We start from the raw sequence: 431971 nt of genomic DNA on the forward strand, positions 1-431971 counted from the left end.
AAACAAATATTCTCTCTCAATGAGCTGTCGTAAGATAAATGAAAAGTAACACATTTGTTATTTATTTCTGCTTCTTGTGACTGACACAGAAGCACACTGGCTTTATGATCAATACCTGTTACAGATCTTTATAACACTTTTCTAGTCCTTCAAACTTTACATTTTTTGTGCAATATTCTTTCACTCTCCATATTCTTTAGCCACAGCTGCCCAGAGGTAGACTAACACATTTGCCCCTCTCTAACTGTCATCTGACAATATCAACTTGGCCCATTTCCTAGATTTATTTCCTAAGAACAGATCTATACTGGGAACAAAATGCTGCTTAATGTTTGCTGCTTTGACAAAGTGAATAAATCATTTGTAACAAGAAAGATTTTCTGTCTGTGGTGAAATGTGTCGGATGTCATATTTGCTATACATTTTTATTTACTTCCATTGGCAGTGAAGGTCACAAGAGGGCATTGTAGTGCTGGACCAGAGGAAGCAAGGACATCTGCAGTGGGCCAATGGGTGGCATTAGATGGCGCTAGCCAGAGTCATCCCTGGACAAACAAGTGAATCTTTGTAGGCCTTGGCGTCTGAATGCAGGATGTGGGTCTGATAGAGCCAGAGAAATACATCAGGTCAGCATTCACTTTCAAACGAGATCTTGTTCCAAAACTCTCCATCATTATAGAGACATTTATTCACCTTATTCTGGAAGTTGCCATGGGCACCGCTGCTGTCATTCGAGTATTATTTTGCATGGGGCAGCCAGTCTTGACAGCAAGTAAGTTTTATATGGAATACGGAGCCATTATAAAGCCTCCAGAGAATCGGTGCAGTGTTGAGTTTTTGGTCGCATGATCATAGAATGTTTTACACAAATCAACCTACTTTATATCAGATTTTAGCAGTAAAACTTTTTCTCAAATCCTCCATTGAAATGAATGGGATTCCCTCTTAATCAGAAGTGCCACCACAAAGAAAGTGCAGTTTAGCAGCATTTAGAGGCAAATGTTGGTGGAATATGGTCAATTTGAGTTATCAAAACAGGAGTGTCTTTTTTTTTTTTCCAAATTACTGGTAAAAGGCACTATTCAGAGCTCTGGATAAAGTAAAACGAAATAAAAAGCAGTGAATTAACAGGCAGAAAGGGGACATATCAGAACATATTTAGCATATTCTATGAAGACTGTTGGACATGAGACATAAGAGGGAGGAGTAATGAGAACTGTGTGAGTTTGTTGGACAGTCAAAAACAGATGATAACATGATGCAAAATAAATGGTTGTTGTTGTAACTTTATAAGGCAAGGCAAGTTTATTTGTGTAGCACAATTCATACACAAGGTAATTCAAAGAGCTTTATAAAAGACAAAGACAATAAAAAATACATTAAAATCACAATACATCAAATCAAAGCAAAAATAATAACAAATAATCATCATAAAAACACATTTACACTTACACACAGAAGTTTAAGTCTACAGAAAGTAAATAACACATTAGCAGCAACAGTAGGAGATCTAAATTATATAGTAGTTCCATTTAAAATTGGAAAAATGTATTTAATTATTTCTTGAACTTCTTTTGATGATGAATTCCAATACTTACAAAGTTTCAAAGGTCTTACTTTTGTATCTGAATGTAATGTAATGTAGTCACTGTGTGGATTTTCTTTTCTGTTCTAATGCTCGTACACATTACTCAGTATTTCTTTCATATTCTATTGAGTTACAAATTGTGTATAGAGGAATCATTTATCTTTGATGAGAGAAAGCTTCAGCGTGTGCACAGATATGTTCATCTTCCTTTATTTTTCATGTCATTTGCTTTCATATCTTAAGCATTGAAAGGGAAAGAAATGACATTCCGAGCTACACTACTGTATTCACCAATATAACTGTATTTATTTATTTTTATTTAAATTACTTTTAAAGAGGAACATTGATTATGACAACTTGAAAAAATGCTGTTTTTGTAGTGCTGGACAATACATCAATCCTTCAGCGTATTGTGTAAAGAAGTGTAGTATGGCAGTGTGACGTCACCCATAGTGTTCGGTGCAGCAAAAATAAGTCAAATAAAAATACCAGGATCATGTACAGCGGGTCAATACGAACATTTTAAGACTAAAATGATGATCCTGACAGCAGCGGTTATGGAGAGAGAGGGGTGATAGTTTTCTAATGTAAAGTAAATTGGAGCCGATGGAGCCAGATGCCCATGAGCTCTTCCTACTTGGAACGCAGCAGCTAGAAAGTTAGCTATGTCCATCTATATATACAATCCAAGGTCACAGCACTACAAATAATTACGTGATTTGGTCAGTGCTTGTTTAGAAGCTTGTCCTGACCCTCCATCAGAAAAGTTCCATAGTGCACCTTTAAATAATGCAGTAATGTTAGGTAAAGTTTGAACATGCAAACTCTGACCTTTACTGACACAGTCAACAGAGACATAAATCAAACATGTGCAGGTAAAAATAACCACAGTGCTGGACCAGAGAGGTTCAATTATTGTTGTTATCTGTCATTATTGTTCCATGGATTACATCTTTAAACACAACTGCGATTTGATTTCAAGTGTAGACCAAGAACCACGTGTGAAGTCCTCCTGCTCTTCTCCCTCTGATTGCACACACTCCAGCTTCACTGGAAAACAGGGTCAATACATTGACCATAAGTACATACACAGCGCTCTTAGTGGACATGCAATCCGCTCACAGTGTCCTGGGTTACTGTTACAGAAAGTGCTGTACACCACATTAATGCACTTGGTCAGCAATTGCCTGCTGAATTATTCAACAGACAAGAATGACAAGGAATAAGGCACAAGTGAAAAATGGCCAACGTTGTTCTGTTTACCATAAGCTGTCAGTAGTCATGTCAGTAGTGTGTATAATCAAAGAATGAGAATACAAAGTCTTGGTTTTGGTTTCTATTATTGTGCCACAACATTATTTTCAAAGTAGTGTACTTTCCGGACTATACGTTGCTCCGGAGCATAAGTCGCACCAGCAAAAAATGCATAATAATGAAGAAAAAAACATATAAGTCGCACTGGAATATAAGTTACACTTTTGGGAAAATTTATTTTACATATCCGAGACCAAGAACAGACATTTTATCTTTAAATGCAGTTATAATAATAAGAATAAAACAGAGAACAAAAGGCTGAATAGCAGTACAGCACGCTAACACAGCACATAGACAACAAACTGAATACGTGTCTGGTATGTTTACATAAGATATTAACAGTTAATCAGAGAACTAAAGCATAAAAAACAAGCTAACAAGTTTACACTCGATCTCCCTCCAAATCACTAAATCCACTGAATTCTTCATCCTTGGTGTCGGTTCTGAACAACTTTGCCTGCTCTGGAAATAGATGAAACGTTGCTTCCCTGTGGCCTTGTACAGTTGTCAGTGTGACAATAAGATGTGAAATTATATACTTAATAATAATAAGTCGCATCCCCGGCCAAACTGAAAAAAGTGCAACTTATAGTCCAGAAAATACGGTAAATGGCCTTTGCTATCATTTTAAACAGTGAAGTAAAGAATTTGTTTGGGTGATACCAAATAACACGATCTTGGTTTTGGAATACCTGAGCTCAGTGTTACTTAAGTGCTGCAAAGATTATATATATTTATGGTAAAATATTGATTCACTATGACTATTTTATAAACACAACAAAAGGCAAGAGGCGGAGTTGGTGGTGCAATAACCGCTGGTGCTGAGGTCACCTTGTGAAGTGATGAATGGGGATGATTTGGATTAGCACAGGAGAAAAAATATGTGTTCATTTTGGGTATCAAGAGAGATTTCAGATCATGTACAAATGATTTAACAAATTAGATGAGTTTGTACTAATCAATGTAAGGAATGAGGTACAGGAGAAAGGACAGATAAGTCAATACACATTAAAAAGGCATACAACCTCCTGACATGACCATCAGAGTCACTGCCAACAGCCCTTTAGCTTCACAGTAATTGCAACAATACCCAGTTTCTCTGTTCAACAAAAAATAATCATGTCCTGTCTTTATCTTCTATGTGTTTGTTTATGCTAACACAATCACATAGCCATATTTGCATTCGTATAACTTACACAACCACGTATTTGTAAACATTAAGGACTTTGCAACACTCATAAAGCAATACTCTAATGCATCTTAGTTTGGTTCTGGGAAGCATGACCCGGGGAGGTTCAGAATGTAATCTATTCAGGATTTGAATTTGATTTTTCTATTAGTCATCCTCTGACTGAAGCAAGACATCTGCTTTGAATCGGACCTAATACAATAGAGTTATCTGGGAGTCTGGGCAGCCCATATCTTCCCTCTTCAATCTCCTACCAATACAGGCTTGTGCTGTCTGTGGGCTTATCCAGAAATAATAGTATAGTCAATACACAAATCTACAATAAATGGGATAAGTGACTGTAAATAAAAAGATTTGATGCAATTCTAAAATAATAAGGGTTTTACCTTTCCACAATTGAATGCAAAAAGGCATGCTGTATAGGCTTGTCCAGACTTTGTGGCTTAGTCCTGTTTTGTCCAAATGTGGTCATGTTCTATATCCTTTCAGTGAACCATGTAACCAGAGGCTCAATCTTTACAGTGTGCACTGCTGTAGATGGAAGGTGTGTGTCCTGGTGAGGACCTGTGTCCTGTAACATGATGACAAGCCTGTCCCTCCTTTAGCATCTTTTGAACATAGGGCAGAATCTGCACTGCTCATGGGCATAGTGATGGTCTGACCACAGCATCGCACTCCCTTGCACACAGCTTTGAAGTGTATAAAGAGGCGGTGCCCTGCGAGGCTTCTGCATACCACTAAGTCTGTCTGAGAGAACAATCACTCACTTTTAAAATGGCTTTCTGAGTGATCTGAAATGTTGTAAGCAAGTCTATGTTCTCAGTCGTATGGATTGAGTGGAAAGTGTTAAAAGCTGAAGAACATTTGTATGAAACATTGGATCAAAGTTTAACTGACCCTATACAGTAAGAATACCAGCCTGCACATTTTAAATGTCATTAGAAATGCAAACCACTCTGAACATCCCTTCCTTTAAGAGAGTGTCTCCTAATCAGCCCTGCTTGTGGTGCTTGTTGAATCATAAACATGCACAAGCTTCTCTGTCAGGTACAGATACACTCTACACATCAACACAGTGTCACACTATGACATTTCATTTAGGATGTTGGTAACACAGCAGTATTACCCATGATTCAGTAAGAATATTACCAAAATAATTACTCCTACATTCAAGCAATAGCCCCACAATAATTATGATTGTTTTATGGGTCTACTGCTGGCAAACATTCACACATTCATACATATTTCATCCTTTACTTATTTTCAAAACTTCAATGCTAACTACTTCCTTACTAATTTTGGCTAATGGCTGAATGTGGCTAATTGTGACTAAATATGGTTGAACTGAATATATATGAATGATTGAAGTTCACTGTAGCACTGTATGTATTTGATGCTATTTATACAGTGAGTTACCAATTACAGCAGCACTCAGACACGTTCAGTATCTTAGTTCATTATCTCTACACTGATCCATATTGCATGCTCTTAAATAAAGTACCAACCTGTCCATGACTAGATCTACTCTATGTACCTCCTGCTGAGACTCTGTGTAATTCCATTATAAATACATAGACAGTAGCATTATCTAATATAAAATGATTTCCTCAGAGACAGTCTGTATGGGATAATTAACTTAGCAAATACTTCAAGAAAGACACAACTATAGTTAGTAAGGATGGGATTATATTAAAATTTAGACTCACAATTATTTTGACCAAAATATTTGTGATTAACAATATTAACACGATAATTATTAAACCAAGGTTTACAGTTTTTTAAAAAGTCACTAAAACATCAGTTACCAATACAATTTGCAGGTGTCTGAATGATCACCTTTGTTTTTTAGCTGCAAGTGAAATTAACAGTGAATGAATAATAAATGTGTGAAAGAGAAAGCCCCCAGAAAAAGGATATGATAAAGGATATGCAGCCATCAGCTGTGCAAAATGCTATTTAGCTAGCGCTAACCTAACAATAGCAAAAATGACACAAATTTGTACCATTACTCACACAAATCCAAACTAACATTAGCTACATTTAATAGTTTATTTCACATGGTATGTTACTTACGATGGATATTTTCGACTCAAGTTTGTCAAACACTGCAGGATGGTTGTCTCGCAAATGTGCATGTAAGTTGCCTGTGTTTGCCCTCGGAGCCGCAACTTTTTTTCAGCAGGATCTGCTGATTGGTGGCTCATCACCTTGTTGGTCTTGTGTTTCATAGCCATAATAATTCCACACATCAGACTTCAACTTCTTGAATGGAGGGTATAAATGTGTGGTGTCATCAGGATGCAGGTCCATTGCCTGCCCACTAGCCATGACTTTGACTGAGGTGAAGAAACATCCCCAATTCAGAATAGGTACAGAAGCAAACAAGTTTCATTGCTATGATAGAGGGCCCCTTAGGGACAAACACCAGATCTAACATCTAAACATTGTACTGAAACGGGAAACATGAGTCAGTATAATCGTGTGCAATGATCACGATTATTAAAAAATGCCACAAATGATTAATTGCGGACCTTTTTGATTGCGATTAGTGATGTTATTGTATATTGTCCCATTCCTAATAGTTGCGATTAGCGATATTATCGTATATTGTCCCATCCGAAATAGTTAGTGGTACAAAGGCATGAACACATGAATGTAACGAAACAGAGACAGGAGTTTCAGAATGTTTACATTGACCTTGAGCTTGTGATCATCACAGTGTACACTGGTTTCTAACTTTATGTGACCGAAGTTCCATCTTTATCACTACATTACATGCACGGGCAAAAGCATGTCTCTATTAACATTTGCTATTGGGCTTAAACATCAAAGTGTGCCCCTGCATTACTCTGGAGACTTATTAGACTTCATCTGAAACCACTGCGATCTCATCCATTCACCTTTCAAAATCTGACATTGTGTGAAAATGTTTCAAATGAACATAAACAGGATTTCAAGAAATTAAGTCTTTTGAGAGTTCTAACAATCAAAGCTCCCATGAATAATTAGAATCTGTAATTCTTTGCTTTTCTTGTTAGAGTTTGTGTCTAATTTCAAATAAAAGTTTCATGCAAAACCCTGATATATTGACAGCTGTCTCTCACATATTCTTTACAAAGGAAATAAATACTGACCACCAACTCTTTTTTGTTCACAACACCAGATTGAAATGATATGCCTACTGCACCTTCACTTTAAGATCTGATGTACTCTCACCAAGAACCTTTGAATTTGCAAGAATTATAGAACAAGTTTTTTGTTTTAGTTTTAGCAGCAGCAGAGGATGTAATAAACAGGAGTAACACATTTTGTTCTTTATAATAGCAGCAATTCTTATTAAAAATATAAACAAACCTTCCTTCAGTGCAGCATATTTAAAACAATTTGTTAAAATTTGTTGAACAACTATATATATGTGTTACGTTGTATCCAATCTGATATCCAAGAATGTAAAATAATGCAATGAGCCTTGAGCAAGAGGCTAAGCATTCCATGTGAAATCTAACATAGAAGCAACACACTTCAGCCTTAGCCATTTGAAGAATTGATCAATAACACTGAGAAACCTGGCACTACATTAATATCATCTAGTGTCACTGATCTTTTTACTGGCAAAATTCCAGTTTGTTCCTTTAGTACATATACTCAGAAACTGTTTATTAAGGCAAGGCAAGTTTATTTGTATAGCACAATTCGTACACAAGGTAATTCAAAGTGCTTTACAGAATAAGGATATTAAAATCACACAAATCAAAACATAAATAATCATAAATAATCATCCTAAAATTTACACTAAAACAGAAGAGTGCAGAATAAAAACCTTTCAGTCATATGCACATTAAAATACCCAGCAAAATCTAGACTTAAGCAAAAACAAATCTGTCTCTAAGCATTCAGATTATTGCTTTTTAAGTTAACCACTACTTTTAATTATATTTATACACAAACTGAGAAATCACAACACTTGTGAGAACATGTAGTTTTCTGTGAAATTCTCATTATCTGAGTATAATTATGAAGACTTATGTTCATATCATCAAACATTTATTATCCATGATGCCATTGTTTATATAAACACATATCTATATCTGTATATACTTTCTGTCACTATGGAAACTATAAAGTCTTTGAGACAAGCAGAGCCCTTGGACACATTTTCCACAGACCAGAGCATCCCCAAAAGAAATAACTTGAAAACATGTTCCTTATCATCTTCAACGTTGCTTTAGAGTCTGGAATATCCAAATTATTATACCCTATTTAGAAGCCCTTTTCTTGTGCTATATTAACCGTGGCATTCTATGCTGTGGACTGGGTGCAACGACTCCACCTATTGGTGCACAGGAGTGGAAGCTGGTCAGCTGCATATGTGGATGTGAACACTAAAAAACAAGTGGGCAAAACTGACAAACGTTAACAGCTCAGTTTAGCACAAAAAACTTAAATTGGCCCAGTGTAATCTACAGAGGAACTTCAGTAGACCTATGGTTTACTATCTTTTTTACCACAAAAACCTAGCGCCATGGGTCTGTTAGTGGTAGAGACAAATGCTTTTGGTCCTGAAGCTCATTTTATATTAAATGCCAGAGCTGTCCCTTTGTCTATGTATAAAATCAATCAATGAAGATAAAGGAAAGTGTCTGCTTCTCATGTCCACAGTTTGCTTATAAAAAACATGATAGAAAAATGAATGAAGAAGAGTCTGTTGTGATTTTTTGGTGCCATATGAATACATTATCCTTCATTATCCTGAATAATCCTATGTGTGGTAATTCACCTTTCATGGTCTACGTTTCAACAGTTAGTACATATGTTTATGTGTGTATTTATTTATTGCAAATTAACAATGATCATTTGTAATTATGGTGACTGGGTTATGTTTTCACTTACATTGACATTGACTGTCTGGGTTGTATTAAAGGCAGCAAAAACCTGAATAAAACTTGAAGCTCAGCGTCTGTGCTCTACCCTGTCTTGCAAAGGTGCAGAAGGAGACAGCACATCAGAAATGTTACACAACCAAGAAGTATAAGGCCAACCAGTGACAATGGAAATGGCACAGCAAGGTAACAATAGATCGCTGCCACATTACGACTAATTAATGTCTGTACCTGGGGTCGACTTGGCATTCAGGTTTGTGTGCACCCGAACACACACGCCTGTAATTACATTTTTTAATGGCAGCACCCTAGGGAGACAGACACCCTACTGAGAGAGACAGGACTGGGTGGGGTGGAGTGAACCGGGGCAGATGGGGGCACTGAAGGTCAAAAACCGACTGAGAGACAACCTAATGCACAAATCAGAAGCAATGAGTCTATGTTTAAGACAAAATACAAATGGTTAATCTCTGCAATAACAGAATTGAAAAACAAATACAAGCAAATTCATGTCAACCATAACCACTCACTACATAGTAGTAAGTAATGCAACATACTGATTATTAAAGTATAGGTAAACAAACAAAAAAAGGAAACATTGGGAAAATTTACCTTAAAAATTATACTAGTGCATGCTTTAAGATCACGGTGGAAAGATAAAAAAAATGGCAATGGTAGAAAATAAAATTGGTGACTTAGTGGAAAGAAAGAAAAGAAATTAAGAAAAAAAGGGGGTGGCGGTAGCAGTACACTGGCCATACTGTACTACTACTACTTTTTTGCTGTCTTTTTTATGCTATGTTTAGGTTTTTTGTGTTTGGGGAAACGAGGTGGGCTGAGGGTTGTGATCTTTGTTGCTTTAGCTTTTAGGCATTTGTGTCTTTTTTTTTAATTGCTTATAATTATTGTGCTGTTTGATGCTTCACTTTATTGCATAGGCATAGGTAAACAATGGATAATCAATGAACCAATGAGCAAAATAGAAATACAAACAATATTGTATTTATATTTCCTCTTTCCTCTTTTGCATGATGCATCTGTCCATCCACATGTCAGCAGACCCGTCCTGCCCTGCGATCATAACCTCGTAATCTGCCAACGCACTGACTGGCAGCAAAGGTCACCTGCATTACTCACATTGCCATCAACGCAACCAGGCTGGCATTGATATCACTGATAAACAGACCACCCCAGAAGCATGTTTTCAAATGACTAACCAAGGCTGTATTTGAGTGTGAGAAGACAATCGTATAGGCTATATACTTAATATACTTTGCTCACAGATAGAGCTATGGGCTGTCAGTCTTCATGCATGACTGAGCTGTATAGATATTTTATAGCTCTCCTCCACAAACAGTGATCAATCTTTTATCAGGTTACATGCATGCTCCTGACAAGTACAACTGCCTCCTCTGTAAACAATGAAAGTATTTACATAACGCTTCATTTGTTCTGTCATTTTGTATACACTACTAACAGGCTCGGTACCCTACTTCTTTTGTGTTGTGGTACACTGCCACCTATTGGACACAGGCCCCTACGACATTCAAAAAAAGAGGCCCTATATTATTAGAGTAGCATGTAAGTAATACATGCAATGAATATCTTACCTAAGAACCCATCTAAAAGGCCCAATGTGCCATTACTCAATTTCTGCCTATATTGAAGTAAAATAAACAAAAGGCAACTAAAATCTTTGCTCCTGCAGCAAAGGTTCAAGGCTTTAAAGTATTACAATATTACTCATTGTCTAATTTCTTTTTCCAAATACATATGGTGTGTAGCATAAGTCCCAGATGGGTTCTTTCATCTATCAGGCTATGATATGACTTCACAGAGAAGCAGATGGAGATAAAGTTCAAACCAGCAGCAGCTGACCAGCACCTGTGCTCCATTTAATCACAACTGTTGAATAGAAATCAGTAGAGTTTTATATAGGATATTCTAAAATAGCCTAAACAGATGAGGGCTGCATATGTTGCTAAAATAACTAAAATTCAGCCAGCTAAAATTGTACTATAGTATTTTCACAGCTACACACAAACCAATAAACACAAATAGTATTTCAAATGGCATATTAAAAGGTTTTTTAAAAGGCAATATTGAGGGACAATGAACATGTTCTTAACATAATCTCTACTTAGTGAGATGAATGGGAGAGAGCAAACATATGGTTTGCCTCTTTTGGGCTATTATCAACGTCTGTCTCTGCTTCCTCTTTTGGTTTGTTCTCTCATAGCTTGCATTCTCAAAATCAGTGCTGAGCTGGAAATAGAGGGGTTCAAGGGGGGAAATGTGGAAAGCTTCACAGTGGTGACAGAGTCTGAGGCTTTTGTGGATTGAACACGCAGATAGTTGAGTTACAAAACTGAGCAGAACTGAATATTTTCAGAAAAACTCAAATTTTATAGGTCCTACAAAGTAGTATCAGTATCAGCAGTATCAGAGCGATACAAAGTGTCACAACATTGCAAATTATTATGCAACAGACACTATTTCAAAATACATTATATTTGTATTCTCTAATTTATATCTAATATTTTTTTTAAAAGATCAGATTTTTCTGGTGGAGGGTCCGCCACCCGCCTGTCTCCATGACAATGATATCACCTGGAAGGTTTCACAGTATGGCATTAAACTTATATGCCTTTCATCAATTAAATTACAGGTGTTTGTACTGCACAAAAACGAGTGGGTCACCTCTCCACAGTATATAGATAAGTTTAATGCTATATTGTGGAATGTTCCAGCCAAAGCAATAACATCTCAAAGGAGACAAGCATGGAACAGACACTCCACCATAAAAGTTACATGGTTCACCTTTCACTATCGGTGACCTTTTGGTTTGAATTTAAACACTAAATTGGCAAGTGTTAGATGTTTGTTTTTTTTGTTTTTTTTCAATCTTTTCAGAGTTTGTAGGCATTGTTGACACTAGAAAACTTAAAAGTCACAAGGCAGGGACATAGAAATGATGAGACATCTGAGTCAAAGCCAGATGCTGACATGTCCACTCAGTCTGGGTGGAGGGATATAAAAATACAACTTCTCGGGGGACTGTAGGAATCTGTAACAGGAATTTGACTTATCAATGATCTTCTAATCGCTCAAATATTTCCACAAAAAATATATATATATAAATAAAATTTAAAAAAAAATCATCAAACACAGTAAACTATCCTTCTTACTTACTTTTTTCTCTCACACACTGTCAAGGAACCAGATCCAGAATATGGAGTAAGGGAGGAAGGGTGGGAGTAAAAGAAAATAGGAAAAACACAGATTTTCAGAGATGGTGGGTGGGACTAAGGGTGAGGTCCTGGATAAAAACTCACTGTAGCAACAGATCGGCCCGACCGAGAAGACACAACAGAGCTGCAGTGCTCTAAGAAGCACTAAAGTTATAACAAGGACCCACTATTGCCTCGTAATATGCTTTTTACTAAGATGGCGGACAGAGGGGTTCTTCTTCTAGCTGTACACCTGTACGTGGCTGTGGTCTCAGTTCAAAGCCAGGGATCTCAACAGGACAACTTCATTATACAGTATCTGGAGCGTAGGCTGGCACAGATAGAGGTAAGTATTTATATTTCCACTTATTGTAATATTGGGGAAACGTATGGAAGAAAAACATTGCTGATATTTTATAGTATGGTGTATTGTGTTAGAAACTATAATGCTGTCTTAGTTTTGATTTCTTGCTAAATTATTGGCATAAAATAGCACATGTGTAAAGGCATACAGTATGTCAGCAGAATAATATTACTTCACTTCTTAACAGTATTTGACTAGCTCAAATGTGGCTTTTATATGGGAATACTAGTCTTTAGTTTTAGGTTTCAATAGAGCTCCAGTAAACTAAACAACACTGAAAGCAAAAACAAAGAGGTTTGTGTGTTCATAACATCTGGAGACAATATATCTCGATCCCATAGTCTTTCTATCAGGATATGTGCTGCGAAATACCTTCCCAGTTATAACATGTCCCTACAATTTCACTAGATAAAGCAGGATATGGTTCTTCTCATACAATATGAAATTAAAGCAGTGTCAAGTATCTGTGTGGTTTATTATTACGATGCATAATGTCACTTCAAAGCAGCACAGTGTTGGCAAGTAGCGATTACTTCAAAATGAATCTACTTCACAGATCTTCAGTAGCAATTGTCTGCATTCTGGTGTTTGAAAGCATTTTTAGCATACGAAGGCTAGCAGCAATATGCTGGGATGCATCAGTTGGTACCATTATGATCTTAACCACAACATACACTGATAAATACTTGATACCTCTTCATAAATCTTTCTTCCTCACTGGTTGCTGTGCCTGTTTTCTAATTGCAGGAGCGTCTGAGCCAATGTGAGCAACAGAGTATAAGTGCCACACAGAAAATCTATGAGCTCTCCTCAGAGGTTAGAGGTCACATGTCCACTCTCAATGTTTTTCGGTAATCAAAAATCATTTAAAGTGCTCATTAAATGATGTTACACAAATAACTGAGAACTTGTCCATAGATCTGAGGTGAAGGCTCAGGTGGAAAGTGTTTCCACTCGGGTGGTACGGATGGAGAGAGAGATGGAGTACCTGGAGAACAAAATCCCCACACAGTCGGACATCGAGATGGAGGAGGCCCTTTTGGAGCAGCAGATCAAGGACATCGAGCAGGAGCTGAAGCAGAAGGCCAAGATCAAAGTAGAGAATGGTAAAACCTTACACAGATGTGTTTCTTTTACAAATATCTCAATAAGCAAAGGGAATAGGATGGCAGTAGTAGAGCACATGTAGAATTGTATTGTAATTATCACAATTGAATATGTCCTTTATACAGGTCGGGATTGTGACCTTTTGATGTTGTGAATTATTTTTATGTTACAGCCTATTTAGTATTTTACTCAAACAACTGAACTACACTGAAATGTCATTGATATCAATGTAGGCTAGTATATGGTACTTTTTTTCTTTGTGTATTAAGATTGTAATACAGCACTAAGCCAAATTAAGTCTCTGAAGATTGTAAAGAAAGTCGGAGATACTTCTGGATCCTGGTTTAAAGACCCTTCAGAGGGGTCAAATAAGGTCAGCTCTAACTTGGAAAAGTTTGAGTTTTTTATTTCATTGGGTACAAGGAGCCAAGTGTGTGGTATTTGATGGGTTGCAGGTGTACCTGATGAGTGGAATCCGTAACAATACTCTTCTGGAGTATGTTTCTCTGAAGAGATTCACAGAGAAGGCGGTCACTCCAGCTCCCAAAGAACTGCAGCTTCCCTTCTACTGGCAGGGGACAGGGCAGGTTGTCTATAATGGGTTCCTCTACGTCCACAAAGCAGACACACCAAATCAGATACTCAAAGTAACAACAAACTTTATATATATATATATATATATATATATATATATATATATATGTGAATGATTGCATGGTTTCTAAATTTTGAGAATCTATTATCTACTTACATAGGTTGATTTGCTGAATGGTACAGTGGTGGACAGCACACTACTTCCTGGGGCAGGTCATATACCAGTCTACAGTCTGAATCCAAACACATATATGGATTTTGCTGTTGATGAGCTCGGGCTATGGGTCATCCACGCTGACTCAGAATACGAAGGAAACCTTGTCATTACTAAACTGGATAAAGGTACATTTTTGCCATTTATTTAGATATATTGTTTAGGTTTACGTAACAGTTGAGATTGTAGTGGAGATAACATTTCATTTTTGAATTTGACATTGCTTTTCAGCCAGTCTGGCAGTAGACTATACCTGGGATACTCAGTGTAAAAGTCGTGATGCTGAAGGAGCCTTCATCATTTGTGGGACTCTGTATGTGGTCTATAACACACGCTATGGAGGACGCTCCACTGTGCAATGTCTCTTTGACATCCATGACACTATCCACAGGTCAGTTCAGTGCAGATTGAAGTGGTTTGAAAGACACAAATTGTTAATGGAGCATTTACCTTTTTTTTTTTTTTTTTTTTGCAGTAATGAGAGCCCTGTGTTGTTCTTCCCAAAGAGGTATACAAGCCACAGCAGCATCCACTACAACCCTAAAGACCAACAGCTGTATGCCTGGGATGATGGATACCAGACTATTTACAAAGTGGAGATAGAGAGAAATGTCACTGCTTAGTGATCATTTTCTTCAATATGGATATTACGATTCCACATAGGCCAACCCACCCATGGTCTACGGTTATTCTGGGGATTTTATTATTTTTTTTAGAGTGTTATTGTGACATTTTATTATTTCAATTGTCAACACAATAAATTATATCGGACTGCACTATGTATTTATGTACTTACTTATTTATTTATATAAACGTGTTTCTATCATTAGATCCTGAGTTTTTTAGAAGAGAAATTCACTAGTTGGCGTCAACCACAACCTATGAAGATAATTTTATTCTTTGTAGACTCAGCCTCCTTGTGCATTACATAATTCTATGATAGATGTATATAATTTAGATCTATATTTACCAACATTCTTACCTCTCGACCCTGCCCTGCGTTGAATTCTAAGTTACATAGAAAATGCTGGACTCTCCTTTGTTTGCCCACGTGTTTGCCCCTGACCTCATCCCGTTTCCGCCCATTTTCGGTTGACCATGACGTCAGCGGGGGCGGGGCTAAAGGGACGGCCTTTCACAGCTGATTTGACAGCCGCTTGTTTCAAACAAGGACATTCATTCACGCCAGCTTTGAGTCATACCGAGTCATACGAACAAAACAAAACTAAAGAGTGCGGTTAAAGGGCATCCATGAACTATGAGGAGAAGAAGTAGCAGCAATGGCAGCAGGAGAAGAAGCTCGATCATCCGCAGGCGCAGTGAGAATGTGCGGTTTGATGAGTTCGGTTTTGCGATCACTAAAAAGAAGGAGCAAAAACTTCAGCACAGATCTCACGAGTACAGGTGCGACACACAAAGGATAACTAACTCATTAAGGGTAACTTTAATGTAGTGTGTTAATTAGCGTACATTTCGTCCGATTGAAAAGTTACTTTATTAACGTTATAATAAAGTAAGTCGTTTTCCACCAGTGTTTATGTTGTAGCAACAACACAAACTGCTAACTAGCTACAGCGTAATGTGGGTGATATACAGTCAGAATAAGGACGATGAATATCAGACTGGAAGTGAAATGAATGACTCTGTGTGTGTTTTAAGCTTCTATATTTTATTCTGCTTTTTATTCTGTTTTTTGTCTTTTGGTATTAGAATTGCGTGGAATAACTAATTCAAGCACTACAATAATTATTGACACATTTATTTTTATTCAACCTTGATATGAAAGAAAATCCTTTTCAGATGTGCACCAGCCACACTGTTGATTTTTAACGTTAGTTATTCTTTGGATATCTGGGACAATAACAATGCCAATGTCATCCACATTCTCCATGTATTGTGTCTTTTTGTTAGTTACCCCCAGCTGAGTACAGTGAGGGTCAAAGAGCTGTGTGAATTGCTCAGCTACTGGAATGGAGCCAGCTTCCTCTGCAAGAACCAGGTAATGTCATAATTTTTAAAATGATAATTTTAGAATAAAATGAAATATATCGACCGAGATGGACAGACCAAAATACTATACCAGACTGATATTTGAATAAATACATATAAAAAGGATCCCAATATTGAGTCTCTAATATTTACACTTTTTTAAATAAACTCCATCACAGGACTATTATTTGCGTTGCACTAAATCTGGCTACATTCTAAACTTATGATTGTTTGGTTTTTTTTTTGGTTTTTTTTTAAGATTGAGAGATTCATCAGGATGGGTATCCCTTCAAGTTTGCGAGGCCAAGTGTGGAAGTGCCTTCTCTGCATTGAAAACAGGAGGCAAAAAAGCCATTTTAACTATGAGGTGCTTTATTAACTAGAATATACTATTGCAATAAAAAAATAAAGAGTTTAATTCATAACTGTTTTTCAAACAGATGTACCTGGCAGAAGTGCGAGGACCTCTTGTGGACCTGGGGGTCAGTGAGTATGGCATTTTGTCAGCCATCGCCACATTAAGTGAGACACAGAATGATTTGGGCACCAACCAGCAGCAGTTGACCAGCTCAGAGATGCGCTACTCTGTGGATGACATCACACTCTTCAGACAGATAGCACTGGACTTGCGTACGCTCATCTCTTTTAAACATATAAGCTTAAATGTACATTGGATAGCAAGAGGGTGTAGTTGATGTGGAGTATATTCTTGTTGCAGAACGCTCATTCCCCACACACCGCTCTCTGATGGGGGATAGTCCAGAAGCCATAGAGGGCCAGGCCAAACTTTTCCGGGTCCTCGTTGCATATGCAAGATACAATCCTCAGGTTGGATACAGCCAAGGTAAGAATTCTGCTAAGAGTGGTCCTCCCACTGATTTTGAGAGATTGATGCAATTCTTATTATGGCCACAAGATGGTGATATAGGACAGATTATACAAATAGTATGTAATTCTAATTTCTTGGTGTCATGTAAGAAATCACAAAGCCTATTTCCTTAATCAAATGACATGATGTGTAAATAAAGTGCTGTTTATTTTGGTTTATTGCAATTCCCTTTGTCATATATATCCAATACGACTTTGATTTACAGGGATGTCCTACATAGCAGCAGTGTTGCTAATGCAGCTGGCAGAGGAGGAGGCGTTTTGGGCTCTTACAGCACTGTTGGATCAACCTCAATATGTAGCTGAATTATTTGACCTTAGCCTTTCAAAGTAAGAATTTACACCGTACCATCACAATATGTTGAAATCTGTGTTGTTTGAATGAATCAGTCTGTGGGCTTTCTTATCCCAGTACAATCGTTTTATGTGTCTTGACAGAATCCAACATCAGGTGAAGGTGTTTGAACAGCTTCTGAAACACAGAAAACCTAAACTCTCTCAGCATCTGGTATGTATACTTGCAAAAAGTAATAGTCAATATATGTGTAAGTTATTCACGTTTACTACAATATATTAGTTCATGATATATTTTTTTTCTTTTTTTAAACTCATATTTAACTTGCTGAAAAGTCAATGGAGTTCCCCTGGGTTTTCCAGAATCCAATGAGTCACAGAAAACTCCAGTCCTGACCCTCATACACCTGCAGTTCAAAAACATGCTTTGGTCAGCTATATTGAATATTATAACAGCGATGAAGGGATTCGTTGAATGCCCTTCTTATACTATTTCAACTCAACATTTGTTAATGTTTATTTGTAGATGGATGTATTTAGCCATAGATAATAGTTGTACATAACCTACATGTAGTTTCTGCCTTCTCTTAAGGAGTCTGTGGGACTTTCGTCAGTCCATTTTGTGATGCCCTGGTTTCTCACCCTCTTCACTTCACTGCCCTGCTGGGACTCTGTGCTGGCTGTCTGGGATCTCACCATATTGCATGGTTTGTATGCGTACACACACGTACACAAACGTACACACACATACACACACTTGGCTCTTTAATGTTCTTGACTTGTTAGTCGTTTGATTTGTGGGCGCCCTGCTTGTATTGACCTAGGGTTGTCAGCTGTTTTCCGGACAGCGCTGACCATCATTGAGCTGCTGGAGCCTCGGCTGATGGGGCTAAATGATGAAGGGGCCATGTTACCACTGCTGCTCCGAGTCCCAGTGGATGTGTGAGTACAGACTGGCTTGCAATATAAAGTAATGCTATAGTCTACAATTAGGAAAAAATACTATAATGTATTTTTTGTGCAGATTTCTGTCCAACAGTGTCCAAATATAATCAAAGATATTAAAAAGTAGCCAAACTAAAAATGTGAGCAAACAAACTTATTTATGCTCAGAAGTTTTTTTTCTCTGCCAACCCAGATTTCAACAGGTTTTCCTGGAATAATATCTTGTTTTTTCTGGGTACTGATTAAATAGCAGGCAGCTCATGAATATGAATCAGTCCATCAGAACTGGGCATGTTTTGACATTTCTAAAAGTAAAGTGTCATTGTTGCTTCACTTGTTTTGGTGCGTGTTTGAATTGAACGCCCGTTATGCAAATAAGCTCCTTCAATGGCTGTCTTTCAGTCTGGTCGAACTACATAAGTAGTATAATTGTTACATGTTTAGTTGACTTTGGGTAGTTGTTATGGCAACTCAGTGGGTTACTGGGTTTATGTACACTGCCAATATATGTGGTCAGTCAGTGTTTTTATTTGTTTTAATTGATAACCTTTTTAGTTTCATATCTCTTTGACTTTCACTCTGAGTTTGATTTACTTTCACGAGTTAAACATTATCGCTTTTTCTGTAAGACTGTACCTGCTTTACCCTCACTGATGAGGAAACACATGTCTTAATATACTAATACACTACCCTAAATACATTTACCTAGATGTATCTGCATTCATCTGCAGTTAAATCCTAGCTTTTAAGGGTCAAACATACTTGCAATACTCCAGTTGGTATGGCGGTAAACCATTTCTCTGGTGTTTTGGTATGCCATCTATTGGCCCACTTTTTCTTTTTCCTGTGTTCATTTGACTAGTCACATGATCTCATGTATGTATGTAGGGACACCTGTGTGCCCCGTTTTATTCTCATGCACTGACGAAGACCATCCAGCTGGTCAAAATGCTTCAGCCTCCCTCCTCATGTAATAAAGGTCTTTTAATGTACCAGTAATAGTTTTACGTTATTTAGTAAGGGCCACATTTTGCTGAAATTTGAACTCAACCCTCAAGGAGCACCGGTACTGCAATTTTAAATATTTTTTTTTTATGATCCAGTGAAGCGCTCTAGCCCTTCTTTTAATCTGATACTTGCAGTACTGTTTAATAATGTGAACTACTGTAAAGTTAAATTCATGGCTGCGGCTATGTAAATATATTAAATGGGAGGCTAAAGAAAACACAAGGATAGCACTGCTGTTGCTCTGGTGTCCAGTGGGCAGCCCGCCATAGTGTCACATTTAGAGGCCTTGTTTCTTACTTGGTTGGAAGTCAGCTCTAAGTGATTTGGTTGTCTCCTGTGGCAGGATCTTCTTACTCTGGGAAGTTTTAAAGAACGAGAGCTACAAGACAGAATGACAGATGAACAAAAGGGACAGAACAGCTCACAAAATACACTATGCTACTGATCCAAATAGAGACAAAAACAATGAACAAATATTGCGTATATATGTTTATAGGAAAGTATTGTAACTAGAGTGTACCAGACATAGGTTGTCATGACAACACTTGGTGATTTTAACTTTACTTGGTTGACATTGAAGATTTTTTACCTCACATTTTAAAGTGATATATATCAAACCTATGTACATTTTGTAGTATACAAAAATAAAATACATTTCAGCCTAAAACATAAATTTAAGATATGTTTTCCTGAACTGCTCCAGTGCTCTTTTTCCTAAACCCCATCCCACGCACTACTACCACTTGGGTCTTTGGACGTCATTCTCTTTTGTTCACCTCTCTTTCAACATCCTCTGTTCCCATAAATCTCCCCAGGCCGTCCATCCTCCCCCTGCTCTCTCTCTCTCTCTCTCCTCTGCACCCCCTCTTTCATTCATTCTTCTTCATTGACACATTGACACTCGTTCACTTGAAGGGGTTGCCACATTATTTGTTCACTTCACACAGACTATTTTGGCTTCAGCAAAGTCTAGCATTTATCCATTTAGACCACCAACCAGCGACCCTTTCTTGTCAAGTCAGATTTCTGGAAATTTGTTGTAAACATGCTCAGTGCCCAGAAAATGAGAAAAGTTGCAGTATGAGATTTCTTAATTCCCATATGCAGGTCAGATTTTGGTCATTTTCTCCAAATGATCTTCTTTGAACTAAAGTGTTAAAATAAAGCTTTGTGCATATAATCTTTATGTATTACAGAGGTAAATGGTTGGACGAAAAAAAAAAATGCCTTAAATCTTCTGTGCTGGAGATTTAAGGCTGATGGCCGATACGCAAAAAAATCCAAACATCAGCGTGGTACTCTGCTTTAATGATAGTGATACACAGTAAAATCATGTGACAAAACAATTGTTACTCTGTCGCCATAAAGTGATATCATATTATTATCTCATCCCTGATTCCCAGCTCCTTCTTATAATATTTTTTGGTTAGATTAAATTCACTAAAATGTAAGTAACAGTGATTTATTCAGTCTTATTGCTTGAAGTAGTTATTGCAACGGTAACTGATTGTGTGTGGTTTAACTTTCCTGTTTTCAGAGCCCAGTACTGTGTACTGATCCCCGCGCTGTGGAACACTGAAGTGCAGGACTGGGAGCTCAAATGTATGAACAGCCTTGTCCTGGACGAGACCAACAGTGGACCCATAGCTGGTAAACAACACACAATCTCGCACGCTGATAAACAACACACACAAATGCTCACAGTGATGTCCTACAAAGGGGCGGTTGATCCAGAATTCTATGGGGAGCACTCAGGACTCAGGTTCTGCTCCACTTAACCTTTTACAATGCACATTTAACCTGTTCTCATCTCGCACTGCCTTTTGTTGATAGGTTGTTTTTTCTATATTATCAACTTGCAGCTGGGAGACAGGGAGGGCAACTGTGTAAAAAGACTATTGTTTACATACCTGTATCTTCTTTTACTGCGTATATGCTTGATTGTGTGGGTGAATTGGAAAAACGATAGCTGACTTGATGTCGCGGTGGACATAATTATAATGTGTTATTTGAGTATCCTGATAACAAAATTCAGACGACATCTCTGAGGTTTAAGTATCAGTCAAATATGAAAGGACAGTAATTACCCATACAACTGTGGGGATATCACAAAATAGCTTTATATTGAAGTTTACAGCAAGTTTTTTTTCCACTAATTTTTATTTTTATTATAAGGGATACATTCAGATTTTCTGCCCACCTCTAACTAAATGGGTTTTGATCTACATTTTTTTTTTTGTTTTTTTTTTTCGTTTTAATTAATGGTGCACCGCAATAACATGCTGTCAGTTTTGCAACATAATTCAACACAAAAATCTTGAAGCATAAATTCTACAACTGTCACCTTAAACTTTTAACAATCTTAAGGTTTTGGAATTTGCGGTTTGTATTTCAAGTATCTCTTTTCTTGTTTGTCAAAAATGTCCTCTTGTCCTGTGATGAGGAGAGTTCTGTTTCTACGTGTGCGTGTGTGAGAGAGAGGGGGACCACTACAGCTCCATAGATCAAAGAACCTGTAATCTTTCTGCAGGCTGTTCAAATATCTCTCCACTGAGATCTGTAATGCCACTACTGCAGTTTCAACTTCACAAAATCAGACAGGTTGGAATGTTGCCTCCGTGTGCCTCTATGTAACTGTGTCCCGGGCTGGCAGACTCGAGTGGGATTTGCTTTGTATATGAGTCACATGCTGGTTTGCTGCAAGGGAAAGGGAAAAGGGAAGTGAGGGGAAAGAGAGAGCGTATGTGTGATCTGTAAAATACGTTTTGGAGACACTATAAAAAGAGCACATCAATCGTAGACAACAGTGAGTTTGCTTTTGGGTCACTTGGAAGCTACAAAGCATATTTTGGGACAGCGCTCATCCATCAGTCTTGTTGTGTGTGTCCCCCACCTGTGCGTGTGTCCCACTTGTGTGTGTGTGTGTGACTCACTGTGAGTCATTTGAAGTCAGTCCAGCCTCGGGCACCAAGAGGAGCGCTCTGATTCAGTCACTGCTGCTACTACACCAAACATTTGCTTTTACTTGTTACTATTGTCACTCTCCAAAATGAAGTCTACATGTTAAACTTTCATTAGCTGATGTAAAATAAGAGAGGAGGTGGAAAGGAACTTTACCCAAAACATTCACGAGGGACACTATGTCAATAGCACCCTGATCTAGACTTTGCAGACCTTCATTTCACTCAGTATGTCTTGTGGAATACTCCTAACCAAAACACTCCATATTTCCATAATCATTTGTAAATGAAATGAATGGTTGGTGTATTCATATCATTCAACTTCTTGTAGTAAATTGTGATACTTTATTTATCCCTCAAACACACACATAATAAACAACAGTCTAGAGTACCTTTTAGAGAAGGACAAATGCCAACATAAAGTGCCATATAGTATATTCTGTGCATGTACACCTCACCAGGCAGGTCACCTTTGACCTGCCTGTCATGTTTTATAATGCTCTATAGTGAGAACATGTGAAGGATATTGATGAGATGTGTGACTCTTTGGGTCTGCCCAGCATCGGGCTGACTCATGAGGAAAAGGACAGAGTAGGTTACTTATGTTTTGCTGACTCAGACTTTTTTATGTTTTTGCATTTACCTACATTTTCCACCACTTTTTGTAACCGTTACAGCCCCACTGCCTCTCCAGTCTGTTATTTATACTGCGTATTGTTTCCCTTCTGCGATACTATATTTTTATTGACTAATGCCAACGATTTCCATGTGCAAGTTGCAGTTATTATTATCTACAAGCATTGTCAATATAAGTTGTTTGTCAACACTGCCGTATCAACACATTCTACCACCTTCAAAACATCTTTAGTTAATTAGGTGGTGCCTAATACTAATTAAATGAATGTGAGTCAGTGTCTGATATGTTTGCAACTATGTTATTTAATGTTGTGAAAATCACAGGGCTCAGCATATATTATTACGCTAATAACCTCCTTCTAGTGCACACAAGCTGCTCTCCTCTCCTCTGTCCTTTAGGCATCACTAGATCGAGCTCTCGCTGCGGTCCTGCACCAGTATTTCCCTGCTCTAATTCCCTCTCTGCTTGTTATGTTCCCAGTGCTGAAGTCGCAGATGCTAGAGCCCTGTTTTCAGCAGACTCCCTTAGTACAACACTCTTTTTTTTCCTGTTCGCCTTGTGTCCATGATAAGAGCAGTGACTCAGCGTTTGCATTGCATTTTTGTCCTCTAAGAACCACCTCCGGCCAGAGCTGCAGATTCACTTTTAAGGCAGAAGCTTTCATATTAGGCCTTTAAAGATATATGTTGAGTGGATACGTTGATGTGAGAATGGGTTCAAAACAGCTCAATACTATAGGAAATGGTCATTTCCTCTTTTATCTTTGCTTCTGTTGATCTATCATATATCTGATCTATTTGTCCAATTTATCTTTTAGACTGCCATGTGGTTTTAGTACGTCCCAAGAATGGATTTGAAGAAGTCCAAAGAAAAGCAAGGTCAGAGTTAAACGTGGGGTCAAAATAAATTGGCTTGGCTTGGGGCAGCGGAGCCAGACACAAACATTAAAGTCAGGAGTGATAAGCGCGGTTGTAAGGGTCTCAGTGGAGATGACCTTCAGAAGTGTTCTCCCTGCCTCTAATGTATCAGAACACTGTTGTAGCCTGATGTAGAAGTGGGCCATATACATACACTGCCTGGCCAAAAAAAAAAAGTCTCCACCCAAAAAAAAAAAAAAAAAGGTCACACACTCTAATATTTTGTTTAAACCGCCTTTAGCTTTGATTACGTCATATGTTCGCTGTGGCATTGTTTTGATAAGTCACAAGATTTATTTCCATCTAGTGTTGTATTAAGTTTTAACCAAGATCTTGCATTGATGATGGTAGAGTCTGACCTCTGCACAAAGCCTTCTCCAGCACATCCCAGAGATTCTCAATGGGGTTAAGGTCTGGACTCTGTGGTGGCCAATCCATGTGTGAAAATGATGTCTCATGCTCCCTGAACCACTCTTTCACAATTTGAGCCCAATGAATCCTGGCATTGTCATCTTGGAATATGCCCGTGCCATCAGGGAAGAAAAAAATCCATTGATGGAATAACCTGGTCATTCACTATATTCAGGTAGTCAGCTGACCTCATTCTTTGAGCACAGACTGTTGCTGAACCTAGACCTGACCATCTGCAGGAGGCTCGGACCTATTTGCTTAGTTAAATCCAGGTAGCGACTTTTTTTTTTGGCCTGGCAGTGTACAAGCCTTATTAGTGTGTCATAATGAAAACACTATATACTTGTAGATGTCAAGCTCTACTCTAGTCTTTAGATGCCCTCTCTTATTTGCCCAAACACAACAGAAAGACTTCAGTTAAAAGGTGTCTTAAAAGTGACAGATACAGCAGTCAAAGATTTATATAGTGAGTGAAAGATGTTGCTGTAATCTTTGGAGTTGGATGTTTGCTGATTTAATGTTCTAATATTTTGTATCATATAAAATGATAATATAAACCACTGAAGGATCTGAAGCTATTTCAGAATTATAAGTTTGGGGGGGGGGGGGGGATGTTCTGTCTCTAACCTGGTTAAGATGTCTTAGCCAAGGGCTCTTGGCCCACCAGTGACCCTAGTTGTCCTTTTTGATGAGCCTTGCTCTTTGTAGAACTTTGTTCTAATCCCATTCACTGTGTATTTGTTTGTGCTTGAAGTGGGATGCCACTGGTCTAATCAGCCCTAGGCCGACCTTCATTAAGCGTTACCTATGCTGCCTAATGTTTGTGTTCAAAGGTCCACTACACTTGTCCCTGAGGAGCTTCAGTCCACAATATGGACCACTTAATAACACCTTGTCATTAGATAATTTATTAGATAATGAAGTGTCCAAAACACCCGGTTCAGGCTGTTTAGTCACACAGCACCGAGCAGTGTTTCTAAACTGTACTGGAAGCCAGGCACATTTTAGTGAGTTTTTGTCACCCCCTCTCTCCCAGCACTCTGCATGCTCACCTGTATCTTACGAAGGCAGAAGTACTGTATATAGCATGCACACTATATTCATGCTGTAAAAGTGTCACATAAAATAGTCTTCTGAATTGTGTGTTGTTAAAACTGTAGAAATTTAAAACTGGTTTGGCAAACTTACTGAAGCAGCACATGGAACTCATTAGTTTCAAAACCATGAATATGTAATTTATTACAAGTTACTTTTAGCAGTTTGTCCTAAAGCACAAAGTGAAAGCAAAGGTTGACATCCCTAAGTGCCCTCATTAAGCCAGAACTAGCCATATGGTGTGGGAGTGTGCACATTTTGCTTAATTATGAGTCAACTCATTTCTGAGATAGTGTGTTGGTTATGTTATAAGCCATGGTTCCGAGAGAGGTGTAATTAAAACAAAACATTAAAATAAACAATGCTAGTTGGCCTGCAGCTAATACCACGAGGGAGACCTTCGGCTGTCAGCTGTTCTGATTTTTGTGCACCTCCAAAATGTTCATATGTATCTGGTGTAAAGAGTGTGTGTCCTGGCTTTGGGCTCATGCATGTGTAAAAAGCCTTTGTTTTTGAAAGGAAAGCAGAGGAGTGGTTATTTGAATAATTAATAAGTCTTTGTAATTATGTTTACTTCCTCTAAAATCTAGGGCATGCTTTTCATTATATAGAGTGCATTGATTTTAGAAATTGATGTTATTTGATGTAGTGCAAGATTCATCCTCATGGAAAATACTTTTTTTTAGCGTTGACATCAACCCTTTGACCCTAGTTTTGGACATTTCAATCACAGCCATTTTATTTATCTAATATAATGAAACTCTTTTGAAGCGTAAAATAAGCAAAAAGTTAAAATCTTTGGAAGTTATTTTTTTGTCTCCCCTGTCTGTTTTGCAGTGGATTTTTCTTTTTCTGTCACTTTTGTATATACTTTTGTATATTGTAATTTGCATACTATTGTTTTTTTAAGTAAGTAATGATCTTATTACTAGAGAATTGCTCCATTGTTCTGTAAGATTTGGACTAGACTTATCAAATATTAAGTGACTGCAGTGTAAATTACAGGCTGGAGTTTGAATGGCCCATCACTCTAGTTCTGGCAGCTCTAATTACAGTTTGAAAACACTGGGCTGTCTCCCCATGCTTTTCTATGGCTCTCCTCTTTTCCTTTGGCTGGTAAATGATTAATATGTCTGTACCGCCGTTGTGTTGGGGATGGTTGGTCAGTGCCTGTGCTTCAGAGGTACCCCAGCTTTTAGGAGACCCCTGGCCTCTAGGACTGACCTTTGACCCTGTGGTAAGCCTTAAGGTGCTTCAGGGGCAGCCTGTGAATGACAGGGTCCAAAAGGGGTCATGGGGGGGCTCTGATGCAAGCTCTGGGAAGTCTAAAGTCATTGAAGTCAAATAAACTAAATAGTATTGTTCTTTGAAACATGTCAGTTTCTGTTTGACATGTTTATTCATGTTTCTTCTCATATCATCTCACTCCAGTGGCCTCTGGTCAGTTGCACGGCAGACACTGAAAGGATTTAATATTGGCATCATTACTTGTCAACAGTTAAGTGTGAGTTGTTTTGTTTGTTTTTTGTTTTTCTTCTTTTGCTTTTTGTTTGTTTTATGTAGTCTACTGTCTGCTCTGTTGTTGTTGTCTTTCATTTTGATTCCATGATTATACACTAAATAAATACTTAAGAAGATATTAAGGATAATTTTTAAAATGAGTGTGTGCCACAATCGACCCTCCTCGGACCATTCTCTTGTTTTGTCCCGGCCATGGTCTCTCTTTCTGTGGCGCGAAATCCCACGCTGTCGGAGTTTGCAAATAATATTAAATAAACGTGTTTGTAAATATTTAATTTGATTGACATATGATTACGTTTACTTTTGAATTCAATGAGGGTGTGCAGTGTGCGTGTTCGTTTAGTCGTTAGTCTGTTTTTCTATATTGGCCAATTAAACTGAGCACCATGTTTTCTTAGTTAATTCTTTATCTGTTCATCTCACACGCACATGCAGACAGACACACTGCTAACAAGAAAACTTTGAAGCTCCCTATTAGTAGCACTTACAGTCAATGGATCAAGCATAATCCCTGGCTTCTTTACTATATTAGAACAAATGACTGTCTGCAGACTGAGATGTTGGGAGGAGTTTTCAGTATCGCTACAAAGGAGAGTGTGACGATTGAGCTGCTTTGTGTTGTGACGGTTGAGTGCAAATTATTCTTGAAAGGGAATTATGAGATTAGTTATAAATCCCAATCCTTATATGTAAAAACAACATTCCTTTTCAGATTTGAGCACTCATAGCAAAGTCAATAGTGATTTTTACCAGTAATCAATGCAAATATCTGATGGTTTAAATTTTTCTATATCTTTCATGGTATTTTCCTTTTGCTTTAATCTAGATATCAGTATTGAAGTAGAAAATTCTTTACGGTGCTGCACAGCCGAGGTTGCGTTTCAGCCCCTCTCAGTCATATTATTTGATATGTTTTATGATCATGAAAAACTACTGCCAAAATCCCCCCTTCACTTCAGTCTGATCTAAGTAAATTAGTCATTTTACGCAAAGTTTCAAAACTGTCTTCAGACGTATCGCCAAGTGCTCTTTTTCATTTATTTATTTTGCAAAATCTCTTTGCCTGTGTTTGTTGTAAGGAGGTGAACCAGTGTCTGACTTTACTTGAGTAAGAGGAAGGAAACATTAACAAAAACAGCTGTGACTTTAAAAAAAAAATACAGCTACACTTTGATGTTACTGTCTGACATCATTCTATCATAGATTACCTGTCTCAAACTCTGCCAACAATTAGTTAACTTCTGTAAGTCATGTATAAATTACAATTCTAAACTACACTACGCAATGGTTGCTTTTTTATTATTGTATTCGTGCAAAGTGTGACTACATAACCTTTAGGAGTGAATCACCTGACTCCTATGAAGTAACTGTCTCACCTTGGCTCCCACAGAATGACATACAGCTCCGGTTTTGCCTTAGGCCTAACCTTTACTGCCGTGTCATAATGTGCATTGGCTAAACTAGAAAGACCTGAGCAGTGTGCACTAAGAGAATCAGGTGCTTACTGAGCAGGCATTGGTAAGTGAACTAATGACCCACCCTTGACTAGCTTATAATGAGAGCAAGTAGTGTAGTTTTGTGATGCCAGTTTGATTAGTTTTATTTAGAATTTAATTGGGATATGGGGCTGGCAAACAGCTGTTGCAAAATTTAGTATATGTTCAGCAGCACAGTAGCACACTTTCAATCCATCCTTCAGTGTTTTTGCCACACACAGACTGTAAAGATTGGCAGCCCTATTGAGCTGTGTCATGTGAGCTTTCTGCTGCATTAGCTGAGCCCTCCCCAGTCAGCCCCCAGAGGACACGCACCAGAACAGCACCTTCAAAAGCCTGGGTGTCATCAGCATCCATTCCCCTGCAGTGAGGAATCAGCAGAGCGCTCTGTCATCTGAGAAAGTACCGGACAGTAAATGCACTGTCACACCAGCCCTATCATTACAGCCCTGCACAGTCAGAGGGAGACCTGTCCTTTTACTATGTGCATCAACTCAAAGGGATTTAGTTGTTTTCCATGTTTTTTCATGAGATGAACTCGACAATTGCGTAAAGAGTGTGACTTATTTGTTTTGAAGAATTTTTGTTTTAGGCTATGGAACTTGATTAGATTAATTCAGAACACAGTACAGCAGGTTCTTAGCAGTGGTTGAAGAGGAAAGTAGTTACCCTCTCCGGGCGACTCTAACCCACTGCCTGTTGTTATTTTGGCAGCAGGGGAAATCAGACATGAAGGAGAATATGCATGTTCCACACAGAAGGACCCTGGCTATATGAGTTTCAGTCACAAATCATTCTTTGGTACCCGCGCCATTTTGAGGACTTTTTAATTTTAGTTAGTTATCCTCTTGTATACCCAGGATTGTCCAACTGATATCTTTTTTTGACAACAGCACTTTGACATTTCCAGACCTATTAAAAGTATGTTTGTGGGGTATAACGCTCCTATAAATCCTACATACATGAGACCGTCCATTACTGCTCTGAGTCATACAGAAACTGTGGCACTGAGCTCACATCTCTTTTTAAAGCCAATGTTTGTTTCATCTTTCTATTGCTTTGTATTGGCACCTACTATAACACCAATTCTCAATTTGCTCATTTGGAAAAGTTGTAATCTCATTGTGTCAAGCATGATTTAAAACAAGGATGACCTAATGCTTCTTGTCGGACATGTTAGGACTGGTCACTGTTTAAAGCTAACACCAAAGAGGCTCACCGTGGGCTCACCCGTATGACAGTGATTGAGATGGATCGGAAAGAACTGAAAAGATGCGGGGCTGGACTGCCATGGCCTACAGCAGAGCAGAGGGTGTGGTTTGGGAATGGACTTGTATGAACATCAAAGATCACTCCAGTGAGGTCCTCTCTCAGACCTCACATTAGAGGCTCCGCTTTATCGTCTGCTCTTCCTGTTTGGCACAGCACTGTCATTTGAAGATGGTGCTGAAGAGATGATGGATAAATTAAACATGTACTGAACCGCACATACCAGATGGTTAGCAGTTCAGTACCTACTCTCTCTCATTCATACTGTAGTTTTGTTTTGGTTAAAGAAATGTTGGCATTGTTTAATCATGTATTAATAAGTATTCTTGTTGTAAGGCCTGTCACGATAACAAAATTTGAAGTTCAATATATTGCTGATGTAAATATAGATGCTAAACGATAATATCAAAACAAATTTATGGCGATGACACAATAGCCCAACAGTAGATTTAAACCACAAAAACTATATTCTAAATCTACAATATCGTTAAAAAGTCAAGACCTAATACATTTATTTTTCAGGTCAAGGTGAAAAACATACCACCTCAACTCAAAATGATGATCCGCTTCAAAGCTTAAGTGACAGGACCACTGAAAGGGGTGAGTCTTTCTCCTCTGTGTAAATATCACTTTTTATGGTTTAAATATATGAGCTGTTATTTCATCTGTTTTTCATTTGACACAATACTTTTAGTTGTAGTTGAATTTAGATGATTTTCCCCCTCCGTCTGGTTCCATGCCCTTCTGTGCAGGTCTAGACTCCTCTCTTGCATACATCTTGATGCTGTCGGATGAATGGTGGTTGTTGATACAGGAGAATAGGATGTCAGTGCCACTAAATCAATTTAGCAGGTTCAACAGGGGGGCGAGCCCGGAACAAAGCACAGACGTGAGCGAGCCTGCCTAATACGCTCATTAAATCATATTTGGGATTTAATGGGCCAACAACCTGTGGCCATATTTAAAGATGACTGCTGAAGGGAGTAAGTGATACAAGAGACCAGGACCATGTAGTAAATCATGACAAAACCTGTACATGTGTATACACCAGCTGACTCTAGTGCAGCCATTTCAAAGTGAGGTCTGGACTTGGCGAGGTAAAGCATGTAAATAGAAACTGCTTTACATTAACTAGTTTAGTTTATTATTAGTTTATTTATCAAGGACAATGCACATAAAACATTGATTTAACCAGACAAAAGAGATAATATGTTGCCAGGTTTATTGCAACACTAAATTTCACCTGCAGTTCCTAGACAGGTAGATATGAATATTGGCATGCCTGCTTATTCAAAATATACATCTTTAAACTGTGATGTACTATGATGTATCTATTTATTACATTGCAACTATTGGTAGTATTTGTACCTTTTTCCATGCCTAATTAAATGAAGTGTCAGGAAGTGCATCTAAAATTATTGCTGGGACTGAACCATAGACTGTATAAAGAAGCCGGAAAGAGCCGGAAGCGCGCCCATGCTCACTTCCTATTTGGAACGAGGCGGCTAGCAGGTTAGCTATGTCCATTTACATATACAGGCAGAGAGAATATTGGTTTTTCTACTGTATTCAATTATGAGTCAGTTGATTATGTTATTGGGTTGTTTTAATACCCAGATGAGTTGTAGTGGGTAAAAGTGATGCCTGCTTCTTTTTTGTCAGCACATGTGTATGCCCGAGTGTGCTCCCACTGTCCTCTGTATGAAAAGGGGCTTTGTATTCACAGCCTGCCACAGTAAGCATACTCGGGCCCTGAGTAAATATGGTGAGCCTCTGATAACATTCATCAGTGTACAGCATGGTCACACACCTCTCTGGATGTATGCTGCTGGAGCCAGACGATAGCACAATAACACTGTATCATCATCACAAGGTTATTCACAGGCCTGTCCTCTATCTGACTCACGACCATAATGGAAAATTTTCTTTTTAACGACTTTATTAAATTAGGTTGAGCATGGGTTTTTCAGTGATGTCTATGTCAGGAGTTATTAGCTAAGGTAACACCAGCAGTGTACAAGGCTGGAGCTTGTTATTAAAAGTTAAGTACCGTCAAGTTGTGAATAGCTAGTGACGTAACTTCTCTTTTGGTCTGATGTGAACTCTAGATTCGGTAGGCAAAGGTGTCCTAAGCCGGGTTCTTCATCTGGCCCAGCGCTTCCTTCTGGAGCCCATCGGTCGGCAAAGAGAGGACAAGAAGACCAGGACACAGAGTGGGAGCCAGCCGCAGAGTCCTTCGTCTGGGCAGGGCATCAGGGGCAAAACTTCAGCATCATTAACACAAGCTCAGGTTAGCCACATAGACACTTTTTCTTTAGTGTTTATAATAATTACTGGATTGTGGTGTATTTCCTCTGTCTTTAAAATATTATCTATAGAATCAAATTAAGCAAGTGTTTTAGTAGCGAAATCCTCAGTCAGATTGCTGCTGTTATTCTTGATGTCAAAATGAAACTGAAAATACTACAAATTTGTTTATGATGTGTATATTAAAACAATTCTATCAAATTTGTCCAATTACATGTAGGTATAAATGAAATGCATTGGTCAAAAACATCATTTTAACCAGGTAAGTGGACAAAAGCCTCGTAGATAGTCAATAATTCTAGAATAAAAGTTATTGTCAACCAGTTTCTCATTAACCCAGTTCATTCTTACATTTTCTTACTATTGCCAGCCTCATCCAAGAACTTTGTCTGTGCTTTTGCATTCTGCATTTCCAGGTGTTCTATTCAAATTCCCTTCTTTATTGTAAGTATCATTATTCATTCGTGGGTTTCTATTTCAGATCAGGGCGAGGAGGCGGAGTCAGCATCGAGGGGGAACTTTGCAACCTGTAACTGAGAGAAATGGCACTGATGTTACACCGTCCAGTACTGCTGATGCCAAAAAAAGTTTCAGGTATAGTGAATTTATAGAAAATGTCACCAAAAATCTGATATATTGACAGTAGGACAAAGCCTATAATGTCAGATAATTCATGGTAGTGCATCTTTGCTGAATGATAGTTAAAAGCCCTATATTACACTGTTTTCCAGTCTATCTTATAATATTGTTTCCTCATCTCAAACATACCTGGAGTTGTGTTTTGTTTCATTTACACATGTTTAATACACAAATACTGCATATTTAAACACTCCAATGTATCTGTATGGAGATTACAAGCAGAAACATATGTGAACAATGTTGCACATGTTTTAGTTGCAATAACAGCACCTGGCCTCCTCAGAATGTCTCAATGGAGCTCTAATCCTGTCATTGTGCTGTTGTTTTTTCTTGTGTGAGACTCTGCTCCGAGCTGGAGGCTGGCACTCTTGTGTTGGATTGTGTGCATATGACCAGCTCCATGAGAATGAATGGATGCACGTGTGCTCAAGCATGTTTGGAGCATACTTGTCATTCCTCACAGCTTTAGACTCTTTGGGAAGTGGTTTAGGTCTCTGAGGTCTCCAGGGGTCACTGCAGGGATTATTGTAATTGACTAGCAAATGAGTGCTAAGAAAGGACCTGGACAGTGGTCGTTGCCAGGCGTTGAGCACAAACGTCAAAGTCAACGCGTAGTGACAACTGACAACATTATTACCCAGCAGGACTCAAGAAAACTAAAGCAGTTACAAATCATGTTTTGTGCAAAACCTTGTAGGAAAATTGCCCAATTTGTGGCAAAGTGTTTTCATTCCTCTTTAGAATTACAAATATATGTAGCCCTTTTATAATAACTGTGCCTTATTAGTCTTAATAAAGCATGAACAGAAATTTAATTCATAAAATAGTTTCAATGATTCAGGTAGTTTAGTCACTATTTCATTAAAGAGTTAGGAGTTAGAGTATGAATTAAGTAGTACTAGAGTAGTCTGTGTGTTTTGGTTTTTTTCGTGTTTTTTTTTTTTATTTTCCAACTTTGGGTTGAGTTTGTTAGGTGGTTGTTGTTGTTGTTGTTGTTGTTGTTGTTGTTGTTGTTGTTGTTGTTGGTTAGCCCAGACAGAGGCTAAGGGACTATAACTAAGAACAAGAAAATATTAACTTCTGTTTTCTTTTTTAAATTCAGAATTTCTATTTATTCCCTTCTTCTTTTCGCTTCTCAAATATTGCCTCAAGTGTGAAACAAGCGCGTTTCAGTCATGGCATCACCCTGACAGATAACAGAGTTAACATGTCTCCACAAAATATTTTAATTGTGCAGATTGAGTTTCATAATCATTCCAGCAGTGAAACAGGAGCATAGGCAGTTATCCAACTAGAATCCAATGCTCAGCTCCTGTTTAAAGGGGTCAAAGTTCACAGCATGGTGCCCTCATGCGGACCTAAGGGTCACACTTTTTGAATATCACAGGCTCCTGGCACTATCCCATCGGCCTGTGGCATGTCTCCTGTACTGTATTGTCTGCTCCTTTGTCTGACTCACTTCTCTGTCTCCAAGGAGCTCACCCCAAATGTTTGTCAGACGTGGTGGATTGGAAAGAACCCTAACTGGTAGACACAACACAACCTTAGCAACGGCATGAGTCCTCTGATCATAGTGTGAGATATCTGAGACATCATTGAAAGATAATTGGACCTCATTTGTGCCATATTTCTTCCCTGCATGCACAGGATTTATGATGACAATGCTGTTGTCAGCTCATGTCTTTCCATGTCAGTGTGATAAATTTCTTCATTATCATATTGAAATTGATCCTTTAGCCACAGCCTTTAGAGAGCATGCACATGCCACAAGAACCTACACAATATGCATGTAAAATACAAATACTTTTTTTTTTTTTTTTTTTTGGTCATTTGGACTCCATTTAGTCAAATCATTTTTTTTTTAGTTTTAGTGTAGTTTTTGTACTGTAGTTGACAAAAGTTATGCTAATTTAGTCATAGTTATGATCATTATAATTACTTATTAGCAGAGGTCAGAGTATTCGATTGCGGCTCAGCCCAAGGTCTGTTGTAAGGTTCTTAGGTAAGACGCTTCACCCACCTTTCCTAGTATGAAAATAGCATGTGTGTGAGTGTTAGTGGTGGTCGGAGTGTCCTTAGACAAGACATTATTATTAAGAATCTGTCATTGACTAAACGAAGTTTGTCTAAATTTGTAAATGGTCTCCTAGTGAACAAGAAAGTCATACTTGACTGAAAATTTAAGCCAAGTGTTTTTTTTACATTTTCTAAAATTTGATTTTAGTGTCACTGAAACTATTGTTTAGCCTGTGACTTTTTAATCAATTTTTGTTTTTTTTTATTCAGATCAAACGATAACTTCAAGCGCACCGGTACTGGATCTAGTGGAAAAGGGAGCCGTCGCCGCAGCAACCACAGCCTGATTCACCCTCTCAGGGTCAGATCTCTGCGTCTGTTAAAAAGCAACCCTCTGAAGCAAAACTCCCCAACCTCCCCAGTTCTCCCCCCAACACTCCAGTCATTCACTCTCTCTCCAGCATCCACCCCTCCAGCATCCACCCCTTCAGCATCCACCCATCCTGCATCTACCCCCTCCCAGGGACAGGAGCAGGCAAGGCTGGTTAACTCCACGAAAGCATTTCTCAAGTAAGACTCTCTTATTAAAGTAATGGCAGGACAGGAGTCAGGAGATAGTTTGTTCTAGGGTAGGTTGTCTGACCTAAAGATATTTGATTTTACTATGGGGAATTAAGATTTTCTCTCATTGCCCAAAGGTGTAGGTTCAGCATTATGGTAACTACAGTAACAAACGTTCTGACTACTTACTGCATACCACAGAACTTACTATGTTTGTCAGTTTCTTATGTGGATTGAAATATATCGTGTTTATACTTTTTTTTTTTTTTAAATAACTTGATAATAACTTTTTCAGCTTTTTCAATGAACTGTGAAGCTGAATCCTTCAACCTATGTCATTGTCATACAGATTTACCTGTTTCCTTTTACCTTACAATGACTGGGCAATATCACAAAAAACACTCTTTTTCCTTATATTGAAGAAAAAGGAATTTTCTTATTTGGGCTTTAAAATAGCTTTCAAAATTAATTTTCTCCACAGAAAAATGAACTTTAATAACTGCCATTTAAACCACATGTTTTTACTGACAGGATCTGCTGCGGAGCTTTTGACTGAAAAGACTTGAGCAAATCCTTAGTGATTAGAAATGACTCTTGATTAAATTTCGATTTAGTGTTATAATAGCCATATTAGTTTGGGACCTAGCCCGTTGTCACTCACTAATCTGTTTATGGCCCTCCTAATGGCTTTATGGGATCAGGACAGTGTAGTCGTAAGTAAATGAGAAATAGAGAGGAAGTCCTGCAGTGTTTTCATTATGTTTTATGAGTGGGTGAAGTGGGACGTCCCAGAACTAAAATAACCTGCTGCTTCCTGTTTGGGTGACGCATCTTCGGAATAAAGGTCCCTCCCTGGAATCTCATGGGAGGAAATTACACCTGAGGCGTCACTACCACTGCTACTATTGACATCATGAAGACAGATGACTGTATACAGTAACTATCGACATTTTGAATGGAATATATGGTAAAACAACATTTACAGAACCCATTTGAGTATTGTTGTGATAAGAAGACAAGAAGGTGGAACCATTATATCATGTTATTAAATGCAAATTACTCATATATAGTATAAAACCCTGTTAATACAGAATTAATACAGTGAGCTTAATACAGAAAAGTTGTTAAGAAATCATATTTTGGTTGAGATCCAAATTTCTGGGTTTTTTTGTAAGTGGGAAAACATAAGCTTGGCATCAGGTAATTGTATTGTTTCTGCAAAGTTGAAAAAACAAGTTGATCCAGTTGTGTGGACTTGTGTCAAGCACACATTGATTCATGGATATTGATTTATTTATATGACATAGAATTTAAAAGACATGTCAGGCTGAGTGAACAGACCTGTCCATCAAACACTGCGCCTCAGGATCTGAACCAAAACTAATAATGCTTTGGAAAGATGACGCTAGAACATTAAAGGATCAGTTGTAGTTATATATATATGGACAGTATTACAGGGGAGACACATGCATGGAGAGCTTTTTGAAGATTACATTTACATACATTCCCTAGGGATGGGACGAGATCTCGTGCCAAGAGACTGTGTGCACACGGGAAAAATGAACGAATGAAGATTTTATCCTCCGCCTTTTACATCTGGCATGGGCATGAAACGGTTAAGCCAGTTCGAGAAAGTTGTGTATCTTTGAGCAGATGTAGATGGAGATAGAGGAGTCTTTTTGGCTACAAGTCGCAATGTGGAAAACTTTAAAGCCCCTATTTTTCTTCTGTAGTGATTGGACAAATACTGAAGCAAATAAACAGTGCTAAAATGGAGAGAGGGGGCAGAGCTGGCGCAACGGACAGAAGAAGAGAGGAGCAGATCCAGTTTCAGTCTAATCACTGATATAATAAAAATAGACATATTGGATATTGAGTATGTTGTAATAATACAGAATTTGTGTTTAAAGCATGAAGATTGTTTTATTGCATTAGTCCATAAAAAGCATATTATGAAAATTACTTCATTTGGGCATTTCATAACTCATAAAACTCATTCACAACACAATAAATGAAAAATTAAACTAATTCAAAATCATGTGACCAAAATTGTGAATAGATCCAATTATTGTAAATTATCACTAAACCCTAAACCCCCACTTTCACCAGAGACTGAAGCCCTGAACCTTATTTTTAGCTTTTTTCTAATCCTAATTTATTGCTATTATATAACTGAGTTCTTAATGCAAACCTACATTATTGGGAAATGTAGGTAAGAGAAAATTTTCAGTCTCACAAACGGGTTTCAGTATCTGATGTCGTTACATTTTTTTGTATTATTTAGTCTCAAACATTTTAACAGCCTTTTGCATTGCATGATAACATTCTAATGCCCTGCAGTAAAGGTGGAGCGTAACTCTGTTGTATAGTTAATAAAGGATGGTTGGTACAACAAGAGTAACAACTAAATGTCCCTGCGCTATTCACTACATTGAAAAAAATACTGCATTAAATGGCGTGAGGCATTTTGTTCACATCAAGACTCATCAAGTTCATAATTCATTGCTCCTTTGTATTAGCTGTTGTTGGTTTCGGTACTGGGGGCGGGGCTTAGCGTTCTATCTTTTGACATTTTTTGAGCAAATGTTTATTTTTAACCCATATATTATTTCACTATTGGGTTGGGTTTTGATTAAGGTTAGGTATAGGCACATGGTAGTCCCACCATGAAACGAAATGCTGAACATTTAGAGTCCCGTAATCACTACTTTCTAATACAGCAAGTCATTCTCTCAGATACCGCTGTACTTCTTACTGTGTTGAAAAATATCAAGTCAACTACCAGGGCCTAGCATCCTATCCTGACATCATGCATACCCATACACTGGACTAAGGAGTAAGCTAATCTGCCCGTTAGCAGAGCCATTTTCAGGTCAGTGAGGGAGGGAGTCCAGGCCACACCCCTCCTTTGTGCCGTGCAGGTGCTGGGTGTTATGTAACAGGAATGAAGATACAGGATGGATGAATGATCAAACAGGCACTAGACCTGTCTCCTATTTAAAGACACAAAGCAGCTCACAGTGGGACCGCTGTGTACAGAGCAGTGACGCCCTCATCCCCCTGACGACCACAAACAAACCCAACCTTTGGCCCTGGCACACACCCACTGTTCTAGAGCACGTTTTTAAAAGGAAACGCAAACTCAAATATGGTTAATTATGTGATCAATAAAGTGTAGTTTAATAGGTGGAAGTGAGCAGATTCGATAAGCTGTTCGAAATTTAGATGTGAACATTCATTTTAGTCAAGTCCTTGTTTGACCAGAAAATGTTGGTATATTAGAAATTACATATTTAAAAATGGGAATTAATTTTGATACAATACATTACAATACATGCATTTCAGTTTTTGAAGGGAACTTTTTTATAATGGTCTAATATATGTAGGAGTAGGTGTACCATAATGGTGCTTTATAATGGCGGACTGTGATTGTAACTGTGTAGGTCTTGCCCTCTCAGCTTCATCTTTTTTTGTTGTTTTGTTAAACCTGACATTGGAAAATTTCAACAGTGATCCAGTTCCTGGTCCAGAGTACAATGTGATGTGAAGCTGCATACGAACTCATACTCAAATATTATAGTAAAACACATACATTCATCTTTCTGATTGCTCACGTTCTGGTGTTGACTTGTAAAAGGATTTTGTATTTGTGGCAGTGAATTATTGATGCCTAATCTGATTAGACAGACAGAGGAAAAACGGCATGGGACCTGCACATTACACCTGCCATTTGAATCATTTATGACATGGCTGGACATTTCCCAGCGAAGCTCAGCTGTTGTCCCTGGTGGTTTTAAGAAATTGCTGTAAACTGTTCCCGTGTGAATGCTAACAGTTCAGGGGTCGCACACAAGTGAAAAGGCCAAGTTGCAGTGGACTTGAGGATTTACAGTATTACCTTTAAATCCTCAGGTGTGTAACGGATCCATTTTAAGTGTTGCCAGATAAAAAGCATGATGTGTCTTCTTTAACAATATATCTGCATTTTTAAACTATAACATAAGTAGATGTAAACCACAATATGAGTATAAAACTGATTCATGATGGAAACAAGTCCTTTGCCGCTTCATAGTGGAATTTCACCATAACGGCTGATTTTCATTCACTTATTTTATTGTTAGAATTGACTATAACATTTTTAGATTCCATGTATGACCTACACTCAAATTATTTTATTTTATTTATTTTTTTGTATTTGAAACTACAGAGCAGGGGGTGGAGAAAGGGGGTAGGTGAAAACAGACATTTTCTGAGCACTCAAGCCTGAAATGCAGGACAATACAGGATTACTCAAACATGTCTGAATCAATAAAAGCAGCTCTTTGTAACATGTTTAAAATCTCATAAAAGTTGATTTTAGATAATAAGCCCCCTTTAAATGTTGCTTAGACAGTAATAGCACAGTAGAGCTGTTAGACTAAACACATCCTGTAATACGTAGTTTGACTTAATAATACTGTTTGTTATGGTTAAGTCTCGGACCCTTAATTGTAGTTTTCCTTCAGTGCATACTTTCATCACATAATTATAGTAGGACATTACACATGTAAACAGCACCCATGGATGGGGGGTGGGTTTGGCCTTGAGGCAGCAAAACACAACGACTTGAATGACACTGGAGCCTACGCCTCAGTGTTTATCTACAGAGCAAACAAAAGCTACCAGGTATAAATGTGAAGGTGAATGGGCCACACCTCACTGCTCCTCTGACAGCTCAATGCGAGGGGACAGTGAAATAAATTGCCCCGTGAGGTTATTTCTCCCTGCGGAACAAAAGAGCTGCCGTCACTTTTCAGAAATGTGGAAGTGTTTTGATTTGTTAGAAATGTTGCAAGTCTCTGTTCTGTAGTGCGCGGGAGTGAAGGGAACTCTCTTAACAAGCGGGGTCAATGATCACACAGATAACAGCTACAAGATGACAACAGAAATTGCTTGTAGTGAACAGGGGAGTTTGAGTGTATTCATAGTACTTTATCAATAAAACAAAGTATTAATTGAGAATTATAATGAACTAATTTGGTATTTATTTTAATGCCATTTCGAGGCTTCTTCTTCAAAGTTCTATTGATGATTTGCCCATGAACTAGGAGACAACTTACTCAAGGGGTTAGGAGTTAAGATATGAAGTAGTTATTAAGCCTGTAACTGTTTATTGGAAATATGTATTTATTCATGTTTCATTAAGTGCAATTATTATAAAATGTTACCCTGTTTTGCACTTCAGTTATCAATGTCTATGCAAGCTTTTTGGCTAATGGCTATTTGGAATGTTTGGTCCGAAAAACTTTTTTTTTTCCCCAACACAAAAAAAACCCCAAACCCTGCTACACAATGGGTTATATTCATCCCTTATCTTGTAAATCCTGTGTGTATTATCAGATAAGTGTCTTTTTGTCTGTTTTGCATGCCTAGACGTCAATAAGTGGTGAGTCCTGATGAATGTTGTATAAACTACCAGCAGTTTATTAGAGAGCAGTGGAGTATGTGAGATTCCTAAGGCAGTCTTATGTTCAGGTTGACTTCTTTAGTGAGTTCCTGGCACTTCCTTTGGCCCGTATCTGATTGTATGCGATAGGAGTCTCAGAGCACACACCTGTGAAGGGCAGGATGGGGGTGTTACTGTAGATGTAGTCCATTGTCTCTGTAGTCTCTCACTGCTATGTCGAGGTAATTCAGCTTCAATGAGCGAAGAATGCCTACAGTAAATTTCCTCAAAAGGACTGAGTGGATGGAAGTGCATGTCTGTTTCTTTGATGTTTTGTTTGGTTGAGACAGCATTCACTGCTGAATCTAGAGTGAACAGAAAAAAATCTTCAATTTAGATATATATGTTTGAAAATGTTGCTTACCTAAATGTGAAAGGGCCAATACAATGCACATTTTAGGATATAAGAAAAATCAATTGAGGGAGTTTAGGTCCCCGTCTGGGTGCTGGGCATTAACACAACTTTGTTCATTCACTGAAACACTGAAAAATGTGTGCAATATTTTTCACTTTTGAGTCGTCTAAAGCAGGTACAGTTAGTATGTATGAAGTGTGGTCTGGTGTCATTTTTGCTGTAGAAACAGAACCTGCTTGGAGCAAGTCTCTAAAAGACATTTGTAAGTGGTGTATCTCTGTAGTTTCCTCACAGTGTAATTGAATTTCAGTAATGCATGCCACTGTCTGGTGGAGCTCATAGACAGTTTTTAGTCCATAAACATTTTTGCTCTAAACAAATGCATCTGTCGTGCATCTTAAATTGATTAAATGTGTTTTGTTTTAGATATTGTCTTTTTCTCTGGCAAATGTAACCCTACCTTTGTCCGGTTTCTAGGAGTTATTGGGTTGCTGTCTGCTCACCTGACTAAGGTTACTCAGCAATCTTACTCTAAATACCTCCAACCACAACCATATAAGCTCCAGACCAACATGACACCACCTCTTTATGTTTCAGCTGGTTACTAGAGCTTTGACAACTGTGTGAAAGAAAAGACCCTTTATTATTGACCTGTTGCTTTGTGCCTGTTTCTAATTGTTGTCTCAGTTTGAAATAGGGCTGTGCAATATGGTTATTGTTTCAGTTCAAAAATGAATCACTTAAATACACCCAGGCTCCTTTTGAAGTACCTTTAAGTGAAATGAATGAGTTTTCTATTTGAGAGTTGGCACAGTTGTGTTGTAGAAACTGGACAATGATTGTTTAAAAACTTTATGATGGATTGGAGTTTCAGGTCTGCCATGTCAACTCAGATTTCACCTGCTTCAGTTTGGGCCATGTTTGAGTACGCCAAGAGGCACAGTAGACATTTCTGATTATCTCAAGCTTTAAAATACTCAAAATATTCTTGTCAATATTTATTTAAAAGTAGTTTGGTGTGACATTTTATTGGTTAGATGTTTGTATTTTTTAAAATCTCAATGCTCTTTCTGATACAACTTGCCTCCAGTAACTGTCTTGCATCTGAGGTTGACCTTTGTCCTTTGCCATGACAACAGCAGGTGCAGAACTGTCCAGCTGCTCCTCTTTATCTTAATCTTTTTATACGTTTAGTGCATTTCTCCCTCTGTGACTGTACATGTCCAATTGAAGTCTGAATGTTGAATAGTACTAGGACCACCTCACAGGCTCCTGCAGCTTAGTGACACAACTGGTAAATAGTCAGATGAGTGACTTGCATTTGCAGTAAATGAAAGCTCCCCTTAAAGGCCAGACAGAGAGCACTGGGCAGAGAATAGATGTTTACCAGCAGTTTGAGTCTGTCTCCTGCCACATGCAGCTAAAGCCACCGTGGCTAACCTGCTCAGGCTAATCACTACACACACAAGTATTGACACTGAGCCTGCCACTACTGAAATCTTCACTGAATCACACAATTCTCCACATATGGTCCCTCTTGGACTAAAGAGGTACAGATGCAGATAAAGGCTGGTGCTGGTAACCTATAACAACCTGCAAGTGAAGCAATTGAAACCAAACGGCAAATGTTTCCAGTTGACACATTACATAATTACATTTTAAAGCGCTGCAAAATTTTAACAGTAAAAGCAGCTTCCATCAGTGTTATTCCAAGTTAGCTATTGTGTTATTTCTCCATTATTCACGCTTCATTTTCACACTTCATCTTGCTTTGATATTCCACATAGGCGCAGCATCAGTGTAACAGCTCCCTCTCTGCTTCTTTACAGTGAGCTGTCCTCCAGACATCAGACCAGTGCCCCCTTCAACAATGTCAGAGAATCCGCACTCATCTGATGAAGAAGACTGAAGTGCTACATGTTTCTCAGCACTGAACCACATGTGTCTGTACAATTTAACTTTGCACTGCATAATTTATTTTTTTTAATACTTTACTGGTATTATGTACAGATTTGAAACGATACCACTAATAAACTTTTTTTTTTTTACACACATTTCTGTTTGTTCAGAAAGGCCTTTTTGTTTTGAGATCATGTACAGTATCGCATCCCTAGAAGTTCCCACTGAAAGAGCAACAAAATACGTTTGCCACCGATCATACAAACATGAAAGCTTTAATAATGATAATAATAATAATAATAATAATGTATGTGGCCCATATATAAATGATAGCAATTACAACATTAATATAATTATAAGACCCTCCCTTATCCATTGTTCGCCATTGTATCTGTTTCTGACATGTGCACTAGATTTATTGCTCTAATAACCTGTCACTGAAAAGCCAGTCTTCTGAAAACTGTTGGCAAAGAGCTGGATTCAGGTGAGTGTTGGGTGGAACAGGCCGGCACTGATTCTTGGCAGGATCTGAGAGACTGTATAACTGTAGCTTATGGGATCCAAAGTTGTAAAACTGCCATAAATTATCCTTATTTTTCCCTTTTCAGTATTGGCTAAGGTAGTTGCTTTCCTCTTTTGATCTTCGAATAGTTAGATGTGAGTGTGAGAGGCAAGCCAGAGTAGTGACCTATTAAAACAGAGGAATGTACAGAATGGATGCACCCTTTGACCTGTGATGTTTGGAGCTGGGGTTGAGGCATGGTCTGATTGGCTCAGGTGGGTAGGGGTCACATATCTGTGCTCAATTGTCCAGAGAGTGGTGCGAAAGCGTCATCATAGTGCAGTGAAAAGAACAGGAAACAGTTGTATTTTGAAAAGAAAGCAAAACAAAACGGTCAGATATTGACACAGGGGAGATTCCGCAGCTTACACCATTTCCAGTAAAATTCATTATGCATTAAGAAGGATGTATTAAAATAAGCCCACGGAATAATAACATACCTGAGAGATATGTGTGGTCTTGTTGTGTAGCAATTTGTTATGCCAGTTTCTGATGAAAAAGCTCAAATGAAAAGTGATTGTGACCTAAAGGTAAAATTACAGTTTTTGGGGTTTTTTTTAGAAATTTTAAATAATTTATTAAGGATGCTAAATCTAGATTTGTCACCATCATATAAATAGCACCCTCCCAGACTTTGGGTGGGTGCACACACATGTACTCCTGAACTAACAGCCTTGTTTCAATATGGAATTACAGATTCTCTATACCTAGAATCAGTCTTTTGAAAATAAAACGTTATCTTGAACTTGATTCGACTTCAACCATGAGAATGAGGCAGAGGTTATTATAAAACCCTCACGTTTATAACAGAGGAGGACGTTTTCAGAGTGATAGATTCTAGCGTGGGAGCTGGATGAGAAGCAGAGGTTAATGATTGCCTGCTGTTTCCGAGCGACCGCAGCTAATCTACAATCACATTCTTTCTGTGCAAGGAAAGTGGAGGAGAAGCTTGGCACCTGATAGCTGTGCACTTGTATCGTGTGGTAACCCAGACCATCTCCAGTTCAGTCCTGGCAAGAGCTGCCCCATTCAGAGCCACTGATACCTGCCAACTGTGCGGCATTAAAGTTCTGGCAACGCAACAGAAGAAGGCATCAAGTGTAAAGTGCTGGGCTAGGTCTAATAGTGTTTTGACATAAAAGAAAGTTGGGACTGACTCATTTAGCTGCAGTGGATCACAGCGCAGTGAGAGTAAAAGAGGGTTTATTATGAAGCTATTAAAACACATGGAAAAGAGGGACAGGAAGTGGCCATCAGGACGTAGCAATGATAGAAACAGGCTGCATCTGTTTCCACCTATTCATGTGTTCATCCTGCTCAGACAGAGCTTATCTCACCAGCCGCACTTTATCAAAGTGAGCTGTTCTGTCCAGGATTTGGTTTTATCTTTTAACAATGATGTTTTAATGAGGAGCAATCTGAGTGCTGGCACCTACATTGGCATTACAGTAGAATAACTTTGAAATACTAGTATAAACCTTTTTTATTTTTTTTTTTATCTCAATCAGATTATGTGTTCTTTGTGCCATACTTGAGCCAATCTTAACATGACTTTCTAAAATGCTGTCTTAATGTATGGTTTATTAGGGGCCATATTTATATATTTTGATTATGCCTCTAAAATGGCACATTTGATTATAAATTGCAAGTACAAAATATGAGAAATAATGACCAGGAGATTATTCTGCCTTTTAAGCCTTTTCTTGAGAGAGTGCTTATCTCTATGGAAATATTAATCTTCTGAACATCGTGACGATGAGATTACTTTTATGTAAAGCATTTTCAATAACATTCTGAAGCAAATAATTTTAGCTGGATGGGGTATTTCTTGCTTTTTGTGTATGTGACTCTTTTTGAGCAATATTCTTCATAGGCTGCAGTAACATGCACATCAAAACTGGATTATCTGATTTCTGGACCTTTAAAATGATTTGAATGATACGCATACCACAAAAACTGATGTGAGTAATCATAGGGACCATAATGAGAAATAAATCAGATGATTTGCTGATTTTACATATAATTTTAATAATCTTGTAAGTCTAAAGATCTGATCATAATCTGATTTTGAGTGTGCTTGTAACCACTGTCAGTGTCTACTCGGGACTCTCTAAGAATTATTCCTTGACAGTTTATTGAGAAGATTATTGACAGCAGTTACTGTAGGAAGTGTTCTATCCCTGCACCTCTTATCAGGGTGTTTGTGGTGGGGAGTGGTCTGGGGAGGGGGGCTTTGTCTGCCTCCTGTCAGCTCTGCTCTGTCTCAGCTCAAGTGTGTTTAAGGAACCTTGACATGAGTTTGTGTACGACAGCACAGAGGAACGTGAGGTCAAGGCCCAGCTCCTGGTTGATGGTTAATCTGAAGTCGGCATTACTGGGAATGAGAGGCCTCTCCAGTCACATAACAACACAGTGAAGGCCAGGTCCACCACTGCGGATACAATGGCATCTGGATAAGCTGCTGGTAGTAATTGGAATTGAAATGGTCCCACGCCCTGATAAATGTTAAGGGAAAGAAGATCGTGGGGGAAATATCAGTTTTCAAGCTACTTCCTCCCTCAACTGTTTAATTAGAGAATTAAACTGTTGAGAAAAATGTATGTAAAAAGTTAGAGGCAGGAGTGCTACTTGGATGTGTAGAGATTGTGGAAAATTGTCCTTTTGGTGCCCTTCAGTGCAGGGACCAGTCTCAAGTACAAAGTTGAAAAAAACTGAGGCACTCAAAAAGTACAAAATAATTAAAAGCCTTCATTACCACATGGCAGTTAAAGTTAAAATCACGCCAACACATTTCAACCCTGATGACGGCTGGAGGACTGAAATGTACTGGTGTGATTTTAACTTTATCTGTCACGTGTTAGGGGCTTTTAATAATTTTGTAGTTTTTTCAACTTTTTGAGAAAAATATATACTTTAAGTGACCAAAAATACACAAAAAATTCCAGAGTGTTTATAGCCATCATCTTAATAATAATAGTATGTGTATGTGAGATAATTATTTTTAATCCCTTAAGTATGATGTACAATACAACTATAATCAGCTTGTCATTTGCACTATGAACATTAAAGAATTCCTTTCACTAATCAACTGTAGTAGTTCCTTCTGCACACGCCTAATTCTTCGATTGACTGGCTGTTACTTGGGCTCATATGTGTTCGATCTTGCTCAGTGATATCACTCTTCTCTGTATCTTATAAAAGTCTCTATAAAAGTGTGGCCCCTCCCTGTAACCCCTGAGTCTGGGGGAGGATGCACTGTCTGAACGCTGTGTGTCAACAACCAAAGAGCCACTGAACAGAACCGGCTCATCTGGTTCGTAAACATCACCAACGCCCCCCTCCTCCTCCTCCCACTTCTATAAATCTCAGACTCTCATTACTGTTGTTTATCGCAAGTATCTCACAGTTCATGTTCAACTCTATTCCAACACTGGTAAAAATGGAATTGGCAGAACTGGAAAACCGCTGAATGTATGAATGGCATAGCGATATGGTGAACTAAACTCAACAGTTAAAGGTCCTATATTACGCAAAACTGTCTCTCGTGATCTTTAAGCCGTGTTATAATGCTGTTACGTTATCAAAAACATACCTGGAGTTGCGTTTCCTTGTCTAAGTAATTCTTTATTATTGGTCTGCCTACATCTCCAAAGCTTAAAATGCTACGTTCCACCTTGTGATGTCACGAAGCAATAGATTTCATTTAAAGCATCCATACAACGTCACACAGTAGATAACCATTATGCTTTCCATGTTCCCTGTGTTCTTGCCTGTCACAGTTCATTGTCATTGTCATTTTCAACACCTGATCTGTTCTCTGGTATCTCAGGTGCCGTCGTCGCGTTGCCTCCTAACAGACACTTACATTGTTGTGACTGGAAAAGCTTGTTCTGTTATCGCACGCCACGCTGCTCTTATAGTTGCTGACTCTGCTCACTCCCAAAGTTTATCAGGAGAGCTGCTGGCAGTCATTGTCCCCAGGCCCTTAAGCTGGCTTCATGACAAAATCAGCAGGTTTGCACTTGTAGATATCACTACATTAAACAGGTGACACATCTCTCTCAAGTTTGGGGCGATCTCGTGGACCTGAGTAACTTCTGGTGTCACACGTGTATGCTTTTTTAAAATATTTTCTCAAGGTGGCCTGCCTTTTAGAATTCATGTGTCAATTACCGTAGCTGTTTTTGGCTTGAACTGTGAGAAAGTCATGCACGATTAGTCATGTGCAAAATACCCCACAGCGTTTTCAACGTGTTTGTGATTTGTAGTGAGATGTAAGTGAAAAGTTTAAATGAGCTATTCCAAGAGATTTTGTAGTATTGGTGGCAGCTGTTTGCTTAATAAACTGAATTTTCCCAAAGTGCAAATGCGCCTCTAGACAGTTTTTTTTTTTTTTTAATTGAAAAGTAATTCTCAATACAAACCAATTTATTATTTGACTAATTATTGCCATGGAAAAGAGGTGTTGTATTACAGTGACAATGAGGCACAGCAATTATATTTGTATAGCACAATTAGTACACAAATTAGTTCAAAGTGCTTGAGAGAAAAAAAGACATTAAAATCAAAATACAACAAATCAAAACATAAATAAGGGCAGAATAAAAACCTTTCAGTCAATGAGATATGTTAAGAGGTAAAGTATGACACAAAAGCCTAACTAAACAATGAAATCTCTCATCTTTTCCAGTTTTATGTGTATTTTATGTTTGGACTTTTGACTTTAATGATCAAGCAGAATATGTCTCTTCTCATCACATTTGGCTCCAGTCACATGTTGGTAGTTTCCTGCTTGAAGCTTGTGTGTTTGACTTTTTATCTATGCTAATTCCCAAAAGCCTTGAGCTCTTTAAAAGTACCATAAAAGTGTTTTTTGTAAAAAGATTAAAAACTTGCCTCTAAACATTTTGGAACCACTCCTCAAGACGATAGTTGTTTATGAGACATTGACATCAAATGCATATTCGCAAATAGTACTGTTTTTGCCATTATAGGATCGCGGTTTTACCCCCAGCTGCGACCTTAAGGGGCCCCTCCTAATGCTGCTTGACACGGCAGAACAGTTGCTCGGCCGACAAGCTGTTTCTGCTCCATTATTTATGTGAGAGTGGAGAGTATTAGATATGTGATTCGGGATGTGGCCTGAGACGTAGGGTTCCTCTGGGCTAAAACCCGTTTAAATAAGTAGCATGTCTGACAAGCATTATAAGTCATGCTAAGTGACTCGGCTCTCGGGGTCAGTGCGGGGGTTTTTGGGGAGGAAGGTTTGATATTGTGGCAATGTGAAGTGTTCAGTTGCTTTAGGGTAACTTTATTTGTCTTGTGTGGGCTAACAAAGTATCCACTTGTCTTTTTTATTTCACTACTTTGTCTCCATGAAGATGTTACTACTTTGCCTGGAATTTTCCACAGTCTGGTATTACCTCTACCTATCTCAATATAAACAGGCCAAGTGGCAGGTCAGATCTGTACTGAGGCGACCCACAAACTCAAAGAATGTATGTTTTTAAGGTATTTTTGAGCAGTAAAAACACCTGTAATGAAAAAAATATAACAATTATATCACGATAATTATTGAAGTCGCAGAAAGTTTAGAAATGTTCTGGATATGAATAATTGCAATTTAATATTATGAATAATTTCCATATTTAAACAACGATGAAAGTGAAAACAACAATGAACTAGAAGAGATCATCATGGAGAAGTTCCTTTTTTCTGCACATTCTGATGTAAAGGCAATTATCTTTGTTGGCGATTATCACGGATATTTAAGATGTCCCATAAACCTACCTATCCCTACCATTTTTATCACGATAAATAATATTATTGTTTATTGTCCCATCCCTGCCCCATAGAAGCAAGGCAGTGGACCTCCCCATACAAAAGTAGAAATTGAAAACTTGTCTAGCCCACCATAAAAGACCTGTCAGCTGTCGGTAGAAGCTTTTCCTTTGTAGATTACACATTTCATTGCTTTCAGTTCTTATCTTATGTATTTGTATGTTATGTATTTGAAGACATAAGCCTGATACTTCCTACAGCAATGAGTAGTGCCACCTTGGACAAACACAGGCCATGTCTTTGATTGAATGCTTGCATTATGATGTATTTAATCCTGGATTTCTACAGATTAAATGTTTGAAAGCGAGGGGCGGCTGAGGACAGAAATCTGAGGGTGACTCAAGGGTGACCTGTGGCTCTTATAACACAATCTTCAAATAAGACTGTGATTTTGTCATGTTTCTTTCAAGATTCTAGAAATGGAGCTATAGTGTTAAGATGTAGATATCAGATCTGATCAATTCATCCGGTCTAACTTCTCTAGTCACAGTGTGATAATCTTGTTTACTTTTTTTTTTTTTTTTTTCAATATAACTACATACAATTACTGCTGTGTAAAAATCCAGGTCACCTACAACTCAGAGGCTCAGGAGGGAGAGTACCCAACCTTGCATTGTCACAACTGGGTCATGGTAGTATGTATGTTTGGAATATAGAAAATGGAACTTGCAGAATAAGCTTTATCTTCTTGTGTAGATATTGGATTTTCTGGTTCATCCTCCTGCTGTCTACAGACATGCATTTAATTATTAATGTAAAACTGAGTGGTTGGAATGTCCAGAAGTCATTTTCGGACCCAAAAGAGTAAAGTAAGTTTTGGAGTTACCCACCTATCCTTGGTCCAACTGACTGCCTAGACTGTATTTATATGTCTACAGTGTGAGAATCAGGCCACACACAGACCCAGATGGGACACTTTATTAGATCACAGTGAGCTCACATCAGGGATTAGACTGTACATGTACAAATACACACACACACACACACACACACACACACACACACAGGGCGTAGAGCTGTGTGGGGGGCCGGCATGACGGCTTCATGATTTAACATTGTTAGATATCAGATGTATTACAGCTGTGATTATTAAGGATTTATCAACCTTTCTAAACCCATATGCAGTATGTTTAAATCCTTTAGTCTGGTGTAAATGTATTTGTGTGGCATGGGTAAGAACACATGACAGTCATTGGGTCAGCAGTTGTGTTTAAATGAGTCTCTTATTGTGTTTGTGTGTAAGAGTTTGTAGTTTGGGGTAAGTTGGTTGCTCTCTGAGTGAACTGTTTATGACTTGTTTATTATTAACAACAACACAAAGCCATTCAAGAATCAGGAAAAAAATCAATACAGAGATACATTGCATTTTTTGTAGTATGACATAATGGTATATTTTTCTGATTATTGTTTTTTTTTTTTTTTTTTTTTTTATCAAAATCTTTATTGCTTTATATAATATAGCATGCTTCAAGATAGTACTCGCCTGTGTGCAGATTATAGCAAGTTCAGGTCCTCAGACCACTGTAACAGGAACCAAAGTTTCAACGATACACCAAATCATTTTTTGAATTAAAATGTGCTTTTTTGTTACAATTTTTTGTTATAATTTTATGAAAAAATGTTTGCTTAGATATTAGACACCTATTGGAAGTGTATAACCCTTTGTGAACAAGGCAATTGTAATTTATCATTTGACTGTGTTGGCCACTACAAATGTAATCTGCTGCACATCAGCCGTCACAGCATATGTTTCTCTTCTATTCTTTTCTTCTAGATATATCATTTTAACAAGCCTCTAACTCATGCTTGGTTAAACACGGTTAGTTGCATAACCCACCTACATCTTTTCACCTAGCCTCTTAATTAATCAGTCTCTAGATCCACAAACTCATACCTGCCCTGGAGATTCAGGCTTCGTTATGTAAACTTTAGTATCCTTCTCACTACACCACATGGAGCTAATGAATATAGATATAATGCAGCAGACTCCTGTGGTCATCCTCTTTGATTTATGATGCCAGACAGTGCGGCTGAAGTTGTGCCAAAGTCATTTTTATTACAGAATGTGTGTCCTGCTGCAGTTTAGTACAGGTTTATGTAAATGGTGTGCATTGTTCTCCTTAAAGGTATGCTATGTAACTTTTCTGCAGGAAGTTGTCTCCACAGAGATGTTATTGCTTTGTCTGGAATATTCCATAGTATGGCATTAAACTTGTCCATTTTGTATCAATTCAATTACAGATGTCTTTTTGTTATCTGACCAGTAATACGACCTGGTAGCATCATCTCAAGTAAATTTAATGCCATGTTATGGAACATTTCAGGTGAAGCAATAACATGGGCATGGAGACAGCGAGTAGCTGACTCTCATAAGCGTAGTCTTTCCCTGGGCTGAATCTCTTCCCTCTTGATCATGAACAATGTTGACCTTACCACCTTCAGCTCTACTACATGCACTCATCTTTTCTCTCTACAAATAGTACACAGTTGAGTTGTGCACTTGCTAAACACAGTATACTTTGTGCACTGTATTAAAGGAGGAGCAGGCAAGTGAAAGTGGCCAGTGATCTGAAACTGAGATCAGTGAAACAGGAGGCCGGACAAAGTGACTGCCGCAAGCACTCAGCCACTGCCACATTTAATGTGTCTGAAATATCAGGTAGAACAGCTTATTTGGAAATATTTCTCAAGAATTATGTAGGTATATGTTATTTCTACTATGAATAATTTAATGCTACTACTTTATTATCAATTTTGGCACAATGTCCCTCAAATATTTCCTAATGACAAGTATCATTTAAACATTCTGATACTTGTGCTTTATTGAAATACTGTGCCAAATACTCTTCACAGTGTATAATTTAATCTAGATTATCAAGGCTCATAGAGTGAGAGTTACATTTGATGATTGTGGTTTAGAATGGTGAGGAGTGGCTGCTCATCAACGTGCAGTCGAACTGGGATGACAGGCAATAAAACAGAAGTGTCTGAGCATAAAAATATGAGTGGAATTCACGTTGTGCTATACAGTAACACATAGATTGTACTTGAGCAGTTCACATTAGGGCTTTGTGGGGCAATTAAAGCACTAGTCTCATTTTGTCAATTTATTTATTCTATGTCATAAAATGGAACATTTAAAGGTACTCTATGTAACTTTTCTGATGGATGATGCACCACCTGCTCATTTCCAGGGCAAGTTATAGATCAGATCTGCTGAGAGGTGCCTGCTCAGAGAAGTAATGCATGTTTTTCAAGGTCTTTTTGAGCAATAGAAACACCCTATTATTGCATACTGCTGTTGAAATTACAGGCAAAACAACATCTCCATGAAGACAAGCAGATGGCACAGAGAAGTTAACACACTGCAACTTTTAAATGGAATGTTACGTCACTCAAACCTGTCTTTCCTAATGCCACATGTTATTTGAACATGTTGTCCCACAGAACTTGAGGATAACTTTTACAACAATTCTCAATCAATAAAAAGCAGATTTTAGTAGTGATATTTTTATTGAACACTAGCTCATAAAGTACTATCTGAGGTGAGTTTGGTCCAGAGCTACAAGTCTGCGATACCGATATATTATTGTGACAGGACTCAAAAGCATCAGACATATAGGTACATACACACATACAATAACTCAAGCCATTTTCTCTAGACGTCTGATACAGTGATTCTCACACTGGACATCACATGAGCTCAGGGTAGTTGTACTCAGTACTGAAAAAGGGAAACCATCAAATACTGTACAGCTCAGTTTGGTCTTTAGAGCTAAAACTAAATGTTTTTTAGTGGTCTGCACAATAGTCTTTGCCTGACCATGAGGGGGGTTATGTTGTTTAGTGGCTTTCAAAGAAATCACATCACAATTAGTTTGTCATGGTATTAAAGTTGAAGTTTTGAATACCAGTTATAAACCATTTTTGTTGTTGAGAATAATCTGAATCAATCATATTGTATCCACAATGGCTGAACTCGTCAATATCACAACAATCTTACTACATACATAAAAGTGTATAGCCATACAGTGCCCTGCAATTACTCAAGTCTACAGGGGTCAGCAACTTCATGGTCATTTGTGAAAACAGATTTCAGTTCAGATTTCAGTATATATATATATATATAGTTTTGTTTTGTTTTGTTTTGTTATGAATAATCAGAATGTATCTAATCAAATCAGATGAAAGGATCCGTGCCCTAATATATCAACTTCATGTTGTCTTTATCAATATTCATAACATCTTTGGTCTTCCTTGAGGCCTCTAGTCCACATTGGTAACCATCCCTCTTATGTACTTACCCAAGCCCTCTCAGTATCTAGTCTCTCAAACATCAAATATCATCGACAGATGCATTTGTTCATAATCCAGATTAACAACATCTACCACAGTGTCACCAGTACCAACCCACACAACATACCCAATCTCTCCATTGTCTGAAAGTTGCATATCATGGTAAATAAGAAGGAGTAATGTTTCTTTTGTGAACATAATAGGTAATTTTAAAAGCAAGCCAAGAAAGGTGGTACAAAATTATCTCAAAGTTGCTGACCCCTGGCAAGTGTGTGAGTGTAAATCTGGTAAAAGAAACACTTAATACTGCTGTGCACCAACTACTGTCCAGGAAGTGAGTCCCAGCTAAAAATAGTGCTCCTGATGTCACACTTTTGGAGATTCACGGATTATGCTCCAGCTGCACTTCTTAAGACACAGCCCATGAAGTACATTGGTCCTGTGTTAACACAAAATGCTGCATTATGACTTCACTATAATGTAAAGTTACTATTGGTGCTTAAATGAAATTATGTTTGAACTTTTTAGTTGTTAGTTTACATTATTGGAGTCTAATGTATTTCGGTTACTAATTACATTTCACTTGAACAAGTCTAACACAAATAGGTTCTACTGATGCATTTGCACAATATTAGATTTTGCATTTTGCATACAGATGGAAGACTTAGTGTAATAAACCTTCAGAGACTAAACTTGGACCATGTCTGACCCAATCCAGCTGGGAGATAGGCCTAGATTCTTTGGGCTGGACTACACTTATTGCTCTAAGGAGGTGCATGTGGGAAGGGTTTATTGCCAATACTGATCTAAGTGGTGAGTCTAGACCAGGGACTCACAGACTGGAGTGTGGTCTGAGTCCTGGCTGTGCATAGAGCTGAGGCCAGTGTCTGAGTCCTCATCATTAGTGCAGGACTTGGACAGACCGCGGGCCTGTTCAACCCAGGTCCCATTGTGGTCCAGCTCTGCTCCAGACCCCACTGTCCCCTCAGTCCCTCCAGTCCCATCAGTCCCCAGTCCCATGTCTCGAGGCTTCTCCCCTGAGTCCTCCCGGGCCAGGAGGTCCAGCAGCTCCAACAGGTCTTGCTCACGGTGTTGCCACTGCACTAGACTGGAGTCCAGTTGAGCCCGGGTGGAATCCAGGTCAGTCTTGAGTCTGAGTCCAATGTAAAGGCTGGTGTCCAACTCAGTTCGGATCCTCTCCTGTTCTAGAGCCAGCTCATTCTCAGAGACACCATCCGCGTGCACGTACGGCTCTGTCACATCACATGCACGAGCCCCCTCTATCATTTGTTCTCCAGAAACATCCCCCGGTACCACCTCGTCACGCCTGCGCTCCATCCAACGGTGGTTGAGTTCTTCCTGGATCTCAGCAGTGATGTGGTCTACGAGCTCCTCGCGCTCAGTCAGCTCATCCTGCACACGCACAAGCTCCTCACAGCACAGAGCATACTCCTCAAACTGCGCTAGCACTTCCTGCATGCTGCGCCGCTCTTCTGCTGTTCCAATCTCTGCCGCATCTTGGAGGTAGGTGTCCTGGACGTAGTTGAGGCCGTGACGCTGCACGCGCTCCAGGTGCACCTTAGCCTCATATCGCTCAATATCCCGGTCCAACTCACGCATGCGCTGAAGCTGCTGTCGGATGGTGTGGTCCTGGGAGACCACCAGATGGACCAAGGTCTCCATCCGTTCCACTGATGCCTGATCCTTGTTTGCCACCTGTTCCTTTTTCCGGTTCATTTTGTCCAGCTTCCGGAAAGCTTTGCGCACCACGCGCCGTTGTTTTTCCTGTGACACCGTGGTCCAGCCATGTCCCCGGGGTCCTGCCGGGCTATCTTTGCTCGGGACCACCTTGGCCTCGGCGCTGCGCGGCCCGCTTGGCAAAGAAGCGTCATTACGCACAAGTACAAAACGTACATTCTCCTGCTCGTCGCCCCAAGCAGCCCACAGACGCATCAGGCGCGTTTTGTTGGGCAAAATGCGCTCAAAACCGCGCCATTTCTCCACTATACAGTAGGACTGCTGTGCGCCCAACAGCCGGGCACCCTGCTCCTCCAGAAGTACACGTACCACATCAGCGCAGGTCGTGCGGCGCGTGAGCCCTGACACCAGCTTCTCCTCTCGGCACACCCACACCGAGATCTTGCTCTCTTCTTCCATCAGGACCAGATTCTGGTCAGTGCTCAGCCAGGTTTTTTTCTGAGTCCACAGCTCATGCCCGTCCGCAGCTCATGCGCTCCATCACGCACATGTCCTTGCGCGCGCGAGATGTCCAAGTTTGAAAACAAATAATAAAGTTACTGCGGGTGGGTCTATTCAGTGTCAGTACCGGACCGCATACCCCGTGTCCATGTGTCCTCTATGTGTCTCCTGACCCGTTCCTTTGACCGGCTTTTTGATGCCAGTGAAAAGAGAGGAGCAGGGTGCGTCTAAGCAGCGGGACAGTCTGAGTGAGAGTGAGGCACTGAACAGAAACAGAGGCTGTTCTGGGGCTGCTGGGACACGCCCCCACACTTCTCTCTTTCACACGCACGGTCGAAGCTCAGGTGAAAACGTCAGACTGAACTTTCAAAGGGACGTACGTATCATTTTGAAATGTGCGCACGCCATGTTAAATAGGTCTGCAGCCTTGAAAAAATGGATAGATGTGAGAAAATCAACAAAATCTATGAAAGGAACAATCTATGAAAACAAACCATATATGAAACAAAAGCGAGATAAATCCAGATCAAACAGATAATCTTGGTGCGTCTGTAAACGTCCATATTTGTCTGTGCTTTGCAGGAGACCGGCCCTGACTGAAATCCATAGTCACATAATACATAACAGAGAGGGCATAATCAGCTTTATGCTCTGGAATATGTGTAGTGTAACTTTAGAGATTGGTGCATTAGTCTCGTGGCTGAGCTATAGTGTTGACCCCTGACCTCCGTAGACTCCATTAGACGTCTCGTGACAAGCTCAGATGTGTGTACGTTGGCCCAATAAGTGCTTAGAGTGGCCACTGTAAAGACGATTGCAGTAGGCTTTCAAAGCAAGCACTCACAACGACATTAAGGATTTAACGACACTACTTAAAGGTCCTATGTAACACAAAATATTTTTGTGAGCTTTAAGTCATATTATATTGTTGTTGCCTCATCAAAAACATACCTGGAGTCGTTTTTTGCTTCATTCACACATTACTGAGTAAACCTTTTTTTTTAATTAGTCTGTCTACATCTCCTCAAAGCTCAAAATACTCTGTTCCACGTTGTGATGTCATGTAGTGGTAGTTTTCAAGTTAACAAGTACCTTTTACTTTTTATTCAGTAGATCAGAAATTCCAAGGCTGAAATCATACAGATCATTTTAGTGAAGGTGTATGGAGTTTAAAAACATATTTGAGCACTTCCTGTATTACCACATGACATCACAAGGTGGAACAGAGTGTTTTCCTTTTGAGAGAAGAACTCCAAATATTCAGAGTTTGTATGTTAAACGTGTGTGTGTAACCAAAACAAAACTCCCGGTATGTTTTTGATGAGAAAACATGATAACATGGATCAGAAATAGTGTATTATGGGCTCCTTGGTGACACACTCATGTTACTGTACCATTAGCTTATTATTGTTTGACGCCAAATATGTTTTAAATTCAAGGATCGCGTCATAAGTCTATTTGTCTGGTAACATGAAACACCAGAGCACTTTATTCTTTGACACAGTCTCCCTCTGGTGGTCGTAAATAATAATGACAGTTCTACCATGTTAGGAGTCATATTATAAAGTTTTAATGTACTTTTGTACAAAGCAAAATGTTGCATCTAGTCATCAGTCTATATATGCTATGTATTTATGTATTTATAGGTTCTATGCACAAATATCTTTCCATCCAATATTAGTGAATGTGCTCTTGGGCTGTGTAGGCTATATGTGACATTACATGAAACAGACAGAACAAAGTAGCACAGTTTTGAACTGACCATTTATTTCAAGTGAATAGCATATGGGTACAAAGTTTCTACAAAGCTAGAAAATATCTACCATACTTGTAGCCATGAGGGAGGGGTTACAAAGCGAAGATCAGACCCTGTGCAGTACCAACACACACCACTAGGCGGGGATTCTTCTAAAGATACTCTCACAAAATTGGATAAACATTAGTATATCAAATATACACAACATCTGTAATAAAGGTTATTGTCACTTTTATACAAAGCACCATAGAAACCCTCTAGTGCACACACAGGCTGCACTGGGTCCGAATATTCAAGGCCATTTTGGATTTGTGATTACAGACAGGACTTGAGTGCCACATGTAGGATTTCAGAAAAGCAGATAAATATGCAGCTGGCACAGACAAGACAACAGTAACAATACAACGAGGAAATCTTGACAACTTCAAAAACAGCTTCACTTTTAAACAAAAATTATAACATTTAAAAAAGATGTAACCGTCAGTGGCTGTCTACGTGCTGAATGAGATCTGTATGTTTTAAGACCATTACTATTAAGGAGTCATTTTATATTCAGTGCGTACTTTGATTATCTTCAAACAAACAAATCATTGCAAGTTCATAGTGCCTTTTTTCCTTTGTTGCTAAAACAATACATTTCTTTGTATTTTATAGTGCTTTCAAATGCACAAAACTCATTGAATTCATTCTATCAATAATCTAACCTTATTAGCATGAATAACTTGATTTTTACCCAATCTTTAATGTGTCAATATGTTACTGCAAAACTGTACAATGCCAACAAAATTGCATTCTTCAGAATTCCACAAAATTGCCATCAACACTGATTAATTAGGATCCTATTCATTACCTACATGGCTACTTAACACAGTACACAAATCTGATAATATTTTCAAGTTTAAAAAAATAAAAAATTGACACCTTGATCGTTCAATTGTGTCAGGGTAAATGACCCCTTAATAGTTGTAAGTAGTTGTGCCAGTACTCCATTGCCCTGGTAGTGTTTGTAGTGATATAATAATGGGTGTCTTTGGTCAGGCAGGTGAAGATAGAGTCCAGACTGTCAGCTCAATCCACTATGAGTCCCAGCTCTGTGTTAGCTGACACCATCATGTGACCTCAACAAAAACTCCTGCTGCTGCATGGACCTTTCCAAGAACAACCAAAGCTGGGATTTAGCAGAAAGTTCCTCCAAACCACAAGCAAATCCGAGAGGAAATACACGGCTTCGGGTTAGACTGCACTTGTCACCAGAGGGCCTCAAAGAGCACTTGTAATTTAAAATAAAGACAGCCTATAATAATGACCATTGTGCTTAACATCAAATCTAGTCAGGCTTATGTTTTTCACACACAGAACGAATAAGGCTGGCCCCAAAACAAACCAATTAGCATGACGTTTGTAAAAATTATCCTAGCACTTAAAACATGTGCATTTGTCGAATAATATTTTTTCATCCCAAATGACTGCTCCCATTCAAAGGCACTTCATGCAGCTGAAGCATGTCTGCTTTTTTGGTTTTTGATAAAAGAAATGTTTATTTCTATTGTTTATTTTATATAATAATCTATCAATGCAAAATTTTTACTCTTTTTAATTTGTTTTTACAGAGAGATGGATAGATTCTGTTTTGGGCCATTTGAAAATGGTTAGTGATCTATATATACAGTATGTTAAAGCTTTACTTCTGTCCGGCATATAAACATGATTAATTTGATACATTATGACTTGTATTGGCATCAGAGTGCTTCAAAATGGGCATTTGACTTTTTTGACATTTATTCCCCCATCTAAAACCCATTTAAATGATACCTGAATTGTTTTAAATCTCTTAATTACATTATTTTAGATATCTTGAATTAAAATATAGTCTATACGTAACTATTGATAATCGTGTTTAGATGCTTCAGTCATTTCAACATACAAGAGGTGGGTAAAATGTGATTCATCTCTTTGGGACAGACCTTTTTGTGTTAGAAGACACACATTTAGTTTTCTGTACAAAATCACTGCAGATAGTAGTGTTATTATTTCTTCTGAATATTGGTGAAACACAGGGTCTGAACTTCGGTTTCCATTGACAGGTTTTACGCACACACACACATACATATATTAGGCCAGTCATGTTTTTCCAATCACCTGAGAGGAATTTCCCAAATAGGACCAAGCCCCAATTCACCACCATTGAAAGCAAAAATACAAAATGGTTGTTGATTCTTGGGGTGGTGATGTTTTGGTCGTGTTTTTGTTGCGAATCCTCTTGGTCAATTGATATAGTCTTGCCATCCTGCCATGTCCACCTCTCAAACAGGACTATGGGGCAGCGTTAAACAAGGCAGCTGGTTCCTTCACTAAAGTATTTGGCTGAAAGACTCTTCAGAAGGCCATCGTTGTAGCATGGGACGGGGTAAGTTTGTGTTATTCCTTGACCAAGCGGTAAATGTGGTGTTGTGCCCCATGTTCATTGTTGGACACTTCAAACACACACGCCATGCACAGCAGTGTCTCCTGGGTCTCTCTGTTGCTCACCACCTGAGATAAGGAATTAAATTGTGTTAATAATCTGGATATTAGGGCTGTAGTCGTTTATATGATTACTGTTGGCAGTTGACCAAAATTGCATTTATCAAATTATTCTGTTATTGGCATTTTAAAAGGTTTGAGTTTACAGTAGAAGAGTGAGTCAGCTGGAGAGTTTGGAGTGAACCTTGAGTTCAGTCTTCCTTTTTACAAATGAAGGCAGTACTTCCCATTACGCATAGTTATTATTATATTATTATTGTCAGATACAGGGTTAGATTATGGAGATAGAAGATTGCATGCACCACACTTCCTTTAGTTGAATGTATGCACAGGGCATATTTTTAGTCAACCAAGAAATTCTTAAGTTGAAATCAACCTGACTGAATATCCAATTACTATATAAGTCTTAGTAATTATTCCTATAAATAAATATCTGAACACATCTTCATTTGTTATATACAATATACATTATATTACTATATGCACTTTATTGTGTATAAAGAGCTGTCATGATAAACTTGTTATTCCACTTCTATAGTTAATTCTGTAGCATTGACAGCATTTATAAACATTTCTTTTACGTTACATTTCATCTGTTTCACACAGTACAGAGGTGTAGACATGGTATGGCATAGATATGCTCCTCAGGTTTGTATTGTGCCTGATGAAAGCAAGTATCTGTTTGGTGATGTAAAATATAGAACGGAAAAGGGATTTTCACATATTTAATCCACACATATGGGCCATGGATGAATACTGATAATCTCCTTTTTTCATATGAATGTGGCATTGTATTGTATTGTGTAGCTTTTTAGAGAAAAGCAGTGACTTCTTATTTTGTAATTGATAAATAGAATGAATAGACTGGTCTAAGATGTATTTTATACCTTTTTTATACCTCTTAAGTACCACTAAAGAAATTATTTAGCTTTCCAGAACTAAAACAGGACAAATCCAGGTCTGGTGTCTACCCATGACTACAGAAGTGAGGACTAACACAAAAGAGAACAAAAATATATAAATATATTTGTCTATGCTAATTATTCAAGAACTGCAAAAGACACAAAGTTCCACTAAAGGCAGAGTTTGAAACAAAAGTGAAACCAAAGTTTGAGACACACTAGCTTAGAATATACTAACAAATCAAAAACTACTTATTGTAAATTGCGTCCTTACCAGCAGAATAGTGAAATTCTCGAGCACACTGTTCATCATGTACTTCTCAGGCAGGTGCTTGAGTTTGTGGATGAAGTTGATCATGTATTCGCACATTGGGGAACGGCTGATTCTGTAGACGAAGCGACCATTTTCAAAGCGGGCGTACTCCGTCTAAAACAAAACAACTTAGTATCTGCGGACCCTTGCGGTACCAGGGCAATGTACTTTAAAGGTGGAGAGACCTTACCTCCACTTTTTCCACCACCTGTTTGCCAAAGGAGCAGACCTTGGTGGAGCAGGTGATGGTCATGTTTTCAGAGCTCTCGTACTGACTGGTGACGCCATAGAAGGCAGCTGGGTCATCTTGTACATTATAGTTCAGGTCCGCCTAGAAACAATAAAGCACAAGAATTATTAGCTACACTTGTTCCTGGCTTTTGATCAGGGCATTCACAGCAAACCATGGCATTTTTTTAAAACAGATTCCTATTTTGTTAATGGAGACTGGAGAGTAATATAATTGTTGTTTTTGTCAAATAGATTATTAAAATTGATAATTTGCAGTGTAATCTTTCGAACAAGGAAATAATGTGATAATTCTGCACTTGTATGTAGGCCTGTCATGATAACACATTCTGAAGCATGATTTTTAAATAGATAGGGTCATTAAAAGACCTGAGCTGCAACAAATACATAGCAGAATGAACCTATAATTAGCCATTCAACCCTGTATAGCTCAAATCTTCTCGTATTATAACAAAAATAACAAAAATCTCCCCATTTTTGCAAAGACATTGGTTACACAATAAAAATATATTGTTTCAGATTTCATATATTGAACGATAAGTCGATTGTTGCTGCAGGCCTACTTGTGCGGTAAATGTTACAGTCCATTCACTTTTTATGCAATACTTGTTGGCCTGTCACAATAACACACTTTGAAGAGCAATATATTGCAGACAAACGATAATGCCATTAACACAATAACCCTAAACCAGGATTATCTTCCCCAAAAAACTAGTATATACACATAATTAATAGTTAATTTGTATGTATTCAGTCATGGAAGTTATTCATTAACGTTATTTATTATGTTTCCAACAGTCTATTATTGAGAGATACGTCACCTACTTTAATTTAATCTGTTTGTTCTGTTCATTTTAAGTCTGCAGATTCCCTACCATTTCTCTATGTAAATAATCATTTGAATAGTCATTTAATTTCAATTATGATTTATACAAATGCAACTATCATGTTCCATAATCAAGCAGCTGCTACTCATTTATTATGACATCTCTTGTACATTGCAGGTAACTTGCTCCCACTGTTCCATGTTTATCCGGGGAGTATTGATGTTTGTGTCTGAGTGCTGTATTCGTGTGATCAGAGGCGCTCTATTGCAGAGGAGGGTGTTGTGAGGTGTGAAGAAAGAGCAGCGAGGTGCGACATACAGGTGAGGCCCATGACTCAGGGGCCGAGCAGGTGTTCAAACAAAGCAGAGCACGCAGACACCAACACCTCCACTTCTCAGGTGATGCACGCACACAACTACACACACACACACACACACACACAAAAACACTATGCACGCAACAATACAAAGAAGCAGACTGGTGAGGAAGAATGAACGGAAAGAAGGGATTGAAAAGAGGAAAGGCCTTTGGTCACAAAGTTCCCAGGATGAAAATGTTTTGACCTGGCATCTGGGAAAATGACTTCTGCCAGAAAGAAGTGAGTCAAACTCATGCTTGACAACAATGAATGCCACTGAAGTCCCATTTTTAGGAGTTTTTATCACAAATCATTCAAAGTAACAAGGAATTTTTCTTATAAAATATTTTGAATTTCAACTCAATTTTCAACAGCAACTAGAGATGGGCATACATTGCATATCACATTGCATACATACAGTGGTCCCTCCTTTATCGTTATGTTCTAAAACTAACCCGCAATAGGCGAAATCCATGTAGTCAGCTTTATTTTTTACAATTATTATATATGTAAGGCTGTAAACCCCTCACTACACACTTTATACACTTTTCTCAGACAGGCATTAACATTTTCTCACATTTCTCTCTTGTTTAAACACTCTCAAAGTTCAGTGCAGAATGTTTCATCAACATTGTAGGTTTTGTTGGGGGGAAAAAAACCTGCAAACATACAGCACTTCAGAGTCACACTGATAGTGATATATGTGATATAGTGAGGGACAACTGTACACAATAACAGCAACATGTTTGTTCTGAGAGTATGCAACATTAAAATATTACCAACATTATAAAAATAAAAAAGCAATGGTTGAGATGATATTCCTATACTCGTGTGTTCAGTTTTACAGTCTGTTAAGATTTTGTGCAATACTCCAACTAAAAATCTATACAAGCATGTTTGAGCGTGTTTCTAATAAAAATGTGTATGAAATGTGTCAATACGGCCCACCCCTACAGCAGACCTTATGCTGATTGTCAGATAGGTAGTCCAGTATACTTTTTCAACTCCGGTCAGGTAAACACACAGGCGTTCGTTCTAATGCCAGTTGTGTGGAACTCAAAATAATCAATGTTGTCCTCATGTTATTTTGAGCAAGTATATTTTTTTTACATGGAGCCTTCAAAATTATACTTCCTATTCGCTAGATAGGAACCAAACAAAGCTTTTCATAAACGTCCTACCTATATCTTTCTGTCTGCTTGATGATATGACAGTAACACAATAGAATGAATGAAAGAAAACATCTGTATGTGTCTGTATTTGTGCATTTCTCACCCAGAACTTAATCAGGTAGAATGCATTTTGTGGGCCTTTGCTGAATAGCTCCTTCAGACCTCCTTTCTTCTCAGGGAACTTGTCGTAGATTTGTCTGATGTCCACACACTCCAGGAGGGGGTCGCTGTAGCTCGGGCTCGACTGGCTGATATGCACAAACAGGTGCTTGTTGTACTGAGGAGGAAGATAGTGAACAGTGAGGCACAATGGGAAATATCTTAAAGGGCCCATATTACACTTTTTTTTTTTTATTTATGTCATAATGTTTTTTCCTCATCAAAAAAGTTGTGTTTTGTTTCATTCACATGTTTAACAAACAAATCCTGCATATTTAGGCTGATTTCACACTGTAATCCACCTTGTGATGTCATGTGGTAATACAGGAAGTGCTCCGCTGTGTTTTTAAATTCCATACAACTGCACTTGAATGATCTGGATCATTTCAGCCCTGGAATTCCCAATCTCTACTGAACTAAAGGTAAAAGGCAGCTGTTAACTTCATGACATCAGCATTTTCAGCTTTGGAGATGTAGACAGACTAATAAACTAGGACTGCTCAAACATGTGTGACTCCAGGTATGTTTTGGATGAGGTAACAGCATTATAGCATGGCTTAAAGATCACAAAAATCGATGTTGTGTAATATGGGAGCTTTAATGTTTTATTTATTTATTTTTTATTTGTGTGTGAAATAAAGTTTTGATTGAATATAGCTGTACCTATATATCTGCCTCAATATACAGAAGCAAATAAGCAATTAATGGGTGTTGTTTCAAATGGTGTGGCAGGAACGTAAAATAAACAAGAGCGCTTTGCAACTGGAACAAACGATATGGATGAAATTTATTCAAGCAGTTCGAAAAAGGAAATTATTCAAGACTCAAACTTATAAAAATCTATATACATTGATAGTAAACACTCTCGTAGCTTGTTTACATTTACAATCAAGGTGCGCTGCGCTGCTGTAAAAGTGTATAGGAGGCTTCACTGTCCACACAAAGAGCAACAAGATGAATGGCAGCTGTCGGTGAGTGAGGCTGAGCGATGACACTGAGCCGGGCACTGGCGGGATGACTGATAGACTGGGCCCAGCCGAGATAGAGCTTTACAAAGGTTATCCACACTCAGGGCTGCTCCGCTCCACAATCCTATCTGTCATCTGTGTTTACACCATAAACCAGTGTCCATTGTGTCCACGCTCTGTGTGTGTGTGTCTGTGTGCTGGTACTTACTGCCTCCTGCTCCCTCTGACTCTCCAGGAACGAGGAGAACTCCACCAGTCGGAGTTTGTTGGTCCCGATGGAGCGGCCCTGCCATGCTGGCTCTCTGTGCGTCTGGGCGGCAGCGGGCGGTTCGTAGCCTGCACCATATTCAACAAATTAGCATTCACTGAATTTTTCATTGCTGTCATCTATTTCATACCTGTCATTACTGCATTAACATATGAATGAAAATTTATTTAGCAAGGTTTACAATATTCAAAATCAAAGTAAGCTGCAAGTAAATGGTATTTGTATAGCACTTTTCACAGATAAAGATAACAAAGCAGCAACATAGAGCACTCAGTATGAAATGTATAATGAAGGCGTTTCATGTGTAAAAAGCAGCAGCAACATTTAAGGAGCCATTAAACAACTCCCTCTACTGGTAAAAGTGAGAACAGACACTTCCCACACAGATACCTTTCTCATACTGAAATAATCACAATATCATTATCGGATTCTGCTGCACTAAAAATGTCCCCAGTGCATCAGATTTATCAAAAAGGCTGAAAGGGCAAGGGACAATTGTAAGTTTTTTATCATCACTGTCTAAAATCTATGTATTTTTTGCTATGTAATATCCCCCAAAATATACAACTGGTATCTTTTAGCATGATGTCTCCCATTCTTCGATATTGTAACTAATATAATTTACCACAAACTAAAATGAAATCCAGTTGCTTGCACCCTAAAGCTACAACTCACAAATAATGACATCACCTTATTCTTCTGTCTATATTCACTACCACAGACCAGGATCCTGCTGCTCACACAATACCCTCCCCATAGACGACCTGTCGCCCTAATGGCTGCCCACAGTACTGCGTGTTCGCTCCACAGAAAGGAGATAATGATGATCCAGTGGTCCTGCTCACCTGGGATGGTGGTGGTCCCTGCTGTCTGAACGGGGTAGGCTTGCTGCGAGAAGGGCTTGATGCTGTGAGAGGACCAGGCAGACACGGGCGTTACAAAGAAAGAAGTGGTGACATTATGCTCTACAGTCTTTTAAAGTCAGATGGGGACAGTGGCGGCGGCGCAGGGGTCAAGAGACAGTGAATTGAGTAAAGCAGACCTGCTCTATTTCCTACCATTATCATTTTCACCATCAGCTCACCGCAGCTCATCTCCACCATTGAGCTGGAGTGTATAAGAGAGATACAGAACAATGCAGCAACACTGAACCGTCTCTGGCTATTGACTTCTCATAGAGTTAGAGTAGCAGGGTAGTAGCTTTAAAAGGACAAAATTACTTCATTTTACAGAAATCATGTGGTATCTGCGAAAAAGAAATAATGCCTTATGACAAAGCCTTACCATAGCCTCATGTTTTTAGTTATTTAGTTATTTTGGCAGCTTGTTTGTTAATTCACCTGTTTGAACTGTGTTCCAAGAAACTGTAATGCAACAAAGCAAGCTGAGGAGAAATGATTTATTGTTTTTATGTAGATTTGTAAGATAATAATGAACGAGGAAGTGATTTATTTCCGCACCATTGTGAGATACTGCTGAATTCAAACACCAGCCACAAGGAGTCAGTAAAAGGAAAAAAGAAGTTTAGGTTTACAATAATGTAGTCTTCATCATTGTTAGATATTAAAATTTTGGATATTGAGCTAGATGCCAAGATACCATTATCATTGCAAGACACGGCCCATGTCATAAGATTCTGTGATGTCAGTGCTTCTAATAATTTGTATTTTTACTATTGTTATTTTTTTATTTCTTTGTGTATAATTTGAATGAAGCATATTGAGTCGTACAAAAGGGAAAAAAATACCACACACTATTTATCTACGCTCCTCCTCTATCTGTGTAAGTAAAAGGTCAATGTGACTCACTCTTCTGCGGTAGAGCTGGACTGTCCTCCGGGGATCATGCCCTGCCACAGCTGTAATTGAATACACACATACATTAGCTTAGCGACACGTGGCTAGGACATAACAACTGTGTATCTGGAGGTGCTGCTACCTGTGTGTTGCCAGGGAAGCTGGCTCGGACAATCCCAGGCAGCAGCTTACTGTGGATGGCTGTGGCTGAGACTATCTGGGCGGACGACATGGATGAGATGCTCTGCAGGGCTTTCTCCTTTGCATTCTGGTCCTGTGGTCAAAACAATCATCTATCAATCATTATTAGCAACTAAAATTTAGCTTGATACTGCATACATGTACACATCATTCTGTATTACAATACGGGGAACAAAAGTGTAATGTAATTAATTACAAATGGGAATGTCCTTTTTAGTGATAATCGTAAGCTGGATTTAATAAAGCTGATACCAGATACAAACATACATACTACAGGAGAGATAAAGACACAATGGAAATTAAGGAAAATTTGTGAATAAAAGTAGTTGTTTTTGTTTCTTCTCACATTAATATTGATATTGTGACATTACTGAGTAGAAATCTCTTTGAAAGCGGTCAATAAAAACAGCGTAGGTAAAAATATGTTTCCTGTTGTGGCAGATGCCAGAATAATCATTTGACACAGTGACAGGTGTCCAGACAGAGCCTGCCCTGACAGCAGCCCAGCCCCTGCCAATGAGACACACTGACACATACCAGTCAGACATGGGAAAATATACACTAATGTATTTGTTTTTTTAGGACCATGTGAGATGCAAATATGCAACTAAAAGTACAACAGCAGAAGCTCAGTTGAGCTGAGCACTGTCTGCAGAAGCCAAAGAAACACTAATTGGCAGTTTCACTCAGTTTAATTGGCACAGAGTAATACCTCCTCCAGGGAGAGATAATAACATTATACAAGGGCTGACATGAATGGGGTTTTATTACAAATGGTATTATAATGTGCTGGGTTTTAACCAATAACTTATCACTCTTTGGCATTTCATTTAAGGACATGCCACTTTAAATATTATCATTTAAGCTGAGAAAAGATCTATGTAAACATAGTTTTTTCTCCATAACTCTAAATATTATATGTAAATATTTTGTGTCAATTGTTTATTTTATGTATTTATTTATTTATTTATTTGAATTTACATGTTTAATTTATATATGTACATATTATTGTATGATCAGTATTATGATATAAGATGTGGCATTTTTGATATCTGAGTGATAATTTGCATCAAATTAAAATGTTAGATCGTGGAACACCATTGTAAAAATAAAAATAATACATAAAAATTGGCTGCCTACTCACCCTTATCTAAGGCCTCTCGGTATCAATTTACAGACCCAGCCAACAGACTACAGGCTGCCTAGACCTGTTGCCCAGCTCCCATTCCCCTTGATAATTATGTGTCCTTGGACAATAGGGCTATATAGAGCATTTCATAGCAATCAAATGCTTAACTGCACTGCGTTATGTAATCCTCTATTAGCCATAGAGATACTGTTTCAAAGAAGCCGTCTTGAAGAACCATCTGTCATTTGTTTTATGACGACAAACATCACCGCAGTCCGGCTCTGTGTTCCCATTCAGCTTTCCGAGCACTCTTCCCGGAAAACAAGCGCTCCTTTGTTGCTTTACACGAAGTTAATTACAACCAACAGAGAGGAGAGAGAGAGGGAGCGAGGGAGGAGGAGAGAGAGATTAATAGACTAGGAACAAATGAATGGGATGTATGGACATAAGAGGATGACAGGAAGACGGGGAGGGGCCCACAGGAGGTGGAGCACTGTCTAAAAACCTTAACAGAGCTAATTAGACACCTAGGATACAGGGACTGCTGTGACAGGCATCCATCCAAGCCAGGAGTTAACAAGCAAGCAGTGGGTTCAGACTGCTCTTGAGCCAGTACCACATTCACTCATTAAGTTTCCATGTGGTATTAAAGCAGGCCACACACTGAACAGTAACCAGGCTTTTGCCCTAATTCCTGCCTTGCTGACAATCCATGAACAGCGGTAATTATTGTAAGGGTTGTGCAGATTATCTACAAACATGCTGTTGTGGGCTGAGTCACTAATAGAGAAAGCTACTTGTGCGAATAAGGAATCGGTAGTTGGTGCTGGCTGAAACAGTGGTGTATTTGCTTTATTATGGAGAATGCATGGCCTCAAAACTTGCAATCTTATTATAAACCTATTAGGAAAATTATTACTGATTATATAACTGTTGTTTTTTTGACTGGCTGACATCATTATTATATTGAATTACATCTTCTAAACCTGTAACTATCAAAAATAGCAATACTTTATATCAAAAAAGTTATTGCAAAATACAATAAAATAAAATAAACTATTAATAAAGCACATTTTTACCATTTATCAACGGAGCAACATGTCCCTTTTAGAGTGTTTAACTGAGTTGCAAAGATGTTGATGGTTAATTTTTTTTTTTTTTTCATTTCAATCATGTTGATTTGGTGTAGCTGGCACTTTTTACGGTATGTTTATCTACAGCTGCCATTAGCCAACTTCCACTAATCAGCTGCAATGTCATGTAAACACTCAAATAAGGTCATTCAAATCAGCTAATGTGACATACAATGAATGATTTGTTTACATGATACAGCCATAGACTGATATATACAACTATACCATTAAAATATTAATTTGCAATAAACTTTTGGCAACATACCACCACCAAATTCAGATTGATTTGGTGTAGTTGGCACTCAAACTATCTGTTTACCCACAGTTGCCATTAGCCAAACTCCACTAATCAACTGCAAATGCACCAACATGACTTCCTGTTCATGGAAATGGGAGTAAACACTTTAAATGCCCTAGGCTCTCTTCACAGTTCCTTACCTTTAGTTTGGACTGAAATTCCCGGGATTTTCTTCTGGCTAAGACCTGGATGTGACTGGATACCTGGAAGAAAGCAGTAGCGAGGGAGAGAGGAGAAAGAGGAGGGGAGAGGAGACAGGACCAAACAGTGAGTTGCCATGGTTATGAAAGGCAGCTGCCACACAAGGAGGGCACACACACACACACACTCGTCCTGACAACAACACAGAGACAATATATGACATCTTCAGAGCAACAATGACAAACAGTTGGAGACACGAGGCAACTACTCCCCCCACGTTACATGGTCAGGTGAGGCCACATTATGTCATTTGATATAGCAACTTCTTTAGAATGCTCTTGTACCATGATAAATTGTAGATGTGAAAATACAGCATCACAGTGCAATGACAGTTCTTGCACTTGTTTTTTAAAATATTTTTTTATATCGTAAAAGTCTTATCGTCAAACTTTTTATTTAGTTTAAAATATAGTAAATGTTTTATTTTGTTTGAAATTTAGTACATGTATTTGCCATCACGATTAACAGTTAATCATTTGTAGAAAAATGCAAAGTAGGAATAGGCATACAACTCTTGTTTGCTCATTGTTGTTACAAATGTGATTTACTTTAATGAAAAATTAATAATGAACAAAGTTGGATTAAAAATATCCGTAGTAGTCAAGTTACTCATCTTATTGTAAAGTCCATAAGGGCAAGAGTGCAGCAGACTCACCACAGCTACATTATATCAGTATGACATTTGATGGCTGGAGCAGACAGACAGAGTGTGATTGGATGTCACTGTCCTCCATAGTTACCTGTTTCCTCGTCCGCGTCTTGCCCGTTCGCAGCTTGATGTATCTGGCTATCAGCTCATTCCGACCTGGGGGAGACAGAGAGAAGAAGAGAATTGAACATTAATAATGTTGCTCTCAAACCGTCCAATAAAAAGCAGTGATTTCAAGCAGACAATCACAGCACAAATCATATGACCTAGCAAACAACTTAGCGCCTGATTTAGCGCTGTTGACCCCGTGACCCTGTGACGTGCCGTTTCACAGAGCCGCGCTGTAATCACCACTGCCCCTGTAGAGCCCCCCCATACACACACACAAGCCTGAATACACATAGAGCAACAATACCGGCATTCACGCAGACTGACCGTCCCCTGATTAGAGGACCCAGCAGGCCAGCTGTACCCATGCTTATGAGAGCGCACAGGGACGAGCGCGCACCCACACACACACTTCCACTGCTGAATAATTCAAGCCATTCAATAGGGAGCAGAGCAGACTCAGCATGACCTGGCGAGTATAGATTAGTGAGCTGCAGAGAGACAGGAGAGAGACGAGTAAAAGAGCCAGGCCACAAAACCTGACGCTAGCACAAAGCATGAGTGTCCATATGTAGCACTGGTTAGCAGGACAAATCTGCACCTTAGTAGTGTTGTATATGTTGCAATGGATCAAGAACTGTACAAAAAGAAGTTAGCAATAACTTCTGATAGGGGCTACTTTGAGAGAACCACCTATATTGCTAAAAAAAAGACTCCTTTTTATGCCAGTCCAAAGCCTGGATAAATGTATAAAATTGCATACGCAAAAGGTAAAAAAATTTTTAAAAAAAATCATGCACCAAATTAATACAAAACGCTAAAAACACAAATATAATCAAATATAAATATCACAAACATTTACACACATTTAACCTAAAAATCATTCATACATCAACAAAGCAAAGTCTAAATATCATAAATGCAGTGCATTTACAAGCTTAGAGTCCTTCAGTATCTGTCAGTAGCATGATGTTACAGGACCATGACTATGATGATGCCATTGTTTTCACAAGATTGAATGTACAGCACGGCAGGTGTCAGGATGCATTTAAACCCAGGGGCATTTTAAAGCGACATGTTTTCAGCTGTTTATGGACGTGTTGCCGTTGTGCTTTTTTCATCCCAGCAAACACATTACATCAAACAAAAGATAAAAAGTAATTGTCTACTATTTGGATTCATTCATTGTATTCCTCTGGGAAAACCCTCTGCTGATGAGCACATGCAGAGCACTAAAAAAACTGCAACATAAGTTATTTGTGTACATTCACAGTTCACATGTGTTTAGTAACTGTTTATTTTCTGAATACTGCTGATTAGCATGTTGTTGCTCTCATGCTACATTTACTTAGGTTTGGTTTGTGCTTTCGATGCTTTCTGTTCCGACTGAGTGAAAAACCAAAGTCAGGCCAGCTGGCCAACTGATGGTCAAGATCAGCACAATGCCAAAACCTCTACTCCACTCTCGCCCCTGCACCCCGTCGTCCCCCTCTCCCTCCCCAAACAACTCAGAACAATGGCCCTGACTAACAGCAGATGGTCAGTGTGTCCCACTCTCGCTCAGATAGGGGGCTTACACTGATAACATCTCCAGCTTCCGTGCAGGTGTTTTCCTCCTAGCAGTCTGACGCTGCCACTGTCAGCGCACACATTTTGTACACGCTCGTATGCCACGTGCACGCCCGCACTTGTCTGTATGTGCATTAGTGCCAGCACACATTGGGCCCTGGCTGCTGAGGCTGACATCTGACTCCAGAGGGGCCAGCTGGTCTTTCTAGGAGGCTTAACGGTGAATTATCATCCTTCACTAACCCCGCAGCACACAACCCTCCCTCACTCTTTCCAAAACTGTGCTACACACACACATGCACAGGCTCCCGCTCTCTGTCCATGCTCTGGTCTGCTTGTTCTGTTCTGGCTCTTCCCTCTCTGTCCCTCTCTGCGAAAGCCCCCCTCCTCTGGGCTCAGTCAAAGACTTCAAGGCCAAAGTCAGATGGTCATTAAGCGTGACACCCCCGCCCCCGCACAGCCATGCACATGGACAGGGCTTGTTTTGGATAAAGATACTTGCTGTTGGACACATTTCTTTTAGGCAGAAGTACCCGGCTGTGGTTGGATTCTACAGACACCTGCCTCACAAGGCAGCAGAGCGAGAGGACAGTCACTCCAGCTCTGGACTGAATTAAAACATCCAAGCAATTTCCATATTATATGAGACGACACACAATGATGTATATTGAAATACACCTTTGTGATTTATCAATATTGCAGCAAACTGCTGTGATATGAGACTCTTGAATTGACTATTTATAAACCGTAAAGTATTTTCGGGGGAGTGTGGATGATGTGAGGGGTGAAATGTAAGCGCTGCTCTGGCTAGGTGCTATATAAGGACATCACTTGTTTTGTATCTTTTCATATTGCAAATGAGCTAATTGTAATGAAAAATAAGTCACAGACTTCAACATATAAGGCCAAATATATTGCATGTCCTATGTATCAATGGCACTGACACAAGGTGAGTGGTAGATTCATAATACTGTGTTTAGATTTGCAATTTAACCAGGGACGTTAACAGAAAAAGCTGAATAATTAAATCAGTGCCTTTCAGACTACGTAGTCTAGTTAGCAAGTTTGCTACAGAATAAAACTCCATGGAGACAGAATATTTTGTAACTTGCAGTGGGCAGGGGAGGCTCTTTCTTAGTCTGCCTGTCTGTCTTATATGAATATTGTTAAGCTTAAATGACATCCTGGTGCAGATTAGTCGGTAGCCGGTTGTATACATTTTAATAATGGAATGGAACAAGGTAATCTCAAAGCAGCTGTGGATCCTAAATGCATGTTCCATTCTCCATGTTTTTCATTACATTTCTTTAAAGCATGTTTTAATTACAGAGTAATCTTCTGCATAGATCATGCCAGTCTTTAATTTATTGAGCAGATGCCTGTTTACAAATGGTGCATTAAAAATGAATGTGTAATTAGTCCATTATCTTTAGACGTGGGCTTTCACAACTAAACATGGTTTTAATAAGCCTTATCTGGAAAGCAGGCTTCAGGGGGCCATGGGAATGTGTGCCTGATGCTTTCAGCCTTTTCTCAAACACAGAGTGGCATCAGGTTAGATTCAACAAAAGGATGTTTTGCATTAGCATGCAGTGAATAGCAATACATTTAATACATTTTATCAAACTGATAAGAGTGTATACAACTTAAGAGCTGTGTGGGCAGGCTGATCTGACATTATGGTACTATATTGCATTTTTACTATACCATAATAATTATCTTATAGGCTCTTTTAGGCTCCCATTTCTCTCCTTTCGCTACCTGTTAGAAGAGAACAACACTGTATAAAATGTATTTTTAAGGGATTACTTGAAAGACAAGATCTCATGATTGTAGTTTAAAAACTGGACGCATCACAACTGAAATGGGACGAACAGCTTTAGCTTTGCTTCCCAAAGATGGAATATATTTCAAGGACATGCAAAACTGGATACTTTAGTGCCATAAACTTTAGTGCCCATAAGTGCCCATGAAAATAGAGTCTGAGCTCTCCCTGTATGAATAAAGATAAATAATAAATAAAAGGTAGGTATTAATGGCAGTAAGATTCAGGGATAAGATGTGAAATATTTGCTGTAGGAAAAGACCACATTTCTATCATCCTACTTTCTAGAGTTTTAACACGTGCAATAGAGCAAATCTAAATTTATATATTTGTCATTGCAATAAGCCTCAAGATGCAGCCATTGTAATCTTTTGTATCCCATGTTAAGCCTTCACACAATATTAATGCATCGTGTATTCTGACTGTGTTAGATCATAGCTGGCTCGATACCAATTAAGTGACTTTCCTATGCTTCCAGAAAATCTATATGCAGTTTGTGTGTGTGTGGGACCAAGACACCAGTTCTTTATACCTCTACCTTTGCCTGGGATAATAGCACTATTTTTCATCTTTTCATCCCCTCTCCTTTTATACACGTCCATTTGAGATTTTCACCTGCAAGTATACACTCCGGCATTTTCCTTCTTTTTCTATTTGTAGTCAATTTTCCCGCCGTATTTTTAGACAAATACACATCCTCTATAGATGTGTACCTCTGTATCAGACGACTCACCTGTCAGTCATTTTTGTTTCAGTGTAAGTCAGGAATGGCACCATTAAAGACACCAGGCTTAGTTTTAATAGCAGAGTATCAGGGTAGCTTTTAAGTAATCCCGCCACGTGCCCCTTTCTGAGCAGTAATGAATAGGTTTTCTCCAAAGTCAATGGAAACAGCAGGCGAGAGTAAAGTCTTCCCTGCTTTGGTAAGTCTGAATGAAAGTTATTCAACTATTACAGAATAGTTGTAATAACTGAATTGTACAGATGTTACTGAAGTTAAACCTGGTGTTAAACAACGTTGGGGGTCTGGGAAGGATATTGCGGACAGGGCTGATAAACTGCATTGACAAAAGTAAAAAAAAAAACACTGGGATGGATTGGTGTAGGTATATAGAAAAAGAGAGGATAGATGCCATGAAACACTTGGCTTAAATGTGTCCAACAGTACTTAGAACTGATAGGATTGTGTCAGAATATGCAGATGTATATATAGGTTGATATATTATTTGATAAATCCATTACAATCTAAATTGTTGTAATGGTTTGAATCGCAAGGATTTTTTGCTCTAAAATTAATCAAGCTTTTCCATCAATGGCTAAATGAGTGATGGCATACAAATATATAATATACACTAAATATTAGAAAACACTCTCTCTCTCTCTTTGCACTTGCAGGTACGCTAAAACCAATGTGAATTCCTTCTATTTGAAAAAAATCACAATTTCTACATTTTTATAAAATTTGCATCCTAAAACTCCTGAGGGGTCTGTAGGAAATGGCTCGAGACTGGCAGAGCATTGAGTAGAGTGCATGTAAAGTGTGAAAACAAAAAAAAGAGTTGAAAAAAGGCAGAGTGAGGAGTGAAAGAAGATGAGGGAGGGCGGCGCAGCTGGTGGCAGCCAGAGCACCATCTGTTCAACACTCTATTAGTTCACACACAAATACAACACACTCAGACATACAGCTCTCATTCCACAGCTTCTGATGGTCCTTCTGTATTGTCTCTGTAACAACACGGTGTCACTCTGATATTAGGGATTTCAAAATAAATAAGTAAATTGATAATCAGGATAATTCAGTTAGCTTATGAAGTCTTCCACAAACTTTCTATGCTGATGTTTGAACCATGTAAACTCATATGGAGAGAAATCTGGGCAATTACATATACTATTTTCAAGGCTAAGGATGAATACCAAACATTACCATAGTAGTGGCCATGTAATGAGGCTCTCAGACTATATATAATATTGAACACTGCCATATTATACCATTTCAAATGCATTTAAAACAACTTTGCAATCCTAAAATGAACAATGCATTTAAAAAACCACATTAAATCCCACACTAACTCACTGTGAGCCTATACAAACCCATATAGTGGACTGTGTCACTTTAACACACACTAAGTCCCCTTTGAAATAACTTTCAACGGTCATATATGTCCAATACAATACAGTGGAAATGATTAATGATGAATACATTATCATTATTAGGGGCCCTGTACTTCAAAGGCACCAAGCGAGGGCCTTCTGTGTGGCAGACCAGGAAGTAGGAAGAAAAATGGGATGACTGACTAACGACAGCCTTGTATAACAAATTATTAAAAGCTACTGAACAAAAGGGAAACAAGTATTTTGTAATAATTTAAATCAAGACATTTCCTGTAACTAACTGGACAACTATATATTGTTTATTACCCTACTCATAGTTTTCAGATTGGTGGACTGTTGTCACTGCAATTAACACAATATTCTACCTTTTGAGTGTTCAAAAGTCTTCAAAATGGCATCTGTAATTACTGAAAAAGTAATTACTGAATGTAGAGTAGGAAAATGCTTGACGCGTGATACTGATTTCAATACCACAATAAGAACAACTGTCTTTTTTGGACCACAGATGGTCATTTTCAACACAATATAAAAGTAATTTCTTCAATATTACTATGTCTTACTGGTTATGACATAGGAAAAGATAATTCTATTACACTACAAAACTAAAGGCAGGTTAAATGTTGTCCTGTTTGTCATTGCGATCTGGGTATCGATACTTTTGACAACCCCTAAAGACATGAACAGGCAAAGAAAAAATTATGAAAATATAGGACGTTGCTCTAATATTGATTGCTAATGTTAAAATATAAATCAAATTGAGACTCCATGATTGTGAATGTCACTCACCATACATCTTGCCCTCATCTGACAGTATGATCTTCCTTCGTCCACAGGGGGGATAGATGGCCAGCGCCTCCTGAAAGCTCTGCTCGATATCGGGGCTCCACACTCCCTCCGGATCCCCGTCCATGGTCTTGTCCCCTCCAGAGTCACTCAGTCTATCCATGTCCTCACCTGGACTCTCACTGCCACTCCAGCTGCTGCGCTCCATGCTGGCTGCTAACAGGTGCTAACAATAAGCTCGTACGTGTTTATCTCAGATCCAAAGGGAAACGCACGGGGACATTCAGAAAGATGGCTGAACAGTTGAAGGCGGTGGTGGGCTTGTCCAGGAGACGTGGTGGGAAGGACACTTTCCAAATGGCTGAAAATCTGAAAGCAAACAGAATACAGAATAAGCATTGTGATTTAGCCTTTTTGGTGTCTCAATTGAAAAGTAAGACATCTCACAAGAGGCATTTTAATTTTTTTTTCTTTCATTGCCCATCTGTAGCTTGAGATTGTGCCTTTGGACCTATCACGCAATGTTAAAGCGTCTTGTTTTAAAATTGTATCCATGCGATGTTAATTTTTCTCTTTGCCCATTACTGAGAAGTGAAATAACATACTAATATCAGCTTTATACTCTTTATACAAATTTACCATACAGTTTACAGTTGTTGTTATTGTCGCCAGCCAAAGTGAAGCCTCATTTCAGGTATTGTTTTGTGTATTTCCCCTTGCAGATCTTTAACTTAGCATCAATTATGTTTGGTTACCAGCAGCCACATGAAAATCTTTGCTTCTTTTCATGCAGAAAATTGCCTGTTTTTTAAAGCCATGTGATAGTAGTGCTACATCCCATCCACATAAGAGCAGCCATGGAGCACTACTACACGTGTGTACAGGCGGACAGAAAATGGAAAAGGCTGAAGGGTTTGCCAGCTGCTGACAATTCTTGTAAAATCCCCCACGGTAAACAGCAGGGCCGGAGTGGCACAAACACACGGCATTACTGTGCCAGCTCCTTGGGCGAACACATGTCATTTTGTCTGCTCGTCTACAGTTCACACTTCCCGTGGCCAGTCCGCCAAGCCCCTGCTCTCACTGTGGAGATGTAAGCCTCATTTTTACACTCTTGCACCACAACCCAGGCATGTAAATTAGCAGGCAGATTTTTGGACACATTTAAACCTTGTTCCAGTAGCACAGCAAATAGTGAGTGAGCCAATGACTCACAATCGCATGGATCTGTTGCTTGGACCGAGGCTTGCCCTGTGCTTGTTCTATTCCTTTTCCGTTTCCTCTGCTGGCAGCTTTTTCCTTTCAAGCAGAGAGTCATTTGCCCAACACAGAGAACCACCTTCAAGACTGGGTTTTTCCTGCTCCACAAAGACATTCACGAGTAGTCAAGTAGTAAAGATGTAAAGAGTGATTTCTACATTTTTATGGTAAACACACTAAGCGTACATCTTAACCTAAGACAAATATTTATATTCAAATGCAACTTGCCATTACACAATATTTTACTGTTTTTTGGAATCATTCTTGTTTCTGAAGGTTTTTCACACATTGTTTCTGATATTTTTATTTATTACAGTGATTCATTGTACATTCTTTTACCCTGAACTTGTGTTTCTTGGTAATGCTCAATTCTCCCGTTGAACACAGACGGATGAACTGCTTCCAAAGTCTCAAAGACGTCTCTCAGAGCGAATGTTGACAGACCAACCATAAAAGTCATAATCAAGGCAAAATGTTTTTCACATTTAACAAAGAACGTAAGATGACTATTGGTAAGATGTTAACATTTAAATAAAATACCCAATTATTATCTAATAAAACATTTTAAACACAAATTGTCAAGGACTAGGTACCTTTGTATAGAATAGCAAATAAATTAAAAACAGAACTTATGTTGCTGTATGTATTACTGTATTGTTGATATCAAATATTAGATGCAGTATACAGAATAGGTATGTATAGATGTGTTATTAAATGGAAATTCTTTAATGTATTTGTTTACCTCCCAATGTTAGACCCTGGGCAGAAGTCTGTTACTGACCTCCCATGTACAAAATCTGAATTTCTGCAGTCTCTGTTTTGCAGAGCTCGACAGCACCATTTATTAATCAAGGTGAAATATCTTTCATGCACTAAACTTTGCCAGCGATGGCTATTATACTGAAGCGCTCTGCATGGGCCTGCAGTAAAATGTTGAATAGTGTAGGGCTACACAATGGCATTCATAAAAGACCATAAACTTGAACTTTAAATATCACAGCGGTATTAAATTGAATGGCCATAAGCAAACAGAGGCTAACCTTCGCGCTGATATGATTTTATAAGATTGTAGATGGCACAACGCATGTACAAGAGATAAATAATGTGTTCCTATGTCTGACAGGGTCTCAGTGGATATACAGGAGATCTAAATATAATGAGACCTAACTCACTGTTCAAATTGTAAAATAATGGGGAGATGATAATAACTTTTTATATAATACATTTTATAATAATTTATAAATAATTACTTTTTAATTTGTGACAATTTTCCAATTGATGGTAAGGGCTATGCTATAATTTAGTGTAGCAAATTACACAAGACGGTAACTGACTTCAAATGACTGGAAAAAACCTGTTCATCATGCAATCTTATATGACAAATATGAAGTCATCAGTGCAAAGGGAATTAAGAAACAATTACACCTACAGTCTCAGCAAACTCTGCTCCTGTGCTGAGTTGTTTTCATCTCTCACAGAGCCACAGCAGATGGACGCTGGAGACGCATTAGTCACACGGGCATCAGCTCTGTGGACTGCTGGGGTGGGCTACAGCCGTGCCCCTGTTGCCTCTCTCCACCCCTCCCCAAGCCCCCACCTCCCATTTCTCTCTGTGAGGCCCGGGACTCTCCAGCCAGGACAGCAGGCCCAGCGGCGTCGGTGCCAGCCCCAAGAGAGGCCACTCAGGGCAGGTCGCCACAGTCAGGCAGCTGCCCTGGACTCCACTGCTCTGTGTATGAGGTGCTTTTCTTCATGTGCCACTGCGCTCTCGCATGCCCTTCACTCATGCCAGCTACATACACATACATTACTATTACAGACTGATTCGCACATACAGGTTCACTCCCCTTAGCCAAAGTCAAAATTCAACCTGAAGATTGTTTTGCATCATGTGGCGGTCTAAATCATCTCTTAAACAAGCCCAAGGTAACTTTTCCGATGTGTGGTCCCCATGGAGATGTCATTGTTTTGCTTGGAATGTTAGACAGTATACCATTTCACTTTTCTATCTTGTGTTTTTATTGCTAAAATACCTTGAAAAACTATCATTCTTACTACCGTTCTCCACAGATCTGGATGTGTAACTTGACTTAACTTAACTTTCTAACTGGAGATAGAGACATTAAATGCTATACTGTGGAATATCCTAGGTAAAGTAATCTCCATGGAGACAAGCAGGTGCTGGAGTCTCCACCAGAAAAGTTACATAGAGCAAATTTAACTGCGCCTCACTCATTTGTAGTGGCAGCACATATCTATCTTACATTTTGGCATTATACTCCTTGTTTAGACTCAACAGCCTTACAGATATGTGTGTGAACCCGCGGGGGCTGTGCTTAACAAGTTGAGTGTGTTATCATGGCTGAGGCAGTACTTTCACTCCTTCCCTGTTGGACCACTCCACGGCATCTGTTTCAACTGCTTCCAACATGAGCGCCTCACACATGGGTTTTATACAAGAGGATTTTCTTATAATCCTCAAAGCAAACATTGTTCCACTTGACAATGTTCTGCCATGTTCTAATGGTACCTCCAGGCACATCAGGATTTATGCTGCATTTGAGGTAATAGTAACTCCTGTTTTCTGCTTACGTGCAATGATCAAGTACTTTGAGTTGCAGTAATGTGATGTATTGTTTAAGTGGTAAATATGTAAAACTTGAGATGTCGCGGACACATCCCAGACAAGGTAAAATCTCTCATGTTATTCAAAATCTCCAAATGTATTCAGCAGTATATGATTGTGTGTGCAAAAATGCTTGCCCCTTCACCAACTTGGTCACTATGGGAACAATCTGCCAGTGCCAAGTGCACGCAAAGCTGCTTTAAATTTCCCATATTACACAAAATTGATTCTTGCGCACTTTAAGCCACGTTATAATGTTGTTACCTCCTCAAAAACGTACTTGGAGTTGTGTTTTGTTTCATTCACACATGTTTGAGTAATCTTGGTTTATTAGTCTATCTACATATCCAACGGTGAAACTGCTCTGTTCCACCTTGTGATGTCAAGAAGTGGGACTTTTAAGCAACCCTTTACTTTTTGTTCAGTAGACTTCGGCAATTCCAGGGCTGAAATCATCCAAAAAATTTGAGTGAAAGTGTAACATTTAAAAACACAGTGGTGCACTTCCTGTATTACCACATGACATCACAAGGTGGAACAGAGTGTTTTCTGTTTGAGAGATTAACTCCTTGTGAATGAAACAAAAAACAATTCCAGATGTGTTTGTGATGAGGAAACAACATTATAACATAAATCAGAAAATAAGAGTAATATGGGCCCTTAAAACTATTATGGATTTTACTGAAAAAATGCAGACCAAAAAGTTTAAGATTTATCCTTAGCTTGGTCCTAAAACTCTTCTTTTTTGTTGTGTTGACAAGTGACTACTGAATACTGCCTGCTTTCAGTGGTTAGCCCTTCACACTTGCACAGAAGAGCTGAGGTTTGAGAGCTCACTCCAGTCACTGCGGCCATATTGTGGTCCCAGATCACGGCAGCAGAGGTCAGGTCAGGGCACAAGTTTCTAACCGCAACTCAAACATGCAAAGTATGCTCCGTCCATGCATTAACTCCTCCTCACACCTCCATGTACTGGAGCCTTGCACAGATCCAAATACACTGCTTCAGGGCTGGGAGTGCCATGGCAGTTGCACTCTGGACAAACATGGGCCATACTATACTGGCCTAGTCCACAACTTTGAAATGAAAACCACGGAGATCAAATATAATGTCAGGACTATTGTGAATTCACTTTTTATTTTCACTTTTATGAATGCTGTCAAAATATTACTATAAGTATCTCACATCAAACTTTGTAATTAAGATAAATAAATGGTGGTCTTTGAAGTGCTTTTAAACATCCGCATTTCCTACTAACAATCTTTTTAATAACCTATTGCCACATCTGCGGTCTCCAACTGAAAACCTTGCTTGCTTACCAATTTCACATAATACCTGTACACAGATTAACTAATGTCCATTTTGTCCATTTTTGTGAATCCATTACAAATGTCTTCCTTGTGGACAGAAAAAGTGCACTTTTGTAAACGTTCTGTCCTGATTTTTGAAGCTGGTTGTCAAACAAAGAGTTATTCATGAAAATCAGTGAAAGGCATCAGTGGTTGAAAAGAAACCAGATTCTGCCATTCTTCCTGCTCACACACAACACACAGTAGCACACACTTGGTGAGGACTGAGCAGTGAAGAGGCTATAATTCACAACATGCTCTGCTCATTATTTGCCCATCTCTCCTTCAGAAGCATTACCATTTATGCACACACTTCGTAATTGGTCAGAGATTGCAGTGATACAGTGAAGTGCTTATTTCCTCCTACAAATGTGATGGTAAAAGGTTTGGCAAGCAGCTTAATAGTTCCTACCTTCTTCTTACTGTTCTTTTTACTCTTGTAGTGAGGCATTGTATGGCGCAGGATGGTCTACAGCCCTGACACTGTCTAACACACTAAGGATATGAGCTCTGATACAAACAGGCTTACAGAGGTTACAGTGGTACCAACACCAGTTAATAGGTGTAAAGTCAGGAGCAGTGCAAGCGCCAGCCTCACGTGGATTTGCCTCTTATCTGACTCACAGGGACAATTTAAAGGTGAGGAGTCTTTTTTATGCTGATTAAATGTGATTTGTAGGAATTAAGAAATGTAGGGTCTTAGAATGTGATAGCAGATATAAAGGAGACCCCATAATACCATCTCCAGGCCTGATACAGAATACAGAGGGTATTTGGATTATAAACCAAATGTGCAACTCACTGCCCATAGAGAGGATTTCATGTTTTGTAAGCCTGGGGTCAAATTAATTAATAACCCAGTTTTTCACAAATCACAGTTTATTCATTGCAATATTGAATGTGCGTGTGATTAGAATTGTGGTAGTTTCACCCTGGCTGGCAACCACAATCACCAAACATCACTAAAACATCCTGCCAGTTAAATTAGAAATTAAGCTAGCTCGTTAACCAAACTCTCTATTCAGTCTGTACAAATGATATTTGTATGGAGGTGGGCCACACGGTTTTCTGTATGTGTGCATTTTCTTATGAATTGACTGGGCGGGGGAGTTGTAATGTTCCTCCATGGGAACATTATTTTGTTTTGGACGTCCTCACATAAATACAAAACTATCCTGTGCAACAGTTGATATGGGACATAGCACGGCGCCTTGATAACACAAAGAGTACGCTGAACTCTGAGTGTCCATCCCCCGCAACAATTACAGTCCATTTCCACTGGCAGAGCCCTATGCACACGCTCATATCAAATGAATTAGCCCCAGAGCCCAGTTTCTATCTGGGCTCCATTAAAACTTGGGCCTTGCTTTAGTTAGACTGATGCAGGTGAAAGGGGGCAGCGTGCAAATCCAAAAATATGTCCTTGTGAAGCAAAATATTTTTAAGTACCATTATGTTGTATACTTGAATCTTAGGTCATTGTTGATTAAATAGAATCAAGTGTGGATTTGTATGAAGACTGGAGATTTTTTAAAAGTCTGTCAGTGAATAGACATGTTTACAAAAGTCAAAGTGCCTCTGAATATTTTATGATTAAAATGAAATCAATCCATAAGAAACCCAATGTCAGTGTTGGGCTACTCTTTGTGTTCGTTGGTGCACGCACACACACAAAAACACACACAACAGAAGAATGAAGAAAGGTCACTCCAGAGCATAGTTTGCCAATAATGCTACAGTGAATATTAGGCTAATGATAATACTGATAATGATAATTAATGAATTCCCACTGACACAAGACTCACCTAAATTTGAAGTTGAAAGTGCATATAAAGGTAGGAAACATCATTATATTCAAGATTTTGCTAAATGCTTTGCCAAATTTTCCACAGTTTGATCATTTTGGTGACATTTATAATTTGATTTGCAGCAGATATGACATAGGTAGAGGCAAGCACATCTAATTTATACAAATTATGTTCTTTTTGTTCTTTTTTAACTGATTCTTTATGTATTGATGACATAGACAGAGGGATTCCTCCAACAGTCAGGAAAAAAAAAAAGATCTGGTTTTGTGTGTACTAAGAAAGGAAGGTGAAACACAGTATTTAGAGAGTAAAACATTTGTCTTTTGTCGAAGCCTGAACAAAGACTACAGTAGTAATCACTGGAAGGCTTATTTGGGACAGGATTGGGGCGGGGGCTCCAAGGGGCCCTCTACTGCCCTGTGTTTATCATGTCAACTCCCCAGCTCGGGAAAGTAAGCAAGAAGTAGTTTGAAACCAGACTTCCTGCTGTGGCCAGGAAACATAGGCTTTACTCACAGGCTTCCCAGGGAGCATTAGTCACAACGCTTTATCCAATTATGTCACGCTTTTTGTTGGCTGGCTCTTATCATTCCAGATAGGTGCACACTGTGTCGAGATATCTTTAACTATCCCCAGCAACATTTCATAGTAATTTAGCAGACTTTGATTTGATCTGTTCTATACTTGAGCAGCGATTGAAAGTTGAAAGTGTGGTGGTAGTTGTTGAAATGCCAGCTTGTTTGGTGCAAGGTGTGTTTTGAGCGGAGACAAACTGAGTACAGCACTTCTTTCAAATAGCATCTGAACTTGAAGAGAGAAGCCGAAATAGATTGTTTGTTGAAAGTAAAATGCGGGAAACTGGGACTATACTGTGAAATAAATAATGAACTACTTAATAAGGGCTGAATGTAATGTAATTAATAAAATGTGTTAGACCTGCAAAAGGAGCAAGACCACACCAGGAAATAACACAGGTGTAGTGATGTTAGCATGCTAGTTGTTATTAGCAGTGGTGTGATGTGCAAAAACATCTCTCTGGCCTTTGGAAGTTGTGACACATGCTTATAAACTTGGTGAATAACTAGGATGCTATGACTGTGTTAGGAAAGTGAGTAATAAGTTTGGACTAATGAAAACTACTTAAAATGAACTAGTTCAGTAGAAATCGGGCGTCGCAGCTTTAAATATTAACCCCATACTCTTATGACTATGGTTTGAATAACTATTCGATTACACTAACAAAGTATCTTGACATGTTATGAAATCATATCTGAATACTAAGCCACTACGTCACCATTTACCAGCTAAATGTCTAGACATGGATATTCACTTGCTGTGGCTATACAAGTAAGCCATTTGCGATCAAATTTCTTTTATTGGTATAATTACAACCTCTCATTGCAATCTGACACTGACTAATGCTTTGTATTGTCAGAACAATTGCTGTCATAATTGTTAGCGACATGTGCCAAAGTACCATTCTTACCACCTGCTGACATAAATACTCCTAATTCAACTGGTTATTTTGAAGTTTTAGATACTTTTTACTATAACAAAATCAAAGTGAACAAATGTGTCTTGAGTTTCCATGACAGTTAAAGTCCCTCACAGAGCTGGCAGAGTAGACCCAGACTGGGCCAGGACCGTCGAGTCCCCTACAGCCGGGGACCCCCTGCACACCGCCCCACCCGTCAGGACGTCTATTGTTCCCCCTGAACCAAAAACAAAGCAAGAGATCTGCCCCCCCCCACCACCCCAACGCACCCCGCAGCAGCCTGCCCCACACCCCGAAACTCTACCACCCCCACTGTCCCCTCCCCCGCACACAGCCACATTTCATTACACACAGGCTGGGGTCCCTAAACTTCAACAGCTGAGGAGCAATGGGTGGTTACTGGGAGTAATCTGATTATGTTTTCTGTTACTGCAGTAGAGTCATAAAAGTGAAGCTGCAATGATTTGGAATAACCTTAAGGCACATTCGGGTTTCACACTGATTCTATATCTGGCATAAAGTTCTGGGGCATTATCTTGAATACATAATATCTTAACTAGTAGCTGCAAAACTTAAAACCTAAGTGACATAGTTGGAATAGTCTGTATTTTCTTTTTCAGCTGCTAAAGAGTGGACCAAAATTATGTTGTCATCTAAGTCTATTAAAAATCACAAGATTTTCCTGAACAGAAATATCAGCTAATAGAGTTATAAAAAATCCAAACTTGATTTCAATACTAGGGAATTGCAAGTTCTGATATAGGCCAAGACCTTATAAAGATTACATTTTGTTATATTTATGTCCCTGTATTGATACTGGTTCAAATGTCGGTAGCTTTATACCTGTATTGATAACTGGTTAGGGTTGTCATAATAATTGCTACATTGTTCAATAGACGATAGAACTATATTTTTTGTGGGTCAATATTTATCGTGGGCACTTTTTCTTTGTACCAATGAGGAACTTTTTCTTATTTTTCTTACTTCAATAACATTTGGAGTGTTAAAAAATAACCTGACATAAAGAAGTAATAAACTAAGGGGCTTATTCTGCTATTTACCATATTTATTGCATGTTTTTAAGGATATTTCAAGTAAGATAATTATTGCCACCTTCAGTGTTATAAATTAGTTTCAATATTATCGTGTATCATCTACATTTCCTTCAGCAATATATCGCAAAATTTGGTATCGTGACAGGCATATAACTGGGTATGTTTGTATGACCTTTTTAAAAACACTCTACCTATATAAAGGCACAGAATCTCATTGTATCCACTGTGAGTATCACCTGTTGCTTCATCCAAACAACCCATTGGCGCAAGCACCAAATTCAAACAAAACACTATAAATTGTAAAACCTCGTCCTAGACTGTGCAAGAGAAAATTACCACTCGCATTTGTTTGTCCTAATCCCCCTTTCGATACAATCTGTGCAGGACTGAGTGCTCTCGTCCAAAAACAGGCCGACAGCAGATGAAAGCGCGGGCAGAAAAAAGCATATTGTAACAGGCTGTCCATGGCCCGGGACTAAAGCACACACGAGCCATATGGTGGTCCTCAGCGGTGACGCCTGTTGCTGCTGCTGCCACAATGGCCCTGCACTCACAAACACAGCAAATGGTCGTTAGTCCGTCACACGGCTACACCGCTACACCCGGAACAAACGGCTGGGATTTGCATTCTCCTCGCACACGCACACACACATATACACGCGTTGGTGACTGGCTGGGTCCTACAGGTGCAGCAGTACTCCAAACAGATGTCAACGGACTGAGGGAGAGAGGGAGGGGGCGAGAGGAGGGTGTTTGTCCAAAGCTTTGTGCACTAGGGCTAGACTGAGCTTGACACACTTCATGTCTTTAGGATGTGGTTGAACTAAATGTGAAGGTATAGAATTGCTTTTAGTACAGCATTACAAAGAACTAGGTGCATTTACGTGTTTGTACCATAAACACTGCTATATAATCATTCAAATTAAGAAAAAGAAAATAGGTAAAATAATTGAATTTGCAAAATATAAATAGTGTTTTTATCTCAAATAATGTTGCAGCACAACTTTTTCATTAGTAATAGACAATAAATTAATCATACATTTTAAAACAAAAGACCAGTATTCAAAACATTCTTAAGAAAACCAATCATTAAAAAGATTCTTTTTCTGTAGTACTGAGCATCTTATTTGGAACGGAACACGCACGTTACAATGACAACACCATAAAAAAATGCCTAACCCTTCCCAAACAATTCAGGAAAACATGAAATGCACAAAATACAATATTATTTGATTATTTAAGCATAAGTCTCCAGAACGTAACCATAATCTGACAGCTTTAAACACTTCTTGTCAACATAAAGTCAAATTGATTACTTCATTTGACATCAGTGACCCCACAAACCGTGACCCGTCGCACTTATCTAACACTATTGGCTCACCAAACCATACTGTATTGTTATCTAAAGTAAACATAAATAATCCAGTGGAGAGAATTTAATTAAAGTGTGTCCAGAAGTGTCTATAGCACAGAGCGTCTTTCATCTGACATCTGGATAACTGTCCGCGTTAACAGTTCAAGCATCACCCTGTCATTTCTTTAACACTGGAGTTGGCCGCAGATGCCTCTTTATGTGCAATAACCCTTTCATTAATATTTAAAAGAAGCATACGTAGTTATAGAGGCCACATTACTCTAGGAGCGATAAAGACACTGGGAAACCAAAATAGAAGTTATTGTGACAAGAAAAAATAAACCCAGTACAAAAGGCTATAAATAAATTATTTTGTTTATTTCACATGTAACCTAGAGCCTAACAATATTATAGAACAATTATAATTATTACATATTAGTGTGTGAGATACCATGCATAGTGTACAACCTTTAATATCAAATCTGTATGTTTCCTTATGAAATACTGAAATAAGTTTTAGTTTTTGTTCATTTTTGAGACAGATAATTCTAGATCCCATTTTAGAAACTACATAAACTACATTTTAGCCTTCCACTGGACTTGTAAACTTCATATTCAACTGACGCACAGACGTCTATAGAGGGCAGGGTATCTAATCCAACATCATAAAAGTAGACTTTGCAACGATGGTGCTAAACGCAATAAAGGGGCCAATCTAAAGCTGAGTTGGGGGGACTGGAGCGCGGTGGACCCTGGGTAAACCACACGCAGTGAGCCTCTGGCCTGGTCCTCCCGCTGGGGCCTGCCTGTGTGTAGGAGAGAGGGAGAAATGCAACAAGTCCCATTCACTCCCAGCTTTGTTTGGAGCGGCTTCCCGGCGCCGTCCTCTCCGCTTCCCGCTTCGCTTTTGTCGGTAGGAGACCACAAAACTGCCCCGGAGAAATATTTCAGAAAACAAGGAGGGCTGAAATAAGCGACAGAAAGTAGTGTTGCGACTAGAAGCGGGTTTGTTGTCGGGGAAAAGGGGGGATGAAGTGAAGCGATAGACTCGATGTTCCGGAGCGCGTAGAAAATAACACTAATAAGCTTGTATTGGAGTAGTTGTGCGTCCATGTGCGCTTCCTGAGTGGGATTTCTGCGTGAATACGACTCACGAGCGCGCAATTACACTTCAAAACAAGCGAAATAAGAGAGGAAAGCTACAGGCTGAAGTAGGGGGCTCCTCCTTTGGGAACTTACCTCGATTCAAAGCACCTCTTCTCGGATGAATCCTCGCACTTTTTTCCAAAGCGGAGGTAACGCCGGGTCAAACTCCGGTAAAGATGCCCTCGCTTGCCTCGGTTCGGCTCCGGTGAAGGGCTGGAGGGGGGTCGCGGAGTACGTAGAATGCGCAGCCGTCTGTCCAAGGATGAGAAATATGCGCGGAATGGGAGCAGGAATGAAATGAACGCAGAGCGGCAGAGTGTAGTTGAAAGCGGGGCGGGGTGAGATTGCGAGAGGCACTGGCGTCACCCTGGATGGAGGAGGCAGCGCAGGGAGGGGCTGGGGGGAGATGGGAGGATGGGTTGTGGTGGAAAAAAAAAAAAAAGGAGAGAAGAGGGGGGAAGGGGCGGACTGTACTCACTGCGTTTTGATAACAAAAGAAAGGAGCACAGCCTAAACTCCGCTGAGAGCAACAGGAGACGAGCAGCTGGTCCTATCCAACAAGTTGTTCACAAGCCCAAGCGCGCACGCACACACATATGCAGCCAGGAAGAGTGCGCAACTTTTACAATGGGAACAGAGCACACAGGGGTTAAAAGTAGACAGGCTTTTTTTTTTTAAAGGGACAGTCCGTAAATTTATTTATTTTTATTTTTTGGTTGTTTGTTTTTCTAAGTGGTAAAAACTACAGTTCAGAAAAGGGACAACTATACTGCAATTGCTTTTATAATTTAGGTTATGTCTACAAGCTACTATTGCATTGTTGGACCTCTTATTCATTATGGTGCATTTTGTATGAATGGATAGTCACATAATGGAAAATGGAGAGAGGCATATCATTGTCATATACAAAAGTTGATTCCTGTGGTCTAATCTCTGCACGTGCAAAATAAATGGAGCCAAAATTGCATGTCCACTCAAATTCCAGTAAACCCATTAACATTTTAGGCTTTTAAAGGTTTTGTTTTATTCATTGTCTTGAAAGTGTCTGTGTAGGTCTATAGGCTAGTATCATGTGTCAAGTAAGATCATGTTTTTCTGCCTTTATGGTGAATGAATAGAAAAATGATATGGAAATGGCCAGTCAGCATTAACAGAGTCATTGGCAGAGGGACAGATTATGTTTTGTGGGTGATATACAGGGAGACTGGAGAAGCCCGACTCTCCTCATGATGAATAGGACAGGAAGGAAGGAAAAACAGCTTGCACGCCCACATCTGGTTTCACTTTTTCTGCCTCTATCTACCCTGCTCTCCACTGTGATCCTGACTGATCGGGACATTTGTTGAGGAGAAGCTTGAAAGGGCTTTAGAAGAGTTATCAGTATATGGTAGAGGAGTTAACACTTCATAATGACAGGACTGTGAGCCAGGGTTCTTTTCTGGAAGATGTAAAACCAAGTTGAATTGACTAAAGCAAACATAGAGAAATAAGTGGCCTAAACTAACACACTTTATGTTAATAAAGGCCTGATTATTGTTTCAAGTTTATGTATTTTTATATACATTTAATTATGTGAATTATTATTGATAGGGCTAAATATATCTGTACTGGTGCTGAATTATAAAATGTTTTCATGGATGCAAGAAAAAATCTATCTACCTATCCAGGGCAGCCCTGTCGCAGGGGCAGCTGTCTATGCAGGGACTCCCAGACTTCCTCCAGTTCCTCCAGGGGACCTCAAGACTTTTCCAGGAGCCACCTCAAGTGGCTCCTGGACCTGTAGAAGTGGGTCTACGCCAAGTTCCTCCTGTGTAACTGAGCTCCTCCTCACCTTATCTCTAAGGGAGCACCAAGCCATCCTGCAGAGGACACTCATTTTGACCACTTGTATCTGATCTGGGAGAATTTCTCCTGGAGGTGTAAGTTGAAGGTCTCCCTGACAGAGGGCTCCGCCCTTTTCCCAACAGATCCTCATGATAGGCTTGGGTCTGACAGATCTTTCCAACTTCCTCCTCCATCAGCGGACCTAACTCACCACCAGGTGGTGATTGGTTGACAGCTGACTCTCTCCCCGCGGGAAACATCAGAGAAATGGAGAGTCCAACCCCTCTCAAGAAGTTGGGTTCCAGAGCTCAAACTGTGTGTGGAGGTGAGGCCGACTATATCTAGTTGGTAATGCTCAACCTGCCGCACAAGCTCAGGATCTTTCCCCCCAGCAAGTGGACATTCCATGTCTTCAGAGCCAGTTTCTGTGTCCAGAGATCCAGATGAAGAGGCCCCCACTTTCAACTGTCACTCAGATCTCTCACCGTGGACCACCTACCCCAGGCCTGGCTCAAGAGTGGAGCCTTGATGTAAAACTCATCATAAAGCTCTTATGAAAAAAAAATCTACAAAATTAAAATTGATTAGTTTATTGAACTAACAACAGCAAATTAGACTACAAGGCCATTTTCAGATTTGTTTTTTTCTGTAAACAAACAGCACCAACAAAACATCTTTAATTTTCAAAGAAATGTTAATGTGTAAACAGTGTTAAAATTAAGACCATTGGCTTAATCTTTAACAGTGATTTCATGTGTGTATCCAACATGAATAATTTAAAAGCCTGTGCCAGTAAACAGATGTTCTGTTATTTCTTACAACTATCTCTTATCTCACTTTTCAAGATCTAGAAAGCTGTAAGAACTTTCTCTTATTATATATTATAAATCAAATTGTAAACAATGGATTCACTTCAATCAGTGTCTTTTCTGTCACTAGGCCTAAATTGCATAGACCCATATGAACCTAATCAGATTCTTTGGCTTCTGTTGAGAGCACACTGCTAAGTGGGAGGGTGGAGAGATGAAACCACAGACCTGATAATCATTTAACAAATTCAAATTAACCTGGAGGGAAAATTTGCTTTCCAGGACAACCCTGAACCCCCCAGGGCCACCCTGCCGGGCCAGCCGGGACCCTCTGTTTCACCAGGCACTGCCCAAACCTGTAAATCTTTGTGCCTCTTTTTCAGATGTGAGCCCCATAAAGGAGGGCTTGTTTACTCGCAGCCGTGCCTATCTCAGGTTTCACCCCTCAGGCACTGCTGCATGGCCTTGTCCTCGGAGGGAGGGGCTGTGACATAAAACAAACACACATATGGGGGGTTCAGTGCTCGGGACACCTTCTGTAACCTGACACCAACAGGCTGGACTCTAAATGCATTCCACAGAAACAGCAATGAATGTCTGTGCGTGTGTGTGTGCATGTGTGTGCGTGTGTGTGTACGTGTGTGTGTGCCCAGTGCAGGCATGACTGAGTAAACAGGCCCAGGTCAACAGTCTGACCCCCAGTCTGACCTCACCTGCTTTACTCATGCTTTATTAACACTGTCTTGGCTGCAGTGGTAAATCTCCTGTAGCAACACACTCCAACAACTGAAATGACAACTATTATTGTAGGTTCCGCTCATCTGTATATAATTCATTGAGGAAACTATATAATAATGTCTTGTTATGACACAGTATGTTTGCTTTTTTAAATTAAAATGAGTAAACTGTTGAAGTATGAATTTGAAAGAACAGGAATGTATGCTGAGCTGTGAGCGAAAATACCATCCACTGATGGGCCAACATTCATCTGATTCTGTATGGATATATAAAGGCCATTCAGGTAATAGTGTATTGGGTTTAAAAATTTTAAATATTTTCAAAAACAGCACAATAAAAAAAAAAAAAAATGAATGTAAATTTTGACAGGCCAATAAAAGATGGATGGTGTTCCCTCCGCAAAGTCATTACCCTGCAGAAGAAGGCTCATCTGAAAGTTTAAGGATTGTGAAATTTGTTCAAAAATATTCCAGAATTTCATGTTAGAAATAAAGTTTTATACATTCTTGTCTAGTTATCAAAAGGCATCTGTAATGGTCAAAGTGGAACTAGTAGCATAGTAAAATCTACTGGTAAAATATGTTATTTCTCACATTTTCTAACACTGTGAAGTTAAAATCTATATTCACTTTAAATCAGTTTGAGTTTGGTGCTGACATGAGCAGACGTCTGTGTAATGAATTATAATCTCGACTCTGAATCTCAAATCTTTAATCTTGGTACAAATATGGATGAACTTTTCAACATCAATAACATGAAGCATGTGAGCGTGTGGGTTTGGGGTGTGGCCATATGAGTTTGGTCTATGGTGACATGTGTTTTCTGTCAAATCTGGTATGAAGCTGAAACAGTGACATTGATGTACAGTCTTTTCTCACCAGAGCAGACACTGACAGTCTAAAAACATGAAATATACAAAACATAAGGCTGTGTTTTTGTTGCATAAATCTGCTTCTAATATTGTGCATTTTTCTCAGAGAATTCAAAGAATTTCCCACTGCAAGATTTCAACTCAAGTCAATGTGATTCAGTTTAAAGTCATATCACACTTGGATTCAAAATGTTTGTATTTATGGTTTTAATGAGGCTGATAGCTGCTGTTATGTTTCAAAAGTAATTATGAATACATAAACACATGAAACTACACACATTTTTAACTTTGTTCTTAAATAGTAATGCAAGGATTCACAAAGTTGACAGTCTAAAACCTCTTCTGTCTGTCTAACCATTAGGGGAGGGCAATGTGACAAAAACTCATATCACAATCTACAGAGCCAGATCACAGTATTTTCATATTGTGATCATATAATTCAATTTGATCAGGAATCAGGAATCATACATTGCCTTGAAAAGGTCATCAGCTTCCCCTGTAAGTTTACACTTCATTGTGATTGGTTAAATCCACCTGTCACTCACTCAGAGCCTACAAAATTGACCAATAGGAGGACCAAAGTCTCTGTATTGGAGTTGAATTTTAGAGAAACAGATCACTGAATCAAAATATAACAATTCCTCCAAAAAAGCATATTGTCACAGGGATGAGATTTGACTTTTTAATGCCATTTTTATCCTCCAATCAATCACCTGCTTGATTCGGTCCAAATAGAAATACCATATTAAAACCATATTTCGTAATATTGTCCATGGAGACAGATTTGTATGCCATACTATGGAAGAATATGGCCAAAGAAAACAAGAAGGAGGAGGACCTCCTTCAGGCCAAATATGACCCAGGTTTGTGGAGGTGCAAGCCCACTCAGAGTAAGGACACATGTTTTCACTAAAATGAACATACATGCTTTTTTCTAGGGTAAAAAGGTACACACTGTGGCTTTAAATTTGTTAAAAATTTGGCTATTACAGTGTTATACTTGTATTAAATCAGTCAGAGATTTTTTTGAAAAGTAAAATAACTTGGTGGATAAACATTTTGGAGTGAAGTGTTTCCTTATGTGAAAGAAACCAGACGAGTCAAATGAAAAGAAGCTGTTCTGACCTTGCTGCTTTCATTAGTCTCTAACGAAGTGCACTGAATAAGTATTTATGTGAGAGTAATTAACAAAATACTTCACTAAATACATTAATTAAACTTTGATCAGAGCATTCATCAGTGCAGTACTTGAGTGGAGCCTTGAGTTTTATGGCTGTCACTGTCATAACCTCCATGTATTGAAAACATATTGAACTTGCTGGAGGAGGTTATGGCCTAACCTCCAGTGGAGAGTGTGCATATGGCTGTTTACAGACTGGGATTGTTATAAGGCTTGCAAATGAAATAGAAATCCGCTGTGCCAACTTCATTCACTGATATTTGGGAAAATGAAATGAGTGCCAAGTTAGATTAAACATATATTTGCATCCATAGCCAATAAAGACTGATCGAAATCTGCCATGGAACTGGATATTCACCAAACACACAGGGCTGACCACAAATTCTGATTCAGCGATAACAACTTGTAGCAGATACCAAATAATTTCACTCAAACTGAAGCCAAAAATCCCACTGGAGCAAAAAATTCTGAAAGTTCTTATAGAAGTATTTGTCCAGTTCCTTAAAACAAACAAAAACAAAATCCAAGTCAAATCTTTAAATTCTATGGGACAAGTTGACTCTAGGAAAGGATCTTGGTCAGTTGCAAGTCAATGGAAGCCACTGTCAGAACATCCTATTCCGATGGATAAAACATGAACATCCAAATACAAACAGAACAAACCTGGGACCTTCTTGCTGTGAGATGAGAACTTTGAATATACTTACATTTGTTAAAAAGCTAGTATAAGCCTATTTCATCACAGAAGAGGAGCTGTTATGATTCTGGCTGCATTCATACTTATATGCACACACAACACCAAAATTAGGACTAAACCTAGACTCGAACAGGACCAAACAAAAGTCTACAAAAGTCAGGACTTAACTTTAGTCAAACCAGTACCAAATATGTGCAAATGTGAGCGTCAGAGTGCACCCAGCAATGATTTAAATAAGCTTACCATCTGATTATACATTACTAAAAGCCTGTAATAATTAGAAAAATACCTGTATTAATCTCCATTTATCTGGACTGGTTTATTATACTAAAATTTTTGTTCATCGTATTGTCCTTGAGCAGTCTGACTACAGGGACAGCAATCCATATGTGAAAAGCATTTGTAGAACTATTTCCTGTTGTGTCCTGGGTCCCCCTTTTCTGAGAACCATGAACATTATGGATGCGTCCTCATGTAAGAGCCCTGTCTTAGTTTGTCTTCCTGTTCTGTTTCTATCATAACTATGGTCATGTGATCAGGTATTGACAGATCCATATGTTTTGCGTTGGCCAGGTCGACAGAGATGAGCTTTGAGTACACTGAAGACTGATGATGCCATTCCTCTGGTGCACTGCATGTAACACAAGATCTGTGCAGCAACAAAATATTCATCTCAGCAAATGTAACGTAATAACGGGAGTCTTATTGATGTTTACTTGTCTCATCGTATAACTGGCTATTTACTGTCAGAGGCTGAATCACTATATTATGCTACAGTAAGACATAAATGCAAAGGAAATTATTGATTTAAATTATTAAGGTATTTTTCTTTGAGTCACGGCACACTCTAGATAATGGTCAAACAAGCTTACTTGTAACTTTGCTGTTGGTGATTATGTCATGCTTTGTTTCCAAGAAGAATTTATTGCTTTACCTGGAATGTTCCACAGTATAGCATTACACATCCGGCAAGCATTTTATTGCATAGGTATTTTGTATGCTCAAAAATTACATTGAAAAATCATACATTCCAGGATCTCCATGGACATGCTTTGCCTGGACTGTTCCACAACTCAGTGCGGCATTAAACGTGTCTATCTCCATGGAGACAAGCAGGTGACAATATTAGGCCAAGTTTCCAGTCAGATCTGTGGAGAGGCAACTCCGCCAACAGTAAGAATGCATGTTTTTCAAGGTATTTTTTGCAATAAAACAAAATTACTATAGATTGTTCTCAAATGTATCAAAGATTACACTTGATCATATACGTAAACAATACATACATCTCTGCAGTATTGAGGTGTAATACTACACATAAGCATGTTGGGGCAGTTCCTCCATTACTGCAGTGCCTTCAATCAAAGGAATGCAGCCCTGTGCCCTCACGTGACCCCCGTCCGTCCCGAGCGACAATGCACCAGTAATGTAATAAGTGTGATGTAACAAGGTAATATGGAGTACACTGGATTGTTCCCTGGTGAAGGGGAGCAGAGGAAATGGTGATGAGATTGTAGCCTATCCCTGAGGATGTGTTGAGAGCATCGCAGAGGCTAGTCGTGGATCTGGTTACAGATGTTGTACAGGCCATTCACCAAACACACAGAGCTGACCACAAACTCCAGTCATACCAGTAATAATACAATTGTATCAGATATCATATTTTATTTGAGTAATGGAAGGACTTTGATAAAGACAAATAACCTTACTCAAACTAGCCAGACCTTCTACTGAATAAAGAAAAATTCTAAAATATTTTTTGTTTGCTACTAATAAAATTCAGTATATGTGCAGTACACCTTTTAAAAGCTGACAAACCTTGAAATACACATGGCCTCAAAAGCGTAATTTAAGTTTATACAGTTTGCTAGCATCGTAAACACAATATACAGCTACTAACTAAATGAATCAAAAAACTCTGAAAAGATTTTCTTTTACAATGTGCGTCTGTATTAACAAAGAGTAGCAATACCACAGTTTAATTACACGCGGCTCTGTGGAATGTGAAAAGATGTCTGCAGTCACTGTGGGGTCAGAACAATTCAGAAAGCCTTCACAGCACTTTTCTAATCATCGCTCAGAGTTTATTAAAAAGTAAACGCTCGTCTTGTCTTCTTGTCATGGATGAATTGGAACCAATCTGAACCCTATTTGAGTTTTGTTTGAAAAAATATATTTTTAAAGGTAAAAATAACAATGGTCCAAGATGAGAGAATAATAGATTTATTGAAAGCGCTACATTAAAACAAACTGATGTAAAAGAATAAGAGGGAATGTGCTGGCAGTTGATGGCTGAGTGTATTTGTGACTTTTACGTTTCAGATGAAAAACAGCCAATATTTTAGGTCAGAAGAATTGCTGACGAGATGGATCTTGTGGAATGTGATACGTGATGATGTGGCACACCAATCAACATTCTGTCCACCTGAACAGTCCTGCAGTTGTTAAACAAACATAATCGGAATGCTTAAACACCATTAATTAATACTTCCCCCTATAGTGGCTTGTGTTGTTGAGTCAGACACATGGATAATTTTCAGTACTCATAAACATCATGGGTTCTCTCTCTCCCTTCAATCTGTCTAGCATTTTTCAGCCCACCCAAAACACTTAAACTGAATTTAGATACAATGTGTTATTTCAACTGTCAATGGTAATAATGTCTGATTATCAGTCTCAGGGAGACGTGTTTGCCTTTTGGAGTTTTACTGAAAGTTGGAATATGATACATAGACACAGACAATTTGGTCAAATTTTGAATGTTCAAGGAAGACAAAGTAAAGTGTAGTGCATGAATTTTGATCAACAATGAAGAGCAATATAGCATAAATGTACAATAAATACAAATAGTGTGTCCTCTTTTGGTTAAAAAAAGTGTTGTAGTTATATAAAAAAAATCCCCTTTATAACTCTGAACGGAGGTAAGACATCTCATATTTATATAAAATAACATCCAGAAGCACTGGCTTAAATGTTAAAGGGATCTCGACACTTCCAAAGCCACATAACTAAGCTGTGGCACAAGCAAAAGTCCTTAAAGGAAACTGAATAAGATGACAAACAGAGACAAACATGAAAATGGCATTTTCAGCTGTATGCATTCCCTCTGGTGTCCACTGCTCAGTCCACATTTCTGTAGCGGGTGAACAGGTTGTAGAGGACACGCAGCGTGGACTTAAGATCACAGTTCACAATGTCTGTAAATAACAGGATAATGAGAGAATTATATTATATATCTTCATAGGCTATGCACTGAACAACTGAAAAAGCTTAATGGAATCAATTAGAACTGTAAAACTGTTTCTACAAATTGTGCAAATGTTCAAGAAAACTTTATTGAACTGAGTGAACTTTATGTAAGATTTGAATCTGGTTCTAGTCTCAGTATTTACAATGATGCAAATGGTCAACTACAATTAAGAAAATATTTCACTATATACTTGGTGGTGGTAAGCTACTACTGTAGCCACAGCTGCCCTGGGGCAGACTGATGGAAGCAAGGCTGCCAATCTGCACAGTTAACCCCTCCACCCACCACCATCAGTCTCACACACACACACACACCCACACACACCACATTTTATACAATTTACTCCGAATACACATCTATATGAAATTTTGTGAATGAAATAATTTTTTTGTGTATGGTAAGATTTTTTCACACATTTTGAGTGAAATTAAACTTCCTGCAACAAGATTTTATGTTACGTTCCATTGACAATTGCTTCTATACTCAAAATGTACTTGAATCAAGATGAAATTTTAACAAAGATCATTCATGATTTTGGTGATTTTTAATTTGCCAATATCACACTGTGCACAGATTAAAATTGTAATAACTAACCCTGCACCTGTATTTTAATGTGCTGGTGTAAAGTGAGCGAGCACTCCCTGTTGACCCTGTGTGTGTCTTACCCTCCGGCCGTGGCTTGGGCCTCTCCAGTCCCCCGTCCTGCATCAGCTCAAAGGAGAAGGACACATTGTGGACCTGCAGACAGAGCAGAGGATGTCAGCTGCTCCCTGTGTACTCACTCAATACAGGTCTATACAACACACACCCTGTTTATGAGATAAGTGATAAGAGCACGCGGAAACCAAAGCCCAAATGCACTCAGGTGGATTTGCTGCAGTGACAGTAAATACAGACTCCAGCCTTTAGCAGCTGTTCAAATATCTGTGTGTCCATTTATCATGAGACAGACTCACATTGTCACCAACCAAAAAGAAACTAAAAGGAGATCAAATGTGTTCCGTTACTATGGCTAATGTAGTACAATGTTCTGTCACACTCTTTACCACTGTTTCCATATTTGTTTTGCATTACAGACACACAGACCACATGTAGGGACTACATGTAGAGTGGGACAATATAGAGCAAAATGTTGACAAGCATAGCAACATGTTCACACTGTTGGAAAACGTAATAATCTTGACAAAATGGATTAGAATAATAGGTAAGAATCATATGGCAAAAAATAATATATAATGTTTTTTTTATATTGATCAATCACAATTTTCAATTCTATTTTATTCTTTATCATTAAAAACAAATAAAAAGGCCTTTCATTATAAACTAAAAAATGTATATTGAAAGACCTGAGCATTAACAATGTATGAATTATTAATGCTCAGCTTTTATTAATAAGCTAAGTACTAATCATTTGAAATGATTGGATACCAATTTTTTCTTAAAATGTATTTAAACATAAGTCAATATGTCAAAGTAACAATCATTTTGTCCAGGTCATGTTTGTAAATGAGAGTTACTTCTCAAATTAGATTAGTTCCTTTACCTGGTTAAATAAAGGTTTAAAAAAAATAAATAAATAAAAATAAATATTCACTGCTACTTTACTACTATAACATAAACATATCAAATAACCCAATCATGAAATCACGAAACAAACTCAGTGAAGGTGTAAAAGCAACAACAATATATTTCAAAACATATTAAACAACTATTTTATCAACAGTTCAAACACTTCGGATCAAACTTCAATAGATATATTTTTATATCACAACATGGAACAATAAGAATGTGATATTATTGTCTAGAATAGTGCTTCCACAGAGCTTAATCTTTCTACAGACGACAGCTCTTCCACGGAAACTGTACTTGAATGAAACGCGAGACCAGTGTTTATTGAAAACAGAGCAGCGGCAAAACCCTTTCAGACAATCACTTAAAGGTAGAATTATATAGATATTGCACTAAAATAGGAGAACTCCTGATGTGTGTAACCACTCTGATTGGAAGTGATAAAAGTAGAGAGAGCAAAATAAAACATTTTGAAAGATGTTTTGTACCATGTAGGGTCTCAGTGCATGTCCCTGCTGAGAAGAACTTAGAGTTACCTCATATAGGGCCGTATTGTGACAAGTATGACCTTACAGACTGCATATACAGCACAAAAAGGAAAAGGGGCAATCTGTCTCTTTCAACAAATACAACCTTGCTTTGTTCAGTGCCATGAAACATCAGGCACCTAGGCCACTACCATTGTGTAAGGAGTAAATTAATCCACTATTAAAGTCAATGGTAGCATGATACATTGCTTAGTAAATTATCTATTGCTTTGCTAAAGTAACAATCATTTTAGATTTCACAAAAGCGGAAAAGTCAGTAAACAAGCCATTGTGAATCACGAGGAGTGCTGTCTCACACAATGCAGTGTCACAGATAAAGATAATATCAGACTTTATAATCTCATTAATTTATCACTTCTTATATCCTACAAGCCTATAACGCCCTTTTTCTGGTATTTTGTGTAAAAATAATTTAACATTTTGCTCGTAAGCCACAAGATTTATCTAAACCAAACAGATTATACAGAATAAAACTGCAGAACTGATTCTCTGCTGGTTTCACTCTTCCTAGTGGTATTCCACTTTAGCAAGCAGCAGATTTTCATTTAGAGTTTTTTTTGTTTGTTTGTGGTTTGAAAAATGTAAATGAAACATTTTGGAAACATTTGTATAAACCCCTGTGTCTGAACAGTTTGTAGACTTATGAAGAAATGGTTAAAATCTCATTATTGCCCATTTAGCAGAACATGTCTGCAAAAAGTTTAGGTCCAGCTGTGTGTTGTAATTAAGCTTAAACCTGGCTACCCTTACCACAATAATGTAATGCCATGGGGACCTGACAGCATAGATTTCATATGAGATCCTTTCACTCCTATAGTAACCAGTAAAGCCCAGCAAGGAAACTACTAATGGGAAAACTACTAATGCTTTTACTTTAGCTGAGATGTGACCAGAGTGTCATATGTGGACCTCTCACATGCTGTAATGGAGTGCAGCCCTGAGCCTCTTTAGAGAGTTGTGTGCACAGATTACAGATGCCCAGGGGCTGCCTCTGCTCCTCAGGGCAACAGCGGGGACACTGTGGCCACACTGTCCATTCTGTTTAGCAGATTGGCAAAAGAAGAGTGGCCAAGACCCAAACAAAAGGTTACTGTGGTGTCTGAGTTTAGTGCCTGTTCAGAATGATATAGAGCAACAGGACTCAATAAGGTCTGGAATAGAGAAGATAGATGCTCAGAAGTAAGGATGTCAAAATTATTCAAGATTATTATCATGACAATATTACAAGCCAAAAGTAAGCTATGTCAATTCAATACATGCATCAAAATAGTAGATCTAAATATAAACAGCTTTTTATATTTATTTTGTTCATGTCACATTAACTTTACTTTAACTTAACTTTATTCAGAAAGTTTGATGCATAAAGCTGATCACATGCTTATAAAATCAAAAGTAATTATGTGCACTATACTGCTTTTGGTTATATTTTTAACTTTAAGTGATCTTTAAAACATTGCTACATTTTACCTTTTGGTCAAAATTCTCAGGTGTCAGAAAGAAGTTGTATAGCGGCACAAAGTATCCCTCCAGCAGTCCCATCAAGAGTACCAGGTAAACACCATCTGCAAACTACAAAAACAACAATTATCTCTGGAAATATACATTACATTCAAAAGTTTGTAATTAATAAAATATTTTTGATTAGATCTTTCAAGTGTATTTTTTGTGTAGTTGACAATGGTACCTGTGTATCCAACTCCGACACCTCGAGGTTGAGCTTGTTCAGATGTTTGTTGACAAATGTGATTAGCGTCTAAAACAATATAAAAGAGGTTCTCATCAGTATAATCACATTTATTCATTTATTTTTGTAGGAATAAATTTGAATTATGTTCTAACACAATAACTGAATTAGAAGAATCTGTCGTTGTCAAATCCTTGTCATGTTTGTGCTGCTTTTAGGATGTTTACCTTTAAGTTCCCTTTTAAATGTGCATGTTGGAAAACTCTATAAATTTCCAACCTTTACAAGAGTCAAGTTCAGTAGGTGATGTTGTGAGTGACCGTTTTTGTACCTTTTTGACAACGTTGAGCTTGTCGGGCGCATGGTCAAAAAGAGTGTCAAAGGCATCACGCTCTGTGGAGAAATGTATTGCATGTCCATTATTCACACAAAAAAAACTTCACAAAACAACAAAGCAACTCATGGTGAAAGCACTTACCGTGCCTGCCAGAGAAAGCCCTGCAAAAGAGGGAAAAAAGACCAAATATTATACTTAACTGTTGAAAATTTTGCAGCTAAATTTAACACAACAATCAAAATGTAAGTACAATCCAATCGTGCGCAAATCTCATAAAATGTTAGTTTTGTTAGGTTAGAAAGAACTGCAATATTTTGCTAATAGCTTGTTCAGTTTAATGGCCTTTCATGACATGTTGTGTCTCAAAAGCAAAAAGTGCCAGCATAATTTTATCTCCACCAGCCAACATATTGTGATTTTATAAAATTGACTACATATGGTTTCATTTTACACAACATTCCGAATGACCCTTTCATGGATTAAAACCACAATCAATCACAAAGGAATGTATCAGGATTATGCTGCATGTTCATTCACAATAGTCATCGAGAGGATGTCATAATTTGATTAACAATAAAAGGCACATGGGAAAGGTGTGGAAACGACATTCTCAAAAACACTGCTGGGGACTGACACAATGAGGCCGTTTCAATGGTGCTGTTCTGCTATTCTATGGAAAGGGTCTATTATTATTACATGACAATGTTCACACTCTGGACAGCAGTGCTTCTTGGAAAGACTCAGGTGCTGGTGGAGGGGTAGAGGAGGCCTCCCCTGAGGAGCAGATATCGCAGCGGGCCGGGTGGCGACAAATGGCAGGGGGACAGGCTCTGCCCCTCACTAACATGAACAGTAACATGCACACTAACACGCGGTCATGGTGTAATCTGGGATGGCAAATGCAGGCAGGTCTGGGCAGTGGTCCTAGTGCTCTGGTAATAACCGGATTTCCACTGTGACTGAAGCGCGCGTGTGTGTCAACAGTGTATCCATGGTAAAAGATGTGTGTGCTGTTGGCCTCTGGTTATCTCTCACTGCTGCTGCCTCTCAGGATGTGTGTGTATGTGTGCCATCACATGATTCAATACAATGGTTGTCTATTCATAAATTGCATAAATTACTGGTTTTGACAATAGATAAAGCAAAATTATATCCTGAATTTAAATGGAATAATTGTGTTTAGGTCATTGCATTATCAAGTAGTTCTAAACAATTTAAACAAAATTCATACTTGAATATTTTAATGCAGAACTAATCAAATTATTAAACCCAATCCTACCTCTAATAATAATTTTGGACCCACCTTTTGTTTTTTTCTAAACCATTTCACTTATAGCATTAGTATACATTTTTATTTAAAATGATTTTTCAGTGTTTATAGTTGAATCCAAACATAATTGTAATCATCAAGAACACTGAACATTAGGCCTTCCTCTAAGGTCACTGGTCTGATTAGTCAAATTGACTGCTCTGTTGTGATTGGGTTGCCTTGGCAAAGCATGTGCTCTAGACCTAATTTTCTAATTATTAGTTACAATTTAGTCAGTATTAAAAAAGCTTCACTAAATAAAATCTCCATATAGGGTGAAAAGGGGGTACAATGAAAACCCTAAATGTAAAATGAAAATGCTTTATGTTGAATAGGTTTTATTGTAATAATTTGTAAAGTATTTTTATTTTTTTTCTAAACAGACCATCACTGCAGTTTTTGTATTGGTGAATCTAGTCAATTTGCTGGTCACCACAGTGAAACATCTTAATTTATATTTGCATTGGAATGTGATTCCACGCATCACTGCATATTTAATATCCTTTATGTTGTTATATCCACTTATAGAACAACTACAGAACAACATGAAAATAATTTTCTTTTTTTCCTCAATGTATCAATAAAAGACTTAACTAATGCAATGACATTAATATTTAATCCAAAACTAACTCAAATGAAAAATAGCTAATTAAATTTCCCTTGCTCCACTCATGATTCTCAGCACTATAGACTCAGTAAGAGCATTTTTGTGTGCTAATAGTCCAGTTCCATGCTGAAGGCTGTTTCTATACCCAAGGCCCTGCACTGAATGCCACCCGGGCAACATCAACTCTTTTACAGCACTTTCCTTGAGTTTCCCAGTAAAAAGCAGACTATGTGAATAATATGAATAGTTTTCTCTATTACCCAAGCAATAAGTGCAGTGTGATAAATATTAAAGGCATCATCGGGTCACGTATTCAGTCATCAAAGCCCAGAGCTGCCTTTGTTTCGCATGGTCCACTTCTCGGCAAACTTGAGTGGAGCTCTTTTATCCGCTTGTCTCCAATGGACGACACCGGACAATACATTCTTGAATACACTTGATTATAATTTAAATATTTTACTGCAGCACAGATACTGCATCTTCAGTAGCCCTGGTGATCTGTGCTATTTGTATGAAATATCAAAAGAAACATCTCTAAAGCTTCAATTTGGTCAGACTCAAAGAAAAATCTAGCCAATTAGTCCATGTCTGAATATGGGTGACTCGTGTCCAAGGATAGGTATTCAAAGGGCTTGTGAAGACAACCTTATGAGAGATGTTTATCACATGATGCCGGATTAAGCAACAGAAATAGGTAGTGACATGATTTCTACTGCTTTCGAGTGGGGCTCAGGTGAGACTGGTTTAGGGGCAAGACCTCTGGTGTATTCCCAAACCGATACAAAGTGATGGGATGCCTATAATTGATACGAGTGTTTTGGGTCAGGCATTCCAAATCAAGGCTAGATGTTATGTCATTATTAGTGTGGCAAGTAATTCTGTCCATTTTCCCAGTTTTTTGCAACAGACAAACACCTTTCCAATCTCCAGACTTGGGCCCGGCATTTATAGATTAATTTACTGAAGACAACAGTGTCAGTTTCCTTGATCAAACTTGTGTAAGGGTGGACAATACTGATGAAACATAATATCTACATTTTTTTGTATTATGATATTTAAACAATACTTCTTGCAATCCATCAGAAAAGTGCTAAAAATTGCCTGTTAATGCTGTGGTTATTTATCTAAACTTTAAAATGTAAGTAACTTACTCTGTGTTCCCAGTGATCTCCTCCTGGATCTGTCTAGACTGAAGCATGCCCTCTCGTTTCTGAAACAAACACAACATTTATATCCAGGTTTAATGCACAAATGAGCTACGTGTCACCTGCAGAGTATCTCACCTGTACGACCACCACTTGAATAGACACATGGTCGGGTAATCTGATGGGCGCTCGGAAGTGTTGGGACAGCGCCACCAGCAGGTGCAAAATGGCCACAATGCTTTTCGCATGGACCGCTACCAAAAGTCAAGAAAGACAAAGACATTTCAATTCAAAAAGTGAAACTGATTCAATGATATACACTTTATGTATTTTAATTAGGGCCGGGCAATTAATACAATTTTAAATCGAGATCAAGATTGAGTAATTTCCAAGCGTCAAAGATATGCTTGGGTCATTTTAATCAACAGGTTTAAAGCCAGTCCACTTCCAGGAAAAACATGTGGTTAAGGGGCAGAGTTCAGAATTAGAGATATTTTAGAATTTTGCGCTACATGGCAATGACATTTGTCATTTTTATTTGTTTTTAAAAAGACAAAAGAAAAAATGAATCAAAAATTGTGATTCATCAGTTTGGATGTTGTTTTTTTGTTTTTGTTTTTTTTGTTATGTTTGTTAATTTTAATTGTGATGACTTTTCTGATTAACAGTTTTTTTTTACAAAAGAAACAATCAAAATAGAGTATTCCTTTGATTTTCTACAATGTGACCACCCCTCCTCCTCTACAATGCTGTTTACGCCTGAGATCTTAAGAACATTATTGCAGTGTGACATTTAAGAGTGTTAGGAAATGTAAAAATGGCTCAGAGCGAGTCTTCACTCATCTGAACCACGCAAGCGAACAGATAGGATTTACCTTTGGATAAACAATACAATCAGGATCAATTAAGTGTCTACAGCGGGCCTTTGATTGTCTCCCGTGGCAATGGCGAATCACCAAGAGCTAGCTAAAAGCCTTCATAAAACCTATTAGCTCCTCACCGCATAAGAGGATCCAAATAAGTTACATCAGGACAAGTGTTTTTCTGAGGCCCGTTGAATGGGGGGATGAAAGCGAAGCGAGACAAAGGAGAATTGATTAAAAGCAAACTCTTCAAATAAAAAGCAAAGCAAAAAAATCAATTACATTCGATGTTATTCACAACGCTCTTTAGCATTTCTGAAGACAAGCCCCGAGAAAAGAGAGCTCTCAAGGCGAACATATACCAAAGATGCATTATAGAATTCATATCATTATCATCCAAGTGTGACAACATTTGATATGGCACCAGACAAGTATTTGCACATATATGTTAGCCCAGTAACATGCGTTGAAGCTTGGTAGAAATTAGGATTGCATCATCAAAGCGAGAGAGATGGAGATGTGTATTGACACGCGGCACAGCTACATTACCCCTTGCCTGTTGACAATCTGAAAGCTCACAGCTCAATAAGAATCATGGCCATCTATTGCAAGACAAAAGTACGATCAAGCAGAAATCCGTTAAGTGGACATCTGAAAAAGCACTGGCACATGCCGAGCAGCGGGAGAGGTGAAAGTCACAGTAAAGAGCCTCAAGCAAGTATAAACCTTTTACCAGTCTCCACTGAAAAGTAGGTTTAGCATAATTATTATATCATTATTACAACCACTTCAAAGCTATTTGCAACATCATCTTGTCAATGATGAACCAGAAGGTGCTGCTTTAAATAAACAAATCTATAAAACAACTTCAGCTGACCAAAATGCTTTACATAAAAGTCAACAAAAACAAATATACAGATAACGTGACAGATAAGAAAAGAATAATAAAACACAAAGATATTCAGACTAGCTAGTATTAAAGGCCAGGGAGAAAAAGTGGGTTTTCAGTCTAGTCTTAAACTGCCTTAAAGACTGAGAGCATCTGACAGGCAGAGGGAGGCTGTGCCATAGTGTGGGTGCTGCCACAGAAAAGGCTCTGCCACCGTGATGTGTTTTCAGGTAGTTTTTGTCAGCAGATGAGCTGAATCTATACATCTATAAGTGCAACTTGAGCAGTAATGGAACTCAACGCCTCTGTCCTTTGGCCTAAAGAAGAGGCTCTACCACTTTTCAGGCCAAGTACCACCTAATAAAATGTTTTTTCAAGTAAGTAAAAGTTATTTCATACTTTGGAGTGTGATCAAAGAAGGACTAAAGTAGGTTTAAAATAGCACTATACATTGCCAAAGTAGTTCTAACCAAGAATCCAAAGGAGGATGAAAATGTGGATTAAACACTCTAAATGAAGACAACACTTGAAATGCAGAGGACCTTGCACATTATGAGAAGGAGTCTACATACCACAGTTTGAGATGATAATTTTGCTGTTTAATTGTTTATATATCACTAACCATTAAACACTCTAATAATTTTAATTTTCAACCCTAGGCAACACATCACATGTTGCATTTCTACTTTCTACAGCAGTTATTCTTCTGTGTAAGTCAAATAAATACTTGGAAATGGTTCTCACAGTCGACATTCCAGCGGATGCTTCTTGTGGACAGTTTGAGGGAGTCGTTGATTCGTTCCAACACAGTCTGCAGCTTTTGCTTCTGTGCGATCTCTGACTGCGTCACCTCTGCCACGTTCAGCTTTTCACCCTCCAGTTTTTCTATCAAAGACATATAGTATATCGTAAGATAAATCACCACAAGTAAACCAGTCCAAATGGAGTCCAAATGGTATTAACTGCTAATTGTCAATTTCTCACCAAAAAGCTTCTGCAGCACCTGTCCATCATAAAGATCTTCAGCCAGGTCTTTCACAATGATCCTCTCTCCAACTAGAACGTCATTGATCCAATCAATCAGCACCTGGATGGGAAGGATTGGGACAAAAAGTGTTTTGGTACAAAGGCATATTTGTCAGTTGTTTGTTCTTGATGTTGTATTCACTTGCCTTCATGAGCTCTTGCAGTTTGCGATCATTCTTAGAATTGGGGTCTACCATAGTCCGTACCTCATTCTCCTCTGAACACGAGTACATATGGAGTATATAATACGGGTAAATTAAAAAAAACAAACAAACAAAAAAAACCAACACTGAAATATTTCTAAGCTAATAACAGTTTACTCCACTACTTTTAAATATATACATTTTTATAGAATATTAATAAATTATTGAAAAAAACACACACTTAAAAATTAATGTGAGTGCATAATGTGAGCCAATCGTAATCACAATAATATTCCATGAAGCAGCCAGCTGTTAATTTAGTGACCTATTGCAAACACATTTATTTCAAACATATGCATTTCTCCAAATATCCAAACTGACAGTGCTACATGAAGTGAGCCTATAATGCTTGAACAGTGTATCTGCATGGTGGCACACGGATCACAGGCAGGAAAAGCCTATGAGCTCTCCACAAAAGGATTTGGCAGCTCAAGCAGCAATGTTGACTTTGGGCTAAAATGTACTTGTCTGATAATAAAGCCAGCTCATGTACCATCACTGCAAACGCCAGGCAGCCAAAGTGCCATTTCTGCCCATAACTGGAGGACACTGTACTAAAGCACTAAATTACTTTGTTCCTTTGCATCATTTTCATACGCAATTATCCTCAAAAGCTGCACTCAAATTATGCTTTTGTGAGACTAACACAATATATAGTAATCAAACTATATTTATGATGAATGAGCGACTAACTGGCTCTTCAAGTAAATAAAAACTATAATAGGGACAAAAAAATAAATAAAAGTGGAAACATTATTTAACTTGCAAGCCCTGATTGAGATAATTTCATAAACATTTTCACTTTCACAAACATTTAAATTTCCAATATGTATTTTCAGAGCATTGAGAATAACAGGCATTTGTCAGAGTGTTTACCAAGCATAGTATCCTCAGGGTCCAGCTCGTAGTGGGAGGGGCTTAGAGGAAGGTTGATGGCATTTATCCCTTCCTCCTGGAGATCTGAAACTGTAAAACACAACCATACACAAAAGACATTATTGAACAGTACAAATGTTCTCCTTTTTGAGTGATGATGCTAAAGAAGAGGCTTACCACACATAAAAATTACAGCTGACAAAAAAATATTTTGGTAGGATTGATATTAAGAGAAATGTTAATTTGTGACTTAACTACAACCCTACTTCAATTTGTGAGCCTTATGATGGCTTTCAGAAATACTAATATTAGAAAATATCGGTCATTGGCCACAATAGAAATTATAAGACATTGATATTATCTTAAAGCAATATGCAGTTTCTTATTGCTCATTAGTTCTGGTACACTGTTTACACATTTAGGTAATTACATCTTTTAATAATTTTTTGAGAAACTGAGTGACACACAGATTAACTTTGAAAAGCTGGTCTCACTTGAGAGGAGAATAGAATAGTTTTTCCATAATAAATTTTGATTAATTTTCACAACAAATTGGTCACTGTCAAAACTTTATTTATTTAAAGCTGCAAAAACCTGTGTGGCAATGCAAATGAGATAATGAACTTGGATCAACAAGTCAACACCAGATCTGCATGTGTCGGGGCACTTCAGGAGCTCACAACACAATTAAAAGTTGACAAACAAAGTTATTTACCGCAGGTAGCACAGTGCGGCTCATATTTTAATTGGTTAAAAGGTGCACACGGGGCAGGGGGTGCAGACACAGACAACACCTCAGTGAAGACCTCCAGCGTGGCTTGGATGCCTCCTTAAATGTCCCCTTGATTCCACAAACAACCATTAGCAGCATCACTGTGGAGCACCACTTGACGTCAGACACAAACAGTGTGCTGCTGTTTCCTGCCTCACAGCGGGCTTTACAGACTCCCAGCATGCCGTTCTGCGCAGTATGTCAGATTAGATACCTCCGAAGGCTTGATCTAAGCATGAGTGTGTATGTGTGTGTCTTAAGAGCAGAGACTGAACATCCTGTGCATGTCTCTGTTTGCACCAGAACAACATCCTCCTAATCAACCCTTACATGATCGGCTGCCTTTGTGCCCCCCATTCCTCAAGAAGCTGAAGAGTACAGCCTCATATCTATGTGGGCATTATTATTAAGGCTGGACAGTTAATCTTGCTTTCAGAATCGAGAGCAAGATCCAGTCATGTCTAAACGTCAAAGATATGCATAGGTCTTTTAAACTGAGAGGTGTGTTTACAGTAAAGTTTGGACTTTGGAGAAATATACTGGGCTAATTTTGCGGCACTTTATTTTGTTTTTGAAAAGAAAAAATAAAATCGTATTGAGATTGATAAATATAAGAGAAAAAAATGTGATTCATTTTTTGTTATATCACCCAGCCCTATTTATTAGCATGTATCTGAACTCGGTTATATTGCTGTTTTTGTTGTATTGGACTGTTAATAGTGAAAATGCATAAAATACTAATAATAGCACTGAGACTGATGACATACTGAGTACATGTACAGCCATATTGAAAACCCTTGCCTTTCATAAAAAGGCCAGTTTCATCTTTGGTCCAACCATTAGTACAGGTCTTTATGTCCTGTAAGTAGTGAGCCAAGCTGAATTCCAGGGGACGGACAGTTGGATAAGAGCACAGATGTGGAAGCCTATAATAGCTACTGTCAGTGGTTAGCAATTTACAGATTGGTGAAGGGTTATAGCAGCTATACATTAACACCAGCCCAATTAGCACAGGCTTTAACTCTAAGCATCACTTGAGCTATTTAAAGATGACAAAGACTGTGCATCCAGGAAGAGGGGGGTAAGCTGCAATGTTGTATTTATAACAAAGGAGTGAATAACGCAAGAAATGACCAAAGTATATGGTTCAACAGACTACCACACTAAGACTAAAGCATTTTGAATCATATTCTATGTACACTCACATTCACCTCAATGGACACTGAATGTGATTGGCGTGTGCATATTTCTCCTCCCCCTTCTGCCTCATAGACACACTCAAATGGATCTGCTTGTTTAAATAAAGCCAACAATAAAACAGTCAGTCACATAGCAGGACATTGACAAGACAGCATCCTACCTAGAGGACAGAAAGCTCCACATCCCATGTTTAGTCGCCTCCGCTGCCCAGTCTTAGGCATTGTCTCCTGGCTAACACCGCTGCAGCTTGTAGCTCATTTTCCAAGGACCAGGCTAGTGTCTATCCTAGCCAGCAACAGTGTCGTTTCTTGGGACAATTTCCAAATGCAATACCGAAAGTAAACTTATCTGTGACCTTCTTTGGTAGTCCTTCTTTTACCAATTCGCTTTCTTGTGTCTTAAGTCATGAGTCTAGCGGCAGAGTGCAGTGCCATAAATATCGCAGACTTTAATTTAATCAATGCTCGCACAAGAGTGGGACCAGCCCACCCTTTTCCATCAAATCATAAAGCTGCATATGTGTGTGTGTGTCAGGCCCGTAGTGAACACGAGCCAGTGTAGGAGTGAGGGACAAAAGCAGACTCAAATGGGGCTCAGCTGGTCAACAACATCCTGAATGACACCAAGTAATCATCCAATTGAACAAGACCTTTCCCATCTCATCATAAAACCTGGCCTTTAACCGAGAATGTCAGGCCCACTGAAGCCCACAATGAGGCCATGGGCAGCTATAAACCCACCTCCACAAAGGAACAGGTGCTGGTGAGTCCTCCATTTACAGGGTATTTTAATATCTTAGGTAGCTGATATCCACTATGGAAAAATGCACTGAAAAGCTGCTGACTATAAACACATGTTAACAAGCATTACATTACAGCATCCTAATTGAGCAAATGTGGGCTGTAGGTGCGGTAGAGTCTGGTAGAATTGATTATTTTCACAGTATTGGCACAAAACACTAAAGCTGCACGATATATGTGCAATTATCAAATCTCAAAGTCTGCAATTGTACAGGTTGACAGAATGCTCACTATAAGCAACAACATATCACTTTATTGACAAAATAGCTAACCCTTCAGTTTCTGGACCTCTACAAATATGTTATGAAATGCATAGGGTTCTTGTATTAGTTCGCCCAAGTGAAATTAAAGGTAGGGAGGGTTTTCCTGTCTATTGCTGTTAAGAGCATAACATTTTGTGGACTTTTGAATGTTCAAAGCAATGCAATGAACAATTCAAAATGAAATAATCTATGGCAACAGTGCTATTTCGCTCTAAAACCCAAAGCAGCAATGTTTTTTCACATCAAACTCAAAATGTATTCAATTATAAAATTTGTAGTCAATGTACCTTTGGTGACAGAGGTACACTGCAGAGGAGTTTAACACTTTAGTTCAAGTCTGCTGAAGGCCATAGTATTAGATATATTTTATGAACATTACATTGAATGAAGCATTGAGCACTGAGCAGACCAGATGGGGTCAGTGTCCTCTACAGGCACATTAGTTCATTCATGACTATTGTCAAGTCTTTTATAAACGTCCATGAGCAAGATAATGCAGTATTATAAATCGGATGACCTTTGACCTTTTTATATAGGTAGAAATTCTCTTATTATAAGCACTGGTTACAGCCTGTGTCAGTGCAAGTCTATGGAGAGCCCTCATTCTCCATGCGTAAAAAAGGATTCATTACCATACATGGAGAAGACGCAGCCTGGGGATACGCATTTCATAAATACACCAGTCTGTGAAGTTTAACTAATCAACTCGTAACATAATAAACTATTTACGACATCTTGATTAACAGATGTTTTTTACAATCATAAAATCATAAGTGAAGTTTAAAAAAAGTTTTAGCTTGGTACGAGATGGATGGACAGCTCTTTACAGGGTTTGACAACAGTGTCTCCTCTCTCCCTAAACGAAACTATACAGATGCAGTTATACGAGTTTTAAGTTGATTTAGTTAGCCATTTACCTTCTTTAGCTTTTTTCCTCCTGGCTAAAGTTCCACCGAGTTTCCCCAGAAAAGAGTCATCTTTCTTTCGGGAGGACGGAGACTTTGGCGTCGGGGACTTTGGAGAGGACGGGGACTTCTGAGGCGAAGAGGCCATAGTCGTAAAATGATATGAATCCAAGATGCTTCACTTTGAGCAGATGTGCAGAGAAAAGTTAGCCTAGAGTTACTAAAAACAGAAAAATCAGCGTCCACTCCCTAAAGCGGAAACGGAATTCCAAGCATTTTCTCCTGAAGTTGGCCGAGTGTTAGGCCCCTCCTCCTGAGAGCTGTCCCACTGCGGGAGGAGGGAGTCCCACTGCGGGAGGAGGGAGTCCCACTGCGGGAGGAGGGAGTCCGGGCTGTGGATGGAGCGCTCAACACGGGCAGCTGCTGTCAAACTCATCTCATTCACTGTGTGTGTAAGCAAGCACGTACAAAAAAGACACAACACCTGATATTTGTATTGCATTTGTGGATGTTGGGACTTGCAAACAAAGTTTGAACCACCAACGGTCTGTGATTTAAAGATGTACTATGTAACTCTTGAGGTTAAGGGTCTGCCAGAAACGTATGTCTGTGAAGAGGCTATTGCTTCGCAGGCCTTTTTGTTGCCTAAAAATGCCTTAATACATTCTTACTGTGAGTGGGGGCACCCCTCTACAGCAGGGGTGTCCAAACTGTGGCCCAGGAGCCAAATGTGGCCCTCAGACAAATTTTATTGGCCCTCAGGCCTAAATAATATCACATTGCATTATCATACAGACCTAATATTAATAGTTCAAGCCTTATTTAAAGTATGTGAAATGCACCCATCTGAATCATCCACTGTATCACTGGTCTGTGGCCCTCCGGGTCAAATATTTTTCAAGATATGGTTCTTGGCAAAAAGAGTTTGGGCACCCCTGCTCTACAGGTTTGACACACAACTTGGCCTGGGAGTGCCACCTGCTCGTCTCCATGGAGACAATTTATACAATACAGTGTAATATTCCAGGCAAAGCAAAAACATCTCCATGGAGACAAGGAGGTGGTGGACTCTCGAGCAAAAGTTGCATAAGGCACTTTTAATAGAAAGATACATTGATTTCCAACATGAAATACTTTGGTGGATGACAACACAGTAGGAAGAAATAGGATAAAAGAAATGGTAAACATTTTACGTGCAAGTCTAAGCCTTACTTTAGGCTCCTTCTTGAATATAAAATGCCTGTTTGTTCATAACAAATATCCAAGTAAAAGACCCACACAAAGACAATGGATTCTGACTTTATAATTTAATAATTATGCCAAATTATAATTAGAAATATTTAGCATTCATTATCTTTATTAAACATAGTTAATAATTAATTAATAATTAATTAAATACATTGAAATAATAACATGCACACAGTGGGAAAACATGATGCGTCACAGTTCAATCATAACATGCAAAAGCCCTGCACTGCATGCACAGGACCTCAGCATGATTCACAGCCTCATAGTGAGGATTCCAATGTTGCTTTTTATAGATAAATATTTGTGAGACAAAGTGGAAATAATGTGCAATTAAACTGACAGTCTTTACTGATTCAACTGTGACAATACATTTAAATATCAATCCAAAACAAAAACTGTAAAATAAACTCACTTTATGCAATGCCTACAAAAACAAACATTATGGTCTGAATAGTTTTCGGCTCATTTGCTGCATAACCCAGCTGTGCAAAGTACAAAGTAGACAGTAGGTAATTACAGTAGTGTTGGTGAACCAGTGTAGTAATCACATCCCTCAGTTTCTGTGCAAAGCCAATGTAGAACCTGAGCTAGCACAGCATAGTGCAGTTCCTATGCCAACAACAACCCTCATCTTCTTTTCAAACCAGTGTTGTGCCAAGCGTTGCCACGGGACACCCCCCTTCACGCATTAGGCACTCCCCCCCTTGGTCCAGCTCCTCGCCGTCATCCAGGTGGGCCCAGTGGAACTCGTATCCGCGAGACAACAGTAGACTCTCAAGGTCCCGGTCCTCCGCACGCTCTCTCAGCCTCTGCTCCTCCAGTGCACACACAAGCTCGTCCCGTCTTTCCACTGTCCTCATGATCTCTGCTAGCATCTCCTGCTCCTGCTGCAGCTCAGAAGCACTTTTCTTGGTATCTGCACACAGGAGATTAAAAATGTATTTATGTTATAAAGTTATGTTGTGTTGTGAGTATGTCAACCAAAACATGAACGCCCTTCGAGACAACTGTTGTTGTGATTTTGGGCGTTACAAAAATAAAAATGAATTGAAAATTGAATTTTTCAATGTGGTTTTATACTGTAAATAGATATTATTTTATTATATTTTAAAAGACATGAAAATATAGTTTTAGTATTCTCACATAAAAAGTGACTAAACAGGTCAGCAAATCTCATGCTACCATGTTACCATAGTTTGATAAAAGTACCATTCAATTATGAATAAATAGAAAGTAAAGGGTCTCTAGAGGTGAGTGTAATAAACCTGATGTGGATATGCTTCATTACTTGAAATGACACCAAACATGGCATACTAGGTCAGAAGTCAACTAAAGAAATTCATGGTCAACTAATGAAGACATGTATCAATTAATCAACTAAAACAGGGCACAGCATGGTGCTGGCAAAAACTCTCAAAATGATTAGGATCTCATACAAAAAATATTATTACTATACTATACTAGATTAAACAACTAAAGGATTACAGCCCTATACTAATCCAGAGGCTACATGGGACTAAACTCACTAAAAACATGATTTTGATTGACAGGTCTCAAAAGAAAAGTATTAAAAAACTAATGTTTTTTTTAATTACTGAACACAAGCAAATACATGTGACTTGTTGATCTATTTAAAAAACAAACTACCAAAAACAAACATTTTTTTTATTTACAAGGAGTCCTTACCCTCTACTGCCATTCGTTTCCTTAGTTCTTGCTGCAGTCTGCTCTGTGTATCTTCCAGTTCAAGTTCTTGAGCACTAATGGAAAAATAGGATTGTAAGTAACATATAGTTACATTTATATTATTCTAAACTCAAATTTTCTACATACAAGATCATTAGCTCGGACTCATAACGAGCCAGTCTATTTTTCTCCAAAACTAGTTTGAACCAGGTCTGATACAGCTGGGCTTCATCTCTGTCATCTGAATGGGACTTTTCTGTCAAAAGGAAAAAGAAGAGTTATTATGAAGTGAAATAAAATGAATGAAGAGGAAACATCTCAGCACAGAGGCAGCACCAAAGACTTTTTAAACCAATTATATACAGCTGATAGAAAAGGCAGCTATGCACTCAGATCAAATCTCAATGGCAAAAGTACACCCGAAGGACATCTGCTTTGCTTCAACCTGACAAGACCACACTACGCACTATACAAGACCAAACAAAGGCTGGCACTGTAAAAAGATGTAGCAACAATGAGGAGTCACTGTTCTTTGTGAGCACCACCATTAGCTGTATTCTTTTAACCACACCAGTGTTACTAAATGGGCCGAGAAGTCCACGGAGGAAGAATGTGGCTTTTACAGAAAAATTCAATGGAAGCTACACTGTATTAGTCCAAAGTGTTGATGATGGCCATGTGACAAAGTGGTAATTATGAGGCATGCTGCTGATTGAGGATTTGAAGTACCGATGCATTGATCATTGCCTGTGATGCTAAGTACCTGTTTCTCCTCTTATGAGCTTCTCTATAGCAACACCTCGCTCTTCCAGGTCCCTCTGTTTCTCGCCGACCTCCTCCAGTTGTCTCTGAATTGTCTGAGAAATGGAGATTATATACTCTAAGCAAGTGACAGTATTTCGATTTGTATGGGTATGATAGGATGGAACCCCCAAGCTTCTGGCTAGAGGGCAAATAGCAACTGGCTGCTTACTGCTCCTTTTTAGACTTGTATAAAAAGGTTTCATTAAAACAATGTGTAATTGTGTTTAAAAGGCTACCAACTTACATATTTGGACGAGGATTGTATTGGGGTTATAATAGAAACTCCAATAATGGCTATGTTAACCCTGAGCTAATAATGAAACATATACATTTTAAGGCTTAAGAGAGTTTTTAAAAGTACACTGAACCTATCCTTTAAGACCACCTGACTGCTGAGTTAAATGCTCTGCAGTTAAAATAAAATAGTTAAAAACTGTATTTAAAAAAAATATATACAATCCTTCTGAACATTAATGTTTAAAAATGTATGTAAACTTCTATTACATTAAATTCCAAATACATACATGTTATATGTTGTACCTGAGCTCTGTGCAGCCTCTTGAGCTGGTCCCTTTTGGCCTGCTGAGCCTGAGTCTTTTCCTGGTTCTTCCTCTGGCGGTCTGGGTGCCACTGGAAACACACAAAAGTTTTAAAACCACTTTAGAAAAACATTTAAGTAAAAACAATTGGTACTAACCTTATTTGTGAACACTGAATTATCATTTTCATCTTCACTGGAGAGTTCATGCAGGCTTTGCTGACTAGAGGCTAAAAACAAAGATTTTCTTTTGTTTAAGAGAGATTTTTTTAATGATATGTGGCCTGTGGCATTTGATTAAGTCTTATAAACTCTAAAGACCTTTGTTTCTGAGGTTGGTGAGAATGGTCCTGATCTCCTCATTTTCTGAGCCCTGTCTCTTTCTAAGGCGCAGGGAGGAGAACAGATCCACCCTGCGTCGGGGCACAGGCAACTCAGACACCCTCCTGCTCTTTAGTGACACCTGCTGGAGCAAAGAGGGCAGGTCCCGACCAGCACCCCACGGGTCAGAGCTCACACTGGGCACTTCACTACTGGCTTTGTTCTTGTCTGAGCCCCACTCTGCTGCGCTGAACAGGGAGCTGAAGTTAAAAGCACCTTCAGACATTGGCCTCTGTCTGCGAGATCCATCCCGCTTTTGCCTCCTAAAAATGTCAATACATTTTAAATCTTAGCTAGAAGGTCACAACATAAATAAAACAAGAAAAACTAATAATGAAATTGCTTGTGCAAGAATTTAATACTTTTATACATTACTAATTGATATATTTCATTATATATTTTTTTCATAATTGATTGTCCAATCCAAAGCCCTAAGCAACAACATAGAAACGTACAATGACAATTACTGCATGTATCAGTCTACAGTACACTACAGGCAACACTGATAGGAAGTAACTAAATACATGTACTGAAAACACATATTCACTAACTTTGAGTATCTGTCTGTATTCCAGTACAGTTACTCTTTCAGTTGATAGTATTCAGAATACTGTTACTATCCTAAAATACAAGGAATACACTTATATTTATTGATGCAATTTAAGCTTCCAGGTTGCATGGTATTAGTGACAAAAACAGATAAACCTACACTACATTTTACTGCAAGTATTCAATATTCTGTAACTAAATACATTTTCAAAGTATTCTTCCCATTACTGCATGCTAACTATCAATGGGTTATTTTCATATAAAAATTGTTTGTGTTATGAGATGCGTTTAAAAATTGACACTATACTAGCCAGTGATATAAACCCTAAACATGAAGACAGGTTTAACACAGGGTTGTACACAAAAGGTGTTGTGGTACATACATAGTGACAGTTGTGTTTGGGCTGCTGGGACGGTTCTTCCTGAAGGCACTGGCGATGAGCTGGAAGACTGAGGACGAAGAGTTCTGGCTCTGGGCGGGATCCTGGACTGGGTCTATCTGGGCTTTATCTCCCACTGCGTGTGTTTGCACCTGATAAGACATCAGAGCAGGGGAAAAACACTCACAATGGCGAAATAATTCCCCTTATCTCATACACATCATTATCTGTGGACTATTTTTATAGCCAATTCAGAAATTCTGAAACAGATCCAAGTACCCAAACTAGGCCAGAGTGAACTAAAGTATCAAAATGAATTGGTATAGTTTTGGTAGTATATTATTTTATTTTTACTCTAAAACATTTTTAAAGTGTATTTATAGTTTATAGATAGTGTCAAATATGTTTTATGTCATGATGTAAATTAAACTCTTTAGATAATCTACCTGTTCATCCTGTTCTTCTGTTTTGGGTTCACTCCTGTTCATTTGTCTTGATGCTTCTTCAGTAGTGACCACCTCCCAGTCCAGCAGCTTCTCTTTCTCACACACAGGGATGGTGAGGCGCTTCTTTGGGGCAGGTGCACAGTCCCCTGCCTTTGTTTTTGCAAAGTACTTTTCCCTCTCCTCTTTCCCATCTGAAGGGCATTGAGTATCTGTCTTCAAACATTCAGGCAAAACCTTGAATTAAACAATACAGATGCAGATTTAAATTGGAAACGTGTAAAATTAGTTACACAGATTTACCACCCGAATATGACTGGTCTTTAAAAATAAATATCAATAATTTGCGCTACAGCTGTAGATATTAAAAATCCTTGTGCTTGCCTGTTCCTCCTCCTGTTTCTAAAACATCAATTTGATCAGTTTCTTTTTATAATAAATAGGTAGTGGTATACATTACAAAGTGTAAACATACATCATGGCTGTCTATTGGTGTGATGTCCTCAAAGTGGGACTCTGCCTCAGGGACAGTTTCAGGGCCTGGTTTGTCTCCAGACCAGCTCCTTTGGAAATGTTTGACAAAGATCAAAGGGAAGGCTGCAACACAACACACAAAATATTACATTAACACCCACATGATTATCCAACGTGATCCTATTATTGAAGTTATATTGGTTACATCAATGTCCTTCTGGGCTATGTCTCTCTTGAACACAATATTAAAGCTCAAGATAGACCATCCAAAAATATGCAAGACCAAACCTGAGAAAATACTATATACACAAAAGATACACCTCCAGGCCAACCCAATTTAAAATGAAATGTCTGACGAGGCAAAACTGTATACTCTGACTATGCTCATTTCAAACGAAAAAGTGGTGCTAGTTGGCAAAAATTGTTGTTGTTTTGAAAATTATTCATGATAATTCATTTCATTTAATTGATTTAGAAAATGAATAAATACATTTATTTATTGTCTCCATTCATAACTAATCTGTTCGCAAGACAAAGATTAAAACAACAATAAGAAACTTGATGCAAAACAGCTAAGGCTGCCCTCTAGTGGAGCACATGTTGCATTGCAGCAATTAGCATTTTAATACTTCACATTTCAGATTGTGTTAAAGTCATTGTGTCCTCGGCAAGACATCTCACAGACTTGTCTGTACTTAATATTTTGCGTAATTGAGAGATTAATGGTGGACAGAGAGACGCACATGATGTCAATGCTTCCTAGCAGCTGTGACTACACTATCATGTGGTGAAATGTATGAACTGTGGCCTGTTGTGCTTTTTGAAGCTTTTCCAAAATCATATAATCGTCATACATAAAGTTGGTGATACTCACTGGCTTGGATTTTCCTTTTCCACCGATGGGTCTGTTTGGCATTTGACTGATCTGTCGACGATAATCAAGAAAAAGATACTTCAAACCTATATTGTTTAAGGCAATGTGAAGAAATAAGTCACTACCTTCTGCTGCATATGTTTATAAATAAATATTAATGGTACAGGCACACATACAGTAGGCAGTGCCAGGGCAGTATCTCAGCAGTGATCTGAGATGGACTGTTCAGTCAGGAAATTACAGTCCAGAAAAAACAAACATGAGGCTGTATGAGAAGCCACAGTGAAAGAACCGCACCCTGGTGTTGCAGACTTAACCCATCAGGCTCACTCCCAAAACAAATATCACATATTCATGAAGCAGAGTTACTTAGAGTTCAGTCAGTTTAAGATGCTCCCTCAGGGAATATCAACTATTCATTTCAAGTATTGCATAACAGAGCAAAAACACAACACTGCTGATTTCTATTAGCCATGTTATGTTTGCAGAGAACTGGTGTAGAAGCAACAGTATCAAAATTAGATGATTTTCATTTTGATTCCAAAAGGCAAATTTAGTGATTCTATGTGATATAGCATATACATATAATTATTACAGCAATGCAAACAGACAATGTGCAGGATGTGTTTAGGGCGTGGCCAGGGGTGCACAGGCTAATCTGAGTGGTTCTAACTCATTCCAACTGGGGCAGAGGTAGTAGTTAATTTCGATTGAATATCAAATTGTTGCAGGGAATTAAAATTTGGCTTAAAGTCTTAAAAGGTTTAGTTGACTCTGGGATGACCCCAGTGAAAAAGTCTGGACACACTCCTGACAATGTGGACAATGTGTACCTTATGGCTCTACAGAGCAAAGACAGAAAATATTGAAATGACTGGAGAGGAGGATATGATTTCCAAGACTCAACTAAAAAAGTAAAACAATAATTATAGTAAATATACACATATAAACCTTTGAGACCACCTTGGCTTGTGGCCTTGGCTTCAGTCAGTTCATTTGAGGTAGTGACCAGACAGGATGCTTCCAGAGCTTCCACTGCCATCTCTGCATCAGTCTCAGTGACCACAGTCTGAGCCTCAGGCTCCCCACCTACAAATGAAAACACAAATGAGCTTCTCAAACACATATTAAGGTAGGAAATACATTCCATGTATTGGTATCTACTTGTACATAACATATCCCACTGTTTTTATTTTAGCACAGAACAGTTAACATGATGGAACAAAGAATACAAAAGCAAGGTAAGTACTCACAGAGGAAAGAGATGATTCCACTTGGTTACAGCAAAGAAAGGACATTTGACATTTGTTGCAATGTTTCACTTAATGCTCCAAACATATTAATATTTTAGTGATCAATTTGAGGATATGTAGAGAAAGGAAAGAACAGACCCACAAGCCCACCAGAAGACCATGTCATTCACTTCAGTTCTGTTCACGTCAATGAGACATTTGGTTGACTATGCAAATGTGTGATTCTCAGTCTGCAAACAATCAATGTTACATGTTGTGTCTTTATTCAGAAAGATGGGATTGTGAAGTTAATTTGTGTGATGTTAGATAGACAAGTATTTGCCTCATACTAGCTGTCAGCTTTCAGCTACTGGGCCAATCTGACGGAAGCCAAATACAAACTAAAACAGAGGAACACACAGGGACGCAAATAAATTAAGCAATATTTTTATTTTAAATTCTATTCACAGCATATTTACAACTTAACTTTACTGGACAATATTTTATATTTACTGTAAAACAGTAAATACAGTTACAGTACAGCCAGCAAATTGGCAAGGTGCAAAAAGTAGATGGTAGAAGAATACTGAACAAATCTTCAGTGTTACTTATAAATAAAGCTACAACACAATCGGGAGGCACTAAGCCCACCCATTATCAATAATGTCTGCATAAAGCAGAGTTTCTGGGCTGTTTTACTTAGGAGAGACATGAGAGTGACCGGGACAGGGGCTCTGAGGGGGCAGGGCCTTCGCCTGAAAGAAAGGGAACCACAGACACCAGACAGACAGATGGACGAGGTTACTCTAAATGGGCCAGACAATGAGGCAGCACAAACTGACTCTTGTTAGGGATGTTAGAAGAAAACACATCACAAGATGAGTGTTAGTTTTTATAAGTTATATATAAGCTCAGAGTCTGAATGAGCATATCAAACATTAAAATAGCAGTGATCATCATATTGAACTTGTCTCCAATTACAGTCTAGTAGTGATTTATAAGGCAGGTGTGCAAAGAATGGTGAGCTAATACACAAGAGGAATTGACTGAATATGGCACTTTTGATGAATTATGAAAGTTACATACATGCTACCTCCACTAAATATGTCATGCAGCATTCATGCACTATGATGCTTAGCTGTTCAAATGTGTAGCTCAGCCAATGCAAATGTTATACTAAATCACATCGCCATCACCTTTCACATTGGAGGAAATCAGCCAATCAGAGGATGCAGCATTGGAAACTTAAAACAGACTGAGCAAAATGAAGTGAATGAGAAACAGAACAAAGAATTTGGAAAAATAGATGAGGGAAAAATGAAATTGGAATGGGGAAGAGAAAAACAAGTTAAACATAAATTACAGAAAGAACTTACTGTTCGAGTAAAACATTTATAAAATGTTTACCCTAGAACCCCCTCAGACAATGCTCCTGTTTTTCTACTACTGAAATTCTTTTATTCAGTAGAAAAGCAGCTTTGGCAATTCAGAAATGTGACTTTTGGTTTCTTTGGTTTTAGTCCTAATGAATGAATGAAGTGCTCTGGAAAAAATAAATACAATTCTAAGAAAATATAAAACAATATGGTAGATAAAAGTGACAGTTAATCAAATGAATAATATTAGTTAATAACAATAATGGTTAGATATGGGTTTATACTGTACTGTAAGTTTGCTTGGACTTTTCATTGCACATCACTGAGTGCAGTGTTAAAATGCAACAGACCAAATGCAGTCAGTATAAAACATGAACACTCATTAAGGCAGGCACATTCCAGGCTGCTCTGCAACGCACTGCATCTTGGACCAACAAATAAAAGTTGTAGTTAACTAAAAATAACAAACTGGCTTTACACTGTTGTTAACCTTGAAAATAAGTATTTGGTCTTTCTTAATCTGTCCATCTGTGCAGGGTTTCTGCAGGTCACATCTTGGAATAAGCCTTGGTCAAGACAGCATAGCCAGTGAGTATCAAAGCCCTGATGTAAAATACAGGGATTTATGTATATAAAATAAATAGAAAACAAAAAATACACAAAAAAGGACACTTTTTTGAATTGTAAGATGTTCCAGCATTTACTATACTGATTGAGGCTATGGTGACTAACCCATGTCTATGTGAGCTGGTTGAACAGTTCCTGGTACATCTGACTGGACATCTCATGCATCATGTACAGCAGAGGGACAGACACAGTCAGCAGCTCATAGAGATACTCATAGTCATGTGAGTGGCTCCTCAAGTGGGACCCTACAGCTGCCACACACCCACACACATTTCCCAGCAGCCTTTCAGGCAACACACAAGCAGCACGGCTTGAACGCCTTGGCCAGTAGAGGCCTTGCCTAAGCAATGAAACCATGGTACCTGCCACTGCATCACTGCTGGCTGCTGTGCAGGCCTGAGATTTGTCCTGGCTTTGGTCATCCTGCACAAATACAGAGGCACAAGTCAAAAACAAGTCAGATCCATATACATCTGATTAAGAAAACGGTTTTGTTTCATGTAACCAAGTGTATTGCTCACTGTTCTTCTCCCGAACTTCCCAAAAATACTGCTTGTTAGATGTTGGGCATAATGTACTTTGCAGTAGAACTTTCCTGTTATTCAAAAACACAAACCGGTGAACATGTAGTCAGCAGCAACAACTTCAGAGAAGACATTTCTAAAGCTGTAACCTGCTGCATAAACTCTAATAAAAGTTCTACACTCAAATGAGGAGTATTGAGTACCTTCTCGTGAGTCATATGTGTGCGTCCCCAGCCGGAGCACACAATTACAGACGTCACAGCGGAAACAGTCGCGGTGGAAAAAGTGTCCATCTGCGCTGAGCCTCTCCATCACATAAACACGCTTGGAGCAGAAGTGGCAGGTATCACTGCCGCCAAGGGAAGGAGCAAAGCCCCTGCGACTAACACACTGTGAGATAGAGAGAAACCACAGGATCAGGATTCTGCTTTAAATGATGATGCAAAAATGCTCAGCATCTCACACCAGCAGGCACTGTAAGGTCAAGCAGTGGATGCAACAGTTAGGAGAAATGATCACTCCAGCCTCATGTTAATACTTTTCAGCACATGTAAAATGCATGACCGGCCTCAATTCGGGGTCGTGGTTAGACATGCTTTGAACATCCATTTCTATCTTACCGGCGCAGCATTTGGTCTGTGATCGGTCTCATACATAATGGCCAACTTTTGGGCTTTAGCATCTATGGCTGAGGACACCTTTCCAATAGTACGCTAATGTCACGCATACCGCACAAAACAGAAAGTCATACAACATGAAGGGAAAAAAAGAGGCTGAGTTACAGAGAGAAAGAAGCAAGGAAACATAATAATAAAGGATGAACAGGACAGAACTGTTTATGATACCTCTTTTAGATAACTAGGGGCAGTTGCCGGACAGCTCTCAGAGCGAACAAAAGACTGCTGAATAGGCCTTTTGGAGCTCACATGACACTAATATCAAAAGAACAAAAGCAGCATAATTAATTTTATTAACCTTTATTTTCCCAGGAAGTCCCTTAAGGTAAAATATATATTTTTAAGGGAGACCTGGCAAGAGGCACCTTATTGTTTAATATGGTGGATTAACCAACAAACTAAAACTGTACTTTTACATTACAATACATTTATGTAATTTTGCACAAATGTATACACATTTAATTTACAAAATTTACAGTAAAATGTACAAGAGTCTACTATTCATGCAAACACATACTGTTGCAAATGCCATTTGGAGGAAAAAATAGTGTAACTGCAAAATCAAATCTGAATTTCAAATGTGTCAACTCTAAAGATTAAAAGATGACATAAAAACAAGAAAAAATGTTATTGCCATGGATAATTTCAGTAAACTATTTTCATATAATGAATTAGATGTTTGGCATTTTACTATATCAAAGGACACCCATATTTCAAATACTCTGAAGGATTACCTTTGTGGAATCATTTCCACCTAAAAGGTCCTCAGTTCCAGGGTTTTGATTGTGTTCAATTGGAGAACTTGGCAGACAGAGGGTGCTGTCGTGTCCATTTTCACAGTTCAAGTTGGGTAGAGGAGTTGACGTGAACTGTCTGTTTGGGCATTTTTCTTTGGATATAGTAGCAGCACTATGTGCAGCTTGTACAGGTGCATAAGATTGATGAGAAGAAGATTTCTTCAGAGCCATGTTTTCAAATGTAGCAGCAGTGGTGGAAGGAGCAGAGGAAAAACCAGCCTGGGCTGTAGGATCTGGGACTGGGTGGACTGTGGGGTACTTTAGTTTAGGGACAGAAGGTGGAGCAGGAGATGAGAATGAAGAAGCAGAAATCCTATCCTACAAAAGGAGAAGGGAAAGAGAAAATTGACAAAGAAATACTGGGCACTAATGGACACTGAGATTTAGTTCAAATGTATATGTGTGAAGTAACTTTTTAGCTAATATCAAACCTAACCTTGTTCTCTGATACAGAAGTTGTTGGAGGTTTGCTGGAACCAGAAAACAAAGAGGAGAGGTGGACTGCTCTCTCCTGTATACTCCTTTTGGTAAATTCTTGAGTGGACAATGTTGGGCCTTTGCTCTGTAAATGGCGAGCAATGGTCAATGAAGAAGAAATGTTGTCTGTACCAATTTTTTTTTTTTTATCTCTGCTGATGTAACCCTAAAATAAAATCACCTGCTGTTCTGACTCATCAGACCCCACGTGTGAAAGTCCCACAGTGCACCAGTGGTTTGGGGCCAGAGGAGAGCCTGGGCACTCTGACAGTTCATTGAGAGGAGAGGTGGGGGAACAGGACAGGGCCACAGGGCTTCTACACCGAGGAGGTGAAGGAGAGCGGCTGGGACAGACAGATGCATTGGGATTCTCCAGTAAGCGGAGGTAGATGGATGGCTTTAACAAGAAGTACAGCAAGAGAAACACAACAAAAAGATCACATTATTTCAGGAGGAAAAATTAACAACTAAAACTAAGGTGCTCAGGAATCCTGAGTATTATACACTATGCTGGACCAGCAGTGTAAAGTTGGTATACCTGCCACTTTGGGCGACTGGGAGGAGGTGGGGCAGGCTTAGGTTTAGCAAAGCGAGGATTATCTATATCCTGCTCTTCCTCCTCTTCTCCATCCTCAGAGGAGAGAGGAAGAGGAGAGGACACAGGAGAGGGAGAGCCAGGTAGATGTGAAAGATCCTCGTCAGACTAAACAAGACAGAAAGAGGAGGGAATAAAAGAAGAAAAGAAGAGAATAGAAACAAAGGAAGGGATTGAATGACTTCAAGTCACTTGGTGATGTCTTAAAAATGTCTCACCTTTGTACGTATTTTTCCTGTTGTGCTGTTCTCCTCAAACTTGGCCAGGAGCAGAGTTGCCATAGATCGGACCTTGTTCTCTCGCAGCTCTTCATTTTCACCAGGAGGGGGAGCACTATGGCAGGACAACTATTCCCAGATAAAGACAACTTTAAAATAGGTAACCATGGCAATGTGTGTGGAATGGTAATGAAGAAAGGTTATATTCACTAACCTCTGATAGATAATGGTCCCCTTTCCTCCTCCTTTTGTTAACAGAGTCATCTTCAGGTTTCTTATCTTCCTGTTTGACATACAATATTTGGAATTTTAATTGGCACATTTTACTTTTTTGTCAAAAAAGTTATGAAAACTACAGTTTTGTAAATAAATAATAATGCAACATAGAAAATTATTTACCCTGGGTATCCTCTTTCTTGGCTGATTGTTGTTGGTTGCATAGTCTTTAGTATTCTCATCCAACTCTCTTGAACCTGACATCACATCAACACTTTTTATTGACAACCATAAACACAATGTCTTGCCTGGAGTGTATACAACTTTGCAACTTCTTTCTAAAATACTCATCATCAACAACAAACACTGTATACATATACAATAAATTAGAGGTGAAGCTTTTGTTTTATGGGATTTTTTAAAAAGGTTAAAAAAGCAAAAGGAAATGTGCACCTAACATTCAAAAGAAAGAATTATCCATTGCATAATGCTTTTGGAAACAAAGAGGGTAAATTATTTTCCCAGACTTTCAGAGGAGTGGATTAGTCTAGAGTGACAGCAGTGCAGGTGACAGAGTTTAGCAACTTCTAACATGAAAGAAGTGCAAATCAAATGGGTCTAGTGCTCAGTCACGCCGTGACTGGACTCTAGTACTTTCAAGGCTCCAACCAAGCGCCTGGATGTGGCTTCCCAAGACATACACACATACCAGACGTGTATCTGGCAGGAACTAACCTAACCACAGAGCATGTTGTGTAACTGAAGCTCTGTGCAGAGGATAAAATGGTCCCTGAGTCCAAGTGGTTTCTATCAACAGTTCGTCTTCGACAGGTTCAAGTATGTTCAATGTCAAACACAGTACGCAGACAGTGGCTGGATTATTTGACTAAAATGTTGCATACCAAAAACAAGTGTATTGTTTGCACAGCTTAGTTTGCTTTTGTATAACGTTCCACATATTCTGCATGGAATGGGTGAAACATTTTATTCAACAGAGTGAACACTTTCTATTGAGCATTTCACTTCAAGCTAATTTACTTAGGGTCTAGTGGAAGGCCACTGAAGTTGACATGGTTAAACAACCTAACCTTTGCTGTTTAGTGGCGAGCTCCTAAAGGCTTCATAGAACTTAGAGAGGTAGAGGACCATGAGCAGCTTGTCTGGTTCGCCCTCTGCGGCCATCTCCTTCCCTGTGGTGACTGGCTGAATCTTGAACTCTCTCTCTGCTACATCAAAGGCCAGCTGGTTGTTTTCCGCAACATCCTCTTCATTTAAACAATCAAAGTCACTAAGACAAAACATCAAAATCATTAAGTTATTAATTAAAATGTTAAACTATCAATATATATTGTGATACTAAGTTTGGTGATATAGTATCGCTATCATGGCCAGAAATGCTGTCGACAAAATGTATTTGGTTCTTAAAAAATCAATTCTGAAAAATGAAATATAAAAATCTTGCAGAATATCATGTGCAATATATTGAATATTGCACATATCTCCATATTGTGATTCCCAGCGTTATTCAATAATGAGAAACTGTTTGTAGTCTCTTTTTGTTATAAAAGGTCAGGCTTGACAGGAGACTTTCAGCAGGAAACTAGTGACGTCTGAACTCACATGATATCGGGCTTCTGGCGGTGGATGAGAGCACACAAGGCTAGTCCACTCTTCCAGGATGAGGTCAGGTTAGTGACCTCTACCCCTCTGTAGCCCTGGGTCTGCTTCTGACACCAGGTCAGCAGTCTGCTGGGTCGCACGTCTGACTCTGGTGGAGAAAGACAGTCCAGTTAGACTCATAATAAACTTTAGTGTGCTGCTGTGAGATAATGCATATCTTTGTAGATTTATTTTCTTCTATAAAAATGAAAATAACATTGTCATTGTGTCAGATTCCAATTTATAAACAAAATTATAGCGTGATAGTGATAGTTTTGAAATTATATTTCAAACTTTTACCTATCACTTCTCTTAAGACTAGAGTCTTAAGAGAAGTGATGTAAACTGCTGCTTGCAACAGGATGGCACGTCAGCACATGTCTGTCTGACCCCGATGTGGTGTAACGCAATCCCTGGTATTGTCTGTGACGAGGCGTGTCAGCCTGTGGCAACGCTAAAGCTACTGTTACTGCTTAGAGAGGAGCTACTGAAGCATTTTTTATGATGTCATACTTAAGAGGAGGTTTGTGTGAGGTAGTGTGTGTACGAGACCCTTTCAAGTCATTATTGTTTTAGTTAGTTATACAATCACTTTGTTAAATAAAGAAAACAATAATGATTGCCTTGAGTTTATAGGGTAGAAGATGTGTCTGATCTCAGTAGTGGATGGTCTCATTACATGAATAGCATGACCATGGGCTTTAAACAAGAATAAGGTCCCATGGTGGATATAATCCTGGTTGTCAATTCTTTGTGTAAATACACATAATGCATCTTTAATCTGTCTCTCAGAGCAGTCCCTTGAACTCCTGTTGTATTGCAGGCAGAAGGTCACTGAAACTTTAGGTCAAAATCATCAGCCACTGTCTCACCTCGTCTTGAAAGATTAACTGATTGTCGAATGGGGCCTCTCTCCTGGAGCCCAGAACCCTGTTTGCCATCAAAAAATAAATGTCGCACCTAAAGGAAAACATGGTTGATTTTGAATTAAACATTTTCAAAAATCATCTATAAAATAAGTAAAATAAAATCCTTATTATGTCATTATTAACATTATTGATAAAAAGTTGGACTGACCTGATGAGGCCGGACACAGGTAGAGTTGAGGTTGGGGTACCGTGTTGAAGGGTCTATTGTGTACTGATCAAAATTCTTACTGAGGTTTTCTGGTGTAGTTTGAGGCAGCAGTCTGTAGATGCTCTCCCTGATAAAAGACAACACAAATAGCATCTACAGAACAACCGTGACAGGACCAAACATTGTATTTAATGTACTTCTCATAGGAAAACAGTCATGAAAAGCAACTTAACTTTATCTTTGCCAAAACTAAAAAAAAATGTTACTTGAACACTGACCTTTCTGCCAGAACCTCCAGGGGGTTTCTGCCCTGTGCCCAGCCCTTCACCATCCAAGCAGCATCAAAGGCGGCCAGGAACCCCCGAGCGCAGCCTGTACCCATGGGCCAAAAGGGCTAAAACACAAGCATTATCAGGATCATGACACTTAAGATCTTGGTTGACAGTTATATTAAATACTTTATATTTTGCATACCTCTAACAAACTGTCACCAACTAATGCAACCATCAGCTGATGGCCGTGTTTCTCCCGGATGAGAGCCGCATTCTCTGAGGCATACATGGAGGTAAAGTCAAACATGGCGACATCGGGCTGCCCATAGTGGTTAATGGCGTAGTCCAGAGAAGGCAGTTGATAGTTGGTCCCAAAGTCTGCAGCCTCACGAGCATAAGACCGCAAAGCTTCCTGATCAACATTATCAGGGCTCAGTAGACGCTCTGTTTCAAGGTAGTCCTGGTGAAAGAAAGGGGGCAGGTTTAGGATAAGGCTCCTATGTTATTGTATTGCTTGGTCTCAGATTACATCACAGCATTCTATAGGTTAAAAATATTTACATATATCACATTTGAGAATCTGAAATGAATGAATGAAACATGGCACACAACCATGAAAAACACATTACCCTCATTTACTGAAACTACTAAGTGAGTATGAGTAGTCATCTTTCTCTAGTGAAGGCCCCATGTGAGCCCACACAGCTGACAGTGAGGCATCACTCTGCACTGGAAGCCAATGTAAGCTGAGACTGTGCCCGGTGAGGGTATGGATCGAGATGGCTTCAGTAGTGGTGTGTCATATGGGGTCCAAATAATAGAATATCTTCCACTGCATGTTATTTTTGCCCCAGTTTTGGAAATATGAAAATATAAGGCTAAAAAAACATGAGATAACACAGTCATATTTCTAAAGAGGATGTCAAGGCCTAAACTTGACATCATCATCATCATGTTTTATTGGTTTATATATGTTAGGGACAAGCAATCATCATCATATATAAATTTCAGTTATTAAATTATTCAACAAAATTGCTGCCCCTCAATTACACTAAAATAACATAAATTAAGGCTATACTTTCACTACAAGTACACTTTGCGAGTATAAGTAATTGTTTGTATAAATTAAATCATTACCCAAAAACACGATCATGCTTTTTGCTATAATCAAGCAGTATTTAGCATTTCACGTGCTGCTGAAACACATTGATAAAATTTGTGCAATCTCAGTGAATGTAGAAATTTGTCAACTTACATTCAAAATGACCCCTTTGTCCAGTAGACTTTGTTTCTTGGCTGTCATCACAAAATAGTGGGTGTTGTCTCTGTAGTACACAATGTTCTCCAAGTCGATGCCTGAAAACACAAGCAGTTTCCTTAAAGCAAACAGTTCTAGTGCAGTTCAAAACCATAATGACAGTGGTTGGACCAATGGCATGAACACAGTCAAAGCACTAACCTGTGTCCTCTTTTAGCTCCAGGAAGAACTTCTGGTTAAAGATAAAGGCCACACCACTGATCTCCTCCACTTTAGCCTCAGCTGTGGTGTTCCTGTTCACAAAGTTAGCAGTGATGGCAATGGCCAACTTTCCCCGAAATTCTTTACGACTAAAGCCTGTAAAATGGGAAATATAAGAGATAAAATATACTAATGTTTATGATAATATGTACTTATCATAAAATTCAATGGTAAATTTCAAAATACATGTCTTCTAACCAGGGCTTGATTTTTTAAAACTGTGGCCTCACCATCTAATGTGTTCCTACGCCCGTCGGCTCCAATGACTACATCAAAGTCAAACTCAGAAACTGGATGAGTGGCAGGTCGCACCTCTGCTCGCCATCCTGGACCTGAAAACAGTAGTTGTTCCAAAAGGTTTGGATTTTCATATAATTAGCTTTGCCATAGTTAGTAAAACAAAACAAAAAACTACAAAAAAAACCCAAAAACAAACAAAAAACAAAAAAACAAAACAAAACAAAAAAAGCTAAAAGTTGCTCTGATCATTTTTACAAATATAATGTCCAGAGGGGGCTAAATATAGCTGAAAAATGCTTTGAGAGTCCCTGTGTGCCAATACCATTTGTGACACTCCAAGCTGAGATAAGACTTACTGTCATCAGTCTGCTCCTCTGGAGGCTCCAGCAGTTTGACAAACTCCACATTGATGTGAACCTCTATTCCCAGAATGAGAGACACCTTGAGAAGCATGAGCTGTAGCTGACGAATACCTACAACACAGCAACAAACTCAAACTACTATACAGCAAAAAGAAGTATAATCGAAATATGACAGTAAATACTGTTTTGTTACACCGCTGTGGTGTATGTATGTAAACCTTGAATGAGCCAACAGAACTTACAAGGCAGAATTGTATGTACTATGTACTATGTAGTTATTTTCAGCTCATTTGACCCCAGACACTCACTGATGTGGTCGATGGAGCCGGCACAGAACTTGCCATAGAATTTCTTGGCCCCAAGGCCCCTGAGGTCATGGATGGTGTAGGGCCACAGGTGCAGGACATTGTTCCTGGAAAAGGTGTCCCTCTTCTCGATCACCACCACCTTACACCCCAGCAGAGCCAACTCAATGGCAGTCCTCAGACCACACGGCCCTCCACCAATTATGAGACACTGGGGGAGGAAAGGGAACACTAATGAGAAGAAGGAATATGTTCTAATATAATGTAGCAACCAAAAAAAATATTACCCAAAAATAAACAAAAGGAATGTAAGCCAAACAGACTGTGTGTGTCCTACTTTTAAATTCAATGACATGCCCACCCTATAACTGCCATTCTGCAAATAGCACTTTCCTCCAGAAAAATGTGTGGGATAGTTGTTATGTGGTTATTTCTGGCTAGAGCCTTTGCCTGCACAGATTATCTCCTTGTGCTTTCCCTGGACTCCTTCCCCTTAGGGCAACTTATCTGTTGCTCAGATATGAAGCAATTTTAGCTCACTATATATGAGCTAATATATAATAAAGATCATGTGATCTTATGTTGGTGCTACGTTTGAACAGCAAATCCCAATTTAAACACAATAGATTTGGTTATTGAGCTCTAATTCCTCTCACCTTCTTAGGATTTAATTACATATGATATAACTGTAGCAGTGCAGATTAAAATCACATCTAAAATCTAAAGATTTTAGGCCATTACAAAAATGAATAATCACTCCCTAATCACTCCCTAATAGTTATTTGTTGTAATCAATCTTTGGACTTTTGTAATGTTAGGTACAATTTACTACTATGCCTCCTGTGGTGTGTCACACTGTGAAGACAATTGTGGCCTTGAGTCTATTGTTCACAGTGTTTTAGGGCCAAATCCTGAGCTAAATACTGCACACATGGCACTTGTAGGCACTCTGACCAAATACTAAGTGAACCAATTGTCATGGAGCTGAAGTTTCTACATTTTGGGGATAAGAGAGCATTAGAGCTAAAGGTGCAACAGGCAAAGTACTGTATTATACGATTGTGAGATAGGGCTAATGCCTTGGTGGAGGTTGGCCCAAGGCAAGTTATTATAATTACAAATTACGGCCAACTGCATACAGTGGGGCAAAAAAGTATTTAATCAGCCACCAATTGTGCAAGTTCTCCCACTGAAAAGGATGAGAGAGGCCTGTAATTTTCATCATGGGTACACTTCAACTATGAGGGACAAAATGAGAAAAAAAAATCCAGAAAATCACACCGTCTGATTTTTGAAGAATTTATTTGCAAATTATGGTGGAAAATAAGTATTTGGTCAGTAACAAAAGTTCATCTCAATACTTTGTTATACACCCTTTGTTGGCAATGACAGAGGTCAAATGTTTTCTGTATGTCTCCACAAGGTTTTCACACACTGTTGCTGGTAGTTTGGCCCATTCCTCCATACAGATCTCCTCTAGAGCAGTGATGTTTTGGGGCTGTCACTGGGCAACACGGACTTTCAACTCCCTTCAAAGATTTTCTATGGGGTTGAGATCTGGGGTTGAAATGCTTCTTACAAAGTCACTCCTTTGTTGCCCGGGTGGTGTGCTTGGGATCATTGTCATGCTGAAAGACCCAGCCACGTTTTATCTTCAATTCCCTTGCAGATGGAAGGAGGTTTTCTCTCAAAATCTCACGATACATGGCCCCATTCATTCTTTCCTTTACATGAATCAGTTGTCCTGGTCCCTTTGCAGAAAAACAATCCCAAAGCATGGTGTTTCCACCCCCATGCTTCACAGTAGGTATGGTGTGTTGAGTTTTTACTAAAAAGTTCTATTTTGGTTTCATCTGACCATATGACATTCTCCAAATCCTCTTCTGGATGATCCAAATGCTCTCTAGCAAACTTCAGATGGGCCTGGACATGTACTGGCTTAAGCAGGGGAACACATCTGGCACTGCGGGATTTGAGTCCCTGGCGGTGTAGCGTGTTACTGATGGTATTCTTTGTTACTTTGGTCCTAGCTCTCTGCAGGTCATTCACTAGGTCCCACCATGTGGCTCTGGGATTTTTGCTTACCGTTCTTGTGATCATTTTGACACCACGGGGTGAGATCTTGTATGACTTCCATTTTCTAATAATTGCTCCTACAGTTGATTTCTTGACACCAAGCTGCTTACCTATTCCAGATTCAGTCTTCCCAGCCTGGTGCAGGTCTACAATTTTGATTCTGGAGTCCTTTCACAGCTCTTTGGTCTTGGCCATAGTGGAGTTTGGAGTCTGACTGTTTGAGGTTGTGGACAGGTGTCTTTTATACTGATAACGAGTTCAAACAGGTGTCATTAACACAGGTAACGAGTGGAGCTTCTTAAAGAAGTTACAGGTCTGTGAGAGCCAGAAATCTTGCTTGTTTGTAGGTGATCAAATACTTATTTTACAGAGGAATTTACCAATTAATTCATTAGAAATCCTACAGTGTGATTTCCTGGATTCTTCCCCCCCCCCATTCTGTCTCTCATAATTGAAGGGAACCTATGATCAAAATTACAGGCCTCTCTCATCTTTTTAAGTGGGAGAACTTGCACAATTGGAGGCTGACTAAATACTTTTTTTCCCCACTGTAGTTATTCAGGGCATTCAAGATATGGCAACGGCCCTTTGTCGCCATAGAAATTCACATAAAAATTGTATTTGTGTTGAATGGGGAAAGGTCCCCAGAAACAAATTATCTGAATAACAAGATTTGATTAGTCAGTTTTAACTTCACAATCAAACTGGAAATTGATGAGTCAGGAACAGAACAATGCTGCATGTAAAATGTCTCTCTTTTTAGATTTTCAATGGCAATGGAATAAAAAAAAAAACTTGATCAATGGCTTTACCCTGGTGCCCTGGCAGGCGGTGTTCTGCTCGTATGCTTTGTGCTGAGCTCTTTTGTCCAGTTTTGTCCACAGAGCCTTGACCTTCCATGAGGTGACCGCAGCCTTCAGACAGTGGTAGAAGTGGCCGTGGTCCAGAGGGTCGAGCTCCAGCTGGCGGCACAGGATACTGAAGGCCTGGAGCGTGCCTTTGCAGGTGGAGGCCTGCACAAAGGTCTCAAAGAGCTGACTGGCCCGAGCCGTATGCTCATCCTCAGTCTCCCCCATCAGCTCTGAATGACTTCACGGGCACATACTCAGGAGAACCTAGGAGAATTAGACAGACCAGTAAAACTACAGCTGTCTGTTGCAATTTTAATGGCCACGATTCCAAACAACAAAATATTATTATTATTATATATAGTCTGTCTCTCAAGCCTGCAGTTTAGCCATTTACAAACATTTACAAACATGTAACTGTTGTGAGTGTGACTGCATTAGATTAGTTAATTTTTTTGTAATCTCTGTAATACTTCTGTACCTTTTTACTGATGTAAACTGTGGATTGAGTCTTGCTTTAAAAAACATAAATCCCAACTCTAATGACAGTATCCAATGGAATTAATCCAATAAAAACACTGAAATAAGATGACTGAAAATGTGAGGTACATTTTCCTAGAGCAGAGGTCACATTGCAGCCAAGTATCTCCTTAAAATAACATGCAGAGATGGCTGTGTGGCTCAGTGTGGCGTAGGAGCCCAGGGAGCAGAGCTTTACACAGGACCTGAGACCCACACTTCAAACAGTCATATAGACTTCTCACAACGAGGTTTTTGCTGCTTGCGCTCCCTTGAACACCTGATAGGATTATAGCAGTCTGTGCTCTGAGGGCTTCAGCTGAGCAGTCATGAGGAGCAGAGTGTAAGAAAACTACACACATGATGCAGAGCAGCCTGAGGTGTGGTAACATATGTAACATATATAATGTACATTGAATGTACATGTACATTAGGTTCTAGTGTGGTTCTAGGACTATGACATAAACCTCAAAAATCTGACAATGAAGCAATCAGGACAACTGATTGCCCAACCCCAAAAATGGAGAAACAGAAAAGTTTGTCAATTTACAGAATTTTAGTTTTAAAAAATATTACATAAGATTCTATTATCAATACAATTCATATTAAATATTCTTACTTCCAATAAACCACTTTCTGGAGATGTCCTCATGTTTGAACCCAAACATGGTAAACTAGCACAATTCCAATCCTCTCTTCATGTCACAGTTTCCATGATTCCCTTGTGCCGAATCAACCTGGTGCTTTCATACTAACCACAGAAGTTTGCAGGATAAACCCTCCCGATGTTCATAGGCCATGACTGGCAAGTGGGAACTCTGAAAATCATTTTGAGACTTAAGACTGTACAGAGCACCACACTCACCTTAGAATCCACTTTGAGTCAGGACGAGTTTCTCACTCTATGATAAGGACTCAAAAGGTGTGCGTCCCCACAGCAAAGTGCAGCTAGGGACATTTTACATAGAACTTCAGATCAGTCACGACTCTGCCATCCCCAAATCCAGAGCTGCTGCAGCAGACACACTCCCTCTCAGCAGAGTGGCCCAGGGGAGGGCTCCAGTCTCTGCAGGTTGGCATCAGACACTGTGTCTCCATTACCACAAACACACTCTACAAACGGTATGTCAATATGGCTTAGAGGCTCAACTGATACTGTTGGGAAAGCTTCACAGAGGTACTTTAAGTCACCATTAATCTTCTATTACTTTTTAATGGCTTTTCAAAGGCTTTTCCCATTGATGTTTAATTAAATTGCCTTTACAAATAGCATAAGTTTATAAGTTATAGATTATATACAGTAATAACACATTCATCACAACTAATTATAGCACACAAAATAATATATATTATATATAAACACTGAATGAATAATTGACATTTTCATTCAAATCTACCGGTAATCAAGTGTCTTTTTTTTCTTGTACCAGTTTAGTTGTGTACGTGGATCTTTGACCATGTAACAAATATGACCTGGATCTGCACAGACTGAAACCCTCAATGCTTCACTGCACAACAGTTTATCTCTCCTTTTGGATCACCTGTGTGTTTTTGAAGCAGCTAAAGTCAAAGACATTCTAAAACCTCCTGATATGATCCCTAAATCATCCCAGTGCGATGCCCTACTTATAACAGCTCTGATAACTGTGCTGATAAGGCTCACTCCCACACTTGAATAACGAATACAATAATAGGAAGTGCAGTCCAATGCAGGGCTTAAGGCTGTGGGAAAGATCGTGTTTGGAGCCAGTGGTGTATATCAACACATCTGGAATGGAGGATTCTGAGTTGGAAACAGGAAGTCAAAGAAGTCCTATATTGACCTACATTCTAAATTATTTATTACAATATAATATGCCCTATATTTGAAAATTGCATGCTCTCCAGAGGTTACTTTAGACAAGTCATGAACAAACATGATAAACAGCACAGAACAGTGTATCCTCTTCTCAGGCTAATACATTCAGAGCAATAGCTTCTCTGAGTAATCCCATAAACTCAGACATTCATAAAGGTCTATGATTCATGAACACAGCTTTAAAGTACTCTGCCAGGTGAGACATGACGCATGCAATAGGACACATGGGTAAATAGCATAACTGGATATAAACAGTTGTGATGTTAAGATATATTTACTTGCAGGTAGTTTTCTAGGCAAATTAAATTTGGTTCCTCTTAAGTCACACATGCATAGTTTTAAGATTGATCACCATTCCACTACTAAACCGATGTGTCACATTCAGTAACTGGAACATTGCACAACAAAGGCAGGAGTGTTATGAACAATTAACAAAAGGCACTGCAAGTTAATTATCATCTATGAAAACAGAGGTGCTTTTGTAATGCAATAGTGTGTGAATGCGTGTGTGGACATGAGAGAGTAAGGTTGCCAAATCAGAGATTTTAAAAAAAAGTTAAAGACACTAATAGGTATAATTCTATAAAAAAAATATAAGTTTTTCATGAAACTCAAAAGATTACACAGTTCCTTAAGTGGATTCACTAAAGTTGCAGACAGGAAATGTCTTAAATGTGTTTGTGAGATATCTATAAGATCCATCTGACTGGACACACCCATTCACTCTGATAAGAAGTCACTAGACCCATTCTCCACTCATCAGGCCAATTTAGCAACTTGCTGAAAACACATTTTAAAATGTTTTCTTAAAAAACTTTTTTGCAGCAGTACAACTCTACTTACAACTATAGAGGAGCAACAGCAAGTCACATATTATAAAATTATACTACTCCAACCAGGCAAAAACACAAATATTTATTTCGTATCAGTGTTCAAAAGTAATGTAGCCTACTGCACAACTAACTTCGAAACTGACTGTCCAAATGTAAAAAGAAACCCTTATTCAGTCAGTGATATCACACTTTTGTATTTGATGACATAAAATGAGTTTCAACCAGACAGACAGACAAGCTTGTCCATAAAGAAAGCTGTATATGAACAGCTGAGTTTTATGACAAGAAGAGCCTGGGTCAAAGTACAGTCATGTCCTATTTGTAGTTTCACACAAGTCTCCTTTAGCAGCGAGCATTAGAAAGACCGTCACACTTCTGTGCTCATGTTATGAAACACTGATGTACAACACTGACTTACAGAGAACATGTGTCATATACAGGGCCATCTCAAAGAGATTTACTATGAGTCGTGATCTGAAAATACAGGATACATGTTTCAGATAGGGACGCAACAAAAGAACAATACGACTCTCACAATACACGTGGTTGAATACACTCATAATACTACTCCAGTGCCATTTGGCACAGCAAGAAAAGGGTTACACGTGCCATTCTTTGGCAGATACAGGAAGAAAACAGCAACATAAAGGCCCAACTCTTCCATATCCAAAGAGAGAAGACATTTGTTTTAGTTATTTCTGAACTCAAAAAACATATTGATATTGTGACCCATGTACTGAGATAACTATTGAATCTATATAGTTGCTTATTTGGTTTCAGGTGTGACAAAAAAATGCATGGTCACTGTAAAACTGTCTGCAAAAAGTTGTACCGCAAAATTAAAAAGCAATCACAAATAAAGATTTACAACACATTTCATAAAGACTATCATGCAGTTATTTAGAGGGAGAAAAATCAAGGTTTGGCATGGCAACCGTCTTCAAGTAAAGTTTATACAGGGTTCGGTCATACAGTCTACCAACGTACCTCAAGGTGAACGTCTCCAACTGTCTACGTTTTGATCCTCTATCTAAATTCAAACTCATCTATACTCATATATGCTCATATGTACAGACTACGTCAAGCACAGGTTCAGGTTGAACTTCCATTTAAGGACTTGATCAATCAGAGTCACCAAAGATATTCTTTTACTTATAAGGGCAAAGATAGCCCTGTGCTTTGGTACAAAGGTTAGACCAAGACTTTAGGGAGTGTCCTCATCAAACATTTGGTCAAAAACAATAACAAGTGTTAAGCTGTAAAAGTCTGTGTTTGGTCATTCAGGAGGTATACCAAATTTATGACTTCAAGGCAAGTTAACATAAATCTATAATGGATTGATAATTCAAGCTAAGATAACTCTAATATTGTTCTGGGATCACTTATGACCCAAAAAGCAATGTTTTCATAGCAGCAACTCGGTCATTTCTTCATCAAATGGGGTGAAAGTTAGAACAGTTGTTGATTTTTATGACTTCGACCCATAATGACAAAAAAATGATTATATAATAAGATTTATATGAAAAAAGGTACATTGAAGATCCGCTGGGGTCAATTTGACCTCAATTTGTTTTTTCAATTCTTATGACTCAGCCATAAAATGACATAAGATAAAAACTATACAAACACTACTTGGCCAATTACCAAGTGTGATTTGTCAAAATGTAGTAAACTAAGACTCAGACTAATGCAGTCATACCAAATTGACCTTACATTTATACATTTACTGCCTATAGGCCTTGATTATGTGAAAAACGTTTACTTTTGGCAAGGCCCTATAATAGTGAAATTACATGATTCCAGTGAAAAAATAATATTTGGTGAATTAGAAGGTGGGAGAGGTCTAAATGTAGTGTTTTTGAAAAATTATGTTTTTCTGATGAAAGTCTGTTCAGACATTATTCTGAGCAGAGGTTTGGATCAGAATTTATGATCGGGGGTGAAATGATTGAATGTTTAGAGCCAGTTGACTCTGCAGGTAGACAGCTTGTGTTCAGTGACACTTGGAGTTTCTTCTGTCCATGGGTTTGAATGGTGTGTTTTTAGTTGTTCTAAAGCTCCAGTCACATATTTAAAGCGATATTTGATCCCTATGTTAGTCCTGATCCTGTATTAGACAAAGCCTAGTTCCACTGTCCATAGACTTACATGGCCCCTTTTTCCAAAAAATAAATGTAGATTTGTGAGGAAAAAACATAATTTGGCTATAGGAACACAAGGAACTTCAATGCCATTTTTTGCCCTCATTCAAAAATCTCACATTTCCCCAAAACAGTATGAACAGTACATTTAGACCCCTACCACCTTCTAATTCATCAAATATCTTTTTTTAAAATATATTATTTCATTTCAGTCATGCAATTTCACTGTTATAGAGCCTCATAATGTCAAAAAATGCACCTTTTTCACATAATCAAGGCCTACTGGCACTAAATATATACATGTAAGGTAAAATGGTATCAGTGTATTAGTCTCAAGTCAGACTAAACATAGAATTAAAAATTATAAGAAAATGTTATTGTTATGGCTGAGTTATAAGAGAAAATACATTTGGGTCAAATTGGGGGCATGTTAGGCAGGAAATCAAAGTCATAATCCTCAGAGAATTAACACCACACGCTGAGGAGGATGTGGACTTGGATTAGGCCTAACTTGTGAACAGTTGTGAAGCAGCAGGTGCACATTACATCACAATAATCAAATGGTTTATCATTACAGTACTGTACATAATAATAATATAAAATCTTGATGTTTTTATTTACTATGACAGCTGTTGCGTTTTATAAATACTGTGACTATACCATTGTGTGCCCTCAGTTCTGACATGGGCCTGCGGGGTAGGGCTGAATGATCTGGGAAAAAATAACTAACTGTTTTGGGTTTTTTTTTATTTATTTATTTATTTATTGACAAGCATGGTGATTTCCGATTACTTTGCAATTTACCTTTTAATAACAGGACTAAGTTCACATTTTAAACAGAACTCCGGAACTGGGTCAAAATAATACAAGAATTAGGGTTAGTTAGGGTTATTCATTAGAATTTATAATACAATCATTATTTCGTTGTTCATGATATTGATAAATATTGAGAATGATCCAGGAATAGAAAGTTCAAGTTCAGATGCCACAACAGGGATAAGATATCCAACACTACACTGATGTCTGGCAGCTTTCCAGGAGCTCAGGAATTAACTTAAGACTCTGCCCATATGTTAGTGGAGTATAGGATTTCCATGGTTTATGAGCATTATGGAGAGACTACAGCAGGCAGGTAAGCATTTCAATGCTCACCTGGTTTAATATCAATTAATCACAATTTAAGCACAAGACTTTAAACAATAAATGATGATACTGGATCAAGGAGAAATGACTGAGCCAGGAATGTTGGATTTCTAAACAGAAGATAGATAGTGATCAGAGATAAAGCTGTGACACACAAAAATGCAACTAGGGAGGCCACTGGAAAATGTAAACACAACAAGAAATCTTCATACATACAATGTTCATATTTTTCTGAACTCCTGTAAAGTAGTGATCAACTGATATGTTTTTTTCATGGCTCATGCCAATTGTTTAGAATTCAGATAAACTGATGGCCAATAAGCACTGTCACTGCCAATCTAGATTATTTCTCCAAATTCTGTAATTTAAATTTACTACAAACTCTTATTTCCCACACCCTACAAGAGACCTGTGTCACATTTCATACAGTATTTTTTTTTTTTTGCACTAAAGTGTTAAAATCAAGCTTTATGCTTAGACTTTTGACAGCAGGTCAGCCAAAATAAAGTATCACCCTGTGCTGGAGATTTAAAGCAGATAGCTGTTACACTAAAAAGTGTGAAAATCGCCCCATATATCAGCCAACCAATATATAGGTATATCTCTACTGTAAAGTGAGCCTGTTCTGCCTTTTCCCTCCTGACAGCCGTACATCTGGGCTAGTGACAGTGACACCCTGCTCCCTGGAGTATTTTTGTCCTGTCCGGCTCCCCTCGCACCCACCCCCATCTTCAGACTCTGTGCAGTCATGACACCCCTTATAAGTGCACACATTCCTGGAGTCAATGCTCACAACATGTTTGGGACCGTAGGCATCATGAGACTACTTCAGACAACAAGGAAGTGCAAACATAATCTCATAATGCACAGAGACATAACACATGGCTTATCTTTTTGGCCCATGCCTTCTACATCTGAGAAGTTATAACCATGTCCAGTAACAAGTCACGCTTAAATATGACAAAAAAACAAACAAACAAACAAGAAACTCTCCATTAAAGCACACAAATATTAGATTCAAATGTACCTCTGCTAAATTAGTTTTTAATCAAATATTTTAGATTAGGTTTTCCAGTATTTGGTCTGTTACGTCCTTGTCTTCATAGAGATGTTTTGCATGGTGTAAAAAGTTCCACGCACAGTACAGAATCTAACTCCATTTCCATGGAGAGAAGCTGACGACGCAATCAGTCCAAGTTGCAGTTAAGATCTGTGTGGAGAGACAACCCTGCTCACAGTGAGAATACATGTTTTTCGAGGGATTTTTTGAGCAATAAAACATTGGTAATTGAAGAAATCCAAGACTGATTTAAAGCCATATTGTGGAGAATTACAGTCAGACAAAACAATATCTCCATCCAGACAGCAGTAGTTAAGTTGCATAGTGCCCCTATAAGATATAAGAAAGACTTTTTGTCCTAAATGGCAGTCATGGTCTTGAAATTTACATTTTCTTTATAGTTTTAATAACAAAATAAATACTGTTATTCAAAAATTGGGATCCATCAATATGAAGGAATTGTTTTGCTATATTCCTCAGCCCTATACTTCAGATGTTTCAGTGCAGTATTACTGTGGCAACATAACTGCCAATTCTGAGCAAAGGTGAGAGGAGTTCTCGTGTATCGTGCTGTTACTTAAACAAGATGTGAGATTAAGTCAATGAAGTAACTGAATTAAAGTAATAAACAAAAATGTTAATTAGTACTTAATTAGTACTGCAAGAAAAAAATATTTACTAAAAATACTATTATGTAACATCTTTTTGTAACTGCCAGATTGTCACTCCATACAATTTCTTAAACACGCACATTTGATCCTTTTCTAACCCCACACACATATGCCAGCTGACAGAAAAGTGATTCAATGAGGCACACAATTTTCACTATGGTTAATTTGAAAAGTTCTTTGTGTAACTGAAACATTATGCCACAACAACTGGAGCTCCAAGATACGTAACTTTCTGCCTGACTGGATTTCAACTCCAAGAAGAAAAGAAGACACCTGCTACACAGCCATATGGACCACGACAATGTGCATCTATGTTATTTTATCAGGCTGAAATTAATTAGCTCACCTCCTTGGGATATAAATGTAGTGTTGCTAGGCTTCATTCTAAGATCTGCTGTGCACCTTGCCAGACTAAAGCTATAAATATCAAAGTACTTAGAACAACTCAAATATTTTCCATTATAATTGGATATGATGGGATATTCTCTTGAAATGGAATTGAAGAACCTGAAAATCCATGATGACACTATGCCAAAGAAGCACTCTGAGTATTCAACACAATATAAAAAAAATATTCATTAGCCTAAGTGCACCAGAAAATACAGCACAGAGGCCACGTGTCCACAATTACTTCAACTTTTTAAGCAACTATTCAAAATCAAATGTATTTATTTGCCAGATCAACCAGTTACCACATAAGATTTGGATTTGCTACATGTTATAGGTGACACTTTGAGGACTTTCACAATTCAAAAGATATACCTATTATTTTGTTTTAGATTATCAGCAAGGGTTCTGATGTTTTATCATTCTGAAACCCATGGATAATTAAATCAGAACTGACCCACACTCATCTTACTTACACTTGACATCAGCATAAGATTCTACTGTATTTGTAATTGCAGCCAGCTGTTATCACCAATGTCCACCTGTTGCACTAGAAACAAACTACAGGTCTATTGCAAATATAGAAAGTCAATCAAACCTTTACATTCTAATAAAAACATCTGAGAAATTATTATCATATTGTTCACAAGTTCAGAGTTTGCAGTGGAATCCCCCGACTGCCACAAATAAAGTTGCCCGATCAGCAGCGCTCAGTCTCTCGCTCCGTGCCACTTACCTCCCTGCCGTGAAGTCCGGGAAGAAAATAACATAAGCCGTGAAATGACAGCGATCAACGGCAATAGAAAGAGTTTAGTCCCGATGTTTTGTCCACAGTGTGTTTAGAGTTTCTGTCAAAGCAAAAAAAAGAGCGCTTCTCCTCAGCTCCTCAGGATAAACGCGGCGTGTCCCAGGGCAGAGCGCCGCCGCTACTCTTCACAAATACCACTTCCGCTTTGTAGTCCTGTCAAATTAAAACACTTAAATATTAAATAATCTTACGAATTTTAACAGGTTGTCTGAAAATGTCTAAATGAGAGTTAAAAATTCAAAAACTGAACACATAAATAAAGTGCAGTTGTATGTAAATAACTAATAACCATTAATATTGTAAATATAATAGAGGATGGTTTCATTATGAAAGAAACAGGCGCAGTCTTTGGCTCTCTTTGCTGAGAATCTGTATTGATGAATAATTGACTGGTATCATATCAGAATTGATAATAATGTATGTTGAATGTATATACATAGACCTTTACATTCAATTAAGCTATTATTTCAGAACACATTTGCTCTGTAGGCCGGCATATTTACCACTAAGTTGGAGGCAATAGCTGTCCTAAACTTAATAGGCCCCTTTAAAAACAAAATAGATCATATCTATGTAGACATATTCCCAATTCGAAACTTTGAACATCGCTCCTGCTCTCTTGGCTTTAGGAGCCGTTTTGACTCTTGTCCCACACTGCCCTCGTGTGGAAAAGAGCCTCCACTTTTGACTGCAGGGCTAAGGTGTTTAGATTTTAGGCCTATGTGCAAATGTTGTTTCTCAAGAAAATGGGAAATGCAGGTGGGTTATTATATTGCTAAAACATTGTTTTAATGTATTAACAAAAAACAGTTGTAATGGCAGTAGATATGGAAAATTTGAAACAAATGCTGCAAAAAGGAATATGGGCAAATTACTGTGTATGACTGTGTATCCATCGTATGACATTTAGATACAGGCTATGCTGTTTGAAGCTTGCCACGCCATTAATGCTGATTGGCTGCAGTTATTTTCCCCACAGCGGTACTTGTCAGACTTTCCAAATAAAAGTGGTCCAGCTGTGCGCGCCTGGCTGTGTCATTCCTCCTCAGTGGCTGCTCCGGTCTGTAGACACACCATAGAGAGGAGAGATGTCCGGTATCACGCTGCTGTCCCTGTCCGCTGCTTTAATGGCACTGAATGGAGCGATGGTCCTCCCGGAAGAACCGGACGAGCCCGCGCTGAGCCTCAGCGACATGTTCCGAGAGGTGGAGGAGCTAATGGAGGACACGCAGCACATCCTGGAGGAGGCCGTGGATCAGGTTTGACTCTTCCATTACGCACGCACGACATCACCGACCAAACAGTAAGACAGGGTCTAAATCAGGACAGTTGTGCCTGCTGAACTACGGAGCATATAGTTCTGCCTTTGGTTAGACCAAGATGATGGAGTGAATGTAGATTTTGTCACTTAAGAAGTTGACCTCAGCTGTTGACACATGGCATCACACAATTTTCCACATTTTGGGACTTGATGAGAGATTAATTTTAATTTTATATGCTCTTGGTTGGTTATTTCTTTCCAGACTTTAATGTAGGCTTAGTGTACACCTAAATCTACTCAAAGTTTTTATTTCAGTTGATCCATGCGTGTTTGAATAATCCTGTATTATCCATTTGAGTTTTGAATGCTCAGAAAATTTTGTTTTTATCTATTACCAGTTTCTGCCTACTGCTCTGTACTTGTGATTATTAAAAAAAACACTCAGGTTGAATACATGAAGAGTTCAAAGAATGATACACATTTATTCATTTTTCAATAATAAAGACACATAAATGAATGATTGCTGTTTGCTTCCAATATCTCAGTTTTTAACAGAAAGTTAATAGACCCATTCAATATTGCGGTTTAAAAAAAAATAAATGTAAAATAATTATCTGCATAATATGCTGTGGTTAAATGCTGTGTTTGAATTTATTAATTCTTGTACTTTTTAATGCAATAGATAAATACTGAAAGTGCTAAGTCCAAATCTTTGGAGCTCCGTTTCGGTCATCATAATGGCATCACTAGTGACACATCTGTGTTGGACAAAACCATTAAGGTAACCAAATCAAGTTTATTACAATTATAGCATATTAAGATATCTTCTCTGCCAGAGAGTGTAATACTTTGATTTTTGATCACCATCAAGAATGAGCCTGTTTGTTATTGTTTTCATATTCGTTGTACTACTCTTTTATAGAAAACCAATAACCAGACTGGAGAGACTCACCTCTCACACATTCACATGGAGGTCACAGGCCCGTGGAACAGCATTGACCACGTGAGTCTGATAAAATTATAAAACATTCTTCCCAAATGTTTATGTCTAAATTATGTGGATCTGACTGCATTGCTTAACATGAGACATTTACTCTAATGGCATTCAAACAGTATTCAGAATCAACATCAAAGCAGGATTTAGTTTTAAACCCAACTCAAACAATAAATTATTGTTTTCTACTCCAGTGCTATTTAACACAACATTCTTTTTTATGCCTCCAAAGTTCCCACCAGAACACATGCTTTATCTGCCTCTGGAAAACTTGTTGATCAAACACATCCAATCTGATCATTGTGATCTTCATATTGTCTGATCAATTAAAATGTGACCAATTTCTCAGCCTAATTTAAAGCCTTGAAAAGAAGCCTTTATTCTAATGTGAATAATGAATGATCTCATCTGATAGCAGTTACCTCACTCTTTTCTGCCTTAGCTAAAGTTGATGTCCAAAGCAGATTTAGGTCATTATTGCTGTGGCATAACAGTGGGTTTGATCTTTCCTGGCAGCTTCACAGAAGTGGTTACATTAATAGAGTGGGCTGCTGGAAGAAAAGCCACGGAAACTTGTCTCTTACAGGCCAGATGGGACTCTGAAATAAGATATTTTCCTTACAGAGGCCAATAGCAATTCAGACGTCTAAATTACAGTGAATGGACAATGGTTTCACTTTTGGAACATTTAGCGTACTGAAAGAATATGGCTATATGAGAATTTCAGTATTCATAAACAACAGTTCTGTAAAATAGATTTTTTTTTTTTTCAAGCTGACCAATACAGTGAGTTCTGTGTATATTTAATGCTCTATATAGCCTTTTTTCTTGTCCAATGTAAGTTTGCCACTGTACACATGGAAACCAGCCAAGGACCATCAGTGAGCAATGGGATCCAAAATGTTCTTTATGCAAGTGCATGCTTAGGCTTTTTAGAAATATGTAGCTTAATAGTACATGAATTATGATGGTGCCTTGTGATGAACATTCACACATACATTTCATGATTTCTTTCTCATGTTCCCATGTTACTGTCTGTGTTTTCCTTACAATATGATCAGTTTCAATAAACACAAAGCTTTGTTATACAGTCTTACTCTATTTTGCTGTCTTGACAGCTAAAGAGATGATATACTGTTACAACAGCCGTCTGCTGGTTTCAGATGGCACTGTGATGTCCATCTGACAGTTACCAAAATGGCACAAACCAAATCCTCATGAATTAAGATGTTCATTGCAATGTAGATTTTATTTGAGTAGTAATATTAAAGCAAGAGAGATTTTAGGATGCTAAATACTTCACTTAGCGTTCTTTCCAACACTATCCATGGGTTTCAGCTTCTTGTTTAGGTGCCATTTTGAGTGTATTTCACAATTTAAAACATATTTTGTTTTGAATTCTTTGTTGCTATGATAATGTTGCTATTTTTTCTTCACACTGAAACCTCTGGATAGTGTACTAAATCAATTTATCAGTAATGACCCATCAGCTTGTGGAGTTATTCTACAGCACTTTGGTTAACGTTTCTGTGTTTGTATTTGTTTGACTAATGCGCCTGTATGGACATGAGTAAATATGACAGATTTAGCCAATAGCGTTTGTTTTTTGAAGTTTGATCCTGGGCCTATTGTCCTTTCTGGAAACTTGACTATCCATTCACTGCTTGGTTGTATATTTACTGTTTTCATTTGTGTGTGTGCCCCTCAGGAATGCATGGTGGATGAGGACTGTGGAGAGCTGAAATACTGTCTGTATGAGATAGAAAACTCCAAATGCCTCCCCTGCATACCAACAGATATGGTTAGCTCCACTGCACCAAAGCTCTCTTTAATGACAGTTAATCTTTCATATACTATCTTTCAGTTCCTTGCTTGGCTTTATTGACTTTAGATTTAATGTCTAAATGAGAGTTAAGTACTTCCATGTTGTTTATTTTCCCCAGCAGGCCACATCCTGCCTCATGTCTGCTCTATACAAATAACCACAGAGATTTATTAGAGAATGAACCCTGATTTTAGTCTAAGGGGCGCTATATTTTAACATTGTGGTAATTAATGCATATATATGTCTGTAGCCCTGCACTAAAGATGAGGAGTGCTGCTTTGATCAGATGTGTGTATGGGGCCAGTGCACTGTGAATGCTACAAGAGGAGAGGAGGGGACCATCTGCCAGGACCAAAGAGACTGCAAACCAGATCTGTGCTGTGCCTTCCAGAGAGGTCAGACTTCATGTAACCTTTATTGTAGCTACAGTATGGAACATATGTGGAGAGAGTGCCATTTGTTCAAACCAAAGACAGTAATGAAATCTTCTTATATAAAACACAATATACAATATGAATTATAACAAAACTGTAATCTCTGGTATACTTAGTTGATTCTGTAGATTCCACAGAACATGCAGGATGATAAGTCTGTCATGATGAATGATAATGCTGAAAGAAATATAGACGGTACGTGATGATATTGAAACTACTGTATGCCCCCAAAAATATTTAAAATGTACAATACTGTTAAAACTAGCAGAATTAACCACTTTAGTAGTTACTTTGTATCTGCAAAGAAGTTATGTGTTCAACCGTCTACACATAAAAAATAAATAAATACTAAATTTTCCTCAAGCAGCGACGATAAATATCGACCCCCCAAAAAATTCTTCAGTTTATTATTTATTGATCGATAAGTCATAATTATCAGCACAGGCAGTAAAGATAATCATACTCTTACATACATTCAAAACCAGACACTATATAAAAAGACACATATGCTTTTTTTCTCACTGTCTCACATGAGATCAGACTAAACTTTTCCTGTTTTAGGTTAATTAGGACTACCAAAATAATTTGCTGAATGCCTGAATAATGAGAAAAGGATTTTTTTGGACAGTTTTTCATTACTTTCTTCAAAGTCAGAAGTTTGCATACATTTCTTTTAGTATTTGGTACCAGTGCCTTTAAACTCTGTGACCTGGGTCAAACATTTTGGATATCCTTCCACAAACTTCTCACAATAGTTGGTAGGAATTTTGGCCCATTCCTCCTGACAGAACTGGCGTAACTGAGCCAAGTTTGTAGGCCGCCTTGCTCACAGATGCCTTTTCAGGTCTGCCCATACATTTTTAATAGGATTGAGATCAAGGCTTTGTGATGGCCACCCCAAAACACTGACTTTGCTATCTTTAAGCCACATTGTAACCAATTTGACAGTATGCTTTGGGTTATTGTCCATTTGGAAGACCAACCTTTAACTTCTTGGCTGATGTCTTGAGATGATGTTTCAGTATGTCCACATAATGTTCTTTCTTCATGATGTCATCTATTTTGTGAAGTGCACCAGTCCCTCCTGCAGCAAAACAACACCACAACTTGATGCTCCCACCCCCATATTTCATATTTGGGATGATGTTCTCAGGCTTGCAAGCTTCCCCCTTTTTCCTCCAAATGTAAGGATGCTCATTATGGCCAAACAGTTACATTTTTGTTTCATCAGACCACAGGACATGTCTACAAAAATGAAATTGTTTGTCCCTGTGCATTTGCAAACTGTAATCTGGATTTTTTACGGGGGTTTTTTTTGGAGTAATGGCTTTTTTCTGGCAGAGTGACCTTTCAGCCCATGTCAGTACAGTACTCGTGTCACTGTGGATAATGACACACCAGCTTCAGCAGATTTCGGACCAAAGCATGTTCATTGGACATAGCCAGACAGAATCCGTCTCCTTTCTGGGCAGTGTGATAGCTGGACATTCCCATGTTGTTTATACTTGTGTATAATTGTTTGAACAGATGAATGTGTCACCTTAGGCATCTGGAAGTTAGACCCAAGGATGAACCAGACTTGTGCAAGTCCACAATTCTCTTCTCGATATCTTGGCTGATTTCTTTTGACTTTCCCATGATGTTACACAAAGAAGCAGTGTGTTTCAGGTGTGCCTTCAAATACATCCACAGGTCTGTCTCTAATTAACTCAAATGTTGTCAATAAACTTCAGAGCTTCCAAAAGACATGACATCATCATCTGAGTTTTTCCAAATTGTTAACAATACTCTCACTGTATGTAAACTTCTGACTTTTTAGGAAAGTAATGAAAATTTATGTAAATAAATCCTGCTCTCATTATTCTGGTATTTAGCAAATAAAAATCATGTTGGTAATCCTAATGGAACTAAACAGGAAAAGTTTAATATAATTTCATGTCAGACAGTTAAGGGGAAAAAAAGCATATTTGTCTTTTCATATAGTGCATGTAAACTTTTGGTTTCAACTGTATATATAACAGATATATGAGTTTATTATGTGTATTTTGCGATATGTCTTTGCTGTCTTTCAGAGTTGCTGTTCCCGGTGTGTAACCCCAGACCAGAGAGGGGAGAGTCCTGTGTGAACCAACCCAACCTCCTCATGGATATGCTGGCCTGGGACAAGGAGGGGCTCCGGGATCACTGCCCCTGTGCCCACAACCTGCAGTGCCAGCCTCAAGGGTAAGAGACACTGTGCTCTGTGTTTCAGATGATATGCACATTTATTTATTAATGTAATTATTCTTACAGGCGTGGTGCTGTTTGTGGAGACTGAGACCCAGGATGAAGTCATCACCCATGTAGTGACTTTAGACAAATTGTGGGGCTCCATCATCTTAAGTACTGATGCTACACTTGCACTATATTATTTATGCCTTACAATGTGTATTAAATCGGTAATAAAGTTTGTGTTTTTGTTAATAATCACGCAAGTCCACTGTGTTTGCATTCACGAGTGGTGCTTTCTAGGAATAAACACAAGGGGGCGTACTTTTTCCTCTTTTCCTGTGTGGTTATGGGAGAAAGTTTGCAACAATAGTGTCTCAGCATCACTGTTAAAAAGACTTAATCTCTTATTATAATGCCCTTGGATAAATGTATAGATGAAAGAGATGAAGTATAAAAAGTGAAGAAGTCCAACCAAGACTCAAAATGCATTAAAGTGTGTCTGACACCCAGTGACTGTACAGTCTTGTTGGTTTGTTTTATTATGGTAGGCCTGAAATGCTGTAGTTTATGATGTGAAATGTCTAGAAGTTTGAGTTGTGATGCCAGTAGGTGTGGTAAAGCCCCCTCCAGACGTGTGTCGTGTCCTATCAGCGCACCAGAGTGTGTGACGTCAGGCGGCTCATTTCCCCGCTTCTCCCCGCTCTCGGGCTGCTCTCTGTGGGCTTCCTGCTGCTGTTGCTCTCCGTCTCCACTACCGCAGGGTCCACGCCACACCTCACTCCGAGTTCTATAGCCGGAGAAGCGACCGCATTTTCGGGTACGTACACAATTCCCAATATGTACTGTCTGAATATAGTGTTTTATTCAGTGGATGATGAAAAGCGTGAGCATTTAGGGGCGCGAGCCGGCGGCGGCGTGACAGCGTGAAATGCGTAAAAGAGGAAGGAAGCCTTGTGGACGGACGTGTCCAGAAAAAATGTTGAAAACTCCAAATACAAAGCAACTCGAGTCGATCGTGATTTCCAGTACCTGTATTTTTGATCCCCTCCACAGTGGCACAGGGAGGCCCATGTGCAAACTTCTGACTGACCAGCACAGCATCCAGTTTTATCTCCAACCCATTTCTTGCGAAAATTATATTTTAAAAAAATGTTAAATTAATTAGATATATTGTTATTTACAGGCCTATGTGAGGTCATTTTTGTTTTATGTGGAAGTTTTTTAAGTGGTTTAAGGCTTCTTTGTGTTAGAATCATTCATTTAAATGAGATTTTTTTTAATTTATTATTTTTCCCAAGTTGTTTCATGAGAAGTTGTCATTTTTCCATTTTGAATAAAAGAGCAAGCTTATATTTTATCTTGGACATGGGCCAAGTAAAATTCTTATTCTACTTAACATTTTTACTTGGCTTAATACATTTTCCCTTTAAACATGAGTTAGTTGGTGTCTCTACAGGTTGATCATGCATGAGTTTGTATATATCTGCTGAACCAACATGAGCAGAGGTGAGAAAGCACCATTTAAAATTGCCTCCATTTTTAATTGATTTTTGAGCCATTGCTGTAATCACATTAAAGGCTGTCAAGTCAATAATTGTGGTTTGAATTGTATCCCGCTGTGCAAATGGCTGCCAACTACTGGCTGTGCTAATGATAGGAGACAGCTGCGTGTAATGACAAGCACAAGATCTGTTGCCTTTGCTTTGCCTGTTCTACTCTAGTTTCAGTGCGTAGTCTCCAGTAACAGTGCAGTTTGTGTGTAGCCATTTCTACAAATGTACCGATACAAGGGGAGAGTGATAAAAGTAGCCTATGAATTGATGACTTGATGGACTGATGGATTTACAAGTTGGTAAAATAGCTGTGAATTGTGTTCAATCCACACGTGACACTGGATTTGCTGGTGCAGAGTCTAAAGTGGTGTTGTTTGGAGTGATACAGCACAGGGCCTCATGACATTCCTCATGCCTGGTGAAATGTCCCAGTATGCAGGCCAGTACATGCCATTCACACTGTCACTTTATGTGCCAATGGCTTTGTGTTTGGAATGAACTTTTTTTTTGTTTTTTTTGTTTTTTTTTTTTACTTCGATATTAAAAGTATGGATTGGCAATATTTACAATAAAAGAATATATCTATTTTTTGTTAATATTAAGTATCCTGATGATCATGTAATGTCTTTAAATGTATTATTTGAGGTTTATGTATTAGATGAATGTACAATGATTGTAAAATTTCCAACAGAATACAAAAATATCAGTTTATACTTATTCGGAAGTTTACAGAAATGTATAGATTTTTTCAGTTTTAATTGGCTCAATTCATTATAAATAACAACAAATATTCAAAACTTTCAATATATTATCAATACTTTAATAACCTGCCAACCACCCAGTTCAGCACTGCATTTGGTCTGTCCCAATGGATAAATGTTTTACTAGAAATTCCATTTAGTATTTTGCAATGCACTGCTCAGCTTGCAAAAGGGAAAAGGTGAAAGAAAAGAATCAGTGTGTAGAGTTTGGCCTGATAATACCAATTTATCTTTTGAATATTTTTATGAAATTGCGCTATAATGAATAAGGAGATCTGTGAATATGGCATCATCAGTCTAAAAAGCTTGGAACCAGCAATAGAGTAATTAATCTAAACGTTTATGGCCTAGTATTTTACAATCTGAGTAACAAGCAATTAACATGTCATGACCAATTGTAGATTCACGTCTGTCTGATTAATAGGCTTCTATGACAGTCTTGAGACTTGCTCTGGATGTTGCATTGATTTGATCCATTTTAGCCTGAGACACAGGGGCCTTTTTAAGAATTATTGAGTGTGCATTAAATAATTCAATATAGATGGAGCAGATCAACTTGCTTGTCTGTCTGTACACTGGTGCTCTCACAGATGCTTGAGCTGAGGCCAAAGAGTGGCTCTTTTGGGTATTCTGTACACCACCAATGCCATTTTATTTTTTTCAAAATGAGTACGAGTAGGCTAGGACACAATAGAAATCTCTATGTTGACTTTAAAATAATAATGATAACTTGGCTATAGAAGCTTGGACTTAAAAAAAAAAAAAAGTTTCATAAAGATCCCATCATAACAGATTTTCAGAAGACACTGCATTTTTTTTTCCTCAGTACATAACCCCAAAACTATGTTTAACTCTATTATGCAAATTGAGGATATCACAGCTTACAGTTTTAATTACATTTGTAACTTCAGTTTTATTGGTTCTTTTCATCCATAGCTGTGATATTTCTTTCCATGAAATCTTCAAAGCCTGTCACTTGGGAATGTCATTACATTTTGGCTGATTACTCATTAAATTCTTTGTTCTGTCCATGTCTCTTATAATATGATTCTTTGTATTTTGCGCTTTATATGCAGGTATACTTCCAAGCACAAAATACAGAAGGGCAGTTGTCATAGTAGGTGATAACACTTGTTGCTAATGCCTTTTCTGTGGGTTCACTTCTAAGAATCATGGCTTGACACAGTACATTTTGATTACTGTGACAATACAACTTTTTGCCAAAATGAGTACAAGCGGGACACAATACAAAATCTTTATGTTGAACTAAACTTAATAGTGATAACTTCACTATAGAATCTTCAACTTAAAAATAAAGTTGCATAAAGATCCCACCTTAACAGATTTTAAGAAGACACTAGATTTTGTTTTCATTTTCTTCTCAGTACTTAACCCCAAAACTATGTATAGCTTTATCATTCAAATTCAGGTTATTTATGCAGGAATATATATTTTTGTTATTTATTATTATAGAGGAAGTCTTCTAAATACACACTGATGTAAAAAGTGACAGTCCTGGCAAAATAACAAGTAAAATCATAGCATAATGCAGTCATATTTACTACTGCATATTTTGCCCCACTCAAAGGTCTATTAAACTACATTGCAGTTCATTGGCAAGCCTTTATTTTGTTTTCCCATTGTGGAAACACTCGATCTTGATAGGAGTTAGCTGGAGGATATCTGAGCCTACTATTGTCTGCCAACCATCCAGGGGCAGTGAAAGCAGACTACCTCACTGCTGGCAGCACAGAGGCAGGGCTTCCACTGGAAACTACTGCCTCACCCCTCATTCACACACTGACTAAATTTAGGAATTTGGAGTGTGGATGTAACATTTAATATGGTTGATGCTAAATGATATGGATGGGTATAAAATGTGCCACAAAATCTTTTTTTCCATCTGTCCATATTTTGCTTGGGCAAAAAGCAGTGCTACAGTGAAGCAAAATTATAAAAGAAGAATTAAAACATTTGCAAAGCCAAAATTGTGAACTGAACTGCGACAATTATTTTAAATTATGTCCTAGTCTTGTCTCATTCTCTTGAGCCCAGTCTTGTCTTACCTTGTCCCATCCCTACCAGATGGAGGGACATCTGCTGTGATTAATCATTTTAGAAATGAGAGATGATTAAGGTAGGGGTTATTGTTACAAAAATGGTTAGTTAGGTTGAGTTTAATAACGGAGCCAACCATATCATCATATTCCTAATTTAACTTTGGTTCTATGAATCCCTCCAGATTTAGTGCTCATCTGGGATTCATAGAACTATAGTTGGGGCCCAAGTGCGAGAGCACTAAAATCTCAAAAGCTCACTGGAGGAAAAAGGTTGAAGAACCCTGTCCTAGTACCTTAATGATGTCCTAGGGTTTTTTTATCCAATGGGCTCCAAACAGGCAGCATCGTCAAGACTCAAGACATATCTGCGATCAAAAGTTGTTAAAAGAATTTACGAATCTCTCAGGGTGTGGTCATAACAAACTCTTAATGAAGTGAATCCTTGTAACTTTAAAAAAAGATGTTGTATCTGTAGTGTTTGTGCATTCTGATGTCCTGGGCACAATGGGATATCTTAAATGTCTCTCCAGTGCCCTCTGCAAAGTGTATTTTCAGTGTAACAGTGGCAATTCTGAATCAAATGTCAAGCCAAGTTTGACACAGCCCTGTCACTGAGGCATGCCCTTTCGTAGTTGCATTGCTTGCGAGGGCCCTCTATCACTATTACATTTGTAACTTCAATTTTATTAGTCCTATTGATCCAGCCAGGGCTGTGATATACACTGCCTGGCAAAAAAAGACACTCTAATATTTCATTGGTCATTGGCTTTAGCTTTGATTATGGCACATATTCGCTGTGACATTGTTTCGATAAGCATCTGCAATGTCTCAAGATTTATTTCCATCCAGTGTTGCATTCATTTTTCACCAAGATCTTGCATTGATGATGGTGGAGTCTGACCACTGAGCAAAGCCTTCTCCAGCACATCCCAAAGATTCTCAATGGGGTTAAGGTCTGGAATCCATGTGTGAAAATGATGTCTCATGCTCCTTGAACCACTCTTTCACCATTTGAGCCCGATGAATCCTGGCATTGTCATTTTGGAATATGCCGATGCCATCAGGGAAGAAAAAATCCATTGATGGAATAACCTGGTCATTCAGGATTTTCAGGTAGTCAACTGACCTCATTCCTTGAGCACAGACTTGCTGCACCTAGACCTGACCAACTGCAGCAACTCGTACCTATTTGCCTATTTGCTTTATTTCCATGAAATTCTCAAAGCCTGTCATTTGGAATGTTATGGATGTCATAACAGTTTGGCTGATTACTCATTCTTTGTATTGTGTGCTTGGAAGTGTGCCTGCATAAAAAGCACAAAATACAAAGAATAATATAACACATAAAGACAACAATACAGAGGGCCAGTTGTTAAAGTAGCTCATAACACTTGTTGCTAATGCCCTTTCTGTTCCCACTGGGTTAACTTCTAAGAATGACACAATACATTTAGATTAGTGACAATTAGGGATGCATCAATACCACTTTTTCCAAAACAAGTGTGAGTAGGCTACAAGTACTTCGTTTTGAGTACTTCGTTTTGAGTACTTCGTTTTGAGTACTTCGTTTTGAGTACTTCGTTTTGAGCACTTACCATGTACCGATGGCGAACGTTTTTGTTTTTTGTTTTTTACAGGGTTCTATTACAGTGGTAAATCTAATTCATCATTTCCATTATTAAGGTTGGTGTATAGTCAGGCTCCGCTCAGCTGAGAGCTGACATCCTGATGTAGACCTGAAGCATAGGAGCTTCTACAGAGCTAATCAGGGTCAAGGTGCATTGTGGGAATCCAGATTCATTTAATTTGCATTCATTATTTGCTCTGACAATAAAAAAGTCACATTAGGCTCATATTTGGCCCAGAATTGGACCCTCTACCTATTTGTATTACAAGGGAGCCATGTGAGGCTTATTGCCCCAGGTCTCCAAATTTCAGTTGACGGCCCTGCTCATCCATAATATTCTCTGTTCACATTATAATTATTCATATCCATAACAACTTTAATCATTATAGTGTTATAATTGTTAATCGAAATTATTTTGGCCATGATAATCATCACACAATTTTAATATTGTCCCAAGTCTAGTTGACACTGCACCATTAACAAGACTTTATAGCCTGCTGGTATTGGCTCTTGGTATTGGCAACACATTGAGGAGTGCGAGTACTGGCACCCGCTATCGACCGAATACCTGATACTGATATCTGTGCATCCCTAGAATGGACATTAGGTTCAGTAACTTTAACTCAAAAGCCGCTCACAAGCCAGAACCCTGTCTGTAGAATTAATGACTTCAAATTCAGTATCTCTTGAGTACAAAACCAGACATTCCTGCACATGTAAACTGGAAAAACTGGTTCCACTAATGATGCAAAAAGCCAAGAGTGATTTTAAGAACTAAAAATTCTAGTTACTGTTCAAACATTGTCTAAGATAAAAATCTGCCATCTTGTAACCACATTAAACAAAAACTGCTGAATCACTACCAGTAAATACAATAATCACTCTGTGGTGTCAGAATATGTTTGAATGAATGCTACTTTTTGTATTTAGCATATTAAAATCTCCATTGGTTTAACATTAGGCTAAAATTCTGAGATTGTGATGACACAATCCTATCTATATGGGAACTGGTTGCAAGGTTGATAAAATGTAAATTTAGCAGTCTTTGCTCTTGTGAAAAATGTGGTGATAAAAGTGATTGTTGAAGAAATGCTGACAGCCTGTGAGACTTTAAAGTAATCGCCTATGTGTGCACTAAGACAAATGTTTTTTTTATTTTTTATTTGAGGTTGTTTCTGAAAACCATTTGGACTAAAGCACAAAAACAACTTTATTTTGTTTAGTTTTTTACTAGACAATTACTGCATGTTGTGGACCATGTATCATAACAGTTCATTTTTAAAATCTCATTTCATTTGAGCCACTGTAAAGGTGAAAAGTCATCTTTAAATGGCACCTTTTTATAATCTGTTATGTCATATGATACAAAAGACCTTTTGTGATTTGGACTGCTTCTTGGGAAAAATATTAAATATTGGTAAATTTGAAACCACCTTATCTTCAAGTCTTTAATTTCTATTCATAGTGTTTCTATATTTTATAATTCAAATTCAGGGATGCTACTGCTATTTCATTGATATGATTTGTCTAAAACCACATGTATCCCATAATTTCTTACATGTAAGACAGGATGGCCTGTCTGTTTGGGTTTTTCAAGTTAATGTTTTATAAAATTAAATGGCCTTGTTATCTGTCTAGTGTCAGATCTGATTCAATGCTGCAGCGCACAGTTGCCCATAAAACGCATCATGTGTTTTTTGTATCGCCTTTTTTGCCTCTGTGAATCATGTGCCTTGAGGGTTTAAATTTAAAAGCACCTCTTATAATTTGGTATTTTGTGTTTTAGGTAGGTGTGGTGTAGAGGAATCCAGGAAGGACGCACCATGGTGACCATCCCAGAATATTATGCAGGAAAAAATGTGCTCATCACTGGCGCCACTGGATTCATGGGGAAGGTAAAAGCCAACCAACCACTGTAATACAAAGAAGACAAAATAGTAATTCTAGTAATTCAGAGAGCCCACCTGTCACTCCATCTATTTCAAACTTTTGTGATGTAAATTTTCCTGTTAAATTGACTTCTAATACATGTTAGTGCTACAGTATCGAGGAATGTTTGTCTTGTAATGCATACATTTTGTTACTAACTGGCTACATATTTGCTCTTTATGTTCGATTCCAAATACTCTTTTCCTGCCTCTTTTCCCAGGTGCTTCTGGAGAAGCTATTGCGCTCGTGTCCGGATGTCCGATCTGCTTATGTGATGGTCCGGACAAAGGCAGGCCAGTCTCCTCAGGCCCGTATTTTGGACATGGTCAGCTGCAAGGTATCTCAACGTAAAATAACACAAATTATATATCCCCAAGTCTTCTGCAAATAAGCAGCATTTAGCATAAAATATATCCTGTGTGCAGTTGTTTGAGAAACTGCAGGATGAGCAGCCTGACTTTGCTCAGAAGATTGTCCCTGTGAACAGTGACCTGACACAGCCTGAGATGGGTCTGAGTCAGGAGGACCAGAGCACACTGGCTGAAACTATTCACATCATCTTTCACTGTGCAGCCACCATCCGCTTCAATGAGCCGCTCAAGTGAGTTAACAGTCAGTCTTCTACATTTAGCTCATGTGCTGCCAAAAGAAACCAATCACACCTTACTTTGTGACTGAGCTGTGTGTGTACTATTTACTAGTCAAATAAGTCAGTGTTGTAGTAGGTACTGACAGTTGGTGGGAGTTAAGAAAATAATGTACTGTACTATGTATAATTGTCTTTATTTAACACTATTGAAGTATTAAAAAGGCTGCAAAACAAACTGATCAAAAGTTAAAATCAAATTGAATGTAGAGGGGATAAAGTGTTAATTCTGCACTTCTGTGGTTAATTTTATAGCCCACCCAAGTGACCCCACCCAAGTGATATTTCACTTGCAACTTTCTACCTAGGACAAGTGTAATATATTATCCAATGCTTTTTTCTTTTTTTTTTTTAACTGAAATTCAAAACTCTTCACTCAATAAATGTTCACCGACTATTATTGCATGTAAATAGTTCTGAAAAGTGGTGCCCTGTCTCTCTTCTCTCTTCATTCTTACCATAGAGATGCTATGCAGCTGAATGTGCTGGCCACTCAGAAAATGCTGGCACTGGCTCGCAAAATGAAGCAGCTGGAGATCTTCATTCATGTGTCCACTGCCTACGCCAACTGTGACCGCGAGCTCATAGAAGAAGTCATCTACCCTCCCCCTGTGGACTACCGCAAGCTCATCGACACGCTGGAGTGAGTGCCGAGTCATTTTTAGGATTAAACCTTACTAAAAGCACCCAAGGAAGAGATTAAGAACAGATGTCATTTCCGCATCTCTCTAAAATGTCCTTCTGAAGCACAGTGCAGCCAGTTTTAGCAGATTAGTAACGCATTAGAAAGTATAGATTACACAGAAGGATTTAGTCTAACCAGAGACTGAGAAGTTGATTGTCATTTGCATAATAGTAGGCTGTCAAAGAAGTGTGCATTTAGGCATACCGCCTTTAAGTGAAATAAATAGCAGAACTAATGCCTACCTGACCTTTAGCACAGTAATTCTGTAGTTCACAATGGCTGATTTCATATTTAGCCTCTATCAAAAATAAACAAACAGCTTAATTCTGTATCAAAAGCTTTTGTATTTAATGACTCTCTGAAGTTCTGCCTCCTAGCAAAAGAACACAAATGTTAAGTAGGAAATGAATGATGACCGTCGGTTGAATAAATGAGATCTAGCCTTGGTATAGAAGTTTGTTTCACTTGTGCTTTCTTGCAAATCCTAGCTATTAATTTTCTTTGATCATTGAACTTTCAACCATCAAGTTCTCATTGTAACAATTCTACTGTAGCTTTATTCATGCATGTCTGAACTATTTCATGTCAGGTGGATGGATGATGATCTGGTAGCAGTCATGACCCCAAAGCTGATCAGGGAGCGGCCTAACACCTACACCTTCACCAAAGCCCTGGCAGAGTACTTAGTTCAGCAAGAGGCAGGAGATGTCAACGTTGCAATTGTTAGGCCCTCTATTGTTGGAGCCAGCTGGAAAGAGCCCTTCCCTGTGAGTGAAACAACATATACTTGTAACAAAACACAAAGACAATAATACGGTTGCTAACAAATTGTACGTCTATTACTTGCACTACAAGTGAGTCTGGCTGCTTCCGCAACCCAAAAGTTCCTTGGGCTTTAAACTGGTATGACGGTACATACAACTTTAGTGACTGTATAGGACTTTTTAAGAACTTATTTTATATTTGGAAAGATGTAATGCCATGTTTCTGACACTTGTTGAGAAATTGCTGGGATGTGTTTTAAATGTGCTATATAAAGAAAATTGAAATTTCAACTTAAGTTGCCCAAAGTGCTTCACATAAACAATCACAAACAAAAACAGATATACATAAAATACGACACATAGGCAAATAACAATAAAACAATAAAACTTCAAGATATCCTACCTAGCTACAACCAAATGCCAGGGAGAAGAGGTGAGTTTTTAGTCTGCTCTTAAACTGGGCTACAGAAAGGATCTGGCTGGCAGAGGGAGGCTGTTGCCACAAAAAAGCCTCTGTCTTCTCTGGTTTTTAGCCTGGCCCTGGGCACAGCCAGCAGGAGCTGGTCAGCTGACCTCACTGGATGGACTATAGGTCTCCAGTAGCTCCCTCAAATAAAGAGCACCCATAGACTGCAGACATTTAAACACAATGGGTAACATTTAGAATTTCACCTGATATGAAATGGGGGGGCAGTGAAGGTTGCATGATGTGCTCTCGTCTTAGTTTTTATGAGCAGATGAGCTTCATTGTTCTGGACATTTTGCAAGTGCTGCAGGGAGCCCTGCTCCAGCCACACATACAAACTATTACATTTCTTGCATTCCCAACATTTGTAAGACATGTTAAGAATGTAAGCAGAAAAAACAGTTATAAAAACATACAATACTGCAATTTACTCTGAATTTGTTGACAAAGAATTTTGTATCTTTAGGGTTGGATTGATAATTTCAATGGACCCAGTGGAATATTTATAGCGGTAAGTTTCTTTTTGGTGCATTGCATAACACATCCATAATACCTGCTGTACCCTAAGCATTGTGGTGTCTAATCATAGTCAAAAGCAAAATGTATAAAATGGTGGGGTTTTTTTAATTTTTATTCTTTTTGTCTGTTGAGGCCGGGAAGGGTATCTTGCGGACAATGAGGGCCTCAAATGACGCAGTGGCCGACTTGGTGCCCGTGGATGTGGTCATCAACACTACTTTGTCTGCAGCCTGGTTCTCTGGGTCACAGAGGCATCACAGGTCAGCGGGAAGCTTTTTTTTCTCTCTGCTCTATGCTTTTTGGCATGAAATAATATATGAAAATTGTATATATGATATGATTTCATCAAAAATTAAAATCAACTTTTTTTTTTCCAGACCTAAAAACATTCCAGTGTATAACTGCACAACTGGTGGCATCAACCCATTCCACTGGGGAGAAGTTGGTATGTGATACTTATCCCATCATGGTGCAATTGATAGTTATGTGCTCAGTGTAGTCAGTAACACATATTTACTCTACATTGGCTGGTGAAAGCTGCCCATTTTGTCTGAAGCCATTTCTGTAGGGTGAAAATATACGGGCAGATAGTTGTCATTTCAAACACATTCTGTAAAAATGTTATGGAATATTTATAATTTCTTCATGTAAAAATATACATGGTAAGCACATATTTTACTGCCTATTTGGTAAGACTATAGAGTCTAAAATGCTTACTTGTGTGACAACCTTGTGTCTCTCAGAGTACCATGTTATATCCACATTCAAGAGGAACCCCCTTGAGCAGGCTTTTCGCCGGCCCAATGTTAATCTCACGTCCTATCACCTGATCAATCAGTACTGGATCGCTGTGAGCCACAAGGCCCCAGCATTCATGTATGATCTGTACTTGAGGATGATTGGTCGAGAGCCCAGGTAATGCGTGACCAGGATGTCCTGCCTCTCCGCCTTTTACGCCAACACTTCTGTCTCTCACCTCTCAGCTGCTTTTTTATTTGCAGTTTTTGACTGTAGACGCTTCGTAAATGCAGTACTAATATGTTATATTTTCTAGGTTTGTATGTCCTTTTTTGTAGTTGTAGTCTCTGAACCACTCAGTTTTCCCCTGTTCAGGTTCGGGATTACAAATGCTTTACCTCAGCTGCCTGCAGTCAGTACCTGGGCCTGCATTTGTAAAATGTCAGCACAAAATTTCTCATAGTTCAGCTCATATAAAAGTCGAGTAGTGATGCAGGGGAAAGTGAGCGGTAACGAGGTAGGACAGTTGTAATGGTCCTCAGTTTAGGTCTAGCCCTGAAAAGTTCTCCTAGTCTTACTCCTGTTCTTGACCCGCTGCCATATGTATCTCTCCCTACAGAGTATTGTATAAACATGACATTCAAGATGAACCCGTTAGAGCAGGCCTTCAGAAGGCCCAATGTTAACCTGCGCTCCAATCCTTTTACTAATCAGTACTGGACCGCGGTCAGCCACACGCTGCCGGCCCTGCTATATGACGGCTACATGAAGCTAACGGGTCAAAAGCCCCGGTAAGGCCACAATAGTCTTGCCTGTCTCCCCAACCCTCTCCAGTATGTCCTCCTACAGCTCTTTGTTCTGGGTCAGGAGTCTGATCTGTACTGGGCTTTCCAAGTAACATAGCTGCTATCAGTTTTGGCATCAAAGACTATTCATTCTACTGTTTTATAGATCATAAAGTTAAATTCACAATCTTCTGATTATAGCTGTAATGTATGGCATTTATTTATAACTTAAAGTTATTTCCACTGAATTAACTGTATTACTCTACCTAGTTGTATTTTTATTACAACTGTTACAACTATCTTTGTCTACCGCTGACAATGTAACGAGTTCTATTTTTGCTGTATTGTATAGATTTTATATTTGAAACGATTATACACCTCTTCAAGTCAACTTTGGTTGTCACAGTAACCATCTTGGTTTGCACAATAGTCTTACCTGATGCATGAACTGAAAAACCAGCTTGTCAGTACAGAATTCTGCAGATGACAGGCTCAGAACAAAACATTTGAGGTGTACTTTCTGTGTTATGCCGTCCCTGTCACATGTCGTCAGCATTGCCGTGTGTGGGAATGCTGTGTGAACATGGCATTCTGTCATTCTCCAATCACTGGAAAAGACTCATACATTATAGCACTGCGGGCTAATCATTAGGTGACTAGTATAATGATGGTTGTGCATGGGCCAGCTATAAATCCCTCACTAAGTTGAAATCAGGGCAGAAGTAACTCAACATTCAACTTTTGGTGATGTGTTCAGATCTTCATTTGAAGAATCATTTAGCTGTGCTTTCTGTATTGATTAAGACTGATTTTCAACACTTTTCTTCTACAGACGTATTCTGAGCCTGTTGGTAAATGCATGATGCAGATTTGTAAAATTCTCTACAACATTCCATTTTGTCAAAAATTTAAATTACTTTTTTGCTTGAGGGCTCAGAAAACGTCCATCTCTCTGCCTCACACACACCTGTTTTTCATCTTAAACCACTTACTAATTTTGTACAGATCTTTATTCCAAATATTTCTCAGCATTGTGTACTTTTGTGTTTTGTGTGTATTTGCAAAAATGAACTGTGATTCTCCTCCTTTTGACTAATGGTTGAGATTAGTAGTGAGACAAAATTTGCTCATCCATTCATTTTTGTTAATCCATTCTTTACATGTGATTTCTCTAAATGTCTTCATCTGAAAAAACATGTTCCCGAGAATCTTGGAAATGGAATTGGATTGGAGTTTATTCAATTGATGTCTAATTTTACATCTCATTTTACATTTATATTAGAGATCGACTGATATGTTTTTTTTTTTTCATGGCCGATACAATTGTTTAGAATCCAGAGACACCGATGGACTCAAAAATATTGGCAGAGACTCTTTATGGACGATTGTTTATTTTCCTCAAATTACATAATTTCAATTGACTACAAGAGGGAAGTGTCCTCTGAACGTTAAATTGTTCAAATAAAGCTTTAGGCAGCTGGAGAGTTGGAGATTTAAGGCCGATAACTGATGTGCTAAAAAGTGCAAATATCACCTAGCCGATTTATCGGTCTATCTCTATTTCATATAAAGGCCTTTTACTCACCACAATGTTGGTGTATAACTAATTTGTTTTAAATTTTAAAGAAATCCATTTCCAGAGAACAGTGGGGTCCCTCTGTTAGCATTACTGTGCTGATCCCTTAACATGTTTTTCTAACCTGTTTGTGTTCTCCTGGCTGCTGTATAATGTCAGGATGATGAAGACCATCAGTCGGCTGCACAAAGCCATGATGGTCCTGGAGTACTTCACCAGTCACTCATGGGTGTGGCACACTGACAACGTGGCCATGCTCATGACCCACATGAGCCCAGAGGATAAGAAGGTAACTTTATATCTGTGTAGATATTAAATTTTACCTTCTATCTAGCAGAACCTACAGAACAAATTCTTTCTTATAATAATGACCTCGCTATCCAGGTAGGAAATTAAGAACAAGTGGAGTGTCTTTCAGTAAATGCAAGATGTGGAATTTGCATGTGCATACTTAAGCAATACCTTTTTAGCTGAAAATGGCTTGTCAAACTTCCTTAAATGAGAACTTTATTAAGAATTTCCATCTGTATAACTCATTGGGGTGAATTGAGTATTCATCTTATTGAGTTGCTAAATTAAATGATCAATCACATATTTTGATTCCTCCAGGTGTTCAACTTTGACGTACGGCAGCTCCACTGGGCAGAGTACATGGAAAGTTACTGCATGGGCACCAAGAAGTATGTTCTGAATGAGGAGCTGTCAGGGCTGCCCGCTGCACGCAAACACCTCAACAAGTAAGAGCCTGTGTACTACCATCTGCCACTGCATTACTCCTGCAACATTAGACTGCACTGCATACATTATCTAATACTGTGCATTACAGTTCTCTGCCAGGCTTCATCCTAGCATTAGCCTCTTGACTACTTTAAATGGGGCATCTGCCGTGGGGAATAATCCTAGCTATTAACAAATGCTATGTAAATTCAGTCTATTGTAATGACATTCGACGTAAACCATATTTGAGTTTGCACACAATATTATAAGCTGTGTACACTGAACTTCCATTTTCAAACTGTTTCCTTTATGATGCTACTGAATTGTGCAAATCATATTTCATTAGGAGAGGTGATGGTTATAAAGAGCGCTATTTTGTATATTGGTTGATTTGAAAATCATATTGTCCATTTACTACATTTGTTACCTGCACCTACATATTCAAGGAGTGCTTCCCTTGACAAATGATTAAAACAATCATATCTTCATTTAATGTCTGAGGTACACTTCTGACATCATCTTTCCTTGTTTTTTAGACTGAGAAATATCCGCTACACCTTCAACACAGTCTTGGTAGTGCTAATCTGGCGCATTTTCATTGCTCGTTCACAAATGGCCCGAAACATTTGGTACTTTGTGGTTAGCATGTGCTTCAAATTCCTGTCCTACTTCAGAGCTTCCTCTACCATGAGATAATGAGCACAGGACCATCGCTGGACTGAACTGCATGCAGCTGTCTGTTTTAAAAGCTGCTTAAACATAACCCACAAAGTCACAGCAAGAAGGAACAAAGTTGCAGAGAACGCCATTACGTGGAGAGGCTGTGACTGGCCTTAGGCATCCGAGAGAACATGAATCAACGCTCAGAGGACGAAGCAGCCCCCTTCACTCAAAACACCCTCATACAGAGCACTGCTGATCTGCTCTGTCTCACCTGGCTGCAGTACATGAAGCTATGCATGGAAATAAGTTTGAGTTCTGAACCCCCTAAAAAAATGACAGGTATCTAGACGGCACCAAATGCTTTAGCTTTTGCCACTTATTCAGTTCACTGAGTAGTAAATACATCTCGAAAATGGAAGGAATTCTTGATTACTGCAAACAAAGCAATGCATTAAAAATCAGTTTGCGTGTACACATCTGCAAAATGTTATGATATTATGCCTAAAAGAGTTTTGTTTGCGTGTATTTGGAAATTGGATGGCTTGATTGATCAATAATCAAACATAAAATACTTAATGTGAACACTTCAGTAAGGAACAGCCTGAATGGCAGCAATGGCATTAAAAACTTTTTGGTCAGGATAATGGTTATTTTCTAGACTTGATCATTTTTGCTCTCTTATTCACGCTCACAAATGTCAATTATGGTTTTCAAAGCTGCTTGTCATTCAGTGCCTACAGTAACCTTTGACATCTTGGTTCGCTGACTCATAGCTCACTGGAGGACGAGAGGGTTGAAGTTAAGTGAATTAAGGCTGATTTTGGTTGAACACCATGGCCTCTCTAGCAGTTGTTCACTTTTAATTCTCTAATCTATTGATTTTTATACTTATGTACATTCTTGCCATTCCATCTGATTTAGTTCAATAAATCTTAGTTCCTTATTCATTTCATAAATCTATTGTTTAAAATATAATAAATCCAGGTATGCATGCTTTCATGTTAAACCAGATATTTTACTTTACTTTGAATCTTCCAAGTTCCAACCCTTCACACATTATCCAGTTCACACGGGGGCCAGCGTGTTGGAAAAACCCACCTCTTGTGAAACTATGGTGCAAGAATCGTGTCTGAGCATTGGTCTGTGGTCTCGATGTGGAACAGGAATCAGATGTATGTTTTGTACTGAGTGTGTGTAAAGCTATATTTACGTAGACAAAAATGTGTATTTTTATGCTATTATCATGGTTGTCTCTTACTCAAGGGGCTACGAGTGAACTGATTCTTGCCCTGTGTTTTTGTATGCTATGAATGTAATGTGTAACAGCCTGGATATTTTTGATTGGAGGTTAAGAAATATTCTATGCTGTAAATTTTTCTATGGTTGAAATTGCCTGATGCTGATGGTGAATGATGCTCTTTGACCTCTGCTGTGTCTTATTCAGGGTTTTTAACTGTTTGAGAAGTGAGAAATGACCAGTTCTTGAGGTTTCTTACTCTTGATAATGTGACAAATTTGCCCTTCTAAGAAGGACATGGCACAAGCAGCAAGTTTATTTTGAGTTTCATGTCAAATGCTCATCCATATATGTGATTGTGTGGGATTGAACTATGTGATAAGTGTCCTCTATGGGTCTATTGGATGGTTGTAAACAGAGGTGCAGTGGCATTCAGCTGTACAAAATCAGTGCATATTGTTACTTCCAACTGGAGACCAGCTACAATTACTGTAATGACCATAGATTTTCTGTTTCTTTTCTTACTCTTTATCTTTATGCTCTCTAGTCATTCATAGCTACATCCCAACTTTTTCATGTTTCTTCTGATCTAAAATTCTCCTATGCCTTTTTTTTTGCATTGTAAACATCAGTACGTCTGTTGCAACCAATGTGACTGTCTGTTCCTATGGGCTCTGTCTGTTCTGTTTGTGCAAATGTTCCCTGTTCTTGCTGTAATATCAAATGTTCAACAATAATTCAATGGGTGCCTTTTAGTTTGTATACCCAAATGAAATAAACCATTAAAATCCTCTCACTGTATGTGTTACTTTTCCAGATGCTGTTACATGGATACACACCAATATAATGGCGCCATTAGTAGCATTGTGCCCATGTGACCTGCTTCCTGATGCAGAACAGATCACCTCACACACTGCATGGATATTGAATGAGTCCATTAAGATTTAATAGTGCCATTCAGGATTAACACTTTGAATGGGAGTGTGGGCTGGTTTTACAGGAATGGCCTAGAAACAATATGCCTCTGGGAACAACTGCAATGTATTTAATAATCTCACTTTGGTGTCAATAGAGGGACCAAACCTGGTACTATTTTTTGCATGACATAATGGCTTAAGGGGTAGTTTGGTCATAGCTGATGTTGTAGAAAAGGTAGAAGTAGCAGTAGTACTATAGGCGTAGAACAAAATGCCTATTCTGATTCTTTGAGCTACTGATTTTGGTGGAATCTTTTTGGCCCATATGTACATAATCAATTAGCATTTATGCACTGCTAATAAATGCTCTGGTGTCTTGGCATGTAAAAGGCAACATTTTTCTTGGATGAATTCCATTTAGACATTTATTTTTATTATAAATGAACAAAAACATTAGTAACAGCAAATGAAGTAGAGGAATAACAAGATGCTGCCAAAATGGATACAGTAAAGTTGGCCTCGATGATAGGTTTAGGCTGTTACAAATGTACTATAATTCCCAGACCATCATGCTACACATGGTAACAGCCTCCAGGTTACCGGTACCCAGCAGCCTTTGGTCCCAAGTGTCTTATGGATCCTGTGGGACTGTTACTGTTCTGAATCAAGACAAACCAGTGGCTTTCAGGGATTAACTTAGAGGCCCAAAACACACACACACCCAACATGCACCCAGTACTCAGCATGGAGCGGTTAGATCCCAGATAACACCTGTCTGTCTGATAAATATAGCAAACCACATAGTGTTTCTCAACCTGCTAAATCAGCTGATGTATCTTAGTCAATATAACAGGTTAAAAAAAATAATTAAAAATGTATTACTCTGCAATACCACGTGTTACAGTGGCCATGTTTTCATGTACACCAATAATCTAATCACCTGATTACCCTCTAGAGTTATGAGAGTTTTTAAAATGGCATATAAAGATCTGATGTGAGTGATCACAGCATCAGTTTAAGGACAGAACCTTAATTGTAGCCTATACTGTATTGTGAAAATCTTTTTCAGAGTTTAGATTTCTGGCTAGGACAAATTCAAATACACTGGCTGCAAGATAGAATTATCGGTAATGTATCTAAATTAAAATGTCAAGTAATGTAATGTCTTGTAGAGTCATTTACTGGTAACATACTTGTCCACTTCCAGCACAATCGTGTTGCTACAGTGAAACGGACACATAGTAGCAGACTTCCTGTCCCACATAAAGATGATACAGAAAGTACTACTGGGCTCATGTGCTGCTTTTGTGACTTGTCCTAACCACATCGAGCTATGCCGTTTGTCGGGTGAGTGCCTATAACTTTTCACTTATTTAGCTGATATGAAAAACAGTATGAAATAAAATGACAAATTTAAGCCTTTTAACCTTTATGCATTTGTGTCAAAGCTAACATCATTGTATCTGCAGTAGACTGGGTTTCCAGCTCTGTAAAGACTGAGGTAAAGGTCATCCTCAACAACAAACACTGACTGTGATTGTCCGACTCTGTGACTTGTCTATGTGGTATTAACACGCTTTTTGTGTCTTTTCCACATCTTTCTCTAAAAACATCACCTCTTTTCAGACATTTAAGAAAAAACTTTCTTTAGTTTTTCTTAGTGGCGTTTTAGTTTGATATATATACGGAATAGTAATTGCAGGAGATGTAATTATAGTAATTTATATCTGAATTATATAATAATGAAGTTAGGCATATTCTACAGGCTACAAAATACATAGAACATACATACACCAACATACAGCATTTCATCAGTAAGTTTGAATCCATTAAGGAGCATGACATCAAAATCACCTTTTATTTATGGCCATGTTAAAAATCTTTTTAATTACCAGAAGAAGAAATGAGCTGCCATTACAAAATAATTTAAAACTATAACAAACTATGATGAAGCTCAATATGAATATTACTATTATTATCAACTCTCTAGGGAAAATAAAAATTCTATAGTCTCCAACTCTAAGGTTTTGTGTGCATTTTACTGCACTTATCACCGCCCACTCTCCCAGGCAACGGCTGACCTTGTCAGCACAGACCTTTTGACTGTGTTCTTGTAACTTTTGAAGCTCAGACCCCCCTTAGACCTCTGTAAAGCCTCCCTGTATAACTGCTGCTGCTCCTCTCTAGATCTGTGTGTTTTCATCATGAAGAGGACAGCTACTACTCTGATGTTTCTGTGTCTTTGGACAAATACTGGCACCTACACTGCTCCACCAGGTAAGGTTGCTTCATGCACACATTTTAGTAATCCTGCATTATTATTCTGTCTACATCTCCAAATCTCAATATGTTGTAATTTCATGTCAAATGTAGTAATGTAAAGACGTAATACTTATAACTATAAATAGATCAGCAAATAGTGCAATATGGGCCCTTTGATTACTAAATCTTTGGCAGTTAAGTGTGCACTATGTAATTTTTTCTGGTAGAGTCCACTACTTGTTTCTCTGTTGACATGTTCTTGTTTTGTCTGGAATGTTCAATGGTATGCTTATATTATTTCACTCTATGTGTATTCAATTACAGATGTTTTTATTGCTACAAAATATTCTGGCAAAACATAAGTACTTACTCTCCACAGATCTGGTGTGTAATTTGAACTGGTGGCATCAGCTGCTTGTCCCTATGGAGATGTATCAATTTAATGCTAAGTGGAGCATTAAAGACAAAGCAAACTCTATGTAGTCAAGCAAGTGTCACAACCTTCACCAGAAAAGTTACATAATATATACCTTCAACACTTCTTGCAGATTTTCAGTGCACTATTCAATATGTGACTGTGACAGTATGATTGTTGGTCTAACATATATAGCCGTAGGTTCAAAGTGTGGTGTTCCTGAGGTGTGGAGTCCTCTGTTGCATGCTCTGAGAGTGGTTGGAGGAGCTGAGGCCACACAAGGATCGCACCCATGGCTGGTCAGTGATGTTGTCAGACAATGTCTTCACACTTCCTCCTTCCTTCCTTCCTTTTTTAATATATACAGTTGAAACCAGAAGTTTACATACACTATATAAAAAGACACATACACTTTTTTCTCACTGTTTGACATGAAAACAGACTAAACTTCATCTATTTCCTAAATGCCAGAATAATATTTTTTATTTCTTTCTCAAAGTCAGACATTTACATACATTTCATTTGTATTTGGTACCATTGTCTTTAAACTGTGTGATTTGGGTCAAACATTTTGAATATTCTTTCACAAGTTTCTCACAATCATTGGCAAGAATTTTGACCCATTCCTCTTGACAGAACTGGAGTAAATGAGCCAAGTTTGTAGGCCACCTTGCTCCCACATGCTTTTTGAAGTCTGGCTATAAATTTTCAATAGGATTGAGATGGAAAGGGCTTTGTGATGGCCACTGCAAAACATTGACTTTGTTATCCTTAAGCCACTTTGTAACCAGTTTGGCAAAGTACTTTAGGTCATTATACATTTGGAAGACCTATTTGCCCCCAAGTTGTATTTTCCTGGCTGATGTCTTAAGATGCTGCTTCTGTAAGTCCACATAATATTCTTTCTTCATGATGTCATCTATTTTGTGAAGTGCACCAGTCCCTCCTGCAGCAAAACAACCCCACAACATGATGCTGCCACCCCCATATTTCACAGTTGGGGTGGTGTTCTCAGGCTTGCGATCTTCAGTCTTTTTCCTCCAAACATAATGATACTCATTATGGCCAAACAGTTGCATTTTAGTTTTGTCAGACCACAGGACATGTCTCCAAATGTTAAGGTCTTTGGCCCTGTGTGAATTTGCAAACTGTAATCTGGCTTTTTTACATTTCCTTTGAAGTAATGGCTTCTTTCTGGCAGAGTGGCCTTTCAGCCCATGTTGATAAAGTACTCATTTCACTGTGTATAATGACAAACTCTTACTGGCTTCTGCAGCATCTTAACATGGTCTTTTGCTTTTGTTCTTTGGTTGATATGCACATTTCGGACCAAAGCACGTTAATTTCTCAGATACAGAACCGGTCTCCCTACTGAGCGGGATGATGACTGGACATTTGCATCATGTTTATACTTGCATATAATTGTTTGAACAGATGACAAAGAAGCAGTGTGTTTCATGTGTGCCTTCAAATACATCTGCATCCGTGTCTCTAATTAAAATAAGTAAAATAGTGAAATAATAATTAATAATAATATAATAATTAAATTCACTGCCTTTTTGTTTGAGTCCAAATTCTTATCATATATAGCAAAAATTATATGTTCAAAGTTTAAAGCACTTCTTCCTTCCTCTTCTGTGTCCTCATCTGTGACACAAACTGACACTTGCATCATCACAGGGTTTGCTGTGTCTTGCTGTCTGACGACCTACATTAAAGACTAGAAGAACCACAGCTGTTAGACTGCGGCTGTAAACATATACTGTCTGTATCATTGCAAAAGTGATCTTTTTTAAGTGTCTAGTTTGGCATTTAGTCACATTTTGCCTAATCTCATATCTTTGCAATGAGATTATTTGTATTTTCTAGGAATATATGATAATGTTTTAACAAAGTTTACACTACACCAATCTGGTAAATGCACCTTTTTTAGCATGACACAAAGCCTCAGACATTTTCATGACCCTTAAAGCATACTATAAACAGATTTCTTTGTCTTTACTAAAACTCAGTTCCTCTGTAATGTGGTCTATATGCGTTTTACATTTAGGTGTCTCTGAGGAAAAAAAGCTATCATTTCTGTGGTGGAGCCATCTTGAGCGCCCGCTGGATAATGACTGCGGCACACTGCTTTTCATCAACATCAAGGTAAAATACAAGCAACGCAATAACTTAAACTCAACTCAATACTTAAATCTAATATTACTGCATGTTGTCATTCTTTTGTCTTTCTAGGGAGTCCCTCAGAGGTGTGCGGGTGGTGATTGGGAATTTTGACCAACGTCTAACTGATGAAGAGGAGCAAATTTTTATCATCAAGAATATTTCAATTCATGAGAAGTACCATACTACTCTACCTATGAACTATGACATTGCTCTGCTGGAACTATATCAACCCATTCATTTAGGTATGGTCTTGTCCTCTGCCATTACGTCTGCTTTGGTTACACTATATCCTGATTCATGGTTTTACAGGTAAACGGGTTCAGCCAGTATGCCTCCCTCTTCCTGATGTTCACACGCAGCCTGACACTAACTGCATTGTGGCTGGATGGGGAAGGACCAAAGAAAGTAAGTGGACTGAGTTATGATATTTAGATAAGGAAGAGAATCTAACCACCACAAGTCTTTGTACTAAATCCCACATATCACAAAATCTAATGAAGTAATAATTTAAAATCTTAGGTAAATCACCTCTTTTCAGTGTAAGTAATCATCTCTGGCATTTTATGAAGGTCTGGATAAACAGAAAGAGTTGTATTATGAGAGAGCATCAAACAACCCATACTAAGCCCATGTCACTTACTCCACACTTTGAGGCTGCTGGGGCAAACCAAAACAGAAGAACAAGTACAAGTTATACAAGTGCAAGCAGTCAAATTGAGGCTACTTAAAGTGAATTGCATTGTGTATCTCTTTCAGGGGGACATCTTTCCAGTACTCTTCGTGAAGTCCAGTTAAACTTAGTGGACCCGGCTAAGTGTAAATATGTTCTCCAGACTGTGAAAAATGCCATATTGTCCCCACAAAGGTTAAACAGACTTCCACCAGCTCTGACTGTGTTATGTGCTGGTCCAGAGACAGGGGGTAGAGACGCCTGTCAGGTAAAACACTATTACATTAGACTGAATCCATTCTCATAACCCCATGGACATGTTTCTGTAAATAGTATCCCTCTCCTCAGGGGGACTCTGGTGGACCTCTGGTATGTCCGGTGGGCTCAGCCGGCGGTCACTGGGTGGCTCTGGGTGTAACTTCCTGGGGCAAAGGGTGTGGGCGGAGCTGGGAAATGAACTCTAGTCGCCCCCCGTCGCAAAGAGGTTCTCCTGGGGTTTTCACTGATGTTAAACTGATGCTGCCCTGGATAAAGCTAACACTAAGACAGGGTAAAGCGTATAATCATAATCAGTTCAAATCTATTGTTCTACTACAACAGCAACAGTAGCGAGGGTTTTCAAGCACCATTTCACTCTGAAGTCCTTAAATAAGCCTATCTGTCTTTTTGAATGCAAGTTCTTGTAACTACTTCCGCTATGGTTAAGGCTACAATTTGCTGTGTATCCATGGGTTTAAGAGTAATGGAAGATAGAACTGTTGCCATAGCAGTTCATAATTTAAACAAAATATTATATCTTTTGAATGGTGAAAGTTTTTGTGATGGAAATTTTCAAAATGGAAATTAACCATTGCCTGTAATCTGGTGTGTTTACATTAATGTTGAATCATGTCTGTTCATTAAAATGCACTGCCTCAATCAAACAAATACAAAAATAAAATAAAAAATAAAAAAAATAATGAAATTAAATTAAATGTAATTAAATTAAATAAATGCCACGTATAACAGCAAGCTGAATGAATAGCACTAACTTGTTTTAGTGCCTTAGCATCTTAGCAAATCAACTTAAAAAACAAAAAACTTGTTGCTTTTAAACCTGGGACAAAATAGTGTATTTGGTGATGTAGTTTCATCATTTTGTTCAATAATAAATTATATTGTGTGTCTTTTCCCCACAGCTGAGTCAAAGCAGTTGGAGAGACCTTTATCCAGTGAGGTGTTTTTCTTCTCATTACAGTTTTTCATCTATATTTCATGCATGCCTGTTTGATGTGAGCAGTCTTCTGTGTGTGCCAGGACTGTGCACTGTGCAGGATGGCTCTGTGATTGACACTGAGGGGGTCATCAGAAACCCTGCCTCCCAACACCGTTACTATAACAACAATGAGTGAGTGACAGAGAATTGATTCATTATGGACTTTGAGGTGAAAAGTGACTGTGTCTTAAGTACCTATTTTTGAGGAAAGAAATATTAGATACACACAGTAATTCTAGTAGTGGTCGGCGAGGAGCAAGAAGTAAAATGTACACTTTTAATCAGCTAATACATTTGTGTGTTTTATAGACTGTGTGTATGGAGCATCAGTGCCCCTCGTGGGTCTAGCATTTTACTACAGATTGAACATTTGGATTTGGAGAATGATCCGTACTGTCTCTATGATCGACTTACTCTGTCTATAGGACCTCAAAAACCTGTTGGTGAGTTCTATACTTTTTCAGATATGAAGTAAATGTATATTATTCATTATATTAAAGTACAGGTGGACATTAATAACCGTTTTGAAAATGTAGTTCTCTATCAAGGGGAATTGGTCTGTAATAACTAGGTGTATTAGTCACAATTTTTTTCTTTTACAGGTGTATTTTGTGGAAGTGTTCATCCTAGACAATTGTACCTCATTAATTCCCATCATGCAACTGTGCTCTTCTCCTCTGATGTTAGCATAGTGGGGAGTGGATTTGTCATGAAGTACCATACCGTTCAGAGACTCACAGATCCTGGTAGGAAAAAGCATACTCAACTGTAAACACACTTTTCTTCAAGTGCCACATTCTTTTGTAGTGTTTTCATTTAATTTCACTTTGTACTCGTGTATTTTTTCTTTGAGAGTTAACAAAATACATTCAAACAGTTGCTTTAAATTAGCTTGAAGAAAACTGCACGTGCTATCGTATCCATATAATTTGTGCAAACAGAAAGACATTGCCAGTCTGACTGACTCTTGGGATGGGGGCAGGTGGTTGTCCCATGACGGACATAATGAGCTGCGCAAGATACACAGCAGGCCTCTGTTGCCATAGTGCTTGTGGGTATGAAGAATAGGGAATTACAGATAAAGGGCTTTGAGTCGGATAGATTGTACATGCAGTGAGATCATGTACAATACCACTTAACTACTTTACTACCTGAGGTTTACCAGGTTTTTAGATACTTTACACAACGGCACTTAAAGGATGGTTTCTTGTGTGCTTTTAATCATGTTAAAATGTTGTGACCTCTTCAAAAACATACCTGGAGTTGTGTTTTGTTTCATTCACACATGTTTTTAGTAACTCTGTTCTACCTTGTGATGTCATGAAGTTACAGTTTTCAAGTTAGCTGCTACCTTTTACCTTTAGTTCAGAAGACATTGGCAATTCCAGGGTTAAAAGCATCCAAATGGTTCTCGTGAAGGTGTATTGAGTTTAAAACATAGTGGAGCACTTCCTGTACCACATGACATCACAAGGTGGAATAGAGTGTTTTCAGTTTGAGAGAAGAACTCAAGTGTGAATGAAACAAAACACAGCTCAATGTTTTTGATGAGGAAACAACATTAGAACAGAGATCATAAAACAGCATGACAAACCTTTACAAACCTTTTACAACATTTGTAGTAGTTGCCAATACATAATCTAATCATAATCATAAAGCTAAAATATTTCAGTGGGCTATATCCATTGGCTTTTGTTTAGGGTGTGGCACAGTTGTTCTGGTGCAGAATGAGACCAGCATCCACAGCCCTGGCTACCCACAACACTACATTAACAACTGTATGTTCAGATGGGTGATCTATGCATCCCAGGGACACATCATCAAGGTAAAACAGAGTACAGACATGTAATGAATTCCTAAACTAATGGCAATAACAATTGTTTCTGCCCACAGCTCAGATTAACAGATTTTGAGTTGGAGGAGTCCAGCAGATGCCTTTATGATTCCCTGGTGGTCAATGGCGACGTGATGGGAGCAGATGAGATAGGTACATACAACAAAATGCTAAAACATGAAACAAAGTGACTATTACAATGCATTTTGCTGGTGTTTACAGCGGTGCTTTGTGGCAGCGGTCTTCCTCCTCCTGTCATCTCCTACCACAGTGTTATGGTCCTTCAGTTCATGTCGGACAGCAGTGTGACTCACAGAGGCTTCAGTGCCAATATTGAGTTCATCCACCAATCAGGTTTGTTTATAATTAGATTTGTGTTTGTCTCATAGTACACATACAGGCACGTATTACCAAAATTATTCATCCAAATTCGACTTAATGAGTTAATATGAGAATGACTATATCTGTGTATCAGTGTCTCAGCAAAGAAACTCTGAGACTCCTACTCCTACTCACTGAATAGCCCTGACAATAATACATAGAGAATAATCAATTAATACTTATAACACAGTTGCTTGACATTGTTTTGTAAAGGCTAATTGTGTGTACAAGTACAGTATTGCACTGTAATGATAAAAAGGTCAACAAATATCATGATTTTTCATTCATCATTTGTTTTGCAGATTTGAATCAGGAGAGTGAGCCATGTGGGAAAAGGTACAGCAAGGATCAGATCACATCTCATGGTTAGTATTGTACTAAGCCTATTTACTACTTCAATATACAATTTAATTAATGCACATTTCGTCCCATAAATAACTCTTAAAGCTACCATTTGTAGTTAGTTGGCTGATCTGGCCCTGTTGTAGATCTAGACCACTAGATCTGTACATTACTGGTGTCTGGCAGTGTGACAAAAGAAGAACAGAGAGGACAGGTCTGAACAAAGGTCAGGTGAGGGAGGAACAGGTTTCACACCTGTCATTTACTGGTTAAAAAAAAAAAAAAAAAAAACTGGTAAAAACCTCAAGTAAACATACAGCTTTAATGTAGTATGTATGTAATCTCACAAGTAAGTAATGAAACATTACACTTAGTAGTTGCAGTGTGCTGATCTGAAACTACTGTCAGACTTATCAGAATTCTTTCATCATTGTTTGTCAGTACACAGGGCTGTGCAGTTAGTCTCTGTGTAATGTTGTGACCTAAACAATGCGTTAGTGTCAGTGACATTTAGTGAGGCACTGGGGCATTTCACACAGGTTGCACCCAACCAGTTACTCTGGTTAACAAGCTAAAAAGTTCAAATGGGACGTGTTAGACTCAAAGTTTGGGTTTTTAAAGGTGAAATTATTCAATCTATTTAACTGTAATCATAACATTTGATTTATGCACATATTCCAGTAAATTAAATGTGTACTGTTATGTTGGATGGTGCATGGTTTCTAAGTTCTAGGATTTTTTCTTTTTTTTTTTCTTTCCTTTTTGTTATCACATCTTTGTTTTTTTAGAAAACACCTCCCACTACCCAAATATACACTGCAAGCTGTTCACACATGGTACTTGGTTTAGTAGGTTTAATAGTTGCGCAGCTATTTTGAAGGACTACTACTACATTACATAGGCCTAATGGTTAAAAAGAGTGGAAGAGTAGTCCTACAAATGATCATGTGCTTTATTAGACAATGGCAGTAGAAACAACTTAGCACAACCCCTCTCTGCTCTAAAACAAAAATAGGAAAAGGTATTAGGGCCTATGCAGTACCCTAATATGGTCTACAAGTGTGCTATGTGCAAAATGTGCAAAAGTGCTAATATTTTAAAAGTTGTACAAGTGTAGTCGCTGTTATTTGATGTTTGTTCTTCCCTGGTGTTGCTGCTGATACCTGTTCCTCTCACCACACCCCACAGCTCCTCTGGGACAGCACTAAGCTTCCACATATTTCCAGGCTCTTTACAATAAACAGTGACTCTGCCCACGCATTTCTATCAACTGTTTATACAAAGCTTAAATGTGAACTTTTGTCAAGATATTATCAATAGGCTACCATATTAATACAGTTTAGTGCTATATTCTGCTGTTTATAAAGGCCTATCTTTAACTTGACTCCATGTTAGTCTAAATAACACGATCAAAAATAGTTATGTAATGATGTCACAGTTAACTACCTTTACAGTTCAGGATATTTAGTGTTATTTATCCTGCTGGTATCCAGGCGATAGTAATCACACAAATAGCACTTTGGCTCCATCCTGTGGTTAGAACGTGTATTTGAAAATGAAAGTTGAAAATTACTTCTTGAAAGATAATTATTAAAGATTAGATGGGAAAAGTACTGTATTGTGTACTGTGTTTCTCTCTGTGTATTCACAGAGTCTCCGACTGGTCAGAGAAAAGTGGACCATGAATCAGAGGATCTAACACAGAGCACAGAGCCCTCTGTGCAAATGAGGCTGGGATCAGACAATCTGGACTTTACATATGAATCCTCTGAGACTGAGTAGCAGACAATACTTTTAAATGGAAAGTAAATGTGCTAATGTGTCCCCTGATGCACTGAGGTTTGAATTTATGGTGTGTGTTGTATGACATCTGCAAACTGAACTGCTCTTTGGGTTTGGGAAAAAAGTTGTTGACTGATTGACTGAGTGAATACATGCATTTCAAATATTTCTCATAAATAAGTAATTAAATTATGAGCATCCATAACAGAATGAAGTTTGCTGGCTCAATAATTTGAGGATGTAAGGTAAAAATGTGTTTTTGGCTTATTTGAAATGTTCAGAGTTTCTGTCCTGAAATAGTGTGTTGTTCTGGGTAGAACAGTTACTAGATAAAGGCAAGTGCCCTCTGAGTGCTGGTTGAGTCATTATTGTTCATCTAACTGAACTCTTTTATTGTTCACTACTTACAGGCTATCTACACTTAATGACAACATTGTCCTCAGATGACAGTAATCTTGTTTACCTTGTTACAAGGCCCACATTTAGGTGGGTGTTATGTACTGAAGCATTTGATTACTTAAATATTACACAAGCAAATAAAGAATACAACTTGAAAATGTACTATTGAATTCTGGCTAAAGTAATCTAAGTTTCACTGAAAATCCCCAAAAGCTCTGCACAGTTTTGACATACAGAAATGAACTGTGTTGGTCTGCAGCCCTGTAGAGCCCCCTGCCCTCTCCCCTCCCTCAAATGGGGTGACATCAGGATCTGCAGCTCTCTGACAGTGCACCACTTCTGGCCTGTGCAGAGTGGGTGGGACTCTAGCCTCCTATTGGTTTAAAGCCAAGTGTGTCACCTTTCACTCATGGGGAGGCCACACCCCCTTTTACTTTTCTGTCACTATGAACTCTACCCAAATGTGGACTTTGAGAGTGTAGTGGTTTCAGGAAACACTGCCAAAGCTAACCCAGCCAAAATTATGGACCCAACATTGGTAAGAGCAACTTTATACTTATTCTTTTGATATGCATATTTTTATTAAGCAATTTTCCATTTCCTCTGGCAGGTTGTGGTGGCAGTGTGTGTTCTTGTAGCCACAGTGCTGTTTTTCATTCTCCAAGCTTCTGGTGGTGAACAGAAGAAAAAGCTGCCAGTCACTCTCCAGGATCCTGCAGTGAAATATCCACTCCGCCTCATTGACAAACAGGTGCAGTAATACTATTTATGTTCTTTGCATTATTTCCACCCACAGTCAAAGAACATGCATGCTTATACAACAGTAGGAATGAATGGGCTAACTCCACTATATACTCTATACACTCTATACTCTACTTCAAGCCAATCAGTTTCCAAAATGTCAAACATGCATAATCAGTGTTATTCAAGCAATCATTTAGTAGGCCTATTTTGATTTAGTAATATTATTCATTTATGTTTTTGTATTAATATTGCCTGCAATTTTACTTAGAAAATGTACCAAAATAAAATTAGTGCAAATTGTAGTCCACAGATCCATATATTTACTTGGCAGCTTGTTTTTTAAAGAATGTTTTAGCACTCCTGATTTTAATTTTCTTCCTATTTGGTCCTTGAACAGGAAATCAGCCACGACACAAAGAAGTTTCGCTTTGGCCTTCCCTCTGAGTCCCACATCCTTGGGCTGCCAGTTGGTTCTGTATCAAATCTCTCCAACATACAAATATCTGTGTAATTCTAATGAACATGCTATAAGATTGTTTCTTGGCAAATGTATTGACGCGATGTTGATTTATCTTCCAGGTCAGCATGTGTATCTGTCAGCAAAAGTCAATGGCGCTCTTGTGGTTCGAGCTTACACCCCAGTGTCCTGTGATGAAGACCAGGGATATGTGGACCTGGTTGTGAAGGTATTGACCACAAAGCAAAAAAGTATTTTCAACTAGTTTTATTTACTGTAAAATCTATAAACTACGGTGGTTATAACATTTAGACTTTTCATCTTGCAGGTGTATTACAAGAATGTGCACCCATCATATCCAGAAGGAGGAAAGATGTCTCAGTATTTGGACAGCATGGCCATTGGAGACAGCATTGATTTCAGAGGTCCCAGTGGACTTTTGATCTACAAAGGCAATGGTAAGCTTTGTTGTACATGGTCAACTTAATCTGGTTCTTAATCTGAATACATCTAATGACATTTCTACAGCCAATGTGCAAATAATTTTGTGTTATTGTGCAAGGCTGGTTAACAACTGAACTGAAGTACTTTCTCCAGAAGATGGCACTATAATGCAGCCCAAACTTCTCTAATACTTGTTGTAATGTCTTAGGAAAGTTTTCCATCAGACCAGACAAGAAGGCAGAGCCAAAAATAAAGAAGTTCAAGCATGTGGCTATGATCGCTGGAGGAACCGGTACACAATGTTTTCTTTTCTGTCACTGAATGAAAATGATTTATTACTTAAGGCTATGTGTGCAAATATAATAGGAGGCTTAACATTTTTGATCTCTTTTTGATTCTGTGCCATAATTGGATACATACTTCATCTAAACCTTTTATATAGGCCTAGCTGAGTGGTGTATAAATGGCTTTAAAAACATGGTTTCTATAGTAACACAAATCTCTTGAATCATGTCAGGGATCACTCCAATGCTGCAGTTGGTTCGCAGGATCACAGCAGACCTCTCTGACAATACCAAATGCTCACTTGTATTTGCCAACCAGGTCAGTCATTTTTCAAGACTTAAAATGTATTCACACAAGAATACAAAAAAGAGAGCTGACCATTGTGGTTCTTTTCAGACAGAGAAGGATATTTTACTGAGAGAAGAGCTGGAAGAGGTAAAGAAAAACCACCCTGACCAGTTCAGCCTGTGGTACACACTGGACAAACCTCCACAGGGTAAACTGCTCCATATCCTATGCACTTAATACCACCTTTATCTAGAAAAAGTATGTTATAATTCTTCACTTTGTGCATGCCATTGTCACACAACTGGTAATTGTACTTTAATAGCGCATTCCCAGACTGTCTAAGGACTTTGTGAACTTTACAGTGCAGTTTGGTCTGTAGAGCCACTGTAAAAGCCAAAACATCCCCAAATAGCATTCAAATATCTAGTGTGAAACATGTGTGCTTAGAAACACACAATATTTCAGAATAATTTAGTTTTATATAATGTTTATATGAGTATTTAAACAATTCAAAATCCTCTCTATAACTAACTAACTAACTAACTAACTCAAACTTGGACTCATATCTCGGTCCTCTTTATTGGTTAGTTGTAACTATAGGCAGACCAATTAGAATCCAGTCATTTAAAACTGTAACTTCCGCAAGTAACTTTATGTACGTCTTGGTAAAGTTATGCTTCCGTTTGGCAAATACATATGTTGTATATCAAGACTAAAATTATATTTCTACTGACACATGCCTATTTAACATGTAGCTTATGGATAAAAATGCAAACAGAGTGAACAATTAGAGTTTCCTGTTTGAATTGTTTATTTCTCTTTATTGATACAGGGAGAGCACAACTAGAATACTCAAACTCTTTTCCATGAGCGCCCTGTTAAAACACAACACAAAAAATAAACAAAATAAAACATTTAACACAGGAGCAGCTATGATTATAAATTTGTATCACCAGATTATTAAAGTGCATTTGTGGCACTACAGTATCCAGTTTTGCATATCTTGAAATGTATTCCATTATCAGGAAGCAAAATAACCAAAGGCTTTTTTTTTTTTTCATTCCAGTTCTAGTGCAGCCAGTTTTTAGACAAAGACAATCATGTGATAAAAGTTTTCAGATCAAAGTTCAACAAGCAAGTGAGATATTTAGGCAGTCTATAAAAGTGTACAGTAGGCTTTAAATTCATCACCTGTTATGAAAGAAAGGGCTGAGTGACAAAGTGTTTTAAAGATTTCAAAATAGAGGCTATCTCCATAAGTAATACAGAAAGAAAGGTTGCTTGAACAGTTTTTTGTTTTTTTTTCCTGTAATGGGATACAAGATATGTTTCTATAATAAAATGATAATATAACATAATGATAAATTCCATTCGTTAAGCCAAAACCCAAAACCCATGCACTGATTGACTCTTTCAATCAATGCACCATTTAGTGTGTAAAGATTTGTAGTTTGCACATGATTTTAATGTGATATACTTTGTTTTATTTGCATTCGATAATAATTTAAGATTTTTGAGGGAATTTTAGATTTAATTAAAGTCTTGCTGCAGTTTTAAAATAATCTGATCAGCAGGGGGAGCACTTGCATACAACACAGCATCATCTGTATATAAATGTATGAGGCTTTCTCTTAAATTACAAACAATTTAATTAATAAATATAGTAAAAAGTAGCCAAAATTGAGCCTTGGGGCATTTATCTGCTTAAAGTTAAAACATCCATCCATCCATCCATCCATTTTCTTCCGCTTATCCGGGGCTGGGTCGCGGGGGCAGCAGTCTAAGCAGGGACTCCCAGACTTCCCTCACCCCGGACACGTCCTCCAGCTCCTCCGGTGGGACCCCAAGGCGTTCCCAGGCCAGCCGAGAGACATAGTCCCTCCAGCGTGTCCTGGGTCTTCCCCGGGGCCTCCTCCCGGTGGGACATGCCCAGAACACCTCCCTAGGGAGGCGTCCAGGAGGCATCCTGAGCAGATGCCCGAGCCACCTCAGCTGGTTCCTCTCAACGTGTAGGAGCAGCGGCTCTACTCCGAGCTCCTCCCGTGTGACCGAGCTCCTCACCCTATCCCTAAGGGTGCGCCCGGCCACTCTGCGGAGGAAGCCCATTTCAGCCGCTTGTATCCGCGATCTTGTCCTTTCGGTCATTACCCAAAGCTCATGACCATAGGTGAGGGTAGGAACGTAGATTGACCGGTAAATCGAGAGCGTCGCCTTCCGGCTCAGCTCCTTCTTTACCACAACGGACCGATACAGCGACCGCATCACTGCAGACGCTGCACCGATCCGCCTGTCAATCTCACGCTCCATCCTTCCCTCACTCGTGAACAAGACCCCGAGATACTTGAACTCCTCCACTTGGGGCAGAGACTCACCACCCACCCGGAGAGAGCAAACCACCTTTTTCCGGTCGAGAACCATGGCCTCGGATTTGGAGGAGCTGATTCTCATCCCAGCTGCTTCACACTCGGCTGCAAACCGCCCCAGTGCCTGCTGCAGGTCCTGGCTCGAAGAAGCCATCAGGACAACATCATCCGCAAACAGCAGAGATGAAATCCTGTGGTTCCCAAACCAGGCCCCCTCCGGCCCCTGACTGCGCCTAGAAATTCTGTCCATAAATATAATGAACAGAACCGGTGACAAAGGGCAGCCCTGGCGGAGTCCAACATGCACTGGGAACAGGTCTGACTTACTGCCGGCAATGCGAACACAGCTCCTGCTCCGGTCATACAGGGACCGGACAGCCCTTAGCAAAGAGCCCCGGACCCCATACTCCCAGATCACCCCCCAAAGGACACCACGAGGGACACGGTCGAATGCCTTCTCCAGATCCACAAAACACATGTGGACTGGTTGGGCATACTCCCATGAGCCCTCGAGGACCCGATGGAGAGTATAGAGCTGGTCCAGTGTTCCACGACCAGGACGAAAACCACACTGCTCTTCCTGAATCCGAGGTTCGACTATCGGTCGGATTCTCCTCTCCAGCACCCTGGAATAGACCTTACCGGGAAGGCTGAGGAGTGTGATTCCCCTGTAATTGGAACACACCCTCCGGTCCCCCTTTTTATACAGAGGGACCACCACCCCGGTCTGCCATTCCACAGGTACTGTCCCCGACCGCCACGCGATGTTGCAGAGACGTGTCAGCCAAGACAGTCCCACAACATCCAGAGACCTGAGGTACTCAGGACGGATCTCATCCACCCCCGGAGCCTTGCCACCGAGGAGCTTGCCAACCACCTCAGTGACTTCAGCCAGGGTGATGGACGAGTCCGCCTCCGTTAGATTTATAAAACTCTTCTGCTACTACTGCCTGGGTTCAGTTTGAAGATAATTTTGGACCCAATTACATGTTGCATTGTCAAATTCAATATGCTTCAGGTGCTTCAAGGGGATTTTTGTGATCTACTGAATCAAACGCTTAAGTTAAATCAATAAACAGTGCTACACAATCTTGTCTGGCTGTGAAGGGTTGTGAAAAAGTCATTTAAAACGTTTGTGGTTTCAGTGATAGCACTATGACCTTTTCTGAAACCAGATTGATAAGACTTCGAAATGGAGCCTTTATTAATGTATTAATACCTTAGGAATGGAGAAAGAGTACGGTAGAAGGTATTGATGTTTGTTTGACTTTGCAAGCACTCTAGGAAAATCCACAAGGCTGTCATGATACTTGCATCTTCCCACAAGGTGTTACTGAAGCTTAGCCCTGCACCCATGTCTTAGTTCACATAATCCTTCAAAAACTCGTACTAATCAAGTGTGACTGAGTTACATAAGCTGTGACATTGGCATCCAGTAATACCACCCAGAAAATGCCCTTGATCCTTTCTCAGTTTTTGCTCTTGTGTTGTGTATTAATTAGTTGGCTTGCAGGGACAGATGATATCATTGTCAGTTTGCGGCTTCTCATAGACCACCAGCTCAACTCTTAATATTTCCCCTAAGACTCAAAATTGAGTTCCATTTTTGGTGGTGTGAATCTGTCTTTGAATGTCACTTCTGTTATCTCCTCTTGGTTTTACTCAAACTTCCACACTAATCTCCTTCCGATCTGCCGAAGAGCAATAGACAAAACCACGCCAGCCTGTTTTAAAGTAATTGGTGTAAGTAATAGCTATTGTGCAGAAAATGTCCATTGCTTAGGCGGGTTTATAAGCAAGCAGCACCACAAGGATTATTTTGGCATGCTATAGAATTTTAGCTGTAATGTTAAACCTATTTTTAATAACTCAGAGCTGAATCAAAAGACAAAACACTATTCCAGTTCCTGTTTGTTAGAAAAATCTGACAGAGGCTCTATATAGATGACATTTGCTTTATTTTGCATACTACTGTTGACTATTATTTCCTTGCATGTTCCCCTCAGACTGGAGCTACAGTTCAGGGTTTGTGACAGCAGACATGATCCGGGACCACCTGCCTGCTCCCTCCAGTGATGTCCTGGTTGTCTTGTGTGGTCCCCCACCTATGATACAGTATGCGTGTTTGCCAAACTTGGACAAGCTGGGCCACAAAGCTGATAATATATTTACATACTGATTTGGCTAATTTGAATGTCTGTTTATTATTTTATACTTGACATTTATAACTATGTGAAATAAAGCATAATTTACCACACTGACTTATCATTTATGTGGAATGAACAATATATTTTTATTATGAAGTTTTTGGTGATGCATTTAAAGGTGTGCCACAAAGTTGATCATGTAACGCACACCTTCTCATTTGGCTAACAAAAAAGCAGCCTACTTTGAATGTCTTTCTTTTTTTTTCTTTTCTTTTTTTTCTTGATATCCATGTCGACCATAAGATTATAGAACGATTTATACTTGCTGTATTTTTAAAGAACAAATATTATTTCAATTTACTGTTTTTGTGACTTTTTCGGTGCATATAAAGTTAGTGTTTACATATCCTACGCACTTGAACGCATCCTCGGGAAATGGGCGTGTCCGTCTTCACTCCAACATGTCGGCTTGGTGGTGAAACTTTATGCTAAATTATTAACAGTTTCACGGTTTTACCTAGTTTGTAAGGAATATGTTCTGCGAGTACACACTAGACCTATCCAGCACTTTTCCTAAAGACGTATATCGTTGGTCTGTAGTTTTATTTGCGTGGGTTTTCGCTGCAGTCTTACCGGTGTATGGGACTTCAGCAGCAATCAGCCCAGAGAAATGTCTTATTTGGGGCTCAGGGCTGCAAGTAGACGCCGTTTTACCAGTCCGCTACTTCTATATCCAGGCAGTAGATTCAGATGGACACAACCTCACTGCATCTCCTGGTAATGTAAACAGTAATAACTAAAAAGATATTTCTCTTTTTTTAATCTGTATCATTTCTGTGATGCTTGCTAGACAATCATGACAAAATAATCATAGCAAAATCTTTTATTGTTCACTTACAGCTGACAATCAGATGTATGTTTGTTTTGGGTGTTTTTAAAAGTCTAGACAAAGTTTACCAATCCAAAAGACAAAAAAGGCTACTTAAACAAGGGGAATTACTTTTTAATGAATTGTAATCTAAAGGTATAGGCCATATTTTCTTATTCTTTCAGGTAAAGATGCTTTCAAGGTGAAAATAAGTTCCCTTGATCAAAAGGAGTACATTCGGATCCATGTTGCTCAACCCCTGGACAGAGGAGATGGATCGTTCCTGGTCAGATACAGGCTGTATGGGACAGCTTCTAAGGGCCTGAGGTGGAAATCTTTCACAGAGATGCTTCTGTTGCCAAGTCTCCATACACTATGCAAGGTTTGTCTTTTCTAAAGGAGACATATTATGTTGACTTGACTTTTAACTGTGTTGTAATGGTGCTTCCTCATCACTGGCTTACTCAAATTTATACTTTCTGTTTTCACAAACCCCTCATTTCTGCTCGCTCTGTTCTTACTTCCAAGTAATCATAAAATTCAGATCATTCAGGTGGTCTGCGTAATCCTTCAGTCATCCAGGTTTGATTCGTAGCAAAAGACGAAGTTTAAATCTGTCAACTGGACAAATTGCTGTAGGATTGATTATGTTTCGCTGCTCATCCAAGGCGCTCATTCAGGTCATTGGATTACAGCTAATAAAACTATAAAAATTAAACAATGAAAACACACATGTGAAAATTTGTTGCTTACTATGATGACATTTCACAATGAAGAGGCACAGGAAGTCATAATATTAAACCATTTTAAATCACAATCATAGTTTAATAGCATATGTCTTCTTTTTAAGTAACTTAAAAACTGTAAAAAAAATAAAAAATAAAAAATCCTACTCCAGCATGACCCTGGACAACCTCCAAAAAACATAAAGGATATCCATATTGACACTATAATAACACAGAACATGGATCTTGAAATATAAAATCAGTATAGATCTATGGAGACTAGTTTTGCATTGGAGAGCTGACTAAACTCGAGAGCTAGACTGAGCTTAAGATAGAGCTCATTATTACAACAGATACTTCTGCTTCCAGGTCCAGTTTACCATGAGTACTGTGACTGCCCAGAGCCTAATGGTTCAGCCTGGCTGAAGGAGCTGCAATGTCCTGAAAAGGAGTCTCAGATTCTGGCAGACTTCAAATCATTCCCCACCGTAGACCTCCAGCGTCTCAGACAGGAAGTGCCCAAAAGATTTTCTAACAGAGGTGGTCTCATTCATTACGCCATTATTAACAACCAGATTTTACCGACGCACCCAAGGAAAATACTACCGACTTCAAGATGTTTTCAGATGAAATACTCTTGTCTTTAACTAGGAAGGTAGGTTTTATGACAATCTCTGTGAAGTGTATAAACTAAATGGATCTTAAATGTTCTGCCTTAGCTTCAGTGCTGTTTAGCATTTATTGAAAAGGATCATTTAAAGGTACACTATGTAACTTTCGTGGAGGGGGTTCTGACACCCCCTTGTTTCTATGGAGATTATATTTATTTGCCTGGAATGTTCCACAGTACTGCATTAAACTTATCTATACTGAATTATAATTAATTACAGTTCTAGTCTTACTGTGAGTGTGTTGCCTCTGATCTGTCCTGTACTTGCCCCCACGGATGTAGATAAGTTGAATTTCATACTGTGGAAGGAACATTCTAGGCAAAGAAATTCCATGGAGAAAAACAGGTGGCAGAAAACTTACGTAGTGCACCTTTAGGTATACAGGAAGAAAATTATAATAATGCTTTGGATTTATGTAGCACCTTTCAAGACATCCAACGCGCTCTAGGTTGCATTATTCATTCTGTCCACACTCTGTGGTTTAAAGTTGATTTCATTTTTCCAGGTCAAAGTACCTGATGTGGAATTTTACATAAATGTTGGGGACTGGCCTTTAGAGACAAAGAGTGCAGATGCGAGCCCTGGCCCTCTCCCCATCTTCTCCTGGTGTGGATCTACTGACACCAGAGATATCGTCCTGCCCACCTATGAGGTCACACACTCCACTCTGGAGACCATGAGAGGAGTCACCAATGACCTGCTGTCTGTCCAGGGACATACTGTACCGTTGCACACCCACTGTTACATATAAAGCAGAATGCACGTTCAAAATTATCCTGTGTACAAGATTCTATGTTCCAAAAAATAAAAATGCATTCTGTTCTCAGGGCCTCCCTGGACCCAACAAAACGTCTAGAGCATTTTTCCGTGGCCGGGACAGTCGAGAGGAGCGCCTGCAGTTGGTCACTTTGTCTAAGAAACACCCTGAGCTGCTGGACGGTGGCATCACCGGATGGTTCTTCTTTAGAGACCGAGAGAAAAAAGTGGGCAAAGCTCCACTAGTGGGATTCTTTGACTTTTTCAAGGTAAATCTGGAATATGGGCATCTGGAATAAGCCTAAACATTCACACCAAATTAAAGTAGACATTATGCTGGTACTTGCCTACATAGATAATTATTTGACATTTTGTTATTGTAAATTGTGATATTGATATAAATGGCTTAGTAATAGAAAAAGGTTAATTGACTTCGAAACTGCAGAACTGCAATGCATACTGCATGCCAAGTCCATACAGAGTACATATTTATTCATGATTCCTTTTTTTCAGTACAAGTACCAAGTAAACATAGATGGAACAGTGGCAGCATATCGTTTTCCATACCTGATGCTGGGAACAGTCTGTTCTGAAGCAGGATTCACATTACTACGAGCACTTTCTACATCCACCTTAAACCTGGGACTCACTACATCCCGGTGAAGAGGGACCTGTCTGACCTTCTGGAACAAAATCCAGTGGGCCAAGGAGAATGATGCAGAGGCACAGAAGGTGGCCAGGACGGGGACAGGAAGCGGCCAGAGAACTTCTTAAACCTAGCCGACTCTACTGTTACTACTATAACGCACTGCTTATTGTACTCACAAAGGCAGACTGGTCAACCACAACGCCACAAAGATATGGAGCATGTGCCTCAGCTTCGATGACCACACTGCCATTTGTAAATGCAATAGACCAATGCACGAGGAAAAACACAAACTGAATGATGAACTGTGAACTACAAAAACATCACCTGCATTTTCTGCTAGAGTTTACATTCCTGACATTGAATTGTCAGTTGTTTAACAGGATATCACAGGGTTTCTACTGTAACAATCATGTATATGTACGTTTTACATATTATGTTTGGCTAATACTGTGCCTGGGTTCTTTTCAAAGATTGGCTAACAAATTATGTGTGATGTAACTGTTATAGAAATATTTTAATACCATTTATGAATTATCTTTTTTTTTTTTTTTAATATAAATAAATAAATACAAAAAAATGAATACATTGTTTACAAAAATATTAAATTGTAATAATGTAAATTGTATATTTTTATTGAAATTTTATTTTACCATTTTAAAATTGTATGTAGCTAAGAACAGACAAAAGCATTAGTAAAACATTAGTGCAGGATAAGATGCCTTAAAATGTACATCATGGCATAATAGACTAACTAATCTATACCTAATCCTAGGCAAAATACTTCAAAACCATGTTCTAGCCTATTAGTGACGTTTATCTTATGTCATTAGTGTTTAGTATGAGCAGAATCAGTGCAGTGCTACATCAAGATAGAGTAAAGGAGTTGCTTAAGCCACAATAAGAAATGACTGTCTTTTTAGTGTTCTGACAATTTAAGCAATAAGATGCAATACAAAAAAGCTGTACTTGTTGCTATATTGTCAGACCCAACAGCAGTTTGAAACCTGGCTAGTGGACAGAGCTAATCTAAATCATGTATTATGTCTTGTTGGTTAGTATAAATTTTAATCATGAGTGTAAGTGGATCATTATTTCTCTTTGTGACAATAGCCTGCATCATCCCTGTTGGCGTATGGAGGTACCTGGACCCTTTAAAGAAATTTTCAATGAGACTCCTATCTATCTTGACACACTTTCCTATTGCTGCTTGAAAATTATTACTGAGGACACCGTAGATATTATCTTTATCCTCCTTCTGGCCCATGAAGAGGAACAGGGCGTAGCAGTCTTTTCCAATAGAGGCGCAGAAGTCCACCATTTTCTCACACATGTTCTTGTCGCTAGCTGCCATCTGTGCCACCTCCATGGATTCATCAGATGTCTTCTCTGCTTTACTGTGAAAGTGGGTCCCCTCGAGCTCGGGCAGGTGTAGGGACTTGGACTGCGATTTGGATGTTGGGTTCTTGGTGGGCTTGTCCAGGACCGCCCAGACCCAGTCGGCCCCCAGCAGGACCTTCTGCCCTGGAGTCATCACTGTGCAGTTAAACGTGTCCGTCAGACTCAGCATGACTGTCTCTGAGATGTAGGTCATTAGGAAGATCTGTGAGCGGAAAGCGCAGTTATACGGTTAAAGGAACAGCCTGCACAATTACTAGTACTACAATCTCAGCTGTACTTGGGTTGTGTATAACAGAGACATAGAAGTTTTTCTCATTCTCAGTAAATGGACAGGGGATAGTGAGGATTCAGATCAGAGAGTGTCCTTTTAGGTTTAAAGTCGTGTGTGTCAGTGATTGGTGATGGTGATTATTATTATTATTAATAATAATAATAATAAACCAGCTGGATTTCAGCATTGAAATAGGTAACCTAAATGGGCGGCTCATTCTACTTACTGTTTGGATATCTTGAGAACTAAAAAAAACAATTATCACATTAACAACTTGGCCATCTAATGTAAAAAATCAGTAAAAGCAATATTTGATTTTAACATCCTCCACATACGTTCCGATATTTCCTTTTACATAGACCCATACCTCAGTGAGTGTCTCCGGACTTGGTGAGAACTTGTTTTCTGGGTCCTTGAATGTGAGGTACATCTGAGTGCGGGCTGCAGCCACAGAGATACATTCATTGAACAGAGGGATGAAGTCACTGGGTTTGGCGGTGGGGGACCTTCGCAGGGTGGCAAAGATGCTCTTCTGGGAGTGAGTGCTCTTGTCACAGGATGGGGTCCTAGAAGGTACAACTTTGAAAGAGGAGAGCAGCTGGTCTTGTTTACTGCCTAATGTTCCCATCACGTATGGTGGACAGGGACCACAGGTCACAGGCTTGTTTCTCTGATGTACTGCAAAAACATACAGACATGTAACATTTGACACCGAGTTGTATTTGTCAGATGGTAGTCTATGCCCACCTGGAATTAATATGGGAATACACTGAGTTTTGTTTTTGTGGATGCAGCAAAACCTGACCTCAAAATTCTAATTGATTGTCTCCTTTCATAATGTTTCCTTATAACCCATATGACCTAAACCCTTCTTATTGACTTAGGCCCCAGTTTAAGTCTGTAAAGGAGGATAAAGTTTGTAACACATTGTAATATTTCTATGGACTGAATGATTAAAACTCATATTTTTTAAGTTCAGTTAAGGGTTCATGGGAGTTTGCCCAATCAGTCCACATGTGCTTTGTGGATCTGGAGAAGGCCATGTCCCTCGTGGTGTCCTTTGAGGGGTGCTCCGTGAGTATGAAGTCCAGGGCCCTTTGTTAAGGGCTGTCCGGTCCCTGTATGACCGGAGCAGGAGCTGTTTTCGCATTGCTGGCAATAAGTCAGACCTGTTCCCAGTGCATGTTGAACTCCGCCAGGGCTGCTCTTTGTCACCAGTTCTGTTCATTGTTTGTATGGACAGAATTTTTAGGTAGAGCCAGGGGCCGGAGGGGCTCCGGTTCGTGGAGCACAGGTTCGTGGAGCACTGGTTTGCCCTCTCCGGCTGGATGGAGTTCAAGTATCTCGGGGTCTCGTTCACGAGTGAGAAGGATGGAGCCTGAGATTGACAGACAAATCGGTGCAGCATCCACAGCGATGCGGTCGCTGTATCAGATTGCTGTGATTAAAGAAGGAGCTGAGTCGAAAGGTGAAGCTTTACCGGTCAATCTACATTGCTACTCTCACTTATGGTCATGAGCTTTGAGTAATGACCAAAAGATAAGAGAGAACAAGATCGCGGATACAAGTGGCTGAAATGAGTTTCCACCGCAGGGTGGATGGGCGCTCCCTTAGAAATAGGGCGAGGAGCATGGTCATACAGGAGGAGCTCAGAGTATAGCCGCTGCTCCTCCACATCGAGAGGAGCCAGTTGAGGTGGCTCAGGCATGTGTTGTGGATGCCTCCTGGACGCCTCCCTAGGGAGGTGTTCCGGGCATGTCCCACAAGGAGGAGGCTCCGGGGAAGACCCAGGACACGCTGGAGGGACTATGTCTTGACTGCCCTCTGAACAACTTGCGGTCCCACCGGAGGACTTGGAGGATGTGTCTGGGGTGAGGGAAGTCTGGGAGTCACTGCTTAGACCTGTCTCCGGATGGATGGATGAATTTTTTGTTACTGTTTTGTGTTATTATTGGTATAGATAGTTCTGCACATCTCGTCACAGAAATGAATGAGTCTGTGTAAAAGTACTCACCAGGATGAGTGATGGAAAGCCCCCTGTTGGAGGTCTGGCCCTGGTCTCTGGCCCCGGACCCTGCTGAAATATACAGTGTTTTCTGCTGGACTGTATGGGTCCAATTGTTTGTTTTTGCTATTCCCAACATCCAGAAGAAGCTTAGCCTCACAATGTAAGCATGGGTGTGGTGCTTGAAACTTAAAATACTGGAGTTAAACTACAAATTCAACAGAAGAGTCAGCTTACCTGTTAGGCCTACCTGCGGGTGCTTGAGGGCTTTGAAGGGCAAACAATAAAGACCTTTCACATCCACAACATATAATTTGTGAATAATTTACTTTTAGCATTAATATTTAAAATGGCAAACTAACAGTTGGGTGTGGGCTCACCAGTCTTTGTATTTACAGCTAGCACACAATGCCAACTTAATGATACAAACTAGTCATTTGTATCATTAACATTAATCAAACTAGATTGGACCACTGAGATTTTTCAGTTGCTCTGTCTTAAAAATGGTTAGAAACCCTCTTGTATTTCAGGAGTGTCCAAATACATTCAGCATATACAGAATGTCATTGTGGAAACAGACAGCACACAGACACAGAAAGTGCACTAATTTATATAGGATTGATTGCATATGGCACACTTTGTATCACCAACACAAATAATTAAATACATTTATGTATTTCTGGGATAGTTGAGATAGCAGAATTTATGGTTGGGGTATGGTCTTGTTGTTACAGCATTTAGTTTTGGGCAAATTACACAGTAAAGAATAGTCTGGCCTAATGTCAGCATTTGCATTAGTCGCTTTTGTTAGCAAGAAGCTTGCTTGATTTTAGACAAGATTGTGACATGAATCTAACAAAAAACATGACTTCAGACTATATCTGAATAATGATCAAATAAACACTCTTAGGAGCTTAATAATATGTCAGTATTTCACTATATTAAGTGGTGAGGTGCAGTGTGTGTATGCTGGATTCAATTTCAAAACATCAGTTTATACTGTCTTTAAACAAGTATGGGCACAGCTATAACATATATAGATCATGTGATAAAAATATAATGATTTGAACATTTTCAAAAACAAAAAAAATGGTCAGGACAAAAAGGTTTTTTTTCTACCATGCCATCTTGTCTTCAAAATAATATGCTGCATAAGACTATAACTGCTGTGAGCATTTTAAAACCCGTTTATGTGCAAAGAGAAACTGTTTCAGTCCATTTGATATGTTTCATTCATCTTCACTGGATTTCTTTGGATTTCTGAGGGTCCTCAGGTACAGCTCAGGTGAGCGGTAGACTGACTGTTTACACCTGTGCCATTTGAGGGCGGCGGAACTCCCTCAGCGAGAACTGCAGGCAAAGCATGTTGGGAAAGCCAGGGTTAGAAAGCTGATCAGCTGCTGTGAATCATAAAACTGCATTTCTTATGTGTGGCCTTTGTCTTCAAACATTACATTTGTTATTTTTGCTAAATCCTAATATCTCCCACAGCGTGATCAAAGTGAATATAAAACAGTTTTGGCAAGGTGCTTGATAATAGTGATAGTTGTGTATAATATATTGTATAATAATCTTATGAATGCAGAGAGCTATAGAATCCCTTTTGTAAACAGCCTTTCGCTCTATGACAAATGACTTTGTCACTTGCACATATGTGTTTGGTGTTAAAGCCAGTGCTCTTCAGATAGTCCTGTCTTGTGTTAGTGCAGTGAGCAGAGTACTGGTATAGAGGCTCATTAGGCAGCAGTGGGCTGTGAGACACTCACTGTGAGGCTGCCGATGTTCTCAGATGAAGTCCCTATCTCTAACATGGTTTCCTCAGAAGGCGCCATCTGCAGCACACACAAACTGATTATACCATGACACTGACACGCACATGCAAATAGTCCATTTGACATTAAAAGTTTTGCTTTAGCAATAACACAGTTTCAGCAATGTTAGCACTATGGGTCAAGCCATTTATCTGAACAGGAAGGAAGCCATTCTGTTTGCCATGCAGTGGGAATAAAGACAGGTAAATGTTAGTTGAGGACGCAAGATGCACAACATGTGAAAATTAGTTTTAACATGATATCTTTGTCTTTGACTTTCATTACATTAGAGGTCATCCAGCAATGTAATCGTGTTCTTATAGTGTCTATTGATGACTAATATTTTACACTTTTCTGTAGAAGAAAGCTTTGCATAAAAGAAGGATGGTACAAAATGTAATAGCTTTTTCTGTAGACATCACTCTGAAACATGATATGCTAACAGCTGGGATGAAGTACTTTGTAGTTTAAACATTTTTTAATTAAAAGAAAATCTGGCATTTACACTTTTTATTGGAAGAGAATTTTCATCACTATAAAAATACTATTCCAGTCAAATATGAAAAATAATCATACAAAATATCACAAGTTAGTAATCAACAAGCATGCTCAGTTTACTCAGTCATTATAATACTATGATATAAATATCTTGCTATTATAAATAAATCCCCCCGTTTTATGCAAATATTGCACAGATTCATCTCAAACAAAACTCCATGTTTATATGGTGCTATTTCACAAACTCCACTGAGAATAAATTGCTATTTACATTTTACACAAAAAAAAATCTGTTAAGGATATGCCTGTTGGTTTATATAATAGTAAAATTCGCTAACAAGCTGTTCATTACTGTATAAAACTAGTTTTCACAATATATCCTAACTACATGAGGTTAAGGAAGCCATGACAGTCCTGTTGGCACCTTCTGTGTTCATTTAGTTCTCTGGATACCTTTTTTTATCTGCTTTATTATCATAATTTAGCAGTGAAATTAAAGTTATGTTATATTCTTTGTATTTTTACAAACACTGGTTTATTGTTGTCAATACATGTCCCTCAGGTTTACTCCTCTTCACTGTGACAAAATCTTAAGAAATAATCCTGAGATCAGCTCATGGCACCGCAGGGGGGCATAGCTGGGTTAGTCTGCTGTGGGCTGCTGATAAAAAGGCGTCTTCCTCTGGACAGGATCAGCACAAGGCACAGTACAACGTTGGAAGGGAGGAGTTAAAGGAAAGGGGGGATGGAACAAAGCAGGGCAGCTGTTGATGGTCCATGATGTGGGCTGTTGTCATGGCGATGAATCAGCTGTCCTGTCGTCCAGTCCCACCTGGTCTCTGGGGTGATCATCGTGGTCCAGGATGGGGCTGAGGCCTCTGAAGCCAGTGTATGGCCGTACCTGGGTCCCATTAGACAAAGACTGAGCAGAGGACGAATCCACGGGACAAACGTAATCTGTGGCCTCCTCCTGGCGCCGCCTCCTCAGGTGAGCCAAGTTTGAGAAGCCCAACTTTTTTGGCTAAAAACAAACAGAAATATGTATTTTTATACAAGGCAAAGCAAGTTTATTTGTAAAGCACAATTTGTACAAGTAATTCAAAGTGCTTTACAGAATAAGAAGGACATTAAAATCACACAAATCAAAACAAAAATAATCACAGCCACTTAATCTACTCAAGCTAATTTGTATAATTAAAAAGATATTTTTTATAAGCAAAAATGCACATTTTGCGCTTGATATTGACTTATTAATTAATATTAGAGCATAACAACACTCTGTCTCATAATGTAATATGAATGGATGACAATATTAATTTTTAACCATATAACAAAATATTATTATTATTATTATTATTTTTAAATACTGTAAAAGTTATGAAGCATCTTGAAAATTGTTTCCAATTCTCCTCCAGCTTAAATAGTTGGGTGTGAGTTGTGATATTTGTGCTCAAATTGACTTAGCTGAGGTTGCGCCTCAGGGATTATATGGCTCAGGCTTATACTGCATTGACACTGCATTTATGGATTTAGGTGTTTTCTGTGCACACAAGGCTGTCCTGTGTTCTCGTGATGCTGTTTTTGTACCTTGACTTTAGCCGTGATGCTGAGTGGGGTGTAGCCGGGCGCCTCTGTGTACTCCCTCTTCTCCTGCTGAGCCTGTGGACCCACCAGGCTGTTGAAGTTAGTGTTGAGATGGCGTCTCAGCAGGGTTTTCTGTGGGGGGATGTTCAGCAGCATGGCCAGTGTGTCTGAGCTAAAACGGGGCTCCAGCATCTGTGCCAATACAGGGTTTTGTTAATCAGGATTATCAAGAGTAAATCACTCAAATTCAAGCTGTCAACATGACTTCTTACATGTGTGTCTTAAAATGTGTTTTAAAGTAACGTTGAAGCTGTTCTTTACATAATCCAATGGATTTGTCATATAGGCTTAGAATGATAGTATAGTCCAAATATGTACTTTTATACATATTTTAAACTATATATATTTTTAATATTTACTCACAATGAGGCCTCCATGTACCCCACTGCCCCTCAGGTTTGGTGCATACTCTGCTAAATCCACTGACCGGAGCCACTCCATGACCCTGTGATTGGACCATTGCACCACCTCACTGGGTGTGAATTGGCTCTGAAACAAAGTAGTATACAGAAGACATGTATGCTGGCCTTGATGTACTTTTTATTGCATGTAATGATTGTAAGCACATAATGTGTATCCTGCACATGATTGGATACCTCATTGCTGGGCCTGCGCTTGAGGCAGTTTGGGTTAAACTTGTTGACGTGCAGAACATGAATGGCACATTTGATGCTGGAGGTGGTGAAAGCTGACTGGTCACTTTCAGGAATAAAAGGTCATTCTAGGTAAAAAAAAAAAAAAAAGTAGGCAAAATGCATTACAACCCTAAGCAGTATTAAATTAAAAAGAGTAAAAAAAAGAGGATTTACCACTGTGAGGTACTGCAGCATGTGCCCATCTACTCTAGCTTCATTGAACTGATCTTTGTACTGAGGAAGACCAATATCATCGAGCCAACCTTTGAAGAAATATTCCAAAGATTTTAAATGGATGAAGTATGTGTATTTTTAAAACGTGAATGGTGTGTGCTTACGTGTGACCCAGATGTAATCCAGATCTGAAGACTTTTCCTGCCTTTTGCCACTGTATGACCTGATGGCTAACTGCAGTTTCTTTCTGTGAAGATGATTCTTTATGCCAAGTTCCTGAAAATAAATGCACAGTATTTCATCAACAGATTAAGTTTTACAGGGAACATACTCACACGCACACACACTGGGGTACAATGAAAGAGAAATCTGGTTCCTAGCTCTCACAAACCCTTTGGCACATAGCTAGTATTCACGTACACGGATTTTTCTTAAGTTAGAAAAGTTTCAGAAGAAGAATGCAGGGTGGACCTCCAGAAGACAGTCACTTAAGTTTATGATCTCTAAAATGGCCTAATAATTATAATCAGTCTAATCAGGCTCATAATTTTAAATCATACAATGTCTTTTTTAATGAAATAGTGTTGGCTACATACCTTTTCAACTTCCTGTGAACTGGCTGACAACAGAGTCTGCCCACTGGAGCCCCAGTGTCGAGCCGAGCTACTGTACTGACCCAGTCCGATGTCCTCCAGCCAATCACAGACCTGCTCCACTGTCCACTTGGAGAACGGCCCCCTCAATTCTCTTATGTATTACAACACAATCACAATATTAACTTCTGGCTTAAACAACATGATTGAAGATTGAATATGTGGGATTTGTACCGTGCGTTACTGGAGCGTGCTAAGCGTGGTCCTGCTGTGGCCCTAAAGCCGCCTCTCTTAAAATCGCCCATGTCTGAGTCGTGAACAGGGACTGGGCTGCCTGATTGACTGCGTCGGATCCTGCAGACAGACAGACGGAGGAGATGGTTTAGACATGCGTTTTGACATGGTTCAATACTTCATGGGTAGATTTAATGGCTCTGCTCACACCTGAGATCACACGTCACATCACATTTGCTAAGAGAACTACATGCATTTGGCTAGACTAACACAAAAGCCTTTTTCAAACCTTTTTCTCACGGTTTTCTTCATTCCTTCCGACTGTGAAATAAGGGTCCTGTGTTTCCTAGACCCAGACATCATTGAGGATATTTCTGACTTACCATTATAAAGTGCATATGACAGGTCAATCAATTTCCATAAAACTGATAAATATGTGTTTTCTGTTCCTTCATTTTGATGGCATGTGAATTGAAATTATAATTTATTTTAATTTTGTGATTTATTTGGGAATAATGACGTACACTGCCTGGCCAAAAAAAAAGTCACCACCAAAAAAAAGGTCACACTCTCTAATATTTTGCTGGAACGCCTTTAGCTTTGATTACGGTATGCATTCTCTGTGGCATTGTTTCGATAAGCTTTTGCAATGTCACAGGATTTATTTCCATCCAGTGTTGCATTAATCTTTCACCAAGATCTTGCATTTATGATGGTAGAGTCTGACTGCTGCGCAAAAAACATCTCCAGCACATCCCAAGATTCTCAATGGGGTTAAGGTCTGGACTCTGTGGTGGCCAATACATGTGTGAAAATGAATGTCTCATGCTCCCTGAACCACTCTTTCACAATTTGAGCCCGATGAATCCTGGCATTGTCATCTTGGAATATGCCTGTGCCATCCGGGAGAAAAAATCCATTGATGGAATAACCTGGTCATTCAGTATATTCAGCTGACCTCATTCTTTGAGCACATACTGTTGTTGAACTTCAGTAATTATCCAATAGGAGGCTCGTACCTATTTGCTTAGTTAAATCCAGGTGGTGACTTTTTTTGGCCAGGCAGTGTAGATAAAGAGATTCAATTTTAGAACACAGGGCTACTTTCTGTGTTTTTAAACTTTTTAAAAAGGGTTTCTTCCCAACTGCCACTTCACCGATGTAAAGTGTGATAAATAATTACTACAGGTTCTATGGCATGACATAAAGTGATAATTCGAAAAACATGAAAACCAGTCAAATGCAATTCAAGTCTTAGTGACTAAGGTATAACATTTTGCCCTGTCCTGATGTCAGCTTATGGGATAATGGTGTAGAAGTTGTAAAAATTACATTTTAAACTGCAAAGACCACAAGAGAGTCCAAAGATGCCTGCATGTTGGATGCATGTGTTTCTACTATTCCCAGTGTATGCAATATGTGGCAGAGTCATAAGTATAACAATAGTTACACAAAAAATCAATTGGGATTTGCAGTAAGGCATAAACTCAGTTATGTCTCCAGTACTTACTTCCCCCACAATTTCCTGATGCCCCGATGGGTCTTCCTGTTTTCTGGGGACACTGGAGACTGCTGTCCTGAGTCCACTCCCGAGGACAGAGGGGACTGGTCTGACAGCAAACACTCATCCAACTTATCTGAGTGTCCTGGCAAAGGAAATCAACAAAAGGCACTCTCACATACTATTCAAAAAGTTTATTTATGTTGCCTCGAGATAAGTTACTAAACACTGAAGCTAAAGAAATGAACTTATCTTAATGCCACTGAGCACTGCACAATATTTACACGAAGTTCAATATACCCACCAACATCATAAAGGTCGTGTTTTCCGGGGGATCCTGAGTTAGTGAAGTGAGGAAGAGAGCAGAAGCGAGCATTAGTCACGCATTATTATCCCAGAGAAGAGCCAGAGAACATGGTAATGTGTGTTCAGTGACAGCAAAAACATGCAAGAGAGACACGAGCTAAAGGCAATGTGAGATGGGGACGTAGCTTGCGCAAGATTAGTCACATATTAAAGTGGTGTTTGAGTACTATTGATTCTGAGGCTATAGTTCGAAATGCCATATGTATGCATTATGTAAGACAATGCTATTTTTAGCTTTAGCTCACATGCTGGAGCAAATTGATGGCTTATGTTGATGAAATTAACTCAAAAATGCATTGTTTAATATTTATGCTACCACACAATAATGCCTGTTTGTGATTTTTTTTCAACATCATGAGTGAGAGTGGATATAGCCGGTCACACTACATTTTGTTATAGTTTATTTACTATTCACATGAACACTAATTCAAGCTGGTCCCTTTTTCTGATTAGCATCTGTTTTAAGCTCTGGCTAAATGCAAGCAGTGTGCACATCTTTATCAGCTTATACATTTTTACTACATAAATAAACATTAAAAATCCCACTTCTAGAAAGATCAGTCAACTCATCTAACTAGCGAGTTGCAACTAACCAAGGTAAAAATACAGCAAGGTACAACTTTAGGATAAGCACATTTATAGTCCAAGGTGAACCACCACAAGACATAGCTCTAATGTGAATATACAGTACCTAACACTGGAGCACTCGCACTCCTGCAGCGGACTGAGGCCAGAGGGACAGACAGAAGAGAGGCAGTATGTGAAGCATTGTTAAAGTCAATGACCAAAGCAAGCCCCAGAAACTGTTAGTCATATTAGGCATGATTTCAATTCTTAGAGGTAAACTCACTGGGAGTGTAGCTCTGATTGTGGTTGTGGACAGGAGATAGTTGGACAGGAGACAAGTACTCCCCATCGTCCTCTGTGGTCCTGTGTTGCTCTTTCTTTTTGCTCAGTTTTCCTGGTAACGTCTGGTACTTGTTTAGCTCCATGTGGGTGTTCTGCACAACAAAAACATAAGAGAATATTCAAATACACATCATAATAAGTCATTCACATGCAGTATGGTGCAACAATATGCACCTCAGGCTTTGTGACCACATGCCACTACCGCTGAATGTAATATGAGTATGGTAATTTTGCTAGCCATATTTAGTGGAGTTATCATTTGTGAGAAGCAGATGGATGGAATCTATGAGGTATTGATGAAGTATGTTTTGGTCAATAGAAGACACACACACAATGTTTACACACTGGTGAGTGTGCATTTGTGCAGGAAGTTCAACTTTACTTTCACCGCTTGTTTAGAAATAGATACATTCAGCCACTGTGCACCTATTTCTGTTTAGTACTCAGTAATTATAAACACTTCAAACATGTCCTCAACGCCTCATGTTATCACAAAAAGTTTCTTGCTGACACCAGATAATATTGTTCATTACTCCTACAAAGACTATATAATGCAAAGCTGCCCTGTTAAGTTCTTCTATGTAAAAGTATGAGTCCCTGGTGTGGCCTGGTCGTTTGCTCTGTTACATAAGAGATCTCCTTGAGTGCGGTGTGCAGAGGGTAGACACACAGAAAGGTCTAGGACACAGTGGAGGCGGAGTAGCAGTGACAGCCTCCTCAGGTTGGCCCTCTCCCTGCCACTTCAGTGAATGTGAACACAGCAAGACTAATGTGTGGACAACCTGGATGTGCGTTTGAAATAATGCACTTTAGGTGACACAGGGAGCCATGGGAAACAAGGCTGCTGCTTCACTGCTTCCAACATCAATACAGTTGGCTTGTGTGTATGTTCAAATTAAAATAAGTATGAATGCATGCAACACAACACAAGCAAAAACAACACGCATTCATAGACATATTAAAGATGAGGCATGGGCAGCAGTGATGGCGATGCAGTCAGCAGCACTCCAGTACCTCAGTAACTACTTCAGTTTCAGTCTCAACAGGCTGGAACTCTATGGCCTAGTGAGAAAGTAAAAGACGTCCAGAGACACACAGACCAGAGTTAGGTAAGGTTAGACGCACACACTTTGTTAGACCATATAAAAAGATTGTTATGGTGTTATAGGTAGTATCACATATCAGAAATGCTACTACAGATAGTAACCTTCTTAAAGGATCCACTTTGCAATTCTTCTAAGCTGGTGGACAAGAGGCGACGCTGAGGCCTAGGCAAAGGAGACACTTCAGGACAAGACCATACGAGGACAATGAACATATGAAATTAATATAAAACTCTACCATGACCCATTGAATAAGCTCGCGTCTCCTGCTGACATTAGAGACACCTCCATAGAGTTCTGAAAGCTGCAGAATAACACAAACAGGGCAGTGTAAGTCCCAGTAGTTTTGTCTATTAGGACAAAAAGAGGTCTGACTGATCTTACCTATTTTCCAGGTCTCTCTGGTAGGGGGATGATGAAAGCATAAGGGGTGAAGATCCTCTAGAGGACATCTGAGCCGCAGAGACAAAAAGTGTGCATATGTTATTGGCTAAATCTGCCAACTTTGTTGAAAGCAAGTGACTTCATCTTATCTTATCTAGTATGACAATCCCAGTCTCTTTTTCAGTATTTTAAATGTAATAATAGGACCTTTACTGCTGAAAACTTACCTCTGACCTGATGATATCTGAGTGTGCTTTATGTGTGATGGCTCTGAGTTTAGGACTGCAGCTGAGCTCCTCCTCACTGCTGCCTGGACATTACACAGCACATGCACAGTTTAAATTCAAAATATGAATTCAAAATATAGTATTTTTATTTACTTACCTAATGTTAGCCCATAATTTCTCTCATCTTTCTATACTGGGGCGAGCAGTAGTGTGAGTTCTTCTATTCGGCGATCCTGAACATATGCACAGTATATTACATGTTAACATTTTTCATTAGAGAAAAACTAAATAATGGAGAACTCAAATACCTTTTCATCATTGGATGCTAAAGCGTCTCCATGCCAACCTTGAGTCTCTGGTATTCATGATCTAAAACATAATAGTAATTGTTTTTCATTGCTTGCTTCAGTGTGTCAAGAGCAATTAACAGGTGACAGGAATGTGATTGAAAACTAGTGACAGACAGGACAGGCCTGCTAACAGGGCAGTTCTCCTAACATGAATAAACAGGCACAACAAAGACCAACGAACAAGCATGCAACACCTGGAAAAAACTGAGTAATGCATAATAAAATGGTCTAAGGTCTTAGTCACACTGTGACTAGTTAGGTTGACCTAAAAGAGCATTCGCTCCGAGTGCGATGAGCTTGAACTGGTATGAACTCAATAGCCGTATTCTGACTCACATTAAATGGCCACCTGAAACAGGTGGTCTCGGAGTGACCACTCACACTCTGGAGAGTGTGGTGTGAATGCAGCTGAAAATAGTTAATTATAGCTATATGAGAAAAAAAGTTGTGAAGGCAAGTTAAAATGCCCTCAATCAATTTGGATTAATTAATCATAACTTGAACATATTACAGGACACATAAATGTAATTAAATGCTTCAGTATATGACATTGTGTGACATTTCTCCAAAGTTCTGCAATGCCTTACATTTGTTAATGAGCTGCTTGATATACACCTCCTCTACATCAGAGGGCAGCAGAGAAACACAGAATTACAGAAAATAAACAGGTGTATTAGTTGTTACAATAGGTGCCTCATATTTCCTATATTATTCTTCTGAACACATACCTCTGTCGGCGCTGTCATTGGCTGATCCGCCTCTAGTCAACAGCTGGGTCTGTAAGCACTCGATCTCTGCGTCTTTGGAGGCTACGAGCTGTTGCAGGTCTGAGATCTCAGCTGTGGAACAATAAATAAAATGATTCAAGACCAGGAAAGAAGTACAATAAAGGAATATGGAGTGGACACAGGGACAAAATCTGACACAGAAACAGAATGAATTTGAAACACTATAGACCACACTATATTCTAGCCACCAGTTCCAACTTAATAAAAACCTGTACAAATATTTACTTACTTCCACTTTCTTTTTTTATTTTATTTGTCCTGGCTTTATTTGAGAGGACAGCCAAAGCGTGAAATGGGGAGAGAGAGGGTAGAGACATTCTGTAAAAGGTCGAGGCAGGAAAGTGAACCCACAATGCTGGGATGGCAACAATCACATAAACCACTACACCACTAGTGATTACTTTTTTACACTTCTATCTATACTACAAAATCCGAACAAAACATCTTTATTTAGCATTTCTACTAACAAAATATTGGTTTGTGTAAACAAATCCAAACGCCTGATCCTTATTCTGTAATAAAGCACTCAGTAAACACCCAATTTACAGACTGCTGGAAAAATTCAAACTGCCATGAAATTATCCCTCCTATTGAAAAGTCTTGTGCTGTTTGCAGATGGAAAGGTTTTACAACTGTAACGTGTTACAGTGAATGCAGTATACACTATTGCACTACATCAGAGCTCAGGAATGACCCATTTGAGCCCAGCCCAGTCTTCTGAGGACGTTTATGAACAGAATAAAGGGATTTTCCAAAGCAAGTCAAGAGCTTTCTTCAACAACCAGAGCTAAATACCTTCAGCTTTCCTATTAAACAGTCATTAAGGGCTTCCATGTGAGTTGAAAATTAAACTGCTTCAAGGGAACAACCTCTAAGCCTGTTCTCTTTCATTTACTTTATTTTATTGCATTTTCTAGGCTTTTTTTTTGTTCAAGTGAACCCAGATATCTTGTCACGTGTAAGCCAGATCCCTTTGTATTTGTTTGTGCCAATATAAGTGTTAGTGGTTAATGGTCTTTTTCGTTTTTTGAAATTTGAATTACCAATATATTTGACTTAGTGGTTCTTTTGTCATTTTAACAGTATTTAGTAGTAATTGCAGTAGTAGTTTGCAGTCTTATTTAACAGGATTCAATGTAATGGAGCCAGTTGGAGTTAATGTCTCAATCCCGTTCACTTTGTCTTCAGTTGTTCTAATAGTGTGGGCAGATAAAACGACCTACATGGAAACAGCTGCAGGAGATAAAGTTGCAGCAACCAAGTGCCTATAAGGATCAACAAAGAATTTACTTTTGAAATGTATGCCCTACAAATCCTTCACCTGCTCAGCATAAGAAAATCCAACAAGGCAGTAAAAAGGAACACTTTGGGCTTTAAATAAGTGCTCATAAAACGACCAAGAACTAGTGACTACCAAACACATTGTGTGAAATAAATGTCTATAAAAAATATAAAGAAAGAATACAGAGGTAAAAACAGTTATCTCCCTTTTGAAAATTGCCAATTTTTTTTCCTTTTGTTTCCACCTTCTGGAAATCCACTATACATGCACTATACATCAATGACAATAATGTATAGTGGATTTTATCAATAATATTTTGACAACAGTAAAATACATTTGGCTTTTGGAAATATTACTATACTAAGAATAAACTACAAGCCTATCTCTCATGACCTTTTCAAATGGTACTTATCTGTTTTTGCAAATTAACTTTTCATGTACTTAATCAAGACACAACCACAATGTATTAAAGGTATGAAAAATGCTATGTACAACAGCATGGCCACGAGCTTGATGGACAAAAATGGAGTGGGTTTGAGGACATTAAGGGGCACCTGAGCACTCTTCCAGCGCTCCTCCCAGTGCTGCCTCTCCAGCTGAGTGTGCTCCACAGTGAGCTTTAGGCCCGACAGCTGGCTCATGAGAGACTGGTAACACACATGCAGAGAGGACGAGATGGACAGCTACATATACACAGGAAGTGCCCGAAACAAGTGGTTAGAGAGTGAGAGGGAGAGAGAGGGGAGAAGCATTAAGGTAACCAAAGAGGAAGTCAAAATAAAGTAGAGCATCAGTAAAAAGTGTTAGCATGTATACACAGAGAAAGGTTAGCACCACTGGAAGTAAAATTATAGATAAAGGTTAGAAAATACAATTGGTGAGGTCAATGCACTACTGCAAATCGAATATGGTTAAAATTATATCGTCACCATAGATAAAAAACTATTTTGATTTTGATTATTTTCCCCAAATTATGTAATTTAAATCTGCTACTAACTCACCCATAGCCCCTTTTAGTCACATTTTCTCCAGTTATTGCCTTGAACTGAAGTACTCAAATAAAACTTTATGTGTATTCTTTAGTCAGCAGGTCGGCCAAAAAAAATATCAGCCTGAGTTGGAGATTTAAGGCCAACAGCTGATATGCTAAAAAGTGCAAATATTGGCCAGAGAGCTTTTATTTAGGGCATGGTCAATATATTGGTGCTAATGTGAAATCTGTGATACAAGAGTTTTCCCCAGATATTGGTATTGGTCTAAATTTAGCTGATATTTTACTCCAGTGTTTTTTACTAGTTTGTTCTCAGTGCAATGAATGTGCCTTTTTAAGCAGAATAATGAGTTACAATGTAAATAGAAGACATATTCATACATATTAGTACTTTTTGTTATTATCTTTCAATAAACAGTGAGTTGGTTGACTTTACCTTGGTGACCCGGAGTTTCCTCTCATATTGACTCTTCTCTGCCTCCAGCTCGTCCACTCTGCTCTTAAGCTTTTTAACCTCCTGAAGCAAATCCTGCATCAATACATAAAAAAACACAGAAAAGACTATAATTATGTTCAAAATTGTGTGAGCAGAGCATTAAACATGCATGCTGCTCTTGACACAGGGTGAGTAAAATCAGAAACTGATTTGGATTCGGTTGTAAATCAGCAGGAATCCAAAATCATGCCGATGCAGAGAGGGGAGGGGCCTCAACACCACAGCGTGCAGTTATCAACAACCTGGATACAACATCTGCAAGCCATCCACCAACACCTCCACTCCCATTGGGTTATTGTTACACACTTTGGTTCAATAGTACAGTCCTTCCATCCACCTGAGTATAGAAACAATGTTAGTACAGGGAAGACCCACAGACATGCAACTTCAAATCAACAACCATTTAAAAGAATTGACCAGGGTTGGACAGGTTTTCCAAATACTTCACAACAAAAAGTGCTGACTGCTTAAGCATACTATTGAAAGCTGTGTCAAGAGCATTGTTAAGTTGAAACAGATGGTCAGTCAATTATTTCTGCTGCATATGTGTCCCTGGATAAGATAGTGTGTTACAATGTAGATCATGACATTAACGGGTATTATTGTGAATATAGAATTTACTATTATAAAGCCAACTGGTTTACTTGTAAATGACCTGGTTTCAAAACTGACTTGCAGGCCTTTTTCTGAAATATTTATCATTTTTTGTATTTGATTGCCTGTTTCTTTTGGTATACAAGCACACATCTAGTTTTTCAAGACACATACATAGTTTTCAAAATCATAATACTGTATTTCTGACTAATATCATGTTCAAGTTTATTTGGAAAACCCATTCAAACAAATAGCGCTTGAAGAGGGTCCGTCAGCTGCCCCCACCCTGCACAGAGACAGACTTTAGATGAGTACAGACAGTGGTTAGTGTGATTGGTGGTGGTCCGGTACCGGCTGGAGTGGACTGTTAGAGAAAGGGAGGTGGGGGAGAGGGGGGAGGAGATCCGTGGAGTCTCCCTACGTGAACGCCGTGTGCTCCGCTGTGCTGCTGGGATGTCCGGGGCTCGGAGAAGGACAGGCTGTGTCCCCTGTGAGGAGGGCACTGTCCGGCCTCTTGCTCCTCTAGGGCGCGCCTCTCCTGGATCCTACAGCTGATCTCCTCCTGAAACCTGCACATCTGCTCCTGCAGCTCACTGATCAGGTTCACCACACACTGCACGGGACGGGACCAGGGAACAGCAATAGGGGTATGATAGAGAGGGTCAATATGGCAAAGTGATCGTTCAAGGATTTTATAATACACTTTTGACAAATGTTGACCTGCAGAAAGGTATAGCTCTTTACAACACACAAACTAATAATAAATAAACAGACTCAGATTGGCAGGATACTATAACTGTTCCATGTACCATAGTCACTGTTTCTTTCTTTACATTATATTGTCACTATTGACAACGTCTCATAAAATACTGAAATATTGTTTGAGTAAAGGTTAACTTAAACTTAAATATCACAAATAAATGAATGAAGGTCTGAATTGACAGATTCGCAAGTCTTCACTTCACATTTCTCACTGAAATAGGTATAATGTCGAATAAGACTGGAATTGTCTGGTAACTTCTTAAAGTCTATCAGGAAATATTATTTACAAAGCTAAATAACAACAAAGAGAAAGGCTAAAGTATTGGTAAAGAAAACATTGGTCAGAGCCTGGATCCCTGATATAGTCCATCTGTCAGCACATGCAGCCCTCTGGCACAGCTGGCATGTTCTGGCCCCGCCCTCAAGACCATGGTTATTATAACACACTTGTATTACAGCCAAAAATGGCAGTGAGACCCTGAAACGAGCCCCAGACGGAAGTGGAGGAATGAAGGACTGATGCAAGACACTTAGCTCTGGGTGTATTTTATGTACTTGTTCCATAGAACTCTGACCGAATGCTGCAGGAGTGGTTGAGTTCACATGGCGTGACTTGGGTTGTTTTTGTATTATAAGAGGTATGAAGGGTCATCACCTCTCAGCTGGATTGCTATGAAAAGATGAGCTGCAACAACATGCAATCTGCTGAATGTCTGCAGAAAATAAAGATTTGGACAAGCTAAAAACATAAATAGTGCTCGTTTAGTGCAATTCATACCTTTACTTTCATATTTTATTACATTTTTTATGTGACCAAAATATAACCAAACCATGTATAACCATATGTGCACCGATTGCCATATATGATACCTTTATATGTCCCATATAAAGGTATCATCTTAAAGATACCGTAAACAGTTGTCCTTGCAGTTGTTCAAATCAATGAGTCAGTTGTCTGTATATCAAATGAAAAATTCAACTTTGTCAACTGGACAAAAAGGTTTTTTTTGAGTGAAGACATTTCACAGCTCATCCAATCCGCTTATTCAGTTCACAAAAACGTTTTTATGTCTAATTGACAGAATTTAATTCTTCGTTTGCCATGGATCACAATAGACAATTGTCTATATAATAAAAAAAACAACAACACTCAAATAGCTATGCAAAAAAGCTGCAGGAAAATCTGAAAAAAAGAAAGTTATGGTCTAATCTGTCAGACTATGTGTGATATTTCTGCATGTTTGTGGTTCATTTAACAATCCATTCACTTAACTACTGTGCTATACTGAACCTCAACCCAGACATTTCTAGGGACACATATAGACCTACACATTTTTGATCTGATTAACATTATTGCTACACTGTAAAAAAAATATGTTGAGACCACTGAGAACAAGTTAAAACGTTATGATACTTCCATGTTGTAAATAAAGAGAGCAAAGCTGTCCATTAGGGTGGGACAGTTCCTAAAAAGCAGACAGTGACAGAAGCTTGAGTGAGGGGCATGTCTTCAGGAGGTGAAAGTGGCTGCTACAGAGGAATGCTCGGAGTGGATTTTTGTCATTCCTGCCTCCAGCTCACCGGAGCCGAGCAGCTGTTCCCCACTAAGAAGAGACCACTGTCACTATACAATGCACTACACACATGTCAGGCCAGGGCTGGTTTATGGCTGATGTATTAACCAGGAGGGTCAAACCTGACAGTAGTGGGTTATCCTGCAAACGTTCTAGCCTTTGTAGCAGCTTTGTTTGGGTAAAAGACTACTGGCATGTGCTTGTACTTGTTCTTCGAAAATTGACTGATGGACCAAAATATGTTATGTTTGTTTTGTTTTTTTGTACTTCTCAATACCAATGATCCGAATTTTTATTCCATCAGTAATGTACTAAATGTAAATGTGTATTATATATGTATGTGTACCAACTGCCAAATCAACTCATCATTCTTCACAATAAATCCCACTCTCACACAACAGTGCATTTAAACAGCCAATTTCATAAACTATTAGCACTAAATACCACAGAATACCTCCCGTTGCATTCTCTTTGTCATTAACAAACTTGTTCCTGGACACAAAGCCACTTTTCACACCCCAGTTCCAGTCATTTGTGACTGTTATCAGCCTGTCATTGTGCCTCATCTTGTCCACCTCCATCTTCTCTGTCTTGCTCCTGTCTGCTCCTGCCTGCTCCTCGGATCCTTATCTCCTCTTTCATATGCATCCTCACATCCTAATCTCACTGAGTCCAACACTTTTATCATTGTTTTGTATCAGGACGATCCGGGTGAAAGAGGCCCAGGACCAGCCCACATCCACAACAACAGCTCTGTGATGGTGGCAGCTGAATGCTATTAAGAACACTGTCTCCAGATTAGAAGAGACCAGGTCTGCTCAACTGAAAATATGTTATAGACTATATATATATTACCATACTAAAATGAATTACAAAGGAATAATGTAATCATTTCAAATACAAGCTTTAAACAGATGGGCCATCATTTTGTTTACATTATACTGGTGTTGTCACAGTGCAGAAATGTTGACACTATAGACATATACTATAGTCATTTTCAATCTTACCATGTGGTCTTAAACTAGTTCTGATATTGATCAAGATCATTCTATCTATAAAGCAACAGTCCATCTATGTCCTGTTTATGTTATTTCTTCAGTATCAGCACTTGTTTAAATGAGTATCTAAATTTAATATAACTTTTATAATTAATTAGCAGCCTGTGTAGGTATCAAGACTTCTGACCATACATCATATAGCATTTGGATTATATAGAGCTGTTTTTTTGTGAATTCCTCATATAATTAAGCTATGGAGATTTTAAGATACTAATTGAGTTAGTCCTCTTAAAGCTATTCTGACTCTATAGTGTCACATTTATAATATACCGGTTGTGACTCCATTAAAGCCATTAAAGGACTTGTTCTTTTATTTACTGTATAGTTTTATTGACAATGACATTAGATTTTTGATGTATGACCCAATATCTCTAAATACTGCAAACTGTATCGATATAGAGGGAGCATCCAGCAGCTGACAATGAGCAGTTGAGGTGTCTAGAGGTACAAGAGGCCCCCTTCACACCCTTTCACACACATTCCTCCGATCCCATTCTCCAGGTAATCAAGAAATTTCATTACATGCCTCATACATTTATATACAACCCATCTGTAAAAATAATCAGTGAGGTTTCTAGTAAAAACAGACGTCATTGTTAAAGAAAACTCGAGATAAGACTCGAAATGGATCAGATGCGCAGTTAATCCAGCAAAGTCCACAGTGCTAGGGGTCTCAGGATTTGCCCAGAATTTGGTCCTATTCCCAGGGTCTTAGCAAGTCTGGGATATGTCTATTTTGGTTTGGGCTCTGGAGTAGTAGAATAATGTGCTGACGCGAGCCAGTGAAAATACTTCACAAAAAACTCCAAAAACTTACCTCTGTACCCAGTGCCTTGGCCAGCTTTAGTTTATTTACTGTCAATAGACACCAATAAGGCAATATTGGCATTAAATATTATGTCAGCCTATGGCAATGTTTTTGTAATGAATTAGGATCTACAAGTATATTGGTATTGCTCTGTATGAATGGTAAGTTGTAGTATGTGTAATGCTGTAAACCTGGTTGAAAGATTTTCCATTATATCAAATATCTGTAAACAAACTAATAAACTAATCACATTGTAAGATTTGATATCTGCTTGTAGACAGTGGAACTTGCATCAATGTTACTGCAACATTAGCTACTTCATCAGTATTCATTACCTTCAATTATCAATGAAAAAAGATCCAAGACAGTACTAAAATAGGTTTTAACTATTAATATACCATGCACGTCAATTTTTTTTCTCATCCATCCAGGTATAACAATACTTAAAACAATATTAATAGGCCAACTGGATTTAGCTTAGAACCAAAACGTTTTACAAAAAATTTAAATAACTCAAACCAGTTGGATGGTAATATTGTTTTGAGTGTTAACTATTCAAGTATTGTAGTGAGTCTTTTTAAAACCAAGCTCTCATACCTCAGCCTTATTGTTCTTGGCGTTCCCGGTCTCCTGTGTTGGTGATGTAGTCCCATTGACAGTGGTCTCGTCCATACTGACCAGCTTCAGTTTGAGGTACGACACTTCATCCATCAGGTCCAACTTCTGAGTCTCCAGTGAGGTCCTGCTCATGAGCTCCTAGTAACCCACATACACACAGCACAGTTAGGCCATGGCCTGCTCTGTCCTCTGCCTCCGAAACACAGAGCAGAGTGCGCGTTCAGCATTCAACTTCTCTCGGGACAGTCCCACACAAACAGGGGCCGAGCAGGGGCCAGGGCTCCAAGCTAAATATACACATTCACACACACTGCACTGGACACTATTAATACATCAGTGGGCTTCTTTGGTATGGGACACAACAAGAATAAAGAGAGGCTAAACTTGTTTATTAAGAGCATGTCCAGGACACGACTGCTCTGTTTCAGTTCCTTATGCAGACAGACTGGAGTGGCTCATCTTCCTCCTAACTTTAAACTTATTTTTGTCTATACACACTTTTTACTAGCATGTACTAATCATTAATATTACAGGACTTTCTGAACAATAAGAGGTACTGCTGACCCATAGTTTTAAGCCAAATGTAGCTTTCAATACCAAGTGTTGTTAAAAAGACAAAAACGTTTGATTTAATAAGTATATAACAATAAGAAACACCCTTTAAAGACTAGGCCTGTCACGACAAAGATTATATCATTTTATTGTTCAATATATGTTTTTAGGGGTCAGTATTTTCTTTGCACTACTGGGAGATTGAGCTGTAAAAGGCTGAATTAATAATTTCTCATTACAAATACAAACTAAGTACAAAAGTGTTTCATTCTGCATTTTTTTTTATTGCAGCTCATGTTAAAAAAAAAAAAAAAATATATATATATATATATATATATATATATATATATATATATAGATAGATATATATAAATCTACTATATATACTATATCTATATATAGTAGATTTATATATAAATCTACTATATATACTATACATATATATATATATATATATATATATATATATATATATATATATATATATATATATATATATATATATATATATATATATATATATATATAGTAGATTTTGAATAGATTTTGTGGTTTAAATCTGCTCTTGGGTTATTGTGTCAGTGGTATAAATTAGTTTCAATATTTTTGTTTATCATCATCAGAGGCATCAGATGGGGGAACCTCAGTGAATTAGCAAAGTGGAAGTAAGATTTAATTTAGGCAGTGAAATAATCTCACGAAAAAAGGAAACATATTTAATCAGGTTATACAGTAATAATTCAATGATGTATTTTGTTTGAACATTTCTACAGTTAAATTGTGGTTTCAAAAAAGCATCAGCCTCAACTGACGCATTGTAACAAAAAGCGGCAACTTCATGTTTTTATCTTAAACCCTCTTTACACCTGTTCACATTCATAGCTCCTGGATTTAAGACCCTCCCTCCAGAGAGCAGAGACTGTGGTCCTCAAATGGACACATTACATGGTAAACAAACTGTTTCAGTGCTCAGACACAGACAGTTGAGTCATCTATGGAGCTGCCTCTCTCTGTAAACCTGCTCAGTTCTGTGTCTCTCTTTCTCTGTAAAACTATTCAGTTCTGTCTCTCTTTCTCTGTATAAACCTGTTAAGTTCTTTTCTTCTTTTTCTCTGTAGATGTGTTCAGTTCTGTGTCTCTCTTTCTCTGTATAAACCTGTTAAGTTCTTTTCTCCTTTTTCTCTGTAGACGTGTTCAGTTCTGTGTCTCTCTTTCTGTGTAGGTCTGTTCAGTTCTATGCTTCTTTCCCTCTGTAAATGTGCTCAGTTCTAAGTCTCTCTTTCTCTCTGTAAACCTGTTCAGTGTTGTCTCTCTTTCTCTCTGTAAACCTGTTCACTTTTTCTCTCTTTCTCTTTGTAAACCTGTTCAGTTTTGTCTCTCCTTCTCATTGTAAACCTGTTCAGTATTGTCTCTCTTTCTCTCTGTAAACCTGTTCAGTTTTATCTCTCTTTCTCTCTGTAAACGTGCTTAGTTTTGTCTCTCCTTCTCGCTATAAACCTGTTCAGTTTTGACAGCTCAGAGCGGCTCCAGTGACACATCTCTCTGGGCCATTTATCAGTAGTGCAGCCTGGCCTCTGAGCCTCAGCTGCCAATGGAACGTCCCAAAGGAGGGACATCAAGGCAAAAACCCTGACCACTGCTTTACACCTATGCAGCACAGATGATCAAGGAGATTCTGTACTATAAACATGTCTCTGCTTTGTGGTCTCAGTGGGTTGTACTAGTTGGGCTGGCATTTAAAAAAAAAAATAAATAAATAAATAAAATAAAAAAAAATATATAATATATAATATATATATATATATATATATATATATATATATATATATATATATATATATATATATATGAGAATTTTCCATTATTATTACTTAAACCTGACATACACATTACGCTCTCCCATTTTGTATTGGATATTGTATTATCAGCTTCCAGTAGCTACTACCCCAAAACTGCACGCATGTTAAATTATTCAATCGAATAACTCAGCCTTTTACTTTCAGTTAAGCAGTTTAAGAAGGAGCATGCCACATGTTCCTACTGTTCTTCACTTCACTTGTTCTGATGTATTTAGGTCAGTCAAGAGTCAAGAGGTGGTTGGACAAACCATCATCCTAACACTGGGACAGAACAAAGGCTCATGTTATCATTGTGCGCACAGTCCTTCATCTGTTTACAGTTAAACAGCCTAATCACAACATTGTTTAACCACCACTACTGAAGGTCTGAGCTCAGCCTCGTTTCAACATTTAGTTTAGTGGAATACGCTAAATCTTAGTTTAGTTTAAAATGTAGAGAAGGCTGAAATGGTGGTCATCTGGACACTGTTTTTGCAATCAGGACATTTTGGCTCCCATCGAGAAGCCATTTTCAATTTCAAAATAATGTATAAAGAAAGGAATAAAAAGGAAACTACATATGTTTTTTTTTGTAAAAGTAGTCACCACTTACAATAAGCGTGAATAAGCTTGTAACAACTTTAATACATAGATAGATAACAAATTATTCAATATTGTGGATTCTGACATGTCTTTGAAGCTGAGTCACAGTAGCTGTTTTATTTTGATAAATCTTTCTTTTATCCCAGTGCTGACAGGAGCAGGACAATGGGACTGTTGAACTGTCCCAACAGAGGGCTGATTCTAAGCCTGAGTTTAGTGGTCCCAAACGGGACTGCCTCAGAACTGACGTCAACAACAACTGGAGACATCAGAACACACTCACTCTGTTCTCTGTAGTTTTGAGGCTCTTTACAGCTGCACAGGGTCTAAACCTGATTTTACTACTATTGTTTCAGTAACAACTACAGCAGGAGGTGCATGTATTATAAGACACGTGCTATAATCTGTGTCTTGTGCATCCAAATTTATAGTCTGGACAGTTTAAATATAATGTTAATATTAAAATAATAGTTTGTAGATATTTAAAGTACTTTTGTTTAACTTACATAACAATGTTTAGAGGGTACAGAGCAATGAAGATTTAATGTTTTTATGATGGCTTCAAAATGCCTTACCACATGTTAGTTCAGTTTTGTAAAATTTTTGAATTTTTAAAAATTCAATTCAATGTAATAAAAGTATTTTGCTGTATGACCAGTCCATGACATCCTAAGACACTCACATACCACACAACAGGAAATTTGTTGAACTGAATTAATGTGAATAAAATCTTGCTATAAACTAGGAGATTCTTTGCCATATTCTGGGAATTAGAATTGCATATGTGCTCTGGATAAATGGTTAGCAAAACAAAAATGTCAAAAACTAACCATGGTAGTCTTCATACACTCTGCAGTACATAGAACAATACAAATGAATAGTAATTTTGAGGCTCTGCAAGTTTAATCTATGCTTTTGTATTACATCTGAATGGATTTTCAAATTAAACACAAAGAGACATGGAATTTATGTGTTGGAAGTGATAATAAAAATAAGTTTGATTGAGTGAGCTTTGTAATGCATAGATTTGTTCTCTTGTTGCTCAAATGTATCTGCTACCACTGAAATTGTATTAGCATTAAACATCTGTGCTGTGAACTGTGACAGAGTGTGAATCTGTTAAGTGTTTTTGTTACCTGTTGCAGCATCTCTTCAGTGGATGTCAGCTTCTGTCTGTGCACCTTCAGAGAACTCTCCAAATCCCGGATCTTGTCGCCCTGAGCCTCCACCTGGTCTGTCAGCACACTCACCTGGAAAGAAACACATTTATCCTCTATGAATATGCACAGATGCGATCAGTATGGTTTAAGTACAACATGACGGATTAATGACTTGAAATGCTGTATAGTTTATGAATTTTATGAGTGAGTGATAGAATACAACAAAGACTATATAACTTTTCTGGGAAGACCTGATTGTCTCTATGGAGATGTTTGTCAGGATTATGGCATTAAGCTTATCTATCTCAGAGCTAGATGTATTGTTGTTGCTAATAAAATACCTTCAAAAACATGCATACAAACTGAGCAGCTTTGCCTCTTCACAGATTCGATAAATTGATCTGACGGCATCATCTGCTTGTCTCCATGAAGATAGATCAATTCAATGCCATACTATGGAAAACGGAGGCAAACATGTGACGGACCCCCACCAAAAAGTCGTGTAGTGCGCCTTTACCTGCTCACTTTGTAGATGAGATAAGTAGGCTGTTGTAATACGTATATCAATGGGTAATTTAGTATATTGCAATTGGTGGTTGGTAATCTTCACATCACACTGATAAGAGAAGTGGTTGTGGTTTAGCTCAGACTACACAGAACCACAGAGTGTCAGTCAGGAATGTGCAGACAGTGACAATACCACACCTCCACACCCACAGGGCTCCCAGACACAGCTGACTGCTCACTTCAGCATCATTAGAGCAGACTACACTCAGCACCTACAGTAATGGGTCTATACCACAGCCAATGAATATGTAAAAATAATATTGTAGCATTCTGGTGTAAGGAAACGTGCCTAATTTCTTCTGGTTGTTTATTTACTGAGCACAAAGGCTACTTTAGACCCTAACCCATGTCAAAACAAGAGCAAAACAGCAGCAAATTCAACTCACCAGACCCATTCTCCAAAACTGACTAATAACTGACGAATAGGACCTCTCATTCACTTGTCATCATAGCAACCAAGTCTCACATACAAAAACAGTCACATGCACAATAACACTTAAATAGTTATAAGAGTAACAAAAGGTGTCAACTCTGAGCTAACCACAAAATATCTGGTCATTACAATACATACAAGTAAATTACCAAATACCAGAGAAATTTAAAATAAAGCAAATAAAATGTCAGGTAGATCCAATTATAAGCTAAAGTTTAAAGAACAACACCCTCATATGTTCATAAATGACAATAAAAACAATAAAATGTGACCTAATATACTATACCATAATCTTACACTAACTATCTGCATTTACATTCATTTAGAGCAAAAGCACAGTATTGTCATTTTTAAATATTATATACACTAAGTTAGTCATACAATAAAAATATAATACAATATAAAAACAAGATGTCCTTTGTCTTACCTGCACAGAATTAAACACATGTTATGAAAATAGAAAAAGAGATTGACGTCCACATGGTCTATACACGCATTTTTAACGGAAGGAAAGTGAAGGGAAAGCACAAACACTCAAAGGGGAACCTGCAGAGAACCAATCAGATTACGAGTCTAAAAAAATAAGCCCCGGTCACTTTAGGTAAGAGCCAATCAGAAAACCAGAGAGATGGAATGTGGAACAAGTACAGTGATTAAGACTTAAGAGATATACAGGTATGTGGCATGTTTCAAAGTGGTGATAAAAATGATTTATCACATTTGAGAACAGTAAAATATACTGCCTTTGTTTTAATACTCTTGAAAAAGTAACTGAATGCAACCTACACATTAGAAGAATTTAGTTTTTTTTTTAATTGTATATATATTTTATATTTATGAATCTCAGTTCAAGGGAAAATGCTTTATTTGCTGAGCAACATAATTAAGTGCAACTCTTTGGCAAGATAAAACATTTGGCTTAATCTTAAAATTCGGAAAAAAATAGTCTTACTACAGTAATAGGAAAACACACATATTTTCTTCTTCCTGTTTGTAGGTACTATTTTGAGCATCATTTGTAAGATATGTTTGTTCTAAATGTAAAATTGCTATGGATATGGTATTTTTCTTAACTCTAAAATGGACAAATTAAATCTGTTATTAAGTAGTTACTAGATATTCACTCAGTATCTCAATAATTACCAAGTAGCCAACAGCCACTTTCTCTGCGTCGTCTATGTTACAAGTATAAGTACTGTGTTCCACTATATATTTTCTGAAGTTACACAAATAAATGTTAATTAAAAGCAAAGGTACAATTTGTAGGAATCCAGACAGATTGATGTCTTGAGTCTTATGAAATGTGTCATCTGCGGCTTCAGCAGCAGCAGCACATGGTTGTTACTGTAAACACCTGCTCAGACAGTCTTTATGTGCCCCAACATGTTTGTTATGGATCAACTCAAAATACAGAAGCCGCGATTAAAGATGTTTTCCTATCACTCCAGACAAATCCTGGCTCATTAACCACATAGTTAAATGTGTTGAATTAAATCCCCCCTTGAGGGTATGATTCTTTGATCCTGTTTAATTCATGTTCAAAGAAAGAATGTAAAGTAGAAAACACTTTGAAAAGGATGCAGCCCAATTATAAAAAAGTAAAAAAGTGTGAAACGGAACATTGGGACAAGATGATAGTGAGATCCTGTTAAATGTAAAGCACTGTATATTTATATAATAGTGTTGTCTTATTTATTACATTTTCTGAGACGTTTACGGATATGGGTATCATAACTTGTGTAGCAAACATATTAGGAATGCACCGATCCAGCCTTTTCAGTTCCAGTACCGATGCCGATACTTTGGCTTACTCTGCCGATACCCGATATCAACCGATACCAGTGGAGGGACTAAAACTAAAAGACTTTATTTTCTTAATAACTAAAAATATTGTATGGCAAAATGTGTTACTAACTGGAGTACTTACGTACTAAGGTAAGTACAGAACAACTTTGAATTCAGAGCTCAAACATTATGAGAGTTTCTGGACCAACTACAAACAGTAAAAGGCCTTATTACATAAATGCATAGGCCCAACCAGGATATTGGCAGAACTGATATTTTTGAGGCGAGACCCGATCCAGCAAATTTTTATGGATATTCGGTACCAGTGATAATTAACCCGCTGTCTTTGATCCAATATGTTAATTCCACATTGGGATCTAATGGTATAGTTGCTGCTCACTATAAAAATGAAAAGTTATTCAACTCAACCTTTCTGTAATGGCACTTATATGAACAGGTCTCACCTGTAGCACCAGGGACTCCTTGTCTCCCTCTAGGCGCAGCAGTCGGTCCTGATAAGTTTCATTGTTGGATGGAGAGCAGAGGTTCACCTGGACACAAAGGTAAGATGTTAACAGGGTGTTTATTATTTACATTATGGTAGCAGTACATGGTAACGGCACATTGTTAAGAGAATATATCTTATATCTAGGCTAAAACACAGTTTAAAGAGAACTTGTTTACCATATATTATTGAGTTTACAAAAATATCTGTAAGGACTTTTGACAATTGCTGAAAGTAATTGGTCAGACTGTGCCAATCTGACTCTTTCACAGTGAAAAAATAAACAATATTGAGATAGAGACCACATTCATCAGCCTCTTTGTCTAAAAATTTAGTTATTTGGAAAAATACATCTTAGTGGGCCTTTCTTGGTTAAATAAAGAATAAATTAAAAAAACACTTCCTCTGTGTATGTTGAGACTGGCAACAAGGTTCTTCTGGTTAAAACAATTGATACAGGTAAATTACCTTGTGACAACATATGAAATAGCCTTTTGTACAACACACAGAAAAATACATAAAGTAGCCTACAAGATAAGACTTCCTCTGAACTGTCTGTCTCTGGGAGGAAATCACATTTGAGGAACTCTGGGAGAGATCTGACCACGGATGAATCACAGAGTTAAATTAAATGAGTTCAAACTATAAATGCAGTGGAAGATTGTGCTGCACAGACCCACTGCTGTTCAAATGTGCATTCTTCACTGAACACATGATGAGAAGGAAATCATCTGACTCTGCTGTCTGCTCACGCGCATCTCTGCAAGGCACAATCTCCTCCAAACCACATCCCAATATAACATCTGCTTTGTATAAGCCATTTTGGGTGCAAATCATTAATATATCTATTTATGTTGAATGATACATGGACCACTTCCAGTGATTTGTAGAGGACGCCTTGCAAGTTCCCAATTCTCTACACTTACGATCACTGATCACTAAAAAATATTAAGGCCATGATTGTCCAGTGTGGTTGTAATGGCTTCCTTCCTACTATCATGATGTTTACTTTTAAGGAGAAACAGGGGAGTGAAAAGCAAATGTATACAGATTGTGCTGCATGTTTCAATATGTATGTATATTTCTTTTGAAAGCTGGTGGTAGTAGTCAAGCTGGGCAACTAATCACATCGAGATACAAATACTGTGCTTGGTGCTTTTTAATCCTATCCTGGATGGCACTGATTAAGTCTTCACAAAGTCAATATGCCATGTGTTTTTTTCAGAAATATAAACTGACTCTCAAATAATGATTGATCAATATGAGGGAAGTCTTGTGATCCAGCCCATGGTAGTTACATTCAAGTTACCATTATAAATAATCATATGCAGTGATTGTTTGACTTGAATTCTTCCAGTACAGAATAATGGCCCTATGAAGAATAGTTTGATCAAGGTGGTTATCGCATGCTTCTGCATGTGTCAGGCTCCTGTATCAGTCCTATGATATGAATATGATCTATACAATGTGCTGACACGCAATTGGACAGAAAAGTGTTCATAAGGCAAGAACAAGTGATGTGTGAAACCTGCAGCACCATTGAGTTTGTCCACATAAAGTACTCATTACGTTGTACACCTGAGCTAGGCACTTGGCAACTGAACAACTGAACAAATAGATCCAGTAGTAAGTAATAGAATATTCAATTCTATTACTTACTACAACTTCACATAACAACAAACACGGATGCCCTTAACTACTTGAAAATACCTGAAGTGTAAAAGTAGACACTCACAATTGACCCTTGTACTGAACATGGCTGATTAAATCCTCCTGTATCACGCTGCATTGTCAGACTCCATCATATGATCTCCTAATGTGATACTAACAACATTTGCCAGCACACTCTCCATGTCCTCACTACAACAACAACAACACGCACAAATATGGACGCTTCAAGCACTTATTCTGAAGAGGGAAATTACATAAGGAAACTCTCTATGGCAGGAAATAAGATCCAGAGAACAGATATAACAGATATAACAAAGAGAAAAGGGTCTTCAAAACAAAGTCATTGGTCAAACTCAACTTTCAACACTTCTACAGTAAATTTGGCACAAATGTGTACAAGAAAAAAAAAATTATATATATATATATATATATATATATATATATATATATATATATATATATATATATATATATATATATATATATATATATATATATATATATATATATATATATATATATATATATATATATAAAAGCTGAATCACAGTGGCCATTTTGTTGAAAATAATTTGTATATACAGGAATGAGATTTGAGAGAGTTTGGTGGTTTATAAGATATACACCATTATGGTCTAATTCTGATCCCAAATATTTTCAGCACTTTCAGCACTTTTACACCTAAGCACTCAAAGCGCTTTACATCAAGGAACCACTCACCCATTCACACACACATTCATACATCAGTGTACTCAGACACTGGGGTGGGCTGAATGTCTTGCCCAAAAACACAACAACAGTACTCATTTATAGGAGCTGGAATTGCACCGCCAACTTGTGGATCAGTGGATCTGACTGCTCAACCAACCCCTTTCATGCAAAAAAAAAGTCCCAAATAATTGTGTGGCTTTGTCAGAAATGTCCCTATTCACTATTACAGTAAAAGTTGGTAATAATAGTAAAATGACTTATGCATCCCATTTAAATAAGCTTTAAATAGCATCTTGCAGAGACTTATAAAAAAATAGTCACAATAAAAACTCAGACAAGCTAATTTGCTTCAGTTGATCTTCGGGTTTATTACTTAACATTTGCAGGACAATGAAATCTCATAGCAATGCCCAAACTTGACTAACTTGTTCCACATCCTGGCATTCCAAGAACTTGTCATTCATTTTTCTGACGTTCCTGTGACTGTTTAACAACATTCCAATATCTCTCTCATTTCCGCACTTCAAACACAGTCAAACTTGCACAAAAATTTCACACTTTCAGTTAATTCAGTTATAATTCTGACCTTTTTCAGCCAAGAGAAGTGCCTGTAGATGTCAATGGGAGTGTCCATGCTCCCTGCAGCCCATCGCGGCCCAGACCACCAGTGTTCAGCTGTCACCAAAGATGTGCGATGGTCATAGTTTGGAGGAGGGCTTAACAACCTCTCACCTCCCTCCTCTCCCTCTCCTTCTTTCTGTGTTTCCTCTTTGTGATCTTTACTAGCACATTCCTATTCAGTCCATGCGTGTTGCCTCAGAGTTGCCGCTGGTGTCGCTGATTGTATATTCTTGTGTCTTGAGTTTTTCCTTCACTTTTTTCCCTCTTTGGTCACTCCTCCTCTGTTCTGGTACTGACGGACAAATGGGATGGTCCCAAAGTGAACGGGGCGGGTGGGGAGGGTCTGTCAAATGTTTGTGGCTCCCTCTGTCTCTCACAACACTCATGAAAAGCTGTATTGTTCTGTTTTTTGGTAATGACATCTTAATAGCCATAGTACAACATGGTACACCACACTGCCTCTCACTGCGGTTTAGACACAAGAGAGAAGGAAAGTGTATACAAAAACTGCAGCATAAAAGCTTTACGTTAGAATACAGTCTATTTTCAGTGATAAAATATGTTCAAAAGTTACATTTGAAAGTCATGACTAGTTAGCAAAATTGTGTCTATAGAACTTGTCAAATGTTAGGACTATAGCTAGACAATATCTAACACAGAGCTGTGATAGAAATAATTTGCTCTATAAAACTGTGTGTATGTGTTGTCTGTTTTGCCACAAAATATGATCATAATTCTGGTCTCTTAACACTGTTTAACCAGTCAGGAATGAGCACTCAGCTAAATGGATGACTAGACTTAAACAGGTCTGGTTAATAATGCATCAGTTATTCATAAGAAAACTAACAACTACTAACAATAAAGTAAACAATTAACTGTTTGTATTTAAAGTATATTTTCAGATCCTCAGATATGGAGTTCAGTAAGAAAGACAGTGAGTTGTTTGTGGGTCAGTGTAATGAACGGCATCCTGGGACATGACTACTTCCTGTCTATAATGCCCTCATGCTTCCTGTGTTTATATGGTCCTATCTGCTCCTAAGACAGAAGCCCACAGGGGGCAGGGTAATTGTAGAGTAGAGGTATCTTTGATCCTGTAGCTGGGTCAGGTGATGAACATGAGCAAAGGAAAGAAACTTTTATAAATCAAACACTCTATTTTAGTAAACAGACAGAAAAGTCACAAAAAATGTTTGAGGAAGTTGATCACAGCTTCTAAGGTTAGACTAATGTAACAAGAACACCCAATACTTCCTCTGGTTCAAACTGATCTTGGGTTTTTTGCAACCTAATCAAGTTTTGGAACATTATAGGTGATGTAATATGTTTCACTCCTAGTCCAGTCTGATCTGGCTGTGTTCATGCTGAAGATTTCTACTCCAAATAGTCAGTGTAAGGTCTAATGATCAAGGTCTCCTCCATGTTGAAACCACGGAGCTAAACAACAGTGGCAAGACTTAGCCTGACTAACCAATTGTTCTCACATGCTTGACTGGGTTAATGAGTACACTTTCTACACCACACTGCCATCTGGTGTTCTTAGCTACAAAGTCAACATATCAAATACAAAATCACATTAGTGTAGAACCACAAACAACACACACAGCAACAGTCAAGTCAGTTAGTTCCATCTCCATACCTCTTCTTGTTCTTTTATATTTTAAATAATAAAAATAATAAGTTCATTAAGGTTTTTTGTGTTTGTTTTTGTTTTTTTTAAGAAGTAAATGCATCCAAATTGTCCCAAAGTGTTGACTCTCACAAATCAACCAAACAGACTTACACCCAACACACATAATTAGAACAGCTTGAGGCCAATGGGCTATAAAACAAGAGCTCAAAAGAAAAAGGAGGGAAAAGAGAAGTGGATCTAATAAATAAAAGCAGGCACAAAAAGTCTGTGCAACATGTGAGACATCTGCTACTGAAACAACCAGTGCCCACAGCTGTTCAACTGGATCACTGACTCTCACTTTTAAACTTTTCAAACCACGAACAATAAAAAAAAGACTAATGCATGCCCTAAAAGTAGTGCATCTTACCTAAAGTCCAGAGTCTCTATGTCCACTGCCAAGCTGACCACACACTACACAGAACTGCTCATTTACAAACAAACTGACAAAATGGGGAAGGAGGAAAACCTGGATTTGGGTCCAAAAGGGGTGTGGAATGGATAGAGTGACGAAAACAAGTGAGGGGTGGGTAGATAAAATAAAGCCAGCAAACCAACAGACAGATAAGAGGAACACACAAGGAGAGTGTATATAGCTGCACATCCGTTATTTAAAACAATACACTGTCTTTTCTATTTACTACATCAATGCAAATAAAAGAGATGGATACTTAAATATTTAGGCTGCAAAAATATATGTACACAGAATTTCCCCCCTAAACATGCACAGTAGGCTAATTGTGGCTGACTCAACAGGGTCATGGCTTTCTATTTCTATGACGATAAAATAGTTTCAGAGTATAAATACTAAGCTCACGTACATAGAAAACCTTTGATGTGTGGAATGGTTTGCTGAGCTAAAAACTGTTGCAGAAATATTAATAAGAAGTGTCAGGAGGCTCTCCATGAACAAGCAACACATTGTGGTAGTATTATCTGTTCAAGTCTGCCAATGCTTCCATTGTAGGAAGTATTATAAAATTTGATGACCAGATAACCAGACCACATAGGACTGAGGTGGAGGTGTCCTTTGTACAGTCTTGTAATTTCCTTGATATAAATTGGGTTTAAGGTCTCCCCCTAGAACAGGAGAAAACCTTTAAGAAATACAGTGTTAGGATGCATATGTTCTGTGCATTATGATGCATATAGACTCAAGAGCACAGTCAGCACTGTTAACTACACGGTTATCAAAACACATTACCAGTTCCACTTCAGACATGCGAGCTTAAAGAGCCTCTGTGTACTAATATGTGCCTCAGAATCTGAGGTGTAAAAACATGGTGGTGCTGAAAGGGGCCTTTTAGCTCCACAGCTGGACCCTTCTCTTCATGTTGTGAGTCCAACTTCATTTTACACAAGATGTCCGCTTTGATAAATGCAATTATGTAACTCCAGCAAGCAATCTTCATGCCCTGAGCTACACGGCGGTATTTCAGAGCCGAAGCAGTAACATCAGGAGACAGCCGGTCAATTTTACAGTTGTCAAGGGTGCGCTCAACCACTACAGCTACAGAAATAAACAGAGAACTCATGATTTTTTAAATGTTTGTTATTTAAGAAGTGCTGAAAATTAATTATTATGCAACAAGTGATGATTATGGCACACCCCAGGGTAAGATATTTTATACTCTCTTGCAGCTTCAATGGCTGGTCAGTGGGCAAAATACCATGTGCCATTATTATTCCTCTTTCAGTAACACAATATTTATAGACGATACAAACACTAAGCAAAATGTATTTACTGGTAACTAGTTGTGTCAAATTTTATTATGCAAAGTACATGACAAAATCATTAAATCCCATACCTAACATAAACACCTGCAACACAACAGAGGGAAAGGTTAGTGTTCTTGTCTCCAATTGCCCCCATGAACCTAAAATATCGAAACCAGGCTAATTCTCTACCCAAAATACGCCTGACTCAGCATATACGACCATTACAATTATTACATCTCTGGATTGCAGTAGGTTTCCCAATTAATTATTGGGATAGAAGGCTTAGTAGTAGTACTCACATCTCCATTAGTCAGCCAGTGAAGCAGGGTGTTTGCGGTGTGTGTGGGCAGCTGTTCTCTCAGACCCTCCTTCTCCTCTTGACTAGACTGGAGTTCCAAGGCTTCTTTCAGGTCCTCAGCCAGTCTCAGCACCCGCAGTGGACCAATGTCGCCCGGGGAGGTCAACTCAAAAATACTGCCTGAAGACGCCACTGTTACCGACTTTGAACCTGCAAGAGAAAACATGGTCCAGTTATTTCAGTCAGTAATGATAGCTGATATTTGAACACAGCACTTTAAGCAAGACAGAAGACTTCTTTCTTGGTGAGGATGTCAGCTGGAGTTCTTCCAACACATCTGCATGCACTCATGATGGCAGCTCATGCACACAGCTGTATCCTTAATGCTGAGGCCAATGTCAGATTTAGCTCTATTATGCTGATTACTAATCAAAGTACAAAAAATGCTTCAAACTTGGGGTGGGTAATATATAGGTTTCAATACCAGTAATGATGATATAGGGACATTTTTCCAAGATAACAGTATCTGTCTGATATCATGAATTTAGGTAGTATATGGCACCCTCATCCAAGTAGTTTGTCAGTTTTGATATGCTTCTGGTAAATGTGTGACCATTTGTTACTCCCAGTTTGTCAGTGCATCAAAATGATCTTTCTGAACATCAGAATTGCCCTTTTGAACAGACTAATAATGACAAATTAAATAAGGGAGCTATTAAGCAAAAAATTATGACCATATCTTTACACAGTCATGCAACCATAGACTGTATATATAAATGGACGTAGCTAACGCACTAGCCGCCACATTCCAAATAGGAAGTACTCATGGGCACGTTTCCTGCTCCAAGTCACCTTTTATCACCCCTCCCTCTGTAACTACTGCAGTGAGCCTCATTATTGTGGTCTTAAAATGTTCATATTTACCCACTCTACATGACTCTGGTGTTTTGTGTCTGTAAATCATGATATGAACATTAATAACAGACAAAACAGACGACTTCTTTCCCCGAGGTCACTCCTGCTAACATTAGCAACAGGCTTGATTGACAGCGCTGCTAAGTGCACGCTCCCTGCTAAGCTTTGCTCCAGATTGGCTCTTTGGTTGCAATGATACTCGCGGTCAGAGTTTCAAATATGTAAGTCGACTATGGACAATGAATATGGATTCTTCCCATTAACTGCTTGCCTCAATGGGCTTCATTTGACTGGAGCTGAACACTATGGGTGACATCCCACTCACTAAGTTCACTTCTTTATACAGTCTATACATGTATTTATTTCAGATAAATACATGTTATTATTTTTACAAAAGGAAAGTTAAGCTGTGAACTATATTATAAAGAGCCTTGATACTGGACAATTCCTCGAGCTTTCTGACTTCGACCATAGCTACTTAAACTACTCCTGCCACACAGACACAGATATGACAGTAACTGGCCTAAGTGCTCTCGTTTATCCCTTGCAGATGTTTGGATAACAAATTGTACACTCCAAATAATATGATATGAGAGCAGCCCCAATTTCCTCATCACTGATTGGTTGATGCTATCACAAATAGGATGTTAATGTCTTTCTATTTGTGGCCACTAAGAACTGCTCAGTGTGGCAGCAGTAGCAGAAAAAAAATGTAACCATGTGTCTATTTTCATGTGTGATAGTTACAATGACCACATCAACTTTTTCTATGTTTTGGGATATATTGGTGTTAATATCAATATCAGTGAAGGTTTCATATCAGTATTACAAACATTTCCTGACATATTGGGTTCTGCAGATTTTTTTCTACTACTAATGTAAATAGAAGAGAGCGATGAGGCTAAAGAGGTGGCTGTTTGCTTACACAATCATCATACAATTCATTCAAGTTCATATTACATTATATCATAGAAAATACATTTGCTCATCTTTGCAAAGGTGAAAACCTATTTTGTGAACTTAACTACAACTTCACCATAACTTCTGGGCCTTTCCATTGATTTTAAAATATTGACATTGATATTTACAAACAGTGGTTACAAGTACAGGCCTGTCCAAGGTTTTATCAGACAGTGAAAATGTGTCAAAGAAAGGACCAGCATTTATGATATTGCATGAAATGTTGGTTCACATTTACAGTTGTTTTTTTATTTTTATTTTTTTACTGACCTGCGATGATGTCATCCATTTGCTCCAGAGCAGCCTCCAACATGTGACTGGCATCCATCTCCATGGCAACAGAGGGCAGCATCAGATCTGTTTACATGAGTCAAAAGAAAGTGTAAAAATGTATCAATTAATCAAATACAAAAAAATAAAATATTAATAAATAAATAATAATAATAATACTTCTACAACATGCCCTGTTCCTATAATGGATCTGTGTAAATCTGGAAAGTTTCTCATGGTATTGCTGCCCACCCATCCCCATTGGCACCCTTGGCCCAGCTCTTGTCTCTATCACCCGCCCTCTGTGGACCTGTCACAGCCACTTAGAGATGAGTGGACTTCAACATGAGCGCATCAGAAAGAAGGACAGTCATGTTTTCAAGCCATGTCTCTCCCTCCAACACCATGAGCTACACTCACATGCACTGATGATGCCAGCCGCTGGGACCATCATGTGCTTATTATACACAATGCAGTCACATGTTTTTATATTTACATTTGAAAACTACAGCTGAAAAAGGACCATCAGTCTTTTGCAGTTACTGTTATATCATTCACACAGAAAATTACTTCTTTTAGTACTAACAACAAAGTTTTACAAATGTTAACTTACTTTAAAAGTACAACTAACTTGAAATAGTACTTTCAATTATATAAAAACAAAAGTAATTTTTTTTTGCTTTTGGTTTAAATTAACAGTAGCACGGAGTAACATGGAGCCCAAATGAAATGAAGTAAAGATGCTCTGTTAATAATTATATGAGCCAGAGGTGACGTGACGCTCTCTGGGACAAGCACAGCTTTGTGTGTGAGTGAAGGACATCAGGGATTTAAAGGCCTTTCAGCGCCTATTGTTTGGGGACATGTATGAAGGTGATTGGTCAAACAGAGCGTGTCTTTAGACATTTAGCTAATGTTGGCACGAAAGTCTGCAACTGTGTCAAACCAGATGAGCTGCTGTCATGCTTATTTTTCAATGGTACAACTAGATTTGAACAGTATACTTTTGGAACTTTAAAGCAGTGTCTTACATGTAACATGTGCAGCAACATTTGGCATGTGCTAAATAGCACCGCCTAGTGTTCAAATCTGTAATTTCCTTTTTGGTTTGGCTAAATACTATATTTTTCTGGTTTTATGAAGAAACTTTCCTAATACCCATTCAGCAAAAGAATATACTGCAATACACTGTATGTTACATTACATGTTAGCTGTTGTTCATTTACATGAACAATAAACAGTAAGAATGGAGCCAACGGAGCCTATGGAGCCAGACGGATGACATAGCACAGTCCTGCCAGCACTCAAACACTCTCACTATAGAGGACAAACCAGTTTTTCCTTTCGCTTAAAGGAGTGTCTTATCCTATATTAACCAAGTCTTCAAGGAGACACTAAAATTAGCCACACAACAGGCAAAGAATGAACAAAATATAATGAATAGTGTAGGTATACTGGCCCTTTTACAGCACATTAGTGTTAAGTATTTAAATACAAAATCTAAAATGCAAGAAACAACATTTATGGAAACATATTGTTAACAACAAAATTTCAGTATAGTAAATGAAGTTAAACAGGCCATTGACCTCCCGCTGAGTGGGATAAGCTGCAATGTAAAAATACATTCTTTAAGCCCAGAGAAGTGAACCATGCAATACAAAGATAGTCCTTATCTGCAATGGGATTTAGGCTATAAAGTTGTTGTTTTTTTTCTCCGTTCTTTGTCAAAGAACGGTTAGATGCTGGTCAGCACCTTAGCATTTGTTTGTGCATGGTCAGAGGAGGACGAAGGAGATCAGAAGGTAAAAAAGTACATAAAATAAAATCAATCATTCATCAATCAATTCATTACTGAAACAATGTCAGTAATGTGGTATTGCAAATAATAAAGTGACAAAAATAACATTTTCTCTGGACTGTTCATTCTTGTAACTATTTATAACTCTCTGCATTCACTCACACTGAGATGGAGATAAATTGAGTACCCTAAAAACTGAAGAGTTGCTAAGGTCCACAGAGCGAGAAATGCCCCAAACATCTTTTCTTTTATTAGAGCGACTCCACACTTCGCTCTGCTTAGTCAGGCCGCCTCAGTGAATCCTGCTTTCTCTGCACTGGGATTATTTCTCCACAGGCTTAAACCACTGCAGCACAGGCAGCACCAGTCTATTCTCACAACACTGTGAGAGTGGATTTCCTCTTGTGCTAAAAAAGCTCATTTAGGCTCAGTGTTGGATACATATTAAGCTTTCTTCACATAAACGGCATTTATCTTTGTACACTTTTACCGCCAGAAAAGCAGGTTTGAAAATATGACAGGGCTGCACGTAGCCAAATGTTTATGTAACTTTTAGATACTTCCCTAATAATATCACAAAAAGTCTGGGCAGCATATATTGGAATTGCCTTCCAGTCGAAAAAGCTCTAAAAGATTCCAGTATCATCTGGCTGTTTGGCAAGGTTTGATTTTTGGGCCGCACGAGGGCCCTTTCTGTGTGGAGTGTATTCTCCCTGTGCCTCTAGTTTCCCTTGAGAGCTCTGTATCCCTCTACCACTGAAACATGTTCAGGTTCCCCCTAAGAGTTCCCTGTAAGAGATTCTAAATATTAGTTTGACTTCTCTACTTAAATAAATGTTAAGTAAATGAAAAAATGACATATAATTCTGCAAACAAAGAAGACTACACTATCAGTGATCAACGATTGGTGAGTCTTGTGCGGCCCTGACTACTGCTCATTTCAGGAGTACTGTACAGGACTTTGTCTCATCTGCTCCACATGTTATGGGCCTGTTATTGTTGCTAGACTGGACACACTTTCACTCAGTATGACCTGCTCACATCTGAACAGGCTTGATCCAGTCACATTTCAGCTTTTCACTTGTATCTAGTTCATCCAGAGTCAGCTTAATGAAGCATAGAAACACAACGCATGACTTCAATTCCCACAGGGAGAACAATGTCAATGTCATTCAGATATCACAGGCAACTGTATAAAATAAACAACAGCCATAAGGCTGTGTCAAATCACAAGACAAGTGCTGGGAGAAGAGGTTTTACAGTTATTTGTTTTTTATGAAATACCTATTTTGTTCATCAAGCAACATCACCCATTGTTATCTGGGTAGAACTGGATAAAAATATTATATGTACAGTCCTTTGGAGATCTAATGACAATTAGAGAGTAAGTAGTCTTGAAAGGCATTAGCTACATAAGAAAAACACATATTGTGAAGGGAGAAGGTCTTGTATTTGAATAGTGATAAATGCAACAGTTGTTTAGCCTGCAGGAACAGAAGCTAACAGGAAGCTGGCACTGATCCAGTACTACCACATTCCCATCAGCCATTGTAGTTCTGCTAACATTACAGCTGCACAATGGAGGTGAATGCACTGGTGACTTCTGGATGATACAGCCTTTGACACATGAACTCATCTGCAGCTTGTTATACAGCCTGAATAAATGACGATAGGCATATGGATAGGCGTTCAGCACTACAACTGTTAAGGAAAGGTCAATTGGTAAGAAAACTTAACATAAGGCCTTAACAAGTATTTTGTCCTGGACAAACACCATACGCATGAATGAGAATAAACAGAACTCTTAACTGTTTATACAGCAACTTATCACATAAGCAAGGTCAGACCAGTGGAAATGTGAATGACTCCAGTCCTTAATTCATAAGACATTAGTTCATTCCAGTTCCTGACTTTGGTGCAGTAATAGTACCTTCAGTGTAATTCAGTTGAATCCTGACAACCAGTTTGGTCTCAGTCAGGACAACTGTTGCAAACTGCTACAAGTTACAATGAATAATTGTACATATAATATTGTGCAATGATTCCTCATTATACATGTCATTGTAACATTGAGTAATAGGGTTACTGCTATCATTGATACCTCCATAAAAGGCAGATGACATTTTCCCCAGTTTAATTGAGAATAAAAGACTCCTACCTGAATGGCATAAAGAGCAGTGTGTGTCGTGAACAGATAGCTGTCTTTGTCTGCATAGGTTGACTTTGTGTGGATTAACCATTAACACAGGGAGAGTTTGTGTCACCCTCAGACCCCCCTCTGTCCCAGCCTGAGCTGTCACACCAGGTGAACGCACCCAGAGGAGCCCAGCCAACAAGAAACACCACATTCTCCACCAATTTACATCAATGCCACACTAGAGCAGCAGAGGAGCAGTGGCATTTGGGAAGCTCTGCCCTTTAGCTCAGCCTCAGAAAACCATTCAAAGTGAGAGGAACCATGGCAAAGGATGCACTTGACTGGGAGATATTGAATGGTGGGTTGAAAGGAGTTCAGTGAAAAGCATTTATCAATAAAGCAGCCGAGTGGAATTAACTACAAGCAGTTACTTTTAATCAGCTGCAGTCCTCACTAAGACATTATTAGATTGGTAGATCTTCATACCTCTAAAGCTTAATTAAAAGCATTAGTACTTGCATAAACTGTGATAAAAAAAAATTTAAAAAAATTATATATATATATATATATATATATATATATATATATATATATATATATATATATATATATATATATATATATATATATATTCTTTAATTGTTTTTCATGAAGGACATTTGAATTAACATTCCTTGCCATATGAGTCAAATCGACACCCACGTCCATTAGGTTTTTCTTTGGAAGCTTTTAGACCACGGAAGCTACTATCTGCTAATGGCTAATGATTCTGGAAAATGACCGCAAGTAAGTTAGATTTGCTTTTTTGTTGTTCACTGAAAATGTGTTTATCAAAAGTTAATACAAGCTTGCGCCACTCAAGATTATAGTTGGCAGTATATAGCCTAACAATTTCACAAGCTTTCCCATATGTTAGTAATTAGTGCAAACCAATGAAATGTGCTCAAACAGGAGCTCAGTAGAATAATGACCTCAAACCATAACATTCAAAACAACAAAACATGGAACTGTGCAATACAAGCAGTCGTAAAACAGCACTTTCTGCTTCCTGCTTCAAAATAATGGATCATTGATAAATTATTGAAGAATATATAGTCAAATTGCAAAATTGGGCTTCCATATGCACTGATCTCATGTGGTAAATTACCACCAAGTTTTGAAAGACAGATAGATATGAACAATGAGAAAAGTGCAAGTCTTGACCCTATTTGTAATATAGATATTATGAGAAAGGTAAGCAAGTTACCATATTTTCCAGACTATAAGTCACACTTTTTTTTTAGTTTGTCTCAAAATACTTATATGTGGAATTATTCCAGTATGGAATTTTACATCTTCGTTACTGTCACACTGACAACTGCGCGAGGGGATTCTAGGCTTGTGTACCAATATGGCAGCCATGCGGAGTGCGATCGAGAGTAAGCTTGTTAGCTTCTTTTTTATGCTTTAGTTATCTTATTAACTGTTAATACCTTACATTAACATACCAGACACTTATTCAGTTCATTGTCTATGCTTCATGTACATGTTTACATATGTGTTATGTAACGGTTGATTATACATGTTACAGTTCACTTATGTGACCAATAGATGGTGCTGGTGTGTTTGTAATACCTGTAAGAAAATTTACTTGACTTTTATACATTTCATATTTAATGTCCCCTTATTTATTTCAACCATAATGTGATAGTGATAATTTTTCATTTGGAACAATATTGTAAATGTTTAGTTTAATAGTTTAGTTTTAGTTTAGTCTAATTTAAGGTTGCGAAAACTAGTTCCTGTTTTCCGAGTTTCACGCTAATGCGAAGTCGATAGAGCACTATTTAAAAAACAATTGAGAAGTAAAATATAAAGTTGTCGGTTGACCGGTTTGTTTACTAGCAGGCCAAAGTTGTACGTATATTTTCCATGCGTTCATATGCAATTTTGTGTGTATATGTAATATCAGCCAGAGCTTATGTTATATTTTATGTGTTTGCTAGTTCTATAAACTGTATGAAGGAGTGATGAAGGAGTAAGACCACAGTAAACATCAGTGAGAAGAACTCTCATGTCTCTCATGTTTGTGGACAAGCCAGCATATGTTACGTTAGCGTAGCATATCTGATTAACCGTTAATATGTTATGTAAACATACCAGACACGTATTCACTTCGTTGTCTATGCTTAATGTAATTTAATAAATATAAATGTATTAAGTTAGCGTGCTGTACTGCTATTCAGCCTGTTGTTCTCTATTTTATTGTTATTATTATAATTAATAGATATGTAAAATAAATTTCCCCCAAAAATGCGACTTATAGGCCAGTTGACTTACATATGTTTTTTTTCTTCATTATTACGCATATTTTTGCTGGTGTGACTTATACTCCAGAGCGACATATAGTCCAGAAAAAAACAATAATTTGTGTTATTGACAACATATAGGTCGATTTAGAAGGTGGCAATATATGGAAAAATTTAAAAAAGAAAGAAAATTTGAATATCAACAATAAAATAAACTTTCTTATGGGGTATGTTGTTATAATCCTGAGTGACATTTAGAGGCACATTTTGAACTAGACTTTTTTCTTAATGTTCTCAGATGATTACATCACCCCTGTTTGTGGAAGTCACTGCGGATCTGTCTGGTTGGTACCTAAAGCCCTGACACAGCCTTGGGCTCAGAGACCAGTGTCAGCAGCAAAAACAACATGTCAACACCACTTAATACTCTCACATTAAACAAATCATCAAGTCATGTGACAACAGCAATTCACCAATCAGCATCAAAAGCCGGAACAAGATAGTGAGGGCCACTACAGGCAGACATACAGTCATTATGTAGGGGACAAGGGGAAAGTATTATGGGAATTAAAGATAGCATTGTACAGTGTAATGATCACACTGGGTAAAACAGTGGTCAACGAGTTGTGATGTGTTCAAGTGAGCACAAATCCCCAAACCAACTGTCCCACCAAACTCCAATGACTTACCCAACACTGCAATGCTGGCAGGGTCTGGCAAATGAGTAAATAGTATCCATCGATGCATTTGAATATTTTGATTAAGATATGAATATATGAATGAAATCTTTCAAACAGGGATACAGATACCATTTGTCAATAGCATCACATGGTTTTCTCCATGTAGATATATATGTATAATGCCATATTAAGGAACATTTGAGGGACAACAGTAGTATCTCCATGGAGACAAGCAGGAGGCAGCCTCTCCACCAGAAAAGTTGCATAGTGCTTATTTCAGTTACCAAATTAATGTTGCTCACGGATTGTTTTGCATGTACTCAGGTGAAGCGGCTAACATAACAGCTTTTCACCTGTTGCTTGGGCCCAAAAACAGACACTTTCCTCCTGAATGGCAGTGAGTTCGCAGTGACCTGTTCCCTCTCCGTATCCATGTTCATTCATAAGTTTTAAGAGGCTGACACATGCTCTGAAACAGGCTGATCATGACTTGACTTGTAGATGAGCTGGAACCACTGCCAACCACGAAGCGGACAAAAGTCTAGTCCTGCACTTCACAGGACACAATGGACTAGTGTTACCGAGAGCCCCAGTCACAACCAGCTAATGAACTGTGAGGAGAAGAGCTGGCATATCAGTTTACAGTGTTCTGTTACTGCAGTGTGTGGACAGAATAAGTCACTTTTTAAACTGTCATGTAAATAGTACACACACAACACATATGCAGCATCTAATAAAACTCTGAGCACGTTTTCAAAGCATGCAACTTTAAAGGATCTCAGTTCTTACTATAAACAGTATAAAGTGTATCTAAGTGAGTTTGACGTCACCTATCTCGTTCGGCTCCAGTCAAATGAATCTCATCGACGCTAGTAGTTGTAGCGTCGAATTTGGAGCCAAATTCCATATTTGGAATTCTGACTACGAGTATCATAGCAACCAAAGAGCCAATCCAGAGCGAGGCTGATGAATCCCCTTCCTGCCGGCACTTCTGGTTTAGCACGGAGCAGGAGCTTAACAATGCGGTCAATCAAACCTGTTGCTAATGCTAGCAAGAGCAACCTCCGAGAAAGATGGCACCTGATTCATCTGATAATGATGTTCATATCTTGATTTACGGACACAATAGCAAAATAAAAACAGGATCATGTAGAGCATGTTAATATGAACATTTTAAGACCAAAATGACTGCAGCAGTTACAGAGAGAGGGGTGAGGGGTGAATTGGAGCCAGAGTCAATGGAGCAAGCATGAACACGGAGGCTAGCAGTTAGCTATATCCATTTATATATACAGGCTATGTTTCTTACTGACGATTCCAAGGGTTTCAGAATTATGAGACACTAGGTCTGTTGCTGTAGCAATTATCAATTTAAAGCCAAATATTATAGCTTGTGAATATAATGTTGCATTAAACAGGAAGCTAAAACCCATGAATAGAAGTTTAAGTTTACATTTTAGAAGGCAATTAATGCCAAAGTTAGATTACTGATAGATGAGTTCCATGCAACTGGATTTATGTTTTGTTAAGGACGAGGGCAAACATAAAACACTGAAATAGGATTTATATATTGACATAAGCCATGAGACTTAGAAGAACTTCCTAAAAGACCACAGTAGGTATTACATTCTTGCAAGGAGTATTAGGTTTCAGAAAACCCATCATACTCCTCTGTAACTGTAAATCAAAAACAATACCACTGTTTAAATGTGTGATGTCTTGTGGATTAAAATGGCCTGTAGTCATCAATGCCTGCGCATGGACCAGTCCTGTAATCAGGACTAGTCTGTCTGATTAATTATCACAGATTAATATTATACTGATAAGACAAACCTCAAACTAAGAAAGAAACTATTCTTTACTTTTACTCTGAAAAGAGATGGACTCGTAAATTTAAGGGCTATACTCTGATATGTGGCCTCTTTTCTCAAGGCTAGAGCTGGAAGTAAATCTAATAAAAACAGCTATTATCTGACGCTTGTTTGAACACAGCAGGGAAAACTCTAAACTATGTACCAAAGCTGAAAGTCTGGTATTTTTACAGCAAACTCTTCACTTCTGGGAGTTAATTCAGATAAATTATATTTACTTAAGTGACAGAACAGGGATTAAAAAGTTTAGTGACCTAAAAAGAAATTGTTTATAAATAACCTAACTGAAAATATAGTCAGAAATATAACAGGATCTCAGATCAACTGATTAGCAATGACTCCTCTCCTACTCCTGATTCCTGGCTGCGTTCTTAATCTGCCCTCTATCTCTGCTGTTATTCCTCACAGCTCACACTGGAGGCAGCGTGGATTAGGTCCAGTCGACTAGAGGAAGATGACAGGCCAATATGAGGCTGCTCGGGCTGCAGAGGAAATCACATGTATTATGAGCAGCACTTTGATCAGCGGATCAGTGCCATCCTCTGCCACCGCTGCATGTGTGTGTTTGTGCTCACTAACAGACTGCATTAACCAGATTCTTCAATAGGGCTGGGACAAAGTGTTAATACTACACACATTAAGAGGTGTATTTTCACTATTTGCATAATAAACATGGTGCACAAAGCAACAGTTCGTATTTGTTCAGGGCTCTGATTCAAATTCTATCCAAAATAACCTTACATTAGAAGACAAAGTACCATAGTGTATCTCACACACAAACCATATCCAATAATAATAATAAGTTATTATTTTGTAGAAACAATTTAACACTTAAATGTTGTATATCAAAAAGAGGGCAAAAGGGTTGAATTAAATTTAAATACACTCGTGATGTAATCTTTTTTTATCAATGTCACCAATGCCTATTTAAATTATAGGATGGTTAAGTATGTTTTGCAGAGGCCAGCAGCTCAAACTGGCATCACATCTATCACCTCTGATGTACCTGTTGCTGATGCCAACCCAGAGCCCACCAAAGCTCCCATAATCAATTCACTGCCTTAATGGCCACTGTGCCTTTCAACCCAGTCTTTTATATGGATATTTGCGAGAGAAAAGAGGCACTGGCTCCTCAGCATTGTGAGCACCATAAGGCTGTAATGAAAATTCACCCTTGGTTTCGATGCAGTCAAATGTTTTCATTAGCGAGGTCACACTATTGGGTCATGGCAAATATTAAGGATAGATAGACAGTCAAAACTATTATTTCCTTGAAAATGCAGTGCATAGGGAATAGGGCACAATCACATTCTAGAAATTGATGATGGAGGGTAGGGGCCTATATAACTCTATGGGAGTTATACTGTTATTATTATTATTATCCATGATACACAAAAGTTGAATTATTTGACCAGTTCCACAAACATGCAACATTAAACTTATGGCTGAATATTCTCTCAGCTGACAACAATTGATAATAATGCAAAGTTTAACTTTTGTTTATTTATACAAATGTTGGGTAAGTTGTTGTTTCATAGGTCAGTAATTAAATATTACAGGTCAATAAATCTGCACTCTGACAGTTAAACAGTAAAATCCATCAGGGAATTATGACCTGTCCTTTTAAAGTATAGGCAATCATGTTGTGATGTCACATGAATGCCACCTATTCTTTTTTTACGAGTGTAAAAATAAATCTCTTCCAAACTGTAATTTCCTCTGCAACAGCTGTAAAATACCACTGGATCACAGAGTTGAGAGCGCGTGTTATAAATGGCTGATCATTCTTTTTTTTTTTTACTAAAGTTGTAAAACTGCAGCACACCTGTTAAATAACGGCCTCTGCTGCGACTTGTGGCACTGTCCTGTTATAGAGCCCTAGCGTATTTTTACACTTATGAACAAATACAATTGGATTCCTCTTTTGGCCACAAATAAAATACTTGATATCTTCTACTCTCTTCAGATTTATGAGAAACAGAACATGGAATTGGACTTATTAAAAAATAATAACACTCAACAACACATCTTAAATATCCTTAATGAAGCATTAACAAGCATTAACAATACCAAAATTTCAAACTTGATTTCGATACTAAGGAATAGACTCAATACTCAATACTGATTCTGATACCATGATGAAAACAAAAACATTCTTTCTTTACAGCTCAAGGTCATTGTAAAAGTATTCAGGAAAGGTTAATTTCTCTCTTGTGAATGTGGCTTTTTTAGTATTGATATCTGCTCAAATGAGTATCTAGTTTCAGTATCGAATAGTATACTATTAATAGTAAGTGTATTTTCTATACATTTGACATGAACAAAGACTTAATTTGTAATGAACAAAGAGTTAATTACGATATTTCAGGCTTAGTAACTCTTTAACTAAACCCTAACTCCCTAAAACCCTAAGTAATTAATCTAATCTCTTAATGAAATAGTTAATAAATGTTAGTAACTACTTAACTTTCTACTCTGTTTGATGTTTTATTAAGGAAAATTAAGATGTAGTTATTATAAAGTGGTACCAAAATAATTCACAATGGAAAATTTGTAGAATAATTTAAATATATAAGAATGTTAATAATTAAGTAGAGTAAAATTAATGGTAAACATTAATAATAGGCTAAATAAATCACCGATCCAACTACAAGCAGTTCAGTTTGAGTTGTGCACAGTGACAGAATCATCAGATAATGCAGTCAGTTGTATACTGTATATCTGAGTGGGCGTATTCTTACAGTGAATGAGCAGCTGCTGGAGCCAAGGGGGGCCACACATCAGTCCTGATTCTCCCCATTACCACGCGCTCCCTTCCACTTCCCCCTCTCTTACTCATGCTGTCACAAAATCTAGATCTGCAATTACACAGCATGTGTCATTGCAACTCAACATCATTTCATAGCTGCAGGGTGAAGGTATGGCACTGAGCAGGCAGCGAGCCACCAGTTCACAACACAACTGCCCAGTTTGAACCCTGCAGCTTTCTGGGTCTCCTCCACCAACATACAAATGTTCAGTCTATGCAAAAACAATCAGGCTGTATCAGTAAAAGGAAGAACAGAGTGCAGAGTACGAAAATCAATGCAAGTCACAGCAAAAAAGAAGTGATGATGAAACATTTATGCATGTGTTAAATTTAGTGAAGGGTGGAGAGAGTTGCAACATTAAGGATTGGGACATAAAGATAAGGCTGCGTTCTTAAACAGTACTTGAGCAACATACTGAATATTTAGTCAACTTTTTCAAAATGATATATTTAGTAGAAATGAGAAGATTGCACATATGGTTTATATGGCAATCAAAGTAGGCCTAGATTAATGACTATCAATGTTGCATCTTACAGTAGGCTAATAACTTCATGATGTGTCATTATTCTTTGGAAATAAATCATGTTCACGCGCATGTTATTACAATTTAATAAAATACCATGTTTTGCAGTATTTTCTTCTCAGAAAGACAACTGGGTACAATCAATTTATATAATTTAATTTGTAAATGTGATTTTGGGTTAAAATTTATATAGTACGCTTATGGTTAAATTTAATAAAATACGCTTAGTTTAGTTTGTTAGCATGGTAAATAAGCGCGAGAAAGATTTTGATCATGTAATCTACTTACAGTATGACTTCTCCGTAGCTTCCCTGTGATAATTCCGTCACAGAAGAATCCTACAAATAGTTACATGAGTTTTTCATTCACGCATTTACACTGACATCCACATAGTCACTCACATGGTGCTCCGCACGCACAGTCCCCGCGGAGAGGAGTCGTCCGTGTGCGCTGCGCTCGACACTCACCTGCCATGTGATAGTCAAGCTGCGTTTGAGGCAGTCTCGGAAATATGAAGTTCACACATCTACTGTAACGACTTGCAAGTCCTACGTGTTTTTAAAGCATAAAACGTGTTACGTGTTGATCTCAGATTTAATAACTGTCTGGTTTGCTATTTGATAAAAAAATGTATCTGTCGATTTCTTTGTTGAAACCTTTCGCTTATCAAACATGTCACATGATTTCATATTATTACAAGATTTCGTGAATGCCGCACAACAGCCATTTAGACATTGGGTAGTTTGGAAATTAATTAATTAGACATTGGGTAGTTTGGAATAAACAAAGCTCAAAATAATAAAGTTTATAGTTAGACAGGTGAATGCTGATTTTTACACATGATGAACTTTTTAAGTACGTGAAAAACATGAAAGGTGAATTATTTCATGTATGTCACGGCGTCAGACGCCAGAGTTGAAATGTCTGCGAAATGCCCCCCGCGTCTATGAGTTTCACGCGTCTAACCTCAAATGCAAAGACGTTCAACTAAAGGCGTTTGGCGCGATTCTGACTCCGCGATCTGAACCATAGACTGTATAAAATATAAAATGATCTCAGCATTATACGTAACCGAACGCCGCCATCTAGTGGTAAAACGAAATATTACAAAACATTAAACCTATTATAGATTTCAACCTCAATGTAGTCTATGGTATAATATAAGTACCATTCTCAGTCGTTGTGTCCACTCATGAGAGAGCGCTCACGACTTAAAAAAGGGGGAATTATAAAAATGTCAAAGATCAACTTTGTTGGCAATTATATGTTTACTGTTTATTTATATACATATGTTTTACATTTTATACACCCCAGAGCAAACAGGGAGTTTGTTTGAACGACCACATGATTTTAAACCAAAGGGCAGTGTACTGCACACTCAATTTGCCGTGAATATCACGTCAGCTCACATTCTCAAACGCTACCTGATCAGCCTGTTCCTCTATATGATAGTGATGTATTTTGAGTGAACAATGGTTGCTTATCATAGCGAGAGTAATGGAAGATAACCTTGTTACTTTAAAGTAGCCTGCTATTTATTTATTTATTTATTTATTTATTTATTTATTTATTTATTTATTTATTTATTTATTTATTTATTTATTTATTTATTTATTTATTTATTTAACTCCACTAGATTTGTACATTTGCTTTTACTGTAATTTTCAGAAATGTGCATAAGTCTATTTTTGATAAGTCATACAGGCATATAATTTTCGGGGAGAAGGGGTGGGGGACACAAGCGTACGCTTGGTATGATTCAGCGTCTCTTGGTAGCTTAGACAAAAGGTAGTAAATACATTCATCCATCCACATCCATCCACTATATCCTGCCCAAATGAACTGCAAACATTCGTTATGCATCCTCACGGGCGCGTATAAGGATGGATATGGTAAGGACACGCTTGTCACATTGAATGAAAGAACTCTTACATAAGAAACACGTAATACCCGATGTTTTGGCTCCATTGCTGATATTTAAGAATAGCAAAAGTAATATCAGACGTAGGTATCAAAATAGCCTACACGGTCTGGCTGTGTAGAGCATAATCAGGAGAGGAGCCAAAGCCACTGGACGTCTCGTAATGCAGTGTTCTCCACACGCTCATAAGAGGCTCCTACATTCCGCTCTGCCCCCTGCGCCATTGGTCCGTGCGCACGTCCGTCATATTTCCCCGCGGTGAACCTGCCTCTCATTGGATACCAGGGCGTTCACGGCGGTATCACGGATGCCATTGGTGGAAAAACTAGGTTAGTGGTCCGACAGGCATGACGGTGAAGAGAAACTGGGTCACCGACAGAAAATCGTTTATGTCACAGTTCTATGGGCTGCTATTACACGTTATCCATTGACTTTAAATGGATCCTGACTTCTACTGGATGTACTGTAAGTATGACAGGATAATGAGGCTTGTATGTGTCGGTACCATGTATTATAGAGTTTGCAAGGCTTCAATCCGCGTCTCGTATCGTCGATGTTTTCCCATCGCTGTGGTCATGTCAGTGTGGTTTTCTGGAGCAGGAGGAGGGACGCTAGCTGCTGGCCAAGTCCTCACAGTTAGCTAAGCTATTAGCTCTATGCTACTATTTGGTGTCGAGGTTAAGATGGTTAAAATGCAACGCAGTGCCTTTTATTTACGTACCATTCTCTGTCGGAATAAATGTATCAATCCATAAACCCCGAACTAGGAAGCTAAATCTTTGGTAAGTACCAGGGGGTTTGCTTACTAGCGTGACCCCAGTAGTGCGAACCATGCTAAAAGGCTAAGCTAAAGCTATGTAAACAGGCCTCGGTGGGCTTCTCCCCCAGACCCAATCTGTTGTCAGAAGTGGACATCGGTAGGTCCATCGTAATGTATCTGAATCACATTTCTCTCGCACGGTGATCGTAGCACATACCGAGCTATTAGCAGGACCCCAGTGTTAAGCCAGTGAGTGCTTAGAACATGTATCGTGACACTGTGTTGGCATAAGCTGTGGAAATGTGTGTGACTGCTGCTTCTGCAGTCCTCTGCGGCGTGTGCCATTGAGGACTTCAGTGGACAACTTCATTATTATAATGCAACGTATATGCTTTACTTCTTTCGGGTTTATCACTAATACTTTGAATTATTGAACTATTTTCACAATCTCGCACGAGTGTCCTATCACACATACACTGTAATGTTGAATCTGGATTTATTATAATGTAATAGTTGTCTTACGTATTCTTGAAACTGATGACACATTTTTATCGCGATTTGTGCAGTTAACGTTATTTTCTTTTTATGCAATTTAGGGGTAACTCAAGCCATCTGCTGCTTTTTGTTCACGTTTCACAGTAATTGGTCACATCCACCTGTAAGTCACTCATCAGAGGATAGCCGGTTGGAGTGAGTTGTTAAAAGACTTCAGTTCAGAACTACATTAAACTGAGAAGCACTGAATCACTCACCAAAAGAACAGTGTCCCACTGTCAGATCCTGATTTGTGAGATCCTGTGACCTATGGCCATACAGTTAACTGTGGTAAAAGTTATGAGCAGCATATTCACAGGTTTCAGAGTGAAAATCTTTCCATAAGCAATTAACCATTTAAAAACTAAGTATTATATCTTTTTGAATGGGCAAAATTCCTCAAAGCTGAAACACATTAATTGAGATCATCTGCCCCCTAAGCTGTGGAGGTGCTTAAATTAACAGATGTCAGTGTTTACCCCTAGGTTTACTGATTTGGCAGGGGATATGTTTGGCTGTGTACATGCACTATCACGTACAACTACTCGTGCATGTGGGGGGAGAAAAATATAGACCTCTTATTAAATGGATTTAAAATCAATTGTCAGCTATCTTACTGTTATGTTTTAAATTCAATTTATGTAACATTGTTTAAAACAATTAAATGGCTGTAAAACACCTCAAACATATTCATAAAGCTGTTTTCATTAAATTATCTTATAGTTTAATGTTGTTTAATTGTCATTGTTTTATTTCATATTAAGGCCTTAATCATTTGCAGAAATTAATTCTGAAGTTATGATCTCATGCAGTTATTTGTGGTGTGTTTCTGAATAAAAGCAGTAGTAGACAAAATCAGCAGTCACAGGAGCAAATCTCACTTTTGATTTTTTTACTGCTTTATAACCCAGGCACAGTGACAGTACACAATGTATCTGTCAAACAAATGATGCCAATAGACTTATTTAAATTATTAGATTTGGCTTGCATTTTGTGCCACTAAGCATTAATATATATTTTATTATCATCTACAAACTCCAGCATAAGTTTCTCCTGGGGCTGTTTGAGCATTTGCCTCTGTCGAGTTTAAAGTGCAGAAGCAGCGAGCACCGCTGTGACCGGACCCCACTACGGTATAGTGCAAAACCGGACCGGATCACTTTGTAGAACGGATTGGATTACACAGGCAAAGTATGAGGGAAAATACGGACAGGATTTCTATTAATACAATAGCTTCTTATAGAGCAGCTGAACAGATTTGATAAAGACGCTCCTTTTTAACATCATGTGATTAGCGCCACATAATTTGTGATGTATTGCTGAAGAAAATATACAAGATAAAGAAAAAAAAAAAACCAAAAAAAACAAATGGGTTATTCCCCAAAAATGATTCTAAATGTACAATATCATTAAAAGCATGATCTGCAATGCATAAATAGGAGAATAACATGCTTAAATACACTACATCTTTCTAGTTTTGCATTCATAATGAGTCAGATGTTTATTCTACCCTCTACAGCTCAAATCTAATTGTAATTGTTTTTGATGAACATTGATAACATGAATATTATTGAAAATCAGACCATAAAGCAGAATTATCCCCCAAAAGCAATTCTAAATGTACAATATTGTAACATAATCGTCTGGAATAAATAATTAAACAAATGACTCAAGTGTTGCATTCTGTTGAGTCATAGAAGTTTATAACTCAACATTCTGCAGCCCAAGTCTTATCATAGTGCAGAAACAGTACCCAATGTAAATATTGACCCCCAAAAATAATCTATCATGTATTAATGAAAAGTCAGTATAGTAGTTACAGTGACAGGCCTTATTATACCTGTCTGTAATAGTGCAGACGTTTTGTTATTTTTCAGAGAAAAAGTAAAGTAGTTGTGGACATCGCAGTACCAAGTGATGGGAACATCAGGAAAAAGGAACATGAGAAACTAGAGAAATACCAGGGGCTCAAAGAAGAGCTGTAGAAGACCTTGAAGGTGAAGGCATCATTGGTGCCCGTGGTTATTGGAGCACTTGGGGCAGTGACCCCAAACTGGAGGAGTGGCTACAGCAGATCCCAGGAAAAACATCAGACATCTCAGTCCAGAAAAGTGCAGTACTAGGAACAGCAAAGATACTGCACAGAACCCTCAAGCTCCCAGGCCTCTGGTAGAGGTCCCGAGTGTGGAAAAAGAGGGGACGAGACCACCTGCGGAGGGTGAGGAGGAGATTTTACCCTCTGACTAAATGCAAATAAACTGTAGACATAAATGTGAGTGTGTGTTAGCCACACGCCATAATCAGACTCTTGTCACATAAATTATCCAGACTTCAAAATGGTCAGTATTTCAGGCTTATTTAAGCCTTATAGACAATTATGAACTTTGAACTTATGAACTTTTATACAACTTTGTATAAAATTTCAAATTGGAGAAGAATTTGAAATTATGCGATTTTAGTTTTTTCAGGATTGTAAAAATATTAAACTTAATCTTTAGGACCTGATCTCCAACAAAACCATGGCTTGTTTTTGTTTGGAGCCAATGTTGATAATTCTGCGCGTTAGAGGGAGATGTTGGACATTTTGTATTGGCTGTTATTAGATGTCTTTTATCCACAGTGGGTGTAAATCATTTTGAAAGGACTGCGGTCAGTGTAATGGGGTAGTGCTTTAGGGCTAGTACACACAATGTAGTGAGCAGGTCACTAGTGTCATTCTCCTTTTTTGTCTGATCATTGAAAATAGTCGGGAGACTTGAGATGCAGATTTATATTTAGACTTTATTTATTTAGTGTCGCGTGTGGTGTTGCGGTTATACAGTGGCTAAAAGCCAGATTTCCTGACTCACCTGTGTGAGTGCTCAGAGCCAACACTTACATGAATGATTCACTGGTTTATGGCTGCTTTGCTGTCTTTCATAGAGAGATAGCAAAGCTCCAGACATAATATGGGAGAGTATGTTTATAAATAAGCCCTGTGGATTTGGTGGAGGCTGCCAATTAGACTGACTTTGTATTGAACCTAATCATTTGTGTCTTCTGTGGTGTCAGCTCCACCAAACTAATATCCACGACGCATATGAGCAATTTTGGCTTTGGTGAGTTTGCGTGCTCCATAGATGGTTTAGTGGGAGTTGTACAATATGTTGCACTATTGTTAATGTTGTTTTGAAGATAAACAAAATTTGAACATTGAGTGTATCGTTTATAATGGAATTGCAGCACTTTTTTGGGTAGTTTTACGGCCATTTCACATAGCAAAAGGAAATTAATTTCTGTAAACTGGACAAAAGTTTTTTAACCGGACCAGACCTGTGGAAGCCTTCACTCTAAAACTTTGACAGAACAGAATTTTCTTTTGCTTTGGATCCTGAGGGATTACATAGACGTGATGATCCAGACATCATTTAAATTTTTTAAGACATATTTTAACATTTTTGTTGGATGTGTTATGTATTGTTTTTGGGTGTCAATATTTACTGTGGGTACTTTGTACTAGTGAGGAACTTCTACGTTTTTTTTTTTAAGTTACCAAAGTTCAGCAGTTGTTATTGCGACAGGGCTAGATTTAAATATTAATCAAATTTAGCTGTGGCTGCTAGTCTAACTGGTGATGCTCATATACATTACATAATTACATACTTTTTTTTTACAGGGACCTAAAATTGCACATAAATGTCCCCTATTCTTAGAGAACTGGGTAAAAAATTGATACCCACATTTTAGATGACAACAGCGAGAATTGTGAATCATGACACATGTGTAAAGGTTGCGTTAATGCCTAGATTATTATTTGTCATTCCCAACTTTATTAACCTCCTAAGACCTGAGCATGGCATACTTTATTAACTTCTCTGTTATTTGGGCTGATTGGGACCTGATGAGTGTAAAAATACATTATGAGAAAAAAGATATCCACATATGAGGACATTTGTTCTTCTTTTTTAATGATTTTGATAGAACAAAATAAAATCACATTTGAATAATGATTTGGAAAAATTATTTAAGGGCCTGAACAGAGCAACATTTTTCCTGAGTGTAAAAACAAAATTAGAAACAACAATTGTGTCTCTTGAAACAATGTGGCTCATTTGAAGTGCAGGTGCAGGAAGACATATGCCTTTAACAAAAATCCATCTTGAATCTTAACTATAATGTGTTATACTCTTCTATCAGCACTAAGCGACAGTTTAATGACCTCGTATGTGGACACCAGGACCTTGTTTTTATATTTCTTCAGCAGTAGATGGCAGATGTGAAACCTGTTCCATGCTCCCCTCCCCACACCTGGCCTTTGTTCAGGCTCACCTATGTCTGCTTCTGTCAGGCCAAAGCTGACACACTGTCAGACAGCAACTAATGTAGATAGCATCTAGTGGTGACACGTGAGAATACAACATGACATCTAAAATGACAGCTTCAGCCTCTCTTTCATCTATATTTTTGCTTAGTGTGTATGCACTATCCATGCATATTTGTCATTGTCCAGAGATCTCTTCAGCTCAGGCTTTTCACCTATTCTAAACTCACAGTGGTCTATACCACTTCAAACCTGTTTTCTGAAATGGGAAATTCTCAATTGGTCTTGTTTGAGTAGCTATTTCTAGGTAAATTCAAGAATTCAACTCTGGCTCCATTTCATATAGCAGGTTGAACTAACCCAAAGTGCCATATTCATTTTGCTATGAGCACAAAAGCACTTCATCAAATGTATTTGTAATGTCCAGTTCCCAAGTGGAAAGGGTAATCTACTCCCTAGAAACATGAAGGCAGCATTACTAGTGTCCTTTTTGTGGAGGAGAGGCTCTGGAGCAGTACGTCAGTTTGAGTACAGAAGTCTGCTGCTAATTCACTGAGGCAGAGGAGGAGGAAAAGGTGGCGGGTGGACCATAGAGACCCGCTGACCCAGTTTTCAGTCCAGCTGCAGCTCACCCAGTGTCTCTGTGACACTGTGGTTTTCCTCTTCAGCTTCTCCAGTGTCTCTGTGACACTGTGGTTTTCCTCTTCAGCTTCTCCAGTGTCTCTGTGACACTGTGGTTTTCCTCTTCAGCTTCTCCAGTGTCTCTGTGACACTGTGGTTTTCCTCTTCAGCTTCGCCAGTGTCTCTGTGACACTGGTTTTCCTCTTCAGCTTCTCCAGTGTCTCTGTGACACTGTGGTTTTCCCATTAGCTCCTCCAGTGTCTCTGACACTTTTCCCTTTAAGCACAGGCCTTTGTCTTAGGCCTTTGTCCCAGTGAAGAAGCTCACCATGTCTGTCCTGACCTAGCCTGTGCCCACACCTCACTGCACCCTCAGCCTGTTCTCACTATACTCTATTCACTTTTCACTTTAGACCTGCTCAGAGTTACAGTTTTGTCCTCAAAGCTGCATTAGCTTGGTTCATGCTGGATATGGACATGATGGGTGCACATACAGCAGTCACTGTGAAGACATAGTGGCTCAATGGAATGTCCTAGGGCTGAATGATTCTAGAAAACATTTCTATTGTGATTTTTTACAACTTCAAATTGCTAACAGGTTTTATAATAATGCCGTGGGATTTGGCTAGAGAGGCAATAAAAATCTAATCCTGTTTTTGCTCAACACAGACACGGTTCCCTTGCACTTCTCATATTTGTCAACTCTCAGAAGCAGCAAATGGCTTTAGTTACCCTTTTAATGAAGGATGAAAAGATACACACTGTCTGAATGGTGATGAATTTAAACTTGTGATCTCAGCTCTAAAAACTGCGATATTTTTTCTTTTTAATTATTATATTGCCCCCCGCCCCCTTCCCACATTTGTAATGGCTCTGAATGTTAGTGATACAAGTTGAATGAGTATGAGTACTGTGGCTGCACATTTTGGATATAAAGCATTCCCCTCTGCACATTACTAATGACTCTTCAATATTTGTCTCTCTCCAGAGTTGAACCAGTTGTGCCTATAGCTCAAACATCAAATCATATTGAGAAGGACTAAACCCCACCAAACCGAATGAAACTAGGTCAGTCTGAATCCCACCAGACCCAGACCAGTTCAACACGGAGCAGACCAGACTGATCCACCCAAATTTGGGGCCGTCCAGGAGCACTGTTCCAGTCTCCAGTCCAGGTAATGGCTGCTGTCTCCTCTCCAGCTTTCTATAGGGGCTTTAACTGGATTACTATTGGTTATGCCAATAAAAAGGAAGAATCTATTTAGCTAAAGGCTAAACTGTGAGAGCAATGATGGGTCAAAGCCTTACCTATATTTCCAGTCAGTGTCTCTCAAAACACTTACTAGTGAACTGGTGTCAGCCTGTCATGTAGTCTAATCCAGCAGATGAACCCCCATGGTTTGAATTGGTGAAATTGATGTCAGACTACAGTGCATTGTAATGCTATGTTTATTATGTAAACCCAATCATATTGTTATACACAAGCATAATTGTTATGACTCTGTGTGCATGCCTTTTTGGACAGTTTGATCTTAAATTATATTTGTGGCATCCTAATAGTGTTTCAGAAAGCAAACGATTCAGAAAAGTGTTCAATATAACTAAACATGTGATTTCTCAAAAATATAATAGTTATGGACCAGGTACTTACAGTATTAAACAAGATGGTCAACTGCACACATTTCTTGCATTCATCAATTTGTAATTTTGTCACAGATGCTATATGCCTGAATCATTATTTTCGACAATATTTTGTCACTGGGGAAAGCCTGCTTTTACTCCACTCCAGGCCAAGTAACATTATGAACTAAAATCTGATGTTCTAAAGATGTTGTTTTGTAGGTACATTAAAGCTATTTAACTTCCCCAAATTGTACATATCTGGACAAAATGTTAATTCATGTAGTGTCACATATTAACATGATGTGTTTCTGAGGGAGATGTTACTCAATGTTTGTCAGTTCTACAACTTTGCCATGACCTGGTTCAGGCTCCACATAATGCAGTAAATACTATGCATCCAGATATAAGGACAATGGCAGCTTCCTGTTCATGTAGCTGACCCAGATATAAGTTCTTTTTCTGAGCTACCACTTTACTCGCAGTATACATTGTTAAAGGGTACATCTTCTCTGTTCATAGTTGAGGGCTCCAGAGTGGATGGAAGGAGATGATTTTAACACAGAAGCTGTGATGAATATCTGTGGTGAGTATTCAAAAAAGTGTATGTGTAAGCTTCTGGTTTCTACTGTAGTTATAATTTACGACACCCATGGATTATTATGTTATAATTTACACATTATAAATTGCAATATTGTTTGGACATATGCTGTTGGTGGTGAAAACGGGGGTTGAACGGCAATATGGTGTCTTGGAAAATAAGCGATTTAAAGATTGCTTACTTAAATTAGAAGGGGGAATGGCTATGACATTGTTAATTACAATTGTATGACAATTTTGCATAATAGGTCTGCTTTAAGAAGTCCCTTGTTTTCATTATAAAATATGCCACTCTACTGTGTAATGTCATATCATGATGTTTTTGGTCTTTAACACACCACATTGGTTTCACTAGAGAAGAGTCCTAAAAGTCTGTCATTATGTGTGCACATGTGCGAAAAGGGATTTGTTTGCGGTTTTTGAATTGCAAAAAAACACTGATCTAATTCGTTCACATTCATACACCAGCATACACATACAGGAAGTAAAATGAGTGAAGATATGGCCTACATTTCGTTGTGTCATACATTGTTTTAAGTTAAAGTTATAGTTTCTGCTTCCACTCCTCACATCCTTTCAGTGTCTCTGTTGATGTTTTTAGCATCTGGAAAGCCTCTGCAGTCAGTTTACAAGCTACTCTGAGCATTAGCTGTAGCAATTATCTCCATTATCTTTCTACCTCCACTTGCAACTGAGGGGAAATCGGCTGCAGTGCATGTGCTTATATATTGGAATATTCTTTATTTAATATTGCTTCCAAACCAAATAATGATATATCATTATGATATAATATAGCCCAGCCATAATTCCCAGCACTCTCCCATGCAAGTACTAACCAGGCTAATACCAGCCTGGTATTAGTACAGTCTGGTCTGATGAGTATGAGAAGGCAACGGTCAAACAAAGCCATTTAAACTTTTACTGTTTGTGTTGATGTTCTATGTAAAATTATAGATGACTGCTTGATTTTCAAGCAGTAGTAAGTAAGCCTATTATGTACAAAAAGTGCTGGCTCAGTGAATCAGATTCATTAGGACTGCCAATGTATTACCCCTCTCCTTGCCAATAAAAATACATTTTTATTTAATAGTATTAAGAGATGGTGTTCACAGTAATCACAGTGTGTTCATTTGTACAGATGACCTGATGGCAGATCAAAGGATGGACATCTCGTCTACCATGTCAGACTTCATGTCCCCGGGCTCCACTGATCTCATCTCCAGCTCCATCAGCACGCCCGGCATGGACTACACCCGGAAGAGGAAGGGCAGTACCACGGACTACCAGTGAGTACTGACCACTACTCACACATGCTCCCATCGATATGATCAAATCAAAAAGACATGAATTGGAATGTAAAGTGATTAAGTTAATTGCACATTTTGCACATTCTTAAGAACATATTTGAACATTTTGATTGGAAAACCAATAAATGCATAATTGGTAACATAATTACCTGTAATTCAATGTTGTAATGTAACAAACAGAAAAACTGATGATATAAATTTGTGCTTCTTTTCAGAATTGATGGCTTCTCATTTGAGTAAGTTCAAACGTGACATAAAAATGTAATCTTGTGTTTTTCCTGTAATGATTTGTGCTTAAAGTCTGAGCCCTTGTCTTCCTCTGAACTCTGTGTGATTGTTCTGTGTCCTTTGACTCCAACTCATGCATGCTTTCTTTCATTAGTGACATGGACCCAGACAAGGATAAACTGGGGAGGTAAGATCATGGAAATCTGCTCTAAAAAGCACATATGACCTCTTGCTTTGGATGTACCTGTTCAACAGTATCAAATTCACTTCATCTTTATAGTACATTGAATAAAAATGGTAGTTTCAAAATGTTTCCCAGCAAAATTTATAGCTAACCACATATGAGTCATTTGTGTTTGGATAAAGATATGCATATATAAGAGAACTGGACAGTGTTGGAGGATGTAATATAATGTTCAGGTTGTGGGGTACTTTTCCTGATTCTTAAATTTTACATAACTGTGAAACCTAAGTCATACAGTATTTGTAATGAATCAGCTGTCTGGCTGTACTGTGCTATGTAACCCTAGCAGGTTGCATAAGCTTTGATGCTGATGATCTTAACTGAGGTTACAAAATGAGGCCGGCACACCTCTCTTGCTCTGTTTAATTTCTACTTAAAATATCTTTAAATTAATGGTTGAAAATTCCAAACTAATATATATTTTTATATCTCCCATTCTAGTGACCAACAGGGACGGATAAAAAATGCCAGGTAAAATGACCCTCTCTTTCCTTCTGATTCTGTACAGAGAGGGCTGTGTCAATTAGTCTGGCCCAGTCCCCTACTTTCTGTTTTGCACTGCAAAGAATTTTTCTGACAAATGATTTGCGAGTCCAAATACAGTGGACATTTGCTCTTAAATATACACTCCAATAGCCCTCTATCATTCAGCATAAAATCTATAACTTACCTCAATTTACCATTTAGTGCTTTGCCTTGATTTGGCAGCTGGTCATGCTGATTCTCAGTCCTCTGTGTAATTTATATATATATATATATATATATATATATATATATATATATATATATATATATATATATATATATATATATATATATATATATATATATATATATATATATATATATTTTTTTTTTTTTTTTTAACAAGTAAGCTCTGTAAAAGAAAAAAACATAATAAACCTCACGTTTGTTTTGACACAAATATACCATGCGCCCCTGATTGGTTTATTCACCTGTCAATCACACCCATCTGAATTTTGGGAGACAGTACCTGGTCCCAGTCTACAGCATATGTCTAATAGCACATTTTCTAGTGTGAGGTATTTGAGTTGTTAACACTCAAAAACTGACTGAAAGTGTGGGTCTATTGTTAAATGTTTATTGTTTGCCCTCAGGGAAGCTCACAGTCAGATCGAGAAGAGGCGTCGGGATAAAATGAACAGCTTCATCGATGAGCTGGCTTCACTGGTGCCCACCTGCAACGCTATGTCCCGCAAACTGGACAAGCTCACAGTGCTGCGCATGGCCGTCCAGCACATGAAGACACTTAGAGGTCAGCTAACTGACATGACCTTCAATGATTCAATGATTTTTAATTTTGTATCAAACGTACTAACTACACAAAACATTTTGTTCCATTGGGTCTTTTTTTCCTGAAATTTAAGTTGACATGAAACTTCTAAACTTCTAAAAATATTCCCATGTGACAAAGGTGTTTTTTTTTGCTATGCAGGTGCTGCAAACCCATACACAGAAGCTAACTACAAACCTTCTTTTCTGTCAGACGATGAGCTCAAGCACTTAATATTACGAGTAAGTACTTGGGGTTAGCCAATTTAGCCTGAGTAAAACACATTTTTGTGCAGTATTTATAATAGAACTGCATGGCAAGTTCATGTAACAAATTATTGTTATATGGGCAGCTTGTACAGTTGGCACCATTTAATTATTCATGTTCTTTTCATTTCTGCAGGCGGCTGACGGGTTCCTCTTTGTTGTTGGATGTGATCGTGGCAAAATACTCTTTGTTTCTGAATCTGTTTATAAGATTTTAAACTACAGTCAGGTATATAAAATAAAATATACTTTTCTTCAAAACCATGTTAAGTTACTGTATTAAATTTTTAAACTAAAAATAACATTTTCTGTTGATTTAAGCTTAAATCACTTCAGTTTTAAAATGCAAAACATGAATTATTTATACAACCCTCTTAATGCTCTGGATTAAATTAAAAAGTCTGTTGTCTATGCACTTGTCTGTGAAGTCTTGTTTTTTTTATGTTTAACTTTATTTCTTGTGTCCAGAATGACTTGATTGGGCAGAGTCTATTTGACTATCTTCACCCCAAGGACATTGCAAAGGTCAAAGAACAGCTGTCGTCCTCTGATACAGCTCCACGAGAAAGGCTCATCGACGCTAAGAGTGAGTCTGCACTAAGAGCTGCACCATTTTGGAAAAAGCAATTTGACAAGTATTGCGATTGCGATTAGATGTGCAACACATATATGTAGTAGGATTCTGTTCAGAGTGCACACTGTAAACAACTTCAGGAGCATCAACATTTAAGAAAAGATTAAAATATGAACTGATAAATTACTACAAGAATCACATGTATTTCATTTTGTAGAGTGTTTTTATTTTCTTAACTACAGGTACAACAAGATTTTTCATGACGTCTAAATAGGTGCACCCTGTACAATTAGTAATAGAGTAATGCAATTATCAAATGAGTCCAGCACTGTGTATTAAATAATGGACAGAAGTGCATATAATTAAAATTCTTCATGCTTCAATTCATGTCCTTGGCACAAAGTTTAGTTGGTAATAGCTCTTATGTGACACAACAACTATTTGTACTTTCAGTCTGTGCCATATTACAATACTGAAGGCCTGATATCCTTTTGAGAAACCTAAGATTGAATTGAAGAAAGCAAATGTATTTTCAAAAGAGAAAATGTTTTGCAACTGTGCCTTTATCAGGCCCTAGATAACAGACAGAGCCATGTGAAGGCCTGTTCTATGACATCAGTTCTTATTGTGAAGTGAACACATGCTCTTGTGTACTGTGTGTTGGCAGCTGGTCTTCCTGTTAAGACAGATATTACCCCCGGTCCCTCTCGACTGTGCTCGGGGGCGAGGCGGTCATTTTTCTGCAGAATGAAGTGCAACAGGCCATCTGTCAAAGTGGAGGACAAAGACTTCCCTTCAACCTGCTCCAAGAAAAAAGGTGCACAATTCTACACAAATGTGTATTCATACATTTATGCTTCACCCTATACTTCTATTCTGTGTTTTCCATTATAGAGGAGACTATGGTGGCCCTCATAGTCTAATTTTTCTCCTAAACTCCCATAGCTGAATAAAAAAAATGGTAAAACATGTTGTATTTAGTTCTTGTCATTCAGTCTTGGAAATATGGCAAACAAGATTATTAACGTCCGTATTTATTTTATGAACATGGACAAGACAGACTTTTAATCAGTGCCATTGAATACAACTTAAATTTATTCCAGCAAAATCTGAACTCTGCTGCAAACCACATGCTTTTAGTGACAGAGGATTAGTTGATTAGACCCAACCATATCATTGACGATTAGACATGACTGAATCTCGATCTTTAGTCAAATTTGATTAAGTACCCAGCCCTTCTTGTAGTATTCTCTCAAACATACAGAAGTAACTATATTTTGTAATCGGCCCTTTTTTATCAGTGACACAGTGACATTTATTCTCCATAACTGTAGTAAATAAAATATTTCAAGTATGGATCGCTTGTAGTCTCAGTATAAACCTATGGCAAACACTGCGTCTATTCATTCATTTTCAGTGCCAAGCCCTCTTCACGCCAGCCATATCTTCTGCTGTGCTTAGAGTTTTTGAGTCAAAGGGCTTTTCCAATCCCCTGCATACCTTAAATCTGTTTGTTCTCAGAGCTGCTGAGATGAAAGCTGTGCCTCCTGTATGCCTTTCTATTTTTAGGGCCACATCCTCATTAAACCAGGAATCACACCCCACTACTCACTGAACCCCTTTTATTACTCAACACAGGAAGTAGGCTCTTGTAGTTGTATCTACTTATCCATCTAGTAATTTGTGTGATCTCCTCAAAAATTCTGTGTATATAATAACGATATTCTACTTTTTTATGGATTAATACATTACAATTATTTCTGCAGTTATTGGTCCTATTGACACAGTAATAATGATTCATGCTTCTCCTTTTTTAAAGTATTTTAAATATTGTACCTAAACCTTAATCACTCTTTTTGAGTGAATCACTCTTTTTGAGTGATTAAGGTTCAACACAAAGTGAGCTTGCTCTACAAGTCCCTCAAGTGTCACATTCTGTAAATAATTTTTCTCTAAATTACCATTGGGTCAAATTTAGGTTATTTTGGTCCATAAAAGTTTGAATGGTAAAGACATTGCTCTGGCAGATGAGTACTGAGTGGTAAATAATATTAAACTTGGGCCATGGGAGAATTGGCTATGTGCTGTTATAGGGTTTGAGAGCATGGGAAACATATGGCTTCATGTGGCTCTGTTTAATGAAGGGGACTTGAGTGTGTTTTGAGTGGCTTTCATTGTGGAACATTCAAGTCCATTCAGGCAAACTATTGTGACTATGCAGTTGTAGGCAAATGTAACTACTAAAAAAAACCAAAACCAAAACTACAACATCAACAACCATACACCAATTACTTTGTATCATATGTTGATTTCCATTTCAATTACATTACATCGTATTTAGTGTTGTTTTTTTTTTGGTTGATAGTAACTTTATCTTTAAAGTGCACAAATGCAGTTCTTGAGCATATCATATTTTACTTGCAACTTTCAGAGTTACTTTACATACTAGTTACAGTAGAGTTATTTTACATATAAATTATTGAACATACTTTAATTTAAAATGACAACAATCACCAAGTAGACACCTCTTGGGGACATCCACATCCTTTACTTTAAGCTTTGCGAATGTTGGGTAAGAGTTTATGAAGAGATCAGGCGGGCACAGCTGGTGTCCTGTTCTAGGACCAGTGACTAGTGTTCAGCTCACTGGTCTGTAAGATTATCCTTCATGGTGCTGGGCTCCCATTGGAGTCTCTCCTGTCCATCTCTCTCTGTAACACTTTTGTCTCTTGTTTTGTTTACAGCTGATCGTAAAAGCTTCTGCACCATCCACAGCACGGGTTACCTGAAGAGTTGGCCTCCCACAAAAATGGGCCTTGATGAAGACAATGAGCCAGACAATGAAGGGTGTAACCTGAGCTGCCTGGTGGCTATCGGACGGTTGCACCCTCATATTGTCCCACAGCCCAGCCTCGCAGACATCAGGGTCAAGCCCACAGAGTATGTGTCCAGACACGCCATTGACGGCAAGTTTGTGTTTGTCGACCAGAGGTAAGATCATGGATTCACTTCTCTATACACTATTGATGTTATACAGTGCAACATGTATGACAATATTATCACATCTTATTTTGTACAGAGCAACAGCAATCCTAGCCTACCTGCCTCAAGAGCTGCTCGGGACCTCCTTTTATGAGTATTTCCACCAGGACGACATTAGTCATCTGGCAGAGTGTCACAGACAAGGTATGTGGATTACTGTTTATCTTGCAGAAATATGCCGTGTATAGTGCAAGATAAAATATTTGAAACACGAAAAGATGAATAATTTAACATTTTCTTGTTGCTCTTATCAACAGTGCTGCAGATGAGAGAGAAAATCAACACCAACTGTTACAAGTTTAAAATAAAAGATGGCTCCTTCATCACGCTCCGCAGCCGCTGGTTCAGCTTCATGAACCCCTGGACGAAGGAGGTGGAGTACATCGTGTCCACAAACACAGTTGTGTCGTAAGTACTATTTTAGTCCTCTGCAATACTGGGTCTAATAGTTATGAGAAGAATGGTGCCTGCACCTTTCCAGTGTGATGCAGCTAAATGTTATGGTTCCAAAATGTAAAATTTCCAAAATGTAGCTCTAAAAAACTGGAAGCAATCCCTGTATTTAATTTGTAGCCTCCCTCGTCCAACACTGAGGAGTGTCATTTGTGATTTATGTTGCAGGTGTCCCATGATGGAAGGGTCAGACTACCCCCAATCTGCAGCTTCTCCACAGAGTATGGACAGTGTTCTCACATCAGAAGGTAAATTAGTTGGAATGACTGTACATGTATTTCTGTTCTTGGGTCATCGTAAATGTTCTGTTTGTGATTTCTAAGGTGGGGGGCGGCGAGCCTTGCAAACAGTACCTGGAATTCCAGGTGGGACAAGAGCAGGGGCTGGCAAGATTGGCCGCATGATTGCTGAAGAAGTGATGGAGATTCAGAGGTGATGTCTTATATTTTTAATGTCATTGTTTTAAAATTTTTAAAATTGTTTATTAAAATGTCATAACATGACTGTGGTCTAACCATTTGTACTTCAAGCATCATCTCCCAAGTAATTCTTTTCTTGATCCACACAGTACAGCCTTTTTTTAACTAATCTCAACTACATACATTGGTTTGTCATCATAATAAATATTCAAAGATTTTAGCAAAGACAACATGAGCCCGGCGGAGGAACTTGATTTAAAGGAAAGTTTGTTAAACGGGAGATCAGAGTTTTGAAGAATTTGTTATTACCTGTCACTGACACAACTGACGGAAATGCATTTTTTGTCTGTCATATGTTCAACTGATTTGCTCCAAGCACAGCTTAAGGGCTGACACAGTCTGGTGCTAAAATTGTACCAGTCATCATCTTTGTCTTCTAATTGTCATTGCAATGCAGTAGTTTTAAAATGTAACATAATGTGATTTGTCTAATTGTATTTAATTTCATTGTTGTTCAGGATTCGGGGTTCCTCTCCTTCCAGTTGTGGCTCTAGTCCTCTGAACATCACCAGCACGCCTCCTCCAGACACCTGCTCACCGGGAGGGAAAAAGGTAACTCCTGAGTGCTATCAACTGTTGAAACATGAAGGACGTTCACTTATTGAATTGGTACATTTATAGACTCAAAAAACAGGGTTGTGCCTCTATTACATAAAAACAAGTAGATTAAATTCTGATGAACCCAAAAGTAATGCACCTGTAAATTTCTCTTAATGACAATTGCAGATTCAAAATGGAGGAACGCCTGAGCTGCCAATCATTCCTGGACCTGACTCTGTGGGCTACCCTTACTCGAACCAGTCCATTATGAGTAAGTTCTTGTTACTGAAATGGAACAAAAATGGCAAAGCATATAATATTGGATTCTTTCCCATACTGATCATAATTAACCCTTTTTCACCCTTTTATTGGATGTCATTGTTCCACTTCTTCATATAACTGTTTCTATGTGTCCAGGTGACAACTCCCACCTCAGTATAGACATTATAGACGAGCCGGGCTCCAGCAGTCCCAGTAATGACGAGGCGGCCATGGCGGTCATCATGTCCCTTTTGGAGGCGGATGCTGGGCTGGGAGGTCCCGTGGACTTCAGTGACCTGCCCTGGCCTTTGTAATGGTCCAAGGACTCCTATTTGCCCCAGAGCCACTGCTGGAGAGGGTCTGACCATCCCCATGACTACACTGTAAAAAACACAAGCCTTCTTAAAATATCACTAGGTATAGACAGGGTGCAGAGCTGCCGCTGTTTGGATCCACTCCAACTCATCATTCCAAGTGGCCCGCAACAGAAGGATTTGAACAGATTATCCCAGCGGTCCAGACTCAACGTTAAACAACAATTTACTTTCAATGCTGTGATGAGACGGACGTTTTGCAGTGTTTAGTAAAATGTTTTTCATAACAGGAGTAATACGTCTGACTGAACTTTGTCTAACAGTGACTCTGCCTCAGCCAACACTGAACTCCTGATGCCCTGGGATAGTAGTCTTTACAGTACAGTTACAGCAGGTTTCATGTGGGACAGAACCAGACACAAAGTGGAAAGCACAGCGCTCCTGTTCTCGAGGTTCACCCGGAAACAGCCCCTCCTTCACACAACCCTAAAAGGTGGACACATTTAGGCTGCTTTGGTAAAGTGTGCAATAGAGGTCTTTTCAAGTCTGTTTCTCACCATATTGCAGTCATTAGCCAGTTGGCAACATTGGCAAATAGTAATCATTCAAGTTGATGTGGCCCTAAATGGATTGAGCAAACCAAGTCTTGTCAAATACAATGAGAAACAGGTTTGTATGAGACTGGGAAGACCTTTACTATTGAGTTAAAATCTGAGATGTAATATCTTGTGGCTCTAAGGCTTTGGGTCAAGAAGGAAAAGTATTGTTCACTGCCATTAGCTGCACTCTGCTCTTGTACCGCTCCCTGTTCAGCATCAGCAAAAAGCTTTGACGTCAGGATCGCACTGCCTCTCCACTACGTCACATACGGTTCACTGAGCCCAATGCCCAAATACTACCACAGGAAATGTGGTCTAACAAATGGCTGTTCTGTGGCTTTGTCCGGTTGAACATGGGAGATGTTCAAATACCTCTGAGCTGGTTATACTCTGTTAGCCAAATGGTGGCTGTTTAAGATTCAGTGCAAACTAGCTTTGAGCTGAGAGGGCTAATTTGTAGAAAGCTACGCAACAGGGTAGGACTGGTATAGGAATCAATGTTCTCTAATCACTTTCTGTGGTCAGAGGTGGAGGGGGTAAGGGGGTCTCACTGATTCATATTTCCAGCAGAACTCTGCTCTCACAAAGGCTCTGTGTATGATTTGAGGAGGACTGAGCCTGGAGGAGGGTCCTGTCATAGAAGAACTGTATAACAAATTGTCTTATGCCAACCTTTAAAATGTAAATAATTATTTGTAATCTGTCACAGAGACAGAAGAACGATTATTATTTTAAAGCAGCCAAACAAGATAAAATAAATTGTTAACCTGTTTAGCCTCGATATTTATACTCTTAAGGAAAAATTCTGTCAATGTTCAGTTTATTAGTAAAAAACAAAACAAAATAAAACTTAAAATGGGATTTAAATATCTTGGGACCACAGTATACCGTAAATATAAATATTTTGCTCACAATTAGCTTGATTCCTTCTACTGGCAATAAACACAAATGACATGTTAACTCTATTGTTTGTAGTGTGTCTACATGAAAAATGCATATGGTTATAACATAGTAATACAGCAAGAGCCCCTATGCTGTAAACACCCTCATGTATCCAGTTACTGCCCAGTCCTCCTCCAATCAGACGACAGTTCTCTTCCCTGTTTCCTCTGGTCCAGTGGTTTTCTGTTCAATGTTTCTACACTACAACAAGGTGTCCCCATGTTGCTACCCCTCCCCACTGACAATAATGTATCAGATCTTTAAATATTATCATGTAAGAGTATACTTTATGCAAATATATATGAGTATGATGAGTGTATTGTATGTATCAGCAGTGAAATATTTTTCAAATAAAATTATTTGTTTCTGTCATGTTGGGCTCTTGGATCATTCATGACTAAGTAGTGTAGCCTCAGCCAATCAGAATGGCCCTGGTATTTTTATAATGTTGCCATCCAGATGTAGGCAGCTCCCAGGATGACGAGAGAGAAAGAATGCGGGTCACCTTTTTGCTGCATAGGACAAATCTCACCATAATGTGTATTCTGTGATAATTGGGTGGAAAGTAACTAGATATTTTATGCTGAATAAGGCTCACTTAGTTGTCACTGTCTAGAATAACCCAGAAGTACAGTGCACACAGCGCTATGAATTCACTGTAGATGGGTTATGTAAAAGATTTTTGTAATCATTACTCGCTGAGCTTGGCTGCTTGTTTTTCCATCCTACAAATAACAAATGCTGATTGTGCAGTCACTGCTGTAAAGAAACCTACTTATGAATTACTTTTTGCAATTTTACATGCTTTATTAGAAATGGTCGCTAACAAAATAACTACATTTTAAACAATACTTCAAATCTGAAAAACTAAATAATCTATTGCCTGTCCCATATGGTACTTTGGCAGTTTGTAACAATTTCTCACTCAATATAGTAAACAAGCATAATCTTTTGTAAATAGTATTTATTGAAAAACAAAAAACATATAAACATCTTTTGTGACATCATGTGTTCCTGCATTTTGTAAAAAAAACGGAGTGTAATACATTGAACCTTTTTTTTTTAATCTTTAGATGCATTTCCATACAGCAATTGTTATGTGGATATTCATATCCACAGTATTTGTCTGAGCAGAACCTTCTAGGGTCCCACTCAAAGGGCAGCAAAGGCAAAGTGGTGTTCTGCCCCTCAAAAAGGAGAAGGCTCAAGGAAACATTGCCGCATTCACTCCCCTAACAGAAAAGAGTGACCCTGTGCTCTTTGGCAACTAAAATCTGTCTACAAGTATGTATGTATTAAAAATATGCATTAAGTGTGCAATGGTGCCGCCACATCAACAGCTGCGGTTCTGTTAATCATTTCCTACAATAAATAAACATTAATACTGTATTGTGGTTTGAATGACAAGATGAAGAACTCACATGCTCAAAACCAAGTCTGTAATAAAAATTGATTGTTATCAAGACCTTTTTAAACTGCTCTCTAACAGATCTAATTTCTTCCAACATTGAGGTAGAAAACCTTGTACTGAGAAATTGTCAGCTTAAATTATTCCAGCAATAGCAAACAGCACGATATGCAAAGATAACATATGACTGACTTCATACTGCAGACTGTAGCGCTACCACAAAAAAGCAATGTCATTTCCACCAGACCGTGTGTGAAGAGAACCTGGGTCATTTAGACATTTAGCAAAAGGCCCTAAAGCAGACAGGAGAACAGGGGTCACCAAAGAAGATGTGAACGACTCAGATTTACAGTACAACTCCGTCCATAAATAAGTGGAGTAAAGGGACATGTCTGCATTAGAGCTTATGTGTATACGATGCACTGTGTGTTGTAGGTGAAAATGAGCCTAATTGTTTAAATACATGGTGTGGATTTTTTCTGTTTATTGCTTTAGCCCGTGTTGTACAAAGTTTCTCTTTACATAACACATTCAAGTGCATTTTATCATGAGCCCCCTCCTGTTTCCCGTTAGTGGTAGGGGCCTGTTTGAGAGTGAACGCGGCTCTGGGCTCATGCAGAGGGGGAGGGAGGGTCTGGGCCGGGTTCATAGTGATATGTGGCCTGAGAGTGGCTGCTGTGCTGGTTACTGTGGTTACTGTGGACCAGACTGGGTGCTGCCTGGTGGGGTACATCCTGTGGTGGGTGGGGGACATTGTGAGCTGCCTGTGAGGGCAGAGGCTCCAGGACAGCTGTGGGGGGCTGTGGTTCATGTCCTGGGGGCACAGTGTCCAGCTCATCTAACGGAGGTCCCGGCTGCATCACCACCAGCTGGTCCTGAGGGATGTCTGCGGCTGCGGCTGCCAGGTTTGTGGTGGACTTAGACTTGACACACTGAAAGTCCACGTGTCGACTCTTGCCCTCCTCCTTCTCCCAGGACATGCGGATGAACGGGCGCTGCACGTAGTTATAGATGACCTCTGGACGCCCCCCTGGCCTCCTTTTGACCTTCTCTTTGTAGGTGGGATAACCTGTCATGGTAGACAGTACAGGAGTTAGAAGCATGGGTCTATGTGAAACAGTGATGTGACGGTCTGTATGAGACCATCATACACAGGCCCGAGGGCTGTAGTCTGTACCTTCGATGCCCAGGCGGATTTTCTTCAGGCCCCTGTCTTTTAGTACTGCTTTGGCCACATCTCTGTTCTCAATGTACTTGAAGAATCGGTACAACTTGGTGCTGTAAATGACTGGAAAACATAGGACAGGGTTAGATGATGAACTGCAAACACTGAATTCTTGTGTGTGTTATCGTCTTACTTTGGGAATACTCCTCTCCCATCTGTGGGGGGTACTCCTCATCCCAGTCCACCACGTCATCGTCAGTCAGGACCACAACATGACACTCCCTCTCTCCACTTTGTGCACTGGCCACCATGAGAGGCAGCACCATCTCCTCCAAGTAACACTCAAATTGTCGCCGCGCGCCGTCGTTAGACAGCTCGTGCATCAGGGCACCTGGAGAGAGAGGGCAAGAGTCTATGAAACACCATCTGGAACAAAGTGGTTTAAAGCATTGTTAACATTAAGAGAACAGATCCTGTTTGTACATTGCGGAGTTACTGTTTAAAGTAGCCAGCGTCCAGGGTTATTAGCATAATCAAGTATCTTCTGAGCACAAGCATTGACTCATGAACTGGGGTTGTACAATACATCACAAAGCAACACAACCAGCCGACCAGCTTTAGTCACAGTTACATCACAGACTGATGTATTTCGATTAACATGGTGAAATGTGAGAAATTTACATCAAATTCATCAGTACTGGGGACATTCAAAGTCTTTTATTTAGTTTGGTTATTGCAGATTGCATAAGAGATCCTTCACAGTATTTTCGGATTGCTTACAGCGCTCTGATGTAAATTGTGGGGGTGCAGTATTCAGCAAAAGTGGGCTGAATTTTCACCAAATGTAGGTCATATCTAGCAGCCAGTGTCTATTTAACACCTTTGTCTCGGTACCACATTAACAGAGTTTGCCATTTACAGACATTTGAGCCGACAACAGAAATGAAAGCCCGAGAGGATAGTACGGTTCTGCACCATAACGCAAACAGATCATTGATTCAGAAGACAATCTTCTATGACTAAACATGGACAAATGCAAAGGCGATACAGTCAAACACAGCCAACTGGGTCTAGTGCAATGTTTATGTAACGGTAAGCAAGCGCTAAAACTCACTGCTAATGATGACCTACTTACGCACACGCAAACCTCCCACACTCAAAATACACAGTAATTACGGTAAACAATACTAGTTGCATTAATATTGCTTGTAGTAGCCATAATGGAAATAGTAGTGATAACACACTATTCATCTGAGATATTCAAATAAGGAAATGTTATGTGCAAACCAAAACACAATGACTTACCCACACCGAAAGAGCTACCCAGTCTGGAGCCTTAGCTAGGGCCGTAAAAAAACAGCGATAAAAAAAAAAAAAAAAGAAGCAGAGTGAAGTAGCCGAGAGCGTACTCACTTAGGTCTCTGCACTTGATGGTGTTGTAGTTGAAGGAGATACAGAGGTAGTCACATGCCTCCCGCAGCTCAGGAATGGAAACGCCGTCAGGGCAGCGGATTATCCCCGACTTGTAGTAATCCTGCCATTTTGAAAAGAGCACACACACAGGTAGAGAGAGGGGGACAGAGAGAGAGGAGTGTTCACACAGGAGTGGGGGAGAGAGAGTAGAAGCACGACGCCATTACTGATGCTGCTGGTAGAGAATCGGAGGATGAGAGCAGGAGGGAGGGAGGGAGGGGGTGTGAGTGAGGGATGCTCTGTTTACAGGAGGGGGAGGGGCTCTGATGTCACTTCCTGCTCCGTGCTCCACTTTCCATCATTGAACTGCTGCCTTAAGCTTTGCTAGTGCCAGCCATTGTGCAGCTAAAAGAGGCTAGACTGAGGAATATTGAGGAGCCCCCAGTTTACAGTCTGTATTTATGAACTAAAGAGGTTCATAAAAATTGCTGTGAGTGGGTGGAAAAATATATATCAAATGAGACAATGATTTTGTGGTACTTGCGTAGTTCTATAATGTCAGAAAATTGGTAAATTATTTATAAGCTATCCGTTTTTAAATATTGTAATATTGATTAGAGATGCTACTTGAGTCAGCAGATACAGCTCCCCACTTTGTCGAGGTCTATGATTCAGCAAACATCTTATTTTTAGCTATTCACAGCAGCACACCTTGTAGGGTTACAACATCAACACATCAGAAACAATGCTGTTAAAATATGGCCTGCTAAAGCATCAGAATAAAATAATAATATTTTTTGGTTGTGTTATCTAAACTTTCATATTATTAACATCCAGCACATCTAAAAGCTTAATGTAATACAAGTAGTTGAGATCACAGATAAGTACAAATATATATTTGGAGAAGTGTTTCTCACCAGAATGGCTCTGAACACAGTGCAACTGATCCCATCCGCGACTTCATATTCTCCTTTGTCATTTGGTCGAGTGAAGTTATTGTCCCGCCCAGACCCAAACATCCTGGAAGCACATCAGCATGAAAATTAGACTTGTTACAGTTAATGTATAACAATCTATTATATTCACCATCAAAACCAAAAAGTTGAAACAAAAAAAGTAAGTGGACTCACCTGCCCAGCATGGTGTTGGGCTGGGCTGTGAAAATGGCCGGGTCTACCACAAATCTGGTGTTGTCTACGATGAGAGTGACCCTCTCTCCGAGCCGCAAGGGTCCCCGGTGGCTCTCCTTGCTGCCCAGGTCGTACACATAGATCATGTCATTGGGGCCCTGTCCCACCAATTTGGGGTGGAGGTCAGCGGAGCGAGGTACATGTCCCACATGGGAGTAGGTCAGGGGGACCTTTGGTGGGCGGGGACTGGACGAGCGGGACGATGAGCCGCCATCACCACGCTCACGATCTGACACAAATGCACAACAGAGTAAAAATAAGATGTGTAGATATCTACTATGTTTAATATTTCAATTTATATCTTCTTTTCATTTTGACAGTTACAGAAAATGTAAACCCATCTACCATACATTATATATATATTATATATATATATTATATATATATATATTATATATCTATAATATATATTAATATCTATAATATATATTAATATCTATAATATATATTAATATCTATAATATATATTAATATCTATAATATATATTATATATATATATATATATATATATATATATATATATAAATAACCGATTTATCACTGTGTGTTTTTATATAAAACCATATTACATTAAACCTATTCTTTGCATTGGGGATCCAAATGAAAGGCACTTTACCAGCTGAGAGCACAAAGCAGCTGTAAGAACTTGATTAAATCTGTCACATTCAAGTAAGCGTGAGGTGATATCAATTGATCCACTTATCACAACAGAGGTATTACTTGCTGAGAGCTTGCTGTTCAAAGTGTTAAAATTACAAAAGCTCTCTCAATGGCATTGCTGAAGACTTAAATTGGCTGTGAGTGTAACAAATATTGTACAAGTTTCAGGCAACTCATCATCCATAAAAGAATCTGTTTATTGAATGACTTGCGTGCGTGATCCTCACCGTGCTGTCGGGTTGGGGAGGTGACGTTGCGGATGCAGGGGGTCAGCTGGTTTTCTCCTCTCTCGTGGGAGGAGTCTCGTGAGCGGTCGCTGGAACGACGCCGCTGCTCTCTGTAGTGCTCACCTGGTCGGGCTCCACCTGAGGCCCCGCCCCCTGTGGCCCCGCCCCCTGAGCCAAACACACTCATGACCTGCTGCTGATGCTCGAGGTCCACAATGGGCCCACCCAACGGCTCGCTGTGGGCACAAGAGGAACATAAAGAAGACATTTTACTCAATGGTGGGTCAACAAAGGATGCATTTTCAGCTCCTTTGCATCTTCAAATGTTACCAGTTCACCTATGCCATCCTGGGACCAATTCAGTAATATACGGACCACAGCCACGGGAGCACTCCACAAGAAATGCAGTTTTGGAGAGGCTCTGTCTTGCACAGTTGTCAATTGCCCTCACATTTGGCTTTTGGCATTTTGAAATTTGAAATAAAAAATTGCCACTATTGTTTTTCCAAAACAGGACTGTCAAATAAACTGAATAATCAACACTTATACTAGTCAATTCTAAAACTAATGTGGAAACTAGATGCTCATTAGACGCAATACTGATAATAGAAAAAAATATATATATCACATTGATAGGAAGAATTGTCAATTGTCATGATCTATAATGGGTCTAGCAGAAGTCAAGACAACAATGAAAACTACAATTATTATTTTCTATGTTTAAAACAATGTTTCCATCATTATTAGTATCAATACCAAGACTTTTTTTTTTCTAATTATTGATATAATAAACGTTAGCAACAGGACAACAATAGTTCAAATGTAAAAAAGAATTCTGGCGTGCAAAGTTACTCATTTATATGGGTACATACAAATGCATTCTGACAGTAACTTTTTATATGCTCTGTTGAAGTTTCTATGCGGGCAGAAACAAACTCTTGAGAGGACACAGGAAAGCACTGATGCGTGGCTTTATGAGACAATGCTCTGGTTTACCGCAAGTACAGATCTCATTTTGATCTCATTTCAAGTGCAAAAACTCCACGGTCAACTCCAGTGAAGTTTCAAACTGCAGCGAACCAGAGGAACTAAATGCACGAGACAATACTGAACAAGCCTGAGTGAATGAAAGACTGCAAAAGTTTAGAATCCTCCTGTGAAAGTAGGTAGGTTCAGACCAGGACACAACGACACAATTGTTAGTGCATATTATTATTATCACTGTAGATTAGGGCTGCAAAGAAAATGTACCAGTAATTGAAATGTGAATGGTTGTATTCAGAGGCTGGAATTTAGGGAATATAATGTCATCTCTCTGACACAATAAAATACTTCAGCGCAGACTACAAAAATGTTAAATAAACACAGGCTTATCAGAATAGTCAATATTTAAAATTTTCATTCATCTTTTAATGATCGCAAAAATTTGTTGTTGAAATGTTGTTGAATTTCTGAGCAAATGGAAAAATGCCAATTATTGTAGCCCACTTTTAGTTAAGGGCAAAATGCACAAAAGCACTACTACTATTTTTCTCTCATTAAAATCAAATTATTATGGCCTGATAAACAGACAAAACAGACTAACAGACTTTTACTTAATTAAAAATATATATATATATATATATATATATATATATATATATATATATATATATATATATACACATATATATATACACATATACATATATACATACACAATGTATTCATCCCAAATCTGAAGTCCTCCCCAAAGCTCATACTTTCACTGCCATGGGATTAGCTGACACAGGATTTATACATTTATAGAGCTGCTCATAGGACAAATCTTGATGGAAACTTGTAATAACATTGCTGCTGGCACCTCACAAGACATTAGTTACACTAATAAAGTTTGTCTGATGTATCTGTCTGCCTTTTAGAAAATGCAGCACTGATCGATGGTGTGGTGGAGCTTATGAGGCACAAACACATCTCCATAATGATCCTGGCTGCACTCTCCAGAGACCAGCCGCTCTGAAATATGAAGAGTCTAACAAGGCCTGTCCAATCACAGCAATGCACCATGAGAGTGAGTAAATAACTACACCTTTATGACCTCTCTGGGACACACTTGTATAAACTTAAATAAAGAGCATAACAAATAAGCACTAAGACTGGGGCACATAAACCTAGGCAGGCTCTGTCAGAAAATTGTAAAGATGTGCATATTTAATTATAAGGGAACTTTAGCTTTAACTTCTTATTGTCAAATTAGAAGGGACAAAACATGTTCAAACAACTTTATGTCTTTACCTCTGGTCTTGTCTGCTGCTGGACACTGGCCAGAACATTGTTATAAATGAAAATTGGTTCTCAGTGGGCACCTGGTTCCAAGAAGGGGAAAAAATGCTAACATGGAGTTAAAACTTGAATCCATATTCAATCTGGCACACCTCTAGCTGATACTACTCCTTTGGCTTGTGTGATCAGAAAAAGCTCAGAGTTAGAATGAGCAGATAAAAAAAAATAACAAAATTAAAAGAGGTAAACTAAATTATGAATAGACTAAGGAAAGTTCAGAGCATGTAAACTACAGTATTAGTTTAGCTGTGGGTTTTGAGAACAAAAAGATAGTGCAGTTGATATTAAATGTATTGCACATTGTGTAAAAAAGCACAATCCCCTTTCCTTTGTTTTGGGGGTTTCAGCAGTGCGCCTCTTTTACAGATTCATATCAATGGTCTATTAGTTACACGGGAACAAACTATCAGCAGCATTACGCTACCTGCAGCAACTTCAGTATCCTGCTCTCTCCATCAGACGCCATTGGAAGTGGTTCACTGAGTTCATTTCATTAATTAGTAATAGCAATATTTAACATTTATTTCCTGTCACAGTAGGGAAAAATTCTAATATGACTACTAATCTTGCCTCCATATGTTTTTTCCCACAGATGTCTTTCTTCACTAGTATCTTTCCATTATAAAATATAAAGTGTGCAGTAGCTGACTCTGAAAGGAGCTGCAGACGGTGCCTCTGCCAGTGTCCTTGAAGAAAAGGGTCACATCAGCAGGTATGGGAAAAGATATGTAAAACACACAAGCTCCAACAACTAGAACTGTCAAAATACATCTGTATTATCTTATTCTTCTGCAACACAAGGTAGAGTTAAAAAAAAAAAAAAAAGGTTCAAGCAATGCCTGGCACTGTTCCTCTCCTCTGGGAAGAAAACTGATAACCCTGAAACTAAATTAGGGAAATAAAACCATGGGTGTTCTGGAAGTCATGGGCCAGCAGCCAGAGATGGGACCGGTAGCAGCTGAGGCGCAGGGAACAAAGAGATGGAGAAGGCAATATTTCACTTACACTAGCAGCGTCTCATCTTTCGTAACGCAAACCTCCCAGCTGAATCCTACTAAGGGCTACAATTCCACCACTGGACTCTACCAGGTCCAAATCTCTCTTCCCTGCTCATTGTAACCAGCTTTAAGCTTTCTTGTGAGATTTGAAATGAAAAATGGCTAAATAACCGAAATTGTCTATAAAAAGCATGAAGTGAGGGACACTGGGGTTAGGGTCCCATCTATTATTTAGGGTCTGCTGACACTGAACAAGAGAAGGGCAGAAACAGAGACTGCTCCAAATGGCTGCATCTCGACTTGGGAGACAAAATATGTGAATTATAGCACTACCTGCCAAAAAGAGTAAAAAAAAAAAAAAAGAAAGAAAGAAAGAAAGAAAGGCGATGTTATAATTATTTTTAAAACCTAATCTATCACCATCTATCACCATCCAACATTAACGATTAAACTACACAAAGAATTCTATTAGATTCAAGTATATTTTATAAGATTCCAATAGCCCACTGACTGTCCCTTTGTCTGCCGAGTTTGATAGCAGCATGCCTTGAGTCAATGACTTCTTAATTTTTACAATGATGAGAGCCTATAATTGGAAAAGATATCCTAAATAACGGGAGTCTAGTGCCATTTTTCAAGGTCCCGGGAGGGCGGCCCTGTACCTACCGCTCTGTATCCGAGGGCCAAGTGAAGACAAAGCAGCACGGCACAACAGCGGAACAAAAGCCTCGCGCTCCTCCGAACAGATCGGGCTTGCCGGCAGTTTCAGCAGCATCCTCGCACATTACTTTGCAACTTAATCCACATCGTTCCAGCGCTCGGGGTGGACCTGGGCTCGCGGGTAAAGACCACCGGCTCGCCCAAAGCCCGAAATGTGTGTGTGGATGCTGGATTGTGTTTGAGAGGAGGAGGAGGCGCGCTGCTGCTACTGCTGGTGGTCAGTCATTCAGAGTCCGCGGAGGAATAGGAGAGAGACATGAAGCTTGTGAATGGCCGCGTGCTAGACTGAATCAGAGCGCTGCTGCTTTCACGTGCCGTGGGAATGCGCAGAGCTTTCAATGCTAGGTAGCAGGTAGCAGTATAACAGGTTTAATTGGGCTACCAGGCAACGAACGTCTGAATAAAAAGGATAAATACTACATAACGTGCTTCTTGACTATGAATAACTGCAGCTACAGTGGAAGATTCCCTTGAAGCTACTCTATAAATGTGAAGTTGTATGATTGACAGAACCTAAAGGAGAGGAGCATGCTTATATGCATTATGAACATAGATGGGCTGCAATAGAACAATTAATGGGTTGAGTTATAGCAATTTAGTGTAACTGATAAGCGTTAGCCATTTGATATACAGTAGTGCTTTAAAGGTTTATTTACAGAAATGGCCTGCAGATGTCACCAAATCACATGCATTACTAAGTTGCAAAGCTTGTCCGACTTACAAATTATAATGATGACAGTCAAACAGTCAAAAGCTGATAATAGATTACAAACTCAAATCTTGGTTGTGGTTTTCCTACTGGGTCAGCACAGACTTAAAAAGAGTCAGCAGCTTGTCTCATAATACAGTGAATGGGATTAGCCAGGACAACATCTGTATCAGTACATGAAGTTTTAGCAGAAAAAACAAGCAACCTAAACATTGAGCTAGATGTTTATGTTTTATTATGGGACGTTATACGTGAAAACATATATTATTATCAACAGTATGATCGTATTACTCTTGGCGAGGTTTGCAAACGTGCTTGTACCGTTATACCATGCAAAGGTATGCCACAACCTAGCATAGTTTTCCTGTGGACAAAATGCACAAACGAAGCCGCTAGCTGCTCACTCAAAAGTTTCACGTCTGTAGCCTCCAGATAATCTCTAACATTGCCGCACAGTCGATAATATAACGAAAATCTACGTGTTAAATTGAATCTTGGTGTACGTCTAAAAGGGTTTTGAGTTTTTGTAAGTTAAGGTACTACACCAACTGGTGGTTTGACTGGCTAACAACAGCTAACGCTAACTGACGTTAAGAGAAGTAAATGTTTAAAACTTACCTCTCTATGCTACATTCTCTGATATTCATCCTGGCGCTGGTCTGTCAATCGGACCGTGGTCTCCGTCAAAAGTCGTGTTAAATGTGTGAGAATCGGGGTATCTTGCACTGTACCACCGATTTGTGTTTTGGTAAGACCGCTGGCTGAGTGAAAATCCAAGTTCACGAAAACTCTCGCGAGAACTACAGACTCGTTTACAGATACATGGGAGCATAAAACATCTATTAAAATGAATGAGAAGGACACTTTTAGAGGTTTAGTTTATTATTTTACTTTATTATCTCTATTAATCTTCGTAATCTATCTGTCAAGATATTGGAAACAATAATCTTTGTTTTATAACATTTATTTCACAAAGAAACAACATGTTAAGCTGACATAGTCTGCATTATCAAAAAAATGTTTGTCATTTTGGTCCACTTTGCCTAGTAAAAAAACAAAACAAAACAAAACAAAAAAGTTCTAAAAATATACAATGCCCCTGTAAAAAGTGTATTTACACATGTCATTGACATTTGTCATTAAGAAATTAATAAATAAAACAAAATAATAAACAATAAATAAACAATAAGTTAAATAACTAAAAGATGACTATAAAATTATATATTCCATAAAATAAAAAAACAATATCGGAGTAAAAAGGCACAGTGGAATAAACCAGAATCATTGTTTTTTAGATCTCAAGATCTCCTCCAGGTAGTCCATGGCAAACTGGATCTCGTCAGGCGTCAGAGAGTCTGGGAGGTCTTTAGGCAGCATCTTCTTTCTCCGTGGACGGCTTTCATCCTCTCTATTCCAGGCCGGCTCTGCTCTGGACCAGCTCTGGCCCAGGTGGATGCCCCGCAGCCTCATCTGCAGCCAGTCCCGCCGCTCCTTCTGCAGCTTGTGCTCCCCTCGATTGTGCATAAGCTGCACCTCACTCACTGTCCTTTTGCTACAACACATAGAAGACAACTGTTAGGTTCAACATAGACAACTATTGCACCTTTTGTATCAAGGTATTTTTAAAAAGCCAGCTAAATATGAAAACGCTTCAGTTTTCTTTTCTATATGTTTGAGGCACATTTTTATTTATAAGTAGTATTTTTAAAGGAGGTACCTTAGAGGATGTCCTTCACAAACTGTTGATAAAATGATCATGAGTGGTAACAACAATATTTTACAGTCCACATTCAGCATTTTGAAATTCTTTGACGACCTGTAATGAGAAACATGAATCTTTTTAATTTTGAACTGTACTTTGTATAATACAAAAAAATACAACAGATATATAAATATAACAAGTAATATGCATTTGCATCTACCAACATAAAGTTACACATTATAAAGTTTAGTCAATAGTAAGACAATCAGGTTACCCTACTTCAAATTAGAATTATATCTAACATTTACTAATCTATATAGATTCAAAACCATAAAGAACATTTTTTTTACCTACCTTTTTTAGAGTAAGACTGTCTTTAGAGAGGTCTTTAGCAGGTTGGTACTATACTTATACTCTTGAGGCCTCTAGTATGTCCCTTATATAGCCCCCAGCCCAGCCATTGATGAGCAAGCTTCATTATTGCTGTTGATGTCACATGGGCAGCTCCTCTTTGGATAGGACAGAAGTGACAGCACCTCCTCTGAGCGGGCCCTTTCATCGGCCTCATACCAGACCAAACTTGTGTCCCAATGTCGTGAACCCACATAACCTCACGCATTCACTTGCTGTTTTTGCCGTCATAGTTCCTCAGCTTTTTTAAATTTTCACACCCAGATTTTTGTCCTACCTATTTGGTCCACCTCCATGCGACCTTTTGGTTTAACGCATGACAATGGCAGTAACTACTGGACAGATTTGTAGCTCTCATTGGCCATTTAAGTAGTTTCCCTGGCTACGTAGGCATTTCACTAAAGAATTAACATAGTTTTAATGAGGCGGCAACTTAAAAAGAGCTTTTATTCAGGTCTGACGTCAGGGAAATGTTTTGTGTAAAAGAAAATAACTACTGAGCTGATTGTTGTCAACATAAAATGCAAAATGACGTGAAAGCACTTTTCTTCAAAGTCAAATATGGGATCATTTATATTTTGATTATGATACAAATGTTTTTTGTTAAGTTTGGTTATTTTTGAGTTGTTAAAACATTTCACAATTTCAAAAATCGAAAACTAAGAAAATGTATACTCAATTTAAATCTTAAAAGAACTGTGTGAAAGTGTGTGCAGACAGAGTCCTTTCATATATGGCTGAACTAGCTCACAACATCCGGAAAAGCATTAATTTATGCCTTGCTCATGCAGAAGAGGGGTCCACTTGACCCAAACAGCCATCACATGACCTAAGTCAGACTGTCCCCTCTAATCAATAGGGTCTTGGACCCTAGTACAGCAGGCCGGCATCCACGACCACACAACCAACATGTTTCATGTGGACTATACTGACATTAAGACATTGTTTATGACTAGCACTCTGTATTTTGTGAAATATCTGTAGAGCTGAAATATCCAATATTTTTAATCCATTATATATTATAATAAACTGCCTCAGTGATTTATGCTCATGTCTACATTTATCCACAACATCAGAGGCTAGAGGTCATGTACCCTTTATGACTGCTATCTCCTTTTAGCTCTGAATGACATCCCATTTGGACTACGGCGATGATCTGTTACATTAAGCAATACTACATTTTAATGCAGAATGGCTGACCTTTGCCATGAAGGCTTATATGTGTGCGCCTGTATGCCTTCATCTTTTGGGTGATCATTTTCAATCATTTCACTTGTTTAATTTGACTTGTAGCACCATATAGTGAATTTAACTATTCCTTATCTTATCATATAATTTTGCCACTTTTGTATGACATATGCAGACCTTTTTGCAAGAAACATTACTTGGTTATACATCTGACATGTGCAGCATTGAAGGCATTTTGGTGATGGTCCAAATACCTATCCTCATCATCTCAGTGGGCTGCTGGCCCTCCTGAATCTGTTCCCATGAGAAACAAGAGCAGGGCATTCCTAGAGAAGGTAGAGTATGACGTTATGCCTGACACCTCACTGATCTGTGGGCTTTGACAACTGTCGCAATTTGTATTTGAAAAAACAAAAGCACAAATGCAGCACTGCAGCTTTTGAAGATGGGCCCCCAGAAATTAGTACAGTAGCCTCTTGATCTAAAATAATAAATTATCTATTAAATACATTCCTATACATTTCCTATGCAAAATTATGAAAACAGAGATAACATTGGGGCCATTCTTTTCATTAAGGAGCTCATAGACATTTCTTTGAAGGATCTGTGCACCTGTTCCTACATAAACATCGTTCAGATATTAAAGTTGTTTACATACCAGCTTCACATGATTTATGATGCTTAGTGACACCCCTCAAAGTCTCTGACCTCCCTTGCTTTCCTGTCATGCTATTACAGACTCACAACCTGTTGAGATGACACCCGCTAAACACATTCCCCTGACCTTTGCTACGGACTCTAAACGTCGTCTTCTTCATTACCTCAGGCTCACTCTATGTGGACTGGGATACATGCAGGCACTCAAAGGCAACAAGGTGCTTGGGAAGACTAACAGCACCACAACGTTGTAAATAATAGAATAATACATTCTAGGACAATTGTTAAATGATGAAAAGTAAATGTCGATTCACAGACTAAAAATACATAATAGGTATAAATAAGATTTGTGGTACATAGCAACAGAATATAATGTGCAAATAAGATCTTTTAAGACAGTGGTTCCCAACCTTTTTCTCTCAGTGACTCCTATTTTACCAGTGGATGAGTTCCTTCTCCTACCTGAGATGCCTACTTGATATTATGGTTACTAAAGATGTTATAGAACAGTTATGATTTTAAAATACTTTATAGAAGCTGTTAACATCTCATCCCTTCAAGCTGCCTCATTTAGACATCTTGGACGCTTTGAGAATCCTTGTCTGACCCCTAGGTTGGGAATTATTGTTCTAAGATTCAACCAGTGAAACAAAATCTATTAATTAAGCTACTGACACAAAGGGCTCTATAGCCGACTGGAAAAATATATACATACCCTTCTACCAAAGCACCCTACCCACCCACGACGACCCGACCCTACACAACCAAGTAACACACACAGACACTAAAATAATGATTACAGACCAACGACTAGTAGCTTGTACTAGTCGGGGCTGAAATCCAAATGACAAACCTGGTGTTTGAGGAAAATACTACCACTCGCCACTGTCATCCCAAAACCATACTGTCCACATATAGGCTATTTTAGTTTGAAGAGGACAAATGCCGCTATCCTGTGTGTTGCCTCTGATTGTTACCAGACAGGCTAAGCTCATAATTGTGACAATACAAGTTTATGTTTCAGTAATGTAAAACATGAATCAATACACCTCCAGTGTCCAGTACCACTGCTGTTGGGTGTAACAGTAAGGCAAGCTGCTCCACTAGGTTTTATTAATAGACTGCAGGAAGATAATATGCAAGGGACGTGCTATTTTAGGTAGGGCTTGAACATTTGTAGTAAATGACAGCATGTCCTAAGTGGCTGACACAGAAGAGAAATACCATAACACAAATGCTACACATTTCAAGTCACTCATAGCTAAAACAAGTGTGAATATGATCAGTGACACGTGGTATGAAGAAAAGCTGCAGGTTCATTAGAACCTAGGCTGTTCAGTGCTTCATCACTAATGGGCCTATAGGTATGCTGATTTTTTTTTCTACTATTTGGAACTAAAGGTATAATATAATCAAGTGCTGCTAGCATTATATATTCAATTCGTAATAGTCCATACTGCTGACATGACATTTAGCATTGCATAATATAACTAGCAGAAGGATAATGCATTTCTGCTTTTTCAATATTTGTCTCACATACTGAAAGCTCTATCTTTCTTTTTCTTTCCTGGTACATGCACCCTAACTTAGTACTGAGGTCATTGAAACTTTTAAAAGCCTTTCATAAAATGACAATGATTTGCTGAAAGTCTGAGGCACGTCATGGCCATTATTTATGATGGAGGAGTGTTGTTAGCTTTTAACAGTGAGCTCATCTGGTGCCCATTCATGACTGGCTCCTGACCTGCTTTTCCTGGAACCGTAGGCCCCCAGCCCCCCTCAGTACACACCCTACGCGTCACCAGGACCATGCCACAACAATGGCACGATAAACATATTTATTGATTATATGAAAAGATGTGGAGGCTGGGTAGAGGATGGGGGGCTCTGTCTCAGGCAGTTAGCCCAGCAAATTAAAATAAATGTGTGCAAAATGTGCATTCTTTTTATCACAATATTTAGTAAAGGCTTACTTGACCCTTAAATAGCAGATTTGAGTTGGGTGTGCACTGTTTTTCCACACATTTTAATTTGGTTGCACCAGAAAATGATTTGGGTGCACCAAAGCCTCCGCTTATTGAAGCCATCACAGTAGGCCTATATTGTCCTTAAATCTTATATATAACTTTTAACTGGACATACAATACATATTCTATACTACTGACTTATTAAAGAAAAAAAAAAAGAAAAAAACTAAATAATATTTTAAGAACTAATTTTATCTATCAAAGTTGTTTATTTGATCAAATTATTTGAAGAATTTACAGAACAGAGTTAGTAGCCTATAACTTAAATAAAAAGCTATGAAATAAATATTTGCTTCAAACACTAGTCAGACTGAGAGGTCTGTGCTTTTAAGGATCTTTACAGTTTATACAGTATAGCACGTGCATACTGAGACCTCTTAATTTCAGTTTTAATTAATCTTCGATACTTTTTCAAATTCCTAACTGGAGTTGCAATATCCTACTGCATCTGTAGTGATATTTAGCAGCTCTGCACATTTAGGCCTACCAGATATCGTGACAAATAGGCTCCAAATGGATTTGCGCACTTTTATTACTCAAACTTCAGCCCACATGTCGCTGTACTCTGCTCGAACACTGTAGCGCAAGATTGGATTTTTTTTTTTAGAAGTTTTGCCTTGCTGTTCTAATCAGTGCGCAATGAGGAAGAAACCAATTGAGGGGACAAGCCGTGCGATGGGCCTGGGGGGGATGTGTGCGTCTGCTGCCTCCAAATGAGACAAAGCTAAAGTCAGTAGAGCCAGAGACCACTCAAGACTAAGTGACAGGGAGGGGCTTATCCAGGCTAGGGTAGGGGTCATCCAGCCAGTTATGGGTCATTCAGCAAGGTGAGGGAATGGGAGGATCCAGGTCCAAAGAACAGGATCCGGGTATAGGAGGTGCGTCGAGGGTCCGTCATCACTGGGCATCAGCGGCCAGGCATCAGAAGCAGTTGCACTTCCCAGAGGGGACTGGGACAGGGAACAACTTGTGAATAGTATTGAACAGCCTACATGTGAACTCAATAGTGAATGCTATTGTAGTAGAAGGAAATAGACGATAGTGCTCAAGTTACCATACTTACCTCAGCATAGTTGCTCCTAAGGCAGCTTAGCTAAAACTGTGGGTTTTATTTCTGCTCCTAAGTTGCCTAGCAATAAGCTAATTCAAAGAGGAATCTTTTAAGTCTGGTCTTAAATGTAGAGACTGTGAGAGGCTCATGGGCAGGGAGCTGATTCCATAACACAGGAGGTGCCACGGGGTGGTACTAAAGCATCTTGCAGATAGGATGGGGCCATGCCCTTTATGATTTTAAATGTCAGGAGAACTTTAAATTGATTCCAAACTACAGGGACTCCAGAACTGGGGTGAAGTGTTCTCTTCTTTTAGTTCCTGTCAAGAGCCTGGCTGTTGCATTTTGAACCAGTTGAGAGCTTTATTATTTTGATATAGTTTTAAGGGCACATGGCGAGTAGGGAATTACAGTAATCTAAACTTGATGTAACAAATACATGGGATACATTTTCACTTTTATTACTTTTATGTGAAATGTGATCGCACATGTTGAGTGTCAAATCTTGAGTCTTTGACAAGACTGAGTCCAAGCATCCTCGAGATCAAGACCAAGTTCAAAATGAGACTAACACAAAAAAAAAAACGTCTCAAGGACGAGGGTGTATCAGGTCACCCAAATTAGTCCCACTCTGAAGCCCTGAAGTTATTTTTTTGTTTGTTATTACATAATTTTATACTAATAGTTTTACTATGATTATCTAATAAAAATATTTTCAAGCAGACATAAAAAACTGACTGAAAACAAACCAACCTAAAAGAGGTTGAAGCATTCCTGCTGAGTTATTCTTAACAAACTGTCTGAGCAAAACTGCAGTGGCACCACAAACGGCAGATGTTTCGCTCAAAGTAAGGTGGAACTGGGATCAAATTCAATATAGCCTTTCATAAATTGAATTTTATCACATTGTCCTCTTTAAACCACATCAACCATCAGTGCAGACACTCACAGCTCTACAACTGCTCAAAGCTAGTTATTCTACAGCTCCTCAGGGACTCTACACGATTATTTAAGGTAGAATGTTAGTTTACCGTGAAAAAAGTGTGTTTCCTGAGTGTTCTGGTGGTGTCCTCAATTTTTGATTTTGAGAAGATTGGTTTGCGTTTGTTGTTGGGTAAATAAGTACTGGAAAAAGAACAGAAAAAACATTAGGTAATGCTTCTACATCATTTTAGTAAAAGTACCAAACCTGTTGTCATTGTTCTCTCTGTGTCTTTTTCTGTGGTATGAGAGTTGAGGTTGACAGGCCATGACCACAGGAACAGTCTTCCTACAAATATGTAAAATAGGTGTATGTAGATTTGCAGTAAGATATGCAGTAACAATAGTGTCGACAATATACAGAGCTATTTCTATTTTGGCACATACCTGAGTTGGACTTTGTCCTCTTCCTGTCATCCCCTCTTTTTGTGTGGTCCTGGCTTGTGTGGTCTGGGCGACTTTTACAGCAGCTGGAGTAACCTTTTGCTTTTTGGCACTTTGATTATTCCTAGAATGTATAGAAGATAAATGTATTAATTGTATTTTTAAATGTTTTGGTGTTGAATTAGATGCCATAAATTCAATCAATCACCCACAATTAATGTTTATATAATATAGTTTTGTATAATTACAATAATGAACATAGTGAACAAAGTATTAACCTGTTGTCATTATTCTTTCTGTGTCTTTTCCTGGGGTCTGAGAGTTGAGGTTGACAGGCGATGACCACAGAAACCACAGAAACAGCATTGTCTATGCAACTTCTACAGCAACTGGAGTAAGCTTTTGCTTTAATTCCTCCTAGAATGTATAGAAGATGAAATAATTTAATGTATTTTAATTTAATTTAAATTTGATGAATTACTTAGCTGCTTTTGATATAAAACATTACATTTTGACATAAATGTCCTGAGATTTGCCTCCTTTTCTTCCTCTTGGCCTCTTTTTGGACTTGGCCTCTGAACACCAGTTGACCTTATGCGTCTTTACACCGTGTTTGCGCTTTGGTTCTGGTGCATTGTGTACTAGGATTGGTGGCCTGCAAAAAATACATAAAATAACTATACATAGACTGTTGCTGATTTGGAAGTGCAGATGTATTGCCATTGATGTAGACCCCAGTACAAACCTGTCTTGGTGACTTGACTCCTCTATAGGCAGGTGATTCGTCTTGGTGGCCTTTTTGGATTTTGACCCAGGTTCTCTCACACTGAAAAGAAAAATGTTCTCTTTAATATTGTATTACATACAAATAATGGCAGCATGCTTGATATTATAGCATTACTTCTGAGCATTGATTATTTGTGTTAAATGCTTTATAAAATAAACAAAGTATTAAACTTTAAAAACTAGGACAAAATCCTGCTGTGATCTCTTATCAGCATCTTGTGTGTGTTTTAAATGATTATTATAAGCCTAATATTTGGGTATTTTTACTTACTGGGAAAATAGCACCATCTTCTGTTAATAGCAGGCAACTACATGCATTTAAAGATTTTGACAGTCGACAATTCACCAAGATATTAAATGTTTCAGCTCTAACCTGAGGTGGACTTGGGCCTCTCCTTCCTCTCCTTGTTGACCCCTCTTTTTTGGGGCTTGTGTGATCTAGATGACATTTACAACAACTGGGAACAACCTTTTGCTTTGCTTGGCAGTTTGATTAGATTATATTATTAATTGCAATTTCTCACGTGTCAATAAATGTATCCTACTGAATTAGTTAATTGGGTAATTAACTACAATTGATGAAAACCATTACATTTTGACACAGATAACAAGAAACCAAGCTTATCTTTCAAGTGGTACTCAACTGTCTTGGTGACTTGTTTCCTCTTCAGTCTGGTTCTTCGGAGGCCTTTCTGGATTTCAAGCCGGAAGTGTAGGGCTGCACACCATTGTCACACTGTTTCTGAGTCAGACACACATTCTTCACAAACTTCAGAGTCTCTCACACTGAAAAGACAAATGGTTACTTACATCAGCTAATTCTTGAGTTAAATGAGAATGGTCTGTATAAAATACATAAAGTTTTGCCTCTAAACTTACTGTTTTGTATCAAACACTCCGTTTAAGTGGGGTATTGAGAGAAACGGGTGATTGAGGATGTCCTCAAGAGTGGCTCTCTTCAGTGGATCTAAATCCAACATCTATTCATGTAAATGTATGAACAATTCAAAAATTTCTTCATCTTTATTTGAGTCGTTGAGGTTGAATGGATTCATCTGAAAGACAAATTTACATTTATACAGACTCTTCATACCTTTGAATGACTGAATAGGTCAAAATATGTACAGTACAGTACAGATCGACCAAGAGGTTGAGGGTCCTCTCATTACATTGAGAAAATTTCACTGGTGGCTGTTAAAAAGGAAGAAAAAAGGTTTAGAAAAGAATATCACAAATAGCACTGCCATTATGTGTGTAATAGACCAACCTCCACACAGGCGATCCACTGATGTTGCTCAGTCCGAAGTAATTCTTAGTGTACTTTCCATCTTGTAGCATGCACAGTACTGAAGTACCAACAGTGTCCAATGTATCTCATCTGTATACCAACACATCATGTTATGGTTCATTGTAACAATTTACACTGGAGTAAATGGAATTTGTGCCATGTTGAGGAGAGTGTTTCCTGGGAATTACGGCTTTCCAGCAAACTTTTCAAAAGCAACACATCCAAGAGGCCAAATATCAGCTCATTAAAACAGGTTCCAAGGTACACTTCAGGGGCCCTAAAATCAGAAAAACCCGTGTGATAAACCCAACACAATAATGTAAAATTGTCCTTGACTGAAGATAAATTCTTACCTATACAAGATGCTTTGAATGATGAGCCTTTTGTGTCACTGGGAGCGACTCTAAAATTTGAGCATAGTCCACCATCATATATTCTGACTCAAGGTCACTGTGGATAACATTTATATTTTTTAGAAACAGAACTACTGAAGCCAACTGGAAATAAACAAGTTTTAGATGAGAACTGTTTGACTTTAAAGGTATATCATTATATTAATACAAAAATGAGTCATGTAACTTACTGGTGTACGGTAGAGCGTATGGTGGCCAGACAACGCCTCTGAGCCTTATGTCTAGTTTTTCAAATTCTAGACAACACATTCGTCTATAATCAATTAAATATCATGTTTCACTAAATTGCACCACCTTCTGTTCATGACAGTCAACTACGTGCATTTAAGACATGCATGCCAAGCGCAAAGTGCCACTAAAAAAGGATAAACCTGTTTATAGGCATTTTTTCCTGATGCACCTGAAGGAAACGTGAACTATTGGCGGCACCGTCGGTCCTTTTGAAGTAGCTACATTTAGCCTGGTTCAAGTGTTCAGCTTCAGAGATACTTTCAAAAGGTATGAATTAGATTGTTATTCATGCACATTTATTCATGCATACAACACTGCTAAAACTGTTGTCTGGGCGAGGCCCCTTGATGAAGAAAAAAAATCTCTTAAGCAGTGGTTTTCGATCGTAATATGCTATTTTCTGTTTTGAATTGGCAACATTTTAGGCCATTTCTTAGTCTACTTTTAGGCACATTTAATCTGAGTCTTTGTAACCTACTGTTTTACACATTTTTCTGTCTTGTTTTATACGTATGCCTACTTCCACAACTGGGCATGAATTTGAAATTAGATTAGACTATGGACATTCAAAGTTAATGTTTTTTTTAATCATTTTTATAATTTGTTTTTTGTCAGAACCATGAATGAAGCAGAAAGCCTTGTTTGGGACTCACTGTTCTCATCTGGAAAGAAGAGAAAAAAGAAAGTCAAATCAAGTCCCTCCCAAGTATTGACCCAAAAATCCAAAGACAACACCTCCAAAAAGAAAAAGAAGAATGCAAAGTACAAGGATGCGATGGACAAACGGAAAGAAAAGAGGAAAAAAAAGAAGAAAAACAAAAAAGACAAATTTGCCAAACTACTCAGCAGTCTGGAAAATGATTTTGTAGATGACCCGGAGTGTGCTGAGAATGTAATACCCGGAAATACCACAACAGAACCAAAGAAAAAACGAAAAAAACAGGTAGCATTTGATCTACCTCATGACTACCTTAAAGTTAAACGCCCCTCATCGTCTTTACTATCACCTGTACATGATAGCACTGGACCTGTCTACACTGATGAAGAAGAAACAGAGGTCACTGAAGCAGGTCAAATTCAAGCCAAAACCAATGACTCCCAAAGCACTAGCGACGATATGCACAGCCAAGACCTTTTCATCACCCAAAAGACGTTCAGACTTCCACTGTCAGAGATGTCTAGTGAGGAGACCAGTGACAGAGCAGAGGACAGCGCAAAGGTGATGGGAATCTATTTTAGAGAACCCAAAGAAAAGAGTGCTTTGTCTAAAACTCAAAAAAAGAAATTGGAGTTACATCGAGGAAAGATAAAGAGCAGTCCTCTAAATCCCTTCCTGGATGAGCCAACTGTTGTGGTGACCAGCTCCCCAGTTGGAGACAAGGCTAAAGAGATGTCAGTAAATACGCAGTTGTCCCAATCTCAGCAGAAGTCTATGACAAGTGTCTACACGCAGACAGAAAACTTCTTCACCACAGAACTCACACTTTATCTCAACTTCTGCAAGAAAAGCCAACACCAAGCTCAGTCAGAGGAACTAAAACCACTGGATCTACGTCTGCCAGATAGAGCCAGGAGAGACAGTAAAACATCAAATAAAGATCAAGATGAAGAAGATGCGGGAGAATGTGGTCAGCTGTTCATGTGCGCACAGGGAAAAGAAGAGCGGACCCCCAGCCCAGAGTCTGAGAGTGACAACAAGTCTGCAGATACGACCATGTCCAGTGAAGACGTCGAGGGGCCCCGTCGCTCTACCAGACTGGAGCTCATGCAGGTGAGAGAGTGAACAGCTTAAACAAGAAGGTCTACATGATTTAATAAAGAAATAATGCTATGTAATAACAATGTAATAATGTAGCAATATGTATTTATTTATTTTCTTGAATTTTTATTCAGTTTTTTTTACAAATAGTGTAATGGAAAGCATAAAATGAGTGAGGAATAAAAAAAGTAATATCTTGATTAACAACATGGACTGATTGTGTAGATGTGTGAAGCCTGAGTATATTGTATATTGTCCAGTTCTTTTTTTTTTTGTTATGTCATGTCTGTACGTTAATGCTACTGACCCCTGCTCCAAATCAAATTTCTCCATGAGCAGATGGAAATAAATTAAACCTAAACCTAATCTTAAAAAAACAAGAAGTAAAATCGTTTGTACAGTTGTAGTACATACAAAAATATCCCATAGGTCACTCACAGCCTCTCTCCCACAATAGACCCTCCCCAACAATTTATGTTTGAAGTCCAGATAAGAGGCCATTCAAGTGCACGGGTGTGGACACACAAACAACAGAGCATGGTTATGGTTATAGTGACACATGATACTGACAGATTTTTGGGGTTCTGTTATTGCAGGTTCGCACTGTTCAGATGAGACTCAATGAATCATTCTTCTTTAAGACAAAAGGAGAAGCTCCTTCGCCCAGACCCGAGTCTCCACTCATGAAACTGGTCCAGGGCCGAGAGCACAAGAGCCGCAAGAACCACTAAAGAAGACACCGCACCACTCAGAAAAAAGCCTTAAATCACAAATTCTTTCACATGTTTATGTAGTGTTTTTGCATTATCTGAAGCCAAATTTTAAATAGTTGCACAAGTTACACCACAGTGTGCGAGATCTTTGAGTTTGAATTTTTCATTACATTTAAAAATTTCATCAAGATTAACTATATGGCCATAAATGTGTTAGTGCCTTTTTTCCTGTACTTGCTTCATTGTTTGTCGTCATAGGTTTGAATTGAATAGATTTAGGTTAATTGTTCCTTGTGTGTGTTTTTTTCATTAAAATTGTCAGGGTGTCTTACATAAAAAAGAAAAAAAAAACATTGTATAAATTGCCTGTAAATGTATTTATTGAAAATGTGAAAAATATTTACTTTGTAACAAGTATTTTGTAAGATTTTGCTTTATTTCACATCATTATCACATGGTGTTCAGTGCAGTAGTACACATTTGCACTATTAGCAATTGGTACTAGTCTAGATATTTTTAAGTGCACTCGAGATTCTGTCAGACAAAAAGAATAGCTATTTCTAAGTTTAAAATTTAAGACAGAAAGAACCTTTACCAAAGGTAGATAATGCACTGTCAACATGTTGCCAAAGGTTTGAAAACAGCATTTCAAAAATTACAATTCTGAAAAAGTTTCCTAATAAGCTTTTTAGAAGGATTGTTTTACATTACATTTTTTAAATAAATCACAAGAAGCAACATATCATATTGTCTAGTTGTGCCTGAAGAGCTTGATGCCTATCCAGCTCCACAGGTGGAAGAAGACGTAGACGGGGATGGTAACTGGGAGCAACAGACTGTAGAAACACACACTGTTGCCGCTGGTGCAACCCTGAGGGAAGTTCTCATCCACCGTGGCAGAGTAAAACAGTCCACACAAGGACAGGAAGGGAACCAGCCCCACCAGCAGAGGCAAGGCTATCATGGCACCACTTAATGGTAATATATTAGTTAAAGTCTATTCAATATGGTGGCTACTACTCCTGAGTGGGTGTCTCTGGAGTTTTCTGAATCAGCCTGGCGTCCTGGGGAATCATATTGGGGATGCCATCGACGACTGGATAGGCAATTCCAAGTTCGTCATTGATCAGCTCATTGGTTTCAGCTTCGTACCTGGAATGAAAGTAACATAATTATTGTGCAACAAGAGAAAGAATTTATTTTATTTTCTTAGGTAACAAAATAAAACCAACCAATTGCAGAATGTGCTTTTACAGCCTTATGCATTCATATGGCAAAGGAGCAGTGAGCTATGGGTGCTATAGACAGCATAATAGCCTTCTGATTATCCTGGATAATTTAATTTCCATATTTACCTAACTGAATTTTTATTATAACAGAATAACCTAAAATATCTCAGTACCAACAGAGCACAAACCAAGGCTGGTGCAGTATATTACCTGAGGGGCTTCTTGGACAGAGGGCAAACGAGCACTTCCAGCAGAGAGGCGTCAAAAGGCGGCTGCACTGTGTCTTGAACAGGGTCAGTGAAGCTCCGGACCGGGACAACAGCGGGACTTATGGCCGGGACACGAAGCGTTTGTCCCACACAACGACTAATAACAACTGTCCCCGTCGACAGCCTTCTCAAAACATGATAAAACATGACCAAATTCGTCCACTAAGGCTGAACTACTCACACACGGAAGCCCAGCTGTACGTGCACATATCTACTTCCTGTTAAGGGGAAACTGTGCTACTTTTAATAGTTCCGCTTCACAAAACGTACAATATCTATTAATATAATATATTTCTTTTAATTACAACATATACAAATATCATGTTAGAAACAATGCAATTTTATAGAAATTAAAGGCATACTAAATATATCATCATAAAATTATATTCCGTATTATTCAGTATGTTTAAATGGTTTTGTCCAAAAGATGGCAGTGTTGTGCTGTGTAACTCAGCATTCACTTGTGTGAATTGTCTTGATTAAATGGAAAATTGTTGTATTTTCATGAACCAAATTAATATTTATACTAAGCCTATAGCCCGATACCATAAACGTATTTTAGTTAATAGTGTAATAGACATATTAGACCATAAGCTGTAAAATTATTCATCCTTTTATTCATCTTGAAGAGCTCCAAAGCTTTAGGGCTATTTATAATTAAATACATTCTGTAGTCCTTGAGTTATTTTCTCTGTTTATAGTAAATATGATTTGGATTGTGGGTTATTTCAGTCCTCGTCCCCTGAGCCTTCCCGGCCATGATTTCTCTCCAGGATACAGTATCTCTGTACAATATTAAATATTGTGGTCGAGGCCTATGCCAAAGCAGGATACGGCTGTAGATATTGTATTGAGACTTTCTTGGCACAACTCCTACTTGTTTAATACCGCTTCCAGCTATAATACATCCCTTATCCCACTGCACTACAAGACCAGACTTTCAATACAGAGGAGCAGGCCTACTAGTTTGTGGGATACTTTGTGTAGTGTTCTCCAAGGAGATATCCATCATTTCTGTCACACTCCTTCGAGTATTGGGCAAAGCGAGGACATACAGGCAGAATAAAATCAGTCAACCTTGAAAATAAAAATAGATATACGCCTATTCGACGCTCACCTCCTTACAAATGTGTTAAGGTCACATCCATTACGTCTCACAGTATGATAGAATTATGAGAGCACAGACTGTGTATAAGCCCATAATGGGCCACTATGATATTGAATGCAAGAAGACACAGACGTCAATGGTGACTCTTCACAGGGGTTACCAAACAATCAAAACACCATGTATTCTCACTACTTTTATAACATGTTGACTAACGTTAAAGGTGCACTATGTAACTTTCTATGTGTGTGTATGTGTTTTATTGTTTTGCTTGTTCCATATAATGTCTTTGAACTATATGCATCGAACATCATGTATTTAATGAGCTACAGTTTCTATATTGCCAAAAATATCCACTAACCCCCCCCCCCCCCCCCATATATATATATATATATATATATAAAATTATTTTTTTAACTAAGAGCAGGTTCGTCTAATATTCCAGTGTTGTAGACTTTTGTTGTCGTTTTATAAAATTTTAAATCCTTCATATTATTCTGTGTTCTCTGTGAATTGCATTCTCCCTATTTTTCTGAGCTATGTTATGGTTTCTACAGCTTTTCACAGAAATAAAAGTCACATATTTAAACTCATTGTTGCTAAATAAATAGATTGTGTCAAATGTGGAAAAACCCATTTTCCATGGCCCTATGTATGATATTGTAGCTGCACCTGTTACTGCCTTGATGGTGATCTTTTGATTTACACAAACCCTGGATGGTGTTGTGAGTGAGTCCTGTGTTTTCCTGTTTATTGGCCTCTTGAGCTGTGGAAATGTTGCTGACTGAGCCTGAGAAAAGTCCTTACGGAGCAAAACCTCACAGCACTTTGTACAACATCCCAAACTGGTGTTGTCATCCTCTCCATGACTTTGATTTAACACTGAAACTTCTACTGAAATCTATTAAAGTTTTAAGACCCACTGGATTCATTTATGTGTTTATTGATGTTGCATTTTTCAAAACAGGATCCAATGGGGGTCCATTTAACACATTTGTGAAGCTGTTTTGTTCACTTTTCAATATAGCAAATGTCCTTGCTGCGTTCAGAGATAATTTGGGAAGAATAGAAGAGGAAAAGAACACAACGATGGTTTAAATATGCATATTAAGTAAATTCTATAGCATACTTTTATTTTATAAAAGTCTGTCTATATGTTTCAGGAAAGTTACATGCATACATACATCATTAAGAGACAAAATAAAGTAAAATAAAATAGTAATAATAAAATATACTGTGTAAGTAGAATAAAAATGTGCAAGAGACTATTTTGTAGCTACAAGTGGTGAAACGTTTGTGTGACAGAGCACCAATGTTGCCATCATGCCAAGGGTTAAAAGGCTGAATTTTAATTTGCAGAGCACAGGAGTGTTCCAGAGCACTGTTGGCACCAGACAGTTTCACTGCTCTCAAATGGACTGCTGCTTGTGTGTGATTTATATCGCCACTGTTGAGTAAGCACCTCCGAAATGGTAAAAGTCAACATGCCTGCCTCAGTTCCTCTCCACTGCTTCCTCTGTCCCCTTGTCCCTCTGCCCCCCTCTGTGTGTCACTTGTGTCTAGGAGAAGGGTACGTGGCCTGGCAGAGGCTGTGTGAAAGGCTGATGGCTGTTGGCAGGGCATTATCCGGTTGGTGCCAGCCTTATTACAGCGCTAATATGTGTGAGCTTTCAGAGCAGGAGGACGAGCGCTCATCATCTACAGCCATCATCACCAATGCAGCTCCGCACTTCAGCAGCAGCCACCTTCACTCTGCTCTAAGCATTCAGCACTTTTGGACCTGAACATTTAAACATAACATGGGTTCTCAAACCTTTCAGACTAAATAATCAAAATAACTATTGCGACCAACTAGGGACGCTTACAGTGAATTGAAATTGACAGAGGTAAGAATCTTAAGGGGCAAAACCTGCTAAATTATGTTTCTTATATTTGTCAAATTTATTGTGTTATTGGGCTAAGGTGACATTTAAGCTCACATATAATATCTGCATTAACCATTAGTAACACACAAAGGGAGACTGAGACAGAAATATACAGGGTATCCATAAAGTCTCTTTACAATTCAAAACCTTTATTACAAAGCTTTTTTTTAATACCTCATTTAATACACCTCTATACGGGCACCATTAGTCACACAAAGCACATCAAAATGGTACTCGATTTCTTGCCAAGTTCACTTTGGCATAGCCTCATCAATAGTTGCAGTCACATCTGTTATCTTTTGCTTTAGTTTAATAATGTCCTGTATGTTTGTTTAATACACATTATCTTTAACATAGCCCCACAGAACCCATGATACACACTGTGCCTTCTCTTGAGGAGTAACCATTTCTTAGGGGTTCATTCAAAAGAACACCTCTTTAATCAACAGGATGCATAGAATACAAAAATGCAGTGTTATTAAAACTTTAAAAATATCTTATCAATTACCTTTGTAATTACCTTTGTATTGTTTTATTGTTAAAAGACTTTATGGACACCCTGTATTACAAGCCTGAAAAGATTTCTTATTTCTTTTTTTAACTTTCAGGCTGGTTTTATTCCAAGTGCTCAGTATAGAAAATATGGCATGTAAAAACAAAAAGTGGAGAGGCGCCTAAATAGGTTTCATACTGTACCTGTATACAGCAGATTTGCATTATTCATGACTCCTCATTATCACTGAACAGTATTTTTGCCGCTGCTTATATCCCTGTTGTTTATATAGTTATTTTTAGTGGAGCCACAAATCTATAGGTCTCTTTCAGACAATTTGAAAAGCCTGAAATGCTTTAATCAATGTGTTATGACGGTGAAAATAAATGCACTGATTTTAAAAGCATAAACAAACTATTAGTACATTTTATCAGGTGCGTGAGGCAAGGTTCTCAAAAATAAGCATGCAATATCCACATTTATTTGATTCACACAAACAGGATAGCACACAAAAAAGTTAACAAGTTCAAAATGTACATGGGAATGAATTGAGTGCGGCTGTACCTCTGATGGTTTCCTGCAGAGTGGAGGCTTTATCCAATTAAACAGGAGATTAGGCCTTTTCCTGCCAGGAGAGCTTTCATTTCCATGCTCAAATATTGCTGATATTGCACTTCTGCCTTAATCTGATAATCAGATCCAGCCGGATTTCTCTCTGTCTATCTCCTTCTGCTTCTGTGTTCACCTAAACCCTGTGTGAGCGCTTCTCATCCTCCTGCTCCTTCATTTCACCAACGAATATTCCACATTTTAGATCTTCTCTTTGTTGTTCACTCTGCTCGCTTGCTCTGAACACATGGAAATTCAATATGTCTTCATTCTTACTTAAAGGTGCACTGTGTAGGTTTTCTGGTGGAGGATTTGTCGCCTGCGGGTGTAATAAAAATGTTATGCATGAAATGTTCCACTGTATGATATTAAAGTGCCTATATTACGCTGTTTTTCTTATCTATGTTATTATAAAGTTGTTTCCTCATCACAAACATACCCATAGTTGTGTTTTGGTTCATTCACACGTTTAACACACAAACAGGCCATATTTAGGGTGAGTTCTTCTCTCAAATTGAAAACACTGTTCCACCTTGTGATGTCACGTGGTAAAACAGGAAGTGCTCTAGTGTATTTTTAAACTTCATACACCTTCACTATCATCATATGGATAATTTCAGCCCTGGAAATGCCAAACACTTCTGAGAAAAAGGTAAAAGGTTTTCAAATTAACAACTTAAAAAGCTATTGCTTCGTGACATCACAATGTGGAACAGAGCATTTTGAGTTTTAAAGATGTGGACAGAATAATGATAAAGGACTGCTCAAACATGTGTGACTGAAACAAAACACAACTCCAGGTATGCTTTTGAGAAGGAGTTTTGTCTTAAAGTTCACAAGAGTCAGTTTTGCCTGACATAGGGCCTTTATTTAAACAGACATTTTTATTGAGAAATACACCTGGTCAAGTCACCTGCTTGAACTGGATAGTCTCCATGGAGATTGCAAAGTTTTTTTGTTTGTTTGTTTTTTCATCATATTATAGAACATTCCTAGAAAAAACAATATGGAATCCAAAGAAACAACATAAAATAAGTTTCGCATTCTCCACCTAAATAGTGCCCCTCTAAGAATAGTTTGCTAATCTCTGATCGTCTAATGCAGGTTTTTGATGAGAATATAATGGTCCCAGTGCTTATCTCCCATTGGACTGCGTAGCACTTAAGGATGAGTCAGATACAGATGTCACCCACTTCCCTTTCCCTTAAATTCAGCTTCATAATTCTAAATGTTTCTACAAATATGCTATATGAACCAAACATCTGGCAAAGCATTTTCCCACTGGATTGAAAGAAAGCCTTACACAGTTTAAAGTAATATTTTGCAGAACGCCGTTTACTTTGTGTTTCCTGCACCATATTTTAAACTGTGTCCTATTGTGTAAGACGGGGTAGGCCTAAAAGAATAGACTAATTATTAACCATATATTCAAGGTAAGGTGTCAGCCATTTCCTTTCACTTTATCACAGTTTGGACATGCTTGGTCTACACAGGACCTCAATCAAACGGACCATTTCTGTCTCTCTGATTGGTTAGTCACCAGAACAACAGCCAATGAGGTGTGGACAAGGGGCGATGCGGGTCGACCATTAGAGTTCGTTTGAAGGCTGTAGTCATTACTCAGCTCTTGCTCCTTAATGTAAATAGGCCTGCTTCATTGAATGGACTCCCTTTACAATTGCCCTGGTGTTATGAGAGGCTTGTTTACGAGCCATAAACTATTCTAAACAATAGGTGCAGTATTTCAAAGTTTACAAGATGACATCCATGGACCGCACATTTTATGAAGACCGAGTGCAATGGTTCACGATAAAAGCACGATGCGCTATTCCATTATGTGTTGGCATGTGAGCACTAAAAAAAATCACTGGAAGCCCATGTTCTGTAGAATCATGTGGCATTTTATAGCTTCTATGAAATATACGAGGCGGCATACTATCTTTAGCTAGAAAAGGTCAGGAAAAATGCTCTTAAATATATATAGCTATAGCGGTTGGCTGTAGTGCATATATGCAGGGATCTTCTATATCCCTCCACCATTTCAAAGCCTACCAACCACCCACAAGTACTTTTAAATTTAGTATTGGCACTTAGTAGTGATAGAAGCCACACAGCAGTAGTACCAGTTGAAATACTACTGTCTGTCTCTATATATTTTAGTACAATTTCATACAAAAGAAAGAGTTTGTAGAAGGAGCCTTGTACTTGAGCACTTCATCCATTTGTTTAGTCCATGAAAAGGAGCGGACTGGTGGGTGAACATTGAGTGCTAACCTTGCAGTTCTTCATATTTCACACTAGAGTTGACCACAATTTTGCTGTCAGTTATGAAGTGTTTGTGTAGGCGCTGCAGTGTGAGATAGAGGGGCTAAACAGTGGCTTTAGTGGGATTGATGTTAGCGCCGCTCAGGGGTCCAGCAAGCTCATCCATGTTCATGATTTCACACAAAAGAGCGCACTGCTTTTCTCTTCAGTGCATCTACAGGACGGGGGGTTATCACTGAGAAGCATTAGCACTTGGACCATTTCAGATCTATTATTGATTGTTTACATGTTCAGTATTCACCACATGGTTAGTAGAATGGATCAGACATGCTGTTAGTCTGTGTGAGCTGTTTTGTTAGAGTGTTGGAGAGTTCCCACTGATGAATTCTCTGTAGTGGTGCTATGACTTTGAATCACAATTGGATCTCCCTGTATATACTATCTCTGCTGATCAATATTCAATTTAAAGGCAGACTAAATCACTTTCAGATGTTTCGGTGGATAATTTTGTGTTTGAAAATGAAGATATTATCTTTAGAAATGTTTTAAATTGATGACACAAGGCAGATTTCAAGATAAATTTGCACTCTTCTACAAAAAAGGGTCTGGGTTCTATTGCACATCTTCATTAATTAAACAGAATACCTCTTTTTGGTGTTACAGCCGTTCATCAGCTCATAACCAGCCACTGTACCGTTGTATGTGTCTCTTTATGATTACAGCTTCTCCTTCAGAAACTCAATAGAAAGATGCATCAGGCGGTGAAAAAAAGTTTATGTAATACAGAGTCTGTAACAAAAATTTTCATAACACAAAATTCAATTCAACTTTTAACTAAAACTAATGAAATAAAACACACCAACACAGTTTCAGGTTAATGTTTTACTGTTATAAATATCCTGTTTAAATACACTAATAATAAAATAGCTCAGACATTTGACTTGATAAATAAACAGCTCCCCCAAAATGGAGAGACTGGAGGAGGTCCGCACCTGAGCCACAGCAGAAGCAGTCCAGAGAGGGCTCACAGGGCTCACAGGGCTACACAGTAGCTGATAAAAACATCTGCACATCTCCCCTGCTTTAGCAATGCATCACCTCAGCCAGTGGCACAAACACTCAATACAGAACGGCCACATGAATTATGGATAAGTTTAGTCCTGTTTTGGTCTTCAATTATTAATGGCACAGTGAATGTTTGAATAAATGTGAGATTGATTGCAGAGCAGTCATATTTAATGAGGTTTGGGTGTCGTTCTTGGATATCTCTGAAAGTGGAGCGGCAGAAATGGGAGTGTCAAATCAGCACAAACTCATCTTTAAACAACAAAACAAGTACGCTGAATAACTCAAAATGCCTTGACTTTGACCATAAGTTTGAATTGTATAAAAACAGCTTTATTGACCACATGGAGGTTAAAGAGATATCGACTCAACAAACTTTTGATAATATACCACAAATACAAATGAAAAAGATTGCTTGATTTGTGGCATTTTGTTGGATTGGTTTGTTTAGAAGCATACATTTTAAGGCCTGGGACACTGCAGTCAAATTCTACTTTCATGACTTGTAACCCTTCTGCAATCGATCCATAAAGCAAATGTGTGCAAATGATTATCGGAGCTAAGTAAAATCAAAAGACATTCTAGGCGCACAGGTCACAAGTCCGGGACAGTAAGAGGGAAGGGCATCTGGCTTATGAACAAACAGTATGCACATGTTGGAGGCAGATTCTGCTATGACAAAGAAAGGGTTATGGTTATAAATAAATAAGTGACTTGACTTGAGGCTGGTTGAGGCAGAATGACTTAAGAATGCCCAACCCCAGAGTCGAGCCCTGTTACTCGTCACCCATCTGCTCTCGGTGTGACATAACCTCCATCTGTCCATTACTCAGCCTCTGTGTGCACTCACTACCGCATCACACCACCGGGGGCAGGAGGAGGAGCCTTATATTCAGAAGTACATTTAAGATCCAGACCGGGGCCTTTGGGGGCTGTGTCCCAATTGAAGGACGGCCCGTCAGACAACACACTCCCTATCATCTATCATTCTGTCAGCTGGAGGTCTCACCCTAAATTACAGGTGGCTGCAGCAGCATCACTTGAGATGAAATATATGGGACTGCCCCGAGTGACACAAAGAGAAACTTACAGGGACACTGCTCATTTGTCAGTTACATATCAGCCATGGTCATTGGGATATCAATAACTTTCTCAGGTTGATGTATTTCATGGTGTAGCTATAAATGATATAAGACATGATGGTGAATTCAAAGATTGAAATCTCTTTCCAATTCCTCAGTTGTCCAGGTAGATTTCATTACAAAAGAAATATTCATTCTGTCGACTGGACAAAAACTTTAAAAGTGAATATGTTTCACCATCATTCAGTGTAAACTAAAGTAAAGAAATGAAAAAGCTACTTAGACGAGTGGCAAAATATATTCACTTTGTCCAGTTGACAGAATAATTTTTTTTTCCCCATATGGGCGTTGCATCCATTAATTAAGGAGGGGACACGTCACTCCCCTTTTGAAAAGGAGGAATATGTTCTCCCCCACTTTTCATTGCCACCCTGCTCATAACAACATGAAATCTGGCATTGCCTTTGCTTCCCCTGTCTTATCTATTTGATAATAGTGTGTACTGCCATGAAAGTCCCTCTTTTAAGTGAACTATATGAGCTGCAGGCTCCATGAGTCATTCTCTCCTCTGTGCTGAAGCAGAGGGTTGAGCAGAGGGCTGGACTGCTTGTAGTCCTTTGCTGGGCAGAGGACGAAGCAGAGACACAGGACCTGACCTCAGCCAGACAGAGCAGAATTTTAGCCTTTTGGGAGTTTTTATTTCATCATGATACGTACGGTGATTTAAATAGAGGGTTAGAGTTTGGACTTGTTTTCTGGTGTTAAATGCAGCTAATTATTTACCGCAAGCCTAATTAGAGATCGATAACAGCAGCACACAGCATTTTCAGCGTTGGTTATTAGACTGAGGAGGAAACAGGGACAGAACAGCAGCAGGAAGAGCAGGAATAAATATTGTTTATCACATTTAACATTGAGCTGTTGGCTGTAAGTGACTGAGCATCACCAGTGTTATGTTTTTTCAGGTACACTGTCAGTTTTCTTGTGGAGGGTCTCCACCTGCTCGTTTCATGACAATAATATTGCTTTGTTCCATACTATGGTATAAACAGATTTATCTTGCATTTAAAGTGTTTTATTGCCATTTAAATACTTGGTTTGGTTACCTGCTTGACAAAAGGTTTCAGACCCTCCACCTACTTATGGACAAGTTACAGTGTCCATTTAATGAACAGGATTTGTCCTTTGTCTTCTGCTCAATGGGCTATCCACATATGCACAACTGTGCAACATGTTTTAATTGAGATGACTATAATGGATTATTGTACATAATGGGCTTAACAGTAAGTGCATCATGACATAGGACAGAGGCAATTTACAATGAGTTGTGAACCTGAGTGTTAGTTCAAAAGACTACAGTGAAAGTGGTTACAAAAGCCATGGTTTTAGTCACACGTCATCTAGTTACAGAAAACCCCCAAAATGCCCTAAAAAGCAGCAAACATGACTTGTATTTTTTGAAAAATTTCTGATCCCACTCATATATCACACAGTATGATCCTCTTCACTTTTGCAATAGTCCTGACTCTCATGTTGAGAAGCATAGCAATTTTACACCAGATGCCCTTCCCCATAAAACCCTTATAAAGGCTCCAGCCACTTGTGTCTGCACCCAGTCCATATACAAAACACACATTGGATAGACTGGGGAATATGTGCATGGCTTGTAATGGTAACTAATACGGATTCTGCAGGGGGCATCATAAAATGGCTTTTAAGGAGAAAATCCCTGTTATTGTTTCACTATCAGCTCAAGCCTTAATTGTAGGCCCCAAGAGAATAGACGTTAAATTAGGCCTCTACTTCAACGGCGTGGGGCGTTACGTTAGCAGTGACATTTAGAGGCCCAGAGGAAAGTAAGTAGGACACTTGAATAAGGACTGAATTGTGTTACCTGACAGAGTACAGTGAAGCTGGAAATACAACTCGTAACTATTCTCTCAGTTGGAGCAGGCTTTTCACACCCACACGCGCATTTTTCAATCACTGATCTTTTGAAGCGTGGGCTTGTCAGATTGTAATATCTGTTAGATTAGCTGCTAGTGCTTATAAATTTCACTTATACGTTGAGAAAAGGGTTATTAGTAAGGATCACGAGATTAGTTTTATATTTCATTTGTCTGACAGGAAATGTTTAGACTTTGACAGTGAATTATGTAAATCATTATGCAATACAAAATGGAATTAATTCTCACCTCCTTATGCAATATCCTACCACCTGCCTTTGTGATATCGGGCTAATTCCAAATAAGATTTATCAACTCAAGTAGTGTAGGGCTGAAATTAAGTGTGGGCACAAGCTAACTGTTGCGTGTCAAAGTCAGAATAGACATAAATGCTTAATGCAATGCAAATTTGAGCTGCTTTGGGGGCGATGGCTAGTATTTCAGAGTTTAAACCAAAAAAATTGCAGTCCCTAAAATGAAACAGCTAAAATGAATAAAAGGACGCTTTGGAAAATTGATTAAATTTGATAAAGAATTAATATTCATTTCTGCATATGATTTGGAGGTGAAGGTGCAAGGCCAACTTATCATTCTAATAGTGAATTTTTGAAGTTTAATCAATCGGTGTAGAAGTTTTAACCCACGGCTTGTAACCGGCATGAATAAAACAGCAGATGTTTTAGTAGCTCCATTACACCATATGTCTGCAGATACTTAAAAATTGCCCACTCAGAAGATAGCCTCAACTAAAACTAAAATAATCCCAGTGCATTTGATGTCTAACAACCACACCAAGCTATTTCAAAGAATTCACTTCATTTTCCTTGTGATTGTGCAATGATAGCCAGGAACACCCTCATCTTAAGGCTCACATAACAAGTCCCAAAGTCATCCCAGGTTTGTGCAAATGCAATAACCCATAAAACGCTCTTCCCCGCTTTCACAGGCCTGTCCTCTGGATCATTGGGCCATATATTTCCCTTTTAATTGCCGTGCTTTATAGCTAGACCGCATCTGGCTCGAGGTTACTTGTGTAAAACGGTCATTAGTTCTAAAACTTGACCCATGATCTTCAGGTATAATTCTAACTTGGATTCCTGTCAGCTTTTTACTAGTTCCTGGGATGAGCACCTGTTGGGAGTCTCAGGGCGGTGGTGCGTATAGAGTCCATACTGATGCGTTTACTGTGGGAGAACGGTCAGGATGTTTGTGATGGTCCACTTCTGATTGGTGCAGGCCTGGATAGACAACTGGACCCTGAACTCCGACTGTCGGCTCTCCACCAGTTCCAGACAGTTGAGCGAATCTGTGTTTTGGATTGGGCCACCCTGAAAATAAAAAAAATAAATCTGATTTAAATTTACTTACAACAGATTAAAAAGTGTTGTTGAACCATAAAAAAAAAAAAAAAAAAAAAAAAAATATATATATATATATATATATATATATATATATATATATATATATATATATATTTTTTTTTTTTTTTTTTTTCCCCAAAGAGTTTTTAAGACAACACACACACACACACAAAAGAAGAAAAAAAAGAAGAAAAAAAAAGCCTGCCACACAACTTTACAATTTAGAATTTTTGATAAACACTGAATATTTTTAGCACATTATAGAGTCCACATGGAAGAATCAGTGGTTTAAGTAGGCCCAACTGTATTAGATAATTACAGAAAATATATAAATGAGGGCTGGATAATATTATGTAGTAAAATATAAAGTAAAAAGTGTAAAAAGTGATTCCTGTTTCATCAGAGAGCTTGCAAATTACAAAAGTTGTATTCCTGGTTTATGCTGAACTAGTTTGTTTACATATACTAACACTGAATGCTTAGGTAATGGCACATTATTACATTTAGGTTACTGTACTATAATTAAACTTCCAGCTCAGGTTAATTTACATGATAAACAACCATTTTCAGTAACTATGTAGCTCACATTTAGCGTCAAATTCTTTAACAGTAAACAAAAAGACACAAAAAGACGGACTGAGAAATGTGTAACATATTGCATCATATATTCAAATATATGTTATATTTTCAGATTGCTTCACATACACGACAGTCACAAAATTCATATATATTGTTTGTGCTCTACAATTCTGCAGTCATCTCTGGGTCTTGGTGTGTGTGTGTATGTGTGTGTTTGATCTTCACCAGACTTGGGCTTTATTGACGTAATCACACCACTCCACCGATGGCAGGTCGATCGTTCGTCTTCGAGTTGTGCGACCTCCTCAGTGACTTCCACAAGTGTACTTAAAAGTGTGCTGCTTTTGCCTTCAGCACCGGGTGAGTTTAAATACACACACACTTTCATTTTATTGTGGTGATCGCAGACAAATGTATGGCTCTGGTCCAGGCTCGTGTCCCGTGCACTGCAGTAAAGGGTCCGTCATTCTGCAGAGTGCACACTTGGACGGCACTATTGATTCCCTGCTATTAAGGCCCGAGCACTAGTTAATCAGTCTGTCATGAGGCAGCGAGCCGGAGAGCAGGCAGTCCAGAGGAAGTGCACGGCCACATGCTCAGGCAACAAGTCACCACCAGCACAATCAATGGCATCAACGGAGAGCTAAACAGGGACTCAAATGTTTGCTTCTGCAGATACTCAAAGACAATTGTCAAGTAGTAAAGTTTGTATTTTATCATTTCAATGTAAGTCATAAAATAAAGTAAAAAAAAACAGAGTGGGATTCACTTTTCCACTACGTCCGCCTCCCCATCAAATTCTGACCTCTAAACAATTAAACGTATTCATTTATTCATGTATTTGGATACCAGTTAGACGCACATTTAAAGCCAAATCTTTCAGTATTTATCTGTGCTATTCCCATGTCTGTTTGAAATTCACATTCATATTTATATTCTTATTTATGCCACAAAAGTTGCATGTTAGAAAGGTAGAATCTGTTCTTTCCTGTTCTATCCCCATCTTTATCTGCTCCTCAGGGTGATGGTTAGTTCAAAATTGTAAAAGATCTGCCTATCAATAATTCACTAATACTGTCTGTCTGCTGCTTTAAGCACAGCCTCCTCAGCCTCTGCTTCACTTGCCCATGATCTTATTTCTGAGTCCTTGTTTCCTGTCTTTGAAGTCGTCTTCAGCTGTTTTCCAAACTTTGTCCTGCACAAGTGACTTTCAGTTTGGTCCAGATTTTGTTCTAAATTCTTCAATATTGTAAACTTTGAGATTTTATTATTTCTTGATAAGAAAAAGACTGCACTATAATGTGTAGAGCTCCACAAGGAATCATTTAAATGCTCATTAGTTGATCTGTTGATCTGTTGAGAATCACAAAGTCCTTGTATAGAACAACTGTAAGGAATCCACTATAATAATGAGGTGTTTTCCATGAGGCTGCAGTTAAAGCTAGTCAGCAGTGTCTACTTCATCTTTTACAGTGGGACAGAAAGACGATTCAGTGTTCTAATTACTTGTTTCAAACATGGCTGATGTAATTATTCCCCTCCTTTTAACAAAGTGATCAAGTAATAGATTATAACAGTTAGATTAGCACTCACAGTATTCAGAAAGACACTCTCCCTGTTTAAACTTTTAATCCAGTCTCAGTCCTGCAGCCGCTCTGTGGCCTTTGACAAGTGCTCCGGTGTTGACATTAGCACGTTCCACTTGTCTCCTGCCCTGTAAATCTTTCATCTTCTCGGCTTGAAAAAAAAAACTTTTCCATCTCACTTGACTCCTGCCTCAAGTTTCCCTCCACAAAGCACTTCTCTCTGATCCCATGGGATCCCATCTCTTGGACTCATGACACTTAAAAGTTTCCTTTCTGAATCCTGGCCAAAGCCGAAGCTAAGGCTAATTAAAAAGCACACTTTCCCAACAGTGCCGTTGCCTGGGCAACTGGGGAGAACTTTTTTCAGTGGTTACAGCTGGACAGATGTGGAGAGAAAAGATGGAGGAATACAGAAACCTTAAATAAAGAGAGCTGCACGGTATGACCAGTGACACAGCGTATATTTGTTTGGAACTCAGGTTAAGGTATATGCACTTTGGTGTTCTTTATTACAATGGGTTATCTATCATTTTCAAAGTTATAGGGTCTTTTTTTCACCAGTAGATGGCAGATGTGAACTCCCCTCCACTGAACTTTGTCGTATTCTGTCAGGCCAAAGCTGCCACATTAACAGCAGTAACGTACATATCATCTTGGTGTTATGTGAGAATACAGCAGGGCCAGGTCAGCCAGTCTAATTACAAATGGTAGCAACAGAAACAGTGGGGCACTTAAACATGTTGAACCTCTATTCTTAGAAGTAAAAGAAAGTCAGAGAATATTGAACATTTAGAGAAAAAAATATAATACTAAGTGGTGGTTTCAACATTACTGATTTGTGGACTCAAGATAACGACATTTGTTGACTGCACTGACACACAAAAGAGAAAATGGAAATGGCTTTCTGTTATGCCACACATTCTACACTTTAAAGCTTATAATGAGACTCAACACATAAGGCGCATATAGAACAGTTACATCATAAACTCATAAATAAAATCAAACAACAATACTGTTTTTCCTCTCAGATCATTTAAAGACAAATACTTCCCTGCATGGCCCACGTTAAAATGTTCATATAAACTGAAAAGATTTTTATCATTTCGGTTTGAATAGAAAGTTTTCCCATACAATCCTTGACCAAGACTGAAAGGTAAATATAAAAGTCAACATGCCTTGCCTATTTGTACTTCAAAAATGTTCTGGTACCATTAATGCCATCAGCTGCTATAATATGTGCTTTAAAAGTACTGAATACAAGTGACCTACAACATAAGTACAAAGAATTAAATACAAAATTATACAGTGCAGTACAGTGTGTACCTGAGAGAAGGCCCAGGTGAGCTTCATGTGCTTGTTGGCAGCGTAGCGACACTCGAGGAGGCGTGGTCTGTTGTTGACATCCACCAGACACTTGTTGTCATCATCGTCAATGGTGGGACTGAGCACCCCAAGGTGCAGTTGCTGAGAGCTGGTGTAGTACACGTTCTGCACAAGAAACACACATGCAGGTGTAGGGATAACATCTATGAATATACCATAACCATTGTATTTTTTTGTATGACAGTAATATGCAAAATAATCAAGCAATACTGTGATACATCGCCAGCCTGAAGGGATTTTTATGCCACTGGTGAAAGCAATGCTATGTAAAGCAGCACATCAGTTCAGATATTTGTGGTATGCATTTCTTGTATTTCCTGATTTTTCATATAGGACTAGTGAGTAAAAATTGCCTCCTTTTGCACACTCTGCCCTCCCCCATAGCTCAGGTACTTAATGAAAATGCAGTCTTGCGGATGCCAGGCAGCAGTGGCTAAGCAGCGCCTCAGTCATTATTAGCCAGTTAAAGTGTAGCCTACTTTCAGCGTTTATTTTCCATTCTCCCCTCATCGGCACAATGTGCCAGGTGATATTTACTGCTATGAAGTAAACAAGCCACTAGTAACTGTTCCAAATAAAGAGAAAACACTGTAAAGTAATGAAGCAAAGATGGAAAACTGGCACAGTAAACACACATAATGGTTTGATATTGGCTGTAATCAAATCATTGCATAATATAATACAATTTATGACTTTAAATCATTTGGAGCCAGCCTAAATAAGAATAAAACAAATAAGCATGTGCCTGAATCCAGAGATAACTGACATGTGTAGGTGAATAGAAGCATGTTTGGGGAGAAGCCAATGTGTCTGAAATCAGCATTTCAAACACAGATGCAAATGTTGTCCCAGTTTAGAGGCAGGCAGCATCACACCTTCAGTGGGCTCACATCAGAACACAAAAAGACAAGGGCAGGTCAATTCTGATGCAGGATCTCTCACTCACGCACGCGCGCACGCGCGCACGCACGCGCGCACGCACGCACGCACGCACGCACGCACGCACGCACGCACGCACACATATACAGATGCATGTCACACACACACATAGTATCACACAAATCAACACCAAATGAACTGCAAGATTCTGGCCAATCTGCTACACTGCCAGTTCTTCCCATTCTCTTCAGACCCCACCACCATTAAATGAGTGTATGGCTCTATCACTACAGACAGAGCAGAAATGGAACAGTTCAATGCCAGCAGGTGAAAAGAGGCCATATAGGCCTTTCCATCTGAAGTGTAAGGCTGTATTCAGCAGTCCATGTTCAATTTAAACTTCACATTTTGTAGGACATTTTGTATTTAGTAAAAGCGGTGGAGTAAGTGCGGTATATTGGGTGTAATGGCCTCTTAACAAATATAGCTCTCTCTAACTATCAGGAAAACCTTTTCAGCTGTGCAATTTTCACAAGCAGTAAAATGTCAGAATATTCCTTTATAATATACCTATATAAAAATGCAAATGTGACAACAAAAACAGTCCATTTATGCTGTGAGATAATCAATATATAGTTCAAGGTTCATCCAGCCCAGGTGCAGAAAGGTTACGTCATTAACCAGGTTTGTAAAAGTGTGAATACAAACAGAAGAATGTAATAAAATAAAAAACACAGCACTGCACTTGGCATAAGCTCCAGTAAATGGACTTAGTGACTGCAATTGTGAAGCTATTGTTAGAAATAATATTGCATTAACACTTATATAAGACACGCAAAGTTGTTTTACCATTCTGTACTTTGTGATGGTTCTATAGCCACAGTTGCCCTGGAGTAGACTGACAGAAGCAAGGGTGCTAATCTGTGCCCCCTCCAACCACCACCAATCACTCGCTCACACATCACATTTATAATAGGCAAGGTAGGTGAAGTGTCTTCCCTACAACACAACAAAATAGCCACTACTATCCCACTTTGGCCCTGGGTCTGCCATCCAAGTGCTAACCAGGCCCAACTCTACTTAGTTAAAGCTGTTGTCTTCCCCAAAAAACATGCACGACAAGTTCAAATCCTCCAGCTAAGGTAGACCTGACTAAGCTTAGATCATGATCTGAAGATGCACTGCGATGTCCACTGCTCCTAATTGAAGGATGGGTCAAATGCAGAGCACAAATTTCTCTATAATAAATAATAAAGTGTACCTGAAACTTTTTTCACATGACCATCGCTGTCTTAGCAATAATAGTGAGCTTGACCTAGAGCTAATAAGCGTGCTTGTGTATGTGTGTATGGATGCCCTCCTCCTGACAGGCCTGGTGCAATTGGGGCTCCTCTGTGGTCACGCTGCTATCACATGCTCTAATGGGAGGCTTATGTTTGAAGATACTAATCTCTTCAGACACACGTACACAGAACAGGCGTGGAGGGCTCCAGGCTGCTGCTAATGAGCACCTTCAATGCATGACATTTTGATTGGAGCAAAATCTTTCAGGCTTTGTGCAAGAATATGTTCCGCCTGCTGTAGAGCTGATCTTTTGAATGATTCTGTGTAGTTTGAACATAAGAGGTAAGAGAGTTTTTGAGAGAAGGGGGAAACTTGTTGACTTTACAAGTGAGAATAAAGTTGCTTTGAAGTGGCCCCTTGATGTTCTAAAGGTTTTAAGTGCAAAGGCAACGTGATGTAGAGTGGAAAGGATTACATTTCATGATCAACATTACAATTAAAATACTGAGAGAGCAAAGACCTCCATAAAGACCTCCAGCTAAAAACCTAAAAGTTACAGAAACACATTATGTCTACTCAAAGTAAATAGTTATTTTGAGTAGCTCTAACAGCAGGACAAGCTTAAACAGTGAATGCTCAATCACCCGCAGAGAGCTGCAGAGGAAAAACTTTTTCCAATCTAATAGTCTTCTCTAAGCACACAATAACAGTATTGATCGTGTGAGTGGTTAGTACTGTATTAAAGATTAAAGAGCTCAGCATGGAGTTGGTTCCAGAGTGAGATAACAGGAGGAAGACTTTAAACTTTAGGATATTAGCCTGTGTGCTTTTGTGAGGAAACCAATTACTGCACTTTGAAAACTCACCTCTGACAACATTGATCTGCGCTATAAACTGTTTTTCATGGCATAAGATAAAAAAATAAGAACTTATTTGTATCCACAATATTGTTAGAGTAAATTATATATACATCTGAAGTACCGCAACTCATAGGAAAACCAACATTAGATATACGGGCCTATTAAAATGGATTCCTTAAAAACAAGATAAATGCTTTATAGACAAGTGGAAAACAGAGCTTTCTTATATGAAAAACTATAAATTCTGTGTTCGGTAGTACAACATTTGCAATTCTTATAAGCAATTTTAACACGGTGCAGGTTTGGCCAAAACTTGTCCTATAAAATTCATAAGGTGAAAACAACATAAATCCATTCAATTTGTGTCATTAAGTTCTGTGTAATTCTCCAAGAGGGCATCTCTCACCTCCACACACAATCCCAAAGACACTTGAGACAGATGAAAATGGGGAAGTTGTCAGCTCATTTTTGGCTTCATTAAAACGTGGTTATAAAAGAGACACACTGTAGCAGCTGTCATGACTTTGAAGTCATCCATCCGCTCAATGCCTGTGTCTGGAGCCTAATAAAACCAAAACTAGTTATATCCAAGAGGGAGAGTGTCGTGATGGATGCCTGTACAAAATAATAGAAGTACTTTGGTGTTTTTGTGCAACAAAACAGCAAAACTTAGAAAGATGATGTTAGCAGAAATTATCAGTGTAATGTGCATTCTAAATATGAATGGTTTAATAACACTATATATGTTTACAGTCATGAAGTTATGTTTTGCAGACACTGGTCAGTAAGCAATTATTTTTATCTTTTGAGTTTTGCTGATTTTAATTTAAATATTAGATGGTCTTGTCTATATTTATGGTGAACAAATCTTGTCAATGTTTGAAAATAACAAATAAAAAAAAAAATCTAAGCAGGTAAAAGAAAAATTTAATCCTGTTAGCTGGACAAAAAGTTGAAGGAGTGAAGACGTTTCGCTGCTCATCCAAGCTGCTTCCTTTCCCTCACCTGAATGGATGGCCCGATGCTTGGTTGGGGTGGCTCCCGTCCTGCCATGGGTGGGCCTCCTCCCTGTCCCTTAGTTGAGTGGGTTCTGGTCATATAGACTTGAACTCTATTTGGAAATGGATGCGCATTAGTCCTGGTCACATCTGCAGCCTGTCCATGGGAGTGGATCTCTCCTTCACTGTGGTTCTCCTCGAGGTTTCTCTTTTTCCCACTGTTTTATTTTATTTTATTTTTTTTGTTTTTCCTTGCTGAGAAGGAGGGTCTAAGAACAGGGGATGTTCTGGGACAGTCAACCATTTGCTCGTTTGTCTGTTTTTGTTTCATTATTGATTTTCTAACTTTCTGTTCGTTAAATCAATTCTCATGTTCAGCCCTAAGAGGCGACTGCTGTTGTGATTTTGGGCTTTACAAAAATACATTTAAATTTGAAACATTCAGTTCTGATCAGATTTGACACTGCCTTATATATGTCTGAAGGCAGGGGCTAACTACACTGAAACTAACACACCTGTTGTTTTGTTTACACTGTCTCTTTTTCAGCTAGGTAGCTAATGAGCTCTGCCTGAGTCATACTTAGCATCCCTTCAGACATATATAAGGCCGTGTCCTCCAACAATCTGACCATAACTGAAGAAGCAGCTTGGATGAGCAGCAAAACCTCTTCACTCCTACAACTTTTTGTCCAGTTGACAGAATCAAATTTTTCTTTTAATATGAATCATACCTGGATGACTGAGGGATTACACAGACAACTTTCCAAGCAGGAATAAACATCTGCGCTATTTTAATATTTCATTACCAATCGTCTTGATTTGCTCATATGGAGGTCTTCATTAGTGTAGCTGGTGTTAGGCCTGCTGTTCTCTCTGTGGGTGAGCAGGGCACACAGCAGATGGCACCAGCAGACACCAATCATTAACCAGCCAACAACATCTCCAGCTGTCAGCAATAAGCTCACAGCATGAGAGCAGGCAGGCACAGGGTGAGCAGGTAGGACTAAAGGCTCTGACAAGTCTTAAACTCTACATAGAGATTTTGGATTCTGGCCTCACACCATCTGTGAATCCAGTATTTAGACACACGAACCTGTACAATCGCTGACAGCTGGCTATAGAGTATGCTTAAGGTCAAACTATGATACTACTACTACTACTACTATGATACAGGCACTATATATAACTAAAACTTACACCATGATTTATATATAATTTGTTAGTGGTGAAAATAGTACTGAAAATGTATCCTTAAATGTCCTATATTACACAAAACTGCCTCTTGTGAGCTTTAACCCATGTTATAATGTTGTTACCTTCTCAAACACATACCTGGAGTTGTGTTTTGTTTCATGCACACATGTTTACGTAACCCTTTATTATTAGTTTGTCTACATCTCTAAAGCTCTGTTCCAATTTGTGATGTCATGAAGCAGTAGTTTTAAAGTTAACAGCTACCTTTTACATTTAGTTTAGTAGATATGGGAAATTCCAGGGCTGAAATGATCCAAATAGTGAAGGTGTATGGAGTTTAAAAACACAGTGGAGCACTTCCTGTATTACCACATGATATCACAAGGTGGAACAGAGTGTTTTCTGTCTGAGAGAAGAACTCTCTAGGTAAATATGCAAAGTGTGTGTTAAACATGTGTAATTGAAACAAAACGCAACTTCAGGTATGTTTGTGATGAGGAAACAACATTATAACATACATCAGAACATAGCATAGTATTGGCCCTTAAAGTAAAAGTAAAAAGTATAAAGCAGACTAGTTAGCTTTTTATGCAATTTTAGATCAAAGCGTGAATAATATTAACAGCTGTGATCTGAATTGACCTGTTTTAAACTGCAATATGCATATTGTCTGCAGTGGTGTTACGTGTGTTTGGAGGTATAGGTGTATAGGTAACAACAATGTTACTGGGTTAAAATGGTGTTTTTGTGTGCATGTTGCAGTAGCACATGGTGAAGGCACCCAAATCCACAAAATTCAGGGTGAACATATGTTACGCTATTAAACTCCACAAATGCGCATTTCTGCTGCAGATCTAATTCTCAGACTTGATCCAATCTCGACCCAATCTAAGGCAGCACACAGCCCTGTATCACATTTCTATTAGCTGTTTAATTTCGACTCCCGTTCCCCAGTATAGTGCCTGTAAATGGCTGGATTGGCCTGAAATTAGCCCTGCGCTCTGCCTCTTCACACTTCATTTCACAAGTGCTGTAGTGTGCACAAGCAATCAGCACAGACAAATGAGGACAGATTCAACAACATCAGCCTATTTCAAATCTTAAAACTACTTCTGCCATTACCATTTTGTTACTCTTAGCTGCATTCTCATACCAGTCATGTGCTTGTACTTACTGCTTACTATTCCATAGATTATAGACTACACGGGGTCTTACTTCACTACCTGAATTGGCAATTGAACTTCAAGTATGCAGTAAGTAGCAGAATGGAAATTCATTTGAGCTTTTAGTTAAACCACTTCTTGGCCAAGATAGTGACAAAGCTGGTAGCACAAACAAGAGATCTCATAAAACAGTGATACTTATTTTACTATTTAATTAATCTTTATTTATAAAGGGAGACCCAATGAAAGCCCTGTTCAAATACATAAAAAACCCAAACAAACCAAATACGTACATGAGTCCATTTAAAACATTAAAAACAGGTGCAGCTGTGATTATAAATGTTTGTTGCCAGATTATTAAAATGCATTTGTGGCACCAAAGTAACCAGTTTTGCTTGTTCTTGAAATATATTCCGTTTTTGTGAAGAAAAACAGCCAAAAGTCCTTTTTCCCATCTCAGTTCTGGTGCTTACATTATACATTATACTTATATTAAGATACCAACCATAACCTTACCAGCCTAAGATTCAAGTCAACTGCTTCACTTTGATCAAGCAAGGAGGTCAGTCAATAACTTATCTTGACTAAAACCTTCCATTTTCAGATTTGAGAAAAGAAAAAGGTCCTTGGGTTTGATTTCTGGACATCATGGCGGTATGCAACTTGTAAACCATGCATGTAAAAAGACAACACTAAACCAATTTGACTGTAAACAGAAGGAAGAAACAGTGTTGGCATTTCTAAACTGTATAATAATACACATTAACGCTAAACAAGGCCTTACTTCATGATGAACACACAGTTTATTAATCCCCAAATCCTAACCCCTTTTGTTTCCATGTTGTTACTTGGCTTACACTTCCTTTTGCCGCATTCTGTCCCTCTGCGTTGAAACTTTGATAGTAAATCCACATCAACAGTTGAGCCATGTTATTCCAAGCACGCCCGTTTTCAGCGTCCCCTTGCGAGCGTGATGGGATTGGCGAGGTACACGCAATAACATAACACAACAGACACATGCACTCAAGCACACAACCGCACTCACAGCTCATTCCTTTGCAAGTCTGATGAATGAACCCCAGCAGGACTAAACATGTTTATCTATAAGAAATGTGTCAACCGTTCTATCCCAAATGCCACTTTAGTCTTCACTGATGCCTAAGCCTATATACTGTTGACATTCTGCTCTTGATAAGGTATTCATAGCCGTACTCTGGTGTCTCCGCTGACATGGGACTGAGGAAAAATTAAAGCATTGGGTGAACGTGAGGGATAGAGAGGAGGATAGAAACTGACTGGGGAATAGCTTTACAAAAGATACTCGTCATGAATAAGGAATATAACATAAAACGTGATAAAGGCACGCAGTCCAGAGGAACACAGGCAGCTTTGAAGTTTTCGACCACAGACTGTTCCCACTGTGCATCCTCTCTGCACTCCTCATCCATTTTTCACATCAGTTCAACATGGCGTCCTTTGGTCTTCGCCATTGATCCTATAGAGCGGTCTAGCTGGAATGTAAAGCTATCTGAACAAGCTAAAGGTTTTACAAATGCGAACTGAGGTCATGAACCTAGACTACGTTCACTACTTGAGATATACGTTTTCATCAATACTATAAAGATTTTAAATGCCTGATAATCCACTTGGCTTGTGAGTCACGGCTAGGGAGGAAGTTAGGGAAAAGTTTCAGTTGCAGCTTTCTTCCGAGTTAAAGGTCAGATCTGTGGAGAGGCAACACCGCTCACAGCATTAAATATCCCTGCAGCTGAATACATGCAAGATAGATACGTAGCAGGCGGACCGACACAGAAAAGTTACATAGTCATAGAATTGCTGAATATATATCTTTCTTTCTTTTATCTTTATTTATACAGGGACCTAATAAGAGCACTTGGACTCACTTTTTCAAGCAGCCTGTTCAAAATACAATACAAACAAAAAACAAACAAGTATATAAGTCCATAGAAAACATTAAAAACTTGTGCAAGTGTGTGTATAAAAGTTTGTTACCAGATTATTAAATAGCGATTGTGGCACTTAAGTATCCAATTATGCTTGCCCTTGAAATGCATCTTTGTGAAGCAAAACAGCCAAAAGCTCTTTTTCCTATCTCAGTTCTGGTGCGGCTAGTCGTTAGCCTTATACAGTCATGTGATCTGGTATTAAATGTTCCAGTATCAATGAATTAACAAGCAAGTGAGATATTATGGCAGTTTTGATGTGGAAGACTGCCATTGAAGAATACAATTGTACAGCTAAATTTTGTGGGGAATCTTTATTTATAGAACATTTTATGGATTCCTTGACTAAACAATTATTACATCTAATTCTTTTGTGATTACATTAGGAAATATACGGGCTACATTCATTTGTAGTGACGGATAGAATGTGTAGCTCTGATTGGACCAAAGATCTGGAGAGGAGGATGATTACTACATCGTACTACAATCAGCAGCGATTCCACTAAAGACCACTGCATCCCCTTCATCTGGAGACGATTCACTCACAATTACAGCTCAGTTAAAGCTGCTATCAAGGAGCTGGCACACCAGTATTAAAGGGGAATTTTTACGGACTTTTGCATCCCCTGCATGGTCTGAGCAAGGACACCTCCATTTCATATCTTTTGTTAGCTATGGCAACATCCAACTGTTACAGAGTTTGTCCTTTGCTAACATTATCAGTTTCCTTGGTCAACTCGTGTCACAGAACCGTTATCCTATGCACTTCTTATTTTATCTCAGCCCGCTTGTCTCCAAACTGTCCTTCTTAGCTCCTATTTAAACCTCCTTGTGTGGAAGAATTGTCAGCCAATACTAACTCGCAGTGTTCAGAATTCAAATCACCAGGTCCCAGACAGATGGTAAATACACTGCTCCTGCCTCACTTTACAACTGTAGGACTCATTAGGACAACACTTAATTTCCAGTAATGTTTTGTTTTATTTTAAATCCGATAAATTCAGTACACAAATTTGGTTACATTTTTGTTCGTTTTATTTGATTTGGCTGGGATATACATGCAAATGCTGCTTACATATAATAACGAAAAGCATTACAATTGAATTAAGTACTTTGTAAATAAGTAATGTCAATATTGAGATATTTGAGCATTCTGTTAATGACTGAAAAATAGAGACAAATGGGAGCAGGGAGAGCAGAACCAAAATAAAAACTAGAAAAAGATTCTTAAAGTCCAGAACTGTCAAATCTCTGTTTCTCGTCTTTATAAATTGTTCAACAAAAGTCAATAAAAACCTGGCACAAATTGCTTGTCACCTTTAGCTCAAATCAGACTGACACAGGTCTGTAGAGCTGGACCCAAAACACTGAACGGAGCCAAAAACTCCAGGGATGGTTGAGGCAGAAGTTGCGGTCAAAGCTATTAACTTCACTGACAATACAGGGCGCCATCAGTGTCCTCACCAGCCTTAGCCAAGTCTGCTCCTGATTATGTGGAAGTGAAACACCAACTATCACGCTGACTCAGATATTTTAAATTGAAAGTTTAAACCCCAAAAAGTAGATTTAATCATCAGTAGCATATTAAAAGGTGGATTGAACAAGGGTTTCAGTCAGTTTAAGATTTGATTTGACAGATAGTTCTGAAGGGAAGAGGTCTCAGTGAACTGACTGACTGTTTCTATAACAATTTAACAATAAGTACAGAGTGTCCATAAAGCCTCTTAACAATTTTAAAATTGAATTACAAAGGCAACTGATGAGATATATTAATTCTACTTGTACTATTATAAAAGTTTGATTGGAAGGGCTGGACCAATTCTATGACCACCACGTTCACCAGATATCACACCTCTGGATTTCTTTCTATGGGGCTATGTTCAAAATATATCGTATATCAAACAAAGATACAGGATATTGCTGAACTAAAGCAATAGATAACAGATGTGAGTGCAACCACTGATGAAGCTGTACTACAGTGAATATGGCAAGAAATCCAGTACTGTCTCGATGTGTTTTGCGCGACTAATGGTGCCCATATGGAGGTGTATTAAATGAGGTAAAAAGAAACAAATTTTGATAGCCATTGAGTTCAATAGAGCAAGTCTGATGAAGATATCTTATCAATTGCCTTTGTAATACATTTTTAAATTGTAAAGAGACTTTATGGATACTCTGTACAAATGTATCACATCTTTTGAATAATGAAAAGTCCTCAAAATGTCTCAGGATGCTATAACAGGAAGCTGAAACCCATGAATACAGTTTGTAGAATCTACTCATGCACAGTAACACTGTTTATTCAGTTTAGTGGTTGTTGAAGTTGTTGTTATACACTTCACTATAAAATACACATAGACAATCTTTGTTGACTATAAGAAAACAATGTCTATAAAATCATGTTTTATTGATTATTTTATTTGGCTGTACTGGGAGAGTACAGAGAGTAATACAGTACAGTAACCTTTATAGTGGGAACTAATATGCTACCTGCTTGTTTCTATAGAGATGTTATTGCTTTTCCTAAAATGTTCCACAGTGAGGCATTAATCCAAGATACAGGAGAGGCATGCTTGCTTACCATAAGGTATTTTCAGGTATTCTCAAGCAATAAAAATACCTACGATTGAATAAATGCTATTAGTAATATTTCACACAAAGCAATGCCATCTTTTACCAGAAAAATGACATAGTGCAGATATTTGCTTTTTAATTTACCAGACTTATCTTGTAAAATGTCCTCACGCAATAACACGCACGCACATCAACTTTTTTATTACAGACAGCCCATGTGAGGAAGTGCACAACCTCAAACTGACGCGTACATTGTTGTGTTGGACTTGAATGGCCTTGAGGCTGCAGTGGGCTGATAGAGCTACAGCGGCACATTTCTGCAGTTTAAAATATGAAACTATTAAGACCACATGACAAAGCAGTATTATTACAGCTCAGTGAAATATGAAGTAGCTGCTAGCTTTTCTATCTCTAATTACCCGGCTAACTCATTATGGAAATGTGACTTTTTCCATTTATGCCCATGACAAGTCCATAACTGATGTCCCCAAAGCCCCACTGTGCATAAGTACTTGAACTGACACAACCAGTAGGTACTCTAAAAAGGTCTATTCACGCTAAAGGGTATTGATGAATAATCTATAGTGTGAGACGGCTATCAATACTGGCCTGTCAGGCATTTGTACAGTAGCCTACATAACCATAAACCTCTAGCCGTGTAAATGTACTATATACACATATGGTGAAGTCAACACACAGCAAAACTAAATAAAAATACAGATTTAAACAATAATTCAACTCCTCAACATCCAATTTGAAAGATAAGACTTTGAGTTTTGGGGAAATTATTCAGCGGAAGTCAGAACCTCCATTTTTTATTCAAAGAGGACTTCTGTAAATGAATTGTTGTTTACAAGTTTTAGTATCTAGTGCATTTTGCACTAGATACTAAAATATAACATTGTTCTGTTAAACAGAGAAGTCAGACAAACTTATTGTTACACACGAAAGCTGTTTTGAGCCTACATTGATTAGTTTAATATTGTTACATCATGTCATTCATTCATTTTTTTCCACTTTATCCGGGCCCGGGTCATGCAGTCTGAGCAGGGTGGCCCTACCTTCCCCCTCCTCAAACACCTCCTTCACCTCTTCTGGGGGAATCCCGAGGCATTCCCAGGCCACAGGAGACACATTGTCCCTCCAGTATGTCCTGGGTCTTTCCTGGGGTCTCCTCCCAGCGGGACATGCCCAGAACACCTCCGTAGTGAGGCGTCCAGGAGGCATCCGGAAAAGATGCCCGAGCCTCCTCTCAACATGGAGGCTCTACTCTGAGCTCCTCCTGCGTGACTAAGCTCCTCACCTTATCTCTAAGGGAGCACCCAGTCACCCCGCGGAGGAAACTCAATTCGACCGCTTTTATCTGTGATCTTGTCCTTTCGGTCATTACCCAAAGCTCATGACCATAGGTGAGAGTACAAACGTAGATTGAACGGTAAATTGAGAGCTTTGCCTTTTGACTCAGCTCCTTCTTTACCACAACAGTCCAATACAGCAACCGCATCACTGCAGACACTGCCCCGATCCACCTGTCCATCTCACGCTCCATCCTTCCCTCACTCATGAACAAGACCCCGAGATACTTGAACTCCACTTGAGGCAAAGACTCTCCATGCCTCCAAATGTAATTCTCAATCATGTGAAAGATGGGTGGGGTACCACCAAAGGGTTTGTGAGAGCAGGAACGAGTTAGACAAATTGAAATACCTGCCGCCCCTTTTTCATGGTTTGAAAATGGTTTAAAACAGCTTTAGAACTAATGTCAGCTTTAGCCCATAGGCACAAGTGACTAATACCTATAAAATCCTCTATAAGTGTCTGGCACCTCTTATCCATCATCCCTCAACACACACATGTTCAATTCCCGTACATGTTTACTCTACACAACAGAAGTAGCAGTCTGTTTGCAATACCGTACATGCAAAGCCAGGTAGCAGCCTCTTTGTGTAAATATGTTTTTATCTTGGATTTCTTGTGAAAACTAGACTACAGGTTTTGCACTGACCTGAGGTGTCATGCCGTGGCACAGGTACATGATGGGAACATTTTCTGAGTCAGGTCCTTGGTCCAAACACAGATCGTCCCTCAGGCTGTTCTTCAACTGTGAAACCAAGAGGAATAATACATTAGAGTTTAAGGGGAAATTCAGATTAGCATCAGTTAGTATTAGATGACAAACACAAACAGATTGAACCATCAGTGTACGAAGACACTAGGAGCAAGTCATGTCAACAGGCATTTGCCCAAGGACACAATATGCACTTGTGGGGAAATGGAGTCAAACCGCCAAATTGTGCTCAGGTTGTCCTCAGGTCACTTAATAAATAGACAAATATATTTCTAACTGAGCAAGAAAACACCCCAAATTACAATGAAAGATGTGCACCGTGCAAGCATGGCTCTATACGAGATGGAGGACAGTAGTCAGAGCCACCTTTTATCTTTTTGCAATCTGGAGCCAATTTGATTTTGGCCTCATGGGGCAGAACTGATCAATGCAGAATAAATGAAAATCGGATGGCCACTTAGCCACACCTTCAGAAAGAGTGAGGTTCTGAACTATGACACTATAGTTTGAAAAGTGAAGAATAATGCTCCAGATGACATACAACTTCCATTTCAAAACCAATGTCAATTATAGACAATATTGTAAAGATCTGATATTTTGTGTTTCCCTCAGAGTTGACACCTTTCGTTGTTCTTGTAACATTAACTGTGTTGTTGTTAATGTAATTGTATTGGTATGTGAGATTTGGTTGCTATGCCGACAAGTTGATGTAAAGGTTTTATTTGTCAATCACTGGTTTGTTTTGGAGACTGGCTCTAGTGAGTTGAGACTGCTGTTGTTTTGCACTTGTTTTGGCGTGGGTTATGGCCTACAGTAGCCCTTGTGTTCAGAAAATAAACAACCAAAAGAAATCCGGCGTGTTTCCTTAAACCAGAACACAACAATATAAATTAATTGTTTTAACATGGAACTGACACAAATGATTAAAAGTTTGTGACATTGAGTGGCTACATTTTTAAACACAAGTGTTTATATTATTGAAATGTTTCTCAACTAAAAAAAAAATGTTAATAGGCAACCCACACACAAAAAAAGATAAAGTACACTCTGTGAGGAAGTCTCTCAGTTTGACTAATGCTTGTTGTTTAGGGAAGTTAATGTCAGTAATAGCATTCAGAGCATATTCTATTGAGCCGTCCTGTCCCTCGGCCTCCTGTGTCTGTACAATATTAATTACTCCATTATGACAGAGAGCTCTGTTTGTGCCACTAAACTGAAGAGTAATGGAAGCACTGCCGGATAATTACCACTCACGGCACAAAGTCACACAAACGCATCAAGTAACCTTCACCTGCCGAGACCATTTGCGATACAAGAGAGCAAGTTTTCAGATCACAGCTCATATTTTCCCTTTGGCTCAGATCCACAAGTCATTAAGACTAAAAATCAGCAAAAACAGAAACACTGCGATAGGGATGTAAGATGAATCACAATCGGATCGAAATTTGAATGGACGCAATTAGAAAACTGCAAAGGCTGCAGCTTTTTAAGAGCCATCATTCCCTCCACAAATAACAAAATATCCTGTCTTATTCTGCAAAAAACTGCTAAACCTGCAGTTTAGATGGGTTCAAACGCGGTCGATGTTGGACTTTGGCGTCACAATTATCATGCCCAAAATAATAGCGATTAATGATTTATCGCGATAATTATTTAAGTTACTGACAGTTTAAAAATGTTCTGGATATGAATAATTACAATTTTAATGTTATGACAATGTTACATATTTAAACAAACAACAATGGACGAGTAAGGTTTTTTCTGCACAGTCTGATGATGTAATGATGATTATCTCCCTTGGCAATTTTCACAATTATATAAACTGTCCTACGAAGGATTATTGTCTACCATTTTTATCATAATAGACAATATCATTATTTATTGACCCCTCCCTGGGTAAAACATGTCCTGAAATGTGCTTCTTCAAAAAAATCCAAATCAAATAAAAATCAAAAAGACTTTATCTATCCCCAATCGGAAATTCAGATCTGATCAGAATGTAGATCTCTTCAAATCTTCATCTGCCATAAACCTCCTTATTGTAAAGTCTTATGGCATTCGCGAAGAAGATCTTGGGACGTTCTCGTTCCTGCAGCTCACTGATCTCAGACTCAAAGTGTCTGCTCACTGTTGTTTAAAAGCTGAATTCAGGGGATGGTCCATGTTGTTCAGTGTAGCATCCATCCTGTTGAGTTGTTCCACTACCTCAACCAGAGCCTCTAAACTGCTTCCTATAGTTGAACCAGCCCTCTCTTTTCGTTTTTCTAGTCTCCTCAGATCTCTTTTTCTGAGACTGCCCCCCCATAGCATAAAAAACAGAGTTAGCCATTACCGCCATCTGCAGCTGTTTATTGTTGCATTAAAAGACCTTAGCTTTCTTAGCAAATATAGCCGACATTTGTTCTTTGGCATATTCTTGTAACTGTTTGTCAGTTCATGTTTCAGTCAGTTTAAAATGTGAACTTTGAAAAGAATCCTACTATTAAAACATAAATTGCAAATCTAACCACAATGCTCATTAGATATTATCCCCAAATCGTTCAGCCCTTTTGCGATTTGCCTGCTTCTAGACTGGAGCCTCGTATAAAAGGCCCAGACTACAGCTGTTACATGTTTTTTCATTATTTATTTTTAGATTGAATTTTGATCAAAACACAGATGCAACTAGATTTTTAAGAATTAATAGCCAGATGTAGTTTTATTTATCAATGCTACAAAGAAGAATAAGACTGCATGTGTTCATTTTAGACAAATATATTTTATCACAGATCTGTCAACATAATATTTTTGCTGAGGAAAAATAAATTAAAACTAAATTAATAGAAATTGAAGAGAATGGCAAAAACAGATATCACCGTTTTGAAAAAGTGTTTTTCTGTATAGTGGATTTGATCAACGAGGGATGGGATTACATTTTGATAGCAGTTACTATAATAAGAGAAAACTGAAAGCCTCCAATGTCTTTTTCAAATGACACTTTTGTTTTTTTCCTTTTTACAAATAAACTCTTCAATTATCGATGACCAAAACTGATCTAAAATCAAAGGATTTTTGACACTTTGAAATATAAATAAGATTGAACAGAAGGGATAAGTTTGTACAAATCCAAGCATCTATGAAACTATTTGAATTTCATTTTTCCATTTCCATCAGAGAGGCCCATAAAACAGCAATTTGATGATTCATTCGTGTATCACTGAATGCGTTTTCTTGACAGTATTCAGTACTGACTACACAGTACAACAGTAAGTAATGTAATCATATGACACTTACATTTCTCAAAAGCACAGCATGTTCTCGAATAAACAGCCATGCTTTGTACCGTTGTTTCTTTGATGCATTCAGAAGGCCACAAGGAAATAAAGTTGAATATAAAAATGCAATAAAAGTAATGTGTTGTGCGAGTGTTCAGTGGATGTGAATCATAGAAACAGGAGCACTTAAGGAAATGACCAGTTTCTTGTAGACCATCAACTGGGGCTAATCAGAGACAAAGGCAGTGACGTCAAAGGACTCTCAGGATGGTGTTTATACTGAGGAAAAGTAATAGAAAAGTGTAGGTGAGCAATTTAAAACAGATAATTATACCTAAAAGCAATAGCAAGTAAGATAATGCATTTCTAACTTTTTATATAACCTTTTATCCCTTTTTATATTAAAATGTTTTAACCCTCTGTCTTCATAGCACAACTTAAATTGCAGCCATAACAAGCCATGTGTGTATAAACTAAAATCATTTTGCTTGACATGCTTTGACATTTTTGTTTTGTTTACATTTTCCAATATCACATTTATTTAATTACACATAGATTGTGTGACTAAATAAAATAAATGAAAGCAAACACTATTCTAAGCATGTCGCAGCATCATCCTTTATGATGAAAAGTATCTCGTCTTAATCCGACTGTATTTTCATCCAAATCTGTTCTCTTAATTTTTCAGCAAACTCACCGAGATTTTAGACAACTGGTTTTGCTTATTTTATGTAAATTAAAGTCATTTGACAAAAAGATTTTGTCCACCCACCTGTTCCACCTCCATGTCTAGAGCACCTCTCCTTTGCCTCCTCTACAGTCACATCACATCGAGTGCTGTGGGCGTTTCAACACAAATAGCTGATTTACTCCAGAGGCCAGAGCCCAGCCTATTCCACAATATCTCAGCGCCTGTCACACTTCTTACAGCCGTTCAATAATCTGATAAAGCACAGGGCCCAGGGAGAGGCCTGTATTCTCTCTAGGCCCTTCTTCACTGAGGTCAGGTGGAGCTGCTGCCAGGGGCTGGCACTGGCCAGGGGCTGAGAGTTATAGCAACTTTGTGCTCAACAAATGAGACTGTTGTTGAATAACTGAAAGTATTAAGCCTTGTGACATACCAAAACTAAACACCTGTCCCAGATCTAATGCAAAAAATAGCCACTACACACTGATTACAGGAAAAGTAATAATAATACTGTATAGGGCTAAATCAATAATTTATAATCTATTAAACCAAAAGCTAAAGATATTTGACAGATAAACCTACTCAAATCTGAGTCCCACACTGATACACATTCCTCAAAAATATCATTTTGTTTAGATTTTTTAGATCCACACCAATAACTACTCAATTACTAAATTTGTTTTGTCTTAGTTTGTTAAGCTGATACATATAACCCTTGCAGCACACAATGCACAACTTTGTCTGGTTGTCCAAACAGTAAAACATTTAGCACTGAGTATGTAAGCATAAAGCCAACCCATGCAACAGACAAATGAACACATCTATACTAAAAACACACTATTGATACAAATCAAAGTATTTCACAAATTCCCATTAATGCAGGAGGGCCATAGTCTGTTATAGAGGTGAGCTCTGACTAACTACTGTTTCTCACATTCATTCAATATGGATTATGTGACAGCCTTAACAAAAAGTGCATTTCTTTGGACAAAGGGTGAAGATCTGGGCTCTTTGTAAATGAAAAAAGAAACAGACCGATTTTTATTTATATTACTTCACAAACTATACTTCATAAGACAATAAATGACTTCAAGTTGCAATGCAAGATATTAGAACATTCAAATATCAGAGCATATTCATAGTCAAAGATTCATATATAACATTAACTCTAGTGGAGTTAGATGTTACTAATAAATGCGTTAAGTTTCCAATAGAAGTCATCAACCGTCCAATTAAGTGCAAATGTACATTGTCACAAATGTGACTATTACGCCTAATTACTTCCCCAATTTCATTAAATACTGACACTGCCTTGGGGGAAAGTGAAAAACAAACTCATAATATGCTGATAAACTAAAATTGCATCTTGTTTTTATTGCTCAAAACAGATGAAAAAACATACATTCTTATTTTAAGCCGGGTCGCCTCTCCTCAGATCGAACCTGTAACTTTACTAATACTTAATTTAACAGAGATGTATGTACTGTAACATGCTCTAAGTAATGATATGCCACCTGCTTGTCTCCATGGTAATGTTATTATTTTACCTGGAACGTATCACTGTATGGCATTAAATGTATCTATTTTACCTTTATTCACTTGTTTTTTGCTCAAAATAAAACATACATTCTTAATGTAAGCCAGATCGCCTCTCCACAGATTGGACCTGTAACTTTGCCTGGTAGCATCACCTGTTTGTCTCCAAGTTTAATGCTACACTGTGAATAATACAGATGAAGCAATAACAACCCCATGCAGACAGGTAGGTGTCTCCTCCCTCCACCAGAAATATGACATAGTGCACCTTTAAGACATTACACAAGTTTGGACCCCTCCGGTCAGGTGGAACAGAAGCAGTTGTTCAAAAACCAAAGTGAATCTCATGTAATACTTGAAAGCCTCTCTCATCCCCACAGTGCTTTTGATGGGTGTTTGGCTGGTTTGAAGCTGAGGCCCCTCTGTGTGCCGAATACGTCACAGCAGTGCTGTTTGTCTGTCTGAGTTTGTTTGTGTCAGATATGTAAACTTCAAATTTGCATATCTCAAATGTCACTGTGGCAGAGTGGGCCCCGCACATGCTCAGTCAACAAATGACCGTAGCAAAGTAATATTCATTCAGAGCCGAGCGGCCCTGGCTGGAGTGTTTATCCAACAACAACCACAAGAGCCTGTTATCTCAGCAGCGCTAGCGTTGTGGTACCGGACTACTACTGCAAACTCATGGAGCCAGTAAGTAGGGGGTAAAGATCTCAAGTCAGTTTTGTAACTGTTGTCACTGCTCAAAGTTGTTCAAGTTTAGTGTTATGGGCATGTGTAAGACACAAAAAAGACAAACTTTCATCTTGTTTCCATTTTAGACTTGCTCTTGTTATTAAAACTGTATATTTATCTGGACATGGATTAAATACCGTAAATTTCGGACTACAGAGCACACCTCAATATAAGCCGCACCAGCTAAATTTGAAGAGAAAATCAATTTTGTACATATATAAGCCGCACCTGAATATAAGCCGCAGGTTTTCATATTGTAACATGAGATATTTACACAGAAAGACGGTGCACCGACACGCTTTTTTTTAAACTGTGCCTGAAAATTGGCACCAACACGACATCAACACGGGATGAACACATCTGCAGGTTTAGAAAATAAAGCTGCAACACCACGGAAAATCTGCTTTTATTTCCTCTGAAAACTTTTGTCGTCTTTTTACATTGACCAAGTTGGATTCATTGATGTCGAGCTTACGTCCAGTGCCTCTATTTCAGGGGTCGGCAACCCGCGGCTCCGGAGCCGCATGCGCCTCTTTCAGCCTTATACTGCGGCTCTGCGTGGCTGAAGTGTATTTTATTTGTGTTCGCTCTTTTTTGTTGTAGTTTAAATTGGAAGATTATTATGATCTTAAAATAAAATTATATTTTCTTATTTTTCGTTGCTCAAAATAAGCGTCACACTCGCGGAACAATGTTCAAAACAAACACCGCTCACAGTCCTGCGTAAAGAGCCCTGATTTTCAGACGCTGTGCACACAGGGGTCAGGAGCAAATTTCGCCCGTCCCTAATGACACACTAATAAGCTCGTCCGTAGATGTATCATGAAAATCCTGCTGGAAATCGCCACAGAAATCTATTTGATGTAGTAGCAAGTATATTATCTGCTCTTGTCTCCGCGGTGACGTATCACGTATAACACATCAGACACGACGCCCAAAAGTAGAGCCACAAGCGAGTGAAAATGAGCCAAAACAAAAGTCTTTGGAGAGCTTTTAACAAAGGGGAAAAGGACAACTGAGGAGCCAGAAGAGGAGACTACGACCTCCAAGAAAAAGAAAGATAAATTTAACAGACAATGCCTACTTAAAATCTGGGTTTGTTGCTACAGGTGACTCTCACGCGCAGAGTCCGCTCTGCGTAACATGCGGGAAAAGCAAATAAGGCAATGAAACCTTCAAAACTGCTTTGGCACATGGAGACTAAGCACCTGGGATTAAATGATATGCTTTTAGAGTTTTTTTTTTATTTTTTTTTTTAAAGAAACTGCGGAGCAGAGTAGACATAATCACATAATCAGCGCGATGCATGATGCAGCGGTTTGGTGAGATGTATTTTTTTAATGCACTTAAGTTGTTTTTGCCATATTTATCTGCCAGCCTTGTCCGTGAAAATAAAACCTACATTATTCCGTTATATTATTATTATACACAGTGTTATCTTCATTTTAGATGTCAAAAAGTATTTGCGGCTCCCAGTGTTTTATTTTACGTGGAAAGTGGGTCCAAATGGCTCTTTGCGTGTTACAGGCCGACCCCTGCTCTGTTTCCTTCTTTATCTTAAAAACTGCATCATGTCCATTTCATGATGCGCAAAATGATCGTTCAAAATCAAAACTAGTGAATTCTTCAGAGCAGAATCTTTCCCCACGTCTGTCTCACTTTTACGTTTACAGCTAGAGAGCACCTCCCAGGGGCTGTTATCCAGTAAAAATTCCATAAATAAGCCGCACTGCTGTATAGGCCGCAGGGTTCAAAGCGTGGAAAAAAAGTAGCGGCTTATAATCCGAAATTTACGGTAATCATCTTCCTCAAAGCAAGCAGTGAACTGGACCTTCAAAAGAACACACAGACTAATCCTCCAGCTAGGTACTCTGTCTCAACAATGCAACATTGTTACTTAAGGTTAAAACGATGATGCCCTTGCTGCCGATTATACTCAAAGTTTTTTTTGGTTCAGCTACAATTACCTACTGTGCACTTAAAAATTCTTAATAAATAGCAACAACACTTGACAAAATGAAGGCAAGGACCTTGTTAAAAAAATTAAGTAAGTAATATTTTCTTGTTTAGGTACATCCAAGTGGTCAAACCTAAAATCTTGATGACATTTGAAAAGTATGCATTTTAAACGTAAGGCTTAAAAGACTTTTTCCATCCATATTTCTGTGGAGTCACACTTGTCATTGCCGAGGACACAAATGCACCTGCTCAGGTTCGGGTCTTAAAGGTTGGAATGAGCCCAGAATCCAAAATCTCTAAAATGAAAGGCCCAAACGATTAGTGCCGAGTCCAGGCCAAGGAGAAGTCATTTGTGTGTCTCTATCAGCAAACGCAGTGAAAGTGCCCGTTCATTTTGCTCAGCTTTCACCAGATTACTGTCATTTTTCAATGATGTTAAACCCTCAATCCACAGAGCTGGAGAGATACAACAGCTCTTAAAGGCAGATTTTTAGAGAGAGCATCCCTTCTCTCTCTCACAGCTATGAAGGGATGCCCTTTCTAAAAATCTGGTACACAATAAAACCACACGGTGAAGGCAACGGTAAGTCAAGCTAAACATGCTTAGAGAGGTAATGAAAGTTTTTAAGCTGCGCAAAACTAGACTCAACTCCTAGGACTCTAAAAGCTATAAGAACAAACTGGCCCTGTCCCTTTTTAAGTGAAGTGATGAATCCAGAATATTAAATCATCTAGTGAGATGTAACATTTTATCTCCCTATCACTTCATTTTTCATGTATGTATTAGTAGCAGGGATAATGGGCAAATATAAAGTTTTTTTAACCACATTTAGTAGAAATCACTTGTACTATATCACAAGTACGGTCATGCTAATATAATGCCAGAAACATGTGGAAAAATATACTGCCAAACATCACCCCAATCAATAAATATATTATACCAACTATAGATGATGATGATGATGATTCTTTATTGGTTATGCAACATATAGTTACAAGCTAAAATAGAAATGTCTGTATTGACGCAGTGATGGCAGCGTAGCAGAGATTAGCCATGTTTGTGAAGTGGTTTGTTTAGAACAGGCAAGCAACAGTACACAGGACTCACATAATTCATTTGGAAAAACTTATGAGCATTTAAGACTGCATTATAACTGTGTATAACAAAAAGGGAATTTAAAGAAATTGTTAAGGACAAGTAACAATACAAAAATGAGCAAGCATTACGCAGAGCAAATCCTCTTTGTCTGCATAACCTTCACTAATTACGAATGGGCCTTTGAAACTACAGCAGTCTTTTGGATCTGTAGTGAGGCACAGCACACATGCGCACACTTCTCCAGAGCAGTCACACAGAGACATTCGCTAAGGATAAGGTTAAAACACTGTGTTGAACTTGTTACCATTTCATAATTGATTTAAATATAGTCATGTGGGGGTTTGTGTTTCTATTAAACCCATTGTGTATGAAGGAGGTTTTCAGATACAGGTTTATGATGAGTGTGGCTTTAGTGCCAACATCCTGCTACAAATGTGAAGGAAAAAGATGGAACTGACCACTCCATAGGCCACTGTGTCACTGTAGGACCGCAGCTCAGGGTAGATGTTGGACAGGAACCAGCTGAACGGGCGACACTGCAGTCTGGAGCGCAGGGTCTTCCTCTCTGAAATGTCCCCAATGTCAATCCCTGAGTTCTGACAAACACACAAACAATTCATTATATTGAACATTTTACTTAATATTAATGTAATTATTCAACCTAGCATTGCTGTGGAATAATAATGAAACATGTTGCATGTGTTAATTTCACTCCTTAAATTATCGTTCAGTAATATAATATTGATAGTAACCTTTAACTAGAACATGTGACTGTCATGTGATGATTGATGCATGTTAAGATCTAGTGAGCACCCCATGTACAGCCCACACTGTACATTTGTATTTGTATATCAAAGTGTATATTATTATTTTAATGCATGCCCTTATTTTTATTTTATCATAGTTTATATTATTATGCTTTGTTTAATGTTGCACCATAATGCTGAAGCAGGTTCCTAGTTTGTGGATTTTGTCCACCGACAACGGCAATAAAACTGATTCTGATTTTGAAGCTTCAGGCCAACAGGAATTATGCTGCTGTTCTGAACATGAGGGGATCTTGTCCAAGTGCATCTTATAAATTGAAATATTAGGATAAAAGACATGTTTGTTATGATGATGTCAGCCTTAATCTTCTATACTGGAGATATTTTTGAAATAAACTCATTCCACTTTGAAACAACAGACATTCATGCAGTGATCAAATTTCACCTTTGTTTCAGATAACAGGACTTTTCTGCACCTCAGTAAACACTTGGAATACTTTTCAAAATCTACAGCTCATAAATATTTGCATCTATGCAGTATAAAACAGTCAAAAATGAAAGAGAACAATTAATTTGCATTTTCAACAGAGACTGGACTTAAAATATTGGTTGTCTTTGTTACTCTGCACTATATTTATTTCATTTCAGTTTTGCATTTGGACCAGTTGCTAGGCAATGCATGAACAAACTCCCACACATGAACTGCTCTTTCACCAAGGTCTTTTAATTTCATTCAGTCTAATGGCTAAGCTCAGAGTTCCCACAAACAAAGTTAATTTGGTTATTTATTTGTTAGCACATAGTTACCTGCAGGGGCACGTTCCAGGCCATGTAGACGTGGCTCTTGTACTGGTCCATCCACACCTCGGCCACCCTCAGCGCGTTGCGTCTCACGTGGAGGGTCAGGTTCTGTGTGTAGGGTTTGTGGGCGCGCTCAATGTGGGCAATTCTGGAGCAGGGCAGGACCTCCACACTCCCCCCGCACTGCCACACCTGGACACAAACAATTCAGACAAAAGATTCAGTCTAATTAGGAGTGGAATGCAGTGTTTTAATAATAAAATATTGCATTGAGGGGGTGTGAGCGTTATAACTTTTTAATTTAACTTTAAATAAACATAATTTCTTATCTTATATATATATATATATATATATATACAAACAAAATTGAAACCTGCTTTTGTTTTAGTCTATAATTTAGCTAAAAGTTACAGAATGGGGCTTTAACTCATTCTACTTGCTAAGTCCACTTTTCAATAGTTTAAGTTTTATTGTATTAGTATGTGATCACATGATAATATTGTTTGGTATGGTACTTTGGAATGCATTTACCGCTTTTGGAAACATATTTTAAAGTAGTACATAGACAAACAAGTACAAAAATAGTTGTGTTGCTTCAGCTGTGGCGAAGGCATTTTTTCTGCATGTCATTCATTTAAACTTTATTTATGTAGCCATAGTAAGATGTGAGACTAAAACTGACAGTACAATTGGTCACAAAGTCTTAACTTTTCTACAGTAGCTAATAAACAAAGTTACTTCTAGTTGTAGAGCAGCACAGTGTTCTCAGCACTAACTGCACACTCTTCACTGTTGAGTGCGTAAAATCCCAGCTCAAGTTTGTGCAGCCGCCTCAGAGTATCGCAGCAAACACGCACATGCTGAATATGCCGTTATAGACAGACACACATCTGTTTTGTGTGTTTTGTGTAATCCTGTGTCCTCTGGCTTCATCCCTGTTCACAGTGGAACGGTGGCATTGGGCCCAGCCAGGAGCCTAGCAAACACTACACACAAAATCCTGACCGCGCTACCCAAAAATACCTCTGCGCCCGCCATACAGGATTAAGGGCCCGCTATTCTTCGAGCGTAGCCGTGTGTGGAGCAGGTGGGTGTGCAGGGGAGATACAGGCGGAGATGAAAGAGCAGCAGATTTAGAAAGAAACCGAACAGAAAAGTGACAGGGAGAGAGCAGAATGATGAATTGTGAGCCATACAGAAAAATACAATATGTCGAGCAGAACAGGAGACAAAAAGGAAGCATCCCTTTTGTTCCAGCTCAAATCAATTCTACCATTGTTCCAGAAATAATATGGTTATGTGGGGATTTTCGATAACGCTCAAGCATTTGTGTCCATTTAGGGTGAGTCGTTAAAAGTGAGGGCAATTTGTTGAACAGTGAAAAGTTCAAAGGTAGCAAGTGCACTCAGTCACTTGGAGAAAAAAATCACTTTGCCGACAATTGAATGGGCTGAGATACAGACTACACTGATGGATATGGGAGCATTAGTGATTTAAGAAAACTATGAACTGAAGTAACCTCCATCCAGTTCTTGAGGAACAAAGTTCCTGACCAATTCAATCACTCACTAGTGCCTTGAGGCTAGATTTATATCTCAAAAGTTTGGAAATGTAATTTACAAATGTAATCAAGCATTGCCTGATACATTTTCTATCTCTAACAGTAGTCTAGTCTTGTGTTCTGCACATACATCTTTAAATGTGAAACTAGTCATATGATGGATCCCTTGTCCATAAACAAACCAGTGGATCCAACCAGCCTTTATCCTGGTTGCATTGGTACATGATTAATGATAATTCATCTTAACCACAGGCTATCTTTGATAGAACCTAAAACACAAGCCTAAAATAAAAAAGTAAGAATCTGTGTACAAGGAATGAATTACAGAGGCTCGTTCTCTGGGGGCACATTTTGTCAATGAATCATTGCTAATTTGCATATGTACTGATCTGTGTGATCACATTTACACATGTCAACTCAAAACTAATTTGCCAGTGCACTGATATAACATTTGTCAAAAAACTCACTTTTTCTTCTCATCTTGGTTTGGTGTCGCAAGATCTGGAACACAACCTGCAACTGTGGGATTTAGGAGGAATTCACACTAGAAAATGATTATGTGCCCCTTTCAGTTATAAAAGCCTTTAGTATGAGCAGGTTCATCTTTAGCTCATGCAAAATATTCAAAAGTACCACTTTGAAACCAGCCACATATATTAAGCATATTTCAGTGTTTTGACTTATGACCTCACTATAACGTGGTTCAACTTTCACGGCCGCGCTGTTTTGTGGATTTTTTTAGTGCAGTTTTTTTTTTACAGCGTATAAACGTGCATTGTGTTCTGCGTCCTGATAGGCTAAGGGACTGTAGGCCATTGTCCATCAGTCTCCTCCGTGCCGTGACTCCTGTACAGTACAGAATGCGTTCAGCCAAATTTACATAAAATGTTGGATCTCAGTGAGTCTGAAGTGCTGTATGTTTTCTCGTTCTGCACTGACAAAGGCACCTACAAAGGTTTGAACTTTGAGAGTGTTTAAACAAGAGAAAAATGTAAAAAATATATTCCTATCTATATATTCCTGTCAGAGAACAGTGTATAACGTGTGTGGTGAGGGGTTTTACAGCTGCAAAACATATAGAATAATTGTAAAAAATAAAGCTAACTACTTTGCGGATTTCGCCTATTGCAGGTTATTTTTAGAATATAATAAACGAGGGACCACTGTATATCTGAGCATATCCACAGGCTAAACTGCAGAGTGCACAGGTCAGTGAGCAGATGCAGGGTTAGATGGTGTGGGTTATAAACTGGCGGTAGTAAACAGATAACCTGCTTAAACCAGCCTGAATAAGAAAACCTAACTTGACTTGATTACTGAGAAATGTCTTCTGGACCTACATTCTCAGAGGTGTGTGTGTATGTGTGTGTATGTGTGTGTATGTGTGTGGATGTGTAAAATAAAGGTTATGGTTATGAACAACAGCAGCCCAGCCTATGAGCCTATAATTAATTTGTGTCTGATAACCCTCCTGGTCAATAAACTCGGATGAAAAGGAAGACCATTCACATCTTATTTGAATGTCATTGTATATTAGTTATAAAATGCTCAAATTAATACAGTACCATTTTATACAGCAGGCATATGCTTGTCAGTGATTGTTGCTTTTGAAACAGCAATTTCCATCTTTTCAGACACCACATTTGGTTATTTGGATCATTTCTATTCATTCTTTAATTCATTTATCTTTATTTATCCAGGGAGAGCCCAATGAGAGTACTAGACTCTCTTTTTCATGAGAGCCCTGTTAAAATACAGAACAATACAAACAAAAACAAACAAAACAAATAACTACATAGGTCCATTTAAAACATTAAACACAGGGGCAGCTGTGATTATAAATGTTTATCACCAGGTTATTGAAATATCCTTGAAATATATTCCATTTTGGGGAAGCAAAATCACCAAAAACATTTTTCCCCCATTTCAGTTCTAGTGCGGCCAATTTTGAGACATAGACAATCATGAGATCTTGTATTTAAAGTTCCCATATCACAACAAGAAAGTGGGATTTTCAGGCAGTCTATCGAGTAGTCCCTGTAGTAGACACTGAATACAAATAAATTGTATACAGTGTTGTTCTCCTCTAGCAGATAATGTTTGCCAGCCTACTTTTTCATAAAGTGTAGAGTGATGGGTTTTAAATTCATCACCTGTTATGAAATGAGGGGCTGACTGAAAGAGCGTATCTAAAGGTTTTAAAGTAGAGAGTGAAGTCTGGAGGTGTATTATACCTCCATAATCCAGTAAGAAAGGTTGCTTGAACAATTTCTTTTCTGTAATTCAATGGGATACAATATTTGTTTCTGTAATAAAATGATAATTTACATTTTAAACTGTTACATAATTCCAAGATATGTATTTTAAAGGACAATGGGTTGGGTTTTGTCAAGCCAAAACCCAAGATATTTATAGGTGGTGACTCTTACAGGGTACATTTATTTACCCTTTAGTGTATAGAGATTTGTAGCTTGCACATTACTTAATTATTTTTGTTAGTTTTATTTGTATTCAGTGATAATGTAAGAATTCTGAGGGAACAGCATCATCTGCATATAAATGTATGAGGCTTTCTCTTATCAAAACCCAAATTAATATGGTAAAAAAGTAGCTAGGCCAAAATTCACCCTTGGGGCACTCCTTTGTTTAAAGTAAAAAATGTATATGTATATATATATATATATATATATATAAAACCCTATTTTCTATTTTGAAACCAATTACATGTCGCATTGTCAAATCCAACATGGTTCAAGAGGATTTTATAATCTATTGAATCAAAAGCTTTAGTTAAATCAATAAACTGTGCTACACAACCTTGTTTGTCACAAAGGAATGTGAAAATGTCATTTCAAACTTTTGTGGTTGCAGTGACAGTAGTATGGCCTTTTCTGAAACTCAATTGATAAGACTTCAAAATTGATCATTTATTTATTATGACAATTATTATCTTCCTATGATCTCTTAAACCTCACCTAACCTTTGCACCATAACCCTAAAAAGACATCTAATTGGCTCAGCCTAAGTTCAGCGGTAGAGCATCTGATTATCTTTGAAGGATAAAGAACACATTACAGGAGTGAGTGTGTGTTGGCAGTGAGTGTGGCCCATTAGTACTCCACTCACATGAGCTTGGTTCAATAGACGAGGAGGATAATCACTGATAAAAAGCCTTCTGTCACAGCAAAGGCCATTGTTTTTGCCCTTACTCAACATGTGCACTGTTCAAGGCAATTCTATTTAGTCAGTTAAGCCACAAGAAGGACAACAATTACACTTTTGAAAGGCTTGTTTTATCAAGGATGTCTGGAAAATGTGATCATTTCACTAAGCCACATTCACTTATCCCAGCACAGTTAATAGATCTGGTGTAATATTTTAGATAAATGATAGTGTTAAAACTGAGTACATATTACATTAGTGAAAGTTTGAAAACATGACTATGACTATACATATAAGAACACAGATGAGCTGTGATATTTAATTGCATGTCACTGTTGTTGTCATGGAACCAATAAAAATCTGGTCATAGCACGTTCAAATTTGAACAGATAATGTACACAGGAAGAAGAGACTATTCCATCTGGTCTGATCCAACCTCCAATATTTAGCTGCAGAAGTGTTTGGTGGTTTTCGTTGATGAAATACACACAATTTTTACAGGTATGACAAGCTAATCATAATGATATTTCTAATTCATATACTCTATATGTCCTAAAATAACTTCCTCTAACTTACCCTGATGCCCAATTCTACATTCTCTCCTCCGTATATCTCCATCCCCTCATCCAGTAGGCCAATCTCTCCAAAGTATTTCCGGTCAACGACAAAGCAGCCAATCAGGGCCGGACTTCTGAAAGCGAAGAGAAAAACAAACCATGAAGCCATGGAAACAATGAAAGGATTATAATGAATTTCAATATAATGCATGACAATACGAGGCTATAAATACTAAATGATTTTCATGGCACACATGCTGGTATAGTGGCCCGAGGATCTATTTTTCAAGTCGTCTCTCAACATAGGCCTTTTATGATAAGTCCATACAGTCTATTATACTTACAAATGACCTAGCTGTCAAAATTATGCCTCAGCTAGGAGCACAAATTCAGCACATTTTGGGAGTGAAAGTAAACAGATCTTTCATCAACATCAGTGAAAATAACTGGCATTAGCATTTATCCTGGCAGTTTCACACATCAATATGAAGAACTGGAATGTGGCAGGAACTGCTCTATTGCCTATGAATCCATGAGCTACAGGTTATATAAAAAGTACATGAACTGAAAATATATCCATTTAAGTTCTAAGTGTTGTTTTAGTGTAGATCCCAAACAATGTTTATATGCACACAGAATATATATGGGGATTGTCCACTTCCCTTAGCCTAGTACCAAAGATTTAAGAGGTCAATATATATTGTATTCTTAATCAAGATGCTTCAGCTACAATCCAGATGCCTTTGTCAATCTGAATATACTGGTGTAAGGAGCTAGAAATAATCCATTGGAAAACTCTTTGATCAGTGATAATCAAGGACTCATGGGTGTATGAGGAATTACACTGAAATCTTCCCCTAGCCAAGACTACACGCTTTTCCTATACTTTACAAAGACCTATAGAGTGAAACCCCCTGTCCGAGTTCCACAAAGATTAAAAAATCAGAGAAAGTTAAGCATAGTCCATTCATAACTACTCAATTATTCAAGACTGTAATTCTGAGGTGAAAGGATTTTTGCTCCACATGTACTACAAACTGATCGCTATGTTTGGAAAATCACTAAACTTGACACGGAAATAATTTTTCTTGAGAAGACCATCTTTTATAAATGGAGGGGATTCTTCTCAAAGGGATCTCGGCCATAAATGAAAACATATCATCTCATTAGGCTAAGTTCCAGTATTGCTTAACTCGACTGTCTTTTTATAACAGCAGTGTAATAGCGTAATCGAGGTGTACCTGATGGGTGCAGTCTGGTTGCGCTGGGTCCACCAGGACTTGGGAGGGTTGAGGTATCGACACCAGAGCTCCCAGTCAAAGCCCTGAGCAGACAGCGGGTACTCCTCAATCTCAAATGTATCGTATTTGATGTTGTCAAAAGAGGGAGACACCACCCGCGTCCGGTCCTCCTTTATCCGCTGAAGGATTGGTTCTGCCCTGGAGACATACAAACAGGAAACTAGATTAAATACCATCGTGCCTAGTCACTGTTGCGTTGTGATTTACTGCCATTTACCTTTATACTCAAGAGACACATTGGCATATTAGGAGAAACAATATCATGAAACTTATAGGTACACTATGTAACTTTTTTGGTGGAAGCTACCTGTTAGCATCCATGGATTTTACTGTTTTGACTAGGACGTTCCACAGTTTGGCGTTAAACATTTCTATTCAGCTATTTATTTCATTACAGGTGTTTTGTTTTATTGTGAGCATGGTCGTCTCTCCACAGATCTGGCCTTATAACTTGGCCTGGAGCCGTCACCTAGTTTGTTTCCATGGAGAGATATGCTTAGTGCCGTACTGTAAAACACTCTCAGTAAAAACAGGAACATCTGCATAGACGGCAGGCATGTGGCTTCTAAAAAATTACATAGTACAGTGGTCCCTCGCTATATTGCGGTTCACCTTTCACAGTCTTGCTGATTTTTTTTTAGATGCATGCTTTATTACAGTGTATAAACACGTGTGTTTTGCGTCCTGATTGGCTAAGGATCTGTAGACCATTGTCAACCAATCTCCTGTGTCCTGCTGTGTCTCGTGTACAGTACAGTCAAATTTACATAAATGTTTGATCGACACTACAGCAGAGCAGCGCCGGGACAAAGAGGCATAGTCAGAGGAACTGTGAAATACACATGAGTCACTATTAATTAGAGAGAAATGTGAGAAAATGTTAATGCCTGCCTGAGAAAAGTGTATAATGTGTGTGGTGAGGGGTTTTACAGCTGCAAAACATAATAATAATTAATAATTGTAAAAAATAAAGCTGACTACTTCTTGATTTTTTGCCTACAGTGTGTTATTTTTAGAACGTAACCCCCGTGATTGTTGTGTTTCATCTATCTACATTCAAACCTTTAAAATCTAAGTCAATTTAAATCCCATCAAAACACAATGAATTAAACAGAAAGATTAGTTTGCAACATCACTTGTCAACAAAAAAAAAAAAAAAGGATTAATACAGACAGTGCCAAAACAGCACTTTGATCACACACCGAGGCTTCATCAAAAGACAATCAACAATATTATAGTTGCAAATCCTTTTTATTAAGGCAATAAAAAGACCACTGAAGCTTGGAAAAACAAAGAGTAGAAGAATAATAACTTTACATTATGACACTTTTGGGACACATACTGCTATTTGAATGCCCACTGCTAATACGCTAAAGTGTTAGCCATGAAACGCCTCATGATCATCCACGTCTCTTTACCAGAGCCTGTGATAATGAAATCAAAGAGGAAACTTCAGGCGGAGAGTGTCCATCTTGCACGCTAATTGTTCATTAGCACTAGATGCCAACTTTGCTAACGCAGGGGATTCTGCACAAAACATAAAACAATGAAGGACATTAAATTGGAAACCCAATTAGTCAGAACTACACATGAAAGGATATAGTCAAGGTAAAGGGTGCAGTTTTAGTGCAGCGGGACGTCAGAGCCCCGTTAGACTCTGTTGATATCTCACACCAGCAGGAAACCACAATGCATTTACACACATTTGATTAGAATAAAAAACTATACTATCGATAAATCAATTTAGTTATATCTAAAAACAAAAAGTGCACCATATAACTTTTACTTGATAGTCCACTACATATTTATTTCCATGTTGTTGGTTGGGTGGTCTCACAGTATGGCATTAAACTTATCTTCATGGAGACCTCTATGAAGATAAGTTTAATAAGATATATGGTGAGCAGTAAGAAAGGAAGAATGCATTTAAAATCATTGGTAATATAGTTAAGTATAATGCCATACTGTGGAACATTCCAGGGAAAGCAACTTCACAGAGACAAGCAGGTGGCTTATCCCCCACCTTAAAATTGCATACAAGTAAAATACCCTAGTATATACTGGTAACAGAAAATAACATTTCTATAGAAGAGGTACAGAGCAAAGATTTATACAAAGAAGGATTTTTATTGCTGGAGTCAACAGTAGCCTATAATAATAAAAGATACTGTAACAAATGACGTTTAAAGTGAACCTATTATGCAAAATGGACTTTTCAGAGCCTTTAACCAGGCTATAGTTGTTTCCCTTCTCATTTACTCTTCTGATGTTGTATTTGAAGTGATTCATGTCTGTTTGATCAATCTTTAATCACTTATTTTGTACATGCCATATTACAGATCAATCCCCATTGTCACCTCCACTGACATACGCCCACTGCTCTGAACTCACTTCGTTCTCCAATTTTATTTTCTTAATTGTGTCGTGTAGTTATTTTTGCTGCACGTTAACATGATCTGCGGCTATCCATAGGAGGCGTCGACAGCTACACTGCTCTCATTGGGTTTTCTACCGCACAAATCAATGGACTTGCTTCTTTTTTTAAGTTATTTTAGATGATTGTTGCGATTTCCAATGTGCAAATTATTAACATTTATAACATAACTTGCACATTTAATAAAATATAACACAAAAACGTGTTCTTTAAAGGTATAGGTTCTGTAAACGTTTGCCCAGTTGAGAAGGTTTTATTTTGCACTGTTGATATCCTATAGCACAGTAGGTGAAGGAGATTAAGGCAGGCACATTCAAAAGGACTGTTGTTATTGCCCTGGATTGGAAATAGCCCACATGACAGATGATTGCAGTCTTATGGAGATAATTATGTAGATCAAGTGTTTTGTGCGTCTATGGTAATTACACAGCAATTTCACAATATCCACAAAAACATGTAACATAATGACTGGTGTACATAAGTGAGGGGGTTTCTGGGTACAATGTATTGAAAAGAGGTGTGCACGCTTATGTTCAACTAACAATTAAATCACCTTTATTGTGTGATCCATGCCAGTATGTGTCATTTATAAATAAAAATGGGTACTGTATCTTTCTGCCTGCACCGTTGTGTCGGGTAGAGATGTGTGTGCGCTGTGTGTCCTTAGAGAAGTGTGTTGAGGAAAACTGTAATAAATACTGTGGGAACCGCTTATCGTTCCAGCTAATTTACCTAAAACGCCTGATGAAAATTTAAATTGTAGCTGTTTTTGCACCTTTGGGTGTATAACAAAATGGCTGGGCTCTCTCTGTCTCAATTACTCCAATTATAAGTGGTAACAAGCTAACAAGAGTATTGACAGACTGAACATTTGCTGTGTCTTGACATGTTCTACAAAGTCAGTCAAACTAAACTTCTGGACTTGTTATAAAGTAAAAAGGTCAAGGTGGAATGCACATGAAAGGTCTATTAAATTTTGGGTCAAATTTAGTCTTAAGTCTGTTTTATTTGTGGGTTTGCTGCACAGACTTCTCTGGATTCTCCAAACATCGGTCGATTTGACTGAAATATGACAATAATAGCATTCTCTTTATGTTTCACATGCCCAGGAGCTTGATATAGTTCTCTTTTATCAGATACTTTATCAGAAAATTCTGAATAGAGAATAGTTCAAAAAGGAATTTTGACATGTTCAGTGTAAATTCACTATGAAACATTACGGTCATTAAGAACTTTGTGTTACTGTGAAAAAAAAAAAAAAACATGCTAAGTGTCAAGCAATGAGCACAAATGAAAGGCCTTATTAGTTAAGCCCTATCTGTAAAGAGGAGTTGCAGCAGAAGCTGGTTCACAAACTGTTGTGTCTGACAGGAAATTAACCAACATTTACCACTCATTTAATGTCAGTCACTTAGCTACACAAACACTCCATCACCCTGGGGTCCTCTAGTAAAACACTCAACAACAGCAGCACCAGTGGAGTGGTATTAATCATTATGACAGGAAGACACAAGAGTTTACGGTCACCGTTTTCTCAAGCTGGATCAGGACCATGTTATATTTAACACAGGCAAAACAAGAGGGCTATTCAGGCTCTAGTATAGGTCTCTCAGGAACAGTAGGAAGTAATCAGTTCCATTTACTTGTAGTATTTGGGTACTACAACAGATCTGTAGCACTATATCTTTATTTTTACCTAAGCAAAAGAAAAATTTAATTCTATCAACTGGAGAAAAGTCTCTATCTCAAAGCCACTAACCACTCCTTTGAAGATAGTGAGGAACAGATCTTAGCCAAAGAAAAGAAATAGTTTGAGAGGGGAGTTAAAGAGGCAATTTTTGCTAGGACAGACAATCCATCTTTGAACAGGAATAGGGGGCTTAAACATCATTTATCTCTTATTTATAACCCCATCCTCAGACCTGAATCTAAACAAGGAAAACAATAGTGACAGCCAGGATGCTAATAGCTGTGAAAGCACCCATTAGTGACCTGAACGATTACGCAAAACATGACTCAGGCACAGTTCACACTTAGTTCAATAGACCTAGCCTACAAACAGAAACTGTTTACAAACAGATGTATTGTAATAGAAAAACTGGACAAAATGTTTTTGGGGTTTTTTTTGTCCAGTTGATAGATTTGTATTTTTCTGTTACTATGGATCATACTTGGACAACTGAAGGATTACATAGACAAAAAGGTGTGCTAGTTTCTGTGTAGTTAGCTCCTTTCTTCAGACAGATATAAGGCAGTGTCCACCAGTAATCTGACCAAAACTGAAGTTACTGTGTTATGCTAATAATTATGCTGAAATTACATCGCCTTATGCACAGACGACAAGGAGAAAGATAAAACAGATGATGAGAAACGAAGTAAACTTTGGTCGGAGCCAGTGTTGGACCCCCTGGTAACATCTGAACTGTTGATTTGCAGCATTCATCAATAACTGGAGCCGACAGCTGGGCCTCAGTGGGAAAAACAACTGGGCCAATCACGGCACGGCTTGGCTCACAATGGCAACATCATGTTCCGTCACTGGAGCCAGGAAGAGACGACAAGCACTGAAGTGGAAACCTGCATGCAGACTAACAGCTGTAAACGCAGACTGCATGAGAAACAACTTTGGATTGGCATGTAATTATCATAACATTTTACAGTATAATCCACAACTCAAATAGCATACACAAAAACACAGCAAATAGGGCTATGGCCTGCTAGACTTTTTTCTGTGTATTTGAGCAAAATTTGTTTTGCCACAGTACTTATATATATATATTGTAAAAGCACATCTTAAGGTTGAAATGAGACTCTTATGTGCTGTTTGCTGTCTGCATCTACTTATAAAGTCTGAGACATGAGACATTAACATGCTAGTAAAAATGATTAATGTGATGGCAAAATTCCAATCTTGCCTCTGAAAGTTGTGAAACATGCTTATAAACCTATTGCTGTTAATAATTAGGATGCTAGGATGTAAGTGAGGAATAGCTTAGAACCTCTGCAAACTTTTTAAAATAGACTAGTTGTGTTTTACAGGTTTTGAAGAATGTGTCAGAATGTGTAAAGAACGTATCGGAAAAAAAAAAAAAAAATACTACTTGTGAGTCGGAGTGAAAACATGGCAACTAAAGTCTATATGGTGTGTTTGAAAGCAATCATTCAGTATCGTAAAATAGGAACATTTTAATTACCAGAGTGGCAGACTGGAGGCCATGAGAGCCGTGCCCTTTAGATATTTTCAATTTTACAGAAGAATGACTGAATAACGCACGGCTCCCAAGCAAAAAAACTCCTGATGGAAACATTATTTAGCACCAAACAAGATTCTCTGACATTATGTTGTGTGCAGGGGTAGCGCCAGGGGGGGGCTTGAGGGGGCTCTAGCCTCCCCTAGAATGGCCAATGCACCCACATAGGTCCCCCAAAGATTTTTACCCCACTTTCATAGCACATTCAATCTACTAAAACTGTTCAAATGGCAACTACATGTATAAATCACTGGTGGGGGTACGCTCCATTGTTCAAAAGCTCCAAATACATTTTTTTAAGTGAGCACCCACATTGAAGACCTTAGCAGCCCCTTAGCTCCTCCGATCAAAAATGTCTGGCGCCGTCCCTGGTCATGTGTGTGTTTGAAAACTTTGTTAATAATCTAGTAAAGCTCTGTCCACTGCCCTGTTGGCAAAGTGCACAGAACTAGCAACACTTTTTAATTTCGGCTAACTCCAATATATTGTTAAAACACATTGTGCAGCTTTGTCTTAGTTAAATTAAACACCACATCTGCAGTTACCTTTTAAAACAGAATTACTGTGAGGTGGTGAATGCACAAATTCACATTACAGCAGTTCAGAAGAAAAAAATAAAAATAAACACCCATTCTAGTTAATAGTTATCCAGTAGAAAAGTCAATCATGGACACAGTAAAAACTCTTGCTGAAAATGTAATGAATTAGTTTGTAAATCATTTTGGTTTTTGTATTTGATGAGAGTGCTGGATAAAACTTATCTGATCTATGCTCTTTCCCGCCCACTCACAATGGCATAGAGGCGCAGATGAAAATCCATAATGTGTCTAGCAAAAGAAACCGTGTTATAAATTGTTCGTATCTAAAGCAATCTTCAAAAACAATATAGTTGCGCCGCTAATGTTTCATCAGTTTTGCTTCAGAAATCACAATTACAATACAACCTACATGAGCGATTATTATTATACTGAGGATATGACCTATATCTTTATGACTCACGCATTTGATTAAAACAGATAGAGCAGTACCAGGACACAGTAAAATACTCTGACTGCCAATTTGATCATTTTCTAGTCTCAAGTCTGACACGTCTTTTACTCCATTTAAGGAAAAATCCAGGATAAGCAGAGAGAGAAGTGCTGGTAGATATCATTGGGATAACTCTGCTACTCATAAAGACATTCATTCAGGAAAATTACTGCATGAGGAACAAATGAGAGTCTAGCTGTTCAGAAATAGTTTGAAGTAAGTATCGTGCTGCTGGAACTCTTGTCTAGCACTGACTTAATCTGAGGGAATATCATACAGGCTGGATAGCTCTAGCGATGAACTCCTCTGATCTAAATTCGGTACACAGCGCTGCGTGTTGCTTTGTTGTCTGGACCGAGACCTTGTGTTGAGAGCTACAGATGAATTTGTAATATCTACTCAAGCCCACGTTGCATTATATTTGAATATGTTTGGGATAATAGCTCAAGTCTCTGATTTGGATTCAGGGCAGAGCAAGAGATGACAGATCCTGGCTTGACTCAGAAACCTATTATTTGACCACAAGTTCATGTTTTGATATGGATAATAATAATAATAAATAAAAGTAATGCTCTTATTTACACCTTATTATTGAAAGATTTGCTACACATTTAAACTTTCAGTATAAGGCACATAATATTATATGGGACGCAGCAAGTAACTTTTTGTACAACATATTAAAAGGCAAAAACAACATGTAAATATTAAAACATGTATAATAGTGGGTAAATAGGGCTATGTAGTTAATCGAATTTTAATCAATATTCAGTCTTGTCTAATCGTCAATGATCAGCTTTGGTCTTTTTAATCGAGCCAATTCTCTGTCAGTAAAAGTATGTGGTTTGGAGCAGAGTTCAGACTTTGGAGGAAGAAATTGGCTCAGTGCACAACGGTAGCTGGCTAGTTTCAATCAGAGGGACAGTCTGCGCGACCATTTCCAGCGTAATGTAATGTCTATGAGGTTTTTGCAGAGTCTTGCTAAAATCAATAAATCCTGTGAGATCAGGCAGTGGACAGGGAGCTTCAGATGTTCTTCTGTGTTTACAAAGGTACATTTGTGTGTCAGGGCTAATGCTAATGTTCATTTTGGAGCCTAATGCATATTTAAATAACATCTCTGACTGAAGTAATCTACACCTAAAAATAATTGGGTCATCCGTACAACATATCTAATTGTGTTACATTTAACTGTCTGATCTGTCAGGATTTATTGATTTTAGTGTGATTTGGCATAAACCTCATAGACACACCAAAATGGCTGTGCAGACTGTCCCTCTGACTGGAATGAGCAGTTTCTATTGTGTACAGAACCAATTTAACTATGTTTTATTTAAATGGCACTGACTCAAAATATGTATAGTTTATGCTTTATAGACATTTTACAAAACAAAATAAAATTGACAAAAAATTTCTGAACAATATGACAAAAATGTTCCAGCCCTAATTGAGAAGAGGAGCAACTATGTAACAAGTTTGTTTTCAAGATATCAAGATTAAATACTACTAGCATACTGTTCTATCTAAATATTTATTCAACCGTATTTGTTGTTCACCTGATAATTACTTTATTTCAGCATTAGTGCCAAGAATAAGATCAAGGTCTTAATGATGGCAGCCTGAATACCATTTTAAACAAGTATGTGATTTAATGAACACGTCATCAGGCTTCAATAACTAAGACAGACTGAACTTGTGCCCACGTTTCTCTTGGAAGAGTGACTTGACTAATGAAAATGTCAAGACTGCAACATCTCATAAATATATACAGCCCATCTTTACCAGTGTGTCGTATTTAAATAGAATATATACCACGGGGGGTGCAGATCCAGATAAAGCTACATATACGCAAGAGCCAATCCCCATGCAGTAAAATGAGATTTAATCAGCAGTCGCCACAGCAATTCATTCAGAGCCTAGTTCTCCTCAAAATGGATTCTCTTTTCCCTGGTCACTGCATTTATCCACTTACAGGGACACACAGGGAGGCAAGAGCCGGTCAGAAGCACAACATCCAAGCAACTTTTGGGTGCAGGAGGCTTTTCATGTGTATATACAAATTTATGAGGTAAAGTTTATGCTGAATTGTGAGTTTGTGTTCAAGCTGAAGAAACCTCCGTAACAACCTCACCTAATGATCAAGTAAACAAGAGTACTGAGAAAATGTGTGATTTCCAAGGGCTGAGTCAACTCAATAAAACCCTAGTCAGTGATTGAATTCAAGTACTGAAATAATATCGCATTTAACGAGGTTACACTCAGTGGTGAAAGAACTTCTCAATTTTGTTACTTAAGTAAAAGTACAGATACTAAAGGATAGATAAAAGTATCACATGAACAAATCTACATAAGTAAAAATATTCAAGTACCCATTAAAAAAAGAAAAAAAAAAGAAAAAAGTAAAAGTATTTCCGCAGATTTTGACATCTAATAAAGCTTCAAATGTATTGATTTTGATAAAGATTTGGGATTAACAAACGATTGAACTGGTAGTAAAAGCCAAATGTAAAATCTCTTATTGAAGGCGTTTTGCTGCTCATCCAAGCAGATTACTGGTGGACACTGCATTATATCTATCTGAAAGTAGGAGCAAACTACACTGAAATTAAAAACACCTATAGTTTTTTCAGGCACTGTGCCGGAGTCATACTTAGCATATCCATTCAGCTCCTAATAGGCACTTTCACATCTATTAGCATACTATCAGACCTGGAGGACTGAGGGATTACACAGACAATTGAGTAGGTAGTTTTTTTTCTAGCTGTTTTTCTTTGTATATTTTTATTTGCTCAAAGTACAAACGTGTTAAAAATAAACCCCTCAGCCTCTTCAGCAGGTCTCAGACACCTCACTGAAACAGCATATTTAAAGTGGCTTTAAAAATCAGAACAGCCATATGTCTGGCATTGTACAGGATATTATTTCTATCACTTCAGGATATTAAACAGTTTGTAAAGGAGCCTTCACCCTGACTACAAGAAGGTCCCAGGTTTGACACTTGTGTGGGATGAAGTATGTCACGCTGCATAACTGAAGCCTCCATCACCATGGTGACGCTCATAGAAGAATGGAAAGCAAAGTATTTCACGTTTGCTGAGAATCCCAAATCAAAATAAAAGTTAGTTCCAAATGGAATTCTCAAAGACCATGTTAAAGTAAGTCTTTCATCCCCCCAATAGGGACCAAATGATTTTGCATGAGTCACATTTATGCAACTTACAAAAAAAATCTTGGTTTAACAAAAATAAAAAGGAAAAAAATCCATCAAGCCAAGGGTGACCCAAACAAGACCTTGCTCTGAATGTGAGTCTCTCCGATGTTGAACTAATCTTATCTGTATTTTATGGAGTGCACTCTCTTTTGCTTTGTTGTTGGGGTTAAGACCTTGTGCTTGAGGGAAGTGATGAATTTCACAAAACCATCAAAAACCACATTATAATTTATGACACTATGTTTTGGGTATAAGCTCTGGGTTTTTAAACACAGCCAGTGAATGTTAACATAACTCCCTGCACCTTTTTCATGCGTGCTTTTTCACTACTCACCATCCAATGTTGAACTCCACATGTGCGTCGAACAGCGCCACCACCGGAGCAGTGGCGGCCCTCCAGCCGCTCACTCTGGAACGGATCAGACCCTCCTGCTTGTCATGACGGACCACTTTAACAAAGTCTGGTCCATGCTGGCTGTTGGTCTCATCCACAAAGCTCTGCAGGTGCTCCTTCAGCTCCACTGAAAACACACATTTTACTGTCAACATTAAACTTTAGCACTTTCTACTTTTACTGTTTTTACTTTAGCATATTTGCCAAATACCTATTTTAACTTTTTTATTCTAGAGTAGGTGCAAGTAAGGACTAGCACATACACCTGAACCTTCTCTTAGACAGACAGGGACCAGCAGAGTATTGTTAGATGTCACTGAGTTAACTGCTCTTTGTTCAGTAATTTGACTGAATGAAAAACACAAATGGGATGTTGAGTTGTTCAGAAATAGTACGTCTGTGTGTGTTGCTGCTATCAAAAACTTACCCGGAGTTTTGTTTTATTTCATTCACACATGTTATACTCAGAAAACCTGCATATTTAGACTGAGCCCTTCTTGAACAAAACAAAACAACTCCAGTTATGTTTTTGAGAACGTAACAACATTTTAACATGACTTAAAGCTTACAAGAATTAATTCTGTGTAATAAAAGAGAAAAAAAGGAAATCACATAAAAAAAAGTCTATTCAAATTAGGAATGTTACACAGTAAATCATAAGTCATGTCTATCTCAATGAAGACAAACAGGTGATACCTCCAAAGCCAAGTTACAGGTCAGATCTGTGGAGAAGCAACCCGGCTCACAGTAAGAATGCACGTTTTCAAAGAATAGTTGCGTGCAATAAAATATTAAAAATAAAATAACACAAATTTCTACGCATTGTAGTTACATAGTGCACCTTTAAGTAACGTGAGAAACAGATTGTGTATTATTATTCTACGACTAACTAGTCACTATGCTATTGTGTTTAGTCCTGATGATACGTCATATAAGAAATAACATTTTCATTTGTCACCTCTTGCCTCTCCGCAGTTTCATTTAGTAACTGTGTGTTCATGATGGCGTCAATATTAACCTTATGCCTCTACAATAATCCTATAAAACCCCATACAGACCTGGGGAGAGACTATAATTACAGGAGCATGAGGTGCAGTTGAATGGGTAAACATGCTGACTGGGTGTAATCCAGGCCTTGTGCAGAGAAATCCTGATGGAGCAGTAGAGCAAGAAACGCTGAGCTCATATACACCGGATTACAAATAAATAATATCCGCCATGAAGACTATTTACTGTTATCAAACTTAGCCTAATTAAGGACCAAATAGAGGGCAGGCCAGAAGCAGGCTCTGGGTAGATTGAATTATTAACCGTCAAACCCTGCACCACATGTAAAGCCAACTTTATTACAAAATGCTTTAAAAAGAATAATTTGTTACTGTGACTCGTGAGGTGATTGGATAAATGTTTTAAATAACAGTGACTCATATGACTTATATTACACTGAATGTTTTATTTATGCTATATTGTCTCAATCTAAAATAAATTTGAATATGGGTGGTGGTTAAAGAAGCACTATGGGACTTCTGGTGACTTCTGGTGGACAGTCTACTATCTTTTTGTTTCAACGGGAGAAGTTTTGCTCAGTCTGGTTCAACAATATGCCATTAAACTTAAATATCTTGCATTCTACTTTTTTGTGAAATGATTCAAAGCAAAAATGTCATCCTTTTCGCCTTCACAATGAGTCCATTTTTCCTCTTAATGACTCACTGTGTCTGCCTCTTGTTTCACAGTCGCTTCCCTCGGGGGATGTAGGGGGCTGTAAATGTCCGTAGATGGACATTTGCAGGACTGTATTGTAATGCTGCCTTCAGGCCAAAACTGCTCTTCCTCATCTCAGGCCATGATTAGCATCAGACTCATCAGCCGCTGTTTGTTGTTGGTAGAAGTATGTCCAGGGTCATATTTGAGTGTACAAAGTGTATAAATATTGTATAAAAGTGCCAATCTCCTACCGGTACATTAAAATCAGTATCACAGTGAAATAAAATATAATACATCTGTTTTTTGTTTTTTATCAACTAAACTTATAACTGTGTCCAGAAATTAAATAAATATGGCAAGCTAACACCTACCACAGTCATAGTTTAATCAAATATACCAAAAATAAATATATCAAAATATCAGTTCTGGCAGACTTCTACAACATTCTAGAGCTAAATGGACAAAATGTATCTAAAAATGATAATGGGATTAAAGCTTTGTGTAAGATCCAGTGTCCTAAACTAAGATGGTTGGGCTTTATAGTTACTCTCATTCATCATAGCTCCTTTATGTGAAGTCAATGGGGGATATTAATGACTATAGAGAATGCAAGTCATTTAGGTCAAACTGCTGTGTTTTTCAGTGCAGCACAAGAAAATATTCAGCTTCAGTAGATGGAGCATTCACCCCTCAACCAAGTATAAGTATAAGGTTTTTTTTGTTTAAAGACTACAACTGTTTGATATGTATTAAACTTAAAATAATAATAGAAGATAAGAGGACTACTATTGTTATGACTTATAAGGAGAATATGGCCCAAAGGGGCATTAAGGCTTTTTTTCAAGTCCCCAGCTACACTCATCTGAGCAAACTGCAAGCCAGTTCAAATGATCTTAAGCTTGTGTTTTACTGTTAATGGTTGTTATATAATTACCGGAAGGTAATTAACAATCTGCTAAAACATTTTTGTGCTCTTGGTGTCATGGGTCAACAACATTAATATAAACAAACCTCCACACACTCTGTGGGCACTGATGCAGAGCGCAGAGAGAAACGAGCGCTCATAAACGCCTCCTCCACAAATCAGCAGTTCATTACAGTGACCTGTAGGAGCGCCCTGAGCTGTGTGCCTGCCCCTCCATCACCACCTCTGTAAACCTCTTGTATTTGCCATCACAGCCGTGAGAGGAGTTTTGTTCTACTTCAAAGGCATTTTAACTACAGTATTAATTTGAACCTCATTACAGGAGCGGATCATGCAGCGTCAAATTACTATTTGATTTGTGGCTTATTACAAACAACTCCCTCCAATAATGTACAAACATAAAAACATGTCCTCAACAAGCTCCGGCTCTCCCTACCAGCCTGTGGAAACAAGTCATTTATGTTCACATCATTGTCAATGTACCAATTCATCTTTCATATGATTCAAACCTGTTTTTTGTTTGTGTAGAAATAAACTCATTTGCCAAGAGAATTGTCAGCTGCTTTTTCACCTTTTCACACATTACATTGGTATAATGGCATTATACTGAGGTATTCATTTGTACCATGAATTTGCATAAGAGATTTTCGAAGTAACACAATGTCCTTTGATATACAGTTACAGTGAGACATGTTTTGATACACTAAACTACAAATATAAACGCCACAGTCTTCATCATAATTAGAATTAACATTGAAAACTAAATTCTTTGTTTCAAACTATGGGTTTCAGTCAAATTCACTTAATGAAGTGATCAATTGCGTAGATGCGTTATGTTAAACTTTAACATTTTATTTTTGTTGCTCTGTATCATTACATTTCTATAGATTGTACACTGTGGAAAATGCTACTTCAGGGTCAGATTTTGAACACAGCCAGTCACTGTTCTGTACTGCTTATACGGCACATTACACATTATGTACTGTATGTGGATGCCCTTGTGTCTGTAAAGCAAATGTCTGATCAGATATAAACAAAAGAGCTGTGAGACATGGAGAGGCAGTGTACACAGAGTGGACGCGACGCGACTATCACCATGATTCAGCTTTCACTGTCCATTCTCTCATGCATGTGATCTTATGAGGCCAAATGCACGGACATAGTGCTTTATATAGTATCCTGGAAATAGTCTTTGCCTTGTATTATGGTTGATTTATCAGAGTGAAATTTCTGGTGATGCTTTGTTTGATACAGGGCCTATTTTTATACACTAAGAGTGTTCATATTTATAAGATTCGATTTGACAGAATGCACGCTGTGTGCTGTATGACAAGAAGCACCACATGCACTCTAAACACACACCTGCAGACAACAGGAGTTATGTTATATTAGGCTAATTTGTGATCTGTTGTTGTAATTATCTACCATTAATAATGCAATATGTTGATGCAGGTGAGTTTTTATGAGTTTTTAACGTATTTTTATAGCGAAAAAGCAGTGCGCATTCGGGTTTTCATAACACCTTTGGGAAGAGGCTTTTTTAGCATTATGGTATATACTGTTGAACAATATAGGGGAAACGGTGTGAACAGTGTGCTACTGTGAGCTTTCACAACTGAAAATATTAAATGTATTCATGTCAAGTTCACGGAGTATATTGTAAGAGTATATATACAAGAGTATATTGTATTGTATAGTGTTCATTGCAGTTGGATCCAAATGTCTTGCAGGGAAGTTGTACAGTTAAAATGTTTGAAGGCAAAATACAAATTTAATTACTTGGATTTGTGAGACGGAAAATAACCATAAAAATATTTTGGTAATACATGAGAATACACTCAGGGCCACTTTAAAGTTTAGCCTCGCTTTTTCTTAAAACAGTAGTTGCATTAACACAGTGGGGGGTCGCCTTATTTTCGTGATTCACCAGAATTCTTTTGTAATTCAAATTCCTTCGTTTTACGTACATGCAGTTTTATTCTTTGAGTTCCGTTTTAGAAATAACATTAACCAAGACCAATTCTTTGTCCCATTTTCATCCTCGATAGATCATGGTATAGTGGATATAAGTTCCTGTTCTATTTGTATTTGAAATGGTCACTTTAATGCAGTTGTAGTACTTCAAAAGTTAGCTACTGTCTGGACTGGAAGGTTGTTAAAATGTTACTGTCATAAAAGTAAAGTATGGGATGTTTTACCTTAACTTTAGCCAAACTTGAATCTAGTGCTGCTAAATGACGTCGGCTCTTACCGCTGTTGCTATGGTCGTCCACCAGTACGATCTCTTTGAGCAGGTGGCGGGGCGTCCTCTGGATCGCTGTGTGCACAGAGCGCAGCAGCACTGACAGGGCCTCGTTCACAAAGATGAAGATGATGCTGATCTGAGGAAGATCTGACGAGTACGACATATTTCTGCATCTGAGGGAGGAGCAGAAAATTACACATTAGGCAGGAGCTGAGATGATAAGAGTTTATATGTATACTGGTCACAACATTTATGCTATTCTGAAACATCATACACATAATACATGTAACTTTTCCTGTTGGGAGTCGACCACCCATTTGTGTCCATGGAGATGTTATTGCTTTAACTGTAACGTTCCACAGTACGGCATTTAATCCATTTTGCATTTATTCAACTTAGCCCAATGGCTGCTTGTCCCCATAAAGATGGAGAGTTTAATGCCATACTGTGGATAACAAATGGATGAATAAACATTAGGCTACATTTGTACAGTCAGTTACCCATCTGGTCGCAGGTCTGGGATTGGCCGTGTGAGGGAGATGCGGTCGCTAAGGTAGCTGTTGTAGCCATAGTAACGGAACTTCTTCAGAGCCACTCTTCGACTTTCAGGGCCCAGGTCTCGACCCCAGTGAGCGAAGAGTGAGGAGGCAGACTCAGAGGCGGAGTCGATGGCAGCGTCTTCTCCATCCTTCTGTGGGACATCTGTGAAGGAAAGAAAACAAAGGAACATTATGACTTAGATTAGCTATAATATAACAACAACAACAACAGCAGCAGAGTAAGGGAGAATTCTTCATTATAGCACTAATACCATACCATAAAAGTGACCATTTTAAAGCATTTCCAAAATTGATCTGGTATAACAATAAGGTGAATGTTCATGTGATAATGAACATTTTTTTGTTTTCAATTGAGCCATTATTGTCAACAGAAAAAAGTTCCATAGTGAAGCTTAAATAAGACATATTGCTTTTTTTCAGGAATATTGATCTAAAACAGCTTAAGAGAAACATATTCATTGGCTATCTGTTAAAAACTGCAAAACCTCAAAAGCCCTGCCTCTTTTCATTGTAGCAAGCAGCATAATTTCATGTATGTGCTTTTATTGTTGAAAGAAGCCGACATGTATGACCCAGAGTTAGAAATTTTCTGATATTTTGGGAATAATAATGATAATAATAATAAGTAAGTACAGAGATATAGGTGGAGATAGGGGGTTGTTGAAAACAGAAATTTTCAGAGCGTTCAAGCCTTGAATGCAGGACAATACAGGGTTATTCAAAGTCCACTGGAATACAACTGTGAGTAAACTAATGACTAATGACAGTTTCAAAAAAGTCAATAAATGGTTGCCACTTTCTATAAAATTTGTTTACAATACCCTTCTTGGAATATCTTATCTTCTCTACTTTCAAAAAAAGACATAACCTTATTAATCCATTGAGTGCTGGATGGGGAACTTTTTGATTTCCAATGTAAAAGGAGATGGCATCTTGCAACAAGAGAAGTAAACGCCAAAACCTGTAGCTGTAATGTTGAATACCGAGGGAAGTCTTCTGGAAGACCAAAGATGGAAACATACAGAGAAACATCAATTGTTCTTGACAGCACTCTGGACATGGCATCAAAATAAACCCGCCAAAAGGTTATAAGGGCTGGGCAAGAAAAAAATATATGCATGAGGTTACAAGGTGATCCGCCACACCTGTCACAAATATTTCCTTTTTCATTTATTTATTTAGTAGGACAATGTACAATTACATTAAGCGCAATGGCAGCGATGCTTGTACCAGATTCTAGCTTTACAGCTAATTTCCATCTGTAGTCCTCAGGGGGAGGGGTCAACATTAAAATGTACGTATACACGCACACACACACACCCACGCACATACCCCCCCCCCCCCCCCCCACAAACACACACACACACAATACGATTTAAAATGCAAACCTGAACAGCATTAAAAATAATATATCAACTACAGAGGGAAAAATCTGTGCAAATAAGAGTCAATTTTGTGTAATATAGAACATTTAGTAGCTCATAAAGGTTGATTTGCATTATTATGGACATAAAATGTTAAAACATTAAGCTATTTTAAGGGATCTGGATGATTTTGAAATGAAGAGAAGACTAATTATAGCTTTTGTTTTCTGTCTCGTAGTAAAATAAAATGCGAAATGGCTCTTTTCATGTCTATTTTGGCTTAGACTGCTGCATGGTTATCCAGACAAGGTTTGCTGGGGGCTGCAACAAACATGTCACAAACTGTTGAAACACTGTGCCCAAAATGTGATGCAAAATAACAGGGGTTTTCATTGTCATTTCAAATAAAGCCTTTTGGCAGCTTTTTGTGCAGAGGTGGACTCAAAAACACAACCCTTGGGCATGCTACGAGATGTAAGGCTGACTCTTGTGTTTGTGAACAGTTCGATGTGACACAACATGACGGTGGCCTGTTTGGACCAAATGTCACAAAGCTCATAGTATTTGTGTGGATGTGAAGGGAATTATAACAGGAGAGAAAAGATGTTGTCTGGCCTTGCTGTCAACTGGCTATTACAGTGCACACAGGGAAGTTTGAGCAGCCTAACCCTATAGTGCACTACTGTCGCCTTCGGACAAATAAAATATAAATGATTTTTGTGAGGCAGGTAGATTTTTTTCTACATGTATCAAGAAATAATCAAAAAGACAACACAAATCAACATAAAAAGGTAGTAATAGTGTTAATTTACCTTCAATATACTGTTTTGTAACTTTAATTTAATGAAGAAAAATTTGCCTCCATGCATGATATTGGTTTGTGAAGAATGTTCCACAGTGTAGCATTAATCTTATAAACCTATAGGTGTTTTATTGCTCAAAAATATATATATAAAAAAAGAACATGCATTCTTGTTTTGTGCGTGGACACCTCTCTAGTTCTGACCTGTTATTTGGACTAGTGCTACCACCGGCTTTGTCTCCATGGAGATGAATTAGATTAATGCCATACTGTGGAACATTCTAGACAAAGGAATAACATCTCCAGGCGGAATAGCAAGTTTCAGACCCACCACTTGAAAAGTTACTAAATATCTAAGTATTTTTTTGAGCAGTTCTTTCCAGTGTCAAAGTGGTTCACATGGATCCAGCAACTATAATGTTTTATATAGAAGTGACAAAAGCTGCAACAAAGAAAGAAAAAAAAGAAATACAACAGGCCCCATGTCAGAAAACCAGTATAATGAAGACCGAAAGGAAATGGTGCAAGAAGCTGCAGTGTCACCATTAAAACTGCCTTTGAGATCTGAACACTGACTGAGATTTCGCTGCCTGGAGTCTTGGGCATTCTAGGAAAATAGCTGAGGTTAGAAACACTTAAAAAGCCCTCAGACTAACAGCTAACAAAACCCATAGTCTCCCGTGTCTTAACTAAAGTCAGTTATCATGTCCCGAAAACCAAAATATATTCCTTTCCTTGACTAGAGGAAGGAGGTAAGGTGCCAAAGCAACTGCCAAGCGCATCTTTAATTAATAATCATTAGGTATATTTTGTAAAGCAGTATTGAGTTATTGAGTACATGGCCTGTTGTCCCCGCTAAAATAAATAAATAAATATGTTTTGACCTCCAGCAGTTCTGCGTACATAGATTAATGTGAGCGTTCCTGTCGACAGCTGATATACCCTCAAACAAGTTCTCACACAAGTTCAGATGCCTCATTATCCACTATTCATCATATCTATATTTTGTAAGCCTGAGGAGCTCTAAAACTTTTGCAATAGAGTAGACGGTAAATGATGAACACTGAGGCTGCGTTTGTATAAATAGCTGTAGTATTCGGATCATTACTGCTGCTTTAAAGAGCGTCACTTGAAGTCGTATAAGAAGAATCCCGTTCTTATGTGCTGCATTTGGTTCTGTCTTACTGAGCTTTAGAAAACACCAGGGCCATTGTTTAAATGTATTTTTTATTGTATATTTTCTTAGGTAATAAGTGTTTAATGTATACTTGTGGGTAAATGCCATATCCATTTCATTTTGAAGAACAAACAAATACAAAAAATATGAATGTGAATGTCAAATGCAAAATGAATAAATATTAATGTGAAAGGAAACCAAATACAGTTTATGCATCTGACCTTTGACCTCACACCGGGCTATTCACAAACAGGCAAAAACATGTGCACACCCTCAAGGAAGAAATAAGTAACTGATTAATAATAATAATAATAATACTTTCTGAAGCATCTCTTAAAAGGGTTCAGCTTCCTGTTTATTAGTAATATCTTGAGTAGTATTCAAAAGTTATAATATTTAGTTTAGAATTGTTATGGAAATGGTGGCAGATTTTCATCACTCTGAAACCCAGGGATAGTGAAGAAAAAGACTCAAGAAAGTTTGTTTTGTAGAAACTTGAGACAATGATGCAAATCCAAGTGAAAAAGCTGAGAAGAGATGCTAACTAACTACAGTTTTGAAAAGTGCACAGAAAGTGGGCAGAGGAGCAGATGGAGACAGGGGAGCACACATGAGCAGGAGGTGTGCGGGCTGTGACAGAAGGTACTGTCCCAGAGCAGATGTGGGCGTCCCGATACACAATCTGTTTTTGGGCCCGACACTGGGGGACGGCCAAGCCACACAGATCCGCCACATTCTGTCACCCCAACCCCAGTCCAGCACTGATGGAAGAGATTACACTAACGGCATGTTTAACTTGAATATAGACAGAGCTGACTGGGAAACAAACAGAGCCAATATGGTCCACTTTCAACTTCTAAGATTATTTTGCTTCTGGGTCAACGTCAAGTACGGTACATCTTGAACTTAAGTTTCATTCTGATTCCTATTCTGTATTTAAATCTTTCGCGAATATTGCAGGTGAAATGTTTATGTCTGACTTATGGACCTACAAAGACTTCAGGCTGTGTTGTGTTTTAAAATGGCACCCCGGTTGACAGCAAATCTCATGCAATGTTTTTCTACTTTCATAGCTTATCAGTGTTTTTTCATGCAGAGCACAAACTTCAAGTAGAAAGCTGTACTTTTAACGGAAACAAAACAGTTGTTCATTTAAACACAGACTTCAGTGAATAAAACTGCACACTTTATTTAAATACTTTATCTACGTGGTTAGATCAGTAATTTGCAAAGAGCAGGGAGTCTCTTAAACAAATCTAATGAGCAGGCCAAATGCATTAGTAAATCAGGCCTTTGGAGACCGCATTATCAAGTCATCACTAAGACAAAGGGCATTTAAATCAGAGCTGCTTTTTAGTAGAAAGAAATATAGAGAATGAGAGAATCGGTTCTGCAAGTGAAGATATTTAAGGTTTACATAAATATTGTTTATTACAATTAAGAAATGTAAAATTGTGTACTGTTATTTGATTGTTGTACCTGAAAAAGTATAAGACGTCTTCTTTAAAGGTCCTATATTATGACTAAATTTGACTCTTGTGAGCTTTAAGCCAAATTATGAGTTGCCTCATCAAAAACATATGCAGAGTTGTGTTTTGTTTCATTCACACATGTTTGAGTAACACTTTATTATCAGTCTGTCTACATCTCCAAAGCTCAAAATGCTTGTCAAAATGATGTCATGAAGCAGTAGTTTTCAAGTTAACAGCTACATTTTGCCTTTAGTTCAGTAGAGATTGGCAATTCCAGCACTGAAATCATCAAAATGAGGTGTATGGAGTTTAAAAACACAGTGGAGCACTTCCTCTATTACCACATAACAGAGTGTTTTCTATTTAAGGAGGAGAACTCAGCCTAAATATGCAGGGTTTGTGTGTTAAACATGTGTGAATGAAACAAAACACAACTCCAGGTCTGTTTGTGATGAGGAAACAACATTATAACATCCAGTAGATCAGAAAATCGTGCAATAGGGGTCCTTTAATCTATGTTTGTGTATTATGTATGGATCTAGGGTACATTTTTAACCACAGCTATAATGAAAACTTTAGACTCCTCGATGTAGATATAGGCATTACGTGAAACAAATATCTAATAAAAAGTCCAACAAAGCAAAATGTGTGTGGCCCTAACTGGAAGACTCCTAGCTTCTACTACTACTAAATGCTAACGAAAAGTTTCTGCACCCCTGCCAATTTGCCGGCGTCCTCTTGTGCATGTGTTAGGTGAGTCTTGCTGCTCTGATCCTGGGATGGAGCTGCCACCTGCCTGACACACACTTCACTTGTGATTTCCTCCCTGTGTTTAAAGGGGGGGGCTGTGGGTATGATGTGAAACCAGACCTCCCTCTGCCGCTGTCTGTCTGTCAAAATGTGGAAGGGTAAAAGACCACGCTGCCAGCTCCTCCACTGACAGGTGACGAGCTCAGGAGGGGCTGTATTAGACGTGAGTGCGAGCAATGGAGAGGAAGACAAATCATCACAAACTGTGTACAACGCGATGCAGATGTTGGTACGACAGCCGCAAAGATCAACTTACAAATGTTTACTACTGGAAATAAAATCAGAGAATGTATGAATACATGTATACATTGTGAGAAAGTGTGGGTTGGTGGGTATTTATCACATTGTGGGGATTAAAATCTGTATATGGAGAGAGAAGAGATTGGGTCCAATACCTCCATCTGACATGCTGCAGTTTGTAAAAAGCAGACTGCGCTTTCTGGTGATTTCATAAAACAGCGGTTACACTAACAGATGGTGTCATGTAGGCCTACAAAATGCCATGGTAACAAGCAAACAAAGCAGTCAACGAAAAGAACAGCTACCGAGCGTCTCGTGTCTCCATTCCCATACAGCAGGAAACCAACCCCCCTTGAAATTACCAGCACTTCACCTTTGCCCACATGACCCCGATTTTTAAGCTTTGCCATAGCAACCAGTCACCCAAAATCATGGCTCCGACACTTACCTTATGGAGACAAGAATCAGGTCACTATGAGGTACTATATATATTAACCTTAAGTCATGTCGTTGATCAAACATTGAAAGATAAAGGTTAGGGTTTAATTAATCCACAGGAAATGTAGTGTACCCAAAAAGTGTAGAAGCAACCAAGCTCCCGTGCGTGTGTGTGTTTTTCCAGTTTAATTTAACTCTGACATTAATTTCCAAATCATCGCTGTTTGAAGTGAAAATGCAATATTTTTCCTCTGCCGCTGACAATTAAATTTAGTAAAAGCTTAAAAATGGTCTATTTACAGCATCAATAGGAATTTAATGTAGTCTTGTTTCTGCTGTTTTCTTACTTTTACTTTATTTGGTGTCTTTATATGAATGAATTTTGTCACTTATTTTTGAAGAATACTATCTGAGAGCGTCATAAATTTCTGGATGTATCTGTGATTTATCAAATTGTTATCTCCCATATGGCTCACCCTTATCAGTGTGACACAACAATATCCACCCCAACTGTATTCCCATTTGAATAAACCTTTATTTGATATATTATTGCTTATTATAGTTATGCTATTACCCAAATGTGTTGATTTGTCACTGCAGAGGAAAGATTTCGTTTTGAGGTACTCTGTCTCCTGTGCTTCCAACTCCTTTCACCTCATTGCAACTTTGTCCTCAATTCGGTTTTCTTTGAGAGAATTTCTCTTTTGCAACACAAACACCTCCAAAGAGATCCTTTCAGAGGGGGAACGCTGGAGCAGAAACACTGAGCTTTGAGTTTGCCAATCAACCATCAATTTATCAGTGAAGTAGAACATAGATAGGACGTGTATTTCTGGAGCTCAGCAGGCATTTTTGCTCTTATTTCTTCTTCCAATATTGATTTATGTGTGGGATGTACTAACCCACAAACAAGTTAAACTGATCAAGCCGCTAAATGCAATGCAAGCGTGGTGGGTATACAGCATTGTGTTCATGTGTAAAACACTCAATTAGCCCCTGGAGTCTCATCTTGTGCACTTTCAAGTCATCAAGCTTTCACAACCGAAGCGCTCTGCAGCTGTACAGAGCCATTTCCCAGCAGGCTTTGCACTGGCGGCGCAAACACACATGCCCGAGACTGTAGAGAATTTGTTGTTTTTTTGTGAGTAGAATCTTATTTGCCACACAACATTATCTCCCTCCGAAAGGCGCTTTGAGTTCCAATATTTAAAGAGGCAAAAGGGAGAAGACTTCATTAGGCTTTTGTAGCGGCGATAGCTCCCTCTAAGACTCACCGCCTTACTTCACAGTGTGCAGTCACCAAATAGTGCCGGTTCTATTGTTTGCTTTTTGCAGGGTACATTTTTATGAGGCCACACTCCAACTGTTACAACAATGTTGTGTGTATGTGTGAATGCGTGTGTGTGTGTGTGTGTGTGTGTGTGTGTGAGAGAGAGAGCGCCATCTGCACATCCTCCAGACAGAATGAACTAAAGGGTTTTATAGTGTCACTGTTTGAAGTCTACGGCAGAGTTTATGGGTTCATATAGATGTTTCAAACAGAAATAAAAAGTCAAAGTTGTGTCTCTGCACGTAACACAAATTTGATCCAATCTGAAAAAAAGAGAAAAATGTATTTTAAATTGATATTCCTGCAATGATCTTAATGGCTTCCACTCGCAAGGTCAGCAGTATTTTCATTTCATAATAGTTTTTTGCCAACTAATGTCACGTAGAGCACTCAGCATAGATATTGCATGAATGTCGGGGATGTCGGTTCTATCCAAAAGCTTTTCCCTGGCTTTACATGGACTTTTAACAAACAGAAATGGTTATTAATGTAAGAACTGACAGCGCAATATCACCTAAAACTGATTTAATATTGATAACTCAGGCAGTTATCGCATGTTTTCTTTAGAGTTTTTTTTTTTTTTTTTACATTAAAGACTAGAACCAATATGGAGGCAGGTGGCAAAACAAACTATTCATTTTCTGATTTAATAATAATGCAATAACTCAATGTCTTTTGGATGACAGCAGTATATGAGGATTTGGGGACATAAAAAACATACTGTAGCTCTCCTCCCAACTGTTGTAAAAGTTGCAAAGTTTCCTAGTTGAGATGAGAACACGAACAAAGTGTAATATATTGTGTTCTGCCTTTAGGATTAGTTTCTTGTGTGAATCATCATCTGTCTCTATTTTACTGGGGGAATCCACAAGTGAATAGCTTTAAGTCTAGCAACTATTGAAGCAACATATTCTTCTTTTTCAAGTTTCAAAAATATTACCCAAAACAGTGGCCTCTGAAGTCTGTGTTTCACTTGTAGTATCTTGGTATAAACTCAGACTGGAAAGCTTTTTTTCCTTTTTATTGTTTCTAGTAAATCTGTTTCAGTGTTAAAAGTATAGTGTGACAAAGTAGAAAGCCTTTTAAGGTCATAAACAATAGAGCTCAAGGACTACGCTATATGCATAATTTCATATAGTCAAAAATGTGGTAGGTTTTGGAAGGTAATAATGTTTTTATAATAACAAAACATTGAATTGTATATTTGTTGGGTTTCACAAAAGTGAAAGGCAAGGTAAATATGCCAAGTTGTGAATGAATTATTTAATATTTGTCCAGGTTCAGCTGTTAGGATTTCTCTCAATGTTTGAGCAAAGAACCCGATTGTTGTAAAGCTTCAAAACCAACAAATATGACTTGTTTGTAGCATGTTGACTTGTATGAATGTATGTGAGTCATCTAAAAGTTTTTACAGGAATCCATTTTGGTCTGGCCCCTGGGTGAAAAGTGAGATCCCGAGGCGACATACACCACTGAGCTATGGATTTGTCTAGCGTTTTCTTGTGCCTGCTTATATATCAAACAGTGTGGCTCTGATAACCCTTACCTCAGTGTTTACAGGAAAAACACACTTTTTCCACATTATTTTTTCCACTGTTTTTTTTTTTTTTTCCTCCTACGTGATGTCTGAAAATCAGAGATCAGAGTCAAGGCACACGTTCCATTATCATTATCATCCTCTTCTTTAAAAGCATCAACACTCCTCGTTCTGTGTTAGTGGCTGGCCCTTGTAAAATGGCAATGTCATCCTTCCCCGCTGTGACGTGTGACAAGACAATAGAGGGCGCCCCAGTGCACCTGAGCTAAAAACATAATCCATCATCAGTGAGTAAACAGGGACTCCTCTCACACATCTGATGTCTAGGACCGAGTCTGGCCTGTCCACTTTGCAAATCAATACCTAAGCATTTTCCTGGAAGCCTGTTCACCACATTACAGGATGCTTATTGGTTAAAATGGAGAAGAATATATGGTCTCAACAAGTGATGTTCTAGTGAGCAGGGAGCTAGTGAACATTTTTAACATTGCTATATTTTAATATAATTTTGTGATGCTGAATATTTCTTTCACAACTGAACACTCATTTCTAGTGCAATATAAAACATATTTATCAATCAAGTGGATATTTCTGAGTAATCTGACAGCAAACTAAAGTATTTATACTACTGCTTATAACTGACAAACTGTAGAGCCTTATCCCCCACCCAAAACCAATAACCGCTCCAGTTTAATGTACATTTTTGATATTCACGTTCCCTCCCTGTACACCGTTCTGAGGGCCTCTGCACCACTCCACAGATCAATAGGTGGCAAGTGGGTCTTCCTGGAATCTGCCTCTAGACTAATGATGTCACTGCTTCACAGATAAGACTTCATTGTCTTATATAAGTACATGGTGGAGCCTCTATGAAAGAGAAGGGAGAAGATAAGAGCAGAGATCCTCTTATCAGCCCCAGACATTAGCTGTTTTATCCCATTTGAACAAATTTAATCCAAAACAGCAGCATCCCTTTAAGGTTTTGATAAAAAGTGTGCTTTGAAAAATACACAATCTAAATAAAGGAGAGCAGCTTTTATCTTGTGGTGTCCTGGCTGCAGCAATTAATGTGAACATCAGCTATATACTGATAAAGCAGGTAGACACAACAGACTTTGGACAAATATGAGGGGAAAACAAAACAGTGGTTCATGCTCATCGCAGATGTGGTGGTAACAGAAACTGCAATGAAGAATTATTTTAATTAGTGACATTCATTCTCATATAGTGGGTTAGTCATGTGTAAAATAGCCTAATTAATAAAGGAAAAATATACTTCACAATGTATATTTTATTGGATAATCCAGCCAGAGGGTGGTAAGCCAGTATGTTGCCAGCCACAAATCTGGAGAAACTGGCAATATTTGTGTCAGTAAGGGCAAAAAATAGGCAGACAATTTACTATTGAGCACAAGATGAGAGAAAGTAGATGAGACTTTTATAAGGCTGTGAGTAACAACTTTAACATATTTTTTATGTACATTCATTTTCAAACAGACTGAAAACAGTACATGTACATTTTACACTGTCCTATTTTTAGCCTCCCCTCTCTCCCCTCTCTGACAAAACAGTTCAGTCCTCACCTCCTCCACTGTGTTGCTGCTACTCAAACTGAAACATATCCATATGGTACAGAAGGTGACAGTTTGCCTAAATCACGCTAACACACATGCCATGCACCACAGCTGAGCTCCACAACAGGAACAGAAATTGTGTAATTCACTAGAGTACACTAGATAGCCCTAAACATTAATTTGCCTTAAACAGCAACATTTTTGAACTTCTTAGGCCATCAAATGCAAACTCAATATATGCTACATAAAATTTCATGGGAGATAAGGCTTAGATTTTTAAAAACTCTGACCAACACAATGGATGTAATAATTGCATCACATTTGTAAATCTAAACTGAGGACGAACCTCTTTGCCGCTGACCTCTCAGGTGATGATAGTTTTTAAAGAAAGCTGAACAGTTTTTATTTGAATGCAAAAGAATGACTTTCCCCAACACTGTCCAGCCCCGTTCACATGAAATATACATCAGTGTGTGCTGTGCTGGTGATGACTAGAATAAGCAACAAAACAGATTGGAGAGTTTTCTCACAACACTACATTTGCATTTGAAGCGTGGTGTATGCTCTGATGCCACAGTGCAGGACGTGAGGGGCAGAGACCGGGAAGGGGAGGGCAACCTGCTCTGTACCCCAGGAAGCCAATTAGCAAGCTGCAGATTTTTTAGGGTACAGAGGTGTAGCAGCAATACAGATAGGCCTTCTAAATAACTGCAGTAAAGATGCAACTAGCCAGATGGAACAGATGGTAATAATAATGCTGTCATCATAATCAATCAGACCTTAACATACAGCCATTACTGTCTCGAAATAATTGGGATATCCGTTGCCTCGGCCAGGTATTTTCTAAAATACAGTCTATAGAGCTTTGATAGGTAAGTTATTGGTGTCTATAAATCCTCAGTCATCCAATTAGGGTCCAAAAAAATGTTAATGTTGTCAACTGAACAAACATTTTAAGAGAGAAAGAGATAAGAGTTTTGCCACTGATCCAAGTAGCTTCTTCAGTTCTGACAGGTAAATCACTAAGGATGTCAAGACTAACCGGTTTTCCATTTACTGCAAATATTTATGGACACAGCGGGTGTTTTTGAATTTACGGTATATCGCAGAAACGTCAACGTGCAACCAGCTCAATTCAAGTCTCTCACAGGTTGTGTGTGTAGAGCCCAGTCACGAGTTTCACATCGTCATAAACTGAGAATAAGGTGTGTTGTGTTGGGACCCCTCTTATGCCACAACTGCATTATAGCAGGTGTTTTTTAAGTCATCGAGTGTCACTTGAGTCACTCTCTCTTTTTCCCTTCTCTCGACCGCTCTGTGCGAGGAAGATGGCCAGCACCGCGAGTGTATTGGCACACACACATGCAGCACACACACAGAGGAGTCTTATGGGCTTGACACACGGGGAGTGACGTCGCTCTCTCCTGTTGGTGCCAGGGTCGACATGACATGAGAAGTTTACATGTGCTTATTTGTAAATTAAGTCAACTTTATGTGAGCCAACCTTAATGTATTAAATAAAAAAGTAAAAGCTGATTGTCATGGTAGGTCAAAATTCTTATATATATATATATATATATATATATATATATATATATTATGTAAGACCATAACGAAATGTCAATTTTGTCAATGTCAAACAAAGGTAAATACATTTTTTTATTTATTTTTTTATAAATGTGCAGAATGCACATGTGTGCTTTTCAGATTATATAGTGTGATGTCACACAATTACATTTAACTCTCAAAAGAAATATTTGAAAGGTAAATTAATAAATGTTGAACCTGATCATTTAGTGAGTGGACCCCAAATCTCACTATGTACACATTATATATATATATATATATATATATATATATATATATATATATATATATATATATATATATATATATATATATATATATATATATATATATATATATATATATATATATATATATATATATATATATATATATATATATATATATATATATATATATATATATATATATATATATATATATATATATATATATATATATATATAACCCTTAAAAACACTAACAACAATAATCAGCATTTTAACAATAATAATCATCACACCCCCATCTGTTTAATATTATTGGTTTATAAAGTGCTGTAATGTGAACCCAGCACGTGTATGCTCATTGCCATAGACAACAAATATACAAAAACAGTAAGGGAAAAATGGCTGAACAATGTCATGTTGCCATGAGACCTCCCCGGCTGGTGAGGAGAAATAATCACAAAATGTGTGTCTTATCAAAGCTGCCTCTCTGCGTGAGTTATTTGATCCAGCCTGGTGAATGGGCTCCAAACCTGTATCTGGGGAACTATTGTCAGGTCGTGGATGATTTGGTGCTTACTCAACTTCCCCGTTTCTTCGCATAAAGTTTTGGAGCACACGTGTGGCCTTCACCACTGAATCTGCTTTTTCCGGGCAGATTCCCAAAACATGGTGATAAATGCTCCACTGAGTATAAAGAATACAAAAGGCATTCTCCACCATCCTCTTTGGGAAAGGCGGTAGCTGTAGCACCTTTTCGCTCTTGGTTGCTGAATTCCTGAGTATGACCTTATGAGGTGGCATTGATGAAGGAACGCCACCAGGAAAAAAGGCATTGCCCTCTGGTCTTCTGCACCCTGTAATGGCAGGGCTTCAGGTATCTCCAGTGTTCCTGCTTTCAAGTGCTTTCCCAAGGGAAGACTCCAACAGAATCCCCCAATCACTATTTCTCCCCTATCCTCCTAATGACCCTTAACATGTAGTTGGCATTAACTACATCCGGGAGGAGCTTTTGTAGTTGAAATATTTAGAGCCATAAGATGGGGGAGCTTGAAGGACAACAACTTCACTGTTGAGTTTAGATAGGTAGATGAACCCAATAGTGACAAATAAATAAATATCAATTAATTCATAGTATATAGTACACTTATTAACAGCGACATCATACATTTTAAACTAAAACTTGATGTTCATACAAACTGTACAAATGTATGTAACTGTTTTGACTTAATCCATGCTATATATTTTTTCTTTTCACAGGGGAATAGGTTAAAAGTCACTGGAAACATTTAAGAGACCCCTAAATGAGTATCCGCAAATCACTTAAGGATAAAAAAGTGGCTGGAAATAAAAGTTGTGGAAATATTCTCACATGATGAATTTTTTAGAGCCACATCTGAAGGAGCCTGCCACAAGTGGCAACCTCACTGCGGCTCCTCCACGGGAGGAAGATAGTTTTGACCCTGGTGCCTCTGCCTGAAGTGGAATAAGGTTAAATGTGACAAGTGATGATGCAACAAGTGAAAGTAGCCTTGATCAAGCAACACTCCAAACATCATCTTCCAAGGCCTCCATAGAAAAACGCAAAAGAGCTACAGGACAAAACAGCTTTGAGGAATCCATCCTCAGCAGAGTTGACAATATTGGACCCTGACTCCAGCAGCCTGATGTCGAGGATGAGCTCTATCTGCAAAGCCTTCTACCAACACTAAGGCGTTTAACAGGAGCCAAAAAATCTGTGGCCAAAATGGAGATAATGAGAGTGCTCCATAAAGTGGAATCTGGTGAGTCATCTATTAAAGTGATTAGCTGTTCCATTGTTCTTAAATATGTATAGTTTCTAAAAGTACTGTCAAACAATGCACACTGCACAAAAGACATTTATTTTTTATTTTTATTTTTTTAAAATATTTATATATTTATTTTTGTATACAGAATATGGTAGATAGTCTTTTTGAAGATGCCCTTTAAAAATCCTTAAACTTGCACAATTTTACTGCTTCCACTTTTACTGCACTAAATTATATTCAGCCACTAACATGTTTCAGCAATGAAGACATGATCTGTGTTATTCATTTCATTTGTCAGTTGTTGTGATAGATCCAGCCACTAGTGGAAAACACTGTATATTCAGCATGTAAAAATCCCACTCAAATTCAGTAGTGAGTGGTTTGGCACAACTTGACAACATCCAACTGGAGTATAAATATTCCATTTGTGTCTTTAGAAAGGACTTGTTCCAGTGCCATGGAGCTAAAACTCATCCAAACACTCCAACTATAAGCCCTTGTTTTTGTCCAAGTTACAACCACTCCATTTTGTCAACTTGTTCTCTGTCCACTCCAGCCAAGTCTAATGTTTGTGTGAAGTACTTAGCTAAAACGCTCAGAATCACATTACATGCTGTGGTTTATTTGGTTTAGGACAGATTTGTACCCATGCGCATTTGTTAACTGGTAAAGTGTGTCCCTCCCACACGTCTGCAGCTTGTTAAGGAACAACAGCAAAATGACAGGATGTCCTACTGCTTCAGTGTACTGCATATGTTCTGTGTTTGTGTTTCTCATATGATTTCACTACGAACACCGTTTTGGTGTTCAAAGTTTATTATGGTAAATGTTGTGAATTTACCACACTATCCATATTACACAAAATTGACTCTCTACCTTTGTTACCTCCTCAATAATATACCTGAAGTAGTGTGAGTAGTGAGTATCCCTTTATTAGTCTGTCTACATCTCCAAAGCTCAAAATGCTCTGTTCCACCTTGTGATGTCATGGAGTGGTAGTTTTCAACTTAATAGCTACCTAGGCCTGTCACGATAACACATTTTGAAGTACGATATATTACTGAAGTAAATATAGCTGATAAACTATAATACTGAAACCAAACCCTAAAGTAAAACAACCCAAAAGCGATTCTAAATGTACAATATTGTTAAAAGTATTTAATTTGTATCCATAATGAGTCATAGACGTTCATAATTCAACTTTCTACAGCTCAAATCTCATCATAGTGCAGAAAAATAACCAAAATGTTCCCACTAGTGCAAAGAAATAGTGCCCACGATAAATACTAACCTTCAAAAATAATTGTTCCATCTCTTGTATAGTGAACGAAAAGTTGATTTAGTATTTAACATGACAGGCCTACAGCGACCTATGACCTTTTGTCCAGTAGAGATGGGCAACTCCTGGGCTGAAATTATCCAAATGAGAGAAGAATACAGACTAAAAATGCCGGGTTTGTGTGTTAAACGTGTGTGAATGAAACAAAACAACTCCAGGTAACAACATTATGACAGCAATCACAAAATAATGCAATATGCAACCTTTAAAAAGAAGGTTAGTTAATGTAATAACATAACAAATGTTTAGTCTACAATGTTTTTTAACATTACCTAATCTCAAAAAGTTGTGGTGTCTGCAGTTCCTTATAAAGGATTATTATGCAGGAGTGTGTTGTCAATAAGAAGAAGTCCATGGTATGAAATGAATACCCTTGGGGGAAACAGGGCTGCCATTTGCTGCTAAATGGGAATATTTCTCCTTTGACTTAGAGATCAATCATGTAAAGATCCGGAGGGCCGGGTGTGCGCTGCTGCCGGGGTGCTGTTCTCATATCCATCAGCGCTCTCCCAGTCCAGCTAATCCCCGTGATCTAGTGCCAACGCGCGTCTCTCATTCACGAGGGCACCCACTCAGCGCAGCCTCACTGTTTAATGAATGCCCTCTAAGGCTGCTCCCAAAAGCTAATAAAAGAGTGAATCATGACATAAATAACCACACTAAATGTCACATCTAGGGGGCGCTGATAAGCTTAAGCAGTTTTATGATCAGAGGGCATACATCCACTAAGACACAGTCGATGTCTCAGAGTTGTAATGAGAAGCTCAGAGACTACTAGACGTTTAAGACAGCACGATGACACAATCCACAAAATACAGTGTTGTTATGTCGTTTTGCAAGACGCTTCAGCTATATTGTGCCAGTGTGAATGCAGAGCATGACTAAAAGGAGGTGGAGGTGGCTGTTGGTGCAGATTGGCAGCCTTACTTTCACGTGTCAGCCCTATAAGGCAGTTGTGGCTACAGTAGTTTTGCACTTTGAGAAGTTTGTCAAGCGTACAAAATGCACTTGATCCACAGCTTTATAATTATGTACCAACAAGAGGAAGAATTCATTTGAATATATAGTATTTCTGTTCCTTGTTTGTCTCAATTTCACGCTTTGAAGAAGTCCGCGTGTTATCGGCAGAGCAAATAGAAATGTCTCAGCTATGGAATACCACGGTGTTATTTGTGTTACAGATAGTGAGACTGATGATACTGTTACTGTCAGCAATAAACCAATCATTCTGAAGGCAATTGTATGACATCAAAAGTGACAGAAAGAAATTATCTATCTATCTCTCAATGTGAAGACTGAAGGGCATCTGGACAAGAAACGTACAAAAATACAGCTTACGCACTCACTATAGTCATCTCTGAATCAGAACTACTGACATGGAAAAATGATGAAATGCTTTGGAAAATCTCAGGCCATCTAGCAAGAGTAAACAATTACACAGAGAAACGGTTCATATAAAACCATTAGACCACGAAGAATTGCTGACTTTAGACCCGTCTTGTTGTTCCGAGAGCACCAAACAACTTGGCAAAGGCTTAATTATAAAGAAACAAAATACTAAAAGGCCAAACATTTTTGTTCATGGATTCAAATTCATAGCCACTTTGTATAAGTGTTAAGTTTATCCATTACCCCTGTTCAACACTATCCTTATTTTAAAAGTAGGGATGTGCTATAATCAAATGTTGTTTGAAAATGAGATTCTGTTCTCTCAGCTTCGGTATTTTTATGTGACATGAGTACAGTACATCTGTATTGTTTATGTTCAGGAAAATTATAATTAAAACCACATTTATTTGTTTTCTTCAATTTTTGTTGCACCATACTGCCAAAGCAAGTTCCTAATTTGTGAGATTTGTTCACCAATAAAACCTATTCTGATTCTGAATCTTCATATCTCCAAGCCTTATGCAACTTTCCTCCCAATGAAAAAAAATAAAAAATTTAAACAATTAGACTAAATCCATTTTCTTTCCCCATCACCACTTGACACATCGCACCCTAATTGTGCTTGGTTGGTGTTGCCCTCTCCCCTGCAGAGGAAGACGACATATGGCTCTTTTATGGAGCACATAACAAGCGTCTGTGGCCTGGGCTGCTGCAGTGGTCCGTGTCCCACTGTTTGCAGACAGAGCAGATAAAGGTTAGGCCCGTCGCTCCGTGCTCCTTTGACATTTCCACTGCCTTTTTTCTATGTTGAATGAAAATGCCAGGGATGGTTGTGGGCCTGGCTCCTGCTGCGATGTGAATACCACGGTGGCTGCAGTGTGTCATACTGTGCTGAGGTCAGGAATGCTGTAGGTGTTAAGTATAGGTAGAAGGAAAGATAGCAAATGTGAGCTTTTATTGTTCAGAATGGATTGCGATACAAAAAATGATCTGTAATAATATTTTAGATAGATTCTTATGAAATTTCACACTGCATTGCAACTGGTTAAATCTACCTGGCACTCACTCAGAGTACTAGAGGCTGACCAATAGCAGGAGTGGGCGGGAAAAAGTGTCTAAGAATCAAGGAAATTAGTGCATCACAGTATAAAAATTTGACCAATATAACAGATTGTCACAGGAATTAGATCATGACTCATTTTTTATCAGCATATCGCCCGGCCTAACGTAAAGTGTTATCTATTCCATTGTATTTATAATTGTGGTGAATGCAATAAATAAATACTATGATCAGCACTTATTGCTTCTACAGGTCATAAGTAGAACAATGCACAGCACTGGAATTTTAAGCAATGCTAATAATATTATACAAGCCCATGTTTCTTCTAGGAAATTGCATATTCATTTCTTTCAAGGTTGATGTTTTTGCTTAAGACACTGTTTTTCTGTGACTCTTTTGGCTTGCTCACTGCTTCTGAATGCAACCCTGCTGATAGACATCTCTTTGGAAGTAATATAGCCATTATTAACTATTACCGCATTCAGCTTACTCAGAGAATACACCTAATTCAAGGAAGTGCTGAGTCCAAGGCGGAGGGCTATGTGACTTCCTGGTGTGTGAGTAGAGCTCGTGAAGGACGTTTTCTTATGTCCAGTGAGGCTTTAAGTGTGTGCTAAAAGGCCAACGCTGAACTGCAGTGTGACGCTGTGTTTGACACACAGCCAATCACATGGGCCTTAAAGAGAGACAGTGGCAGACAGCCTAGCTTGATTGCCTACTCTCTGTGCATGTTTTGTTCTGAATGCTTGAACAAAATGCATCTTGTCGGCTCAGACTTGTCCTTCCTTTGGGTCTGATTCAGCACTTAGTCTGGACTGACAGCTCCTCAGGTCGGGGTGTGTGTGTGTGTGTGTAGGGGTGTGTGTGTGTGTGTGTGGGGGGGGGGGGGGGGGGTGCGTGCGTGTGTGTGCGTGCGTGCGTGTGCGTGCGTGCTTGTGTGTGCGCTCGGAGCAGCACTGGTCTGTCCTTGGACACATCACCAGCAACAAGCTCCCAGGCCTTGGTCACAAACTCACCCTCTCAAGAATTTGTGCTGTCTGCAGAAGAGGTTTTGGAGACTGTGCTTCTGCAAACATGCATTTAACTTCAAACTGGATCAGTGGAACAATAGTTGACATGGTGTCTAAGACAGAAGAACACATTTCTGAGATTTATTCAGGAGAGGACAAAGTGCCTTTTGCAGCAATAACAGTATAATAAAATGTAGTCCAGGACCAGAGCTCTGTGTTTCTACATGAGTTATAAATCTGTCCATTCTGTCCTTCACACTGAAGGATGTGTCTGTGTAAGTAAAGCCGTCTTCTCATCATCACGGCACAACTATTTATGTGTTTGCTGTAACTGTAAGCAGCAACAATAAAGTCACGTCCTTGACAGGTTTACACAGTTTAGAATGCAGTCCATGATGGGCCCCCAACAAAATACAAATCCTTTTAATGTTGTACATTACAACCTAAGGGTCATAGGCCTTTCAATTGCATAATGCGCAGTGTGAGTTGGGGACTGAGTTTAAGGCATTTCAGAATATCTCTGCTCGGTGTTATTTAGTAATGTATTTAGTTTCATTTGCATTTGATTAAACAGCTGTTTGTTGTTGGAGAATATTTCTCATCCAGCCCAAAATAATTTGTCCAAAAAGTAAAACGTCCATTTGATCTCCTCTGTAATCCTATTAAATCCATGTCAGTATTCAGGCCTTTGTTCCTCATGAATCACTTTACTTTTCATCAGACTTCCCCTGTTTAAACAGAAGCCCTCTCAACACCACACTATATTTCATTTACCTCGCTGTTCAGAAAAGCGGAGTGCAAACAGCAGCGCTTGTCCCAGTCTCCGCTCTGTTACCTTAAATCAATACAAAGAGGAATATAATGAATAAGAAAAGAGGGAGCAATCCCCTGCTCTAACATACACTACTTTGTTCCTAAAGTCATTTCAGACATGTTCTTTGTGCAGTATGAAACATTTATCAAGTGCACTGTTTGTGCTGGCTATAACATGTTAGCATGCACACAAATTAAAATCGAAATAAAAATTAAAGCAAACAATTTTTTCCCCTCTCCTCTAAAAATGTTCTGCAAACTACAGAAAATTGTCAAAACTAAAAAGATTATATTCAGATATCCACCCATTGGTGGAAATCTTTAATCAATGAGATAAAACAAACTATTATATTAAACACGCAGCACCAACATTTAATTTGGCATCACTGATTTCAAAGCAGTCAGTGCTGCAAGGCCCTGTACATGGCCCTGTGCCAAACTTTGCTGCCTGTGATTGAAGTGAGCAGCCTTTCTTGCATTTTTAATGCAATTTCCATTGCAAGAAAGTGGGGAAAATAAAAATTGCCTTTTTTCCAACTCAATTTTTTGCCCAACCCTAGAACAAATTGTCCTACATTTGTGACATGAAATGAAGGCGTGCAAATGCCTGCAGTGTACTGTGATTTTACATACACAGTTAAAAGTGGGAATAATTATTATAATACATGGTAACAACAAACATTTTATGTGAGTGAACTTCATTACTGTCATTAAATACGAGGTGTATTTTCACATACAGTAGGAGCAACATAGCTCTTCAATATATAAAAAGGAATTTCTGTGCATCCTGGTAGAAATTTTCTGGATAAAATAAATACTGAGAATAAGACATGCCTCCACACTTGCTTCAGCAATCAGAAGTGCTCAGTATTCATGGAGAGTGGTTAGTGTCCTGCCTGGTGCACGGTAACAGCAGAGTACTGGGGCAGTGGCTCGTACATTAAATCATTTAGATAATGCACAGACCTGAGGGAGCACACACATATATGACCAGAACAGGAGCAGTGTTAGGAGGGGCGAGGATGTGACCAGACCACCAATAATAGTCATACGGCATCGGACAGTCTCCCTCCACACCTCCGGGGGAGCTTATATATTATTTAGTTGTGGAGTTGGGACACTTCAAGAGCAACTGTGGTATACAAGCTTGTCCAACACGTGAATAACTGAGGGAGTTTATGCACAACTTTAGGCACACATTAAATGAGATGAGGCCAGTGTTTTATCAAGACGTTCATGTTCTACTAGAGCAGGATATTATCTGTTTATCCACATAATGATTATAAAAACATTCCAGAGACAAAACTGACCATGCTCAATGCACCTGTGGTCACAGAATACACAAATACTTGCAAGCAACATTTCTTCTCCATCGAAAGGCTATGTATGCAGTTGTATCCAAATCTATCCAGTTTCTTTTAAATCTATTGGCGAATGTACTTAATTTTTGTTCTGTAAATTGCAGATTTAACCACTGAAGACTCTATGTTGAAACAAGATTTATGTCAAGGAAGCTCATTTTTAAAAATCCACACAGTGCTACAGTGTGAAGTGAAAAATACTCTGGTGTGCAGCTGAAATAGAATAAAATATCTGTTACCACCAAGAAAAGTCAGAAGGGTTATAAAGGGTTTGGAAGGATCAGAAAAGTACCTGTGAAACTCTCTGTTTACTTCAATGTGAGAGCGGACGTGGAAGTGTCTGGCCTTAGTCCCGTTAATCTTTGAGGTGGCTTTATTAAATTCAGTGTCTACCTGAGAGCCTTGAGAGCAAAGCTTGTCTGGGTCGGCGAAAACTGACTAAGCTTTTGCACCAATTAGGAGCAGCTGCTTAAGGAGCCTGACTCAGTCCCATAATGCATTGCTGTCTCCTCCACTCCACAGGCTCTCTCACAGTGTAATGAATTGGCAGCATCATAACGCCTCCTCCACGTCTCTTTGACTTAATTAAGACAAGTGTTTCTCTGCTGGAGAGGGATGTACTCAACCGAGAACGTGTGTATACTGTAAGCACCCATGCAAACAACATGTAAAGACATTCAAATCTTAAATGGTGAAAATGGGTCAACATGTGACAAAGGCTTTGATTTCAAGAAGTTCAACACTCTCTCAACCAATCCTTTTTTTATAGACCAGAATCAGCTTGCAAGTTTGGTTAATTTAAATACAAAAATGTACCAACAGACACATATCCTACCGTTTGTAACATGGCGTTATGACCTTTTTTATTCCCTCATAAAGACACACATAAAGGTACATCGGCAATAAAAGTGTCAGTTACTTGTCAAAGTTGCCTGAAAAGGTGCGAACTTCAGAGTTTGCTTAAAAAAAATAGACATTATTACGAAGCACACATCCTACATATCCGTGTGCTTGAACCTAATATATCAGACTTCCAGAAAAATGGCGTAAAATGATGAAACCAAATGTGCGCCTTGCTCTGCTCCCTCCTCAGCGCCGTGGAGCCGTCTGCTGTATTTATGCTGCACGACACTGTCAGCACTTTTCGTGAGCTCACTTCCAGCAGCTCTGAGTGCATGGGAGCCACAGGTATAATTGTCTGTAACATCACGAAATTTGTCCACAGCGTCAACTAGATAGCACTTAAACTCATGTCGTACAGCGTGTTGTATATAGCTTATTCATAAAGACATGCTGGAGAGTGCATGAATATTCTAAGTGCAGTTTATTTATGGAGGAGGAAGAGTAATGCACTCCTGATCAAATTTATATAAATGGACTTTTAAGCACAGCACTTACAGCGTCCGTATTAAATCTTTATGAAGATCCCTTTATGGCAGCAGTTCACCCTGTTTGTGGGATCAACACAGCATCTCAGAACAGCAAACAATAAATGAGAGTAACCGTCAGGTCTTGTTTGGGTGAAGAATAGTAGTAGTAATATAAAAAAAAAAAAAAAATACAAAATGCTTTACTACAGCTCCAATTCAAAGTAAGTGTTAAAAGCATTGACCTCAGAAGTAGAATACTACATTTTAAAAAGTCTTATTTTTCAAAGTTACCAGGTGATGTGAGAATTTCTAAGGTTGTGCAACTTTAATAGGATGATAAAATTTTGCAACTGGCAGGTTCAAATAAAAAACAGATAAGAACATTGCTAGGGCTAAATTTTATGACTAAATGAAACCAAAATGTTCCGAGTTGTAAACCAGGAATAGAACGGGTACATAGAATCAAACTAGGTCTGAACTTCGAGACTTTTCTGTCCCAAAGGTTCTTCATTATTGACCAGTCAACTGTTTCAGTGAGTTAACTTAAATTGTGCAAGCACGGCAAAGCTCCAACTAAAAGCAAAAACAGCTGCTCGTATGATTTATTTATTTTTTGACGAGAATACGTATTTTTCCCGTCACTGAAACAATGCATCAAACCAGAACACTTTACATACAAGGAGGCGCTATAGTCAGGCTGTGGACACGATGAGCTTTGCCTGGATTAGCTATAGAATATTGTGGTGACCCTGGAACTGAATAGCCAGAAGAAAACAGTAGAATTGAATACTAATCTAAAGTACATTACTGTCAAGGGTATTATGAAAGCCATGTCCATATGAACTAATACAGCAAACTACAGTTCAACAAAATAAGCTAAAATCTCCTTCATGGTGATATACAAAGCAGATCTTGTTGCTGCAGCAGTAAAACTCTTTGTCAGGAATCCAATAAACAGACAGTGTGACTCAGCAGGTCAGCGAGCGTCCATCTCAGCTGTCAATCAATGCCCACACAGTGAGGCCACACTCCACTGTGAACAAGCACACACCTGAATGAATGAACAACATATATGTTGGTATATACAACAACACTGTTGTAATGGTGGGTGTAGCGGACCGAAGAGTGCAGACTCGGGGCAGATTTACGGTGTTTATTTACAATAGTGCAAAAGACAGTTCAGACAGTTCATTTATCACACACGGGACGTAGGTAGCGGGAGGCAGACCAGACGGGCGTAGTCCAGAGCGGGCAGGAGACATCCAGGGCCGGAGCATGACAGGAAGGACCGAGCAGGAATAATCCAGCAAGCGGGAGCCAGGGCAGGTGACGGGAAACAAGCCGGAGACCAAGACAGGATAGGAGGCAAAGGCACACGTAGGATCCCGCAGACAACGACAGGACAGACAGGGTGAGGAAACGCGGACGATCTCGCGCCAAGTGTCTGGCCCCAGCTCCTCTTATGCTCCGCAGCAGGTGGAGGCAATTGCGCTGATGAGCTGCAGGTGCGCGCAGGAGGAGCCAGGAGCTGAGCCCAGCTCCGGCAGGTGAGGGAGGGAAGGAGCAGGACAGGAGGTAAAACGTGGAGCGGATGGTGCGGATCATGACAAACATACAGGTATCACAAGTGTAGCCTCGCTCTGACTTTTTATTATTATTATTATATTTTATCTTCTCTAGATTAATTGTGCTGCTCTTCCTCACACGGGCAGTGGACTCCTTGGGTTGTTTATGAATCATACTGAAGAGAAAATGTTGCCAGAAACATCAAAGGTTGGATAAAACAGATAATGTTTTTCAGAAGGATCAAAATAAGTCTTATATTGCAGTAAACCCATACTACCGCATTTCAGTAAATATCTAAAAAACTGAAGTCTGTTGTGTTTGTTTTATGTCTATTATATATATATATATATATATATATATATATATATATATATATATATATATATATATATATATATATATATATATATATAAATATATATATATGAGGGTCATTCAATAAATAAGGTCATTCAATAAATAAGGTGATTTTTTCGGTATAAGGACTTTTAATACAGTTAGAAGCCCACTTGTAGACATTTTTTTGGCTGAAACATGTGGCATCATACACAGCTTTCAACAATTTCAACGGGTTTGCACCCTTCAGCAACCAAAAATTTGATAAATGGCCGCTGTTCAATCCTGGAGTATGCTTCTTGGTTGGCCATCTTTGTTAATCGCCAAAACTCTCAAAGTTTTTTTTAAATCTGCAAAAGAAATTAAATCCATGTGAAAAACAAGTTTTAAAAAAAAGTAAGCTTCTAACTATATTAAAAGTCCTTATACCGAAAAATTCACCTTATTTATTGAATGACCCTCGTGTGTGTATATATATATATATATATATATATATATATATATATATATATATATATATATATATATATATATATACATATACATACACCCCCCCCCCCCCCCCCCACACACACACACCCCCACACACACACACACACCCCTACACCGGTATATATACATTTTTTATACTTTCTTATATTTTCATATTTTTGAACCTGATAACAATATTCAGACAATATTTTAACAATGCATCAGGAATATGCTCAAATGTGACTGTAAAAGTCTGGGTTGAGATTCCAATTTAGCAACATCTTCAAAATGTAGTAAATGGTGAATTATTTCAATAATTGTAAGTAACTGTAAATTATAGTTAAATATTGTTTTCACTCAAGATGAAGTTCTGATAATTTACTAATCACACGAGCACAGCTATGAAAAGAGTTGGATTTCTAGGAATTCAAATTGACATTTTTTTAAACTTTGGAAAATATATTATTTAAAAAAAGAAAAATGTAGGCCTATTTTTTAAATTGGGACTTTGTACCAGGCCCTGTTTGAATCTCATCTAAATTATTGTCATGTGGTGTAACACCTAAGGTAGGTAGGTGTATTTTAATTGCTATGGGCCCCATTTATAAGCTACGGACAAAACATCCACTCATCAGACTTGCGAGAACCAAAACTGTCGCGAGAGCACCTTGGGACCCCAATCTGCCGTACATCTCCATCTCAAAGTCATTAACTACTCCTTTGAGGTACAGATCTCAGCCAAGAAAAGAAATAAAAGGAGAGTTAAATCGTCAGGTTTTGTTAGGAGAGCCCGTCCATCTTTGAACAGGAAAGGGGGGTCTTGGACATCATTTATCTCCTACATTTATGTCCTATTTATAACCTAAATCAAAACAAGGAAAACAATAGTGATAGCAAATATGCTAAAAGGTGTGAGAGGAGTCTGAACAGAACTTAGTGTAGTTCAATAAACCTAGCTAAAACAGAAACTGTAAACAAATAGGTGTGTTAGTTTCAGTGTAGTTAGCTCCTCCCTTCAGGTAGATATAAGACCGTGTTCTCCAGCAATCTGACATGAACTGCAGAAGCTGCTGGGATGAGGGCAAACCATATTCACCCTAAAACTTTTGTCCAGTTGACAGAATAGAATTTTCCTTTTAGTAAAGCTAAGGACTGCTTCAGGGGTGTTACATTTACATAATGTGCTTGCTAAATTGTGCTTAGTGTTTTTACTGTACATTTTGTCATTTTGTAATAAACTAAACTCTGCGTTCTAAATAATCTGTATCGGCCAAGAAAAAAAAACAAAAAACGTATTGGTTGTTCTCTACTTTTTAATGTCATTTTTTATCCGCCCTTTTTTTTCAATATATCTCCCACCTCATAGTAAAGAGGGTTGGAACGATTTTAACTCTTATGTCGGTGTATTATGCACATTTACCATTTTCACATGACTGCATAGAGATGTGATATTCACTATGGATCCCACACATGAAGTCCATGTAGATAAGATGTTAATATCTGCCCTGCAGCATGTTCTGCTTGAATGACTTGACGGACACAATGGCCAGATACAGTAATTTGCATAATTTGGGCTCATCGTGAAGGCAAGGCGTGCCATCAACATATAGCCCAGCTTTGAGTGTCAGAATGAAACATTATAATCAAAGTAATGTGAGCATTCTTGTGATAATGGACAGCTTTAATCTGCAGAGCCATTTCATTCATCTGTTGTTTAATCACACGTTTGACCTCAGAACAAAGGCAATCTGGAGCTGCGACTTTGGGAAGACTTTAAGCAGCGTCACAGCAAGTGTCATTTTATCTGATGGAAGTTATATAACAATAGAAACGTTACAAAAGAACGATGTACATATTGTTTTTTTTATAGTAAAATTATGGCTATTGTGGAAGGCAACTAAATAACAGTGTGTTGGTTATATATGTGAAAAAGTGAATGTTTGAAAAATGCACTGTATACATTTTCTTACAGGGTTTTGCCACCTATTTATTTCCCCGGAAATGTTCTTGTATTGCCTGAATTTCCCACAAAATAAAACTATCTATAGTATTTACATTAGGGTGTTTTTATTACTCAAAAGTGCTTTGAAAAAGATTATACTCTTATTAGGAGAGGGATCATCTCCCCACAGATCTGACCTGTAACTTGGGATCATTCGCTTGCGTGGAAATCCATGGCATAACTTTGACAGAAGAGTTACATAGTGCACCTTTAGCCTTATGGGTAAAAACAGTGGTAGGAGTTGGAGTACTTGAAGGACCTGATAACTTCATTAATGGGGCATAATTATGTCCAATATGTCCATGGGGCATAATTATTTCCACTAAGGCTGTGTACAATTAATAGTTCTGGCTCAGATGGATATTTGTAATCTACACAACCATTGAAACTAAAGTGTCACAAAACATTACAAATAAAACACATATGGTCTGGACTTTCTTTACAGCTAAATTATGGCATTGTAAAAGTTTATAATATGAAATAATCCTGGTTTCAATTGAGCCAAATAATCATTACAAATGACATTTTTTGCAATAATCTAGCAGTCCTACTCTCCATTTTAATCACAAAAACATGTGATTGGAGTAAAAGTCCTTTATCTCAAACAAGTATGTGTGTGTACAATGTCTTTTTAAATGGAAACCTTCACTTCTGCTGGAGCTACTACTTTCTGTGTCTTTTTAACTTTGAAGCAGGAAATGCCATGTCCGCTCCACAAACCCTAACAACAAGTGCTTTGGTCAGGAGAAAGAGCAAACAGTGATTCAAAATGTCACAACACAGGCCAGGCTAAGGCTCACGACGTGTGTGGAGAATGCAGGCTGTTTGCTGGTATAGGTCGCTGTGACAGATAGCACTTTAAAGTAAAGGTTAAATGGAGATGCGGCCCTGGGGCTGATAATGTATTGGCTCTGCCCTGGTTCATTCTGAGCAGCCATCTTGGATACTGGCCTCTGCCTCTGCATCCATCTGTTAACACGGACTGACCCAGGAATGCACCGGGAGCAGAGCCAGAATCAGGGAAGGGGCTAAAAAAGTCATTAAGCAACGCAGATTTTAATTGTAGAACAATCAAGATTCAAGAATGTGCCGTTTATAGTGTTTAATTGAAAATATTTGTGCAAGCATTTCACTATGCTTTTAAGTGACTATGTTCACAATTTGAGCTGCATTTCATGTGTTTTAAAGCAGTCCATGGTGCCCTGTTATCATCTCAGCTGTGATTACACATTTGACTGGGCAGTGATCTGATGAGAAGTGACACATCAGAAGCTTTTTTAAGTCTAAAAATGAAAGGGACTGTGGACCATTTCTACTCATGATATCTGATATGATATGTATAATTAGTGAGATGAATTGTGAATATTGTCAGATTAATTAGAACTACTGTTTAAATATGCCCCTCAGTCATGGTCAATATTGGTCCATTATGTCTTTGGGTTAATGGGTAAATTTGCAGCATGTTGTGATACTAAATAAACAATTTTAATAGGGCACTGTATAATTTGTCTGAATAATTGAAACAAAACATAAAAACACAATTTTGGATTAAATTTGAGACACTACTACTTATTGAGTGAACCATCTCACACTCTGAGGACTTCAGGGACCGGCCTCCTGCTGGTGCCCAGAGTCAGGACTAAACATGGAGAATCAGTGTTTCAGTTTTATGCAGCTAAAACCTGGAACAGTCTTCCTGAAGATGTGAGACAGGCCTCTACTCTGACAATATTTAAATCAAGGCTAAAAACGGTTCTGTTTAGCTGTGCATATGATGGAAAGGTTTTTATTCTGCACTCTTCTATTTTAATGTTAACTTTATAATTATTTGTAATGATTTATGTTTTGATTTGTTGCTTTGTGATTTTAGCATCTTTCTTATTCCATAAAGCACTTTGAATCACTTTGTGTATGAACTGTGCTTTACAAAAAAACTTGCCTTGCCTTGAGTACTCAGCAAATCTAACTGACCAACTGTGCTTTGTAACTTAGTTTCCAGGCAACCTGTTTGGAGCAGACTGTGACCTGACCAAACCAACTGTCCCACACACACAGTGCACTTATGTAAACCACCCCCTAGTGAACACAACAGTAGCATCATGGGAGCATGGTTAACCAGAGCTGTGACTGGCCCTCGCATGGACACAGTCAGGTCAGATCCACTGTGCCCACTGTGATGTGACGCCGCTGACTCCAGGCACTCTATCAGGCTGTGCTCGGCCTGTTACACAAGGGAAATGTCAGGGCATAATTATAGTCAAAAGATAACCTCAACTTGGCCACTCGGTCATCAGAACCATTCATCTCTAATATATTTTACAAAGCTGTTTACTTATAAAGCAATTCACCAATTACTCAACACATTACTGGTTTGAATATTAAATGTGTTAAATACTGTTCTAACTATAACTCTATTTTAAGTGACTGAGATTAGCATAGCAGCAGTCACTATTATTGTCTCACCAATTCCTTATGTTTGGACTATGATCTATTGCTAACTACTAAACTAAAAAAAAAAACAACTTTAAATTTTAGAAATACAGCCTATTTCAGCCTATCGTGTGTATTTTTCCTCCGTTTAATAACCATACAGAGCTTCTATTAAATTAAATTGGAACACAGACAATAAGACAGGAAATGGAATGATTTTCTTTTCTCAGTGTTTTCTTGTTTTTTTATCTTTTCATTATAAACACTGCCTATTCTGAAAAGATTCTAAATGAGCCCAAGAAAAATACCATACCATTTACTGAAATAGTTTGTGTGCGTAATTGCTCAGACTGGATCTGTAACAGAGTACCAAGGCATTGTAAGTGATTGGGTTGTGATGAATGACCAGTGACCGTCCTGATTGTAAACAGAGACGACTGCTGCTCCTCCTCCGGCTCCTGTTCCCTGGAGGAGACACTACAGAATACCAGAGCTCTCATTCTATCAGTCAGCAGCGAGACCTTCAAGACAAAAGCCTGTGCACTTGCATCTTCTCTCGCTGCCTCCTGCCAACTTCCTGTCAACATGAAACCAAACCACCTCCTCTTTACCTGCCCCTCACCTGTCACGCTCTCACCTTTCATTCTTCTTTTGTAGAGATGATCGGTATGTCTTTTGTTGTGATGCGCTTTAATCCAGAAAGTGGGAGTGGCATAGTAGGTTATATATATTTTTTTTTCTTTAATAATGGAAATGGGATTATACTACGACGGCGAACTGATGGTTTAACAGACACTGGAAATGTGGGTCTTCAGTAAATGCATGGGACAACACTGCAATTTTGCGTCACAACCATGGCCAAAATTGATGCAATATTATTATATCTAGGCCTGTCACGATAACACATTTTGAAGCATGATATCGTTACAGAGAAATATTGTGATAAACGATAATAATAATAATAGCAGAATGTATTAATAATTTGCCATAGAAGTATTTATTCAACCCTCTACAGCCCAAATCTTACCATATCACATAAAATGGCTAAAATCTCCCCATTATTGCAAAGAAATTCTATGCGATAAATATTGAGCCCCAAAATATATTGTTCCAGCTTTCATATAGTGAACAATAAGATGAATTGTACTTATAGTGACAGGCCTAATAATATCACAACTGAAATTAAAATAGCTAAATTGCCCTATAAAAAATGTTGTAGAAATATAACTAAACAACTTAACACTTCATGTACTTGAGTAAAGGACATAAAATTATCTTAGTCATGTGTTTAAACAACATTATAGAACTGAACAATAGCAAATTATTACATTTTGAAGTGACTTTGTTTTGTGTTTAAGGGTACATTTCCTTATTCCAATTGACAATAAACAAATTAAAACTAGTGAAAATATAACTTCTTTGGTAGCAGTAGCTGAATTATGGCTCCGTGGACATCACTGACTTAACATAATTTTGGCCGGGGGTGGATAATTATGCCTGATTAACCTCCATGCCCTTCTCCAGAGAGAGGCTCTGCAAACAGACTCAAGCCCAGCAGAGAGCAACCTGGCCTGGGCAGATGGCCATTACTGCCCCCTGAGGTGACGACAACAGAGGGAGAAGACAAGCTTATGTTCAGACTTTCACTATGTAACACAAACAGATGGAACAAGTGATAGTAGAGGAAAGTAATGACCAGAACTTGGGATAATCTGTGGACATCCTACACTGCACCTTGTCTGTGTAACCTCTCGGTCGTCCAGTTATGATTCATAGCAAAATCTGTCAATTGGACAAAAATTTTAGAGTAAAGTGGTTGCGCAGCTCGTCCAAGATGCTTCTTCAATTCTGGTCAGATCGCTGATGGACACTGTCTTATATGTATCTGAGGGAGCTAACTAAACTGAAACTAACACACCTATTTGTTTACAGTTTCTGTTTTTTAGCTAGGTCTACTGAACCACATCAAGGGTGAACTGTGCCCGAGTCATGTTTTGCATAATCGTTCAGGTCCCTAATGGGTGCTCTCACACCGATTAGCATCCTGGCTATGACTATTTTCCTTGTTTTGATTTAGGTCAAGGATAAAGACCCCAAGATGGATTGTTTTTCCTAATAAAAACTACCTATTTAAGTTCCCTCTCAAATCATTTATTTTCTTTGGCTAAGATCTGTACCTCAGTATCCTCAAAGGAGAGCACCTTATATATTTGTTGTCAAAACCCGGATTAAAAACTCAGAGCCAAAAATGATTAAATACATAAATGACACAAAAGAGGTAATGTCTTCTTCTACTTTCTACCTTCTGTAAAAATGCTTAGTGCTACACTTCATAACAGTAAGCACTCATATTAACAAAGCTTAGTTATTTAAAGTGTGCACTTGGAAAAGGCAGAAATTACTTAAAGAACATCTATTTTCCCTCAAATTTGCCTCCAGAAAAGTTTATATTTTTAGAAGTCACTGTGAGTCACTCTTCTTGTAGCTGCCTGCTATTCTTCTGTGACTAAAAATGGAGAAAGAAATAGGGCGATAGTAAACACACTTTTTAACCTGTAATACGATGTAGTGGGAGCACAGGTGACCAGCAGGTAACACAAGAGGTAATGGACGATTTTATATTTACATAAAATTTTCACACCAGTCTCATACCAGCTCATATTATACCACATTTACATTTATTGTTGTTAGCTGTCATTTTTAAAGAATCGAAGCTCCAACTCAGCAGTGCCACTCGAGGTGTTTACGTAGATTAGAATACCCGAGGACATGGCTGCAGCATTGTCCTTTATGTGCCTTTATTACAAATTTATGCAAACTGTATGTAGAAGAAATTACAATAGAAATGATTACGCTTAGAATGTTTTGGCAGCTAAAATGTGTTGTTGGTTTTTCAACATTATAACTTTAGTTCAACAGTCTAAAATGTTACAACTCAATATTTTTTTTCTGAGTAGGATTACATTAATTTCCCGTCTGTGTAAATCTTGGGGGTTATGGTCATTACACAATATGGAAGTGAGCTCAGGTAGAAGCTGTTCAGGGCCAAAACTATATATCACTGTAAGCATTTACTACTTGACGCCATTTGAAGAGTGTCGAAGCCTCGTTCATATTTTAGAGCTAAATACAACTCCACATTTCATCTTCTGACACAACCTAGGCACTGAGTACTCGCACAGAGTTTGTTTGCTAGTTTGACGCAGTTGTCTCCCAAATATATCTCAGCTCGCAGCTAAAAATGCAACAAAATACAGATAAAATGCATCTAAAAAAGAGCCTGGAGTTGGAACCTCAGTGAGTTCAGTACAGGTGGGCAGATTGGTCGACTGTGCAAAACCCCCTTTCATTTGCCTAAGACACCTACAAATGTACGCAGAGAGGACGATATGGAGAGCTACGGGGCACCGCAGCAGATGGCTTCATGTGAGCGAATGAGTCCATAGGGCAGCTGTGCCTGTATAAAAGTCTTAAAGTAAGATGCTCTTTTTATGATCTCAATGATGGTATTCCATCAAAAATGTGCTTGAATGTGCCTGTAATTGTCTTGGTTGAGGTTCAAACAAAGCTCGAGTCACAAATGAACCACAAGCTACTGTAACTGTAACAGGAGCTCAGTTGGTAGAGCGTTGCTCTACTGATCTGAAGGTTGGTGGTTCGAGTCACACTTGACATAAACAGTCAGATCCATTAACCCACATGTTGCCAGTGTGATTCCAGCTCCCATAGATTAATGGTGTTGTTGTGTCCTTGGGCAAATACATGTACAATAGGGATGGCACGATATTTAAATTTAAACTCGCAATTATTTTGACCAAAATAATTGTGATTATTGCTAACAATATTATCATGATAATTATTAAACCAAGGTTTACAGTTTTTAAAAAAAGTCTTTAAAACATCGATTACCATACAATTTGCAGGTGTCTGAGCAGTCACCTTTATTTTTTTTTTTGCTGCAAGTGAAATTAACAATGAATGAATAATAAATCTGTCAATTATATAACTCTTGAATATAAAAAAAAAAACACATGAACCAACCTGAGAAAGCCCCAGAAAAAGGATATGATAAAGGACATCCTGGTGTCGCAGCCATCAGTTGTGCAAAATGCCATTTAACTACAGCTAACCCAGCAATAGTAAAGTCAACACAAACACGTACCATTATTCATACAAATCCAAACTAACACAAATTATAGTAGTATAATAGTTTATTTCTCATGGTATGTTACTTACAATGGATATTTTGGCTCAAGTTTGGTAAACACTGCAGGATGGTCGAGTGCTCTGAAGGTGGAAAAGTGCTATATTAAAATATAATTTCACCAAGCACACACAAGATAACAACGCATATGTCTATTCTTTTTTTAAATTCTGTTTTAATCAGCTATTTTCTAGTCTTTTTATAGTTTTTATTAGACCTTATACTACTAAACAAAAATATGAATGTTTTTATTTGAATCTCCTACATCAAATAATAACCATATAATTACTGCTATTACAACTCCTTAAATACCTTTACTCATACAAAGACTACTACTAGTAAATTGTGTTACATTGTGCTGATAAACAGTTCATTTAAGCTCTGATCAGCTTCGTTTTTCTTTTACTTCTGTTTCTGTATATCAGCCCAACCTTCAGATGTCTGTTTTTATCTGTGCTGGCTTCTCTTTAAAGGCCTGCTCCAACACGTTCAATCTCAAACCTATTTGGAAAGTGCTCTCAAGGAAACATCTCTTAAATTCACTTTGATCTGTGCAGGGCCACAACAGCAGCCTGGATCAGGGCAATTTCAGGACACACGTATCAACACACGATTATAGGCAGTCATCCATCATTTAAGACATGGTACATGGATATCCACATTGGCAATTTATGTATTCTCCAAGCACATTTTAGAACAGCGTAGGTGAAATAATCAAACCAGTATGTGCCCCATGAAAACGTATTTAAATAAAAATAGAAGTTTAGTTGCTCCAGTAATACGCCTTCAAAGAAAATCAACAGTATTTTAAGTCAGATTTTGTCCCGAAAGTCCTTTAACACACCACACTTCATAATTAAACCCCTGCAGATAGGCCCGAGACATTCATTAACCCGATGACCACGGCCCAAAGTAAATTCACCCAGAGCACTGCACCTCTGGCTCCGACTAAAAAGTGCATCCACACATGTCCACCAACATTAAGATACCACTTATTTTAATACATCCTTCAGGGCAACTCCAAAGATTAGTTGCATTAGTTTGAGTATTCCAATTTCGTTATTCAAAGTGATCAACAAAAGACGCAATTACTCTGCTAAATGGAGTTGGCATTTAGGCAAAAACTCTCATAAGTTCTAAGGATCTCGTACAAAACTATGTACACAGAGAAGTACTAGTAAACAGCATCTTCATAAGTGAAAAAACAGATTAGACTGTTCAGTTACTGTCAAAACTTCAGCTAACTCACTCCATTTCCGTGGTTGTGCATATAGAGTAGAACCTTATTATCCAAAATATGGTTGACTACGCCAATACTGACCGATTCAACGACTAAACAACTTAAGAAATATAATGCTATGAGGCTGTATTATAATCAAAATTACAAAAATGATAGTTTTTACAGCAAAAAGAGCAGATACACAGGAATGATGACTGTTACAATAATCACTGTTTACTGTATTATAATGTTGATATCCAGGTGAAGTATAAATGATGCGTAAACATGTAAATAAATTTTGTGAGATAAGTGGAGTGGAGCGGGTGATGCTGGGACACTGTTGGCTGATCAGCACAAGAATGGAGATTATGTTGTTTAATCTGCAGCAGACACAACACACTGACACAGATTCAAAGAGACACAGCCTCATTACACGCAGGTCTCCAGGGACGACCCAAGATGAAATCTGGAAACTCTTTCACTTTTTATCAGGGACAAACAATGAAAACCAATTATTACACAATTATTATCCAACTGCTGCTTAAAATTGGGTATTTCGACTAGGCCTGAGTACTTACTGAGCGCAGCCTTCACTTGCATTATTAACCAAGCAGAATGCCAGATATCAGCAACACAAAATCTTCCTGCTTTTTAAACTAAATATATCCAAAGATCAATATTGGGCTGCAAATTGAAAACACTTTTAAAGTTCTTTGAAGGAGTTTACAAATGACAAAAAAGTCATTACAAGAACTTTTTATTTGAGTATTGATCCTGTAATTCGATCACTCCCTCATGTCACTGCAATATCACATTGGGTACTTTATCAAAGACGAGTATTGAGCTGTTGTGTGCCTAAATCAATAGCCCGATGTGAGAAGTGACATATTCTGCAGCACGAGTGAGAAGATATGAAAAACACATGAGCATTACTCTGTGCAGGGCTTTCAAAAGACACTAGGAGATGCCCGCACACAGGCTTTCAATTCACTTTCATTCATCGATAACAGGGATAAGGATAAGGACCATTTGTTGAATTCAACCCTGGAAGACAATCATTTATTCATTAAAAATAAACACGAGTTTGAGCAAACGCCACAAAAATATCCAGTAATATCACAATAGCCATTCAGACAACTCTAATTCAGGCAATCTTCAAGATGTCCATCAAAATATGAGTATTTGTCATGATTGCGTGGGGGAAAATTGTTTTTTTAATCTTTTATTAACTAGATCAAACTGTGAAGGCAATTTCCTTTACTCCTTGTTATTGAGTCTGTTACGATCTCAAACCAGGGACGTTTTAGTTCAAGCGAAAGAAAAATACTATTCTGTCAAATGGGAAAAAATTTACAATCTGAGAGGAGAAGTTAACTTCACTAAAAAACAGCCTATTTGTTTACAGTTTGTTTGTTAACTAGGTCTACTGAACTACACTAAGTGTGGACTGTGCCTGAGTCATGGTTCAGTCCCCTAATGGGTGCTTTCACTCATATTAGCATACTGGCTATCACTATTGTTTTCTCTGTTTAGATTCAGGTCTGAGGATGGAGTTATAAATGAGAGATAAATGATGTCTAAGCCCCCCATTCCTGTTCAAAGATGGATCATCTTTCCTAACAAAAAGTGGCTCTTAATCTCCCCTCTCAAACCATTTCTTTTCTTTAGCTTAGATCTGTTCCTCACTATTTTCAAAGGACTGGTTAGTAGCTTTGAAATTGAGATGGACAGCAGATTGGGGTCCTGAGGTGCTCTCACAATGGTGTTAGTACATTTTAGTTTAGTTCAAGATTAAATGTTCTTTCCATTGCACCACAGCGCCATCATCAGACCTAAAAATTTGTGATTCAAGATTAAACAGTTATTTATTCTACAGGCCATTTGTGGTTGAGTGGTGCTGAAACATCTAGTCTCATTTAACAACACATAATACAGGATTATTAAAATAAATAAATAAATAAATAATAAAATACAAATTAATCAAAATAATGTTCAAGAATCAGATTACTCTTATATATATACCGGTATATATATATATATATATATATATATATATATATATATATATATATATATATATATATATATATATATATATATATATCTGAGAAATATCTTATCTTTACTAATTGGTACAAAATCAATTATAAAAAGCAAAAAGTAAAGTTAAAATGAAAAAAAAGAAAAAAAATCTGATTATAATAAAATGGCTCTCAAGTTCTTTACAGAGGTGGCTGTTCTAGTGCTCAAAGGGAAAAAAAATTCAGTTTGGCAGTGTGAGATTAATGTTTCATGTAACATGATATTATTATACTTGATATATTATACTTTGACCTGTATGTTTTTGTGGGTGCCAGTGTGGCACGATGATGTCATAATGTACTTGGAACATACATGGACGTGGAAGTGCTATGTGCATTTTTGTACCAAAACGTGCAAGACGTGTGTTTCTTAAGAAAGACCAGATCAGCACGCTGACTGTGTCTTCATTGAACCCAGATAACATGTACATGTCTGTATATTCTAAGCTAATCATTAAGAGAATGTGACGTGTGCTACTAGTATATAGAGCCCACTCTGGAGATGTAAAATTAGGAGATGAAGAGATCATGATGTTGAATCAGTTTGAATGATGCCTGTGCCAAAATAAAGAACCTGGTTTATGGATCTACTTGAGCCTACTGGACTTTTGTTTGCGGTGTGCCTCCGGGAAAAGCTGACAGTTTGGTGACCCCGACGTGATAATCCTGGAGGCACAGGCAAATCATCTCCTCCACAGAACGCCTGAGAAAGACATCGCAAAAACGAGCTCTCCAGAAAGACGGTACGACAGAGGCCTTTTTTCATAGAATTTCTGTCAATTGGTTTAATGCTAAATTAATGTGATGTTTTTTTTGGGACGTTGTGTGAAATTAATTAAGTTATAACTTTAATACTATGTAAAATTTGTAATTATTTCCGTGTTTATGGCTTAGCACGAAGAGAGAAAAAAAGCACTAGAATTAATAATAAGTAGCAAGTTTACACTTAGATTAGGTAAAGTGTAATTAGAAACAAATTTAATCATTTCCGTGTTTATGGCTTAGCACGAAGAGAGAAAAAAAGCACTGGAATTAATAATAAGTAGCAAGTTTAGACTTTGATCAGGTAAAGTGTGATTAGAAAAAAGTTAATCATTTCCGTGTTTATGGCTGAGCACGAAGAGAGAAAAAAAGCAAGTTTTATAAAAAATACACTTAGTGGTTAAACTTTACACTAAAAAGAAAACAAAACTTTTAATCAAGTTTACATAAAAATGTGGTACCCAAAAAACTATATGTAACGCTAGCAGCAATTTTTATCAACATGATAAGATCACAAGGAAACGAACCTGTCCAAATGAGTTACACCCAGAATGGACATGAATTATCTTGCCACTGTAAAATTAAAACAGTGTCCGTCAAATTTAGCAAATATCACTAAAATATTAAAAGATCTAAAAGAAGAAGGGAAGTGTTATTTACACTTTGGCTGCATTTATTGCTATCTTTTAAACTTTAGGATCCATATTGGTCATGGCTATATTGTTGTGTTTGCGTTTGGCAGGGAACGCTAAGGTCATGACCTTAAATCCTCCTGTTTCAGCCTCTACCTCGAGTTGGGATGTTGAAACACAAAATAGAGAAGACAGTTGAAATGATTAAATTAGGATAAAATTGGATGGCATTTATTAGTGACTGTATCTTGTTGTGGCCAGATGGGGTATAGTTCTTATAAAGTGTTATTCATATAAATAAATTGACTAAATAAATAAGAATTTAGAAAACAGTTGATATCATTAGATGTTATTAGAAGATATAGATAATTGCTTAATAAATGTGAAATAAAACTGTTATTAAGAAAATATTAAGCTTGTTAAATTTCTAAAATAAATAATAATGCATAAATAAAATTAAGAAAATACTAAGATTGTTAATTAAAAATAATAATAATAAAAAATTAAACAAATAAAATCAATAATATCAATTAAGAACTATAATAAGGCAATGCTGACTCCTAGATAGATTTCGCACGCTATCTAAATTAAACTGTTTATTAAATAGTGACTTATTCTATAAAAATCATAGACTCTACGTCTTGAATGCAATCAAAGCAATATCCAAATTGTTATACAGCAGCTGAGAAGGTAATTTAACAAAATACTAAAATATCACAATGTCCCAATTAAATCACATTAAACCAATTAATAGAGTTCTGGAAAATAAGGCACTTCACGAAGAAACAGATTCCAAAGAAGGCTCGAGAAAACCAGTCCATCATTCAAGACATAATCAAGAAGTGATTACTACTACAAGGAGAAGGGGTAATCTTAAAGGAAGAACTTCTGAGAGAACCTGCTGTGGGAATATATCCAACTCTTGAAGAAATAACTAGCAGTAAAACATCAAAGAAAAGCAAAGGTCATGAAGCTGGAATAAAGACAACACAGATGTTGATGTTGACATCCTGGTACTGTGTTCCACTCCCAAAGACAGTGATAGGATGACTCTTCAGGTGGCCTACAACATGGAGGCCCCAAAGCTATGCTGTTTGAGTACAAGTACCCCGCTGTCCTGTCCTCTCTGTAAAGCTTCACTGATAACAACCTACTGATAAGCAATGTGCTGGAGTGGAGAGACACTATTGTGGCCAGAATCAATGAGGCCTACAACACTGACATTAACTACGACGTCCAGCTCAGCCAGCTCTTCATCTTTTTCCGCAACTTCATTGTTGAGTTCCAGAAAAATGTCCAAGCTTTTCTGGATGCTGCCATCAAAGTGCTCAGGGAGACCCAGTTCTGTCTTCCTGGCTCTGAGGAGATGACCACCCTGCCTGTTGTTCTGAAGGATATGACCACCAGCATTGCTACTGTTCTTCGCACCACCATCCAAGTTGTCTATGACAACATGGAGTACTACTACAATGCTTTTGTGGACACTTTTAGCACCGTGGAGCTGCGCATGCCAATCGGAGATGTGATGACCTTTGGTCAAATCATCGACAATGTCGAAATAACTGGCAAAGGCATCTCTGACCAAATGTGGACTTCGTGAACAACATGGAGAGCCTGGATACTACGCTGGTCAAGATCAGCGAGACCCTGAAAGCGGTTGTAGACAAAACTCAAGAGTTTGTCGATTCCATCAAGTCTGACTATCCGGATGGTCTTTTGGCCAATGTGAACACAGCATACAGATGAGTTGTGACTGCTGTGAAGGACATTGCAGACCGAGTGTCCACCCTGGATATGGAACAGCTGAACCCTGTCTTTGAGTCTGTTGTAGATATGTTTATTTACGTCATCGACCAGTTCAATGTGACTGTGCACAGCACTGTGCAACAAGTGTCTGAGGAGGCTCAGAGATATGTGAAAGCCAGCACTGGCTGCCTGGAGATTGAGCTGCCCCTCCCTTGCTTCAGTGAGGAGCCTAAACAAACATTACTACCAACACACAAAGAAGGAGACTGAAGAACAGAAAAAGTGGGGACTAACTACTGTGAAGTTGCAATTGCAGAAATACCAAACTGAACTTAAAGAAGAAAGCAGTCAAACACCTAACTGCTGATGTTTTTCCACAATTTGGAATTCCACAAGGCATAAGTCAAGGAGTTGTGAACGAATAAATGCCACTGTCAAGAGAACACTTGTGAAGGATGAAGAAAGTCGACCAAATCTGGACATCACTGGACACGGTGACTCTGAGGAGCAACCCCGACCACCTGCTACCACTAGGGCTCCAGAGAAGGAGGAGAAAAGGGGGAGAAGAAGACGAAGGAAAAGAGAAGAAGACGAAGGAAAAGGAGAGTATAGGCCATATTTTTTGAAAAATGTTTTGAACATTTTCCATGTGTATTCTTGATTATGCTAATTATGCTAATTTCTGTTGTTCTAGTGTTGTACGTTCCCCTTATTCATTGAAGTGTTGAGAATGGCCTCGGACAGCCAACAATCAAAATGGCAAGCCTCGATTAAACCAAGCTGACAACCAATAATACAGGTAAGAGACAATGGGCACTGAAAAGAGTAAAGAGAAGGACACCAAAACTTGTAAAATATTGTTATAAGGGACAAACTTGCAACATACTCTTCAATCTACAGTATGTGAAGTGCTAGACTGTGTGCGAGATGTACCCGCTATAGATCATGCAATAAATGTACAAGTTGTCTGTAAGGACACATGTCTGACAAAAACAATGTTTACGATGATAAAGTTATAGAGATCGCCAGAGTTATAACCAGCACCAATGGACAATATAATAAAGAGAAAGATAATTTTGAAACTGACTTACAACAGAGAATTACTTTAAAAAAAAATAGGAAAATTATGCTTCTTATCAAACGAACCTAAAACATTGTAGAGGGCGCAAATCAATTACTCAACGATGCAATCCTTTAATATTATCTATCAAAAATCCTACATTTTATGACTCTGGAATATTCCATGGGATTCCAGTGTTCCAGATTTGATACTGTACCTGCAATAGAAAAATAAAGTTAAATTTTGAAGGCTACATCTAAACAACAATTTTGAACCTAATAAACCTGTTCCAGAAAATGATTTAACCAGAGAAATAAAATTGAAACAAACAAAACTGAAATATGTAATGAATGAAAATACTTGGCTAAAATGGGTACAGTATACTGCTCAAATACTACATCAATACCATATTCTAATGAAAAAGACCTGACCTGTATACTTAACCTCTTCACTAAAAATAATTTGATAAAACTGAATGCTATCACTTACATAATAAATTACCAGTAGTAGCTTTAAAAGATGTACCATCTTGGACTATGGGAATGGCTACTTGTGTCCTTAAAGATGCAGTTATACATATAGACACAAGAAGTAATGATAAAAATGAAATGGAAAGTTTTACTAACGATTTCTGTTATTAGACTTTATCTTCTGATAATTATGGAGAATTTGCTTTTAACTGAACACACTACTGCTTGTGCAGATATTTGGTGGTTATGTGCAAATTTACGTTTGTATGCCATTCTATCAAAAACATGGTGTTTGTGCATCAATTATGTTAATTATTCTATTCACTATAAGGTGTAGCAAATTCACTAAATTTAAAACAAATTAAATTGTCATACAGAGTTAACTCAAGAAATAATCATGCATTTAAGAGGTCGTTGTCTTATCAATCTAAACCCAAACCCAAAGGATTGCCTTAGATATGTTACTTGCCAAAGAATAATAAATATGTATCAAGTTTGAAGCAGAATGCTGTACTTATATACTAAATAATACCTCTCCTGATGGGAGTATTACTAAGGATCTGAACCACCTTAAGTCTTTGTCCATGGAATTTGCTAAAAATCCTGGCGCATCTGAAAACACTTGGTCAAATTGGCTCTACAAAATGTTTGTTATCTTAGTCATAATTGGATGTTGTGTCATGCCATGTCTTAGATTGCTGGTAGAGGTCGAAGACATGTGCAGGGCCACTGTCCTAATGAAGAACTTCCCTCGTCACAAATTTTGTTATTCTCCGTAAGGTCTCAATTCTCATGTCCTGAACCAATTGACTAAGTTTGGTCAAAACTATGTAGATTGATCATTTGTTTTAAAAGATATAAAATCCAAATTCTGAATCCTAGTAAGTGCTCCTTGTTTCTTATTTGCTGTCCGAGAGTCATGTGTTAATTTATGTTTTATGTTAGCCTAAGGGCTGGGATGTGTTATAATGCAGTGACTAAAGCTAATGCTAATATTTTACTCATTAGGGGAACTTTAAGTTGAATGCATTATTATGTGAAAGTAGTGTTTTGTTTTTAATTTTGGTGTGATCACATGTTTTTAATGTGATCAAAAGGGGGGATTGTGAGATTAATGTTTCATGTAACATGATATTATTATACTTGATATATTATACTTTGACCTGTATGTTTTTGTGGGTGCCAGTGTGGCACGATGATGTCATAATGTACTTGGAACATACATGGACGTGGAAGTGCTATGTGCATTTTTGTACCAAAACGTGCAAGACGTGTGTTTCTTAAGAAAGACCAGATCAGCACGCTGACTGTGTCTTCATTGAACCCAGATAACATGTACATGTCTGTATATTCTAAGCTAATCATTAAGAGAATGTGACGTGTGCTACTAGTATATAGAGCCCACTCTGGAGATGTAAAATTAGGAGATGAAGAGATCATGATGTTGAATCAGTTTGAATGATGCCTGTGCCAAAATAAAGAACCTGGTTTATGGATCTACTTGAGCCTACTGGACTTTTGTTTGCGGTGTGCCTCCGGGAAAAGCTGACAGCAGGACTCTGGAGAAAGCTCCGTGTACTCTGCTCTTAGGTCTGGACAGACAAACCAATTTTAAAAAAAAACACACAAAAAGGCTTAAAGACCTTCCTACATAATTTGCTTTTTGATTTCTATTGGGGCTTCAAGATTAACTGCAACTTGAGCAAAATCTTAAGTCAGAAGTTCTTCAGGTAACAATGGAGTGCATCTAAAACATACTAGTGCGTTAAAATGAACAGAATGAACAGAGGTGGCTGTATTCTAACACAATCATAAAATGTGCCAACTGAACAACTTACCTTCAATTTGTCAGCCTTGCCAAAGATTTTCAAATATTAATATCAATAAATATCAGGACAAAATCGGTTATGAGTATGGTGAAAAAAAGATCTATCAGACCTAATCTCTCTTACCCTGGTCTAGCTCCATTACAACATCCACACAGCGTTATTGAGCCATGTTTTCTGTCAGACTTCTTGTTCTCTGGGCTGAGCCTTAGCCTGCGCCTGTAACCTGTGTGATGGGTGATCAGAGGGAGCGTACCTGAATGTGGCCCGGAGCACCTAACACCTCATCAGTTATAGTCTTCATCAAACCTGCCCCTTTGAAGACCAAAGCCAATACAACTTAGCTTATCTGACGTAAAGAGCTCCAAGAATTATAAGAGCTTATGCAATAGGTGTGCAATGGGAGAGGCAGCGGGGTGTTTAATTACTTTAGATAGGTATGAGCAGAACACACAGGTATGTCACTATTCATGCTTTTCAGGTACTTGTTATATATGCAACATGTTGATGACGTTTTCCTATTCAAAAGATGTAATATTAATAATGGACAATATCACAATGTTTTCTCATTTATGACAAATATATTAAAAAGGCTACAAAATGAGGATAAAAAATAAAACAGTATTCACTTCGTCAATATCGCCCGTCCCTAATGTTTTTTCACAGTTCATGGCAACAATGACTGGAAGAAATGAGCACTTTTTTGTAGCGCTGCAATAATAATTAGTGATTCACAGATCAGACACTGGGTCCAAATATCGATCCAAGCTATATTCTGGTTTGGCATATAAAATAATGTTATAAGACTGATTGTAGTTGGCCAAGAAAGTCTTATAATGTTCGAACTTTTCTTATTATTTCTTATTACTTTTCTTATAATTATTCTCCGCACTGTTAACGGTTGATTTAATTTCGGCAGATACCTAAAGCGATAGTATCGAAATTGGTATTGGAACTGAAAAAACTGGGTTGGTGCATCCCTTAAAATAGCCAAAATATTAAGTAATATAAGATCCTCTGCTAACAACAGGGATCCAGCATACACACTTAGCGAATCAGGGGCAGGCATGGTCCATCCATAGCAGAAAAATATGGGTTTGAGATGTAAAGGAGGACGTGGGCACCAGACTGATATTAATCTTTATTAAAAAAAATACAGACAAATATCGTTCTGGATTTGCCAGGCAATAACAACAGTGCATCCTTCTGGTAACACAAAAAAAAAATAAAAAAAAATAAAATAAAAAAAAGCAACTGCTAATCCTATAATTAAGATCTTTACAAAGATGTTCTGCAGTGAGTGTTTAGAATTCACCAAGGCACTAATCAACACTATAACACTATCTCAGAAGCGACTGGTCCTTTTTTAGATCATTTTTATAATATAAGCTATATTTTATATTTAGCATATTTCCAAAGTTGTGAGTCAGACAGACCACAGTAGTCCAGGGTGCACCAAACCCGCCTATCCTCTGAACTGTGAAATTCATTTGTATCATGCTGAGAAATTTTCTCCCTTTCAGAATTCAAAGTTATTATAAAATTCACACAACTATTGATCCTTTTTCTTAGCTCTGGTTTCAATTCCATTTCTGAAAACATTAAAAACACAGTTTGATGATTTGCTTTTCATGCCATTCAGTTGAAAAGTGTTGCAGATGGCTTTGCAAATTCAAATTCGGCACAACGCACACACTCCCATAGCATTTGTGTTTAATTTATGCATGCGTGTCATTTAATCATTAATAGCATCTGTTGACAGGATACCATTTGTGAATTCAAATGAATATCTTGTAGAGCCATATCCAAAACAAGCCATGTCGTAGCAGAGAGCAATGTTAGCCCTGCAGCGCTGCTCTCAAAGTAATGGGATCAGCCTACAAACATACAATCTCAAGAGGCATCCGGCTATTAAACTTCATTAATTATTGAGCGACATACTGTATAAATATATACAAATGCATATCCATGTATTCAGTCAACAAACACAGGCTAAACTAATATTGCCAGAGAGTTGAACATGTTTTATCCTCCAAATAGCAGGAACTGTGTTGCAAATTGAAAGCATGTTTGACCTTGGAAAATGTATTCAACTTCAACTTTGCCTTTACAATGTTTTGTAACTGGCTTTATCACAACTGTATAACGGCACTGCATGTTGCATATAAAAAAAGTGAAGTATACAAGTCATCAGGTTCAATTTCTGTTCTTTATTTCTTTTGTTTGTGCTGATTTATCCACACAAACTTTGACCTTGTGGAAGAAAATGTATTATTTTCTGGTTTTAGTCATGATTATTTTGTGCTTTACACTTAAAGGCATTAGTGATACCATCAAAGGGGGTCTTCACCTGGTGCCCCCTGCTGTCTGTCCCGTTATCTCAGCTGTACCAGATATGATCATCCTTTGAAACAATGACCTCTGTTTTGCCAACAGGGGGTTTATGGAGGTGCATTGTTACTATTGTGAAAATCTGTCAAATGTTGATCTGCATACTGTCCTCACCTCTGCTTATAAAATGCTCGCTTTACCTTTGCTTGTGGTCAGCTTCCTCCACAGACACCATGTGTGTTGGAAGCTCACCTTCTGTTACCATACAGAAACCAATAAAGACGCCACTACAGCAAACCAAATATGACTTTGGAGTTTTGTCCTAATGTCAAGCACAGCTACTATAGCCCCGCCTGTTTCATTAGACATACATGGATGCTATCGACGACCTCATAATTAGTGCATACTGCAAATGATTTTAAACCCCACCAGAACAATAGCCCAAAAGAAGAGTGAGGTGTGAAATTGAAAAGCTCTGTTAAAATGGGGAACCTGCAGATTTGGCCATGGCAGCTCAGTAAAGAAATGTGCTGAGAGGGGAGGGAGTCACTGGTGCAGGCCATTAGAGAGGTCCTTAAGATGGAGGTCATACTCAAGGCCAACAACACACTAAGTACCTGAACACAAGCAGCTGGACTATTTTTACAGCTCATAAACAGGCTTGAAAAATATATAGATGTTACTACACAAGAAAACTAGTGCTTTAAAATGGTCGACATAATTGTGGAATTGTAACCAAAGCTACTTTATAACAAGTACTTGAATGACTTGATTGATATAAGGCAATTACACAATGTGATCATCATTTAGTTATAGGGTAAATGCATTAGGTGTCAAAAGCAATAAAATAATACTACATTTCTTTAGTGGATTATTGAGGCCAAGTTTGTTTATCTGGCCCTATAATTATAAACACTGCTGTCATAAATACTAACACCCATTTCGAAATGGTGGCACTGTTGTTTCTGTCAGTAATGTACTGTAGACTAGTGAATTACAAATGAGTCGTTATCTTCTTCTGTCTAACAGAATATGTAACCTAGAGCAAGACAGTAATACTCTGTAATTCTAACAGAAACGGTGACACTGAGGAGAAACTGGTGCCATCATGAAGAGCCTCTTCCATCAGTGAAGCTCAAACAAAATGAAAATCCCTGTGTTTATAGTACAAAGGCGGGTTCTTAGCTCCATAAACTCCCCCTGATTTACATTAGTCCAATGTCACATATCTCTGAGCTTAAGTGGTACCTGCAGACTGAGCCAGTGTCAAAAATATGCCTTCAGCCAGACTGTGCAACATTTGGTAAAAAAAAATGTGATATTGTAAAAATGTGCTGTAGGCTAGTAATCTACAGATCAATATTACAGTGATACAACAGCAACACTTTCATTTCTGCCTCACACAATGCAAGCCTCATAGTAGATGCAGACATTTGCTCGTACAATAACATTACATTGTGCACCCTTATATTTAACCTCAGTGAAATCTGGATGGCGTGAGATACGGCTGTGAATTTTTAAATCCCTGGCGATTCATTTCGAATTTGATTATTGGGGTCCCAATTCGATTAAAAAATAATTCTTGACTCTAAAACGATTCTAAACTCTATTTTTCATTCAAAATTATTCATTTAATTTGCACATTTCAAGTTTCCAGGTGTAACAAGCTTCCATGTAAACTGTACACCCATATAAAACACAACTGTTCTAAGATGAGGCACGAACAAGAAAGAAGGTACCTGAAATTTGATTTGGTTGTAGGCTATTTATTTTATTTGATCATAATTCAATAAAAATAATAGCTCTATTCAATCATTATCTAGGCCCAGTTCATTCATACTGCAGTGATTAAACATAAATATGTAGGCCTATATGAAGGACTAGGTAAAAAGTATAAATATTTTCAACTGAATTTAATTTACGATGAACGATAACATGAACTTAAAGGGCCGACTGGAGCATTAGCTTCAATTTGATACAACCAACAACGCAGCAAACCACAGAGCAAAAGTGACTCAAGATAGCACCGATGTCCCGTGTGTCTCTCCTCTGTCTCAACACGGTCTCACGTATATCTCCTCTGTGTGTGCATGTGCGCGTGTGTGCTGTGTGTGTACACAAGCTGTGTGTGTACATGTGTGTGCTGTGTGTGTCTGTGTGCGTGTGCTGTGTGCTGTGTGTGCTGTGTTTGTGCATGTGTGTGTGCTGTGTGTGTCTGTGTGCGTGTGCTGTGTGTATGTGTGTGCTGTGTTTGTGCATGTGTGTGTGCTGTGTGTGTCTGTGTGTGCGTGGTGTGTGTATGTGCACGTGCTTGGTGTGTTTGTGTTTCCATGTGCTCGGAGACAGCCCCCCTCCTCCTCACTCTGGACTGTTTATATGACTTTGTTGCATAACACATGTTTTTAAATGCATTTAATACAACGCAGTTGCCAGTTCACTGAAGAAAAGAAACATAATTTAAAATGGATTTTTCTGAATTTTGGAATCGATCCAGAATAGTGGAGAGGTAGAACCGCGATTATTTTAAGTTTTTTTTTTTTCCAACACTCCTAGTGTGGCATAAATTATATACATATATATGAATGTGGCCAGAGGAGCGCTTGGCTCTGCAGCAGAACCCCAGCCTCTTTTTATTCTAAGTGCTGTAAGATAAAGCAGCTTCAGACAAGTCTCAGGAGGGCCGACTGACCTGGGGGGATTTCCGCAGGATAAGTCCGACTCACTTTTTAAACCAAAGCTCAAACGTGAGTCAAAGTTTGATCCGGACTTCCTTGTCAAGGGAAGGTGGTCAGGGCAGAGTGTGGAGAGGATCTATGGTTTATATACCAGGTCTGTCTCAAGCATGTCCCATCTGACTCTGTCCCTAGATTACCAGTACTGCATTGCAACAAACTTTTCCTTCCACTATTACCCGAGTAAGAGCCTAGAGAACAAGCAGTAAGCAGTATAAACATTCTATACTATAAAATGCATAGCTTTTTTTAAAACGGGAGTGCCATTTTCTGCACTGTTTGTTTCAAATTGCTTCATGGAATTGCTTCCAAATGGCTGTGTAAAATTGGTGTATTTGTTTTTTTGTAAGTTGGTAGCTCAAAGACATCTTTAAAATCTCGATTTCTCAGGTTTACCTATAACAATCCATACTTATAAACGAAGCCATGTGAACTGTTTATCTTTTCTTTTCTTCTATTGTATTTATTTTTTTCTATTCTACTGTCTTGGGTGTTCTACCTGTTTGTGAATAATCCCCGGTGATTAATCGTGGTGTTTGATTTCATTATATTGTCTGACGATTGTGACGTTGATGATTTGTGTGAAAGTGACCAAGTACAAAGAACCTCATGCGACTCTCTCACGTGATGCCTCTTAATAAGAAGGCATGTTGTAGCACAAAAATGTATTTCACACGGGGCTTGAATAAAATGTCCAAGGCACACTGACTTTATTATTATTCCAAATGGGACACCAATGCATTGAAACCAAGTTCACTTAAAAGATAGACACAGACAACAGTAAGAGGCTGATCTTTTACTGTAATGTTATTCACTTGTCCTACAGAAAGATTTTTTTACACAAGATCCATTGATGCACTCACCGTATTTGTCTTATTTGCTTTTAAGTGATGTTTAATGTTTTCATTAGTCATTTATTTTCTATTTTATTATGACCTCAACAGTAGAAAGAGGATGGTAAAGGTGTGGTAAAATTGACTTCAATGTTATCTTGAAAAAAAAGTGTATGTTGCATAACTTTTTAAACTTACAACAGCCCACAAACATGGATTGATTTGGCCCAGCCTTTAGGTACAGCCTTATTGTAAGCATTTACCTGAGATGTCACTGCCTTGACACCTCTGTTTTTCATCTGACCAGAATTTGCATGATTCACAAACCTGGATTCATATAAGGCATCCATTTCTGCTTACATTGTGCCTGTGAGCCACGCTGCTGAATGTGGCATATGTGTGTCCTGTGAGCATAAGGAGAATGCATGGTGCTGACTTGGCTGTGATACTGACTCAATAGCTTCAAAAGGTGGGTCCTGTAAAATTTATATGTTTGTCACCGTCCAATTTCAAAGTCATTCATGTGTTTTTTTTTTGTGTGTGTGTGTGTGTGTGGAAGCGCATGCTGTGTTTGGAGTTGGATTATGTTGAATAGGTGTTTGAAAAGTATGAAAAATGCCCTATGTGCTTTTAGCTTGTGGTGGACCTTCTGAATCAGACTGTTGGGCTATATGCTGTAATGCTGGAAACTTGTAGATTGTAAGCACTTTTCCTAAACAGGAGTTAACCATAGCAAATATAGTGTACTTTATCAAGGACTTAACTGTGGAACGTTGAGGTGTCAAAATGGGTTATGGGTTAGAGATATTGTTGTTCATAAAAGCTCAATACGCCTGTGAGTAAGTAAAAGCTTATGAGCGATTATTTCCTTTCCTCTTAGTAATTCAAAGGCAGTAAAGATGCTAGCCTGAGTCGTCATTGTACTGACAAGGAAGGAAAAGATCTAATCATGGTATTTGTCAGTGCATTGTTGACTGCAGCCAGGCGTGAAATCCAAACCCCACTGCTGACACTGCACATCACAATCATTAATTCATATAGAAACAATGCAGAGCACACCCGGCACATCAGACAGCATCATCAGTGCCTGTAATGCACACATCACATAATCGTGCAATATCTGCAGTGCAAAGCTGATCAAGTGGATTAAACAACACAAGAGTAGTGACCCAGGACAGCAGTGGAGGTCCCATAGGAGAAAAATGGAAACATAATCTATATGGAGACATTCAGTTACCTTTAAATAAGCTTGTAACATATAATAGGTACAGACACCCTCAGGCCACACACCAGTGAATACAACAAGGGCAGGAGTGGAAATATGAGTTTTTAACCAAGCTGCAGGGATTTGGCACCTGCAGAAGTATTATTTTTTACAGTAATTTAGACAATAATGAGGAATTTAGGCAATGGTTTAAAATCCAGCTATTTGTACAAAATGTCTGTCATTACTTCACTCACTATTAAAGACATAGGAGTATAGTATATGTTCAGACCACACCACAAAATATGTTTGAATATTTTTCTTATAACAGTTATATTATTTTACATTATCAGTGACTCACTGAGCCCCCTGGTACTCTCCAGCTGAAAGATTACTGCTAACAATGTGGCACACAAAAACAAATGTTTATAACATGCAATACTGAGATTGTAACTATAACATATTGCCCATATTCAGTATAGTACAGTGTAAAAATCTAATGTGTCAAAAAAGGCACAGAACAGAAAAGTGAACACTAATAATTAATATTCATTAAATGTAGGGCAGCAGCTTGCATCTGTTTCGGCCTTTTTTTTTAAAAACTAAATCGAACCGACCAGATGCTTGCAAAGTTACCCAGTCTAACTGTCTCGTGTGTTTGTCTGCTAATAAAAAACAAATGGCTTCTGAGGAAACCTTTATCTATGGTTTATATGAAGTGACAGCTCTGGATTGGCAGCTCATCCAAGACGGATGAATTTGTCAAGTTCTCGCCACACAATCATACCACTTCATTTTCCTCCAGTGGCTCTTTATTAGATTTCAAATGACCTCAAAGACTGCCTTAAATCACAGTGCCAGCCATAACAGCCAATCCTATCCACATAAAGCACTGAGCTGCAAATATAGATTAGCATCACGACGTTCGACCTTTGCAGCAGGTGCACACATGGGGAGATGGACATGAGAGGAGATGGAGATGGAGAGATAGAGGCTGTCCTGATAAAGGTGAGGGTTTGTGGAGAGGACAGCACCTCATGATGGAGAGGTTTAAGTTAGCAATTACTTGTCTTTATGAGTTCTTCCATAGAGGCTTAAGGCAGGCCGTGAGACAATCCATGCAGTGTGTCCTAGATCTTCCCTGTGGCCTCCCCCTGGTGGAGAATACTCACTACACCTCATCAAGACAACAGGCAAACTCCTCCGTCAGCTCGACAGCGTCTAGGTCCAGCTACAACGCTGCACGGACTGTTGCACTGTTGGTTGTCCACCAGCACTGCCTTGTGTTTTCACTCAGCGTCGTGGTGAAAACTTTCCGATGACTTGTTCTCACATCTAATGTGAGAAGCCCTCCCCTGTGTTGGGGGCCTGGTACAAAGCAGTTTCACTAAAATAACTTTCCTCCAAACATAAAATAAGCCTGTATATAAACAACCTTTGTCCTCTGCTCTTTGCCTCTAACCCGACCTCTGGAGCAGAAGGCGGTGCCGGGGCTTAGAGTGAGTGCTCTGACGGAGCAAAACCTCGTAAGAAAAGCTGCTGAATCTGTGTATTTTGAGCTTCTAATGAGATTCAATTATTTGTGAACATTTTTATTATCTGAATTATAATTAGCTGATAATTATTGTGACGGAAATTATCATACATCTCTACCTCTAAGACAATGGGGAGATAAAGACTAAAAAGGAAGGGCTTTTTTTTTATTAAAATATTATATTTTTACTCAAACTGTTTCTCCCACAGACAACTGTGTAGAGAGAAAAAGTAGAAACAAAAAATACACAAATTAATAATCAAGCCCATCTCAGACTTAAGACTTCAATTAAATTTCTTCTTCGGTGTAGACCTTTTTAAGCCTTATATTTCACACTTTCAAATAAACTATTCCCCAGTTTGGTTCATATGACGGTACATTTTCCCCTCTCTTAAAAAAGGAAACACATAGCAGTGGTTCAGCTCCTTCGGGCAGAAACGAACATTAAAGACAGCGTGGTTCATTACTGAGCTAAAGCAATGGGCTCTGTAACCTGCTCAAACTGAAGGCACCAAGACAAATGTGCCCAGCAACATTACGGTCGCAAAGCACATCACAGAGCAGCCAACTCCCCGCTGGTACTACCCCAGCTAGAGAGGGGGGGAAGGGGGAGGGGGACTACTGGGGGTAGGTGGTGTGGAGCTGAGCACGCAGGATTCTGTCCCCAAGGAAACTCAAAATACTGCTCAAATGCCTGCTTTACCCTGTATTTTCTTTACATTGTTATTCCACTGGTTTTATCCAACAATTTTGAACAACAATGTTAGTCAAATTGGGAGTCATAGGATGTAGGAAGAACATATTGCAAATAGTGGGGCTTTGTGCATTAACTGATTTAAAGCCACAGTAACTTGTGGCTTTAATTCAGTTAATAAAAGCAGGTTGTTTTATGAGTTGTGTTTATTATTCTGAGTTGGCTTGCATCTCCACAAACCTGACCCTTATTTGGAGGAGGGCCTTTTGCTCCTTGTTTTCATGGAAATGTTGTTGCTTTGGCCATAATCTTGTGGCATAAAACTGATATATACACATTGAGGATTACATACTGTACCTTTAAGTTGCATATAATATTAAGTAAGTAAAAAAAACACAAATATTCAAATAGCAGAGCACTTAGTGGAACCTAATCCCTAATACAATGAAAGCGGAACATCCAGAGTAAACCTAAGGCCAAGCCAAAACTTTATGTTACTAATGTGGTGAATATACAGGTAACCGTAGACAAAAGCAAAATCACTGACCAAATGCAAAACAGGTCCTTGATTTCTTATATGCAATCAACTGTGAGTGGAAATCAGACCCACAGCTTTAATAAGATACAGGTTAGTAAAACATGGATGCATGTGGTGTGTGGGGGTGTGTGTGTGTGTGTGTGGGTGTGTGTGGGGGAGGTGTGTGTGTGTGTGTGTGGGTGTGGGCACTATAGGGCAGCCCTGTGTGTGCATTTGGGCTTAGACCTGTTCTGGGATTCTGAAGGTGAATTGAAACAGCTGATTATCGGAGCAACAGGAAAGGTAATTCTCTGGGAACAGATTGGAACTCTTTCGCCCACTCTCTCCTCTTTCAATTCCCCTATTTTCTATTTTTCCCATGTCCGCTTTATCCCCAGCTCAATCAGCCGACTAAACGTTGGTTCCTCTAGACTGGATGGACACTAGGGCTATTTTTCCAAGCTTCACAAACTATTTTGCCTTTAAGGTGCACTCTGATGGAGGGTCCACCACCTGCTTGTCACGAAGAACATGTTATTGCTTTGGTTGGAATGCCACACTGTTTGATGTCACCAGGTCAAATTACAGGTCAGATTTGTAGAGAGGGGATCCCACTCACATTACAGGCAAAGCAATACCATCATAATGAAAACAACAGGTGGTAGACCCCCCTTGCAAAAAAAGTGAATAGTGAATCTTTAAATTGAGTCTTACAGAAATTCACACACACACACACACACACACACACACACACACCCCCACACACCCACACATACACACACCCACACACCCACACACCATTTAACATATGGTTTATCCTTACGTTGCCTCTCTAGACAGTCATCTTGTTCTACCTCCTGTCTCTGGTGTGCTCCCCTCCTCAACTCCTCCCCCCGTTCCTCTTTCATCATTCCATTTGAAAAGCCTCTAGTTTCTGACGATGATTGCTGCCAAGAATGTTCCATCACTGACATAATTTGACTGTTGCTGTTTCATTCAATCTTCTGCAGGTTCCTTTTGGGGTAAATAGACTCAATCTCTTTGAACCAATAAAAAGAACTCCAAATAAATGTTTCAGGGCGCTTAGTAAAAGTAACCTCTTCTGATGTGGATCCTACAAGTTCCAAATGTGAATTTTGCCTTGCCAAGATTTAATTTGCCACCTCCGTTCAGCTTGGGTCACTGGGGCCAGTCTACACCCATGTGTGCGCACAGATTACATTGAGGAGAGTTGGTGAGTGACAGCCAGTCAAGAAGAAAGGAGGCACCAAGACAGTAGTAATAGTCCAAATTCAAGTCCATAACCTTCAGTTGAAAGCTGCAGTCTGGGAAAAAGGACACAGTAAATTCTGAGCAGCACAAAAGCCTGTTACAGAGAAAGAGTTCAACTGATCGTGTTCTGTGGAGAAATGTGGCCATCTTTAACGTGTTATCCACCTATTTTCCATAGAACTACACCAGAATTTTTTCATCACCATTTGTCATATCAAATTTGAGTGTTGATTACTGTATCAACACTTTGAATAATCTTTATATTTCTTTATTTCACATAGATGACCATTCTGTATGTGAACAGCTTAATGAAAACAAAATGCCTGAATGTGAAAATTATTGCAACATTAACAGCCAGATACAAAAACACTTCAGATTTACTTTTTAGATTCCATTAAATGACTTATTTTGCATCAAAAATGTCCCCATATTGTTATTTGGTATAGAGACCTGAATAATCCCAATAATCAACAAACCAATTAATCTTGATGTACAGTGTTTGCACCAAAGACTAGCTTAATAAATGTTAGTAAAAAGAGTTTAAAGCAGATAAGATTAAAAATAAAAAATAAAAAATACATGTCACAGTCAGATGGCAGTACTCATTATAACAGCCCCTGTGGTTAAAATAGAAGTACATGTAATGAGTCTTTAGGAGAAGCTCCCACTCACAACATACAGCATTTACTCTTATTTAATATTCTAGTAGTCTCTCTGTTATGGTCTGAACATAATCATGGCTGGTAATGAGGTCATTCATTTAGCTAATTAATGCACTAACGAGAATAGGCAGTGCACATATTCTGACTAGTATATTCCATATCTAGTAATTTCTGTTTCTTTATGGAGATTTCCTAATTAAAATCTGGAATACATTACTGGAAGATACATTATTTTTCTCATGAGACTTACAGGCCTCTTCTGCTTTGGAAATGACAGATGTGAGATGATTGGGACATAACAAATGATCATGATGTAATGCAGGACTTTGGCCCAGCGGCAGGTGCTTTGGCACGGCAGGTGCTTTGGCGCAGCCTGCCCGTGCTCCAGTCGACACAACAGCCCCAGGCAAGTATTGAAGCTAGCGAGTCACCTCCATCACACCAGGATCAGCAGACAAACACAAACCAACCATCTACTCAGAGCCATGCCAAAATGCCAACATGATCATGGCCTACAGAGGAAACAAGGTAGAAAGTAGAAATACACTTTTGGATGACTCTGCACACCATAAAGCAACAAGTTGTGTTTCAGGTTTAAAGGACCTGTAACTCAGGTATTTGTCTTGCTCCAGTACAGATATATTGTATATGCAGTGCAGCCAAAATAATCTGCGGTGTACTGTCTGCATCTAATAATATAATCAAGGAATCAGGAAGTGAGCACTTAGAATGCTAGTTGTTGCATTACCATGATGGCAAACTCCACTGTGGCGTCTGAAAAATTGCGGTGAATAATTAGGATGCTCAGAATGTAAAAGGGAGGAATAACTTTGGACCGCTGTAAACCATTTAAAATGAACTAGTTCCATTGTTCATGTTTTAAGACACTAAAAATCAGGTACAGTACCTTTCATTATATTCTGCATTAAGAGAGACAGAAAAAAACAACTATAGTACCATGGTGGAGGTCTGGTCTCTGAGCACCATGCCAATAAAACTACTTTCCTACAGTGTGTCTCATATTTGTCCATCTGATTAGGTTATCAAAGATTACAGAATCTAGATCCATTAGGCTGAAACACAAAACTTGTTAATGCTATTACACTGTCTGCAATGTACTCAGCAAGTCGTCTGGGCTCATGATGGGGTACTAATGCACATTTAAATAAAACTGATTTTCTGTCTCACTTAAATTGCACAAACTGCTTTTTCCCGTTGGAAATAATGTCTTTACTGCAGTTGGGATCAATTTGGTTAAAGGGAAAGAAATCAATAGGTTTATGTTGGACCATTACATGTCTGAGAAGAATGATGATCAATATTTTTCCTCTATGGAGGCAACATTTGGGGATTCATCTACTTAAACTAAAAAACAGCATAGCAAAGCATGTTACTTCAAAACATTTCCTTCAGTCCATTGTTCTGTCTCCAGCTCAAACTTGAAACACCCCAAGCTGCAGGACTAGGTGAGAGCCCAATAAGAAACAACAGTTGGAGCCCAGAGGCATGGGATAATCACAAGAGTCTTTGAAGAGCATTTGTGTGTGGGGTAGCCGGATGGTGCAGGGGGAAGGAGCTCGCTAAACAGCCGCTGGGTCGCTCTGAGCTGCTACAGGCCTCGGTTGGCAGAGAGCAACAGTGGGTGGTAAAACTCACACGCATCCCAGATAATCTTCCAAAGCAAAGGCAATGTCTGAAGAGAAGAGAAGAGAGCACAGCGCAGGTGCCTTTTACAGTTCACTCTGAGATTTAGCACATCAATGGTATTCAAATCCAGTTCAGGGCCAGGACTCTGCCGTTTGTTTGTGAAGGCTTATTTTGAGGCACATGGGTGTATATATAATGACAATGACAGCCTTTAGGTAGGTGTTCCAGAAGTCTAAAGGAACAGAGCGAGCAAACAAGTGTGTACTGTATATATGGTAATACACTGCTGTAAAGTAATAACTGTGGCTTTCTACAGCCACAGTTTGTGCATCCTTCTAAGGCCGTACAGAATGGCATTACACAATTAGAACAAAATACAGGATTTATTGGATTTGACATTTTTTTAGTTACAGATTTACTATAGCAACTTGCGAGTCTTTTAAATGGCAGTAATTGTTTCCAAGGTAATAAGCTATATTTACTTAAATTTTCATTTAATGTAAAAGAGGAAAGATGAAATTCTTTAATTTTTAAATACACAGAGACTAATCGACTTAATGCGCTTAAATGAGCAATATGTAGCACAGCATATGCAATTTGTACATCATTTGAGAGATTATCAAAAAAAAAAAAAAAAAAAAGGACCCGCCAGCCAACCTCCTACAATTTCCACTGTTTGCAGGCTGTCAAAAGTCACTGTATTTTAACAAAAATGCCTCATGCCAACTGGTTACTCTTTGTAGATACCAATTCAATATAATCATGATACCTCTCTACCTCCAGCATTCAGCACTCCAGCATTCATCAAACCTCCAGATTACTGAAGGGTCCTGCCTTTTACGGGACCCTCTACTTACCTCCTCACAGTGAACTTGAGAGAGGAGGCGAGCTGAGGTAACTGCATAAACAGACAGCTTTATCCTAAATCCCATGTCCGGACCACGAGGACACTCTTGGAGCAGAGCACGGATCACAACAAATCAATCAGGCCCCCATCACAAAGCAACACGCGGCACTGAAGGTGTTTATGGCCTAAACAAGAGAGTGGAGAGAGCCCGTGGGGATTGGACTTCAGACACCAGCCCTCGCTCCTGTCTGAGGGACGACATGCTCTGACTGACAATGACAAATGGGGTTACAAAGTCTACAAGTCAGGCAAACAAACATCTGTCCAAAGTGCTCCCAAACTTCAGTGGACACAATGGGGTTTAGGATGGCTCCAGACAACTTTACCTTAATATTATCATCTTAATTTACATAAGAAGAAAAAAAACAACAACAGTAAGCTTGTGATTGAATGTAAAAAAAAAACAGCCATGTGTTCAAAACATCCACAGAGATGCTTCAAACAGTATAAACAACAAATGAGCTATGGAACTGTCTGGTAACCTGCTGAGTGACTACTGTCAAACACATTTAATACAATATAGTGTCACCATATTAAAATTTCAACCTGGATTTCAACAGTAAGGAAAAGGTACAATACATATTACCGATTTTGATCACTCTTTTTTAGACAATAAAAGCATAGCCCTGTGGGGTAAAAGCTGGGGTTGATATAGATGCAGGAAAAGTCCAGTTATGTCCTATTTAAATGTTGTTAGCAGTGATGTGACGCCCAATCAGGTACAGCGCCTTTAACAGGCAGAAAATTAAACCAGATTCTGTGATTTTCTGTTTATTTGGGAAGATCTGAGATTCCCTCAGTTTTAATGTAGATTCAAATGTTTCATACATATTATAAACATATTAAAAAGCCATATTCAAACAATTCATTGCCACAGATTTACTTGTCATGATGATTAGCCATACACCCACTGAGGTCTATTTTGAAATGCAACACACCAGACACTTGAACAGAGCTAACCTTTTGTGTCTGCTGCAGCAATTAGCACCTATAGCAGCATTAAGTGATTATGCTGTAACTTGCCCTTGACAGTTTTGACAGCTATGGCCAGTGTATTTTTATCTCACATATCATATAGAGTAGTATATGTAATATTCCGGTCTAGCATAATTGGTCCATGCCACTTCTTGCCAGTCCCCTGGGGTCCAATTAACACAATGGACCGTATGACAAGTAATATGCAGTATCTTATGGATGGCAAGTGAAAAAAGTGAAGACTTATACAATCATCAATGTTAGCAAGACAGACATTAGAGTGAGACTGTATTCTGATCTATGACCTTATGACCTTTTATTATGTTATGAAAGACAGTTGGTGGTTATGGTTAGCACTAGCAGAATTAGAAAAAAATCTACCAGTTATGTTCAAAATAAAGCATGTTTGACCAAAGTTTTAATCACAAAATGTTAGACTGAAAATTATATGCAACAACTATAGCACATTTTGTTGTACCTTCACCACCAAACTATGTTCAAAACAAAACACCAAGCAACGCTATTTCTTACCTGTATTGACTTGATGACCTGAGGGGACCAGTAGCAGTCATTTCTCTCCTGGGATTATAGAGCACTGAAAAATGGGGACTTTCCTAAATAAATGTTTGGGACAGCAGATCTGGATGTGTGCTTCAGGCCATGTCACTGAGGACTGGTGTTGCCTTGTATACACACATTTGCCTCAGTAGAGAAAACACCGAATACCTCTCATTGTCTTATACTAGCTTTCCCATATCACTAGCAAATTACATCAGTATAACAGGAGGAAATATACAGTTCAAATTACTGTCACTGAACTGTAACGTTACCCCATACTTGTGCTGTCTGGAGCCATCATCTTATTTATTAGTTTTTCTAAAATTTTGACGTTAATCCGAAGAAGATGAGACAGGCTACACCCGGTTTGTCGGTTTGTTAATGCAAACTTAAGCACCCAAGTAATGAGTCTTAAATATGTGTGGTCACATGTGGGATGTCACTTTCATATGCACAGAGAGAATCACATTAGCACCGAGCCTGACACAAGCCGTAGCCATTTTAACTCCAAAGCCTGGCATAGCTAATGACTAACAAATAGCTGAGTTAGATGAGACGGGCTGCATTTAAATAGCACTTATCAACTCCTGTGACATTTGCCCAACTTAAAAATGATGGAATTCAGTTTGGGATGCATACAAAGTTTAAATTTCTTTGTGCCTTTTTCACTCTGGTTCCTCTGTATATCGTTGTAACCCTGATACTATGCGATACTGAAACTAGTATCAAAACTAGATACTCATTTGAGCAGGTATTGATCCATAAATAGGAAAACATTTTTATCAGAACTAGTGTTTCGAATGATCATTGAGTTGAATTTGAAATTGGTATCAAGCATTAATCCTTCCCCTTACTCTCAAAAACAAAGTAACAAAGTATCAAAGTATCATGACAACACTTCCACAGAAACCTCTCCATCATATTAAAAATGGACATGAGTGATCCAGTAGTGGAGAAGTGACACTCGCATTCACTCATCAATATGGCAGAACAAACTGAAGCATCCCTACATTTGGCATTGAACAACAAAGAGGCTGGTGGCCAAGAACCACACTCCTTCATCACAACTGCCATAATGCTGTCTAATTATTCAGTCATTAGTTTGAAATGTGAATCACTTATATGTTCAGATCTGTAGCTTCACTCCTGAAGAAACTTAAATCCAAGTAAACACAATGACACCACAGAATATCCTATCCTTCTACTGATAGTGGTTTAATTTCAGTTCAAGGGAAATTTGTCAAAGTCCAAGTTAATGTAATTATAAAAATAAATCATCAAGTTACATCCTTGTTTGGAAGACTACAATGTATGTTTGCTGTATTTAAAGCAGTATAGCAATATTTTTTCAACCTTTTAAATTGTTTTATATTCCATTTTTACATTGTATGCTTGAGTTTTTTAATTTAGCAAGTGTACAAATTGTGAAATTATCCATTCTCTGTACATCTTCCACATCTAATCACAATGAATGCAGCCACAGGGACCATCTCATTCTTCTTCTCTCTGCTGTTGTGATGCATATTTATTTTTTGCAGCCTCTGGGTTTTCATTCACTTCCTGCTTTAAGAAGTGCACTGACAGCAAATGTGTCAGGCATTTCTGTACTTGACAACTTTATGCGGCTTACTGCCTGCGAGCGCCTTTCCCGAGCCCAGCCGGAGGAGTGTAGCCGTGGGCCTGGGCTGTGAGAAGACCTCCCTGTGGTGTTAGAACGCACAAGCCAAGAAACATTGGTGGGATTTATGAGTGACAGAGGATCTAATGTTGGACACACTGTCAGTATAAAGAAGAAAAGCTCTCTTCAAACAATGACATGTGACTGTGTATGTGCCAGTGATGGTGGTCCAAGGTCAAACAATGTTTCATGGCCATACTCAAAGGCACTGTACCTGATTATTACAGTCTTAAAAACTGGAAAAACAGAGCTAGTTCATTACACAGTTTGCAGTGGTTCATAGGTATTCCTTACTGACCTTATGGTTTCCAAGCATTCTAATTATTTACACCAGTGTTTATAAGAGCTTTTCACAACTGTCGGAGATCAGAGAAGAATTTTGCAGTGATGGTAAAGCCAAAAATGGCTAGTATGCTAACGTGCACTTTGTGATTATCTGACAATAAATGCTTTCTAATTAGATCCAATACTTCTTTTGGCCTCAAGAGCTGCTTATTCAATATATCCTGATTATATTTATTTAATTTTATAAAAATGTAATTCTCATATCTACAATCTCTAAATGAGTTCTAGGACAGAAATGAAAAGTGCTCAGCAGTCTTTTCTTGACTGCTCTGCTACTCATGCAGCTCTCTCAATGCAAATTATGAACAAGTTATCTCAGATCATAACGTGCAGATTTAGGACAGAAGTTAGGACACTCGAGGTTATCATTGTGAGAGTGTGAGACATGTCCTGAGATCTTCCACCACAGAGCAGACATACCAGTGTGTCAAATTCACAGCAGACTGGCACCTCTCTGATGTGGTTCAGGAAGGTGCTCTGGACATATGGAGGAGCAGGACAGGTACAAAAGCAGCACTGAATGTGCACTGCAGGTGTACAGGCCGGAAAGAGGGAAGTTAGGTAAACAACTTAGTAAAATGACAGACTATTTAGTTTATTGTATGTGCAGCAGTAGCGTGAGGTGACTTTTATGGGGGGTTTTTAAGCAAGCACACTTGGGGTGGATGTCAATATTTTGTTGATAACAATTTAATAACAACACTTTTTAAATAAACTACTGACAAAATAGTATATTTAGTTTTACTGACATATTAAATGCATAATGAGTCATTTGGAGTCAAATTAGAGAAGCCTAGCCCTACATAGTATATTAATATTTGTATATAATAGTCGGCATTCCTATGCCTCAGTTATGCAGTTGAGCCTTCAGTACTATTGTTACCTATGCAATTATCATTATGCATCTAGAAAACATATGAGACATGCTCTTCACATTCATGAAGAGATATCAACAATAACACTGCACTGGTCAGACAGGTGCACTGGTTGATTATTTATATTTATATATATATATATATATATATATATATATATATATATATATATATATATATATATATATATATATATATATATATATATATATATATATATATATATATATATATAATTATTATTTTTAATCATAGAGTGTTAGAACAGTGCTCACACTGACCTTTCACAGATGCAAATCAAAACCACGTCTTTCCTGATGAAATGTCCTGTATTTCTGTGAGGCAGAGTAGGTCCGGAACAGCCATGTTTGTTTCTCCACACGTGTAATAGCTGCGTTATTCCACCAACACTGTTGCTCCTTCATAAACACACAGGTCACAGACTAGACATCTCCTATCAGACTGTGGCCTCTAGCTGCCCCTGCCGCTGTGAGTCCACTGCCACCATTTCACAAAAACTAGCCCTGAAACTAGCTCATGTTTGTAACGATTAGATGTTAGTTAGAAATACAGACATATAATCAAACGCAAGTTATTTTAGTCACTTGTGTTGAAGGTTGGCGTTGCTGTTGTCTTCCCCTGCAGTACATGTGCACACACTAGAAATCTCTACAACTGGAGAGCCACATGGTTGTTTTTAACAGCGCATGTTGAGAGTGCACCATGCATGGAAGTATAATAGCGCAGCATGGCCTCTGTAGCACGGACAACAACGCATGTTAATGAGACATTTGGGAACAGCGGTTGCTGCAGTGTGCTCAGTGACCAGTAGGGTGTAGTAAAGGACACTTCAACCATGCTTCAAACAGGAAGAAGTGAGGGGAAAACAAGATTATTTGGATATAATTCAAAACTATTTAATTATACTTTTGACATGGGATAATTTTAGATTTTATTGAACAAGCACTTCTTGCCTTGACTGCCCTGACTGGACGCCACTGGTGTGCAGGACAACTCTAGACTCAATCACCATCCACTTCATTGGTCCTAAGAAAAATTAGCAAATCTGCATTTGTTCAACTGACTCAATTTAGAATGAAAATTTGAAAAAAGATTAGATTAGTCTATTAAATTGTGTTCACCTGTCCCCGGCTGTGGTTCACAGTTCTACCCTACAGTTTGCTGAGGGTCAGCTAAAACAAATCAGAAATCAAATGATAAACCCATGCTCCAAGTTTGCAAAAAAAAAAAAAAATTAAAAATTAAACTTGAAATCAATTACACAAATGATACACAGATTTTTCCATTTGACTGGATCAAATGTTGTAACATGACATCACTTCACCCTGGTGTCAAATATGTTTCATGGCATCATGCCAAATCTACTACTGGACACTCCTCCCCACTGCACTGCTCTGACAACTCAGCTCAACTTACATTGACTCATAAAGATATTTCTATAAATATCACACTAAAGAACAACGCAGTGCATGGATGAGTTTACATGTGAAATTATAAAATTTTATGTCTCTGGGTTACCCTCATTGCAGGCATTTGTCAATAAAAGTGAAAAACGTTGTTATTTAACATAAAAAAAAAAAAAAAAAAATTATTGCTGAACCAGAGCCTTGGTGAAGTATGCGGCGAAACCTAATACCAGCGCTGGGGCCACCTGATATCTGACACACTACTGCGGATTCCCATTACCGCTCTGCTAAGTGAAGGAAACAGGCACTCAGAGCTAAACTCCAGATGGGACAGATGGGTAAGATGGTAAGATCACGGGAGAGAGGAGCTTCACAAAAACAGCACAAGATGGGGACTATTCACGTAAAGTCACTGAACGTCTCCAGGCATTGCTCCCAGAATCCATATGTCCATGTACACATTTATCCCAATATACCATAGTAATAGTATTTAGTAAGGGTAGTAATAGTAAATAGTAATTCATATTGTTAAAATTCTTCAACAACTCTAACTAAATATTTAAGGTACTGATTTGTAATGTGTTTAACTTGTATGTATGCACTGAATGGGTAGGGAAAATGTGAAATTATTGTAGAGTGAATTGTTGTAGTACATCTAGTTCTGCTTTTGTTGTTCAGAAACCATGCTTTTTGCTTGAACATACAATACCAGATAGTGTAAAGTTCAAAATCGGCTTATCTTACTGGCCTCCAACTTCACTGTCCCTTCAGAGGCAGAGAGCACTGGTCTTATATTGATTGCAACTATGCTGACGCAGTCCTCTGTCACTTCCACTAAAAGGTCTATTATTCAAAACCAAATTCCCTTGTTTCATTGCTCCTCCCTGTTGTCTATCGAGTTATCTTCCTTCATAACTGCTCTTTCTGTATCACTGACAAGGCCTAAACTCGTAAACACATGAGTGAAGTAGTGATAATGTAATCTGACGGGGCTCCGGTGGGTATATCCACTCACTGCTTCTACCCCGGGCACTTTCTATTAGCACAGTCAACAGTTCACTGCTCCATCAGGACGCAGCGAGGAGGAAGCTAAGTGCTCTCAGAATGCCGCACTGGCAAAGGTTATAGCTGACGCACAGACGCTAAAGAGGTGTCAATTAGCAGTATCTCCCTCATCTGATATATAACATTTTTTATACAAAGTCACAAATCACAAAATAATTCACTTTATGGAAGTTCTTCAAAAATAACTATAATTTTTAGCTCTGTGCTGCAGACAAAGATCACAAGGACATTCTTTCAGCAACAGTTTTCATGATCTTCTATGAAATATCCACATTTGGATTAGGCCTGCAAGATTAATCGTAATTTAATCGAAATTTGAATTGATGGAATTAGCAAATCTCAAGGGCAGCAATTTCTGAAGTACCTTAACACAACAAAATATCCTGTCTTATTCTACATAAAAGCTGCAAACCCTGTAGTATAGATAAGAACAAACATGTTCTGAAATGTCACTCTTCTATTAGTTTGTCAGTTCATGTTTCAGTCTTTTTGTCAATATTCCTGGGTGCATTTAATAAGTGAACTTTGAACAAAATCATATTATTCAAACATAAATATCAAAAATGGCTGAGCGATATGGCGAAAAATCAAATCGTGATCTCATCCTTGTCAAGATATACTATTTTTGTAAAATCAATATATCGTGAGTCCCTGCTTTTTTCAGCTCTATAGTCAATAATACTCTTCACTAGAGATTGACCGATATTGTTATAGTGATAGTTAGGGATGTGCAAAAATATAGAAATATCGATATATTGTATAATTTCATTTAATGATACAGTATCGATATCATGGGCTGCTGTATCGATATATCAGAGTTTTGTTTTGTTTTGTTTTTTTATTTTAGCAAATTATTCTAACACAGCTCTATATTTGTGTGGCTTGTTTAGAGGAAATCGTATCGTATTTCTGTTTTTAATAGTTTATTTCATATTAACTTGGTTTAACAAAGACTTTAAGTGTCACAGTTGTGGTTTAGTAAATATGTTGTGATCCTTCAGAGCCGTTAAACTGCACATGTCCCTATGTACATGTAAATGTGGAGCTCATATATCACTGTATTGAGATATGTATCGTATCGTATCGTAGCCTATGTATCAAGGTATGCATCGTATCAGCAACTTCTTAATGCTACCCAGCCCTAGTCATAAATTAGTTCAAAATATGACAACAAAAATATTTTTTTAGATTAAGTGTGCTGCTCATATTTTCAGTGTGATTACAAAGTGTAGTATTACAGATTGACCTACGAAACTGTGAGAAGCACCTCTTCACCACTGCCATGGTAACAGACATAAGTAGGAAATATTTGGGATACAGAAAGAAGCATTCATTTAGACTCATTTGAATTTGCAAATTTGCTTGTTTATCTAGAATGCAAGACCTGTGTCGTCCCTCAACTCATCTGTGCCGCTTACAGTATGTGCAGTGGAAACAAGTCAAGATATACAAACACAGGTTAAGAAGGAGCAGTCACAGCGCTATATTTGTGTGGCTTGTTTAGAAGAATGAAACTCATTAATGTAGATCATTTGATATTTGATTCACTGTTTTGATGATTAAGAAATTTTTATTTCATATTAACTTTGGTTTAGCAAAGACTGACTTAGTAAATATGTTGTGATCCTTCAGAGCCGTTAAACTGCACATGCCCCTATGTACATGTAAACGTGGAGCTCATATAAGCCGTGGATGAGTAATACTGGACAATGGAACATTCTGATGTGTTTTTCTAATTGGTAAAATGCACAAAACAAAATGTACTGTCATGTTCATTCATCTTCAATAAATGGAGGATAAATACAGTTAACATTTATTTTTGTGAAAATGGGGTTGATCATTAAGTGTCCCGAAAGCCTTTATTTTTTACTGAATCGTATCGTATTGTATCGAACCGTCAGTGCACTGTCTCGAGATACTTATCATATCGTGGCCAATGTATCGAGGTATTTATCGTATCAGCAACTTCTTAATGATACCCAGCCCTAGTGATAGTGTTTTTTCATGATCGATGCCGATACCAATTGTTTAGAATCCAGAGCAACCGATGGCTGATAAGCTCTGATATTTTTGGCCCGATATGTTGAGCCAATTTTGATTATTTTCCCCAAAATAGGTCATTTAAATTTACGGCAAACTCACTCAAAGCCCTTTTTTTTTTTTACCTCAAATCTTTAATATGAAGAGATCAATGCACACAATGTGACTACACAGATGTCTTAAATAGTTCAAATAAAGGCTTGGGTGTATTTTTAGGCACCAGATTGACCAAAACAAAATACTGTCCTATGCTGGACATTTAAGGCCGACAGCCAATACACTAAATGTCCAAATATCAACCTGATATATCGGTCTACCTCTACTTTTCACCACCCACTCATCCTATTGTTTAGCCTCTACCATGCTCTGAGTGAGTGGCATACGGCCCACCTCTAATCACAAATCTAATTGCAAGTGGAAAAATCACAATTAGATCCCAAATTGCCCAGCCCTACTTTGGATATAGTTATCAAAACTGAATCAGGTTAATAAGTTAAATACATCTATGCGTCAATAGCCCAATGTACAATTTATGTAGTGTTATCTGTCAGTGTTAGAAACAGAGAAATGAAAGTGGAAAAGGTTAGTTGCATTGCTCTGCTGGAGTCTGCTGGAGCTCTCAATGGGGCTTCTCTAGTGTTATTTATCTAGTGCCGTGGTGCATTGGATATTACTCCTAAATTCTGTCCTCACTTAGTAAATCACGGCTGTGTCGTGGAGCTGAAGACAAAGCAGTCTTCCCACTTCTCCTCACTTGATCTACAGCTCTACAGCACACTGCAGGGTCATTAATATGTGTAGCAGAGGAGGGAATACTAGTATGCATAAAACTAATGTACCAAATATTACTCAATGAATAAAGAAGATGGTAACTATAGTAACAATGCATACTCTGATTGTGCTGGACTAGGCAGGTCCAGATGTTGGCCTGGATACTACAACTGACCTAATCTGATTACTAAATGTAGGCTGTATGACAAGTTGGATGTGGCTTTAAAAGAATGATGACACAAACACAAATAGTCTGTTAAATGGGACACCGACTGTCAGAGGATTTGTTTCTTGGAGAATTCACTCAACCATTCATCTTTGTATAATATATATTGTAAATGAACTAAAAAAAAGAGCTTTGTATTGTATTATGTCTTGATAGACCAACAAGTGTGCATTTTTAATACTTGAACCTCAGTGAGCACTTTAGTTATAGGCTAAGTATAGAAATCACAGGCTGGGCTGCCATGGTGCACCCTCTAGTGCCAAAGTCTGTGCAACTAGTCCATACAAATTTGTGGTATAATTTTACATTCTGGTGTCTCTCTTTTTTTTTTTTTTTTTTTTTTTGGCACATCGCAAATACTCTTCAAATTTAATTTCATTGTAAATAACATGTCCCCTTTATGCATGCTGAAAAAACTCAAAGAATCAGACAGGCTGAATGTGACAACTGAGACAACTAGACCAGACACTTGGGACTTTTAGCACAGCCAGTATAACGCAATGCTTCTCATGTTTTCCCAATGCTGCCTCGTTCACAACTGCACCATGTTACCGCTATGACCTGTCACAGAATGGATTATTTAAGGAAAATAACAATAAAGAGGTTTGAGAAGGGTATTCCACACTGGCATGTAGAGTGATATTTAGAGTAATATCCTCCTTTCAGTCATTTTCTACTTAAAAATAAAAATGAATAGGTCTATAACATAAACTCCAATAAGACAATAATAAACCTTTTGCAGTTATAGGCTACATGGCAGTATGGATGCATTACGTAGCACCTGCTGAGCTGAGAAATCCACTGCTTTTCTTAGTCGAGGTCATTGCAAATAAGAGAGACACAACTCCAAGTTCCAAAAGACTGAAACTTTCGCAAACAAACGGTGCTGTTACCTCTGATGTGCTCGTTGACCACGCTCTCCAGCCGCTCCAGCCTCTCGATAATCTTGAGCGTCTCGCCTTTACTGTCCTCCTCCAACTTTCTGCTGTCGGTGTCCCCGCGGTTCTCGCTAACTTTGGACGCTCCGCTGTTGTTGGCCACGTAATTGGTCACCCAGCCCACGTACAGCAGGCACACGATGTTGGTCATGCCACTCAAGATGACACATGTCGATACCAAAGTTTTCGTTCTGCGTGTGCACAGCATCGCGCCCGTGCCTCCATGGGCTCGCCTCGCGCTGTGTCCACGCCGCTCACGCTACAGCTCCGAGTCCGCTCAAAAAGTCCACTTACGCGCGCTCACGTGGTGCCAGGAGCCATGTCTGTTCACTGTCCGAGCTGAGTGAGGTACCGTCCGGTGTGCAGCGGAGGAGAATCCCGCTGAGCAGCCGGAGAGCCGCGCTGACAGGCTGTGATCCCCCCATCCAGCAGCATCCTCAGCGCGCACCGTGCAGGGGGACCAATGGCACGGGACGGGGGCGGAGCCTGTTGCGCAAAACCAATCTCACAGCTGGCACGGAGAAGCGCTGCCTGCCATCACAATCACAAGAATAATGACAAAAATAATGACAATAATGACGATGAATGACAATAATAATAACAGCAATAATAATTACATTGATGTATTCACACAATGGGTTTTAGTTTTCTTTTTATAGGCACCATTTGAGCTAAAGTTTTCTTATAAAACATTGCTAATTTATCATCCCTCTGAAACGCCTGGGTAGGGGAAGCGTTCAACTTTTGGATCAAATGTTCTTGTAATTGGTGTCTACACGTGCAGCCCATAGTTTGTTGACCATGCTCATAGCTTATGTCCAGATCATGCTCTTACATGGATCTCACTGACGGCCTCTGGGGAGCACACACTTTCATCTTTGTCTTTCATCCACTGCTTTTCCAATCACATACTCTGACCCAGACATGGCGCCAAATGAAAACTCTGCACTCAGCCAGAGCAGGCTGCAGATTGACCCAACTGGTCTGTGGTATAAATAATGCATTAGATGTGAAATATTAAGGCTCTCCTCTCTGCCACTGTCTGCTGCGACTGTCTGTCCACATGTCAGTATTTGTCAGTGTAGATTTTTCTGTACACAGGAAGAAACCAAGGTCCTAAACTAAAGCGTCATAATCTAAAGTTAGCACATAATTCAACATAAAGGTGCACAAGCAAAGTTACAGGTCAGATCTGTGTAGAAGCAACCCTTAAAAATGCATGATTTTCAAAGTACTTTTAGCAATAAACACTCCTGTTTGAATAAATGCAAGAAAGATATGCTTAACTCTGACACATTGCAGGCATAGCAGTAACATCAGTCAAACTGACAAACTGAATTACATTAAGAGACATAAAAAAATAAGTTTTGATAATGTAAAGCTATTGTAAAGCATGAAAAGAAAAAACGATTTTATGTGAGCCAGTACATGTTCTTCTATTGCCTATTTTCATTAATCAAGAGCACTTTAGAACTTTGAATTAATCCTGTTTGTGAAGACCAACCTATTTTGGTTTTGCTCACTCAAGAAAAGAGAAAGATGTTGTGTCTGTCGACAGGTGAAGTGCAAAAACAAGTTTCAGCCTCAAGGCTGGACCTCAGAGATGTTTTGTAAAGAGGAAATATAGAAATCTTGTTGAGGACAGTGTCAAAGCATATTTGGGTAGATGTTTTTTGTAATGTGCAGCAGACTGGTGAAATCGAAATATATGGTTGGCTATAACTCCTTGTTTATTGAAAACACTGCACTGCCTTCCATCTGAAGTCTAGAGTCCCAGCTGTATGTGGTAAATATTGCAATATCTTTTTCTTCATATCAGATGTCTACGAGCTAATGGATGGCGCTTGTTGCAGTATTTCAAACGCAATGTTTTAGCCCGGTCTCAATGATGAACTGCCCCTCACTTTAAACCTAGCTGTAAAATCATCTGCATAACTCACAGCTCGTATTGATAGATCATTCAATAAATCCAAAGGGTTCACAGTGGCTCTCTGGCCAAAGTGATGACAGCTGTACTTCTGTTAATGTGCATAATCTTCGGAAATTGGACCCAAGGGAATGAGAGAGAAGTTAATTTGATGTGAGTTGAGTCTGTGCCAGATTGAGGCCAGTCATTTGTGGATCTTAAACACTGACAGTCACATTAGATCTAATGAAAAGGATTGAAATTGGTAGACTCACTTGTTGATAATGCATAGTCTTTTTTTTTTTTTTTTTTTTTAACCTTATTGTAGAATTTTAAAACTACAACTGAAGAATACAAACAAAGAATAAATCATTTTAGTCTCTGGAATGTATATAGACTAGATCATTGTTATGCTGTTTTTAAAGAGTCAGTTTTAAACAATCAGATTAATCTTAAATATTTAATAACAAATGCCTGCTGGAAGGGCAACAAGTATAGCATAAATTACATGTGCATATTTCCTACATTGTGACTGTAGTTCTAGTTTTGAAGTTTTTCTGGGACAATGTATTCCACCTGTTGGTTACACACACTCTGGAGACTCCCCACTGCAATTCTAATAATAATAAAACCACACTTGTTGAATCACCCGCTGAGTACATCCATTTGAATTCACCACAGGCAAAAATTAGGGAGGAAATAACCTGCAAACACGATCTGGACTCTGCTGCTGTGAAATGGATGTTTGCCTTTAGAATAATACTATTAGCAAATCTTATAACAAATGCTGTTTGTCAATTTTAAGATTTGTATTTTATATAGTTGTCTTACTTTTCAGTTTACTGTACAACAGATATAAATAACAGTAACAGAGTGAAGCTTTAGACCTATAATACTGACATGTTCTTGAATCAGGAATCTCCAGCCTTTTTCCTGCTGCGAGCTACTTTTACAAAACAAAAATGTCAGAGAGCTACTAATTTTAGCGGTCGCAAGAAATTTAGTCTATACAAGAGCCATGGCAAGCCTTAGAGGGAGTTCAATTTAATTAATCAAATTTTAGTTAATCAGCACAATAAGTATAATTCAGAAATCCCTCGACGAGCTACTTGGAAGAGAGTGGAGAGCTACTGTTGGTTGGAGCCCCCTGTCTTAAACATAGAAGGAACAGAAAGCCTTCACAAACAGCACGTAGGAAGAGCTGTGTGAAGTTGAACTACCAGGACCCTTTTCTTAGAAGTCCTGCCTGAGTCCTATAGAGAATAGTCAGAGGGTATTTTGGCGCATGGGTGTAGAGCAGAGAGAAGAAGCCCCAAAATCAGTTAAAAGTATGTTATCACCTGTTATCACATATTACCCTTAAATTAGGTCAGTTCTGCAGCAGCGATAGGCACTGTTGCCGCTGTTACTAATGTCAATATTATATTCTACGGACTTTGCCTAGTTATGCCAAAAAAGCAGCACCATGTAACTTTCTGGTGGCTCCATGGAGATAGAAACTTCCAGGCAAAGCAAAAAAAAATCTCCCTGGAGACATGCAGCTTTTGTGCCCACCTCCAAATCTATCTGCTCACAAGGACACACTTTCTAGTATTGCAATAAAAAAAAAATAGCACCGGGTTGTTATAGTGTCAAATCGAAACAAAGTATACAAATATGCTGAATAAGGCTAATTGAAATGACCCAACTATCAACAACATTTTACACCAGTGTAGAATAAAATGGAAAAGGATTTCTTATAATCTTTTTAATAATCGAAGAGCTATAGCTATCAGCATATAGGATCTGGTCCAGTCTGTACTTATTTGTATGCTGCTGCCTCTTCATTCTATATACGCTCCCGACCACCATAGGCACCTGAGCCATGAATCTATGCACCACAAATCACATGCTGGACTCCTCATACATCATTTTAATTAATTTTACACAAACATTGCAGCATGGCAGTTTTGAAGTCACACGTTATCCTCCATCTCCATAAACTGTAAGTTGGTTTACTCTGCTCCCTTTATTTGCTCACACAAAGGCATTAATCTCACATGGGAAAAGATGTACCAGATACAGCTTTTGCTCGTTTCTGGAGCAGTATACACAATTCATATTTAGATCGGACTAAACTCATATTCATATTATCATAATCATATTCATTTCCCAAGATAGTCCAAGATAATCCAAGAATATATCAATAACAGATTTATCACTGTATTATTTTTGTATTAAATATTTATTTGTCCAGAACAGCAGGTATGCAATGGTTTAGCTCGACAGTACATACACAAACAATATAAAATGTCATTCTTGTTTCAATCAGACAAGTGAACTGAAAGCTGACAAAATGTTTTATGAACTGAGCTCCAAAAATAATAGTTAAAATATGATCATTTGTTGGCTAATATTTCGATTTGGCACTCAACTTCCTCCGAGCATGTTTTTGTTCTTTTGAGGCACAGGTCTTCTCTCAGCTAAAGCCAATGATTTCTGAAATTGGCTTTGCTTTTGAACATAAATGATTTCCCTTCGACCTCTGGTAACGCTGGATACACACACAATTTGGCAATTTTTTCTTGCTAAACTAACAGAAGAAAGACTATGTGTTACACTGACAACCAAAGCAAAACCTAGACATGTAAAGGGAGTCTAATGATCCTCAAGTCCTGTGTCGACTGCCATTACGGTCGCATACACACGATGGGATGTGACTGGTCCAGTGGTAGCCATCAGCAGCTGTGGGCTCTGCATTAGTGCTGCTGTCATGGCCACTCTCTCTCTCTAATGCTCTCAAAGTGAACAGACAGGACGTGAGATGGGCCTCATAGCTCTCCATTATCCCCTTGCCAAATCGTCTCCGCACCTTCTGACAGGTTGAGCTTAAAAAAAAAAAAAAAAACGGTCTGTGAAATAACCGGCAGCAGGCCGGTGTACCGCAAGGAATCACTTCACGTCTCATCCACTCTGCATTAGTCAAAACCATCTGAAGTGTGTCGGAGCTCACTTAACTTGATGTAAGAAAAGTCGCTTGTGGTATTCTTTTAATATAACAGTTCTTTATACCTAAACAAACCTATTTTGAAATACATGAGATTCATATTTAGTTAAGTTCATGTTTGAAATGTTAATGGCCATGGACATGTACACTGGAGATTACATCTTCATTTTAAATTCTCCCATTATTGTCGTAACTGCTTGTTTTCTTACATCTAGTGTTCACCTGGTCTTTGGACTAGTGATGGGACTTTCAACTCTTTTATGGCATTCAAATCTTTTAGATCCATTTATTTCAAAGAGCCGTTCAAAAAACTGGCTCTTTTACTATTTATTTATATGACAGAAGTCAAGTTGAGAACTCATGTTATACAAACTAATCAGAGAGAGAATGGACCAAGGCTCAGATGTGTTTAAAATGGTTCAAACTGAGAGTGGGAGTGTTTTACCCTGTGTAATACATAGTGTAAATAAAATGTTGCACTACAATAATAAAAAATGTAAAACCGTTATTAAGATGTCAAATAAGTTTTCTGTGCTCAAAGCTCACTTGTGTCGCGTGCTTTGCTTCTGTGCTGATTTTTGTGTTTCTTCAGTGTAAATCAGTATAAAAATGCATAAAAATTTGACAGAAAAACATTCGTCTGTTTTTAAAAATAAACTCTGGTTCCAACCTTTCAAGTTCAAAGAGTTCAAAAAAACAGACTCATTCATGAATGTCACATCACTACTTTCAACTTATAAGATTCATGGGTGTTACAGTACAAGATATGTCGAATTTAAATCTACAAAACACTGATCCATGCTCCTTGGGTTAAGGTTAAGGTCAGAAGCTAGTGTTAAATGTATTGATTTTGATTAAAGCTGAAGCTTGAACTCAAAAACATCAGTCAGAATGTTACCACAAACATGGAAAAAATAACCATTTAGAAAGCACAGATACCTGCTCTCAAATGTAGTTTTGTATCTAAGGTAAAATTACAGATGCCAAAAAATACAAAAAAAAGTACAATACTACTTTGTACTATGTGTACCTTCTCCCCTGACTCATGTTTTTGAACCACAACTCATTATTTTCCCAACAATCAGAGCATTTTTCAGTCTTACAGCGTGTTGACAACTAAATGGTCATGGGCACCTTTTTATATAGTGCTTTTCCACCTTCAAGGCACTCAGTGCTTTATATCAAGGAAGCACTCGCCCTTTCACACACACACACACCCCCCCCCCCCCCCCCCACACCCACAAACCCCCCCCCCACACACACACACGCACCCCCCCCACACACACACACAAACCCCCCCCACACACACACACACGCCCCCCCCCCCCACACACACACACACACACCCACCCCCCCCACCCACCCCAACACACACACACACGCACGCACCCCCGCACACACCAGTGTACGCACACACTGTGGGTAAGATGCTGGAATTGCTCCTCCAACCTGTAAGTCAGTCATGGAGAAATAAACAATAAGAATAGTACAAAAATAGAGTTGCATTTGTATTTATGGGTTGGGCTACTGTTGGTTACTGTTTGGTATTGGAAAAGGGCAAGCGTCTCTATCTGCTGTTGGGAGTGAGCTCTATTGACTCCGGTTATAATGTAGTATTTATGCAGTGGCAATGTGCTAAAGGTTTATGTTGCTTACATTTGCAGTATGCCCAAATGCAACTATTGAATCCAAACTAAAATGGTCTATCATGCTAAAATAAATGTTCTCTTTTCCTTTCAGCCACTCTTGCTGCTCTGCACAATGAGAAGAATAAACATTTCAAATTAACAATGCATGTGCGTGTAGAGTGAACTAGTGATACAGATCAGAATTAAGATCACTGCATCAGCTTTACTGCATGTAGAAAGAAAATCATCAATCTACCCAACAGGCCGTTTCATCTCCCTGTTCTTTCATTGCATTAGGTGGCAGGCAGCGTTAATCTGTCAGGTAAGGTGATAAGATCGCTGGGAAAGGACAAAAAACTCTTAACATTTATTTTTAACTCTGTGAAAATGCCTGTATAAAAACATTTAGGGTATACCTTCTGGGCTGTCAAAAAATCTATACTATTCAGTTAATAATCAATAATGAAACTACAGTACTGCAAAAAACACATAAATAGAATCACATTGAATATTTCCTAAGTCCTGATCCATGTTAAAACTAGAAAAACACCACATCATGAAGACTACAATTATTTTGAGTTTCTATTCTGTTCGATATGATCACAATTGTGGCATCAAAATCAGTATCAAGTATCAAGTCTTTCCTTAGAATATCTGTGTAATCCCTCAGTCATCCAGGTAAGATCCATATCAAAGCCACTTCTTCAGTTTTGGTAAGATTACTCATGAGAGCAGCTCAGGACCCAAAGCTACCGTACATCTCCGTCTTCATCTCCATCCTAGTGAGGAACAGATCTTAGCCAAAGAAAAGAAATGGTTTGAGAGGGGAGTTAAAGAGGCAATTTTTGTTAGTAAAGACAATCCATCTTTGAACAGGAATGGGGGGCTTAGACATCACTTATCTCCTATTTATAACTCTATCCTCAGACCTAAATCAAAACAAAGAAAACAATAGTGCTAGCCGGTATGCTAATAGGTGTGAGAGCATCCTCTAGGGACCTGAACGATTATGCAAATATGACTCAGGCACAGTTCATACTCCATAACAAAAGATGAAGATTAAATCTGTCAACTTGTGACAAAGTGGGCCTTTGTCCCTTTTAATAGTACTAGGATTTGGTTTTGCACATGTTTGTTCATTTTCAATAACTTCAATAATCAACGAAATAGAACTATCCCGGGTTTGTTTTGTTGTAATCAGTTTAAAGCACCACAGATTTGTTAGTTAAATATATTTTATTTAGTTAAATGCGTCTATTCTGTTCAGTCAATAATCATCTTACCTGCATCTCCACATGGTCCAGACAAAGAGGGGGCGTGCCCTATGTCGGCCATTTTATAGGCTTGAGTGGGGTCGTGGGCCGGACCATGTGGAGGGGGAAAAACTGGCTTAAGTGTATTTCTTTGTGTTAATGTCTTGTATATTTTCATTTCCGGAATTAAGTGTTTACAGTTTGTTTAGTTAAACACTTTTGGTAAAGGACTCGGGCCCGAGAGATGTTTTTATTGAATATAGTGTTTATGATACTCCCACCGCCCCCTGGACAAGAGATGGAGTAGACTGGGGGAGGGGCTTCCAGTACAGGGAAGTATATTAGTCTGGCCAATTAGACAGATGGGGGACACCTGTGTAGCCAGGGTACACGTGGCTTTTGTTTCAGTTGCTTAAGTTTGGTTGCTTAGTTTTTTGTTGAGCACCGTTAATTTTTGTACATATGTAATATTTTTGTTTGTCCACGGTGTACCACTGCACGGGTAATAAATGTGTTTAATGGGACTTCTTTTGAGTCTGCCTCCTATTTTGATCACTCGGGCCAGCTTCCCCACACAACTGGACAAGTTGTTGTAAGAGTGAAGGCGTTTCGCTGCTCATCCAAGCTGCATCTTCAGTTCTGGTCAGATTGCTGGTGGACACTGCCTTATATCTGTCTGAAGGGAGGGGTTAATTACACTGAAACTGTAAACCGCTATTGTTGCGACGACCCTATTCAACCTTTAATGACCCTCCTATTGTTTTCTTTTGTTTCTTTTTGTTTGCTTTGGGTCTGAGGATGGAATCATAGATCTGTCTCAGACCCTCATTCCCATTTAAGGAAGGATTGTCAGGACAGCAATCTGACAAAAACTGAAGAAGCGGCTTGGATGAGCAGCGCAACGTCTTCACTCCTACAACAATTTGTTCAGTTGACAGATTTAAACTTCGTCTTTTGCTACATATACAAATAGGTGGGTTGGTTTCCGCGGCCCGGCCCCGGATAAGCGGAAGAAAATGGATGGATGTGTTGGTTTCAGTGTAGTTGGTGCCTCCCTTCAGATAGATACAGTAGAAGACAGTGTCCACCAGTAATCTGACCAGAACTGAAGAAGCAGCTTGGATGAGCAGTGAAACGTCTTCAATCTAAAATTTTGTCTAGTTGCCAGATTTGAATTTTTCTTTTGCCTTTGTTAGAATCAAAGGTGAGTTTGAAACCTTACATAATATAATAAATTCTAACATATTTGAGATAGGTGTATCAAAATATTTTTAAGAGCATTTGTAATATGTATAAAGAGGATTACATTAACAAATATGTACTATTAATACAATTATAGATACAGTAACCTGTCCTAATTCCTGCATTTCTTTTTATTTTATTAAAACAAATGCAGCTTGTACAAATCATGAGACACTTTGCTTTTCAAAAACACCTGCATCTCCTGTTTTTTTTCCTAAGCTAGAATGAGGGGCAAATGGGCCCTTTTCAAATTTCAGTCATGGATCGTCTTGGAGCAGCAAGGTCAAAGGGCAGACAGGTCAAAATACATTAGAATAGAAACAAGACAAACAAGGACGGGAAACCATAATGTGTTCAAATTAAGAAAAGGTGAGCTACAGGGTTCACCGTGATGGCAATACTGGAAATATTTATTTTTTATTTCAAATTGACTTACTGAAGTACTGAAGGAGATTTTAATTACTCATCCTTGTTCTACCCTCACAGATTTGTCATACAAGGCCTTTCTAAAACAGAAAAATAGCAGTAATCTTAAAAGGCAAGCGGTTTATTGAATAAGCTTGCAAACGACGGGACTGTTTTAATGCAGAGTGAGCGGCACCCAGTATTACAATATGTCCCTATTTTAAGCTTCATCGGCCCACCACCGACTCCATCCTTCTGTCACATTCATCACACTGGTTTTTCTTGTCTCTTCCAAAGTAAATCTCAGGCCTGTACTCTCGCAGTCACATGATTGGCTGTCAAATTGGCTTCTGGAAACGCTGTCTCTGTGGCTCACCAACCTGCTCAGGAAACTTCTGCTTGCCCCAGTCTGAAATATCACTTCTGAGAGCTGTCATCTCTCCCATGCAGCCTGCACCACTCTACAAATGTCTTCAAACTCAACACTGAAACTATACTCCAACTTAAAACTAGGTTCTCTTGGATGCAAAGAAGATATGTTGTCGTCTTATAGGCCTGAAATAATCATGTCTTCTGAGCTAACTGAAAGGTAACTGCTGGAAGTACCAACTAACCAAAACTGCATCAAAAAGATCTTCATCATCCTCACACTCTCTCAAGCACTAAGCTGATCTGAGTAGTGTCCACCAAGGGTCACTTCAGAAGAGCTTGTCTGGCACTTGTATAGAAGAAGTGCTTACTGGTTGAGATACGAGGCACTTTTAGATACTCCTCCCTATGACCCATGTAATATGTGGATACAGCGCATTAGACTCACTCAGAGACACACACCAAATGTGTAAATTACTTTCACGTCATCTCAGCTGAGCAGAAGATTGGTGCCGCCAAAGTTTAACAAGAAATTCAATCTTAACTACCTCTGAAACACAGCAGATGTCCCAGCCATAAAACGGACATCCAATCAAAAAGATGAAATTCAAAAGAAGAGGAAGGAACATTTCGCACTACAAAAGATACTAGAAATTTGTGAATTTTTGTCTTAGAAACTCACACAAAAAAGAGAACCTGATAAATAAAATGTAATTAGGAATCAATTCATTTTGATTGACATTTTTTATTTGTGCTAATTTGGCTATGAAAGATCTGATGGAAGATAATTAGTCTTCTATGCAAGTATCCATTCTAATACACTTAAAAGAAGCAGCTTCAAAACATGTTCTTTTTAGTCTGTAACTTTTTGTTTAATGCTGACTCCCAGCTGTCTCCCAGCTGAATACCTCACCTGCAGTGTGCTTAATCGCACCCAAAATAGACTCTGCAGATTTACCACATATAGGAGGACCATATGTTAACTGAAGTGGTCGATGAAAGTTGTGGATGAAAGAAATGAATAGTACAGATTTAATTAAAGCAATAAGACTTTTGTGTTATGGCTTTGGAATTTTCAGCAGTATGGTATTACACTTATTGTACTCTGTAAAGCATTGTGATTTTTAGCTGTATCTACAGATCAGATCTATGGAGAGGAGACCCTGTATGCTTGCTTTTGAAGGTTTTTTTTAAAATCAATAAATAAGTGTAATGTCATACAGTGGAAAATTCCAGGCAAAGCAAAATACATGGAGACAAGCAATTGGCAGACCTTTGAGACGTGTTTTAGATTTTTTTTTGTTAACCAAACAAAATCCAACATTTGAATCATCTATTGGACAGATTTCTAGTTTGATTTTACTTTAGTAAGGCTGAACATACTCCCATACTTACTGTGCCTGACCCACCAGTTCAGAATCACTGCCCTTGGAAATAGTTCCTAAAGAATTTGGCATTGATGAGGCTCTAACAAAAAGAAACATTTTTTGTTTTCATTTCCATGCTTTCTTCCTCCCTTCCACTTATCTTACAGCACATTGACTTTTTCCCCTTTTGTCTTGAACTCATTCTAAGACACAAATGCAGAGAACTGAGTGGACATATTGACTTTGTGTCACCCACCCTCACAGCCTGACCCTATCTATACAAGGAGCTTGTATATATGCGTCT

General features: G+C 38.4%; 18 protein-coding genes across 31 annotated transcripts; 8 read left to right on the forward strand and 10 right to left on the reverse strand.

The window, feature by feature from the left end:
* Positions 1-12298: 12298 nt before the first annotated feature.
* olfml1 (olfactomedin-like 1) lies at positions 12299-15255 on the forward strand. Its single transcript, XM_033968562.2, has 8 exons — positions 12299-12547; positions 13313-13416; positions 13484-13671; positions 13942-14045; positions 14128-14319; positions 14428-14608; positions 14712-14871; positions 14956-15255. Exons 1-8 carry the CDS (start codon positions 12404-12406, stop codon positions 15101-15103), a joined length of 1221 nt encoding a protein of 406 aa, XP_033824453.1. The 5' UTR covers positions 12299-12403; the 3' UTR covers positions 15104-15255.
* A 373-nt stretch (positions 15256-15628) lies between these two features.
* Positions 15629-43324, forward strand: si:ch211-266k8.4 (uncharacterized). Of its 2 annotated transcripts, XM_055222618.1 has the most exons (15): positions 15629-15884; positions 16392-16479; positions 16729-16836; positions 16910-17099; positions 17188-17313; positions 17564-17687; positions 17796-17865; positions 18244-18358; positions 18476-18593; positions 21142-21254; positions 30433-30510; positions 32019-32200; positions 32699-32811; positions 35143-35442; positions 43103-43324. In XM_055222618.1, exons 1-15 carry the CDS (start codon positions 15739-15741, stop codon positions 43167-43169), a joined length of 1938 nt encoding a protein of 645 aa, XP_055078593.1. In that variant the 5' UTR covers positions 15629-15738; the 3' UTR covers positions 43170-43324. The 2 variants fall into 2 exon arrangements, with proteins under 2 accessions (XP_055078593.1, XP_055078594.1); XM_055222619.1 differs by lacking the exon at positions 30433-30510 and having other exon boundaries at positions 15661-15884; positions 43103-43275.
* Positions 43325-53775: 10451 nt separating this feature from the next.
* On the reverse strand, positions 53776-56302 carry rassf10a (Ras association domain family member 10a). Its single transcript, XM_033968694.2, has one exon. The coding sequence runs from the start codon at positions 56026-56028 to the stop codon at positions 54691-54693; it is 1338 nt and encodes a 445-aa protein (XP_033824585.1). The 5' UTR covers positions 56029-56302; the 3' UTR covers positions 53776-54690.
* A 1514-nt stretch (positions 56303-57816) lies between these two features.
* Positions 57817-89788, reverse strand: tead1a (TEA domain family member 1a). The gene is made up of 12 exons (XM_033968455.2): positions 89556-89788; positions 77373-77738; positions 71064-71128; positions 70263-70325; positions 67504-67635; positions 67374-67423; positions 66411-66472; positions 65506-65633; positions 64274-64447; positions 61755-61895; positions 61526-61678; positions 57817-60358 (listed from the first exon to the last, which is right to left on the reverse strand). The coding sequence occupies exons 2-12, from the start codon at positions 77575-77577 to the stop codon at positions 60245-60247; spliced, it is 1287 nt and encodes a 428-aa protein (XP_033824346.1). The 5' UTR covers positions 77578-77738; positions 89556-89788; the 3' UTR covers positions 57817-60244.
* Positions 89789-97521: 7733 nt separating this feature from the next.
* parvaa (parvin, alpha a) lies at positions 97522-114134 on the reverse strand. Its single transcript, XM_033968118.2, has 13 exons — positions 113837-114134; positions 109885-109974; positions 108952-109022; positions 108764-108866; positions 108524-108664; positions 106166-106281; positions 106034-106092; positions 103108-103127; positions 102961-103022; positions 102630-102698; positions 102413-102514; positions 99494-99566; positions 97522-98775 (listed from the first exon to the last, which is right to left on the reverse strand). The coding sequence occupies exons 1-13, from the start codon at positions 113970-113972 to the stop codon at positions 98699-98701; spliced, it is 1119 nt and encodes a 372-aa protein (XP_033824009.1). The 5' UTR covers positions 113973-114134; the 3' UTR covers positions 97522-98698.
* A 984-nt stretch (positions 114135-115118) lies between these two features.
* On the reverse strand, positions 115119-145872 carry mical2b (microtubule associated monooxygenase, calponin and LIM domain containing 2b). Of its 9 annotated transcripts, none has more exons than XM_055222612.1 (37): positions 145647-145824; positions 136263-136565; positions 133378-133585; positions 133064-133180; positions 132698-132799; positions 132408-132563; positions 132204-132304; positions 131151-131408; positions 130955-131070; positions 130677-130803; positions 130472-130559; positions 129561-129708; positions 129029-129228; positions 128124-128197; positions 127939-128007; positions 127725-127853; positions 127450-127614; positions 127093-127308; positions 126871-126996; positions 126372-126752; positions 125806-125892; positions 125581-125673; positions 125164-125350; positions 124958-125031; positions 124799-124859; positions 122165-122290; positions 121202-121252; positions 120329-120450; positions 119857-120090; positions 119414-119562; positions 118422-118744; positions 118260-118330; positions 118103-118192; positions 117522-117615; positions 116906-117014; positions 116759-116832; positions 115119-115988 (listed from the first exon to the last, which is right to left on the reverse strand). In XM_055222612.1, the coding sequence occupies exons 2-37, from the start codon at positions 136524-136526 to the stop codon at positions 115711-115713; spliced, it is 5268 nt and encodes a 1755-aa protein (XP_055078587.1). In that variant the 5' UTR covers positions 136527-136565; positions 145647-145824; the 3' UTR covers positions 115119-115710. The 9 variants fall into 9 exon arrangements, 8 of the variants coding, with proteins under 8 accessions (XP_055078587.1, XP_055078589.1, XP_055078585.1 ...); XM_055222610.1 differs by having other exon boundaries at positions 115245-115988; positions 122153-122290; positions 145647-145872; XM_055222611.1 differs by lacking the exon at positions 145647-145824 and adding an exon at positions 140496-140584 and having other exon boundaries at positions 115245-115988; positions 122153-122290.
* An 821-nt stretch (positions 145873-146693) lies between these two features.
* dkk3b (dickkopf WNT signaling pathway inhibitor 3b) lies at positions 146694-152698 on the forward strand. The gene is made up of 7 exons (XM_033968081.2): positions 146694-146977; positions 147662-147760; positions 147902-147982; positions 149682-149774; positions 150049-150193; positions 152305-152455; positions 152525-152698. The coding sequence occupies exons 1-7, from the start codon at positions 146807-146809 to the stop codon at positions 152547-152549; spliced, it is 765 nt and encodes a 254-aa protein (XP_033823972.1). The 5' UTR covers positions 146694-146806; the 3' UTR covers positions 152550-152698.
* Positions 152699-153026: 328 nt separating this feature from the next.
* Positions 153027-169965, forward strand: far1 (fatty acyl CoA reductase 1). 2 transcript variants are annotated; one of them, XM_033967942.2, is made up of 13 exons: positions 153027-153260; positions 160231-160339; positions 160594-160710; positions 160799-160974; positions 161483-161662; positions 162294-162471; positions 163401-163445; positions 163586-163713; positions 163831-163898; positions 164811-164982; positions 166712-166841; positions 167162-167289; positions 167806-169965. In XM_033967942.2, exons 2-13 carry the CDS (start codon positions 160268-160270, stop codon positions 167963-167965), a joined length of 1554 nt encoding a protein of 517 aa, XP_033823833.1. In that variant the 5' UTR covers positions 153027-153260; positions 160231-160267; the 3' UTR covers positions 167966-169965. The 2 variants fall into 2 exon arrangements, with proteins under 2 accessions (XP_033823833.1, XP_033823832.1); XM_033967941.2 differs by lacking the exon at positions 164811-164982 and adding an exon at positions 164197-164368 and having other exon boundaries at positions 153115-153260.
* A 1454-nt stretch (positions 169966-171419) lies between these two features.
* Positions 171420-181297, forward strand: LOC129456288 (ovochymase-2). Its single transcript, XM_055222219.1, has 17 exons — positions 171420-171433; positions 172274-172363; positions 172933-173062; positions 174814-174911; positions 174999-175171; positions 175239-175334; positions 175686-175867; positions 175948-176149; positions 176778-176810; positions 176896-176986; positions 177164-177297; positions 177457-177600; positions 178555-178679; positions 178748-178841; positions 178911-179042; positions 179372-179434; positions 181063-181297. Exons 1-17 carry the CDS (start codon positions 171420-171422, stop codon positions 181191-181193), a joined length of 1932 nt encoding a protein of 643 aa, XP_055078194.1. The 3' UTR covers positions 181194-181297.
* A 689-nt stretch (positions 181298-181986) lies between these two features.
* On the forward strand, positions 181987-188425 carry LOC117372133 (NADH-cytochrome b5 reductase 2). Its single transcript, XM_033967884.2, has 9 exons — positions 181987-182130; positions 182203-182343; positions 182734-182806; positions 182916-183022; positions 183122-183251; positions 183446-183529; positions 183755-183840; positions 183919-184018; positions 188180-188425. Exons 1-9 carry the CDS (start codon positions 182002-182004, stop codon positions 188350-188352), a joined length of 1023 nt encoding a protein of 340 aa, XP_033823775.2. The 5' UTR covers positions 181987-182001; the 3' UTR covers positions 188353-188425.
* Positions 188426-188757: 332 nt separating this feature from the next.
* poglut3 (protein O-glucosyltransferase 3) lies at positions 188758-192502 on the forward strand. The gene is given in 15 exon segments (XM_033968569.2): positions 188758-189097; positions 189374-189511; positions 189514-189570; positions 190283-190491; positions 190493-190516; positions 190518-190568; positions 191090-191305; positions 191412-191609; positions 191854-191918; positions 191920-191959; positions 191961-192029; positions 192031-192081; positions 192083-192151; positions 192153-192221; positions 192223-192502. Coding segments are annotated over 15 exon segments (1575 nt in total). The 5' UTR covers positions 188758-188853; the 3' UTR covers positions 192298-192502.
* A 1712-nt stretch (positions 192503-194214) lies between these two features.
* Positions 194215-243860, reverse strand: ppfibp2b (PPFIA binding protein 2b). Its single transcript, XM_055222220.1, is given in 33 exon segments — positions 194215-194336; positions 195673-195735; positions 197430-197495; positions 198805-198993; positions 199560-199748; positions 199980-200105; positions 200213-200296; positions 200299-200337; positions 200426-200514; positions 200590-200701; positions 201022-201172; positions 201253-201372; positions 202763-202898; positions 203970-204120; positions 205043-205090; positions 205236-205296; positions 205370-205435; positions 205516-205583; positions 205743-205825; positions 205900-205975; positions 206051-206073; positions 206076-206111; positions 206680-206712; positions 206821-207011; positions 208655-208845; positions 209590-209682; positions 210665-210856; positions 215043-215201; positions 219193-219306; positions 222466-222552; positions 229200-229408; positions 231344-231430; positions 243739-243860. Coding segments are annotated over 32 exon segments (3351 nt in total). The 5' UTR covers positions 231426-231430; positions 243739-243860; the 3' UTR covers positions 194215-194312.
* Positions 243861-245686: 1826 nt separating this feature from the next.
* LOC117372039 (basic helix-loop-helix ARNT-like protein 1) lies at positions 245687-264720 on the forward strand. Its single transcript, XM_033967758.2, has 20 exons — positions 245687-245836; positions 252574-252760; positions 253728-253791; positions 254944-255091; positions 255328-255348; positions 255495-255527; positions 256026-256055; positions 256703-256860; positions 257041-257120; positions 257281-257373; positions 257613-257730; positions 258386-258535; positions 260463-260709; positions 260798-260904; positions 261018-261168; positions 261382-261461; positions 261537-261645; positions 262151-262244; positions 262419-262503; positions 262650-264720. The coding sequence occupies exons 3-20, from the start codon at positions 253746-253748 to the stop codon at positions 262805-262807; spliced, it is 1908 nt and encodes a 635-aa protein (XP_033823649.1). The 5' UTR covers positions 245687-245836; positions 252574-252760; positions 253728-253745; the 3' UTR covers positions 262808-264720.
* A 581-nt stretch (positions 264721-265301) lies between these two features.
* LOC117372221 (BTB/POZ domain-containing protein 10-like) lies at positions 265302-275944 on the reverse strand. 2 transcript variants are annotated; one of them, XM_033967987.2, is made up of 8 exons: positions 275780-275944; positions 270413-270648; positions 269465-269753; positions 269252-269354; positions 268335-268455; positions 267115-267312; positions 266934-267044; positions 265302-266825 (listed from the first exon to the last, which is right to left on the reverse strand). In XM_033967987.2, the coding sequence occupies exons 1-8, from the start codon at positions 275806-275808 to the stop codon at positions 266368-266370; spliced, it is 1545 nt and encodes a 514-aa protein (XP_033823878.1). In that variant the 5' UTR covers positions 275809-275944; the 3' UTR covers positions 265302-266367. The 2 variants fall into 2 exon arrangements, with proteins under 2 accessions (XP_033823878.1, XP_033823877.1); XM_033967986.2 differs by lacking the exon at positions 275780-275944 and adding an exon at positions 274399-274600.
* Positions 275945-276442: 498 nt separating this feature from the next.
* Positions 276443-277262, reverse strand: LOC129456289 (parathyroid hormone-like). Its single transcript, XM_055222221.1, has 3 exons — positions 277218-277262; positions 276879-276977; positions 276443-276713 (listed from the first exon to the last, which is right to left on the reverse strand). Exons 2-3 carry the CDS (start codon positions 276956-276958, stop codon positions 276443-276445), a joined length of 351 nt encoding a protein of 116 aa, XP_055078196.1. The 5' UTR covers positions 276959-276977; positions 277218-277262.
* A 12241-nt stretch (positions 277263-289503) lies between these two features.
* LOC117372223 (phosphatidylinositol N-acetylglucosaminyltransferase subunit Y-like) lies at positions 289504-289716 on the reverse strand. The gene has a single exon (XM_033967990.2). The coding sequence runs from the start codon at positions 289714-289716 to the stop codon at positions 289504-289506; it is 213 nt and encodes a 70-aa protein (XP_033823881.1).
* A 52-nt stretch (positions 289717-289768) lies between these two features.
* On the reverse strand, positions 289769-290469 carry LOC117372222 (protein preY, mitochondrial-like). The gene is made up of 2 exons (XM_033967988.2): positions 290192-290469; positions 289769-289904 (listed from the first exon to the last, which is right to left on the reverse strand). Exons 1-2 carry the CDS (start codon positions 290395-290397, stop codon positions 289769-289771), a joined length of 342 nt encoding a protein of 113 aa, XP_033823879.1. The 5' UTR covers positions 290398-290469.
* A 7079-nt stretch (positions 290470-297548) lies between these two features.
* Positions 297549-420925, reverse strand: LOC117371878 (polypeptide N-acetylgalactosaminyltransferase 18-like). 3 transcript variants are annotated; one of them, XM_055222581.1, is made up of 13 exons: positions 420467-420719; positions 413614-413621; positions 381811-381843; positions 351747-351898; positions 351253-351419; positions 346310-346496; positions 335994-336191; positions 334772-334886; positions 329479-329664; positions 328363-328500; positions 318571-318666; positions 305590-305754; positions 301865-302068 (listed from the first exon to the last, which is right to left on the reverse strand). In XM_055222581.1, exons 1-13 carry the CDS (start codon positions 420717-420719, stop codon positions 301922-301924), a joined length of 1845 nt encoding a protein of 614 aa, XP_055078556.1. In that variant the 3' UTR covers positions 301865-301921. The 3 variants fall into 3 exon arrangements, with proteins under 3 accessions (XP_033823446.2, XP_055078556.1, XP_055078557.1); XM_055222582.1 differs by lacking the exon at positions 329479-329664; XM_033967555.2 differs by lacking the exons at positions 381811-381843; positions 413614-413621 and having other exon boundaries at positions 297549-302068; positions 351747-351948; positions 420467-420925.
* Between the last annotated feature and the right edge of the window lie 11046 nt (positions 420926-431971).

Source organism: Periophthalmus magnuspinnatus, chromosome 6 (genome assembly GCF_009829125.3).
Source record: "Periophthalmus magnuspinnatus isolate fPerMag1 chromosome 6, fPerMag1.2.pri, whole genome shotgun sequence".
NCBI classification, from domain to species: domain Eukaryota; kingdom Metazoa; phylum Chordata; class Actinopteri; order Gobiiformes; family Gobiidae; genus Periophthalmus; species Periophthalmus magnuspinnatus.

Coding starts and splice junctions, on each gene's coding strand:
- olfml1 (XM_033968562.2), top strand. CDS start 12,404: ATGCTTTTTACTAAGATGGCGGACAGAGGGGTTCTTCTTCTAGCTGTA. Junction 12,548..13,312: donor GTAGGCTGGCACAGATAGAG/GTAAGTATTTAT, acceptor TTCTAATTGCAG/GAGCGTCTGAGCCAATGTGA. Junction 13,417..13,483: donor TCCACTCTCAATGTTTTTCG/GTAATCAAAAAT, acceptor ACTTGTCCATAG/ATCTGAGGTGAAGGCTCAGG.
- si:ch211-266k8.4 (XM_055222618.1), top strand. CDS start 15,739: ATGAGGAGAAGAAGTAGCAGCAATGGCAGCAGGAGAAGAAGCTCGATC. Junction 18,594..21,141: donor CTCCGAGTCCCAGTGGATGT/GTGAGTACAGAC, acceptor TCCTGTTTTCAG/AGCCCAGTACTGTGTACTGA. Junction 21,255..30,432: donor CAACAGTGGACCCATAGCTG/GTAAACAACACA, acceptor TTTATTTTTCAG/GTCAAGGTGAAAAACATACC.
- rassf10a (XM_033968694.2), bottom strand. CDS start 56,028: ATGGAAGAAGAGAGCAAGATCTCGGTGTGGGTGTGCCGAGAGGAGAAG.
- tead1a (XM_033968455.2), bottom strand. CDS start 77,577: ATGGAGCGCAGCAGCTGGAGTGGCAGTGAGAGTCCAGGTGAGGACATG. Junction 67,636..70,262: donor AATTTCAGTCCAAACTAAAG/GTAAGGAACTGT, acceptor TTTTGACCACAG/GACCAGAATGCAAAGGAGAA. Junction 61,679..61,754: donor AGGTGGTGGAAAAAGTGGAG/GTAAGGTCTCTC, acceptor GTTTTGTTTTAG/ACGGAGTACGCCCGCTTTGA.
- parvaa (XM_033968118.2), bottom strand. CDS start 113,972: ATGGCCTCTTCGCCTCAGAAGTCCCCGTCCTCTCCAAAGTCCCCGACG. Junction 108,867..108,951: donor AACTGCAAGAGCTCATGAAG/GCAAGTGAATAC, acceptor CTTCCCATCCAG/GTGCTGATTGATTGGATCAA. Junction 98,776..99,493: donor GCCCAAGCCACGGCCGGAGG/GTAAGACACACA, acceptor TGTTATTTACAG/ACATTGTGAACTGTGATCTT.
- mical2b (XM_055222610.1), bottom strand. CDS start 136,526: ATGGGGGAGACTGAGGATGAGCATACGGCTCGGGCCAGTCAGCTCTTT. Junction 116,833..116,905: donor GAGTCCGAGCTAATGATCTT/GTATGTAGAAAA, acceptor TTTTTCCATTAG/TGCTCAAGAACTTGAACTGG. Junction 115,989..116,758: donor GAAACGAATGGCAGTAGAGG/GTAAGGACTCCT, acceptor TCCTGTGTGCAG/ATACCAAGAAAAGTGCTTCT.
- dkk3b (XM_033968081.2), top strand. CDS start 146,807: ATGTCCGGTATCACGCTGCTGTCCCTGTCCGCTGCTTTAATGGCACTG. Junction 150,194..152,304: donor GTGCTGTGCCTTCCAGAGAG/GTCAGACTTCAT, acceptor GCTGTCTTTCAG/AGTTGCTGTTCCCGGTGTGT. Junction 152,456..152,524: donor CTGCAGTGCCAGCCTCAAGG/GTAAGAGACACT, acceptor TTATTCTTACAG/GCGTGGTGCTGTTTGTGGAG.
- far1 (XM_033967942.2), top strand. CDS start 160,268: ATGGTGACCATCCCAGAATATTATGCAGGAAAAAATGTGCTCATCACT. Junction 163,446..163,585: donor CCAGTGGAATATTTATAGCG/GTAAGTTTCTTT, acceptor TTGTCTGTTGAG/GCCGGGAAGGGTATCTTGCG. Junction 163,714..163,830: donor GGGTCACAGAGGCATCACAG/GTCAGCGGGAAG, acceptor TTTTTTTTCCAG/ACCTAAAAACATTCCAGTGT.
- LOC129456288 (XM_055222219.1), top strand. Junction 176,150..176,777: donor AAAGCTAACACTAAGACAGG/GTAAAGCGTATA, acceptor TTTTCCCCACAG/CTGAGTCAAAGCAGTTGGAG. Junction 176,987..177,163: donor CGTTACTATAACAACAATGA/GTGAGTGACAGA, acceptor TGTGTTTTATAG/ACTGTGTGTATGGAGCATCA.
- LOC117372133 (XM_033967884.2), top strand. CDS start 182,002: ATGGGGAGGCCACACCCCCTTTTACTTTTCTGTCACTATGAACTCTAC. Junction 183,252..183,445: donor TTTGATCTACAAAGGCAATG/GTAAGCTTTGTT, acceptor GTAATGTCTTAG/GAAAGTTTTCCATCAGACCA. Junction 183,530..183,754: donor TATGATCGCTGGAGGAACCG/GTACACAATGTT, acceptor GAATCATGTCAG/GGATCACTCCAATGCTGCAG.
- LOC117372039 (XM_033967758.2), top strand. CDS start 253,746: ATGGAAGGAGATGATTTTAACACAGAAGCTGTGATGAATATCTGTG. Junction 253,792..254,943: donor AGCTGTGATGAATATCTGTG/GTGAGTATTCAA, acceptor TCATTTGTACAG/ATGACCTGATGGCAGATCAA. Junction 261,462..261,536: donor CAGTGTTCTCACATCAGAAG/GTAAATTAGTTG, acceptor GTGATTTCTAAG/GTGGGGGGCGGCGAGCCTTG.
- LOC117372221 (XM_033967986.2), bottom strand. CDS start 274,517: ATGTGCGAGGATGCTGCTGAAACTGCCGGCAAGCCCGATCTGTTCGGA. Junction 270,649..274,398: donor TGGCCCTCGGATACAGAGCG/GTAGGTACAGGG, acceptor TTGTGCCCACAG/CGAGCCGTTGGGTGGGCCCA. Junction 266,826..266,933: donor AATCCGCCTGGGCATCGAAG/GTACAGACTACA, acceptor CTACCATGACAG/GTTATCCCACCTACAAAGAG.
- LOC129456289 (XM_055222221.1), bottom strand. CDS start 276,958: ATGCTGAATGTGGACTGTAAAATATTGTTGTTACCACTCATGATCATT. Junction 276,714..276,878: donor TGTGAAGGACATCCTCTAAG/GTACCTCCTTTA, acceptor TATGTGTTGTAG/CAAAAGGACAGTGAGTGAGG.
- LOC117372223 (XM_033967990.2), bottom strand. CDS start 289,716: ATGATAGCCTTGCCTCTGCTGGTGGGGCTGGTTCCCTTCCTGTCCTTG.
- LOC117372222 (XM_033967988.2), bottom strand. CDS start 290,397: ATGTTTTATCATGTTTTGAGAAGGCTGTCGACGGGGACAGTTGTTATT. Junction 289,905..290,191: donor CTGTCCAAGAAGCCCCTCAG/GTAATATACTGC, acceptor CTTTCATTCCAG/GTACGAAGCTGAAACCAATG.
- LOC117371878 (XM_033967555.2), bottom strand. CDS start 420,719: ATGCTGTGCACACGCAGAACGAAAACTTTGGTATCGACATGTGTCATC. Junction 346,497..351,252: donor GGACGACCATAGCAACAGCG/GTAAGAGCCGAC, acceptor GTGTGTTTTCAG/TGGAGCTGAAGGAGCACCTG. Junction 336,192..346,309: donor GTGGAGTTCAACATTGGATG/GTGAGTAGTGAA, acceptor GTATGTCTCCAG/GGCAGAACCAATCCTTCAGC.